The sequence below is a fragment of the Felis catus genome, chromosome B1 (genome assembly GCF_018350175.1).
Source record: "Felis catus isolate Fca126 chromosome B1, F.catus_Fca126_mat1.0, whole genome shotgun sequence".
NCBI lineage: Eukaryota > Metazoa > Chordata > Mammalia > Carnivora > Felidae > Felis > Felis catus.
This window is the reverse complement of record NC_058371.1, coordinates 96,354,312-96,931,027: the sequence shown is the minus strand read 5'-3', so window position 1 is coordinate 96,931,027 and position 576,716 is coordinate 96,354,312. Positions and strand designations below refer to the sequence as shown.

At 36.3% G+C, this 576,716-nt stretch overlaps 8 protein-coding genes across 39 annotated transcripts in view; 6 read left to right on the top strand and 2 right to left on the bottom strand.

Moving 5' to 3' along the window:
- Nucleotides 1-10,881: 10,881 nt before the first annotated feature.
- On the top strand, nucleotides 10,882-101,402 carry INTU (inturned planar cell polarity protein). Of its 2 annotated transcripts, none has more exons than XM_045055888.1 (16): nucleotides 10,882-11,109; nucleotides 24,485-25,023; nucleotides 34,913-34,998; nucleotides 45,250-45,453; nucleotides 49,495-49,613; nucleotides 55,528-55,617; nucleotides 63,385-63,462; nucleotides 70,510-70,699; nucleotides 72,411-72,464; nucleotides 73,130-73,192; nucleotides 74,001-74,222; nucleotides 74,824-75,309; nucleotides 77,384-77,481; nucleotides 81,531-81,720; nucleotides 88,395-88,552; nucleotides 98,111-101,402. In XM_045055888.1, exons 1-16 carry the CDS (start codon nucleotides 10,967-10,969, stop codon nucleotides 98,220-98,222), a joined length of 2,832 nt encoding a protein of 943 aa, XP_044911823.1. In that variant the 5' UTR covers nucleotides 10,882-10,966; the 3' UTR covers nucleotides 98,223-101,402. The 2 variants fall into 2 exon arrangements, with proteins under 2 accessions (XP_044911823.1, XP_044911822.1); XM_045055887.1 differs by having other exon boundaries at nucleotides 70,495-70,699.
- Nucleotides 101,403-104,358: 2,956 nt separating this feature from the next.
- Nucleotides 104,359-132,975, top strand: SLC25A31 (solute carrier family 25 member 31). The gene is made up of 6 exons (XM_004001095.6): nucleotides 104,359-104,770; nucleotides 114,455-114,582; nucleotides 123,415-123,532; nucleotides 126,125-126,279; nucleotides 127,770-127,895; nucleotides 132,078-132,975. Exons 1-6 carry the CDS (start codon nucleotides 104,527-104,529, stop codon nucleotides 132,276-132,278), a joined length of 972 nt encoding a protein of 323 aa, XP_004001144.2. The 5' UTR covers nucleotides 104,359-104,526; the 3' UTR covers nucleotides 132,279-132,975.
- An 11,647-nt stretch (nucleotides 132,976-144,622) lies between these two features.
- HSPA4L (heat shock protein family A (Hsp70) member 4 like) lies at nucleotides 144,623-195,390 on the top strand. Of its 2 annotated transcripts, none has more exons than XM_004001096.6 (20): nucleotides 144,623-144,718; nucleotides 145,379-145,576; nucleotides 157,852-157,909; nucleotides 159,631-159,771; nucleotides 161,721-161,843; nucleotides 165,460-165,559; nucleotides 165,914-166,047; nucleotides 168,108-168,352; nucleotides 168,497-168,573; nucleotides 169,185-169,336; nucleotides 169,821-169,927; nucleotides 172,796-172,929; nucleotides 174,529-174,728; nucleotides 179,832-179,930; nucleotides 181,450-181,587; nucleotides 185,189-185,314; nucleotides 185,606-185,713; nucleotides 187,865-187,984; nucleotides 191,629-191,790; nucleotides 194,097-195,390. In XM_004001096.6, the coding sequence occupies exons 2-20, from the start codon at nucleotides 145,470-145,472 to the stop codon at nucleotides 194,286-194,288; spliced, it is 2,523 nt and encodes an 840-aa protein (XP_004001145.1). In that variant the 5' UTR covers nucleotides 144,623-144,718; nucleotides 145,379-145,469; the 3' UTR covers nucleotides 194,289-195,390. The 2 variants fall into 2 exon arrangements, with proteins under 2 accessions (XP_004001145.1, XP_019684550.1); XM_019828991.3 differs by lacking the exon at nucleotides 144,623-144,718 and adding an exon at nucleotides 145,069-145,216.
- Nucleotides 195,391-245,069: 49,679 nt separating this feature from the next.
- On the top strand, nucleotides 245,070-263,855 carry PLK4 (polo like kinase 4). Its single transcript, XM_004001097.5, has 16 exons — nucleotides 245,070-245,348; nucleotides 246,011-246,106; nucleotides 246,917-247,012; nucleotides 247,095-247,209; nucleotides 250,290-251,310; nucleotides 252,335-252,435; nucleotides 254,737-255,104; nucleotides 255,930-256,034; nucleotides 256,594-256,696; nucleotides 257,683-257,832; nucleotides 258,560-258,693; nucleotides 258,787-258,878; nucleotides 259,026-259,173; nucleotides 260,450-260,590; nucleotides 262,382-262,488; nucleotides 262,898-263,855. The coding sequence occupies exons 1-16, from the start codon at nucleotides 245,319-245,321 to the stop codon at nucleotides 262,998-263,000; spliced, it is 2,910 nt and encodes a 969-aa protein (XP_004001146.2). The 5' UTR covers nucleotides 245,070-245,318; the 3' UTR covers nucleotides 263,001-263,855.
- MFSD8 (major facilitator superfamily domain containing 8) lies at nucleotides 249,614-400,170 on the bottom strand. Of its 8 annotated transcripts, XR_006596767.1 has the most exons (15): nucleotides 336,726-337,468; nucleotides 335,932-336,111; nucleotides 321,264-321,355; nucleotides 315,198-315,241; nucleotides 309,162-309,402; nucleotides 308,182-308,295; nucleotides 305,111-305,255; nucleotides 304,324-304,379; nucleotides 300,153-300,261; nucleotides 297,936-298,070; nucleotides 294,737-294,840; nucleotides 294,402-294,649; nucleotides 277,805-277,897; nucleotides 275,911-276,162; nucleotides 252,295-252,422 (listed from the first exon to the last, which is right to left on the bottom strand). XR_006596767.1 is itself a non-coding variant. In XM_045055884.1 (14 exons), exons 3-14 carry the CDS (start codon nucleotides 335,994-335,996, stop codon nucleotides 289,233-289,235), a joined length of 1,560 nt encoding a protein of 519 aa, XP_044911819.1. In that variant the 5' UTR covers nucleotides 335,997-336,111; nucleotides 336,726-336,858; nucleotides 400,102-400,170; the 3' UTR covers nucleotides 288,205-289,232. The 8 variants fall into 8 exon arrangements, 6 of the variants coding, with proteins under 6 accessions (XP_011279980.2, XP_044911819.1, XP_019684545.2 ...); XR_006596768.1 differs by lacking the exons at nucleotides 275,911-276,162; nucleotides 277,805-277,897 and adding an exon at nucleotides 249,614-251,216 and having other exon boundaries at nucleotides 252,289-252,422; nucleotides 336,726-337,466; XM_045055884.1 differs by lacking the exons at nucleotides 252,295-252,422; nucleotides 275,911-276,162; nucleotides 277,805-277,897 and adding exons at nucleotides 288,205-289,439; nucleotides 400,102-400,170 and having other exon boundaries at nucleotides 336,726-336,858.
- On the top strand, nucleotides 336,178-374,841 carry ABHD18 (abhydrolase domain containing 18). Of its 3 annotated transcripts, XM_006930871.5 has the most exons (13): nucleotides 336,178-336,483; nucleotides 347,127-347,235; nucleotides 347,871-347,955; nucleotides 351,634-351,734; nucleotides 356,012-356,090; nucleotides 356,195-356,279; nucleotides 358,079-358,106; nucleotides 363,106-363,244; nucleotides 365,308-365,397; nucleotides 366,056-366,157; nucleotides 369,653-370,031; nucleotides 370,733-370,895; nucleotides 372,399-374,841. In XM_006930871.5, the coding sequence occupies exons 2-13, from the start codon at nucleotides 347,144-347,146 to the stop codon at nucleotides 372,448-372,450; spliced, it is 1,395 nt and encodes a 464-aa protein (XP_006930933.1). In that variant the 5' UTR covers nucleotides 336,178-336,483; nucleotides 347,127-347,143; the 3' UTR covers nucleotides 372,451-374,841. The 3 variants fall into 3 exon arrangements, with proteins under 3 accessions (XP_006930933.1, XP_044911820.1, XP_044911821.1); XM_045055885.1 differs by lacking the exons at nucleotides 336,178-336,483; nucleotides 351,634-351,734 and having other exon boundaries at nucleotides 347,183-347,235; XM_045055886.1 differs by lacking the exons at nucleotides 336,178-336,483; nucleotides 347,127-347,235; nucleotides 347,871-347,955; ... (1 more) ...; nucleotides 356,012-356,090; nucleotides 356,195-356,279 and having other exon boundaries at nucleotides 363,101-363,244.
- Nucleotides 400,171-400,289: 119 nt separating the features above from the next.
- On the top strand, nucleotides 400,290-529,452 carry LARP1B (La ribonucleoprotein 1B). 20 transcript variants are annotated; one of them, XM_023252821.2, is made up of 20 exons: nucleotides 400,292-400,443; nucleotides 411,391-411,479; nucleotides 412,212-412,270; nucleotides 412,681-412,740; nucleotides 414,888-415,062; nucleotides 418,080-418,220; nucleotides 423,120-423,263; nucleotides 423,501-423,666; nucleotides 427,352-427,496; nucleotides 436,151-436,325; nucleotides 441,258-441,430; nucleotides 444,951-445,316; nucleotides 486,512-486,635; nucleotides 501,491-501,702; nucleotides 502,154-502,260; nucleotides 514,275-514,435; nucleotides 514,823-514,967; nucleotides 519,585-519,694; nucleotides 520,412-520,539; nucleotides 528,559-529,452. In XM_023252821.2, the coding sequence occupies exons 4-20, from the start codon at nucleotides 412,699-412,701 to the stop codon at nucleotides 528,715-528,717; spliced, it is 2,673 nt and encodes an 890-aa protein (XP_023108589.1). In that variant the 5' UTR covers nucleotides 400,292-400,443; nucleotides 411,391-411,479; nucleotides 412,212-412,270; nucleotides 412,681-412,698; the 3' UTR covers nucleotides 528,718-529,452. The 20 variants fall into 20 exon arrangements, 15 of the variants coding, with proteins under 15 accessions (XP_023108590.1, XP_023108589.1, XP_023108584.1 ...); XM_023252822.2 differs by lacking the exon at nucleotides 411,391-411,479 and having other exon boundaries at nucleotides 400,290-400,443; XM_045055880.1 differs by lacking the exons at nucleotides 400,292-400,443; nucleotides 411,391-411,479 and adding an exon at nucleotides 400,481-401,416 and having other exon boundaries at nucleotides 514,278-514,435.
- Nucleotides 529,453-565,535: 36,083 nt separating this feature from the next.
- The window catches only part of PGRMC2 (progesterone receptor membrane component 2), a 19,256-nt gene continuing 8,075 nt past the window's right edge, over nucleotides 565,536-576,716 (bottom strand). The window contains exons 2-3 of one of the 2 annotated variants that reach the window (XM_003985015.5): nucleotides 568,889-569,044; nucleotides 565,536-567,763 (exon numbers count right to left, since the gene is read on the bottom strand). In XM_003985015.5, coding sequence (XP_003985064.4) covers nucleotides 567,666-567,763; nucleotides 568,889-569,044 — 254 coding nt within the window. In that variant the 3' untranslated portion in view covers nucleotides 565,536-567,665. Of the gene's footprint in view, nucleotides 567,918-568,888; nucleotides 569,045-576,716 lie in introns of both variants that reach the window. The other variant, XM_045055879.1, reaches the window with a different exon arrangement.

Genomic DNA, 576,716 nt, shown 5'->3' with positions numbered 1-576,716 from the left:
CAGGTCATGATCTCTCAGTTCATGAGTTCCAGCCCCACACTGGGCTTGCTGCTGTCAACACGCAGCCAGCTTCAGATCCTCTATCCTCCTCTCTTTCTGTCCCTCCCTTGCTCACATTTTCTGTCTCAAAAACAAATAAAATAAACCTTTAAAAAAAGATTAATTTCTGAATCAAAAGACATTTCTAGATTCTTGAAACTCTTGGACCAGGCAGAGTGTAGAGCAGAGGTGAAACAAGACAAAGTATGTATTTAAGACAGAAGGATTAAGTGAAAGTCTATATTTATTAAGAGATGAGATTGCCATTGCTCATCCTCTTTATCCACTTGGTTCCCAGAACACTGGCAGCCAGGATTCAAGAACCTAACCCAAGAGAAAAGTCGTACATATAGTGACATTTGGAAATCCTACAACAAATAGCCAAGTCCTAACTAATAACCCTACATCTTAAAGTCTATCACTACTTAATAATTAATTTGCAATCTATAATCTATAACCAGTGATTTATCCACCATTATGGTATCAGACAGAATAATTTCACTGACCTAAAAATCCTCTGTGCTCTGCCTATTCATCTCCCCCCACTCTCCTTGGAAATCACTGATTCTCAGTTTTGGCAATCATGAATAAAACTCCTATAAACATCACATCTTTTTTACTTTCATCATAGCTTTGCCTTTTCCGGAATGTCATACAGCTGCATCATTCAGTATGTTGCCTTTTCAAATTGGCTTTTTCACTTAATAATATGTATTTACGATTCCTCCATGTCTTGGGGCTCCTGGGTGGCTCAGCCGATTGAGTGTCCAACTTTGGCTCAGGTCATGATATCATGTTCATGGGTTCAAGCCCTGAGCCTGACAGCTCAAAGCCTGGAGCCTGCTTTGAATTCTGTGTCTCCCTCCCTCTCTGCCCCTCCCCTGCTTATGCTCTATCTCTCAAAAATTAAAATAAAACATTAACAAAATTAAAAAAAAAGATCCCTCCATGTCTTTTCACAGCTTCATAGCTCATTTCCTTTTATCAATGAAGTATATTCCATTGTCTGGATATACCACAGTTTATCCATTCACCTACTGAAGGACATTTTGCTTGATTCCCAGTTTTGGCAATTATGAATAAAGCTGGTATAAGCATCCACGTGCAGGCTTTTTTTGTGAACATAAATTTTCAATTCATTTGGGTAAATACTGAAGAATGTGATTGCTGGATTATATGGTAAAACCATATTTAGTTTTGTAAGAAACTTCCAAACTCTCTTCCAGAGTGGCTTTACCATCTTTTATTCCCACCACCAATGAGTGAACACTCCTGTTGCTACACATCCTCATCAGTATGGTGTTGCCAGTGTTTTGGATTTTAGCCATTCTAACAGGTGTATAGTGGTATCTCATTGTTGTGATAATTTGCAATTTGCTAATGACATACGCTGTGGCTCATCTTTTCATACATTTATTTAACATCTGTATATCTTCTTTGGCGAGGTGCACGTCAGGTCTTCTGCCATTTTTTAAATCAGGTTGTCCCTTTTCTTATTGTTGAATTTTAAGAGTTCTTTGTGTATTTTGGATAAGAGTCCTGTTTCTGATATGTCTGTAGCAAATATTTCCTCCCAGTCTGTGGCTTGTCCTCTCATTATCTTGACAGCATATTTTGCAGAGTTTTTCATTTTATTGAAGTCCAATTTATCAATTTTTTTTCATGACTCATACTTTTTGGTGTTGCATTTAAAAATCGCCATATCCAAGGTCACCTACATTTTTCTCCTGTTATATTCCAGGGTGAAGTGTATTTTTAAAGCTCACAGATCCCAAAAGAGAATATGGACATTAGATTGGACAGCAGCCACTTTTTATTCGTCCTTTTATCTCTGAAGACTAGAACTCAGACTGGCACATCACAGGTAACCAATACGTTTACCAAGATTTATGAACGTATGTCGCTTCTTTAGGCAGAATTTAAATTCCCACCAACAACTGAAACCTAACTGGCCTCTCTTTCCCACTCCCTTTCCACTCTTCCTTGGGCAGCCAGAGCCACGGGGAGCCTTTCATTGCCTCCTCCACTCCTCCTCTGCTCACGGTCCTCCAAGCTGCAGGTGGTAGCTTCCTTTTCTGGGGGCGGTGCCTGGACACCGGTGTCCCTCGCCCGGGACAGCCTTACTGTCCAGGAAGGGGGAGTGAAGAGCACTAGGCGGCGAAAGAGCTCAGCCTTGGACAGCCCGGCCGGAGGCACTGGCCGGCTCGTCGCGCGTGCAAGGGACCTCGAAGCGTGGTCCGACAAGTTGGAGGGGTGGAGGAACCAGGACGCGGAAGAGGGGGACCGAGGGCTTGACCAGCCCCGGCGGAGGTGGCGGCCGACAGAGCACCCACCTGCCCCCGGGGCCTCAGCGCCAGGGTGGCCGCGCAGCCCGCCTCGGGGCTCCAAGACCCGCGCGGGTTACCAAGAGGGCGAAGGACGGGGACAGCCGTCGCTGCACACCGCTGCCTTTCAGTCTCAGGTTTTTGAGTGTCCAAAGCTGACAGCCTTTTCTTTCAGCTCGGGGTTCCCCAGCCGCGGCCCCAGCTGTGCCCGAGGCAGGCGGCGCTGCGAGTGCCGCGGGAGAGCCCTCGCCTGTGACCTATTGTACGCTTTTTGCAGCGAGTCTCAAGTGGGCATGTTTCAGGTGGGCAGGTCCAGCATCCCCAAACCTGCCCCCCGGAACCTGGAGGACCTGGACTCTGTACAGCGCGTCCTCTTACACAGGTCAGTGCTGGGCCGGGGGGCCCGGGAAAGACCGCCCTCTGGTCCGGGGGATTATGGCGAGGGGAGGGGCAACTTTCCTGCGCGCGGGGGGGGGGGGGGGTCCTGCGGGATGAGTCTTGGGATTCTTCCTGCTGTGCTGCTAGCCGCGGGAGGCCGTTGGGACCTGCACCCCACCTTTTCCAGAGCTGGATGCTCCGGATCCACCCGGTCTCGCCGCTGGGAGTCTGGCCCCGGTACCGGGTTATCCACCCTCCTCCAGAAAACACCACTTTCTAAAGAAGAGAAAAAACAAGCAAAGCTGTTCTTTAAACACCTCTACACTTTCTCCAGGAAAAAATAGCTGAGAGTTTCGTTTGGACTTTGGTTGTGATTGGAGTTAGAATGAGTCACTTTTTAACAAATCTAAATCGTTAGCGCACACACACACACACACACACACACACACACGCGCGCGCCCGCGCGTCTACACGCAAAACTACACAAAGGAAATTTAAGAGTTCCTCTAAGGATAAGAACCCCAACTTTCCGTAAACTGCTAGTGTATTAACTTACTGCTGGTACCTTCGTCCAACCGTATACTTTATGCAAAATAGACCAAAGAATATTAAATTACATGGTAACTATGATGGGTTTATAGAGCAGAAAGAAGTAAGAATCCACATGGAGAGCAAATTTTCTTTCCATTTTAAGGTTAAGAGAGGATGGATGAAATGTCAGGCACTTAATGTTGCTTTAAGTCCAGGAAAGCCGGGCCTTCTTAAGACATAATATGGGGAAAACTTTTAGAAATATATCAAAAGTATCTCTTGAATACTTTTGTGGTGAGAAAGAGTAAGTGGCCCTTAGTACATATCTGTCAGGGGGAGGTTTATGTGAGTTCTCTCATCTGTAAACGTTTCATGTGACCCTTTTAAGTCTTTGTACAAAACCATATGAGCTGTAGAAATCCTGTTCTGTTGGAAGTGTGAGTAAAAAAAGAAAGACATTGTGCAAGAAAGAAATTGGGTCTCTTCGATTTAAAAACCGTCTTCTGAAACCTGCAATTTTCCACAGTTGATTTCCTTCATCCCTCCCCCAAGAGAGCCCCTGCCATATACTATAAAATATTGTTAAATGAGTAGCTAAAAGGGGTTTCTGCTAACTTCCCAAAGACAGATCCCCCCTACATTTGATAAAATTACAGTCCAGCAGTAATCCCCCAAAACATTAACTAGAACCTCATTCACAGCACGACTTTGATAAAGCAGGGACGGGTTTTTGTTTTAAATGCTTAAGACCCTGTTGCAACAGAATTTCATATTTTAAATGTCAGGTGCCAAAAAATTCCAAACTGATTAACACTACAGGGTGTCAGATCCAAAGCACAAATGCATCTGAATGAACCACTGTGAAAGAATATGTTTAAACTATAGTCATCAAGACTGAAATGATTATTTCAGAAGTAAATAGTGGAGTGTTTCTAGAATAAACCTGCTCAGTATATGAAAAACTACTCTACTACTCTATCTGAATTACAAATAACTGCTCCCACATGGTATAGGAACCAATGGAATCTGAAACTATAAACGTGTTTGTCAGTATCATGGCTAATGGTGCTTTATTTTTAACATGGTGTGAAAGTCTTTTTGCTTTTGCAATGTGTCATTTTCATTAGTGGTTATTATTTAATGTTTTCAAACATACTTATTAAAAAATATGAGACATCTGTAGAGGTTTCTCTTTCATTTAATGAAGCTATATTATCATACAAGTTCCTATTTCATCAAATGTCTTTTACTTGTATATATAAATTTAGACATAGTGTAATATATGAACTTAGAGAAACCGGATAACTTTTAAATCATGTTCATCTACTCACTATAGCTCTCATTGACTAGTCCAGAGCATGGACTATTTTTTTTTATATCAGTTTTATAAAATTTTTATGTTTTTCCTTTAAAATGTCCCTTGTAAGATATCCACAAAATTCTGGCAATTGCATTAAAGAAAACAATAGCCTTGAGCCATAGGAAAAGTATAGACAAGAGAAAAATAGCAAGATGATTCTATTTTGTTTTTACATCTTATTTTAAAGGATAAATCTTCTGAGTGTTTTTTTAATTACTTATGTATGTTCTGTTGTGAATATGGTTTTCAAAATGTAAAGCATTAAACTGCTGTGCTTTTTTTTAATGTTTATTTATTTTTGAGAGAGAGAGAGAGAGACAGAGACAGAGACAGAGACAGAGACAGAGAGACAGAGCTTGAATGGGAGAGGGGCAGGGAGAGAGGGAGAAATAGAATCCAAAGCAGGCTCCAGGCTCTGAGCTGTCAGCACAGCATGCCAGACACAGGGCTTGAACTCACAAATTGTGAGATCATGACCTGAGCCAAAGTCAGCCACCCAACTGACTGAGCCACCCAGGTGCCCTTAGATTGCTGTGCGTTTAAAAAGATACTTCAGCCAAACCCAAAGTGAAGCAAAGTTGCAAACTTTTCTCTGCATGAGTAAAGTGTTAGCTACAAAATATGGTCAGGACTAAAATAACAATAGCTGGGATAAAAGACCATCCTGCTTTTTGATTAAAAGTTACATATAGGTTGTCAGAGTTAGGGAAAAGCTTCAAGATTGTCTCTCAGTTACTTTTACTTTAAGTAAATTAACACATATTTGTATCATCTTGATTATAAGAAGTACCCAAATGATCATATTAGGGCTCATTAGTATTTTTGCAGACTTAAAAAAAAAAAAAACTAGGTACAAGGCTATTGCAGTTTAAACATTCCCTTGGAGTCCTATTTCTGTTGTGCACTAGTTGTGTGACTTGCAAGACTTTTGACTTGTTTATATTTTCCTGTTCTTCCTGTAATATAAAGGGATAATACCCACTTCATTGGGTGGTGGTGTGAATTTCAGATATGTAAGTGCTGTAAAAAACTAAAGATCTGTAAAATACAAAGGATTATGTTAACCAGTGTCCTAAAAAATTAAAACAAAACACAGAACAATAGGTATTCTTAGAGACTCTGAGAAAATTCAGCTAAGTGAGTTTTGCCCAAAGCCTAATGGCTAATATATGGGGCTGGTCCAGGCCAGAGTGCTAGTGTGTTCTAACATCTAAGCCAGCAAAGAAAATGAGCAAGAGGTGAGTCTCTGAAAATGTTTGATAACCTAAACTTCATACTTTTGCCAATAGCAAAATAGCATATTTAAAATATCTCAAATATCCATAAGCCTCAGGGGTAAAGATGTGCCCCATTAGATAATATTCCTGATGAATAAAATATCCTTTAATAAGTTCAAAAAGTAAAAACTAAAAAAAAAAAAATACTGAAATAAAAAACATTTTATTATTATTTTTTTAAGTTTACTGAGAGAGAGACAGTGGCACACATGAGGCAGGAGGAGGGGCAGAGAAAGAGGGAGAGAGAATCTCAAGCAGGCTCCTAACTGTCAGCACAGAGCCCAACACAGGGCTTGATCCCACGAACACCTCGAGATTGTGACCTTAGCTGAAATCAGGAGTCAGATGCTTAACCAACTGAGCCACCCAGGTGCCCCAAAATCAAAAACATTTAAATATAGCATATAACACACACTCCTCTATTTCTTAAAGTGTGGGACATTAGATTCCAAGGACATTTGGTTCTTAGCAACCCTGTACAGTACACGGGGATTATTATTGTAGTTTTCAGAAGATGAAACTGACTTTGTCCATATTCACTTGGTTATTAGTGCCAAAATCAGGATGAGAATGTGGATTCTCTGACTGGAGGATGCATGGCACTTAGGGAATATCAAGCATTTTCACGGTCTTACCAAATTACTGTAGGGTTCGACAATGCAGTAATTTTGTTTCTTTCTTCTTTTTTTATTTTAGATGCTATTGAGGGCACTTGGCACTCATTTATACGCTATGAGTTTGGGGGGGAGTTGGTTTTTTGTAATTCTTGTGTCTGCTTTTTGTTTCTGAGTTTGCTCTTCTTTGGCAGATTGTCAGCCATCAACAATTTCTGCTGCTATTGTATTCCCGTTTTAAGGAGGCCTCCCTTCCTTCTGGTTGGCAGCTACTGATCTATGGCGGTAGAACATTTCATCAACTTCTTACAATTTGTAAATGAAAGTATAAAATGAGAATAACTAGGAGTAAATGAAGGGTTTGGGGTTGAGCTTTGTGCCATCTACCTCAGTTACTTTTATGTTTACCTCTGTGTTCTCATCTATATTTCATTATTATTCAAATAGAGAATGCATGATTTCTATGGAACAAGTTCTAAACATTTTAACAGGCAATTCAATTTCTATAAAGGAAAATTAGAATCTTAGATCATAATCCAATTCTATAAACATTGGATTGCTGAAATGTTATTTATTTATGACTATCTCAAATTTTAAAAATCCTACATTGCGATGCCTGTTTTTAAAATGCTGTTTTGCTGGTCTACCAAATTATTATTCATCATTTTTTAAATGATTGGGGTTGTCAGGATTACCACACCCCTCATGAATTATTTCGACGTTCATAGTTAAGATGGTATTAGTTTCTAACAATGCTAAGTTCTGTAAATTTTTACCTTGCAGTTTAAAATTTTTTAATGGACATGACCTCATGTGGCCCTGTTTTCATTTACTTCTCACTGCTAGCTTCCGTTACCACCAGGCAAAGAACTCTTGAACCTGCCAAAAATACTAAATATTTAATTATGTTCTTATCTGGTGTATTTTATGTCAGAGTTGTGTTGTTTGCCTAATTGAGGGAGTAAAATATGAAAATAAGGACTTTATGTCATATATATATATTAAACTAAACATACTTAGTTCTCAGAGATGGCTGGCCATCTGTGTAATGGAAAATAAAAATTGAGAATATACCCCAGTCTCTTTTAAGTCACCAGCAATTGCTAAGTATAAAACAAAGTATTTTTTAAAAGGCCCTGAAAGTAGCAAGTTAATCTTTTCCATTCTTCATCCTCTCTAGTATATCTAAGGTTGTTAAATATTAATTTAGTACAAATATGACATATAAAGTTAGAAATCTGATAAGCTTCACACCCTGAAGATTTAAATAAGAATATAAAATGATGGCTCTTATTTTTTCTTTTGTGAAAGATCAGGAAAGTGATATCCTTCTGGGGGTGCAGATTTTGTCTTTTAATCTAACATATGGAAGTAGACTAGCCAAGGAAGTTAACTCAGAGACGTATCTAGTGTGAAGATTTCGTAAAAGATACTTTTATGTGGCACCTCTTGCTCTTGTTCAACCTTATGTAAGATGAAAGATTGAAAACAACAACAAAAAAGACCCAGTTATAACTTCTAGGAATTTGTCATTTGGTAGCAAAGATTCCTAAATAATTTAGACATTAGGCAGACATACTCGTTTTAAAACTTTATTAGATATGAGGGGAAGGTGGAAAGAATTGTCACTGAGATAGGAAAAGAGTGTGAGAAATCTTCTTGAAAAAGGTACTATTAGAATTGGGTCTTGAAGGAAAATGTAGCATTTCACAATGAGAGAACTGCATGAGTAAAATAAATGATCCATAAAATAGTTTTAAGTTTTATTGATACTTTATGTGCTAGGTATCTTACATACATTGACTTATTAGACCTCCAAACAGTCCTATGAAGTACATATCAATATCTGAATTTACCAGTAGAGAAAGTGAAGCTTGGAGAGGTTGATTTGCTCTGTCTGCCAGGCTCAAAATCAGGAGGTGGGAGTGGTTTCTAGCCTATTGTGGAAACGGTCAGTGGGCCTGCAGATATGAAGAACTAGAACTGAGGGGAGGCTTGGGGCAGTGTTTCCCAAGTTTACCTTAATCTAGGGATCATTGAGGGGTGAGAGCATTTGTTTAAAACAGAGATTTTTAGGGCAACTTCCCTGGAGATTCTGATCCTTTTGAGGTGGGACAGGTCTTAAAATCTCTATGTTTAACAAGAACCCCAGGGGTTCTTTTGATCTGGCAAGTTGGGCACGCTTGATTAACTTGATTAATGCAGGAAATAAAGCATCTAATTCCTAATTGGTGCTCAATTGTTTGTAGAATTGGAATCTTTTTTTTTTTTTTTTAAGAGACTACCTAGTTTGGAATTTATTCTCTAATGGGGTGGCGTTGAAGGTTTTTGAGCAGCGCATGAAATTATTAGCTGTTTATAGAGAAAAAAAAGAGTGTCATTTATATGCAGAAATGTGGGGGTTTTTTGTTAATATTTAGAATGTCTTTTTTTTTTTTACTTCCAATAAGATGCTTTTAAAATATTAACATTTTTATCACTGGAGATTGTGGTGAGAATAAGTATGTATATTTTAACATGAAACAAGTATAACTATTATATTGATTCCAACTTTTTAAAAAATAATATTGTTTCTCTGATTTTAAAAGTAACTACATTTTTGGACCTCAGTGCTGATGGAAATATTTGTTTCCCTTCCTTTGGGGATCCATTCTCTTCAAACTTCTAACTCCATTGCCCTCCTTCGTTTTCACCTGGCAAGGTTACCTTCTACTTACCTGAGAAAATAAACACCATTATGTATGGAGAGTGTCTCAACTTCCTGACTAAAACTAGCAAATCAGCATCCACACCTGCACCTTCATTTAGGATCCAGTTTTAAAGAAGACATGTCAGCAAGGTCATGTCCTTCCAACTGTCTGGTAGACACCAGATTCTCCTCCTACCTCAAGGACCTCTTTTGCCCCATTATCCTGTTATGAACTAGTCCCCTGTGCTCCAGTCTGAAAGATAGACCTCTTTTAAGGAAAAAAGAAAAATCTGTTGTGGACTTGCAGGAATGAATTAAACTTTTTAAAATTATAATGTAAATAAACAGTTATAAGCTCTGTGCTCTATAGCTCTCATAGAAGATAAAAACAATTTTATAAATTGATTCAAATTAAGACAAAACAATATTCAATAGCTGGTATACAACTATGAAAAAACACATTTAAAATTAATGTAATTTAAGTTGAATCTCCAGCACTCATCCATTGAGATCATAAAATATTATATCCTTTAACTTGTTATAACATGAATATTCCCCCTTGCATTATTCTTTGAAAATACTTCTATCATAATATTTATATTTCATATAGAAAAGTGTATTATTTAACTTTTCCCCTATTGTTGAATATTTAGATTGCTTTCAGCTTTCCACTTTCACAAACTTTATAATTGTTTTTACAACCTTTATTTTCTTAGAATAGATCTATAATAGTTGAATTACTAGATCCTGAGGATGAAATATAATCAAGTAGTTAATGACAGGTTCAATTTTTGTGTGGCTTGGCTGCCTTCTAGCCATGTGACCATTAAGATGAATAACCCAAGCTTCAGTTTCCTTATTTTAGTATAAGGATCTTTACTTCATAGTATGTGAATACGTAGTATAGTATATCAATAGAACAAGTAATTTGAGAAATGGCTGACTCTCAATAAAGGCTAGCTATTATTTTGTACTTAGAAAAAAATACTTGTAGGTATTCGTAAATTACCGATAAAATTTACTAGTTTACATTTCCAATTTCAGTGATAATACTTCAGCAAATTATAAAATTACAAAATGAACGTGCAATTGATTTCACATTGCCTCTTATTTTAAGCAATTTACAACATTTGCTAGGGAAAACTATACAAATGTTTGCAACTGTGAAACGGTAAGAAAACCAAAGAAACATTGGAGCGTATTTACATTTACACCTAGTGGACTTTGCTTAAAAGCTTCCCTTCCCAGCACAGATGCAGAGGCCCTGGGGAAAGGTACGGAGGAGTTTCCTTTACTTCATGGGAACCCCAAGCTGAGTGCCTCTAAGGCTTTGGGCAGTTGTTCGGCTTAGAAACATAGGGCAAAGTGCAAACTAGAAAAAGGGAAGAAAAAAATGGGTCTCCGCTGTTAATAAACTACAGTACTCTAAAGGAGTGCGTTTAGGAGACTCTAAGTGGTGAAGTTTTTAACTACTTATATTCCTCCAACTGAGACGCCCTCCTGGAAGTTTCACCTCGTTGGCTTCTTTCAGTAGCGCTCTCTCTCTCTCTCTCTCTCTCTCTCTCTCTCTCTCTCTCTCTCTCTCGGGAAAGCTTCCTCGTCTCCCTGGCAACTCAAGCTGCCACCAATTGCAGCCAAGGATTGGCGGTCACGTGGCCTTTGCCCTTTCCCTAGCGGAGACAACATGGCGGCTACGGCGAGCCATTGCTGCGAGATTTGAATTAACACTACTAGTAACTACTGCATCCTTGACGATGGCGTCTCCGGTTTCGTATGGTTCCCGTCAGAGCCCAGATGAGCTCCCTGGAGACCATTCTTCACAAGAAGATGAGGATTGCGATTATGAAGATCGGGTCAACGACTCGGGTTCATATTCCTCAACCAGTAGTGATTATGAGTAAGATTCTTGAAGAGGGACAATTAAGTCCATTCTTTCAATCCAGAGAGTGTACACTTGGGCGGCTGCGGCGGCGGGGGGGGGGGGGGGGGGGGGCCGGCCTGCCAGAGTGTTGGAGTAGTTGGGATTGAGTGTTTGAGGTTCTATAATTAGTGGGATTTATTTGAGCCACGTTCCAATTGTGAGGGACGTGAGCCGAAATGACGTGCCGTTCTTTGCTGTTGTAGGTTTTTTATGATTATCAGATAAGGTTCTCCTCTTTGTGGAGTGTTCTGTAATATTTAACTGTATATCTGTTAGAATGTTCACAAAACTCTTCGTTCCTATGTGAGTGTCTTCTTCTCTGGTGTTATAATCTTTGTGACTTTAGTGGAGGGATACCCTACACGTTTTATAAGTCAACTATTTATTTAGATTTTTTTCCCTGTTATAAAAATGGATATATATAAAAGAACTAAAATCCACTGATAGTCCTCACCATCAAGGACAACCTCTCAGCATTTTGGGGTATTTCTGCTGTATTTTCCTACACGTTCTCATGGTTTTCTGGTTTTCTACTTAATGTCATAACATAATTTTTAAAATACAAAATATCTAAATATTATTTTCCACTTTTTAATCTTTAACAATAATGAAAAAAATATTTTGATTCATAAGACCCAGTGTCTCTTTAATTTTGAAGGAATCTATCCCTTACTGCTATGGATTAAGACCTTTTTGGAAAAGTAAATTAGTGGTAGCTTGAAATAAATGACTAATAGTGAAAAGGTTTAGGTGCCAAAACATCAAGCAATCCCATCATAGACTACCATGCACATTCAGTTTTAGGATGACATTTTAAGTGTATTTAGGAATAAATGGTTACAAGTATTTAATGTGTATTTAGGACTAAAAGTTACTTGGCAATTATTTTCACCTATGGGTATGTAAAAAAAAATTTACCATTATCGTTAAAAGCATAGGGGAAGAACAGTCACTAATGGCTGCTTACCATACTCTAGAGGCTCAATGAGGACAGATTATATTCTTGAAGACTTGAACAGATTTTAGAGGATCAAGTATTTTGTGTAATCTGCTGTGGTCATTTAAAAAATAATTACAAAATTATGGTTATCAAGAGAGGCACTGGAAGGAAATATAGATTATGGGAAACCTTATTTGGTCTTGCTGTGGGAGTCATAGATCTTGTGAGACTCAAGCTCTTGATTTCTCTACATCTTAGAATCACACACATTTAGCCCAGAGGGAATCTGTAATTTGCCCATGGTCACACAGCTAAATCAGTGTAGAGATTTAGGAGGCCTCATTTCGAATGTAGTACCTTGATTTTAATAGAATGAAGACAAATGAGCTAGTCCTCACTTAAATTCCTAGGAAATGAGAAATCTGGAGACCTTGTGTTAGGAAAGCTTGTTAATTCAAAGCATTTTGTAAATCAAAATACATGTGTGTATTTCATATATATATATTTAAATGGTCATTAAGCTTTCTACATTAGTCATTCACTCATCACTCCAGATGTTCCAGTGTCTTTATCCTCCTAATAGTAAAAGTACAGTAAGTCCCTTTTGTAAAATGTTTTGCTGGTCTATGTTTCAAGTCCTATCAAGATTCAGATTTTATGTCTACCCCTTCTTGATGTGTAGGTCATGGGAATTGATTTGCTGATCTGACCAGATAGGCTTCTGTTCTGCTCCTATTTACCTATCTAATCTGCAGAGTCAGCAATGCAGAGGTGATCTTCCCAGTTTGGACAAGATCACTTCTTTTTTTTTTTTTTTAATGTTTATTTATTTTTGAGAGAGAGAGAGAGACAGAGCACAAGCAGGGGAGGGGCAGAGAGAAAGAGGGAGACAACAGAATCCAAAGCAGGCTCCAGGCTCTGAGCTGTCAGCACAGAGCCCAATGCGGAACTCACCTCGCAAACCGCAAGATCATGACTTCAGCCAAAGTCAGACGCCTAACCAACTGAGCGACCTAGGCGTCCCAAGGACAAGATCACTTTTTGATCAAAGGCATTGGGATGCGAACTTAATCTTTCTCATCAAAGCTAAGAGATCCGAATTGCCCATTGTTTTTCATTGCCTACATGGATGATATTGAAGAAGTACTAGGGATGCCTGCGTGGCCCAGTTGGTTAAAGCATCTGACTTCGGTTCAGGTAATGATCTCGCAGTTCCTGAGCTCGAGCCCCGCATCGGTCTCTGAGCTGACAGCTCAGAGCCTGGAGCCTGCTTTGGATTCTGTGTCTCCCTCTCTCTCTGCCCCTTCCCTGCTCACGCTCTATCTCTCTTTCTCTCAAAAATAAATAATAAACATTAAAAATTTTTTTTTCAAAGGAAGTTTATGCTAGTTGTTTATTCATATAAAATATTCTTAACTTTCAGTGTCCTAATAGTTAATTATTGCATATTTTTTCTGGTAATTATTATTTCATACATGCTTTCTAACCAAAAACCAGTTTGAGCTGCATGTGATTGTCAATACAGAATAAGGTGATCATTTTGGGGATAAAATTACTTTAGGGTATGTTCTGGTGAAGTACTTTTAGTAAGTTTGTTTAAGACTTATATAAGAGGACAATTTTAGATTAGAAAACACATTGACAAGTCCCTGGGGATACTTCAGAGATAATACTGGTAGATGAGTTGAGGAAATCAATGACTAGTTTTGGTATTGAAACAATGGAAATCGTACATTTACTTTTAATAATGCCAAGTTCCTTTCCTGTGGTTTTCTTCTCTTTTAACTGTTTTGATCTGTACACACCTATTTTCAGAAATACTACAAATTCTGTTTCCTTCCTTCTTTTCATTTGGCTTATTTGTTTTGTTTCTTAAATTCCACATATGACTGAAATCTTATGGTATCTGTCTTTCCCTGACTTACTTCACTTAGAATAATACTCTCTAGTTCCATCCATGTCATTGGATTTCATTCTTTTTTATGGCTGAGTAATACTATTCCATTGTGGATGTGGATGTGTGTGTATATACCAACTCTTTTTTTCCCCTCAGATCTAGGATTAGGGTTCAGTTTAGGGCTAAAATAAGGGTTAGGGTTAGGGCCAGGGTGAGGTGAGGGTGACCTGTTATCCTGCAGGTCAGAGATCTCTCCAGAGGAATGGCTTTAGAGGTAGGGTTAGGGTTAGGGTTAGTGTTCAGGTTTGGGTTAGAATTAGGTTTAGAGCTAGGGTTAGGATTAGGGTGAGAGTATATGCCTCATACCCTGCAGTTCAGAGACCTCTCCAGAGGTTAGATTTGGTGTTACAGTTAGGATTAGGGTAGAATTTAGGGGTTACTAGTTAGGGGTAGAGTTAGGTTTAGGGTCAGGGTTAAGGTTAGGGTTTAGGTTTGTGGTTGGCATCCTTTGCTGTGGTTTTCCAGTTATTCAACTTTTGAGGCAACATTGGTTAGTACAGTTTGGTCAGAGTTCTCAATTTTATAACCTAGATTTTTGTTTTTTCAAAGTGAATTTTTTGTTGTTGCTAGATTTTTTAAAAGCTTGACTTGTAGAAAGAGGGATAATTTAAAAAGAGAATTTAGCTATACAAAGCTAAGGAACTTCCACTGAAAATAAGAATAACTGGAGAAGAAGGGAAATATGTCCTTTACAGTTTTTTTCTGAGATTTTTTACCATACAATAAACTTCATGTATTTAAAGTGTACAGGAGTGCCTGAGAGGCTCAGTTGGTTGAGTGTCCAACTCTTGACTTCCACTCAGGTCATGATCTGAGTGTCGTGTGATTGAGTCCCCTGTCAGGCTCTGTGCTAAGCATGGAGCCTGCTTTAAGACTCTCTCTCTCTCTCTCTCTCTCTCTTTCTCTCTCTCTCTCTGTCTCTCCCACTCTCCCAGCAGGCTGTGCACTGTCAGTGTAGAACCCATTGTCTCAGTCTCGAACCCAATGTGGGGCTCAGTCTCACAACAGTGAGATCATGACCTGAGCCAACATCAAGAGTCAGATGCTCAACCAGCTGAACCACCCAGGTGCTCCAGAGTTGCCTCTTGTAGCAAGTTTTCTCGTCTTCATCAGAGGTTTCCCAACGTCCTCCATATCTCCAGGATGGAAAATGCTATGTATTCTAAGGGGCAGTGTGGCTAAAGAGAAAGCTAAAGCCTGAATGTGCAAGCATTTCTATGAAATCTTTGTGTAGGTGACCTATTAAAGACATGCTTTTCCTCCTTTTAATCAATTTTTTTTTCCTGAAAATTTTCAAATATGCACAAAAGAAGAAAGAAGTCCTCTATGTGCTTTCCTTTAACATAAAAACTATCTTCCTGGTATTGAGAAGCTTTACGGGCCTTCATTTATTCTGGTTTTTATTTTAAAATTTAAAATAATGGGATAATTGTGTTAGGGTAGTGATACTACTCTGTATGATACTGTAGTGATGGATGATACATGTCATTATTCATTTCCCTAAGCCCATGGAATATACACCACCAAGAATGAACTTTAATGTAAACTGTGGATTTGGGGTAATTATAATGTATGAATATAGGTTTATCCATTGTAACAAATGTATCCCTCTGGTGGGGGATGTTGATAATGGAGGAGGTTGTGCATGTAGGAGGAAGAAAGTATATTGGAAATCTCTGTACTGTTAGCTCAATTTTGCTATGAACTTAAAATGGTTCTTAAAAAAAGAGTATATTAAATCATTTTTCTATAGTACTCAAAAGCTTGGTGGCCTCCCAAATAAATTACATATTTTCTTTTAAAGCTGTTTTAGATCTGTCCCAAGCCTCTCTGATCTCAGTTTTGATGATCTTCCTTCTTTAAAGCTACCTGTATTCTTACTTGTCTTACCTGGGGCTGCTATTTTAAAAAGAGCATAGACTGAGTAGCTTAAATTATTTTTTCAATGTTTATTTATTTTTGAGAGACAGAGAGAGACAGAGTATGAGTAGGGAAGGGGCAGAGAGAGGGAGACACAGAATTCAAAGCAGGCTCCAGGCTCTGTGCTGTCACCACAGAGCCCGACACGGAGCTCAAACCCATGAACCGTGAGATCATGACCTGAGCTGAAATCAGACACTTAACTGACTGAACCACTCAGGTGCCCCTAGGCTGAGTAGATTATAAACAACAGAAATTTATTTCTCACAGTTCTAGAGGCTGGAAATCCTAGATCACTGTTCCAGTACGGTCAGGTTCTGGTGAGAACCCTCCTCCAAGTTGTGGGTTGATGACTTCTATTTGTACCCCCACATGGCAAAGAGCAGAGGGAATGAACAAGCTTTCTCAAGACTCTTAGGAGGGCATACCCCATTCACAAGGCTCCATCCTCATGGCTTCATCTAATCCTCATTACTTCCCAAAGGTCCCATCTCTATACCATCACACTGAGTGGTGGGGTTTCAACATATATATTTTGAGGGGACACAGACATTCAGTACATAACATTACTACACGGAAATATACACCCTCTCTCATACATATTGTATACTTTCACACCTACACTTTTACCTACTTTGTTTTCTCTGAAAGACCTTTGCTTCCTATCTTGTCAAAATCATTCAGTGTCCCACTTAAGTGCTACCTTCTCCTACAGCCTTTTTTGATACCTCTTAGACTTAATTTCTCCAAACTTGACTTTCTTATAGCAGTTTTTGTTCCTCTGTTTTGGCACTTGCATTTAAGCTAGGTGATGAGCCTTCTGTCTGTCTGACATCTTTAAAAGTACAAAAATGCCCTATCAAAAAATGTTTGTGTTGGTCTATGATTTCAGGGTCAGATCTTATCTCTAAACTTAGTGATATGTAACATGCTCCATTAAGCTGAAAGAGTTGGAGGTAGGGAATGTGGTCCTGGGAACAGGGTCATTAGCATAGTTCCAATGGAGATGTGTTCATGATGTAAAAATTTATTTCGTGCAGTGAGTACACAGTGACTAGTTTACTGATTGATCCCCTCCTTTTCTCTAATATGCTTTACGTTTGTAAATGGTGACCGTGGCTAGGCTAGAAAGAATACCAGCCCATCCCAGGTTCCCCACCCCTCAAGCTGCTATGACAGATTTTAACCATTAAAATTATGGCTTTCTTTTAGAAAACAATCAAAAGACTTCATAGGTGAAAATTAGATATTGCTGGTAGGCAGAGCACAGAAAAGCATGGATAGACCAGTACTGAACAAACACCAGAGAGAAACGGTATTCATTTGTCATGATGTTTTTATTGTGTGTGGTTTTTCTCTGTCCCTAGAATTGTCCTGCTGTGCATATTAGCACCATGTAACTATGTGTGTTGGCCACTTTGGTGTGCTTTTGACTACTAAAAAGGAAAAAAAAAAAAATTCTGTAACAGGTTTGGAGTAGTAGCAAAAGTCTGTTTTCCTTCAGGAAATGAACCAGTAGGTTTGATTATTCATAACTTTTCTTGTGATGGCTAAGAAAATTCTAATATTACCAATTGATGAAAAATACTGACAATATAAAGACCTGAGAGATTCAATAATTTAGAAGAAAAAAATTAGTATTAGTATAGAATTCTTGAATATGAATTGAGAAACTTATTTGCATTATCTGAAGTTCATTTTCTTTAATATAGTTATGTTACAGTTTATGTAAGTGAACTTGCTTATTTGCAAATTAGCAAGTCTGTCTTTGGGAAGAAGGATTCTACTCATGTTTACTACATCCGAGCCTTGAAAACCAATTAAAGTGTTCTCAAACTTTGTGAGCAGACTGAATATACGGTTATTTCTGTTTAGAAAACAAGTAGAATAAACAAAGTAATCTCACTGAAAGACACTTACACAATGACAACTTTGCAGCTTGTACCATAGGATCTCAGAAAAGAGATTAAAGCATTCTTATATTATAAAAATCTGAATTAAAGCAGCTAGAGTTAATGCCTTTTTAAAAATAAACATTTTTTTTTGGAATACATTTAAATTTTCAGAAAAGTTGCAAACATAGTACAGAGTTCCCATATATCCTTCACCCAGTTTCCCCTGATGTTAACATCTTACACAACTATGGTATATTTGCCAAAACTAAGAAATTAATTAACATTAGTACGGTACTGTTAAATAAACTCCAGACTTTATTTGGATTTCACCATTTCTCTACTTAGGTCCTTTTTCTGTTCTAGGATCTAATCCAGGGTAGCATATTGCATTTAGTTATTAAGTGTCCCTAGTTTCTTTTGGTCTGTGACAGTTTCTTAGTTGTTCCTTGTTTTTCATAACCTGGATCACTTGGTTAAGGTAATGTCCGCAAGGTTTCATCACTGTGAAGTTACTATTTCTCACTTTCCATACTCTCTTCTTTGGAAGCATGTCACTAAGTCCTGTTCACGTTAAAGGGGAGGAAAGATTAAGCTCCATCTCCTGGAGTAGGGAGTATAAACATATAACAATAATTTCTTTAATTTTGTTATGAATAATAGTTGCAGTGAAAGGTTGGGTTTTCCTTGTAGTTGTTTTTAATATACCCTCTCCTGTTAGAACTAGTTTGGAGTACAGTCTTTACAACTCTGTTAAGCTTTCTAGCCCTTAATCAGTTATGCTCTTGATGCATCTAAATAGGAATTAATCATTCAGAGTAGGAATAAGGAGCTTTCCAGGAATACTGAACTATGGGAGCCACAGAGGCAGCGTCTTGCTTTTTATGCCAACAGCACTTAGGCTGGAACCCAGCAAGTAGAGATCACTGGAGACATCTTCATTTATTGCAAGGGGTTGGAAGAGTGCAGAAGTATGAGTGCTGTATCTAATAAAGTTGTAAGTTTCTCTACATTTTTGACTCTGCCAAGCAAGAGGAAAGGAACTAACATTTTTTAATTTACTGTTAGTAACAGCCATGTGAAGTTGCTATAATCTGTTTTCTAGAAGAGATGAGGTAAAGCTTAGAAAAGTAAAAATGTCAATAGAACAGAATTTGAATCCAGGTCTTTGTGACTTCTCAGTTCATTTTCTTTTTACTATACATGTTGCCTTCTGTTTTCAGAGTCTCATACATTCATTTCCTTGTCTTTATTCCTGTTCCACTTATCTCTCTTCTTTTAATTTCTTCTTCCTCTTAAAGTGAAGTATTATTTAAATTTAGAGGTGAGGAAAAAGGATCTCATTCATTGCTGGTGGAAATGTGAATTGATATGGTCTTTGGGTAAAAACATATAAGTATAAATATAAGTATAAGCATAAATATAAATATAAATAATATAAATATAAATATAAATATGTGGTTGCTGTATCATCATCCATAAGAGCAAAACAAAAACTGAACACAAAGCTAATCAGGAGGTGAATGACCAGAAGTGCTACATCCTTGATAGGGTTTAATGCAGCCATTAGGGGTTTCTAAACTGTAGTGTTCAGTGATAAATGATAAAGGTATGTATGTATATATACATATACATATGTATGCACACTTTTGAAAAATGTATGCAATTGCAATCATATATAAAGAGTATATAATAATTCTGGTTTTTTCAAAAACAATGACAGAATAATCCTCTTTATGTTTTTATATGATTTTATGATTTTAAGAACATGGGTATCGTGGATGTATTGTTTATGTCAGTAAAAAGTAGGTAGGGAAGATAACATGTATTATAGTTATGGTCACATTTATATAAAATGAGTCTGTGCATATGTATGTATAAAAAGATGCATGAAAATAAAGTCACCAACTAGAAATCTAGTCGACATTAATTCCTTCCTTCTCTCATCATCTCATGTAAACAGTCTCAAAGTCCAGTGATTTTTAAGCATTTCTCAAATGTTTTTCTTACTTTCCATGTTTTCTGCCATTGCTTTAGGTACCGTCTTGGCCTGGACTACTAAAACAGCTCCCTAACCATTCTCTTGACTTGAGTCTTATCTACCTAAATTCTTCTTCCATTCTCTTGTCAAAGTAGATCTATCCAGGGATATCTGACACCTAAATCTCTACCTAAAACTCTTCATTGATGCCCTCTTACTTATGCTACAAAATCCAAACCCCTTGCCATGGTCTAAAAGGTGTTGCAAAATGAGGACTTGACTACTTTTCCTGTCACGCCCCACCTTTGGCAACCATTGACTAGCTTTGTTTTGTTTTGTGTACAAGATTTTACTAAAATTCTGGTTAGTTAATATACAGTATACGTAATAGTAGTTTCAGGAGTAGAATTTAGTGATTCATCACTTACATACAACACCCAGTGCTCATCACAAGTTCCCTCCTTAATACCCATCACCAATTTAGCCCACTCCCCACCCACCTTTCCTCCAGCAACCTTCAGTTTGTTCTCTATAGTTAAGAGTCTGTTTTATGATTTCCCTCTCTCTTCCTTTCCCTCTGTGTTTGTCTGTTTTGTTTCTTAAATTCCACATATGAGTGAAATCATATGGTATTTGTCTTTTTCTGACTGATTTATTTTGCTGGGCATAATACCTAGCTCCATCCACATCATTGCAAATGGCAAGATTTCATTCTTTTTGATGGCTGAGTAATATTCCATTATATATATATATATATATATATATATATATACACACACACACACACACATATAAATGTATATGTGTATATATATATATATATATATATATACACACACACACACATATACATACATATACACCACATCTTTATCCACTTATTGGTTGATGGACATTTGGACTCTACATAATTTGGCTATTGTTGATAATGCTGCTATAAACATTGGGGTGCATATATCCCTTCAAATCTGCATTTTTGTATCCTTTGGGTTAATACCTAGTAGTGCAGTTGCTGGATTGTAGGGTAATTCTGTTTTTAACTTGAGGAACCTCCATACTGTTTTCCAGAGTGGATGTACCAATTTGCATCCACCAACCGTGTAAGAGGGTTCCCCTTTCTCCATATCCTCGCCAACATCTGTTATTTTCCTGTGTTGTTAATGTTAGCCATTCTAACAGGTGTGAAGAATATCTCATTGTAGTTTTGATTTGTATTTCCCTGATGATGAGTGATATCAAGCATCTTTTCATGTGTCTGTTGGTCATCTGTATGTCTTCCTTGGAAAAATGTCTATTCATGTCTTCTGCCCACTTTTAACTGGATTATTTGTTTTTTGGGTGTTGAGTTTGGTTAAGTTCTTTATAGATTTTGGATACTAACCTTTTACCTGATATGTCACTTACAAATATCTTCTCCCATTCAGAAAGGTGCCTTTTAGTTTTGTTGATTGTTTCCTTTGCTGTAAAGATTTTTTATCTTGATGAAGTCTCAATAGTTCATTTTTGCTTTTGTTTCCCTTGCCTCAGGAGAAAGTTGTTACGACACAGATCAAAGAGGTTGCTGCCTGTGTTCTCCTTTAGGATTTTGATGGTTTCCTGTCTCACTTTGAGGTCTTTCAACCATTTTAAATTTATTTTTATGTATAGTGTGAGAAAGTGGTCTGGTTTCATTCTTTTCCATGTTGCCGTCCAGTTATTCCAACACCATTTGTTGGAGAGGCTGTCTTTTTTCCATTGGATATTCTTTACTGCTTTGTCAAAAATTAGTTGACTGTATAATAGTGGGTCCATTTCTGGGTTCTCTGTTCTGTTCCATTAATCTCTGTGTCTGTTTTTATGCCAGTACCATACTGTCTTGATCACTACAGCTTTGTAATAAATCTTGAAGTCTGGAATTGTGGTGCCTCCCCCTTTGCTTTTCTTTTTCAAGATTGCTTTGACTATTCGGGTAGTCTTGTGGTTCCATACAAATTTTAGGATTGTTTATTGTAGTTCTGTGAAAAATGCTGGTGGTATTTTGATAGGAATTGCATTATAGATTGCTTTGGGTAGTGCAGACATTTTAACAATATTTGTTCTTCCAATCCATGATCATGGAGTGTTTTTCCATTTCTTTGTGTCTTCTTCAATTTCTTTCATAAGCTTTCTATAGTTTTCAGCATACAGATCTCTTATCTCTTTGGTTAGGTTTATTCCTAGGTATCTTATGGTTTTTGGTGCAGTTGTAAATAGAATCAATTCCTTGATTTCTCTTTTTGCTATTTCATTTGGTGTATAGAAATGCAAAAGATTTCTGTACAGTGGTTTTGTATCCTATGACTTTACTGTAATCAGTTCTAGCAATTTTTGGTGGTCTTTCAGGTTTTCTACATAGAGTATCATGTTGTCTACAAATAGTGAAAGTTTGACTTCTTCGCTGATTTGGATGCGTTTTATTTCTTTTTGTTGTCTGATTACTGAGGCTATAACTTCCACTACATTGTCAAATAACAATGGTGAGAGTGGGCATTCCCCTGTTTTGTCCCTGACTGTAGAGGGAAAGCTCTCAGTTTTTCCCCATTGAGGATGATATTAGCGTGGGTTTTTAATATAAGGCCTTTATGATGCTGAGGTATGTTCCCTCTATCCTTACTTTGGCAACCATCAACAAGCTTTAGTTGTCCACATAGGCCATGGAGACTGTCCCTCAAGGCTTCTGCTTATGCTGTTACTTCTGCTTGGAATTCTCTTTTCCTCTTCCCCTTAACCCCCACCATACCTCCTCCCAGCAACTTACTCTTTTAGGACTTTACTTCTGTGTTTCCTCTGCTAGAAATTCTCCCCAACCTCACCCTCCTTCCCAGGCTAAACTAGGTGACCTCTATCTTGCATCTACCTCATGTATTGTTGTGAATTCTTTCTCACTTCTTCTTCCCCACAAGACAAGGGAAGGAACTGATGTTTTAATCATTATAATTCTAGTACTTTACAAGCGCCTGGCACTGTTAATTTGCTCATGATGAAATGCCCTGTGCCCCCTGTCCCCCACCTAAAAAGGTCTTTAAGTTATAGCCTAAAAATGGTTTCACATTCAAATTTTAGAGATTAAGATGAAACATCTTCATGTTTAGCATAGGGAGAAAAATATTTCTTTGGGGTCACATGTTCTAATACAAATAACATACCAAATTAAAAGAGTGAGATTATAAAGCAAGTAATTTCATTCATTTTTTTAAATTGATACATATCTTCATAAGTAATTGTATATAATCATGATATGTACATTGTGCCATTTTAAATTATGATACATGGTTATCTAAGTTTTTTATGATTGGAGACATCTGTTTAGAATCTTCAGAGTAGAATTGCAGAGTTATTAAATACTAATTTCTGTGGATGCAGATAGATGTGGTTAAACCAACTGATAAATGGTTAATACCTGGTGCTAAGTGGTGCCAAAATGATGCCACACATTTGATATTTGGGACTAGTTATGCCTTTTTTTAGCCGTTAGTATATAGTTGAAAATTATGTATTAATGACCAACCACAAACGAGATCAGTGGTTAGTTTCAGAGTTGCGTAATAGAAGAGTACATTTTTAGGAGGTTAATTTTCATAGTTTTTAGAGAGATAGCTAACTTTCAAAAGAACCAGAGTTGCTAATAAACACTGCAGAAACAGAAATGTCTGTTTGATGGAATGATTAGAACACAAATTATACCCTTTTACATCAGGATATTACAGCTGATGTTTCGGAAAGACTCTCTTTACATATTATATTTTTCACTGTAACCAGTTTTGCTTTTAAAAATAGCAGTTTGAAAGGTAGGGTGTTCGTAACATTGAACAGGCAGGGTAGAGTTCGTGATTAGGTTTGTTACCTTAAGATGAGCATTTTGTTTTTTAACGCTGTTTCAGTCATTTTAATAGCAATACTTTTGCTTTTTTCGGTGGCCTACTTCCCAGTTAAAAGGTTTTTTGTTTTTAAGCAATCACGTGACAAATTATGTAATATGTGGTTTACTTTTCTTACTACAATTATTCACAAAAAGGAGTTTTACAGAAATTATAAGTTATGGAAGCAATCGTTACTGTGATTATAAACTGGTCATTTTGAGCAAGGATTTTATGGTGAGGTGAATGTTTCTTTTTTTGGAAGTTTAATGTATAAACAAATCTTATTAATAGTGGTAGGCTTTAGCTTTCATTTAACATGACAGCCACGATGAATTATTTCTGTGCAAATACGATGTTTTTGTGTCCAGTTTCCAAATGGCTTATGTCTGGATATAATTGCATAATCAACTATTAATGTAAATTATTATCCAGTGAAATGTCTAAAGTGAACAATAACCATACAGAGGCTGAATTAAAATAATAATAAAAAATACCCTTAGATTCTAGAAGGAGGCCATTTCCTTTTTATTTGTTTTTTTTTTTTTTTTCTATCACTGGTGCCTTTTTGATCCCTGTCCTCCAACCCCACTTCTTCAAGACTCTACAAAAAGCATCCTAGGAAATAATGTTGATGTTTACAATAAATTAGAAATAGCAAGGAGACTTTGAAAGAATCAAAGAATTTTCACCACCTCCCACCTCTCTGTACCACCTGTGCCCAAAAGACGTAGCTATTTTTCTTATGTTGGCTGCTATTCATATTATCTTTTCTCTTTTTCATAGTGATGTTGAACCTGAGTGGCTGGACAGTGTGCGGAAAAATGGAGAATTATTTTATTTGGAATTGAGTGAGGATGAAGAAGAAAGCCTTCTTCCTGAGACTCCTACTGTGAACCATGTCAGGTTTAGTGAAAATGAGATTATAATTGAAGAGGATGATTACAAAGAAGGAAAAAAGTATGAACCTAAACTCAAGCGGTTTACGAAAATTTTAAAAAGTAAAAGCCTTTTACCCAAGCGCTACAATAAAAAAAATAGCAATGACAATGAACCAGTGTCCATTCTAAAGCATCAGTCCAACCAGAAAACAGGAGTGGTTGTCCAACAGCGATACAAAGACGTGAATATTTATGTAAACCCCAAAAAGTTAACTGTGACCAAAGCCAAAGAGCAGCTGAAGCTTCTGGAAGTACTGGTTGGGATTATTCATCAGACCAAGTGGAGCTGGAAAAAAACTGGAAAACAGGGCAGTGGAGAGAGACTTGTGGTCCATGGCCTGTTGCCAGGAGGATCTGCTATGAAGAGTGGTCAGATATTAATTGGTAAGTGCTGTTGGTGAACATCTGTTCTTGTTTGCAGAGATTCATGATTAGTAATGCCTTTTGAGACATGTGATCAAAACAGAATTATATCCAAAGTCTCAACAGATTAAGGACTGCTTGATGATATTTGGGACAGTAGTGAAATTGTTTAAGCATTGGTATACTGCAAGGCATAGTGTTCTTTAAATAAGTACTTTGGTGAGTTGAATGTGTGTGTGCCTTGTTTAGGCCAAGGAATAGCTTAACTAATTTTTGAGTTTTGAATTATATAATTTTATTTCATCTTGGTTATATTTCCTGACAAGAAAAAGAAAATAAGTTGATTTTACAGTGATAATTTAGATTTGAATGACCTATACCCAATAGCATAAAATAATATGTAATTTATGAATAAAAATACTTTTAAATTGTATGTTTGCACTTGAGTACACTAAGTTCTTGGAGTGGTTTTAAATTGTTTCATTTGGCATATTTAGCCACAGTGATGTTATACGTAAGTTTCCTTTCAAGGGTGCTTGTCATAAAATATCTCATCAATTTCAAGGGAAAAAAATAAATCCCGAAGTTATTCTGAATATATATTAAAGTGAGCATTTTGTGTTGCTAATACATTTTTAGCTGTTGGATATAATGGTTGCATCAGTAGCAACTTTATTACTTAGGGAAAGCTATATTAGTCAGATGTGAGAATATATTCTTAATGAAACTTAAAAATTATTAATAAATCTAAAAGCTGACAGTCTTTTAGGTTGACTCAGCCTATAAGATTTAGATAAAGGAACTTTTATAGATACTTTAGAAACATGTTTTTAAAATATTAAAAAAAAATTTTAATGTTTATTTTTGAGAGAGACAGACAGAGACAGAGAGAGAGAGAGAGAAACAGCACAAGTAGGGGAGGAGCAAAAAAAGAGGGAGACACAGAATCCGAAGCAGGCTCCAGGCTCCAAGCTGTCAGCTCAGAGGCCGATGCGGGATTTGAACCCACGAGCCACGAGATCATGACCTGAACTGAAGTAGGACGCTTAACTGACTGAGCCACCCAGGCGCACCTAAAAAATATTTCTTTAAGTCTGAGTTGCATTTGTTTGTTCATTGATTCATTAAATTTTTGAGCATCTGCTAAGTGTCAGGAATACAAAGATTACTCTAATGATCTAGTTACTCCTCTTAGGAAGCTCATACTATGGTGGAAGAGATGAGTCAGAAACAGGCAGACAGTTTCACATAGTATGATAAGTGCCATCATGGGGGTTTACGAGGATGAATCATGTAGGATGAGCATCTGTGCAGTGTGTGTTCCAAATGGTTGCAACAAGATCTCCACGTTCTCATCTTACAAAGTAATGTTGATACTCCTCCCATGGAGAGTTACAGTGTTTGTGTCACCGCCTATACCCCCTGGCGCCTGTCATGGGCCTGTGACTACAGCTTAAATAGTATTATGTGATTTCAGAGGTAGGATCATAAAAGGTGATGCAGCCTCTGCCTTGTATTCTTGGAATCTAGTTGCCATTCTGTACAGGAGCAAGGCCGGTGTACATAAAGAGGCCATGAGTAGTACTCTGGCTGAGGCCTCAGCCACCCTGCAACATCAGCTACCACACATGAGTGAAGAAGTCTTCTGGATGACTCCAGCTCCAGCTGGCTGCAACTTTGTGAGGAACCCTGAGTGAGACCCTTGGCTAGTCAACCCCAGAACCAGGAAAGATAATAAATGGTGGTTGTTGTTTTAAACAACTTAGTTTTGGGGTCATTCATTATGCAGCAACGGATAGCTGGAAAAGAAGCTAATGCATGCTTACATTCTCTCAGGTCCTCAGCTTTCTTTTTTGTAAAATATGTCTAAGTTTTATTCTTTTCATTCTATCAGAGGAGGCCAGGATTCATGCTTATGAAATCCTGCTTGGTCGTTGCCAACCACCGTAATTCTAGGTACCACGTGATGGGAAACTCCAGCTAATGTACTGTCTGTATTTATCTGGGGCCTCTGCTCGGGACCTACTTGGACTGATTTATAGACAAATCTCTAAAATTCTTTTTACTCATCCCTCTTGAAACCTAGTAGAGAGGTGGTTAGGTCAGTGAGCATGCACTTCCATGTTTTCTTTCCCCTGATCTTCACTCCTAATACCTAGGCCTTACCTCTAGGCCTGATCTTTCTGCACCAACTGTATGGGAAGAAAGAGAATGAACTATAGAGAGGAAGAAACTACTAGGTAGTCCTGTTGTTAATCTTTAAAATAATTAAAGATACCCAGGATGCTGGTAGTGTACTTTCTGACCTGAATGTGGTTACATGGATGTGTTCAGTTTTTGATCATTTATTGTTGTAACACTACAATTTGTGCACTTTTCTGCATGTGTATTGAATAACAATAAAAAGTTATAAAAATGAGGTTCATGATTTCATTTCCATAATGGAAGCATTTATGACTTACTAATAGGTTAAAAAATTGTCAGAATAAAATGATTATTTCATCTTTGGTGCATAGCAAAACACTTGGTTGATAAATAAGCCCTCAAAAACATTTACTGAATAAATGCATAAACTGTAAAAAATATGTGTAAGGAAAACAATTAGATGTAAATAGAAATACAGCAAAATGCTAATAGTGTTGGGTTAGTGTGGATACATTATGGTTGATTTGTTTCTCTATTTTTTCAGATTTTTAATTTTATGATTATGTTATATATTTTTAAAGTTACAAAAAAAATAAAGTTGATACTTTGGGAATAAATAATGGACTATTTTAATGTCATGGTCAGTTTGATAATTCCACAAAATGGAATTTCTCATTTGTTTCTTTCATACTTTGATTTCACACTGAAGTCTGTGGGTGAGCTCTGAGGTAACCCTATAGCCAGGAGGATCATGAAAACTTTGTCCTGGTAACGCAGTTTGCTGGGGTGACTTCTGCTATTGTCTAGCTGGAGGATGACCCTCCTTTGCCTAAAGTCCATTAGCCAAGACAGTGAGACTGGTGACTCTTTTCATTCTGTCCTTTCAAGACAGCAGAACTCTATTCTATTCTGATTCTTCTGTACCTGGATTTGGGGGATTTTGCTGCATTTTTCAGTGCCATTTTTGCTCTTCTTACTACCGACTTGCATCTTTATTTTTTATTTTTATTTCTGAGTTTTTCTTAAAGTTTGACAGCTGATTGCTTCTTGACTACCAGTACCAGCCTCCATCCCCAGACCAAAGCAAATCCTCTTTTTGCCTACACCCTAGAAACTGCATGTCACCTTGGTGACTTTTTCTTCTTCAAGATGACCCATTTCTGTTTAACTAGGTGTTTTTTTAAGGATTAGGAAGAATAGGGTTAGAGAAATCACACATTAATATTCTAGACACATACACCCCAGCAGATTGTTTCAGTTCAACAATAACACAAAGTTTTTATTTTTTTATTTCAAAGATTTTATTTTTAAATAATCTCTCTACCCAATATGGGACTCAAACTTACAACCCCGAGGAGTACCTAGGTGGCTCAGTTGGTTAGGTGTCCCAACATCGGCTCAGGTCATGATTTCACAAATCGTGAGTTTGAGCCCCGCTTCAGGCTCTGTGCTGAAAGCTCAGAGCCTGGAGCCTGCTTCTGATGTTCTGATTCTGTGTCTCCCTCTGTCTCTGCCCCTCCCCCACTCATGCTCAGTCTCTCTCTCTCTCTCTCTCTCTCTCTCTCTGTCAAAAATAAATAAACATTGAAAAAAAATTAAAAAAAAAAACCTTACAACCCCAAGATCAAAGGTCGCATGCTGTACTGACTGAACCAATCAGTATCCCTAAAATTTTTATTTTAAGCTCTTATTATGTAACTTCTAATGTTCTCACCTGTGATCACTGAATAGCTTTTTTTGTATGACATATTGTGCTATTTCTCTTTTAAATTTTTTGAAGTTTTCTTTTTTGCTTTTTAAAAATCTTTTTGAGGTATAACATACATTCATAAGATGGACAAATCTTAAGTGTACATTCAGCAAATTTTGTCATATGTATGTACCTGTGTAACTGCCACCCAGATCAAGATATAGAACATTTCCAGTACCCAGAAGTCTCCATGGTGCCTCCTCCCAGTTAATACCCTCTCCCAAAGGTAATCTGAAAGTCAAGTTTTCTATCAATAGAGTTGATTTTACCTCCTCCTCTTTTCTTATTGTTTTATTTTGCCTCTTCTTGAACTTCATATAAATAGAAATATATGGTGTGCATTCCCATGTGTTTATTTTCTTTATTATAATCTGTGAGAAATATCCAAGTTGTTGCTATATAGTATTCCATTGGAATGTACACTATTATATTTCCATTTCACTGTTGATGGACATTCTGGTTTTTCCAGTTAAAACATTTGAAGTACTTTTTTTGTTTTTTAAACCAAACATTTTTTTTAATGTTTATTTATTTATTTTGAGAGTGAGAGAAAGAGAGTATGTTAGTGCACATGAACAGGGGAGGAAAGGCAGAGAAGGAGAGAGAAAATCCCAAGCAGGCTCTGCACTGTCAGAGCCCCACGTGGAGCTCGATCTCATGAACCATGAGATCGTGATCTGAGCCAAAATCAAAAGTCAGACACCTAGCCAACTGAGCTACCCAGGTACCCCTGATGTGCTTTTTTAAAAAGATGGATTTTTTTTTATGAGTATATAATGGATGGTTTTATTCTTTAATATCTTGCATGTTGTTATTTGATACACATTTTTATTTTCACCTTCTGTAATACTTGCAACATTTCAATTTTCTCATTGAAGGAAACTCTCCTGTGTTTGTCTCTCCTTCCTCACATTTCTTTCTCACATTTTGCCTGTGGTACTTGACTCAGCAGTAAAGGAAAGAAACTGAAGCAGTGAGTTCATTGGAAAGATAGAATTTGAGAGTTTTTAGGCCTTCCTAGAGACCTTCTCATGCAGTTAATTCCTTCTACAGCTGAGTACCAAAGGGATTGCATGATTTACCCAGGAACAAGGGCAGTCAGTGATAAAGCTGTGACCTACAAGTTCTGATTTCCATTCACAAAGTTCTTTTACTGGCTGTAGTGTTCACTTGAAGGGGTGGGGAAGTGCCAAAGGATCTCTCTTTGAAGAAAAAGAAAAGAAATTATTTAATCCTTTCAAAATGTAATTTGGAAGTAAGGATTAAGCTACAACAATGTACTTTTTAAACCAATTAATCCATTTTGAGACACTTATCCAAAAGAACCTAAAACAGATCTGTAAACCATGGCCTGCATGTCATATCACGCCTACCACCCATGTTTGTACAGTCTGCAAACTAAGAATGGCTTTCACTTTTTCAATGATTAAAAAAAAAAATCAAGGGGGCGCCTGGGTGGCGCAGTCGGTTAAGCGTCCGACTTCAGCCAGGTCACGATCTCACGGTCCGTGAGTTCGAGCCCCGCGTCAGGCTCTGGGCTGATGGCTCGGAGCCTGGAGCCTGTTTCCGATTCTGTGTCTCCCTCTCTCTCTGCCCCTCCTCCGTTCATGCTCTGTCTCTCTCTGTCCCAAAAATAAATAAACGTTGAAAAAAAAAATTAAAAAAAAAATCAAAAGAACAATATTTTATTACATAAGAAAACTTTATGAAAGTCAGATATTAATGTTTATAAATAAAATTGTATTGGAACACAGCCACATTCGTTTATTGTTTATTGCTGCTTTCAAGCTACAGTTGCAAATTTGAGTAGTTGCTGCAACAAAACCATATGGCCTGCAGAACCAAAAGTATTTACTTATCTTGCCCTTTACAGAAGAAGTTTGCTGACCCCAAATGTAAAAGAAGGAAAAACTATGCAGATGAAAACATTTATTTAAGGGGCACCTGGGTGGCTAATTGGTTAAGCGTTCGACTTCAGCTCATGGTTTGTGGGTTCAAGGCCCGTGTCGGGCTCTGCTGACAGCTCAGAGCCTGGAGCCTGCTGCAGATTTTGTGTGTGTGTGTCTCTCTCTCTCTGCCCCTGCCCCGCTCACGCTCTCCGTCTCTGTCTCTGTCTCTCAAAATTAATAAACTGTAAAAAAGGTAAAAAACGTAAAAAACATTTATGTAAACATTTTTTAGTAGTAAAAAATAAAAAAGCATGAAAATGTCAAACTGGAGTATGGTTATTTGAATTATAATGTAATAAGTGTATGTGTTATTTGACTATTAAAATTATAATCTAAAAACTGTGGGGCACCTGGGTGGCTCAGTCGGTTAAGTGCCAACTTCAGCTCAGGTCATGATCTCACAGTTCATGGGTTTGAGCCCCGCATTGGGCACTATGCTGACAGCCTGCTTCGCATTGTGTGTCTCCCTCTCTCTCTCTGGTCCCCACCCCTCCCCGCCTCTCACCACTGGTGCTCTGTCTCTCTCTGTCTCTCAAAAATAAACAAACATTAAAAATAAATTAAAAATAAATAAAAACAACAAACTAACATCAGAATTCTTACGACTTGAGAGGTTTAAAAGGATGAAATTCCTTTATATCTCATTTGTGCCAATATAGGTAAAGACTAAAAATAATTTGCAAAAATAATTATGGTTACAGTGCTGGGGTCATCAACAACTTTTCCAACATTTCTGTATTATTATTTTCTATTTTAATGAGAAATAAAAACCTTGCACTATTTCTTTTCCAGCCTCATCAGGTAATGTGATATTTTACTTAATCAAACTTTTTGAATGATAGTTACAGTATATGAGTCACCATTATTTAAGGATTTCTAGAATGATAGGTTAGGAGGGACCTTAATTTTCTGCTTATGCCTGCATATTATAAATGAAGGATTGGTATTGAAGCTCAAAAAAATACATAATAAAGTTAATTCTCTCAAAACTTAAGAATTTTTCAATAAATGCCTTGATGGTAAATACATTAACTTGAAAGTGTAAAATGGCAGTATGGTAACTATGTTTGAAAAGCCAGATTCTCTTCTCCCTGAAGTCAGATTCAGCCTAATTTACATAACCAATTTAAATTCACAGTCTGGTCCCACACCACTGGCACATACATATTTCCCAGTCTTTCTCCTCTAACAAGATTTATTATTTTTCTCCAGCAACCTCTATGTACCTGTGTATCCAGATCTGTTCTTTATTATTTATAGTTCCTGATTCTCATTTGGTGCTTAGCCAAGACTGCTTTGTATTGTTAGGCAGGTGTATTCATTTTCATTTTGTATTGTTAAGCAGGTAATTTGTGCTGTGACAAATTACCACAAACTTAGTGGTTTAAAACAACACAAATTTATCGTCTTGCAGTTCTGGAAGTCAGAAGTCTAAGATGTGTCCTCTTGCACTAAAATCAAAGTATCCGTAGGACTACATTCCTCTGAATTCTCTGGAGTCCCTTTCCTTGGCCGGCATTCAGAGGCCACTGGAATTCCTTGCCTTGTGGTCCTTTCCTCCAACTTCAAAGCCAACAGTATAGTATCCTCAAGTCTCTCTCTGCCTCTGACCCTCCTGCCTCCTTTCTTATAAATACCCTCTGATTACATTGGGCCCACTTAGATAATCTCCCAATGTCAACATCCTTAACTTGATTACATCTGCAAAGTCCCTTTTGCCATGTAAGGTAACATTCACAGATTTCAGTGATTAAGATGTGGACAACTTTGGGAGACCACTAATCTACCTACCACAGTGGGGATTTTTAGGTAAAATAATGAGTTTTAATTTTTTCTCTTTGTAATGGTAGTATTTGTTTAATGTAGACAGTTTAGAAAATATAATTAAGCAAAAAGAGAAAAAGCACATACACCCAAAGGCAAAATTTTTATATGTAGCTTTTCTTTTTCCTGTATTTATGTGTAATAGTTTTGTATTAAAAATAATTTCTTGGGGCGCCTGGGTGGCGCAGTCGGTTAAGCGTCCGACTTCAGCCAGGTCACGATCTCGCGGTCCGTGAGTTCGAGCCCCGCGTCGGGCTCTGGGCTGATGGCTCAGAGCCTGGAGCCTGTTTCCGATTCTGTGTCTCCCTCTCTCTCTGCCCCTCCCCCGTTCATGCTCTGTCTCTCTCTGTCCCAAAAATAAATAAACGTTGAAAAAAATAATAATTTCTTAACCTGTATATTCATTTTGTATATAGTATAAATAGAACAGTAAACAAACTTTGGCATTTAGTTTTTCATGGGCCTTGGTACCCTTCAGTACACATTTGATATTAAGTAGATGCTGAGAAATTGATGGATTTTCTCAAATGATTAATTTTACATTGAGGAACAGATTTAAGCACTGTGATAAACTGATTTCACCTCTTTATATTTTATTTGACTTTGAATGTATCTCGATAAAATTTTCCACCAGCACACACCATTTCTTACCTAACAATTCAAACTAATTCATGCAATTCATTTCCTTTTAGCCTTTGACAGTGCATACTAATGACTTCTGTGTCCTTGTTGAGAAAGAACTTTCCTGGAGTGTATACTGCCCACTGTAGTGATACGATGTCCAGGAAGCCTGCCATTTCTGAGTCACAGAGATGCTGAGAAAAACGTGAGGCAAACAAATATCTGGGAGAGTGAGAAGTGGATATAACTCTTCTGTTATAGAAACACAAATTTTTTAGGGCGCCTTCATGGTTCAGTCAGTTAAGTGTCCAACTTTGGCTCAGGTCATTATCTTGCCATTCATGAGTTTGAGCCCTGCATTGGGCTCTGTGCGAACAGCTCAGAGCCTGGAGCCTGCTTTAGATTCTGTGTCTCCCTCTCTCTCTGCCCCTCCCCCTGCTATCACTCTGTCTCTCTCTCCGTCTCAAAAATTAAAAAAAAAAAAAGAAAGAAAGAAATTTTTCTACTAAACTTTTAAAAATATTTTGTATACTACACTCACTCTAAAATTAATTTTCATACCTGTTATGATGATATATGTATGGTTCCTACTTTTAGAGCTTTGTTAAACATGTTTTCAGATGATTACTCCCTGTAACATTATCTATGTTGTCCAAGGCTGTTCACTACATAAACATCCTTGAAAAAATAATTCAGAGCAAGAACTTTCAGTGCCTTAGCTTACAAGATATACAAAAACATGAGAGATTGATGGAGAATTGTTTACCAACACTATTATCTATATACATGTTTATTATCTGTCTTCCCCAAAGCATATGAAGTTCCATGAGGGTAGAGATTTTTGTCTGTTTTATTCAATTCTCTATCTGTAGTGCCTAGAACAGTAAATGGTACATAGTAGGTGCTCAATAAATATCTGTTGGATGAATATTAATTATTTGGTCCATTTCCTAATGATATGATTGATTAGAAATGATAAAAAATAACCCTTGTATGTATATATTTCTATTAATAAAGCTCATTGGTATTTTGATATTACCTCTAATTATGTTGTAAAAGTAAATTTCCATTTTAACATTGATCTTTACTTATAAATACACTTTACTATGTGTATTTAATAAACATACACATTTAAAGAAAAGCCATGGAGAAGGCGATTTATACCAAAACGTGCTGTGTATTTTGTTATGATTGGGGCCTTTGAAACAAAGGTATAGCTCAATAACAGCAAATACTGCAGCATACTGAGTTATGCCACATGGATTGAATTAAAATTTTAGCTAAATTTTTTCACTGTGGGTTTAAGTGAATAGATTCAGTTTTGCTAAGTGCAGTACTTGTCCTTTGAGTTTACATAATGCTCTCAAATTATATTCAAAATGAGAATATTCATCTTTTAAATCTCTATAGGTTGTATTTAGTTATGGCACTGTGTTGGGCTGTGTTATGTCAGAAAAGAGTGGAGTGGGAGCTTACCTCTGCTGCTAATGAAGTGTATAAAAATACATAATGAGTTCCATAGACTTTGAAGAGGTCAGAATAGATGCTTTTTAATGTTCTAATTCTAGATCTTTTTGGGTTTTGTATATTCATACAACCACCTTTGTTACTCTGTTTTCAGGTGATGTCCTCGTTGCTGTGAATGACGTGGATGTGACTTCTGAAAACATAGAAAGGGTTCTGTCTTGCATTCCTGGACCTATGCAGGTATGGACAATCTTTTTCTATATTCTTTGATGAATTAAAAATAAGGACATCTTGTACTGTTTTCTTTTTTTAAGATTCTGAAAATGACCATGTATAATGTGAATTGCACTTACATACTTGACTGAGGGTTTTTTTTTTTATGTTTATTTTTGAGAGAGAGAGAGTGTGAGCAGGGGAGGGACAGACAGAGAGGGAGACACAGAATCTGAAGCATACTCCACGCTCTGAGCTGTTAGCACAGAGCCTGACGCGGGGCTTGAACTCATGAACCATGTGATGATGACCTGAGCTGAAGTCAGAAGCTCAACTGACTGAGTCACCCAGACGCCCCTACATACTTGACTATTTAAAAAAATTTGGCTCTTGTTAACATTTTTAGCTTTTGGAGATGATTCTAAATAGAGGAGAAATATCTACAAATAAAACTCCTCCTGGGGTGCCTGGGTGGCTCAATCAGTTAAGTGTCTGACCCTTGATTTCCACTCAGGTTATGATCTCATGGTTCATGGGTTCAAGCCCAACATTGGGCTCAGTGCTGAGCATTGAGCCTGCTTGGGATTCTCTCTTTCCCTCGCTCTCTGCCCCTCCCTGGCTCGTGCTTGCTCATTCTTTCTCAAAATAAATAAATAAACTTAAAAAAATTAAACAAAAAAACTTATCCTAAGTAAGCAGGAACAATGACAATAATAAAAAGATCTCTAATGACTAACCTGTCATTATAACTACCATATATGTTGATGAAAATCCAGTTCCTAGAAAAGTCATTTTGAACAGTCATGGAATTTTCTTTTCTCTAATTTATTAAAATCACTATTAAGTTTTTTAAAATGTGGTTTTGTTTATTTTAAAAACTATACCATTTTGTTGATTTTTTTCTGTTATCTAGTTTAACCTTATTCCCAAGCTCTTATTTAGGTATTTAGTGAATTATTTTTCATTCCTTGTAGGTAAAAATAAATCTCTTTCATAATAGTTATTTTGATAGTCTAAGCATTGACATTTTGTATCATAGATGACATTTTTAGGTCCTTAGATGAATTTTTAAAGTGCTATACTTTCTATTTATGAATGCTTTGCTCTTGTTAGTATCAGGAATTAGCTGGGGTGCCTGGATGGCTCAGTCAGTTAAGTGTCCGTCTCTTGGTTTCAGCTCAGGTCATGATCTCACAGTTTATGAGTTCAAGCTCCACATTGGGCTCTATGCTAACAGTGTAGAGCCTGCTTGGGATTCTCTCTCTCTCTCTCTCTCTCTCTCTCTCTCTCTCTCTCTCTGTCCCTCCCCGACTTGTGAGCTCATGTTCTCTCTCTCTCTCTCTCTCTCTCTCTCTCTCTCTCTGTCTCTCTCTCTGTGTTTCTCTCTCTCTGTCTCTCTGTCTCAAAAATAAATAAACTTTTTTTTTTTTTAAGTTAGACTGTGGGAGAATGAAGCAACTTTCTGGATTGATCAGGATGATTTGAGATTCTGAAATATTGGCACCCACGATGAAATTCTTTATTTTCTAAGAAATAACATTTCCCTTATTTCACTTTTTTCTCTTAAAGCACACACACACCAAACATATACATGGATGCTCTGTAAAAGTAGCTATCTTTGGAAATGCAAAATGAAAGTGCTGGAATAAGTATGGTAGCTAGTGACCAGCAGTGCTTAGGAATGGATAGAGAGATATCGATGGAGACAAGGTGGTGTTCGAAATATTAACAATCAGGCAGACACCAGCCATACTGCTGAAATAGTGTATACTGTTGTCTCCTTTGGTTGCCAGATGTGGAGAGGTCAGCCAAGGTACTATGGTTCCTCAGGGTGCTCAGATAGCAGCTACTTACCAATCAGTAATGAAGAATTATGTATTTTAGCAACTGAAACAGCTTCACCCAAGCAAACTGGCTGTATGTCAGCCCTGGGTAAGGGTTTCTCCTTTCTTGCCTCTGTCAGTTGCCAGTGTCTGCCAGTCTTGCCACAGTTCAACCATGTCTCTTCAGTCTTCCAAAAAAGAAAAATTATGTTTACAGTGGAGTCACATTATACTTATGTTTAATTGTCATTTGCAAATTCAGCTATGTGCACTCAGAAGAAAAAGAAGAGGAAGAAGTAATGATTTAAATATTTTGGTCCAGTTCCACCCACCATTTACATGTCCTCGTTAAGTGTGAAGTAGGAGTCGTTTATCTGCTCCTTGCCCAGTTTGTGTTTTACAGCGTGAGCATCTTGCTGCATGAAGTGTGGTTCTGGATTTAAACACACACACACACACACACACACACACACACACACACACACACACAGCTTTTATGTGCCAATATGTACATCTTGTACCTAAATGAAGAAATAGCAGTTTGTTTTGAAGATGGAAGAAAAGCTGTTTTGAGTTGCTTGAATTTATCATATTGAGAGAATATGTTATGCTCCAGTACTCTAGCACATTCTTGCCTTTCCTAATGTAAATTGAAAGTGATTTTGACACTATATAATTTGAAAATATAGTCCCATATTAAGATGTGTATTATTAAAATCTTTTTATTATTTAAGGAAATAATTTTTTCTTATTGTAAAGGTAATACATGTTCATTGTAAAAAAAAGAAAACGTAAGGGACAAAATATTTTAAAATCCTGCCACCTGAGGATATCTAGTATTAATATTTTGGAATACTTTATTCTAATTTAACCCTTTGAGTATAAACATGTATACATTTGTTTGCTTTACTAGCAGAATCGGTATTATAGCTGTGTCATAGTCAAAAGCAGGCACCAGCATTTGGAACAACATGTCTTGAATAATGATTTAGAACATAGTTAAAATTCTTTTAACTAGAAATAATGTTTAATTGGTAAACTACGTTTTTCTTACATCATTAGCATTGAAAGTGGGGACAACTATAAGCTTCTCTATACCAGCCATGTAAACTAGGAGGTTCAGGGAGGGTAAGAGTAAGCCTGGGAAGGGAACTAGTGTTTGTACGTGCCAGGCATATGTCGGTGTTTTGCTAATATTGTTTCATTTATTCTTTATAACAGTCTGTAAGATGCCAGTAATTGTATTTCTATTTTCCATGTGAAGAAAAAGAATCTAACAGAGATTTAATGATTTCTCCTAGGTAGTAGAATTAATAACTCAAGGAACTGAAACTGACTCCAGTGCACAATCCTTCCCTTTGTCACAAAGCCTGGGTGGGTCTTCACTCCTACTGGGTCAGAACTAACTGAGGTGAACTTATTCCAGAAAAAGTTGTTTTACCTGCTTTGTATCTATGGCATCTAAAACAGTTATTTAAGCAATAAGAGGAGAGGAATGCTAATTTATAAAGAATACCATAGGAGAATTTTTAGCATTTAAATTTGAAAATATCTAACAGCAACATTTTCAGCTTCTATTCAGGGTATAAAAATGGTCTGAAGGCTTCTTGTCATGTGACAGAATATGGCCTGGGAGATACCTACAATGTGGTAATGTGGTAGGATGAGGTCAGATCTCCATTTTAAAACCTTGCTCTGAGCAATTTGCCAGATTCTTCAGGGCTTCAGTTTTCTCATCTATAATCAGAGTAGATTTGAGCAAATATATCTGAGCCCAGTTCCAACTCTGCAGTTCTGTGTTTGGTTTTTGAATAAGTTCTGTTACAAATAGATTCCAAATACCAGAATGAGATCCAGAGGTGAAGCCTATACGCTAGGTAAGATATAAAAAGCCCAAATCATTTTCTTTCAAAGCCAAGTTTTAACATTCTGCAAAAAAAAGTTGTCTTAGAGTGTCCAAAAATTTAACTATCATGAAAGGAAAAAAAAGACTGGAGAACTATTCTAGACTAAGGCAGACTGAAGTGACATATAACTAAATACGGTGGCTAATCCTTAATTGATCCTGGATTGCAGTGGGAAATAGTCATATTGGGACAATTGGGAAAATTTGGACACAGACTTTGAGAACAATATTGTATTGAGTATTCAGATTCCTAAATGTGATCATTATATTTGGTTGTGTAGGAGAATGCCTCAGTCCTTAGTACATACATGCTCAAGTATTTAGCAATGAAACATTAAAATGTCTGCGGATAATTCTGAAGTGATTCAGTCAATTTTTTTTAAATGTTTTATTTTTTTTTGAGAGAGTGCACAGAGAGAAGGGGACAGAGGATCTGAAGCAAGCCCTGCACCGATAGCATTAAGCCTGATGTGGGACTTGAACCCACAAACCGCGAGATCATAACCTGAGCCAAAGTTGGATGCTCAACTGACTGAGCCACCCAGGTGTTCCAGTCAATATTTTTTTAGTACATAGAGTGGGAGTGAGGATGGAAGGAGAGAGGAATATGACAGAGAAGAGAAGGAGAAAGGAAATGTAACAAAATGTTAAACATTGTTGAAACTGGATGAGGAGTAATACACGGGTAATTATTATATTCTTGCAACTTTTCTGTAGGTTTGAAATGTTTTAAATTAAGAAGTTGTAGGTTTGAAAAAAAGAGGTTTTAGGTATTTAAAATGACAACAGGGGCGCCTGGGTGGCGCAGTCGGTTAAGCGTCCGACTTCAGCCAGGTCACGATCTCGCGGTCTGTGAGTTCGAGCCCCCGCGTCAGGCTCTGGGCTGATGGCTCAGAGCCTGGAGCCTGTTTCCGACTCTGTGTCTCCCTCTCTCTCTGCCCCTCCCCCGTTCATGCTCTGTCTCTCTCTGTCCCAAAAATAAATAAATGTTGAAAAAAAAATTTTTTTTTAATAAAAAAATAAAAAAATAAAATGACAACAAAGGTGCAAGTACCCTTCTAATTACCTACTTTTGTGATTTTGATCTCCTGCCACAGCTCTGTGCACTTATTTATTCTACAAGCACATAATTGTGCAGGTAGTATACCACCCACTCCTGGCTTGATCAGGGTTTTTGTGTCCACATTTTGCAGTTGACTAGGGTTAATTGCATTAAGCACTGAGCCATAGTTCATTTTCCTGGAGATTTGGAGGGAGCCAACTCCTTTTAAGGAGATTGGCCTGTGGAACATTAGTCCCGGACTCTTACCTCTCAAGTACTTCTTAGGACCAAGAGAGGGGGGAAAAGTTTTCTTAAAGGAGATGATATTTGGGTGGAATTTTTTAACTTTTATTATTTTCTTGTTACACAAAAGTGATATTCATATATGCTGTGGAAAGATTAGGAAATAGACTGGCAAAATTTTTAAAAATATGTATTTGGGGGCTCCTGTGGCTCAGTCAGTTAAGTGTCCAACTCTTGGTTTCGGCTCAGTTCATGATCTCACAGTTCATGAAATTGAGCCCTGAGTCACGCTCTGCAGTGACAGCCCAGAACCTGCTTGGGATTATCCTTCTCCTTCTCTATCCATCCCCAGCTAGCATGCTGGCTCTCTCTCTCTCTCTCTCTCTCTCTCTCTCTCTCTCTCTCTCTCAGAATAAATAAATAAATTTAAAAAAAAAAGTGTAAACCTTCTCTGTTCTCAGAACCCAGAAGTAACCATCTGTGTTGATATTTTATTTTTAAATTTGTTCATGTTTTTATTTATTTCTGAGAGAGAGAGAGAGAGAGAGAGAGAGAGAACAGGGAGGGGCAGAGAGTGGGAGACAAATTATCTGAAGCAGGCTCCGCCCTGACAGCAGAGAGCCCTATGCGGGGTTTGATTTAACTCACAAACCGTGAGATCGTGACCTGAGCTGAAGTCAGATGCTTAACCAGCTGAGCTACCCAGTCTTGATATTTTTAAAGTGGAGGACTGACTTGGTCAGATTTGCATTTTAGGAATATTTCACTCTGAATTGGACTGGAGTTTGGGAAACCAGGTGACTGGCTTCACAGCAGTCAGAAGAGAGGTGATAAAGGCCTGAGCAAGGCTTTGGCTGTGGATATGGAGGAAGGAGTAGATTACATTTAAGATAATGTGAATTGAAGAGGATACTTCCTGCAGAATAAAAGGAAGTCCAAGGTGCCTTCCAGGTTTTGTCTTGAGTAACTCAATGAGACTGTCCAAAAGAGAAGAGGATCAAGGGGAGAGAATTTGCTGACTCAGATAGATTCAATTCCTTCAGAATTTTGATGGAGGAACTTTCAAAGCTTCTGTCAGACAAAGGAGAAAGGATCAGACATGCAGATAGTAGCCAGGTGTTGTGAGAGAGACTGTGAGGGCCATAAGGCAGAAGTGAGAGACTGGTCAGCTCTTGGAGCTGCTTCAGATTCTGACAACCTCCCTCGTTCCCATCTCTGAAGAGGATGGCATGGAGAGAAAGAATTTGCTTGTTTGACAGAGGCTGAAGAGGCATTGCTGGTTACATGGAAGGGTTAAAGATAGAAGTAGAGAGGGGGTAATTAAGGAAACAAGATTTTGGAAGTGATGAGTTATAGAGAGCATGTCCTTAGACCCTGAGGAAAGGCACATCATCTCCTGAACTGGAAGGAGAAGAAGAAAGAAAGAATGCAAATTGCACACACACACAAAAATGTTTTGAGAGAGACCCACAACAAGGAATGATAAAACATGTCACAGGTTAACATCTAGGAAGGAACAACAGACATGAAAACCCTTTTATAGGAAGTTTCATGTAAACTATTTTACATTAGATGTTTCTTAATAAAAGTTTTTTTCTATAAAAAATTCTATGTATATCAACCCCTTTTTAAAAATAGCACTTACCTTTTAATTAAGTTGTCTCACCCATTTTCATTTTATCAAGGCAACCAGATATCCTGACATTTTAGAGCTACCTAACATGTAAGCTTTTCAAAATGTCTGGCCAAAGTGTAATTATCTTTGCACTTGAAGCTAACTTTACTTAAATCAGAAGAATGGTGGCTAAAATAGTTCTTAAAAGAATTTTAATGGATGGTTCTGCGGTCTGTGTATTTGTTTGAATTTGTGACATGGTGAGGGGAAAATGTCCTTACACCACCGAAAAGAAGTGCAGTTGTTTGCCAAGTATAACATTAGTTTTCAAGTATGTCATTTTTCACTAAGCATAGCAAACTAGTCTTAAATTTTAGGTTGTTGTTGCTGCCTCAAGTAAAATTAGTGAATTTTCATTTTGAGTTTACCACCTCATTTCCTTTTGTCATTTTTGGTTAGTTACACCTGGTTTTTTGGCCTCTCCACCCACAAGAATCTCAGCTGGAAAAGATGCCCTCCCTGTGCTGAAGCATGTTTCTTTCTCTGAAGACCACCTTTCTCCTTGTTCACCACTGGTATGCATATCTCTTACAGACACTCCCAACACAGACCCAGCCTGTCTCTCTGACACCTATTTCCCTAGGATGTCACTCATCATGTGCTCCCTGCAGTCAGATTTCTCCTCCCCCACTCCACTTATATATATGGCTCCTCGCCAAAGCCCTCTGCTGAGGACAATCTCAAATCTCCCATCTATCCTGTCATAAGGTCTAGGTTCCGAATTTCCCCAAATTCTTAGGATTTCTCACATTTTCAAGGAACACCACCAAAGGCTCCCATATATTTTCTTTTGCACACACTTAAATTCTCATTCTCAGATAAAAGGACCCTCAACCACGAAGCCATTCACTTCATGAGATCCTTGTTCAAGGATTTTATATGTCTATGCTTATGTTTGTATTTCTGTTTATGCAGACATATGTTGAGCATTGCCCTCTACTACAGATGCAACTCTCAGAACATAGTCTTTCAGGCCATCTAATGCTTACCTGTTGCTTTTTTGGATCAAAACCTCACACCAAAGGGGTGCCTGGGTGGTTCAGTTGGTTGAGCGTCCGACTTTGGTTCAGGTCATGTTCTCGCGGTTTGTGAGTTCGAACCCCGTGTTGGGCTCTGTGCTGACAGCTCAGAGCTTGGAGCCTGCTTCAGATTCTGTGCCACCCCCCACTCTCCACCCCACCCCTGCTTGTGCTCTGTCTTTCTCTGTCTTTTAAAAATGAATAAACATTAAAAAAAAAACCTCTCACACCAAATATTCTTTTTCACATCCTTCTAAGATCTTTTCTAAAGCAACATCTCTTCAGCTATCTCTCACCGTATCTTAAGTTTCATCAGATAATGCTTGATTGTTCCCATATAGGATCTCTAATTTTTTATATTTTTATTTAGTTTGCCTAATATCCCCCCCCCCCCCCCGCCCCAAATATACCAATTTTCTATTCAGCCTTTTTTGGACACAGTGTTGTAATATCAAGAGCCCATTTTTCAACATTAGGTTTATAGCAAACATGAAAAATTTAGTAAAGGTTTATCTTTTCTGTTTGGAATAAAATTACATGTTTTGTAAAGAAAACCATGATTAGCAGGCCTCAGGAAAATTTTATGAAGAATTTCTCCCCTCTTACTTTCAATACAGACTACTGCTGATCTTGACCTAGTTTCTGTTTACCTTAAGTATATACATATTGATGAATTTAGACCTCATGTCTCTTTTCTACTTAATACCATAAATCTGAGATTTATTTTAGAAAAGATGTTTATTTAACTAAATCCACGTTAGGTAGACAGAGATAATTTGGTGCCCCTGAAATGCCACAGACAGACAATTACAGATAAGCCAAATGGAATACAATCATAAATAGTCCCTCCTTGCTAACAAAAAAGGACATTTTTCTTTTGGAAGGTTTTATTCATCAGGACAAATTTATTTTATAGTCTAATACTAACAATAATTAGATGGGCTGGTGTGATTATGAATGAATTTTTAAAAATAATATGCTTAATATTTTTTGTGAAAACATATAAATATATAAAGCTCATTTTTAAAAAGAATGACTACATATGTTGGTATTCATCATGTATTTAAAGTTGGCCTTAAAAATGGTAACTCTTATAATAAATTATTAAAAATTAGAGATTATTTATTACTATCTTGATAATAGCTTTTAAAGATTTCCCCTCAAAATATAACTTAATGTGTACAATTTTATCTGCTTTTAAATATTGGCTAGACATTCCCCTTGCTTTATTTGGGTTTGATTGACAAAAATTGTATATATCTAGGTTGTGCATGATTTCTTTTAAAGGATGCAGTGTGGTGATTTAATATACATATTAAAGTATGTTGAGCAGACTTCTTTATTCTTGATCAAGCATGAATTTATCGTCTGACTTCAAATTTAACCTAATTTTAAAAGAGTCATTACACTTTAATGTTTAAATTTGAAACTTTATGGATTATTACAGTTAGAATATCCTGTTTTACTCATCTATATTCTGATAAGATTTTAAACACAGGAATACTTTGTGGTTATATAGCTTATGATGATGTCCTTACTATACCAAATTAGCTATCTCTAGTGAAAACTTCTTTTAGCCAAGATACACACTGGTGCTTCTTTAAAATGAATGAGTTATCTTTGGCCAACTCATGGCCAAACTCAACTATCTACATCTCCTTTTTCAAGGAAAGGTAATTGAGAAGTGGAAGCTTCCTTTCAGCAACTGGAATATGGATGGCCACACTCTGGCTCTTACCAATAATGTCAACCATGAAAATAAAATTGTCTTGATAAAACTGATAATCTTCTCAAGGTCATGGTCCAAGATCCAGCACATTGATAGTTTTCCTTGGTCTTTATTTAAAAAAATTTTTTTTAACATTTATTTATTATTGAGAAACAGAGAGAGACAGAGCATGAGCATGGGAGGGGCAGAGAGAAGGGGAGATACAGAATCTGAAGCAGGCTCCCGGCTCTTAGCTGTCAGCACAGAGCCTGACACTGGGCTCAAACCCATGAGATCATGACCTGAGCCCAAGTCGGACACTTAACCAACTGAGCTACCCAGGCGCCCCTCCTTGGTCTTTAATTTAAAGGACCTCAAAGAATGTCTAAGAAAAATGTTTGACTATCACCTCGCTTGAAAGGAAAGCTAATCTGGTTTTATGAAGTTCCTTTTAATCCTAAATCTTCTTTTTCCCTTCTCCAGATGAATCAGTGCTATCAGCATTCATAGTAATAGTGTTGCTGTTTTTGAAATTATAAGATCATATGAATTCTTGTTTTTCCATGGCATTTCCTTTTGTTGTCAGTAACTTAGAATACAGTGATTAAATAAATGAATTTTTGTGCACATAATTATAAATTCTTATTCAATAAATATTTGTAATAATATGTGCTAGGCTAGGAGCTAGAGATAGAAATGTAAATAGACTACATAGTCCCTTCCGTAAAGAGCTCACATTCTAGGATGATATTTAGATATACTGTGTGTACCTGAATATATATGCATGTACAGACCCTTTTTTGTGAAAACTGCAGCTGACTTTCCCTTGTTGAAAAATCAACACATTGTTTAATTGTTAAAGGTAAAACTGACATTTGAGAATGCATATGCTGTGAAAAAGGAAACAACTCAACCAAAACAGAAAAAGACACAGTCGAACACAAGTGATTTAGTCAAACTTCTGTGGGGAGAAGAGGTTGAAGGGATCCAGCAAAATATCCTAAACACTCCTCATATCGTTATGTATCTCACACTACAGCTTGACTCGGAAACATCAAAGGAAGAGGTGAGTGCCTTCTCAAAAGTGCAAAGGAAAAGAATAAGTCTTTTCCTTTTATAGTCTTCCAGGTGAATAATAAGCACTTTTTTCAGTCATTCTGTGTCTTTATGGTTTTGGTATGTCTCTTACATAATCTTCTAATTGACAAACCTAATGAGTCCATTTATAGATTACTGAAATATTTGAATTTGTTTCTACCATCTTCTTTAAAAATTTCTATTTGAACTACTTTTTCCATAATATTTTTCTTACCTGTTATTGGTTGCTGTAGTCTTTATTTCTATTTTTTTAGTAATTGCTCTTAAAATTTTGTCATATTTATCTTAGCAGACTCTAAAGCAGTACCTTAACTCTTTTTTAAAATAATTCAAGGCCCTTGGTACACCTTAATTCCAATTTCCCCTCTTCACATACATGCTATTTTCCTCAGTATTTTCATGCTATCACTTTTTTAAAAATTCCAGAAATTGGGTGTAATTATACTAGTGTTACTACTATTAATTATTGTGACATTTTATATATTATAAAATATGTAAGTAATACATTATAAAAATGCATATTTTATACATTGTATTCCATACAAATGGACCTTCTTTAAATTTACATAAATGCTTACCACTTTCTTTACTATCTTTCTTATGTCTCTAACTGTCCTTATTTGATCATTTTTCTTCTTCTTAAGACATATATTTTAGGTATTTCTTTTTAGTGAAAGTCTCTTGATGATAAATACTTTTTGTTGTTATTTATCTGATGATGTTTTCACCTCCTCTTGAAAGGTGCTTTATAATTATTACTACATTGTGTTAGTCAAAATAGGCCAATCGTTGTAACAACTCTGATGTCTTAGTGGATTAACATAATAGTTTATTTCTTATTTCAATATAAATGTTCCTGCTCATGTTGCTCGGTGGTCAGAGCCCTTCATCTAGTGTTTCCATGATTTCCAAAGGCTTCAGAGCCGTAGATCATTTTGCATCTAGTTCACCAATGAAAGAAGAGAGAAAGCATTTAATATCTCATGGGACATTTCCGAGTCCTAGCTTAAAAATTAGAACATCACTTCTGCCCATGTTCCAGTGTCTAGAACTAGTTATATGGTCTCTCCCAATGCAAGGAGGTAAGAAAATGTAGTTTTTCTGTGTGGCTGAGAAGAAGATGAAGTTAACGCATACTATTGCTTATTTCATTCAGGTAGAAAGTTATTTTCTCTACTGGTAGTCTTGTCTTAGTGATTTTATACTTTATTTCTGTAAGTATTTCATGTATATTCTGTGTTCTTCTGTATCCTTTATCTGCCCATTCTACCAACTCTGAGTCCTCTACGTCTTGTGGTGGTTTGCCTTCTTGTGCCCTTGGTGATCACTGACTAAATTTAACTGCTTGATTTTTATCTTTGGGAGTCCTGTGGTTTAAAAGTGGGAATGCCTTCCTCCAGAGAGAATTTGCTGCTTCGCTTCTGCCACTGACCTAGGGTACTTCAGCCTTACTCAAGAATCCGGGTTTAACACAATGGTGCTAAGTTCAGCTTACCTACCTAGCCACTAGCTCAATACTCAGTGTCCTGACTGACACTATTGTAGGCATCAACCCTCAAAGCAACCCTGCCTCTGTCCTTCGGCCCACCACTCACCACTCCCAGCTTGCTTTGCAGTTCTGGGAAGGGGCTTGAAAGGGTATGGAGAAGATGTCCTTCTTACATATCTAGCAGTTCAACAAGTTATGTTCGAGCCATAACTCTACTTGTTTTACAGCGTAAAGGTCTCTCAAAGCATCTAGTTTACCATAATGCTTCAAGCACAAGGGAGATCTAAAAAGTTTTTACCTAATTTACATTTCTTTGCTTTTGAAATCCTTGCAGCCTATATTCTCATTGCCAAGGCCATTTTATCCAAGGAGTGTGTTTCCTCATCTTGCTTCTTTTTTTTTTTAATTTTTTTCAAAAGTGTTGCTTCTTTGTATATCAAAATTTAGTCAATAATTGAAATGGAAAAGAAAGGATTTACTTATGTGTATTTTTTATAATTTTCTGTGTTCTGAAAACAGAAAGACCTAAAGTTAATTATTCTGATTTCTTGCATGTATTACTAGTTAAATGAGAAACTTAACCATTTATTATATAAAAACACACAACAAAATCCTGGGATGGTAACACCCTGAAACTTTCTAGGTCATCCTGGAGTAGAATACTGCTGAGGCCTTTTGTCATCTTTGCCTTTCTTTCCATGGGAAAGTGTGTAGATGTCTCTCAAATGAACAAGTTTCTGTCTGTTGACAGTCCTGTATCAACACTGTAATTAGGAGAGGCTTTTTATTCTTACTGAACAGAGTGGAAGCTGCTGCAAATGCATGCCACTAACAAGTGCCTAAAAAGACAGCTAATTAAACTGGTTAGAAACTGTTGAGTTTGCCAGGTCCTTAACAGTGAGGCTTTCTGGGCTGGTTGCTGCAGAGGTTGGAATAGAGACTTTTTCAAATGACTTTTTTTACTAATATGACTTAGCATACAATAAAATGTCATAGGGTCATTTAGTTTTCATGTGAGTTACGTAGTTAATAACTTGTATTCTCCAAGTTATAAGATTTGAAAATTTCAAAAACTTAATCAAAGAGTATATGGTTATTTGTTTAAAGTGGTGTTTGGTATTTGACCAAATGCAATAAGTGTATTTACTAGTCAAGGTTTAACTTTACTAAGTAAGCATAACAGAAGAGCTTAACTGATGTTTGGCTTAATTTTTAAAGATAGGATTTTTGTAACTGTTTTACAGTAGAAATATTGCAAGAAAATTTGAGGGTTAAGCAGAGTGTATTTGGCCAACATATTCTATAGCAATTTGCATATATTGAATGTGCTTAATAAGTATAAAAGAAGGTGTGTCCAGTTTATTAATTATTTGTATTTGTCATGATGTAAAAGTTGCCAAGACATGGACTCTAAGTCACATAATTATTTCTTGTAACGAGAGATCAAAATAAGATGTAGAACACTCTTTAGAGAGAGAATCAAGGAAAAGATCCAAGTTAGGAGTTTGGCTTTTCAATAGTGACTGTATTAATATTTACAGATATTAAATATTAAATAGCATAACTGGGAGCTACTTTGAATTCTCTATGATTTCATATAGAAATTTTTATTTTGCCTGCTTTTAATTTAACCTGTGAGGAAAATAGCATGTTGTTTTAACAACAAAAAAGTGAGGTACAGAATGATTCATTCCTTTGTGTAGAAGGTCTAGCACAATGCCTATCCTGATTTTGAAATTTATTTTATTTTATAAAAACTGTTTGTTTCTTGGGAACATGCTTTTCTTGAAAACAAAAAAAATATATATTAAGCATTTTGTGAATTAATTCTAGTTTTTTCCATAATTTAAAATGTGCTTTCTTTTAAAGTTTAATTTGTGGTGGGCAAACCCTTTTACATTTAAGACAGATAAGATATTATAAATATCATAATACTGCTTTCTCTCTACTTGCACTACTTTCATTTTGTATTCTTACTTTGTAAATTTAATTGTAGTACCGTCTTATGTTTGAATAAGGATTTAATGATTTCACCAAAGATGATGATTATCTTTTAAATGTCAGTAATGAAAGTAATTAAAATTAAAGACTCTTACAAGTTACATGTGGTATCCATACAGATACACTACCACAGGAGATCAGAAAATTTGAGTAATTAAATATAATAAAATATTATTATTAGAATTTATTGTAAAGGAGATTAAAGTTTAAAACATTGAAATTAATTGTAATTATTCTAACTAATGAGTGTCCTACTCTGTATATATTTTGGTATTATGACCAATTTTGACAGTTTGTAACTGACTTCCAAATGTAGTGTTTTAAATACTAGGTAATGTGTTAAAATTCCAGACATACTTCCTTTCTTGTGTTTGTTTGAATGAAACTTCCCCTGAAGCTGAAAGGATTCATTTTTTTGTTCTTTTCTTAATAGTACAAAGCCTGAAGTTTCCATGACAAAAGTAATGGTTGGAAAATTTGCGAGGGGGTTGATCACTTCTCTTTCTTTTCATTTAACAGCAGGAAATTCTTTATCATTATCCAGTTTCTGATGCATCTCAGAAACTGAAAAGTGTGAGAGGGATATTTCTCACACTCTGTGACATGTTGGAAAATGTAACTGGGACACAAGTTACTAGGTAAGAATTGATTTTTATTTAGCTTTTATTCTATTTCTTGCAAGTTCTGTACCTTGGTTCTGACAAAATACTAATACAAGTACTTATTATACAAATATATTTGTATCTATAATGTAGATATCTATATAGCAGATATGATGTCTGCAGATATTTTGTTTCTTACCTAACATTTCTACTGGTCACCTATAAGGTGTAAGTTCTCAATACAGCTGTAGATCTGGGTGTTTGGCATACTTTAAATAACAAATTTGGACTAATGACATATATTGTAGCATTTATTCATGAAGGTGGTATTTCTTAAGCATGACATTATGTTGAGTCTGGGCTCTTTCATGTTTTTGTCTTGCTTATTAATTTGCTAGGCAATACTCCTGTGGTTGGTAAGAATGACTGAACACTGCATTTTTCATGTAGTTCAAAATAGTCTGTTCTACAACAATGACAGAAAAAAACACAATACACATACACTTTAAGAAGACGAGCCAGAATGTTCCTTGTATCATCTGTGCAAGTTAACTTGATGAATAAACAAGACTGATGTGAAATAATTTTTTGAAAAATAAAATATACCATATACTCATTTATAGAGCCACACATCCCATTCAAAGTCAATTTAGTAAGCCCTGACTTTGAAATGCCACAGTTAACTTATGGGAGGAGGATGCTCAAAACTTGGTTGAGTTTTGTTTTTTGTTTTTTTAATAAAATAAATCTAGGGATTACAAACCATTTTTCTTTCTTAATATTTCAAAAGTTTTAGAAATATAAAGTTGGATTTTCTAAGGAACTTTTCCCATCTTTTGGTAAAAATGACACCTCTAAGATTCTAAAAGATAAGATCTGCAGGATAATAGCAAGAAGAATTTCCTTGTTTTCTAAATAAAAGTCATGTTTAATTCTGGGACTCATTTTCCAGACACTAGTAACTGAGGCTATATTTAATATATAAATTTGCATTCAAAAACACATGTTGAGTAAAATCATATGGTATTTGTCTTTCTCTGACTTATTTCACTTATCATAATACTCTAGCTCCATATATGTCATTGCAAGTGGCAAGATTTCTTTTTTTTTTATGGCTGAGTAATATTCCATTGTGTATATATATACCACCTCTTCTTTATCCATTCATCAGTCAGTGGACATTTAGGCTCTTTCCATAATTTAGTTGTTGTAGATAATGTTGCTTGTAGATAATGTTGTTATAAACACTGAGGTGTATATATCCCTTTGAATTAGTGTTTTAGTAATCTTTGGGAAAATACTTAGTGCAATTGCTAGATGGTAGGGTAGTTCTATTTTTAACTTTTTGAGGAACTTTCCTATTGTTTTCCAGAGCATCTGCACCAGTTTGCATTCCCCCCAACAATGCAAGAGGGTTCCCTTTTCTCTGCCAGCACCTATTGTGTCTTGTACTGTTGGTTTTAGCCATTCTGATAGGTATGAGGTCATACCTCATTATAGTCTTGATTTGCATTTCCCTGGTAATGAGTGATGTTGAACATCTTCTCATGTGTCTGTTGGCCATCTGTATGTCTTCTTTGGAAAAATGTCTATTCATGTCTTCTGCCCATTTTTTTAGTTGGATTATTTGTTTTTTGGTCGTTGAGTTTTATAAGTTCTTTATGTATTTTGGATACTAACCCTTTATCAGATACGTAATTTGCAAATATCTCCTCCCATTCCATAGATTGCCTTTTAGTTTTGTTGACTGTTTCCTTCACTGTGCAGAAGCTTATTTTGATGATGTCCCAGTAGTTTATTTTTGCTTTTGTTTTCGTTGCTTTAGGAGACATATCTAGAAGTAAGTTGCTACAGCCAATGTCAAAGAAGTTACTGCTTGTGTTCTCCTTTAGGATTTTAATGGTTTCCTGTCTCACATTTAGATCTTTCATCCATTTTGAGTTTATTTTTGTGTATGGTGTAAGAAAGTGGTCCAGTTTCATTCTTCTCCATGTTGCTGTCCAGTTTTCCCAACACCATTTGTTGAAGAAACAGTCTTTTTTCCCATTGGATATTCTTTTTTCTTCTTTGTTGGAGATTAATTGACCATATAGGTTTGGGTTTGTTTCTGTTTTCTATTCTGTGCCATTGATCTATGTGTCTGTTTTTATGCCTATACCAAACTGTCTTGATCACTACAGCTTTGTAATAAAACTTAAAGTCTAGAATTGTGATGTCTCTAGCTTTGCTTTTCTTTTTCAAGATTACTTTAGGGGTGCCTGGGTGGCTCAGTCTGTTAAGCGTCCGACTTTGGCTCAGGTCATGATCTCACGGTCCGTGAGTTTGAGCCCTGTGTTGGGGTCTGTGCTGACAGCTCAGCAAGACCTTGTCTTGTTCCTGACCATAGAGGCAAATCTCTTAGTTTGTCCCCACTGAGGATGATATTAACTGCAGGTTTCTCATATAAGGCCTTTATTATGTTGAGATATGTTCTCTATAAACCTGCTTTGTTGAGGATTTTTATCATGAGTGAATGTTGTACTTTGTCAAGTGCTTTTTCCTCCTCTATTGAAATGATATTTTTTAATTTTTATTAATGTGGTATGTCACGTTGATTGATTTGCAAATATTGAACCTCCCTTGCAACTCAGGAATAAATCCCACTTGATTGTGGTGAATGATTTTTTTGTAATGTTTGTTTATTTTTGAGAGAGAGAGAGAGAGAGAGAGAGAGAAAGAAAGAAAGGGGGAGGGGCAGAGAGAGAGAGGGACAGACAGACGCTGACATCAGCGAGCCCAATGTGGTGCTTGAACCAATGAACTGGGAGATCATGATCTGAGCCAAAGTCAGACACTCAACCAACTGAGTTGAGGCAACTCAGGTGCCCCATGAATGATTTTTTTAAATGTGTTGTTGGATTCAGTTTGCTAGTAGTTTATTGAGAATTTTTGCATACACGTTCATCAGAGATATTGGCCTAATGTTCTCTTTTTTAGTGGAGTCTTTATCTTTGCAACAACACAGATGGAGCTAGAGAGTATTATGCTAAGCTAAATAAGTCAGAGAAAGACAAATACCAAACAATTTCACTCATATTTGGAAGTTAAGAAACAAAACAAGTTAGCAAAGAGAAAATAAAATGAGAGAGCTAGGCAAACTAAGAAACAGACTTTTAACTATAGAGAACAAACTGCTGGTTACCAGGTGGGAAGTTGGTGGGAGGATAGGTAAAATAGATGATCGGGATTAAGGAATGCACTTGCTGTGATGAACGCTGGGTGATGTATGGAAGTGTTGAATCACTGTATTATACACCTGAAACTTATATTACACTGTATGTTTAATTGGAATTTAAAGGATTTTTAAAATTTATTTCATGTCTTTATAAATAGTTATTTAATTTTGAGAGAGACATAAAGCACAAGTGGAGGAGGGGCAGAGAGAGAGGGAGAGAGAGAATCCCAGCAGGCTCTGTGCTGTCAGTGAAGAACCCGACACATTGCTCGATCCCACGATCGACGAACAATGAGATCATGACCTGAGCTGAATCAAGAGGTGGACACTTAACCATCTGAACCACCCAGGAGCCCCAATTAACTGGAATTTAAATAAAACTTAACAAAAATTTAAAAAATATAATGATAGTAATGCCTGAAGATGATGTTAAAAAGATGAAAAAATATAATGTCTAGCAAATAGTATGTACTTGATTATAACAAAAAATAATAACAATAACAAATAGTATGTATTAAACATTAGAGAAAATAATTAAAATAATAATATGAAAAAATATGTTGCAGGCCTCCTTTTATTTTTTATTTTTACTTTTTAAATGTTTCTTTATTTTTTTTGAGAGAGAGAGAAAGAGGATGCCCATAGGGAGGGGCAGAAAGAGAGAGGGAGAGAGAGAATCCCAAGCAGGCTCCATGTTCAGCATGGAGCCCAGCACAGGGCTCAATTTCACGACCATGAGATCACAACCTGAGCCGACATCAAGAGTCAGTTGCTTAACTGACTGAGTCACCCAGGTGCCCTCCTTTTATTTTTTTTAAACAGCTTTATTGAGACATCATTCATTTATCATACAATTTGCCCATTTAAAGCGTACAATTCGGCAACCATCACCACAGTCAATTTTAGAATATTTTCATGATACCCAAATAAAAACCTATACTGGACATTTCATGTGAATGAAATCATAATACATGCTTATTTATGACTGGCTTCTTAGGATAATGTTTTCAAAGTTCAGGCCTCCTTTTTAATCTTATTGGAAAGAAATTTTGTTTTAAGTTTCTCCATGTGGATTTGATTTTTTCTTTTTACTCTAAAGGATAGATGTTATTTTACTTGATGTTTAGATCTTGTTATTAATGATAAGATATGGATTAAACATGTGGAAAACAGTAAATGTAGGTAGAAAAACTTTTTTGTAAAACAGTAAATATGAAAATGATTATTATTTCAGGGATTCCTTAGCAACATGTACGTCTTGTATACACAGTTTTAAAACTATAGTGATATTAATGTCTGAGTATAAAAAGAATCTAATATTTGTCAAAAAGCATATATATTTTTAAACTTTATTAAGACAAAAGTAATATTTCTTTTGAAAAAAATCTATTTAGCAATTCATGTTTAAAATCCCACACACTTATCTCTATTGTAGTATAGAATATACATTATATTCCAAGGACTCAACCAATGAAAACTGATGTGTGTATTCTCACTTAAAGAAAAAAAAAAACACTAAAGAAAAAAAAAGGAAGGGGTACATCTGGGCGACTTAGTCAGTTCAGTGTCTGACTCTTGATTTTGGCTAAGGTCATAACCTCATTGTTCGTGAGATCAAACCCCCATCGGGCTCTGTGCTGACAGCGCGGAGCCTGCTTGAGGTTCTCTTTCTCCCTCTCTCTCTCTCTGCCCCTTCCCTGCTTGCACACATGCACATGCTCTCTCCCTCTCAAAAATCAATAAACTTTAAAGCAAAAACAAACACTGAATATATTTTCTTCACACCATCTACCCGCATTACAAGAAGGATCATACTCTGTTTTCATAGTTCTTTATTATATCTCTTTTTAGAACACATTTAATATGTTTTCCAACTTGATTGAAGTAGAGTAAATTGCATATATGTAAAATATACAATTTGATCAGTTTTGACAGAGGTGTATGACCCTGAGACCATTACCACAATGAATATATACATTATCCCAAAAGTTTCCTTTAGTACATGTTTAAATCTGACTTATATTTTGGTTCTTTGTTTAAGCACATGTGCCCCATATTGAATTATCACTTGTGAGCTGGAACCATGTTGTCCTTTCTTTGTAATTTATCTCAATAAATAGAAATTTCTCTTAATAAATTCTCTTAATAAATAGGCAATCAGAAAAGATTTGGTAAATTAGCACAGTAATGGAAGCTTTCTTTTGGGAAAAAAATAGTGTATAGTCACTTAATTAAAAAATTTTTTTTCCCAACGTCTATTTATTTTTGGGACAGAGAGAGACAGAGCATGAACGGGGGAGGGGCAGAGAGAGAGGGAGACACAGAATCGGAAACAGGCTCCAGGCTCTGAGCCATCAGCCCAGAGCCTGACGCGGGGCTCGAACTCACGGACCGCGAGATCGTGACCTGGCTGAAGTCGGACGCTTAACCGACTGCGCCACCCAGGCGCCCCTAGTCACTTAATTTAGCAAAAGAATTTCAATACCTTTGACTGTAATGTGACTACTTTTGTTTGACCTGGAGCTTTTTATAGATATTTAAAACAATATTTCAGAATACATTATTGTTGTTATACAATTCCTTGCCTTTTCTGTGTGACAGATAAATGCCAAGAAACTTGCTTATTAAGCATGCGGTTCTTAAATCATACCATGTGTAATCTTTTATGAGTGACTGTTTATAATTTTATGACATTTAAAGATATTCTGACTTTATTTTCACTCTATTTTTTCTTAGCTCATCCCTTCTTTTAAATGGGAAACAAATCCATGTGGCTTATTGGAAAGAATCTGACAAGTTGTTGTTAATTGGCCTGCCTGCTGAAGAGTAAGTTGAGATCTTTGTTTACCTTAAAATCTTTTCTAATATATTGCTAACAAAATCTGTTTCATTAAAAGTATGACATTTTTGTCAAAAGGCAAACTCCTTTAAACAGTCTTATGTTGGGGCACCTAGCTGGCTCAGTCTGGTTAAACCTCCAACTTCAGCTCAGGTCATGATCTCATGGTTGGTGGGTTTGAGTCCTGCATCAGGCTCTGTGCTGTCAGCTCAGAGCCTGGAACCTGCTTCAGATTCTGTGTCTCCCTCTCTCTCAGACCCTCCCCTGCTTGTGCTCTGTCTCTCTCTCTCTCTCAAAAATGAATAAACATTAAAAAAATTTTTTTAATACAAAAATAGTCTTATGTTTTAAATATCTGTTCCACCAGTGCAATAGCTACCTATGTTAATTTGATATTAAAAATATAAAAAGCGCTGGGAACACCCAGCTAGACCAATTAGTAAGAAGAAGGACTTTCAACACACTTTCTTATGAGATGTGGCCAGTGTGAAGGTGGCTGAGGGATGACCTTCTCTGCTCAAACTTTTGACAAGATCGTGGTTTGGATTTTGTGTGTTCGGTTTTTTACTGTTGGAGATTTTGGAAAATTAAAAGTCAAGGAAAAAGGTGTTTGGCCCTGATGTTGAGCACCTTTGACAAAATACAGTTGACCCTTAAACAACGTGGATTTGAATTGTGCTCATCCACTTATATGTGGGTTGTTTTCAATAAATATATTAGAAGGTTTTTTGGAGATTTGTGACAGTATGAAAAAGCTCACAGATGAACTACATAGTCTAGAAATATTGAAAATTTTGAGAAAAAGTTACATACGTCATGAATGCATAAAATATGTGTAGATACAGTCTGCTTTATCATTTACTGCCATAAAATATACACAGATCTATTATTAAAAGTTAAAATTTGGGGCGCCTGGGTGGCGCAGTCGGTTAAGCGTCCGACTTCAGCCAGGTCACGATCTCGCGGTCCGTGAGTTCGAGCCCCCGCGTCAGGCTCTGGGCTGATGGCTCGGAGCCTGGAGCCTGTTTCCGATTCTGTGTCTCCCTCTCTCTCTGCCCCTCCCCCGTTCATGCTCTGTCTCTCTCTGTCCCAAAAATAAATAAAAACGTTGAAAAAAAAAATTAAAAAAAAAAAAAAGTTAAAATTTATCAAAACTTAAACAAATATTTACATGGAGCTATTTGCAATTGAGAGAAGTGTAAACAAATGTAAAGCTGCATTATTAAATCATAACTGCATAAAATTAACCATAGCACATACTGTACTACTGGAATAATCTTATTGCTATCTCCTATTGCTGCTGTTGCAGTGACCTCAAGTGTTACCTACTTAAAACCCCCCGTGGCGTTAATCATCTCTGTGTGAGCAGTTTGTCTTTCCAGTAAATTGCAGTAAAAAGTGATTTCTTGCAGTTCTTGCATATTTTTCTTCGTGCAATAGTGTAAACCTTGAATAACACCGTGGGACCCATATGAAATGCCACTAGTAATGCTGGAAATGCTCCCAAGAAGCAGACAAAAGTTAGGACATTACAAGAAAAAGTTAAATTGCTTGATATGTACTATTGATTGGGATCTGCAGCTGCAGTTGGCCACCATTTCAACATAAATAAATCCTGCATGAGGGCCATTGTAAAAAAGGAAAGGAAATTCCTGAAGCCATCACTACAGTTAGGCCAGCAGGTGCAAAAACATTGCACTTTTTGTGAAAAGATCTTTTTATCTCGTATTGAAAAAGCAATTTTTATGTAGGTGCAGGATTGCTAAAAGGAAAGCATACCTATAAACTAATATGATTTAAGAAAAAGCAGTCATGATATGACAACTTAAGGCAAAGGGAAGGTTAAGGATCTAAAGCAGGAGAATTTAATGCCAGCACAAAGGATGGTCTGACTATTTTAGAAGCAGGTTTAGCTTTAAAAATGTCAAGATATCAGGAGAAGCAGATTCTGCTAAGAGACTGCAGATGACTACCCAGATGTCATTAAAAAAATCAGTGAGGAGGAAGGATATCTGCCTCAAGGTTTTTTGTTTTTTGTTTTTTAATGTTTATTTTTGAGAGAGTGCAAGTGGGAGTGGGGCAGAGAGAGGGGGACAGAGGATCCGAAGTGGGTCCTGCAATGACATCAGCAAGCCCAATGTGGGGCTTGAACTCATGAACCCCAAGATCATGACCTGAGCTGAAGTCAGACACTCAACCATCTGAGCCATCCAGGTGCGCCTCAAGGTTTTTAATACAGACAAAAGTGCCCTATTCTGGGAGAAAGAAAAATGTTGCATAGGACATTAGTTAAGAAGAAAAGAGAGCACCAGAATTTAAGGTGGGAAGGAATAGGCTAACTCTGTTTTGTGAGGACACAGTCAGGTTTATGATTAGGACTGCCCTTATGTATAAAGCTGCTAAGCCCCAAACCTTGAAAGGAAAAGATAAACACCAGTTGCCAGTCTTTTGGTTGTACAACAAGAAGGCCTGGGCAATGAGAATCCTTTTTCTGGACTGGTTCTGTTGATGCTTTGCCCCTGAAGTCAGGAAGTACTTCACCAGTAAGGGACTGCCTTTGAAAGTTCTTTTGATATTGGACAATGCCCCTGGCCACCCAGAACCCCATGAGTGAAGTGTAAACAAATGTAACCAAAGATGTCAGTCTACTTGCCCCCAAACAAAACATCTCCAATTTAACCTCTAGATCAAGGGGTCACAAGGGCCTTTAGACATCATTACACACGGTACTCTATGGAAAGGATTGTCAATGCCGTGGAGGGGGACCCCAATAGAACATCATGAAAGTCTGGAAGGACTACACCACTGAAGATGCCATTGTTGTTATAGAAAAAGCCACAAAAGTCATCAGTCCTGAAACAATAAATTCTTGCTGGAGAAAATTGTGTCCAGATGTTGTGCATGACTTCACAAGATTTATGACAGAGCCAATTAGGGAAATCATGAAAGAGATTGTGGATCTGGCAAAAAGGTGGCAGGGCAGGGAAGTGAAGGGTTTCAATATAAAGATCTTATAAAATTTCAAGAGCTAATAGACACCACACCTGAGGAATGAATAGAAGACAACTTAATGGAGGTGTGCCATCTCCACACATGGCCACATCCAGTACCAGCAAACAAATTGACACTAGACAATCCGGCCGTAACGTTCTAATTATTCAGGACTGCTTTTGACCTCTTTTATGACACAAACCCTTCTATGATATGGGCACTAATAATAAAACAAAGACGTTTTGATAACATATAGGAATATTTTTAGAGAAACGAAAAAGCAGAAAAGTCAGAAAGAAATTATGATGTATTTCTGTAAAGTTACACCAAGTGTGCCTGCCTCTCCTGCCTCCCCTTGCACCTCCACATCTGCTTATGCCACTCCTGAGACAGCAAGACCAACCCGTCCTCTTCCTCCTCCTTCTCCGCCTATTCAATATGAAGATGAGGAGGATGAAGATCTTTATGATGATCCACTTCCACTTAATGAATAGTAGATAATCATTATGCCATACAGTTAATAAACTTATCTGTTGTGCATTTGTGTGTCTTCGTGCAAATCAATATTTGCGAAAATCTAATAATTGTACAGCAAGAACTGTGTCATCATCATCATTGTATAAGTATTCATCTTGTAGAACATCGCGTGCAAGATTTCTGTGGAAGGGAATAGTCTATCCTTATAGAGGCATAAGATGATTGATATTTAATATAAAATTAATAATGTGTTAGTTTTCTTACTGCTTTATAACTTTGCTTTTTGCTTTTCTGCAGCAGTGTTTCCAGTATTGTGTTATGAATATAATACAGTGTGCCCTAAAAAATTTTTAATGATTTACTCTCTAGTCTATAGGCTAGGCTACCATGAAGTAATACTATCAATTATACTAGGCTACCATAAAGAAATCATATTGCTCTTTCTTCATTATCAACACATAAGTTGTCTGTAAATAAATATGAATTTCTTTTTAACATCTTTTCATTTTGGGTGTCTAGTGTTAGTAATATGTGTAAATCTACAGTGTTTTGTATCGCATAAGACCGTATTGATGTAGGTACTGACAGATGATTCATCTTGTAAACAGATGATACAAACTTATGGTATCAATTTCTCTTCTTATGATTTTCTTAATAACATTTTCTTTCCTCTAGCTTGCTTTATTGTAAGAATACAGTATATAATACTTACAAGATATGTGTTAATTAACTGTTATCATAAGGCTTCCAGTCAACAGTAGGCTATTATTATTTAAGTTTTGGGGAAGTTAAAATTTATACTTGATTTTCAGTTGCCTGGGGTGTAGGGACTCCTAACCTCTGCATTGTTCAAAGGTCAACTGTAATGAATATTTAACTTTAAAGTGACTTCTCTAATGGTATGTTTTATATTATTATTTTCACCTTCTTAACTTTTAATTTTAATGTGTATATTATTTTTATAGTTGGAGATAAGAGCTGGATTGATGTTTATGAGTAGAATGTGAACCCAGGGACTATGTTAGGTATTTTACATTCATTAATCTCATTTAATCTTCAAAATCAGCTCCAGATGTACGTCATGATCTCTGGCCCCAGTTTATAAATGAGGAAAGTAAAACCAAGAGAAGATTAAATAACTTGCTAAAGATCACAAAACTAACAAGAAGCAGAATTGGAAATTGAAGGAGAGTCTTTCTGAATTATTTCTGAAACTACATTGCTTCCCTAATGTCATAAGACATTAAAAGCTGGGGGAGGGGGGGGATGGGGTAGGAATATGGAGAACTGCCCCCAAGGAGAGGTTTTTAATTATTGTTAGACTAGTCTTATGTCCCTGTTCAGTGATTTTTTAAAACTTGTAATTTAGATTCTTCCCTGCTTTAAAAAAAAAAAAAGGACAACTTCTATTAAACTATTAACACATTTAAGTGTTAACCTTTTGGTGCATAGAACTATCATATATTATCTACCAAATAGTAATCAAATATCAAAATAAATACTATATTATGTGACTGACAAAACGTTAGAGAATACCAGTTTAGATAACTTTTCTTTTGGTGTTGCCTTATGCTTCCCAAGGAAGAAAAAAGTAGACCTCAAAAAAATGCATTATACAACTACTCTAGACATGAATATGACTATTTTCTATTATTGATGATTTTGTTAACAAGATTTCTTTCATTATATAACGGTGTATTAGTTACTATTCCTAGGTAACAAATTACACCAAAATTTAGGGACTTAAAACAGCAGACATTTATTATCTCATAGGTGTCTTTGTGAGTCAGGAATTCATGAACGACTTAGCTGGGTAGTTCTGACTCAGGATCTGTCTTGAGGTTGCAGTCAAAATGTTGTCCAGGGATACAGTTATTTGAAGGCTTAACTGAAGCTAGAGCATCTGCTTCCAAGATGGCTTACACACATAGCCATTGTTGAGAGACCTTAGTTCCTTGCCAAATGGGTCTCTCCTGTAGAGCTGTTGGAATGTCCTCACATGTCAGCTGGCTTCCCCCAAAGCAAGTTATGGAGAAATAGATTTCTCCAAAACAGAGAAAGAGGGGAAGCTGACTTAGTCTTATAAATGATGCAGTCATTTCCACTATATACTATTTGTTAGGAGTAAGTTGCTAAGTCCAGCCCACACTCAAGGGAAGGGCAATTAAGCTCTACCTCTAGAGAGGAAGAGTAGTGAACAATCTGTTGACATGTTTTCATACCACAAACAGGAACTCCAAAGGAGACTATCGTGAAAAATTATCCAAATGATTGTGCTTTAAACATGTCTAATTTTGGACAAAAGGTTATATGATCTGTCATGAATGTATGATTCAAAAATTTTTTTAATTTCATTTATTTCTGTTCTAGTCTTTATTTTTTTTTCCTTCTGTTGACTTTGGGCTTTGTTCTTCTTTTTCTAGTTCCTTTAGGATGTAAGGTTAGGTTGTTATTTGATACTTTTTTAGTTATCAAAGTAGGCCTGTATTGCTATAAATTTCCCTCCTAGAACAGCCTTTGCTGCATCCCCAAGATTTTGACCATTGTGTTTTCATTTTCATTTGTCTCCATGTATTTCCTGTGTGTTTCAAAATGTTTAACTTGAAGGATAATGGTGCTGTGACATATACTACATGGTGACTCCCTTAACCAGCTAATTTGTATTTTTCTGGCTCAAAAGAGACTATGATGAACGCTACTAGAATACTGCCTTATGTCAATGGGTTGGATTATGAAAAAACTGAGTTGTTTTGAAAGTATGGGTTTACAAGAATTGGAGAACACTCATTATAAATTACTTTAGGATAAAATAATTATGCTTAGACTTTTATAGTGGCCCAAACAGCAAAAGAAAGAAAACAGAAAATACAATGGTAAGCTGAAGGTAGTGTAGACAGACACAGGGAAAAGGAAGGCCCTGCTAAGGAACTGAGCAGAGGCTGCTCAGCTACATTCTGATGCTATCAGCCAAATTAATTATGCATATAGAGACAGTTTCCAGGCAAGGTTTTACCCTGAAGCCAAAAAAAAAAAAAAAAGGCTGTCCCAGCTGAGCTGAGCTCTGAATTAAGGTTGTGCTGCATAGGGGATGCTCTAGCCAATTTCCCAGTCTTTATTACTGGGTGATGGGGATAGAAATTGTCTACCCTAAATATTAGTCATTCCTATCCTGGGGAACTTGGTTTGATAAATTAGAATGAATTTGAAGATCCCCTTTATTCTACTCTGTACCAGATTCTTTTCCTCATCCCATCTTGTTTCACATAGCCATGCAAGATAGGAATTATTATTCTACTTTGTTCAAACTGAGAAATAGAGTATGAGAGATCATGCACAATCACCTCCTCAGTGTCAATTAATAGGTCTTTGTATCTCTAACACTGTGCATGTGGTTTGTAATGGAAGTGGCAGGCCTGGGATTTTTCTCTCATTTGTCTTAAATGCCAGTCTATGCATTTCCTTCTTTGCCACTATACCTTTTACGAGCAAAATGAGAAAAGTGCCACCCCACAGAAGATCAGGTCAGGTGTATAATCCAGGAACATGTGTTTTCAGAGGGGAGATCATCTTCCTGTGATGGCTGCAGTGAATAGTGGGGACCCAACCAGGAAGTCATTGTGAGGTAGTAGAGAGAGTAACTTTAGAGCTAAGAAGATGGATGTCCACAGGCAGGTTCTACTCCCTTTAAGTCCTTGTACAAGTTACTTAACATCTTGGACCTCAGTTTACCCATTGCTATAATAGCAATAATCAGATCTACTTTGTAGAATTTTTATCAGGCTATCAAGAAAACAGTTAATTCCATTTCTTTCCTCTACTTTCTTTCCCTTCTCCCATTTGTTTAGGGGTGTCCTTTGTCACAGAAGTTGGAGGTTCGGTTGAGATCTGGGTAATACTGGAAAGTGTCAAGAATTTAGCACTTTTTTCTGAGCTCAGATACTGCACTACTTTATATGCATTAATTTAATCCTCAAAATGAACCTGAGAAGGGCTTAGTGATTATTCCCCCATTTTATACATGAGAAACCGAACCCTAAGGAGGTATAAACAATTTCCACGTAGGTAGTGATATAAAAGTCCTTACTTGACCCATGCTAGAACTCCAAGTCTAGATATCAGAGTCTTCAGTTGCTAATTCAGTGAACCATTTTACACAGCCATACTCGCAGTTGACACACAGACTTTTCACATTCCTTACATATAAAATGGAATGATGTTCTGCTTCTTTTAGATATGTATCACTTGGTTATGTTATAAATGAACAAATGTATTTTTCTTCTTTTTAGAGTTCCTCTCCCTCAGCTAAGGAGTATGATAAAAGATGTTGCCCAAACCTTAACATTTATGTATGGTTCTTTAGATAGGTAAGTATGAATTGAATCTCAAGGTTTTTGTTTGTTTGTTTAAAAAAAAAAAAAAACTTTTAACCATAGAGAACAAACTGATGGTTATCAGAGGGAAGGGAGGTGGGAGGATGGGTAAAATAGATGACTGGAATTAAGGAGTGCACTTGCTGTGATAAGCACTGGGTGATGTAGGAAAGTGTCATATCACTATATTGCATACCTGAAATTAATATAAAAGAGTGTTAACTATACTGGAATTAAAATAACTTAATAAAAAATAATATTAAAAATAATAAAGATACCAGTGCTCCTAAAAAAATGAACCTCAAGTTTTAAGCACAGGATTCCAAATCACCTTTTGCATTTAATACTTTTCCTTGTTTGGCAAGTTAGTTATTTGTTTTGTTTTGTTTTTTTCTTTCTTTCTCTGATTTTCTCATCTTTTATTACTGGCTTCATTTTATAGTTCTAGGCACTTTTTCACTTGATCTATTCATTGCTTTTTCATTTTTGGTCTCATGTTAGTTTAGCAAGATAAAGTAAAATAGTGATAAAACCATAATTATATTCTGACTTGATATATTTCTATAGAAGCAAATATAAGGGCATTTCTTCAAAACAAATACAAAAAGGAGTAAGAAGATTTTAAGTTGTGTTGTTCTCTCATTATAAGACCAGTGTCAAATGCACTGTCCTAAAATGTGATTCTTCTTTCTTAAACCAATTTTTAAATTAAAAAAAAAAAAAGCACTATTAAAATATATAAATGACACAGTAAAGATATTTAGTTTCATGTGTGTCGTATGTTTCCTATACAATATGAATACAGTATATATATTCCCTTTTAAAATATGTGTGGGCTCATGTTATGCCTATTTTCCTGCTTCTTGTTTTTTTAACATTACAGTAAAATATGATGCATCTTTCTTGATCTAAAGGAGGCAATTTGAGGTAACTTCAGGATTTGAACACATGAAATTATGGATGAAAAAAAGATTTTTCTGTTTGTGGGATTTTTTCTAAGTTCCAGTACTTCAGAGAGCTAAAATGATACCTTTGCTTTCAAAGCCTTAAGAGTATATAAGTATAAAGATCCAAAACAGTTTATATGTCTTTCCAAACCACAGTGGTATTGGCTCTCTGTTTATCTCTTATGGATCTTTGTTACCACTGTTCTCAAAGCAGCCTGAAATAACTTTCTGTGACATTGGGACTGTGTAGTGTACAGAATTCTCCTCAACAAGCCTCTTAGGAGACACATCCCTCTCAAACCTAATTACTGGTGAGCTTTTTCCAAATGTGTGAACTACAAAAGGCCAGGCAGCCACCAACATTGTTTTTAACTTTTACTAATAAGGAAACTTTTAACCAATGAACAGTAAGGATATGGTTGTAAACTACTTCCTTAAATTTACACTGGGTGAGCAAACCTTGCTATGTTTTACCTTAACTGAAGCTTCATGTTTTCATAAAAACAGAGATAATTAAAGATTAAATTCCATAACTTAAGACAATCATTTGGGGTTGTTCTGCAAATTCCAAATGGACGAGGTTATGAGCAGAGGGACTCTTCATTTCTGTGAATTTCATTTTGAAATTTAGCTTTCTTTTACTTGGAAGTATCACCAAATTGGCAGCGAGTTTTAGTTTCTTCTTGTTCTAGTGAGAATTGGAAAGGCAAACTAAGATAATGAATGTGAAGATCCATTGAGTTCTTACGACCAAGAAGCAGTATGGATCCAAGATGTTGTTAATAGTCATATTGTAGTAATTTTGAATAAGGTTTTTTCTAATTATGAAAGATATTAAAGGCCCATTATGAAAAATTATGAAAAGATTAAGAAGTCCAAAGAGTTAATTTTTTTATTTTTTTAAGTTGTGAGCTGTTTAGTTCCTGTGAGCCACAGAAAAGTGATTATGTATTAACAAGTTTAGGGGCACCTTTGTGGCTCAGTGGGTTAAATCTCTGACTCTTGATTTCTGCTTGGGTCATGATCTCATGGTCATGAGATCAAGCCCTGCATTGGACTCCGTGCTGGGTGTGGAGCCTGCTTAAGATTCTCTCTCTTCCTCTCCCTTTACCCCTCCCCTACTCATGCTCTCTCTCCAAAAAAAAAAAAAAAAAAAAAAAGTTTAGTATTGTGATCATATTAAAGATAGATTTCCTCCACTATTCCTAGCAAAACTATCAGCAGACTCTAAACAGTCTGTCTCCAAAACATATCTCAAATCCATTCATTTCTCTCCATCCTCACTATCACCTTGTACAGCCACCACCATCTCTCACTGCTATAACAATCTCCATTCTTGCCACTTTAATAAATTTCCAGGGATATTGGCCTGTAGTTCACTTGTTTTGCTTGGTCTCTGTCTGGTTTGGGAATCAAAGTAATGCTGGCTTCATAGAATGAGTCGGGACGTTTTCCTTCCCTTTCTATTTTTTGGAGCAACTTGAGAAGGAAAGGTAATATCTCTGCTTTAGATATCTGGTAGAATTCCCCAGGGAAGCCATCTGGTCCTGGACTCTTATTTGGAAGATTTTTGATAACTGATTCAATTTCTTCACTAGTTATGGGTCTGTTAAAATTTTGTTTCTTCCCATTTGAGTTTTGGAAGTACTTGAGTTTTGGAAGTACTTCCCGTTTGAGTTTTGGAACTACAGGCCAATATCCCTGATGAATATGGATGCAAAAATTCTCAACAAGATACTAGCAAATTGAATTCAACAGCATATAAAAAGAATTATTCACCATGATCAAGTGGGATTCATTCCTGGGCTGCAGGGCTGGGTCAATATTCGCAAATCAATCAATTTGATACATCACATTAATAAAAGAAAAGAGCCATGTGATCCTGTCAATCAATGCAGAAAAAGCATTTGAAAAATTCAGCATTCTTTCTTAATGAAGACCCTCGAGAAAGTCGGGATAGAAGGAACATACTTAAACATCACAAAAGCCATTTATGAAAAGCCCACAGCTAATATCATCCTCAATGGGGAAAAACTGAGAGCTTTCCCCTGAGGTCAGGAACACAACAGGATGTCCACTCTCACCGCTGTAGTTTAACGTAGTGTTGGAAGTTCTAGCATCAGCCATCAGACAACAAAAGGAAATCAAAGGCATCATAATTGACACAGATGAAGTCAAGCCTTTCACTTTTTGCAGATGACATGATACTATACATGGAAAACCTGATAGACTCCACCAAAAGTCTGCTAGAACTGATACATGAATTCAGCAAAGTTGTAGGATACTAAATTAATGTACAAAATCAGTTGTATTTTTATACACCAATAACGAAGCAACAGAAAGACAAATAAAGAAGCTGATCCCATTCACAATTGCACCAAGAATCATAAAATACCTAGGAATAAACCTAACCAAAGATGTAAAAGATCTGTATGCTGAAAACTAAAGAAAACGTATGAAGGAAATTGAAGAAGATACAAAGAAATGGAAAAACATTCCATGCTCATGGGTTGGAAGAATAAATATTGTTAAAATGTCAATACTCCACTATCAACAGTAGCCAAAGTATGGAAAGAGCCCAAATGTCCATCGATGGATGAATGGATAAAGAAGAGGTGGTATATCTATACAATGGAGTATTACTTGGCAATGAAAAAGAATGAACCCTTGCCATTTGCAACTACGTGGATGGAACTGGAGGGCATTATGCTAAGTGAAATTAGTCAGAGAAAGACAAAAATCATAGGACTTCACTCATATGAGGACTTTAAGAGACAAAACAGATGAACATAAGGGAAGGGAAACAAAAATAATATAAAAATTATATTATAATAATAGGGAGGGGGACAAAACAAAAGAGACTCATAAATATGGAGAACAAACTGAGGGTTACTGGAGGGTTGTGGGAGAGGGGATGGGCTAAATGGGTAAGGGGTACTAAGGAATCTACTCCTGAAATCATTGTTGCACCATATGCTAACTAATTTGGATGTGAATTTAAAAAAAAATTTTTTTTAATGTCAATACTACCCAAAGCAATCTACACATTCAATGTAATCCCCATCAAAATTGCACCAGCATTCTTCTCGAAGCTAGAAACAAGCAATCCTAAAATTTGTATGGAACCACAAAAGACCCCAAATAGCCAAAGTAATATTGAAGAAGAAAACCAAAGCAGGAGGCATCACCATCCCAGACTTTAGCCTTTACTACAAAGCTGTAATCATCAAGACAGTATGGTATTGGCACAAAAACAGACACATAGACCAATGGAATAGAATAGAGACTCCGGAATTGGACCCACAAATGTAGGGCCAACTAATCTTTGACAAAGCAGGAAAGAATATCCAATGGAAAAAAGACAGTCTCTTTAACAAATGGTGCTGGGAGAACTGGACAGCAACATGTGGAAGAATGAAACTAGACCACTTTCTTACACCATTCACAAAAATAAACTCAAAATGGATGAAGGACCTGAATGTGAGACAGGAAACCATCAAAACCCTAGAGGAGAAAGCAGGAAAAAACATCTCTGACCTCAGCCACAGCAATTTCTTACTTGACACGTCTCCAAAGGCAAGGGAATTAAACGCAAAAATGAACTATTGGGACCTCTTCACGGTAAAAATCTTCTGCACAGCAAAGGAAACAATCGACAAAAGTAAAAGGCAACTGATGGAATGGGAAAAGATATTTGCAAATGACATATAGACAAAGAGCTAGTATCCAAAATCTATAAAGAACTCTCCAAACTGCACACCCAAAAAACAAATAATCCAGTGAAGAAATGGGCAGAAAACACGAATAGACACTTTTCTAAAGAAGACATCCAGAGGACCAACAGGACATGAAAAGATGCTCAACATCACTCCTTATCAAGGAAATATAAATCAAAACCACACTGAGATACCACCTCACTCTGGTCAGAGTGGCTAAAATGAACAAAGCAGGAGATTAGAGGAGACTAGAAGATATGGAGAAACAGGAACCCTCTTGCACTGTTGGTGGGAATGCAAACTGGTGTAGCCGCTCTGGAAAACAGTGTGGAGGTTCCTCAAAAAATTAAAAATAGACCTACCCTATGACCCAGCAGTAGCACTGCTAGGAATTTACCCAAGGGATACAAGAGTGCTGATGCATAGGGGCACTTGTACCCCAATGTTTATAGCAGCACTTTCAGCAATAGCCAAATTATGGAAAGAGCCTAAATGTCCATCAGCTGACGAATTGATAAAAAAAGTTGTGGTTTATATATACAATGGAATACTACTTGACAATGAGAAAGAATGAAATCTGACCATTTGTAGCAATGTGGATGGAACTGGAAAGTATTATGCTAAGTGAAATAAGTCGGGCAGAGAAAGACAGATGCCATATGTTTTCACTCTGATGTGGATCCTGAGAAACTTAACAGAAGACCAGTGGGGAGAGGAAGGGGGGAGGGGAGTTACAGAGAGGGAAGAAGGCAAACCATAAGAGACTCTTAAATACTGAGAACGAACTGAGGGTTGATGGGGAGTGGGGGAGAGGGGAAAGTGGGTGATGGGCATTTAGGAGGGCACCTGTTGGGATGAGCACTAGGTGTTGTATGGAAACCAGTTTGACAATAAACTATGTTTAAAAAAAAATTCCAAATGCGGTTAAAGCAGTCTTCTTACATTATAATCTGGCTCCTACATATCTTTCTGATTTCAGATCTCAAACCACATTTCCCCTCTGGCTGGTATATGGACACCCTGGCCACACTTGTTCCACACTAGGGCTTTTGCGCTCTTTTGTGTCCCTAGATCTTCTTGACATTGGGATCTCAGCTAAATGTCCATTCTCAAAGACTCTTCCCCAACTTTTGATGTAAAATAACCAACCAGTTACATCACCCATTCACATGATCTTGTTCTCTGTATATCTCTTTGTACAAGTTCATGTTTTTACTCTTTGTTCATTAGTTGTCTTTCTCCATTAGAACATGAGCTCCACAGAAGCAGAGACCTTGTCTTTTGTCTTGATATTTTTACTGCGGTACCTCCAGCAATGAGAATAGTGCCTAGAACGTAGTTGGCACTCAAGCAATTTGTTGAATGAATCCATGAATATTATTCTGATGTATTAATGGTACATATACTAGCTATTGTGTTATCAAGCAGGCTATTGCAATGAATAGTTGCAGGCAATGCTCTATTATTTTTACATAACTAAAGTCAAGTGTTTAGTGTGTGTGTCTCTCTCTATCTCTTTTTCGGTTCTTCAGTAGTGTTGCCTACATTAGTGAAGAGGGGAAAAATAACTTAGGCTAATTATGTGCTTACTGTGTTCAGTAAGTAATAAGTATAATAAATAAATAAATAAATAAATAAATAAATAAATAAATAAAGTACTAAGTACTTTGCATGCAAGTCAGATTGTATTATCCCCATTTTTAGAGTTGGAAACAAAAGTTCAAAGAACTTTTCCTGAGATAACTACCTGGTAAAAGCAATGATAAGATTCAAAGACAAATATGTTCTATTACAAAGCTCAAAATTCTTTATTATTCCATCCTGCCTGAAAGATATTGAGAGGTTAAATGGTTAAGAGATAAGGTAAAAGCAACTTACATTTTTTTACAAAAAGGTTACTTCAGTCCATTTTGTTGTAGATATATCGCTTGTGTTAGCCCTGTGGTTCTTCCATAATACCATCTGCTCAGTGCATTTGAAAGTAGGTTTTCGGTGCAATAACATTATAGCAGTAATTCTTTTTATTTATTTTTATTTTTTTAACGTTTTTATTTATTTATGAGACAGAGACAGAGCATGAACGGGGAGGGGCAGAGAGAGAGGGAGGCACAGAATCGGAAGCAGGCTCCAGGCTCTGAGCCATCAGCCCAGAGCCCGACACGGGGCTCGAACTCACGGACCGCGAGATCGTGACCTGAGCTGAAGTCAGATGCTTAACTGACTGAGCCACCCAGGCGCCCCTAGCAGTAATTCTTCATAAGGGAGAGGAGGAAGGAAGAGAGCCTATGTATTTGGGAAAGATCCACTCTCCTAGGGACATACAAAAGATGACCACTATTTCCATATGTTTTTCTGACTTACAGCTGTTGTTTCTTCAGTGCCTTTTGCCAGGTTGAGAATGTTCCTCGTCTGGATCATTTTTTCATCTTGTTCTTTCAAAGAGCACTTCAGCCTACTAAACTACATTCCAGTGCCAGTTTGAACGCACAACAATATGATGCTTCCAGTGCAGTGCTTTTAGACAGTCTCCCCGGAGTTCGGTGGCTCACACTTCCACAGGAAATCAAGGTAATCCTGGGTGTCGTAAATAAAAATCAGAACCAGTTGCCTTGTAATTTTTTATCTTCTCTCTTTTTTAGCCTTTTTGTATTTTCAGGATTGTGGGTAAGAGTTGAAGCCATTGATTGATGAAGTAGGTGATCCAGTACAGTGAACTTAGACAAATATTTCTTTCTAAACAGAAATTAGCTCTCTCATCTTACTGTAACATTTAAGCATTTTCTAAATTTGTAATACTTCTCAGAAATCATAATTATATGGTGTGACTTGCTTTTGTTTGTTTATCAGATGTTCTTTTTTAAAAAAAAAATTTTTTTTAACCTTTATTCATTTTTGAGAGACAGAGAGAGACAGCATGAGGGGGGAAGGGGCAGAGAGAGGGAGACACAGAATCTGAAACAGGCTCCAGGCTCTGAGCTGTCAGCACAGAGCCCAACGTGGGGCTCAAACTCATGAACTGCGAGATCATGACCTGAGCTGAAGTCAGACGCTCAACCGACTGAGCCACCCAGGTGCCCCAGATGTTTTTTTTTTTAATGTCATTTTTCTTAAGGTACACTGGAATAATTAAGAGAGTAGACACTTTGTTCTCTTAAGGAATGTGAAGAAACAATTATTGTAACCTTGTACGTTAGCCTACAGAGTTCAGTAGCAGGAACAGCAACCTGGAAGCATTAATATCTGTGAGATCAGAATTAACAAGTGGGTACTTTTCTTGTTGTCTATTATTTTTTACAAAAGCACCAAAGCCACAAAAAGGAGTACATGAAATATTTGCTAGATACAGAAAAATGCAGGTCACAAATGAGTTATAAGTCATAGAGTGTGAAAAGTATTGAAAGGCATGACTAATGTTTCCAAAGCTTTTGTCATCTCAGTAAGACACAGTTTGTGAAATAGTCCTGCAGAGAGTGCCTTGGCCTTTAAAAAGAAAAGGAAAAGGGAAAAAAAGGATTCTTTTCCACAAATCGCATTTATGCCACAAGCTTTAACTGCCTAGTTTTCAATTTATATATATGTATTACAGATTAAACTACAGATTAAATTTATTCTGTTTTTAAATTTTGAATGTTTCATGGAAGAACAAACACATGAAAGAGTTCGGGCAATTTCCATAGAAACAAAAGCTAAATCCTAAGTAAGATTTTTCTAATAACCCTGTAGGGAAGCTAAACTGTGCCAGGTTCCAGGGGAACACTTTTCTTCATGTTTTAATCCATAAATAAAGATTAAAAGTCCTTTTATATAGAACTTAGGAAAGAGACAGGGAAGAATGTTTATTTTCCAGGGATCTAACTGTTGAGAAATATACAGCAATAGAGGGGGAAAAAAAACCCTCAAAATAGATTGGGTACATTAAGATGGGTTATTTTCCTGTAAGAATTTTGATAGGTTCAAAAATTTCCTAATTCAAAACTAGAAAGCAATTTTTTAACCTCATAAGTTATTTTGCATTGAATACAGAGTGAAGTTCATTTTGTAATAATTGAGATTTAATTGAAAAATGACAATATGTTAAATAATTTTTTTCCATGTAATTGCAAAGCTTAAAACAACATGTTCTATTTTCGGACATTTCTTAAATATCACAAAGGAGAAAGATACTTATTCAATTCTTCAAGTAATTATTAAGCACTTTTATGAGGCCATTACTAAACAATAACCGAGTTAAATGGTTGTGGTTTTTTTGTTTTTTGTTTTTTGTTTTTTTCCCACATAGATGGAACTAGACACAGCATTGAGTGACTTAGAGTCTGCAGATTTTGCTGAACTGGTAAGAAAGCCAGTGGATTTTAGGCTTAATGTTGATTTCATATATTATAAATCAGCCATTATTCTAAATATTTTTCAAGTGGGCATGTAATAATCTTGAAATACGTAGCATTGGATCTCTATCTTGACATGAACAAAATTTATTTTCCTTGCCTTAAAAAAACTTCTTATTTATTTAATATTTATTTATTTATTTATTTATTTATTTATTTATTTTGATATTTATTTATTTTTGAGAGAGAGCAGGGGAGGGGCAGAGAGAGAGGGAGACACAGAATCCGAAGCAGGCTTCAGGCTCCGAGCTGTCAGCACAGAGCCTGACAGGGGGCTCGAATCCATGGACCATGAAATCATGACCTGAGCTGAAATCAAGAGCTGAATGCTTAATTGACTGAGCCACCCAGGCGCCCCACTTATGTTCTGTTCTTAAATGTCTCTAATCAACAGTATCTTATAAGAATAAAAAATAAGATTGCTTTCAGCCAAAAATATATGCACATTATTTTTCACCCTAATACCCTAGTATGTTCATTTCTAAAGAAGGCACTATGAAAAGTTCAGTTACTAAAGAATATAATTGCCATTTTTAATCATTATAGCTTTACTAGGATTTTTTTAATCATGAAAAACAAAGAATATAAATCCACTGTGGTTTTGCTCCCCCAGTCTGAGGACTACTATGACATGAGGCGGCTGTATACAATTTTAGGATCTTCTCTATTTTACAAGGTAAGTTGAAAGCTGAAATTTTTATAAATGTCCAACTGCCATATAAAGAGACCTAAAGTAAATTTTCTCAAACTTCTACAAACATGAAAAATACATTTATCTCTTTTCCTTTGAATGTAGTTACCATAAAATTAAGGTCTTCAAAAAAACCCAGTACCTACAGATTTACAAATACAATAAATATTTTTGATATTATTACATTCATTACATATATTGCATTTGCAGATGTATAAGCAGAAACAGTAATGGAGGAACCAAGTGCGTAGGAGAGAAGAGCAATACTCTCTCGGTTTCTTTTTGCAGCAGTGCACTTTTTTTCTTATCCTCAGACATAACCATGTATCTTTTTAGTAAATCTTCTAACATTTCATTGACTTCCATGCAAAGCAAATTAAGCATCAAATGAATTTAAGTGTTTTGGCACTTCAAGAAGATTTTTAAACATGATTTAAAACATATCTAAAAAAAGAATCAGACAGTACAGAATGGTACACAGTGAAAAGTAAGTCTGTCCTCACTGTAACTTCTCTTCTCCACTTTCCATGCTCAAAATTCAGTTCTTTTCTAACTTTGCCAAATAGTCAGGTTTATACTACTCAGGCCATCTTGCTTTGTGCTAAAGTCTGTGGTAGACTTAACTTATCATAAATATTTGATCTCTAATTGACCTCAGAAAAAGAACATTTATCTTTGCTATGTCTTTATTCTATTTGAAACTGGAATATTTTAAGCTAACTGAAGTACCTGTAAAAGTCTTAGAAATATATTATGACATAGTTGACTTCTGTTCTTTGTGGTTAAATTCAAGGGTTATTTGATCTGCAGTCATTTGCCTAAGGATGACCTTATTGATATTGCCATATACTGTCGCCACTATTGCCTACTGCCGTTAGCAGCAAAACAAAGAATTGGTCAGTTGGTTATATGGAGAGAAGTGTTTCCTCAACATCACCTCCAACCTTCTACAGACTCAAACACTGAAGTCTTTCAGGAACCTGAAGGAAGATATTTTTTGCTAATTGTTGGCTTGGTAAGTTTACTTTGGTTTCTGTGTGTGCGTTTTGGGGTGGCTTTTTTTTTTTTGGCCATTTACTATCTTAAAATACACAAACAAATATGACAGTTTAAAATTATGAGCGTGCCAGATACCAGTATTCAAGAAAATGTTGTATGTCCCTCATTCCTTTTCTTTTACATCCATTTAATACTCGTGAAGAAATATTAATGAAGCCCAGAATAAGATTTTATCAAGTTCTTAAGATCTTTTGTTCTCATTTCTGTAGTGGTTTTATCCTCTGGTTTGTCTTGGGAAAGAGAGACATGAAAAGAATATAGAATCAGAAAAAACATGTGATTGTAGATAAAAGGACTTCTAATCACTGTGGCTCTTTGAAAGCTACCTTAGGGAATTCCATGTACCAGAAAGTAGCCTTTGATGGTATACCAAGAGAAGGCAATATGAGATTTGTTTTCAAGGATGATCAGGAAGCATTGAGAATAACAAGAAACTGAGGCAGTTTTTAATAATCATATGATTATACCATGTTTTTCGTACTTATAAATTTATGCATGCACACTACATATAAACATTTTCATGTAGCTAAATCTCTATTAATATTTTTGTCTTATAGAAGCATTATATGTTATGTGTACTATTAGAAGCTGGAGGCTGTGCATCCAAAGCTATTGGGAATCCTGGACCAGACTGTATATATGTGGATCAGGTCAAAACAACTCTTCACCAGCTGGAAGGAATAGATTGTCGCATAAATGAACGGCTAACATCTTCTCCAAGCCCCTGTTTGTCTTGTGCTGACTGGTTCCTTACTGGATCACATGAAAAATTAGATAGTTTGACAACCTCACCTATCCTCAGTAAGCTTCCAGGTACTTCCAAAGTAGCAACCTCTCCAACATGCAGAAGAATTCTTTTTGGTGACTATTCCTTAAAGACACGTAAGCCCAGTCCTTCCCAAAGCAGTGGAGGATCTGACAATGGTTGTGAAGGTGGAGAAGGTGTTCACCTGAGTCCCCACTCTACACCAGATACAGTACGGAAACAACAAAGAGAACCTCAGGGCTCTGATGGTTCAGAAGAAAGCGGGGCCTTGCTTAAGGTGTGTGTTCATTTGAGTGTGTACATTTGGGAGCTACTGTCTTTCCAGTTCTTATTTTATAATTGCAAGAAAATTTTTAATGGCAAATCATTCTTCATTTGATCTAGTGGTTGTTTTGGTTATTGTTAGCAAACCAGTGATTTAGAACCAAAAAAGAGAGGGGCGCCTGGGTGGCTCAGTCGGTTAAGCAGCCGACTTTGGCTCAGGTCATGGTCTTGCAGTCCGTGGGTTCGAGCCCCGCGTCGGGCTCTGTGCTGACAGCTCAGAGCCTGGAGCCTGTTTCAGATTCTGTGTCTCCCTCTCTCTGACCCTCCCCTGTTCATGCTTTGTCTCTCCCTGTCTCAAAAATAAATAAAACGTTTAAAAAAATTTTTTTTAATAAAAAAATAAAAAAAAAAGAAAGAAAGAACCAAAAAGAGAAAGAAATATCAAGTAATAAAATAGTAGCATCCAGGACAACTGCTTGACACTACTTATAAGTAGGAAAATTCTTTAATCCTTCCTGCTTTCCCTGTTCATCTATCTTCTGTATTCACAAGGTTAACAGAGAACATCCTACTTGTGGGGGATTTTAGATGCCTGATTTAACTAAATAAGCAATAAAATATTCAGCAGAAACAGAGAATCAGAAACTTAAAAAAATATATTTATGTAAATATATGTGTGTATACATGTTATTCTATAGGTTTTTATAGGGTTTTTTTTGTTTTATTTTGTTTTTATCTGAATCTATACAGGCTGGTCTCCATTGTCAATAATTTAAAATGTGATTATAAAACAAAGAGAATGTTCATTTTTCAGATTGTTTATTTTTATCCTTTTTCCATGTTTTTGGATACAATAATGTATCCAAATGATCATCAAAGTAATCACCCCGGGAGGTCTTCTACTATTCTAGTGATGCTCTACTTTCAGAACACTTTTGAAACTTGCTTGTCATTTGGATTGTTGGAAGTGATGTCAGACAAGGCATGAAGAAGGTAGAATCTGAGAAGGGGCACCGATAAAATATGAGATTTTGAGTGTCATGACATAAATAGCCATAGCTTCCATCTTCTAATTCCAAACAATACAGCAGTCTTGGAGTCTGAAGTGCATATATTTAGAAAATACCCACATTCGTACTATATATTCATTATCCCAGTTGGTGAAATTGGTAGGAAACATAGTTTAAGAAGTAGTAGGCTTAAGAAGCCATGAATAACTCTGAAGAGAAATTAAATAATCTCTATAATTGAGCCATTCAACAAATTTGATTGAACACCTATTATGTGCCAAGGGCCATGCTATACAGAAGAAATACAAAGATGGGTAAGACATAGCCCCTGCCTTTGAGGAGTGCAAAGTCTACAGAGGGAGACAAGCACATTTACACATAAAATATAACAAAACTTGGGGCACATGGGCAGCTCGTTTGATTGGTTTGGGCACAAGTCATGACCCCAGGGTTGTGGGATCAAGCCCCACATTGGGCTCTGTACTGAACATGGATGGAGCCTACTTGAGATTTTCTTTCTCCCTCTGCCCCTCTTCCCCTCTCACACTCTCTTTCTCTCTCTCTAAGATAAAGAAAAGAAAAAAAATGAAAAAAAAAAGTGTAACAAAACTTGATAGTGGCTCTGGTAGATTTTCAGGAAGAACTATGACATCCTTCTATGACATGGCCCTAGGTCACTGTTAGTGAAGAATAAGCCAGGAGGTATAAGTTAGCCTCAAACATATTTAAAAATTTTTTTTCAATGTTTATTTATTTTGGGGACAGAGAGAGACAGAGCATGAACGGGGGAGGAGCAGAGAGAGAGGGAGACACAGAATCGGAAACAGGCTCCAGGCTCTGAGCCATCAGCCCAGAGCCTGACGCGGGGCTCGAACTCCCGGACCGCGAGATCGTGACCTGGCTGAAGTCGGACGCTTGACCGACTGCGCCACCCAGGCGCCCCAGCCTCAAACACATTTAAAAGAAACATTGCAAAATACTAAATAGTTCTCTTAGAAAGTTTTCAGTTTTTACACTATTTCTGCTGTTTGATTCCATTCTTAGATGCAAACTGATCTACTTAACTGCATTTTTCAGGTCACTAAACGGAAGTCTGCTCTTCCAAATCCATTTCATTTGGGGAACTTGAAAAAGGACTTTTCAGATAAAGAACTGGAAATATATAACACAATTAAGTAAGAAGCATCCTTGTATTCTTTTTTTTTAAAACATTGTGTCTTCGAGCAAACTTTACAGTAAGAAAGTACAAATCCATAACGTATAGAGATTTAACTCAAAAATGTAATTGTGATATATCTTACATATTAAAGGTAATGTCTATGCTAATTCACTAATGTTTTTCATTATACAATAGGGAACTCGTACTCCTATTATAAGAGATAAAAAAACAGAGTGATGTTTCAAAATGTGAAAGTCCCCTCTTATCTCTTTTCCACAGGTAACCTCCCTTTTGTATGTCTAATTTTTTTATTATAGTATTTACGGTTTTTAGACTTTGGTGGATGCTGCAGTCTGCTGCACAGATATTCCATAGCCCAGGGTACTCCTTCCAGTGTTTGGGGATAATGACTGCTAACTACTCACAGCTGAGTCTCTTGTTCTGCTTGGAAGTTTATTGACTCAGCCAAGATGACAATTTCTCCCTAGAAATAGCCCACATCTAAGGACTAATAGATAAGTTGAATACAAAGACTTGGCCTAAATTCGAGACAACTCTAAAAGGCCATCCAATCTCATAGTTCCAAGTGGTATCTGCTGAGATTTTGTTTCAACTGCAGTGTGGTTCAGCTTTTCCCTCTGCTCAATCCTGCTTCCTCCCACACTTGTGGGACTTCCTCCCACAAGTGTTGTTCCCCAGAGTTCTCCCTAGTAAACTTCCTTGCTGCATCTCCCTCTGAGTCCGGGGGTAGGAACTGAGCCTGTAACACCCATTTTAGGAAAGAAATGAAACCTCAAACTTACATTAAGTAGGAATTCTGAAGTAAAAGGAACGGAGTGAGAAGAGCATGTCTATAATTATTAAAACATAAAATGTCTATAATTATTAAATTCTGTAATTACTAAAATGTAAAATGTTACGTATTTACTTCTTGTACAACTATTATGTGGTGACGAGCTGTCTGAGCTTTGCCTGATGTTTAATTATGATGTCATGTGTGGGATCAGTTAGTATAACAAACTCCATTGCACACTTCTATTTGAATAAGCAGACACATAAATCACACAAAAAAAGTTCAGCACTATTACTTTCTTAATCATGAAACATCTTTTTAAAGATTATGAATGTTTATTTTTTTGTTAATGTTTATTTATTTTTTATGTTTATTGATTTATCTTTGAGAGAGAGAGAGAGAGAGAGGGAGAGGCAGAAAGAGAGGGGGAGAAAGAGAATCCCAAGCAGGCTCTACACAGTCAGCATAGAGCTGGACGTAGGGCTCAAACTCACAAACCATGGGATAATGACCTGAGCCGAAATCAAGAGTTGGACGCTTATTCAACTGAACCACCCAGGCACCCCAAAACATTTTATAATAAGTTCAAATATATATGTCACAGAGTTGTCAGAAACGGCTTTTTTTTCCTGACGTTAGAGCAAAAACAAGGTAATTTGTCTGCATAAAATAATGTAATGGGAATCTAATGTGTCAAATTTAATGCCTTCAAAAACTATGGTTAGTTTTTTAATAGTTAAAAATGTTTTTTAAACAAATCTAAATCAAACCTTTTGTAGAGCTTTGAAATACTTTCCCAAACCCTCGTCTTCTATTTAACAACTACCACTCTGAAATTTTATTACCCCCACATCTTACTTTTTAAATGTGTGTGTGTTATTTTTACCTTATCTCTAGTAAAAGAAAATGTTTTACAAGTTCAGGCTTGAACATAAATTCATATACAATATAAATCATAGGCTGTCTATTTAAAAAGATCCTACAGAGGTGCCTGGGTGGCTCAGTTGGTTAAGCGTCAGACTCTTGATATTGGCTTAGGTCATGATCTCCAGGTCATGAGATCAAGCCCTGCCTGGGGCTCCGTGCTGAGCATGGAGTCTGCTTGGGATTCTCTCTCTCCCTCTCCCCCTGCTCCTCTCCCACTCGTACTCTCTCTCTCTCTCTCTCTCAAAACAAAAAAATGAAACATTAAAAAAAATTTTTTTAAAGATGCTACAGATGCATATTTATTTTCTTTATTGACATGAAAAATGTTCATACTATGTAGTTAATTTTAAAAGGATGAAATAAGCCAGTGTAGATTATCCTAATTTCTGTGTATACACTTTTGTAAAATAAAAATATATAACATATTAAAAATAATATACACAAAACAGTTCATTTAATAACCAAGTCCTATACTCTACATTCTAATAATTATTTAATCCATTCAACCCCTATTGTTCCTACTGTAGATCAGGCTCCCATTGTCTTACCTGTTTTACTGCAACAGTCTCCCAACTCCCAGCCTACCATGAATCCATTTTCTGCTGGAGTGACCTTTCTCAATAATAAATGACTTAATCTATGCTTTCACAAATATTTTGTCTTCCCATTGGGCAATTGTTTGATGATTTTTAAACTTGCAGTGTATCCACTGAGTTAATATATTCTGAATGAGTTTATGATTTTCAAGAGCTAAATTTCCTCACTGTGTTGTGGATTTTTTTTTTTTTGAGAGAGAGAAAGTTAAAAAAGACAACAAAAATGTTGATTCTAAACCTCCTTAAAAAGGAATCTTATTAATTTCTCTTTTTAAAAAATTGTTTCTGTTCTGTACCTTTTCTTAATTTTGAAGACCTCTAAAATAAAATGTATGTTTTAATTTATTTTCCTTTTTGAATAATCAAAATTCCTCTCTTCTTAATTATTTGAGTTACTAATTGAAAAAGATCAGCCACCAGTTGAGTTGTTAATGAGCCAGCCACCTTCTAGAAAAGTATGAGAAAAATTTGCAGATGATCTCCTTTCCGGTCTATCCCTGGTCTGAAAAAAGAACCAAAGCCATAAATCACTAATAAGAAGGAGAAATTATTCTGATCATGCCTACTAATTAAGAGTTTAACAGGATTTTAACTAGCATGGATGATCAAAGGCAGTATCCAGGCTAAGAGATGTTACATGCCTTTTCTCTGCCTCTGTGCTTATGGCTGGAAAAAAAATCAACTGAGAGAATGTTTTAAAAATAGACATCAGAATTAGAATGGGGGCAGCTTGAGTGTTTGAAATGCAAATGGAGAATTGCTGTCCATATGTTTAAAGATTGCCCGTCAGAAGTCATCAGTAGAAAGGAAAAAGTAAGGGATAGTGGAGTAAGCTTCAGAGTTAGCTTAGCTCAGCCACTTAGCTGTGTGACCTCAAGCAAGTTAATCTGAGATCTCTGAACACTGATTTCCTCGTGGTTAAAATGAAGGGAGTAATACTATTTAATATCTCACAAGATCATTGTAAGAATTAAGACTAAGGTATTTTAAAGCCCCCCTCCCACCCCAGGCACAGAGAGGGCATTCAGTATGTGATACTATTAGTATTTTGTTGTTGCTATCATTGTTATTCTTTAGCTCTTCTTACCATTGGTAGAAATAAATATTTATAGATTCTACTGACTTGTCTGAGACCTAAATAGGGGAAGAAAGAATGGAGAAATGAAAATAGTAAGAGAACATGTAAGGGAAGGAAGATGGTGATGATGAATAGTAGAATACTACCAGTAATTGTCATAGTATTCTAGATTATTGACCCAGTTTTGCAGTCACTAATAATAATTTTATTTTTCTTCAGGATCATCAGTCTGACTGTTATGCTACAAACTTAAATGTGTTCATTTTGTTGGAAGGTGTTCTTGTATGTGGTCCACTCTGGACTGATACCTTATTTATGACTTGTAGGTATCTGGGCCAGACAGGGGCTGAGTTATTTATTACCAACCATGGAAAAAGAAGGGTTTAGCCAATTTGGGTTGTTTAGCAAAGGAATAATTAAGTGGTTTGCAATTGGTGTTTATCCTCACATACCATGTAGTATTTGCCTCCATTAACGAATTGATAATAACCCTAGCTGTACTGTAGTTAAGGAGGAAATGGGAATTAAATATTTGTACTAGTTTCCCTGTCCTAATTACACTCCTAATATTATATTGTAGATAAAAACTTAGGAGTCTATAAACATTCAAAATGAAGGAATATTTTTAAGCTTACTTAAATATTTTTTTTCTTTCTTTTGTTCTTTTCAAGATTGACATCTGGTCCTGAGAACACACTTTTCCACTATGTTGCCTTAGAAACTGTGCAAGGGATCTTTATTACTCCTACCCATGAAGAAGTGGCACAGCTAAGTGGCTCTATCCACCCTCAACTAATAAAGAATTTCCATCAGTGTTGTCTCTCCATTCGTGCAATTTTCCAACAGACATTGGTAGAAGAGGTAGGATACTGCCATAAGTATACTTTTCTGTTTTGTTCCCAGATCTCTAAATATTATCTCTAAAAGGTCTTTAATCAGTATGCCCAATAATTACAGTTTTTATTTAAAAATTTTGTAACAATCACCCAATCTAACTAGAGCACCCAATCTAACTTGAGTGCCCAAAGGATTATACTCACCATATTTAACATCAAAACTTTGTTTCATAATACTGAGTTTGATGTCCTGGATTACTATTTCAGAAAATGGTGGACCTGTGTTCTTCTACAGCAAAGTAGAATATGGTAGTTTGTAATGTAAATTAGCCTCCATATTTGACATTTGTGAGTCAACCATTACTTGCCCAGTAGTATCTACCCGTTGGTAACTCTGATAATTCTTTAAGTATTCCATCAGTAATATAAGGTATTTTGTAATATAATAAGGTAAAATATAGCAGTAGACACAAGACTGTTGTAAATGTTTCAGCCACTTGTTTCATTTCTTGCTTGCTTGCTTGCTTGCTTTTTAATCCAGGATGAAGTTTCATTTAATATTATACCTCTGGAAAGTAGTAATGTTGTATATAATTAAAAAATCAATTAGATTATCTTAATGGCAGGGAAAAGTATGTGTTGATTTCTGGAAAAGGATAAACATACAGAAATTCACTTGTCAGTGGTCAAATATCATACAGCCAAAAAAAATTAAAAAATAAAAAACCACAAAACCCTCTCTGAAGATGCTAGTAATGTATATAGCAATATGTGTGTTAAGAATGCTAAGTTTGTGAAGAACTTGGGTTTAAAGTAGAACATTGGACTGGGAATAAGGAATCCTGGACTGAGCCTCAACTCTTCCTATTTCCTTACTGTAAAGTAAGTGGGCTGAATTATGTCTTAGAACTTGTTCAGCAATAAATTCTGTGTCTGATAGGATTTCTTCTTTGAGCTATCAGAAATTAGTATTCAGCAAAATGTTATGTCTGACCATATATCTCTGTGTGCTTTGTTGTCTTACGATCCCCCTTTCCTTGTAACATAACTGGTTGATTCTATAAAGGAATGTCTCATTAATTTATTCATGTAATACTCATGACGCATAATAAATATTACTCATGTAGAGGTCTGTTGTCCCTGTCAGTTGATTGATGAGGTCTCTTTGAGCCAGTTAATTAAAGCTCCATAAGGGTCTTCTCGTCTTATTGTTATATTCCCACCTCTTCACGGGAAGGTCAGTTTCACGGATTGGAAATAAGAGACAGTAAAGCCCTCCTGTGGCCATTCGTACAAGTCCCTATTTAGGGAACAAGTGATTATGCTACCTTTGCACGGTCAGGATACTGCGGCCGTTTAACTAATGTCACCAGGCAGGCACTGCCTCTAATACTAGAAATGCTAGAGGTGATGTTTTTGGTAAACAGGCGGGACTTGTGTTTGCCGAGTTCCTTTTACTTCTTTTAATCTTTCCTTATTTGCATACCTGTGTTGGGTTAACAATTGGTTTGATATTTGGTTTATGGTTAGGTTATATTTATCTTGTCGTTAACTATCAGTAGTTATCTGCTCTGATATAAGCTTATGCAAGGAGAAGTATTTCTTGTTACTTATATTAGCATTATTGCTTCTATTGTTGAATAGATTGACCCAGTATTGAGTTAGGAGTTGGTTGCATTTTTTGACATTAAGGTGTTTTGATTGTTGAGCTTGAACACTTTCTTTTTTTAAAAAAATTTTTTTTTAACGTTTATTTATTTTTGAGACAGAGAGAGACAGAGCATGAACGGGGGAGGGGCAGAGAGAGAGGAAGACACAGAATCGGAAGCAGGCTCCAGGCTCTGAGCCATCAGCCCAGAGCCCGATGCGGGGCTCGAACTCACGGACCGCAAGATCGTGACCTGGCTGAAGTCGGACGTTTAACCGACTGAGCCACCCAGGCGCCCCTTGAACACTTTCTTAATTGATGGCTGCTTTTAAGCCAACTATGGTTTATGTTTATGCTTACTCTCTAAGGAAGGCCGTATCCTAGTTCTAAAAAGCTGTACCTTTTTAGATTATATTTTAAACTTACATTAGAATTTTAGAACGTTTTTGGGGTAAGTTTAAAGTTGAACTAAAATTCTGTTCTGGGTGACCAGCTATCACCAGGCTTGTTAGGCTTTTCACCTCTACCCACAAATCTCACCATTTTGCAACATAGACGAGTTCATCCTGTAAAGATTGTTCATGGGTAGCTCTTCTGGTTTCGGGGGACCTAGCTAAAGTTCTCTTTGTTAGGTTGTTCTAGCTAATTCATTATGCAAAAGGTACAAGGGGTAATCTTTGCTGTGTAGTGCTTTTAATTTTTCTTTCATCTTTCCCTTGCAGTACTCTCTCTATAGCGCCAAGTTAAATTTCTATCTCCTATACTTTTAAGGGTAACTGTTTTATTTTATTGTCTAATGTTAATTGAATTTATGGGTGTTTGGGCTAGCTTTGGCTCAAGATGGTCAGTTTAATATGAAATCTTCTGGGTGTAAGCCAGATGCTTTGTTTAAGCTACATCTTGTTTATCCAAGCACACTTTCCAGTATACTTACCTTGTTACGACTTGTCTCCTCTTGTGGGTTTAGTGGTTTGAATAGGTTTTTTTTTAAGGGTTTTTGTCACTTGAGGAGGGTGACGGGCGGTGTGTGCGTGCTTCATGGCCCGATTCAATTGAGCTCTCTATTCTCAATTTACTACTAAATCCTCCTTTAGTCCTTAGTTTCATAAGGATTTTCGTGGGTATTCTAGTTACAGAAAATGTAGCCCATTGCTTCCCATCTCATGGGCTACACATTGACCCAACTTTTTTGTGTTAAGATACTTGTGCTTTCTTTTCTTCCTTTTTTAGGGTTTGCTGAAGATGGCGGTATATAGGCTGAATTAGCAAGAGATGGTGAGGTATATCAGGGTTTATCAATTGTAGAACAGGCTCCTCTAGAGGGATATAAAGCACCGCCAAGTCCTTTGAGTTTTAAGCTGTTGCTAGTAGTTCTCTGGCGGATAGTTTTGTTTAGTTAAACTATCTAGGTTTAGGGCTAAGCATAGTGGGGTATCTAATCCCAGTTTGGTCTTAGCTATCGTGTGGTTGGAGATGTTAAAGTTACTTTCGTGCTGTATTTTTACGTTAACTGTAGCTTTTTACAGCCTAGTTAAGGTTTAACTTTAGTATGAGTTTTTCTCTATAACACGCTTTACGCCGTGGGTCTATTAGTTTGGGTTAATCGTATGACCGCGGTGGCTGGCACGAAATTTACCAACCCTTGTTTAATATAGCTTAGTCGAACTTTCATTCATAGCTTAATTTTTATCACTGCTGTATCCCGTGGGGGTGTGGCTGAGCAAGGTGTCATGAGTTAAGTGGTTGTGTGCTTGATACCAGCTCCTTTAGGTCGCTGAGTGACCTCGAGGGCATTTTCACCGGGGTACGGAGGCTTGCATGTGTAATCTTATTAATAACTAATGGAAAGGCCAGGACCAAACCTTTGTGTTTATGGAGTCTGACGACTCATCTAGGCATTTTCAGTGCCTTGCTTTGTATATTTAAGCTACATTAACAGGGAGGAAGTATTATATTAAGTTGATTAGGTGTGGGAAAAATATTGCTCGATAGGGACGAATTAGAGCTTAGGTTAGTGTATCTATAGATAGCTGCGAACAGAGATATAAATTAGTATTAGTAGTTAGTAATAACAGGGATTTGGTGAATTTATAAATGTTGCTTCTTAGGCCTTATATTTAGGTACAGGTTTAGTCTTGTTTTTGGGGTTTGGTAGGACAGTAATAAACGCGTATTTTTACTAATAAGGTTAACGGGGGGTAAGGAGGATTTGGTTAAGCTAGTTATTTACTAAATTATAAAGTGTTTGCATGTGTAATGCATATATGCGTATGTGTAAACGTGAGTGTACGTGTATACATGTATGCGTGTGTGCGTATAAGTGTGTGCGTGTGCGCCGTGTCCCGTGAGACGTTAGGAATTGAAGTATAAGTCCTGTAACCATTGACTGAATTGCACCTTATTTGTATGCGTGTGGAGACCCCGCATAGAGAATAAGCCCAGCTACAAGATATTTGATTGCATCGAGACCTTTACAGTCATAGCTGAGTCATAGCAAGTTCCCCTCCTAAAAATTAAAAAAATACCAAATGCATGACACCACAGTTATATGTGATCATGGGCTGATTAGTCATTAGTCCATCGAGATGTCCCATTTGAGAGGGTTGAAGGATTGGAGTCAAGAATTTGATGGCCCTGAGGTAAGAACCAGATGCCAGGTATAGTTTCACAATAGAAACCCCCAGGTTAAAATGGGCCCGGTGCGAGAAGAGGTACAAGTTCAGGCAATGGTTGCTGGTTTCTCAAGGCTTGGTGATTAAGCTCTTTCGGACAGTTGAGGTCCATAGAGGATTAGTCCTAGAACTAATATTATGTACGACTATACACTATTATGTCTTATGTAATATAAATATTACGCATAAGCATTTGCGTAAGTATTACGCTTAGTAATGCAATGTATTACAATGCTTAGTAATGTAAATTAGCCTTTTCCATATTACTGAACTATTGAGGTATCTACTATGTACCAGACACTGTTCTGGTGCTGGGGATACAGCAGTGAACAAAGTCCCTTTCTTCATGAAGCTATTACCAGTGGAAGAGTCTACATTGTGTGAAGGGAGGTCTGGGTTCTTGTATTCCAGAAAGATTTACATGAGGATCCGTGCTCAAATAAAGACAGCAAGGAGGAAGGTAGCAAGCATAAAACAGTTTGCTTATTTATTTATTTATTTATTTATTTATTTATTTAAAACAGTTTATTAAGGACAGTACACTGGCAAGGTGGGAGAGTGGGCAGGCCCAGAGGTGGTAGCTGCACCTGGGTTAGGGGTCTCTTTTCTTTTTATGTTTGTGTAGGTTACGGGTCATAGCCGGGACAGTCTCTGGTTGGAAAGGGGAGTTTTGGGCTCTGCAGGGTTCTTGCCACAACTGTCATGGCCATCTTCCTCCTTGGTGGGGAGTGTAGAGGTTGAAACCACAATGTAAATATATTATAATGAAGCTGTAGGTTACCCTGGGGCAGAGGGAGGTGGAAGAGGAGAGCTTTGGCTCTTGGTCTATCAGCTCCTGGGCATTGGATGCCTTAATTTAAGGCCAGGATATTAAAAGCCAACAAGTCAGGATGTGATGCCCTTAGGCTTCTAATGTGTCACCTATTTATCACTGCCTTTGCCTCCTGCTCACGTTTAACTAACTGCCTATTCTACCAAAACCTATATCTAATGGAGAAGATGAATTAATTGGCAAGTCGTATAATATGTCAGGTAGGATAAGTTTAACAGGAATAACAAGATAGGTAATATTTGAACAAAGACCTGAATGAAGTGAGGAAACGATCTGAAGGCAGGGCTTCCAGACAGAGAAAACAAGTACGAGTGCAATTGCAAAGCCACAGAAGTAGGAGTGGCTGAGAATGCTGGAGCCATCGGGGAGGAGGGTGGTAGGAGTTGAGATGGCAAAGGTTAGCAGGGCCAAATCGCACATGGCCTGATATATTTAAGGACTTTGGGGTTGCTCTGAAGGAGATAGGAAGCTCTCAGTTCTGAGCAGAGGAAGGACATGATCCTAAATTTTTGAAAGGATCACTTGAGCTACTACTGTGCCAAGAACAAGCTCTGTAGTGTAGCAAGGGTAGAGGCAGGGACCAGGGATTTCCATTAGGAGGCTATAGAAATTCTCAAAGCAAGATTATAGTGGCTTCTGGATTCTGGATGTATTTTGGAGGGTGAGCCAAAAGGATCTGTTGACAGATTAGGTAAGGATTTTCAGAGAAAGAGAAGAATCAAGGATCACTCCATGATTTTAGCCCAAGCCTTACAAAGAGTCTTTTTTTTTTTCCAAATGAGTCATTCTTTTGCTAATGATTTAATCAATGGGAAATTTAGAGTATGCATGAAAGAAGAGACCACAGGCACCTAGGTAGCTCTGTGGGTTAGGCAGCCATCTCTTGACTTGGGCTCAGGTCATGATCCTATAGTTTGTGAGACTGAGTCCCATGTTGGGTTCCATGCAGACAGCCTGCAGCCTGCTTGGGATTCTCTCTCTCTCTCTCTCTCTGTCTCTCTCTCTCTCTCTCTCTCTGTCCGCCCTTACCCGGCTCATGCATGCATTCTTGCTTTCTCTCTAAAAAATAAATAAATAAACTTTAAGAAAGGAAGAGACAATACTGTTTTAAGTATATTACAAAATCATCTATTAATTTAGTAACCTATTCATTAGTAATCTATTTATTAAGCACCTACCATGTACCTGGCCCTGCTGCTTCAAAACATACAAATATGAATATCATATTGTCTCTGCCCTAGCAAAAAGCATATAGTCTACTGGAGAAGACAGATCTATAAACTGCTAATATAATTAATATAAATACTAATAATATAGGGCTGTGAGCAAAACGTTTTCTGGGAGATTTCAAGGACACTTTATAAAGTCTTTTTTAGGAAATGGTATTTATACTAAGTATGAAGAAGAATAAAAATTTTCCCACCGATGAGAAGAGTGTCATTCTAGGCACTTAAGTATTAGGATCAGTCAATTCAAATCTCTGTGTGAAAACATTTTAAAGTAACATTAATACCAGTGAATACTAATAATACTTATTTAATTTACAGAAAAAGAAAGCACTAAATGGTGAAGATCATTCAGGTTCTACAAATTCAGTATCTTCTCTTCACCCTGTGAAAGAACATGGTGTGTTGTTTGAATGCTCACCTGAAAAGTGGACAGATCAGAGAAAAACACCACCAGTTATGGCTTACTGGGTAGTAGGGTAAGTGGGGAAAAAAAGTATTTGAAAGTGAAGTAAAATGTTAGAAAAGCAGTAAAAGAGATAAGCATTTTAAGATGTAGGCGTGGAATTATTAATCCAACTATAATATTTTAATAGACTTTAGAATTTTGCTTTATTTACCATCTCCTTAAATTCCTCCCAAGAATTTCTCTTTTTACTCTTTTTGTTAATGTATTTTTAAATTCAAGTATAATTAACACACAGTGTTATATTAGTTTTAGGCATACAATATAATGATTCAACAATTGTATACATTACTCAGTGTTCATCATGATAAGTGTACTCCTCATCCCCTTTACCTATCTCACCCATCTCACACCCACCTCCCCTCTCTCAACCATCAATTTTTTCTCTGTATTTAAGAGACTGTTTTTCAGTTTGTCTCTTTTTCTTCTTTGTTTTGTTTCTTAAATTCTACATTTAAGTGAAATCATGTGGTATTTGTCTTTCTGACTGTTGTCTTTTTCTATTAAAAAAAGCTGATTTTGTTATCTCATAAAATTATACTACTAATACACTAAAAGATAATGATTCCACAATTTTACTATTTCCTTCTATCCATCCCTACTTCTTTTCTTCCCTGTCTCCTCCTTTCTTTACCTCTTCCTTCTTCTTTCTCCCCACCCCACCCACCAACTACAAGACCCTGCCTGACCTAGCTCCTGCCCACTTGTTTCCATCTATCATTCCTTCTCTGCCCACTGTGCACAGCCACACTGGCATCCGTTGAATCTCGTTCCTGCTAGTCCTTCTGTGTGAAATGTTCTACCTCTTAACCTTTGTATGTCTGGCTCCTTGATATTCAGATCAATGTTGGCCTCAAAAAGAGGATCCATGGGTCTTATTCTCAAGTTAGTTAACATAAAGTGTAGTGTTAGTTTCAGGAGTAGAACCCAATGATTCATCACTTACATATAACACCCAGTGCTCATCCCAACAAGTTCTCTCCTTGATGCCCATCACCCATTTACCCCACCCCCATCAACCCTCAGTTTGCTCTCTGTATTTTGAAGTCTCTTATGGTTTCCCTCCCTCTCAGTTACTGTTTATTTTCTTGTTTGTATATGGTCTTCCTCCTCTTCACTAGAAAATTAGCTTTATGAGGTCAGGAATTGTATCCGTCTTGTCCACTACTGGTGCCTGCAACAACATTGTACATAGTCACTTGATGAATATGTAACAATTGAGTAAATGGAGTTGTGCTTGGCAAAATGTGGTAGTGGGAGGGTGGTATGGCAAACACGAAGATAAAGTCACAGCTATCAGCAGTCTTACATCTAGAAGAAGAAATACAAAATATGCTCAAATATATATATATATATTTACGGATATATAGATTTTTTTTAGATAGATAGAATGAATTAGTTGATACAACCAAACACTATGGGAGTTCTGAGGAAGGGGTGAAAACCTATGTTGGGATTACAAAGAAAGGCTTATAGATTCCATTTGGCCTAGTTTGAAAATGAATTGGATTTGGATAGAACATTCTAGGAAAAGGATGGTATGAAGAAAGACCGAAACAAGGGAAATCATAAGGCATACAGTGAGTAGACTGATTTGCCAGGATGGTAAAGGAATGATATATACAAAGATAAAATGAAAGATCGACTGGAAAGCTAAGTTAGGACCACTGCAAAGAGCCTCCAATTTCTGACCCAGGAATTCAGTTTTGAGCGAAATATTGAACCACTAAACATTCTTTGAGTTGCAGTAAAGAATTGATGGAAGAGCTGGCTACTGGTGTGGTACCTGCACCTGGCCCCTGGGGGTAGGGGAGCCAGCCCTAACTAGGTAGTGAACTCAGAGGTGCATTGGGAGAGCAGTCCCCTCCTTCGAGTGCTGTGGGAAGAAGATATATTGCCACTCCAAGGACAACTGACCCTGCAGGCACCAGCCAGAGACCTTTCGTCAGCTGGGTGGAGTGGCACTATGGGGCACATGGAGCAGGGTCCTTTCAGACATTGGAGTTTGAATCCCAGCCAGGTGCCTCAGAGGCGTTGGAGACTGCAGAGTGGGACAAACAGGCTGCTCGCACCTGCACGGTGCTATGAGGATTGTCTGAACAGTGTGGTTTGTGACACCCAGCAGGGGAGCGGAGATTGGGGTGTTACCGTTTTTCTCCCCATCACCAACTTGGTGGGGCTTCAGGGAACAAGACAGCACCCACCGCCCCCCCCCAGTGGAGGCGGGACCTGTTTATACCAAATCCCACCCCTCCGTGCCTGGCAACTGCATATCTACCAGAGCGAGACTGACACTGACTGAACCAGAAGGCCCCTCCTCTAGACCAGCACAGCCTCCAGTTCCAAGGCACCATCAGACAACGACATTTTTAATCTATTCTTTTTATACCTCTTCTGTATCTCCTTCCTCTTTATTTTCCTCTCTCTCTCTCTCTCTCTCTCTCTCTCTCTGGATTAAGCCATGTAGTTTCTCAGAACCTCTGCCTGGTCATTTTTTTTTCCCCACCCCTGTCATTTCTCTCTTTGTATGAAATAAGGCTTCTTTCACCACCGCCCCCTTTCTTAATTTTTTCCACGTTATTTCAATGAACAAATCAAAGCACACCTGGTGGAAGGTCCAAACCACCACTACAAATAGGAAGATAAAGCAACCAGAGTCACAACAACAGACAACACTCAACACACTCCAAAAACACCTCCTGAAGGGCCAGGCCCTGGACAGTGTATGACCCCTTTTTGATATAGTAGTACTCACAGATGCAGGACACATAACAAACTATTAAAACATGTAAAAGGCAGAAAACTAACCAAAATTATGAAACAGAAGGATTTTCCTTAAGAAAAATTCCAGGAAGAAGTGACAGCCAGAGAATTGCTCAAAACAGATATAAACAATATATCTGAGCAGAATTTAGAATAATAGTCATAAGATTAATAGCTGGGCTTGAAAAAAGCATAGAAGACATCAGAGAATCTATTGCTGCAGAGATCAAGGAACTAATAGTCACAATTAATTAAGAAATGCTGTAAATGAGGTGCAAAATAAACTAGATACAGTGACAGCAAGGATGGAGAAAGGAGAGGAGAGAATAACTGAAATAGAAGATAAATTATGGAAAATGATGAAGCCAAGAAAAAGAGAATAAGAAAATAGTAGGCCACGAGGGGAGAATTAGAGACCTAAATGATTCAATGAAATATAATAATATCTATCCATATCATAGGAGTTCCAGAGGAAAAAGAGAGAGAGAAAGGGGCAGAAGGTTTATTTGAACAAATTATAGCTGAGAACTTCCCTAATCTGGGGAAGGAAGCAGACATCCAAGTTCAGGAGGCACAGAGAACTCCCTTCAGAATAAACAAGAACAGGTCTTCATCATGTAATATCATAGTGAAACTGGCAATATGCAAAGATAAAGAGAGAATTCTTTAAGCAGCTAGGGACAAATGGGTCTTAACCTACAAGGGTAGACACATAAAGGTAGTAGCAGACCTGTCCGCTGAAACTTGGCAGTCCAGAAGAGAGTGGCAGGAAATATCCAATGTGCTGAAATATAAAATATGCATCCAAGAATCCTTTATCCAACAAGGCTGTCTTTCAGAACAGAAGGAGAGATAAAGGCTTTCCCAGACAAACAAAAACTGAAGGAGTTAATGACCACTAAACCAGATCTGCAGGAGATCCTAAGGGGGACTCTGAGTGGAATGCTACAAAGACTACAAAGGACCAGAGACATCACCACAGGCACGAAACCTACAGATAACACAAAGACACTAAATCCGTATTTTTCAATAATCACTCTGAATGTAAATGGACTAAGTGCCCCAATCAAAAGACATAGGATATCATAATGGATAAAAAACCAAGATCCATCTATATACTGTCTACAAGAGACTCATTTTAGACCTGAGGCACCTTCAGATTGAAAGTGAGGGGATAGAGAGCCATCTATCATGCTACTGGAAGTCCAAAGAAAGCTGGAGTAGCCATATTTGTCTCAGACAAACTAGATTTTAAACTAAAGACTGTAAAAAGAGATGAAGAAGGGCATTCTATCATAATTAAGGGGTCTGTCCATCAAGAAGAGCTAACAGTTGTAAATGTTTGTGTCCTCTACTTGAGAGCACCTAAATATATATATCAGTTAATCACAAACATAAGCAATCTTATTGATAACAATATGGTAATTGTAGGTGATGTTAATACTCCCCTTACAGCAATGGACAGATCATATAGGCAGAAAAATCAATAAAGACACAATGTCTTTGAATTATACACAGGACTAGATGGACTTGACAAATATATTCAGAACTTTTCATCCCAAAGTAGCAGTATACACATTCTTCTCAACTGCACATGGAACATTCTCCAAAATAGATCATACACTGGGTCACAAAACAGCCCTCAATAAATATAAAAGAATTGAGATCATACCATGTGTATTTTCAGACCACGATGCTATGAAACTTGAAATAAACCACAAGAAAAAATTTGGAAAGCCTCCAAATGCATGGGGATTAAAGAATATTGTACTAAAGAATGAATGGGTCAACCAGCCAATTAAAGGAGAAATTTAAAAATATATGGAAGCAAATGAAAATGAAAACATGACAGTCCAAAGACTTTAGGATGCAGCAAAGATAGTCCTAAGAGGAAAATACCTTGCAATCCAGGACTATCTCAAGAAACAAGAAAAATCCCAAATACAAAACCTAACTTCACACTTAAAGGAACTAGAAGCAGAGCAGCAAAGAAACCCTAAAGCCAGCAGAAGAGAAATAATAAAGATTAAAGCAGAAATAAACAATATAGAATAAACAATATAGAATAAAAAAAAAAAAACAGTGAAAACAGATCAATGAATCTAAGAGCTGGTTTTTTGAAAGAATAAACAAAATTGATAAAACCCTAGCCAGTCCTCTCTCCAAAAGAAAAGAGAGAACCCAAATAGATAAAATCATGAATGAAAGAGGAAAGATCACAACCAACACCACAGAAATACAGTTATTAGAGAATACTGTGAAAAATTATACGCCAAGAAACTGGACAATCTGGAAGAAATGGACAAATTCCTAGACACCTAAAACTCAAACAGGAAGAAATAGAAAATTTAAACAGACCTATAACCACCAAAGAAATTGAATCAGTTATCAAAAATCTCCCAGCAAATAAGAGTCCTGGGCCAGATGGCTTCCCAGGGGAATTCTACCAGACATTTAAAGCAGAATTAATACCTATTCTTTTCAAGTTTTTCCAAAAAATAGAAACAGAAGGAAAGCTTTCAGACTCATTCTATGAAGCCAGCATTCCTTTATTCCCAAACCAAAGATCCCACTAAAAAAGGAGAATTACAGGCCAATATTCCTGATGAACATGGATGCAAAAATTGTCAATAAGATACTAGCAAATCTAATTCAAGAGTATATTAAAAGAATGATTCACCATGATCAAGTGGGATTCATTCCTGGGCTGCAGGGCTGGTTCAATATTTGCAAATCAATCAATGTGATACATCATATTAATAGAAGAAAAGATAAGAACCATATGATCCTGTCAATTGATGTGGAAAAAGCATTTGACAAAATACAGCATCCTTTCTTAATAAAAACCCTCAAGAAAGTTGGGATAGAAGGAATATACCTTAACATCATAAAAGCCATATATGAAAGGCCTACAGCTAATATCATCCTCAATAGAGAAAACCTAAAAGCTTTCCCCCTGAGATCAGGAACACAGTGGGGATGTCCATTCTCACCACTGTTGTTTAACATACTGTTGGAAGTCCTAGCCTCAGCACTTAGACAAAAAAATGAAACAAAAGGCATCCAAATTGGCAAGGAAGAAGTCAAACTTTCATTTTTTGTAGATGACATGATACTCTACATGTAAAACCCAAAACACTCCACCAAAAAACTGCTAGAACTGATCCATGAATTCAGAAAAGTCACAGGATGTACAATCAATGTACAGATCAGTTGCATTCCTATACACCAATAATGAAGCAACAGAAAGAGAAATCAAGAAATTAGTCCCATTTACAGTTGCACCAAGAATCATAAAATACCTAGGAATAAACCTAACCAAAGACGTAAAAGATCTGTATGCTAAAAACTATAGAAAACTTATGAAAGAAATTGAAGAAGACACAAAGAAATGGGAAAACATTCCATGCTCATGGAATGGAAGAACAAATATTGTTAAAATGTCGATACTACCCAAAGCAATCTACATGTTCAATTCAATTCCAGTTAAAATTGCACCAGCATTACTCTCAGAACTAGAATAAACAATCCTAAAATTTGTATGGAACCACAAAAGACCCTGAATAGCTAGAATAATGTTGAAAAAGAAAACCAAAGGTGGAGGCATCACCATCCCAGACTTTAGCCTGTGCTACAAAGCTGTAATCATCAAGACAGCATGGTATTGGAACAAAAATAGACACATAGAGCAATGGAATAGAATTGAGAACCCAGAACTGGACCCACAAATATATGGCCAGCTAATCTTCAACAAAGCAGGAAAGAGTATCCAATGGAAAAAAGACAGTCTCTTTAGCAAATGGTGCTGGTAGAACTGGACAGCAACATGCAGAAGAATGGACCTGGGCCACTTTCTTACACCATACACAAAAATAAACTCAAAATGGATGTAAGACTTAATGTGAGACAGGAGACCATCAATACCCTAGAGGAGGGCAACAACAGGCAACAACCTCTTTGACCTTTGCAACTGAGGTTGCAGCAACTTCTTACTCAGCACATCTCTGCAGGCAAGGGAAATAAAAGCAAAAATGAACTATTGGGACCTCTTCAAGATAAAAAGCTTCTGCATAGCAAAGGAAACAATCAACAAAACTAAAAGGCAAATGACGGAATAGGAGAAGATATTTGCTAGTGACATACCAGATAAAGGTTATTATTCAAAATCTATAAAGAACTTACCAAACTCAACACTGGAAAAACAAATAATCCAGTGAAGAATTGGGCAGAAGACATGACTAGACACTTTTACAAAGAAGACATCCAGATGGCCAACAGACACATGAAAAAATGCTCAACGTCACTCATCATCATGGAAATACAAATCAAAACCACACTGAGATACCACCTTACACTGGTCAGAATGGCTAAAATTAACAACTCAGCAAACAACAGATGTTGACAAGGATGTGGAGAATCAGGAACCCTCTTGTACTGCTGGTGCAAATGCAATCTGGTACAGCCATTCTAGAAACAGTGTAGAGTTTCCTCAAAAAATTAAAAACAGAATTACCCTACAACCCAGCAATAGCACCACTAGGAATTTATCCACAGGATACAGACTGCTGATTCACAGGGGCACATGCATCCCGATGTTTATAGCAGCACTATCAACAATAGCCAAATTATGGAAAGAGCCCAAATGTTCATCAACTGATGAATGGATAAAGAAGATGTGGTATATATATACAATGGAATACTACTCAGCAATGAGAAAGAATGAAATTTTGCCATTTGCAACAATGTGGATGGAACTGGAAAGTATTATGCTAAGTGAAATAAGTCAGAGAAACATATCATGTGTTTTCACTCATATGTGGAATTTGAGAAACTTAACAGAAGACCATGGGGAAGGAAGGGGAAAAAAATAGTTACAAACAGAGAGGGAGGGAGGCAAACCACAAGAGACTCATAAATGCAGAGAACAAACTGAGGGTTGACAGGGGCGGGGGAGAGGGGAAAATGGGTGATGGTCATTGAGGAGGGCACTTGTTGGGATGAGCACTGGGTGTTGTATGTAAGCAATGAATCATGTGAATTTACTCCCAAAGCCAAGAGTACCCGGTATACACTGTATGTTAGCTAACTTAAACATAAATTATATTTAAATTAATAAATAATAAATAAAAAATGAAATTTAACCTAAAAAAAATTGGTGGAGGAAGTAATCCTGTGTATTGGTCCATAAGATTTAGAATCACCTGAGTCACTTATTAAAATCAGAGATGCCCCGGGGCGCCTGGGTGGCACAGTCGGTTAAGCGTCCGACTTCAGCCAGGTCACGATCTTGCGGTCCGTGAGTTCGAGCCCCGCGTCGGGCTCTGGGCTGATGGCTCAGAGCCTGGAGCCTGCTTCCGATTCTGTGTCTCCCTCTCTCTCTGCCCCTCCCCCGTTCATGCTCTGTCTCTCTCTGTCCCAAAAATAAATAAATGTTGAAAAAAAAAAAAAAAAAAAAAAAAAAAATCAGAGATGCCTGTGGCCCACCCCAGACCCACTAACAGAATCTAGGATAGCGGGACTCTATATTTTTAGTAAACTCCTTGTGATTGTGATGTGTAATCAACCAAAGTTGGGAGGAGCATCAGCATAAGCTCAACTCTGTGTAGTCTGATTAGAGATGTGCTACTGTAAGATTACACCAGGAGCAGGAAAGGGAGTAGTGTAGACACAGAGAACAGAGATAAGAACAGTTAGGCATACATGCACATGTGCAGTGGAGCCTTAACTACATTCACAACAATTGGAATAAAAAGAATCAAGAGGTATTGAATTATGATGATGCAGATATGTATATACTAGATAAATTTGGAGCACCTGGGTGGCTTACTCAGTTAAGCGTCCAACTTGGGATCAGGTCAAGATTTCACAGTTCGTGAGTTCGAGCCCCACATAAGGCTCTGTGCTGACAGCTCAGAGCCTGGAGCCTGCTTCAGATTTTGTGTCTCTCTCTCTGCCCCTCCTTCGCTTGCACTCTGTCTCTCTCTCTCAAAAATAAATAAACATTAAAAAAAAAAAAGAATAGAGAAATTTAAGGAAGTCAGGCAAACTATCTCTGATTTAAATAGTTTGATTTGTATATACTAATGTCCGCTAAATGTATCAAAACAAATTTTTTTTAATTTTTTTTAATGTTCATTTATTTTTGAGAGAGAGAGACAGCAACAGAGTGTGAGAGGGCTAGGGGCAGAGAGAGATAGAGACAGAATCAGAAGGAGGTTCCAGGCCCCGAGCTGTCAGCACAGAGCCTGACGCAAGGCTCAAATTTACAGGCCATGAGATCATGACCTTAGCTGAAGTCGGGCACTTAACCAACTGAGTCACCTAGGTGCCCCATAAATATATCAAAAATTTAACTCTAAAAAAATCAAAGTTTCAATGGTATTTCCAATTGAATACTATCTCCAAAAACAAATCATATATTTAAAATGTTTTAATAATAATTAACATTTAGAAAGTAAATGGCAGTGTTCAGTAACTATTGTACTTAATGATGTTAACATCAATTGGCTTTGTTGTAATAATAATGACTACATTTAATATTTTAAAACTGAGGGATATGGTAATTACATGTTGATGAAATAGGCTTCTTACACTCTGGAAAAATAGAAATAATTGACCTAAGATATATATTATTTATTTAAAAATTAATCTAGCTATATTTCCCCCTACTATAGATTTAGACTAGTGGTTTTTAATTCACTAGTAATTCTTTCAAAAACAAAAATAAGATATATTAAAAGATTGGAGGTTTTTCCCTTTGATTTTTGTTTTTTGATTTCTGAAATGAGTGTGTTCTTTTCCTCTACAGGAGACTCTTTCTTCGTCCCAAACTTCAAGAACTTTACGTCTGTTTTCATGATTCAGTCACAGAAATTGCCATAGAAATGGCTTTTAAATTGTTCTTTGGATTAACCTTGTAGCTGTGTTTTCTTAATGCATAGCAACTATGCATGGAACATTGAACAGTGTTAGGATTGCTGAAAACATACACAAGAAGATAAGGTTTAGCTTCTTTTAACTGTTCAGTTTTGAACACAATAATGTTAAATATTGAGATGATATGCTCTTGGGTTTGATGCACTAAATCTTACGTAGTATTGTCAGACTTTTGAAAAGATACTTGATCAAAATAAGAAGGGATTTTTAACTTATTTCCATTTTTGTATGTAATGTTAATTTATTGACTAGTTTGAAATAATGTGAAGTTTTATATAAAATTAATAGAGGAAATATTTATCTTGAGGAACTATTTATCTTGGAAAAATACACAGTTCATAAGCAAATTCACTTGTGTATTTTTCTTAAGACTAATGAGGATATCTGGTGAAAGAATCACAAAACTGGAGGATGTGACCAGGTCCTGTAACTAATTAGTGCTGTGACCATGAACAAGTTTTTGTACCTCTCTGAGCTCAGAATCTTCATGTATAAATGAGATGACTGCATTGAGACTTCTAAAGTCCCTCTTAAGTAACATGTGCAATTTTTTTTCTTCTTGCCTACTCATCAGTATCTAAATTGTAATGTCCAAGTACTGACTCCTTATTAGATCAAATACTTTTCTTTAGTTTAAGTGCTTTAATAGATACCTCACTGTGGGGTAGAAGAACTAAGGAATGAAAATTAAACTTTTTTCTCTATTTATTTGATTCTCTTTACTCTTTCAGATCAGCTCTGTTTTGTCCAGAATATAGTTTTTAAACTATTTAGTGTCCATAAACTTTTATTATTTTTCTTTTTGTTGAAATATATTCAGGTATGCACACACATTTTATATAGTTCATGAATTTCAAGACAGCTGTATGTAAATCTTTTTACGAACCTAATCATGTTAAAAAACACTGAAAAACTTGGATTAAAGTAATCCTATGGTGACTTGTTAAGTACTAATTTTTGCCTTACAAATATGTCTCATTATGTGTTGGGTTTTCCCAGAGGGAGGTACCTTAATGAGCAAAAGTTTACTTGACCTTTAGTAGAGAAAGAAAACTAATGAGATAAGAATTTTCTTTGACTGTGACACTTTGGTAGATTGAGAAGGAAGGAAAAACATAATAACTGCATTTTTTATTACTATTTACCTAATGGATCCTCCTGAAGTCTCAGATGCCCTTAAGACTATAATACTGGGTTTTTTTTGTTCTTCAGGACTTAAGCTTTGGAAGGAAAATTATGCCAACACATGTAAAATCAGTTTCTATTTCTTTCCCCTCAGACGCCTGGAACATGAGCCCTCCAGGTTAGAATTAACTGTAAAACATAGTGGGTGCACCATTTGAAATATTTGGTCTTTTTTTTTTTAATTTTTTTTTAACGTTTATTTATTTTTGAGACAGAGAGAGACAGAGCATGGATGGGGGAGGGTCAGAGAGGGAGACACAGAATCTGAAACAGGCTCCAGGTCTGAGCTGTCAGCACAGAGCCCGACGCGGGGCTTAAACTCACGGACCGCGAGATATGACCTGAGCCGAAGTCAGCCGCTCAATCGACTGAGCCACCCAGGTGCCCCTGAAATATTTGGTCTTAAAAGAAACACTGTTACCTCTCTGTAATCAGTTTGAGAAATTTTCACCCAGGTATTTAAAGTGCAAATGACTATATTTGTCCTATTAGTGACTTGTGGGCCTTAAATTTAACATTGAAATCAAGGCAAGAAACTTTGGTTCTTGAAATGTACAAAATGGCTTAAAATATCCTCCCCTTAAGATCACAGTATTGGTCAGAATGGTAGACTCTTTACCACTGCATTAGTTTAAGGAACTTTGTTTATAAGTATTTATTAAATGTCTTAAATTTCTTAATATGTCCCCCAAACACCATGTGCTATTTTCAATACTGAGATGTATTAATCCCCTCAGCTTTTCAAACAGACTGAACTAAAATATCTCAGGTTTTATTATAAGGGACTTTTTTAAATTTCATTTAATGAAATTTTGGTCTTTTGAACTGCTTTAATGGTGTCAAAGAATCTTGAGACCACCACTCAATAACTAAAATAAAAAGACAAAGTAGTCTACTTACCTTAATAAGAGGAAAATCCTTTGCTACATTGTAGATGTATAGCATAATGTTCATGTTGCAGAGACATTGCATTTTTAGGAAATAAAACCAAACATTGTGGTTGTCATCTCTAAATGGATATTGAAGTAAGCATTGTAACTAAATCTAGCTGCCCATTTTCCAGATTTATTGAGATGCACATCTGAAAGATCAATCTGACTATTGGCCAATGACTGCCTATCTGCCACTTTATTTAAAAAAAAAGGACAAAGTAAAAGTGCAGATACCCCAGAGGTATGTTTTAGCAGATACAGAAACATTCTTAAGTTGGATTTTATTATTAGCATCCTGCAAATGTTCCCTTTTACTAGACTATGAATGCAAAAGACTATAGAACTATCAATTTTGGGAAATACCAGGTACTATTTTATCATCACCATATATCTTATAGCCCCCCCCCCAAAATTATGTTTTAGATTCTACACCTTCCACCCTTCACCCTCCTCCCCTCTCTTCGTTTGTTTTCTTTCTGTCGGGTTAGAGAACTGTACTTAGCAAAGGAGAGTTTCTTATTTGTGCCAAGAAACTGTTGATGATGATGCATACTGGCAAGATAGTAAATTTGCAGTGCCTGCTTTTTTATATTTCTGACACAAATGGGAAAAGTTGTGAAACCAATTTAGTAGGTTTGTCTGCTTTGAAAATTCTTGGAAATAATATTGTGAATAACTACTTGTTATCTGTGTAAGTTCCCCCTAAATAGTGCCTGCACAGTGCACACGCTGTAAAAGTGTTAGCTACTACTACTACCACCACCATCTATTATTATTATCCATTGGTTGAAAACCCAGGAGCCAGCTAAATCATACCTGCTGCTGTACAAAGTGTTGGGAAAAATCTGAGAAAAAAATTCAGCACTGAACACTTTGAGAACAAGGATGTATACTTTGGATATTCTAAAATACATTATTAAATGTTATTAAAACTTTAATCTATACACTAAACTGTGTGAAAATGATATAATTTTCTAGAGTTGTATTTCTCTATATAATGAAGCTATTTTTATATTGATAGTCTTAAATAAAGATGGTTTGGAGGTATGTTTGCAGTTGTGTTGTCCTTTCATGCATTCAGCCAACAAATATTTATTGACTTTCTACTCTGTGCCACGCACTGTTCTGGATGCCAGGGGTAAAGCGGTGAACAAAACAGCTAAAAACAGACCTTCATGGACCTGATGTTCCAGTGGAAGAGGAAGGCCACAAATAAGTAAAATATGTTGATAAAAGCTAAGAGGGAAAAAAAAGTGAAGGAAGAAATTGGATAGGAAGTGTGAGAAATAGGGTAGCCAGAAAAGGGGTTACTGAGGTGACCCTAGACCTAAACTAAGAGGAAACTAACCATGCTGATTTCTAAGGAAAGCAGAGTGAACAGCTCAAAGGCCCTGAGATGCTGTACTTTTATATCAACATGTAAATCACTGGAACTTTTTTTGATCCCCAAATCAGTAAATAAAATGCAATGCAGCTGGTGAAACATTTTAAGCTCAGACTTTAGAAAGAGCTGACCCACAGCTCTTAAGGTAAAAAGCTACATTTCTAAGTATTTTCACTTTTGCTATCTTCTGTCAATGAATATATGTCAGAAATAAGGTTGAGGATATGATAAATCAGTGTGCTATAAACATTGTCAACTATAGGGTCAAAAGTGGGGTTTCAGGGGAAAGGGAGTCAAGAAAGGAAGGAAGAGAAAATTTGCCTGGGGAACAACAGAACACTTGCTTTTCTGTCTGAGATATATATATATGTTCCTTGGGACCGGAGATCTTCCTTTGACCTCTCTTGGCACCTTAAGAACACAATCTTGCCTGGAATGTGATTCAAGCATTCCCTGTGCCCCCTTAAATTTCTCCCTGTGTGCTTGTTAATACTTTAATATCCTATAAAGGAGACTGAAACCTCTTTTATTATTCATATTTTTGCAGATAAAACATCAATCACGTCTTGAATTTGCATGGATTTCACAAAGGGTTTTGAAATCTGTGCAATGAGAAGACTTTAAATCTTTTAAGCCTAGGAATAATTAATGCAATTGCTTCAGAAAGCTTAATCTGGTAGCAGCATGTAAAATGGAGAGATTTGGCTGTAAAACCAGTTAAGGGTCGAATAAGCTGCCATGGAAAGGAAGGTAGCACCAAAATGGTACCAGCAGGACTTGCCACCTGCTTTTGTATGAGGTAATCAAAATATAAACAAAATTCCTGCTCTGGAACCCTGGCCTAAATATGGTTTTGTACTAGTGACAAGTAGTATTAAACGTGTTATAACAGACTTAAGATAAAAAACTAGAACCTCAAGTTCAAACAACTAACTCCTACAGAGTAAGAGATGATAAAATAGGATCTCTTTATTAGAAACCATCAAATAAGCTATAAAGAAAGAAATCAGGAGTATATTAGATGCTACTACAGAAAGATTTCCAGGATGTACAAAGTGAAAAAAAGCAAGGTGAAAGAAAATACAGCAAGACCTCATGTCCAGGATAGATGTATGTCTACTGCATACACTTGCCCAGAGTCAGACCTGAACCTGGTAACACTCCAGATGAATTCTCAAAACTGTGGTATGCATATAGATGTCACCAAGACCTCCTCGGAGACACCATGAGATAAAAACTTTACTTAAAAAAATTTTTTTTTCATCATTTATTTATTTTTGGAGACAGAGAATGAGCGAGGGAGGGGCAGAGAAAGCGAGGAGACACAGAATCAGAAACCGACTCCAAGCTCTGAGCTGTCAGCACAGAGCCGGACACCGGGCTCAAACTCATGAACCACGAGTTCATGACATAAACCAAAGTCCGAGGCTGAACGGACTGAGCCCCAGGCGCCCCTAAGAACTTTTCTTAATAATACTAAGACATTACTTGTCTGTTTCACTCTGATTCTCTCAGTGCATAGTGGAGTTTTCCAACAGCCCCACGATGTGTGGTATTACAGTAGACTGGGTACAAAAGCAGCCATGTAAATCCAGCTGTCGTTTATTACGGCAGGAATTGAAGAGATTTTCAAAAATAAAAAACAAGGCTATTCTCATTTGTTTTGAAAAATAGTTACTTTTTATTTAAAATGTTATTTTTATATGGGCTATTTTAAGTGAATTAATATTTTTAAATTTTCAGTTTCAGTTTCTGAAACGGTATCAATATATAAGAAAAACAGAAGCTTCCTAGTGGTCTTAGTTTTTTTTTTTTTTAATTTTTTTTTTCAACGTTTATTTTTGGGACAGAGAGAGACAGAGCATGAACGGGGGAGGGGCAGAGAGAGAGGGAGACACAGAATCGGAAACAGGCTCCAGGCTCTGAGCCATCAACCCAGAGCCTGACGCGGGACTCGAACTCACAGACCACGAGATCGTGACCTGGCTGAAGTCGGACGCTTAACCGACTGCGCCACCCAGGTGCCCCAGTTTTTTTAAAGTGAAAAGCGATCCTAAATTAAGTTTGTGAGGTACTGTTCTAGAATAGGTCCTTGGTTCTCAGCCTCCCCAGGCCCAAGCATTAGTTAAAACAGCATAGCCCTGTCTTCTTTCGGCTGTCTGGATTGAGAAACACTGCTCCAGATGAAATTACCAATTTAAATAAAATCCAAAAGAAAGAGGAACACGTCGAGTTAACCTATTGGGGTGCAATCAGCAAAGCCAGACTGAAAATGTGACTAGATGAACAAGCCCTGCTAAATTCAAGGAGCAGAAATAAAGCAACTTTTAAGAGAAAATGAAAGGGTAACTCTGGGAACCAAAATTTAAAACTTGATTAACCCCACACGTTGGCTTACTCTACTATGTTCTAGTTTTGCCTACTAAATATCTTTATACTGGACTAGTTCCGCACTCTCCCTTCCTGCACCTCCGCCGTTCAGTACCCATCGCCTGCTAACACTGCGGGCAGCAAGGAAAACCCAGACCCGGGTTTGTCAAAGGCAGCGCTCAGCGCTGAGGAGACACGTGTTGGGAGTCACGTGGCTGGTGCCAGAAGGCGGGAGGCGGTTGGAGGCGCCTGCGCAGCTCCGCGAACTCCCCCAGGCCCTGGCGCGCCGGTCTCGCGGCAACCTGAGCGTCGCTTTCCCGCCAGGACGAAGCTGAAGCGGTTTTAGGCTTCCCTTCGTAGATTCTCTCAGGCTTTTTTCCTTGTGCTGCTGCCCATTTTTACCGCCGTCCTCCCACCATGCAGCGTGAACCTCCGAAGGGGAGGCAGGGGAAGAAGTCGGAAAAGCGGCTCTTTGACCCCGTGTCCTTCGGGAAGGACCTACTGGCCGGCGGGGTCGCAGCGGCTGTGTCCAAGACAGCCGTGGCGCCCATCGAGCGGGTGAAGCTGCTGCTGCAGGTGCAGGCGTCGTCCCGACAGATCAGCGCCGAGTCTCAGTACAAAGGCATGGTGGATTGCCTGGTGCGGATTCCCCGCGAGCAGGGTGCGTACCAGAGGCCACCGTGCCAACCTTTCCCGGTCTGGGTCAGCTTGCCAGAAAAGGGGAGAGGGGCGGCAGTGGGTGACTGCACCACAGATGTGCCTGTCCGTGATGCGTTTGTTTCTATACCGTTGACAGTTCAGTTTCTTAGCCAACCTAAGAGGCTCCCCTTTCCAGAGCCAGGAAGGCCTGTAACGTGACCAGTCCTGGGTAGGAGAGGCCACCACATTCTCTTTGTTCGCTTAAGTTTCTCCTTCACATCGGGATTTACACCTTGCTGTAGTTGTGCCTGGGTCAGAAGGAAAATGGTTGACCTCCCAGGATTGAGGGAGATGCCATTAGGCATGTTAACAGGCGCTTTAAGTTGCTTAAATATTTGTTGAAATAATATTCTTAGAAGTACTCCAAATATGGTAGTGTAGGAGCCTCCCAATACTCTGCTACCTATTGAGTGAAAAGGGGTTCTGTTCATTCTTCAGAACTACTGAAGACCAGGGCTGAAACTAAAGAGGCATTCACCCGTGCACAAATTGGAGGAGGGTACCCCAAAACTCAGTAAAGACAAATGATATTTTAGTGCAGTATTTAAAAAAATCAAAGTTAATTTGAAAAATCCAAAGTGAGCAAAATATCAAAATTTTAAATAAAGACGAGAATAACATTACCAGTTTTTCTTTTTGTATCAGCCCTGCCCTAATTAAAATTATGATTTTTTTTTTCATTGTAAAGGTTTTTTTCCAGTGATACCGAAATGATTTCAAGGGATAAATAAAGCGTTTTGTTAACCATTAAATACCCTTCTGTTGCAGAATTGCTCTCAAGTTAGCTAAGTAGATAAGAGGATAAATTTATCAAAAATCTTCTATAAATCACCCATGTAGTTGTATTCAGTTGAAAACTCAACAAGAACTTTAAAAAGGCAATAGGCCTGTTTATTGTGTAGCCTGAACAAGGAGTGGCTTCAACTCCAGGGCCTGCCCTTTCTTCTACTCCTAAGTCTATGCCAGGTTACTCTCCCATGAGAAAACCATTCTCTCCCCAGAGATGTAGTTACAACTCCTCTAGGCCTGTTGGGTGTGGTATTTAGGGTGGAGTGGAACTGTTTTTTGTTTCTGTTTTTTTGTTTTTTGGGGTTTTTTGGTGTGTAACTCTTAAGGCATCATCTAAGCTGTAAATTTAGGATACTCACCTGGAGAGCTGAGCTCAGATCTTTCATAGTGCTTCACATTTCTCCACTCCCATTTGTAAGCTTCCCGTTTCCCCCAAGGTTTTTACAAGAAAGGTAGGAACCTATCTCCACTTGGTTTATATTCTAAGACTTCTTCACAGAAGTAGGGGACTCTTTATTATTAGCTAATCTGCTTTAAATATTTAGTCAGGTAAAGTTAAATATTCTAGTCAGGTTGTGCTGATCAGTGCTAATTTATTTTATATTTTAACTATTTTAAAGAATATTTAAACCTAAACATATTCAATATGGCTCTTGTAAATTGAGATCATTCTAAATAGTATTCTAGTGCTTGCTTTCTTTACCCTCCAATGAGATGATCATAAGCAGAACTTTAAGATGTTTTATGTTCTTAATAAACCAGGCCTTGTTATGAATACACACTCCATGGTATATCCTATGCTAAGAGACTAGTAATTCACAACAGGGATAATATTGCCATCTAGGGGCATTTTTACAAACTTGGAGGGAATTCTTTGTTTAGCACAAAGATAGAAGGGTATAATACATAATTGCAATGATATAAAAGGCAAAATCCAGGGATGCTAAACATTCTGCTGCTGTACATGGCCAGTCCTGTGCAACAAACACTTATTCTGCAACCTAAATGGCTCACTTCTCCCACTAGACATTCATGTAGTAGTAAAACCTGTTTATGACTTTCTAAGCTTAGAACCTAACTCTGAATTACTCATAAACACAAACTGTTTGGGACATAGTTTCCATATATACTGATTCAGTAATTCAACTACCTTGTGAGTAGAAAGACTATTGTATTTTGTTTTGTTAAGAATTGTACTGAGAGGGGGTGCCTGGGTGACTCAGTCCATTGTCAACTTCAGCTCAGGTCATGAACTCATAGTTTGTGAGTTTGAGCCCTGCGTTGGGCTCTGTGCTGACAGGTCAGAGCCTTGAGCCTGCTTTGGATTCTGTGTCTCCCTCTGTCTCTCCCTGCTTGCACTTGATCTCTCTCTCTCTCTCTATGTCTCTCAAAAACAAACAATAAAAAAATTTTTTAAAGAATTGTACTGAAAGGTGTTCACCATTGTAAAAACTTAGTTACCAATTCTTGTGATATTTGATCACCACTTAAGCATCATCTTCATTTGTAACTACTGAATTAATGATCATTATATATACATATACACAAATATATTTATTAAGCCCTTTTAAAAGAAATGTTAATGGTATCTAAAGTATAACATTCATTATTAAGTGGAAGCAAGCATCTGACAATTTTGTGGTGTGTTCATGCCTCACCAATTTACTAATTAAAATGCCTATTTTAGGGGCACCTGGGTGGCTTAGTCGTTTAAGTGTCCGACACTTGATTTTGGTCCAGGTCATGATCACATGGTTGTGGGATGGAGCCCCATGTCAGGAACTAAATGAGTGTGGAGCTTGCTTGGGCTTCTCTCTCTCCCTCTCTGCTCCTCCCCCACTCGTGTGTAAGCATTCATGGTGACATGAGCTTTCACAATAGTGAACAGCTCTCAGTACAATTCTCTCTTTCAAAATAAGTAAACATTTAAAAAATAAAATATAATCCCTATTTTATTTAAAATGCGTTTATTTTCTCTTCCTGTGTGGTAGAGATGGCATTATATGGATTTTTTTTTAATTTTTTTTTTTTAATGTTTATTTATTTTTGAGACAGAGACAGAGCATGAACGGGGGAGGGTCAGAGAGAGAGGGAGACACAGAATCGGAAGCAGGCTCCAGGCCCTGGGCCATCATCAGCCCAGAGTCCGACGCGGGGCTCGAACTCACGGACCGTGAGATCGTGACCTGCGCTGAAGTCGGACGCTTAACCGACTGAGCCACCCAGGCGCCCCAAGGATTTTTAAAAAATTGTTGAAGAAGTCACAGTCTTTGACTTCTATTTCTAGATCCTAAAGGAAGTAATGTTAAATATTTATTCTATATAGAGGACTTGAGCCTGGTAAGATTGAGAATCACTAGGGTAGATCATTCTGGAATTTTACTGGGCAATGAAGTTCTGAAATTGTTATTTTCTGGAATTTACCTTCTGTCCCTTTTTTGAAAGTCAAGGCACATCCTCATCTCAAATGCTCTGAGGTTTCTCTTGTGTTTCATGTTTCCTCTAATTTTACTGATAATTTTTCCTTTCTTTAGGCAACATGAAATGAACTTGAGAGACATGAACCCATAAGGCACAAGTAGATGGTCTCTCACTATCTTCTTACTTATCTCTGCTTTCTTTCTACACCAAGGATAGATCTCTTCATTTTAAATCTCTGGACTTAGCTTTCAACATCTCTTTGGGTATCTTTCACACACCCTATAAGCTTTCCTTGGCTTGTAAAAGCTTCTGGATTTATCTTGACTGATGCTGTTCTTAAAGATTTACTCTATGCTTTAGTTGTTTGTGGGACCTTCAAACTTTGTATGCATACTCTTATTTAGTACTGTTTAAACCTTTATTACATGAAAAATTCATGTTATAGAAAATTAGAAAATATAAAGAATCAAAAAGTAAAACAACTCACCACTGAAATCCCCACAGGTAACATTTTGGTGTCTGTGCTATAATTTTTCACTGGGCACAATAGGCATATATGTAAGAATATTTTAAAGTAATTGTTTTTTTAAAAAATAATTGTTTTATTTCATATATGGTAAACAAATATTTTAAAGATCTGATCTAGGCAGCTCATTTTTAAGCATCTACCAGATCTCTCTTTCCTCTTTTAGGAGTTTCTGGCTATGAGGTTTTTTATATCTTGAAGACAGTGGTTTGGGATATGGAAAGAAAATACTAGACATCATTTTAAATAAAATGGGAAAGTAAACATAAACATTACTAATATTTGGTATATGAATTGGCACTGGTATCTATGCTTGGGCCAAATGTCAGTTAGAAATCCTAAGACACTAAGGCATTCTGAAAAAAAGAAAATGAATTGCATACTAAAGAGGGGCTGACAGGCACCCTTTCTCAATTATTATGTAATAAACATAGTTTATGTTTGCTCAGTTGGATTTATAGAGACAAGAAGACTGTTTGAATATTTGAAAGTATCAAGAAGACTATTTGAAATATATATTCATGTACACTATTCTTTAACATTTTAAAAAATATTTTATTTTATTTTATTCTTAAGAATGAACCTCACCTATGGGGCGCCTGGGTGGCGCAGTCGGTTAAGCGTCCGACTTCAGCCAGGTCACGATCTCGCGGTCTGTGAGTTTGAGCCCCGCGTCGGGCTCTGGGCTGATGGCTCGGAGCCTGTTTCCGATTCTGTGTCTCCCTCTCTCTCTGCCCCTCCCCCGTTCATGCTCTGTCTCTCTCTGTCCCAAAAATAAATAAACTTTGAAAAAAAAAAAATTAAAAAAAAAGAATGAACCTCACCTCAAGGGTGCTTTGAGATAATAGCAAATAATGGTGTGAAAACATCATGATTAGCAAGATATCTAAATATATTGTTTAATTGTTCAAATGAATGCTAAGTTATTCTCTAATATCTCCTATCTAGAAGTTTTCTCCAACTGCCCTATGTAAATAGCCCTTCCTCAATCTCCATGTCCACATATTATTTTTGTTCTTAAAGCCACTTGACATATTTATGTTCATAGTCTGTCTCCCTGGTCTCTCTCCCTTAAAATATAAGCTCCATAAACCCAAGAAATTTGGTCCTTAGTGCTATCCCTAGCAGGTCCACTATGTACTAGGTACCAAATAAAAGGTTTTTAAATAAAGAATCTTTACATCCTTTAATTTCTATTTTGGGTATTTTTACAAATGTGCATAGCAAAGTAGTATAGTAGAAAATATATATAATCTTTTTAATGTGTACATATTTGAGAGTCAGCCTTACATAGTTTTTACTGATAGGCATATTGTCAAAACATGTAGTAGCACACCAGTCTAGAATATATATACCCAAACATGTTTAGCATTATCATGGCTTGGCTAATAAGTTGACCAGTAACTTTTTCTCATTTTCCCATCAGGTCTATATTTTAATTCTTTTGCTTGTTTCAAGTATTTACTTAAATTCCAGTTTATTAACATGCAGTGTAATATTAGTTTCTGGTGTAGAATTACATACACTACCCAGTGTTCATCACAGCAAGGGCCCTCCTTAATACCCAACTCCCATTTAACCCATCCCCCCACCATGTCTAGCTTTTTCTCGATAGTTGAATCTGTTTTATGGTTTGCCTCTCCTTCTCTTTTCCCCCCAAGTTCATTTGTTTGTTCCATTTTAATTCTTTTATTTAAATGTGTTTTTTTAATGTTTATTTATTTTTGAGAGAGATTGACAGAGTGTGAGCAGAAGAGGGGCAGAGAGAGAGGGAGACACAGAATCTGAAACAGGCTCCAGGCTCTGAGCGATCAGCACAGAGCCTGATGCAGGGCTTGAACTCACAAACTGTGAGATCATGACCTGAACCACTCACATGTGCCCTCTCTCAAAATAAGTAAATAAACATTTAAAAAATATTTTTTTAACGTTTATTTATTTTTGAGACAGAGAGAGACAGAGCATGAACGGGGGAGGGTCAGAGAGAGAGGGAGACACAGAATCTGAAGCAGGCTCCAGGCTCTGAGCTGTCAGCACAGAGCCTCACACGGGGCTCAAACTCACAGACCGCGAGATCATGACCTGAGCTGAAGTCAGCCGCTTAACTGACTGAGCCACCCAGGTGCCCCTCTCAGCCTTAAATTTTGAAGAAATTATTTTTTTCTTAGCAATTAAGTCAAAAACTTAGGTATTTTGTTATTAGCAAAGAAAGATACCACAATCACTATGTTTTTCCCTACCAATTTTGTGATTATATCTTAGGAAATTGCCCTTTTATTCTGTATGACTAGAGAGTGTCAAAATACTACATTTGCATCATCCTTTTCTCTTGTTTTTTTCTGACCAAAAATACTGGTTTTTATCTAGAATGGATTATCTGACCAAAAAATACTATTTTTATCCAGAATGGATTTTTATAGACAGGCAGTAGAAATTTAATAGATCTAGGTTTGGAGTTGGATTCTGGAATCAAGTCCCAGCCTTTTCCTCACCTCGTGACCTTCAGCAGTTTTTATTTAACCTATCTCAGCCTCAATCACCCCAGTTATATACTGGGTATAAAAATAGTACCTGCCTGATGTGATAGTTGTGAGAGTTAAACAAAATCATGCCTGTAAAATATTCATCCATGTGTCTGTTGCAATTAGTGCTCAATACGTTTTAACTCTTTAATCAGTATGTATACTTCCCTAAATTTACAAGCATGTATTCCTGGTATTCATTTATAAATGAGTGTCTTTGATATAAACTTGCATTATACATAGAGTAGGTTTTTGTAATCTTTCTGAGGAAACTTACGTAGGTACCTAGTGTACTATAGATGAATAAAACCCTGAAACCTAGCCCCCGGAAATAACATTCCTATAGAAAATGCATTCAGAATTTCACTTCGAGGTTTCTCTCCCTTTGCACTCTTAGCAGGGACACTGAAGTTCCTAAAAGCATGGTACAGCAGTGAAATGCAAAGAAAGGAATAAGAATAAAGTTTTTAAGGGTGATCTATGGAAAAAGATTAAAACAGGAGTTCTTAACCTGACACTGTAGCTTCAAGGAATCCATGAGTTCTGTGAAATATATGCAAAAGTATTTTATGTATGTGAGATTGTATTTTTTTTTCAGATATAACCCGTTAAGAGCTGCCAGTTTTCCTGGTATACTTCTAGGGATTTATTTGTTTCTGGATTTTCATTGAGACATTGGCCTGTGTTTTGATGAATTTTCTAGGTTTTTTTCATGCAAATGCAATTTTGCTAAAAAGTATGCATTCCTTTTTTTAAAAATTTAAATCCAAATTAGTTAACATATAGTGTAATAATTTCAGGAATGGAATTTAGTGATTCATCACTTACATATAACACCCAGTGCTCATCCCAACAAGTGTCCTCCTTAATGACCCTCACCCCTTTAGCCCTTCCCCCCCACCCAGCACCCTGCCAGCAACCCTCAGTTTGTTCTCTATCATTAAGAGACTCTATGGTTTGTCTCCCTCTCTGTTTTTGTATTATTTTTGCTTCCCTTTCCTTATGTTCATCTGTTTTGTATCTTAAATTCCACATGAGTGAAATCATGATATTTGTCTTTCTCTGACCTATTTTGCTTAGCATAATACATTCTAGTTCCATCCACATTATTGCAAATGGCAAGATTTCATTCTTTTTGATTGCCAAATAATATTCCATTGTATCTCTATACCACATCTTCTTTATCCATTCATCAGTTGGTGGACATTTGGGCTCTGTCCATACTTTGACAATTGTTGATAGTGCTGCTGTAAACATTGGGGTGCATGTGCCCCTTCGAATCAGCACTCCTGTATCCTTTGGATAAATACCTAGTAGTGCAGTTCCTGGGTCGTAGGGTAGTTCTGTTTTTAATTTTTTTAGGAACCTCCATACTGTTTTCCAGAGTGGCTGTACCAGTTTGCATTCCTACCAGCAGTGCAAAAGGGTTCCTAAAAAGAATATATACTTCAGCCAACTGTAACAAACCTTTTTAATCATAAATCCAGTGCTATGTTATGCTCTCATGTTAATTTCCAGATGTCTTTCCAAAATCTTCCATTTATATACAATTCATTAGCCAAAGTTACAATCCTTTATACTGCTCTTAAATATGACACTTTTTGTGAGGTATTAATTCAGACTATAATCATAATTATAGAATTATGACTAATAACTTATAATCTAAAACCCATAATATTTCAGTACCATTCAGCTGGGTCAACCATTTCCTAAAATTTTTTTTTTAATGTTTATTTATTTTTGACAGAGAGACAGAGCATGAGTGGGGGAGGGGCAGAGAGAGAGGGAGACACAGAATCTGAAGCAGGCTCCAGGCTCTGAGCTGTCAGCCCAGAGCCCAACACGGGGCTCAAACCCACACACTGTGAGATCATGACCTGAGCCGAAGTCAGACGCTCAACCGACTGAGCCACTCAGGCGCCCATGGGTCAACCATTTTCAAAATGACTATTAATATTTAAGGACCATGTATAAAATGGAAATTCTAATATCTTTGGATATATGACACTTTTTCTAAACTCAGTTTTTTTTTTTAAACAAATTTTTTTTTTTTTCAATTTAAATCCCGGAGAGAGAAGGAGAGAGAGAGAGAATCCCAACCAGGTTCCACACTATCAGCACAGAGCCCAGTGCAGTGCTCTACCTCACGAACTGTGAGATCGTGACCTGAGCCGAAATCAAGAGACGCTTAACCGACTGAGTCACTAGGCGCCCCCTTAGTTTTTAAACTTTTAAAGCTTCACTTTGTGCATGTATAAAATGGGTACTGTAAGAGAGTCTATATCATAAGCATAATGTGGTGATTAAATGAAATATACAGCCTTTGTCCTGTGCCAGCACATACTAAGTACTTAGGAAGCACTCAGTACCATTACATGTTAAATGTCCTAGTAGAGACTGAATGAATTGTGAATACTCAGATTATTTCTTAGCTATTAAATATGTTTCTTAATTATCTTTGTGTAATTGCTTTATATGCAGTTTGGGACTCACCAAGATTCTTTTTTTTCCCCCACAAAGCAGACTTTCTTATTTAGCAAATAAATGTAACTTTCAGTTTCTGAACATCAGCCCAGTCAACAGAGATTATTTTCATTTGAATCTTTATCTTTAGAAGACTGATTCTGGGTATTCTCCCAAGTTTGGACTAGAGGTATCCTATTCAAAGTAGCAGGATCAAACCATTGGACAATTTGTAATCTAGTAGACACAACTATGGCTACTTAAGAGATAGCCTATTGTATTCTAGATCAGTTCTGGATTTTAAAGGTAGTTGGCGAATTATAGGGGTAACACAATGACTGAATTTTAAGGATTGGTCAATCCATGGAGATTTGAAGTGGGAAGATTATTGGCCTGGAAAGTTTCCTCTAACCTCTCCATCAGGCCTCTGGAGACTGCCTTGAATTGTAAATTGATCCCTTTTCTGGCTAGGTTCCAGAACATAAAGGTGAGGATACTTTAGACTCTTAACAGCTTTCTCATTCTCATATGTATGTATACAAACCAGTTCTGTTCTAATAATAGGAATTGTATGTCATGATTTGGAAATGAGGCTAAGGGTTACTAGCTTCTCTGACAAATACTGGTGAGCTCTGTTTTTCTACCAGGAGAAAGCCCTGTATTCAACTGATAATACTTTCCATAGGTTTTGGGGTATTTAAGGCTTTTTATTGGAAATTAACAAAATTGGAATGGGGCACATGGAGTTAACACTGCCTGTTTTCTTCAGTGGATTCACACATAAACTTAATTTTTTCTCATGAGAAAGAGTATAAATTTTAGATAGTTCAAATAACTAAGTTTGTTAAAACTATGGGAATTTTTAAATAATACAAGTTTATATTTAGTATGTTTTTTGTTTGTTTTTGTTTTTGTTTTTTGGTAGGTTTCTTCAGTTATTGGCGTGGCAATTTGGCAAATGTTATCCGGTATTTTCCAACACAAGCTCTAAACTTTGCTTTTAAGGACAAATACAAACAACTTTTCATGTCTGGAGTTAATAAAGAAAAACAGGTAAGTACATTTTTTTAGGTTTATTTATTTATTTTTGAGAGAAAGCGTGTGCACAAGAGTGTGAACAGGGAAGGGTAGAGGGAGAGAATCCCAAGCGGGCTTTGCACTGGAGCCTGATGCTGGGCTTAATGTCACAAACCCTGAGATCATGACCTGAGCCAAAATCAAGAGTAAGATGCTTAGCCAGCTAAGCTACCCAGGCGCCCAGTAAGTACATTTTAGTATCTATCATTTTCTAAGAAATAGTTGCATTTGTCTTAACCTGTGATATTTTACTTGGGGAGGAGGTGCTAAAGTGGTAGAAGAAATAGTAATTAAGACATAGTAATTTTTAACATATCGATATGTATTATGTTATAGAAACTATATTTGAGAAACATAGAATTACATTTTTTACAAGTTTCTCTAAATCTCTTAACACGATTTTAATAACTAAAGGATCTTTTGTCCCAAGATAATATTTGTCTGAATAAGTGTTAATTTTAATATAACTTACATGGTATAATCACTGTTCTACTGCATTAGGAAAGTTCAGCAAAAAAAAGTAGTCAACAGGGGTTCCTGGGTGGCTCAGTTAGTTGAGCATCCAACTCTTGATTTTTGGGTCAGGTCGTGATCCCAGGGTCCTGGGATCAAACCCCACATCAGGCTCTGCACTGAGCATGGAGCCTGCCTAAGGTTCTCTCTCTTTCTCCCTCTGCCCCTCTCCCCAGCTTGCATGCATGTGTGCCCTCTCCCTTTATCTCTCTCCTTCTAATAAAAGGGGTGCCTGGGTGGCTCAGTCAGTTAAGCATATGACTTTAGCTCAGATCATGATCTCTTCAGTTTATGAGTTCAAGCCCCGTGTCAGGCTCTGTGCTGATAGCTTGGATCCTGGAGCCTGCTTCAGATTCTGTGTCTCCCTCTCTCTGTCTGCCCTTCCCCCATTCACAATCCATCTCTCTCTCTCTATCTCTCTCAAACAATGAATAAACATTAAAAAAAAATTTTAAAGCAGTGGACAGGTATGTATTCCTACATATCTGAGGTATTTAATTTCTTAAAGAAGTACATTGTTTCTTTTTTCTTTTTTGTGACTAAGTCTCTAGTTGAGATTAAAATGCATAGGAAGAAAATCAAACAAAAACAGGAAGCAATAAATTGAAGGTAGAAAATTCTTTTTTTTTTCTTTTAGTTTTTGGTTTTTTGGGTTTTTTTGAGAGAGCACATGAAATCTTGAGGTGGGGAGGGGTAGAGTAAGAAGGAGAGAGAGAATTTTAAGCAGGCTCCATGCCTAGCACAGAACCCGATGCAGTGCTTGCTCTCACAACCATGAGATCATGACCTGAGCTGAAATCAAGTGTCAGACGCTTACCGACTAAGCAACTTAGGCACCCTCCCCCTTTGTTTTTTGAATTGAAAAAGTGCTTTTTTTTTTTCAAGGTAATCACTCCCTTGGTTATAAAATTTCAGTTTTAAAATTGCCTATTCATATGAGCTATATGTCATTTGTTTTGGTTTCTATTTGTTTTGTTGCCTCTGTATACACTAAACCACCTACATTACTCTTAAGGTCTCCCTTTTAAATACCTTACAAAGTCTTCCCCTTGCCGTTACACAGTCTATCTTTGCCTTCATCCTTTCTCTTTTTCTTTTTCCCCCAACCAGCCAAAGCCAACCAACCAATCTAGCTGTCCTAGCAGATTCTTTTTATTTTTATCTATCTATCTATCTATCTATCTATCTATCTATCTATCTATCTATCTATTTATTTAGAGAGTAGGAGAAAGGGGCAGGGGGGAGAGGGAGAATCTTAAATTTTTTTTAATGTTTATTTTTGAGAGAAAGAGAGACAGAGACAGAGCACAAGTTTGAGACTCGGAGTCTCAGAATCTGAAGCAGGCTCCAGGCTCTGAGCTGTCAGCACAGAGCCTGACGTGGGGCTCAAATCCACAAATGGTGATATCATGACTTGAGCTGAAGTTAGATGCTTAATCTACTGAGCCACGTAGGCGCCCTCTAGTGGGTTCTTTATAAAAGCAACTCTTTGTGGAATATTTGTTTGTTGCTGTCTTCTTTAATTTCCTTGTATATCCTTTATTCCCCTTTTTTTCACAGTCTATATTTCATTAAGAAATGTTTACGGAGTACTTTGCACCATCTAATATGTAGTGGGAAATATAAAGGTAATGAAGAAAATTCTTTAGACTTAGAATGTCTGGATTTGGATCCTGACACTGTGTTATTTAGCTTTGTGGGTTTTTGAAAGTCACGTCTCTGATCCTTATTTTCCTCATCTAAAAATTGGACATAATAATACCTCCCTCATAGTTGGTGAAGTTTAGATGACATTACTTATAAAGTGCTTATTATCATAGTACTGTACTTGATGATAGGCACTCAGAAAAATATCCCTGTCTTTCTTAGCTGCTAGCTATAATAATTAGAACTTTTCTTGACTCAGAACCTGTATCAGAGGTCCCCAAGATCACCTTCACTTTTAGTGATTAACTAGGACTCAGAGAACACAGAAAAGCTATTATGCTCATGAGTTGGTTGTTTTTTTTGTTTGTTTGTTTTTTTGTTTTTTTACAGCAAAAAGGATATAGTTAAAATCAACAAAGGGAAAAGGCAGATAGAGTCTGGGAGAAACCAGATGCAAGCTTTTAGTGGTCTTCTCCTAGTAGAGTCACATGGACAGCACTTAATTCTCCCAGTAGCAATGTGTGACAATACACATGATGTGTTGTCAAATAGGATTGCTCACTTGAGCATTGGAGTCCAGGATTTTTTGGAGAGATCAGCTGCATAGGCAAGGAATGTGAGTGTCCTTAACTACTTAGACTCTAGCCACTACTCCCTAACCCAAGAGATCAAACTCATATAAGTTAGCCCAATGTTCCAAGCATACAAAACAGGTGTTCACCATAAATTCACATATTAGCATAAACTGTCTGGTGTGGCCCAAAGCCTAAGGCTTTCTTTCATACAAAGAAACTAATCAGAATTTTCTAAGGGCTTAGATGTTATCTTGAAGAAACTGGTCAAGGATGGGTCCTGAAGATCTCAGTATATAAATGGTTTGGGCAGTGCAGGCCTGCTGAGTTAAGTCTTTACTGAACACTTCCCACCCCACCTCCCCCAAAAGATAATTTCTGTAAGACTAAGCCAAATGGAGAATTTAACTCCTGAGTTAACCAGAATATTTGTTACTAACATCTATTCCTAGCAGTATAAATAACATCTCATTACAAGTTTTAAAGTTAAGTTTGATCTTTGCTAAGTATTTATAATAAATTTCAAATTATTAGAACTTGAGGTAAGAACATCTTTAGTATTTCTATAAAGACATCCTATCTTATTTATAATGTAAAGGTATTCAGTCACACATAAGAATGTAATATGTATTATTTACTAAATTTGGATATTAATGACCCTTTTACTTCTGACTTTGGACATCAAAATTTTATTCCATCTTTGCCCACCCCTCTAAAGTGAAGAAGAATAATTAAAATAGAAAAATCAGTATTTTTGGTTTTTTACCTGGTTTTAAAAGAAGTAGGGAAGATAGAAAAAACAAATATAGTATATGAGTTTAAAAGTGATTTTTGTGGGACGCCTGGGTGGCTCACTTAGTTGAGTGTCTTGACTTTGGCTCATGGCTTGTGGGCTCGATCCCCTTGTCGGGCTCTGCGCTGACAGCTCAGAGCCTGGAGCCTGCTTCAGATTCTGTGTCTCCCTCTGTCTCTCTGCCCCTCCCCCACTCATTCTCTCTCTCTCTCTCTCTCTCTCTCTCTCTCTCTCTCTGTCTCTCTCTCTCTCTCTCTCTCTCTCTCTCTCTCTCTCTTTCAAAAATAAATAAACGTTAAAGTGATCGATCTACCACAATGAGATAGCACTACACACCTATCAGAATGGCTAAAATAGTGACAACCCCAGATGTTGGTGAAGATGTAGAGAAGCTAGATCATTCCTATATTGCTGGTGGGAATGTAAATGATAACTGCCACTCTAGAAAAGAGAACAATAGTTTCTTACAAACTGAACATGTGCTTATCATACGTCCCAGCAGTTATACTCGTGGGCATTATCCCAGAAAATAAAAACTTACATTCACACAAAAACTAGCGTGCACATGTTCACAGAAGCTTATTTCATAATAGATCAAAATCTAGAATTAACCCAGATGTCCTTCAACAGGTGAATAGTTAAAACTATGGTACATCACACCATGGAATACTTCTCAGCAATAAAGAGAAACAAACTGTTGATAAAACACATATTGTATGATCCCACTTAGGTATCTAGAATAGGCAAATTAAATTCGTAGACAAGAAATAGAATTAAGGGGCCAGGAGGAAAGAAAATGGGGAGTTTTATCTAATGGGTACAGAGTTTCTATTTTGGGATGATGAAGTTCTGGAAGTAGAGAGTAGAAATATTTTTATGATATTATGAATGTACTTAGTGTCACTGAATTATACTCTTAAAAATAGCTAAAATGGTAAATTTTATGTTACATATATTTTACAACAAATTTTTAAAAAAGAGTAAACTTTTGATACATGCAGGAACTTTGGATGAAAGAAAACAATCTTGAGTTATTTGTTCTGTGATTCCATTTATATAAAATTCTTGAAATATCAAAATCATTGAGATGGAAAACATATTAGTGGTTGCCAGGATTGAGGTAGGTGGCTGTGGCTGTAAAAGGATAGCATTGAGGGATCTTTATCATGGAACTGTTGACTGGTGATGGTCACAGGAAACTAGATATGTGATAACACTGAATAAAACTAAGTACACACACAAATGAATGCATGAAAAATGGGTGAAATCTGAATAAGGTCTAAGTTTTTATCAATGTTGATTTCCTCTACTGTAGTTATGCTGAATACTACCGTTGGGGGAAATTAGTTGGAGAGTTTACAGATTCTCTCTGTATTATTTCTTAGGATTCATGTGAATCTGCTATTGTTTTAAAATAAAATTTTTTTAAAAATAACCATTGTGGGGAGCTATGCACCTATATTGAGCTCAGCTCTATATTGTTTCATTGAATGTTCCCCTCACCTTTTGAGGTATTTTTATCCTAACTGTACAGGTAAGGAAAGCAAGACTCAGAGCTGAGAGCACTTGACCAAGTCATTTGTTCAGGTCTTCCTCACTCCCAAATTCAGATTCTTCAATTGAACTCTACTCCTCTCTGAGCTAAGGTGACTAGACTTGGTGAACCTTAGCTGAACCTGGGTACAGAATGTTTCTCTGCCCCCTTTTAGCAGCTTCCAGCACAACCGTCAACAGGGAAGATTAGAACTTCTCCTAGCTTTCCTTCATGCCCAGACAAGCTCTGTTAGAAAGAACTTTGGTTCCAGGGCATTTGTTCTTCAGTGCATCATTGAGTCTGGTCACACAATATCTATTTGTCAACAGTTGAAAATAAACAAGATTGGGGCACTGGGGTGGCTCAGTCAGTTGAGCATCCAACTCTTGATTTTGGTCATGATCTCAAGGTTCATTAGTTCAAGCCCCACATTGGGCTCTGCCCTGACAGCACAGAGTCTACTTGGGATTCTCTCTCTCTCCCTCTCTCTTTCCTCCCCTACTTGTGCTATCTCTCTCTTGAAATAAAAAAAATAAATAAACTTGAGAGAAAAGAAACAAGATTATTTTCCTCCAGAACCCTCAGATTATTTCATCTTCTTGTCTATCCCTGATTCCTCTCCTTGCCCTCTCCTTTTACAATATACTAATATCTGAATTTATTAATTTATAATAACTGAAACCCTCATTTGAATCAATAAATTACCTCCTCTGGGTCTATTTTATTTTCAAGCTTAACTAGCTTAATCCATCCCTCGATAGATTTTGTTACACGAACACTTGCAGGATTATCATTCAACATAGATACTTCTTTTCTCCTCCTTGCTTCTTTCATTCTTCCCTCCTTCTCTCTTTCTTTCTTCCATCAGAAGGTTGGCCACACTATTTATCCATGTTGTGTCTGTCTGTGTCATTTTTTCAAAGGCCCCACTTCCACTGTCAGAAGTATCATGGTTTGGATAATAAATTATATGATCATCCACCCAGAAACACATCAGTCTGCCTTCCTAAGATCCATGCATGTTTGACAAATACTTTAAACCACTAACAGTGTGTTTATACATAGGTGATTTTTATTGGAAGAAGATCTATAACTTGAAACAGTCTCAAAAAAGACAAAAAAAGAGCTATTTAATAACTTTTCCATTTTTGTCCTTACTGCTAACTGGCATGGAACTGTAAAGTCACATTCCCAAGAAATAGACTCTGGCCCTGTTCATCTTTTTCTACCAGGTTACAGATTATCTTCTAGATTATAGATTAGCTACCTTGGGGTCAAATGTAATCTCCTGATCTAACTGTCTCTGGGTGATTAGGAAACAGGGCTACCCATACAAAACTTAGTAAGTTTTGCTGCAAAGGAGCCATAGGGGTCTGAGGATAGTATGTGGCATTCCTAGTACCTCATTAAACAAATATTTATTGAATATATTACTATTATTCTGGATAAGGTCCTATGACTTGTATTGTGAAATAAACAGGTAAATTCAGAATCCTGGCATCAGGGCACCTGGGTGGCTCAGTTGGGTGAGACTCAGACTCTCGATCTCGGTTCAGGTCATGATCTCATGGTTCCTGGGTTCAACCCCCACATCGGACTATGTGCGGGGAGGGGATTCTCTCCCTCTCCTTCTGTCTCTGCCCTGCCCCATGGATGTGCACATACACACTCTCTCAAAATAAATGAATAAACATTAAAAAAAAATTCTGGCCACAAAAAAATACAAACAACCAAAATGTCCATGAACTGAATAATGGATAAATAAAATGTAAATCCATATACTGGAATATTATTTGTCAATAAAAAAGAATGAAGTGCTAATACTTGCTACCACATGGAAGAACCTTGAAAAACATTATGTTAAATGAAAGAAGCCAGTCATGAAAGACTATCTACTGTGTTATTCTTTGTGTAGGAAGTATCTATAATAGACAAATCTATAGAGACAGAGAGGGGCTTAATGGTTACCTAGGACCCAGGGAGATGGGTTGGATGTGGAGTGACTGCTAATGGGTATAGCATTTGGGGTGATGAAAATGTTCTAAAGCTGCTGATTGTTGCACAGTTCTGAATGAATATACATACTATCCATTGAATTGTATGGTGAATTTATATTGGTAAATTGTATTATATTTTAATAAAGCTGTTAAATAATAATCCTGACTTCAAGAAATTTATAGTCTGTAGGAGGTAAGATGAGTACAAATACTTACAAATAGAAGAAAGTGATTGTAAATACTATTTAAGTGAGAATCTGGAACATGTTGACATATTTTACATATTGGTCATAGGATTCACCTTTAATTCTCTGAGAGCTGAAGTATATGGAGAGAGAGAGATGATTACATACAGTTTTGAATGGGTTTGGAGATCAGAAGTTTCATGGAAGAATTTGAATTTGAATTAGAGTATAAATCAATAACTTTTGTATTTAAAAAAATAGGAAAAAAATGATGGGAAGGTCCTTCTAGGCCAAGAATTCCAAAGCTGTATGAGACTTAAAACTATTGTTAGAAATAAAAGCCAGAGAATAAAGCAAAAAACTGAACCTGACTAGAATATTATTCATTTTAATGTATTTTAAATGGTTACAGTGGCCTTGGACCCTCGGTTTTCTATAACCACTCCAATTCAAATATTCTTTTCTTCTCCAGTAAGCTCTAGATGTTAAAAAGAAGTTTACTGGACCTAAGCAGGGCACATTTTAAATGTTTATCAAAAAGAACCTCAATAGCTTAGGGCACCTGAGTGGCTCAGTGATCAAGTCATGATCTCACAGTTCATGAGTTTGGGCTTTGTGTTGGGCTCTGTGCTGATAGCATGGAGCCTGCTTGGGATTCTCTTTCTCCCTCTCTCTGACCCTCCCCCGCTTGCATATGCATGCCCATGTACTTTCTCTCCAAATAAGTAAACTTTAAAAAAAAAAAGAACCTCAATAGCCCAGGTGAACCAGATCAGTAAGGCCTAACTTACATGCCACTCAACTATATTATAATTGATTTCTGCCAGTTTTCATGTCAGCAGTTGAACATAATATATTTTTGAGCTGTTAACTTTTGAGCTGTTTAATATCAACTAAAATTACAAAGTGAAATTGTGGCATTATAAAGTATTATTGCCCCCCCCCCATACCAAAAAAGAATATAACTAAAGCCTCCATAGGTACCTGACATTTTAGCCATAGCTAACACTAATATTTATTTGTTCATTGATTCATTGATTGATTCATTCATTCATGTATGTATGTTAGAGCACCTGTGTGAGCAGGGGAGAAGGGCAGAGGGGGAGATTGAGAAAATCATAAGCAGGCTCAATGCTCAGCGCAGAGCCCAACATAGGGCTCAATCCCCCAACCCTGGAATCATGTGAGCCGAAATCAAGCATCAGGTGCTCAACAAAGTGAATCACCCAGGCGCCCCCTAATACTGTTATTGACAAAAAATGTATATAGTCTAAAGAGATAATTATCTTATGTGGCCTCTTGTTAATTTGGACTACTTTTGCTGGAGGCCATTAAAATATCTTGGAATTTCTGTGTATCAGCATTTAAACTGTATCTCCCAGACTACCTGGAAAGAAACAGGCTTTGTGAACATGAAGGGAAATATTTTGCACAATATGATATGCATTATCATAGATGTTTACTTTATAAAAGCATTTTGAAAATCTGACTTTTTAACCTTCATAAAAATAAAAATTTTAAACAGATTCTATAGTTTAATAACCACTTTTTAATTAATATGTTTCAGTTCTGGAGGTGGTTTTTGGCAAACCTGGCCTCTGGTGGAGCTGCTGGAGCAACATCCTTATGTGTAGTTTATCCATTAGACTTTGCCCGAACCCGATTAGGTGCTGATATTGGAAAAGGTATAGAATTTTCAAAAATACTACTCTTCCTTATTTGCGTTTTGAGTGAAGTATTATTTATTGTAGTTATACTATAGCAACGTGAAATACATTCTAAAAATCTTATCTCAACCAAATGGTAGAATAATAGGGCCTAAAGATTACTACTTTTTTCTTTTCCCTCAAAAGAAGGAAGGAGAAGGCCATTACTGCAGTAACAAAAGAGCAGATATGAAGATGGTTCGTAACTTCCAGTTTTTTCCTGGAGAGCCACCTCTTAGATCCCTCCCTGAATTTATTCATGTTTCAACTATGGCTCCTCTCTAGGTTACATGTACGGTTCTAATCCCAGAGATTCCCTTTGCCTCTGTTCTTATTCATCATACCTTCCTCTGTTTTTGTTACACTCTTATTTTGGTAGATTATATTCTTATATAGTCTCCTGAGCTTTTTGAGCAGATAGGAGATATATTGGGATCTTGAATGTCTAAAAATATCTCTGTTTTTACCCTTTTACTTAATATTTGACCATATTTACAATTCTAGGTTAAAGTCACTTTCTTGGGGCGCCTGGGTGGCTGAGTTGGTTAAGTGTCCGACTTCAGCTCATGATCTCGCGGTTTGTGGGTTCAAGCCCTGTGTCGGGTTCTGTGCTGACAGCTCAGAGCCTGGAGCCCGCTTCAGATTCTGTGTCCCCCTCTCTCTCTGCCCCTCCCCTGCTAGTGCTCTGTCTCAAAAATTTATTTATTTACTTAATGTTTATTTACATTTAAAAAATTTAAAAAAAAATAAAAATAAAGTCACTTTCACAATTTTGAAAACATTTCTCTGGACTGTTGTTTCTAATATTGCTCTTAAGAAACCAATCTCTTAACTGCCGATCCTTTTGTATGTGACTTTTCTTTTTAATTACCTTTTGTCCCTAATGATCTTGACATTTCACAATGATACATCTTTGTGTGAGGCTTTTTTCTGCAGTTGTGGAAGAACTGGCCCCAGTAGGGGCTATCAATTGGCCCCATTCAGTCTGGAGCCTTGTGTTCAGTTCTGAGGATGGCAGAGGAGTAAGGCACTTGGCTTCTTGGGGGTGAGGTTTTGAGCATTCATATGTTACATTGCTTTCACCTCAAGAGCAATACTCTAATTTCTAAGTCTTTCTGAGGTTATTGGGGTAAAACAGCTTGCTTTTCTCTCTGCAAGAAAGTAAGTTTCAACTTTTTCTGCTCTACTGAGTGAGTTACCACTCTTCCATCTCCTTTCCATCTTGCTGATATTTGTGGATTTCATTCTGTGTCATGTACTGTTCTTGCCTATATACCTTTAAACCTGTTTTATTCTTTTATTACCATTTTAGTAGAATTTCTCAAAGCAAGAGATTCATTTGACAAATACTTATTGAGTACCTCTGTGATCAAGGCCCTGCCTCAGATATGAGATTAGAGACACACATATAGATATCCCACATAAAACATGGAGCTCATGGTACATGGCCCATGTACCTCATGGTCAAGGGGAAAACACAAGTAAAAAAAAAAATGAATAAATGACTAAAATATACTGTCATTTAGCAATAAACAACATGAAAAAATATTGAGGGAGCAGGGAGTGACATCAGTTTTAGATAAGTGATCAGAGAAAATGTCTCAGAAGGGGTAGCAGTTTGAATAAAGATGAAAATATAAGTTCCAACTATCATGTTTAACTGGCAGTCCAAATTTTCTTGTTATTGCTAAGAAAGTGAAAAAAAAAACCTCTCTTATTTTTAGTTCAGTTCTGTAATAGTTTTCTCTCAAAATTGGGAGAATTTAGTTTATTTTGAAAGATTATATTCTTTATACAATTACTTTACAATACTTTAAAATATTGTAAAGGAGTTCTAGGTGAAGGGAAAATAAAAATGAAACCAGCAAACACTAGAAAAATATGATAATTCATCTAAACTATTAATCCTTAAAATTGCTAGTTCTTGGCTTTGTCTTTTTGCTGTGTCTGTCTTTCTGCTTTTCAACTTAAGTAAGTTGTGGAGTATTTTTATTTTATTTTTCTGAACCCTAGTTAGTAGCTTCTGGTAATTTTGTTGAAATGTTTTAGGCAAGTCAAATTGGTTGAAATATATTGCTTTTATTTGCTTTTTTTTTTTTTTAAGTTTATTTATTTTGAGAGAGAGAGAGTATGTGTGAGAAGGGGAGGGAGGGAGGGAGGGAGAGAGAGAGAGAGAGAGAGAGAGAGAGAGAGAGAGAGAGAGAGAGAATGAATCCCAGGCAGGTTCCAAGCTGTCAGCACAGAGTCTAATGTGGGGCTGGATCCTATGAACTGTGAGATTATGACCTGAACTGAAATCAAGAGCCCAACGCTTAACTAACTGAGCCACCCAGGCACCCCTAGATTGCTTTTATAAGAGATTAATATTTTCAGTTAAAATATTTTAAGATACTATTTGAAATATTAATTCTCTGTCAACAAATGAGAGGATTTTCATTTGTGTCCTTTTTTATTAGAAAGATTTCTAAATGGCAGTTTCAGATCATTTAAGTCTGTAAGATTAATTACTTTGATTAAAGTGTTTATCTGATATGTAACGTTGCTAATACATTTTAAATGGTTTTATTTTAGGTCCTGAAGAGCGGCAATTCAAGGGTTTAGGTGACTGTATTATAAAAATAGCAAAATCGGATGGAATTGTTGGTTTGTACCAAGGGTTTGGTGTTTCAGTTCAGGGCATCATTGTGTACCGAGCCTCCTATTTTGGAGCATATGACACCGTTAAGGTAATTTGAGGTTTTAGCTGCTGTATATTAAATACCTGGTTTGTTTCTTTTTATTGTTTTAATGAGTAGTTTGTTCAGCAGATATGTTTACTTTTAATTATGGAAATGAAAATAAATGATGAAATAAGAGACATTATAGAATTTTGTTTAATCATGACTTTGCCATAACCTTATTAAATTATAACTTGATTATGGATCTCACTTTACATATAAAGCATAAACCCAAACATTAAGTTTTTGTGCTGTTTGCAACTGAACAACTCACTGTATATTGTGTTACAAATAGAAAACATGCTAATTAGGCTTACATCATAATCAAATCTTTAGCATATAGAAAGACACCTTCTAACAGGTTTTCTGATTTTACATTCACTTTATTATCACTTATCATAAAGTAGGAAAGAGGAAGATTGTAATTATAGCTACCATTTTTTGAGTTACTACTTAGTTCTAGGAACTTTGTTAAGTGTTTTCTTGCAATTTCCTAGGGTAGCTTTTAATATCCCCATATTGAAGATAAACAATCTAGAAATCATTAAGTAATTTATGTTAAGTGGCAAAAATCCCATGTTCTCAGTCACTTCCAAAAGGAAGCAATGAAATTAATATCAGTATTACTAAATAAGATGAAGACTTCAGAGAAATTTTGTTTTACATATTGTTTCTGCTTTCCCTCATTAGTATAAATATAATTGTTGAAGGTCATTTTTTTTTTTAAGTTTCTTTTGAGAGCGAGCAAGTGTGAGTTAGGGAGGGGCAGAGAGGGAGAGAGAGAATCCCAAGCAGGCTTAGCACTGTCAGCATGGAGCCTGAGTCAGGCTCTGGGCTCCACTTCATGAATCATGAGATGGTGACCTGAGGCAAAGTCAAGAGTCATGACGCTTAACCGACTGAACCACCCAGCAGTTCTGAAGGTCATTTTTATTGTGGTCTGGACATGTTACTTTTAGTTTGGTGTGTATTTTTTAGACAGATTAAATTAATGGAAATTAACATGCTTTTATGTATGTTTATTTAGTAATGGAAAATTTTATGTGTGTTCTTCCTCTGCTTTTCTCTATCATCACCTGTAGTAGTTGTGAAATGTAGGAGTGTTTCTTCACTAGGTTAGAGTTTTAAAGCTGCTTATCAAATACTGTTGATGATAATATCAGGCATTCTTTAATTTTTAACTCCATGAGGAAGAGCCATGGAAGAACTTTTTTGGTCACTGGCTGCTATCTCTCCTAGTGTTTGCCATTAATAACAAATCTCTGATAATAGCAAGTATGCTTTTTTCTTTCAGGTATGCTTTTAAAGTGAAGCCATGTACGGCACACTTCTTTCTTATTGATCTCCTAATATTAATCTTTCCACATTAAATCAAACTGTGTTTTGTTGCATTTGAAGTATAATTGAACCCTCTCTCATTATAGGAGTTACTCTTTGACTTAAGAATTTAAGGTATTTTGGAAATTTAGATGGTTACTTGACATGTTTTTCTTTTCTAGGGCTTATTACCAAAACCAAAGGAAACCCCGTTTCTTGTCTCCTTTTTCATTGCTCAAGTTGTGACCACATGCTCTGGAATTCTCTCTTATCCCTTTGACACAGTTAGAAGACGCATGATGATGCAGGTATTATATTATTATTTGTGAACCTAATTGAATTTTCTAATATCTTTGATATTCAAATATAAACTTACTCAAATTTTAGAGAAATTGTGGCCAAAAGGCAGGATGTCTGTTTTATTTACTAAAAATAAATGTATGATGTGTTCTTGTATCCTTTCTTATCTCCAAACAAACTTCATCCAGCAAAAGTTTCTTCCTCTTTTGTTATCAAAATAGAAATTCTTTCCACTCCTATAACATATCTGAAAGGTGGAGGGGGATGGCAGGGATTGGAGGAGGATGGCACGGATTGGATGAGTATGTCTATCTTAAATGAATGTTAGGTTAAGTGCAGTAAGCCCTGTCACAAGCCATTGGCATGTTATTATTTGTTGTAGTATATTTTAATAAAGGAAATAATTTTTAACTCTGAGGATGAAAACTTGTTTTAATGATCTATGTTCTAAATATAAATCTCCAAATCAAAATTTTGGTACATCCAGCTTATTGATGTTACTTGCTACATTCATTTGTTTAGCAAATATTTGAATGCCTAATCTATGCTACGTTATGGTGACACAAAATAAGGTAGAATCTGCTTCCAAATTAATAGCATAGTATTAAATGCATACAGTTAATGGTATAAATTGAATGTGCATAGGTTCCAGGAATGCAACAGAGGGATGGATATCTAAATATTTAAAGTGATCAGATGTGACCCCTTGGAGAGCTAAATGTCTGTAAATAGATTTTTTTTCTCTAGATAGTGAGAGAACATTCTAAACAGAGGAGGGGAAACATATGTAGAGGTATGGCTTGAGAAGTAGTTCAATATACCTAGATGATAGGTTTCATGAGGGCAGTTAAAAATAATGAGCCAGAAAGCTAGAATAGTAATAGAGTGCTTATAGAGATACTGTCCTAAGTATTTTGCACTTTAACTCATTTAATTGACAGAACAATGCCATGAGGTGTAGTTACTATCATTATCTTCATTTTATGTCTACAAATCCTTTAGGCCACCTGAAAAGATAAAGCATACCTATTATTACTTCACTCACAGACTATTTTTAGTTACTCCTGTGTTTCCTCTTGATCTATATCTAGCTGTAGTTTAATACATTGAAAAACTTTTTTAAATGGAAAGTTAATTTGCATATAGACTATGGATTAGGTAAATAGTACTGTATCAATGTTATATTTTCTGATTTTGATAACTGTACTTTGGATATGCAAGAAAATATTCTTATTCTTAGAAAATACACATAGAAGTGTTTGAAGGTAAGGGACATGATAATCTGCCACTTACTCTCACAATAATTCAGAAAAAAATTGTGGGTGTATGGAGTTTTAAAGCTTTTTTTTTTTAATTTTTATTTATTTTTTGAAACAGAAAGAGGAGGCCGTGGAGGGGCATGGAAAGATGGAGACAGAGGATCCAAAGCAGGCTCTGCACTGACGGCAGAGAGCCCAATGTGGGGTTTGAACTCATGAACCATGAGATCATGACCTGAGCCATATTCGGACGCTTAACCAACCGAGCCACCCAGGCACCCCTAGGGGTTTTAGGTATATGTGTGTGTATTGCTAGAACTGCCATAACAAAGTACTAGAGACTGGGTAGCTTAAATGATAGAAATTTATTTTCTGACAGTTCTGGAGGCTAGAAGTCTGAATCAAAGAGTCCAGCAGGGCTGATTTCTTCTGATGACCTTTCTCCTTGGTTTATAGATGGCTGTCTTTTTCCTTGTGTCTTCCTATGGTCTTTTTTCTGTTTCTCTTCTGATAAGGATGGGCAAATTGGATTAGGCCCTACCCTAATAAGCTCATTTAATCTTAATTACCTTTATAAAGATTCCATATCCAAATTTAGTCACATTCTGAGGTACTGAGGATTAGGACTTCACTATATTAATTTTGTGGGGACACAGCACAGCCCATAATAGTACTCTTTAATTTTTGTATTTTCATTTATATTCTACAACTTTGTTAAACCCTATTACAAATACTAGTCTATATCTACACTCTGAAGTTGTATTTTTTTAAACGTAGGTGTATATCTGTGAATAATACTGTGTTTCTTCCCCTTATCAATTCTTGCACTTTAAAAAAAATTTTTTTGATGTTTATTTATTTATTTTGAGAGAGAGAGAGACAGAATCCCAAGCAGCCTCCATGCCACCAGTACAGAGCCTGATGCAGGGCTCCATCCCACAAATCGTGAGATCATGACTTGAGCCGAAACCAAGAGTTAGCCACTTAACCAGCTGAGCCACCCAGGTGTCCCAATTCTTGCACTTTTTATTTCCTTTTCTTGCCTTTCTGCACTGGCTGAGACTTCTGTTTTAGTGTTATACTAAAGAAGTAATAACTGTCAACCTTTTTTGCTAATCTTATGCCTTTATTGAATTCTTCAGTGTTACATAAATTAATGTTAGCTGGAGGAACCTGCGTGGCTCAATCAGTTCAGCATCTGACTTTGGCTCAGGTTCGTGAATTTGAGCCCCACATCAGGCTCTCTACTCTTAGTACAGAGCCTGCTTCGGATCCTTTGTCTTCCTCTCTCTCTGCCCCTCCCCCATTCATGTACGTGTGAATGCCCTCTCTCTCTCTCAGAAATAAACATTTAAAAAATAAAGTAAATCTGTTTAAAATTTTTAAAAATGTTACCTGTGGGATTTTGTAGTTATCCTTTATCATATTATGGCTGTTCTTTTCTGTTTTGGGTTGTAGTAGTTTTTAATCATGAGTGGTGGTCATGTTTTTCTATATGTATTAAGATGATTTCATTTTTTATATGTTAACCTATTATATTACATTAATCTGTTTTCCAGAGCTAAACAAATCTTATGTGCCTGGGATAAACCCAGCTTGGTCATTATGTATTATATTTCTAGCTGGGTTTGATTTGCTAGTTTTTGTTTAGGAGTTTTGCATTTTTTCAGTGATTTGGTCTTGTAATTTTTCCTTCCTATACTGTCCTACTCTAATTTTGGTACCAGGGTTATGCAGGCCTCATAAAACATGTGGAGTCTTCCACTTGTTGTCTTCTCTAGAATAACTTCCGTAAGGTTGGAATTAAATGTTCATTGAATATTTAGTAGGGATCACATTTGAAGCCATCTGGACACATGGTTTTCTCTAAGAGAGGATGTTCAGCAACTAATTGGATTACTTTAATGAATTTCATGTATTATTGCAATGTTTTATTTCTTATTCTGTTGATAAATTATGCTTTTTTTTAGGAGTTTGTCTATTTCTTCTGGGTTTTCAGTTATCATGAAGTTGTTTGTAATATCATCTTGCTTTTTCTTAATCTCTGGATCATCTGCAGTGTTGTTACATTTGATGTTTCTAAGAAATTTAGAGACTTTCTTGTTTTTCCTCAAATAGTGTTTCTAGAAATTTTTCAGTAAGATATTTCAAGTAAATAACTTTGACTTTGTATACTTTCTGTTATATTTATTTCCTATTTCCTTTATTTCTGTGGGCTGTGTTCTTATTTCTACTTTCTCTAGGTTTATTTTCTAAAAATGTTTAGATTGTTCATTAATTTTCAGCCTTTCCTTTCTGATATTTCAAAGTCATTAATTTCCTTATAAGTTACTACCCAAGCTTAATTTTAGTTAAGGAGTTTGGTAGTTATTATGAGGCTTTAAATATTTTCTCAGATGTGTTTTTCTTAATAGCCAAACATTTGATATTTTTCTAGTTATCTTTTTTGCTATCGACTTCTCACTTAATTGCAAAGTAGTGAGAGGGTAAATCATAGTATGTGATGTCATCTTTTGAACTTTGTGAAGCCTAACATATGGTCAGTTTTCAAGATGAGAATTCTCCAACCACTGGGTACAGTATTCAGTATATGCCCATTGACTCAACATACTTACTCAATACAGTGTTAATTTAATCTATCCTTAGTGCTGAAAAAAATATGTCTTCAAATGAAAGATATTGGGGCACCTGGGTGGCTTGGTTGAGCAGCTGACTTTGGCTCAGGTCATGATCTCACAGTTCGTGGGTTCGAGCCCCACATCTGGCTCTGTGCTGACAGCTCACAGCCTGGAGCCTGCTTCCATTCTGTGTCTCCCTCTCTCTCTGCCTCTCCCCTGCTTGCTCTGTCTCTCTCTAACATAAACATTAAAAAAAATTTTTTTAAAGATGAAAGATATTAAAATGACAAATTATTTGTCTTTCTTTACATAGAGTGGTGAGGCTGAACGGCAATATAAAGGAACTTTAGACTGCTTTGTGAAGATATACCAACAGGAAGGAATCAATGCATTTTTTCGTGGTGCCTTCTCCAATATCCTTCGTGGTACAGGGGGTGCTTTGGTGTTAGTACTATATGATAAAATTAAAGAACTCCTTAATATTGATATTGGAGGTAGTTCATCAGGAGATTAAATTAAGAAATGCATATATTTAAGTTGTTAAACATACAAATTATATAGCTGCCATTTGTATACAATTTGATAGTGTGTTATTACTGTCAGTATTTTTCAGAGTACTAATTCTACAATAAAGCATATGCTTTTTCAAGGGTTTTAAATACTAAAAATCAGATAAATGTGGGTTTCCTTCCTACTTAGACTCAAACTCAATGTGACATTTTACTTATAAGTAGTATGTTATTTCAGTGTTTAAAATTCTTTTCTTTTATGATGAAAAATTAAAAAGTGTAATGCTAAAATCTAAGATATGCAAGTTTATTCTTTTTAAACGCTATTCTCTTAATATAACTGTCTTCCCATTTAAAATCATATGATATATTAACTATTTCTTAAAAGCTTCTCAGGAGATGTCATCATATTTATGGGTATAAGTAAACTTTCTTCTACAACATCTCTATTAAGACAGCTCAGGTATTGTGTATATTTATGTTATATAGCTGTTATAAGTACACTTTCTAGATCTGATCATAAAAAATTGATGACTTTATGACTCTATAAACATGTAGTTGTAAAAAAAAGATATAAAATGGCATGTCTGCTTTTGTCTTTAAATAAAATCTGGCTAATGTGAATATATCTTGGAACAAAATATATACTCTTGAAAATTAGTTTGTGTACTCTGTATTGATAATAAAAGTTTAAAACTGTTACATATGAGCTTTTTTCCCCTTGATTCTAACTTTATTAATAAGCAAAGAATAATAAAATTTTTGTCAGAATTTGGAACTGACTTAAAGACAGAAGACAGGGTTTCCAAGGTTTTGTATAAGAGTCTGTCTTGTTTTTCAGAAATGTCGTAGAAGATAGTACATTTGAAATCCCCAGGATTTTAAAGTTTTAGTGGGTAAAGGAATGTTAAGCTAGAGGGGATAAACTGTAGAGAGATTTTTGAGAGGCTGTGAATGGGCAGAAATGGAGTAGGTGAACTTCCTCCTGCACAAAGGCAAAAAGTACATTTCGAGGAAAATAATCCAGACTATACTTTTTGAATATTTTGGTGTTATCACATGAGGAAAAAAAAAAAATTTCTTGAAAACTCTCAACATGATTTCTTGCAGTGGTCAACATAACATAGAAGGTTATAGAAACAAAGTAGAAAATATCTTCCTTTCCTTCTACACTTTTGCTAGTTGTGTTTGCCATAACAAAAGGACGATAAAAGATGGCCCACAGAAAAACAACTAAAATAATCAAATATTAGGAATAGTCTTCCCTGTAAAAGTTTTCAGTTTGTACAGAGACATGCTTAGAGGAAAGAAAGTCTTTAAAATCCTGAATGGTTTGAATAGAGGGCAAACAGGAATTTAATTATTAGGGACACCTGGGTGGCTCAGTCAATTAAGTGTCCAACTCTTGATTTCAGCTCAGATCATGATCTCATGGTTTGTGAGTTCAAGCCCCATGTCAGAATCCACACTGGCAGTGCAGAGCTTGCTTGGGATTCTCTCTCTCAGGATTCCCCTCCCCTGCTCATGTTCTCTCCCTCTCTCTCCCTCCATCTCCCTCTCTCTCTCTCTCTCTCTCAAAATAAATCAATAAAATTTTAAAAAATTTAATTATTAAATCACTAGACCAGAAAGTATGTTTTTTTTTAATGTTTATTTTTGAGAGAGAGAGAGAGGGAGACAGAGTGTGAGTGTGGGTAGGGAAGAGAGAGAGGGAGACACAGAATCCGAAGCAGGCTCCAGGCTCTGAGCTGTCAGCACAGAGCCTGACGCGGGGCTCAAACCCACGAACCGCGAGATCATGACCTGAGCTGAAGCCGTATGCTCAACCGACTGAGCTACCTAGGTGCCGCAGAAAGTCTGTTTTTTGAAGTCTGGAAGATGTATACTTAGGACAAAAGGAAGTTAAATGTTACTTATTCTGGACTGAATGAAAACTGTATATTACGTTAAGCTGCTAGTGATTTAAAGTAAGCAAAATCATAATGGAGATTTCATAAGGAAATAATTTTTACAATGTTAATGTAAATGTTGGAAAAGTACATAGCTAAAGTATATTTAAAACATGTACAGGGGTGTCTGGGTGGCTCAGCTGGTTAGTGTCAGTCTTCCAACTCTTTTGATTTCAGCTCAGGTCATGATCTCACAGTCATGGGATGGAGCCCTACATGAGGCTCCACACTGGGCGTGGAGCCTGCTTAAGATTCTCTTTCCCTCTACCCCTGCCCCCCCTCAAAAAAATTTAAAACTTAAAAACCGTTTAAAAAAATACATAAATAAAATGTGTACGATTTTCCATCTTAAATTACTAGTGCTGCATCTCCTTGCATAGAGAGTCGTCTTGGGTAGGAGTTTTAATTTCCCACTCTGAAACTATGTCCAAATAATACTTAAAATTTCATCCTTAGAGCTACATTCTTTTAGTTCATCTTTACTTATTTCATTAAAATAACATCCTCCTTACAAAAGATAACCTTTTAAATTTGTAGTCTTTTATATTTAATGAAACATCTATTTTGGTGAATTTTACATTTTTTTCTCACAGCAGGTTTTGTTAGAGAAGGAAAAAAAAAAAGACAAAATAAGCAACAAAAAATATGTACTAAGTAAGAATCATGAAGGCCCTGAAGAAATTTTTACTACTTTATATTCCTGCTCTGGATTGATGCTTTTCATTAATAGAACTTTGGTATGCTTGAATAAAACTTCTGAAATAGTTCCTTTGTTTATAAATGAAAGTTGTGCTATGTAAATAAGAAGTAATACCTTTGTTCCTCTTTAGCTGATTGACTTAAATGTAAATTCCACCATATCTTAAATGTCAGTATTCTCCAGGGGCCAGTCCAAAGCTCTTTTCTTACTTTATATGGGTTTCCTAGTTCATTTCTTCTGTGTCTTTAGTTTCAAATACCATTTGTATGCCAGTTACAGTCAAGATTTTCTCTTTAGCCTGACCCAGATTCCTCTTTGGAGTTTCCAGATGCAATTCTGTCTGTTGTACCCCTTTCTCTCTGTACCACTGATTTCTCTAATCCAACATTTCTAAAACCTAACTCACTGCTTCAAATCACCCTGACTTCTCTTTCCATAAGCCCTATCTTAACAGTACATACCAATTCTACTCAGTCTCCCACACTAGAAACCTGGTTACCACCTTCTACTTCAGTTCAAACACGAAATAGATCACTTGCTCTTATGAAATCTACTTACTAAAAATTGTACGTTTTTATTTTCTTTCCATTTTGACTGTCATTTCCTTAATTGAGGACTTATTGTCACTAATGCAAGATATTTTAATAAGCTTAGTGAGGGTAAAGGCAAAGATTCTGTAACAAAGACTCAAAAATATAGTGGTTTAAGCAAGACAAGTGTTTCTCTTAAATAATAGTTTGGAGGGGAGCAGTGTAAGCTATCAGGGTATCTGGTCTATGAACTCCTTCAGAGACCCACCTTCCTTCAGACTTTTTGCTCTGATATCTTAGAACAGGGATTCTTAACCATTTTATGCTGTGGATACCTTTGGCAATCTAAAGCCTGTGGATCTCTTGTAATAGTGTTAAATGAATAAAATACAATACACAGAATTACAAAGGAAACAGTATTTGAAATATGGTTATTAAAATATATAAAAGTACAAATTTGTGATATAGAAATAGGTGCTTCTTTTTAACACATAACAAGGTACAGTGGTCTAATAATTACCATAATTTCATAGTATTGATGTCCATAAATGTTTGAAATTATATATCCAACAGTTACAATGTATGCAAATATCTGATTTCTATTGCTGGGAAAAATCACGTACTATTAATACTTCAGTGATTTGTGCCTATATTCATGATTGAAACAAATGTTAACTTTTAGTTAAGGGTTAATTTAAAACACTGCCCCCCCCCCTTAATTCTGTCTGTGGATCCCTTGGGAACGTGGGGACCGCCCCTGCAGGTAAAGAACCTCTGTCCTAGAGCTTTGTACTCATTTGCATAGTCAAAGTTGGGTCTCTGGGTAATCTGTGTTTCCATTTACAGGAAAAGGGAAAATTAAATCAGGGCAGGTGGAAGGGATTTTAACCAAGTAAGGTGGAAGCTGCTCATGTTACATATATACACACTGGTGACTTTAGTCACATGGCTTTAGTTACAAAGAAGATAAGAAATAATAGTCTGCAGTTGAGCAGCCATGTGTACAAAACAAAATAATAGTTTTTTAAAAATAACTAGTAGTCTACTACAGTCTTTTAAGTGACCGTTATGTATCCAGTCTCACCTTGCTCTAATCCATCCTTAACACTGCCACCAAAGTATTTTTTAAACTCTGAATCTGATCATGTCAGTCTCCATCTATTTCAGTGTTTCTAAATATCTTATAGTAGTACTTCCTGACTTGTGGGTCATCAGGATTGGGTGAGGTTGGGGGCAGTTTTTGCAAGTAATTTAGGAGTCCATATTCCAATTGAAATTGAAAATTGAATTTTAAAGTCAGATTTTATGTATATGTAGCAGTTTTTTTGTTCATATATGTACAAGCTTTAGGGATTAGCAAAATACAAGTATATGTTGAAGTATCCTAGAACTCATGGTACATGAACATACATACTATTCTAATATATGCTAAAAAAAAAAAGTTACTTTGGGAGGCATAATTTTTTGTACATTAAAAATATGTGTTTGGGGGCGCCTGGGTGGCGCAGTCGGTTAAGCGTCCGACTTCAGCCAGGTCATGATCTCGCGGTCCGTGAGTTCGAGCCCCGCGTCAGGCTCTGGGCTGATGGCTCAGAGCCTGGAGCCTGTTTCCGATTCTGTGTCTCCCTCTCTCTCTGCCCCTCCCCCGTTCATGCTCTGCCTCTCTCTGTCCCAAAAATAAACGTTGAAAAAAAAAATTAAAAAAAAAATATGTGTTTGGGGTGCGTGGGTGGCTCAGTCAGTTGATTTCTACTCAGATCATGATCTCATGGTTCTTGAGATTGAACTCCACATCAGGCTCTGCGTTTACAGCTTGGACCCTGCTTGGGATTCTGTCTCTCTACCCTTCCCTGCCCTCCCCGCCCCCCAGTTTCTCTCTCTGTGTCTCTCAAAATAAATAAACTTAAAAAAAACTGTCTTCATTCTTGAAAAGGTAAACACCTGGCCTACAGAGTAAACAAAAGACTTCTTATTCTTAGTGTGGCATACAGTATCCTTTGTGATCTAGCTCTAGACTTCAGCTGTACATCATATCTGTCCTAGGCATTGTAGGCTTAACAGTAACCTCTGATTCCCCAAATATGGTATGCTGTTGATGCCTCTCTGCCACTGCACCTTATTTTTCAGTGTCATTTACCTTTTTTGTACTTTTTTCCCCCTCTGCCCATTATTTCCTTTTCATTATCCACCTTAAGAGTTATTCATTTTTTAAAGCACAATTCTAAAGTGGCCTCCTCTGTGAATATCTTCCTGCTTCCTGCCTTCAGACAAGTGTCCCATTTTTAGCCCTTCAAACACAGAAGCTTCTAGACTTCCAATGCAAATCTCTACTATAGCATTTATTGTTAGAGTGAATTTCCTACCTATTTTATAACTATTGTGCACTCTCTAGTTCAAGGCCTCCCTTGACTAGTTTTAAAGTATACAAAAACAAATACATTCCATACCCGCATAATCTTGTAAAGGTCATAATCTAGAAGTTATAATCTAGTAAAATGGACAAAACAACGGGTGGAGGACAGAATGTAAAAAAGGTCGTAAGAAAGAAAGGTACAAAGTGCTAGAAAAGGAAGGAAACAAAGTTAACTTGAGGCAGTCTTGGAGGCCCCATGATACCTTACACTGGATCTTAAACAATATTGAAGATTTTTTTTTAATTTTTATTAAAAGAAATTTTTTTAATGTTTATTTATTTTTGAGAGAGAGAGACAGAGTGCGAGCAGGGAAGGGGCAGAGAGACAGGGAGAAAGAGAATCCAAAGCAGCTCCAGGCTCTGAGCTGTCAGCACAGAGCCTGATGTGGGGCTTGAACTTATGAACCATGAAATCATGACCTAAGCCGAAGTTGGTCACTTAACTGACTGAGCTACCCAGGCCCCCCTTGAAGATTTTAATAAAGCATGTAAAGTTTGAGCTATATTCCAGAGAAAGACAGTGGCACAAAAACTTGGAGAAACTTGTCATACTTGAACAATAGTAAGTGGTCAAGCTGGCTGAGATAAAACAATAGATGTAGAAAAGTGATAGGAAATAGGGTTGGAAAAGTAAATTGGTCAAACTGTGAAAGGCTTTCAATGCCAGAGTGAAGAATTTACACAGTGGAGAACCATCACTAATTTTTTGAAGAAGTAAATAACAAAGTCAAAGCAATACTTTAGGAAGATAGCTTGTTACTATTAATAGGAGAAAGACAATGTAAAAAAGAACAGGAAGCAAATTACTGCAATAATCCAGTTGAAGTAGAAATTCTGGATCAAAGGGGTGCCTGGGTGGCTCAGTTGGTTGAGCATCTGACTTCAGCTCTCAGGTCATGATCTCACATTTTGTGAGTTCAAGCCCCATGTCAGACTCTGTGTTGACAGCTCAGAGCCTGGTGCCTGCTTCAGATTCTGTCTCCCTCTCTTTCTGCCCCTCCCCTGCTCAACACTCTGTCTCAGTCTATCTCAAAAATAAACATTAAAAAAATTTTTTTTTAATAAAAGAAATTCTGGATTAAATATTTATTGCAAGTATATGAGCTAAATCTGGCAATATGGCAGATTGAATTTACGCAGATACCTTCCCTCACAAACATGAACATATTGGATAAAATATATCCAAAAGAAATTTTTTGTTAATAAAAAGGAAAATACTATATGTCAGCAACAAAGATATAGCTAGGAACAATGCTGAGAGCTAACACTGCATAGCCTCTCACAGGATTCAGAAACATGTACAGACCTAAGGGTAGTTTTGACACCCACATGTAGATAGGAATTATGAGCTTGGGCCCTAGTAAAGTAAGGGGACTGAAACTGAACTCATCATGCGTACTGAAAGATTGGAAGGAGTGGGGTTTTTTTTCTTTTTTTTCTTTTTTTTTTTTTTTTCAACGTTTATTTATTTTTGGGACAGAGAGAGACAGAGCATGAACGGGGGAGGGGCAGAGAGAGAGGGAGACACAGAATTGGAAACAGGCTCCAGGCTCTGAGCCATCAGCCCAGAGCCTGACGCGGGGCTCGAACTCACGGACCGCGAGATCGTGACCTGGCTGAAGTCGGACGCTTAACCGACTACGCCACCCAGGCGCCCCTTTTTTTTCTTTTTTTGAAAGCGTTAAGCATATGACTATTTCCATATGTTTTTTATTTGTTTCAATTTTTATTTAAATTCTAGTTAACAGATAGTGTAATATTAATTTCAGGAGTAGAATTCAGTGATTCATTCATCCTCTATGCATAACACCCAGTGCCCAATCATAAGTGCCCTCCTTAATAACCATCACCCATTTAGCCCTTACCCTAGCCCCCTCCCCGCCAGCAACCCTCAGTTTGTGCTCTCTAGTAAAGAGTCTCTTTTATGGTTTGCCTCTTTTTCCTCCCTTATGCTCATCTGTTTTGTTTCTGAAATTCCATATATAAGTGAGAGAGATTAAGAAAATAGACCCCAGATAGAGTAGACAAGAGGATTGACAACCATTTCAAAGCAGTGAGTAGGAAAAAAGTCATCTATGAGAAATCAAAACACCCAGGTTTGTGCCAGCACAAAGTACAGTTGACCTTTTAATGAATGTGGAAGCTAGTGGTGCCAATCCTCTGCATAGTTGAAAATCCATGTATAATTTTTGATTTCCCAAAAACTTAACTAATAGCCTATTATTGACTGGAATCTTCACTGATACATAGTTGATAAACACATATTTTTCATGTTATATGTATTATATGCTGTATTCTGACAATAAAGCTGGAGAAAAAAATCTTACTGAGAAAATCTTAAGGGAAAATAAATTTACAGTATGATTCTGTAGTTAACCAAAAAATCCACATATAGGGGATCTGTGCAGTTCAAATCCATGTTGTTCAAGAGTCAACTGTATTATATACATAAACACTATCTGTATGATATATGAACTCCAAACTGAAAAATTAGAACTGTTCTGGGACTAGTGAGACTCCTCAGGGTTCTGACAAAAAAAATACAAAAGCTTTCTAGGATACTTCTATGACCCAGGGTACACAAAAATTCCCACAGAAAAAGTAGCCTCAGTGAAGGTGAATTTATGGTCAAAATATAATTTATACCGAGGAAACAAGAAAGCACTATGTGGCAGAGTTGGCACATAAAAGAATTAGCACCCAAGAACTAAAAATGTGATAAAATATTCTAAAAGAGACTATGAAATTAGAATGTTTAAAGTGATTAATAGATTTTTTGAAGGGAGAGAAATGATGAAAACAGTACCGTATGAAAGGACGTTTGAAAATTAACGTCTAAAAACGGTAGAGTGCTCGAAATTAAAAATAGATGACAAAGAAAGGTTAATAAGAGTCACAGAGGTTAGAATAGAGAGACCCTACGCATTCTAATAGGAGATCCAAAAGAAACTGAAAAGAAGGGGTGAGAAGCAATTATCAAAGGGATAATGTCTGAGACTTCTCCAGAACCTAAAAAATCCATTCATCCTCAGGTTAACAAAAATCTCTGAATAAACTTTTAGAAATCCATACCTAGACACATCGTAATTAAGCTGCCAAATATCAAAGAAAAAAAAAAAGACAAACTCATGATTTTCAAAAGAACAATATTTAGGGGCACCTGGGTGGCTCAGTCGGTTAAGCGGCCGACTTCGGCTCAGGTCATGATCTCGCAGTCCATGAATTCGAGCCCCGCTTCGGGCTCTGTGCTGAAGACTCAGGGCCTGGAGCCTGTTTCAGATCCTGTGTCTCCCACTCTCTCTGACCCTTCCCCATTCATGCTCTGTCTCTCTCTGTCTCAAAAAATAAATACACGTTAGAAAAAAATTAAAAACAATATTTAGTCTCTTCAATAATAATGGATGCCAAAAAAATAAGGGAAGGTAACTGTCAAGAATTCTATACACAGCTAAATTATTATTCAAAAATTAGGTTAAGAAAAGATTTTTGAGAAGAACAAAAACATAAGTTCAATAAGAGACCTTTATTTAAAGAATTACTGAAAGAAAACTGAACCCTTAAAAGAGTGGGATACAACAAGCAACAAAGTAAACAAATTGGTAAATATATTGGTAAACCTAAATGAGCACTGGCTACAAAAGACTTTTTCATGGGAGAAGTGACTTAACTTGATGAATTGGGGAGTAATTTGGCCTTGTTCTCACTTTTCTTGAGAGCCTACGCACATTCTGGTCTATTCCTCCTTGGATTTTTAGAGGGGTGGTCTATCTCCTTCTAGATAAATCTGCTTAATTCTGGGGTGCAATAATCACAAGCCTATAGATGCATACATTTCTGTAATGTTTTACCAGCAGTATTCATGCTGGTATTTTTATATCCATTGCCTGCTCTTCTATCTCAGTTGTTTGAAAATTCAGGTAGAGATTCAACTAAAATGGTATCTGGAAGGAAATTTATGACTGCAAATACATGTATTAAAAAATAAGAAAGACTGAAAATTAATGAGCTAGGTGTTAAACTCAGGAGATCAGAAAAAGAACAAAGTAAACATAAAAATATAGAAGGAAATAATAAACAGCAGATGAAGTAGAAAACAAAGACATTGTAACAAAGCACCAGTGATAGGAACCAAGAAAAAAAAAAGATTCAAATAAACAATATTAAGAATGAGAAAATGGAGGGATGCCTGGGTGGCTCAATCGGTTGAGGGCCCAATTTCCACTCAGGTCATGATCTCGCTGCTCCCAAGTTCGAGCCCTGCCTTGGGCTCTATGCTGACAGCTCAGAGCCTGGAGCCTGCTTCAGATTCTATGTCTCCCTCTCTCTCTGACCCTACCCTGTTCACTCTCTTTCTCTCTCTCTCAAAAATAAACATTTAAAAAAAAATGAAAAAAAAAAGGACATATAACTGCAGAAGAGATTTTCAAAACTCATAAGTGAGTATTCAACAATGATAGCAAATGTGAAAACTCAGCACAGTAAATTTTCTGTAAAAACATAAATCAATATTAATTCAAGAAATAATAGAAAACATAGACTATAACCACTAAAGAAATTAACCAGTGGTCATAAGCCTCATAAGCTCAAGGTCAAAATGGTTTACAGGCATATTTTACCAAAACTTTGCAAAAGAATAAGAGGAAATGTCTCAACTTCTCTGAGGCTAGTATAATCCTGATATCAACAAGATGAGTAAAGAAAGGAAAATTTATTTAAAATGCAAACATTCTAAATAAAATAAGCACAAGCCAAATCCAATAGATCTAAAAATAATCAGAATATCATAACGTAGCTGGTTTATACCAGGAACACAAGGATATTAGAAAAATCTATTAATACATTAACAGATTAAGGGAAAAGAAAAAGATCATACCAATAGATAAATAACCTTTGTTAAGTTTCAATGTCCACTTAGAAAAACTCTTAGCAAACAGGAAAAGAGGATAATTTTAACTTACATCAAAAACACGGAAGTATTTGTTAGGCACAAGATAAATATGCTTATCACTACTGCTCATATTCAACATCATATTAGAGACTTTAGGCAACATAATTAAGAAAAAACAGGCAAAGGATTAAAAATGAAAAAAAGATTAGTTATGTCCTAGGCCACATGATTCTATACACAGAAAATCCAAGAAACTTTACAAATACTAGATTTATGAGAGTACAGCAAGGCTGCTGTATATGGATCAATGTAAATAAGTCAATATTCCTATATTCTAGCAATGGCTAGGCATAACTTCCATTTTTTGGCCTTTTTGGTGCCAACTAAGCACTATTGTTATGCTTACATTATTTAATAATAAAAAAACAACATAGTAGGTGTATTTGTCTTTAACAGATTTTGAACCTTGAGTGTTAAGTCATTTGGCAAGGTCCTACCACTATAAATTAGTTGAGCCTGGGACTACAATCCAAGTCTATGTGACCCCAAAGCTTGTCATGCTTTTAGCCACTAGGTATTATGATTTCCTCCCAGTAATAGTAAAGAATGCAATGATAACCCCTTGCTCCTGACCTCAACTGTTTCTTTTTAATATTTTAAATGTTCTTTAATAGAAATAGAAAAATCATTCCCACATCCTCAAGTTTTACAGACAGCATAGATAAATGGTCCTACGGGAGTTTCAGGATAAATCTGGAATAAATCTAGACGGTGGTAGGCTCAAAAGGATGATGGCAGAAGAAGCAACAGAGGAGGAATGGTAGAAGCCATGAGACGCCCAGTACGGCTGGGGGCCCAGGGTTCTTTTGGGGGCGGCAGTACCGAATCCCTACTCTGCTCCCACACTGCCTACTGGGAGGCCGCTCCACCCAGTTTGGCAGCGTAGAAGAGGACCGAGGACGGCGTCAACTGGGAGCTACACATTCTCCTGTGTGCTTGTGAAATGGGAGAGAGATGTGACTCCTTAATACAAAAAGACTGGTTTCAAAACAGTACCATACATTCCAGTTTCCTTAGTATTACCGTTGAAAATGGACTTCATGTTCCTCTTGGCAACAGCAGCTGGAGCTATATTCACAGTTGCTGCTGCTGCAGTCGCAGCATTGATAGTAGTAAAAAGTGTAAGTTCTTTAAAGAAGAGAACAAGTAGGAACAAGAAGAGTATTAAAATATCTGGTAAAAAATCCTATTTCAAGAAGGAAACAAATAGGAAACAAGAAACATACAAAGAATTGGGTGAAAAGGAACAGGGAACCCACGAGGAACTGAACAAGAAGGAACAGGAAACCCACAAAGAACTGAACAAGAAGGAACAGGACAGTAAAACTCTGTAAGTGTAAACTATAACTTGATTAATTTTCAGATAGACAAAAGATGCAGCTCAAATGAAGGCAAGCAGCTGGACCACACTAGGCTCTTTTTCTGCGGACCAAAGGGCAGAGTATGGAGGGAAGGCACAAGTTTGCCTGGTGTCATAGTGACACACAGCCGTAAGGTCACTTTCCTGTAATACTGGTTTTCAGAGGTGAGGGTTAGTGGAGGAGACCGCATCTTTATGATAGTGTAAAGAAGCTACATGAAGGGAAAGTTGTCAGTGCGCTCTTGTTTCTTGGCCTAAGTTTGTTCTTTGGCATTGCAGGCCCTGGTAAGCAAAAATAAAACCCTAAAATTTGTTCAGCTGCTTTCACACAAGAAACTGCAGCTAGTGAAATGAAAAGGACTCCTTTCTCCCCCGCCCCGGGAACGGCAGCGCCCCTGGAGGCAGGTGAGACGAGGGGACCGCCGTGCGGCACAATGGGCGCCACCTCACAGAGCCAGGCGCGGCGCGCGGCAGGACCTCGCGGCCAGACTGCGAGCGCAGTGGGCTGGAGACACATGGGCCCCACGGGGCGGCGAGGCCGACGGGTGGGTGCTCTGGCTGTGGGTAGCCCTTCTGTGGGAAAGAGAGAGGAGGCGGCGCCAGGCCAGCGCCTTCCGGCCTGCGCTACCGACTTCGGGCAAGCCTGGGCATTATCCAACCACTGTAATTAGGCGTGCGCCTAGTTGCCAAAACAACCCAAAAGGGGTGCTTCAAAACACGCCGGCAAAGCGCGGGGCCGGGAGACTGCCTCTTACCTAGCCCACCCGCAGTGCTCCCAGCTGCCGCGCGATGGCGAGCAAACTGCCTTCGCTTCCCCTCCTCTCCTCCCTGATCCTCCCCGATCCTACCCGCTCCGCCTTCTCCCTCCCACTCCCGGCTGCCTCAGCCGCCTCCATTTTCCAGATCTTTCTCGAACCCGCAGCTCCTCGGGCAGCCGTTGCCCGAGTACTGACGGAAGGGGCCGAAGTCTAGGCGGGGAGCAGCCTCGGGCGCGGAGAGGAGACTCGCGCACCTCCCTGGCTGCCGAGCGCGCAGGCGCAGACGTATGTAACTGCCGGTTGGAGGCGGCCGAACCGCAGTGGAGAGAGATCTAGGCGGCGGAGGCAGCGGCCAGGGAGGCCTTCATCTCCGCCGCTGCTCCCCTACGTACTGTCCTAGATTTAATGCGTAGTGACTTCGGGTTGTTTTTCCTTTGCTTCTCTTAGGAGTCCCAATTCCTGGAGCAAGAGCTCAGAAGAGGACGCTGTTCCCGCACAAGAGGCTTCAGCACAAGCACCCCGACGATTAGGAGGCGGGATGTCTGTGGTTGGCATTGACCTCGGCTTTCTCAACTGCTACATCGCTGTAGCAAGGAGTGGCGGCATCGAGACCATCGCCAATGAGTACAGCGACAGGTGTACCCCGTAAGTGTCTTGGCTTGATCATAACCCCAACCCTAACAAACGTTTACTCCAGACCCTACGACGTGGTCCTGCCTGCTGGTTTCTTCTGATGCGCGCCGAACCTTGTGATGACAGGTGCAGCCCATCAACTGCAATCTCTAGAGACCGCAGGTTGGCGGGCCCAGGTGGGAGTCGGACTGCAAACCTGCTTTTCCTTCAAGGACAAGGGCCTTAACTCGCATAGTTCTCGAATCACCATTCTGTAACCACACACGCCCCCATTACCCCTTCCCCGCCTCTGTTCCCCAGGCCTGCTTAGTTTTGGGGGGTTGGTGCGGAACCATCTCGATATCCTGAACGAATTTCTGAAAAGATGTCTGGTTACCTTTAGTGGGGTTTGCCTGAGATTATCGGCTGCGGGCGGGCAATTCCCATTAGCTGAGTAAAGAATTCGTTCTTTCTGCCCTTTCTCCTTTCCCCGTGTCTTTCTGCGTGACAGCTTTCAGAAAAGTAAGAAATAAAAACTTAGACTGCACACATCAGAAAGATGAGTTGCAGCGTCATCTGGCATTTATTTATGAGAAGTTGTTAAGGTGTGCGGCGTTTTCCCCCAATGCCCTTGAAAATTCGGGGTAATCGAGCCGATTTCCAGTGGCGTATTGTTAATGATGCATTAATAGCGAGGGAGTGAGGGATGGGAGTTGTTGGCCTCCTGTGTTGGTAATGTTAGTCTGTTAACGGAAAGCGGTGCAGCTAGAACCTATCAAAAGCGTATTTGTGCAGAATGAATTGTAGAAGGATCAGGAGGCTGTCCTGTATAAACATGACTGTGGAGTGATTCTTTTATGAACAGTTGATGAAAGACTTAGGAGTGGCATTATGTCACGGAAACATGTTTCCACATGTTCCATTGTTTCTCTCTTCTGCGAAGTTTGTTGGCAAAGGATAATTAGACAAAGAATAATTAAGACAGGAATATGAAAAACTAGCCTTTTATTGTTGGCTCCTGTTTCCCGTAGTTTTATGAACAAACCAACTGTTCATATCTTTCTGTGGAAAAGTAAACATTAATTAGACTCTCCAAAATGTAATATTTATGTAAATATAAGACTAATCTTAAGATCAGTGTTAAACTAACCCTTTAAAATGATAAAATTACTATACTTTTATGAATAATTAAAAAATGTCAAGGAGATGTTGAAGAGTAGCTTACTTGAAGCAGTGTGTGCTTTGGTTTCTTTCAAGAATATTCCAAAGGGTTTTATACCATCTTATTCTAGATACATTTATTATATTCTGTGCATGTACATCCATGTAAAATTTGTATGTTTAAATTCTCAGATATGAGCATAGTACTGTTACAATGCTTGCTTCATTTTACATCTTTTTCCAACCTTTATGCACAATGAGAGGCTGAGGCAGTAGTTGTGAACTCATTTATGACTTCATGTCTGCCAGATCTTGTTTAGCACCACAACAGATACAGGCTGCCAGAAAAGAACCAGTAAATTCCACTGTCCTCTTTCAGCAGAGTAGAGGTTTAATGGGGACAGTCTCTGGCTTCAGGGACTTAGCCCGTGGAAAAAAAGTGACGGGTAGGATGAACATTCCCCTAATCCTTAAAGCCTTATCCTAAAAGATCAGAAACTGGAACTGTAAGACGTACTGTATTTCCGGGTTCAGATATCTTAGTAGTGAGTCCATGACCCTCTAAAGAACCTGGCCAGACTTAACAGACAGGGTGTTCTTTAAAAATTAGGGTGCTCATTTTCATGTTCTAGAAGTCTCTTTACTACTATTCTTAAGCACATTGGCTAATTCTGTGTGGCTGAGATTTAATATGATATTTCTGATCTGTGTGTAAGAGCCACTACTAATATCTAGAATGAACCAAATCCAAATGAGAAAATCGGTCAGGTGGAAGTTTTGTATTCTTAGCTTGCATCAGCAACTCTGTCCTTCTTTTTCATGGCTGTGTACTGTTATTCAGGATCTTTTGTTGCTGAACTAATACATCACTGTAGTTTGTTTTTACACTGTATTTACTGTGGAGCTTAAATTATTGAGTGAAAACATAGCTTTTCCAGATACCTGGACCTTTATTTATTGAATACTTATCTTGCAAAAAGCATAGCTATTAGATAACCTGTAACTTTTCTGAAACGCTACAGTATTTAATGATACATATAAATTAGCTCTTCAAAAACTTTTTTTTCTATATTCCAGTTGCTGACACCAAGGTAGTGAGACATAGGTATTTCCAGAAAGAGGAAAGGAAAGAATTTCTTGCAGAAAGAAGAAGGAAGTGTTCCATTTAAGTTAGTTCGTTTTGGCATTTATACTTTTTTACGTTCGTTTCATTAACAGACTTGATTATGTATGTATACATGGGAAGCTCCCGTGTATAAACCAAGAAGGACGGTTTAATGGAAAAGATAATTAAGTTTTGGCCTACAATTAAAGGACCAAGAACAAGTAATTTAACCTGTTCTTCAGATTCCCCTTCTGTAAAGATGGAATGCTTGTACTCGCTGCTCTTCTCCTCTTGTGCATAAACTGAAGAGGGAGAAGGAAATTAACATGCATAAGTTAGAGGAAAAAATTAATTTGAGAACATTTTCATATTTAAAACAAGTACACATAATAGTACATGTTCATTGTGGAAATACAGGCACATTATGGGGCGCCTGGGTGGCTCAGTCGGTTAAGCTTTCGACTTCTGCTTAGGTCATGATTTCACAGTCCATGGGTTTGAGCCCCACACTGGGCTCTGTGCTGACAGCTCAGAGCCTGGAGCCTGCTTTGTTTTCTGTGTCTCCTCTCTCTGCCCCTGCCCTGCTCGCACTGTCTGTCTCTCAAAAATAAATAAACATTAAAAAAAATTAAAAAATAAAAGAAGTACAGGCACATTAAAAGACAAAAGTAAGAATTGTAATTCGTCCATCCAGAAATAAAACTTAGAGTATTTTCTCTGTGTTTCAAGGATAGATTATAGCCTGTTGGGTAACCTCTTTCTATGTAAAACATATTTCTATACCATTAGTTTCAGTGTTTGTATAATCATTTCTTTAATCCATCCCTTTTTGGACATTGAGGACATTTTTTAATAAGCCATACTGCAGTAGCTATTTTGGAACTAAATTTTTTAACCTTTAATTCCTTCAGATTCTTAGAAGTAGGATTACTGAGTATGCACATTTTTAGATAAGTTTGTATTATTCAATTAAGCATATAGATGTGGGGATTGGAATTTCTATCCCAGGCTTAATTATATCAAAGTGATTAGTTTCTTACAGGGGAAAAGAAAACTGCAGCCAAGAATCTTCATTCACTATTAGATTAAAGCACGTAATCAGCTAAAACACGCTGCCTTTGTTGATAATAGTGATTGCCATGTGCCAAGCATTGGGCTTCCATTGTTATACACGCTACATCAATTCTCTGAGTTTGGTAGTACTAGCTTTTTTTTGCCGAGAACTTGTAAGCAATGGAATGGATTCAGTTTCAGGCCTCTTTGACCCCAGAACCTCAGTGTCCTCCATTATCCATTGGCCTAAGGATTGTATATCCATATTAACATAATGAGGAATAACGAGCACATTATTTGGCTGAGAAGCATCTTTGCTCTAATATCAATAAATTCATCAATTTTTGGCTAGTTTCTAAGAAATACTGTTTTAAAATGCTTTAATAGGCTTTTAAGTTATTTTAAGAACATGTAAAAAATCTTATTTCGTTTAAAAAATTCATAAAATTATACAACACAAAATATGTTAGTACAAGCATATGGGGGAAAGCAGTACGGAAGACAATAAACTACAAACAATGCATATTTCTTGTGAGTAGAATTAAGGAAGATGTGCTTTTAATACATATACTATAATGTTTTGAATTTTTATGAACCTATTTTACAATAAGGAAAAGTGAAACTATTTCAAGAAATTTTTGTTAAGTGTAGTTTATATAAATTCTATATGATCAGAGTTCGTATTTTGTTTTTTGGTTTTCTGTCTTCCTTTTTCCCTATTTCCCTTTATCAGTGTATGAATAATCCGAAAATGTAGCAATATGTTACTTATATGTTACATTGAGGCATCCTTTTCAATGTACACACGTAGAAATCATTTACTTTGGGGTATTAAAAATAAACAGTTTTATACGTAGGACATGCCAAACTCCAGAGGTTAATGGTAGATAGTTGGGTAGGAAGACTTTTTATGATGATAGCAGTTGTTGGGGATTGGGAGGGAGGGGAGGCTTTTACATTTTATTTAAATACTCTTTGTACCATATGAATTGGCTTTGTATGTTTTACTATGAGCTTATGTTAACTTTGATTAAAAATATTTTAAATGCAAACCAGAAAGTAAATTTCCTTTGTCTTTTCCCAACCACCTAGTAAACTTCAGTGTGTACGTTTCTAGGTTTATTACAAATGTATGAATATGCATACATAACTGGGATGTTTTTCTATTTGTTTTTTAACAAAAGTAGAATTACATAATATTTTGTAATATTTTTTTCAGAATATAGTGTGGACATCTCAAACTTGGGCATTTGGGTCTAATTTACCTCATTTAAAAAAATTTTTATAAGAAAGTTCTTATTAAATTTCCAGTTAATGTACAGTGTAATATTAGTTTCAGGTGTACAATTCAGTGATTCAGCACTTCCATGCAACACCCAGCGCTCATCACAACTCTTAATCCCCATCATCTATTTAATCCATCCCCCCCACCCACCTCCCCTCTGGTAACCCATCGGTTTCTTCTTTGTAGTTAAGAATCTGTTTCTTGGTTTGCCTCTTTTTTTTCTCTTATGCTCATTTGTTTTGTTTCTTAAATTCCACATATGAGTGAAATCATAACGGTATTTGTCTTTCTCTGACTGACTTGCTTAACATAATACTCTCTAGCTCCTTTGGGTAAATACCTGCTAGTGCAATTGCTGGGTCATAGGGAAGTTCTATTTTTAACTTTTTGAAGAACCTCCATACTGTTTTTCAGAGTGGCTGCACCAGTTTGCATTCCCACCAACAATGCAAGAGGGGTCCCCTTTCTCCACATCCCCTCCAACACCTATTGTTTCTTGTGTTGTTGATTTTAGCTATCCTGACCTAATTTATTTAAATGGCTGTACAGCATTCCATTGATGCACTACATTAGTGGACATTTCAAATTGTTATTTTGGTGTTGACAAAAACAAAAATTCAATGAATACCTTCCTTTTTTTGTTTTTAATTGTGCTGAGAGAAGTGGAAAGGCAGATGGCTCATACATTAGCATGGCCAAAGCTAGGACTGTAAAATTTTTTACTATGAATATTTTCTATGATAAAATGAGTCTCTAGTTATTGCCTTGAATTTGTGGGTGAGAAATTCTGAAAAGTTTCTAGAAGGCAAGGAATGATAAGTACAAATTACATATTATCTATTGTGAGTTTAAGGTGTTTAACATGCTATTGGTAGTCTTTAGTATGTATGTGGTCACTACAATACAGATTAATCAGCATAGCTGTGTTCTGATAAAGCTTTGTTTACAAAAACAGGTGGCAAATGATAATTTGCAAATCCCTTGTCTAGGCATTCGTAGTTGAAAGAACTTTAAAATTATTGTGCATTGCTATTTAGAATTTGACCTGTTGAATTTTAAGATAATCAGCTTTTCAGTTAAATATATCTTATTTAATATGACTAATTAGCTTTTTAAATATGTCTTCCTATGTATAGTTGACCCGTGAACAATATGGGTTTGAACTGTGCACGTCCCCACTTAATGTGGACTTTTTTTTGACAAATACAGTACACTACCATGAATATATTTTTTCTTTCCTATAATTTTCTTAATATTTCTTTTTCTCTAGCTTAATGTAAGAATACAGTGTTTAATACATATAACACACAATATGTGTTAATCAGTTGTTACCACTAAGGCAGTAGGTTATTAGTAGTTAAGTGGGGAGTCAAAAATTATACATGGATTTTCAACTGTGCAGTGATTCAGCACCCCTAACTCCCTCATTGTTCAAGAGTCAACTGTAAGTGTTCATGTGATTTCTGTTAATAGTTTCAAGTTGTGAACCAATTTATTTATGAACTAGGCACATATACTAAAAGCATTTGGAATTAAATTTTTATTTTTTATATGTTAAAAATTTTTTATCCGTTGACCATATGGAAAGACTGGAAAGTTTTTGTTATTACTAAATCATATATGCCTAGGAGTCTTATTTTTCTAAGTAGCAAGCTAGAAAGCAAATGGCAACCATAAGTTCTTTTGAGAACATTCCTCCCCCATTTCCTTCTAGGGCAGTTTTTTTTTTTCCAGATAGTTAACCTTGGGAAATAATAACCAGATGTTTTCTTTACAGCAAAACTTCTCAGATCTGTTAATTTGTTTATAGGCATTGAAACATTCCAAGGAAAGAATGTTTTCCTCAATTTATTTGAACCTCCAAGGAATTATATTCCACAGAACAGTATTTGGAAAATGATGCTATAAAGCAGTGGTTCTCAGTTGGAGATTTTGCCTCTTAGGGTACATCTGACAATATCTAAAGATGCATTTTTGGTTGTCTGTCTGGGAGTGAGGAGTTGGGGGGATGGGGGAAGGGTGCTACTGCCATCTCAGGAGCCCCTGATTTAAACCAGTTGATTGCCCTCTCGTATCATCATTAATTCAGCCATTGTTTTCTTAGCATGCGCTTGATAATAATTGTGATCTTAGGGGAATTGGCAAGGGAAAGCTGAAAATTTTTTAAATAGGGCTGTTTTTTAAACCAAAGTGGTAAAATCAAGAGGCTTTGAATTCTTAGTGGAGATTGACAAAGAAGTAAACAAATTTAAAGAGTATGGACCTCTTAGGTGAGAATGAGAAGTCTCATAGTCTGTTGACAGTATGTGTTTTCCCCAACCTGATTGGTTTTGGCCTTATAAAAATAGACTTTATAAGAGAGAAAGAAAGTTAATCTTTAGTTTTAAGGGAAGATACAAATACAGCTTTCTTAAAGTAACACCTGTCATTTGGTTTTTATACCCTTCCTTTGTTGAAAGTGACATAGGACATTTAGTGACATAGGACATTTAGACATTGTTTGTTTAGAATTTTTGGCATTCTCTGAGAATCTGGGACTACTGCTAGGGTGGCAATATCACATTGGAAATTAAAGATTTAAGGGGCACGGTGCCTGGGTGGCTCAGTCAGTTAAGCGTCCGACTTCCCCTCAGGTCATGATCTCACAGTCCAGGAGTTCGAGCCCCTCGTCAGGCTCTGTGCTGACAGCTCCGGAGCCTGGAGCCTGCTTCAGATTCTGTGTCTCCCTCTCTCTGACCCTCCCCCTTTCATGCTCTGTTTCTCTCTGTTCTCAAAAATAAACAAACATTAAAAAAATAAATTTTAAAAAATAAAGATTTAAGGGGCATCGTAAACCCTGTATTTTTTTGTTTGATTTTAGGTATAAAATGGAATTTCTAAAGAGTTGAAATAAACCATAGAAAGTATAATATAAATAAATTATTGCGGTATACGTTTGGGTAAACTATTGAATATTAAACTCTTGAAACTACTTTATAAAAACACTTATGTAGGCTGAAGTGTGGTATAATGTGTTTATTTCCCTTGGTGTTAGTAAAGTCAGGTAAAAGTTTTGAGAGATACTAGGTATTTTTATTTTTCTGAAAATATTTAGCAAGTATTTGTTTAATGATTGCATTCAAAAATCTTTTTGAAAGAAATTGAAGGAATTTGAAGCCTTTTAGCTATGTGAGGAAGGTTTTCTGCATATGGTAACTGGGTATTTTCAAGCTATAACATTAAATTGTTTCAACTTTAAAGTTGTCTTTTAACTTCAGAGAATAATAATGGAAACTCACTGTTCAGTTTTTCTGTGAAGTGGTATGTGTGCAGCATAGTTCAAAGAATCTAGCACTTACTAAATTATAGTTGAATCAATGTTATTTGACACTAGTGTTCTAACAGAAGGTAAGTTCTTAAAAATCAACTGAATAAGATTTTTGGTACACTCAAGTGATGGTAGCCTAGTATTGAGAAAATTTAAATGTTCATAAGTGTGTCCAAATAGTGGAATTGAGAGAAAGACAGATTATAATAAAGTAGTCTAAGAGATGGCAAATCCATATTTTCTCTGATGAACTGAAGGATGGAATGCCAACCATCCACATAGATAACCATATTGGGTATGCAAAATCTCTTCTTTGGGGACTATGTTGAACTGAATTATTTGGAAGATGATTTGCTTGGATGTCTCAAATGTACCTCAATCTCAGCATATCCAAATTAGCACTCGTGATGGTCCATCCTCAAACCTGTTCTTCTCACAGTGTTTTCTGGCTCATTAAATGGCACCCTCTGGGGGCATCTGGGTGGCTGAGTCAGTTGGGCATCCACAACTTTGGCTCAGGTCATGATCTCGCAGTTTGTGAGTTCGAGCCCTGTGTCGGGTTCTGTGCTGACGGCTCAGAGGCTGGAGACTGTTTTGGATTCTGTGTCTCCCTCTCTTTCTGCCCCTTCCTCGCTTGCATTCTCTCTCTCTCTCTCTCTCTCTCTCTCTCTCAAAAATAACATTAAAAAAAATTTTTTTTTTTTAAATGGCACCACTCTCTACCCTCGTATCCAAATGAGAAACCTAGACATTAGTCTTGATACTTGCCTCTTCAGAGCTCTTACCTGTTTTGGCACTGTTCAGTAAAAATATTAGCCACATGCATAAATGTTCTAGTAGTTACATTAAAAAGATAACAGGTGAGGGGCGCCTGGGTGGCGCAGTCGGTTAAGCGTCCGACTTCAGCCAGGTCATGATCTCGCGGTCCGTGACTTCGAGCCCCGCGTCGGGCTCTGGGCTGATGGCTCAGAGCCTGGAGCCTGTTTCCAATTCTGTGTCTCCCTCTCTCTCTGCCCCTCCCCCGTTCATGCTCTGCCTCTCTCTGTCCCAAAAATAAATAAACGTTGAAAAAAAATTAAAAAAAAAAAAGATAACAGGTGAAATTAATTTTAATATATTTGATTTAATTCTATATATCCAGAGTCTTATTTCCGTATTTTAAAATCAATGAGATATTTTATATTCCTTTTTATTGTTTTTAATTTTTTTTTTTTAATGTTTGTTTATTTTTGAGACAGAGACAGAGCGTGAACAGGGGAGGGGCAGAGAGAGAGGGAGACAAAGAACTTGAAACAGGCTCCAGGCTCTGAGCTGTCAGCACAGAGCCTGACACGGAGCTAGAACCCACGAACTGTGAGATCATGACCTGAGCCGAAGTCGGATGCTTAACCGACTGAGCCAGCCAGGTGCCCCTATATTCCTTTTTAAATATTACATCTTCAAAGTCCAGAGTATGTTTTCGCACCTAAAATAAGTACATTTCAAATCATACCAGTCACATCACATGTGACTGGTGGCTACCATATTGGACAGTGAAGATACAGTCTGTCACCAAGTCCTTTGAGTTTTACCTCCTAAGTATCTCTTAATTCCTTCTCCCCCTGTCTCAACTGCCATCACCCTGAATAAAGATTACTGGTAACTTCTAGCCTTTGTCCCATCAGGTCACACTGTGGCCAAAATGATCTCTGCCAAATCTCCTTTACTTCCACCCCCTTATCATTTACTCTTCCTCCAAATCTCATCATTTCCTTGGGTAAGCCTTTCCTGATCCTCCTCCTCTAGGTCAATTCTGTTACCTACTGTTTTTTTTTTTGTTTTTTAAGTTTGTTCATTTATTTTGAGAGAGACAGAGACAGTGCTAGCAGAGGGAGGGAGAGAGGGAGAGAGGGAGAGGGAGAATCCCAAGCAGGCTCTGCACTGTTAGCACAGAGCCTGATGCAGAGCTCAAACTCACAAACCTCGAGATCAAAACCTGAGCCTAAACTAAGAGTTAGACATTTAACCAACTGAGCCAGACAGGCACCCCTGTTATGTACTCTCATAGCACTATGTATACCTTCTGTTGTAGCACCTAGTTTACTTTCCTTTGTGAGTCTATAGCACTTGTAAGTTCCAAGAGCCAAAACCACGATTTTTCCCCCTCTAACAAGAGTGCCAGGCATAATTACTCAACCAGAAAATGTTAAATTAACTAAGTGAACTTAACTGCCCTCCTTTAAAATGCAGTAGTCCCCAATGTAACAGTGTATTGTTCAACCCTTAAACACTGTACTGGGGGGCACCTGGCTGGCTCAGTTGGTTAAGCATCTGACTTTGGCTCAGGTCATGATCTCACAGTTCGTGGGTTTGAGCCCCATGTTGGGCTCTGTTCTGACAGCTCATAGCCTGGAGCCTGCTTTGGATTCTGTGTCTCCTTGTGTTTCTGTCCCTCCGCTGCTTATACTCTCTGTCTCAAAAATAAATGTTTAAAAAAACAACAACAACACTGTTCTGGAATTTTTTCCTCTTTTTTTTTTTTTTTTTGTCTTACATATGGGTAAGAAATGTTCTCTTCATTGTTCAGAAGACTTTAATGAATTCCCTTTACCTACTGAAATAAATTTCAAATTTATAATTTGTCATTTGAGGCCTTGTATAATCTAATCCTGAAAGTATCTATCACAATGTCAAATGAAACTGCCAAGTTGTATTCCCCCTAGTCTCTAAATACGCATTACCCTTAGGAGCCATCTTTCTATTCATTCAATAAGTGTCTTTAGTATATTGCCAGATAATGATCAAAGCCAGTACTATACAGTAGAACTTTGTATTCTACTGTATATCTTCTTTGTTCTGTGTGTATTCTGTTCTCTGTATACCCACCGGCCACTTATACCTGTTAAGCCCTTGAAAGTTCGCTCTTGAGCACTTAAAATGTGAATAATGTTGAGGAACTGAATTTTTTATTTTGGTTAAACTTTACTAGCCACACATATAGCTAATGGCTGCCATATTGGATAGTGGAGATCAAGGGAATGGGGCACGCATTATCTGCCCTCATGGAGTTCATGCCCTATCATGTGGCGATATAGTCAGTAAATAAATTGTATCAGATGGTGATACATTTTGCAGGAAAATAAAATTGGGTAAACAGAGGAGATGTATATGTTTGGGAGGAGCAGAAAATGTTATTTATAGAAGATAGGAAAGATGTTAATTATAAGCTGATGTTTGAGCAGAGACCTGAAAAAAGTGAGAGTGAGTGCAAGCCATATGGGTGTATTTAGAAGTGTTCCAGAAATAGAGGACAGCATTACAAAGGACCTGAGGAAGAAGTGTGCTTGCCCTATTCTAGAAATAACAAGGAGACCAGTGTACCTAGATTGAAGCTACAGGGTAGAGCAGCCAAGGACCAGACCAGAAAGGACTTTATTGGCTGTTGGGGACACTTAAGCTTTTGCTTTGTGAGACAAGACACCATTGGAGGATTTTCAGCAGGGGAATTTCATGACCTTAGTCTTTAAATGGATCACTCTGGTTATCATATTGAGAATAGATGTATACTTACATACCAGAAATGTCCTTTTGAACAAGACAGATGGCTATTAAAATGTTTTGTCTTTTAAATCTTAATTCACAAATCACCTCTTTTACTTGCTTTTCCTAAGCCTAATCATATAGAAGTAATTATTCTTTTTTGTTAGTGTATCACAGTTCTATATGTTGATTTTTTTCAGTAAACTATAAATTCTCCAGCGGCAGTGATGGTAGCTAGTATGCCCACAATGCTTGTAAATATTTATTGGTTGAGTGAATAATTACCTGTAATTACAACTAAAATCATAGAAACACTTTCTTGAATTTTAACATGAAATAATATTTTGATGAAAATATTGCTCTACATTTGCCTTAGAATTATATCTAAATACAGTAATAAAAAATTAGCAGTGATAGTGTTCAAAGCATTGTCTATATTCATTTAATCCTCACACAACTCTGTGAGTAGGTATTATTATCATCATTATCTTCCAGATGGGAAACGGAGACAAATAATGGTTAGGTGATTTCTACAAGATTATAGAGCCTGGATTTAGATTCATTCAACCTGGCCTTAGTGAACTCAGTTAATTTTTTTAGTAGGTCATAACCAGTAGAATTTGAAAAATAATTTTGGGGGCCAACATAGCATCCCCAGTATTAGCATTTATTCTGAAAATTCTAACCTTTATTCTGACCACTGTTCCATTACTTATGAAACAAAAATATGCAAAATTCTGATGTTCATTAATCTATTTTTAGAATATACATGATTATGTTAATCCATTTAATTCATTTTTTCATAAGGAGAAGCAGAATAATGGCATATTAATGTAAACCTACACTGAAAATAAACTTTGTGTTTTTCTCCCGTTTAGGGCCTGTATATCTTTGGGATCGAGAACTCGAGCCATTGGAAATGCAGCTAAGAGCCAGGTAAATTGTTAATGTAGATGTTTTGACTTACAGGAAGAATTAATGGAATCTTGGTAATTAAGCTTCCACTTTATGTAGTTAAGAGTGAAAAAAGAGGAAGGGAAATTGGACAGACCTTGATGTCTTTGTATTTTAATAGATATATTTTGCTTTGGGGGTTGCAAAATATTTCTTAAATTTTATTAAAAAGAAACAAAAGCCTTTTTAGAATTGTGAAGTTAGGATGTTGCTATCCTATGACACCACTTTTTCCCTGTATGGTCACTTTTCTATGAGGTGGTATCCTATCTAGTATATACACTTCAATAAGTAAGTGATGTCTTACTGCAAAAAGAAGGTAGGAAAGATGGAAGAACTAATTTCCAGAGTAACCCAATGTAGCTACTTTACATGGAATCAGTTTAAGTATTCATATTTCTAGGCTTCTGAAGTGTTTGTAAGTGGAACATTTACTTTTAATATTCCTTATTACAGGTTCATTTTCCTTGGACTTTATTTCCCTAAACCAAAAGCCCTTAACAATTACTTCTTACATTTTAATGTGTACCTGGGTTTTTTCCTCATAAAATAACTTTAATGGGACTTTTTTCCCTCATGACTTTGTAGGAGTAATTAACTCCTTTATCTAGGAATTTCTGCTTAAGATTTTGTCAAGGTTGTCTTCTAATTGGCCTATATATGAAACTGTTTATCTTCTCTTCCACTTTCATACTGTATGTAAACAAATGTTGAGTTTGTTTCAAAATGACTTCTTCACTAAAGTTTACATTTCATATTCTGTTTGATCTTCTAAGTTGTATGATTGATATCAGAGTCTCTGAAGAAAGCAAACTAAAGTTATTCCTGTAAAGAGACCAATGTGGTAATTGAGCATCCCTGTAGCATTTATCTCGTAATTGAAGAGCAAGATCTATTTGGCTTTAACTAAGAGGACAACAACTGGATCTCAGTAATATTCTATAGTTTGCACTACATGTTCTAGTTAAGAAAAAATTACTTTCCTAAAATATAAGCCATTTACAAATTAAGACACTTTAATTTAGCATCATGCTCCATAAAAGAAGTTTAAATTTACTAGCCTTGGAGCAGTTCTCAACAATGAGAAATTTCACAGAGAAGAAAAGAAAAATGGTGCAATAAGGAACACAGTTTCAATAAAAACACAGTAATGAAAGTGGAAGGAAATAAAAAGTACTAATTCACTTAAAGCAAAAGTGTTGAGGGAAACCATAGAGATGAGTTGTAGATTGATTTTCACTGTATTATTTGAAAACCTTTACACTTTTGTTCTTTCTTTTTTGAAAACATTAATTTTGAGTCTACGTTCCTAGGATAGGATAATTTGAGGGGCAATAGTTAAGATGCATACATTCTTTAAAAATTTTATTTTATTTTTGAGAGAGAGAGCATGAGCGGGGAAGAGGGGCAGAGGGAGAGACAGTCTTAAGGAGCCCTATGCAGGGCTCAATTGCAGAACCCTGGGATTGTGACCTGAGCCAAAATCAAGAGAATCCGATGCTCAACCACCTGAGCCATCCAGGCACCCCTAAGGTGCATACATTCTTACTGTATAATTTTACTAGTAGCTGGAAGGCAGATAAATGAATGATTGTGTGTAATTCTAAACTTAAATGTGTAGAATTGGTGGTTTAAAAGTATAGCATAGTGTTCATTTTGCATTCATTAAGTAATTGATAAAGAAAAGTGTTTACTGTCAACAGATAGTCACGAATGTAAGAAATACAATTCATGGCTTCAAAAAGCTTCATGGGCGATCATTTGATGATCCCATTGTGCAAACTGAAAGGATCAGGCTTCCTTATGAGCTGCAGAAGATGCCTAATGGAAGTGCAGGAGTTAAGGTAAGCTTTATATTCCCAGAGTACAAACATTTAAATTCAAGAAAACAAATATAATATTTCCTATTTGTAATTTAACTTTTTTTGTCTGGACACAGTACACACGTACCAAGGTATAGACAGTTTTTGTTGTAATCTTTAGTGAGTGCAAAAAAATTCTAATTAGATAACCTTTTAAATCCAAACAGTACTTTTATTGTCAAGAAAAAATGATCATTATTTGGAGAACTTTTAGAAGTGAACTGTTTTCAATTTCAAGTGATAAAGGCAGAGGCATAAGTGATTTAGAAAAATAGACCCCAAAGCTATATTAATTGCTGTATTGAAGCAAACTTCTTCAAAGTGAGAGATGGATTCTTGGTTTTTAATTCTACATCCCGAGACAGTAAGTTATACATTGGTTAACAAAACATGTTTCTGTTGATTTTTCAAAAACTAACAAAATACCTCAAAACACATAGAGTTACCATGTGACCCAGCATTTTCACTTAGTTGTATACACCAGAGAATTGAATGATATGTGCACACAAAAACTTGTACATGATTATTCACAATAGCATTATTCGTAATAGCCAAAAAGTGGGAACAACCCAAGTGTTCATCAGCTGTTGAGTGGATAAAGAAAATGTACCTATACAATGGAATATTATTTAGCCATAAGATGGAGTGAAGTACTGACACATAATTCATACAGATGAATATGGCACAAAATATAACACTTACACATAGATTGTGCTACTTGAGAGAGAAGCTCTTCGTAACTCTTCGAGTTTAGTGTTGTTTTTAAATTTTTTTTTTTTAACGTTTATTTTTGAGACAGAGACAGAGCATGAACAGGCGAGGGTCAGAGAGAGGGAGACACAGAATCTGAAGCAGGCTCCAGGCTCTGAGCTGTCAGCACAGAGCCCGACGCGGGGCTAGAACTCACGGACTGCGAGATCATGACCTGAGCCGAAGTCGGCCGCTTAACCGACTGAGCCACCCAGGCGCCCCCGGAGTTTAGTGTTAATAGAGTAAAATTTTGTTCACTAAGGAAACAAGTTACAGGACAGTTTTTTTCTCTGTAACTGTAGTTATTATATGGGTTCCAAGGTAGCTTTTTATTGCTTATAAATTTATTATTTTTAAAGGGTTTGATTACTTAAAGCTGTACGTCTTCCAGTATTCCTTTGTTAAGCACTGTAAAGTTTCCTTTCGTGTGCTTAAATGCAGCCTACTCTTAAACCTATGTATAAGATGAAGTAGTTATTTGGTCTAAAAAAATAGTAAAAATTTCATATATATATCTCTAATATTTAATTTTATTTTCTAATATTTAATTTATTTACTCCCAGAAACTTTGGAATAATACATACTTTATCTTTTTTTTTTAAGTTTAATGATTTGAGAGAGAGAGAGAAAAAAAAAAAAATCCCAAGCAGGCTCCACACTGTCAGTGCAGAGTCAAGCAATGGGGCTCAAACTCACAAACTGTGAGATCATGATGACCTGAGCCGAAATTGAGTCAGATGCTCAACCGACTGGGCCACCCAGGCATCCCTCTTTTATTTTATTTTTTTTTAATAAGAAATTTTCTTTTTCCTTCCTTTCCCTAAAATTGTAAAAGGAAAGCTTTCATTTTAAGCCCAGGAAGAGTTCTGACTTTCAAAAGAAAGATTATTTGATCTTTTTCTTATTCATTATGTGCTTGGAAAGTGAATAAAAATTGCTTTTGTGAGAGGTGGGGATCTAACACAGGAAGACATTTTTGAAAACAATTTGTTTAATATAATCTGTATAAGGCACTTGAACTTTAGAAATAAGAGGTTGTAATATTAGAATAATCTTTTCAGAATATAACTTCTGTGGGCAAAGACTACCTTTTTTCACTTTTGTTTATCCATCATGTATAGAGTAGATGTACATGTTGGATGAATAAATGACTTAATAAATATCTCAACTTGTGGTTTTAGGTGCGGTACCTAGAAGAAGAGAGACCTTTTGCAATTGAGCAAGTTACTGGAATGCTGTTGGCCAAACTTAAAGAGACTTCAGAAAATGCTTTGAAGAAACCAGTGGCTGACTGTGTGATTTCAGTAAGTTTTACTTCAATAATGAATACTTTTAAATCACACTTTCCAATATATGAATTTTATGTTGAAATATTTTTCTTCCCTTTTCTTTACTCTTATTTAGTAAATAATCTATTCTTTTAAAAAAAATTTTTTTTTTATGTTTATTTTTGAGAGGCAGAGAGACAGAGTATGAATGGGGGAGGGGAAGAGAGAGAGGGAGACACAGAATCCAAAGCAGGCTCTAGGCTCTGAGCTGTCAGGCCAGAGCCCGACGTGGGGCTTGAACCCACACACTGTGAGATCATGACCTGAGCGCAAGTTGGACACTCAACCGACTGAGCCACCCAGGCGTACCATAAATAATCTAAATCCATTTTTATTTTTATATTTTAAAAAGCCCACCTTATTTGATAAAGTTTAGGATTGAGTTTCCCCTAAATTCCATTGTGATAATCAGCGAATCTTAAAAAAAACCTATGTATGTGATTAGTGACTGCTATACCTGTCCCACTTATCCCTAAGAATCTTTCCTGGTCGCCATTAACTTCTCACCTGTAGGGATCTTAACATTTTATGGCAAAGTTGAAAATTTCCAGCTAGGTATTTGAGATAATATATGTTCTGTATCAGAAAGAAAAATTCTTTTTTAAAAAAATTGGATTTATTTAACATGTTATACTTTCAGAAATTTTGACATGCTTACACAAAACCATCATCAATCACTATCAGTATAATAAATACTTATCACTCCCCAGAATTCCCTTGTGCCTTCCTTAAAAGAACAATTGTTTACAGATAAGGCGTGCAACATGATGCTTTGACACACATACACATAGTGAAATGATAATGATTACTGCAGTTGAGCTAATTAACATACCCATCTCGTGTAGTTTTTTTTTGTTTTGTATTTGGTTTTTTGGTGGCAAGAACACCTGAGATGTACTTTATTAACAGATTTCCAATATACAATAACAGTATTACTAACTTTAGACACCATGGGCTGTACATTAGATTTCTAGAATATATTCATTCTATATAACTGAAACTTTGTACTCTTTGGCCAGTATCTCCCCATTTCCTCCACCTCCTAGGTCATAACCACCACTCTACTCTCTGCTTCTGTGAATTCAACTTTTGTAGATTCCACATGTAAGTGAGATCATGTATATTTTTCAGAAAGAAAAGGTCTTTTTTAAGGGATTTCTTCAAACATTTCATCATTTACTCTATCCCTTGAGATCCTATTATATATTGATAACTTTTTTAAGTTACTTGTCATCACCTAAATGTGAATGTATTCTTAATACTATTAACTTTCACTATAAAAGTTCAAGAGTCTCATGTTACCAGAAAAAAAGAACCAGATTATGAACTCTTCAGTGAATTTAGTAATTAGATTTTTTATAGGGATTTAGAACTTTTTTGAGAGAAAAATAATGGAGCTTAGTATTTCGTTTTCCAGCCACTTAGTAATAGCAAATAATAGTTTACCATTGGCCAGGCACTGTTACAGGCACTTAATGTGTATTAACTCATTTAATCCTCAGAACTACTCTGTGAGGGTAGGATTTTTTTTTTTAATATTTTTTTAATGTTTGTTTATTTTGACAGAGACTGTGTGAGCAGGGGAGGGGCAGAGAGAGAGGGAGACACAGAATCTGAAGCAGGCTCCAGGCTCTGAGCTTTCAGCGCAAAGCCCTATGTGGGGCTCGGACTCATGAATATCATGAGATTATGACCTGAGCCAAAGTTGAACACTTAACCAACTGAGCCACCCAAGCACCCACAGGATAGGATATTTTTAACTCTAGTTGTACAGGTGAAGAAACTGAAACACAGAGATGTTAACTTGCCCCAAATCAACAGAGCTGATAAGTGGTAGAGCCAGAAATCAAACCCAGATAGTTCATTCCCAGGCCTCTGCTTATAATTTTTCCATTACATTGCCACTTGAAAGTATGCATCAAAGTGGTATCAGTTTTAAAAATCCATCTTAAATTCAAATCCATCCCTATTAACTATACTTGATAACATTTTCACATCAGAAATTAGCGTCAGAAGAGAACATTATGAACTTCTCAGCCATTATTTACTTGTAGTTGATGCAGTAGACCCATTGTGAACTGCACCAGGGGAAGTATTTTCTGCTTTATGCACTACTATATCCCTAAGTGGCTAGAAAAGTACCTAGTACGTAAGTGCTCCATGAGTATTAAATGAAGCCTGTGTTATAATTTAGATTTTTGTCAGAAGGATAATACCAAAATTAGGATAAACAAGTTTATTGAAATTCAAGTTCTTTTCCTGTTGTTAATAGGAGTTAAATGAAATTTCTAACTTCATAAAGCAATAAAATTGGAGGAGACAATTTACTTAAAATTGGAAGAGCCCCAAGTCATTTTGTACATGAGTATACTTAATTAGCTTCTTAGAAATCTGTCTGTAGACACAAATCAAAGAGCTTCTTAGTTTGATAGAACTAGGTAAATCTTTTTAATGTTTACTTATTTTGAGACACAGAATAAGAGACACAGAGCAAGGCACAGAGCAAGCACGGGAGGGGCAGCAAGAGAGGGAGAAAGAAAATTCCAAGCAGGCTCTGAGGTGTCAGTGCAGAGCTTGAACGAAGGAACCATGAGATCATAAGCCAAAATCAAGAGTCAGATGCTTAACCGACTGAGCCACCCAGGAACCCCTAGAACTATGTAAATCTTAACTATAAATTTGAGTTTCAGTTTATGTTTTAATAGTAATATAGTTAATGTTTTCTGTTGATTTTAAAAGAAACGTGGGGCGCCTGGGTGGCGCAGTCAGTTAAGTGTCCGACTTCAGCCAGGTCACGATCTCACGGTCCGTGAGTTCGAGCCCCGCGTCAGGCTCTGGGCTGATGGCTCAGAGCCTGGAGCCTGTTTCCGATTCTGTGTCTCCCTCTCTCTCTGCCCCTCCCCTGTTCATGCTCTGTCTCTCTCTGTCCCAAAAATAAATAAACGTTGAAAAAAAAAAATTTAAAAGAAACGTATGTTCCTTGTAAATCTCCTGCAGTATAGTTCCCCACTCCTTTTGAGATCATAGCCATTGTAAACCTTTGGGTATTGTATTTTTCTGAGTAGCCTATACCTATACAAAAATCATGCTACACATGTCCTTTTTTCTAATGTAGTATAGATACTGTTCCATGACAATTCATATCTGCCTGATTCTAACAGCCACGTAGGATTCCATTATATGGATTTACCATGATGTAGTTAATCAGTCTCGTTTTAATAGTCTTGGGTTTTCAGCCTTTCATTGTTAAAGATGAACCAACTTATTTTTTTTCATAGAGCCAACCAACACAAGAAGGATTTATTGAACATATTTGGAAACACTGCATTATTCCATCTTATTAATTGCTTTAAATTTGTGTTCATACTTTAGGTCAACACTTGATAGTATAGAAATTGCCAAACTTTAAAAAAAAGAAAGAAAGAAAACTAGTATTTTTTTCTTGTTTATTTAAACTAGTATTTTTTTCTTATTAGAACACCATTCTTTGCCTTAAGCTGTAAATTTTATTACATTTATTTTACATTTTTAATTGATGAAATGTTTAAAATCTGTTACATCAAACTAATATATTAGTGTTTTAAAATACCAGATTCCTAGCTTTTTCACTGATGCTGAGAGAAGATCTGTGATGGCTGCAGCCCAGGTTGCAGGTTTAAATTGTTTAAGGTTGATGAATGAAACTACAGCAGGTGAGCACTTTGGAATTTAAAATCACTGTCAGAAAAATACCGTTCTAGTTTTTTCTAATTAATATAAAACATTTCTCTTTCTTTTAACTCTATTATGTACTAGTTCCTGTAACCTTTTGTTTAGGAGTACAGTATTTTGGCAGAAGTTAAACATGTCTTCTGTTCGCAATAAGAATCATCTATGTTACAGAGTTATGGGTAGAAAAGAAATAAAAATCAAGTGATGAAAAGTTAATTTACCTTGAAATTAATATTTATATTCTGTGTGTTAAAGTGCAACATCAAAGTGACTTATATCTTGTTTTCACGTGATTGCTATCTTGACATTAACCTAATTTCTTTGTTCTTACACAGTGGCACTAGCATATGGAATTTATAAACAGGATCTTCCCCCATTAGATGAGAAACCAAGAAATGTAATATTTATTGATATGGGACATTCTGCCTACCAGGTCTCGGTTTGTGCTTTTAACAAAGGAAAACTTAAAGTAAGTAAATAAATGATTTGCTATGTATTAAGTTTAATGGTTAAGAGCATGTAAGACTATATAGAGAACCTTAGTGCGTGAGTTTAAATCCTGGCTCTGCCACTTAAAAATTGTGACCTTGAGCAAGTTACTAACCTCCTTAAATCTCAGCCTCTACACTTAAGGGGATAGTACCAGGAATTTCCTCAGAATTTTTGAGGACAAATGAGTTAATATATATAAAATGCTTAGAATGTCATAGAGTAGATCCTGTAATATGTATTGGCTATTTTTATTGTCAAGGTGTTAAGCAGCTATCAGGGAGCATTAAGTACACCCTATCCATAAATACATTTAGGAAACACTTTCTAAAATGATTCTCTTTGTTTTTCTAAACCTTCCTATCCAAGAGTTTTAATCATAAGTTCCTGTAGTGTGCCATTGTTTAGTTCTAGTGCTTACCATTTTATAGTTTGTATTTATTTTTTAGATGTTTAATTTTTGAGAGAGTGTGCATGCACACGAGTGGGGAAGGGGGGGGTGGAGAGAGAGAGAGAGAGAGGATCGAGAGAGGATCCTAAGCGGGCTCTGCACTGACGACAGAGAGCCCTATGCGGGCTTGAACTCACAAACTGTGAGATCATAACCTGAGCCAAAGTCAGATGCTTAACCAACTGAGCTACCCAGACACCCCTCTATTTGATTTTATATTCATTTTTATGTTGATTATCTTATCCATACTTAAGTTCTTGTTCTCTCTCTCTCTCTCCATTTATTCACATGTATAGAATTTACTTAGAAGATGAACTGCTTTGGGTTATCCAACACCTTTTAGAGCCTTTTGTCTCATAGTTTATAGTAACATCCTTGTAAAAACTTGAGAAAACTCAAGGGAAATGACTCATAATGAATTAGTAAATTAGTTTAATCTTTGGTATTTAGTCTTGAATTTTAACTGAAGAACATTTGCTTTCCGTTTTGGTATATACCATAGAGTAGCCATATTGTGGCCCTTCTGTCCAGGAGGATGCACATTGGCACAAGTCACATACCAACACAGTTTTGGATTTAATTCGGGGTAGTTCTGGACCTAGCGAGAAGTCTTTCCATGGATTCTCCATGCTAGTCTGTGGGATGACCTCTCAATGAGATTATACTTAAAACCTTCTGTAGGGTTTACTGTTGTTCTACCACATATTCTTGTGAGAAAAACCTGATGAACCACATCAGCAGTGGAGTTCTATTTTTTTACTGGTGACTAGCATAAGTAGTCATTTTTGCCCTCTATCCTCAGGAGAGCCACTAGATGTCTTGCTCCTGTGTTTTCAGTAGTTATAACGTTGAAGTTCTGTGACTTGTCTGCTCCTCTTCCATCCATCTGCTATATTATTATATCAAATTCTTGTCTTTCCTCTTTTTTTCTATTTTATTTTTTTGGTCTTTCATGTATTTTTTTGTTCCTTCTATATTTTTATTTAAAAAATTGGTTTTTGTTTTTGTTTTTTTTAATAGTAGGCAGAAAGCCTAATTCCTGACCTGTAAATTGACCAATTGTAGTATTTTAGATTTAATCTTTTTTTTTTTTTTTTAAGATTTATTTTTAAGTAATCTCTACACTCAGTGTGGGGCTTGAACTCACAACCCTCGGATAGGAGCCAGGCACCCCTAGATTGAATCTTTGGATTGGTTTTTCTTGGCTATTTTCTTATGGTTACATGTGTAGGACTCTTTGCTTGCTCTCTTAAACTTGGTTTTTGGCCTACCTGTTGAGTGCATTGTAGAACCAACAGATGTGAGATAATGAAATTTTAATTATTGTAATAACTCCGTTATTTCAGAAATAGAATTATAATTATGATATATGGATCTACAACCCAAAGCAGATAATTCAGAGTGGGTGAGTATGTTGGCTAAATATAAGTGATAATTAGCATAAGTGATAGGAAGTTTTGACAGCTGTGATTTTTGACAAGTGCTTTGGTTTTATTTTAATTTTAAAAGGTGTTTTCTTTTTGTTTTTTGTCTTTTTGTGAAAGCATTTATATTTCTGAAAATTCAGTTCTGGTGTTTTGATTAAATAGGTCTTGGCTACCACTTTTGATCCATATTTGGGTGGCAGGAACTTTGATGAGGCTTTAGTAGACTACTTCTGTGAGGAGTTCAAGACCAAATATAAGATAAATGTGAAAGAAAATTCTCGGGCCTTATTGCGCTTATATCAGGAATGTGAAAAACTGAAGAAGCTAATGAGTGCAAATGCATCAGATCTTCCACTGAACATTGAGTGTTTCATGAATGACCTTGATGTTTCTAGTAAAATGAACAGGTACCATGTATGTTTTCAATTTAAATAAAGTGTTGGCTACTTTTATGTTTAGATCATGTCTGATTTTTTTTCATTCTGTAATTTTAGAAGATATACTTGTTTTTTGTATCCCAAAATGATGAATTTTATTTCATTTTCCCCCAGGGCTCAGTTTGAACAATTATGTGCTTCCCTCTTCACCAGGGTTGAGCCACCATTAAAAGCAGTAATGGAACAAGCTAGTAAGTGTAAATTACTAGATTAACCATCAAAATTGTATTATGGCATTAACTCACTTTAATGGGGTAAGAAATGGTAAAAGCAATTAAAACTTCATTTGTTTTTTGAAGATTTGTATTTCTCATTTTACAGAGGAAAATGGCAATATGAATCTGGGCTTATGAGAGCAACTCCTGGCTCATGTTCTAGTTTGCATCATAAGTCTAATACTAGTTATATTTGGAGGTGTTTACATGTAAGCATATAGTGAAGTCTAAGATGAAAATAAAATGTAGAAAGAGAACATGATTGCTTTTTGTTAAGGTTTTTTGGTAATCAGTACCTTCTGTGGGTATTTGTGAGGTAGAAGTTAATAAAATTGAAGAGCCCATGAGGTACTTGTCTGTTCTTAATGTCATCTGTCATCTGGACCAAGTGCAGTGGCTGACACATGGATATTATTACTTATTAATCTTTGCCTTTTTCCAAAATTTGTTTTTATCTTCTTTCCATTTAGTCTTGTTTTGAGCAAATAAGATATCTACTTAAAAAAAAAAAAAGTACTTTCCAAGGGCTTTGTTCATATTTTTATAAAGACTATCTTATTCTCAATTAAAAACATTTTGTTTTTCAGACTTGCAACGTGAGGACATAAGTAGTATAGAAATTGTAGGGGGAGCAACACGAATTCCTGCCGTGAAAGAACAAATCACTAAGTTCTTTCTTAAAGACATAAGTACCACGTTAAATGCTGATGAGGCTGTTGCCAGAGGATGTGCATTACAGGTATGATTATTAATCCTTTTTTTAGAATGTATATTTTGCCAGAAATGTGATTTTTTTTAGAATGTATATTTTGCCAGAAATGTGATGACAGGCCTAAGGGGACCCTTTGTATTATCTGTTCCAACCATTTGTCAGGCTAAAAATATATTGAAATTATTTCTGATAAATAAGACTTGTGTCTTTCCAATTTATGTTTTTAAACTGTCCTAGGACAGTATGTCTGTACTGTAGTGTAAGAACATTTACTTTATGATTCTTGTAATTATTCCCATTTAAAATTCTTTTTTGAGATTTAAAAATATTTTATATTTTTGTAAGGTCATAAAAAGTACTCTGACACTTGTAAATTTTAACTAGCTGTTACCAAAAGACAATTTTAAAAACATAATTTTATTACAAGGACTTTATTAAGCATTTCAATCAGGGTAGCCTGCGGTATGTTTTGTGTTTGTTGATTTAAATATGGTATACATCTTATTTTCAGTGTGCGATTCTCTCACCAGCATTTAAAGTGCGTGAATTTTCTATAACAGACCTTGTTCCCTATTCAATCACATTAAGATGGAAGACCTCTTTTGAAGATGGAACTGGGTAAGTTACTTTTAAAGCCTTGTTAGAGCTTGTTGTAAATAACCAGTTGAACCTAATTTTCTCAACTAGAGGAATTTACACTTCTAATACTCTCAAATACTTTTAAGTAAAATGTTAGAAGAAAGGAACTATATAAAATAATATATAATCTATAAACCATGATGATATATTTTTAATTAGTATTTTATTATAAAGTAAATTGTTCTTACATTCAAATAAAAATCACAAGGTGGAAATAAAAAATTTAAAAACCTGCATCTGCCATACCCCAACTGCTACTTAGCACATTTTACAGAGGTAACTATTGTTAACAGCTAGGTTTCTATCTTTCCTGTCATTTTCTTTGTCAAAAATAAAAGCATGTTCTTTGTTAATACATACATGATCATCTGTGTGTTTCCAGTGCACCTTGTTTTTTTAAAATATGTTATATATTACTTTTCCATGTCAACAGTGACTATTTTCTCAGCACTTGTGTGTGCCGTAATTTAACCAATACACTCTGGAGTCTTATTTTTTTCTGTTTCAGGCAGTGCTAATAAGAACATCCTCATACACATCTCCTTGTTTAGTTGTGTTTGGTATATCTGTAAGATAACCGTATAAGACTAAAATTGACCCAAAGAATATGAACATTACTATAACTAGTACTGCAACATTATTCATTAAAAGGATTATACTAATTTATATTCCTTTTAGCATTGCTGTGATTATCTGTTACAGCTTATTTTCTCCTGTGCTTTTAAACATAAGATTCTGAAAGTGAAAATAAGTACTTTGGTATTAGATTTGCATTTCTGACTATGAGCCACAATCTTTTCATGCTTTTATTGACACTTATGTTTCATTTTCCATGAACTGGCCAGGATTTAAATAGCTTGCTTCCCTACCAAAATAAAAATTTATGTTTCAAATAATATATTTGACTGCTTTTCAGACATAATTTGTATAATAAAATAAACCTGTTTTTAGTTGCTTTTAACTTTTTAGTTTTAAGTTGCTTTTAAACTTTTGTCCTGTGCTCTATATATTCATACCCCAAGAGCTAAAATTTTACACAGATTCTAAAAATAGATTGATCTAAATGTTTTGTAGAGCATTTAAATGGCATGTATTAATGTCAATTTTGAGGCAAGAAATGCTGTTATTTAAAGTTAGTTTCATGGGCGCCTGACTGGCTCAGTCAGAAGACCATGCGACTCTGGATCTTGGGGTTGTGAGTTTGAGCCCCACATTGAGTGTAGAGATTACTTAAATAAGTACTTAATTTCAGTTAAAGATACAGTGATCCAGAAAAAATTGTGTAAGAAACCTATGGAGGAGTTAAATTGAAAAGTAAATCTATCCTAGTGATTACAATAAGAAAGTAGGGGCGCCGGGTGGCTCAGTCCCTTAAGCATCTGACTTCGGCTCAGGTCATGATCTCATGGTTCATGGGTTAGAGCCCCGCATCAGGCTCTGTGCTGACAGTTCGGAGCCTGGAGCCTGCTTCAGATTCTGTGTCTCCTTCTCCTACCCTGCTCATATTCTGTCTCTCAAAAAAAAAAAAAAAAAAAAACTTAAAAAAAATTTTTTTTTAAGAAGTAAAAGATAATGTAGGTCCTTAAAAACTAGGATAGAGGGAAAGGTCCATGAATGTGGGATTTTCAAACCTCATAATTAGGGTTGACAATACAGTATTATAGAGTGAGTTTCTGGGCCACTAAAAACAAATAGTTAATAAGCTATTTGTTACATTATTTAAGGAACAGGAGTTATGTAGGTTTTAAAACCTCCTCTAACAGAGAGGAAGGTTTTCTTTTTTTAATTTACTTATTATTTATTTTTATTTATTTTTATTAAATAAATAATATATTATTTTTTAATTAAATTTTTTATTATTTTTTAAAAATTGTTTTTAATGTTTTTATTTATTTTTGAGACAGAGAGAGAGCATGAGCAGGGAAGGGGCAGAAAGGGAGGGAGACACAGAATCCGAAGCAGGCTCCAGGCTCTGAGCTGTCAGCACAGAGCCCGACGCGGGGCTCGAACTCACGAACTGTGAGATCATGACCTGAGCCAAAGTCAATCGCTTAACTGACTGAGCCACCCAGGCGCCCCAAATTTTTTATTATTTAGTAATAAAGGACATTATTATATCATTTGTAAAAATTGGAATATGGATTGTATGTTAAAGTATCAGTATAAATTTATAAAGTTGACAGCTGTACTGTAATTATTTTAGAGCATATCCCTATTAGGAAGTACACACTGAAGTATTTAAGGATAAAGAGCCATAATGTATGTTAACACCCTCCATTGATTCAGAAAAAAAATACGCACATACGGAGTGTGTTGATGAAACAAATGGAATAAAATGCTGACAGTAGTAAATCTAGGTAAAAGATATACAGGTCCCCCTTGTTCCTTGTCCTGTTTTTTGTTTTGGTTTGTTTGTTTTTTCTTTAGCTCCCTTAAACAAACAAAAAAAACCTTTATTTGGAAATAATTTCAAACTTCTATACTGGAGCAAAAATAAAAAGTGTTATATGTTTCAAGTATTTTGGAAACTAATAAATAGCATTTGTTCCTCGTATGGGAGCAAAAAACTAGCCCTTGTGTATTGGCCTCAAAATATACCTAATCTCAGTTATTTTTTCTTTGCTTGATAAGATAGAATTGTCTGTCGTACTATGACAGACATTCTAAAAACTTGGAGCCATAGACCTACCAAAATGCATATTCATAGCCAAACCAGTAATTCTTTTTCTTTATATTTGTGCATAGAGGTCTTCACGGTTGCTGCTATTGAATTAGGAATGACATGGATTCTGTAATTAGATTCAGATGCAACTTTCTATTTGTTTTTAACTGTTTTCTCCATTTTAGGGAATGTGAAGTATTTTGTAAGAACCATCCTGCTCCATTCTCAAAAGTCATTACTTTCCACAAGAAGGAACCATTTGAACTAGAAGCATTTTATACTAATTTACATGAAGTGCCTTATCCTGATCCAAGAATTGGTAAGAGAACTCAAGAAAAAAATTTCATAAACTTTTGCTTTTTATAAATATATTAATATTTGAATCAAGGAAGTAAATAAATTGATATTTCAGCCAAGCACTGGATTTTTAGAGAAAGATATTCATACTTTTTCTAAACATGAACTTTTAGTGCTCACAGTATTTCTGGAATAACAGCAAGTTTTGAGTATTTTTTAATTCGTTTTTACTTCTGTATTTAAAATGCTCTGTAATCTGCCTGAAAGGTTTGGGTGAGGGCTATTTTTTATGGAAAGACTCCGTAGTAAGTTGAAATTGTGTTGCCAGACTGACTGTATATGACTCTAAATTTATGCTCCCTGGCAACAACTAGAACGAGTATCATTGGAGCAATATTAAGTGAGAATCAGGGACTGTAATATCCATTTTAGTTGGGTAATCTTTTTTAGAGATAAAAAACAAGTATGATTTTTATAACATTTACAAGAGAAGGAATCATTTGTAATTTTTTAAATTTTTTGTATGTACTGCTTTATTGATAGGCTAGAAAGGGAACAATGTGAATATTTCAAATATGTTATTGAAAGCAGTAAAAATAAATTATTGAAGGTGGAATTTGCTAGGGCTTCTGTAACAAAATACCACAAACTGAGTGGCTTAAACAATAGAATTTATTGTTTACAGTTCTAGAAGCTTCAAGTATGAAATCAGAGTGTTGACAGGGTTCCTTCTGAGGGCTGTGAGGGAAGGATCTGTTCCAGGCTTCTCTCCTTGGTTTGTGGATGGCTGGCCATCTTCATGTTCACATGACATTCTCCCTGTATGTGTATCTGTCTGCAAATAAAGATACCAGTCATTGGATTCAAGTCCACCCTGATGACCTCACTTTAACTTGATTCCCTCTGTTTAGACCCTGTTTTTCAAATAAGGTCACCTTCTGAGGTACTTGAGAGTAGGACTTCATATTAATGTGGGAGTGGGAGTCTCCATTCAACCTATAATAAAGGTCAACCAAATTTTTTAGTTCTCAGTTTTTCTGCCTAGTATTCTCTTTCTACTATGGGTATCATTATATATTAAGATTTTTCAAAATAAAACGTTTCTTAAAGTGAAAAGTTAATATGATCTCTGTAGGTATTAGTATCTGAGTAACTTAGCAATTTTGCTATAGGGCAAATAAAAATTGCTTTATTTATGAATTACCAAGATGACTATAGTGTTACAAAGCTTATAACAAAAGTATAATTCCATTTGGTTTTCAAACTCAAGTTGAATTGTTATTTTGGTTTTAGAATAGCAGTATTATAAAATACTTAAAAATTACATTGCCTTGAGTCAGATTGTCCTTGGTTGAAACTCCTACTTACCTTTGTCCTTGCATTAAAGATTTTGGGCAGGCTGCTTAACCTTTTCTGAAACTTAGTATTAAGTTCATTAAGCTGTAAAAAAGAAAAAAAGTGATCTAGGATCAGTGCCTTTCTCACAGTAATTAATCTGGATGTGATGATAATTTTATGATATTTGCCAGCATCAAAATGATAATAGTCAAATTATTGAATGAACGAATTGAATAAGTTAATCAGAGGCCCATGTGCTGATAAAAGCTCTTTTTTCCTGAAGGGAGCTTCACTATTCAGAATGTCTTTCCGCAGTCTGATGGTGATAGTTCCAAAGTGAAGGTTAAAGTTCGTGTTAACATCCATGGAATCTTCAGTGTGGCCAGTGCATCAGTGATTGAGAAGCAAAATGTAGACGGGGATCACAGTGATGCTCCTATGGAGACAGAAACTTCATTTAAGAATGAAAGCAAAGATGATGTGGTATGTAGAAATCCTATTGCAAGATTCCTCTAATATTATATATAGTTTCAAGGGGTGCCTGGGCAGCTCAATCATCCGACTCTTCGTTTCAGCTCAAGTCATGATCTCACAATTTTGTGAGTTTGAGCCTTGCATTGGACTCTGTGCTGACAACTCTTGCTCTCCTTCTCTCTTTGCCCCTCCTCCATTCACACTCTCTCTGTCTCTCTCAAAATAAACTCTAAAAAATGAAAAATTAGGGGCGCCTGGGTAGCTCAGTCAGTTGAGCATCTGACTTCAGCTCGGGTCATGATCTCATAGTTTGTGGGTCCAAATCCCACGTTGGGCTCTGTGTTGACAGCTTGAAGACGAGTGTGCTTCATTCACATTCTGTGTCTTCGTCTCTCTCTGCCCTTCCCTTGCTCACACTCTCTCTCAAAAATAATAAACTTTAAAAAAATGAAAAACTAAATATTATATATAGTTTCTTAGTCATAACATAATCAAAAATAATCTGAGGTTTTGTTCTAAAGTTCTGTTGTAGGGATCAGTGTAAACTTTTTTTTTTAATTTTTTTTTCCCAACGTTTATTTATTTTTGGGACAGAGAGAGACAGAGCATGAGCAGGGGAATGGCAGAGAGAGAGGGAGACACAGAATGGGAAACAGGCTCCAGGCTCTGAGCCATCAGCCCAGAGCCTGACGCGGGGCTCGAACTCACGGACCGCAAGATCGTGACCTGGCTGAAGTCGGACACTTAACCGACTGCGCCACCCAGGCGCCCCGACTTTTTTTTAAATAAAAGCATAAAAGAATAATTTTAAATGCTCTACACTTTTCACATTTTAAACTCTTTAGAGGTTTTGCATCTTTTTAATAGCCTTATATTAAACACATATGTGTGTTTGGAGTCCTCTTTCCTAAATTCTTCTTTATTTCCATTAAAAACACGTATTATGGTTAGCTTTTTAGCTTACAGATAAAACCAATTCAGATTGATGAATTTTGAACTATATGTGTACCTACTTTTAGATTGATAAAGCACATGTCTAATAAAGAATTTTTCTGGGCTTGGGGGTATCTGTGGCAGTTGAACAGAAGAGTGTACTATGCATTCAGTAACATTAATACAGATTTTTGACAATTTATGAAAGAGTTATGTGACCCTGGCATTATTCACTCTTGGTGTACTATAGATGCAGGAATTTTAAGTGAATATTATATTCCATTACATAGAGATTTTATTTTTTTATATGTATACTATTATAAGTTATTTTTAATGGCATATGTTTTTTCCAACCATAATTGGAGATCTGCCCTAGATTTTTTGTGTATTTGTGCATATTAAGAATGGATTTTGTTTTTTGTCAGATTTCAAGACCATTTTTCCCTTTTGTGGAGTTCATCTTTGTTTTTATTAATACTCTAAAATCCTGCACATTGATCAGAATTCTCCTTAATGTACTTCATTTAAGGATCATAGCATTTTCTTTCTTCTTCCCATGTATTATTTTGCTATTACATCCTTCCTTGAATTGAGGAGAAAGAAATGTCCTGATCTGTTAATGAAAATGCAGTCAATTTTTTATAAATTAAGAATAATAGGTGAAAAGTTAGTTTTATTTTTTTTTGAAAAGTTAGCTTTCTTAATTGTAGTTCACAATAATTTAAGTCAGACATGTAAATTTTTAATCCATTAAGTTTTATTTTTACTAATATTGAGAGCACTCTGTATGCCTCTAGGATGAATTCTTCATAACCATTTCTGTTTTCTTCACCTCTGCTGAGACCTTTAGTTTTCTCTATATCGCGATTCTGGAGCGCTAAAAACAATAATATGGCACCCATTTTTTCTGCTTCCCCTATTTTGTCTATGAGCTTGAGGTTCAGTTAATCTGTCCTTGGGAATAATTTGGATGTGGACTTAAAGGACTCAGTTGTGAATAAAAGGTATGAAATAATGACATTTGCTTTAGCTACTCAGAGACTTACTTGCTTATCAAGAGTGTTCTGCCTTATTGGAACATTTCCAAGTAGTTGATGTTCCCATATAAGGGATTTCTTCTAGATAAGTGAGATGTTCCTATATACTCCTCCTACAATATATATAATCAAGGATAAAGGAAGGTTAACATTATGGATCCTATCCTTGGTGTTATTGGCAAACACATTCCACATATATTGTCTTCTTTTAAATCCCTAGCACAGCTGATATAATAGGTGTTGAATAAATTAGTTTATTTCCAAATCATTGCTAACAAGGGGTGACGTTGAGTATCCTGTGTAGAAAACATCCCATGTACTGTATTTCTTAGTGGTTTTCTCTAGGATTTTTTAAATTCTGTATCCAGAAGTTTAAAACCATAAGGCTTACACTCCACTATAAAGTCATTTCTCCTTTCCTCCCAAAAAATGTGAATCAACTCAGAGTACACTTTGGAAACTAATTGTTTCAGTTTTAGAGGAGAAAATAAGAGGGTTTTTACTCTACCTCAGCTGCTGACACTGCTGACTCTGATATAAAGAAACCCAGTGAGCAGCAGCAGCAGTCTTTTTTTTTTGTACATGAGTCAATTTATGAAATTATGGACCTCATTTTTTTTCATTAAAAATTAACATAGCTTTGATTTTCCTAAAAAATAATAACAGAGTGCTGACTTTTCTTCAATATAAAGATGTCTCAGAAAATTAAATTGATACTTCTTGGTGTATACTAATTAATACATGGTCATATTAAGAAGTTATCACAGCCTAGGCTTTATCACAAAACCAAAGATCAGAAAGACTGTGCTATTCATCGTACTTCTATACCTTGATTTTACTATTCCTCAACTGTTGGCCATTTGAGTGGTTCATCTTTTTATTTATTTTTTCAAAATATCTAATTACTTCTATGCACCAGGAGCTGTTTTAGGCACTAAGGATACAGTGGTTAAGCAAAGAAGAAAAGGTCCCCGCATCCATCTGTTACCTACATTCTAGTGGGAAAAGACAGGCTAGAAGCAACAAGATACTATATAGAGAAAATTAATGGAAGGGGGGTGCATAGTGGAAATTAACTATGTGATAGTGATGAGGTGAACCACCTGTGAGGAAGGAACAGGTAAGCCAGCCTGAAGGATGAAAAAGCAGTTTGAAGACAGGTAGTTGTCTGGGCAGAGTGAGTAACAGGTATAAAGCCCCTGAGGCTGGAAGCTCTTTTTTGTATTCTTTGTTGTAACAAATATAAGGGTAGCTGATAGATCAATAAGATATAGGAGTGGAGAAGGTGGAGAGAGCAGCAAGAAAAAACATTTAAGAAAGGTAGATCAAGGGGCAAATCAGGTTAAAGCCTTTATAGTTCATGTAAATGATTCTGGATTGTATTCTTAAGTGCTTTTCATCCAGCAGATAACTAGAAGCACTAAAATGTGTGTTTGGATATAGCACTGAACAAAAAAACGATCTCAACCCTCTTGAAATTTAAAATCTATAAGAGAAGCCAGAGTCTAGAGGCACTTCCTTTATTTAATTTCCCCACTATGGATAATATTCCTATGAACATTCTTAAATCATTTTAAAAGGTTAACAGATTACTCTCAAACTAATTGTGAGATGCACGGTTTTCCACTTTTTAATATATCTGAAGTTGGGGTAGGTAGGTCTTGCAAATGGTTATTGCTATTGCCGATGGCAGTCATGACATAGTTCTCATCACCTGTACGTGTGTGAACTTGGTTGCTCTTCCCAGTGGCATGACTAGGCAATTGCATCCCCTTGACATTTCTGTCAACAAATTGTTAAAAGACCATTCAAGGAAGGAATTCTCCTGTTGTTTGAAAACAATCTGCTGACTACTTTTGGTAAGATAAAACACCATGATGAAACTTGCAGAATAGGTATCAGCGGCTTATAAGAAAATACTACAGACCATACCTAGACCAAACTTTTTAACGAAAGCTGGGTCACTAATGCCTTTGATGGCACAGAGGACAATACTGTGTAGACAAATACATTGAGAACTGAATTTATTTGAAAGAGTTGGGTTCTGAATGTGAAGTTTTAGAAACACCTTAACCACTTTATATTGTTTATCTTTCAATATATTCACAATAGAAGAGTTCTTCAAATAAGTATAAAGTAAAAATGCTAAGTGATCAAGCATTTTGGCCACTGAATTGGTAGCATTTTTTTCTTATTAAATAGAGTTAACAGTGTATTTGTGTCTTACTGCATTAGTCCAACTGACCACTATCACTTTTTTTTTTTACCTCTTTTCAATCAGTGGAGGGAAGTTGTACAGTTGGAAGGTGCCAACGGGTGAGGTGGGGGTGTAATACCAGAAATAATTGACCTTTTTTTTTTTTAATAATTGACCTTTTAACTACAAAGAATGCTGGTATAAATTATCTCCCAATTTATTTTTCTCTTTGGTACAAATAAGCATTTATTCATGATCGCCTTTGGGGTATTTTGTATTAGCTTAACTCCAGATATATTAGAAGACTTAAATTATACTGATTCCTGAATTCCAAGCTTTCTTCTTTTTAGGAGGATGGTCATAAGTGAGGTTAAAAAAGACCAGAAAAATCCATTCCTTCTGATTATTTACCAAGTAGAGTCTATTTTGACAGTCATCTTGGTTGAGAATTTGTCTTCTAGACGTTAAAAAATCTTTGAAGTTTTTTAATTCGGAGACCTCTACTTTGACAGTTTCAATGTATTGAGTATTTTACTACATTTAAAAATATAATTGAATTTATGTAATACATGTATTTTATATCTTTATTTTCTCACATTTGTAAATATTTTTCATATAAACATGTTTCATGTCAAGTTTAATGTTCTTTTTGTAAGCTTACGTTTGTGACTTTTGGTTGGTGAATTTTAACTTGAGAACAGTTTTCCATTTATTTTGTAGTTATTTGCCTATAGGTGAATGCAACTATTCATTCACATAGCATCAAATAGGTCATTTTATTTTATTGACCTGTTAATCTGTTTATTTGTATTTATTCTCATTTGAAAAACAACCTTCTACTTTACTATGTTCACACTTTTCAAAGCAGGTTTGTACTCTAAGATGCTGTTTATTAATAATAAGGAAGACACTACCAATATTACAAATTATGTATTTTCTTTCCAGGATAAAATGCAAGTTGACCAAGAAGAAGGAGGGCATCAAAAATGTCATGCTGAACACACCCCAGAAGAGGAAATTGATCATACAGGAACCAAAACAAAGGTGTGTTTTATTGTTTTTATGGGGGTGTCTTTTTGAGATTGCTATTTCGAGTTAATGTGTTCACTTTATAATGCATGCTTTTAATACACTTGATATTTTAAACCTTAGAACTGTGGAAAAGTATAGAAGGACACAACCAGAGTAAACACAATTCAGTGAGTTATAGAGAATTTTTAAAAGAATGAACCTTAACAATACAAGTAAAATTATCTCTCTGGTAGGAAAAAAGATGTGTTTTTCAGTAATTTTTTTGTGTTACTAAAAGCCATATAATCCCAGAAAAATAAGAAATGGAATAAGCTAAATGAAGAAAACTTAAATTGGCAGAACCTTGCGTCTCAAAATTAACCACTCTAAGCATTTTGCTACATATCATAAAATATTTTGCTTTGTGCAAAAATATTTTTGAAAGTAAAAATTTAAAGGGTAACTTTTTTATTGAGAGTCATAATTTTACGAAACAGTCATTGCTGATAAAAGGGAGACCATGACCCAGTCACACAGATGAATGTGCTCTAAATATCATCTTCAACGAATTTTTCTAAACTAAGAGTTTAATCTGTGTTGGTTAATTGTATAGATTTTTTTCCAGAGGTTATAAAGATTCCATTTTAATTCCTGGGCTCTCAAGCAATATACAAACTGAAACCCATTTTTCTAGATTTTTTTATTTTACCTGATTTTTTAAAATATTTATTGTCAAGTTAACTAACATACAGTGTATACAGTGTGCTCTGTGCTTCAGGAGTAGATTCCCATGATTCATCGCTTACATACAACACCCAATGCTCATCCCAACAAGTGCCCTCCTCAATGCACATCACCCATTTTCCCCACCCCCCCAACTGCCTTCAACCCTCAGTTTGTTCTCTGTATTTAAGAGTCTCTTATGGTTTGCCTCCCTCTCTGTTTGAAACTATTTTTTTCCCCTTCCCTTCCCCCATGCTCTTCTTTTAAGTTTCTGAGATCCCACATGAGTGAAAACATGATTTACTTGATTTTTTTTGCTTTAATTGCTTAATAGCTTGAGATATAGTTTACATACCATACAATCCATCCATTCAAGTGTACAAGTAAGTGGTTTTCAATATACTCACAGTTTTACAACTGTTATCACAATCATTTTCTCAGCATTTTCATCACCTAGGAACTGCCCAACAGTTTTCCAGAATGTTTCAACATGTTACAGTCATGTCAGCAATATATGAGGGTTCCAATTTCTCCACATCCTCACCAACTCTTGTTTTCTTTTTGTTGTTTTTTCATTACAGTCATCCCTAGTAGGTATGAAGTGGCATCTCATGATTTTAATTTGCATTTCCATCCCAGTATTTTTTATGTAGAAAGATTTAGTGTACACAGTATAAAATACTATCTGTATTAAAGTAGTCTTTAGTAGAAGGGTAATAGTTTTGTTTGGTTTTACATTTCTGTTTTATGTGAAATCACTTTTTAAATCTATTTTTAAGCTAGTTTTAGAAATTTATACTTCTCTTACTTTTTTTTTTTTTTTTTGCAGTCAGCTTCCTCAGACAAACAAGACCGATTAAACCAGACCATTAAAAAAGGAAAAGTCAAGAGTATTGATCTGCCTATTCAGAGTAGCCTGTGTAGACAATTGGGCCAAGATCTTCTCAACAGCTACATTGAAAATGAGGTATATAAATCTGAGTTGATGTTGAAATAAGTGGTAGTATATTCTAAAATCTTTGTAAAGGTCAGTGATTATTCCCCCCCCCCCCCCCCCCAATTTGGGGAACTAATCCATAATTCTTTTTTTTTTTTTTTTTTTTTAATGTTTATTTTTGAAGGAGAGAGACAGAACGTGAGTGGGAGAGGGGCAGAGAGAGAGGGAGACACAGAATCCGCAGCAGGCTCCAGGCTCGGAGCTATCAGCACAGAGCCTGACATGGGGCTCGAATTTAATTTGTGACATCATGACCTAAGTAAAGTCAGTTGCCCAACTGTCTGAGCCGCCCAGACCCCCCTAGAACTAGTCCATAACTCATAAAGAATTATTAAATCGTTGAACTACTTTATTTTGGACAAAATATTGAGCTGTATATTATGTACAGTGTAGCTTTCATCATAGTTATGTGAAAAATGTGTTGTCTTCACTATAAACAGTACTAATGATTCTTACCTGCTTTTACTGTGTAACAGTAACACCCAGCAGACATCATATGGGAAGTATTCGCAGCCCCCCTCTTCTAATGTATTGTTCTTAAAAGTCAAGGCTCTATTCAAAATGTTTTCTGACTTCCATTTAATACTTTTTAAGATCTGTTGTCATTCTTGAAATTTTCTTTACATGTCTGTGTGTTTAATTTTTATAGTCTTTTGAGGAATAGGGTTTTGTTTCTTGACTAGCAATTGTATAAGAAGTAATTTTATGTTTAAAACTTTTATTTAAGTACTAGTCCCTAATTTCTATAGGCTTGGCTGGCATTAAAGAAGGTGAGTTTTCTTTGAAGTGCCTCATATTCTCCCATTTGCTGCACATTATTCTAGGAATTTCTTTGAGATATTTTGACTTTACAGTGCTTACTCTTTTTAGTACCTACCCATACTGTCTATTCATTAACTATTAAAGGCTGAATTTTCTGTGAAGCAAACATTCCTGGAAACCATGGGTAATTCAGTTTTGAGACTTATCTTCCCAAAGTAATGAATTGTAGGCAAGTGCAGCTATGGCAAATTCTGTGTATAAATATTCTTAAGCATAAGAATGTATAAACTTTTCTTAAGTTTTTAAATGTTTATTTTAAATTCCCAGTGTCAGTGCACTGTAGTCTTCTGTTTAAAATACTGTGTTTCTGTTGAAATGAAAATTTTGTTCAAGTATTACAATCCTCAGATTATTTATTTGCTTTAATTAAAACAATCATGTTTGCTAACTGTTTAAAACACTTTGATATCTTAATTAATCCTCACAACAAACCTATGAGGTAGAAGTACTGTTAGAGATCTATGTTTTACAGATGAGGAAACAGGAACAGGTCTACTAAATCACCAGATTTAGTGGCCAGAGAGTAACCTTTGGATTGGATCTGAGTAGTCTGTCTCCAAAGCTCAGCATCGCAACTACTATACTGTATCCCCTCCCAGAGCTAACATTTATTTAGCATGAGTTATATGCTAGGCACTATACTAAAATTTCATGTGAATTATGTCAATCTTATTAACAGCCCTAAGAGAAAGATAGAAGTATTCTGTGTTTTAAGGCAAGAAAACTGAGACTTAGAGAGGTTCAGTGACCTTCCTGTGATCTCAAAGCTCATAAATGGGGAGCCAAGGAATTGAACCCTAGTATGTACCATGACATAGACTATGTCTGGTTTTTAAAATAGCTTTATTTTTTTTATGTGTATGTATTTTTGACAGAGACAGAGCATGAGCTCTGGAGGGGCAGAGAGAGAGAGAGGGAGACACAGAATCTGAAATAGGCTCCAGGCTCTGAGCTGTCAGCACAGAGCCCAGTGCAGGGCTCGAACTCATCCTGAGATCATGACCTGAGCCGAAGTCGGACGGACGCTCAACCAACTGAGCCACCCAGGCACCCCTAAGATAGCTTTATTGAGATATAATTCATATACCATACAATTCACTCATTTAAAGTGTACAATTCAGTGACTTGGTATATTACACATTACTGATCTTTTAAACTGATAAAATACGCCATTTCGACTAAGTGCACAACAATTCAGTGGCATTAATTACATTCATAATTTCATGTAACCATCACCACTGTCTATTTCCAAAACTTTTTCATAACCCCAGTGTGTCTGTAATCATTAATAACTCACTATTCTTCCCTATTCCTCATCCCCCGGTCTGTCTCTGTGACCTTGCCTATTCTAGAAAACTCCTATGAATGTAATCATACAATATTTCCTTTTGTGTCTGGTTTAGTGCACTTAGCATGTTTTCACAGTTCATCCATGTTGTAACATGAATTAGAACTTTATTCCTTTTTATAATAGAATATTTTTTTATTATTTATATATATATTTCATTTATCCATTCATCTGTTAGTCGACAGCTGAGTTGTTTCCACCTTTTGGGCTCTTGTGAATAATGCTGCAGTGAACACTGGCATAAAAATAACTGTTTTGAGTTCCTGTTTTCAATTCCTTTGGTTATATACCTAGGAGTGAAATTGCTGTGTCATATTGTAATTCTTTATTTAGCTTCTTGAGGAACCACCACACTTTTACAAAACAACTGCAGCATTTTACTTTCTCAACAGCAGTGTACAAGGGTTTAAAATTCTTCACATCCTCACCAACACTATCCATGTCTTTGATTTATAATCATTCCAGTAGGTGTAAAGGGGTTTTGGTTTGCATTTCCCTAATGCATTTTTTTTTTTTAATTGAAGTCTAGTTGATACACAGTGCTACTTTAGGTTCAGGCGTACAGCATAGTGATTAAATCAGTCTATACATCATGGTATCCTCATCACAAGTGTAGCTATCACCTGTCACTATACACTATTACTATGCCATTGACTATATTCTGTGTTGTACCTTTTATCCCCGTGACTTACTCATTCCATAACTTGAAGCATGTATCTCTACTCCCTTTCACTGATTTTGCCCATCTCCCCACTTCTCTCCCCTCTGGCAGCCATCAGTTAGTTCTATTCATGGGTCTGTTTCTGCTCTTTATTCATTTGTTTTGTTTTTTAGATTCCACATGTAAGTGAAATCATACGGTATTTGACTTGTTTAGTATAATACACTCTAGGTCCATTTATGTTGTTGCACATGGCAAGATTTCATACTGTTTATTGCTGAGTAATACTCCATTACACACACACACACACACACACACACACACACACACCCCACATCTTACATCTTATTTATCCATTCATCTATCAATGGATACTTGGGTTGTTTCTATCTTGGTTATTGTAAATAATGCTGCAATAAACATAGGGGTGCATACATCTTTTTGAATTCATGTATTTGTTTTCTTTAGCTAAATACCCAATAATGGAATTATTGAATCATATAGTTCTATTTTTAATTTTTTGAGGAATCTCCATACTGGTTCCCACAGTGATTACACCAATTTACATTCCCACTCACACTGCACAAGGGTTCCTTTTTCTCCACACTTGTTATTTCTTGTCTTTTTGATTCTAGCCATTTTGATTGATGTAAGGTGATGATCTTATTGTGGTTTTGATATGCATTTCCCTGATGACTCTTGTGCATATTCTTAATAGCTAATCTGAACATTTTGAATAGGGGAAGATGATAATGCAAGATAAATTAGAGAAAGAAAGAAATGATGCTAAGAATGCTGTTGAAGAATATGTATATGATTTTAGAGACAAGCTGGGCACAGTCTATGAAAAATTCATCACTCAAGAAGTAAGTCTAAATTACATAATTTTTTATTAGAATATTTGTTTGACAGTGTTAATACGAATTATGTAAACAAACATACCAAATGTGTTACTGTTGTCAATCCCCTTGAGCCACATTTAGGAATGATTCTTAGTTATGTCTCCTAATTGCAGAAGTATGGTGAAAAACATGTTAATGAATCAAAAGCCAGAGAAATCTGAAATTTAATCTTTTATACTTGAGAAATAGTCTGTCCTTCTTTGATAACTTCTAAGGAGAGCATTTTCAGTCAGTGTCTCTTCAATGTACAACTAGGACTTGAATAAACTGTCTACAATATTGGAAGATACAGAAAATTGGCTTTATGAAGAAGGAGAGGACCAACCTAAACAAATTTATGTGGATAAGCTTCAAGAACTAAAGGTAAATTTTTTAAAGTCCGTGTTAATTTTGAATAGAACATCGTTTTCCTAAAAATTGTGGTGTAAAAGCACATTGTCTATTTTTAATAAATACATTAGAAAATACTAAGGTATGTATAAGAAGAAATGTTCTCTAATCTTAAAAGCAATTTTAGAGGTCAGTAATGCTATATGATAACTGAAATTAAATAATGTATAATCATATTTATTCAGACACTCAGATATAAATATGTAGTAGATGGCTGGAATGTGACCACTTTTACATTAGGCATTTTTTTCTGAAATGTTATTAAGAAGTGATTTGTGAACCTGATCCCTTCTATCCATTGGAGGATACACCCTTTCTCTGTTTCTCCCCCCTTCACTGTGCCGTGATTTTGAGGAGTATACGCTGCCCTTTTGTATTTTCACATTGCAACTGATGTGGACACCTGGCCAGTGAAGAAATTCCAGTTTCTTTCACAAAGAAATACGGAGATGTGGCAACCATGTCTCCTTTGTCTAGGTCAATGGTATGATTTTAAGAAATTATCACTATTACTCCTTTCTTTCTGCTTGCCTACCCTACCCTGAAAAAAAATACTTTTAAATTCAGATTACAAGGATTACAGGAATTTGTCTTTTCTTCTTAGTGTGCATCATAGCAGTACTTTAATGTTCACATGAATTGCGATGGGCTTTTATTGAAGTGCAGACTATGATTTGGTACATATGAGGTGGTGGGCCCATGATACTGCATTGCTAACAAGTTTCTAAGAGGTTCTGATGCTGCTGGTCCCTGAGCCATTCTGAGTAGCAAGGGAAATACATAGATGATATTGATAGGGTTCCTAGGATATGGGAAAAGGCAGCCCTTTAGGATTGGGTGAGCAGAGTATAAGAGAAGTTACTTAAAAGCAAAAGCAAGTATCTTGCAAAAGTTATAACTGTCTTCATGCCAGTAAACTACTTTCAAACAGAATAATTAGCAACCAGGAAAGCTGATCTTATAGCAAAACTAGGCTTTATCACATTTTAGCTTGGTGGTGGTGTTACTCCCCATCTCCCTAAAAGAATGTATGTATTTTGGGTAGTAGGAACAGCCAGGCAGCTGAAGTCAGTAGAAATAACTAAAAAGCCCAGCAGCTCTCAAAAAGGATTATTTCACCCCAAATATATAAGTAACCATAGAAATGAATGTTGTACAAGTTTTCACAGGCCTTAGTATTTGGGGGGGGGGGTGGCTTTTAAAAGTTGGCAGTACTTGGTCCTTTTTCAGAAACATTTACAGTAAAATGTATGATGTAAATAGACTAAATGCAATATGTTGTCCTGGAACAGAAAATTATGAAATCCACTTAAAGTCTGGAGTTCAGTTAATGGTAATGTACCAGTGTTGGTCTCTTAGTTTTGACAACTGTATATACTGTGGTAATACAAGATATGTAAGATGTTAACATTAGAGGAAAGCAGTGAGAAGTACTTGATGCTCTATTATTTCCTTTGTAACTTCTCTGAAAATCTAAAATTATTCTAAAATAAGCTGATTTTTTTTTTAAATACATAAACTATCTACAAGAAAATAGGTATTCATTCTTCTAATGCATCCCCTTCCTCAAAATTCCGGAGGCTGTTTTAACATTCCGGGCACTTGGGGCAAGGGGCCAAAGGTTTGTTTTTTGGTTTTGTTTTTTTAAGTGCTATACTTCCAGATCCAGGATTTCCATCTAATTAACAAACATAAATAATATTCAAAAGATAATATTGAATATCTGGAAATACTAGTAATCATGTTGCTTACAGAGTTATAATAGAAGTATTTGCGACCTGTGTCAGATAAATTCTGCATGCGATAATGTCTTTATGGCTAATAGGTTTGGAAATTTTCAACACAACTTTGAAGGAATTAAAAGTGTTGCCTTTGGATTTGACAGGAATCAAGAAGTGGTAATCTTAATAAATGAAAGACATAAATCATTAGGCATCCCTGTAGGATTGCATAAGGAAATAATCACTGGAATTTATTTTCATGTAAGGGAAATAGAGAAGGCATGTTTTGATCTGGCCAGCTTTCTTTCCTATTCATCATCATGTAAGGGTCCAATAAAACTTGTCTTCTGTTAAAAGTCATTTTCAGTTAATAACTTTTTCTTTCAAAAATTTTTCTTAATAGAAATATGGCCAGCCTATTCAGATGAGGTACATGGAACATGAAGAGAGACCAAAAGCTTTAAACGACTTGGGAAAAAAGATTCAACTTGTCATGAAAGTGATAGAAGCATACAGAAACAAGGTATTAAAGTCACAGGGCAAGCTGCTGCTGATGGCATGTGTTTTATAGTACATGGTAGGATGGGGTAATAAGTTCTCAGCCACAAAGCTGTAGCAGTCGTTGCTGCCAAATTCCGGAGACCTTGTACTCTAAACTTACTATTTTTTTTAACATTTGTTTATTTTGAGAGAGAGAGAGTGGGGAGAGAGGGAGAGGAAATCCCAAGCAGGCTCCACGCTGCCAGTGCAGAGCCCTGTGTGGGGCTCAATCCCATGAACCATGAGATCGTGACCTGAGCCGAAACCAAGAGTCAGATGCTCAACCAACTGAGCTACCCAGGCACCCCTATCTTTTTATTAGAAAATTACTGTAAAGGGTACTGATATATTTAAAATACAGTGCAGTTATGCTGCTTTAATCTCTTTAAATTACCTAAAATCCACACTTCAATCCAGTGACTAAATCTATCATTTTCTTCTTAGAGATTTCATTATTGATACAGTGAAAGAGAATTTTTCTTGGAACTTTTTTTATTATAGGCCTCTTGGAGACTGGACAGTGCTAGACTTTATTTTGTTCTTTTGCTTTTGGTTGCTCTCTGTCTTCCAGTCTATGAGACATTTGTGATCTCCTGTACCCTTTATTCTTTTAGATGCACACCCAAATCTATATACCCTTAACCTGCCGACTGTTTTTAAGCTTCAAATATTTAGTTACATCCAAAAGGAAGTATCATTTATATAATAGTAAGATATGACAAAATTAGGCTTACCATTTTTTCCTCTAAACTCGAGGTTAGCAGGCTTTTTTTTAAATGAACAAATAGTGAATATATTAGGTTTTACAGGCTAACAGTTCAGATCTGCCATTGAAGTGCAAAAGCATCCATATACAGTATGTAAATGAATGGGTATGGCTGTGTTTCAAAATAACTTTATTTAAAAACTCAGGGGAAAAAAAACGGCAAGTAACAGGTTAGATTTGGCCTGCAGGACAAGTTTGCTCGCCCTTACTTTGAATAAATATTCACTATAATTTCCCCAGTTTTTATCATGGGAGTTAAAACTGCATCAGTAAGCAGGAGAGGGTAGCACCAGATTCAGGCAGGTTATCTTAATAACTTATGTTTACCAAACAGTGAATTTTAAACACTTTTCATGGATTATCTTAATTTCACAAGGAAATATCATAAGAAAACTGCAGTGCTTAAGCAATTTGTCAAGGATTACACTGGTAGTAAATGATGCAGTTAGGATTAAAACTTGAACAGTCTGAAGTTAACATACAAACTCCTATCACCTATGCTACTTTGTACTACACAACATGTAAAAAGAGGTTGCTTGCTTTACAAAATAGATTTGTAAATTTTGTAACATAAGATTACAATCCAGCCAACCAGAAAGAAGAATCCAGGCACTGATTGCGAATGTGTCCACTGCTGTCAGTGTCCAAAATGTCCATACACGTACAAAGAATAGAAGGATAATGGAAAGGTAAGACGGAAGCAGACAAATAAAAACACCAAGAATATTTCAAATATGGCATTGGACATCCACATAACAATACATGGCCCCATGTTCCCCAGGCTTTAGCAGTCTTGAGTATGCAGGTTTAAGATACCAAAGCAAGACGAGACTTCATCTACATTTAGGGATTTTGAATTTTTCTTATGTGCTGTCTTCAGTTCAAGATGCTGGAACTACAAGCATCAAACAAAACATTGAACCTGTTTCTAATATGCTTTGGTAGGGAAAGGTGAATAGTAAATAAGTTACTTCAAAGGAGTCAGATACGGGGGCATCTGGGTGGCTCAGTCAGTTAAATGTCCGACTTCAGCTCAGGTTATGATCTTGCAGTCTGTGAGTTTGAGCCCGCATCGGGCTCAGTGCTGACAGCTGACAGCTGACGGCCTGTAGTGTACTTTAAATTCTGTGTGTGTGTCTCTCTCTCTTCTCACACTCTATCTCTCTCAAAAATGAATAAAAAAATTTTTTTAAGTAGATAGGGATAAAGGACTATTGAAAAAGTAAGGAACCACCAAAGGTGGAGGAGATTTGTGAGAAGGGCAGACTAATAAGATGATATACTGTTAGGAGAGAACTGAAGGAAGGGAGGGCTCAAGGTATAAGATAACTGCAAGGGAAAAGTTGTAGAAAAAGGGAGAGCAAGTTACAAAACCTCAAGGGGAAAATGTGTTGAAGGAACAGCAAAGAGGCCAGTGTGGCTTAAAACAATGGGAATGGGATTAGAACCTAGTGCCTAGTAGGCTATCATAAAAGTTTGGCTTTGAGATATGAAACCATTGATTGGAGGTTTTTTTTTTTTTTTTTTTAATGTTTATTCATTTTTGAAAGAGAAAGCATGAAGAAGGGAGGGGCAAAGAGAAAAGGGTACAGAGGATCCAAAGTGGGCTCTGTGCTGACAGCAGAGAGCCTGATGCAGAGCCTTCAAATTCATGAACCATCAGATCATGACCTGAGCCAAATTTGAACATTCAACCAACTAAGCCACCCAGGTGCCCCCCATTGGAGGTTTTTGAACATACAAGTACATGATATGATTCATTTTTTAAAGGATGTAGAAACACTCATTTAGACATTATTAGAATAACACAAGGAATGATAGAGGGTTGAATCTTGCATATTGAAGGGGGAAAGTAGTAGTCAGATGTTTGCATATTGTAAGATTTGGTGATAGATTTTATGTAAATGTGACAGAGGAGTCAAAAATGACTCCAAGGATATGGCCTGGAAGGATGAAGTTGCCATTTACTGAGATGGGGAAAACTGGGAGGAGTAGGTGGGGGTGTAATCAGGATTTTGAAACATAGGTGGTCATTTCATTCTTTATAAATGGAAATTCAGGTTGGAAGTTGGATATAGAGTTGGGAATTCAGAGAAGAGGCTCAGGCTAGATATCTTTTTAAAACATGCATGTGAAGGGATGAATGGGAAGGAATATAAGATGTGATCCATGAAGTAGAAAGGAATTCAGAAAAATGTGGGGACCCAGAAATTGGGTCTTCTACAAGCAGAAGAAGAATACGTGATGAAGCTTTATAGTTGTAAAACACAACATCACCATTCTCCCAGTTCTTTGGCTTTGGAGTACTCTTTAATTCCCTTTCTCTTTATTTTCTATGTCCCATCTATAATCCATCAGATCCTCTTTCTGTTGCATTGCCATTTCTTTCTCATGATTACCATCCTAAACCCTGACTTCTTAGATTACTTTCTGTATGTGGTAGCTGTAGTTGTGTTTTTCAGACAAAATTTTATTATGTACTTCTCTTTATCAAGAACTGTTGTTCTGTTATATACTGAGAATTTTCTGTCTAGCTTGCACTATGCCTTTATTCCCCTACTTCTCTTTATTCCCTAACAACTGAATTCCATGCAGCTTCTTTCTTAAGTACTTTTCCCTTGAATATTCTGCACTAGTCATTTTTTGAAAAAACCTGACTTCTTCAGAAAGACTTTCCTTTTAAAAACCCACATTGATTTTTTTCTTTCTCCCAGTCTCTTCAGTTTTGTGTAATTTGTATGTGGCTTCTTCACATGGGTATGTGGGAGGTATACGTTCAATAAGAGTCTAAATCTTTTAAACGGAAATTATTGTTGCTTATGGAAATATTTTCTATTAAGTAAAAGGCTTTTTTTTAATAGGATGAAAGATATGATCATTTAGATCCAGCTGAAGTGGAAAAAGTTGAAAAATATATCAGTGAAGCCATGAATTGGCTGAATAGTAAGATGAATGCACAGAACAAACTAAGTCTCACTCAAGATCCTGTGGTGAAAGTCTCCGAAATAGTTGCAAAGTCAAAGGTAAGTAACTATGAAACTTTCTTTTTAATGGGTTCAAGCCATTAAACATTTTTTTTTCTTATTTTAGACAGCACACACAAGCAGGGGAGAGGGGCTGAAGGAGAGAGAAAGAGAAACAATCTTAAGTGGGTTCCACACTTAGCACAGAGCCCAGTGTGGGCCTCGATCCCACATCCCTGGGATGATGACCTGAGCCAAAATCAAGAGTCAGACGCTCAACCGACTGAGCCACTCAGGCACCCCAAGCCATTAAACGCTTTTATTGGGAGCCATACTTTAAGCAATAATCAGCTTGCAAAAGAACTTAGAAAAACAAATTTAAGGCTAAATTTTAATTTTGCAAAAAAAAAAAAAAAAAAAGATTTCTAGGTGGGACATCTCTGTTCCTTGATTTAGTCACATGAGGCTGTGTTTTTAAATTTTAACTTTACTACACAGTGAAATAAAGCAATGTGACAACTTCTTACTGTTATATATGTCAGACTTTTCTAGACTGGATGAGACTTCTAAATCTCCATTATAAAACTTTGCAGTGTAGGTTTTTGACATCATTTGAAATCTGTAAAATTCTATGGTAAAATCTTATTTCTGAGATAAACTTTCCAGCCTAAAAAACATTACTAGTGAAAATATCAAAGATTATCATAGAAAACACCGTGAAAAATACTGAGATGAACTTTACAATAAAACTAGCATTTAAGTAGAAAAATGATTAAAGACGTCAGAGAAGCAGTTGACAAAAGAAAACATACATAACTCATCCTACTAACTCTCCTTTACCCATCTTTTCTTTTCACTGGTCATGGTTGTGTGTTTACATTCATAATCTTTGTCACAAGTTGTCAAGGGTGTGAAGAAACGGATGTTTTCCCTGAGCAGCTTGGTTGAATTTGTTTCATTCTTTTTGTATCAGTATATGTGTAGAAATTTAAAGGAAGTATACGTACCTTTAACCCAGAAATCATAATTCTAGGAATTCATCCTAAATCGATCATTACACAAGTATAGGAAGATAACCTTCCTGGTAAATTAGCAAAAAGTTGAAAGACACAAATACCTGTAAGAAACTAGATAAATGGAAGCATCTGTACAACAATTTGCAACCATTACATGATTTTAGATATGAAGAGGAGTACAACGTATATCTTTTAGATATAAAGATTTAGATATAAAGATTTTATATTTAGATATAAAGATGAGTACAACGTACTGAGTGAAAAGTTACCTCGCTATATAAATTAGCACGTTCATAGATTTGTAGGTTTGTATGTATGTGTGTGCGTGGACATGTATCTAGAAGGATGCTCCCCAAAATGTTAATGTTACTCTGTAGAAGATGAAATTCTGGTTGATTTTTTTTTATTCAGTGTGTTTTCAGGTTTTTTTTTTTATTCAAATCTAAGTGTTTTCCTTTTGAGAAAGTTTTGCAACAAAGCTATAATAATTTACTCCTAATCAGATGAAATATAGAGTGTGATAAGAGCAGTTTGCCACTACAACATTCCCCCAGTGGGGTGCCTGGATGGCTCAGTCAGTTAAGCGTCCAACTTGCGCTCATGTCATGATCTCACAGTTTGTGAGTTTGGGCCCCATGATGGGCTCTGTGCTGACAGCTCAGAGCCTGGAGCCTGCTTCGGATTCTGTATCTCTCCCTCTCTCTGCTCCTCCCATGCTCATGCTCTGTCTCTCTCTGTCTCTCAATAATAAATAAACGTTTACAAACAAAACATTCCCCCAAGATGTTAGTCCCTGTCTTTCCTTCCCTCTCCTAATCTTTGTGACACTGGTCTTGAAAGATTTTAATGGTCTTTTATTTCTGTGTTAAAAAGAAATAAGGGCAGAGAAAATACATTGTATTTATTTTAAATTATTAAGTTGCATTTACATTCATGACTTATTTTCCTTCAACATAGCTCTATAATTCCACTTATTAAAGCTGTTTTTGTGTAAATATCAGTTTATGAAATAGGTGTTATTTGACAGAATTCTCATAACAGAGCATCAGGCATAATTTAAAGGAATAAATTAAAAATTATTTCTTCCTAAGTAAACTATATTTAAATTATGAAGAACCAGTTTTTAGGGAGATTATATACAAAGAGTATTATTGTTAAAGATTGAAGAGTTCTCTGTCAGCACTAACATGCACTAACCCAGAAGTAAATGCTTCACTGACGTATTTGAAGAAACTTGGTTATCTGAGCTAACATAAATTCAGGAATGTCACATTAATGTGAAATTTAGAACGTTAATAGTAACTTACTCTGTAGTAATTTTAATATAATCACTTCTCTTCATGTCTTTAGGAACTGGATAATTTTTGTAACCCCATCATTTACAAGCCCAAACCAAAAGTAGAGGTTGCTGAAGACAAAACAAAAGCTAACAGTGAACACAATGGACCAACGGATGGACAGAGTGGGACTGAAACTAAACCAGATATGACAAAAGACAGCTCCCAGCATCCTAAATCTTCTGGAGAGATGGAAGTGGACTAAGTCTTAATTTTACCTTCACATAATTCAGACAGTGCAAGCAATCACCAAGGTCCATTCTTCCTTTTACATGTGGTACACACAACATACGTTCAGTTCTTAACCACGTTTTGTCATTTGTTTTTTGGAGTAGTTTTGAAAAGTGTTTTATATTGAGTGCACTTCTGTTCATTTCCATTGCTGCTTATGTGAAGCTTTAGCTGAGAATAGATTTATAAGTCAGTTTAAGCTTTCCTAATATATGTTATATCAAATATGCGAGACTGATATATAGTTGGCAACAATCTACCTTATTTAAAGCTTCTACTTGGATAAACCTCAGCTCCTGTATTTAGGAGAGGATACTGTTTTGCACTATTGCAGAAGCATAGATTTAATTGCATCATCATTTTGAAAAACATTGAAATTGATGTGGTTTAAAGCCACCGAGGCACTGACTTTTTTCTAGTTATTGTAGTTATAATTTAAATATTAAAACAGATAATCTTATTGGTGTGCCATGAGAACTCCAAAGTGCTGTCATCACATAAATGAACTAAATCACATGTTGAAAGGGAAAACACACAATTTTTATGTTAAGGTGACACCAGCAGTTTGCATCTTTTATTAGTAATGTGGATTGATGTTTCCTCAAGAGTAATTCAGTGTCATTTTCACTTGAAACTTCTGAATCTATTTGTCCTGAAGACCAGCTGCTGCTAACATAATACTAGCCTAAAGATGAGGCATTTTTGATGAAAATACCTTCATGTTAAGGGGCAAATGCTATTGACCGACTCAGATGTTCATGTGTGATGTTGATAGCCTTGTTTCAGTTTTAATAGTTGTTTTGTTTTTCTTAATTGACTTTGTTAATATCTGAACACAGGGTTGGGAGAAATGGCACAATGTACTGCATTATATACATTTATCACTGATTTACATAATGTTAAGAAATAGATAAACACTTAAATAAGCGGTAATACTTGAAAAGAAGTACTTATACCGTAAGTCTTAGGAAATAATGCTTGTAATAAACTTAACTATGTTACACATATCAACAGGCATAGAATGTTACATAAGTGTAATATGATATGATGTGATTAAATTATAGTTCCTGCTGTTACATTACCTGTTCAGATCTTGGCTCCAGTTTTGGTGCTTCTTATATATATTATATGGGACAAGGGACTGTGAAATTATGATATTTTAAGACTTAATCAGTGCTTCATCACCAGACTTGTTCACGTTGTTCAGTTCTGTCCAGAGGCTTGAAACCATTTAAGTATGGGAGCAGTCTGAAATGACTTTTCAAACCTACGAGAGGCATAGACCATGCATGGCACTTGTGTTTCATGCCAATCAACTAGATTAATAACCTAAGTTAAAATTTTGAAAGGCTCACTTTTTCCCAAAGCTAAAACCTTTATATTAAGATGAATTAATAATGACTTTCTTACATAGTAAAAATTGAGAGTTTAATATCTTTAGGGATAGTCATTATTTCTCACAAATAGTTCTCTTAAGAGAGATTTTGTTTCTACAATGTAGTCTGCACTGAAAGGGGAGCATATGGAGCAGTGCATTTTGCAGGGATTTTTATTCATCCTTTTTGAGGGAGATGTCCCTTTTTTGCATTAAAAAAATCATATAGACCCAATATATTTTTAATGTCTTCTAGTCTTTAAACTTCTCCTTGTCTTAATACTCTTAAAGTGAACTAATTATATCCACTAGTAATTAAATACTTTCTTTTTAAAGCATCAGTTGGTTTTCATTTATAGGTTGAATATATAGGTTCATTTCAGGAAGAGCATCAAAGTTATGAAGGAGTATTTCAATAGCACACATTAGGGAGTTCGTAGCTTTTTCTTGAGTTAACAAGAAAATCTCCACCCACTTCGTTAGGAGCTATGTAACTCCAAAACTTGTGAACAAATGTGTAAATAACCCTTTCTGCATCTGAACTGTCTAATATATCTGACATCTTCCCTTCCTTCTTAAATCGGTTTATGTAGTTCTGTGTTTTAGATCTATAACATTCTAATTCTTACATTTATATAACACTTCACTTGATAAGTTAAATACATCCAAAGATAAGATGTATGCTTTCCTACTCATCCAACTTAAATGATATTTTCAAAAGCTGTTTAACCTTATGATGTAGTTGTTTACCGATATAAAGAAAAATATGTTCTTAACAGTTTGGGGTAGAAGGTATGGCTCAGTTTAATCTGCATGGAAATATATGCAGTACTAGACAAAAAAATTTTTTTTCAAAATAAGCCACTATTTTAGAAGTTATTTTAGAAAAGACATAGAAAATTAGAATGTTTTCCTATAATCAAATATGAATAATCAAATATGAACTAAGTATGTAGAAAATAGGATGATTAAAATACACTTTTACTCTATGAAAAAGTATAAATCACTTGGTTTCCAAATCCACTTCCTGATAGCCAATCATACTGTGATTATAAAAACAAAGATTGCTTAAATAACAAAGTTATTTAACACAAAGTTTGTGATGCTTTAATTCCTTTAGCAGTATACAGAATTCTTAAGTTTAAAACAACTAAAAACAGTACACCAAAGAATTGGGCTTTTGGAATAAACAGATAATAATCTCAGTGTAAAAGAGTGTAACTAATTAGATTTTTCCTAAGAAGAAATAAAGATTTCTTAGAGTTTCTTGGCCAATTTTTAGTATATTTATGATTACTTCCTAGATAGCTATATTAATGAACTTGGGGCTCAATTTTTATATAATAAGTATGAAAACATTTTATCCAAATTAGGACATCTTGAACTGTTTTGAAAAATTATCAATAAAGACAATGAGCATTCAAATACAGTGATCAAATTAGCTGACTTCAGTTTGAGCCAAAATAGAACCATTCCTCTGTATTCATGAATTTGAGTTGTAATAAGCCTATAAACATTCTCATTAGGATTTTGTTTTTAACAGGTGATATTTGGTAATTAACAGTTGAAACCTTGGCATTGATCTTAAATATCATAGAAGTGATTCTTAAATGACAAGACAAATATAACTTCACCTTTCTCATCTTTTAGAATTTTACAACCAGAAAACTTCAATTCTAAATTAAATGTTATTTTGTGATTAGACTTAGGAAGTTTTAAGTAGAATTTGGCCTGTGATATCTGATTCTATAAAATTAATGATAAGCATTACTGATTGTATCAATATTTAAAATCTGATGGCACTGATTAAAGTTAGCCACTGATGACTTCAAATGTCATTGGTAGTGTGCTTTAAGTGTGATTCTAATATTATGCTCTTACTCTACAATCTTTCATAACTACCACTTAGCAAACTAATCTTTTAAAGCCATTAATTTCAGAAGACAGAATTTTGATGATCAAAAAAGAAAAGCAGGTTTGAAATTTCCTTTTTTGTTAAGGTCTTACCATTTTAAAAGTTCCCAGGGAGCACATAATCTTTTCTTTCAATAAAAAAGTAACAGAAATTAATGCAAAGACCAAAACTTAACCAAAACAAAAAACTTCAGCTATTTTGCTTCCTCATCTAATTTTAAATGTACTAATAAAATTTAGTTCTTCCATATACTCCTGTGTTTCCTAAAAAAAAAAACAGCTTTGGGTTTATACTACAGCCAGATGTCTAAGTTTTTTTCTTGCTGAATTCAAGGGTATTTGCTTCACACTTTAAATAAAAAGGCACCTGGAATTCTTAGAATGTTAAACTGAAGCTGCTTAGAAGAAGAAAACTTAACCTCTGTGGCACAGTGGTCAGTACCTGTTAGGTGGTAATGGCTCTTTCATCTTCCAGATCCCTAAGGCTACCTCTAGCATATTGTTAGAGTAAGTATTAAAAGAAAAAGCACATCTATTAAAACACATTATTAAAGGACTCGGAACTTTCAAATCAAAAAAGCTAATTGAATGATGAGCATTTTATTCAGTCTGTCAAGCAGGTCAAAATCCATAACCATAACAAAAATTAATAGTATAATCTTTGCTTTGGAATCTTTTACTGTCCTAAGTTATAGGATGATTATTAAGGAAGTATATAGTTACCTAAAAATGACCCATCCTGTACAGAGATAAGGGAAATTCAGTATGTTTTATTTTTATAGTGTATAAACTATAAATGGAAATGATCTTTCTGGTGCATCTTGATCCATTTATTCTCTCATCCAATTCTAGGCTCTTGTATAATCCTATTTTTCTCCAGCACATTTTGGTTTTTTTATTTTAGATGATTTTTTAGGTCTTTCATTTTGTGTATTTTTAAATAGTTTCACAGCTATCCTATCCCTTTGATAGCTAATTTTATTGCCTTTGTTGCCTTCTCAACACCAAATCTTATTACTGTGAAGAATTTTTTGACTCTTATAAATTCATACCTGAAAAGCCGTGTTGTAAGTTTCCTCATGTAGTATCTCTAAAATTTAATAATGGCTTCTAGAGTTTTTGTATTTTGGCCTCAGAATACTTTTAAGTAGTTCTGGACCAAAAGAGGTCCGTTTTGCGAATTATCATATATGAAGAAACCCAACATTCCTTATTTTTAATACAGATACCAGTGTGACAAAATAAGGGTCAGAAATTCAAAATTGTTAAAGGGTTAGCCACCTTCCATTGTTTGTTCTTTCTGATTTACATACATGTTCTGTGCATCTTCCTGTTTTGTTTTTAGAATTTCCTAAATTTTGTGCTTCTAAGACCTTGAGTCAAAATGCTCTTGAAATCATATGGACCCATCCAGAAGAAGGTGTTAAAATGTCATTAGAAGGTAGGGAAATCTAGGAAATGCTTTAAAGTGTTGTATTATTTTCCCTGAAATAAAATTTTATGGCTTAATGTCTTGGAAGCAGACTCACATTAAAAGTGGTTACCTTTTATACTTGGTAAGATGAAGCCATTGTTTAATTCTACAGTATATAAAGCAGTTTTTTAATGAAATTATCAAATTGTTTTAGTTCTAATATGGCATCCAAGTCATTTTTTCTTTTCTTCAACCATTATTAAAATAATTTCTATTGTGACTCTGACTCTAGTCATTAGTGTAAAAGAATTTCTGGTGGTTTAGTTCCTATTAGCTAATAATTTTGTTTTTAAGAAAATTACATTTCGTAATTTCCAAGTTTGTTTTCAATACAAAGAGTAACCAGTGCAATACAGAAAATCATAACCAAGTGTGATGTGTCTATAAAAATAATCAACTGATTTTTGCATGTAGACCCTCAGCTTCAACAAGCTGACATGAGAATGGTTTGTGATGTTACACTGATAACATTCTAGGAATATAAATTTGGCATACAATTTTGGTTCACAAACATCCATAAAGTTACATATGGCAGGATCAAAGTATATAAAATACTTTCTGTGTATGTAAATTGGCATCTTCATACTAGTGAACAAATAGCAATTGATAATAAATGCAATTCATTTTTGGATGACAGTGCACCTTGTCAAGTCATGTAATTATAATAAGTCTATACCTACTTGTTCCTTGAACTATGTGTTTTGCACACCTGAGGTTTAATTGTCACATATTGAACTTAACTGACTTGATGGTGGTTTGTGGACAAGTCATTAGAGACATTTAAAAAAATTTACTTATTAAGGGAGGGTCTTTAAATGAGCAAATTTTTCAAACCTTCAGATGCTATTTATTGATTTTGTGAACAAATAGTTTGTTAATGTTGGATGTGTTGTCAGAATAATTTAGCTTTATACTGGAAGAGAAAACAGGAATAAGTCAATATGATGACCTTAGAAATTTTCAGTAGGCATAGAGGAGCTCTATGCCCCAGTGAGTCTCATAAAGCTCCTCTGTTTGAGAATTGCTATTCCTGACGAAAATGTGTCAAGTCGTTTAGGGTGTTAGGGTAAGAAAATGATTGAGGTCCCCTGGTCTAGAGTATTTGGTGCTTAATCTTCTAGGGATAGAACAACTTAAAAGCATTCAAAGGCTAATGGACCCTCTGTCCAGAAAAATATTTATATTTCAAACACTTTATAAACTAAGCTTCAATGCAAATAAATACTTGTTAAGTCTAGAAGGCTTAACAATCGGCATTCATTCCTATTCATCTTATCCTGAATTTGGGAAGAACTGGATAGGATTTAGGTTTGTTTTGGGGTTTTGTTTTTTGGTTTGGGTTTTTTTGGTAAAACCAAAGTCACTAGTAATTAAACAGAAAAGACTTAGCCTTCCAGAGGTGAAGAAGGAATGTCTGTTGATTGTAAGTACCTCTCATTTTTATCCTTTACAATTCTCCCTTTTTAAATGTAAAAAAAAAAAATGTTCAAGATGGTTCACAGAACCTGCAAATGCCAGAAGGCAGTCTGAACCAGTTGTGTCCAGCAGCATTGGCAAATGACTACATTTGGTTTCCTATTTAAGTTCACTGTGGTGGTAAAGCAGTGTAAACCTGAAAGGACTGGTGTACTGGTTTTAGAGATAAAAAGGATTAGGTTAAATTAAAAGTAAATAAGTAGGAAGGCAGCAATTTGTAGTTAATAAAATGAACCCCACTGAAGGCAAAGAGAAGCAAAAAACAAATCACACAAAATAAAAGAAATCCAAATGTCACTAGTTACAGTAAACTTGGCCAGTTTAAAAACTATGTGGTTTTTACACTTCTTAATAACAATGTAATAGTTTAAATTGATGGAATAAGAAAATGCCAATCAAATGAAACTATAAATCAAATTGACTTTAAGGTAAAAAAATAAATATTGAGATACAAGTGAGCTTCAATAATGACAAATAGAGCAATTCACCAGGAATAAAAAATTGTGAAACAATAAGAAATATATAAAGCAAGTGACAGTACAAAGAGAAATTTGGGCCCAAGGTAACTGATAACTGGTAGTAAGCAGCTAAGTATATAAAAGAATAGAATTTTAAAAGGCAGATCTGATAGTTTATGTAAATAAACTATCACTCAACTGTTAGGTAAAACCTAAGTATACATGGGGTGTTTATAATAATAATTATCAGTAAACCACAGCAAATCTCAATAAACACCAAAGACCATCATACAGATTTTCAAACAGTGCAATGTGACTAGAAGTAACCTATGAAGATAGCCCAAGAGAATTTCTTACACCCATATACTTGAATTGAAAAAATTAATTTTTAGAAATGTTGAGGCATGTTAAAAATTAGAATATACTTCTAATTGGAATGATAATATAAACCTGTTATATATGTTTAAAATATTTTTTATGTTTTATCTTAAATTGCAAATGCACCTCTTAAAGATCCCTTTTGGATCTATTTTTCTTCCTGCAATGTACAAGAATGCACATAAGTGTTCAGCAATCTTTTAATAAATGAAAGCTGCCTATAAAGACTTGGTTACGTGCAACTGGAGTGCTATTTTAGAAATTTAAATGCTTTGATGCCTGTATTGAAAATGAAGATTAGAAACTTAAATGACCTAATCACCCTAGTAAAGAAGTAGAAAGACAACAGCAAAATAAAGAAATTAGAACAAAAGAAAATAAGAGGAGAAATTAATAGCAAATGAAACAATCAACAAAATCAAAACCTCTGTCTCCAAGTAGAAAAAAATAGACCAGCCTCTAACACAATTGAGGAAAACACATCATTAAATCAATTTTGAGTTGAAAATCTACCCATAAAAGATATACCAAGTCCAGAATGTTTTACAAATCTCCTACAAATAAGTCCCTTGAAACTTCAGAAATTAAGAAAGCCCCCTAACTGCTCTTATAAAGCCAGTCTCACAGCGTACTCTCTATATATACCACACCAGAAAAGGACGATATGGGAACAAAATTACTCTTCCAAACCCACTCATGAAGATAAATGCAACAAATTACAAATTTTCTAAAATACTAGCAAACTGAATTTATAAAGGTTAAAAATATACTAACAGATTTGTTTTATCCCAAGGATGCAAGAGTAGTTTAATGTTAGGAAATATCATTCACCACATTAACAGATGAAAAAAGAAAAAAAAAAATTTAACAGATGCTAAGAGTATATTTCATTGCTCATTTATGATTTTAAAAAATAATCTTATACTACTTAGTCCAAGCCACCGTCATCCTTCATCTACATTATTATAGTAATGTACTAACAGGTCTTCCTGACATTTATTTCCAATGCAACTCAAATTTATCCTTTTAAAACTTAGATCATGGGTCACTCTTCTGATTAGAACATTCCTTAGATCTCCACAGCATTCAATAAAACCCAAAGTCTTTACCATATCCTGAAAATCCCTACATGATCTGTACCATTAACTTTTACCTCATACTTTACTGCTTTCCTCCTTAATCACAAAGTTCCAACCCAATGTCACCTTCTGTTTTAAGAGCAGTGTAAAACTGTTGAAAGATAAAGAGAAAATCTTAGAAGTCAGAGAACCGAAATCTTCGTCAGACAACAAAGACCATTACACCTCTAAGGAGCAACAAGACTAGTTGACTGACTTTCCAATGGAAATGATGGAATCTAGAAGACAAAGGACTGAAATATTCACTATTGACTTAGTAAAGTGAAACAAAAATCTACCAACATAGGATTCTATACCGAGTGAAAATATCCTTCAAAATGAAGACAAATATTCTTTCATAAAAAACTAATTTTAGCAAATCTGCACCAAAAGTAATAATACTAATAGAGAATTCTTCAGATGGAAGAAAAATGCAAGGAAAAGCACTAGAAAACATAAATGTGTGGGTAAATCTAAATATTAAATGTACGAACAAACACTGTCTTGGGGTGCCTGGCTAGCTCCGTCACTAAAGCATGTGACTCTTGATCCTGGGGTTATGAATTCAAGCCCCACACTGGGCACGGAGATTACTTAAAAAAAAAAAAAAGAAACTATCTTGACCACAATATAAGAGATAGAATGCATGACAACAAGGAATTAGTACTCTTAAAAAACACCTAACCAAAACCAGCCTCTGAGTTTTGCAAATTTTGTCTCAGATGCTCTTCTTTCTTAGCAACACAAATGAAATGCAACTGAAATAATTTATATCAGACAGCTATTATGTGAACTCACAGGTACACACAAGTGTATATGTGTGTGTGTGTGTGTGTGTGTGTGTGTGTATATATAATCTGTTATAATTCAGTGCTTTTTCTAAATGTTACTGTTGTGATGCTATCTCCTATAGGTACATTTTAAAAAATCAGGTTTCTAAATTTTTAAGAAAGTATTTTTGTGTTTATTTTTGAGAGAGAGAGAGAGAGAGTGTGTGTGAGCAGGGGCAGGAGCAGAATGAAGAGACACAGAATCTGAAGCAGGTTCCAGGCTCTGAGCTGTCAGCATAGAGCCCGACACAGGGCTTGAACCCACGAACCGTGAGCCGAAGTCGGATGCTTAACTGACTGAGCTACCCAGGCACCCCCAGGTTTATAAATTTCTAAGATTTTATAACTTCAATTTGTTGTGGTATTATATACATCCTTCTTTATGCCTGTTACTCCTTTTAACATTAAATTGCACAGGAGTCTGGTTCCAGGCCAAAACCTGATCCTTCAGGTTCAACAACACAAGGACACAGATTTTACCAAGCTGGCCTCACAGGGGAAAACTGCCCTCTTCACAACAGACTAGGTACATGGTTAGTGTATTGCAGTCTCTGGAGGGGGTTGCAATCAAGGACTCAGACTGTCATTCCAACCCTGAGTCAACAATGCTGATGTGTAATTTATCATTCCTAGCCCACCTGCCTCCATTCGGAGGCCTCCATACAGTGGAGACTCCACGAAGACTTCCTTATGACAGGACCTTGACTAAGATATTTTTCCCCTCTGACCTCAGTAGTATTTTACTCCTAGCCGTTACCCCTTTCCTTCTGTCAAGTTCCAAGTCCATAAAATGATAGGAGTGTTTTATTCAGCTCTTCAGTAAGACATCTTCCACTGCTGGCAATGCCTATCATCTGACTGACCCATGTCTGGTGCCATTCTGCAATGAAAAATGGAACATTGAGGAGCTACCATTTTTCTTTGCTTTTTGCCTACAGTAGCACAGGAAGTGAATAAAGCCTTCGTTATTACTTTCAGTTTGGCTTACTGTCCTATTTGACCACACGGATACTTGACAGTTTGACAGACAATTCTTCAATTTCCTCTTTTTTGATTTTCACTGGTCTAGTAGTATTTTAACTTAAAAAAAAAAAAAGTTATATACATTCCGGACCAAAAAAAAAAAGGTGGGGGGGCAAAGGGGAAGGGCAAATCAGGCTTACCAAATTGGCAAATAAAAGAAAAAAAAATGGAACATTCCCAGAATCCTCAGCAACTTTCACCAATATGCCTGCCATTCACCAGAACTTAATCTGAAAGCTACCCCTATCAGCTTGGTAGTCTAGGAAGCTTAAGTTTTTTGACTTGCACTTTGCTATCTCCAACAAAACTGGAATTCTGTTAATAAGGGTGTATATGGCATGGGCAGAATTAGACACAGTAAGGACACAGAGGAACACCACAGTTGAATTATTCTCTCAAACAATTTACATTTATTTTCATATGTCTATGAAATGTTTATAGATATTGATCATATATATGGCCAACAGAGGAAAAGTTTTGAAAACATCCTCTAATCATAAGCCAATAATCTCATACATTTACAAATTAAGAATGAAAGAATAGGGACGCCTGGGGGGCTCAGTTGGTTGTGCATCTGACTCTTGATTTTGTCTCAGATCATGATCTCACAGCTCATGGGATCAAGCCCTGCGTGGGCCTCTGTGCCATCAGCACAGAGCTGCTTGGGATTTTTCTCTCTCTGCCCCTCCCCTGGTCACACTCTCTCTCTCTCTCACTCAAAAAAAAGTGAAAGAATAGATGGACGTATCATAGAGAAAAATAGAGAATTACTATCTGAAAACCAACAAAAAGGAAAATATATCGTACCAACAGGGTAAATGAAAATTGTCCTAATGAAAATAAATGTATAGCTGTATTTGAAAAACCTTAGTTTTCCCTCCTATGTCTTCTTTCCTACACATTTCCTTTCATTATACTACTATCACAACACTTCAGACACCAGATGTGTTGCAGCAATTCTCTGCAACACCAGCCAGGTGTCCTACAATTTAACTCTATTTAATAGCCTTAAATAATTTTGTTTTTAGAAAGTACAAGATGAAGAAAGGCATAAGTACTCATCTAATGAATATGATTCAATTTAATTCTAACACTATCCACCTGGAGATAACATCAGATCCCACAGATTAAGGGTTCAGTCTCACAAGACTACCCCCTTTCAGATGTCAATCATAAGTAGTACATCCTCAGATTATCCACAACTTCTGTGCACTTGGCTACAAATTAGAAATTCCCATAACCCCCTCCTTGGGTTCAATTAATGTGTTAGAACTCACAGAACTCTGGGATTAACACCTACCAATTTATTAAAAGTATATGATAAAGGATACAGATAAATAGCCAGATACATACATAGGCAAGCATAAGAGCTTCTGTTTCCATTGAGTTGGGGTATATCACCCTCCTGGTGTGGATGTGTTCACCAACCTGACAGCAATCTGAACCCCCACTACTAGGATTTTATGAAGTCTTCCTCACTTGGGCATGATCAATTATTAATTCCATTTCCAGCCTCTCTCCCCTCTCTGGAGGTTGACGGAATGGGACTCAGAATACCAAGCTTCTAATCATGGCATGGTCTTTCTAGTCACCAGCTGCCATCCAGGAGCCCACCTAGAGTGACCTCAACAGAAAAATGATGCTCCTAGTGCTCTTATCACCTAGGAATTTACAAGGGTCTTAGGAGCCCTGTGTCAGAGGTGGAGTCAAAAACCAAATATTAGGACAAAAGATGCTCTTATCACTTGGGAAATTACAAGAGTTTTAGGTTCCTCTGTGCCAGGATCCAGGGGCAGAGACCAATATATATATTTCTATTATAGCCTTAAATAATTTTGTTTTTAGAGAGTACAGGATGAAGAAAGGAATAAGTACTCATCTAATTAAATATTAGAAAAAACAAATCAGAAAGACATGATTAGTCAGAAAGACTACCTTGCAAAGCTAAATATAAAAGATAAAGCTAAATATAAAACATAAAGACTAATAAAAAATATATCTTCTTTGGCAGACAAAATAAGGAATAAGAAAGGAAACTAAGTACAGATACAAAGGAGATTTTAAAAGACAAACTGTTCTCTGATAGAAAGTTTGGAAACCAAAAGAAAAGAAGCTCCTGGCAAAACATGAACTGCCAACATTGACCAAAAGGCAATGGAAATTTCAAGGTACAAGACACTATACAAGAAAATGTGTAACTAAAATCCTCTACTGATTAGCAATCTATATAAAATAAAGAAATTATATAGAAAGGAAATTAGCAATTCCCTAGCAATGAACTATTTGAAAAAAATTTTTGCAAAAGCCTCAAAAACAATAAAATACATAGGAATAAATTTAGCTAAGGAGGTGAAATTTCCACACACTGAAAACTTTAAGACTTTGATGAAAAAAAATTGAAGACACAAATAAATGTTTATGGACTGGAATAATTAACTTAGTTAAAATGTCCAGACTACCCAAGGCAATCTACAGATTCAATGCCTTTTCTATTAAAATTCTACACTTACTTTCTTTCACAGAAATTTAGAAAAAACAATCCAAAAATTCATATGGAACCAAAAAAGACCTAGAATAGCCAAAGAAATACTGAGAAACAAAAAGGCTGAAGGTGTTGCACTTCCTAATTTCAAACTATATTACAATAAATCCCAGGGATGTAATGTACAGCATGGTAACTATAGTTAACAGTACTGTATTGTATATTTGAAAGTCACTAAGAGAGATCTTAAAACTTCCATCACAAGAAAAAAAATAAGTATCTGTGGTTATGAATGTTAATTAACCTTATTGTAATCATTTTGCAATATACACATAAATAATTATGTGGTAATACCTTGGATTAATGTTACATGTCAATTATATCACAGATGGAAAAAACCTATATTACAAAGTTACAATAACCGAAAGAGCATGGTACTGGCATAAAAACAGTCACATAGACCAATGGAACAGAATTGAGAGCACAAAATAAACCCACATATATACAGTCAACTAATATTTGACAATGATCTAAGAATATACAATGTGACAAGGATAGTCTCTTCAATAAATGGTGTTGGGAAAACTCTAAAATCACATGCAATAGAATGAAATTGGGCCCCTGTCTTTCACCACTCACAAAAATTTTAAATGTATTAAAGACTTAAATGTGAGACTTGAAACTGTAAATTCTTAGAAGAAAATGTGAGAGTTGAAAGTGTAAACCTAGGAAAAAATCTCACCATTGGTTTTGGCAATGAGATTTCTAATATTACACTAAAAGCACTAGCAACAAAAGCAAAAATATGCAAGTAGTACTACATCTATCCGAAAAGCTTCTGCACAGCAAAAAAAAAAAAAAAAAAAAAAGGAAGAAAGAAAGAAGAAAGAAAATAAAGAAAAAAGAAAAGGCAACCTATGACTAGAAAATATTTGCAAATTATATATCTGATAAGGGGTTAATATCCAAAATATAAAAGAAACTTGTACATCGCAATACCAAAATACTACTACCACTAATAACAACAATCCAAATTGACAAAACACCTAAATAGACTTTTTTCAAAGAAGGCCTACAAATGACCAACAGGTATATGAAAAGGTGCTCAACATCACTAATCAGAGAAATGCAAATCAAAACCACAATGAGATATCACCTCATACTATCAGGAGGCTAATATCCAAAAGGCCAAAAATAACAAATATTGGCAAGGATATGGAGAAAAGAGAATCCTTGTATATACTGTTGGTGAAAATATAAATTGGTGCAGGCATTATAGAAACAGTAGTATGAAGTTTCCTCAAAAAAATTAAAAAGAGAACTTCCATTATCATTCAACAATCTTACTTCTGGTAATGCATTCCAAGAAAATGTAATGACTATCTCAAAGAGAAACCTGCATCCCCATGTTAACTGCAACGTTATTCACAACAGCCAAGACTTAGAAACAACATAAGTGTCATATATATATATATATATATATATATATATATATATATATATATATATAAAATGTCATATTTATCAACATAGGGAATATAGTTAGTAATATATAACAACTTTGGTGACGGTAGCTAGATTTACTGGTGATCACTTCAAAATGTATATAAATGTTGAATCACTATTTTGTACACCTGAAACTAACATAATATTGTATGTCAACTACATTTCAATAAACGAAAAGATAAACATATATAGAAATTCTGCAAAACAGAAAAAAGACAAGAGGTCTTTTATCTGATGTTTAGGTACAAAACCTATATAGCATTATACTTAATGTGAAAAATTGGAAACCTAACCCTGAAATCAGGAATCACACAAAGATATCAACTCTCAGAACTTCAGTGGCATGCTAAGTCTAACAACTGACTTTGAGAGGGGGAAAAATGCATTGATTTATAATGTTTATCAATTTCCATGGTTTAAATACTATTACAATGGTTGCTCTTAAACTACCACTTCTCACCTAACTGAATGTACTGTTGGAAGAGAAATTCAATAGCAGAACATTATATAGTAATCTCCATCACACAGTGATAATGATGTAAATAACCTAGGACACAGATAATAACAATATAGTGAAATATTTTGAAAGTCATGAGTTTTGGGTTGCCTGGGTGGCTCAGTTGGTTAAGTGCCGACTTTGGCTTAGGTCATGATCTCACAGTTTATGGGTCCGAGTCCCTTGTCGGGCTCTGTGCTGATGGCTGGGAGCCTGAAGCCTGCTTCAGATTCTGTGTCTCCCCTTCTGCCCCTCCCCTGCTCATGCTCTGTCTTGTCTCTCAAAAATAAATAAGCATTAAAAAAAAACAAAAACAAAAACATGTACTTGTCCTCAGTTAAAAAAGTCATGAGTGTTCAGTATGTATTCTTTTGCTTCTAATAAAAATTTAATTCAAAGTTTATACAACCTCATTTTTAATATTGGCCATGTTTATCCACTGGCTCACAAAATTCATGAAAGGGAAAAAAAAAAAAAAACCCTGTCATTATTTGCAGTTTAATGGGATTGTATATGTAAAAAATTCAGAAGATATCAGTTCACTATCATAATTAACATGAGAATTTGACAAGTTTGCTGGATATAAAACTATGTATATATATATATATATATGTGTGTGTGTATATATATATATATAAATTATAATTCTATATATCAACAGCAAAGAAAAATAAGCTTATAAAAGGAACATATTTTAAAACATAATATCTAAACTGTACATAAGACACATAATGTCTACATAAGACAGGAAAATTGTAAAACATTACTGACACATTCAAATAGACTTAAATGAATGAAGAGAAATATGTTCAAAGATTGGAAGACTTGATATTTATTAATGACAGTTTTCCTAAAATTGACATACAGATTCAATACAACTCCAATTTCAAAGCAATGTGAATATCGTAAAAATCTCAACAGGTATCTTTTAGAGAATGACAAGCTGATATTTATATTGAAATGCAAATGGGCCCAGAAGTGCTAAGACATTCTTAAAGAAAAAGTAAGGGAACTGGCTATAGCATCTTATCAAGATGTATAAAAGCTATCAAGCTATTATAGTTAAGACAGTATAATATTGCTGCAGGAATGGAATGGAATCAAGGGACCACAAAAAGACCAATTTGAGGGCAATATAGAACACTGTGCAAATAAAAGGTGGTGGGAAAGTTGGTATCCACATGGGGGAAAATATAGAACTAAACTCCTATGTGACAATATAAAGAATCAAATCCAGGTAGGTTAAAGACTTAGTGGTGATTCTGAGGAAGATAGCAGAGTACCAGGATCCCAGGCTCACCTCATCCATGGATACAACTAGGTAACACCCAGATCAGTGTAAATAATCCAGAAAACAACCCCAAAACTGGCAGAACAGACTCTCCACAGCTAAATTTAGAAAAAAGCCTATACAGAAGAGGGTATCACCCATGGGGCTATCCAAGGGAGGGAGGGATGCCAGGGGCACAAAGAGGGGAGAGAAGATCCTCACCCCAGGCACCCCAGCACAAAGATCCTATAAGTGGAAGATGAATCCCCATAACACTTGGTTTTAGAAACAGAGGGGCCAAATTTGGGGAATTTTTACAATCAGCAGAGCTTAACGCTTGGAATTTAAAAAAAAATTTTTTTTAACCTTTATTTATTTTTGAGACAGAGAGAGACAAAGCATGAACGGGGGAGGGTCAGAGGGAGACGCAGAATCTGAAACAGGCTCCAGGCTCTGAGCTGTCAGCACAGAGCCTGACGCAGGGCTTGAACTCACGGACTGCGAGATCACGACCTGAGCCGAAGTCGGATGCTTAACCGACGGAGCCACCCAGGTGCCCCTTGGAATTTTAAAATCAGTGGGCTTGCCCCAGGGAAAGCCAGTTGGAGGAGAGAAAATTTAGTGCCTGCCCTTAAAAGAGACAGCACAACAAACAGCCCCACAGAGATACAGCATAGAAGCAGCAGTTTGAAAAACACCTGGGGTATACAGGAGAGAGATTTGTTTACTAATCTCAGAGCCTGTGCTGGAGGGGCAGGGATCATTGGGAGACTTCTCCACAAAACAAAAACACTGCTGGGTGTCATTTCCCTCCACTGCCCCCTAGACTACATATATGAACACCTGGAGAATGAGCACAGCATCAATACTCTCCACTTAACTTTCTAACAGCACACCCACACCCGCACATGGCACTTCTAAGGATCTGCTCCTTCCAACCTGACCAGCCTGGGCAAGAGTTTTCCCAGTTGGATGCAAGTCTCCTTCCACAGCAGACCAGAGCGGACTTTGCTGATACTGTGTGCCCTGCACTGCACACTCCTGTGGATTTGCCCAATCCATCCCTGAGACAGGAGATTTCTAAAGGTGGCTCCAGGTCCCCTCCCACAGCAGACCTGCACAAACCTTGCTAACATCACACACACCACACCCACATTCTCTTGCAGACTTTCCCTCTCTAATACACCTTTGGCTAGAGATCATTCAAAGCAGGCCCACTGACACAGCAGTTTGCAAACAGCCCTGACAGGATCAGCACCACTCCAAACTGACTCTTGCCCCAGGGAGAAGGAAGATAACCACAAATACTAATCCCATTGCAGCCTCAGCAATGGGCTGAGGACAGACATATGGTCTGGCTATAGACCCATGCATCAACAAAAGCTTCTCAAAAGATAACACAGGGAAAGTGCCCTGCACTTCTCTTCCTCTGGAGAGAGAGGGAGAGCGAGTGCTGAAGCACTACCAAATCTCTGGAATATACCTGATCTGACTCAACTCAACCCCAAGGCTGCCCGTGACTGGCTCACTAACAACATAGGGACCAAACACTGCCCACAACAGGCAAAGAAAAGCATTGAAGATGAATGGACTGAAGATAAATATGGCTCAGCCACAACAGTAAGGTGCATGAAACACACACAGGAGGCACCCCTGTAGCACCAAGTTCTGGTGTACAGGGGACAGTGCACTGCAGGATACTATGTCTATTATTTATAAGGAAAGGAAACATAGCTAACTTTCCTAGTAACATACAAACTCACACAGATAATTAGACAATGAGGAGAGAAAGGAATATATCCCAAATGAAATAACAGGACAAAATCACAGCAGTAGAGCTAAACAAAATGGACATAAATAACAAGTCTGATAGAGAATTTAATGGTCATAAAGATACTTACCGCGTATACTCATTGAGACCCTTAACAAAGAAATAGAAAACAGGGAAAAAATCAGAGATGAAGAACTCAATGAATGCAATTAAAAATATACTAGAAGGAATAGTACACCAGAGGAAGCAGAAGAACAGAACAGCAACCTGAAGGGCAGAATATTAGAAAGCAATAAACGTGAATAGGAGAGAGAGAAAAAGGATTAAAAATAGACTTAGTGAACTCAGCAACACCATCAAGCATAATATTTGCATTATAGAGATCCCAGAAGAAGAGAGAGAAGAAGGGGCAGAAATTGTATTTGAATAAATAGTGGCTGAAAACTTCCCAAATCTGGGGAAGGAAACACACATCCAGATCCAGGAGGCACAGAGAGTCCCCAACAAAATCAACCCAAAGAGGTCCACACCAAGACACAGTACTTAAATGAAAAAGTAGTGATAAAGAGAGAATTTTAAAAGCAGCAAGAGATCAGCAAAACAAAAAAGCAACTGACAGAATGGGAGAAGATACTTGCAAATGACATATCAGATAAAGGGTTAGTATCCAAAATCTATAAAGAAGTTCTCAAACTTAACAACCAAAAAACAAATAATCCAGTGAAGAAATGAGCAAATGACATGAATAGACACTTCTCCAAAGAAGACATCCAGATGGCCAACCGACACATGAAAAAATGCTCCACATCATTCATCATCAGGAAAATACAAATCAAAACCACAATGAGATACACCTCACACCTGTCAAAATGGCTAACATTAACAACTCAGGCAACAAGAGATGTTGGAGAGGATGTAGAGAAAGAGGTTCTCTTTTGCACTGAAGATGGGAATGCAAACTGGTGCAGCCACCCTGGAAAACAGTATAGAGGTTTCTCACAAAATTAAAAATAGAACTACCCTATGACCCAGCAATTGCACTACTAGGTATTTATCCAAGGGACACAGATATGCTGTTTCGAAGGGGCACATGCACCCCAATGTTTATAGCATCACTATGAACAATAGCCAAAGTATGGAAAGAGCCCAAATGTCCATCAATGGATGAATGGATAAAGAAGATGTAGTGTGTGTGTGTGTATATATATGTGTGTGTGTGTGTGTGTGTGTATATATATATATATATATATAATTGAGTATTACTTGGCAATCAAAAAAAATGAAATCTTGCCATTTGCAACTATGTGGATGGAACTAGAGGGTATTATGCTAAGTGAAATTAGTCAGAGAAAGACAAATATCATATGACTTCACTCATATGGGGACTTTAAGACACAGAACAGATGAACACAAGGGAAGGGAAGCAAAAATAATATAAAAGCAGGGAGGGGGACAAAACATAAGAGACTCTTAAACATGGAGAACAAACAGAAGGTTACTGGAGGGGTTGTGGGAGGGGGATGGGCTAAATGGGTAAGAGGCATTAAGGAATCTACCCCTGAAATCATTGTTACATTATATGCTAACTTGGTTGTAAATTAAAAGATAATAATAATAATTAAAAATAATAAAGTAAGTTATTGATATTCTTTTTAAAAAAGCAGCAAGAGGGACGCCTGGGTGGCGCAGTCGGTTAAGCGTCCGACTTCAGCCAGGTCACGATCTCGTGGTCCGTGAGTTCGAGCCCCGCGTCGGGCTCTGGGCTGATGGCTCGGAGCCTGGAGCCTGTTTCCGATTCTGTGTCTCCCTCTCTCTGCCCCTCCCCCGTCCATGCTCTGTCTCTCTCTGTCCCAAAAATAAATAAAAAACATTGAAAAAAAAAATTAAAAAAAAAATAAAAATAAAAAAAAAATAAAAAAAAATAAAAAAAAAAGCAGCAAGAGAAAAGAAGGCAGTTACATACAAGGGAAACCCAATAAGGCCATCAGCTGATTTTTTTAGCATAAACTTTGCAGGCCAGAAGGGAGTGGCATGATATATTCCAAGTGCTGAAAGAAAAATAACTGCAGCTAAGAATACTCTACCCAGTAAGGCTACAATTCAGAATAGAAGGAGAAAGAGTTTCCCAAACAAAAGTACCAAGAAGATCCACATCAAGACATACAGTAATTAAAAAGGCATAAAAGTGATAAACAGAGATTTTAAAGGCACCAAAAGAAACCAGTTACATACAATGGAAACCCTATAGGGCTCACAGCAAATTTTTCAGCAGAAAATTTAGAGGCCAGAGGGAGAGGCATAATATATTCAAAGTACTGAAGGTGGGGGGCGGGGGGGGAGACCTGCCAGCAAAAACGCTTTACCCAGAAAAGATATCATTCAGAATAGGAGAGATAAAGAGTTTCCCAGAAAAACAGAGGTTAAAAGAGTTCGTCAACAATAAACCAGACTTATAAGAAACTTTAAAGGTAATTCCTTGAGTGGAAAGAAAAGGCCATAATCAGGAGTAAGTATAAAAGAAAAAAATCTCACAGGTATATACAAATTATAATAAAAGTAATGGAGTAATCCCTTATAAAACCAGTACAGAGATTAAAGCACTAAAATCAATTACATCTATAAAAGTCCCTCAAGGGAGGGGTGCCTGCGTGGCTCAGTCAGTTAAGCATCTGACTTTGACTCAGGTCATTATCTCACAGCTTGTGGGTTTGAGTCCTATGTCTGGCTCTGTGCTGACAGCTCAGAGCCTGGAGCCTGCTTCAGATTCTGTGTCTCCCTCTCTTTCTGCTCCTCCCCTGCTCGCACTCTGTCTCTCTCAAAAAATAAACATTAAAAAATTTTGAAAAAAATCATTCAAGGGATTCACAAAGTAAAAAGACGTAAACGGGGCGCCTGGGTGGTTCAGTTGGTTAAGCGTCCGACTTCAGCTCAGGTCATGATCTCGCGGTTTGTCAGTTTGAGCCCTGCACTTGGGGTCTGTGCTGACAGCTCGGAGCCTGGAGCCTGCTTTGGATTCTGTGTCTCTGTCTCTCTCTGCCCCTCCCCCACTTGTGCTCTGTCTATCAAAAATAAATAAAATGTAAAAAAAAATTTTTTTAAAGATGTAAACTATGACATCATATACATAAAACATGGGTGAGCAAAAATAAAATTTAGTGCTCTTAAATGGGTTCAAACTGAAGGGATCATGAACTTAATATAGTGTACTATACACATAAGATGTTATGTATGAGCCTAATGATAACCACAAATCAAAAACCTGTAATAGATAGACAAAAAATAAAATCAAAGCATTTCACTATAGAAAGCCAGCAAACCATGAGAAAGGAGAGCAAGGGAAAAAGGAGACAGAGAACTACAAAAACAATCATAAAACAAGTAACAAAGTAGCAATAAGTACTAACCTATCAATAATTATTTTGAATGTAAATGGACTAAAGGCTCCAATCAAAAATAGAGAGTAAGTGAATGGATAAAAAAGCAGGACCTTCTTATATGCTACCTACAAGAGATTCATTTCAGACCTAACAACATGTGGATTGAAAGTGAAGGGATGGAAAAATGTTTACCATCTGAGTAGAAGCAAAAAAAAAAAAAAGGCACAGGTAGCAATATGTATATCAGACAAAATAGAATTCAAAGCAAAGACTATATTGGGAAGATGGCAGAACAGCATGAAGATTCTCAGCTTGTCTCGTCGCAGCTAGATCAGCACCAAACCATTTTGTACACCTAGGAAATTGATCTCAGGATTAACACAACAATCTGCACAACTCGACCCACAAAACATGGTAGGTACACAGTGTGGAGAGGTGAACTGGGAGAGAGAAAAGCCATGGAAAGTAGGGAGCTGTTGTTGTGGAAAGAGGACAGAGAAAGGGAGAGAGTGCAGCACATCAGGAAAGTACAGGAAAAACACTCCTGAGAGTAGCTGGAGAGAAACAGAAAGAGTGAAACACTCGCAGGAGACTGAACAAGAAATCTGTTCCCCAAAAGCAATGACGGGAAGAAAAGAGAGGGTTTCTTTTTTTTTTTTTTTTCAACGTTTATTTATTTTTGGGACAGAGAGAGACAGAGCACGAACGGGGGAGGGGCAGAGAGAGAGGGAGACACAGAATCGGAAACAGGCTCCAGGCTCCGAGCCATCAGCCCAGAGCCTGACGCGGGACTCGAACTCACGGACCGCGAGATCGTGACCTGGCTGAAGTCGGACGCTTAACCGACTGCGCCACCCAAGCGCCCCAGAAAAGAGAGGGTTTCAATACCATCGGGATTCTATAAAAAATGGAGTGCAATCTGAAGTTCTGCAGATCATTGCCTGGCAGTGCTCTGGTGAGGAAATAGGGAGAATTCCCAGGGGCTGGCAGCAGGGTCTGGTGGATCCACGTGCCACACAGGGAGAAGTGGTTCCACTGCATGGAGTGCATTTGGCAGAGGTCATATGGGCATATGTCCTCCCCACAGGCAAAGGTCCCAGCAGACCCTGGAGAACAGCCACGTTTGCTGGTACTGGGACAAAGATACCAGAGTACAGTGAAACCTGGTGCCGGCTGTGTGTTCTGATTTGCCACAATCTCTGAACCTCTTTTGCAGCACAATCACACAAACATTTTCTGGGGCAAGCCAGCACCAGCATTGCTCAGCGAGACCTTCTCCAAGACAGTTGGCATGAGTCCAAGCCACAGGGGTCTCTGAAGTGTGGAGTTCTGAAACACAATCCCATCTGAGATAAAACTCTGGAGGGAGGTGCCACCTGGCAGGTGGTTGGCTTGGACATGAACTGGGTAGAGGCAGGGAGGGGATGGAAGCCTGAGACAAAGGAGGGCTGCTTAAGCGTGGGTAGGTGAGAGAACAAAGTTCCTGTGCCAGAGAGTAGGGATCTGGGTGAAGCCATTTATACCTCTCCCACACATACATGTGCACATGTGCACCACCCTGATCCACGCCAGTAAGCTAAACAGAGTCACCTAGTGGAGAATGGAGCCACTACACCAAGCCCCAGCCAACTGAGCACTCCAAGCACATCCCCCAGAAGATAAGCACATGTCCCACCACCTGCTTAGTGTATGGACTACAGAGTGGTTCATGGTTTGACTTCTAGGGGTAACTTCATTTGGGTTTCATTCTGTTTGCTGGTTTATTTATTAGGTTTCTTGGTGGGGGAGTTGTTTTTTTTTCTTTTTGTTTTTGCTTCTATCTTTAAATTTTCTCTTTCTTGGATACAGAAAAAAAAATTTATTTTTTTCAAAAAAAATTTTAATTAAAAAACAATTTTTTAAATGTTTATTATTTTGAGAGAGAGAGTGCAAGCAGGGGAGGGGCAAAGAGAAAGAGGGAGACACAGAATCCAAAGCAGTCTCCAGGCTCTGAGCTGTCAGCACAGAGCCCTACATGGGGCTAGAACTCATGGGCCATAATATAATGACCTGAGGTAAAGTCAGACACTTAACCAACTGAGCCACCCAGGGATCCCAATTATTTTTTTCAACAATTTGTAACAACTCTTTATTATTTTTAATATATTTTTAATTAAAAAAAAAGGTTTCATTTTCTTTATTCCATTTGATTCTATTTTATTCTACATATTTTTTTAATTTTTAAACTTTTTTTCCCTTTTATTTCTTTTCTTTCTTCTTTCCCCTTTTTCTCTACTCAGCCAAGCTTCTTTCAACAAGCAGACCAAACACACCTACGATCTAGCTTCCTTTCCTAATTTTTTGTTCAGTTTGTAATTTGTAATTTTTATTTTTTTATTTATTAATTTTTTTCATCCTCCAGAATGACAAAACAAAGAAATTCACCCAAGAGAAAGAACAGGAAGAAATGACAGTCAGGGCTTAACCAACACAGATATAAGCAAGATGTCTGAACTAGAATTTAGAACCACAATAACAATAAGAGCCAGGGTTAAAAAAAAAAAAGCATAGAATCCCTCTCCTGCAGAGACAAAAGAAGTAAAATATAGTCAGGACAAAATTAAAAATGCTATAACAGAGATGCAATGTCAAATGGATACCATGACAACAAGGATGGATGAAGCAGAGCAGCAAATCAGCAATATAGAAGACAAAATTATGGAGAATATGAAGCAAAAAAAAGAGGGAAACAAAGGCAAAAGAGCACAATACAAGAGTTAGAGAACTCAATGATTATTAAAAAGGAATAATATCCAAATCATAGGAATCCCAGAAGGTGAAGAGAGAGAAAAAGGGGCAGAATGTATATGTGACCAAATTATAGCAGAAAACTTTCCTAATATGGGAAGGACACAGACATCAAAATCCAAAAAGCACAGAGAACTCCCATTAGATTTACCAAAACCAACCATCATTAAGGCATATCATAGTCAAATTCACAAAATACACACACAAGGAAAGAATTAAGAAAGCAACCAGGGAAAGAAGCCATTAAGACAAATCAGGTTCACAGCAGACCTATCCACAGAAACATGGCAGGCCAGAAACGAGTGGCAGGATAAATTCAATGTGCTAAATCAGAAGAATACACAGCCAAGAATTCTTTATCCAGCAAGGCTGTCATTCAAAATAGAAAGCGAGATAAAGAGTTTCTGAGACAGGGGTACCTGGGTGGCTCAGTTGGTTAAACGTCCGACTTTAGCTCAGGTCATGATCTCGTGGTTTGTGATTTGAGCCCCGCATCAGGCTCTGTGCTGACAGCTCCGAGCCTGGAGCCTGCTTAGGATTCTGTGTCTCCCTCTCTCTCTGTGCCTCCCCTGCTCATGCTCTGTTTCAAAAATAAATAAAACATTAAAAAAAAAAGAGATTCCAAGACAAACAAAAACTAAACGAGTTTGTTATTATTAAACCAGTCATGCAAGAAATTTATTTATTTTTTATTTTTTGTAAATGTTTATTTACTTTTGAGAGAGAGAGACAGAGTGAAAGTGGGGGAAGGACAGAGAGTGAGAGAAACACAGAATCTGAAGCGGGTTCCAGGCTCTGGGCTGGTCAGCCCAGAGCCTGATGTGGGGCTCAAACCTGCAACCTGTAAAATCATGACCTGAAGTCAGATGCTTAACCAAATAAACCACCCAGGTGCCCCACCGTGAGAAATTTTAAGGGGAAATCTTCGAGTGAAGAAAAGATAAAGCAACACAAAAAAGACCAAAAGCAACAAAGACTAGAACGGACCAGAGAACATCACCAGAGACTCTAACTCTACAGGGAACACAATGGCACTAAATTTGTATCTTTCAGTACTCACTCTAAATGTCAATGTACTAAATGCTCCAATCAAAAGACATAAGGTATCAGAATGAATAAGAAAATAAGACCCATCTGTATGCTGCTTACAAGGACCCATTTTAGACCTAAAGACACCTGCGGATTGCAAGTTAGGAGATGGGGCTCCTGGGTGGCTCAGTCGGTTGAACATCTGACTTTGGCTCAGGTTATGATCTCACAGCTCCTGAGTTTGAGCCCTGCGTCGGGTTCCGTGCTGACAGCTTGGAGCCTGAAGCCCGCTTCGGATTCTGGGTCTCCCTCTCTCTGCCCCTAACACACTCGCATTCTGTCTCTGTCTGTCTCTCTCAAAAATAAACATTAAAAAAAATTTTTTTTAAAAAGAAGGTAAGGGGATGGAGACCATCTACCATGTTAATGGTCATCAAAAGAAAGCTGGAGTAGCCATACTTACATCAGACAAACTAGATTTTAAAATAACGACTGTAACAAGAGGTGAAGAAGGGCATTATATCATAATTAAGGGGTCTATCCATCATGAAGAGCTAGCAATTGCAAATGTTTATGCTCCTAATGTGGAGGTACCAAAATATATAAACCAATTAATCACAAACATAAAGAGATCCATTGGTAATAACATCATAATAGTAGGGGACTTCAACAATCCACCTGCAGCAATGGACAGATCCTCTAAACAGAAAACCAACAAGGAAATAATGGCTTTGAATGACACACTGGACCAGGTTGACTTAAGGGGTATATTGAGAACATTTCATCCTAATGCAACAGAATACACATTCTTCTCCAGTGCACATGGAACATTCTCCAGAATATATCACATATTGGGACACAATCAGCCCTCAACAAGTACAAAAAGATCAAGATCATACCTTGCATATTTTCAGACCACACCCTATGAAGCTTGAAATCAACCACCAGAAAAATTCAGGAACAAACTAAATACTTGGAGGTTAAAAAACATCCGACTAAAGAATGAATGGGTTAACCAAGAAATTAAAGAGGAAATTAAAAAGTACATGTAAGCCAATGAAAATGAAAACACGACAGTCCAAAACCTCTGGGATGCAACAAAGGCGGTCACAAGAGGGAAGTACAGAGCAATTCAGGCCTTCCTAAAGAAGGAAGAAAGGTCAAAAAACACAACCTAACTTTACACCTAAAAGACATGGAAAAATAGCAGCAAATAAAGCCCAAAACCAGCAGAAGAAGGGAAATAATAAAGATTGGAGCAAACATCAATGATAGTGAATTAAAAAAAAAAAAAAGGTACAACAGATCAATAAAACCAAGAGCTGATTCTTTGAAAGAATTAACAAAATTGATAAACCCCTAGACAGACTGATCAATATCCGCAAAACAATGTGAAACATCTTTTCATTGATAAAAGAAAGGACGAGAACCACATGATCCTCCCAATAGATGCAGAAAAAACATTTGACAAAATTAAGCATCATTCTTGATAAAAACCCTCAAGAAAGTAGGAATAGAAGGATCATACCTCAAGATCATAAAAGCCATAAAAAAAGACCCACTGATGAAAGCATCCTCAATGGGGAAGAACTGAGAGCTTTCCCCCTAATGTTAGGAACATGACAAGGATGTCCACTTTCACCACTGTGGTTTAACATAGTGTTGGGAGTCCTAGTCTCAGCAATCAGACAACACAAAGAAATAAAATGCATCCAAATCGGCAAGGAGGAAGTCAAACTTTCACTCTTCACAGATATCATGATACTCTCTGTGGAAAAACCAAAAGACTCCATCAAAAAGCTGCTAGAACTGATACATGAATTCAGCAAAGTTGCAGGATATAAAATCAGTGTACAGAAATCAGTTGCATTTCTATACACCAATAACAAAACAGCAGAAAGAGAAATCAAGGATTTACAAATTATAATTGCACCAAAACCCATAAAATACCTAGGAATAAATGTAACCAAAGAGGCGAAAAATCTATATTCTGAAAACTATAGAAAGCTTATGAAAGAAATTGAAGAAGACAGAAGAAAATAGAAGAAGATTCCAGGCTCATGGATTGAAAGAACAAATATTAAAATATCGATACTACCCAAAGCAATCTACATATTCAATGCAATCCCTATCAAGATAACACCAACATTCTTCACAGAGCTAGAACAAACAATCCTAAAATGTGCATGGAACCAGAGAAGCCTCCGAATAGCCAAAGCAATCCTAAAAAAGAAAACCGAAGCTGCAGGAATCACAATTCCAGACTTCAAGCTGTATTATAAAGCTGTAATCATCAAGACAGTATGATACTGGCACAAAAAGACACATACAGATCAATGGAACAGAACAGAGAATCCAGAAGTGGACTCACAAACTTATGGCCACCTAATCTTTGACAAAGCAGGGAAGAATACCCAATGGTAAAAACAGTCTCTTCAGCAAATGATGTTCAGAAAACTGAACAGGGACATGCAGAAGAATAAACCTGGACCACTTTCTTACACCATACACAAAAAACAAACTGAAAATGGATGAAATACTTAAATGTAAGACAGGAAAGCATCAGAATTCTAGAGGAGAAAGTAGGCAACAACCTCTTTGACTTCAGACACAGCAACTTCTTATTTGACATATCTCCAGAGGCAAGAGAAACAAAAGCAAAAATGAACTATTGGGACCTCATCAAGATAAAAAGCTTCTGCACAGCAAGGAAAAAATCAGCAAAACTAAAAGGCAACCAATGGAATAGGAGAAGATAGTTGCAAATGACATATCAGATAAAGGTTAGTATCCAAAATCTATAAAGAACTTCTCAAACTCAACACCCAACAAACAAATAATCCAGTGAAGAAATGGGCAAGACATGAATAGGCACATCTCCAAAGAAGACATCCAGATGGCTAACAGACACATGAAAAAATGCTCGACATCACGCATCATCAGGGAGTGGAAATTAAAACCACAATGAGATACCACCTCACACCAGTCAGAATGGCTAAAATGAACAACTCAGGCAGCAACAGATGTTGGCGAGGATGCGGACAAAGAGGATCTCTTTTGCACTGCTGGTGGGAATGCAAACTGGTGCAGCTACTCTGGAAAACAGTATGGAGGTTCCTCAAAAAATTAAAAATAGAACTACCCTACGACCCAGCAATTGCACTACTAGGTATTTATCCAAGGGATACAGGTGTGCTGTTTTAAAGGGGCACATGCATCCCAATGTTTGTAGCAGCGCTATTGATAATAGCCAAAGTATGGAAAGAGCCCAAATGTCCATTGATGGATGAACAGATGAAGAAGATGTGGTATGTATATACAATGGAATATTACTCAGTAATCAAATAGAATGAAACCTTGCTATTTGCAAAAACGTGGGTGGAACTAGGGTATATTATTCTAAGTGAAATTAGAGAAAGACAAATATTGTATGACTCCGCTCATATATGAATTTAAGATACAAAATAGATGAACATAATGGAAGGGAAGCAAAAATACGATAGAAACAGAGAGGGAGACAAACCATAAGAGACCCAAATACAGAGAACAAACTGAGAATTGCTGGAGAGCTGGGTAGAGAGATGGGCCAAATAGGCAAGGGGCATTAAGGAGGACACTTGTTGAGATGAGCACTGGGTGTTATATGTAAGTGATGAGTCACTTAATTCTATTTTTGAAATCATTATTACACCATATGTTAACTAACTTGGATTTAAAAAAAAAAGAATTAAAAAAGAAAAAGCCCATCAACAAAAACAACAAAAAATAATAAAATAAAATAGCAACTAGCATATAAAAGACACAATGCCAGAAATGTACCAAACATTGGAGGTGCTATGGGAAAGGTCTCCTGGTCAGAGGGATTGGAAAATGACACAGTTTACATTCCCACCCCACCTTAAGATCTTAGACCCGAGCAGAATCCAGACTACTTAACAGGTGGGTACAGGCATAAAATAGCTTGCAACTTCAGTAAGCCCGGGGTAAAAAGATGACACCAGCCCTGGACACACTGGGACAGAGAAAAAGGAAAAAAAAAAAACACACAAACCCTTGTTGACAAGTACTGAGAAGTTGTAGGAACACTCTTCCCTTACACCTTAAAAGCCCAGACTAGAGCAGGGTCTGGCTTAGTAACTTTTGACCCCAGAAAGCCCATGGGCCCAGGGACCTAAGCCAACACCAGCCACCCTGAAATGTTGAGGCACAGAAAACAAGCTGCAGTTTTGTGATATTTTCTCTTTTAAATGTTTCTTTTACTTTTTAAAATTTGTGTTTATTATTTCCACTTCGGTTTTGTTTTCTTTCTTGTTCTTTTTTTTTTTTTTTACTGCTTTTTTCTTCCTTTGCTTTTTACTTTTTTTCATTCTGTTTTCTTTTCTTCTTTTATTATTTTCTTTTCTACCTGTTTTCTTTTATCATTCTTTTTATCTTTATTCTTTCTGTAAAAAGCCATAGTTTGAAAGAGTAGCATATACAGCCACAATTCCAGCCAGGCAGAAAAAGTCACCAAGCCCACACACTCTGCATAGGAACTCCATATTCCATACTCAAACAATATACTCATCCTCATACTCCTTAAACATTAGGAGAAGTAGTTCTAATCCACAGAAACAAACATGGGAAGTCAAGCAAATGGGAAGATGGAGGAATATGCTCCAAAAGTAAGAACAAGAAAAAAACTCAGAAAAAGACCTAAATAAAACAGAGATAAACAATATGCTTGATAAAGAATTTAAATTAATGATTGTAAGATACTCACTAAGCTAAAGAAAAGATTGGACAAACTCAATGAGACCTTCAAAATGAGACAGAAAAATATTTAAAAGAACCAATCAGAGTTGAAGAATACAATAACAAAAAACAAACTAGAGTGAATCAATAGATTAGAGGATGTAGAAGAGCGTAACAGTGGTCTGGAAAACAAGGTAATAGCACACAAGTTAAACAGCAAAAAGAGAAGAGAACTGAAAAAAATGATAGATTAAGAGATCCCTTGGACAACATCAAGTGAAAGAACATTCGAATTTTAAAGGTCCCAGAAGAGAGGGAAAGGTGTAGAAAATTTATTTAAGATATAATAACTGCAAACTTTCCTGAGGGAAGAAAATAGACATTTAAGTTCAAGAAGCCCAGAGAATTCCAGACAAGTGGAACCCAAGGAGATCCATACCACAACAGATAATAATTATAAATGCCAAAGATTAAAGAGAGAATGTTAAAAGAAGCAAGAAAAAAATAAGTTACCTACAAAGGAAAACCTTTGTAAGGCTCTCAGGTGATTTCTAAGCAGAAACTTTGCAAGCCATAGTGAGTGCCATGATATAATCAAAGTACTGAAAGGAAAAAAACCTACAACGAGTAATACTCTACCTGGAAAGGTTATCATTCAGATTTGAAAGAGAGATAGAGTGTCTAGACAAACAAAAGATAAAGGAGTTTATCACTGCTACACCAGACTTCCAAGAAATGTTAAAAGAACTTTATTTTTTTTTTTATTTTTTTTTTAAATTTTTTTTTTCAACGTTTATTTATTTTTGGGACAGAGAGAGACAGAGCATGAACGGGGGAGGGGCAGAGAGAGAGGGAGACATAGAATTGGAAACAGGCTCCAGGCTCTGAGCCATCAACCCAGAGCCCGACGTGGGGCTCGAACTCACGGACCGCGAGATCGTGACCTGGCTGAAGTCGGACGCTTAACCGACTGCGCCACCCAGGCGCCCCAAAAGAACTTTAAATGCAAAACAAATGACCATAATTAGACATCATAAATACATGAATAAAAAGTTGTAAAATATGACAACATATACATAAAATGTGGAGAAGGGCACAAATAGAGAAGACAAGGGGTAAACTAAAAAAGAAAAAAACATTTTTCTTTTCTGTTTTATTGTTGTTGTTCTTGTTGTTACAGAATGTGTTTGAACTTAAATGCCCACCAAATTAATATGGACTGCTATGTACTTACAATATTATATATGAACCTCATGGTAACCACAAATCCAGTAACTGTGATAAGACCACAAAAAATAATGAGAAATAAAGTCAAACAAAATACTATAATCACTGATCACTAAAAAAGAAAGAGAAAAAGAACCATAAAAAAAAAATCAGATAATAGGTTTTTAAAGTTTTTATTTAAATTCCATTTAATTAACATACAGTGTAGTATTAGTTTCAGGTGTGCAATATAGTGGTCCAACACTTCCATGCCTCACCTGGTGTTCATCACAAGTGCCCTCCTTAATCCCCATCAGCTATTTCACTCATCCCCCCCCCCCATCTTCCTTTTTAACCATCAGTTTGTTCTCTATAGCTAAGATTCTATTTCTTGGTATGTCTCTCTTTTTTTCTTTTGATCATTTGTTTTGTTACTTAAATTCCACACTTGAGTGAAATTATATGGTATTTGTCTTTCTTTGACTTTTTTCACTTAGCATAATATTCCCTAGCTCTATCCATGTCATTGCAAATGGCAAGATTTCATTCTTTTTATGGCTGAATAATATTCCATTGTATGTATACGTGTATGTGTGAACATGTATATGTAGGTTGATATGTATGTATATGTACATACATATATACATGTGCATATATACATATACACATATATGTATATATGCATATACATATATGTATATATGTATACATATATGTATATGTATATACGCACGTGTATATATGTATGTACATATATAAACATATGTATGTACATGTATGTGTATGTGTATACATGTGTATGTATGTACATGTATGTATATGTGTATGTATATGTATATGTATATACATGTATATGTATATACATGTATATATGTATATGTATATATGCACGTGTATATATGTATGTACATAAACATATGTATATACATGTATGTGTATATGTACATATACATATATGTGTGTACATGTGTACATACATATATATATTGTTTATCCATTCATCAATCAATGGACATGTGGGCTACTTCCATAATTTGGCTAACATAGATAATGCTGCTATAGACATCAGGGTGCATGTATCCCTTTGGATTATTTCTGTATTTTTTGGCTAAAATACCCAGGAGTGTGATTGCTGAATCATAGGATAGCTCTATTTTTAAATTTTTGAAGAACCTCTATACTGTTTTCCAAAATGGCTACATCAGTTTGCATTCCCACCAGCAGTGCTAGAGTGTTCCTTTTCCTCCATGTCTTCACCAACATATTGTTCCTTCTGTTGTTGATTTTAGCCATTGTGATAGGTAAGCAGTGATATCTCATTGTAGTTTTGATTTGTATTTCCCTGATGATAAGTGATGTTGAGAATCTTCATGTGTCTGTTGGCCATTTTTATGTCTTCTTTGGAAAAATGACTATGTCTTCCAACCATTTTTTAATTGGATTATTCATTTTTGGGTGTTGAGTTTTATCAGTTCTTTACATTTTTTGGATACTAACTCTTTATCAGCTGTGGCATTTACAAATATCTTCTCCCATTCCAAAGGGTTTCTTTCAGTTTTGTTGACTGTTTCCTTTACTGTGCAGAAGGTTTTTATTTTGATGTAATCCCTATAGTTTATTTTTGCTTTTGTTTCCTTCGCCTCAGGAGATATATCTAGAAAGAAGATGCTATGGCTGATGTCAAAGTAGTTACTGTCTGTGTTCTCTTCCAGGAATTTTATGGTTTCAAGCCTCATATTTAGTTATTTAATCCACTATGAATTTATTTTTGTGTACGGTGTAAGAAAGTGGCCCAGTTTCATTCTTTTGCAAGTTGCTGTCCAGATTTCCCAACACCATTTGTTAAAGAGACTCATTTTTCCATTAGATATTCTTTCCTGCTTTGTCAATTAGTTGACCATATGGTTGTAGGTCCATTTTTGCATTCTCTATTCTGTTCTATTGATCTTTGTGTCTATTTTTATACCATTACCATACTGTTTTGATTACTACAGCTTTGTAATACATCTTGAATTCCAGAATTCTGATGCCTCCAGCTTTGCTTTGCTTTTTCAAGAGTCATTTGGCTATTTAGGGTCTACTGTGGTTCCATACAATTTTAGGACTGTTGTTCTAGCTCTGTGAAAAATGCTGTTGGTATTTTCATGGGGACTGCATTAAATGTGTAGATTGTTTTGGGGTAGTATAGACATTTTAATAAGATTTGTTCTTTCAATCCATGAACATGGAATGTCTTTCCATTTCTTTGTATCATCTTCAATTTCTTTCATCAACATTTTATAATTTTCAGAGTGCAGGTTTTTCACCTCTTTGATTAGGTTCATTCCTGATTTTTTTTGGTGTGGTCATAAATGGGATTGCTTTCATAATTTCACGTTCTGCTATTTCACTATTAGTGTTTAGAAACTCAACAGATTTATGTACATTGATTTTGTATCCTGAGACTTTATAGAATTCGTTTATCAGTACTAGCACTTTTTTGGTGTCATGTTTTGGGTTTTCTATATGATATATAGTATCATGTCATCTGCAAATAGTGAAAGCTTTACTTCTTCCTTACCAATCTGGATGCCTTTTATTTCTTTTTGTTTTCTGATTGCTGTGGTCAGGACTTCCAGTACTCTTTTGAATAAAAGTGGTGAGAGTGAACATCCTTGTCTTCTTCCTGACTTTTGGGTACAGGTTCTCAGTTTTCCCCCCCAGGGGATTATGTTAGCTGTGGGTTTTTCATATATAGCCTTTATGTTGAGGTATGGTCCCTCAAAATCTTTGTTGAGGGTTTTTATCATGAATGGCTGTTGTACTTTGTTACGTTGTTAAGGTGTTTTTCTGCATCTATCGGAATGATTATATGATTCTTCTCCTTTCTCTTATTGATGCACTGTATCACATTGATTGATTTGGAATACTGAACCACACTTACAACCCAGGAATAAATCCTACTCAATCGTGCTGAGTAATTTTTTAAATGCATTGTTGGATTTGGTTTGCTAATATTTTGTTGAGAATTTTGCATCTATGATAATCAGAGATATTGGCCTGCAGTTCTCTTTTTTTGGTAATGTCTTTATCTGGTTTTGGTATCAAAGTGATGCAAGCTTTATAGAATGAATTTTGAAGTTTTCCATACTTTTCTACTTTTTGCAGTAGTTTGAGAAGAGTAGGTATTAACTCTTCTTCAAATGTTTGGAAGAATTCGTCAGTGGTCCTAGACTTCCGTTTGTTAGGAGTTTTTTGATTACTGATTCAAGTTCTTTGCTGATTACAAGTCTGTCCAAATTTTCTATTTCTTCTGGTTTCAGTTCTGGTAATTTACATTTTTAGGAATATATCCATTTCTTCTCAGCTGTCCAATTTGTTGGCATATAGTTTTTCATAATATTCTCTTATAATTGTATTTGTGTGCTGTCGGTTGTTATTTCTCTTTTCTCATTTGTGATTTATTTGGTCCTCTTTCCTGAAAATAAATTTTAAAAATAGTAATAAGTACATACCTATCAATAGTTACTGTATACAAATTTAAATTTTTTTTCAACATTTATTTATTTTTGAGAGGCAGAGAGAGACAGAGTGTGAGTAGGGGAGGGGCATAGAGAGAGGGAGACACAGAATCTAAAGCAGGCTCCAGGCTCTGAGCTGTCAGACCATGGGGCTGAAACTCACAAACCATAAGATCATGACCTGAGCTGAAGTTGGATGCTTAACCAACTGAGCACCTTGGTGTCCCAATAGTTACTTTAAATGTAAATGAACTTGGGGTGCCTGAGTGGCTCAGCCGGTTGAGCATCCAGCTTTGGCTTGGGTCATGATCTCACAGTTTGTGGGTTTGAGCCCTATGTCAGGCTCTGTGCTGACAGCTCAGAGCCTGGAGCCTGCATTAGATTCTGTGTCTCCCTCTCTCTCTGCCCCTTCCCCACTTATGCTCTGTCTCTCCCTCTCTCAAAAATAAATATTGAAAACAATTTTTAAATGTAAATGAACTAAGTGCTCCAATCAAAAGACAAAGAGGAGGGGAAGCGAAGATGGCAGAACAGCATGGAAGCTTTTTGTGTGTCTCGCATCCATGAAATACAGCCAGACCAACACTAAACAATCCTACACACCTAGAAAACTGATTGGAGGATTAACACAACAATCTGCACAACCTGAATCACAGAATTCAGCAGGTACATGGCACGGAGAGCTGAATTGGGGGAGCAAGAGGCCGCAGCAGGCAGGGAGGTGCTTTTGTGGGCGGAGAGAGGACAGAGACTGGGGTGGGGGGGAGCATATGGGAAAAGCACCACTCCCTGAAAGCAGCTGGAGAGAAAGTAGAAAATTGGAAACAGCCGCAGGGACTAAACTAAAAAAGGGAGAAAGGAGAAAGGAGAGGGTTTAAATTCTATTAAGACTGTAAACAAGGGGAGCACAAAGGCTGCAACTCCACAGCTCGATACCTGGCAGTGCTCTGGTGGGAAGGGCAAATCCCCTGGAACTGAGTGGGGTCCGGGAGGTTCTCAGGCCACATGGGGAAAAGCTGTTCCACTGCTAGAAGGACATTTGGTAGAGCCTGTTGAAACCACTTGGTCCCACCAGACCCTGGAAGGCGGCCACATTCGCTGGTGCTGGGGCAACGTTGTTGAGGGTGAAGCCTGGTGCCAGATGTGTGTTGTGATTTTCCATAATCCCTGAAACGCTACTGCTACACTGTCTCGTTAACTTTTTTGGGGCGGGCTGGCACCTGGCCGCAGTCTCAGGGCACCGACAACAGCAGGGTCCAGAGGGCGTTCCTGGGTGCAGCTGACATTTGGCCATTGCTCATTCAGCCATTGCTTGGTGAGACCCTCCCGCAGAGGGGCAGAACAGGTCAAAGCCACAGTCCTTTGGAAGTAAGGGGCCAGGGAAAACAGCCTCATCTGAGACAAAACTTGGGAGAGAGGTACTGCCTAGGGCCTGGTCACGGACAGTGAAAAAGTAGGGAGTGGATGAGAGCTGAAGACAGAGGACTGGTGCGTGATTGCTGATCCAGAAGAACACACAGGGTAGCTAGGTGGTGCGATTTTCACCCCGTGCATGCACATATGCACCTACGAGCACTGCAACAATCCACCCCCGTAGGCTAGCAGTGCCATCTAGTGAAGATCGGAGCTGTTACACCAAGCCCCGCCCAACTTGGCCAACTTTGCTCTTCAAGAACACAAGCCTCACCGCCAGCTTAATTGATGGACTATAAAGAGCTACAAAGACTGACCTCTAGGGGAAAAGGAGGCAATTTCAGTCCTACTTCAATCTGTTAGCAGGTTCATCTATTCAATTTTTTCTTTTTTTTTCTTTTTCCTTTTTCTCTTTTACAATTCTTTTCTTTTTCTTGAATACAGAAAGAGAAAAAATTCACTTTTATTTACAATTTTTATTAAAAATATCTGTCTTCAAATTTTATTACTATATTTTTTACTTTTGTGTAAATTTTTTCAAATTCTACTTTACTTCCATCATTTTATTTTAGCCTACTTCAGTGTACTCACCTTTTCAAATTTTCAAACAATTTCCTTTTTTTCCTTTTTCATTTCTTCTTCTTGAATGCAGAAAGACAAAAACTTCATTTTTACTTCAATTTCTTTTAAAAATATTTTAATTTAATTTTTATTACTATATTTTTGCTTTTATGTAAATTTTTTCAAATTCTATCTTACTCCCATCATTTTATTTTAGTCCACTACAATGTATTCACTTTTTCAAATTTTCAAACGATTTCTTTTTTTCTCTATTTTCTCACTTTTCTTTTTTTGTTTCATTTCTTTTTTCTTAAATACAGAAAACAAAAAAATTCATACTTATTTTTAATTTTTATTAAAAATTTTTCTTTAATTTTTTTCTACTATATTCTTTACTTTTGTGTATGTTTTTTCAAATTCTATTTTACTCCCATCATCTCATTTTAATCTACCTCAGTGTATTCATGTTTTCAAATTCCCAAACGATTTCCTTTTTTTTCTACCCATCGCCTTTTGTTTTTTTCTCTAATCTGTCTAATCTAAACTTTCAACACCCAGACCAAAACACACCTAGGATCTAGCATCATCTATTCGATTTTTGTGTGTGTGTGATTTTAATTTTAATTTTAATATTTTCTTAAATTAATTTTTTTAATTTCAATTTTTTTACCTCATTAATTCCTTTTCTCCCTTCAAAATGACAAAACGAAGGAATTCACCCCAAAAGAAAGAACATGAAGAAATGACAGCCAGGGATTTAACCAACACAGATACAAGCAAGATGTCTGAACCAGAATTTAGAATCATGATACTAAGAATACTAGCTGCAGTTGAAAATAGAGTACAATCCCTTTCTAATAAGTAAAAGATAAAAGAAAACAAAAATCCTTTTCTAATAATAAATAATAATAATTAACAATAATAACCAAATAATTTACTTAAATTAATAATTAAATAATAACTAATTCTTAATTATTATATAATAAATAATAAATTAAATTTATTATGAATTAAATAAGTTAATTCATAAAAACTAAATTAATAAATTAAATAAATAAGTAATTAAATAATAATGTAATACTTTAATCAATTAATTTAAATAAATAATAAAATCCCTTTCTAATAAATAAAAGATAAAAGATATAGGAAGTAAAAAATAGCCAGAATGAAATTAAAAATGCTATAACTGAGCTGCAATCACGGATGGATGCAGCAGCAGCAAGGCTGGACAAAGCAGAACACAAAATCAGCGATATAGAGGACAAACTTATAGAGAATAACGAAAGAGAAAAAAAGAGGGAGATTAAGGCAAAAGAGCACGATTTAAGAATTAGAGAAATCAGTGACTCATTAAAAAGGAACAACATCAGAATGATAGGGGTCCCAGAGGAAGAAGAGAGAGAAATAGGGGTAGAAGGGTTATGTGAGCAAATCATAGCAGAAAACTTTCCTAACCTGGGAAAAGACACACACATCAAAATCCAGGAAGCACAGAGGACCCCCATTAGATTAAAAAGAAACCAACTATCAACAAAGCATATCATAGTCAAATTCACAAAATACTCAGGCAAGGAGAGAATGATGAAAGCAGCAAAGGAAAAAAAAGTCCCTAACCTACAAGGGAAGACAGATCAGGTTTGCAGCAGACCTATCCACAGAAAATTGGCAGGCCAGGAAGGACTGGCAGGATATATTCAGTGTGCTGAATCAGAAAAATATGCAGCCAAGAATTCTTCATGCAGCAAGGCTGTCATTCAAAATAGAAGGAGAGATAAAAAGTTTCCCAGACAAACAAAAATTAAAGGACTTTGTGACCACTAAACCAGCCCTGAAAGAAATTTTAAGTGGGACTCTCTGAAGGGAGAAAAGATGAAAAAATATATATAAATAAATAATACCAAAAGCAACAAAAGATTAGAAAGGACCAGAGAACACCAACAGGAACTCCAACTCTACAAGCATCATAATGGCCATAAATTCGTATCTTTCAGTACTCACTCTAAACGTCAATGGACTCAATGCTCCAATCAAAAGACATAGGGTAACAGAATGGACAAGAAAACAAGATCCATCTACATGCTGTTTACAAGAGACACACTTTAGACCTAAAGACACCTTCAGATTGAAAATAAGGGGATACGGGCGCCTGGGTGGCACAGTCGGTTAAGCGTCCGACTTCAGCCAGGTCACGATCTCGCGGTCCGTGAGTTCGAGCCCCGCGTCGGGCTCTGGGCTGATGGCTCAGAGCCTGGAGCCTGTTTCCGATTCTGTGTCTCCCTCTCTCTCTGCCCCTCCCCCATTCATGCTCTGTCTCTCTCTGTCCCAAAAATAAATAAATGTTGGAAAAAAAAAAGAAAAAAAAAGAAAATAAGGGGATAGAGAACCATCTATCATGCTAATGGTCAACAAAAGAAAGCTGGAGTAGCCATACTTATATCAGATAATTTAGACTTTAAAATAAAGACTGTATCAAGAGATGCAGAAGGGCATTATATCATAATCAAGGGATCTATAGACCAAGAAGACCTAACAATTGTAAACATTTATGCACCAAATGTGAGAGCACCCAAATATGTCAATTAATCACAAACATAAAGAAACTCATCGATAGTACTACCAGAATAGTAGGAGACTTCAACACCCCACACCCAGCAATGGACAGATCATCTAATCAAAATATCAACAAGGAAACAATGGCTTTGAATGACACGCTGGAACAGATGGACTTAACAGATATATTCAGAACATTTCATCCTACAGCAGCAGCATATACATTCTTCTCCTGTGCACATGGAACGTTCTCCAGAATAGACCATATACTGGGACACAAATCAGCCCTAAGTAAGTACAAAAAGATCGAGATCATACCATGCATATTTTCAGACACAACGCTCAAAATCAACCACAAGAAAAAATTTGGAAAGGTAACAAATACTTGGAGACTAAAGAACATCCTACTAAAAAATGAATGGGCTAACCAAGCAGTTAAAGAGGAAATTAAAAAGTACATGGAAGTCAATGAAAATGATAACACCACAACCCGAAACCTCTGGGATGCAGCAAAGGAAGTCATAAGAGGAAAGTATATAGCAATCCAGGCCTTCCTAAAAAAGGAAGAAAGATCTCAGATACACAACCTAACTTTACACCTTAAGGAGCTGGAAAAAGAACAGCAAATAAAACCCAAATCCAGCAGAAGACAGGAAATAATAAAGATTAGAGCAGAAATTAATGCTATTGAAACCAAAAAACAGTGGAACAGATCAATGAACCAGAAGCTGGTTCTTTGAAAGAATTAACAAAATTGATAAACCACTAGCCAGTTTGATCAAGAAGAAAAAGGAAAGGACCCAAATAAATAAAATCAAGAAGAAAGAGGAGAGATCATAACTAACACAACAGAAATAAAAACAATAACAAGAAAATATTATGATTAATCATATGCCAATAAAAAGGGCAACTTGGAGAAATGGACAAATTCCTAGAAACATATACACTACCAAAACTGAAATAGGAAGAAATAGAAAATTTGAACAGATCCATAACCAGGAAGGAAATCAAATTAGTAATAAAAAATCTGCCAAAAAACAAGAGTCCAGGGCCAGATGGCTTTCCAGGGGAATTCTATCAAACATTTAAGGAAGAGTTAACACCTATTCTCTTGACATTGTTCCAAAAAATAGAAATGGAAGGAAAACTTCCAAACTCTTTCTATGAAGCCAGCATTACCTTGATTCTTAAACCAGACAGAGACCCCACTAAAAAGGAGAACTATAGACCAATTTCCCTGATGAACATGGATGCAAAAACCCTCAACAAGATATTAGCCAACCAGATCCAACTATACATTAAAAAAATTATTCACCACGACCAAGTGGGATTTATACCTGGGATGCAGGGCTGGTTCAATATCCACAAAACAATTAACATGATTCATCACATCAATAAAAGAAAGGACAAGAACCATATGATCCTCTCAATAGATGCAGAGAAAGCATTTAACAAAATACGGCATCCTTTCTTGATAAAAACCCTCAAGAAAGTAGGGATAGAAGGATCGTACCTTGAGATCATAAAAGCCATATATGAATGACACAACGCTAATGTCATCCTCAATGGGGAAAAACTGAGAGCTTTCCCCTAAGGTCAGGAACAAGACAGGGAGGTCCACTGTCGCCACTGTTATTCAACATAGTATTGGAAGTCTTAGCCTCTGCAATCAGACAACACAAAGAAATAAAAGGCATCCAAATCAGCCAGGAGGAGGTCAAACTTACACTCTTTGCAGATGACATGATACTCTAGATGGAAAACCCAAAAGATTCCACCAAAAAAACTGCTAGAACTGATTCATGAATTCAGCAAAGTTTCAGGATATAAAATCAATGCACAGAAATCGGTTGCATTCCTATACACCAACAATGAAGCAACAGAAAGAGAAATCAAGGAATTGATCCCATTTACAGTTGCACAATAAATCATAAAATACCTAGGAATAAATCTAACCCAAGAGGTGAAAAATTATACACTGAAAACTATAGAAAGTTTATGAAAGAAATTGAAGAAGACACAAAAAAATAGAAGAAGATTCCATGCTCCTGGATAGGAAGAACAAATATTGTTAAAATGTCGATACTACCCAAAGCAATCTACATATTCAATGCAATCCCTATCAAAGTAACACCAGCTAGAACAAACAATCCTAAAATTTGTATGGAACCAGAAAAGACCCCAATTAACCAAAGCAATCTTGAAGAAGAAAACCAAAGCAGAAGACATCACAATCCCAGACTTCAAGGTATATTACAAAGCTGTAATCAAGACAGTATGGTACTAGCACAAGAAGAGGCACTCAGATCAATGGAATAGAATAGAGAACCCAGAAATGGACCCACAAACGTATGGCCAACAAATCTTTGACAAAGCAGGAAAGAATATCCAATGGAATGAAGACAGTCTCTCCAGCAAATGGTGCTGGGAAAACTGGACAGCGACATGCAGAAGAATGAACCTGGACCACTTTCTTACACCATACACAAAAATAAAATGGATGAAAGGCCTCAATGTAAGACAGGAAGCCATCAAAATCCTCGAGGAGAAAGCAGGGAAGAACCTCTTTGATCTTGCCCGCAACAACTTCTTACTCAACACAACACGTCTCTGCAAGCAAGGGAAACAAAAGCAAAAATGAACTATTGGGACCTCATCAAGATAAAAAGCTTCTGCACAGCAAAGGAAACAATCAGCAAAACTAAAAGGCAACCGATGGAATGGGAGAAGATATTTGCAAATGACTTATCCGATAAAGGGTTAGTATCCAAAATCCATAAAGAACTTCTCAAACTCAACATCCAAAAAACAATCCAGTGAAGAAATGGGCAAAAGACATGAATAGAACTTCTCCAAAGAAGACATCCAGATGGCCAACCGACACATGAAAAAATGCTCCATCACTCATCATCAGGGAAATACAAATCAAAACTACCATGAGATACCACCTTACACCTGTCAGAATAGCTAACATTAACAACTCAGGCAACAACAGATGTTGGAGAGGATGTAAAGAAAGAGGTTCTCTTTTGCACTGAAGATGGGAATGCAAACTGGTGCAGCCACGCTGGAAAACAGTATGGAGGTTTCTCACAAAATTAAAAATGGAACTACCCTATGACCCAGCAATTGCACTACTAGGTATTTATCCAAGGGACACAGATATGCTGTTTGGAAGGGGCACATGCACCCCAATGTTTATAGCAGCACTATCAACAATGGCCGAAGTATGGAAAGCGCCCAAATGTCCATCAATGGATGAATGGATAAAGAAGATGTATACATATACAATGGAGTACACTTGGCAATCAAAAAGAATGAAATCTTGCCATTTGCAACTACGTGGATGGAACTAGAGGGTATTATGCTAAATGAAATTAGTCAGAGAAAGACAAGAATCATATGATTTTACTCACATGAGGACTTTAAGAGACAAAACAGATGAACATAAGGGAAGGGAAACAAAAATAATATAAAAACAGGGAGGGGGCAAAACAGAAGAGACTCATAAATATGGAGAACAAACAGGGTGGCTGGAGGGGTTGTGGGAGGGGGGATAGGCTAAATGGGTAAGGGGCATTAAGGAATCCACTTCTGAAATCATTGTTTCACTATATGCTAATTTGAATGTAAATTTTAAAAAATAAAAAATTAAATAAAATTTTAAAAAATGAAAAAGAAAAAAAAAGACAAAGAAAGGCAGAATGGACAAAAAAGGAAGACCAATCTATATTCTGTCTACAAGAGACTCACCTCTGTTTTCTTAATTTATTTTTATTTTCTTATTTTATTTATGAAAACACTAGAAACTATAGTTTATTTGTTAACAACTCGGTGTCTGTCCATGATGGAGACACAAGGGTATGGGATAAGCTTAAGATCAGGGGAGTGACTCTTTGTGTTGATTCTTATAGGAAATTGTGAGTTTTTTCCAATAACAGTTATTGATAACAGAGTCAACTGAGTGCATGTACAGTTACTGAAAATTCACTACACAGTTTACTTATTTACTTTTATATTTAAGTTGTATGCCATTGTGAAAAATCTTGAGAGAATTGAATATTACAGTGTATAATATGTCTGCATTTCTGAGTTTTCAACTTGCTGGTTAAACTGTCTACAAGTGTCTTTGCGCTTGTCTGTTCTTGGGGAAGAAAATGTCAAATTGAATATAATTAAGTTTATCAGCTTTTACAGAGAGTTATTTCCACTCTACCACATAAGGACTCTTTCTGTGTACTATATATAGATTATAAAAGCGTAAGCAAACATGCAGAACTTTTGTCACTGAAGAATATTTTATGTTTTAAGTAATTAACACTGTATTTGAAAATAAAAAGTAACATCTTCAATACTGAAAATTTCTTAGCCATTACTTCTTTGAATATTCCCCCTTCCCATTTTCTCTGTCCTATAACTATTATTTATTTATTTACATCCAAGTTAGTTAGCATATAGCACAATAAAGATTTCAGCAGATTCCAGTGATTCATCCCCTATGTATAACAACCAGTGCTCATCCCGTGTCTTCCTTAATGCCCTTTACCCATTTAGCTCATCCCCTCACCCACAACCCCTCCAGCAACCCTCAGTTTGTACTCTGTATTTAGAGTCTCTTATGTTTTGTCCCCCTCCTTGTTTTTACATTATTTTTGCTTTCCTTCCCTTATGTTCATCTGTTTTGTATCTTAAATTCCACATATGAGTGAAGTCATATGATATTTGTCTTTCTCTGACTTATTTCACTTAGAATAATATAGTCTAATTCCATCCACGTAGTTGCAAATGGCAAGATTTCATTCTTTTTGATTGCCAAGTACTATTCCAGTGTGTGTGTGTGTGTGTGTGTGTGTGTGTGTGTATCACTTCTTCTTTATGTTGAGCACTTTTTCATATGTCTGTTAGCCATCTGGATGTCTTCTTTGGAGATGTGCCTATTCATGTCTTTTGCCCATTTCTTCACTGGATTACTTGTTTTTTTGGGTGTTGAGTTTGATAAGTTCTTTATAGATTTTGGATACTGATGCTTTATCTGATATGTCGTTGCAATTATCTTCTCCTATTCCATCAGTTGCCTTGCTGTGCAGAAGCTTTTTATCTTGATGAGGTCCCAATAGTTCATTTTTGCTTTTGTTTCCCTTGCCTCCAAAGATGTACTGAGTAAGAAGTTGCTGTGTCTGAGGTCAAAGAGGTTGTTGCCTACTTTCTTCTCTAAGATTTTGATGGCTTCCTGTCTTACTTTTAGGTCTTTAATCCATTTTCAGTTTGTTTTTTGTGTATGGTGTAAGAAAGTGGCCTGGGGTTCATTTTTCTGCATGTTGCTATCCAGTTTTCCCAGCACCATTTGCTAAAGAGACTGTCTTTTTACCATTGGATATTCTTTCCTGCTTTGTCAAAGATTAATTGGCCATATGTTTGTGGGTGTATTTCTGGGGTCTTTATTCTGTTCCATTATCTGAATGTCCATGTTTTTGAGACCCACCTTTAACCTAAAGATGCATACAGACTGGAAGTGAAGGGATGGAAAAACATTCACTATGAAAATGGAAGGCACACATAAGCCATGGTGACAATACTTATATCAGACAAAACAGACCTTAAAAAACTATGTAACAAGACACAAAAGAACATTATATAATGATAAAATGACCAACCCAATGAGAAGATATAGCAAATGTAAAAATCTATGCACCCAACACTAGAGCACATAAATACATGAAGCACATATTAATGGCATAAAGAGAGAAATTGATGGTAATATAATAATAGTAGCTTCTCAATCCATTTACATTAACATATAGATCATCCAGGCAGAAAATCAATCTGGAAACAATGTTTTTGAATTACACATTAGACCAGATAGACATAACAGACAACATTCCATCCAAAAAGAATATAATATACATTCTTTCCAAGTGCACATGGAACATTCTCCAGGACATATCACATATTAGGCCAGAAAACTAATCTCAATAAATTTATGAAGAGTGAAATCATATCATGCATCTTTTCCGACTACAACAGTATGAAACTGAAAATGAATCACAAGAAAAAAATGGAAAAAACACAAACAAGTGCAGACTAAACAACATGATACTACACAATGAATGGGCCAATGAAGAAATCAAAGAACTAAAAAAAATGCGTAAACATAAAAATGATAACACAATGGTTCAAAATCTCTGGGAACATAGCTAAAGCAGTTCTAAGAAGGAATTCCACAGCAATACAAACCTAACTCAAGAAACAAGATAAAACTCAAAAAAACAATTTAACCTTACACCTTAAGAAGTAGAAAAAGAAGAACAAGCAAAGCTCAAGATCTGTTGAAAAAAGGAATAAAGACCAAAGCAGACATAAGTTACATAGACAAAAGAGAGAGAGAGAGAGAGAGAGAGAGAGAGAGAGAGAGAAAATCAATGAAACCAAGAGCTAGATCTTTGAAAAGATAAACAAAATTGGCAAACTCATTGCCAGACTCATCAAGATAAAAAGAGAGAAAGAATAAAAATAAATAAAATCAGAAATGGAGGGACACCTGGGTGTCTCAGTCAATTAAGCATCTGACTCTTGGTTTTGGCTCAGATCATGATCTCATGGTTTCATGAATTTGAGCCTTGCATTTGGGCTCCATGCTGAAGGTGTGAAGCCTGCCCTCTCTCTCTGCCCTTCCCCTACTCACGCTGTCTCTGTCTGTCTCAAAATAAATAAACTTTAAAAAATCAGAAATGGAGGCAAGAAGTAACAACTGATACCACAGGAATACAAAGAATTATAAGAGAATACCATGAAAAATAATGTCCCAACAAACTGAAAATCCTAGAAGAAATGGATAAATTCCCTAGAAACATACAATCTTCCAAAACTGAACCAGGTAGAAATACAAAATTTGAATAGACCAATTATAAGAAACAAAATTGAGGCAGTAATCAAGAAACTATCAAAAGATATAAGTCCAGGACAAGAAGGATTCACAAGTAAATTCTTCCAAATTTTAATACCTATTCTTCCAAATATTCAATACCTATTCTCCTCAAACCATTTCAAAATATGAGAGGAAGAAAAACTTCCAAATACATTCTCTGAGGCTAACATTACCCTGATACCAAAATCATACAAAACACTCCAAAAAAAGAAAACCACAGGCCAATAGCTCTGATAAACATAGATGTTAAAAATCCTCTACAAAATATTACCAAGCCACATTCAACAATACATTAAAAGGACCATTCAAATATTCATGCAGGATTTATTCCTGTGCTGCAAGGATGGTTCAAAATTCACAAATCAATGTTATACACATTAATAAAACAAAGGATTAAACAATCATGTTATCTCAATAGATGCACAAAAAGCATCTGAAAATATTAATTCTCAGCAAAGTGCGTTTTGAGGGAACATATCTCAACATAATAAAGGTCATATATGAAAAATACAAGCTAACATCATACTCAGTGGTAAAAAACTGAAAGATTTTCCTTTAAGATTAGGCACAAGACAAGGATGTCCATTCTCTTCTCTTTCATTCTCCATAGTACCAAAAGTCCTAGCCATAGCAATCAGACAAGGAAAAGAGGAGGCATCCATATTGGTAAGAAGAATTTAAACTGCTACTATTTGCAGATGACAGGATACTTTATGTAGAAAAACCTAAAGAGTCTACCAAAAAATCTATTAGAATAAGTGAATCCAGTGAACTTGCAGGATACAAAATTAATACCTAGAAATCAGCTGCATTTCTATATACTAAATAACAAAGTAGCAGAGAGAGAAATTAAGAAAACAGTTCCATTTACAACTGCACCAAAAAGAATAAAGTACCTAGGAATAAACTTAATCAAGAAGGTGAAAGACTTATACTCTGAAAACTATAAATCACTGATGAACCAAACTGAAGATGCCACAAATAAATGGAAAGATATTCCATGCTCATGGATTGGAAGAACTAATGTTCTTAAAATGTCCATATACCCAAAGCACTCTACAGAATCAATGCAATCCTTATTGAAATACCAATAGCATTTTTCACAGAATTACAACAAATAATACTAAAATTTGTATGGAGCCACCAATGACCCCAAATAGCCAAAGCAATCTTGAGAAAGAAGAAAAAAGCTAGAGGCATCAGAATTCTAGATCTCAAGAGAGATTACAAAGATGTCATAATGAAAACAACAGGGTACTGGGAAAAAAAAAAGACACATACATCAATGAAATACAACAGAGAATCCAGAAATAAACCTACACTTATATGGTCAGTTGATCTATGACAAAGGAGGCGAGAATTTACATACAATGGCGAGAAGACAGAGTCTTCAATAAATGGTGCTGGGAAAACTGGACAGCCACATGCGAAAGAGTGAAACTGGACCATTGTCTTACACCATACACAGGAATAAACTCAAAATGGATTAAAGACCTAAATATGAGACCCAAAACCATAAAATTTCTAGAAGAAAACATAGGCAGTAATTTCTTTGACAGCAGCCATGGAAACATTTTTCTAGGTATGACTCTTGAGCCAAATGAAACAAAAGCAAAAATAAATATTGGGACTACACCAAATTAAAATGCATTTGCACAGCAAAGGAAACCATCAACAAAACAAAAAGGCACTTTACTGAATGGGAGAAGATATTTGCAAATGATATATCTGATAAGAGGTTAATATCCAAAATATATGAAGAACTCATACAACACACACACACACACACACACACACACACACACACACACACAAATAATTCAATTAAAAATCAGCAGAGAACCTGCAGAGACATTTTTTTATTTATTTATTTTTTTAAATTTTTTTTTCAATGTTTATTTATTTTTGGGACAGAGAGAGACAGAGCATGAACGGGGGAGGGGCAGAGAGAGAGGGAGACACAGAATCGGAAACAGGCTCCAGGCTCTGAGCCATCAGCCCAGAGCCTGACGCGGGGCTCGAACTCACGGAGTGCGAGATCGTGACCTGGCTGAAGTCGGACGCTCAACTGACTGCGCCACCCAGGCGCCCCCAGAGACATTTTTTTAAAACAGACATCCAGGGTGCCTTGGTGGTTCAGTCAGTTGAGCATCCGACTTTGGCTCAGGTCAGGTCATGATCTCACAGCTCATGAGTTCAAGCCCCATGTCAGGTCTGTGCTGACAGCTCAGAGCCTGGAGCCTGCTTTAGATTCTGTGTCTCCCTCCCTCTCTGCCCCTCCCCTGCTTGCTCTCTCTCTCTCTCAAAAATAAATATTAAAAAAAAATTTTTTTGAAGACATCTAGATGGCCACAAACACATGAAAATAGGCCAACATCATTAAACAGGGAAATGTAAATCAAAACTATAATGAGATACCACCTGCACCTGTCAGAACAGCTGGAACCAAAAAGAACGGAAATAACAAATGTTGATGAGGATGTGGAGAAATAGGAGCCCTGGCATTCCGTTGTGTGTGTTGGTGGGAATGTAAATTGTTATAGTCACTGTAGAAAACAGTATGGAGGTTCCTCAAAAAATTAAAAATAGAAATAGTACATGATCCAGTAATTCCACTATTGGGTATTCACCTAAAAAAAACAAAACACTAATATGAAAAGATATATGCACCCCTATGTCTACTGCAGCATTATTTACAATACCCAAGATATGAAAGCAACCCAGTGTCCACAGATAGATGAATGGGTAAAGAATACACACACACACACACACACACACACACACACACAGGAATATTACGTAGCAATGAAAAAGGATGAGATCTTGCCATTTGCAATAACGTGGATAGACACATGAAGCATGAAGTGAAATCAGAAAAGACAAATACCATATGATTTCACTTATATGTGGCATCTAAAAAGCAAAATGAATAAACGAGCCAAAAGCAGAATCAGACATATAAATATAGAGAACTGATGGTTGCTAGAAGGGAAGAGTGTGGGGGGATGTGTAAAATGGATGAAGGGGAATGGAAGATATAGGCTTCCGATTATGGGCTGAATAAGTCACAGAATAAAAGGCACAGCACAGGGAATATGTCCATAATATTATAATAGCATTGTATGGTGACAGAAAGTAGCCACACTTCTGGTGGAACACAGCATAATGTATAGAGCTGTTGAATCACTGTACACCTGATACTAAAGTAATATTGTGTGAATTATACTCAAACAAAAAATAAACAAAATTTAAAACCAAAAACTCTAGGGGCGCCTGGGTGGCTCAGTCGGTTAGGCGGCCAACTTCGGCTCAGGTCATGATCTCGCAGTCCGTGAGTTCGAGCCCCGCGACGGGCTCTGTGCTGACAGCTCAGAGCTTGGAGCCTGTTTCAGATTCTGTGTCTCCCTCTCTCTGACCCTCCCCCGTTCATGCTCTGTCTCTCCGTCTCAAAAAATAAATAAACGTTAAAAAAAAAATTTAAAACCAAAAACTCTAAAATTTATGTGGAGAGGCAAAAAATCCAGAATAGCCAACATTGTGTGTGTATGTATATATACACATACATACGCATAACGGAATGTTATTCGGCCATAAAAAGAATGAAATCTTGCCATTTGCAATGACATGGATGGAGCTAGAGAGTAATAAGGCTAGGCCAAATAAATCAGTCATAGAAAGCTTTACCATATGATTTCACTCATGTGTGTAATTTTTTTTTAAGTTTATTTATTTTGAAAGAGAGAAAGAGGGAGGAGCAGAGAGAGAGAGAATCCCAAGCAGGCTCTCTCCATTGCCAGCATGGAGCCTGATGTGGGGCTCAAACCCACAAACGATGAGATCATGACCTGAGCCAAAATCAAGAGTCAGATGCTTAACCAACTAAGCCACTCAGGTGCCCCTCATGTGTGAAATTTAAGAAACAAAACATATGGTCAAAGGAAAAAAAGACACACAAACCAAGAAACAGACTCTTAGCTACAAAGAACAAACCAATGGTTACCAAACGGGAAGTGTGTGTGGGGGGGTGTTGGATAGGTGATATTGGTGATGTGGATTAAGGAGTGCACTTGTCATGATGAGAACTGGGTGATGTATGGAATTGTTGAATCACTATATTGTACATGTGAAACTAATATAACACTGTATGTTAACTATACTCTCATTAAAAGAAACAAAAAACAAAAGAAAAACTGCCTTTTAAAAAAAGTCAATATAATACCTGATATTAATGGAATAAAGGATTAACATCCTGCCCCCCCTCAAGAAAAAAAAAAAACCCGTATGGATAGTCAATTATATGAATTTCTAAAAATTCAACGGCAAAGCAAGGCTACTTGGAAGACTGGACTCTGAAACCAACCGTTCAAGCATTAGAATATATAACCTTTAAGGAAGGATCCCAGAAATGAAGGGAAAAGTTGACTTTTCTCTAAATAGTATTTTAGTTTGCAAGTAGACAAACTTAAGTAAACTTAATATATCCATTAATGTAAAAGAAAACAGTTTTCCATTTATAAACAGAAGATCTGTTTGTGTAGTAGTTCATTATAAATCCTTAATGAATACCATAATCTTTTCATCTGCAAAAAGTGGATCATTCCAATCTTATAAAGGTCTCTTTTGATCAATAGTGTGAGATCTCTTAAATGTTAAGTGGCTATACAAATGACATTATAATTCATAGCAATATGCCAAAAATAAAGAACAGAGTTCAATTTCTTAAAGCACCGCACACATTCATTGCAGTAACCGATGGAATAAACAGAGGTGTAAATGGTGTTTAAGCTAGGTAATATTTTTTTTCCTATGCTCTTCTGTCAAGTTTAAACGTTTGAACTCTTAAAATCCTTTACAGAAATGGAACTAGTTTTCCAGACCGTGAATTGAGTAGCCTACCAGCTGTAAGTCTCCTCTTTCAGTCTAGTTCGTTTACTCACAGCGAACCCGGTCTTCTGAAAGTTTGACTGCCAACATTTCCCAGTATTGCCACAAGACGCCCGAGCACTTCCGGTCCTAGGCCTTAATGAAACTTCAGCAAGCCGTGAAGCAGAGCCTGTTACGCATGCGCACCGGGCGCAGCCTCTCCACAGCGGCCGGTCTCTTTACGTCACCACCAGTCTGGCAAGGACGGCAATCGGCGGGAGTTTTTCAAAATGGGAGCGCAGAGGCGCCGCCCAGGTCTCGGAAGGTGCCCGGGAGGCCATTCGGTAGCCGTGCAGCCGTCGCCAGGAGCGGCGGCCTAGAGAGCCAAGCCTGATGGGCGCCAAGACCGGCTGGCTGCTTGGAGCGCTGCCTAGAAGGGACTGCGTGAAGGAAGCTAATCTGGGGAGCACAGGCCTGAGCCTGGAAATATGGCGACCTGCATCGGGGAGAAGATCGAGGTGAAAAGACTTGGCAATCCCCCGCGGGGTGGGCGGTGGGGGAGTTGGAGTGGCGGGACTCGAGACTACTGCAGAAGGGGGACCAGACGAATCTAACGGCTGCGGGGTGGGCGCTGAGGTGCTTTGGGAGAGTCCTAACCGCCAGGCCTGCCTGTCTAGGGGCGGAGCGCCCCGCCCCTCTGGCTGGGGTGGTGGGGTACAGGTGAGTCGCTCGCGGCCCCGCCCTTCTGTCTCCAAACACCAAGGCTTCAACTTGGCTATCCCGCCGGGGCTGCCGCGCTAGAACAAGGCAAAGCTGCCTCCCCCTTCTCCTGGGGGATGGCGGTTACCTCCGGCGGGAGCTGCGGCGGGATTCCACCCATGCCCTCTGCTCCCAGGGGTTGGCTGGAGATGGGAGCAAGGTGCTGAAGCTGCATTGAGGTTGAGGAAGCAGTTCATTAGGGTGCTGTATCTTGAAGCCAAGCCTAGACTTTCAGGGATCCCCGCAAGGCGTCAACATGCTTTCCACCCCAGACACCTGCTCTATTGAGGTGTAATACCTGCTTGAATTTAAATTCCTATTCCCCTCCCGATCCATTTTATCGTCTTTTTCCAGTCTCTTCTTCTCTTTCTTCTTTATTCCTGTGAGTCATCACACATGTTCTTTCATTTTAACTTTTAAGGATTTTAAAGTTGGCAGTCTGCTTGGTAAAGGATCATTTGCTGGTGTTTACAGAGCTGAGTCCGTTCACACTGGTTTGGAAGTTGCAATCAAAATGGTAAGAATATATTAATCAAATTTTCACCTCTACTTTGCAAGTAATTAGAGAGATGACTTGAGATGCCAGAAACTCCTTACCTGTGAGCCTTTTTTTTTTTTTTTTTTTTTTAATGGGTAGAGAGAACTCATTGCTTAGGCAGAAGACAATAGTGCCAAGTCCAGCAATTAGTGCCAAGTCCAGCAATTGACTTTACAGATATATCTTAGGAGAACCTTGACTATGCTTAAATAAGTGTTTTATTTTCATTAATGTTCAGTAAACCTAGTATTTATTATGAAAACTTGGAGTAATTGATAGACATCAAAGAACAAATAATTTGTTTATAATAATGAGTACTACTTGTGCATAGTTCTATATTACACTGTAACAACCTAAAATATTCTTGATTGTTAGGGGGTCATTCTAATAGGAGTACACAAGCAAATTAAGAATCACTTATCTTAAAAAGCAGGGAAAGGGAAGGGAAGTTTTGTTTTAAAGCTTGTCTAGAAGAAAAAGAGGAACAGGGGAAAAATAAAGTTTGGCTAGATTTTTGTTGTTTTTGTTGTTATAGATATGATTGCTGTGCTATTAAATTCTTTCAGTTGGGAGAAGATACTAGAATGCATTGGGTAAACTTACTGAATGTTCACTGTGCCAAGCTCTTTGTTAGGTGTATGGGGAAAACACACAGAGTAAATTGATCTCATAAGTAGATAAAAGGACTTAACAATATTTTAAAGTATACTTTCTCTTCAAAGTTAATTTTTGAAAACTTCACATTTAGAAGTTTATTATCAACATTTAAATGTCTCATGTTATTTTTAGATAGATAAAAAAGCCATGTACAAAGCTGGAATGGTACAGAGAGTCCAAAATGAGGTGAAAATACATTGCCAATTGAAACATCCTTCTATCTTAGAGGTAAGATACAAATTTTGTAGATGTAACCTAAGAACATTGAATTTTTATATTTTATCACTTATTGTGCCCTTTTACGTTTCAGTTGTATAACTATTTTGAAGATAACAATTATGTATATCTAGTATTAGAAATGTGCCATAATGGAGAAATGAACAGGTATCTAAAGAACAGAATGAAACCATTCTCAGAAAATGAAGGTAGGTGGCTTCTTTTTCTTTTCTTTTTTTTTTTTTTTTTGGTATATATAAATTTTACTCTTTAAAAACTAGTTTTTGGGGCGCCTGGGTGGCGCAGTCGGTTAAGCGTCCGACTTCAGCCAGGTCACGATCTCGTGGTCCGGGAGTTCGAGTCCCGCGTCAGGCTCTGGGCTGATGGCTCAGAGCCTGGAGCCTGTTTCCGATTCTGTGTCTCCCTCTCTCTCTGCCCCTCCCCCGTTCATGCTCTGTCTCTCTCTGTCCTATAAATAAATAAACGTTGAAAAAAAAATTTTTTAAAAACTAGTTTTTGAAGAATGTGCTATTTTGTAACGCTGAATAAAACTGTTTCAATTACTTTGGGTTAGAAAAGGAGACTTTTCATCCCCTCAAAATTAGAAAAGCTGCTAATTCCTGTAAATAATTCAAGCATTACAGAAGTAAAAGGAGAAATTCATTATCCATCTTTCCCCAAAACCACATTTTAAATTAAATCATTGGTAGCAATTTAGTATCCTTTTAAATCTAGAAATAAACTGTTTATAATGCTATTGATGTCTATAAAGTAGTTTCTAAGTGAAACACAGTTAACTGTTAAAATCATTTACTATAGAAAATGTGAAACATATAAGTTGAGAGAGTAGTATAATGAGCCCTCATGAAGTTACCACTCAGCTTCCAAAACTATCAATTCATGATCAAATGTTTCATCTGTACACTTCTTATTCCTCAATTTTCCATAGTATTTTCAAGCTAATTGTAGACATCGACATCTTTGTATGTATAAATATTTTGGTATATATCTTTAAAAGATCAGAACTTAAAAAAACAATAACAGTAACCACAGAATCATTATCACACCCAATAATTCGTTATTATCAAATGTGTAGTCAGTTTCAACTTCTCCAGTTTCTTATAAGTAACTTTTTACTGTTCAGATTAGTATCAAATAAGGTCCGTAAGTCGTCACACAAATAATTGTTTTCTAGTTATCTCACCCTGGTAACTGAGATTGCAGGTAAGCTAAAATGTGATTGTTGTTACACTTTTTGTATATTTAAGTCTATAACCCATTTGAAAACAGTTTGGACATATGTATTGAATATGCAAATGTTCATATTCTTTGATTCAAGGTAATAATACGAGTTAAAAAATATTCGTATGCATGTTAATGAGGAGTATTGCATTTTTTTTAATACTGTGTAAGAGTAAGGCCTTCTTGGGGTGCCTGGGTGGCACAGTCGGTTAAGCGTCCGACTTCAGCCAGGTCACAATCTCGCGGTCCGTGAGTTCGAGCCCTGCGTCGGGCTCTGGGCTGATGGCTCAGAGCCTGGAGCCTGCTTCCGATTCTGTGTCTCCTTCTCTTTCTGCCCCTCCCCCATTCATGCTCTGTCTCTCTCTGTCTCAAAAATAAATGTTAAAAAAAAAAATTAAAAAAAAAAAAGAGTAAGGCCTTCTTAAATAAGACAAACTATAAAAACTATAAAGGAAAAGAATTATGAATTTGACTTAATTAAAATTAAGAACGTGTTTGATAAAAGGTTAGGTCAAATTTAAAACAAAGATAGGAGTAAATATTTGTAAACTGTATGACTGGCAAATTAATTTAAAAAAATACAAGGGATGTTGGGGTGCCTGGGTGGCTCAGTCGGTTGAGCATCTGGCTCTTGATTTTGGCCACAGTTCGTGGGTTCAAGCCCCACATTGGGCTCTGCACATTGACCTCATGGAGACTCCTTAAGATTCTCTCTCTCTCTCTCTCTCTCTCTCTCTCTCTCTCTCTCTCTCTCCCTCTCCCTCTCCCTCTCCCTCTCCCTCTCCCTCTCCCTCTCCCTCCCTCTCCCTCTCCCTCTCTCTCCCCCTCCCTTCCTCCCTCCCTCCCTCCCTCCCCTTCCCCTTCCCCTTCCCCATCCCACCCTGCCCCAGCTCCCACAGTCTCTCAAAATAAATAAATAAACTTTTAAAAAAAAATACAAGAGCTGCCTAACAAAAAAGGATAGTCCAGTAGAAAAATGGGCAAGGGATCTAAGCAGACTTCACAGAAGAGAAAGTACAAATGGCCAATAAATAAATGTATGAAAAGATGCTCAAACTCTATAGTATAATCAAAAGAATGCCAACTAAGATAATGGAATACCATTTTTTCAATCATTGGATTGAGACTACCAATTTTTAACAAGGATGTGCATGAAAATACAACCTTTTGGAGGACAATTTGGCAAGTATTAAAATACTAATTTTTTTTTATGTGTGGCTTGAGCACACAACCCTGAGGATAAGAGTCTCATGCTATACTGACTGAGCCACCCAGGTGCTCCTTAAAATGCTAAATTTTATCCTTCAACCCAGTGATTCTATTGCTTGAATTTAACATAGAGAACCACCCCATACATATGCACAAGAAAACAAGAATTTCCAGAATGTTTATTGCTATGTTTTTGTAATCTTGAAGTAACGGAAATTACTCATTAATAGCAATTAAATAAAATGAAGATTTATGTGTACTGATATGGAAATATTTCAAGAAATACTGTGAAGTGGGGAAAAAAGTAATGAATCTATATATTTGTATACCTTTTTACATATAACATTTATTACAGTGTATTTCTGTAAATTTATATAAAATAATATATATACACTATTAATAGCGGTTATTTTTTTGTTAGGGCTTGGGAGGAAGGACATCAGAGGAACTTTACTTGCTTTCTTTTTTTCTTTTTTACAATAAAATGTATTTATGAATTGTTCATGCAATTATAAATATTTTCTCTTAATTGCTATGGCCTTCTGGGTACCCTAGTTACTCAAGTCTCTCCCAATTGCTAATAATATTAAACTCCTTAATGCATCAGTTAGAAAGGACAAAGATTAGCAGAAGTGCCTAGTTGTTTTAAAAGTTTAAAAATCTTAAGAAATTACCATAGTAGTATTTTGGTTTATCAAACTACTAAGCTGCAAGCTGGTGTTCTAATGTAATATTGTGGCACATGTACTTGGGTTTCTAAATACTGAATTCTAAGATTGTAAGTACTGAACCTTTCAGATTTTCTAAATTGTAAATTTTATTGTTTGTATTCTAACAGCTCGACACTTCATGCACCAGATCATCACAGGAATGTTGTATCTCCATTCTCATGGTATATTACACCGGGACCTCACACTTTCTAACCTCTTACTTACACGTAATATGAACATCAAGATTGCTGATTTTGGGCTGGCAACTCAATTGAAAATGCCACATGAAAAGCACTATACATTATGTGGAACTCCTAATTACATTTCACCAGAAATTGCAACTCGAAGTGCACATGGACTTGAATCTGATGTTTGGTCCTTGGGCTGTATGTTTTATACGTTGCTTATTGGAAGACCACCATTTGACACTGACACAGTCAAGAACACATTAAATAAAGTAGTATTGGCAGATTATGAAATGCCAACTTTTTTGACAAGAGAGGCCAAGGACCTTATTCACCAGTTACTTCGTAGAAATCCAGCAGATCGTTTAAGTTTGTCTTCAGTATTAGACCATCCTTTTATGTCCCGAAATTCTTCAACAAAAAGTAAAGATTTAGGAACTGTAGAAGACTCCATTGACAGTGGACATGCCACAATTTCTACTGCAATTACAGCTTCTTCCAGTACCAGTATAAGTGGTAGTTTATTTGACAGAAGACGACTTTTGATTGGTCAGCCACTCCCAAATAAAATGACTATATTTCCAAAGAATAAAAATACAAGCGATTTTTCTTCTTCAGGAGATGGAAGCAGTTTTTATACTCAGTGGGGAAACCAAGAACAAGAAACCAGTAATAGTGGAAGGGGAAGAGTAATCCAGGATGCAGAAGAAAGGCCACACTCTCGATACCTTCGCAGAGCCCATTCCTCTGATAGATCGGGCACTTTTAATAGTCAGTCTCGAGCAAAAACAAATACAATGGAACGATGTCACTCAGCTGAAATGCTGTCCAAATCCAAAAGATCAGGAGTAGACGAAGAAAGATACTCACCTACAAACAGCAATGTCAATGTTTTTCACTTCTTTAAGGAAAAGACATGCAATAGTTCTGGATCTTTTGAAAGACCTGATAATGATCAAGCACTGTAAGAATAATTCTATCAAAAGCATTTTTTCTATAAATGTTACATTAGCACAAATAAGAAGCTGCACCTAACTAAGGGGGGTTAATTTTTTCTAACATCAGATGTTCCTGGGGTACTTCTTAACTATGATTTCTATTTCTTATTAGAGAATCAGAATGATTTTTTTTTTATTTTTTTTAAAACATTTATTTATTTTTGAGAGAGAGACAGAGTCCAAAGCAGAGTCCAGGCTGTGAGCTGTCAGAGCCCAACTCGAGACGGGAACTCACGAACTGCAAGATCATGACCTGAGCCACAGTCAGTTGCTTAACCGACTGAGCCACCTAGGTGCCCCCAGAATGATGATTTTTACTTGTAGTTAAGAGACTTTCAAAATGAGTGTATGTGCTCATGAATGTCTTTGTAGTATTTTAATACTTTAGAATTTTTATTTTCATTTTTCATTTTATATGAAGCAGGTCTGTAGTGCAAAGTATATTAAATGTGTCTGATTCCTAAAGTACTCTAATAGTAACTATTCATTCTTTCTTTCTCTCCCCACCCTCCACCCTCTCTCCTCCCTTTCTCCTCCCCCCACCTTTATCTCTCTCTCTTTCTCCCTCTCCCTCTCTCTCTCTCTCTGTCTCCCTCTCTCCCTCACACACACACACATACACACACACACACACACACACAGGCTGAGCCAATGATGAGTAATCATATTACTGACTGCTTCTCACTTGAAGGCTAATTTTTTCAGTTACTGTAGTATTTATTTTATCTGTTTTCTGTTCTTTGGTTTTTATGCTTAAATTACAAGAGGGCAGTAGCCATATAGAAACATTGTCACAGTATGGGCATTTTGGTCTGGAAGTTTAGCTTCTTAGAGACATTTTGGTCATGCAAATATTGGTTTCTATAGTTACCCTAAAATTTTCAGATATTCAGATCAAAAGATAACTACCTTTTTTAAATATTTTTATCTTAAAAAGTTATTACCTGATAATTTTTTATTAGTTTTTGAGAATTCTTTTTCTCTGTTTAGCTCCAATCATCTTGGTCCAGGAAAAACTCCTTTTCCATTTCCAGACCAGACATCACAGACTGAAATGGTGCAACAGTGGTTTGGGAATCTGCAAATAAAGGGTACGTTTTCTGTTTGGGGCTTCTTAAGAAAATACATTTTCAAAAAAAAGAAAATAATATATTTTCCATAAACTATATTACAGTAACTGTAATAATAACTATTTATTCATTTTAAATATTTGTTCTATCAGCTACTGTCCTTAATGCTTAACAAATATTAACTTACTAAATTCTCACACACAAAATAGAAGATATTATCATTAGCCCTATCTTACACGTGAGGAAATTGTGTTACACAGAGCTTAATTTGCCAAGCTACACTCCCATAAGTAGGGGAGTCAGGATTCCAACCCTGGATTCTAACCCAAAGCAGCCTGGCTCAGAAACTTTACTTTTTATCCCTATGCTCTTATAGCCTATCTATAGTAAGCACCTATCAATGCCTATAAAATAATCAAAAGATGGTTGACCTTATTTTTAAGTAGAGGCTGATATGGACATCATGGTTTACTGATGGGACCTCACGTAACGCTAAAGTACCCAACCACTACAACCTAAACAATTTTTTTTTAAGTAAGCTCTAGGCTGAACATGGGGCTTGAATTCATGAACTTGTGATCAAGAGTTACGTGCTCTACTGACTGAGCCAGCCAGGTACCCCAAAACCTAAACATTTTTAAACAGCTGTCATCCAAGTCATTTTAGGTATAGAGTTTGAAAGTTAAACATTTCTTATTAATGAACATGACAGACTCACAGAAGGTGGGTTGGAAAATAATGATGAGAAAAAAGAGAATAGAAAAGAAAACATATGGGGAGGAGGAGATCATTTTTACTAAGTATCATGTTACTTCAGATAAAGAGTATTTAATATGACTGTAATCTAAGCAGAGTTGTTATGTCACCTCAAGGGTCTTTCTTTTTTTTCTTTTTAAAAATTATATATTTTTTTCAAGAGTCTAAAAGGGAATTAATCTTTTTATGTGTACTTGATGATGATTCAAGTTTATGTTTTTTAAACTATAAAATTGCCATGTATGTAATCTTGCACTTAACCTTCTGTTGTGTTTATAGGTACTTTTATTTGGTAATATGGATATATCTGAAAAGGAGAAATAAGCTTGTTTATAATCTGGTGCTGCTGCTATATTATTTGGTACAAAGTATTTTCTGTCATTGGGAGTAGGGGGAGGAAAGGCACTAAGAAGTCATTTAAGGAAAAAATTGCAATACACATATTTAGAGGTTAGCATTTAAAAAATTGCCTTAGAATGTAGTCTAATCATTTTAAGGGATTTAAAAAAAATAATGTTCTTTTGTGAACTCTAAAATCACATAAAGTAGATATGGGTAAAATTCAACAAGAACTTTTTTTTTTTAATGTTTATTTATTTATTTATTATTATTTTTTTAATTTTTTTTTTTTAACGTTTATTTATTTTTGAGACAGAGAGAGAGCATGAACAGGGGAGGAGCAGAGAGAGAGGAAGACACAGAATCTGAAACAGGCTCCAGGCTCTGAGCTGTCAGCACAGAGCCCGACGTGGGGCTCGAACTCACGGACCGTGAGATCATGACCTGAGCCGAAGTCGGACGTTTAACCGACCGAGCCACCCAGGCGCCCCTGTTTATTTATTTTTGAGGAGAGAGAGATAGAGTGTGAGTGGGGGAGAGGCAGAGAGAGAGGGAGACACAGAGTCTTAAGCAGGCTCCAGGCTCTGAGCTGTCAGCACAGAGCCCGACGCGGGGCTTGAACTCACAAACCGTGAGATCATGACCTGAGCCGAAGTCGGATGCCTAACCAACTGAGCTACCCAAGCACCCCTCAACAAGAACTTTTAGATTGTGATGCAAATATGCCTGTATTATTAAATATTATTAAAGCTATTTCGTATATTGTTTTTGCTTTTACTTGCATATTTTGTAAGTAAAGATGGAATAGATGGTCCTCAGCTTAAAGAGAGTAAATTTACATATTACATAGAATGATTACCTTGGAATTCCTCTCAAATCTTTTCTTATTGGAGCATTGGCAGTTGCTTGTTTTAGAATTAGTAAGTGACCCCACATGACTAGATTTTGCCTTGATTGAATAAATAATTTCATAATAATATATTTTCTTAGTTTTAGGAGTATAAAGGTATTTCTTTTCAATCTGGCTTAAAATATTCTTTTAAAGTCATTCTTTTATTATGTCATATCATAAAACTGTGTATTTGTTAGAAATATGAGCATTTTTTACTAGATCTCTTTTGTACCTCAAAAAAAATTCCTGTTAAAATAATACCAGCATGACATTGTGTTGTGAAGACTCAGTTTTTTAATTATGCACTAAATTGCTTCATTCTGTGTATATTATAGCTCATTTAAGAGAAACTGCCGAGCACAACAGCATTAGCCCAAACAGAGATTTCCAGGGCCATCCAGATTTGCAGGACAGATCAAGAAATGCTTGGACTGATACACGAGCCAAAAAGAGCCCCGATGCTTCTGATAATGTGCATTCTACAAAACAGCTGAATACCATGAAATATATGCCTGCATTTCAAAGTAAACCTGAGATAATTCAACAAGAATCTATTTTTGACTCAGATCCTCTTTCTGAACAAAGCAAGACTAGGGGTATGGAGCCACCATTGGGTTATCAGAAACGTACATTACGAAGCATTACATCTCCTTTGACTGCTTACAGGTTAAAACCAATTAGACAGAAAACGAAAAAGGCTGTGGTATGTCTATCATTTTTCTAAATTACTATGTGATATTTTCCTTGAGTATATGGTTTCCTGTGTCAAATATGTTTCTCTAGTCCCTGTACTTTTGATATTTACATGATAAACTCATTTAAAAGAAAAGAGACTGGGAGTTTATAGAAAAATAGCTCTTGCTTTCTTCTGGCTACTTTAAGAATGGTGAATTGATACTGATAACTTTTGAATTTTAAATTACTGATAATCAGAAATATTTAAAAATAACACTGGCTAAATACTGTGTTAAGTATTATTTTATTCACAGCTGCAATTACTAAATTAATATTATCTTTTACTTTGTTTCTGTATTTAGGCCAGTCTTAGAAAGGTAAAATAGAAAATACAATTTTTTTTAACATCTGAAACTAAACTATTTAAAGAAAAGGAATATGCACAAAATCAAGTTTAAATTGATGCATGAATTGGAAATAGTGATTTTTATTTTTTAATTCCATCTTTCTCCTGTTTGTACCTTGTTTTCTATTTCACCCAGTCTTGCCTTTGTTTGGCTTGCTATTGTCTTTTCAAAGTCTTTATTCTCCACCCCTACCTTCTGCTTTCATTCTGCTTACTGGTTATCATTTCACACTTAATTATGCCTTCTTACCTTTGCTCCGTATGTTTCACAGCTGTGCTCAAATACACCCCTGGTTTAGACTTGCAGAGAAGCAGCCACTTGATTTTGACTTTAAGTTTTGTTTCTGCTATGGTTAAGTACTTTTAAGTATTATATATGTCAGAGCTATTATAGTAAACAAGAGTATTGTTACTAAATTTTAGTCTTTTTGTGTTTTTTTTTTTAAGGTTAGTATACTTGATTCAGAGGAGGTATGTGTGGAGCTTCTAAAGGAACATACATCTCAAGAATATGTGAAAGAAGTTCTTCAAATATCTAGTGACGGAAACATGGTAATGTGGCTTTACTTTATTATCTTGCAACTTCAAATTATCATTTAGCATTCCAATTCATTCTACAGGGATATTGTTAAAAGTTTTAAAAATTGGTTTTCTTGGGGGACCAGGGTGGCTCAGTTGGTTAAGCATTCGACTCTTGATTTTGGCTCAGAGTTTGTGAGATGGAGCCCTGCATCTGGCTCCATGGTAACAGTGCAGAGCCTGCTTGAGATTCTCCCTCTCTCTCTCTCTCACAAAATAAATAAATAAACTTTAGAAAAATCTTTTAAAAAATTGGTTTTCTTAATATGATAATATCTCTTAAATTCAAAAAGTAAAATAGTATACTAGATATATTTAATTATTGTGGTTTCAAAAATAATTATAACTTGTAGCAAAATCTGAACTTTAAGCTTAAGTTTGAAAAGCAAAATAATGACTTCTAGAGAATATTTAGCATTTTCAATAAAATAGTATTTTAATTTTACATGTGAGCTCTCCAGATTTTATTAACGAAATACAGCACTTTAACTTAATGGCATATAATTAGAATTCTTTAACAATTTTTTGGCAGATCACTATTTATTATCCAAATGATGGAAGAGGTTTTCCTCTTGCTGATAGACCACCGTCCCCTACTGACAACATCAGTAGGTATAGCTTTGACAATTTACCAGGTATGTAAATTTACCAGGGAATAAACTTAGATAATTTATATATACATAAACTCTATATATGAGAATATCATAGATTGTAAATGTCTTGCTTCAGCCAGGCTGTAGCTCACGTTCTCATACTTTATATGTGGTGCGATGTGGTAGACCTTACTAATCCAAATCCAAATTTATTCATATTCTGTGTTGTCACATATTTAAATAAAAACTAACTGGAATATTAGCCATATATCACACAAATATAATTTGTACACTTGTTTAGTTACTAACTTGTCTAGAATCATGTTTAAAATTCAACTTGAAATATCTAATTCTTTTAAAACCATAACTATGCTACATAAGTGATCACTTATAATTATGGTTAACCAAATGACTCCTTATCCAGTTTCTGGATATTATGGATGGGGGAAATTAAATATTGAATAGTAAGATGTCATTGAGGTGACTTTAGAAACAAACAAGAAAATATATCTAATCTAACCCTATTAGAAATCCAAACAGGTAGACAAGACTGTTTAAATACTATAAGTGACTATAGTTACAGGGAATTGCAAAAACTTACTTTTGTATATTGGGACCACAAAATTCTATGCTTTACTTACATAAAGAGAACCATATCTTTTCCTGAGAGTCTGATGCTGATATCTCAGGTAGAAATTTTTTTATTTCATTTATTAAAACTTTCCTGGAATCTTATAATAAGGAGTCAATGATTCAAAGAAAGATTTCTTTTAAATAATCATGATACTAGTCATCAGATTTTGTTATATACTTCTGGAGAATTGTATTATACTATCTTTAGTTTTCATTAAAATAATAGACTTACATCACTACAATACCTTATTTTGGTAATGAGGTTACTAACCTATCAACTTGAATTTTTGAGGAAGAGTAGAAATCAATTATTAAACTTTCAGTGAAATTTGTATGTCAAATCAACACTTTATTTCCTAATATTAGATAATTTTTTTTTCCTTTTCTCCCCCTAGAGAAGTACTGGCGAAAATATCAGTATGCTTCCAGATTTGTACACCTTGTAAGATCTAAGTCACCCAAAATCACTTATTTTACAAAATACGCTAAATGCATTTTGATGGAGAATTCCCCTGGTGCTGATTTTGAGGTCTGGTTTTATGATGGTAAGTACCATTTAAAAATGGTAATTTTTTTCCCTTTAGTTTATAATTTAGTAGTTTTTTTTTTAATTCAGCATCACAAATCTTTAAGATGTATAGTCATACAAATAAATTACACAGCACAGTGTATGTTAATTATGTTAACAAATTTGTATTTATATATACTTTCATAATAAACAATTTATTCTATAATATGTGTATTAGTCCTCTTTCCCTATTTAGCTAAAGTTTAACAACATTCAGGTTAATAGTACAAAATTACATCAAATAAGCAATATCCTATTGCTTAGTAGAACCTCAAATGGGCATATACCAAATTATGAGAATTATAAATGTGGCAAAAGGATAGGGTTGAACCAGAGAATATTATTTTCTAAATCTGTTCTATAAAGATGATTTAATTTTTAATCAGTAAAGCTCTCTCCTTTAAGGGACACCTAGCACATACACTCACACAGTGCACATATAACTATCTTTCAACTATGTTTTTGTATGAGATTAGTAATTTTTTAAAATATAAAAGTATTGGACGTAAATCAGATATATGCAGAAAAGAAAAATGGATGGCCTATATTTATCGAATACTTTGAGAGCCTCATTTTATTTCTGATCAGTGAGTGAATATAAATGATACCTTATCTAGGAGCTATTATGTACTGGTATGGTAATGAATATAAACAGGAATATTTAAAGAAATGATGAAAGAATGGTTTTCTTTTTATTCTTTAAGGAGCAAAGATACACAAAACCGAAGATTTAATTCAGGTGATTGAAAAGACAGGGAAATCTTATACGTTAAAAGGTGAAAGTGAAATTAATAGCTTGAAAAGGGAAATAAAAATGTATATGGACCATGCAAATGAGGTATGTACATACTTGTGATAGGTTTTTCATACCAATTAATAGTGATTCCAAATGAGGTGAAGTAATGACAAAAAGCACTATTTTTTTAAATAGGGCCATCATATTTGCTTAGCACTGGAATCAATAATTTCAGAAGAGGAAAAGAAAAGTGGAAGTGCTCCATTTTTCCCAATAATCATAGGAAGGTAAGTGCTTGAAAATTTTTTTCAATATGCCTAAATTGTGTAGGAAATGTTAAAAAAATGTTTGATGTTTACATTATGAACACTTTTTAGTTTTCTGTAATTTGAAAGCTTTAAGGGAATATATTTGAACATTTCTTTCCCCTTCAGAAAACCTGGTATTACTAGTTCACCTAAGACCTTATCACCTCTTCCTTCTGTGGATCCAAACTACTTGATGAGGGAGAAAGCATCTTTGAGTAAAATGGGCATAAATAGTGCTGCTTCTTCAAAACAGGCACCAATGTTTAATCCTTCTGTAAGTAAATATATGTCACTTTTATACTTTAAACTCTTCAGTGATTGCCTCATGCCCTTCATATAAAATTTAAATTCCTTATAATGGCCTTACTATCATCTGCCTACTTTTCCCTTTCCTACTTTACACTCTATTCTTGAGCCTCAGGAGCCTTCTTTTAGTTCTTCAAGAAAGTCAAACTTTCAGGGCCTTTTCCTATGCTATTCACTTGACTTGGAACTTTTCTCTAACTTCTTAATGGCTAATTCTTTCTCATCCTTCAGGTCTCAGCTTAGTTTTGTTTTTGTTTTTTTTTTTTTAATGTTTATTTTTTGAGAGAGACAGAGTGTGAGCAGGGGAGGGGCAGAGAGAGAGAGAGAGAGAAACAATCTGAAGCAGGCTCCAGGCTCTGACCTGTCACCTCAGAGCCCGATGCGGAACTCAAACTCAAGAACCGCAAAATCATGACCTGAGCTGAAGTCAGACACTCTACCAACTGAGCCACCTAGACGCCCCCTTCAGGTCTCAGTTTAAATATTACCTCAGTGAGGCCTAACCTGACCCCTCTAGGAAAAAGCTAAATATATTAATATATGTATCATTTTATTTTTTTTTAATGTTTATTTACTTTTTGAGAGAGAGAGAGATAGAGACAGAGTGTGAGCGGGGCGAGGGCCAGAGAGGGAGGGAGACACAGAATGTGAAGCAGGCTGCAGGCTCTGAGCTGTCAGCACAGAGCCTAATGTGGGGCTCAAACCCACAGCTATGAGATCATGACCTGAGCTGAACTCAGACGCTTAACGGACTCAGCCACCCAGGTGCCTCTCGTTTTATTTTTACTAGTAAAATATCATTTACTGCTTTAATATGCATGATAGTCTCATGGTTACATAAACTTATTAAATTTTTATTCAGTGAACTATCATGCCAATAAAGACTACAGCAATATAGGAAAAAATGCAAAATTAAATAAATTTATGTATGTATACTCACACACATGTACATATATCCTATAATCGCAGTTATGAAAAATTATACCTTGGGAAAAAAAGAAAAACTTCCCACATGAAAATTGCAACTATGTGATTTTTCTTCTGCATCTTTCTAATTTTCTGTAACGTAGTTATATATTTACATTTTTTTGTTACTACTTTAAATCTGAAGCTTATTGTTTATATGTTTATATTTCAAGTTTTTAACTTTGTTATTAAAAAATTATTTTAAGCTAATGAAAATCCAGTCATCTATTTTTGCTGAATTTGGCTGGGGAATAATATCTTCCTTTTAATGTTTATAGATGGTTACAAATGAAGGACATGGCCTTACAGCTGCAGCTTCTGGAACAAACATCCCTTCTGGTAGTCTAAAAGATTGTCTTCCTAAATCAGCACAACTTTTGAAATCTGTTTTTGTGAAAAACGTTGGTTGGGCTACACAGGTGAGAAGTTCTTAGAAAAGTGAATTTTCTTAGTATGAATTTCTTTGGTTTTTATAGTGATTAGACAATTACCAAAAAGTATAAATTATTACTTGCAAATTTCTCTTTGCAAGTGAGTTTTTACACCTTTTTTTACATTGATTATATTAAACATTTTGACATTTTTTATTTGTATACAGTTGGAAGAATCTAGGTATTGTTGATAACAGATTGTTAAGGTATAGGTGATTTTGTTTTTGAAGTTTTAAAAGCAAGTGTTTTAAAGCCTAGTGTCCATTGATAGGTGGATAAAGAAGATGTATGTGTATATATACAATGGAATATTACTCAGCCATAAAAAAGAATAAAATCTTGCCATTTGTCATAGCATGGATGGGCCTAGAGGGTATTATACTAATTGAAACATGTCGGGGGGAAAAACAAATATATGATTTTACATGTGAAAGCTAAAAAAACAAAACAGAAACAAGCTTATAAATACAGAGAACAAGAACAAACTGATAGTTGCCAGAGGGCAAGAGGATTGGCAAACTAGGTAAAGGAGATTAAGCGTTACAAACTTGTAGTTTGTAACTTCTAGTTGTGAAACAAATAAGTCACAGAAATGAAAAGTATAATATAGGGAATATAGTTGTATGGTGACAGATGGTGAGCATTGAATACTGTATAGAATTGTTGAATCACTATATTATATACCTGAAGTTCAATATAACATAACATTGAATGTCAACTATGCTTCAATTAAAAAAAAAAAAAAAGGCAGAATAGAAGTGTCATGATAGTGGCTAATTGTTAGGAATTGAGAATGATGTTCATGACATTCAAGTTTTAGAAACTGTTTGTAATCTATTACTATAGTAACTTTCATTAGGCAGAAAAGGATTTTTGCATTTAAAAATTAAGTCTACATTGACTTCCAAACTTACAGAATTATATGTAGGTATGAGCCTAAATGTGTATATTATCTGAAAGCTTGAAGGTTGGAGACTTGAGCATAGTGCGTGTAATTTTTACTTGCCAATGAAGTTTAAAATTCAGCCTAAACCTTTCTGTGGGTAGGAAATAAATGAAGGGAACTCAGCATTTGGTGAGTACCTGCTATGCGGTGCCATGTTTTTCATATATATTGTCTTGTTATTCCCCAAAATAAAACCTAGTAAAGTTGGTGTTATCTCCTTTTATAGATAGTAAAATTATGGCTTATAATTGTTAACTGACTTGCATAGTCCTACTCATTAGTTGGCAGAATCTGGATGTCAACCCAGGTCTGTTTGATTCCAGTGTCCATGTCTCCTCTCTGCTGTTTGGAGTGGCACATTGTATATTAGTGACTATATCAAATATCAGTGACTAAAGGAACAAGTTGCAAAAGCTAAGTTGTAACATTCTCAGGTAGAAGAGAAATTCTGTAACCCAAGGACAGAAAATACAGAGAAATCTTACAATTTAAGAAAATGTTACTTTTGTTTCCTAAATCTCTTCTTGTTTAGAAATGCTAATGAGGTGTAGGGGGTACGGGAGAGAATGCAAAACTACTCCAACATACTAGTAGAAATAAATGGGGAAAAGGATTCATTTAGAATAACTTTAATATTATAATGCCCCAGCTATTAAAGGAATAATCTAAAAAGATATGAATATTCTCAGTGTTACTACCATCACAGCCCCAAATTTGTAGTTATCTGAGAGGGTTGCTTTTTTTTTAACTATGTGAAAAACCTGTTAAACATGAGTAACTTTTAAGAACTTTAAATCTTCTATATAGTAATTTTGCATTTATTGTTTTTCTAGTTAACTAGCGGAGCTGTGTGGGTTCAGTTCAATGATGGGTCCCAGTTGGTTGTGCAAGCAGGAGTGTCTTCCATCAGTTACACATCACCAAATGGTCAAACAACTAGGTAAGTTCTTAGAATAATGGTTGACATTTAGCCCTTTGATATAATTTTTTTCTCTATATATTGAAATAAATGATTTAATAAGGTTTTGTATGTTCTTTAGGGCCTTCAATTTAATAAAGAATCCAATTTTAAACTTGTTTTAGAAATTATATATATAGCCGGTTCCAGTTTTTTGACCTAATTTTCTTTTTATTATTTAAATACATTTGGAAAGTGGTCTCCTTTAAAAGGAAGCACATTGGATATGCTTAACTTGATTTAGGTATCTACTGAAATGATTTTGTATAGTTTTTCTGCAGTGACTCTTCTCATTGAAGAACTATTGAAAAATATAATATGCCTTTTGGTACTTACATACAAACCAAGTAATTAAGTTATGTTTTTGTCTTTTTTTCTTTGCTTCACTTAGGTATGGAGAAAATGAAAAACTACCAGAATACATCAAACAGAAATTGCAGTGTCTTTCTTCCATCCTTTTGATGTTTTCTAATCCAAATCCTAATTTTGAATGATTAAAGCTCGTTTTAGATATTTTAAGTCTAATAAATAACTTTGTTGGCTTTCAAGTAAAGTGACTTTTTTTATTTAATGTAAATAAAGCCTTTCAGAAAGCCTTTCTGTAAAAGACAATTTTAATCTGTACCATAATGGATATAACCTAATGAAAAAACAAAGCAGAATAAAACTTATAAATATGAACTGGTCATAGATTAAAATAGTATGCCTGACTTTGCTTTTAGAACAAATGCCCCCAAACTTTGTGTTCATATGTTTGTATTGAACAGTCTTTTAAAAGCAAAAATATGAATGGTGTGTGGTATATTTATGCTTTTTTTTATTGTTTTCCCTACTTCTCAGACATGTTGAGAATCATGGAAAAAACATGCTGGAGTTTTTGAATATTTGAACATGTAAATGTGTATTTATGTTATAAGTAACATATGTAAACATGTATATTTGTTTTATATTTATTTTTGTAGCACCAGTTTCTAATGAAACATTTCTGAAAATGCATTTTATAAAAAAATAATAAATACAGTAATAAGTTGCTTTATCTTTTGATTCATTTAATTAAAAACATTTTAAAGTAAATTACTAGTAAATTCATTTAAAAATTTTGTTGCCTGTTTAGGAACCAGTTAAATTTTTAGAATTAATTTTGCAAATAATAAATACATTGTTTCTCTAACTTTATCTGAAAATATCTGTATATTTTAATGACAAACATTTTAACAATGTAGAACTTAATGCAATAATTAAGATGAAGAAAAAGAATGGTAGTGGAATAGCCATTCATAATGAAATACTCAAGGTAAAATAGGACTGGAATAAACTTATGTAAACATGATAAAGGCTGTTTAACTTAATGTTTCCTACTGTTTTTTACAACCAGAAATATTTGAGCTAGTTCCATTTAGTAGATAGAAATAACTAATATCACAATTATTCAACATTGTTTTGGATGTTGCCTAAGGCAATGAGAAGAAAAATAATTTGCAACACGTATTGCAGAGTAAATAAGAAAAAGACAACCCAATAGAAATATGGACAAAAGATATGAGCAGATAATTCACAAAGACAGAAATCCATATAGTGAATCAAAAGTACATACAGTGGAGCAAACATGGTGGAGAAGTAGGGGAATCCTACTTCCCACGTCTCCTAAACAAAGAAGGGCTGAAGCCAAAGGACTTTGAACCCCAAGAGTCTGGGAAGAAAAGAGACTGAATCTACCAGGGAGAAAAGGGGACAACGTGAGAGACGGTAGGTGGGTGATTGCGAACTGGGGGAGATAAAACGGGCCACGTAGGCATGGAAGGGAGGGATGCCCTTTGGTGAGAGACAAAGGGAAGAGAAAGAGTGGCTGGGGAAGCCTAAAACTATCTGGACAAGAGAAAAACCTCAGACCAGGACGGAGAGGGATCCCATCTCTTAACTGCAGGTCCCATCTTCGGATTGGGGCGAGCTGCCCTGTTCACACACCTAGGGAGGAGGGGAGCCAACTCTGGGTTCAGTGGTAGATCGGGGGTGCAGTCTGCAGCAGGAGAAACCAGTCCCCTCCCCTGAAGGACTGGGGCACACGACAAAACCAGCTGGGACCTCATGTCAGGAGGCACTTTCCCACTACCAGGGTGCACAGAGCAGGAGTTTAAATTCCAGCCAAGCCCCTGGGGCAAAGGTGTCGGCAGAGTGAGACAGCCCCGTCTGCACCTGCAGGACAATGAGGATGGCTCCAAAGGAGTGATTTGGGCACCAGGTCATGGAGAAGAGACGGGCAGGGGGGTCGCCATTTTTCTCCCCACCATCACCAAGGCAGGGCCTCAGGATCGGTCTGCCGGGCCCACAGTGGAGGGAGGACCAGCCTACACCAAACCATGCCCCTCAGCACAGGGTAACTGCATATCTACTGGAGCGGGATGCTGTAGAACTAGACGACAGCATCTCCAGAACAGTGCTGCAGCATTGCCTGGATAAATTCTAGGACAATTCTGGATATATGGATATATTCTCTCCCCCATTTCTCCTTCTTACCTCTTCCCTCTTCTAGGCTGGTTACTCTGGTTGATTTGTTTAAACAGACATATTTAATCCATTCTCTTGACACATGTTCTATATACCTCCTTTACATTCCTTTCTCTCTCTCTGGAATAATCAAGCCGTATAGTTTCTCTGTCTGGGTAACTTTATCTTCATTTCTTTTTCCCCACCTCCTTCCTTATTTTCCTTTCTCTCTCTCTGGATTAAGCCATTTAGTCTCTCTGCCTGGTCAATGTTTATTTTTTCTTTTTCCTCCGCCCCTGTCATTTTTCTCTTTGTATGTGCTCTTCTATCAGCACTGCTTCCACCCTGTTCTAGATGGTGTTTCTGGTTTTTTGCTTTTGGATTGTTTTTAGATTTTAGTGTTTTGTTTTTATTTATTTGTGTGTTTGCGTGTTTTTGTTTCCTGTTTGTTTTCCTTTCCAGGGCTACTTCAAGGAACAAATCAAAGCATACCTGGGGGAGGGTCCAAAACATCACTACGGGTAGGGAAATAAAATAACCACAGTCACAACAACAGAGAGCAAGTAACACTCTCCAAAAAACACCTCCTAAAGTGCCAGGCTCTGGACAGTGTATGACTGCCCCCTTTACTACAGCAGTGCTTGAAGGTGCAAATCATATAACAAGCTTTTAAAACTCATAAGGGACGTAAAACTAACCAAAATGATGAAATAGAAGAATTCTCCTCAAAAGAAATTCCAGGAAAACGTGACAGCTAAAGAATTTATCAAAAGAGATTTAAGCAACATAACTGAACAAGAATTTAGAATAATAGTCATAGAATTAATCGCCGGGCTTGAAAAAAAGCATAGAAGACAGCAGAGAATCTATTGCTACAGAGATCAAGGGACTAAGAAACAGTCAGGAGGAGCTAAAAAATGCTATAAATGAGGTGCAAAATAAAATGGAGGCGACCACAGCTCGGATTGAAGAGGCAGAGGAGAGAATACGTGAATTAGAAGATAAAATTATGGAAAAAGAGGAGGCTGAGAAAAAGAGAGATAAAAAAAAATCCAGGAGTATGAGGGGAGAATTAGAGAACAAAGTGATTCAATCAAATGGAACAATATCTGTATCATAGGAATTCCAGAAAAAAAGAGAAAGGGGCTGAAGGTGTACTTGAACAAATCATAGCTCAGAACTTCCCCAATGTGGGGAAGGAAACAGGCATTGAAATCCAAGAGGCACAGAGAACTCCCTTCAGACGTAACGAATCGACCTTCTGCATGACATATCATACTGAAACTGGCAAACTACAAGGATAAAGAGAGAATTCTGAAAGCAGCTAGGGATAAATGGGACTTAACATACAAAGGTAGACACAAAAGGGGAGTAGCAGACCTATCTACTGAAACTTGGCAGGCCAGAAAGGAATGGCAGGAAATCTTCAATGTGATGAGCAGGAAAAATATGCAGCCAAGAATCCTTTACCCAGCAAGTCTGTCATTCAGAATAGAAGGAGAGATAAAGGTTTTCCCAAACAAACAAAAACTGAAGGAATTCATCACCACTAAACCAGCCCTACAAGAGATCCTAAGGGGGACTCTGTGAGTGAAATGTTGTAAGTGCCACAAAGTACCAGAGACAGCACTACAAACGTTAAACCTACGGATAACACAATGGCTCTAAACCCATATCTTTCAATAACAACACTGAATGTAAATACACTAAATGCTCCAACCAAAAGACATAGGGTATCAAAATGGATAAAAAAAACAAGACCCATCTATTTGCTGTCTACAAGAGACTCATTTTAGACCTGAGGACACCTTCAGATTGAAAGTGAGGGGATGGAGGACAATCTATCATGCTACTGGAAGTCAAAAGAAAGCTGGAGTAGCCATACTTATATCAGACAAACTAGACTTTAAATTAAAGGCTGGAACAAGAGATGAAGAAGGGCATTATATAATAATTACAGGGTCTATCCATCAGGAACAGCTAACAATTATAAATGTCTATGCACCAAAAACGGGAGCCCCCAAGTATATAAAACAATTACTCACAAACATAAGCAACCTTATTGGTAAGAATGTGGTAATTGCAGGGGACTTTAATACTCCACTTATAGCAATGGATAGATCATCTAGGCACAGGATCAATAAAGAAACAAGGGCCTTGAATGATACATTGGATCAGAGGGACTTGACAGATATATTTAGAACTCTGCATCCAAAGCAACAGAATATACTTTCTTCTCGAGTGCACATGGAACATTCTCCAAGATAGATCATATACTGGGTCACAAAACAGCCCTTCATAAGTATAAAGGAATTGAAATCATACCATGCATACTTTCAGACCACAATGCTATGAAGCTTGAAATCAACCACAGGAAAAAGTCTGGAAAACCTCCAAAAGCATGGAGGTTAAAGAACACCCTACTAAAGAATGAATGGGTCAACCAGGCAATTAGAGAAGAAATTAAAAAATATATGGAAACAAATGAAAATGAAAATACAACAATCCAAACGCTTTGGGATGCAGTGAAGGCAGTCCTGAGAGGAAAAAACATTGCAATCCAGGCCTATCTCAAGAAACAAGAAAAATCCCAAATACAAAACTTAACAGCACACCTAAAGGAAATAGAAGCAGAACAGCAAAGGCACCCCAAACCCAGCAGAAGAAGAGAATAATAAAGATCAGAGCAGAAATAAACAATAGAGAATCTAAAAAAACTGTAGAGCAGATCAATGAAACCAAGAGTTGTTTTTTTGAAAAAATAAATAAAATTGATAAACCTCTAGCCAGGCTTCTCAAAAAGAAAAGGGAATCAAATTCAACAGCATATAAAAAGAATTATACACCATGATCAAGTGGGATTCATTCCTGGGCTGCAGGGCTGGTTCAACATTCACAAATCAATCAATGTGATACATCACATTAATAAAAGAAAAGATAAGAACCATATGATCCTGTCAATCGTGCAGAAAAATCATTTGACAAAATTCAGCATCCTTTCTTAATAAAAACCCTCGAGAAAGTCAGGATAGAAGGAACATACTTACACATCATAAAAGCCATTTGTGAAAAGTCCACAGCTAATATCATCCTCAGTGGGGAAAAACTGAGACCTTTCCCTCTGAGATCAGGAACACAACAGGGATGTCCACTCTCACCGCTGCTGTTTAACATAGTGTTGGAAGTTCTAGCATCAGCAATCAGACAACAAAAGGAAATCAAAGGCATCAAAATTGGCAAAAATGAAATCAAGCTTTCCATTTTTGCAGATGACATGATATTATACATGGAAAATCCGATAGACTCCACCGAAAGTCTGCTGGAACTGATACATGAATTCAGCAAAGTTGCAGGATACAAAATCAATGTATAGAAGTCAGTAGCATTCTTATACACTAATAATGAAGCAACAGAAAGATAAATAAAGAAACTGACCCCATTCACAATTGCACCCAAGAACCACAAAATACCTAGGAATAAACCTAACCAAAGATGTAAAAGATCTGTATGCTGACAACTATAGAAAGCTTATGAAGGAAACTGAAGAAGATATAAAGAAATGGAAAAATATTCCATGCTCATGGATTGGAAGAATATTGTCAAAATGTCAATACTACCCAAAGCTATCTACACATTCAATGCAATCCCAATCAAAATTGCACCAGCATTCTTCTCAAAGCTAGAACAAGCAATCCTAAAATTTGTATGGAACCACAAAAGACCCCGAATAGCCAAAGGAATTTTGAAGAAGAAGACCAAAGCAGGAGGCATCACAATCCCAGACTTTAGCCTCTACTACAAAGCTGTCATCATCAAGACAGCATGGTATTGGCACAAAAACAGACACATAGACCAATGGAATAGAATAGAAACCCCAGAACTAGACCCACAAACGTATGGCCAACTAATCTTTGACAAAGGAGGAAAGAATATCCAATGGAAAAAGGACAGTCTCTTTAACAAATGGTGCTGGGAGAACTGGATAGCAACATGCAGAAGAATAAAACTAGACCACTTTCTGACACCATTCACAAAAACAAACTCAAAATGGATAAAGGACCTGAATGTGAGACAAGAAACCATCAATTCCTTTATATTTATGAAGGGCTGTTTTGTGACCCAGTATATGATCTATCTTGGAGAATGTTCCATGTGCACTCGAGAAGAAAGTATATTCTGCTGCTTTGGGATGTAGAGTTCTAAATATATCTGTCAACTCCATCTGGTCCAATGTATCGTTCAGGACTATTGTTTCTTTATTGATTCTCTGTCTAGATGATCTGTCCAATGTTGTAAGTGGAGTATTAAAGTCCCTTGCAATGACCACATTCTTATCGAGATTGCTCATATATGCGATTGTTCCAAATTTGGTGCATAGACATTTATAATTGTTAGCTGTTCCTGATGGATAGACCCTGTAATTATTATATAATGCCCTTCTTCATCTCTTGTTCCAGCCTTTAATTTAAAGTCTAGTTTGTCTGATATAAGTATGGCTACTCCAGCTTTCTTTTGACTTCCAGTAGCATGATAGATTGTCCTCCATCCCCTCACTTTCAATCTGAAGGTGTCCTCAGGTCTAAAATGAGTCTCTTGTAGACAGCAAATAGATGGGTCTTGTTTTTTTTATCCATTTTGATACCCTATGTCTTTTGGTTGGAGCATTTAGTGTATTTACATTCAGTGTTGTTATTGAAAGATATGGGTTTAGAGCCATTGTGTTATCCGTAGGTTTAACGTTTGTAGTGCTGTCTCTGGTACTTTGTGGCACTTACAACATTTCACTCACAGAGTCCCCCTTAGGATCTCTTGTAGGGCTGGTTTAGTGGTGATGAATTCCTTCAGTTTTTGTTTGTTTGGGAAAACCTTTATCTCTCCTTCTATTCTGAATGACAGACTTGCTGGGTAAAGGATTCTTGGCTGCATATTTTTCCTGCTCATCACATTGAAGATTTCCTGCCATTCCTTTCTGGCCTGCCAAGTTTCAGTAGATAGGTCTGCTACTCCCCTTTTGTGTCTACCTTTGTATGTTAAGTCCCATTTATCCCTAGCTGCTTTCAGAATTCTCTCTTTATCCTTGTAGTTTGCCAGTTTCAGTATGATATGTCATGCAGAAGGTCGATTCGTTACGTCTGAAGGGAGTTCTCTGTGCCTCTTGGATTTCAATGCCTGTTTCCTTCCCCACATTGGGGAAGTTCTGAGCTATGATTTGTTCAAGTACACCTTCAGCCCCTTTCTCTTTTTTTCTGGAATTCCTATGATACAGATATTGTTCCATTTGATTGAATCACTTTGTTCTCTAATTCTCCCCTCATACTCCTGGATTTTTTTTTATCTCTCTTTTTCTCAGCCTCCTCTTTTTCCATAATTTTATCTTCTAATTCACGTATTCTCTCCTCTGCCTCTTCAATCCGAGCTGTGGTCGCCTCCATTTTATTTTGCACCTCATTTATAGCATTTTTTAGCTCCTCCTGACTGTTTCTTAGTCCCTTGATCTCTGTAGCAATAGATTCTTTGCTGTCCTCTATACTTTTTTCAAGCCCAGTGATTAATTTTATGACTATTATTTTAAATTCGTTTTTGATCAATTTGTTAGCAGTTGCTACTTCCTGGAGTTTCTTTTAAGAATTCTTCTGTTTCATCATTTTGGATAGTCCCTGGAGTGGTGCAGAACTGCAGGGCTATTCCCCTGTGCTGTCTGGAGTAACTTGTGTTAGTGGGCGGGGCCACAGACCTGATGTCTGTCCCCAGCCCACTGCTGGGGCCACAGTCAGACTGGTGTGTACCTTGTCTTCCCCTCTCCCAGGGGCAGGACTCACTGTGGAGTGGTGTGGGTCCTGTCTGGGCTACTTGCACACTGCCAGGCTTGTGCTGCTTCGATGGGATCTGGCATATTAGCCGGAGTGGATCTGCAAGGTACACAGGGGCAGGAGGGGCAGATTCAGCTCGCTTTGCCTTCATTGGTCTGCTGCAGGAGGAGCCCTGCAGCACAGGGAGAGAGGCAGACCCGTTGGAGGGATGGATCCAAAGAAGCACAGTGTTGGGTGTTTGCACAGTGCAAGCAAGTTCCGTGATGGGAAGTGGTTCCCTTTGGGGTTTAAGCTGAGGGATGGGAGAGGGAGATGGCGCTGGCCAGCGCCTTTGTTCCCCAACGAGCTGAGCTCTGTCTTCCGGGCTCAACAACTCTCCCTCCTGTTGTCCTCTAGCCCTCCCGCTCTCCGAGCAGAGCTGTTGACTTATATAACATTCCAGATGTTAAGTCCCGCTGGCTGTCAGAACTCACTCCGTCCAGCCCCTCCGCTTTTGCAAGTCAGACCTGGGGGTTCTGCCTTGCAGGGCAGGCTGCCCCTCCACTGCCCCGGCTCCCTCCCGCCAGTCCGTGTAGCACACACCACCTCTCCGCCCTTCCTACCCTCCTTCCGTGAGCCTCTTGTCTACTCTTGGCTCCAGAGAGTCCATTCTGCTCTAAAGGAATTGAGATCATACCATGCACACTTTCAGAACACAATGCTATGAAACTTGAAATCTACCACAGGAAAAAGTCTGGAAAACCTCCAAAAGCATGGAGGTTAAAGAACATCCTACTAGAGAATGAATGGGTCAACCAGGCAATTAGAGAAGAAATTAAAAAATATATGGAAACAGATGAAAATGAAAATACAACAATCCAAATCCTTTGGGGTGCAGCAAAGGCAGTCCTAAGAGGAAAATACATTGCAATCCAGGACTATCTCAAGAAATAAGAAAAATCCGAAATACAAAATCTAACAGCACACCTAAAGGAACTAGAAGCAGAACAGCACAGACACCCCAAACCCAGCAGAAGAAGAGAAATAATAAAGATCAGAACAGGAATAAACAATATAGAATCCAAAAACAACAATAACAATAACAACAATAACAGTAGAACAGATCAATGAAACCAAGAGTTGGTTTTTTGAAAAAATAAAATTGATAAATCTCTAGCCAGTCATCTCAAAAAGAAAAGGGAGATGACCGAAATAGATAAATCATGAACGAAAATGGAATTATTACAACTAATCCCTCAGAAATACATGCAATTATCAGGGAATACTATGAAAAGTTATGTGCCAACAAACTTGACATATATGTTTGGAAGAAATGGACAAATTCCTAAACACCCACACACTACCAAAACTCAAATGGGAAGAAATAGAAAATTTGAACAAACCCATAACTAGTGAAGAAATTGAATCAATTATCAAAAATCTCCCAACAAATAAGAGTCCTGGACCAGATGGCTTCCCTGAAGAAGTCTACCAGACATTTGAAGCAGAGTTAATACCTATTCTTTTCAAGCTGTTCCAAAAAATAGAAAGGGAAGGAAAACTTCCAGACTCATTCTATTAAGCCAGCATTGCTTTGATTCCCACAACAGACAGAGACACAGCAAAGAAAGAGAACTACAGGTCAATATCCCTGATGAATATGGATGCAAAGATTCTCAATAAGATACTAGCAAATCTAATTCAAAAGCATATAAAAAGAATGATCAAGTGGGATTCATTCCTGGGCTGCAGGGCTGGTTCAATATTCGCAAATCAATCAATGGGATACATCATATTAATAAAAGAAAAGAATCATATGATCCTGTCAATCAATGCAGAAAAACATTTGACAAAATTTGGCATCCTTTCTTAATAAAAACGCTTGAGAAAGTCGAGATAGAAGGAACATACTTAAACATCATAAAAGCCATTTATGAAAAGTCCACAACTAATATCCTCAGTGAAGAAAAACTGAGAGCTCCCCCCGAGATCAGGAACATGACAGGGATGTCCACTCTCACGCTATTGTTTAACATAGTGTTGGAAGTTCTAGCATCAGCAATCAGACAACAAAAGGAAATCAAAGGCATCAAAATTGGCAAAAATGAAGGCAAGCTTTCACTTTTTGCAGATGACATGATACTCTACATGGAAAACTCAACAGTCTCCACCAAAAGACTGCTAGAACTGATACATGAATTCAGCAAAGTTGCAGGATACAAAATCAATGTACAGAAATCGGTTGCATTTTTGTATACCAATAATGAAGCAACAGAAAGACAAATAAAGAAACTGATCCCATTCACAATTGCACCCAAGAACCATAAAATACCTAGAAATAAACCCAACCAAAGAGGTAAAAGATCTGTATGCTGACAACTATAGAAAGCTTATGAAGGAAATTGAAGAAGACACAAAGAAATGGAAAAACATTCCATGCTTATAGATTGGAAGAATAAATACTGTCAAAATGTTAATACTACCCAAAGATATCTACATATTCAATACAATCCCAATCAAAATTGCACCAGCATTCTTCTCAAAGCTAGAACAAACAATCCTAAAATTTGTATGGAACCACAAAAGACCCAGAACAGCCAAAGTAATATTGAAGAAGAAAACCAAAGCCGGAGGCATCAACCCCAGACGTTACCCTCTACTACAAAGCTATAATCATCAAGACAGTATGGTATTGGCACAAAAACAGACACATAGACCAATGGAATAGAATAGATAACCCAGAATTGGACCCACAAATGTATGGCTAACTAATCTTTGACAAAGCATGAAGAGTATCCAATGGAAAAAAAGAGAGTCTCTTTAACAAATGGTGCTGGGAGAACTGGATAGCAACATGCAAAAGAATGAAACTACACCACTCTGACACCATACACAAAAATAAACTCAAAATGGATAAAGGACCTGAATGTGAGATAGGAAACCATCAAAACCCTAGAGGAAAAAGCAAGAAAAAACCTCTTTGACCTCAGCTGCAGCAATTTCTTACATGACACATCTCCAAAGGCAAGGGAATTAAGGCAAGGGAAATTAACTATTGGGACATCATCAAGATAACAACTTCTGCACTGCAAAGGAAACAACAAAAGTAAAAGGCAACTGACGAATTGGGAAAAGATATTTGCAAATGACATATAGGATAAAGGACTAGTATTCAAAACCAATAAAGAACTCACCAAACTCCACACCCATAAAAGAAAGAATCCAGTGAAGAAATGGGCAGAATGCATGAACACTTTTTTTTTCAATATATAAAATTTATTGTCATATTGGTTTCCATACAACACCCAGTGCTCATCCCAAAAGGCGCCCTCCTCAATACCCATCACCCACCCTCCCCTCCCTCCCACCCCCCATCAACCCTCAGTTTGTTCTCGGTTTTTAAGAGTCTCTTATGCTTTGGTTCTCTCCCACTCTAACCTCTTTTTTTTTCTTTCCTTCCCCTCCCCATGGGTTTCTGTTAAGTTTCTCAGGATCCACATAAGAGTGAAACCATATGGTATCTGTCTTTCTCTGTATGGCTTATTTCACTTAGCATCACACTCTCCAGTTCCATACACGTTGCTACAAAGGGCCATATTTCATTCTTTCTCATTGCCACGTAGTACTCCATTGTGTATACAAACCACAATTTCTTTATCCATTCATCAGTTGACGGACATTTAGGCTCTTTCCATAATTTGGCTATTGTTGAGAGTGCTGCTATAAACATTGGGGTACAAGTGCCCCTATGCATCAGCACTCCTGTATCCCTTGGGTAAATTCCTAGCAGTGCTATTGCTGGGTCATAGGGCAGGTCTATTTTTAATTTTTTGAGGAACCTCCACACTGTTTTCCAAGTGGCTGCACCAATTTGCATTCCCACCAACAGTGCAAGAGGTTCCCGTTTCTCCACATCCTTTCCAGCATCTATAATCTCCTGATTTGTTCATTTTGGCCACTCTGACTGGCGTGAGGTGATACCTGAGTGTGGTTTTGATTTGTATTTCCCTGATGAGGAGCGACGTTGAGCATCGTTTCATGTGCCTGTTGTCTATCCAGATGTCATCTTTAGAGAAGGAACAGACACTTTTTCAAAGAAGACATCCGGATGGCCAACAGACACATGAAACGATGCTCAACGTCACTACCCATCAGGGAAATACAAATCAAAACCACACTGAGATAACACCTCACGCCAGTCAGAGTGGCCAAAATGAACAAATCAGGAGACTATAGATGCTGGCGAGGATGTGGAGGAAAAGGAACCCTCTTGCACTGCTGGTGGGAATGCAAGCTGGTGCAGCCGCTCTGGAAAACAGTGTGGAAGTTCCTCAAAAAATTAAAAATAGATCTACCCTATGACCCAGCAATAGCACTGCTGAGAATTTACCCAAAGGATACAGGGGTGCTGATGCATAGGGGCACATGTACTGCAATGTTTATAGCAGCAGTTACAACAATAGTCAGAGTATAGAAAGAGCATAAATGTGCATCAACTGACGAATGGATAAAGAAGATGTGGTTTATATATACAATGGAATACTACTTTGCAATGAGAAAGAATGAAATCTGGCCATTTGCAGCAATGTGGATGGAACTGGAGAGTATTATATAAGTCAGTCAGGGAAAGACAGATACCATATGTTTTCACTCATATATGGATCTTGAAAAACTTAACAGAAGACCATGGGGGGAGGGGAAGGGGAAAAAAAGTTACAGAGAGGGAGGGAGGCAAACCATAAGAGACTCTTGGATACTGAGAAGGGAATGAGGGTTGATGGGGGGTAGGGAGAGGGAAAAGTGGGTGATGGGCATTGAGGAGTTCACTTATTGGGATGAGCACTGGGTGTTTTATGGAAACCAATTTGACAATTAATTATATTAAAAAAAAACAAAAAACAAAAGTAAATACAGTGAAACCTTGGTTTGTGAGCATAATTCGTTCCAGAAACATGCTTGTAATCCAAAGTACTTATATATCACAGCGAATTTCCCCATAAGAATGGAAACTCAGATGATTCATTCCACAAACCAAAAATATTCATATAGAAGTGATTACAATACCATAATATAATACAAAATAATAAATCAAATACAAAATATAATGAAAATTAAGTTAACCTGCACTTACCTTTGAAAACCTTCATAGCTGGTGTGAGGGAGATGAGAGAGAGGAGGGTTATTGTGTAAGACAATTTTCAGTATCTCTAACGGAATCACTGTTATCTGTTGATTCAATGGAATCTTTTTCTGCATGGGGACCATTGTATATGCTTCCACAGATGTTGACTATAGTGCAGTATTAATAAACTCTTGTCACATACTGTATTTAACTGGCAATAAGGCAGCAGAGGAAAGGGTCTACATCTGCAGGCAGCCTGACCTAGAATGAAGCAAAGCATTCCCAAGCTTACTCTTGTATGGAAAAGCAAAGGACTGTCGATGGGTGTTTTGAAGAGACAAAAATACACTAGTGCTAGTTGTGGGCACCTTCCAATGTTCTGAAAAGTCACTGACTTCTGCCAAACACCATGGCCTGAGACTGAGCATCTTCAGAATCTGTGTATCCCTCTCTCTCTGCTCTTCCCCCACTCATTCTCTCTCTCTCTCTGTCTCTCTCTCTGTCAAAAATAACCAAACATTAAAAAAAAAAAAAATTCTGTTTAGCGTTTACATGAAAGGTTGTAGATAAAGATTGTACACAAAAATGATTATAAGTTTAGTTAACATCAATCACCTCACATTACAATTTTTTTTCTTGCTATGAGAACTTTGGGTTGTATGTGGGGGGTATTTTTTTTTTAAGTCTTTTTGAGTGTAGTTGACTCATGATGTTACATTAGTTTCAGGTGTACAGTGTAGTGATTCAACTTCTCTACACCTCATGCTATGCCCACCACAAGTGTAGCTACTTGTAATGAGAACTTTTTTTTTTTTAATTTTTTTTTCAACGTTTATTTATTTTTGGGACAGAGAGAGACAGAGCATGAACGGGCGAGGGGCAGAGAGAGAGAGGGAGGCACAGAATAGGAAACAGGCTCCAGGCTCTGAGCCATCAGCCCAGAGCCCGACGCGGGGCTCGAACTCACAGACCGCGAGATCGTGACCTGGCTGAAGTCGGACGCTCAACCGACTGCGCCACCCAGGCGCCCCGTGAACTTTTAAGATCTACTCTCCAAGCAACTTTCAAATATACAATATTGTTAGTCACCATGCTGTACATTGCATCCTCAGGACTTATTTATGTTATAACTGGAAGTTTTTATCTTTAAAAACTTTTTTAAATTTATTTTGAGAGAGAGAGAGAACTTGGGCAAGCAGGGGACGGGCAGAGAGAGGGAGAGGAAAGAATTCCAAGCAGGCTTGGACTGTCAGTGCGTAGCTGGACATGGGGCTCAAACTTGGTGAGATCATGACCTGAGGTGAAGTTAGATGCTTAACCAAGTGAGCCACCCAGTAGCCCCTGGAAGTTTTGACTTTTTACCACTTTCACCTATACCTCCTCAATCTCCACTTCCCCTGTATCCCCTGTCTCTGGTAACCACCAATCTGTCCTGTTTCTATGAGTTCAGTTTTTTTGATTCCATATGTAAATGAGATCACACAGTATTTGTCTTTCTCTGATTTATTTCACTTAGCATTTAATCTTTTAACATACCCCCATCTCTATCATGTTTCTCTGCCATTTATTTGTTGAAGAAACAGTCATTCGTTCTATAGCATTTCTCAAGTTCTGGAATCAACTATTTGCATCCCAATGCTGTCATTTACTGTGTATCTCCTGAATTTTCCAAAAATATGATGAGATTTAGACTTGATTGGGGCAGCGGGAGAGGGAGAAGGAGAAGAATAGTTCTTAGCTGGTACTGTTCTTACTACTAGGAAGGTATAACTTGTTGCCTTTCTTGTGATACTAAGATTGATTCGTAGATTCAGGAACTGTCATTCTGATCTATGCATTATAAAGTTTCCTATGAGGTTTTTTTTCCCCCTATGAGTTATTCACCCTTGATGATGATCATTACCTAGATTCCTGATTTCACTGGGGATTACAAATTGGTGACATTTCTAATTCTATTATTCCTTCTGAATTTTCTGTCATCAGTTATCAGGTTAACCTGAAATAAAGAAGATATACAAAAGGCTAGTTTAGTGCTTTATTTTTTCCCTTTATTTACTAGTTTTCGTAACAAAAAGAGTTGGTGCTCTAGAAACCACCACAGGTGATGAATAAGATGTTTGTTTTGGGTATATTTGTGAACTCATAGATTTTTTTTTTTTGAAAAAAAATTTTTTTAGAGAGAGAGAGAGCATGAGCTGGGAGGGGCACATGGAGAGGGAGAGAGAGCATCTTAAGCAGGCTCCACACACAGTGTGGACACGGCACTCAATCTCACCACTGTGAGATCATGACCTGAGCCAAAATCAAGAGTTGGAAGGCTTAACCAACTGAGCTAGGCAGGCACTGCAACCCTTACTTTCTTTTGATTTGTATTGGCCTGGTAGATCTCTACTTAGCATTTTATTTTTAACCTTTCTGTATCTGTTTAAGGAATGTCTCATATACACAGCTTAGTGTTGAATCTATTAGCAAAAAAGATGAAAATCTTTTTTCTTGTAAAAGAGTAGTTTATCATATTTGCACTTATCGATATGACTGATTTGTTTGCTGTTCTGTCAGGTTGTTTTACATTATATATTTTTTATATGTTTTCTATATGTGTATATAATTCTTCATTTTGTGGTCTCTTTTATAAGTTCTTTCATTGCTGCATGTCTTGTATTTAGGGAACTTGTGTTCTTGTTCTACTGGTTACCTCTATGTTACTACCTTTTTATAATATCCTTGATTTCCTCCATTTTACATTCTGCCTATATAAGTTCTCTAACATGAGCAAATTAAAATTATCTTGTAACTTCTTTCCTCTCCCTCTTTCCCCAAACATTTAAATAATATCCTTTCATTTCCAATATACAACCAACATAGCTAACAGAAGTATATTCTACTCTCTCCACTCTCCCTCACTTTTTGGATAATTTTACTATATCTACATAATCAGAACATATAACCATTATGTGTAATTCTGTCACTCTTGTTTTGTTAAGCTTATTTATTTATTTATTTTGAGAGAGAGAGAGAGAGAGAGAGCATGCGTACACAAGTTAGAGAGGGGCAGAAAGAGAGGGAGAGAGAGAATCCCAAGCAGGCTTCTTGCTGTCAGCACCGAGCCCGAAATGGGGCTCAATCCCAAAAACTGTGAGATCATGACCTGAGCCAAAATCAAGAGTGGGATGCTTAACTGACTGCTCAAGCCACCCAGGTGCCCCGATAATTCTGTCACCCTTATTTCCATCATTTAGTCTTAGTTCTGGAGGTAATATATAAAATGCTCACCATCAGTTTTATGCTGAATTCTCATGTCATCTTAATTTTTTTGAAATTTGCTCACAGCTCATAAAAATAATATTCCCTGGGTTCTTCATAAATATGTAAACTTTATCCTTGAAGGTCAGCTTGACTGGATATAAAATATGTGACCCACACTGTATTTCTTTAAATAAATATATTAATCCACTGATTCTGGCATAAAAAAGTATCATCACAAAATCTGATTGCAATATGATTTTCTTTTCTAAGTGACTTAGCCATTTTGACTGGTACCCACTTTTTTTTAACACAATATTTTTAATAGAATCTGTGATAATAGACCATTCTGGGTCAATTATTCAGGTACTTGGTATGCCCTTCTCATATGTATGTTTGAGCTTTATTTTAGCAAATTTTTTTTTGTATATAGTTCTTAGAATTTGTTCTGCTTCATTGCTTTGGTTTTCTTGAAAGACTTCTATATATGTTGTATCATCTGTGCTTAGTTTTTATATCCATCATTTTTTGTGGGATCATTTTTATGTCTTTATTTCTGTTGTTTTAATTTTCCTTTGTCTTTTATTTCCCTTATCAAGTTATCTATGGCATCTTATTTACTTCTGTGTTCCTTCTAATTTGGTCTTCATGTTCAGATTATTTTTATTTTTATTCATTTTTTAAAATGTTTTATTTATTTTTGAGAGAGAGAGAGGGAGAGAGAGAGAGAGAGTGGGGCAGGGGCAGATAGAGAGGGGGACAAAGGATCTGAAGCGGGCTCTGTGCTGACAAGCAGACCATGAGATCATGATCTGAGCCAAAAGTTGGACGTTTAACTGACTGAGCCACCCAGGTGCCCCAAGATTATTTTTTAAATTTCTTATTCTTTCCTGAGCTTTGCCAGCAATATTTTTATATCTTCCTATTCTCTTATTTCTCAATTTCATTGAAGAATTATCTCATTCCTGATTATGATTTATGTCATTTTTTAGTTTCCATTATTTCATAATTTCTTTCTGCTCATTTTAGTCTGTTTTATGGGCATATCTATGTGGCATGCCTTTGTTGTCTGTAAGAATATCATTTAATTCAACTGTACTGTTTTCTTGCTCCTCCTCAGTATTTATTTTAGTACATAGTACTTGTATTTCCAGCTGTTCATGTCAGAATCCTGGAAGTCATTCTTAACATCTTCTTTTACCTTAATGTAATCAAATAATCCTGTCAACTCTACTTCTAAAATATATTTTACATGCTTTGCTTTCAACTCCCAGTTCCACTGCCAATTCCCCGGTCCATGTCACCAGCATTACTCATCTAAACTACTGCAGTAACCCGCTTGTCTACAAACATCTACTCTTGCCTCCTATTTCAGTGTTTTTTTTTTTTAATGTTTAATTATTTTTGAGAGAGAGAGAGAGACAGAATGTGAATGGCGGGGTGGGGGGTGGGAGGCAAAGAGAGAGGGGGAGACACAGAATCTGAAGCAGGCTCCAGGCTCTGAGCTGTCAGCACAGAGCCTGATGCAGGGCTTGAGCCCACGAACTGCAAGATCATGACCTGAGCAAAAGTCTGGCATTCAATCCACTGAGCCACCTGGGTACCCCTCAGTCAGCATTTTTAGTTGCAAACATCAGAATTCACTCTAGTTAGTTTAAGCAGAGAATATATTTATTAAAGGTATTAGTACATAGAACCTCTACGAGGGACAGAGGTTCAGAGATTCAAGCTTTGCAGTGAGGACCAATGCCTGAATCACTGAATGCAGGAGCTGCCTCAGAAAACACCCTGCCACCCCTGCTTAGCACAGATCCTACAGCCATGCTGATGAAGCTGGGGACTAGGTTCCAGATGTTTTGACAGTGCTTTCTCCAAAATTTAACCACTGATCTTGCTCCTTCACCAAAATCAATTTTGCTCATGGTGCCCACTGCTCTTTTTGCTCCATTCCTTATGAAATCTCACATGAACCAGAAACACATAGATGCAAGGGTAGATGAGATAGAGTTTTGGCTTCTGAGAGGCTCAGTGTGAGGAATTCTCCAAATGTGGAAGAGTTACCAGGAAATGAAGAGTAGCCACAAACATGATGTCCTCTACACCCTACTCTAGTGCATATTTCACACTGCAGTTAGAGAATTCTAAAATACAAAGCTGATTATTACTAACTTTAAATTAAATGTGGACATTTAAAAATGCAAAAGTACACATGTAAGTACATAAGTAACCTCCATGTATCTCCCACCTAACTTCAACAAATATTTTGCCAGTCTTGTTTCATCCATCCTGACGCCCTTTCCCTTTTGGAGTATTTTGAAGCAGATCCCAGACACATGTAATTTCTAGTAAATTCTTCAATATCTATCTTTAACAGATAATAACCTTTTAAAGGCATAACAATAACACTACCATACATCTCAGAATTAGCAATAATTCCTTAATATCATCTAATATTGAGTCTAGTTTCAAATTTCTCCAATTGCCATAAAAGTATCCTTTTACATTTGGTTTATTTGAAACAGGATCCAAAAAAGATCTCTTAAGCTTCTTTTTCATCTCTGACATCTGATCTCCCTAATTTCTTTTTTCTTTTTCTTTTCTTTCTTTCTTTTTCTTTCTTTCTTTCTTTCTTTCTTTCTTTCTTTCTTTCTTTCTTTCTTTCTTTCTTTCTTTCTTTCTTTCTTTCTTTCCTTTCTTTCTTTCTTTCTTTCTTTCTTTCTTTCTTTCTTTCTTTCTTTCTTTCTTTCTTTCTCTTTTTCTCTCTTTTTCTTTCTTTTGTAACTGAATCATTTGTCTATAGAATATATAGCCTTCTGGGTTTAGGTGATTACTACCTAGAGATGGCATTTAACATGTTTCCCTCTGTATTTCCTGTAAACTAGCAGTTTATCAGCTTGATTAGGTTCTGGTTTAATTTTTTGGCAGGGACACTTTTACCAGTGGTGTCGTGTACCTCCTGCTGCATGAAGTTATGAGACACGTAATGCTTACCTACTTTCAGTGATGTTAAGAATGATCAGGGGGGCCTGAGTGGCTCAATTAAGCGTTGGACTTCAGCTTATGTCATTATCTTGCAGTTTATGAGTTCGAGCCCCACATCCAGCTGTCTGCTGTCAGCACCAAGCCTGCTTCAGATCCTCTGTCCCCCTTTCTTTCTGCCTCTCAAAAATAAACATTAAAAAAAAATAGATTGATCAGTGGGTGCATGTGTTGTCAGCCTCATTCATCCTTTAGAAAATTCCTTGTTACTCTTTCACCTGGTTGCTTTAGCCTTCTTGATGATTGTTGCCCATATCTATTATTTCATTAGAGGTTGCTAAGCGGAGATTTTTCTATTATTCACTTCGTTTTTACTAGCTTGGATTCTTCTACAGAAAATAACTTTCCGGGCCCCTAAGTGGCTCAGTCAGTTAAGCATCCGACACTTGATTTTGGCTCAGGTCATGATCTCACATCTCATGCTTATGAGCTCAGCATCAGCTCGACGCTGAGCGTGGAGCCTGCTTGGGATTCTCTCTATCCTCTCTGTTCCTCTCCCCTGCTTGTGCTCTCTCTCTCAAAATAAATAAACATTAAAAAAAAAGAAAGAAAATTACTTTCCCTCATCAATATTTGATTACCCTGAAGTTTAGATACAGGAAAGGTAGAATAGATGCTGGAGTCTTTTATTTTCTGGTTTTCAGAATAAAGCTGCTAAGGCAACCTCCAAAGGTGACCAATGGGTTTCTTATTTTTAATATCATTTGAACTCATAGATTTTCACATATTTGTTGTGTTTAAATCAACTGCAGATATTATTCAATTCTTTAATTGTCCCATTTTGGGCCAGTAGTAGTCTCTTTATTTGACTCCCATGTCCTTTTGGCAAGACTAACATAGTTTTGATAACCCTCTTGCTTTCTGGCATAAGATGTCTTAGGCTCATTTTGTCCCACACCTGGAATCAACCATTTCTATGAGGAGCACGAGTTTCTTTTTAGAGACCATGTTAACCCAATTGCCTTCCCATTTCTCTTAAAAGCCCAAAATACCTATCATGGTATAGTACCATGCTTCCTAACATTGGTATATCACAGATGGGTTATATTCATAAGTGGAAAATTGATCTCTTCAGAGCTCTGAGTTGATTGTAGGGCCTGTGTTATCTGAAGAAACTGGGTGTAAGCAACTTGATCTATTTTTCACAGTGGTGCATACAATATTTTCTGTGATTGCAATGATGTGAAAACAGTTGGGAGGTGTAGGTATAATGAATAAAGATATATATTTGTCAGCTCAACAGACCTTTCTTTGGTGAACCTCCTCTTCTCCATCCAGGTCTAAGTCTATTTAGTCTATGTAATCAAGATGAGCCTGACAGGGCTCTTCCCCTCCTTCCTCATCCATACAGATAATTGCATCCCCAGAATGGATACATGCATGATCCAGGCCTGGGCTAGTAGAGGATTCCACTCTGCCCATCTGGTCAGTTCAGGGATGGGTATGTAAGCTAAAGTTGGCTACTTAGAGCCTTTTTTTTTTTTTAATTTTTTTTTAACGTTTATTTATTTTTGAGACAGAGAGAGACAGAGCATGAATGGGGGAGGGGCAGAGAGAGAGGGAGACACAGGATCCAAAGCAGGCTCCAGGCTCTGAGCCATCAGCCCAGAGCCCGACGTGAGGCTCAAACTCACAGACCGCGAGATCGTGACCTGAGCTGAAGTCGGACACTTAACCGACTGAGCCACCCAGGCGCCCCTACTTAGAGCCTTTTCTGATACTTCTGCCCAAACCATTTTTCTCTGGAATTGTGAGTTACAAAGATGTTGCAAGCTTGGGGCTGCCAGTGGCCATCTTGCCACAAAGTGGAGAGAACCTGAAAGTAAAGTCAAGCAGAGGCATGTAGAACTAAAAGAAAAAGACACAGTCCTAATGACATTCTTTGGACTCCTAACTCAAACCATGCCTAAAGTTAAAATACCTCTTACTTACCACTGGAGGACACCCTACTGCCTGAGGTCTACACGGCTTTGCATTGTCCCTCTATACCCTCAACTAATAGGACTCTTTTTCTCAGTCCCTTCCTAGCCACCTTAGACCTACTTGTAGTTCCATGAAAGCCTCAAGACCTTACCACCTTCAGCCTGAAATGCACTTGTCCCACTCTTTACCAGTCCAAATCATTCTCTCCACCAGCCTTAGTTAGTCATTACATCCTTAGCAAAACAGTCCCTGACTTTCCTGTCCAGGTCAGATCCCCTGTTAGTCATCCTCACAGCTGGCTATGCTTCTCTCTCATTGTCCTTCCCTTAAGCATAATCATTTGTGTAATCACTTCACTAATTTTTTTTTTTAATTTTTTTTTCAACGTTTATTTATTTTTGGGACAGAGAGAGACAGAGCATGAACGGGGGAGGGGCAGAGAGAGAGGGAGACACAGAATCGGAAACAGGCTCCAGGCTCCGAGCCATCAGCCCAGAGCCGGACGCGGGGCTTGAACTCACGGACCGCGAGGTCGTGACCTGGCTGAAGTCGGACGCTTAACCGACTGCGCCACCCAGGCGCCCCCACTAATTAATTTCTAATGTTCCTGCCAATATGGACATTCCATGAGGGTAGCAACTCTGTATACTTTGTTCATTGCTTTATTCCCAACAATGACACGGTGATTTGTACATAGTAGGTACCCTTTGAATATATATTGAAAGTATGAATAAATAATTTTAAGGCTTAAGGTACATATACATAATAATTGTTTATTAAAAATGTACATTCACAATGTTAAAATACATTAAATTACAAAAAAGTTTGCAGTAGTCAAAAATGGCACCTAAAATATCCTCTCACAATAAATTACTCTTGAGCAGATGCAGATAAGTAGTTTATCCTCCCCAAAACAAAAATTACATATGGATTTATTTCACTTTATGCAAGATAACTGGAGGAGTTTAAGTGTAGGCAAGTTTAGCAAGGTAACATGGAGATGCTTTGTGAAGCTATAAATCCCTTCAAATATACAAATCATTTTCTTATTAAGTTTAGGTTTTCAAAAATGTATCTTTTCTGAAATGCATACTATTTTTCAGTTTTTCATACCTTAAGGTCTCCTATCATCCTTTGCAGGTTATACTCAACTTGTCCCACTCAAGAACTCAGTTAGTGATTTTTTCCTCAAACTTTACCTCCCTGCTCTCTCCTCCACCCCATGTCACTTCCTTATCTTCTTTTGTGCCAAGATGCGTGCTGGTATAATCCCCCAGAAAAGAAAGCATTCTTAATAAAGGAAAGGTGTTAGTTGTTGTTGCAAGGTTATAGTTTATATGAATCTTATTCAATATTGTAAGTCTTTGGAAATTGGGAAACTTCTCTGTCATACTTTCTTGCATAGAAACAGTCTATTATTGTAGGATAACAGCCCCAGTCATTGGGCTTCAATTATGTTTCTCAAATATTTCTAATAGGAGTCATTGGTATGCATAAATTGATTTACTCTAAAATAAGCAATTAACTGCTCTTTCTTAAAATTTTCTGGGTTATTTCCTATACAATAAAAAATTTAGTGGTTCAGTGTGTGGACTCTAAAGACAGACTGTTACTGAGACAAATCTTTTCTCTGTGCCTCTGTTCCTTTATCTGTAAAATGGTGTCATAACAGCACCTTTGCTGCTATGAAAATGAACATTATACATTACGTGCAATATGAAAAGAACTCTATACATGTTTGCTATTATTTTCATCATTACCATTTTTGCTATTACTATCTAAACCAAGGGTGGAGTTTACTCTTTTAAGATTAGAGCCCAAAAAATGTAAGACTGAGGAAGGAGCTGCAGAACATCAGGGAAAAGAGATCCCAGAACTTGACCAAATAGCCAGAAACCTGGCTATGGCTCTGATAAGTCTAACTGAAGTAGAGTCTCACTATGGGGGGTGGAAAAGAGTAAAAATAATCTCTAAAATTTAACCATGGGATGATTTCTGTCAGATTGAGCTTTCTATTAGGGCTGAAGAAGTTGGATTTAAGAGTATAGCAAATTTCAGGGCGGCTGGGTGGCTCAGTTGGTTAAGTGTCTGACTTCAGTTCAGGTCATGATCTCATGGTTTGTGGGTTCAAGCCCTGCATTGGGCTCTGTGCTGACAGCTTGGAGCCTGCTTCCAATTCTGTGTCTCCCTCTCTCTCTGCCCCTCCCTTGCTTGTGCTCTGTCTCTATCTCTCAAAAATAAATAAACATTTAATAAAAAAATTAACATGAATTCCTAAATAAAAATAGGGTTATTAAAAAAAAAAAGAGTACAGCTAACTTCAATAGCAAAAAAAGCCAGTCTGATTTAAAAATGCGCAGAGGAGGGGCACCTGGCTGGCTCAGTCAGTAGAGCATGTAATTCTTGATCTCAGTTCAAGCCCTACATTGGGGGTAGAGCTTACTTAAAAAAATATATATATATATTTTTTTTAAGATCTGAATGGATATTTTTCCAAAGGGCATACATATGGTATAAGAAAGCAGGTTCATAAAAGGATGCTCCACATCACTAACCCACAGGGAAATGCAAATGAAAACCACAATAAGATGTCATCACCTCACACTAGTTAAAATGGCTATTATCAAAGAAGACAAGAAATAACAAGTGAGAATGTGGAGAAAAGGGAACCCTTGTGTCCTGTTCGTGGGAATGTAAACTGGTGCAGCCACTGTGGAAAACAGAATGGAGGTTCCTCAAAAAATAAGAACTACCAAAAGATGTGGCAATCCCTCTTATGGGTATATATCCAAAGGAGATGAAGGCAGAATTTTAAAGAGATATGTGCACTCCCATGTTCATTGCAGCATTATTCACAAATGCCATGATATGGAAACAACACAGATGTCTATCAGTGGATGAATAAAGATGTGTGTATGTGTTGGAATATTATTCAGCCATGAGAAATAAGGAGATCCTGCCATTTGTGAAAACATGGGTGGACCTTGAGGGCATTATGCTAAGTGAAAGAAGTCACACAGAGAGGGACAATACTATCTGATATTACTTGTATGTGAAATCTAAAAGAACTTAACTGTTAGAAGCAAAGAGTGGGATGGTGGTTGACAGGGGCTAAGGGGTGGAGGAAATGGGATGTTGGTCAGAGAACAAACTTCCTGTGATAAGATGACTAAATTCTGGGGATCTGTTATACAGCATGGTGATCACAATTAATAATACTGTTATATACTTAAAAGTCGCAAAAGAGAGTAGATCTTAAATGTTCTTACCACACAAAAAAAGAAATGATAATTATGTGATAGGATGGAGGTGTTGCCTAGTGCTATGGTGGGAATCATTTTGCTATATATAAGTTTATCAAATCATCACATTGTACACTTTAAACTTACACAATAAAGCTGTAAAAACAAACAAAAGATCCAGAGAGAAGATATCCATTTACAAGTCAAGGAATGACCTCAGAACAAACTAACTAACCCTGCTGACAATCCTGGTCTTAGACTTCTAGCCTCCAGAACTGTGAGAAATAAATTTCTGTTTTTCAAGCCAAAAAAAAAAAAAAAAAAAAGAAAGAAAAGAAAGAGAGAAAGTAAAAGGGGGAAAAAAAAACCCACAAGAATACAACATAGTATAAAGTGCAGATTATAGTGTTTACTTGTTTGCTTTCAGATTTGAAAATAGAATTTACGGGGCGCCTGGGTGGCGCAGTCGGTTAAGCGTCTGACTTCAGCCAGGTCACGATCTCGCGGTCCGTGAGTTCGAGCCCCGCGTCAGGCTCTGGGCTGATGGCTCGGAGCCTGGAGCCTGTTTCCGATTCTGTGTCTCCCTCTCTCTCTGCCCCTCCCCCGTTCATGCTCTGTCTCTCTCTGTCCCAAAAATAAATAAACGTTGAAAAAAAAAATTGAAAATAGAATTTACAGTAGGAAACATTTGGAAAAATATTTAGAAATATTTTTGCATTTTTTGGTAATATTGATTATCCACATACATAATTCTATACTAGTTCCTTTTATCAGCATTCAATTTATGTAGAGGTAGAAATGTACACATAGAGAATATGATTTAGCCAACTTCAAGTAAACTCAGTAAACTGTTAGATTAAAGCAATTTTACCTAAAATATTTATTAGCCTAATTAGATTGGGGCTGTCATGGCCCATCCAAATTTAAAATTCTGCAGTTCTGAATAGCTACATAGACATTGTTTGGAAACTGCTGTGTCTTCCCTGTCACTACTGAGAAATGGGAAAAGTAAATAAATTAAATAATTTAATTAAATAAAGTAATAGTTTTTCTCCAGAATTTAAGGGAGTTGAAAAATGTCAGTAATTTTAATAAACAGTTTGCTATTCCGTACATGTATACAGTAACATACCTGGCTTATGTTTCTAAAGTGAATTATTTATTAGTACTTGAAAGAAAAAAATAATTAGTCCTACCAAAGGTAGTGAAATCCACCTTGATCTCTTAATCTTCTTTACTGCTCAAATATTAGAATTATTTGTACTTTCTCCTATTAGGGAACTAAAATAGGACAGAAGGTATAGAATTAAAAATAATGCCTTATAGAAGGTAAGGTAGGATGGTAGGCATGGTAAATGGAAAAGTTAAGAGTCATGATTTTTATTTCATAAGGAAATTCGATAATAGAAGCTGCATTTTTTAAATAAATAAAAAGTAGGTATCTTCAAACATAGGTACCTCTATTTAGGGTAGATAATTTCTATAATTTCACTTTTTTTGTTTTTGGTAATTCATAAAGAACTCTCCTTATGGCTTCCCTGCATACTTTCTCACTATTTTAATGACACCTCTGCAGTTTGAATTAAGAGCACAACTTCATATTTATAAACCACTGTCCACTCATGAGTTCATGTAACCGCTAAAGAGGTGTTATATGAAGAATACTTTTTGAAATGCAGAAATTATGAACCAGAGTGTTTTTATATTATATTACTGTTCGTATTTACATGTAGAATTCCCTATATTAATCAATATATGTTCTTGTTATTCAAAATACATAATATTTGCAGCCTGACTTTTGGAAATTGACTCACAGCAACTGTCTTACAGAGCCCTGGAAGAAGAAACCCCATATAAGTACTTTCCATCATAAAGTTAGTTAGGTTACTCTTGAATCCTTCCATGCCTTACAGAAAAAGGAACAAGTCTTCTGTAAACCACACCCAGGAGCATGATGGTAAGCACCACTATTCCACACACAAGGCTGAATGCCCATCGTGGACCCCAGGAAGTGTACACTTGGCTGATGAACACGGGTCCAAGAATCCGTGCTGCACTTCCAGAAGCTGTTAACCAGCCCATGTACACACCCTGTGGTGGAGAGAGAGAAAAGCAGACTGATATTTAGGTTTAGTCATTTTAAAAATAAGGGTGAAAGTACTATTACCAAACTATGACAAACTCACAAAAATCACTTTCTCCATCTTTTATTTTTAAATTAAATATAAAATGTCTCTCTATAAATACAGCAAATAATGAACAGTATACTTACGTGATTAGTCAGTTTAAGAAAAATAAAAGTAGTATAAACATACAAACAATGTCCAATGTCTACTGAAGCCATGGAAACAATAAAGTTTTTTAAATCTACCCTTTATGGCTAACATTTATTTTGTACTTACTATATTCCCAACACCGTGCTGGGTACTTTACATATATTGTTTCCAATATACACAAATTTCTGCAACTGTTATTACCCTCATTTAACAAATGTGAAAGCTGAAGCTTAGAAAATTCGAGTAATTGTCCAAAATATTTTGAAGGTTTGTTTGGCTGAATCCACTATACCACTTTCCACTATACCATAATGTCACTCCTATACTCCAAACTATAACCAATACAATCTACCCAAGAATGTACAGTGCAGTAACACTTTTAATATCTCCAAATTGAAAACAGCCTAACCGTCAATCAATGGTGGATTAAGTAAATATATTACAGTGTATTTAATGAATACAATGCTAATCAGTTGCTTAAAAGAATAAGGTCCTATATAGAGTAAGATATTATAACGAGAACATCTATAAGCACTAACAAGGAAAGAAGACTATGGCTATTAAGTAAAACACTACAAGATGCAAAAAATTTTACGTACATGAGATAGAATATATTGTTTTATTTTTTTAATTTTTTAATTTTAATTAAAAAAATTTTTTTAATGTTTATTTATTTTTGAGAGAGAGAGAGAGAGAGAGAGACAGAGCATGAGGGGGGAGGAGCAGAGTGAGAGGGAGACAGAATCCAAAGCAGGGTCCAGGCTCTGAGCTGTCAGCACAGAGCCCAATGCAGGGCTCAAGCGCATGAACCGTGAGATTATGACCTGAGCCAAAGTCAGACAATTCTTTTTTTTTTTTTCTTTTTTTCTTTTTTTTTTAAAGGCATGAGTGCGTTCTAGGGGCGCCTGGGTGGCTCAGTTGGTTAAGCGTTTGACTCTTGATTTTGGCTCAGGTCATGATTTCACGTGAGCCCCACGTGGGGCTTCGAGCTAACAGCACAGAGCCTGCTTAGGATTCTCTGTCTCCCTTTCTCTCTGCCCCTCCCCAGCTTGCTCTCTGTCTCTCTCTCTCTCAAAAAAAATAAAGTTAAAAAAAATTTTTTTAAGGCATGAGTGCATCCTAAAATTTGTATGGAACCAGAAAATACTCCCAAATAGCCAAAATAATGATGAAAAAGAAAAGCAAAGTGGGAGGCATCACAATTCTAGTCTTCATGTATGTATTACAAAGCTGTAATCATCAAGATAATATGGTACTAGCACAAAAACAGACACATAGATCAATGGAACAGAATCCAGAATCCAGAAATGGACCCACCACTATATGGTCAACTAATCTTTGACAGAGCAGAAAAGAATATCCAATGGAAAAGAAGACAGTCTCTTCAATAAATGGTGTTGAGAAAACTGGATAGTGACATGCAGACAAATGAAATTGGACCACATTCTTAAACCATACACGAAAATAAATTCAAAATGGATGAAAGACCCTAAATGTGAGACAGGAAACCACCAAAATCCTAGAGGAGAACACAGCAGCAATCTCTTTGACATTGGCCATAGCAACTTCTTACTAGACACATATCCAGAGGCAAGGGAAACAAAAGCAAAAATGAACTATCTGGCACTTCATCAAGAGAAAAAACTTCTGCACAGCAAAGGAAACAATCAGCTAAACTAAAAGGCAACCAATGGAATGGGAGAAGATATTTGCAAATGACATATTGGATAAAGGGCTAGTATCCCAAATCAATAAAGAACTTATCAAACTCAACACCCAAAAACCAAATAACCCAGCGAAAAAAACAGCAGAAGACATGAACAGGCATTTCTCCAAAGAAGATGTACAAATGGCTAATAGATACATGAAAAGATGCTCACTGTCCCTCATCATCACAGAAATACAAATCAAAACCATAATGAGATACCACCTCACACCTGTCAGAATGGCTAAAATCAACAACTCGGGCAACAACAGATGCTGGCGAGGATGTGGAGAAAGGGGAACCCTCTCACACTGTTGGCGGGAATGCAAACTGGTGCAACCACTTTGGAGAACAGTACGAAGGTTCCTCAAAAAGTTAAAAATAGAACACCCTATAACCCAGCAATTGTGCTACTAGGTATTCATCAAAAGGATACAAAAATGTTGATTTGAAGGGGCAGGTGCACCTCAGTGTTTATAGCAGCACTATCAACAATAGCCAAATTATGGAAAGACCCCAAATATCTGTGACTCATGAATGGATAACGAAGATGTGGCATATATATACAATGGAATAGTACTCAGCCATCAAAAAGAATGAAATCTTGCCATTTGCTACAATATGGATGGAACTAGAGTGTATTATGTGACGTGAAATAAGTCAGAGAAAGACAAATACTTATGATTTCACTCATATGTGGAATTTAAGAAACAAGACAGATGAGGGGCACCTGATTGGCTTAGTCGATTAAGCATCCAACTCTTGATTTTGCCTCAGGTCATGATCTCACAGTTCATGAGATCGAACTCCACATCGTGCTCCGTGCTGACAGCACAAAGTCTGCTTGGGATTTTCTCTCTTCCTCTGTCTCTGCTCCTCCCCTGCCCTCTCTCTCTAAAATAAATAAATAAACTTACAAAAACAAAACAAAAAAGATGAATATTGGGGAAGGGAAAATAAAATAAGATAAAAACAGAGAGGTAGGTAAACCATAAGAGACTCTTTAACTGTAGAGAACAAACTGAGGGTTGCTGGAGGGGAGGTGGGTGGGTGGGAATGGGCTAAATGGGTGTAACGGGCATTAAGGAGGGCACTTGTGATGAGCCTGAGTATTATATGTAAGTGATGAATCACTAAATTCTACTCCTGAAACCAATACTACACTATATGTTAACTAACTTGAATTTAAATAAAAACTTAGAAAAAATAATTAAATAAATACTTGTAATATACAAAAAACATTTTCATAATTTTAGCTCACTAATTGTATCACTGATACTTAACACTCATTTATAAATAACTAAATACTACATACTAATAAATATCTTCCAATTAAAAAAAAAAGGCATGGGTCTGCATATGCTTGAATAGGTATAGAAAGATGTCTTGAGGCATACAAATGAAGTGAACAGGGGTTGACTTTAGTGTGTTGAGGCTAAGGGGAGTCTTCATTTTCTGCTATACACATTTCAAACTATTTGAAATTTTTACAACTATCATACATTGCTTTTGTTATGTGCTTTTATTCTTGGTTTTGAAAATACAACTTTATGGATTAAAAGACTCAGAAAGTACCAAATGTCTTACCTACTATATACCTTAAAAACACAGTATTAAAAATTTTCTTTTCTCTTTGTCTTATTTCAATAGAAATACTAATTTCTGCCCTGAAAATGTAACATTATCAGTGCAATTTTTATTTTATTTTACTGTTTAAAAAAATTTTTTTTAATGTTTGTTTAATTTGAAGGAGAGACAGATAGATCATGAGTGGGGGAGGGTCAGAGAGTGAGAAAGACATAGAATCCAAAGCAGGCTCCATACTGCAAACTGTCAAGCAAGCTTTGAGATTATGACCTGAGACGAAGTCAGACGCATAACTGACTGAGCCACCCAGGCACCCTATCAGTGTAATTTTTAAAGAGGAAAGTAGTATTTTCATTTTGTGACCATTTAAATAACTTCTACTAAAAAGAAGGGTTACAAGTAAACCCCGAAAATAACCTAAACGTACTATATTTGGAAAATGAATAAATGATGGTACATAAATAAAATGGAATACAATGTATTCCATGGAATAAATGTATTCCATGTATTTAAAAATAAAAAATTAAAAAAAATTTAAAAAAGAAAATTAAATGTCATGGGAGAATATTTACAATATATTGTTATATTTTTTTTATTTTTATTTATTTTATTTTTTTATTAAAAAATTTTTTTTTTTCAATGTTTTTATTTATTTTTGGGACAGAGAGAGACAGAGCATGAACGGGGGAGGGGCAGAGAGAGAGGGAGACACAGAATCGGAAACAGGCTCCAGGCTCCGAGCCATCAGCCCAGAGCCCGAGCGGGGCTCGAACTCACGGACCGCGAGATCGTGACCTGGCTGAAGTCGGACGCTTAACCGACTGCGCCACCCAGGCACCCCTATTGTTATATATTTTTAAAAGCAGACTATAAAATAGTAACAATGATATAATCCTGTTTTTGTGTTAAACACCCACAGACATAGATAAAAGACTGGAAGTATAATTTCACCAAAATTAATTGTCTCTGATAGTTTTCTCCATTTGGACTCTATATTTTTTCTAATTTTTATATAATGAATATGAAAATTCTTATAATAAACATGAATTTTAAATTATACATAGCTGCTATACATGTTTAAGACTGCTGTGTTTTCATCTCTTAGTAATTGTCTCTAGGATCGGATGAAATTAAGCCTAGATCCACATTTGTCTATCAATTTTGGTTTCCTAACTTTTGCCCAGTTTAAGGATGAGTTTCAGAAATTTATGCTTCAGATATTTTTTCTTCTGAAAATGATTTTGAGCTCACAATCTTGAATTCAAAACATTTTTGAGCTCTAACTTAGAGTACTCGTTGTTAAATTTCAACATACTAAGTCCTAGAAGTACTTTATAAAAGTTGGTTGTTGTTTTTTTTTTAATTTAAGGCGCTGAATATGACAAAAACCCACCAACTCAGCTTGTGTAAAAACAGAGAATGGTAGCAAAAAATGTACCTACAAGTATATTTCATGGGATTGTAGTATCAGGATAACTTGCTCACCTGAGGTTTTGGTCCCAGAACTTTTGAATACAACGTATAGGACGTAACATTGCAGGATGGATAGCCTACTCCAATTAGCATAGCTGCTGTGAGGAACTGAGCCAGATGGATCATGGGAGTGTAGAAGCACCAGGCTTGTTCAATTGGGCAACCAGTGGGTCCTTCGTTGTGATCTTCTCTTGGAGACTTCCAAAGAGTAATAATAATTTCCCCAAATGTGGTATTAGGGATTGAATTATTATGTAACTCTGTAAAAACAAAATTATACAGTGTATTACTTACTAATTTTAAATGAATAACAGGGGCTAACATTATAGAAATAAGTATAGCTATACCTTCCCACTGTATTTTGGGAAACTGATTTCCCCAAGGTAACAAGATAAAGAAGCCAACCCATACAACGATGAGTCCTCCCAGTAGAATAGCACGCTCACCAATCCTGTTAAAGAACAGAAACTCAGTAATTTAAAAACAAAACATTATTACATAGTTTCATTACTTTTATATTTTATAAATTATGCTATAATATCTTGATGCTTTTAGTCATATACCAACTAATATGAATGCTAAATATAATTTTCCACTAAAAGGAACCAGTTGATTTTAGATCTTGGACAGAAAACGTATAAGATGAGCCTGGATAGTTTTTTCATACCAAAGAACACAGAAGCTATCAGTGGCTACTAGGTACTCTTGGTACTTGGATAAAGGTACTCTGAGCCAATTTGAAGACACTGGCCAAAACACAACAGTGTGAACAACAGAACAAATAGTAATGACAATGGATTAAAACACATGTTATAATCTATGAATTCATATTATATTAAAATAAAATGCTCTTGGTTACTTTTAGAGTATGTTTTAAATAAACTCATTATTTTAAAACTCAGTTAATAAAAGGAAACAATCATCTTGTGTTTCCTGTACAAACTGTACAAGGTAACCAAATAATTGGTGATAAGAAGGTTCTCTTCATAGAAAGTATTCCAAAAAATTATATAAAGACATGATAGAATTAAAATATCAACATTTTTCAATTATCTATTAATATATTAATAAACCTAGAAATGACCAATGGTCACTAACATTATAAAAAGAGATAAACAAAATATATTTCTCCTGATATAAGCACATATTACCACCTACAAAGTATATTCTTGACAAAAAATTGAACTCAAATTTCATCAAGGTTCTAGATACAAGTACCAATTTTTCAGAAATACAGAAACACAGGAAAATGTTAACAACAATGACAACACCACCACCACCATAGGAATTCAATCAGTGAGCTCTAAAATGTGAGAAACTATAAAGCATACATCCTGGTTTCTTGAAAACCTATAGATTAAAAGAGACTTAAGAAAATTAAGAGCCTCGGAGAGCCTGGGTGGCTCAGTCGGTTAAGCACTTGGCTCAGGTCATGATCTCACGGTTTGTGGGTTTGAGCCCTGTGTTGGGCTCTGTGCTGACAGAGCCTGGAGCCTGCTTCAGATTGTGCCTCCCTCTCCCTCTGTCCTTCCCCTGCTCATGCTCTGTGTCTCTCTCTCAAAAATAAAAAGAAACATTAAAAAAAAAAAAAAAGAAACTTAAGAGCCTGAGTCAAGTAAGCTGTGAAACAAAATAAAACAATATGAAACAAAACAAAGTAAATTAAAAAAAAACATTTAAACCAGTGGAGAAAACTTGAATACTGTCTGGATATTTGATGATATTTAGAAATCACTGTTAACATTTTTAGATGTGATAATGTTGTCATCATGAACTTTTAGACATACATACTGAAATATTTATGGAAGATATGAAATGATATCTGGGACAGGCTTCAAAATAATCTAGGTATAGGGGATAGGGAGTGTGGAGCGGGTAGAACTATATAAATGAATCACAATTATTCAAGGATTGGTAATCATTGAAGCTGGGTAATGGATATTAGAAATTCAGTACATGATGCTATCTACACCTTTGTATATGTTAGAAATTTTCCATAATAAAAAATGAAATTTACAAACAAGACCAACGACTTCCTAAAACAAAATAAACAAACCCAAACACCTCACATCACCTTCAGAATACCTAGGATTCACATCTTTCCAACCTGATCTTTTCCCATTGCCATTTCTTTCCTGCTCTGGCCAAACTTGCCTTCCTGCTTTTTCCTTAAACACACAAAGCTCAGTCTTCTGGAAGAAGAGAGTTCCAGACCCCCTGCATGACTGTTTTCTGACTTTGTTGAGGTCTCTGATTGGACGTAACTTCTTCAAACATGCCTTCCTAGAGCAGTCAGTCGAAATAACACTGCCACTCTCTCTCCCAACCCTGCTCTTGCTACTCTTTATTCTCTTCCTCTGCTCCATTCTTCTTCACAGTATTTACCATTACCTGACTTCATATTTTTGTTTATTGGTTTTCCCACCCAATAGAACACAAGCTCTCTGAAGGTATGGAATTGGACAATCTGTAAGAATACCTATTTCTATAGCAAGATGTAATGCATTTACTGTTATTTAATTTTGAATATAAATCTATGTCTATGTCTATATCTGTATCTTGTCCCTGCTTCTTGGCTTTATACACACAGAAATCTTCATAGTACCCCCCCATTGCACATAACCTGACACACCGAATCAAGATGTGTTAATTGATTTTAGAACGTTATAAAATTCTAAAGTATCATTAAAATATTTTAAGAATAATTAAATTGTTAGGATTGCTTAAATTCATCAACGAATGTCTCATCTCGGACAACATGAATGAATTTAATTTTATACAAGCACTTCCCCCAAAGCGTGTTTTTTACGGTTGTAGCTTTACAAAATGCTTCTTTAAAATAATGGTCTATAGTCAAAGCTACAAACAACTTTGTACAGTAACTATATTATGCTACATAATATATTTGTCATTATGATAATATATATAAGTACTGAAGATTTGGAAGTTTTAGATAAAGAAGTTTGGCAATTTTAAGCACAATTTTCCAGACTTAACCACTAAATCCTTTCTGTTGCATAATATACATATACACACATATGATATATATAAATATATACATATACATATATACACATACATATATATACAGCAGAACAAAGTTTTATAAAATACACTTTTAGAAATACTTTAAATAAAACATAATATACAAAAGATACATTAGAAGACAATTAATTCACTTGGTAAAATATCTTGCTTTACCAAAGAATATACCATATGGTATAGAAATATGTGCTCCCTTAATAAACTTTAAATCTGTTCGCAAACACTCAAGTACTAAAACTAATATATAATGAGAGAAAAGCTTTATTATTTTATTTTACTAATATATTTGTTTATATTATTAGCTTTCAATGGAGAGATAACATTTGTTTACATTGTTAGCTTCTCAATGGGAGATCAGGTTGGAAAGATGTGAAAGCTTGTAGGTATTCTGAAGGTGATGTGAGGTGTTGGATTCATTCCATGTTTCCCTTTTTTAAAAAAGACTTTTTTAAAAGCGTATTTTAAAATTGAGTGAAACAAAACCAAAGACACATAACTTACTTCTTGGAAAGTAATTTAACCCCCATGAAAATAAGAATTGCCTCAACTCCAAGAGCAGCAAGTATTATTCCATCATATAATACAGCTTGTTTTCGAGTCCAGGCATACATATCCATTGTTAATGGAGTAACGATGCTAAGAAAAACAAATTATTGTTATTTATTTAAATCATAGTCATTATAAAAGTGAAATAGAAGCTTTAATAATGATACTGACACATTCAAGAATTTGCATCTCTTTTAGCAAAGATACCAGCTCTCTATATAAAATTTTTTTTAACACATTTAGTTGTTACATGCACAAACTACTAAGTTTGATTGTATTTTTATTTACTAATATTTATTTTAATTATATAAGTAACATATCCATGTTGCAGAAAGTCTAAAAGACGGGAAAAGAAATAAACCAACCATAATTCCTACCCTTCTAACTAACTAATCATGGTTAAATTTGGTTTAAAGTGGTTTCTTTTTTATTTCATTGAAATAAGTAATAATATAATAATAGTAATGTTACTATTATTAGGCTATTAGAAACTTGTTGGGACTTTTTCTCTTCCTTAGTCTCTTTTATCACTATCTTTGAATGTATATATCTCTCTTCCTACCTCTGAATGTTGCTCTTCCTTTATTTGACTATCTGTCTCCTTCCTTGCCAAGCTTCGTTTCCTATTTTTGTATCTCCTCTGTTAACTGGATGCAAAATGGAATTGAAATATATTTAAAATATTCATTCTTTAAAAACAAAAGAACACCACCATTTTAAATTTTAAAATCAGAACAGCTGGTGTGGAAAATGGTTTGGTGAATTCTAAATATCTTAAACATAGAATTACTATATCATCCAGCAAATCCACTTCTGGGTGTACAACCAAAAGAACTGAAAGCGGAGACTTAAACAGATACTTGTACACCAACATTCATCATAGCATTATTCACAATAGCCCACAGGTGGAAATAACCCAAATGTCCATCAATAGATGAATGAATAAATGAAATTGGTATATATAGACTATAGAATATTTTTTAGCCATTAAAAGGTATGAAATTCAGATACATGCTATAACAGGAATGAACATTTAAAAACATCATGCTAAGTGAAATAAGCGAGGCACAAAGGACAAAAGGAAATGTGTTGTATGATTCCATTTATATAGGTACCTAGATTGAAAAAAGTAGAATAAAGGCTCCCAGGAGCTGGGTGAGGGGGAATGAGGACTTACTGTTTAATGGGGATAGAGCTTCTGTTTGGAATCATGAAAAGATTCTGGAAATGGATAGGGGTTATGGTTGTACAACATTTGTGAATACACTCAATGCCACTGAATTGTATGATTAAAAATAGTTAAAATGATGTATTTTATGTTATGTGCATTTTACCACAATTTTTAAAAATGCCCCCAAAATCAAATGAACTGACTTTCACATATCTCAAAAATTTTAAAAATAAAAATAAACTAAAAAAAATAAAAATCAAGCAAATCTATATGTATTGGCATAAAAATGTTACAACGTATTGACAAAAGAATAAACCAAATTTTCAAATGATAATGTCACATAGTCTATGTTGATTTAATAGACACACACACATAATAGCACATATGAGTACTTACACATGTAAGTACAACTAGTACTTACAGTTGTATGGAAAAAATATTTGAAAAATTACACAATGATGTATTAGCAGTGGTTACTTCCAGGGAAAGGAATGGATATGGAAATACAGTTGCAGTGTTTAGCATATTTACACCAAGAATATATTATTTTTATAACATAATGGAAAGGCATTTTAAAAATAAAAAAGCCATATGATAACTAAAGATCAACAAAGCTTACACAAGGCAGAGATTTTATAATATATCATACTAGTTTTTTTTTTCAGGATCAGGATCATATATTAAATAGAGTTAACACTGCCAGGCTGAACTCCATATACATAGAGAGTTATATAGCTTAAAGTTAATTTACTCATGGCACTGAAGTTTTATAACTATATTTATCATAAAATTCCAAGAAAGGGAGGAAAGATAAAGTAATATTATAGACAGGGAATTAACTATATTCAGGTTAAAAGCATAAAATTTATGTGTACTTTTTACATCATGACAAAACGTATGCCTTCCATAAAGTTTCTGAGAATATCGATAAGCCTATTAATATTGCATTAATACAGATGATTTACATAATATGATATAAATGAAGACAGAATAAAACTTACGTTTCAAAAAGGGCAAAGATAAATAGAACCACAAAAAACAGAACATTGGTGGCCAAAACAGCAACTTGATCAATATTTCCTTGGGGAAACTGAACTTCATCTGTACTTGCTATAATAAACAGGAGAAAAATTGTATTACTTAAACATCTAATTTTTCTTATGACACTAAAATAATGTAGAAACTATATGTAGCAAATTCTGTGACTAAATATTTAAAATCACTTTTAGGCTTCTAAGTGGTTTAAAAGTAACAATTTATACCATAGAAGTAATTTTTAAATGGCTTAAAAATTTTTTTTTTAATCTTTATTTATTTTTGAGAGAGACAGAGCACGAGAAGGGGAGGGGCAGAGAGAGAGAGAGACACAGAATCTGAAGCAGGGTCCAGGCTCTGAACTGTCAACACAGAACAGACACAGGGCTGAACCCATGGACCGCAAGATCATGACCTGAGCCGAAGTCAGACGCTTAATCGACTGAGTCACCGGGGCGTGCCAAAATGGCTTTTAAAAATAACGTGAATTTTCTTCCCAGGAGATATACTTCAATTCTGTTATCTATAGGAAATACTCAGATTTTCTATTTGCTGTCTCTTGATCCAAAATAGGAATATATTTTATAAAATTCTATAAAATGAGCTCATTCTAAATATATTTGCTTTAAATTTCTACTGCAAGTTTTTTTTTTGTATTTTACCTAAATCTTAAATTTATGAGGATTTTTTCATAGTTTATTAAATCAGCTAGTTCTGTGATTCACTTCAGTGGATATGTATTTTGAATTTCAATGTTATGTGAAATTAGTATGAGTAAATATCCTTATACGTTATTACCACAGTTTTTAAAAAATCCTTATATTATCATTTATATTTTTGCAAGGAAATATATTTTGTAAATTACCACCAAGATTTGATGGTGTTTTTATAAATTAGGAGGAAGTGAGCGTATTGACTTATCTTAAACTATGTATTAAGCTACATACTCAATATTAGTTATTCCTTATATAACTGAGAAGTGTGAAGCGAAATACACCTACTTATATACATTTGTAATGCTATTTTACAATTTACCTACTTATTCAGAGTAAACCAAACAAGTAATTCAATAATGTTTTCATTTTATGCTATCTTTAAGTGTGTATGTAACACCAGCAGGGGGCACGGGGCTACTTTCCCAAGATACAGAAAGTTTCTATAATTTTTCTCATAATAGCGTTTCCCTTTATATCTCAGGATTCCTGACAAGGAGTTCCTCCTCCAATAATAAATGAGACTTGGAAATAGCCTGCTATATCTGGGGACAATTAAGCACCCTGAACACTCAACAAAGAGTTATGACCTCCCTTTCTAATGGCACAAAGAAAACTGGTCACCTTTGTCCAGATCCTTTTCCGGGATAGACTCTGGTCCTTGTGGACCTTATATTACTTGGGACAGACCTGCCTGATTCTCTGTTACCACCTTGAACCCAGTCTTTACTCCTTTGAATTAAAAAGCAACATTGCCCCAAGTTAGACTGGAGTTTGCATCATATATGGTTAGTTTCCTGCAGCCTCTACCCAGTGATGGCTTCAGTGGGAAAGCTCAGAAATGTTGCATCCTAGATTGTGAGGATTGACTGGGTATCAAAATTATAAGAATTTTAGGAAAAGACTACACTAATATATTGATTCAAAAACTATGTAATTAGCAATTATGATCCTATCCAATGATAACATTTTTAATAATGGGGAAAAAGCAGAAATATTTTATTTAAATATTTACTGAAAAATTTTTTTAATTTTTTTTAACATTTATTTATTTTTGAGAAAAGAGAAACAGGGCATGAGCGGGGGAGGAGACAGAAAGAGGGAGACACAGAATCTGAAACAGGATCCAGGCTCTGAGCTGTCAGCCCCCAACGTGGGGCCTGAACTTACGGACCGTGAGATCATGACCTGAGCCGAAGTCAGACACTTAACCGACTGAGCCACCCAGGTGCCCCAATATTTACTGAAATTTAAAAATGATTTCTGTTTTAGAAATTATTTTGAAGTACCTAGAAATATTATGAAAGAAAATAGATCTGGTCTTTCTAAACTCTCATTTGTGCTTTAGGGCAGTGTTGTGCAATAGAACTCTGACATAATGGAAATGTTCTTTCTCTGTGCTGTCCAAACAGCCACTAGCCACAGACCCGTAATTAAACACTTACAGTGTTACTGTGTGACTGAGGAATTTCTTCAACGTAATTTAGCTTAATTTAAATTTAAATAGCCAAATGTGGCTGGCAGCCACCATATTAGACAGTATAGTTCCAAATCATTGCTATGGTCCTTAGACCAGTAGCATCAGCTCCCATGATAGCTTACTATAAATGTAGATTCTCAGAATCTCACTGGGTTTGCCAGATTTAGTAAATAAAAATACAGGATACTCAGTTAAGTTTGAATTTGTGATAAACAATAATTTTAAGTATTTTCCATGCAAAATTTGAAATTTAAATATAAGAATGTCCCATGAAATATTTGAGGCATATCTATACTAAAAGATTATTTGTTCCTTATCTGAAATCCAAAATTACCCAGCTGGGACATATTTATACTAAAAAAGTATTCAAATTCTCCTGGGCATCCTGTATTTAATCTGACAACCCACTTAGACCCCTCCCCCACCAAGGCCTACTGAATCAGAGCCCATTTTAACAAGGTTTCCAGGTGTTTTTGAAGCACATTAAACTCCATGAAGTCCTAATCGATATTGCTACCCCCTTCCAACTTCTGAAAGATTTTGCTTCTTACATATCTTTCTCAGCACCTCAAACTCACCCTCCTTAACTTGCTCATTCCTTTTACCTGATAGGTCTTTTAAGTTAGTACCCTATTTTTCACCTTAAAAAAAAAAGCGGCTTATACCCCCTGCGGGCACTTCCTCACCATTCTTTCTTTTCTTTCATTTTTTATTTTGAAAAATATGAAATATATATTCAGCCCCTATATTCAACAATATTTTGTCACACTTGATGCATGTACCCCTCCCTTTCCTTTTTTCTTTCACTCTCTCTTTGTTGCTGTCGTGTTTTTCACTGGCTTACTCTGAAATTTGTATCTCTAGCTTTGATCTCTAAAGCCAAAATTACAAATGCCTCTGGCATTTTCTCGCTGTTCTAGTGTAGCAGTATATTTAGCTTGATTCAAACTGAAATCATTTTCTCTGTTCAGCGAATGTCCTTTCCTAAATTCTTGTTCTCTCCCATTCTTTCACTTATCTAGACTCAAAACCTGACAGACATCTTCAACAACTCCCTCTATTCCTTAATAATTCCTATCCAATCTATCAAGAATCTTAATTTTTTTTTCTTCAAAAACTCACATCTGTCTCTTTTCCATTCTTAGTTGCTGCCCTAGTTCAGGCCTTCACACATCTGGACTAGTCTCACCTGAAATCTGACTACTGTCATACTTCTCCTTTTTCTCAAAAAGTTACTAACATTCTTCACCAGTCTGCTCTCTACCCTACTTTCAACTTTCCTTCCACTAGTTTTGTTGTGAAAATTAAATAAAATGGCTATAGAAGACACTATGTCTTTTCCAAAACTTTTCTAATATTTAAAACTCCCAGGAACAAACTCCTTAAAGGCAAGAACTGAGTTGCAATCTTTTGTACAGAGGGGGACACTCCCCATGGAGAATATAATTAGTACTTAAATAAGGGTTTACTTGGGAAGACATATCTACTGACCAGATTGGTTACTTACTTCTAAGTCAGAGAAAGATCTAAGGGATGAAAATGTACATTTGTAGCGTGTACCAAAAGAATAAAAATACAAAAGAGAAACCTATTTCCATGATTAAGGGAGCAAAGAAATGCTTGAAACAGAAAGATACATTTTATAGGAACGTTACAGCAATCATTCTAAAGAACTGTAGGGTTTTAGGATACTGGCTCTTTGCAAAGAAGATGAAGTGATTTTTAGCAATGCTTTTAATCTTGCCAGCCATGAACACCAAATAACTGATCTGGGAAGGCCTTTTAAAAAAATTATTAATTTAGGTAACTTTTAACTTTGAAGATCCTACCCCAATCACCCATTGTACTGTTTTCAGAAGCAAATCCAAGTAAATACCAAACAGACAGAATAATCGGAAACACTTTGATAATGTGATAGTTATTTAGTCAAAAGGGTCATAGTACCTTCTTCAAAATTAACATTTTTACACTGTCGTCCTGAGTCATCCACACGATGTTCTCTTAAAAAGAAAAACATAAATATTGCATCTATGAAAGACTTACTATGATAGATAAATGGCTTTAATTTATTAGTAGCCTTCTTTATTTTTTCACATTCTGATATAGTTTCTTTTACTAACTGCTAAGTAATGAAATTATTACCAATGAGGTATAACCAACAAAATTTAAAAGATACAAGTTATAATTCTTATTATCTTATCATATAAAATGAAGCATAATATTCAATCCAATATTCATCCAAAAGCATACATGAACTACCTTAATAAATATTTAAAGTTTTCCGGTGATTTTAAACATTTGTTATAAACATTTTTGGGGCCTTCAATAAAGCACTCCAAAGAAATACAAAGTAATAAAACTTCTGTAGTTTTATAAAATTTCTTCTAGTAAATAAAAGATATAAGTAACTTTTGTATTTAAGGTTGATACCAATCATTAATCTACTTAAAACTGTGCTTTCATGCCATTCCCGTACTTAGAAACCTACAGTTAGTAAATCAAGAACAAACTTTGAATCTTCAAAGACTTTAGAATCTAGTCTCATTTATCAGATTGCCTATTATTTCAGTTACAAGTACTAGATGCATTAGCTGATCAAAAAACATGAACACAACTATAGACATCAAAAACCAAATAAAGACTTCATAGGAATAATTATCTTCCAATAATGATCATGCTTATTTAATTTCACAATCTACACAAGTAGTTTTATAATTTCTATCTGATTTACCTTAATAGAGTAAGGATCAGAATAATATTTAAAACTCCCAGGAATGCGCCAAGTAAAACTGGTGCTGTGTACATATTTATCTGCAGCTTAATGGCATCCCATGTCACACCCTTTTCTCCAATGAGTGCAAAACAAGTCTGAAAAACTTAATAAAATATAAAATAAAATGTATACAGATAAATTATTATGTGGGAGGCAAGGGCTAAAAAATGTGAAAGACATTTACTACAAAATTGGAAGCAACTTTGTGGAATCTCACATCTACATCACACATCTCAATAGAGGCAAGGGAACAAAATATTTACTCTTTTTCTGTATAAAGCATAGATATTCACATAGTCCATAAAAGATATACAATTGATCTGTGGAATTAGGAAAAAAATGTCTAAAAAAGCTCCTTAATGGGACATTAATGAGAAAAAGATTCAGAAACACTGATATACATTCACAAAGAATTATATCTAAAGCAATTTGTCAGTATCTTCCTATTTAAAAAAATCTCCACAGAAAATTTAAATCATCCAATTTCTTCCATATAAAATTACAATTTAATTATAAGGAGTAGAATGTCACATTTTAAGTTAATATTTCAAATCATCATTGTGTATATGGTATTTAAATCATGTATATTTTTAAATTTGGATCTGTGGCAAAAATCAGCTTGAAAGAGAACTGGTTTGCTTTCCTGATTTAGATTCTATATCTGGCTCTTCCAATAATTTGTAACCTTAAGGTAAGGATGAAGTAAGACATTACACGTAAAACACTTAGAACAGCATCTAACAATAGTAGACATTCAATAAATGCTAGTGCTGTTAATGTGGTCATTACAGGAAAGCGCATCTAATCTTTTTCAGGCCTACATTTACTCATCTAAAGATAATACAAAATATTTAAATGAGATAATCTTTCTTTTTGATTATTTCTTTTATTCTCAGGTTGAAAATGTGGCAAATCAATGAATAAGGTGATATAAATTTTAGTTCTGGACTTTTTTTTCCCCAATTCCCTGTCTGCCTTTGAAATAGCTAACACTGTCTCTGAACCTCCATTTTCTTGGCTCTGAAATAAAGGGGGTTAAGCTAAATAATTTCTTAAGCCATTCCTGGTTCTAAAATGCTATGAGATCTATTATATGCCTCTACCTCTTTTATTTTATCATTATTTAATCTCCAAAATACTTCTTATTTATTTACTGAGAACATATACCAGGTGTACACCAGGTTCTGTGCTAGATACTGAGGTTAGAGTGGTAAATGAAAAGACCCAGGCTACATCCTCATACATTTTATGATATGGCAGTAGATCCAATGATTCTACATTTGTATGTATATTTTACTCCAAATACTAAACTGAAATATTAGATTTTTCGTGAAAGATAAATTGGATTCTCTTTTGTAGAGCTTTTTTCTTGGCTCTCTAAAAGAAAGTAATGGAGTGGCACCTGGGTGGCTCAGTTGGTTGGGCATCTGATGTCGACTCAGGTCATGATCCTGTGGATCATGGGTTCAAGCCACGAGTCGGGCTCTGTGCTGACAGCTCAGAGCCTGGAGCCTGCTTTGGATTCTGTGTCCCTCTCTCTTTGCCTCTCCCCTGTCTGTGCTATCTCTGTCTCTCTCTCTGTCAAGAAAAAACATTAAAAAAAATTTTAAAGAAAGTAATGGAAAGAGGGGTGAGGGTAGGATATTAATGATAAAGTAAATGGAACTGGATTCAAAGTGATGGTATTCATAACTGTAATATTCAAAGCATGAACCAATTATATGATTTTTCAATGTTTTTCTTTTTTTCTTCTTTAAAAATTTTTAAGGTTTTTAAAAATTTATATTTGAGAGAGACAGAGAGAAGGGGTGGGGAGAGAGGCAGAGAAAGAGGGATAGAGAGAAAATCCCAAGCAGGCTCTGCAACTCACAAACTGTGAGATCATGACATGAGCTGAAACCAAGAGTCGGATGCTTAACCATCTGAGCCACGCAGGTGTCCCTTCAATGTTTTTCTAAGCATAAAAATTACTAACTTATCTAATAGCAAAAACTTACTTGTCTTGGGGAAGTACTAAGTCTTATTAATATTGTTTTACACTCAGCTAAAGGATGGAGGCTTTGAAGAACAGTCTTTCAATAGTCTTTCAAAAATTCTCTCATTTTCTTCAAACTCAGAAAAGTCTGAAAGGTATGGGCAAAGAGCACAAGAGTAAAGAATCTCCTGTAACTTTCTTCAAATCCTTCGGTCAGAAGAATTTTGTTTCTGGGCTATCTGGGTGGCTCAGTTGGTTAAGTGTCCAACTTTTCAATTTTTTTTTTAAGTTTATTTACTTATTTTGTGTGTGAGAGAGAGAAAGCACAAGCAGGAGAGAGGCAGAGAGAGCAAGAGAGAGAGCATCCCAAGCAGACTCTGCACTGTCAGCACAGAGCCTGCTTTGGGGCTCTAAGTTACCAACCGTGAGATCATGACCCCAGTCAAAATCAAGAGTCGTATGCTTAACGGACTGAGCAACCCAGGCCCCCCCTTGCATCCAACTGTTGATTTCAGCTCAGCTCATGATCTCACAGCTATGGGATCGAGCCCCACATTGGTCTCTGCACTGAGCGTGGAGACTGCTTGGGATTCTCTTTCCATCTCTCTCTTCCCCTCCCCCACTTGCGCACATGTACAGGTGTACTTGCTCTCCAAAAGCAAAAAAGAAAAAATTAAAGAATTTTGTTTCTAATAGACAAGAAAAAAAGCTAACTATAATGGAGATGTCAAGCTAAACGATTATTTCACAGAACATACAGATAGAGTTAGGTTCGAATCTCATATTTCCCATTTGCTATCTGGCTGACCTTGAATAACTTACTTAGACTCTCTATGCCTTGATGCCCTAATGTGTAAAATGGAACTAATATTATTTACTTTAGAGAACATTTGTTAACACATATAAAGAGCCTAGACTCCTGCTGGACCCAAAATATTAGCTTCCCTACTTTTCCTTTTAGCTATGAGGTTTTATACTTGGATTCCACTTAACATTTGAACTTTAAAAGTTCTCCCAATTCATATTCAAGCAATGACAAGTGAAAAATACCTACCTGGACCTAGAATAAAGCCTAATGCTTGACATGCACTTGTGTTTGCCATGGAACTTATTCTTTCCTGAAGGGAAGTAGCACCAGCAATGTATGATCTAACAACTGCTACATTTCCTAAGAAAAGACACAATAATCCAAAGTCAAAGAAAATATTCTTTGGTTTATAAAATCCCACTTAATTTGGCTTTATATAAAACAAAAATATTAATCTATATTATAGTCACTGCTTCTTCCCTATGATTATACAAAGCATATACATCGAGCAAATGTATCAATTAGTGGAAAATCTTGCTTTTAGCAACATGAAAACACAATTAAAGATGTGCATAAATGAAAAAGTGACATTACAGAAATGTTAAACTTTTTTTCTTATTAAATATGAAGAAAACACTGACTAAATGGCAAACTACTGATCGTTACAACTATTTTTAAAACAAAGACATCACAAATTCTGCATGCTTAAATGTAATATAAGAAACAAAAAGATCCACTAACAATTTGACTCAAAAAAATTTATTGAGCTCTTATTATTTTCAGGAGACTCTGCAAGAAAGGCCACAGAGTATTTTAGAAAGTCATAAATTGTCTCTAATTATAAAAAGTTTACTATCTGGTTGGTGATAAAAGATGAAAACAGAGCAAAACAGTATCTAAGCAAGTTCCACAGACATACTGGAGATGGGAAAGATCTGTTAAGGGGTAGGGTAACCTAAGAAAGTTTTATGGAAGATGTGGAACTTGAACAGAATCTTGAAGAATGAAGAATGATGGGAAGAGAATAGAGAAACTATAGGTAACAGGAATATCATGAACAAAGGCAAAAATCATAGGAAAGATATTTGTCTATTTGCAATGAGAAATCTATATGTTGAGTTGTGAGATATGAGTTTGAGACGAGGTGATACCAGATGAGAGAGGGTGAATTCAGGGTGAATGTGAATCTGAACAGCCAAACACATACATACATACATACATATTACCTGCTCCAAATCCCACCAATCCACGAGCAACCAACATGTAGTATTTATTATGAGAAGCTGGAACGTGGATATATGCATAGAGGCAGTTAGCCATGACCGAAATGAAGATGGAGACAATAAGAGGTTCTTTTCTTGGTCTATAATTAGACCACAAACCAAATACAGGTGAAGCTACCATTTGGCCAAGACTAAATGAAGCAATAACCCAGCCCAAAAAACTTGCATCAGCTGTCTGATCAATCTGCAGAAAAAAGTACAATGCTTTAAGAATTGTTATCCAAGAAAAGTAAAGTTTAAGACTTAAACACATTTTTCTGACCACGTAACATTTCCTATTTAAGTAAATAAAAACAATAATTCTAACATATCAGTTTTATAACACTATTACTTATAGTAAGGTATTCGAAACTTCTTACAGTATAATTAAATATGCTACCAATTCACTATACACTAGAAACAATACTTGGGAAGCTTCAACTTTTAGAATGATTATGGGAATATGATTTATGATTTGGTTCATAAAAATCTTGTTACAAATAATCACATTATATGTATAAATAATAACATCACAAAAGTAAAATGCCATTCTTTAATTCTTATAAAGTAAATACAATTATTTAGACTTACGTTACTCCATAAGCTAAATAGCCATTAGCACTATAAATCTTTTTTTTTTTTTTAACATTTATTTATTATTATTGAGAGACAGACACAAAGCGTGAGCAGGGGAGGGGCAGACAGAGGAGGAGACACAGAACCTGAAGTAGGCTGCAGTCTCTGAGTGTCAGCACAGAGCCCAAAGTGGGCTCGAACTCACAAACCAGGAGATCATGACCTGGGCTGAAGTTGGAGGCTTAGCCGACTGAGCCACCCAGGAGCCTCATTTTTATTTTTTTTAACTGAGCACAATAGTCAAATGTTTAAGAGAATAAAAACACAAAAGCTGAAAGATAATTCTCCCATTAAACCTATTATTAATTCTTCCTTTCAACATGGAGGATTCAGGGTTCTACCACTGAACGAGGGTTTATGTGTCATGATAGATGTTGAGGAGAGAACCAAATGATTAAATTCAGAAAATGAAATTCTTTCAAAAAACAGAAAATTTTAGCTTACAAAAGGGACTATGGAATAAATTAACAGATTAAAAAATATATATATATGGTAGGCTATATAGTAATTTGGAAACATAAGAACCATTAAATTTTTAGAAATAAGGGGTGCCTCAGTGGCTCAGTCGGTTAAACTTCCGACTTCAGCTCAGGTCATGATCTCACAATCTCTGAGCTCGAGCCCCACGTCAGGCTCTGTGCTTACAGCCCAGAGCCTGGAGCCTACTTCGGATTCTGTGTCTCCCTCTCTCTTTGCCCCACCCCCCGCCTCCTTGTGCTCGCTCTCTCAAAAATAAATATTTAAAAAAATGTAAATAAATTTTTAGGAAATAAGATTAAACATATATAAAGTGTTAGAACAACTTAAAGACAACCATGGCCTTTTCTAAAGATATTTTTAAATAGTTTAAAATGAAAATGTTTAGGTACATTTTCTTGTGGGGGATGAGAAATAAGAGTGAATACATATAATGATACACAATATTAAAGTTCTAGCCTTAAAAATATCTCTTATTTGGGGCACCTGGGTGGCTCACTTAGTCAGTTGAGTGTCCGACTTTGGCTCAGGTCATGATCTCCCGGTTTGTGAGTTCAAGCCCCACACTGGGCTCTGTGCTGACAGCTCAGAGCCTGGAGTCTGCTTTGGATTCTGTGTCCCTCTCTCGCTGTGCCCCTCCCTCACTCATGCTCTGTCTCTCTTTCTCTCAAGAATAAATAAAACATTAAAAAAAATTTTTTTAAATCTCTTATTTTAGGCACACTGGTTTTCATTTTCTACCCATATTACCTTTGGCTCCTTTGATCACTCTATTAAAAATATAAAATAACTTCATGTCATAAAAATTTTTTAATTAATTTTCAAAAAAGCAGTGAAAACTCAATTTTAATGTTAAATGTATAGTGGTTTGAAAGCAAAAGAATGAAAGTGTCTTCTCAGGATATCAATTGATCATAGTCAAGTATGTGTTTCAGGGACAGAAGCTGACTCTCGGGGATAGCTCTAACAATATTAATGATATTTGCCAGACACCAATGGAAACTTTTATTTTAATTGGATACTATTCTTTATGGTGACTGGAAACTGGAATCTGTTAGAAAATTCTGCTAGAATTGTAATAGGAAAGTAAAACGGGTTTGGGAGATACAGGTTCTACACTACAACAGGTGTCACTTCAGTAATTAAACTGTTATCTGCACTCAAGTGTGTTTCTCTTTTTAACAGTAGTAACAGCATCTCATTTCTGGTCCTCTGGCCACCTCTGGTGATCTCCATCATACCATTTTTGGGATAAAATCTAAACTGCTTATTATGAAAAACTAGCTCACAAGTTGGCCACAGTCTCTTCTCTAGCCTCATCTCTCTGCATGTACCCTTCACCCAATTCTAACTTCCAGTCACACAGAACTGTCTTAAGTTTCCAAAATGAGTCAAATTCTTTGCCTCCAGGCCTTTGCACTGATTTCTCTACTGTCCCCCTCTACCAGCAATGCCTTCCCAACCTCCTACTCCCTGGCCCCTACCTTTTTTTCAGGAAACCAACTCCTACAGACCTTCAAAACTCAGCTCTGGTGTAACTGATTTTTAAAGTCTTCCAGAATTTTAGTTTGGGTTAGCAACATCCCCCTAATAGCCCATGTCTGTCTGTCTGCCTGCATCTCTCTCTCTCTCTCTCTCTCTCTCTCTCTCTTCTTTCTATCTTCTTTCTCTCTCTCTTCTTTCTTTCTCTCTCATTCTCTCCCCCCCCCCCCCCACACACACCCATACTTTTAGACCTTTACTCACGTATACTGTATAGTAACCATCTGTAATTAACTTATTTGGTTTGGCACACATCAGTAAAAGTTGGAACTGTATTTTCTCAAAACAAAAACAAAAACAAAACACAAAAGCCCTCCCCCATCCCTGTCATTTCAGGAAAAAAAAAAAAGAAAAGAAGAAAGAAAACCATACACTCCAAAGTACATGGTATTGAATTTCAAACATTACTTTATAAACATGTTAATGATATTGACAAAGTCAAAGTTCTGGAAATCTTCATGCTTTGATATGGGAACTAAGATATGAATATGGGCGTTCCAAGCATTTTTAACTTTTATTTATAGATGATTGCTTATTAATTCAAGTAACAGTCACCGAGTCCTTTACTGTGACAAAAAATGTGCTAGGCAATAAGGATACAAAAGATGAGTTAACACAATTTTTCCAAATCAGGTTTCATCATAGTGAAGTTTCCAGATTTTACTTATCAGGTATTTGAGCAGCTGGGGGTAAAAAATCACATGCTTCAATTTTTTATCTGTCAAATAAGGATAACTTCACAGAGTTATTAAAAGAATTATTTGAGCAATGTATAGTGCTTAGGGCAATGTCAGCATATATATACACTAAATGAATATTACCTATAGGATATAAAAACTAGTATTTCTTAGAATTTTGTTTTTACTAATATGTCAGTTCTATTATTATATTTTATTATAATTCATGCATTAGTATTCCCACTATCTCCCTAGCCCTGTAAAATAACCTATCCTTCCAATTCAAAATCTAGTCTTAAGAATATGAATCTTCCTGGATATTTATCCCACCTCTGGGCAACAGAACCTCAGGAATCACTTGGCTGATGGTTGTCTATCAGCCAGGGTCAGAAAGAAGCACATTTCAGAGATTTACACTGGTGCCAAATTCCTTTCAGACAAATAATTTATTGTTTTGTTTTGTTTTCTGAGTTTTTTCTTGGGTCGGGGGGGGGGGTGTTCTAGCTTTTTATCTTTGTCACAGATGGCTTTTCAGCTAAGTAATATTTTTCAACATGCTATTGAAAAAGATGGAAGCCTTAAATTAAGAATTAAACAGTTTAAGGTAGTAAGTAACACAGCACTGTGGTTGAGCCAGATTTTTGTTTCAGATAGGTTTGGCTCTGCCATCTTTCAGCTGAGTGACTTGAGCAAGCTACCAAACTTTCTGACTGTGAGTTTCTTCACTTGTCAAACAGGATAGATAATAATCATTTCATAGGGTTGCTATGAATATCAAGAGGTGAAAAGTTTAGTACCGTACCTGGCACATAGTGAGCTTTCATTATTATTATGAAATAACCTGAGAAAGGTTTTTTATTGAAATTGTTTTATTTGTATTGCCAAAGAACTAGTTACAAGTTCATGTACTCACTAAATTTACCTTTGAAGAGCTTTCAAATATTTGGAGAAAGGAGTGTACCTTTTCAAAATTCAACATACTGTGCTGAGTAGACCTAATTACTGTAAATACCTTTCTTTTGGTAATTTTGAGGTTAAACAGACTAGATACAGGAATCATAGAAATAAAGAGTTTTGATACATGGAAATATATTTTTGGCAAAGAAAATATTGCTCTAGAATTGTTAAATTTTCCGCTATAATTCTAATCATTCTGCCAGTAAGGAAAGAATTTTTAACATCATGGCTAATAATTTCATGTCATATAAATTTTTATTTATTTTCAAAATAGCAATGTGAATATGGCACCAACTCAGTAAAAAAAATTAAATTTGTATTTTTGTCCTTATTCCTTTTATAATATCAGATATTTTAAAAGTTAGCATTTTCAAAAAGTTAAAAATTCATAAAAACTAAAAAATCTAAAATTAAGTATAAAATGTCAATAAGCTTCTTGTATCACAGGCACATTATTTTTAATAATAGGGATAATAGATAATAGGGATAAAGATAATAGGGAAGAAGGGTGGAAGGGAAGGACAGAGGAAAGGAAAGATGAAGGGAGGGACAGCATCTCAGAAAAAAATGCAGAAAAATTTATAAAGGCCCCAGGAACCTAGATTAATTCAAGTAGATACGTCTAATAAATTGTTGGCTATACATCTAATATGGGCCAAAGCTTAGGATTTAGTCTACAACACACACATACACACACACACACACACACACAGCCCAATCTCTGGGAAAAACCAACATATAAGGAACAAGTTGGTAAAGAAAACTCATAAAAGAATTTAATAACAAATATTTAAAGAGCCAAGCCAGGACAGAGTAATGTACGGAAGCTAAGAGAGGGTTTTCAGAAGCAGGGAGAGGTCAACAATGTCAAATACTACCCAAATGTTACGCAAAGGACCGAAAAGTATCTATTTGGTCAGTAATCAAATCATTGGAGACCTTAATAAGAGCAGTTTTATGGTAGCAGAGGAGTGAATCAGACTGTAGCAGGTTCAGGAGTGAATAGGAAGTTGGAGAGTACAGAGAACTCCATCAAGAACTTTAACTGAAATACTGTTATAGATAATGTCTGCAACTTATATACTGATTTTTAGTAAATTCATTCCTGGAGATTTAAGATAGAATTGAGATATATTTATATTATGTTATACGTCAAATATTTTTTTTTTTAAAGAGTTGGCAGGACTTGATGATTAACTGATGCCAGGGTACCTACTAAACTTGCATCTTCTTGTTAGGCCCTCCTCCCCATCTAGTAACCACAGCATCGAAATACATGTATTATCTATTCTTTTCACAATGTCAACCAGACAACCCTATGGGAAAGCACAAAAGTATTCCATAGAAATGTCATTTGTACCATTCAGGAATTCAGATTATAAGTAATTTAGTTTCCTTTTTATCAGGGAGGGGGCATTGGTGGGATATGAAAGCGGCTAATAAGTAGGTGAGCATACATCTACATTTGTCTAGGACTATCCAGGTATAATTCTGTTTTCCTGGTATAGTGCTCCCTTCACTTCAAGACTGTTCTGGTTTGCACAATGAAGCACTTACTTATAAGCCTCTCTGGAAGAATTATTATCTCAAGTCATGCTAGTAAAGATTAAATCAATAGACTACCAAAGAGACTGTCAAGAAAACTCTTAACTATGTAAGAGTTACTACTACTATAGCTACTTAAGAGAATAATAGATTGAAGTGTACAAACCTTTTGGAGATATGGCCATATTGACATTATCACAATAGAAAATCCTGTAAAGAAGCAAACCCTGTTATTTATACTTAAAATGATGTCATTACTATTTATAGATACAATTTTTTAAACTATAACATGGGTTTTAAAATATCATTCTCAATTTACAAATTTATTCCCCCAAATGCTTAACTTATTAAGCAATGGAATTGTATTTATTAGAAGGGAAATAAATATTAAAGACTTGAAAATCATATGTAATTATAGTCCCTGGTCATAATTGGGGTAATAAAAGCAGAGGACCTGTTTCTCCTTATTCACGTCTTTACTGTAAACAGAAATAAATTACTGAAAGCTTTGTTAAGTTCTTACAAGCAGAACTGAGTGGACGAAAAGCTACCCTGTTAAAGAGGAAGTGGTAGACTTCTAATGTGTGTTGTTTGGCAGAGATAATCGACAGTAGGGAAATCTAGGAAAAGGAAAATGATCATATAAAGGAGGAATTGGCTATAAAGAACCAGGAGGCTTCAAGATGGCTATACCTTAAAAGAAAACTCATTATCTCTGCTACCCTTTATTGCTTAAGAGCTGTAATGATAAACTCCAATCCTATCTGTCAATTTTAAATGTTAGGCATATTCAATCAAAATTCTATAAAGGCCATTAAAAAAAAAACACTTTTATTAAGATATACTTCACATACTATACAATCTACCCATTTAAAGCACTCAGGTTAGTGGGTTTTAGTATAATCAAAGATATGTATGTGCAACATCACCACAGTCAATTTTAGAATATTTTAGTCACATCACAAAGAAACTCTGGACGTTTTAGCTACTATTCTGCTGCTTTCCATCCTATCGCTCACCAGCCTGAAGCAACTACTAATCTACCTGTCTCTACAGATTTTCATATGAATGGAATCAGGCAACATGTGGTCTTTTGTGTCTGGCATCTTTCTTAGCATAATGTTTTCAAGCTTCATCCATGTTGTACCAGTATCAGTACTTCATTCTTTTTAGAAAGCTTATATTAAAAATAGTTTAATTATTAGTTTAATTTTAGTGTATTTTGAATTGACATTGACTTTGATGAAAAGCAAACTGAAAGAGTAAACTAATATTTGAAATCAAGGCTCAATTTCACAATCAAGAAACTTAAAAACAGGTAAAATGTTGGGGCGCCTGGGTGGCGCAGTCGGTTAAGCGTCCGACTTCAGCCAGGTCACGATCTCGCGGTCCGTGAGTTCGGCCCCGCGGTCCGTGAGTTCGGGCCCCGCGGTCCGTGAGTTCGGGCCCCGCGTCAGGCTCTGGGCTGATGGCTCAGAGCCTGGAGCCTGTTTCCGATTCTGTGTCTCCCTCTCTCTCTGCCCCTCCCCCGTTCATGCTCTGTCTCTCTCTGTCCCAAAAATAAATAAACGTTGAAAAAAAAAACAAAACAAAACAAGTAAAATGTTTAACATGCCAATTAAAATCTAAAGTTAAAATAATTCTTTTTTGCTATTAAAATGGAAATTATTTAATTTTAGATAATGGAGTACTAAAAGTTAAAAGTATTTCATTTTATTTATATTTTATTTTATTTCAATTCCTGTATACTTAACATACAGTGCTACATTAGTTTCAGGTATACAATACAGTGATTCAACACTTCTATATATTACCCAGTGCTCATCATGACAAGTGCACTCCTTAATCCCCAATCACCTATTTCACCCATTCTCCTAACTCCCCCTCCCCTCTGATAACCATCAGTTTGTTCTCTATAGTTAAGAGTCAGGGTGCCTGAGTGGCTGAGTTGGTTAAGCGGTTAAGCATCAGACTTTTGCTCAGGTCATGACCTCCCAGTTTGTGGCTTTGAATCCTGCATTGGTCTGTGCTAACAGCTCAGACAGAGCCTGGAGGCTGCTTGGGATTCTGTGTCTCCCTCTGTCTGTCTCTCAAAAATAAACATTAAACAGTCTATTTCTTGGTTTGTCTATCTCTTTCTTTTTCCATTGCTCATTTATTTTGTTTCTTAAATTCTACATACTTGAATTGAGGAAGTATCATATAGCAAAATCATATAGTATCTGTCTTCCCCTGACTAACTTATTTGGCCTAACATTATACACTCTGGCTCCATCCATGTTGTTGCAAATGGCAAGATTTCATTCTTTTTTATGGCTGAATAATATTCTGTTGTTATTAAATAAATTAGAAGTACTTTATTTTTTAAATGTTTATTTTTGAGAGAGTGTGTGCAAAAGTGGGGGATGGTAGAGAAAGAGGGGACAGACAATCTGAAGTGGGCAGCAGAGAGCCCGATGAGAGGCTCAAACTCAGGAACTGTGGGATCATGACCTGAGCCAAAGTCAGACACTTAACCGACTGAGCCACCCAGGTGCCCCATAAATTAGAAGTATTTTATTTTATTTTATTTTATTTTATTTTATTTTATTTTATTTTATTTTATTTTAACTTTTTAATATTTATTTATTTTTTAAAAAAATTTTTTTCAACGTTTTTTTATTTATTTTTGGGACAGAGAGAGACAGAGCATGAACGGGGGAGGGGCAGAGAGAGAGGGAGACACAGAATCGGAAACAGGCTCCAGGCTCTGAGCCATCAGCCCAGGGCCTGACGCGGGGCTTGAACTCACGGACCGCGAGATCGTGACCTGGCTGAAGTCGGACGCTTAACCGACTGTGCCACCCAGGCGCCCCTTTAATATTTATTTTTTAGAGAGAGAGGGCGCGTGTGCAAGCAGGGGAGGGGCAGAGAGAGGGGAAGACACAGGATATGAAGCAGGTCTGGGCTCCAAGCTGTCAGCACAGAGACAGAAAAGGGGCTCGAACCTACTAACTTTGAGATTGTGACCTGAGCCAGAGTCGGATGCCCAACTGACTGAGCTACCCAGCTGCCCATGGAAGTTAAATGAAAACAATTAAAAGCTATTGCAGAGGTTGCTATCGACACAACACTCATTGTGTAGGTAGAATCCTCCTTCCTGATAGAATCCCATTTTTATTCAGGTATCCATCATTCCTCCACAAAGCCACAGACTTTAAGAGAAACTGTCTCCAACCCAAATTCCAGAGGGTAAATCCAGTTAGTCTAAAGAATTCAATCAGGATAATCCCACTATCCTAGTTGATGATGGGCTTAGAAATTGACAGGGTCCAGTTCTGACCAGTGAAAAGGGAAGGGAAGTCTACTTCAGGACCTCTAAGAAAGGACTCCTTATCTCTGTGCAAATTAAAAAAAAAAAGTCCCTTTTGATCAATAAAAATTATCATGAATGGATGTGACACCTTGGGCTGCTGCTGCAACCTTGCTATAGTGAAGTCAGTGCATAGAAGAGGAGAAAACCAAAATATGTAGTGGGAAACAGAACCAAAACCTCAGTGAACTTCACCTGGAGTTGTCCTACTATGGGTATCTTACAAGAAAAAATAAATTACCATTTAAGCCAATTTGAATCAACATTTTTCCCGATATTTGTAGAAGGCACCCTAATAGATACACAATCCAAAATGAAATTGCATTACAAAGAATTGTTGAAAATATCCTTTATTTTGTACTTTTCTTTCATTTTAGCTTTATTTAAAATATATTTTTACTCAGTGTGAGAGAGTGACTGGGGTAAATAGAAAAGATAAAGAAAAGTAGTTTTAAAAATTTAGTAAAATGGCCTTCAGTAAATCTGTGTCAGGGAGAAGATACCACCTGTAAAATCTGTGCCTATAGACTTAAAGGATCTAAACTTGGAAAAAGAATGGATTCCCTAAAACACTTTTTTAAAAAATTGTCACAGTATTGATAACTCCTATATATTTTCATTCTTTATCATTTTAACATAAGTACAGTTCTTAACATTAAAATTTCCTCACGAAGTTTTACTTTTTAGTAACTATATTTTCAGAAATAATGTTAATAGATTAAAATACATCAAGGTATACAGATTAAGATTCTTGTTTTACTATTTGTGTCAATGTGGTAGGTTAGTCAGTTAAGCATCTGACTCTTGATTTTGGCCCAAGTCATGATGTCGAGGCTCATGGGATCGAGCCCTGCTTTGGGCTCTGTGCTGACAGTGTGGAGCCTGCTTGGGATTCCCTCTCTCCCTCTCTCTCTCTGCCCCTCCTCTGCTCACTCTCTCTCAAAATAAATAAACTTAAAAAAAATTAAATGAGTTCACAGGCAGCAAAAGAAAAAAAAAAAAGCAGATACATTGGACTACATCAAAATTAAAAACTATTGTGAATCAAAAGACACAATCAGTAGAGTAGAAAGAAGAGTCCGAATGGTAGAAAATATTCACAAATCATTTATCTGATAAGGAGTTAATACCCAGAGTACATAAAGAACTTCTACAACTGAACAACAAAAACCTAATTAAAAAGTGGGCAAAAGGTGGCGCGCCTGGGTGGCTCAGTCAGTTAAGCGTCTGACTTCGACTCAGGTCATGATCTCATGGTCCGTGAGTTCAAGCCCCACGTCAGGCTCTGTGCTGACAGCTCAGAGCCTGGAGCCTGCTTCGGATTCTGTGTCTCCCTCTCTCTCTGACCCTCCCCTGTTCATGCTCTCTCTCTCTGTTTCAAAAATAAATAAACATTAAAAAAAATTAATAAAAAAAAGTGGGCAAAGGACTTTAATAGATATTTCCCCAAAGATATACAAATGGCCAATATGCATATGAAAATATTCCCAACATTACTAATCATTAGGGAAATACAAGCCAAAAAAAACATGAGAGACTACTTCATGCCCATCAGAATGACTAATATTAAATAAACATAAAAGTTGGTAAGGATGTGGAAAAATTTGAACCCTGCCTGTTGGTGGGAATGTACAAATAGTATAGCAGCTATGGAAAACAGTATAGCAGTTCCTCAAAAACTTATAAATAGAACTGTTATGTGATTCAGCAATTCTACTTCTTTTTTTTATTATTAATGTTTATTTACTTATTTTGAGACAGGAAGAGAGAGAGCACACACGCAGGAGAGGGGCAGAGAGGAGAGAGAATCCCAAGCAGGCTCTGCACTTATAGTGCAGAGCCCAGCTCAGTTAGTGGCTTTGATGGGGTTTTTGAATGGTGGGGGTTCGAAGCTGACATCCAAGAAACAATTCTTGAGATGTCTTTGGTGCAAAAAAGGTAATTTTATTAAAGCACGGGGACAGGACCCATGGGCAGAAAGGGCTGTGTTATAAAGGTGACCTTTTATATATCATGGAGCTGGGGAAGATAAAGCCAAGAGGAAGTTCCTAAAGGGATTTTCATATGTTAAAGAAGATTCATAATACAACAGAGGCCTAGGAATTGTCAAGCTAAGGTTGTTTTTCCTCTAGTAAGGCATACATTAGGACAGTAGGGGGTTCCTGGAGAAAGCCCAAACTCCTTTCCTTAGTCATTTCTTTACAATCACTGCCCTTTGTTAAAATGGTATATAAGCCCCCAACTCTAACCATTTCTTTGGAGTTTTCACTTTTCTATAATGTATAGTGTATAGGTCTGTATAATGTAAAAATAACTACCATCAAATAAATGTATAAGCTTTTTTTCTTGTTGATCTGTCTTCCATTGCTTTATTTTGAAGGTACCAGCTACAGAACCTAAGAAAGTAGAGGAAAAGATTTGCCTCCCCACCATATATACAATAGACTATTATTTAGTCTTCAAAAAAAAGGAAATTCTGACTCATACTATAACATGGATGAACCTTGAGAACATTATGCTAAATAAAATCAACCATTTGCAAAAAGAAAAATACTGTATGATTTCACTTATATGAAATATCTAGAATCATCAAATTCAAAGAAACAGAAAGTATGGTGGTTTCCAGGGCCTGGGAGGAGGGGGAAATGAGGAGTTGTTTAATGGGTAAAGAGTTTTAGTTCTGCAAGATGAAAACATTCTGAAGATTGGTTATTTAACCATGTAGATATATGTAACACTTCTGATCTTAGAAATGGGTAAGATGGGAAATTTTATATTGTGATTTTTACTAAAATACAAAATAACTTAAAAAATGAAGTGACATTAAAATAAGATACCTTATCTGAAATTTTTAAATTCTATATAATTTCTAATACTTACCTACACTGCTGAAAAACATAGTAAGATACAGAATCCTAATAGATATCCATCGGCTCTTATAATGCTCTTCAGTTTCTATAATATCCCATTCTCTAGGTGTAAAGAAGAAAAAAGTAGTTTAATGTTATCTCATTATGTGCAAATCTTTCTGTGGCACAATTTTATTTTCTCTCTCCTAAAGTAATAAAAATGCTATGACAAAGCTATAATTTATTAATATTGATATTTGCTGTACTAATTATCTATGAATAAGCAATATTTTTGTGAATTTCCATGGATTATACTTGTGCTTTATTACACATAGAAACTTGGGAGACATGAGGTAGCTTAAAAAGGCATAACATTTTGTCAACCAATTATTTTGATATCATTGACTTGCTACAAATTGAGTGTTGGAATTTGTCAAACTGACAAAATAAAGTCTATCAAAATAAATCAAATAAACTAGCTACAATTAGATCTCACACTGATGGGATATACAACTATTACATATTTAAAAAAAATGATTACTGTCATCATTATGACATGTTCTACTTGAGGACAGTAAATTGACTTTGCTGTAGGAAGCTATTTTGGCAGGGTACTTTCAGCTAAATTAATATAGAAATGACACCAGAAAGGTTTAATGTGACCTAAGACATTCCTAGTCCTGGGACCTCTAGAACACTTGCCTTTGCTCCAACATGAGTTACCAGACAAGTTCTGTTAGTTGACTAAAGAGAGTCCAAGGTCCCTCTAGACTGGGTTGATCTCTCATATAAGCCTGTGACCTGGAGTAAGGGCAAGTATATTAAGCACACACACTACTTCAAGGGTCCAGGTGATACATGTATCATTACATTTTTACATACACATATAGAATGAGTTAACAAATTTGCCTTAATATGAACAATATGTTTCCAAATAATTAAGATAAACACAACAGGCAAAATGCCTTCTTATGTTTAAAAGAAATTTTCTAAAATAGACCTTAGAGTTGTCAACTTAGTCTTCAAAAAAGAAACTTTTTTTTTCAGATGTGTTGTGACTGGGAGTGGTAGAGAGTGAATGAAGAAGAAAAATAACATTAATTAGATCTACTATGTGCCAGGTATGTTAGTTATTGATACAATATATATGAATATGCCATTCCATAAAAATAGACCTTTCACCACAATGTAGCATACTTGAAAAATAGCAGAATCCCAAAGGCCTATAAAGATCTTCTTTGACTTACAGTTGGGTTACCTTCCAACAAACCTATTGCAAGTTGGAAAAAATTAAGTTAAAAATGCATTTAATACATCTAACCTACCAAATATCAGAGCTTAATACCTCACTCTACCTTAAACAGGCTCAGAACACGAACATTAGCCTATGGTTGGGCAAAATCACCTAACACAAAATGTATTTCATTACAAAGTATTGAATATCTCATGTAATTTATAAAATACCGTACTAAAAATGAGAAATGCAATGTTTGTATGGGTACAATGGTTGGAAGTGTATAGATTGGCTACTCTGGTGATCACATGACTGATTGGGAGCTGAGGCTCGCTGCCACTATCTTGCACTGCAAGAATATTCTACCATTCCTAGCCCAAGAAAAGATCAAGATTCAAAACGTGAAACATGGTTTCTACCAAAAGTGATCACTTTCGCACCAATGTATCATTGAAAAATCTTAAGTTAAACCATTATAAGTTGGGGGGCGCCTGGGTGGCGCAGTCGGTTAAGCGTCTGACTTCAGCCAGGTCACGATCTCGCGGTCCGTGAGTTCGAGCCCCGTGTCAGGCTCTGGGCTGATGGCTCAGAGCCTGGAGCCTGTTTCCGATTCTGTGTCTCCCTCTCTCTCTGCCCCTCCCCCGTTCATGCTCTGTCTCTCTCTGTCCCAAAAATAAATAAAAACGTTGGGAAAAAAAAATAAAAAAAAAAAACATTATAAGTTGGGGACCATCTGTATTTGGAAATCAGTATTTTGGATTTGGAATACATAATGCAGATGATTACATAGCAGGAAAAGGTATGCACCATTCAATCCCACAGCACTGTATTCTGGTATTACTTCCAGCACTGGGTATTACACTTTTAATGAACCCATTATTATTTCCTGGAGATAAAAAAATTAAACTGACCATCATAAATAAGAACTATCATTAAAATAAGCCTGGGGGCGCCTGGGTGGCTCAGTCGGTTAAACGTCCGACTTCGGCTCAGGTCATGATCTCATGATGAGTTTGAGCCCCATGTCAGGCTCTGTGCTGACAACTTGGAGCCTGCAGCCTACTTCAGATTCTGTGTGTGTCTCTCTCTCTGTCCCTCCCTCACTCACACTCTGTCTCTCTCTCCTTCAAAAATAAATAAACGTTAAAAAAAAAATAAGCCTGAAAATGTCAAATAACTGTTTTGCTCAGATCTTATCTAAGTTAGGAAACCAGAGAAGTAAATAATTTGATTGTGAAAAAAATGTAATAAAATTGTTTATTTGAGAGACTTCACTCGATTTGGAGCTCAGTCAAAACTTCCTTTTTTTAATAACAGCTATTAAATATTGAAGGAATGACAGAATTATAAAATCACTATTTAATAACTAGTTTCCATGTAATAATGGATGAAAGCAAGGGTCGTTCATGGATACAAAAACAACTGGTTGAAAGGTTGGTGACGACAGGATAGTCACAGGGCCTCAAAGTATCACCTCACTATCTACTTTCCAATTACAAAATGGAAAATTAAGTTTTATACCACTCACCCTCTTTTTGTTTTTATTTTTAGAGAGAGGGACACACACACACACACACACACACACACACACACACACACAGATGCAAGCGGGGGAGGAGAAGAGAGGGAGGCACAGAATTTGATGCAGGCTCCAAGCTGTCAGCATAGAGCCCAATGTGGGGTTCGAACTCATGAACCTCGAGATCATGACCTGAGCTGAAGTTGGACATTTAACTGACTGAACCACCCAGGAACCCCAGCAGTCACTCCCTTAACCAAGTGGTCAAGCTTGGCATCCCCAATAGTGGGATGGCCTAGCATTTGGTGTCTTCTAACATTAATATATTGACATATTCTCAACATAACCCGTGGGATGTCCATGCCAGGAATGTTTGACGAGGACCTATTTAAAAAACAACAACAAAAAAAACCAAACAAAATAAAAAACAAAACAGGCCAGGGGAGGGACCAAGACGGTGGAACAGCATGGAACTTTTTTTGCATCCCTTGTCCTGAAATACAGCCAGATCAACACTAAACCATTCTGCACACCTAGAACACTGATTTGAGGATTCACACAACAATCTGCACAACCTGAACCAGATAATTCAGCAGGTACTCAACACGGAGAGGTGAATTGGAGGAGAAAGTTGTGGAGGGCACAGAGCTGGTTTTGCTTGTGGAGAGAGGACGGAGATGGGGAGAGTACAGAAAGCATCCCCCTGCCTGAAAGCAGCTGGAGAGAAAAGAAAGTATGCAAGGGGCTGAACAAAAAGGGAGAAAGGAGCAAAGAGAAGATTTAAATTCTATTAAGACTATAAGCGGGGGGAGTCCAGAGTCTGAAGCTCTGCAGCTTGATACGTGGTGGTGCACTGGTAGGAAGGGTGAATCCCCAGGAGCAGTGGGTGAGGTCCTCAGGGCCCTCAGGTCACACAGGGAGAGGCAGTTCCCTTGCTGGGAGGACATTTGGTAGAGGCTGTGCAGCCTCCCCACATGCAAAGGTCCAGTGGACCCCGGACAACAACCACATTGGCTGGTGCTGGAACAAGGATGTTAAGGGGTAAGCCTGGTGCCAGATGTGTGTGATTTTCCATAATCCCTGAAATGCTGCTGCTACATGACCACGTGAACTTTTTCTGGGGTGGGCTGGCACCCAGATGAAGTCCCCGGGCATCAGCAGCAGCATGGTCTCTGGAATGTTCCTGGGGTAGGGCCGGCACCCAGCCATTGCTCAGTGAGACCCTTCCCAAGAAGGTCTGAGCTGGTCAAAGCCACAGTCCCTCAGAAGTGAGGGGTGGGGAAACACACCCACATCTGAGATAAAACTCAGGAGGGAGGTGCCACCAGGCAACCTGGACAGTGTAAAACAGGGCACGGACAGTGTAAAAGCGGGGGAGTGGATGGAAGCTGGAGAAAAGGAGGGGTGTGCAATTGCTGGTTGGGGAGAGCACAGAGTTCTGATACTAGAGGCTGGGTAGATGGGTGATGCCATTTTCACACCTCCCACGCAAGCACATTCACGCCTACATGTGCCACAGCAATCCACCCCAGTAAACTAAGCAGCGGCACCTAATAGAGAACAGAGCTGATACACCAAGCCCTGGCCAACTGGACCAACTTCACTCTCCAGAAACAACACAAGTCTCTCCACCCGCTTAGTTTATGGACTATAAAATGCTTCATAGTTTGACTTCTAGGGGAAACTGATGTAATTTCAATCGTACTTCAGTCTGTTTGCTGAACCAACTATTCAACTTTTTTTCCTTTCTTTTCTTATTCTTGAATATATAAAGAGAAAAAATTTATTTTTATTCTCCATTTCTATCAAAAATATTTTTAATTTTTTTCTATATATTTTTTTACTTTTTTGTAAATTTTTCAAATTCTTTTTTTTTTTTAATTTTTTTTTTCAATGTTTATTTATTTTTGGGACAGAGAGAAACAGAGCATGAACGGGGGAGGGGCAGAGAGAGAGGGAGACACAGAATCGGAAACAGGCTCCAGGCTCCGAGCCATCAGCCCAGAGCCTGACGCGGGGCTCGAACTCACGGACCGTGAGATCGTGATCTGGCTGAGGTCGGACGCTTAACCGACTGCGCCACCCAGGCGCCCCTCAAATTCTATTTTTTTACTTCCATCATTTCATTTTAGTCTTTCATTGTATTCATTTTTTCAAATTTTCAAACATTTTCCTTTTTTTTTCTTTTCTTATCTTTCCCTTTTTTCTCTGATCTATCAAGCTCCTTTTAGCAACAAGACCAGAACACACCTAGGACCTAGCAACCTTTATTTGATTTTTGTGTGTTGTTTTAATTTTTTAATTTTAATTTTTTTACCTTATTAATTCCTTTTCTTCCTTCAAAATGATGAAATAAAGGAATTTACCCCAAAAGAAAGAACGGGAGAAATGACAGCCAGGGACTTAATCAACACAGATACAAGCAAGATGTCTGAACCAGAATTTAGAATCACGATAATTAGAATACTAGCTGGAGTTGGAGATTAGAATCCCTTTCTGCATAGATAAAAGCTAGTCAGGATGAAATAAAAAGTGCTATAATTGAGCTGCAATCTCCAATGGATGCCACAGCAGCAAGAATGGAATGAGGGAGAGCAGCAAATCAGCAATACAGAGGACAAATTTATGGAGAACAATGACGCAGAAAAAAAGAAGGAGACCAAAGCAAAAGAGCATGATTAAGAATTAGAGAAATCAGGGGCGCCTGGGTGGCGCAGTTGGTTAAGCGCCCGACTTCAGCCAGGTCACGATCTCGCGGTCTGTGAGTTCGAGCCCCGCGTCAGGCTCTGGGCTGATGGCTCAGAGCCTGGAGCCTGTTTCCGATTCTGTGTCTCCCTCTCTCTCTGTCCCTCCCCCATTCATGCTCTGTCTCTCTCTGTCCCAAAAATAAATAAAAAAAAACGTTGAAAAAAAAATTAAAAAAAAAAAAAAGAATTAGAGAAATCAGTGACTCATCAAAAAGGAACAGCATCAGAATCATAGGGGTCCCAGATGAAGAGAGAGAGAAAGGAGTATAAGAGTTATGTGAACAAATCATAGTGGAAAAGTTCCTAACCTGGGGAAAGACACAGAAATCAAAATCCAGGAAGCACAGAGGACTCCCAATAGTTTTGACAAAAACCAACCATGAACAAGGCGTATCATAGTCAAATTCACAAAACACTCAGGCAAGGAAAGAATCATGAAAGCAGCAAGGGAAAAAAAGTCCTTAACCTACAAGGGAAAACAGATCAGGTTTGCAGCAGACCTATCCACAGAAACTTGGCCAGAAAGGAATGGCAGGATATATTTGATGTGCTGAATCGGAAAAATATGCAGCCAAGAATTCTTTATCCAGAAAGGCTGTCATTCAAAATAGAAGTAGAGATAAAAAGTTTCCCAGACAAACAAAACTTAAAGGAGTTTGTGACCAATAAACCATCTCTGCAAGAAATTTTAAGGGGGACTCTCTGAAGGGAGAAAAGATGGGGGAAAAAAAAAGACCGAAAGCAACAAAGACTAGAAAGGATCAGAGAACACCACCAGAAACTCCAAATCTACAGGCAACATAATGGCAATAAATTCTTATCTTTCAGTACTCACTGTAAATGTCAATGGACTAAGTGCTCCAATCAAAAGACACAGGGTAACAGAATGGATAAGAAAACAAGATCCATCTATATGCTGTTTACAAGAGACCCAATTTAGACCTAAAGACACCTAAGGATTGAAAGTAAGGGGATGGAGAACTATCCTATCATGATAGTGGTCACCAAAAGAAAGCCAGAGTAGCCATACTTATGTCAGACAATCTAGATTTTAAAATAAAGACTGTAACAAGAGACGAAGAAAGGTATTATATCATAATTAAGGGGTTTATCCACCAAGAAAATCTAACAATTGTAAACATTTATGCTCCAAATGTGAAGCACCAAAATATATAAATCAATTAATCACAAACGTAAAGAAACTCATCGATAGTACTACCAGAATAGTAGGAGACTTTAACACCCCAGTCAGCAACGGACAGATCATCCAATCAAAATATCAACAAGGAAACAATGGCTTTGAATGACACACTGGACCAGATGGACTTAACAGATATATTCAGAACATTTCATCCTAAAGCAGCAGAATACACATTCTTCTCCAGTGCACATGGAATGTTCTAAAGAATAGATCACATACTGGGACACAAATCAGCCCTCAACAGGTACAAGAAGATCAAGATCATACTGTGCATATTTTCAGACAACTCTATGAAACTCGAAATCAACCACAAGAAAAAATGTGGAAAGATAACGAATACTTGGAGACTAAACACCATCATACTAAAGAATGAATGGGCTAACCAAGAAGTTAAAGAGGAAATTGGGGCACGTAGGTGGCTCAGTCGGTTGAGCGTCCGACTTCAGCTCAAGTCATGATCTCAAGGTCCGTGAGTTCGAACCCCACATCGGGCTCTTTGCTGAGGGCTCAGAGCCTGGAGCCTGTTTCAGATTCTGTGTCTCCTTCTCTCTCTCTGACCCTCCCCCGTTCATGCTCTGTCTCTCTCTGTCTCAAAGATAAATAAACGTCAAAAAAAAATTTTTTTTTAAATAAATAAAAGAAGTTAAAGAGGAAATTAAAAAGTGCATAGAAGTGAATGAAAATGATAACACCACAACCCAAAACCTCTGGGACACAGCAAAGGCGGTCATAAGTGGGAAGTATATGGCAATCCAGGCTTTTCCAAAGAAGGAAGAAAGGTCAAAGGTAGACAACTTAACCTTATACCTTAAAGAGGTGGAAAAAGAACAGCAAATAAAACCCCAAACCAGCAGAAAATAGGAAATAATAAGGATCAGAGCAGAAATCAATGCTATCAAAACCAAGAAAACAGTAGAACAGATGGTTATTTCAAAGAATTAAAAAATTGACAAACCCTCACCCAATTTGATCAAAAAGAAAAAGGAAAGGACCCAAATAAATAAAATCAAGAATGAAAGAGGAGAGATCACAACCAACACAGCAGAAATAAAAACAATAATAAGAGAATATTATAAGCAATTATACGCCAATAAAATTGGCAATCTGGAAGAAATGGACAAATTCCTAGAAACATAAATTACTAAAACTGAAATAGGAAGAAATAGAAAACTTGAACAGACCCATAACCAGTAAAGAAATCAAATTACTAATCAAAAATCTCCCAAAAAATAAGAGTCCAGGGCCAGATGGCTTTCCAGGGTAATTCTACCAACATTTAAAGAAGAGTTAACACCTATTCTCTTGAAGTTGTTCCAAAAAATAGAAATGGAAGGAAAACATCCAAACTCTTTCTATGAAGCCAGCATTACTTGATTCCAAAACCAGACAAAGACCCCACTAAAAAGGAGAACATAGACCAATTTCCCTGATGAACACGGATGCAAAAATCCGCAACAAGATACTAGCCAACCAGATCCAACAATACATTACAAAAACTATTCACCATGACCAAGTGAGATTTCTACCTGGCATGCAGGGCTGGTTCAATATCCACAAAACAATTAATGTGAAACATCACATCAATAAAAGAAAGGGCAATAATCACATGATCCTCTGAACAGATGCAGAGAAAGCATTTGACAAAAAAAAAGCATCATTCTTTTTTTTTAAATTTTTTTTTTTAACGTTTATTTATTTTTGAGGCAGAGAGAGACAGAGCATGAACGGGGAGGGTCAGAGAGAGAGGGAGACACAGAATGGGAAGCAGGCTCCAGGCTCTGAGCCATCAGCCCAGAGCCCGATGCGGGGCTCGAACTCATGGACCGTGAGATCGTGACCTGAGCCGAAGTCGGACGCTCAACCGACGGAGCCACCCAGGCGCCCCAACAGCATCATTCTTGATAAAAATCCTCAGGAAAGTAGGGATAGAAGGATCATACCTTGAGGTCATAAAAGCCATATACAAAAGACCCAACGCTAATATCATCCTCAATGTGGAAAAATTGAAAGCATTTCCCCTGAGGTCAGGAGCAAGACAGGGAGGTCCACTCTCACCACTGTTATTCAACATAGTATTGGAAGTCTTAGCCTCAGCAATCAGACAATACAAAGAAATAAAAGGCATCCAAATCGGCCAGCAGGAGGTCAAATTTTCTCTCTTCACAGATGACATGTTACTCTAAATGGAAAGTCCAAAAGACTCCACCAAAAAACTGCTAGAACTGATCCATGAATTCAGCAAAGTCGCAGGATACAAAATCAATATACAGAAATTGGTTGTATTCCTATACATCAATAATGAAGCAACAGAAAGAGAAATCAAGGACTGATCCCATTTACAACTGCACCAAAACCCATAAATACCTAGGAATAAATCGAACCAAAGAGGTAAAAAAAAAAATCTATATACTGAAAACTATAGAAAGCTTATGAAAGAAACTGAAGAAGACACAAAAAAAATGGAAAAATATTCCATGCTCCTGGATAGGAAGAACAAATACTGTTATGTCAATACTACCCAAAGCAATCTACATATTTAAGGCAATACCTATAAACACCAGCATTCTTCACACAGCTAGAACAAACAATCCTAAAATCTGTATGGAACCAGAAAAGACCCCGAATAGCCAAAGCAATCTTGAAAAAGAAACCCAAAGCTGGAGGCATCACAATCCCGGACTTCAAGATGTATTACAAAGCTGTAATCATCAAGACAGTATGGTACTGGCATAAGAACAGACACTCAGATCAATGGAACAGAATAGAGAACCCAGAAATGGACCCACAAACGTATGGCCAACTAATCTTTGACAAAGCAGGAAAGAATATTCAATGGAATAAGGACAGTCTCTTCAGCGAGTGGTGCTGGGAAAACTGGACAGCGACATGCAGAAAAAGGAACCTGGACCACTTTCTTATACCCTACACAAAAATAAAGTCAAAATGGATGAAAGACCTAAACATAAGACAGGAAGTCGTCAAAATCCTAGGGGAGAAAGCAGGCAAAAACCTCTTTGACCTCGGCTACAGCAACTTCTTATCTAACACGTGTCCAGAGGCAAGGGAAACAAAAGCAAAAATGAACTACTGGGACCTCATCAAAGTAAAAAGCTTCTGCACATCGAAGGAAACAATCAACTAAACTAAAAGGCAACTGACAGAATGGGAGAAGATATTTGCAAATGACATATCAGATAAAGGGTTAGTATCCAAAATCTATAAAGAACTTCTCAAACTCAACACCCCAAAAACAAATAATCAGGTGAAGAAATGGGCAAAAGGCATGAATAGACACTTCTCCAAAAAAGACATCCAGATGGCCAACTGACACACAAAAAGATGCTCAACATCACTCATCATCAGGGAAATACAAATCAAAACCACAATAAGATACCACCTCACACCTGTCAGAATGGCTACAACTCCAGGCAACAACAGATGTTGGTGAGGATGCAGAGAGAGATGATCTCTTTTGCATTGTTGGTGGGAATGCAAACTGGTGCAACCACTCTGGAAAACAGTATGGAGGTTCTTCAAAAAATTAAAAATAGAACTACCCTACGACACAGCAATTGCACTACCAGGTATTTATCCATGGCATACAGGTGTGCTGTTTCGAAGGGACACATGCACCCCAATGTTTACAGCAGCACTATCAACAATAGCCAAAGTATGGAAAGAGCCCAAATGTCCATCAATGAATGAGTGGATAAAGAAGATGTGGTATATATATACAATGGAGTATTACTCGGCAACCAAAAAGAATTAAATCTTGCCATTTGCAGCAATGTGTATGGAACTAAAGGGTATTATACTAAGTGAAATTAGCTGGAGAAAGATAAATATCGTAAGACTCAACTTATATGATGACTTTAAGATATAAAACAGATGAACATAAGGGAAGGGAAGTAAAAATAACATAAAAACAGAGAGGGGGACAAAACATAACAGACTCTTAAATACAGAGAACAAAGGGTTGCTGGAAGGGTTGTGGGAGGGGGGATGGGTTCAGTGGGTAAGGGGCTTAAGGAATCTACTTCTGAAATCATTGTAGCACCATGTGCTAACTAACTTGGATGTAAATTATAAAAAATAAATAAATTATAGAAAAAATGAAATATTCCTATTAAGAAAAAAAAGAAGAAACAGTCCAAGGGCACCTGGCTGGCTCAGTCAGTGGAGCATGGGACTTTGATCTCAGGGTCAGTGGTTCAAGCCCCAAGTTGGGCATGAAACTTATTTAAAATAAAGATTTGGGGAGGGTGGGTGATGGGTATTGAGGAGGGCACCTGTTGGGATGAGCACTGGGTGTTGTATGGAAACCAATTTGACAATAAATTTCATATATCAAAAAATAAATAAATAAAATAAAATAAAATAAAATAAAGATTTTAAAAAAAGAAGAAGAAACAGGCCAAACATCCAGAATGTGAGATGTTCTACAGAACACTGACCTAGACTTGTTAAAGGATTCAATATTGGGAAGAATAGAGAGAAAAAATCAGGGAACAGTTATAGGTTGAGAGAGTATAAAAAACCTATAATAATGCATGACCATTAGTTGGATCCTATTTAAAAAAAAATAGCTATAAAGTACAGTTTTGGAACAAATGAATATTCTTCAGTTTAGACTGTATATTGCATGATATTCTGCATTAGTATTATATTTTTACTTATGATAACAGTGATGCAGTTGTATAAAAGAATGTTTTTATTTTGAGAAGATGCATGCTACCCACTGAAATACTTGGGATAAAATTGTCATGATATCTGCAACCTACTTTTCAGTAGTTTGGCAAAAGAGAGCTGTATGTGTATAGAGATTTGAGGAGTGTGAACAAGGCTAATGGTTAGTCACAGGGTATACAGGTGTTCATTGTACCGCTTTTTCAACTTTTCTATGGATTTGAAATTTTTCAAAATAAAGAAATTTACTTTTTCCTTCTTTTTAATTCAAAAAGTATAATTTTAGTGAAGAAGTATATCTACTTTGTTAGAGAGAGTAGGAACATTGGAGAGTATAGCTGTTCTTCAATGAAGTTTCAATTTTAACTGTATTTTGTTAATTTTGATGATTCAACCAACCATGTCACATGGCTAAGACTGAGTTTCTAAGGTTTCTGTCTTGTATTTCAAAGGCACAAGAATGAATGCTGCACTTCCAAGGCAATTTCTTTAACTTTTTGATTCCTTTCGACTATTACTGCTGTCATCTGATATTAGTTCTCCATTTGAGATTCTCCTTTAAGTGAAATTATAATGTTAGAGTTTTGTCCTGCTCAACATTTTCATTTCAAACTATAATACATCAAATGATAATATGTTTATCAAGCCTGTAACTTAAAAACTAGAAAGAATTCATGATATGCTGGAGTGAATTGGTCACCAAAATATGTTAGATAAAAGTTAACAGAAATAAAGTGCCAAATTTAGGTTCAATAGATCATTATTTAATACAAGGAGCCTTGGATAAATAGCAGTACTTTATTTTCAAAAAATGATTCTAGATTTACTGAGGGGAAAATAAAATTATACATTTATTAGAGAGAGCATCTGTGAACTACTGAAGAGCAAAAAAGAACCTATATTCAAAGAAGATAAGAGAAAGAAGTGTGTGCTCACAGACAGAATAGTGTAATGGTGTTACCGTACAGAATTTAGAAGACAGAAATAAATTGAGAATGTTCTATAGGGATATGCTCTACAAGACCAGAAGTCATAGCAATATTTGTATTACAGAAATTAGGCTGGAGTTGCAAAGAAAAATTTTAAGCACCTGTAACATTTTAGGATATTCTCAGAAAGAGATCAGCAAACTATAGTCCTCAATCCAAACCCAGCCTATCACCTGTTTCTAGATCACCAGTGAACTAAGAATAGTTGTTACTATTTGAACATATTTGTGAGTACTTGTGATCAACTTAATAGAAAACATTAACTTTTGGGGCGCCTGGGTGGCTTAGTTGGTTAAGCATGCAACTTCATTTCAGGTCATGATCTCACGGTTCATGAGTTCGAGCACCACATCAGGTTCTGTGCTGACAGCTCAGAGCCTGGAGTCTGCTTTGGATTCTGTGTTTCCCTCTCTCTCTGCCCTCCCCCACTCACACGCTGTCTCTCTTTCTCTCAAAAATAAACATTAGAAAAAAAATTGTTTTAAAGAAAACATTAACTTTTAACTCTGTTAAGCAAAATGCCACCCCTGAAATCTATTCCTCATTGATTTGTATTACAAAAAGATTTTACTCATCTATTATAAATTTCATTACCAAATTTTTTTGTGAGAATTTGTTTTCTTTCTTGTTATCTAAGTACCTGTATCTTTGATTTTGCCTCTTGTTCTGCAAAGCCTAAAATATTTACCATCAGGACCTTTACAGAAAAAGTTTGCCAACCTCTGTTCTCTCAAACATTGTAGATAGAGTCAGTGGAGACCACCCAGGACTCATCAGACCAATAAACTAAAACTAACCTTCCTAGTGAGGAAAAGTTGGTGGTGAACTAGGCTGAAGTTCCTACAATTTACTCAAAGTGAATACTACTTGTCCATTACATATTTGTTCACTTTACTAGGGAATCCAACTGTATTTTTAAAGATGGTATACTTATTGAATTATTCTCAAAATATCTTATTTTTAAAATGCTAAATCTAGAATCTCAGTCAAGTACTGTTTATGGACAGAACATCTGAATTTAGATGCACCTTAATGAGCCTCAATCACAAGGACATAATCAAAGCCAAAAGTAAGTCCTTTTTTAAAAGCAATTTGGACACAGTGACAGAATGTATAGCAAGACCACATCTAACCATTAACTCAAAGATCCTGAATCTATCTGGAAGATAGCCAAGAACCTGGAAGAAGCAGAAGTTTGAGAAATCCAAATGTGGCAATCTATGTACTGAAACACGTGCATTTGACTAATAAGACAGATCGTTAGCCCTAGTCATAGCTTCCATATTCTAACTACATATAGTTCTATTAAGCTTAGATATGGTTTTCAAAATAAGCAAACTAGAAGTCTGAAAATAAAGTTGGGAGAAGAGAGGTTGCTGACAGAAACAAAAACAAAAGTTGTCAAAAGATAATAACATTATGGGGAATAGTCAGCCACCAACAGAATAGGCAGAAAACTAAAAAGTAAACAGAAAACATTAAAAGTGTAGCAAGTGCAGAATAAATTGGTAAGAAAGTGTAAGAAAGTAGCGTAAAAGAAAAAAACTAATATAGAAGCAAATAGTCCAAAATGTCTCAACAGGCCCTGAGGACATCACTCTATTATGACACATTTCAACATTGATAATAATTGTACTGATCTCAATTTAAAATATAGGGAATCTGCAATGCCTATATTCCGTTTAGTAAACTGGGGACCAGAGAGATACACTGTCCAGAGTTTCAAACAAAGTGGTTAAAATAAAAGTTTGGTGCTTTAGAGACAAATGAGCAAAAATTAACATGGTGGTTGACAGCTTAACTGTGCATTAATTTACTTGATAAATTAGGTTTCAAACATAATGATACTTAATTCCATTTTCTTAAAAACAAAAATAGATTCTTAATTGCGTAGTAAGAGACAAACTGTAACAATTCTAAATTGCTGTCCATAAACTAGGATTAAAATAACTGGAAATAATAAAGGGCGACCTAAGAGAGGTATCTTCAAGCATCGATTAAAACCCTCATTTCGGAACTTCTGGGAGACGTGTAAAGTGATGAGTTCTGTAGAGGAATGCAGAATGTAGACACTTAAAGGCTGCAACACTGTTGGAATGAAGGCAGTTTGAGTTTCTCTGACAGCTTCACCAGAACCCGCTGGCTCACCGCGGACCTCTTTTCTCAGGCGCAGGAGCACATCACCCTGTCGCACCCGACCACCCGCAGCCTCCTGCCGCCCTGACACTCATCTTTCGGTTCCGTAAGGCTGACGCCAGGAAAGGGGTCAGTCCCAATAGCGCAGGAAGATAGATGAGGGGGCTTTCTCCCAACATCCGCTCACCTGCTTCCGGGTGTGCGGTCGCCGAGGAGCGGCTCCTGCTCCGTGTCGATCCCCGGACTCGCCATAGTTACATCGCCTACGAGGCGGAGGCCAACTCTCGCGACACCTCCTGCTCCCCTTCCTTCTCACTTGGCCAAAGCTGTCAAAAGAAGCCGGCAAGTGCGCGTGCGCGCCCACCAACTAGAAGTGGGTGGAGCGCCCCGAGGTCAGTGACGGAGTCCCGGCGTAGTCTGGACCCGGCAGGGCGGGAAGAGGTCAGGGGCGGGGCCCTGTGTCCTAGCTTTCTTACATCCATCGGTACCTCGTTGCCTCCCAGGACTTCGCGGGGAACAGCGGGGGAGGGGTTAAGGGCGTGGCTAAACGGCTACCCCGCCCCGGGCTCGTCCCTCTCCGTAGGCTTCGCTTTCTGCGCCCCCTTGCTCCTACGTGCTTGCAGAGGTTGCAGTCGCTGCAGTTGGGGCTCCGACCGAAGGCAAGTCCTGGGAGCCCCGGAAGGACAGTGCCGGGAGGCTCGGCCAGCTGGACAGCCGGCGCCCTAAGAACGGCCATTGGGTAAGTAGCCGGTCCAGGCCGCACTCCCCCAGCCTTCAGCACTGCGTACGTGCCAGGAGGCAGGGACTGGGGGCGCAGGGCTTGGCCGGAGACGCGGGGGCGCTGGACGAGGCGGGGCTTTGGGGCGCGCTCTGGCCGACCCGGGTGAGTTAGGGTGGCAGGCGGTCCCTTTACCCCTATGGAGGGTGGAATTGTCTCGGTGCTGTTGTTTTCTCGCTCCGCTAACTACAAAGGCATCTTACCGGTAGTGCCTTGTTTGGGCCTGGATGGTGGTTCTGTAGATGGGGACCCTCAAATCGGCATCTTACTGCTGCCTGCGCTGACTGGGGGATTCAGTCAAACACGATGCCACTCAGCAGACCCTGCCGCTGTAACCTACGGGTTAGAAAAGGCACAGCACCAGTTTAGCGGTGACCAGCTCCTTTCATCATAAAGATGACATTTTTCGAAAATATGGGGTTTTTTCCCCAGTAGATTTTGATGCTCTTTCCTTGTACTTACATATTAGCATCTTACAAGTAGGCTTCTGAGCTAATTAGTACCAGTAGTCATTATATGTCATAATTATTGTTTTGTTAGTGCCAACACATTCTCATGTGATTTCATTTGATAACAACTGTCCTATGAGATAGATAAAACAGACACATTTATATGTCACAGAGAACTAAGGTTCAGACAAGTTGATAACTTACTCAGAGTCACTTGGTGGCAGAATTGGGATTCAATTCAATTCAGTTCAATTCTTTCAACCAATATTTATAAGCAGTTACCCTATGCCAGGCCCTATATTAGTTATATGTTGTGTGGTAAATGCCATCAGTTAACCTTTGTCTTTTTTGTGACCTTCTTGTGTTTATCTTGTCAGGCACATGAACAGCTGGACTCAAAATGTGTTTTCTGTTAGTTCAGAATTATTTTCTGAATCCAGACTTGACTTTTTGGGCTTGGATTCAGTCTTGCAAATTTGTCTGTAACAGCTCACAAAAACTTACCAGATTCCTATGACTGGTTCCAAAAAGGTACATAGGTGAAAAAAAAAAATTAGGTTTTTTTTGTTTTGTTTTGTTTTTGCCATAATGTAGCTTTAATGTATCATTGACTTTTTTTTGAAACCCTGAAGTCTAGTAGTCTAGCACAGTGTGTTTGTGTGTTTCACATGGGACTTTCAACTAGTATTGCACCAAGCAGAATGATTGTTAGATAAATACATGTTGAGTGAGTGATTATTGAATTACCTCATTTAATCTCTACAACAATCCTCTAAGTTGGGATTATGTCAAGCATACAAGGAAATTGAAAGCATGGAGAATAATTTGCCTAGGATCATACGTTAATAAGTAACAGAGCTAGAATCCAAGAAACACAGGACTCCTGAGTGTAAAGCCTGCGCTTTTTTCATCAGCAGCCTTCCTATGAAAATATTTTTAAGAAGAATCTTTTCCTATATCTCTTAAAATATATCAAAACAGTTGATCAATTTTTATATAAATTGAATAATTTGCTATGTGTGTACAGTAGGCCAGATACTAGTCCCCTTTTATAGGTTAGGGTGGCTTACTCAAGGTCACATAGCTAGTGAAGGAACCCAGGTCTTCTGACACTGCTATTTTCCATTGCTACCTCCAAGTGATGACTTTAGACCACAAAAGTACATGGAATGACTATGTGTAAAACAAGTGAAATCTAAATAAGCTCTGTGTATTATACCATAGGGGAAAAGAAAGAAAGAAAGAAAGAAAAGAAAAAATCATTTCTTAGGAACAGTGTACCCAAACAAAGTAAATATTTAAAAAACATTTTAAAAATCTTAATTACTTTCTTTAATGCCCATGGAAAAGAAGAACTAAGTTTGAAAAGAGATTAGATTATTTGCTGAATGTTTCACATAAGGATATGAGACAATCCACCAGTTATATTTCCTTAGATGACTGCTTAGAATAGATAGCCACCCCTCAAAATGAACAGATAAACTTCCTATTTATGGATCAACTTTGTGAGGATAAAAATCCAGGAAAAATTAGGATTGCATTGTTTAAATGCTTAACTATTAGAGTGATAGATAAAAGTACTATATGGTATATAGACTCTGAGTGCCACTTTAGCAATAGCGCTCATTTCTAGGAAAGACTTTTCATTCCTCTGCGCTGTAGTAGAACTATTTTTGTTGAAGTGTGTTTTTGTAGAAGTACTTTGATGTTTCCTTTTGTGTTGGCTTTATAAAACTATAGATAACATTTGTATCAGTTTGGCTTTATACAGACTTCAAAAAATGGGTCCTGTCTCTGCAGAAACTCACTGGTGTCAATCCAGCCTGACATAAAGTCTTTACGTATCAGATGTGCCTCTAGATGATGCCTCCTTTTGGTGAATTGGATTTATTGCTACTCTGGACTTTATCTGTTCATGGCATTGGATACCAGTTAGCCCTGTTTAGAAGTCTTATGTTTTATAATGTCCCAGAAATCAATATTAATATTGTTCTTGGAACTGAAACTGGACTTAAGAGGTTCTGTGTAGCCCTCATCTCCATAACCAAATTTATAGCAGGCTTTGTGTGTTCTTGATTTGCTTTCTGTAGCTTACTGGCAGGTTAATATAGCAAGGAGTATGCTGGTTCCAGATTTGGAGCGCTGACTGTTAACACCTATATTATATGGAATGAAAGTGATTTGGAAAGCTTTTCTGCTATAGGGTTGAAAATTAGAAATGACTAAACGACTTAGACATCTAATAAACATTGTACTTTGGAAAATATTTGAAGCGTTCATTGTTCTCAGGTCTTTTCCTGCTTCCCTTGAACTTTACTTTTGTATATTTGCCTTTGTTTACCAACTAAGAAAGAATATTGTATAGAAAAATGGGATGTCTTATGAGCAGTTTAGTACTTTTCTCCTTATTGTAAAATATGAGTATTGGAATTTTGCTTTTTTAAAAAAATGCCTATTTATTTTTGAGAGAGATAGCACGTGTGAGCAGGTGAGGGGCAGAGAGAGGGCGACAGAGGATCTGAAGCAGTCAGCCCAACGTGAGGCTCGAGCTCATGAACCACCAGCTCATGACATGAGCTGAAGTTGGATGCTCAACCAACTGAGCCACCCAGGCCCCTGCTTTTTTTTTTTTTTTTTTTTTAATACTAACGGGGAATCTGCTAATTGCTGTTGATGCCATGGATGCTAGAAAGGAAGACATCAACCCCATCCTTTTCCCCCACTATAGAGAAAATAAATGGTCTGTGATGATGTTATGTTACATGGCAAAGTTGATGGGATGACACTCCTATGGTTACATTAGGTTTTATTTTAGATTCCATCTTGCTAGCACATTCTCACTCTCTTGTTGGCCTTGAAGAAGTAAGCTGCCCTTTTGTGAACTCCTATGAAGACAGCTGTATGGTAGGGAACCATAGATAGCCCTTCGGAACTGAGGTTGGCCTCTGGCTAACAAACAGCAAAATATCGAAACTCTTAGGCTGATAGCTGCAAACAAATGAATTCTGCCAACAACCTGAGTGAGCTTGGAAGCAGGTTCTTCTCCATTCAAGCTTCCAGAAGAGAACAGAGCCCAACTGACATTTTAATGGAAGCTAGATGAAACCTGAAAGCAGAAAACCCAGATAGGCTGGGTTCTCTGAAACTAATCCTCAAGATGGGGGAAGTGAGAAGTGGGGAAAACCAATTAAAGTGATTTGTTATTCAAATTATTCTATTTAAAGTGGCACCTGGGTGGCTCAGGTTGAGGTCCTGATCTCACATTGCTGAGGTCCAGTCCCAGTCCCGCATCGGGCTCTGCGTTGACAGTACAGAACCTGCTTGGAATTCCCACTCCCTCTCTCTTCCCCTACCCTGCTTGTGCTCACTCACTCTCTCAAAATAAATAAATGAACATTAAAAAAATTATTCTATTTAAAGGCCTTAGTGAGGTCTTCAAATATTTAAATTATGCAATGGCATATTGTTGAAGAGAATACATGCTTTAAGTTCTGTTCTTAGACAATAGGATAATGAATTACTTATCCTTACTGAGAAAGTTATCAAGAGGGAAAGAAAGTATCAATTTACTTCTGAAAAATTTTATAGAGAGTCTGTCAACTCCAATTTCTACATTTTTTCCCAGTTTTTTATTGTGGTAAAATCATCATATAAAATGATTTATGTGTGGTACACATCATATAAAATTTACCATCTTAACCGTTTTTAAGTGTACATTCAGTGGTATTAAGTTCAGTCATACTGTTGTGCAAACAGTACCACCATCCATATATAGAATTCTTCATCTTGCAAAACTGAAACTCCCTATACATTATACAATATTCCTGGTCCCCTTCCCTGTCCCCCCTGGCCTCTGGTAACTACCATTCTCCTTTCTATTTATGAATCTGGCTGCTCTACGTACCTCACAAAAGTAGAATTATTCAGTATTTGTCTTTTTGTGACTGGCTTGTTTCACCTAGCCAAGGTGAATGTAATGTAATGTCCTCAAAGTCCTCCATGTTGTAGCATGTTAGAATTCCATTCCTTCCTAAGGCTGCATAATATTCCATTGTATGTATACACCACATTTTGTTTATCCATTCATCATTGGTGGTCACCAATGATGGTGGTGGGTTTTTTCCATCTGTTAGCTACTAAACTATAAATTTTAAGAAAGCAGACACAACATGGCTAATTAAATAGTGTTTGTTTTAGATGGAATACTGATTTTAGGAGTACCTTGTGACATATTTAATTATTTTAAAATCAATATTTATGTTGTGCCTGGGTGGCTCAGTCCGTTAAGTGTTTGACTTCAGATCAGGTCAAGACCTCACGGTTCATGAATTTGAGCCCCACGTCAGGCTCTGTGTTGACAGCTTGGAGTCTGGAGTCTGCTTCAGATTCTGTGTCTCCTTCTCTCTCTGCCTCTCTCCCACTCATTCTCTCTCTCTCTCTCTCTCAAAAATAAATAAACATAAAAAAAAGATTCCTTCCAAAAAATAAAAATCAGTATTTACATTTTATTTATATCATTTTATAAGATTCGACAATTTATGGTTTTAAAACAGTATTTTATAGTTGTATCTTTGCATTTGTGACGTTATTGTGACATTTGTGAGATATCTATGATTTATTTGATTTTCTAGCCCAGGAGTCACCAAACTATGGCTTATGGGCCAACCTGCCTGCTTTTGTATAGCCCATGAACTATGAATGGTTTGTACAGATAAACGCTAGTGCTCCATTTAGTGATGGGGCATTAACATTGAACCCACTTTAAATAAAATCCCAAGAAAAAAAATTCAGTCTTTTCATTAATAGACATATATTATAAAAGATTACTTATTATTATCATATTTTGAATTTCCTCAGTAAAATTTTGTGAATATTAGTTTTCTTTTTTGTGATTTTATATACCTACATGATACCTTTGAGTTCACCTCTTAGCTAGCAAAGTCTATAATATTTACTATCTAACTCTTTATAGAAAAGTTTGAAGGATCTCTCCTCTGTTCTATTTATAACATTGTTCTTTTGAGATACTATTTGTAAACATGTTACAACAGAAACTAAGATTTTATGTTTATATCGTTTACTTAATATTTTTCCATGCAGGGGGCACCTGGATGGCTCAGTTGGTTAAGTGTGTAACCATTGATACTGGCTTAGGTCATGATCTCACAGTCATTGGATGAGGCCCATGTCCCACTCCATGCTGATCATGGAACCTGCTTGGGAATCTCTCTATCCCGCTCTCTGTGTCCCCCCACACCCCCAGGAAATAAATAAACATTTAAAAAAATACTGTAAAACCTTGGGTTGTGAGTAACTTGTTCTGCGAGTGTTCCAGAAGACAAACATTTCCAATAAATTTTAACTGGATAAACAACCGATGTCTTGCAATGTGAGTAGTATGTGATGCCAAATGTCACATGGTCACAACTGAGCCAATGGTTCTTGAAATTCGCTTCGATATACAAGTGCTTTGGATTATAAGCATGTTTCTAGAATGAAATCATGCTCACAAACCAAGTTTTTACTGTATGTTTTTCCATGCAGAATTCTATAAGGTATCATTTTGTAATTGGATATATTTAGTACAATTTTTTTTTAATATTCTTTAGGTTTTTTTTTTTTTCATTTTCAGATAAATATTCTGTCCAAACTAGGTGTACTATTAAAGATATGTCAAGGGGCCCTTGGGTGGCTCAGTTGGTTAAAGCGTCTGATTCCTGATTTCAGCTCAGGTCATGATCCACAGTTTGTGAGTTCAAGCCCCATGTTAGGCTCAGTGCTGAAGGTGCAGAGCCTGCTTGAGATTCTCTCTCTCTGTCCCTTCCCCTCACTCTCTTTCTCCCTTAAAAATAAATATTAAAAAAAAAAAGATATCTTGGGGGCACCTGGGTGGTTCAGTCAGTTAAGTGTCTGACTCTTAATTTTGGCTCCAGTCATGATGTCATGGTTTGTGAATTCCAGCCCCCCATCAAGCTCTGTGCTGACAGTGTGAAGCCTCCTTGGGATATTCTCTCTCTCTCTCTCTCTCTCTCTCTCTCTCTCTCTCTCTCTCTCCCCCCCTCCCTCTCCCCCCGCCCCTCCCCCACTTATGCTAGCACATGGACGCATGTGCTCTCTCTCAAAATGAATAAACATTTAAAAAAAGAAATCTTGGAAAAATATTAATCAAATACAGTAAAACCTTGGATCGTAAGTAACTTGTTCTGGAAGTGTTTTGCAAGATGAGCAAACATTTCTAATAAGTTTTAACTTGAAAAGTGAGTGATGTCTTACAACAAGTAGTATGTGATACCAAAAGTCACATGATCACAGCTGAGCCAATGGTTCTTGAAATTTGCTTTGATATACGAGTGCTTTGGATTACAAGCATGTTTCTGGAACAAATTATGCTTGCAAACCAAGGTTTTAACTGTATAATGAGAAATCTGTTTTAAAGGCAGGCTGGTAGGGGCACCTGGGTGGCTTGGTCATTTAAGCATCCAACTTTGGCTTAGGTCATGATCTCTTGGTTTGTGAGTTTGAGCCCTGCATTGGGTTTCTGCTGTCAGTGCAGAGCCTGATTCAGATTCTCTGTCACCCTCTCTCTCTACCCCCTTCCCCACTTGCATTCTGTCTCTGCCATGCAAAAATAAATAAATGTTTAAAAAAATTAAAGGCAAGTTTGTAAAATTCCTTAGGATACTAGTTTAAGAAGCATAATCCTGGAAGTTGGTAACATGAATGGAACTTTTTCACTTTATGACTTGTGATCCTGGCTTTCTTATATGGCTTAGCCTGTATGAAACTGGAAGGAGAGAATGCTGTTGTGGAGACATGCGTATTCCGTTACAGAGGAATAAGTCTCCCCTAACTATTTGATACGCTCATTCATGGAAAGCAGTTCCAATACAAAAGTCATGGTATTGATGGAAAAAATCTAGAATAAAACGTTTTCTTATGATATAGTAATATTCATCTAAAGAAAAAGGAATCCTGGGGCACCTGGGTGGCTCAGTCGGTTGAGCGTCTGACTTCGACCCAGCTTATGATCTCACAGCTTGTGAGTTTGAGCCCTGGATCGGGCTCTATGCTGACAGCTCGGAACCTGGAGCCTGCTTTGGATTCTGTGTCTCCCTCTCTCTCTGCCCCTAACCCACTCGCATTCTGTCTCTGTCTCTCTCATAAATAAACATTAAAAAAGAATTTTAAAAAAATAAAGAAAAAGGAATCCTTGGGTGCCTGGTGGCTCAGTCGGTTAAACATCTGACTCTTGATTTCACACAGTTTCGTGAGTTCGAGCACCACATCAGGCTCCAGGCGGCAGTGCAGAGCCTGCTTGGGATTCTTTGTCTCCCTCTCTCTGCCCCTCCACCACTTGTGCTATCTCTGCCTCTCTCAAAATAAATAAGTAAATTTTAAAAAATTAAGAAAAAAAGAACTTACCAAATTCAACACCCAAAAAACAAATAATCCAGTGAAGATGGACAAAAGACATGAATAGATATTTTTCTAAAGAAGACATCCATATGGCTAACAGATACACGAAAAGATACTCAACATCACTTATCATCAGAGAAATACAAATCAATAGCACAATGAGATACCTCCTCACACCTGTCCAAATGGCTAAAATTAACAGTTGAGGAAACAACAGATGTTGGCAAGGATACGGAGAAGGGGGAACCCTTTTGCACTGTTGGTGGGAATGCAAACTGGTGCAGCCATTCTGGAAAACAATATGGAGGTTCCTCAAGAAATTAAAAGCAGAACTACCCTATGACCCAGCAATTGCACTACTGGGTATTTATCCAAAGGATACAAAAATGCTGATTTGAAGGGGTACATGCATCCCCATGTTTATAGCAGCACTATCAGCAATAGCCAAATTATGGAAAGAGCCTAAATGTCCATTGACTGATGAATGGATAAAGAAGAGGTAGTAGGGGCACCTGGGTGGCTCAGTTGGTTAAGCATCCAACTTCAGCTTAGGTCATGATCTCATGGTTCATGGGTTCGAGCCCCACTCAGGCTCTGTGCTGACAGCTCAGAGGCTGGAACTTTCTTTGGATTCTGTGTCTCCCTTTCTCTCTGTCCCTCCCCTGCTCACGCTCTGTCTCTCTCAAAAATAAATATTTTAAAAAAAGAAGAGGTGTGTATATATATATATATATATGTATATATATATATGGGGCGCCTGGGTGGCACAGTCGGTTAAGCGTCCGACTTCAGCCAGGTCACGATCTCGCGGTCCGTGAGTTCGAGCCCCGCATCAGGCTCTGGGCTGATGGCTCAGAGCCTGGAGCCTGTTTCCGATTCTGTGTCTCCCTCTCTCTCTGCCCCTCCCCCGTTCATGCTCTGTCTCTCTCTGTCCCAAAAATAAATAAACGTTGAAAAAAAAAATTAAAAAAAAAAAACAAAAAACAATAAAGTACCAGCCCACTTAATGGTAGTTTGGGTTATATACCTATGTAAACAAAGAGGAACATTAAGTTAAACTTGTATTTTGTTACAAATCAAAGAGCAAAAGTATAAAACATAAGTGGTGGTTCCATTAGAACATTCAAAATAATAGATAAGTACTTACTAAAGCTCACTGATAGAAATGCACATTTCTATTTTCCATTTTTCTAGGTAGAATAAACCCTGAAAATGAATCACATTTTGCCCACAAATCAAAACTACACCATTCCGTTTGAAAAGACAGGCAGGTATTTAAAAATAAAATAAAATTAAAAAAAAACACTTTAGAAATATTTGGGAAAGTTAAATAAGTGGTACAAAGTTTTCATGAATCATAGTTTAGTAGACAGGCAATGTAGAATAGTAGTTAGATCTTGCTGTGTGCCTAGGATTCAGTTTTAGCTCTACCTACCACTAGCTCTGTGATCTTAGATAAATCACCTATTTTCTCCGTGCTTCAGTTGGGATAATAGATCCTTCTTCATAAAGTTGTTGGGAGGTTTAAACAAGAATGTGTATGTATATGTGTTTGTATTTTTACAAAATGATGCGTGGCAGATTGTACAGTACATAAGTAATAGCTACAGCTATTGTTACCCAATAAATATTGAGTGTTACCCAATAAATATTGCTGTGCTGAAGATGGGAAGACCTTACCCTAAAAGAATACACAGTTTATCTTCTCTACTTTCATCCCAGTTCCTTTTGTCTATATTTCACGTCTTATATCCGAGAGAATAAATTTAAGGTACATAGTTTAATCTCAATCTTAAATTTTTTCTCCAGTTTTAATGACATATAATTAATATGTAACATTGTATTAATTTAAAACTTACAGCATAATGATTTGACTTACGTATATATTGTGAAATGATTATCACAATAAGTTTAACATCCATCACCAAATATAGTTACACATTTTTTTCTTGCAATGAATATTTTTAAGATCTGTAAGATAAATAGTTATGGGAGGTGTAATGTACATTATGGTAACTATAGTTAAAAATATACAGTATATTGGCACCTGCTGGCTCAGTTGGGTAGGCATCTAACTCTTGGTTTGGGCTAAGGTCATGATCTCACTGTTTGGTTTATGAATGTGAGCCCCACATCGGCCTCTGAACTAACAGTAGGGAGCCTGCTTGGGATTCTCTGTCTCCCTCCCTCTGCCCCGGCCCTGCTCATGCTCACTTGCTCTCTCTCAAAATAAATAAATTAAACACACACACACACACACACACACACACACGCACGCACGCACGCACGCATATATATGCGGCACCTGGGTGGCTTAGTTGCTTGAGCGTTGGACTCTTTATTTTGGCTGAGGTCATGATCCCAGGGTCGTGGGATGGAGCCCAGCATCAGGCTCCATGCTGAACAGAGATTAAGATTCTTTGTCTGTCTGTCTGTCTCTCTCTCTCCCTCCCCCTGCCTCTCTCTCTCTCTCTCTCTCTCTCTCTCTCTCTCTCTCCCCCCCCCCGCTCCCTCCCTTTACCCCTCCCCCCTCTGCCCCTCCCCCACTCGCACATGCACACTCTTTCTAAAATAAAATAAATACACACAGATAAATGGATAGTGTGTTTGAAAGTTGCAAAGTTCCAAGGAGAGTAGATCAATCTGTAATTTTTACCTGATATTTAAAGAGATGGCTAGGAAATTGACCTAGTGCCTAAAATAAAATATTTTAAAGTTATTTTAAATTTTGTTTCATAGATGTTTGTTTGTTACTAATGGGTGTCAGCAAGTTAGATATTCTATACCGGAGACTTCTCCTCACAAAACTTTTTATCAGAGGATGGGGGAGGCCAGAGGATCTCAAAAGGTAACCACTTTTTTTTTAATGTTTATTCTAAATTTGTTTTAGTAAAAAAATTAAAATTTTTTTTTCAGTGATATAATCCTTTGTTATAAATATGAAGTGATTGCAACTTAAGCATTAAAGTATATAAAATATTAAATTGCTTTTTCTCTTCTGTCTTTTTAATTATTTCCGTTTTATCCCATATAATCATAAATTATGTTAAAAGTAATTTTAAAATTAAAAATAAAGAGCTCTCAAATACAAAGTAGATTTTGAACTTTAATTATTTTTAAGTTGCTTATAGTTTCCAGGGATAGAGCTTCCTCATGTAAATTGAATTTGTAATGACTATAAAGCTGGGATATACTGTAGGTCATAGAAGTATCTGGACTTAAAATGAATTTTCAGGATTTATGCCTTTAATTTTGAGTATTGCATATGTTAATTGCTTTCTGAACAATGATATTTCTCAAATGTTTTATGGATAAGATGTCCAGCTTGAATAAAAACCAGTAGCCTCATCTTTTTCTCTAATGATTTGAATTAAATTTTAACATAGCTTATGAACTGGACTTGCAAATTTTTCAGCATTATACATCACTCCCTGTATAATGGGCATACTGAATTTTTCCCTTTTTCCCCCCTTATCCTAATAGACTCTTCGAATTCAGAAAGATGATTGGAAATCGAGAAAGATGTCAGAATCTGGTTTCAAGTGATTACCCAGTACACATTGATAAGGTATTTAAATGAAAGAAATGCAATTTACAGAAATTCTGGTTTAACATAAATATGTGTCAAGAATAGGTTGAGGGGTGTCTGGCTGGCTCAGTCAGTGGGAGTGAGTTCAAGACCATGTTGGGTATAGACATTACTTGAAAATAAAATCTTAAATAATAATAATAATAAAATAAAGCTTAAAAAAAGAATAAGTTGAATATTGGAGTATAATAATAAACACTAAAACATGAGTACAGTATAGACTTTTCATTTAATATGATTAAAATAAATACCATATGTATCCTAATAGGATGCTTATAATAATTGTAATCATGTATATGAGAGCATATATTTAGTACTTGCTTAAACAGAAGAAAATATTTTAGGCTTCATCTTTTTGAGCCTCATTTTGTATCTTTAGGATCAGAAGGATTAAAATATTTAAGAAGAATTATGAGTAATACAGGGAAGTATTCTACTTGGAGAATCAGCACATGAGAAGTTGTTAACCAAAACGCCTATTAAATAACATCAGGGAAATGTTATGGGAAATAGTTAATTGGTGAAAGAATGGTAGAAAGAAAACGCAGTAACATTAGAGAAAATTAGAGAATATATTTGAAATAGTGTTGTTTTTTAGCAACCATGTTTTTCTGTAAAAAAGTTCTAGGATTATATAATTGGATAATTGAAGTATTGTTGGGGAAGGGGTACAAATGCATAGCCTTCATATCTCTCATTGCCCTTCAATCAAAGTAACTCTATTTTCATCTCTTATATGTATTGGATATCCTTAGAGGATTTCATTTTTCAAAACAGTTCCACTACTAAAAACAAAATTTTATACATTGGAAATCCCTCATCCATACCATATAGCTATTCTTTCTATAGCTTCTGGATTTAGAACATTTCTCCCTCAAATTTTGCTAAATGTTACTATTTACCTGGTTTTTTTCCTATTAAAAATCACAGGCTTAAAACAAACAAATTAAAAGCATACCAAGTAAAAAATCAAAAAGCTAACTTTCTGTCACTTTCCACTGCTTAATTCTATTTGTATCCCAAGGAAAAATTACTGTTAAGATTTGGGGATGCATCCCTTCCTCTTCCCCTATTGTTCCCATTACTGTCTCTTTTGGTTTTTAAAAATTGAGGTAAAATTCACCTGCCATGAAATTCACCTTTTTTAAGGTGTGCAGTTAAGTGTTGTTGTTTTTTATTATTCTTCCTAAGATGTGCAAACATCACCACTATCATTACCTAATTCCAGAACATTTTTATCTCCTCAAAAAGAAACTATGTACCCATTAGCTGTTACTTCCTACTTCCCCAGCCTCCCACCTGTTAGCAGCCACTAATCTGCTATCTCAATGGACCTATTCTAGACTTTTCATATAAATGGAATCATATAATATGAAGTCTTTGTGTCTGGCTTATTTCACTTAGCAAAAATTTCTTGGTTCATCCATGTTATGTAACATTACCTTCTTTTTTATTGCTAAATAATATTCCATTGTATAGATATGTGACATTTTGTTTATCCATTTATCAGCTAATGAACATATGGATTGTTTCTGCTCTTTGACTATTATCAATAAGGTTGTGAACATTCATGTTCAAGTGATTTTGTGTATATATGTTTTGAATTTTTTTGATATTAATCTAGTAGTGGAATTTCTGGGTCATATGGTAATTCTGTGCTTAACTTTTTGACGAACTAAGAACTGTTTTCCAAAGTGCACCATTTTACTTTTCCCACCAGTAGTGTATAATAGTTCCAGTTTGTCCACATTCACACTATTTGTATTAAATAGCCATCCTAGTGGGTGGTTTTCAGTATGCCTTTCCCTTATAACTGTGATGTTGAGCATCTTTTCATGTGCTTAGTGGCCATTTGTATAGCTTCTTTGGAGACATCTATGAAATCATTGCCTATTTTTAACCGGGTTATTCATCTTTTTATTGTTGAGTTATAGCTGGTTTAATTTTTAAGTCTATATTACTTATGGTTCTAAATTGCTTTTTTTTCTTACCAAGTTGCCATTTGTCCCAACACTATTTGTGGGATTATTACTCCCTTTCACATTAATCTGTGCTGCCTCCTTTATCAAATAATTTATTATTCTAAATCATATAAATTCATATTGTACACATCAGGTCTCCTTACCATTTTCAAAAAATGCAGTGCAATCCTAATTAAAATACTCAATTTAGAACTGAAGTCTATAAAATGATCTTAAAATTATTTTGGGAAGAATCATGAAAGTACAATCAGATCAGGAACACCTAAAAAAGAAGAGTGATAAGGAAAACCTACTTCAGTCATTTGTCAATAGATATTATAAAGCTGCAGCATGATCAAACAGCATGATATTGGTATAAATGAAAGGTAGGCTAATAAGCATTATCTACAATAGCCAGATTATGGAGACAGCCCAAGTGGCCATCACCTGATGAATGGATGAAGAAGATGCAGTGTACACACACACACACACACACACACACACACACACACACACAATGGAATATTACTCAACCATAAAAAAAGAATGAAATCTTGCCATTCGCAATGACGTGGATGGAGTTAGTATTAAGCTCAGTGAAAAAAATACTGTGTGATTTCACTCATATGTGGAATTTAAGAAACAAATGAACCAAAGGGGAAAAAAGAGAGAGAGGGAGGCAAACCAAGAAACAGACTCTTAACTATAGAAAACAAATTGATGGCTACCAGAGGGGAGGCAGATGGAGGAATGGGTTAAACAGGTGATGGGGATTAAGGAGGGCACTTGCTGTGATGTGCACTGGGTATTTGATGTTAAGTGATGAACCACTAAATTCTACATCTGAAACTAATATTGCACTGTATGTTAACTAGCTAGAATTTAAATAAAAACTTGGAAGCCAAAAACCAAAAAAAACCTTTTAAACGAGTGGGGGGGAAAAAGATAGACTTATAAAACCCAATAAAGGATTGAAAATAATGTTATAACTTATTAAAACTTACTTCATGATAAAGTAGCATTTTAAGTCACATGCAAAACAAAATGTGGATTATTTAATAAGACATTACTGGCTAGAATTTTTGTTTTAAAATAAGATGGTTATATATGGTATCCACAGATAAAATTTTTTGTTTACAATTTTAATGAAAATATGTGGTGCTTTACTGCTAACTTAATTTTGATTACTGACCTGATAAAGATTTTTTATTTATAAAAAATAACTGATGAAGGGAAAGTTTAGGTGTCAGACATTAGCAAATGCCTTTGCTATAAATATAAATATACATTTCTCCTTATTTAATGTTTACATGACTCATTGTCTCAATGGATTGCTTAAACATCAAGTCAACCCTTATTTGATTGTGGTAAATTATTTTTACAGTTTCTTTGTAAATTGTTCTTATGTTTACTTTGATATTTTTGAATTCTTCCAACTAGTATTTTATTGACTTATTTCATGCTTTTGTACAAATGCAGTTTATTTATAGTTTACTTTTCCAACTAGCCTGTAGTAAAGGATGTAAAAGGAAAAGAAATGTGTGTGAGGAGCCATGCCTTCAGAAAACTGGGGCAAAAGAATACATGGTAGTCAGTGAAAAAATTTTTAATTGAATGGAACTTTTTTATATTAAAACATGCATGATAGACCTTAGTCTATATGTATGTATACATTTTGGTCTTGCTTTTCTTTTAGATTGAAGAGCAGTCAGACTGTAAGATCCTAGATGGACACTTTGTTTCCCCCATGGCCCACTATGTGCCTGATATAATGCCAATTGAATCTGTTATTGCAAGGTAAGAATTTTTATTCAGAAAATTTAAAGTAGTAAGTTATTTTTTACTTACAATTATAATATCAATGGCATACTATTTTTAATTGGTTAGCATTAATTGCAATAATTATTTAGCATTGCTCCCGGTAAACGTGGGGTGAAGCAGAATAAAACTATAGAAAAGAGACTGTTATAAATAAGATAATTTATATAAGCCTAATGGAACCACAAAGATAAAACCTAGATAAACAAAAGACAAAGAAATCTAAGCATTCCACTACAGAAAATCATCAAATCACAAAGAGACAAAAAGAAGAAAGGAACAAAAGAATAATAAAATAATAAAAAGAATAACACAACAGCCAGAAAACAATAAACAAAATGGCAATAATAAATTTATAACGGTCAATAATCACTTTAAATGTAAACCAACTGAATTCTCTAATCAAAAGACTTAGACTGGCTGAATGGATTGAAAAAAAAGAAAAAACAGGACTCAAGTATGTGCTGCCTATAAAAGACTCACTTCCAGGGCACCTAGCTGGCTCAGTTGTAAGATCATTCAATTCTTGATCTCGGGTTTGTGAGTTCGAGCCCCACATTGAGTGTAAAGATTACTTAAATAAATAAGCTTTAAAAGAAAACTGTTTAAGAAAAAAAGATTCACTTCAGATGAAGGACATACATAGACTGAAAGTAAAGGTAAGGAAAAAGATATTCCATGCAAATGAAAGTCAAAAGAAAATAAAGATAGCTATATTATATCATACAAAAAAGACAAAGATTGGAGGGGCACCTGGGTGGCTCAGTCAGTTAAGCATCTGACTTTGGTTCAGGTCATGATCTAATGGTTCATGAGTTTGAGCCCTGAATCGAGCTGTCTGCTGTCAGCACAGAGCCTGCTTCAGATTCTCTGTTCCCCCCTCTCTCTGCCCCTCCCTCCCTCTTTCTCAAAAATAAACATTAAAAACAAATACTGGATAAGGGGTAAAGAAGGTCATTATATAATGATAAAGGGATCAGTCTAACAAGAGGATATAATATTTGTAAATATTTATGTACCCAATATAGGAGCTAAATATATATTTAAAAAAATTAACAAACTTGAAGGCAGCAATAGAATAACAATAGGGAGCTTTAATACCTGACTTGCAGCAATGGATAGATGATCCAGACAGAAAATCAGTAAGAAAACATTGGACTCAAACTACCCATTAGATCAAGTGGACTTAACCTAGATATTCACAAAATATTATATCCAACAGCATCTGAATACACATTCTTTTAAAATACACAGGGCGGGGCACCTGGGTGGCTCAGTCAGTTAAGCATCCTACTTTGCCTCAGGTTGTGATCTCACAGTTCTGGAGTTTGAGCCCCACATCGGGCTCTATGCTAACAGCTCAGAGCCTGGAGCCTACTTCGGCTCCCTCTCTCTCTGCTTCTCCCCCGCTTGTACTCTGTCTCTCTCTCAAGAAAATAAACATTAAAAAATTTTTTTTAAAAATTAAAAATAGAACTACCATATATGATCCAGCAACTCCACTTCTGGGTATATATTTGAGGGAAACAAGAACACTGATTTGAGAAAATATCTGCACCCCCGTGTTCATTGCAGCATTATTTACAATAGCCAAGACATGGATCCAACCTAAATGTCCATCAGTGGATGAAAGGATAAGGAAGTGGTATATAAAAGGAGTGCAGTATTATTCAGACATAAGAAAGAAGGAAATTCTCCAGGGGCACGTGCATGGCTCAGTTGGTTGAACGGTTAAGTGTCTGACTCTTGATTTTGGCTCAGGTCATGATCTCGTGGTTGGTGGGATTGAGCCCCATGTTGGGCTCTGCACTGACAGCACAGAGCCTTCTTGGGATTCTCTCTCTCCCTCTCCCTCTCTCTACCCCTCCATCCTCTCTTTTCAAAGTAAATTAAATAACAACAGCAACAAAAAAGGAAATTCTCCCATTTGCAACTACATGGACCTTGAGAACATTATGCTAAGTGAAATAAGTCAGACAAGGACAGATACCATATGTTCTCACTTATATGTGGAATCTAAAACAATGATGACAACAACTTGGAACTCAGAGATACAAAGAACAGACTGGTAGTTGCCAGAGTTGGGAGTGGGGGCTGGGTGAATTGGGTGAAAGTGGTCAAAAGGTACAAACTTTGTTATAAGTCTTGAGGATATAATGTACAGCGTGGTGACTGTAGTTAATACTGTATTGTATATTTGAAAATTGCTAAGACAGTAGATCTTAAAAGTTCTTATCACAAGAAAAAGGATTTTTGTAGCTATGTGTGGTAATGGATGCTAACTATTGTGATGATCATTTCACAATACATACATATATCAAATCATTAAATTATATACCTGAAACTAATAATATATGTCAATGATCTCAGTATTTAAAAAGAGATTTTGGAAGCTGAAAATGGGAAGCCATTAAGACCTATATAGATACTTTCCCTACCTCCCTTTCCTGTATGCTTCCTGGTCTCTTATCCCTGCTTTATGACCCATGCCATTTCTCTGTGGGTAGTTTATCTTTCTCTGCTTCTCATGCAGTGACAAAAAATAGCTACCACAGCTCCACAGAGCCTTCATGTTGAAAGCTCAACAGAATCTAGAGTCTGTCCTAATTACAGACTACCAAAAAACAAATCTTTACTGCCCTAATTTGTACTACCCCAGGCCCAATCAGCTGTAGCTGAGGAGCTCACATGAACTCTACCTATTCATCACGGGCACTGGAAAATACTCTTGTGAGAAGGTACTGTAATATGAGCAGACAGACTAATTAGTGAGCCTCTATTAGATGAGTGGTCAGTTATTACTGTAATAAAATATTCTTATTAATTTAAAGCTATTCTCCAATAATGAAGTCTCTACATGGAATGCTATGAAACAGAAGGAAAAAAATAATAGCAGAGATGTCCAGCATTTCACAGAAAGCATTTTTAAATGTTTTTATTTACCCCAAATCATCAAAATATCAAGAAGCAGGACAGTTCTGAGAATGCAAAATGAAGCAGAGTTGTTAACATTGGCAGTTTTGATGAAGAGATTAAAAATTAAGAGTTAGTTCCCATGAGCACAAAACAGAAAGAACCACTGAACCCTCCTAATGTACTTGTGTGTATTCTCTATTCAACAATTTATTGATAATAGATAACTAGTGATATTGTCCCCTGCACAAGCAAAATAAGCTCAAAATTGAGGTTTATGTTGCCTGAGAATGCAGCTACCTAAGGTCAAACCTTGAGTTGACAGAATGCAGTATTATATTAGATAATAATTCTAAAATATCAGTTGCTAAGGAAATTAAAAAGGCAAGTAAACCAGTTTAGGAAGATAAAGTTCTGAAGATGAATGGTGGTGATTGTTGCATGACACTGTAAATATGCTTTTTAAAAAAATTTTTTTGAGTTTATTAATTTTGAGAGAGTGAGTGGGGGAGGGGCAGAGAAAGAGGATGAGAGAGAGAATCCCAAGCAGGCTTCATGCTGGCAGTGCAGAGCCTGATGCGGGACTCAAGCCCACGAACCATGCGATCATGACTTCAGCCAAAACCAAGAGTCAGAAGCTTAACTGAGCCACCCAGGTGTCACCCCAACAATGTAAATGTACTTAATGCTGCTGAACTGTACAACTTAAATATAGTTAAAATGGTAAATTTTATGTTACGTGTATTTTACCACAATTAAAGTAAAAGTCCTATAGGGAAAAAACATTAAATGAAAAGCAAATTACTATAATAAGAAGATGACACATAGGGAAAACTTTTTTGTTTTTTGTTTTTTGTTTTTTGTTTTTTGGCATCTGGCATGGATTGCTTTTTCTCCAAGTTGGAAAGCAAAAGAGATAACATAAAGTATTTTACTGATACATCAACAGCTTGTACAACCAAGCATTATTCCTGCAAGGAGAAAAAGCAGAGCTATGTAGAGAGTTGTTGTTTCTAAGACTTACTCATATATATTGATGTCTCAACAAAATAAGAAAATTTCATTATGCATTTATAAAGTGATACTGAATAAGGTAAAAATGATTACAATGAATTCTGTGTTTATATTGTACTGCATATTTTAATATCCTAATATAATATCCTAATATAGCAAATTTATAATATCTTATTTGCCTTTATGCAAACATGAATTATTCATCATAATTTGAATGTCAAAATTCTGAATGATCTCTTCTCCCAAATAATTTAATTATTTACAAATTGAAAAGTTTGTATTGAAAACCTTCTAAAGAGAATTCTACTTATGTGTTTTATTTTAAATAGGTTCCAACTTATTGTTCCTAAGGAGTGGAACAGCAAATATAAACCTGTATGCATTCATCTTGCTGGAACAGGAGATCATGTAAGACTTTCTATGACGCCTTAATCCCTAATTTGTTAACATATTCTTTGTAACACAGATGTAGTTATTACATTCTTTAAGTATGTCATCTTTTCTTTCCTTAGCATTACTGGAGACGACGAACACTAATGGCTCGTCCTATGATTAAAGAAGCCCGAATGGCTTCTTTGTTGCTAGAAAACCCTTATTATATCCTTTTGTGATACCTAGAAATCTTTTCTCTTATTTATAGATTTAGTCTTCAAAAAGAATAATAGATAGTAACCAGCTTTTCTAAACCAGTTAAATTTAGTGTCAGTTCAGAAAATATTTAAGAAGCAAGAATGAAAAGAAGTGAAAAATTATTTCATGCCTTTAAACAACCAATGTTAAGGATTGTGCTTCCACTGTGTAATGAAGATAAATTGTACTTTTTTCTTATAAAACTTATGCTGGATTTGAATATTATTAAGTCAAATGTTTGCTATTAAGGAAACCTTCATGTTTTAAATTCATTTACATTTAAGTCATCAGTTGAGGTTTAGAACAGTTCTTAACTTGACTTTCAAGATGACGTCAGACTATTCCCAGAAGAAGAAATGAAACTGATGCACAGATATAAAGAAATGTTCGGGGCACCTGGGTGGCTCAGTTGGTTAAGCATCTGACTCTTGGTTTCGGCTCAGGTCATGATCTCACGATTCGTGAGTTCAAGCCCCACATAGGTCTTTGTGCCAACAGCACAGAGCCTGCAGAGCCTGCTTGGGATTCTCTCTCCCCTCTCTTTCTGTTCCTACCCCATTCATGTACTCTCTCTTTCTCTCTCAAAAATAAATAAACTGTAAAAAAAAATTTTTTTTAATTGAAAAGAAATGTTCAACGTTGCTGGTAATAAGAGAAATGTAAAGTTAAAGCAACATTACCAAAGATTTAAAAAATAAAACCCAGTAGTTGTGAGGCTATTGTAAAAAAAAAAAAAAAAAAAATAGGCACTCTTATTACTAATGGCTGTCAAAATTGGTTTAATCCTTGGGGAAAGCATTTCTACTGTATGTATCAGGAGCATTAAAAAATCTTATGTCCCTTGACAGTGATTTTGATTCTTGGAAATTTATTCTAAGGATAAAATACAAAGAAAAGAGAAAGTTGATTGAAAAGAGATTTATATAGTTTTATTTATAATAGTAAAGCATTAGAAATAGCTTAAATGTCTCACAGTAGAAAAATGGTTGAGTAATTTGTGGTTCATAATATTAGAATATTATGCAATTGGTTATGTATATTGCTCTACCATTTACTACCTGTATGACCTTGGACCTGTTATTTAACCTTTTAGTACCTCAGATTTTTCATTGGTAAATGGGAATAATCTCTTAGATTATTCAGAGTATTAACTAGTTAATACTGTCTAGAACAGTGCCTGGTAAATGACATTCAGTAAATTTTAATGGTTAGTTATTGTTAAAAAGTTTACAGTAATATATGAAAAGTATAATGCAAAAATAGGATACAAAACTCTGGTGTGACATAGATAGGCAGAAAACCTAAAAACAGAAAATCCATTAAAAACTGTGTGTTAGGAAAAAATACTGGACATACACCAAAATATTAATATGGTTGTCTGTACATGAAGTAGTTTTTCTTCTAATATACTTTTCTGTATTTTCTAGATTTTATATAGTCAACATATAAATGAAAAAAAAAACAACCTTAATTTTAAAATTAAGTTGAAGATTGCACAGCCCTTTGGATATACTAAACACATTAAATTGTGCACTTAAAATGGGTGAATTATGTGGTATGCAATATCAATAAAGCTGTTTTAAAAAAGAAAAAAATCACATTGAAAATCATGAGAACTCCTCAACAGCCTATTTGAGATAATTAGAAAATAGTTATTTCAGTAATAAATTGTGTTCAAATGTAACTATTTTGCTTAAGTAAATATGTTTTGAGACACAAACTGTATTTAATTATTTTAAAACTTTCTCTTTGACCCACATTCTTAAATGGCTGCAGGAAACCCAAGGACCAAATGTAAGTATACATCACCTTCGTTTTTGTAATCTTTATGCCAGATTTTCAGTGGTATTAAAATTTTTGTTAGTCTTTGGTTAATCGTTTCTAAGTTTAACATGCAAATGTTATTTGGGGAAAAGTTCTGTTATAAAACTGTAGTAGTCATGTTGAGTTAAATTTTTATCTTAAGCTTTTTGCACTTAAAATGTTTGATAAAGAGATAAATAAGAAATTTTAGGGGTGCCTGGGTGGCTCAATCATTTGAGCATCTGACTTCGGCTCAGGTCATGATCTCACAGTTTGTGGGTTCAAGCCCCACATGGGGCTCTGTGCTGACAGCTCAGAGCCTGGATCCTGCTTCAGATTCTGTGTCTCCCTCTCTCTCTGCCCCTCCCCTGCTCACACCCTGTCTCTCTCTTCTCTCTAAAAAATAAATATTAAAATTTTTTTTTTTTTAATTTTAGGGGCACCTGAGTGGCTTATTTGGTTAAGTGTCCTACTTTTGATTTCAGTTTAGGTCATGATCTCATGGTTTGTGGTTTCGAGCCCTGTCTTGGGCTCCATGCTGGTGGTGCAGAGCCTGCTTGGGATTCTCTCTCCCTTTCTCTCTGTCCTTTCTCCACTCATGCTTGCTCTCTCTCTCTCTCAAAATAAACTTAAAATAAAGTTTTTAATAGGCTGATGGAAGATATATTTTATTTATAAAACTGTAACTGAAGAAATGTTAAAACATTTTCCTTCTTAAAGTACATTTACTTACTTCGTGAAATTAACACCACTCCTTTTTATTCTTGCAATGTATAGTATAGGTAATCTGAAGATAATCTCTTCTTGGTTTTTAGAAATGATGAACTATGAAGCATTTCCATAAGCTATGTCATGTTTGGTTTTGATTCATCCAGTAAATATTTGATTCAAAACATTGGGAATATAACAACAAAAAGATAAGGTCCTTACTGTCATAGAGCTTATATTCTAGGATGAGAGATAGATAAAAATAAGTAAGGTAATTTTGGATATTTATCAATGCCATGAAAAAAATAAAGCAGGGCAACCAAGTAAAGAATAATTGAGGTGGGCGCAGGGTTGGAGCAGTGTTAGATCTGAGGACATGATATAATGAGAAGGAGCCACCAAGGTGAAAACCCAGAGGAAGATCAGCCTCAGAGAAGGAAGAATGAAAAACCTAATATAAGCATGGGAGAGTAGTAGAAGACAAGGTCAGAAATGTAGGCAAGGGTCAGATTTATGAAGAGCCATGTGCTTTGAATTTTACTGTAAGTGCAGTGGGAAACCTTTGGAGGACTTTAAGGAGAGAAATGATCTGATTTGTGTTATTAAAAGCTTATTTTGGCTTAGTCGGGCTAGTGTAGCAACAGAAAAATCAAATAGGAAGCTATAGCAGTAATGCAGGAGGAAAAAAAAAGTGACTTTAAGGAAGTGGCAGTAGAGATGGAAAGAAGCTCTCATGGGTAATTAGAAGTTGAAATGATAAGACTCATTGATAAATTGGATATTGTTGGTAAGAAATCAAAAGTTCTGACTTGCATGTGTTAAATGTGTGATGTCTGTTAGAACTGCAGGTGGAGAAGTTAAGTAGGGAGTTGGAAAGTCCTGGAGAGGTAGATTTAGAGGTCACATGTTCTATGTGGTCGTGACATGGAAGAGATATAGATGAAATTGGAGTGGGTTGGGAGCAAACCTGTATCCTATGAAGGATAGTTTAGAATAAACTTTGTGAAATGTGAAAAATTAATGTCCAAGCTAAGTAGTTCAAGAATTCTTACTCTGGAACCAAGCTCTGTATTCAGAACTAAGTGTGTCATTTTTACTCTGTTCTATTGGTGGTTAAAAACCCAAAAGAGTTTATTGAGTTATAGTTAGAGGCAACATGGGTTTAACAGAAAGATGTTGACTTTGGAGTCATAGAGACATAGGTTGTAATTGTAATTTGTCATTTAATAATTGTATTACCTTGTTCTAAGTATCTGTTACCTCATTTATAAGGTGGGAATACTCTATAATTTCTTCCACACAGAATTGTTGTGAGAATCATGTCTATAAAATACCCTATCATGTATCATAAACCCAAGAAATATAATAATACACCAGTATATTTATTTTTCTCAAATAATTCATTGTAAGAGATGGTTTGCAATTTAAATAGTAAATTTATTTTTATCTCTCTTTTTAAAAGCCATCTTATGCTTGTTTTCATCAAAAGTGTGAGACTCGGTCCACTGTTATAAATAAATAACCACTGTCCCAGAACCCTACATTAGTAACTTCTATTAAAAGAGCAAACTGAAGTGAGTTTGATAATTCAGACTTCTGTATGAAGCCAAAATACATAATCAGGGGAATTACGTGATCATCAATAGAAAATTGGAATGAGAATAAGAAACAAATGTAGGGATACATGAGCTGTTTTATGAGGAAGCACATCTATGATCTATTTTGACAGAGGATAGCATAGTTTCCATAAAGAGAAATTCTGACTTAGAGCTCTGAGGAGATGTGGTAGGACAGTGGACATAAGCTCTTTGGGGGCCAGAAATGTGTTTTTCACAACTTGGCATTCCTACAGCTGCTAGTTCTTTGTGCATAATTACCCTACATAGACATACAGTAAACAACCATTGATAAAGTGAATTTTGTACACCTCAACAAGGTTTCATCCAGTGGCCAATCATGTATGTCTTTATATGAACTAAAATTTGAAAACAGATTCTAACTTGGACACTTCAATAATAAGATAGTATTCTTTTTTACCACTAAATAGGCATACCTTGGAGATATTTCACCAGCTGCATTAGCCCCTAACAAGAGAGTCAACCCCTCCTTTGAAGCTAGCCATTGTCATCTCTTCTCTAGCTATGAAAGTCCTAGATGGCATCTTCTTCCAACAGAATGCTGTTTTTCAACGTTGAAAATCTGTTGTTTATTTGTAGCTGCCTTTGTTAGTTATCTTCACTAGATCTTCTGGATAACTTACTGCAGCTTCCATATCAGTAGTTGCTGCTTTACCTTCTTGCACTTTTATGTTATAGAGATGGCCTCCTTCCTTAAACCGCATGAACTAACTTCTAGCTTCAAACTGTTCTTCTGCATCTTCTTCACCTCTTTCAGCCTTCATAGAATTGAAGAGAGGTAGGGCTTTTCTCTGTAATAGGCTTTGGCTTAAGGCAATGTTGTGGCTGGTTTGATTTCTATCCAGACCAGTCTTCTCCAAAATTGAAAACCGTTTTGCTTTCTATTTTGTGTGGTCGCTGGAGTAGCACTTTTAATTTCCTTCAAGAACTTTTACTTTGCATTCACAATTTGGCTAACTGTTTGCTGCAAGAGGCCTAGCTTTTGGCCTGTCTCCGCTTTTGACATCCCTTCCTCACTAAGCTTGATCATTTTTAGCTTTTGACTTAAAGTGAGAAATGTGTGACTCCTCTTTTTACTTGAACACAGAGGCCATTGTAGGGTTATCAACTGGCCTACTTTCAAGATTTTTATATCTTAGGGAACAGGAAGGTGGGAGAGAGGGAGAGAGGTGGAGAACAGCTGGTCAGTGGAGCTGTCAGAACACACATAACATTTATCCATTAAATTTGCCATCTTATATGCGTGCAGTTCCATGGTGCCCCAGAACAATTACAACAGTAACATCACAGGTCACCATAACAAATACAATGAAAAGGTTTCTCGATAGTATGAAAATTACTAAATTGTGACAGAGACATGAAGTTAGCAAATACTTTTGGAAAAGTAGCATCCGTAGACTTAATCGATACAGGGTTGCCATAAACCTTCAATTTGTTCTTTTTTTAATGTTCATTTATTTATGTACACGTGCGTGTACAAGCGGGGTGGGAGCAGAGATAGATGGAAAGAGAGAATCTCAGGGCTCACACAGGGCTCAGTCTCACAAACTGTGAGATCATGACCTGAGCTGAAATCAGGAGTCGGACACTTAACTGACTAAGGCACCCAGGCACCCCATAAACCTTCAATTTGTAAGAAGTGCAGTGCAATCCAAAGTGAAATAAGATGAAGTATGCCTATGTAAGAATGGTTTGGAATCTAAAAAGATTTAAATGCTTCTAATAAGGAAATGTACTTACATGTAAAATTAGTTTCTAAAGACAGAAAATTCTAGTTGAATTGGTTTTGTTTTTATTTTAGAGAGAGCAGGGGAGGGGGTGAGAGAGAGAATCCCAAGTAGGCTCCATACTTGGAGTGGATCCTACCACCCTGGGATCATGACCTGAGCCAAAATCAAGAGTGACACACAACTGACTTAGCCCTCCAGACACCCCTATTTAAGTTAATAAAAAAACATGTATTTTTATGAAAAATTACTTTTTCAACCAACTTTTAATTATTAAAAGTAAAGCATAGGGAATATAGTCAATATTTTAATAACATTTATATAGTGACATATGGTGATTGCAGTTGCCATGGTGAGCATTGAGTAATGTATAAAACTGTCAAATCACCATGTTATACAGCCGAAACTGATATAACATTGTATGTTAATTACACTACTATTTAAAAAATAAAAAAATTTCCAGTTGATTATATTCATAAATTGTGTATTTTTTGAAAATAAGCAACATATTTAAGATTTTGGTAATACATGAGCCTCGTATTAGGTTAAATTCTTTTACATTGCTTTTAAAATTTTTATGCTTTAAGTTCTATTGTAATAATTTACCCCTGTGTAAATTCATATGGGACAACCATGAATTTTTTTTAACAGTTTGTTTAAGTGCTATCAAATAAATATATTTCCTGGGCTTCAAAGTAGTTAATTGAATTTCAATAAAAAGCCGATATAACTTTTAAAAAAATAAGTATTAGCTGATTAATATGTAGAATAATGTTAGCACTCTTAATTCCATCAGTTTGTTCCATTAGCTATCTGGTCCTTTAAAAGAAAAACATGAAGTCTGGCTGCCTGTTGTAATTTTGCATATATTAAAATGTAAATACATAAATAATTTTCTCTTTTGTCTTGTGAGGCTAGAAGGTCCAGCCTAAAAAACGTGTCTGACCTTTTTGTGATGGGAGGAGCTCTTGTTTTAGAATCTGCAGCTCTCTTGCACTGGCTAGAGAGAGAGGGTTATGGACCTCTAGGAATGACCGGAATATCCATGGGAGGACATGTAAGCCTTTTAATTTCAACTGATACTTAATTGTGATTATGTTTGTAAGATCTAGAGAATGTAGTTATTTTAAAAATGTACTTAAGATGTAGAATTAATTTTAGTCTTGGCAAAAGCAGGAACAGGTTTTAAACTTTTCCCATTATAATGATTTTTTTTTGTATGATTTATATAGACAGTGATTGTACTTCATAGTCATAGCTCAGGTATTGAATTTAATTTAATATTGTATTAAAAGTTAATTTTTATAAAATTTAACTTTTCACATCTCAAATATAAGTGACTTACTTTGCTGTTAAATTGGTGAAGATAGCAAATGTAGAAAATACTTTTCATTTATCTCTTATTGCTGTCCCCAGTGATAAAGAGGTAACTGTTATACCTTTGTCTTCTAGAATATACTGAAACAGCCTCCTAATTGTTTCTCTTTCTCTAGTCTTTTCTTTCATTAAACTTCTTAGTTTTTCTCCACACCATAACTAGAGTGATTTTCCTAAATCTCATCTCTGCTCTCTCCTGCTTAAAACCTGCCAAAGGCTTGCTATTCCAGTGGGCTTTAGATATGCTGGGTGCTAGCATTCTCCTAGTGCCTTCTCATGCCTTTTCACCTAACCAAATAACAGTTTGCCCTTCTGGTTCCAGTCTAGAGCTTACTTCCTATGAGAACTTCCTCCACTCCCAGCCTAAACCCTAGACTGTACTTCATCTCTTATTAGTACTTATTTCACTGCATTGGGATTACTTGTTTAGCAGTTTTTCTCCATGAAGCAGTAGGTTCAGTAAGGGCTATTGATATGCTCTAATTGTTTCCTGAACATATTAGTCACTCCATACATTTTAAAAGAATCAACAACAAAATATATATAGTTTTCTGTAAGTAATTTGAATTATAAAATTAAGTTTAAAAACTGGCTAAAATTCAAAAATATTATTAGTGAAATTGAAGGGTGGAAAATTATTTCTTTTCCCTACCTAGTAATGTTTGCATTGTTATGACCTAGATTAGGATCTTAGAACTTTCACCTGAACTACTGCCTATACTGGTTGGTTTCCTACCTCAGATCTTACTCTTTCTAATCAATCTTAGGAAGTGCTATCATTTTAGCTTCCTTGAATCACTTCTTTGACATTGCCACTCTTTTGTTCAGACCTCTTTATTAATTTCCCATTATATACAGAGCAAAAGGGACCTCTCATCTGTTGCTATTCAGTCTTTCCAGCCTACCTATCTCCCTCACCCCATTCACCATATATGCCCTATTGACCAGCCAAAGTAAGTTATATTGGCTGTTTTCCTAACAGACTTTGCACTTTTTCACCATCTTGCCTTTGATCATGTTGTCTTCTTTATATAGAAGACAAGACCCCATCTTTCATTTTCCCTAAAGGACAGCCATTTCATGAAGCTTTCTCTGATTCCCCTAGCCAAAAAATAACTTTTCCTTTCTCTAAACACACACATTACATTATATAAGTTATATAAGTTGCTTTGTAGTTCACCAGCCTTTTTACAGTCAGCCTCAGAGGTCTGAGATTTTATAGTTGTGATTTTGTTGTCACTGAGCAGGTCACTTAAGTACGGAGTGTGATTAGCCTCCTGCCTAGCATCTACATTTCAGCATGTTTGCTCTATATTTACCCAGTAGAAAGTAGTTCTCTGTGGAAGATCTTCAGATTACTTAAAATTTTCCAATGTACTTTATTACTTTCTAAGGGAGAAGTTATATGTTGTTGTTGAATTTATGATTTGGGGTTTCACAAGGTTGCTAGACATTCTCATGAGTATTTAGTGATTTTTTAAGATTTTATTTTTAAGTAATCTCTTTACCCAATGTGGGGTTCAAACTTACAACCCTGAGATCAAGAGTCGCATGCTCTACCAACTGAGCCAGCCAGGCACTCCCAAGTATTTAGAGATTTTGTGTTCATGTCTTATCTTACCAATTACTACTCTCTTCATAGTAAATGAAGTCTTACCAGACTACTTTCTTCATAGTAAACAGTTTTCATTTTAATGAATAGAAATTTAAACAGAAGCTCTCTGACTGTTAAACATATTTCAGATGGCTTCCTTAGCAGTATCCAACTGGCCTAAGCCCATGCCATTGATCCCATGCCTGTCTTGGTCCACAGCATCTGGAGTCTTCACTACGGTAATTTAATTGCAATTAATACTTAAATAGCTATATGTAATGAAAGGTAATTGTTTTAGGGGTTCCTAAAACCCCCTCCAGGTTTGGTGGTTCTCTAGAAGAAATCACAGGACGTACCACTTAGTATTACAACTAAGACTTATTACATCAAAAGGATACAATACAGAATTAGCAAAGGGAAAAGGCACATGAGGCAAAGTCCGGAGGAAATCAAGCACAACCTTCCACTAGAAGCTCACAGGCTGTGTTTAATTCCTCTAGCAATGCGTTATGACATTATGTACAAAATGTCCATCAGTGAAAGTTGATTGAGCCTGGGAGTCCAGGGTTTTTATCAGGGGTCAATCATTTAGGCAGTCTCTGCCTCATGTACCAAAACTCCAGAGGGAAAGTATGTGTTCAGCAGAAACTACACTGTTTGTCACAATGACTTTATCATTTATCACTTTATCATTTAGAAAGATATATATTGGGGCAAAGAACTGTTTATTAGTCCAGTTCCCAGACTCTAATCAAGGGCCAACATTGCAAGTAGAGCTTTCTAAAGATAGGAAATCTCAAGCCTGCTATGTTTACTCTTTTCTGCACATTAATAATAAAATTATTGGACAAAATGCTTGATAGTGTGGTTTGATCTTAATTTAGTTTGTTATTTCAGGGTGTGCTAAGTAAATCGATTAATTGGAGGGAGCTGGAAAAGCAGTATTATACACAGACAGTTTATGAAGAAGAAATTATTCACATGCTTGAATATTGTGGAGTAAGTATTTTTAATTTCTGCATAACATTGGAGGGGGGCAAAAGTTGATTGTGTTTCATGTTTTCAATTTTTAAAAAGAATCACAAATTTGTTAAAAGGCAGTACTGTTTTTTACTTTTTAAGATTCTTCATTTTAAAATAAAATATAAATAGGGGCACCTGGGTGGCTCAGTTAAGCCTCTGACTCTTGATTTCAGCTCAGGTCATGATCTCACAGTTGTGACATCAAGCCCCATGTCAGGCTCCATGCTAACAGCATGGAGCCTGCTTGGGATTCTCTCTCTCCATCTCTCTCTCTGCCCCTCCCCTGCTTGCACTCACTCTCTCTCTCTCTCGAAAATAAATAAACATTTTAAAAATAAATAAAAGAAAATATAGATATAAAAAATCGTGCAAAGCAAATGTATGTCTTACAACATTTATTAAACAGAAAACCTGTTTGTAATAGGTCAAGAATAGAAATTGACCACCCAACACAGAAACCACTCCCATGTGTCCTAATTAAAAAGCTCTTCTCCCCGCACTGCTAATCATTACCCTTATTTTTATAGTAATTACTTCCTTCTGTTTTTAAAATAATTTTATTGTCCAAATATGTATCCTTATACACTACAATTCTTTTTTTTGATGTGCTTTTTCTGTGTCTTTTAATCTGTAAGTTCCCTTCCATTCCTTTCCTTTTCCTTATAATTTATCTGTTGAAGAATTTAGACTATTTACCTTTAGAGTTTCTCACCAACTAGATATTTTTTATTGCATTCTCATGGTATAGTTTAGCATGTTCACTCATGCTCTATATTGCCTGAAAGTTGGCAGCTGGGTCTAGAGGCTTGATTAAACTCAGTTTTTATTTCTTTGGTAGGAGTGTCGGAAGTGCATAATATCCGGTTGTCTCTATTTTGTGGTGTAAGCCTCCATTGATGTTTAATGCCTATGTCTATTAGTGGAGGACTGCAAAATGCTGATATTCTAAATCTGTCATTTCTTTTTTATTTATTAATTTGAACACTTGTATAAAAAGGCACTTATTGGTTACCTATTATTTGGCTCAGTTCATATATAAAAGGCAGGATAAATGCTTGATATCTTTCCCTTAATTTACTAGTTTTCAAGATAATGAATTGGTTCCCTCTTAGTCTCCTAAGGTGACCAATTCCTTTCATGGTTTTTTTCTTTTTATGAATTTTTAAATTTTATACATTCAGTTTGGAAGTTACCAAGGATCTCAAGAAATCTCAGAAAGAAAAAACATCTATACTATCAATTAGGACTTTTTATTTATGATTACATCACTATAAATCTCACTCTTGTAAAAGAAATCTATCTTGTATAACCTCAAAGGGTATTTACTTGCCTAAGAACTTTGTAACAAAATATCTCTACCTGCTAGTTAGTTCCTTGTGTTCCCCCATACATATAATAAAAAAATGCCTATATTTGAGAACTTATGATAAAACTCAATATGCATCTTTTTAAAGGGATGTCAAAAATTTTGGTTGTCTGAAACAGCAGTGTAGTCTTACCCAGCACTTTTTTTATGTCTCTGACTCTTGGTGGTTGTATACAACTCTTTTTGTCTCAGAACTTGTTCACAGCAATACATATTCAGGGAATGTCAAGATGGCTTCCTTTTTTGTTATAAAAACTATGTTTTTCTAATCAAAAGCAGTTAAAGTTGTTGGTGTACCCCTCTGAGTAATTCTGGGGTGCTTGATCTTACATTTCTCAATGTTTTTAGGTGTACAGTTCTTTGGTCCAGATGACTCTAGTGATTTTTTCTGTTAACCAAGTTGTTGGATTTTTTTCCTGCATTCAATCAATTTTTCATTCTTTAATTTTTTAAATAGCTTGTAGGTCATATGTTCAAGCATCAAAAAGTATAAAAAGGCATATAATGAAACCGTTCCTACTCGTACTCCCAATTTGTCTAGGTCCTATCTCCCTCAACAAATAACCCACTATTTATTAATGTTTCAAGGAATTTTTCAAACCAATAGAAATATGACCTTTTTTCTTACCTTTTTTTATGGGCTATACACAAATGTTTCCTTTTTCTTTTTTACTGCTGCATGAGACTGTATGGATGGACATACCATGATTCATTAACTAGTTCCCTGTTGATGGGTATTAATGTTGTTTCTCATTTTTCACTAGTAACAAACACTGCTGCCATGAATAAATTTCACAAGTGTAAATTCCTAGAAATGTTGTTCCATTTGTAATGTGGTTAGATTTTGTCTAATTCTAGTTGTTTCAATTTTTACTACCAGCAGGAACATGTGTATCTGTTTTCCCATAATTTCACAAATTCAGTGTGTTAGCAAACTTACGGGTTTCATTTTTTTTTGTCAACCTAATAATGAAAATTGGTATTGTTTTTACTTAATTTACTTAATTTTAAGTGAAATTGAACATGTTTATAAGTTTAAGGGTAATTTATATTTCATTTTCTGTGACCTTTATGTGCATATCCTTTGCTCACTTTTTCTATTGTGGTTTGGGACTTTATATTCATTTCTAGCTTTTAATAAATTAAAGCAGTTAGCTCTTTGTCATATAAGTTGCAAATATATTTTCCCAGGCTGTCATTGTTTTTTCTTTTGACTTTGTCTTTAGTATTTAACAACGTTTATTTTTACTTAAATTACATTGTACTTACAAGTCCTTAAACTTAGTACATCCTTTTGAGATTTTAATAGGTAATATTTTTTCCTTGATAATTTTTAATTCTTCTTAGTTCAGCCTAAGAAAGGGATTTGAGGTAGCTGATGTATTACTGCCAGGATACACTCATAAGGCTTTGGAAGTTCTAAGATTAAGGCAGATCATGAATTTCAAAACTTTGGCAATAAAAACGTGATGCAGACTAAATGATACCCTTTATTGTTTAATAGGAAATATTAAGCAATATAGTATAAGTCACTTATCTTAGTCCTCAGATAAATTCTGAAATCTCTTTTTTCTGTGTTATTTTTTAAGTTGTCAAATATATGCAACATAAAATTTACTATTTCAACCATTTTTAAGTGTACAGCTCAATGGTGTTAATAAATGCATTCACATTGTTGTGCAGCCATCACCTCTGTCCATCACCACCATCCATCTCCAGAACTTTTTCATTTTACTGAACTGAAGCTCTGTACCCATTGAACAGTAACTCTTCATTACCCACTCCTTCCAGCCCCTGGCAATCCCCACTCTATTTTCTGTCTCTATAAATTTGACTAGTCTAGGTACCTCATAAAACTTAAAATCATACAGTATTTGTTCTTTGTTTCTGGCTTATTCATTTAGTGTAATGTCTTCAAAGTTCATCCATTGTCGTATGTATCAGAATTTTGTTCCCTTTTAAGACTAAATGATAATCCATTGTATGTCTATAGCACATTTTGTTTATTTATTCATTGATGGACATTTGTGTTTTCTTTTTATTTTAACAAGGTTGTTAAATAAAATGTATTTTATACTAAATGATGTCTTCTTTTGTATATTCAGACAGATTCTTTCAAAATGGGACAAGAGTTTGTGAAACGCTTCCCTATTGGTGCAGACAAGCTAACTAACCTTAATCTGGTGTCTAGAACTTTAAATTTAGATATGACAGACCAAGTTGTATCCCAAAAACCTAGGGACTACCATCAATCTAATAAAACATCTATCAGTGCCACATCAGAAGGACTCTTGTTGCAAGATACCTCTAAGATGGAGTGCTTCAATCAAACACTTTCACCCAATAAAAGTAGTTATACAAGCTGTGGCCCTCAGTCATATCACCTACTCAGTAAAGAACAAAGAAGAAACAATCTTCAGAAAGAATCTTTAATATTCATGAAAGGAGTCATGGATGAATGTACTCATGTGGCAAATTTCTCAGGTACCAATTTTATATGAAATGGAGAATGTTTGCTGATGTGTAAATATTTGTGAAATATTTTTAAGGATGCTTTACATTTTAAGGATGTTTACAAAATAATTTCATATTTTCAAGAGTATGTTTGTTGTTGGCTCCAAAATGTATTTTACAGGATAAGTTGATTATTTAAATATATCATATTTTATCCATGAAAATCTAAATCCATCTAATTAGGGGTGCCTGGGTGGCTCAGTTGGTTAAGCAACCAGATCTTGATTTTGCCTTAAGTCATGATCTCACAGTTTGTGCAAGCCCTACGTCGGGCTCTGCGCTGACAGCATGGGGCCTGCTTGGGATTCTCTCTCTCCCTCTCTCTCTCTCTCTCTGAGTCCCTGCCCTGCTAGCGTGCACTTGTGTGCACTCACTCTCTCCTAAAAAATAAATGAGTAAACTTAAAAAAAAATCCATCTTAATAGTTAACTAAAAATATATTGGATTTCATACCTTATTTAGAATGTTCATCTCATTGTATTAGAGATGAATATTATGATATTATGTAATATTATAGTTGATTTTTAACTTAATCAAAAAGTTGTAATTTGACCAACTTGACTTACTGTACTATCAAGTATGTTTTATTTTCTAATATGATAGTATTTATATAAAAATCTTAGAACTTTTTAAAAGTATATATGTTGCATCTTTTAAAATTCCATACCTAGTTCCAGTTGACCCAAGCCTCATTATAGTGGTTCAAGCCAAAGAAGATGCCTACATTCCACGAACAGGAGTTCGAAGTCTACAAGAAATCTGGCCCGGTTGTGAAATCCGGTATCTAGAAGGGGGTCATATTAGTGCTTATCTTTTTAAACAAGGACTCTTCAGGTAAGATGATTGGTCTAATATCTATTTATTTGGTTTCATAATTTTTTGCCTCAAAAAACTTAGAGGATTGGGTATTTTTATTGTATGTTTTAGTCCACTTTCCTTTTTTTCCTGCCCCACTCAGTTCTCACCTTGTGGTATTCTTACCTATCTCATCCTCTTGTTTCTTCTAAAGAACTGGAGAAGTTGTATGATAGGCATATTTTATTGTGTGTTTTTATACTCTTCAAATATTAATAGCCAGGTATTTTAGGGTATAGGGAGGAACACAGTTTGTAAAATTTGCTTTGGTTCATTATGAGTTTTTCACTCCACTCTTTTCTTCTCTCAAGATGGCATAAGTATCTGTGGAATAATTGAGCAATGTTTTTCTGTAGCAAGTGAATATGGAATCTTAAGTGAGAAGTGAAATATTGGTTTTAATGCTAATAACCTTATATGACTCCAGTATTTATTAGAACTTACAAAAACCTTTGATTCTATATCTCTGGTATTTTACAGCCTTTATTATTTCTACTTCTATTTAGATTTAATGGCAAAAGGTTATCATTGGAATATATTTATCATTAATGGTTAAGTGTATTAGTTCACATAAAGTGCTTAGTACCTTGTGCATGATATGTTTCAAAACTGCCAGCTGCAGGGCTGTCTGGGTGGCTCAGTCAGTTAAGCATCCGACTTCAGCTCAGGTCATGATCTCAACAGTTCATGGGTTCGAGCCCTGCGTAAGGCTCTGTGCTGATAGCTTGGAGCCTGGAGCCTGCTTTGGTTTCTGTGTGTCCCTCTCTCTCTGCCTCTCCCCTGCTCACTCTCTCTCTCTCTCTCTCTCTCTTTCTCTCTCAAAAATAAATAAAACCATTAAAAAAACAAAACAAAACAAAACTGCCAGCTTTATAGCTATATAATAGAAGAATTGTGTGTACTATATGTTTGACATGTTTTAGCTCTTTTTAATCCAAGAAGTAATTTTGTATGTTGTCACTCATTTACTTCAACTTTTAGATGTCACCTTAAATGTCCAATTAAAATACCTTGTGAAAGTACTATAGGAAACTAAGGCTTTTTCTTTTTCTTTTCTTTTTTTTTTTTTTAAGGCTTTTGCTTTTAAGTTCAGTTGCTAGGCACATGTGTTTTTCTGGACAAAAAATATCCTTATCTTAATTTATGAAATAAATTGAATACTACATTATGAAAAGTTTAGTGTAGCCAATTAATTTTCAACAAGTGACTTACATATATACATTATATTTTTCACATAGTATATAAATACATAGATATTATATAAGTTCGAATTCATCATCAGTTGAAAGCACATTTGAGGTTTTCTATTAGTGGTGGTTACATGGACCCAAACACCTATCCTCAGATACCTGCCTCTTTCAGACCTATTTGGAGAGGAAGTCAGGTTGCAAGCCACAGGTAATTTTGGAAATTACTAACAATAAAAGTACTGTCTTCCTTTTTTGCTCATCACTTATAGTTCTTCTTTCATATTTAATTTAGACGTGCCATCTATGATGCATTTGAACGCTTCCTCCATAAATATGCTAACTAATTGGATCACTGTATATAACCAGTATGGCCATCATATTGTTTACAAAAGGAATTTCATCCTTTGATGATGTGAAGAACAAGCAGACAGCACTAAATATCTAATTTGTATTAATTTAGTCTGGAACTCATATAAATCAGTCATTAACAATCTTTAAATACATTTAAATAATTTTAAACCAATATTTGGATGAAATAATGTTGAAATATTTTGTTATAGTTTTGTGGGAATCCCATATACTCAATGTCTAGTCTGTTGTTGCTATTTATGAAAACTTTAACTTTTTAATTGTGAATAATTTATTAATTAAAATAAATTTATTCATTGAAGTCCTATTGGTTTTTAAAGAACTGCTAAATCAAACTGAGTTTATAATAACATCAGCCTGTATTGTATACCCTTATGTGATAGTTCTACTATTGACTTGATTTGAGAACATGTTTCTTTCTTTTTATGATTCATAGTGAATTTATAATCTTATTTTCAATTTAATCTCTGCCATGGAAATACTTCATGGTGTGTAAAACGCAGTGTTAACTTTGAATTCTAAAAAATTCCTAATGGCGTCATACATAAGTGGTTTTAATAATTAAAACAAATGTGGGAATGCAAATAAGATGCATATGACTTGGCTCTACTTTGAGACTTTGCCAAATACTAGGTTAGAAAACAATGCCAAACCTATTTCCCCTTCTTAAAAAGTGTCAGTTCATCAAAAATGGAAATAATGAAAGACTTTCTGCATTACTTGATACTGTGTCTTAACATTTTCTTGTATACCTACTCTGGGTTTCCTAAATATCTAACTTTAGTTAGATACACTTAAACAGCTTTGGCCTTTAATTTCAGAAATTAAAGGCCATATATGAAATTGATTTGTTCCATATGAGTTTATTTTACAGAAAAGTTATAGTAACTACTAACTTTTTTAAGGGGAAGATTATATGGCTAGATTTGGTGCTGTGCTTTCGTTTTATGTTAAGCTTCTCAAGCTAAGATCTAAAATGTTTGAAAAAAGTAGAAAATATTTTTGGGTATTGTATCAAGGTTTGGAATAAATGTACTTGAGTTCTATTTGTTTGAAATCTGTGTTGTCTGTGGATTATTTTAAAATATGTATTCCTAGTGTAGCAAGGATATTTGAATTATAATGTGCCTTCATAGCCTTTTAAAATATTTTGTAACTCTAATGTTCCCATCACCTTAGCTTCTAAAAGCTATTTAAAAGTCACTAATGTGAAGTCATTAATGGTATACAAAATCGTAAATTCTGTGAAACTGCTTTGGCATAGGAAACCAAACCAACTTGCTTACAGCCATTTGGTCTTTAGCAATGTTATATCTTCAGATTAGAACCTTTACTTTTAACTGAAAATATAAAATATACTAAAATTTTTAAACAAAATACCCTTTAAAGATAAAGTAAAATTTATTGTTAACTGAATTACAAGGATTTTCTTCATATATAGTGAGGCAATATGATTGAGTGCTTTCTGAACTATGGCTTTAGTAATTTATTACTAAATAAATTTAAAAATTTATTTTTCACCTAAATATTTCTTACTAAGCAGTAATGTACTGTGGTATATAACTTTCTATTGGTAAAAGAATGAAATTTCATTTCATTTTAATTAACTCTTAGGCATAACTAATTTTTCCCAAATGTGAAAGGAGGTATTTTAAAAATTTCATCTCTTAAGCAGATGTTTTAAAGAATATATCCATGCAACTTCCTAAATTGATTAATTCAAGGTGCAAAATACCTTATCCTAAAGTTTTTTTTTTATCCATACATCCCAAAATAGTGACTCAAGCTTCATATATCTGTGTAGAAAACACACACACACACACACACACACACTATATATACATACATACATATACAGACAACATATATATTTTAAAAAGTGCAGTCTGCCATTTTGAGAATTGGTATATAAACTACTAGAAATTCATTTAGGCCACAGTTGCAAACTGACAGTATTGGTATTCAGGCAGCTTGGCCCACAGCTGTTTTATTCAGTGTGCATAATGTTTTAAAATTGTTGTAATTTGAAGTCTTTCAACTGGGCATGCATTCCCTAGTTTGCCACAGCCTATAGACTCCTTATATAAGGTTACTTCACTACTTTGTGTTTCCTACTTAGCCCTGAACACATCTGAGTTTGAGACCCCTGATTTAGATCTATGGTTAGAAATTTCTGAATTTCATGATTTGCTGTTGTAATTACTATTAATTATTTTATCATAGCATTTCAGATTGTTTGTTATGAATGTCATTTTTTAATGTGGTGCTTTCTCTTGGAAAGATTATTAAATTAATACTGTAACTGAAAAATTTTTTAATCATTTCTGAATATTTTATACTTCACAATAAAAGTCTCTTAAAATTAATTATTTCATATATTCAAGAGGATTTATTCTAAATACAAAAAACATGTGTCACATTTGATTGTGTCCAAACTTGAATTGACTGTGTGTTCCTTCTTAGTTCTATTGTAAACCAAACAAGGTAGGGCAGAAATAAGCAAGGGAGGCTCTATCAGAATAGTATTCAGTAACTGCAAATTCCCTGTGTGATCTCAGGGAAACTATGATGGAAGATAGGATTGTGTAGGCAGAGGGAAAGATTAGGGCCTGAGGTCCCTGGATGGGGAAAAACACCTATTTTGGAACAATGCTGGGAGTGTCTAACCACAGGAAGTCCCCTCAGTCATGAGGTTCCTCTTAAGAATGTAACAGACCCCACCTACTACTCAGGTTTCCCCTCTGGAATTTGACAGAAGACTTAAGTATGGCCATAGACCACCCCTCATACAATGGAAACAAGCCAATCAGAAATGGACAACCCAGCATGTAGAACTATCAAGCCAATAAGGATAGAAACTGAGAAGGAACAAGGGGAAATGGAGGGGGGAGGGCTGACCAGAACCTTATAAAACAAGGACCCTTGCCTATAGTCCTTGGGCATTCACTTTCGAATGTACTCTATACAAGAGCTTTACTTCTATTCTTCCTTTCTAATCTTATATTCTAATAAACTTTTGCCTGCTGCTCATTTAGTGTCCACCTCTTCATTCTTTGAAGCAGCGAGACAACGAATCCCGGGTATTGTGGTAAAAAAAAATGCAATAAAACCAGCATTCTAACAAACTGTATTATTTTTTTTTGAAGGGGGGAGGGACAGAGAGAAAGAGAGTCTTAAGCAGTCTCCACACCCAGCACCTAGCCAATTCTGGGCTAGATCTCACAACCAGCCCTGAGATAATGACCTGAGCCAAAATCAAGAGTGAGAGACTTAACTGCTTGAGGCACCCAGCCATCCCTGACAGACCATACTTACCTGAATGTTGTATAACTCACTCTTGGACATAATTAGATTTATACTATTACATGTACAAACAATTAAAATCTAGAGATAAGAATTTAATTATAGGACTCAGAATGGGGATGCTGGTCAGAGGCTGCTATAGAAATCGGGTTTGGAAATAAAAGGAAAGATTTTGGCAGATAAGACAAAGGGAATAGAAGTACATTTGGACTGTTTTGCAGGAGTAGAAAAACTTAATTCTAGGAATATTCTTATAGGCAGAATCCTAGGAAACCAATGATTTCATGAAGAACTTGGAAAACAGTTTAGAAAATGTTGGACCAAAACCTAAAAAGATTTTATTCAGGACCGTTAGAGCTAATGTGCACATTCACCAGATTGTATTAAAAGAAAATGTAAACTTACCATGAAAAGTCTAATCTGTGTATAAACTTGTGACTAACTGAGGTATAACTGTTTTCCTATATAATGTACCTGGATAATTCCATAGGAAGAAAGCTGTATCCTGACACTTTGCTGCTGAAAGTGTGGTCAGTAGATGAGTAGCATGCTCAGGGAGCTTGTTAGAAACTCACAATCTCAAGCAGCATTCCAAACATACTGAGTCAGAATTTACATTTGGACAAGATAGTTCAAATACACGTTAAATTTTCAAAAACACCCACTTTGAGTCAGTGGTTCTCAAATTTTAGCTTGCATTGAAATCACCTGGAACCTGGTTAAAACACAGATTTTTAGACCCCATTACCCTGAGTTTCTGATTCAGTAAGAGGGAAAGGCCTCCTGAATTTGTATTTCTAACAAGTTTCCTAGGATGTTGATTGCTATCTGTCTAAGGGTTACATTACTTTAAGAACCAAAAACTTTAAGAACCAAAGAGTCATGGCTCTAATTGGATCTCAGGCCTGGAACATACCAAAATCACCTGGGGTGTTTTAAAAGCATAGGTAAGTAGGTGTCCTTACCTATGCTGGATCTCTTCATGCAGAAATTCAGATTCAATTGGCTTGCAGTTGGCATTTTTAAAGCTCCCTAGGTGATTCTGATGTGCAGCCAGGTTTAAGAACCATGTGCTTTAAAGGATGCAAGGGAAGAGGAATAGCTTCTGAAGAAAAGGATGTAAAGTCATTAAATCAACATAGATTTTGGAAAGGAATTCCTGATTTTCTGGGTGTTACCAGCACCTCAGAAGTATTAAAATAGCCCAGAGGGCCTGTGTTCCTTTTGCTTCTCCTATTTTGTTACAGGTAGAAGTGCATTAGAGTAGGATGAGCTGGGGGTGGATTTGGGAACTTACGTGCAGCAAAGCTTCTTTAAATCGTAAACTTTAACTCATCTAGGCAACTTAAAGCAGACAAGTATAGGCAAAGAAGAAATGCTAACCTCTTTGCTTTCTTTTCTTCAACCATAAAGACTACATCTTCCCTTCTTAACCTTATGAAATTGCTTTTAAAAATGCAGATACTGGGGTGCCTCGGTGGCTTGGTCGGTTGAGTATCCAACTCTTGATTTTGGCTCAGGTCATGATTCCAGGGTTATGGGATTGAGCCTCCCATCAGGCTCCACACTGGGTGTGGAGCCTCCCTCTGCCCCTCCCCACTGCTCACATGCTCTGTGCTCTCTCCCTCTCTCTCTCTCTCATAAGATTAAAAATAGGAGAAAATAAAATAAAAATGGAGATATGATGCCTCTTTGAAAAGTTAAAGCATGTCTTTAGAAATCATTCTTTTCATTTCCAGAGCAGTTAATCCTCAACTTTTCTATCCATCTCAGTTGACAAAATCATTGCCTTCATTATTGTATGTTTTAGAGATACTTGCTACTCAACTTGAAGACTTGATACATTTCCCTTGCCCTGTAGATGACTCTGATTTTAAGTTCTAACACTTAAGGAAGACAATTACTGATTCTGCTGAGTTTTTACTCACATTCAACTGTAAACCTACACCAACAACTTCACCTGCTAAGCATTCTTTTCCGAAGTCACAACTCAACAAAACAATTGGACTGTTGATAGACAGTGACAACATGGAATATGAAATTTATGTTTTATTTGGAAATATAAATGTGTTTATACATTTATTACTTCACTGGATTCCTTCTAGATGTCATTTTATACCAATATTGCCTTAGATTATAAAGTAGGAGAAAATAAATTGGCATTCTGCAAGATGCACTGGTAAGCCCTTTTGAGTAATAAAATCTACCTTGAGAGGAGATATGTTTGCTGTCACTTGCAGAACTGTACCATCAGGACTATCTGGGGTTTGCTCTTATTTCTGCTCTTGTTTCTGCTCTTATTTCATGTCTTTCATTCACTCTTTTGTATTTCCAAAATGAATGCAGATTCTGGGGGCTGGTCTAGTAATTTTCCGATGTCCTGACACCAACCAGTTCTTCAAGTTTTCATATCAGAAGGTAGGCAATCACATCTCTCCTGGGACCGAATTCATGAGAATAGACGAGTAAAAGATTCACCAAATGCACATTTCTTTTTAAATGTATTTGTAAAACAAAGAACTGTATGTGAGAGTTCTGACTGTATTTCAAGAGGACAGGGACCACAATGATTATCACATTCCCAAACTCAAACTTGCAACCTCATAGCCAGATAGACAGATTTACTTATACTGCATTTAAGTCCACTTATTTGTTTATTCATTCACTTAAAATATATTTACTGAGTCCCAGAAGCAAAATGGTCAAACAAGATGCTTAAACTAATTTTCAAGGACTAGACGAGTTCCTTTTGATTTGAATTCCATAGCAATTTCTGGCTTAGCTCTATACACAGATTATTTTTTTAATTTTTATTTATTTTTATTTTTTAATGTTTATTTATATTTGAGAGAGATAGAGACAGAGTGTGAAATGGGAAGGGTAAAGAGAGGGGAGACACAATCTGAAGCAGGCTCCAGGCTCCACAGAGCCCAATGCGGGGCTCGAGCTCATGAACTGTGAGATCATGACCTGAGCTGAAGTCAGACGCTTAACCGACTGAGCCACCCAGGCGCCCCCACAGATTATTTTTCAAATAGCTTTATTAAAATATAATTTGCGGGGCGTCTGGATGGCTCAGTCGGTTGAGTGTCCAACTTCAGCTCTGGTCATGATCTCACCGTTCCTGGGTTGGAACCCTGCATCTGGCTCTGTACTGACAACTAGATATCTGGAGCCTGCTTCGGATTCTGTATCTCTCTCTGCTCCTCCCCATTATCTCTCTCTCTCTCTCTCTCTCTCTCTCTCTCTCTTTCTCGCTCGCTCTGTGTCTCAAAAATACACATTAAAAAAATATATATACGTATGTATGTGTATATATATATATATAATTTACACAACATAAAACTTATTGATTTAAAGTATGCAATAGTTTGGGGTATATATTTTTAAAACTAAAGTGGTTTTTTTAATGTGTATTTATTTTTGAGAGAGAGAGAAAGAGAGAGCTCATGTACACATGGGGGAGGGGCAAAGAGAGGAAGACAGAGAATCCCAAGCAGGCTCCTCGCTGTCAGTACAGAGCCCAACTTGGGGCTTGAACTCACAAACCGTGAGATCATGACCTGTGCCAAAATCAAGAGTTGAATTCTTAACCAACTGAGACACCCAGGCACCCTGGGTATATTACATTATTAATTATTTTTAACTGTGGTAAAATTATAAGACATAAAACTTACAATTTTAACCACTTTTAACTGTACAAATCAGTGGCACTGATTACATTCACAATATTGTGCAACTATCACCACTATCTATTTCCCAAACTTTTTTACCAGCCTACATAAAGTGATTTTTAAATAGTTCTTTTAAATTGATGGAAAAATCTGACTCTTCTCCTCTTATACCACTGGACATATTTCCCCTACATATTTTGAACAACCCAATGTGTTCTTCATCCTAACTTTCATTGGAATTCGTGTCAGTCCTAACACTTGTTATCCATAAATAAATTCCTCCATTTCTAAAACACTCATTAAGTACAACTTTTAGAACAGAGATGCACACCACAAAGCTATGCTTTATCTTTTAAGCTTAACTTTGTTGTCTTAACTTCCATTGATAACTTAATTCAATAACCTCTAAATTCAACTTGGAGGTATCTGAAAACTCAAAATATCCAAAATTGAACTCATTATCCCTGTCACCCAGGAATTTCCCAAGCTTCTCCCAATTTGTTCTTTATTCATTTTCTTGGTTTTTGGTAGCCACCACCTACCCCGTTATTCAAACAAAAAGGAACATCCTTTACCCTTCACTTATACTCTCCTCTTATACCCATTCAATTCCTCAGTCTTGTTATTTCTCACATATCTCAATAACCTGCTCCTTTCCAAACCCACTATCACAGTCTTAGTTCAGGATTGTGTTATCTTTTCTCAGGATGACTGTAATGTCCCCTTCACTTTTTTAAATGTTTATTTATTTTGAGAGTGGAAGAGCATGAGCACAGGGGGGTGGATGCAGAGACAGAGGGAAAGAGAGAATCCCAAGCAGGCTCTGTGCCATCAATGCAGAGCTGGACGCGGGACTGTATCTCAGGAACCATGAGATCATTAACCTGAGCTCTGAAGTGAAGAGTCTGATGCCTAACTGACTGAGCCACCTGCAGAGTGGCACCTGCAGAGGTGCCCCTGCAATATCCTCTATAAAAATACAGAGTACCCCTGAACCACCCAGAGGTACCTGGTGGCTCAGTCAGTTGAGCGTCTGACACTTGATTTCAGCTCAAGTCATGATCTCACGGTTGTGAGATCGAGCTCCGCGTCAGGTTCCATGCTGGACATGGAGCCAGCTTAAGATTCTTTCTCTCCCTATCTGCCTCTTCCCCAAGAGTGTTCTCCCTCTCTCTCTCTCTCTTTCTCTCTCAGAAAAAAAAGACAGTCTTTTCAATAAATGATACTGGGAAAACTGGTTATCCAGATGCAAAAGAATGAATTTGGACCCTTAATTCACACCATATATAAAAAATTAACTCAAAATGGATAAAAAACTTTTCAAAGATAAAACCAGAAAAGTCAAGGGATGCCTGTGTGGCTCAGTCAGTTAGTTCAGCGTCTGACTTTGGCTCAGGTCATGATCTCATAGTTCATGCGTTTGAGCCCCGCACAGCACAGAGCCCTCTTTGGATCCTCTCTCTCTCTCTCTCTCTCTCTCTCTCTCTCTCTGTCTCTCTCTCTCTCTCCCCTTCCCCCACTCATGCACATGCGTACTCTTTCTCTCCTTCTCTCTCAAAAATAAACATTAAAAAAATATATATATAAGTCATAGGAGAAAACACAGAGGGAAAAGATTCATGACATTGGATTTGGCAATGATTTCTTGTATATGACATCAAAGGCACAAGCAACAAAAGAAAAATTGGACTTCATCAAAATTTAAAAAACTTTTGGGCATCAAAGAACTCTATCAAGAAAGAAAGGCAACTAGAATGGGAGAAAATATCTACAAACCATATATCTGATAAGGGATTAATATTCAGAGCATTTAAAGAACTACAACCCAACAACAACAAAAACCCCAATTTAAAAATGAGCAAAGGACTGGAATAGACATTTCTCCAAAGGAGAGATGCAAATGGCCAATAAATACATAACAAGACTGGGGCGCCTGTGTGGCTCAGTCGGTTGGGCATCCAACTTCAGCTCAGGTCACGATCTCACAGTCTGTGAGTTCGAGCCCCACATCAGGCTCTGTGCTGACAGCTCAGACCCTGGAGCCTGCTTTGGATTCTGTGTCTTCCCCTCTCTCTCTGTCCCTCCCCCACTCATGCTCTGTCTCTTTCACTCTCAAAAATGAATAAATGTTAAAAAAAAAATTTTTTAAGTACATACATAACAAGATCACCAGGGAAATGTAAATCAAAACCACAGTGAGGAGCACGTGGGTGGCCCTGTTGGTTGAGTGACTGACACTTGATTTCAGTTCAGGTCATGATCCCAGGGTCGTGAGATTGAGCCCTGCATCTGTCTAAGGGCTAAGCCTGCTTAAGATTCTCTCTTTCTCCCTCTGCCCCTCTCCCTTGCTTACACTCTCTCCTTCTAAACACACACACACACACACACACACACACACACACACACACACACACACCACAGTGATCTACCATTTCACATCCATTAGGATGGCTTCAACAAATGAAAAATAACAACTGTTGGTGAGGATGTGGAGAAACTGGAACCCTTATATGCTGATGGTATGAATGTATTACATACAGCCACTATGTAAAATGGTATAGCATTTCCTCATAAAATTAAACATAGAATTATCACATGATCCAGCAATGCCACTTCTGAGTATCTACCGAAAATAATTGAAAGCAGGAACTCAAACAGACACTTATACACCAATATTCAGAGCAGCATTATTCCCAATATCCAAAAGGGGGAAACAACGCAAATGTTCATTGGGATATGAATGAAAAAACAAAACATATGTAACGGAATATGATTCAGTCTTAAAAAGCAATGGAATTCTGACAAACCCTACAACATGGATGAACCTTGGGAAAAAATTAAGCTAAGTGAAATAAGCCAGACACAAAAAGACAAATAATATATTATTCCACTAACATGAGGTATCTAGAGTAGTCAATTCAGAGACAACAAGTAGAATGTTGGTTGCCAGGGGATGAGAGGAGAGGGGAATAGGAACTTAGTGATCAATATTGATTGAATACAGAATTTGGGAAGATTAAAAATTTCTGGAGATGGATGGTAGTGATGATTGTACAATGTGAATGCACATAATGCCACTGAACTGTACACTTAAAATGTACACAACTTCAGAAAATGATCACAACTTCAGAAAAAAGTTATAAATGTACTATTGAAAAATCTCTAAAGGGGAAAAAAAATAGTGAATAGGGGAGGGACCAGGATGCAAAGATAGCAACCAACTATAAGCTTCTCTTTGGGAAACTGCTAGAAAGGCCAGCAGTGACTAGATGGGGAAATTAAAATTTCGACAAATTAAATTTTGTCTATATATTGATGAGAATGATCCAGGAGAAAAAAACTATTCATTCGGGAAAGGGACCACAGAACAAATTCCTTGAATAGGAAAGAAAAATTTCAAAACTTATTGTAAAACTGAAAGATTTCATAACTGACTGTCTTTAATTTTTCTGATTGATAACCTTGTTTGAACATTGTTAAACAAAAAAATAGGAGTATTTTTATTATTTTATTATTGAATTTTCAGTCTTGGAATTTTATTTTTTAAATTAGACATTAAGTGTTCTAAGTAGTTCATCTTTTTAAGACATAGATATCAACATAATACATAGCCTTCTATGAAGTATATATTTTTCTAAGTGTCCAGTTAAATTACAGTAATATCTGGTATTTCATAGTAAACACCCATACTTTTACTGAGGTTTTTAAATGAAATACTACTGTCCTTGGACAAAATACTCAAAGTAACATTATCTAATCATACATACTTAAAAAGATACTCTAAAATGTTATGATTTCACCCCACATTTTGTACCTTGATTGAGTCAGGACTTATCTCTGATCTTCCTATATTTTCTTACTTAGATTTTAACTGACAAATGAGAAACTAAAAATCTTGAAACTTTATTTCTAAGTTGTTCAAAATAAAAGGAAATTTTTGGGCACCTGGATGGCTCAGTTGATTAAGCGTTTGAGTTTGGCTTAGGTCATGAGCTTGTGGTTTGCTGATTCCAGCCCCACATTGAGCTCTGTGCTGACAGTGTGGAGCCTGCTTGGGATTCTCTCTCTCTCCCTCTCTCTCTCTGCCCTCCCCCACTTGGACTTTCCCTCTCTCTCAAAAATAAATAAATAAACTTTATAAACAAATAAATACATACATAAATAAAAGGAAATTTAAAAAATGGATTTTTAACCTATCAATCAATGATAATGACTAAGAAGAGTTTCCTTCAAGATTTCCTAAGGTTATATATAATGTCAGGTGAAAAGGTAAGGAGATTATATCTATATATGTGTCTATAGATATAATAGATATATAGATATCTATATTACATATATATATGTGTGTGTGTGTATATATATATATATATATATATATATAGCCAAGAAACAGGAAATCTTTATCCATTCATCAATCAATGGACCCTTGGGCTGCTTCCATAATTTGGCTACTGTAGATAATGCTGCTGTAAACATCAGAGTACATGTATCCCTTTGAATCAGTATTTTTGTATTCTTTGCATAAATACCTACTAGTGTGATTGCTGGATAGTAGGGTATTTTCAACTTTGGAAGAACCTCCATACTGCTTTACAGAGTAGCTGCACCAGTTTGCATTACCACCAGCAGTGCAAGAGGGTTCCCCTTCACTACATTGTCATCAGCACTATTGTTTCTTGTACTGTTGATTTTAACCATTCTGACATGTGTGAGGTGATATCTCATTGTAGTTTTAAATTGCATTTCCCTGATGATGAGTGATGTTGAGCATCTTTTCACGTGTCTGTTGGCCATCTGTACATCTTCTTTGGAAAAATGACTATTCATGTCTTCTGCCCGTTTTTAATTGGATTATCCATTTTTTGGGTGCTCGGTTTTATAAGTTCTTTATATATTTTGGATACTACCACTTAATCAGAAACATCATTTGCCAATATCTTGCATTTGAGTTTTGTTGTCTCCTTTCTCCTTGGCTGTGCAGAAGCTTTTTATTTTGATGATGTCCCAATAGTTTATTTTTGCTTTTGTTTCCCATGCCTCCAGAGATATATCTAGAAAGAAGTTACTACAACTGATATCAAAGAGGTTACTGCTTGTGTTCTCCTCTATGATTTTTATGGTTTCAAGTCTCATATTTTGGTCTTTAATCCCTTTTGAATTTATTTTTGTATATGGTGTTAAAGTGGTCCAGTTTCATTCTTCTGTATAGTATGTTGCTGTCCCGTTTTCCAAACACCATTTGTTGAGGAGACAGTCTTTTTCCCATTGGATATTCTTTTCTGCTTTGTGTAAGATTAATTGATCATATAAGTGTGGGTTCATTTCTGGGCTTTTTATTCTGTTTTAATGGCCTGTGCAAGTGCCATATGCCAGATTTTTGTGCCAGCACCACACTGTTTTGATTACTACAGGATTATAATATAACTTGGAGTTTGGAACTATGATTCCTCCAGCTTTGCTTTTCTTTTAGAAACCCATTTATTTACTATGAATATTATTCATTCCCATGAAACTACAAGTGCTGCAATACAAAAAAAAACAGATTGATGTTAATTCCACTATAAAATATGATTTAGTAATTAAAAAGTTTTGTGAATCACTAAAAAAGATAGTTATTGATAGAAATTTATATGGTTTTGAATGACTTATCAACAGTAGCCATTTGCAAATGTATCTTTAAGTAGGCTCCACGCCCAACATGGGGCTTGAATTCAGGACCATGAGATCAAAAGTGACATGCTCTACCCACTGAGCCAGCCAGGCACCCTGCCATTTGCCAATTACTAAATGATCTGACTGCTGCACAAGAACAATAACATTATCTGCATACTCCCCTAATCAGAGAGGTTATATTCTATTATCAATAATGAAGAAGAGCAATGGCACCAAAAGAACAAATTATTCTTACTTAGAATGTTTTGGTACTTCCATTTGGAGGTAAGTACATATGAATTCACCTCACACAAAGAAAAACCTGGGCAGAACTTAGATTATTCAAAACCACTTAGTAGGGTCTAGAAATCTTCAGCTTTTAATCAGTAGTTTTACCTTTACACTTATATAAAGATGTCAAAGAGTTATTAATTGAAATCATATACAGTATGGAAAAATGGATATATATATATATATATATATATATATATATATATGCAGAGAAAAAAATTGGAAGGATATAGAGTATCAGGGAAGTAAGAATAGAAGGGACAACAACTCAAACTTATCAATGACCTTTATTGTTAAAAAAAACTTTACCATAGGATGTATTATTTCAAACAAACATAAAAAAACAAATGCTGTCATTAAAAAAAATTTTTAACGTTTATTTATTATACAGAGACAGAGAGACACAGAGCTTGAGCAGGGGAGGGGTAGAGAGAGGGGGAGACACAGAAGCAGGCTCCAGGTTCTGAGCTGTCAGACACAGAGCCCGACGCGGGACTCGAACTCACAAGCCGTGAGATCATGCCCTGAGCTGAAGTCGGATGCTTAACCAACTGAGCCACCCAGGTGCCCCAAATGCTGTCATTTTTGTTTTTTCTTTGAGATTAATGGCTTATGATAAATTTCTAGGAGTGGGATGACTAGCGATGGGTGGAGATGCAAATCTATGCCAAGGAATCACGGCCACTGCTGTGCTGGCCCCCTGGCCTAGGCCACCCTGAGGCAATTCAGGCCCCCCAGAAGAATGCTGCCACTGCCTTCCACGTGGTGCAGGTCACCCCCCATGGATGAGGATAAGGTTCTGCTCCCTCAGGCACAGGTTCTCATGCCCAGCAGATCCCACTTCCATGGCTGCAGCTGGAAGCTGCTCTGGCTCCAACTCCTCCTGCTAAGCAAGGCACTGAAGCTCTTGCCCCCTGTAACTTATATCCCATGCAACTCCGTGTTGCCACTATTCTAGCCAAAGGAGGATCAGTAGGAAAGAAATCCCTCTCAGGGACAGGCTTAGAAGACAGCGACTGAGACATTTCCTCTGAAGCCTGAAGAAGCGTTGGCTGCACAAGTGTTGTTGGTTTAAGGTTATGCCTATAAAAATGTCTTCCAGTTTTCTGGATAGAAAGCTCATGTTACTGAAAAAAGAGTTGATTCAGCTGCAAAGCCAGCAGGGGCAAGCAAGGCTCCAGGTAGCAGTGTGGCCCCAGACTGGGTGCACATTTTTCCTTTCACAGATGACCTAGGACCAGACTGGTGGCCTGGTCGTACCCCGCCCCCGCCTTTTTAAAAATTTTATTATTTTTTTAATGTTTATCTTTGAGAGAAAGACACACAGCACAAGTGGGGAGGCACAGAGAGAGAGAGGGAGACACAGAATCCGAAGCAGGCTCCAGGCTCTGAGCTGTCAGCACAGAGCCCAGCATGGGGCTCGAACCCACAAACCATGAGATCATGACCCAAGCCAAAGTCAGACGCTTAACTGACTGAGCCACCCAGGTGTCCTGGCCTGGTCAAATTCTTGCTTGTTGCCCTGAGAAATCCTTCAAGAAGAGGGTTTTTATGCAGCTGCTGTTCCTGTTAAGTCTGTCCCTTTGCTCCCTGTTTGAGTCCTTTTCTATCTCCAGGCTCAAACACCCCAAGAACCTCTGTCACCCCGTGTCTTCCATTCTCCCTCTGAAATTGGTGAGCAAGTTGGAGTCTGCAGGGACATCAAGGATTCTGTTTTCACTAATAAACACGGTGGTCTTGCAAATTACCTTGGCAACATATACACTGCTTTTTTAGCTTTTATTGTATAGTCAGTAAAATAGGGGAGAGGGGCTGAAAGTTCAGTTAATCACAATGACCAATGGTTTAATCAACCAAGTCTAAGTGATGAAACCTCCAGAAAAAACCCTAAATGGTGAGATTCAGGGAGCTTCCACGAATACATTGAGGGTGACATGCCCAGAGAAGGCATGGAAGCTCTGAATACCTCCTCCCCTATAAGCTTATCTTTTTCATCTGGCTGTTCCTGAATTACATCCTTTATAACAAACTAGTAAGTGTAAATAAAGTGTTTTCCTGAGTTCTGTGAACCAGTCTAGCAAATTATCCAACCTAAAGAGGGGTTTGTGGGAACTGATTTGTAGTTGGATGGGCAAAAGTGTTGGGTGGCCTGGGTACCCTATTTGTGGCTGATATCTGAAGTGAGGGCAGACTTGTGGGAATGAGTCCTTTAATTTGTGAGGTTGGACACTAACTCTAGGTAGGTCGGAACTGAATTGAATTTTTGGAAACTCAGTTGGTGTAGGATAATAGAGAACTAAAGAATTGGTGGCTGGTGTCTAGACCTCTCCTCAAAATCTGTTCCAAATTCTCATTTGTTAATGTTGACCTGTAATTAGATTTTATACACTGTATTTCAACTTTGAAAATGTCTTTTCATACAGATAAGTATTGCCAAAAACTGATACCCATTTATAAGCAAATGCATTTAATTAAACATATTCATCATCATTTGGAGTATTTATGGAATTCTATTGGATTTCTCTCTTGATATTTGCCTTTTAGCAATAGGACAGAGTGATGACAGCACCACATATGGTTCCTCTCACAACTACTCAACTCTGCCTTCGTGGTGTGAAAGCAGCCACAGACAATATGTAAACGAATAAGCATGCTGTATTCCAATAAAATTTATTTATGGAACTGAAATTCAAACTTCATACAGTATTTATGTGTCCCCAAAACTCTTTTTTCAACCATTAAAAAAACGTAAAAACCATTCTTAGCTTGCACCTGTGTAAAAATAGGTGGTGGTCAGGATTTGGCCCATGGGCCATAGTTTACCACGTCCTGATCCAGAAAATCCATATAATGCTGAATCATTTTCTAAGTAACATATTTTCACTAGTGCTTATGATTGCCTTGGAATCAAATGGTTAAATTGTAATAAATATGATTGTTCATATTGAAGTACTATGTAATAATAGTAAAAACATTTTAAGTCAGAAAAAGAAAGCCAATAGCCTTTCTTACCCTTTGTCTTACCAATGTATGATTCGGTAATGTTTTTAGTCATTTGAAAAAATATTAGCTTTGTTATGCAGCCCTTCCAAATGTTGACACACTTCATAACACAGTATCAAAAAGTTATATTATTAAAATCACTACTGATCTCATCAGAAAAGAGTCTTCAAGCATTAGGAAGCTGTTGAGCTCATGCTGTAGTTACAAGATTTCCAAATTCTAATTTTCTCTTGATAGCTTGAATATTATCACTGGTATCATCAGTTGTTTCCATTGACATGACGGATTCACTTCATTCATTTTTGGGAAAATGTCTGCCAAATTATCTAAGCATGAGTAAACCTAGTCTGTTGTCAGGTGTTCTTTCAAGTACAAATGGGTTCCATGAAGAAAGGAGCTAGTCCATGTACCACTCAATCTAGTCCTTTTCTTCAAGACAACCATCATACTTTGATATACCGCAGAAGTGAGTTATGTACCCTTCCTATTTCATCACACAGAATATTAAAAGACTCCCTTAAGGGGCGCCTGGGTGACTCAGTCAGTTAGGCATCCAACTCTTGCTTTCAGGTCATAATCTCACGGTGCATCATCGGGCTCTATGCTCATGGCATGGAGCCTGCTTGGGATTCTCTCTCTCCTTCTTTTCTCCCCTGTGCTCTCAAAATAAATAAACTTTTAAAAGAAGCAGTTATAGGGTTAAGTTTTAATCACATTAATAATTTTGACATCAAGGACATTCTTAGGTGAAGCTTGAAATTTTTGTTTTTTGTTTTTTGTTTTTTTGAGAGGGAGGGACCAAAGGGGAGAGGGGCAGAAGGAGAGATCAAAAGAATCCTAAGCAGACCTTAGCTCCTAAGCTCACCCCAATGTGGGGGCTCCATCCCACAACCCTGAGATCATGACCTGAGCCCAAATCAAGAGTCAGATGCTCAATTGACTGGGCCACCCAGGTGCCTCAAGAATTTTTGTTGTTTTGACTATGAATGTGTGGCTGAAGAATACAATGAGGGCTAGTACAGTTTGGTTCCACTGCCTTGATTCGTGGTGAGTCACCAGCAGATTTATCCACCATTGCTTTTGCACCATCAGTACAGATATCGACAAGGGGAAAAGGCAAAATAATATCTTCATATTATTATGAAAACAGTTTTGACCTCAACCTTAAAGATTCCCTAAAAGAGTGTCCTAAGGGACACCTGGGTGGCTCTGTGGGTTAAGCACCTGACTCTTGATTTTGGCTCAAGTCATGATCTCATGATCATGAGAGCCCCGTGTCGGGCTCTGCACTGACAACACAGAGCCTGCTTAGGATTCTCTCCCTCTTTCTCTGTCCCTTCCCCCTCCTCATGCTCTCTCTCACAAAAGAAATAAACATTAAAAAAAAAAAAGTGTCCCTAAATATTCCCTAAAAAGGATTTAGGAGCACAATTTGAAAATCTGCTAACCTAAGACACAGTCTTGGGTACTGCCACCAACAATTAATGTTTAGACAATGAAGAATTAAAGAGATAGACTGAGAAGTGGCTAGAAAGGTAGGAGGTAAACAATGAGAATGTGAAATCATGGAAGCAGGGAAAACAGGAACAATCAGGAACTCCTGGAAAAAACAGGAACTGTACCAGAAAAATCAGTAGCCATGTATATATGGATTTCACTCAAATGTAGTGGGAATTTGTTGATTATTTCATACTGATGAAGTATAAAATATGAATACAGTTGGTCTTGTTTTTAGGTTATCATGACACTGAAACCATAGAGAAGGAAATGCAATCCTAGCACATAACACTGTTCTGCAGTGAGGAATATCTACACACTCATAAAATAAAGCTGTTTATAGATTCTTAAAATTTAGAACCAGTCTATGAACAAAGCATAAAGAAGCACATTATGGTTTCACAATAGAATATAAATGATCACTCTTGACAATGTATATGAAAGGAAGAAATGTTGCACCTGGATGGCTCAGTCGGTTAAGTGTCCGACTTTGGCTGAGGTCATGATCTCACAGTTCGCAGGTTTGAGCCCCAAGTGGGCTCTGTCAGCTGACAGCAGCCTGGAGCCTGCTCTGGATTCTGTGTCTCCCTGTTTTTCTGCCCCTCCCCCACTTGCACTCTCTCTCTCTCAAAAATAAATATTAAAATTTTTTTTTTAAAAAAGGAAGAAATGTTGTCCATGATATGGCATACTCTCAAACACTGCCACGGGGAATGTAAATTGATACCAAAGTTTGGAAAATGGTTTGGCAATATCTGTAATAGATTAAGATATGCATACTCTATAATTCAGAAGTTCTACTCCCAAAATGATACACTACTTACAGGAAGATTTCATTTACATATAGTTTAAAAAACTAGGCAAATCTGTGGGATAAATTATTAGGTGATAACCCATAAAGAAAAGTAAGAAAGTGATTTCTTCCTTAAGGGGAGGAAAGTGTTGTAAATAGAAACACATGGGGTTCTAATTCTTAACTGGGGTAGCCATTACATGGTTGTTCACTTTACCCATTAATTGGTACATGTGTGGGTTTTTAAGTTATGTGGGAGCACTTTTCTATGTATGCTATATTTAAAAATAATATAAAGAAAAAAATTGGAAGATAGAGCAAAGGGTTGGGTCATATATTCTCACTTTTCAGAGTGAGGATGTAAGAGATTCTGTCTAAAATTGCATAGAACATTCAGGGTGCCTGGTGGTTTAGTCACGTAAGCATCCAACTCTTGATTTTAGCTCAGGTCATGATCTTGCAGTTTGTGGGATCGAGCCCTGTATCGGGCTCTGTGCTGACAGTGTGGAACCTGCTTGGGATTCTCTCTCTCCTTCTTTCTCTGCCCCTCCCCTATTTGTGCTTTCTCTCTGTCTCTCTCTCAAAATAAATAAACTTAAAAATAAATAAATAAATAAATGATAAATAGGAGAATGGTGGATGGGCTCAAGTAAGTGTGCTAAATCCTCATATTTTATAGTGGCTTCCTACTGCTCAAAGAATAAAATTCAAACTCTGCCATAATCTAGAGTCCCCTGCAGGTCTGCCTTAGGCTATCGCTTTAGCCTTCTCTCTAGCCATGCTTTATTATATGCTAGATACCAGTCTCTTTCTGAGGCCTTGGTAACCACACAACTCCAGCTTCATCTTTCAATCCTTAACAGGAAGCTCTGTTCATCTTAAAAGAATACTTGTCCCATGGCGTGTTCCTTCTCATACTTTAATTCTCACTTTAAATTTTACCTCCCATATTTGTTTTCTTCACTAACTGTTGCTAACAATCTGTAGTTACTGAGTTTACTTTTTGTTAGTCTCCAATAAAATAAAAATAATAGTAATACTAATAACAACAATGATGTAGTTATTAGCCCTTACTATTTGCCAGGCACCACTCAATGAGTTTTAAATAAATCAACATTTTTAAATTCTCACAATAACCATGTAAAGTAAATACAATTATTTTTTTTCAATTCTGAAAGTTTATTGAAATATCTGACTATAATTATAATTTATTAACATTTTACATATCTCTTATCCCCCTTTATGCATTTGGTTTCTATGTAGTTTTATGCATATGTGATGTGATACATATCTTTTTTTTTTTTTTAACATATCTTCTTTTGAATTGTGCCTATTAAAGTTATATAATATCTACCTTGGCCATATTTTTTATTTTTATGCTTTCTTTACCATTTCATTTATTTTTTTTAATGATTTATTTTTATTTTTATTTTTTAAATTTACATCCAACTGAGTTGGCATATAGTGCAACAATGATTTCAGGAGTAGATTCCTTAATGTCCCTTACCCATTTGGCCCATCTCCCCTCCCACAACTCCTCCAGTAACCCTCTGTTTGTTCTCCATATTTAAGAGTCTCTTATGTTTTGTCCCCCTTCCTGTTTCTATACTATTTTTGCTTCCCTTCCCTTATGTTCATCTGTTTTGTATCTTAAAGTCATCATATGAGCTGAGTCTTATGATATTTATCTTTCTCCAGCTAATTTCACTTAGTATAATACTCTCTAGTTCCATACACGTTGCTACAAATGGCAAGATTTAATTCTTTTTGATTGCCGAGTAATACTCCATTGTATATATATACCACATCTTCTTTATCCATTCATCCATCGATAGACATTTGGGCTCTTTCCATACTTTGGCTATTGTTGATAGTGCTGCTATAAATATTGGGGTGCATGTGCCCCTTTGAAACAGAATACCTGTATCCCTTAGATAAATACCTAGTAGTGCAAGTCCTGAGTCATAGGGTAGTTCTATTTTTAATTTTTTGAGGAACTTCCATACTGTTCTCCAGAGTGGCTGCACCAGGTTGCATTCCCACCAACAATGCAAAAGAGATCCTCTTTCTCCACATCTTCCCTAACATCTGTTGTTGCCTGAGTTGTTAATGTTAGCCATTCTGACAGGTGTGAGGTGGTATCTCATTGTGGTTTTGACTTGTATTTCCCTGATGATGAGTGATGATGAGCATTTTTTCATGTGTCTGTTAGCCATCTGGATGTCTTCTTTGGAGAATTGTTGATTCATGTCTTTTTTCCATTTCCTCACTGGATTATTTGGCTTTTGGGTGTTAAAATTGAGGAGTTCTTTATAGATTTTGGATACTAACCCTTTATCTGATATGTTGTTTGCAAATATCTTCACCCATTCCGTCGGTTACCTTTTAGTTTTGCTGATTGTTTCCTTCACTGCGCAGAAGCTTTTTATTTTGATGAGGTCCCAGTAGTTCATTTTTGCTTTTGTTTCCCTTGCCTCCAGACACTGTTGAGTAAGAAGTTGCTGTGGCTGAGGTCAAAGAGGTTTTTGCCTGCTTTCTCCTCGAGGATTTTTTTTTGTTTATTATTTTTTTAACGTTTATTTATTTTTGAGAGAGGGAGAGACAGAGCATGAACGGGGGAGGGTCAGAGAGAGAGGGAGACAAAGAATCTGGAACAGGCCCCAGGCTCCGAGCTGCCAGCACAGAGCCTGACGCGGGGCTCGAACTCACGGACCGCGAGATCATGACCCAAGCCAAAGTCAGACGCTTAACCGACTGAGCCACCCAGGCGCCCCACCTCAAGGATTTTGATGGCTTCCTATGTTACATTTCGGTCTTTCATCCATTTTGAGTTTATTTTTGTGTATGGTGTAAGAGAGTGGTACAAGTTCATTTTTGTGCATGTCACTGTCCAGCTTTCCCAGCACCACTTGCTGAAGAGACTGTCTTTATTCCATTGGATATTCTTTTCTGCTTTGTCAAAGGTTAGTTGGCCATACGTTTGTGGGTCCATTTCTGGGTTCTCTATTCTGTTCCATTATTCTGAGTGTCTGTTATTGTGCCGGTATCATACTTTCTTGATGCTTACAGCTTTGTAGTACAGCTTGAAGTCCAGTATATACAATAATTTTTCATGTTTTACAGATGGAGAAACAAAACCATAGAGGTTAATTTGCCGTTTTACTGTTAGGAAGTGGCAGAGCTATCATTTGAACCCAGATAATCTAGTTTCAATCACTGTGCCACTGTCATTTTTCAAACTGTACATTATGATCTGTACCTATACCATGAAATTAATTAATTTTGTGCTTTTTAAAAAAAGTGAAATGGAAGAGAATAGATCACATAAGAGTGTGTTCACTTAGTAAAGATAAGTAGTGGTTTGTGAAACTTCTGATTTAATTGTACATATCAATTCATGAGGTATGAAAGCCACTGCACAATGCATTCAACATCTCTGTGTAAGTTCTGGAACTGACCAGTTCACTAGTATATCCCCAAGGTCTAGCCTAGTTACTGAACTACAGTAAGCTTTCAGTGAATATTTATTGAATTGATTAAAATAAACCATAAGTATTAAAAAACTGATAAGAAATTTTCCTAATTTCTCTACAAAGCTTATATTTTCTGATGTCAACCACTGAAGTTCATCCAAACTTGAATTTAAAGATCTTGCCTTTTGGGGGCACCTGGGTAGCTTAGTCGGTTAAGTGTCTGACTTTGGCTCAGGTCATGATCTCACGGTTCACAGGTTCAAGCCCTGCGTCAGGCTCTGTGCTGACAGCTCAGAGCTTGGAACCTGCTTCAGATTCTGTGTCTCCCTCTTTCTCTGCCCCTCCCCTGAGCACACTGTCTCTGTCTCTCAAAAATAAACGTTAAAAAAAAAACAAGGTCTCATCTTTGTTGCACTAGTATTTAGGACGCTATACAAATATTAAATATAATTGGATAGTAGAAAGAATTCAGACAGATTACTAACCCTATTGTTTGAAAGTCCTGTTATTTGAAAATTGGAAGAGAAAAAGTTATATTATCTTGAGCTTATAGTTTTAGTCTTTTTAAAAAAGATTAAATATTACTTCCTATTATTTGTCTTATTGCAAGTTATTATAAAAGAAAGAAGACTAAATAGTATGATAGGAAAGACAGTTTTGAGTATCAATCTTAGCTATTATTGGCTGAGAGTTCTTTTTTTTGTAAATGTTTGTTTATTTTTGAGAGGGAGAGAGAGAATATGTGTGGTAGATGAGGAGCAGAGAGAGGTAGAGAGATGATGTGAAGCGGGATGTGGGGCTGACAAACCCATGAGATCATGATCTGAGCCGAAGTCAGGCGCTTAACAGACTGAGCCACCCAAGCGCCCCTGGCTGAGAGTTCTTTTTTTTTTTTTTTAATGTTTTTATTGTTTTTATTGTTTTATTTTTGAGAGTGGGGGAGGGGCAGAGAGAGGGAGACAGAACCCAAAGTAGGCTCCAGGCTCTGAGCTGTCATCACAGAGCCCGATGCAGGGCTCAAACTTGTGAACCCTGAGATCATGACCTGAAGTCAGATGCTCAACTGACTGAGCCACCCAGGAGCCCCTAGACACTTAAACTTTATTTAGAGTTCCTACTTGTATTAAACTAATCTATTAAAACATACCTAAAAAGTAAAGAGAGCATCCAGTTTGGAACAACAATCTGGTTGAAAAGTACCCTAGATTTGTTTTGAACCTTTTTTGCATAGTATTTTTGCATAGCAAGCACAGTGTTTTTACCTGTTTGTATAATAGAGTAAAAATTTCTAAAGGTGCTTTTATGCTGTGCCTAGGATTGATATTTATTTACTGAAAAAAGGGTGCAAAGCCTTTCAAACATACATTAGCATTGATCCTGCCTTGAAGGTTAAAGATAATTGGAAGTATGCAATATTTATCTGAGCATTCAGCTCATAAGGAAAGCTATTATTCCGATAAACAGGGCCCAAAGCTCTATGAGTTGAAAGTAAGGATGGCTCAGTACATCTTGCTAAAAAATCAATCTTTTCAAAAGTGGCTATTTTATAAGAAGTTAAAAAAAATCTCTGGGGGTTCAGTTTTGTGAGAAACAATCCCACTGACCCAATCAAAGGCCGGGCACAGACACTGGGAACACAGTGAAATGAAGCTTTAATCAATGTTCTTGCAAGAGCATATGTCTGATGGACAGGCATACTTGGGGCAGTTACAGCAGGCAATTTATCTCCTAGTGTGAAATACCCCCCCTCGATTCCTCATTGGCTGAGTACTAAGAGGTTACAGCTTTATGGGGAAGTTGCCTATGCCCATATAAAGCAAAAAATAGTCTGATTGGAACAAATGTACATTCCTTGAGGTGATGCAGAGACTTCAGTTCTTTAGCGCTTACTCATTGCAAAGCCTGAGAAAAATCAGGCTGTGAAATGGAGAGGGGAAGAAGAACCAGGAAGTGAAGTGTCTAAGGGTTTGGGACTCCATTGTGGAGGGGGGTAAGTTTATACATATTTCCAATAGGTTGTAAACCTATTGTTAACTAGACAGCACAGCACTAAATAAGTATTTCTGAAAATGAATCATCTCACTTCTCACAAGTTTTATCTTCTCCTTGGACTTCCTGACTTTGAAATAATTTATATCTAATGCATTCTTTGAAACTTCTCTAGCATACACTACAGCTATTTGTGCATTGTGTTTTTACCAGCTTGAACCTAAATTGCACTGGTAATAATAATAAAGATCTTGATGTTCTCATGGGATTTTAATTTCCTAAGGCACCAGGGGGAGGGGGAGAAAGAGTGGGTTCAGTCATCTGACAATACATAAGCATAGTCTAAACAGGAAAAACAAGAATCATCTTTTAAAGGCTCATTTGAACAATGGGATCATCAAGTTTGTATAAGGATAATTACTTTAGGTGTTTCATAACTTATGAGGGCCCAGAGAACCAGTCTCCCTTCTTTGAAAAGATAACCCTATAACCTGCTCTTGATTCCAGTTTTCCACCAGAAAAATAAATAAATAAATACATACATACATAAATAGGGCTTCTAATCTCAGTAGTTGGGTAAAATTAGGGTCATTTATCCTGATTAAGTCTGGCTTTAAAAGCAATAAAAATAGGTAGTATTGGGGCGCCGGGGTGGCCCAGTCGGTTAAGCATCCAACTTCAGCTCAGGTCACGATCTCGCGGTCCGTGAGTTCGAGCCTGGCATGGGGCTCTGGGCTGATGGCTCGGAGCCTGGAGCCTGTTTCCGATTCTGTGTCTCCCTCTCTCTCTGCCCCTCCCCCGTTCATGCTCTGTCTCTCTCTGTCTCAAAAATAAATAAACGTTAAAAAAAAAAAATAGTATCATTGAACCAAGGTTTTTTGGTAAGCACTTTACATGTAGCTTTACATGGTAAGCACTTTACAAGGTAGCTCATGCAACCTTTACAACAATTTTATCAGTTAGGTCTAAGTGAAGGCAGAGAGGCCAATTAAGAGGATATGACGTATCATATAAGCATGGTGGCATCTTGGAGTAGGATGGTGACAGTGGAGAAAGCAGAACTTGACATTTAGGAGGTACTGGTCTTGGTGAGTGCCTAGAACACTGCCTGGCAGAAGCTTGAGAAATATTTGTAAACTAGTGAATTATGGAGAGTGAGGGAAAGGAGAGGTTAAAGGATAACTCCTAGATTATATAGACTGGAAGGTGGTGCCATTCACTAAAATAGGGAAAAGATACTTCAACTTGGTTAAAATATGTACGTCTTTCACGTTCTTACTAACTGGCTCTCCCACCTTAATTGCCTTGATGGCAGTGCTTTGAACCAAACAGCTTTGTTCCTCCAGGCTAAATGGGGACTCTACTCACGAGAAAATAATCCACAGAATGGATAATAATTTGGCTACAAAAAATTAATTGAGCCAATCTTTCTTCCTTGATTTTCAACTAAGAAGCAGCAGATGAATCTGGCAATTAGCAGCAGAGGCCAAATGACTTAACATAACGGAATTTCAGCAAAGACAAATTGGGTCAGTCAAGGTCCCATCAAAATCAGATGGGAGTCGCCTGGGTAGGTCAGTAGGTTAAACATTCGACTTTTGATTTTGACTCAGGTCATGATCTCATGGTTCATGGGACAGAGCTCCACATTAGGCTCTGCAGTGACAGTAAGGAGCCTGTTTGGGATTCTCTCTCTCTCTCTCTCTCTCTCTCTCTCTCTCTCTCCCTCCCTCCCTCCCTCCCTCTCTGCCCCTCCTGTGCTCTTTCTCTCTCAAAATTAATAAATAAACTTAAAAAAAAAAATCAGATGATGGGGCACCTGGGTGGCTGTCAGTTGTGTCTGACTCTTGATTTCGGTTCTGGTCATGATCTCATGGTTAATAGAATCCAACTCCCCATCGGGCTCTGTGCTGACAGTGTGGAGCCTGCTTGGGATTCTCTGTCTTCCTCTCTCTCTGCCCCCAGCCCCAACCCCTAGGTTGCATGCATGCACTATCTCTCTCACAAAGTAAACATTAAAAAAAAAAAAAAAATCAGATGGAGGTACCTGGCTGGTTTGGTGGAGTGTGCAACTCTTGATCTTGGGGTTGTAAGTTTGAGTCCCATGTTGGGTGCAGAGATTACTTAAAAATAAAATCTTAAAAAAAAATCAGATGGAAAGGTTAAACCGCATAATTTGAATAGAGTTATTAAAAGGATGACTTACAGAGGTTCAGCATAAGAGTCAGGGAAACCAATGAGAGATAATGCAGTGCCCCAAGGACTACCAGTTATTAATAGGCTTGAAGGGACAAAGGAAAGAACTGGAAAGATAACTGAATAGAGAGAGTGCAGTTAACCCTTGGTGAATATGGAATTGACCAGCCTGGGGAATATGGACTACGACCCCACTATCTTCTGGCCTCCAATCTCTTGCATATACTTCCTACTGCCTGAACCCATCGAGATACCAAGGACTCTGAGGGAATTCATTAGTGCAATCTGGACAGATCAGCTCTGCCTGGCACAAAAGGAGGCAAAGGGTGGAGAGGCAAATAGAAGACAGGTAAAGTTGTTTCCAAGAGGCAGCTATGTGGAAATAGGAGTTATTAATATGTGTTTAAAAGAGGGACAACAAATTGACAACTCCCTTCACTGACATTAGTGGCACTGTATTACAGTGAAGATCTGAAACACCAACTACTGAATCTTTAGAGACCTTTTGAGTACACATTTACCCTCCAGTTCTTCTCTTCCTGCAACCACAATCTAGTTCCAAAAAAGTCCTCCTGTGTTTCTTCAATAAAGCACCTTTATAATTCACTTAAAAACAAAACAAAACAAAACAAAAACAAAACAGCAGCAAACAAAACTACCAACCATGGTTAGGTAGCCCATATGAATCTAACTTCAGACACCATTCCACATAACCTTTTCCTCAACAGAATCAGTCTTTAATCCACCTGTATTGAAACAGATAGTAAAATAGAATGTGTTCTCTCAGTCACTTCCAGTGTGAACTTGTTGCTGACCTTTTGTAAACAAAGCCAAGTATTACCTGGCAGGACTCCAAAAGGCTGATTCTAACAGGAAGAGCAGCTAGTTGATAGTTAACAAAACAAGGCTTTACCAATAATGGAGCTAGTGAAGATGGGGCCTCCTTGGAAATATAAGTACAATCCTTATTCAACTGGTAATGGGTCCTGAAGGTTGCTCAGGGTCAGATAAATTGGAAATTAATGTGACTGAAGGGAGACCCCCTGGGAAAGGAGTCCCGTACAAGCTTTCTGCCCAGCTTGTCAGCTCTCAAGGAAGCTAGGAGGGACCCATTGCCAAAGTGCATACAAATGGCCAGGTACAGTTTTTTTTTGTTTTGTTTTTTGTTTTTTGAGGGAGGGGTGTTCTTTGGTGAAAAAATTTTCACTGGGTCAAACCCATTTTCAGCGACCTTGCACAGGAACATAAACATTAATTAACTTATAAATACATGCCTATGAAACCAATATCATCATTCACTGAATGTGACTGCCAAGTAGAAAGCTCTTAATTGGATTTAATCACTACATATTTGTACCTTTTAAAATATGTCCATTCCAGGAAAAAATATTAGGAAACATGGTTACTTTGTAAACAAGTGTTATCTCTACAAATCAAAGGAACCTGTAACAACAACAAAAAGCCGGCGAAATAGTAACCATTTGTTTTCCTCAAGAGCATTTTAAATGTATTTCAGTTCGAGGGTTGGAAATAAGGGTGGGGAAGTGCACTAAACCGACTCCCTGGGCAAAGGTTTCATAAACAGTTACCTACAAATTACACAATTTCCATTCTGGACGTGACTCGGGATTAAAAGGGATCGCAGCGCCCCAAATCCTCAGGGGGAAACTGTCACGGGGCGAAGGGTCTAACGCAGAGTCCGGGACCCCGGTCCGCAAGAAAATCACCCCAGGGTAGGTGGCGGAGACTACCTACCATCCTCTCCCGCCTCGGTTCAAGTCTCCGTCAGGGCCGGGGGCACAAGCGACCGCCCCGCCCCCGCCCCCTCCGGCGCCACGTGCGTAGCCCGCCCCGCCCCTCGCCCGCACTCTGCAGAGGGCGGCGCCAGGGCGCCGCGAGTCACAGAGGCCCTGTGCGCGCCCCGCCCCTGCGCCCACAGTCGGGGCTGCGGTAGCCCGCGTGCAGAAGAATCGACCAGTTTGCCTTCCCTCCCCCTCGGCTGGCCGCTGGGGCGGGGCCGGCCCTTAGGCCGGGCGTTACCCTGACCGGCTAGTCCGTCAACCACCGCGGGCAGCCGCCTTGCGAGGGCAGGAACCGGTGAGTAGCCACGTCACGCTCCTTCGGGAGGCCCCGCCCCCGCTCTGCCCTCTGGGACCGCCCCCTTCACGCCCCCGCCTCCGCCCCCTTGTGCAGTTACCGGCTCTAGGGGCACGCGCCTCCTTGACTCCGCTAGAGGTCCTCCACCCCTGCTTGTAGTGCGTCCACCGCTGCCCACGCCAGGTGAAGGCTCGCGGCTCCCGGCTGCGGCGCCCGGCGCTTGTTGGCTGGCTCGGGGCGTGTGCCTCTGAGGCGAACTGGGCCGGCGGGCGGTTAGCGCTCCGTTCCGCGCGGGGAGGGGCGGCGGCACGCCGGGCGCTTGTACGGCGTCGGCCGACACGGGCGGCGGTGGCGGCCGGGTTCTCGGGTTTTCTGCCCCAGGCCGGAGCCAGTCGGTTCCCCGGCGGAAAGACGGGCAGTCGGGCTCCCTGGCCCCGGGCTCCCCCTGGCTGGGGTGGCTGGGGCAAAGGGACGATGTCTGCTCGCGCCCCGGTGCCCGGCGCTCACTCTGGGGAGGAGCCACCCACGGTGACTGCTGAGAAGGAGTCGCTGTTGGTCGCGGCGAGTCGGCAGGCCGAGCAGCTGTCCCCGCCCGAACGGGAGGGCAAGGAGGCGGCGAGTGAAGAGAGGGCCGCGACAGCCATCAGCGCGGGGGCTCGGGGAGAGCCGTCGCCGGCGCTGGTGCTGGGGTACAGCGTGCCCCAGGCGGCCGTGCCCGTGAGACCCCTGGCGCTGCACCTGGCGCACAAGGCGCGCGGGCCCGGGGGCCCCTTCGGTGGGGAACCCCCGCCACCCTTGCCGAGGGACCTGCCGGCCGAGGACGTCCTGGAGATTGAGGCGGCGGCCGGCCCTGAGGAAAAGCTGCAGCCGCCGCCGCCGCCTAAGGAGAACCCCTGGACCAAAAAGCCTCCTCAGCACCTGTCCACTGCCGGGACGGGACTGCCGCCGTCCCCACTGGAAACCCTGGAGGCAGGTCTGTGGTTTTTGCGGTGGGCGCTGGGATGGTGTGGGCAGGGATGATTTGTTTGGCTGTGGAAGGACTGGGGGAAGGGCAGGCCTCCTTTCCCTGTCAGTCGGAGGTATTTCGTTCCAAGGTGTCATTCACTTTGCCTATTTACATAAATGGACATCTGGGAAGGGAGCGGCAGGAAGAGGTGGGACCTCAGCTTCTCCTTGACTGGTGGGGGCACAGCGGGAGCAAAGTAGCTGAGCCGCTCGCCCGGCGCGGCCTCGATTGAGTTTGCCCCCGTCTCCCCTCCCCTCCCCCCCACGTGTTAGTGACTCGGGGAAACTAGGTAGATAATGCAGTTCATCCTATAGAAAAGTTTTTGTGGACTTTTGGACTTGTAAAAAAAAGGGGTGAAGCAAGTCAGAGCCAGGGGATGGATTTATAAGCAGTGGAAGCGCCATTGTCGTTTTTTTCATTGCGAAATAATTGATAAGCTGAAAATCTCCGTTTTCAAAACAAGAAGTCGTGATATTGAGCATGAGACTGTACAGTAATTGCCAACAAAATTGTGGGAAATAATTGAATAGGACAGTTGACATGAGAGTGGGTTGCATGTTAGGTAAATGGGAGTCTTCGGTTGGCAGCCCTCCTCTTCCTCAGAGGAGGTTAGATTAAGCCTCAGCATTTGAAAGCTGATCAGTACAGTAGGGCCCTAGGTGCTTTATTTTGGTTGTAGTTTTTTTTTTTTTAAGTTTAAGTGGAAAAAATAAAACAACACAAAAAGCAGTGTCTCCTAGTTTTATTTTGTAAATTAAGTCTTAGTAAATGAATAGAACTTTTAATATAGAGATTACAGCTGTTTACTGGGAAATCTTCACTTTTTCTTAAAATTAAAGGTTAACAATACAATGGGGAAAATGTGAGTGTGTTTACAGGGTTGTGAGACTCAAGTGAATTCAAGAATATGGCATAATTATAAGGTAATTAAAATGTTTTAATTACATTTATATTGCAGGTATAAACATTTCTTCAGAGGAAGTCCAATAGAGTGAGATGTTAATTGATTTTTTTTTTAGCCTTTGCATGGTAATACTCCTCATTCTTCACAAATTTTGACACTTGCAGAAAAAACTACTTAAAAATTTGCTCTAAATTTAATATTACCATCATTCTCTTCTAGCTGTAAAGATCGATTTATTCACTATCACTAACTGAAGGAAACAAATCTTAAAGCATAGTGTCCATACATTTAGCGAAGGGAAAGAAAGCCTTAATGAATCTTAATGGACTGTTCAACGTCGCTACTTCTAGACTTAGAATTGTAATTTATATTCAGTGAATTAACCAAAAAATGAACGGTCTTTTGGTTGTAAATTATTTTGACAGGTTTTTAAACTTTTAAGTTAAGACTTAGGAATTTTAATTGGAAATGTCCTTTTGAAAAGTATTTAAGAGTTTAATTAACTTCAGGTGCCTTCATTGGGGATCTTAATCTTTATTGGAGGTTAAGAACAAGGTAATGCTTGAGGTATGTTGTGGTTCATGGCAATTTTGATTTTGCTGATGTCTCTCTGTAGGCAACTCTTCCTATTCTTGGAATCCTGTGCCTACAGGAATACTATTCTTTACTATTTGGAGCAGTAATTTTATAAACTTCCCAATACTGACTCTAAGCTGTTCTACCACAACTTCTGTTTGTAGTCATAGTGTAAAGATTATGGTGTAGAAAAATTGCACTGTTTTGAGAGACTTAGGTTCTACTTCTGGCGATTTTACTGGGCATTGTAAATGAATGAAATGAATGTATTCATCTCTTCCAGTTAATATAAGAGTGTCATCTATAATCTGGGTGCCTTGGCTTCCCATTTTCCTAAGCATATTTGCAACTTAACAATAAAAGAGCAGAGGACCTTTAAGGTTTAGAGTAGGTGCAAACTAGGGATAATCTATTGGTAGGGAGCCTGTGTAATTTATCCTACAAACCAGGATACTGTAGAGAGGGAAAGAGAAGGATATTAACTATGCTGGAATAACAGATTTAAACCATGCTTGTCCTGGCCAAACCTGGATTTACTGTTACCCTCTTAATGAGGTACAGGAATTCCATCCACAAAATTTTGCCGGAAAGTTTATCATCAGGGATAGAAACATTATAGGAAATGAAGGGGATTATCATGATTATTATTCATGATAATCATGAATTTTCTCTGTTGAAACTGCAAGTGAATCATTCTTGCTTCTTCAGCCTTTGTGAGGCACTTTATTCCACTTGTAGGATGATTTTGGCCTGTGTATTGCTGTTTCTCTTAATCTAGGTGAGGCCTTTTCAACCAAAGCCTGGCCCACCTGAGACACCTAGAATAGTGTCATTGCAGTCTTGAATTCAGTAAGCAGACCCGAAAGAATTGTCTCCAATTCTTGTTTAAAGTAATTGTTTTCTTGAGGGGCGCCTGGGTGGCGCAGTCGGTTAAGCGTCCGACTTCAGCCAGGTCACGATCTCGCAGTCCGTGAGTTCGAGCCCCGCGTCGGGCTCTGGGCTGATGGCTCGGAGCTTGGAGCCTGTTTCCGATTCTGTGTCTCCCTCTCTCTCTGACCCTCCCCCGTTCATGCTCTGTCTCTCTCTGTCCCCAAAATAAATAAAAACGTTGAAAAAAAGAAAAAAAAATTAAAAATAAAGTGTTTTCTTTTTTAAAGTAATTGGTTTCTTTTGGAGACTTTTATTAAAATTACAATGTGGGTTTTATTAATCTCTTACCTGCTGCTATCACTGTATTTTGCATATCAAAAATCAGCTTTCTAATATAATTGCAGTTCTTTTACTAAACGAAACAGGTATATAAAAATACTGATTTGTCCATCTTTTTTATCCTTATTCTTCTCTGACCTCATCAACTGTCCTTTCTCTTAATGTCTGCTTCCTAGAAACTTCAAATAAGCTTATTATTACTCTAATAACATTTTAAGTAAGTTATATGAATGATACATAGACACAGCCTCCTTATAAAATGATGTCTCCTTACATATCCTGTTTACTGATATTCAGACCTTTCCATGCAGTTCCTTCTAAATATAGTGTTTTGTGTATGTTTTTAAAACATCATATCATCATCCATTTTTCATTTAAAGTATTGGTTGAGGCCACCAACCAGGCATGGGCGGGGAGGCGCCTGGCTGGCTCAGTCGGTAGATCTTAGGGTTGTGAGTTCAGGCCCCACGTTGAGCATGGAGCCAACCCCCCCCCCCCCAAAAAAAAAGGTAACTATATAATAAGTGAGTTTTTAAAATTAAATTTTTTTTTAAATTTTTTTTCAACGTTTTTTATTTATTTTTGGGACAGAGAGAGACAGAGCATGAATGGGCGAGGGGCAGAGAGAGAGGGAGACACAGAATCGGAAACAGGCTCCAGGCTCTTAGCCATCAGCCCAGAGCCCGACGCGGGGCTCGAACCCACGGATCGTGAGATCGTGACCTGGCTGAAGTCGGACGCTTAACCGACTGCACCACCCAGGTGCCCCTAAAATTAAATTTTAAAAATTGCTGGCAAGGAGCCCATAAATATAATTGATATAGTTCATTTAGCCATTTGCCTATTGGTTGACATCTTGGTTGTTTCAAACAGCATTTTTATGTTATTTATTTTAATTTTATTTTTTTAGAAGGAGAGCTTGAGCTGGGGGGGAGAGAGAGGGAGAGAGAGAGAGAGAGAGAGAGAGAGAGAGAGAGAGAGAGGGGCAGGCTCAGCCATGACTGAACTTGCCCCCCTTCCATACCCAGCTCCACTGACTCAATCCCATGATCCTGGGATCATGACCTGAGCCGAAATCAAGAGTTGAATGCCCTTAAACGACATTTTTATACATATTTCTGGTATACATGTCTGACTTTCTGTAGGATAGATGATGAGAACTGGAATTGTTAGGTAACAAGATATTTGTTGACAAGTTGCTCTCTAAAGTGACTACAAATTGATAGTCCCACTTTTAGAATATGAGAATTAAATAGTTTTAAAAATGTTTTTTAAAACGTTTACTGTAGTAAAATGGCATTTTACTACAATTTTCCCTTAAAATTAGTGTAATGTTGGTAACAGTGCATTTTCTTTCTTTCTTTCTTTCTTTCTTTCTTTCTTTCTTTCTTTCTTTCTTTCTTTCTTTCTTTCTTTCTTTCTTTCTTTCTTTCTTTCTTAAGTTTATTTCTAACAGAGAGAGAGTGCGAGCAAGCTAGGGAGGGGCAGAGAGAGAGGGAGACACAGAATCCCAAGCAGGCTCCAGGCTCTGAGCTGTCAGCACAGAGCCCAAAGTGGGTCTCGAACTCACCAACCACGAGATCATGACCTGGGCTGAAGTCGGATGCTTAACCGACTGAGCCACCGAGGTGCCCCAGTGCATTTTCTTAATTAAAACTTTGCTAATGATTATAGTCATGAAAAGTGAGTAAAGTTTTTAAGTTTGTTTATTTATTTTCAGATAGACTCAGAGAGCCTGAGTGGGGGAGGGGCAGAGAGAGAAGAGGAGAGAGAATCCCAAGCAGACTCTGCACTGTCAGGGCAGACCTGGACGCTGGGGCTCGAACCCATGAACCATAAGATCATGACCTGAGCCAAAAGCAAGAGTTGGATGCTTGACTGACTGAATCACCCAGGTGTCCAGGATTGGGACTCTGGGCTCTCGACTGACTGAGCCACCCAGGCAACTCTAAAATTATCCCTATTATGTTACACTCCCTGCCCCTTCAAACTACTTAAATATCCTACACATCAATCTATTGGTTGTTAACATAAGAAGAGAGTACTTAAATGGGGAGGGAGCCTATAATGTATCTGGTCTTATACTACCATTCTAGCTTTTTGTTTATGTTCTCTTCTTTGTACCCTGTGTTTTGGGTGAAGGCCCTATTTGCTCATCCTCAATCTCTTTAATTCTTTTCCCCCCCAATTTTTATTTAAATTCTGGTTAACATATAGTGTAATATTGGTTTTAGAAGTAGAATTAGTGATTGATCACTTACATATAACACCCCGTGCTCATCATAACAAGCGCCTTCCTTAATACCCATCACCCATTTAGCCCACCCCCCACCCTGTTTTAATTCTGTTTATCCTTGAAAACAAGTTCATATGCTGACTCCTGTATGTAGTCTTCCTTGGTCTCACTGAGCTACTCTCCTTAATAGTCCACAACTTTCTTACAGAAATTACCCCTAAGTGTCTTGTAATGGGATTACATATTCATGTTTTTATCTCTAGTTCTAGTCTGTAATGTTCTTTGAGGCAAAGGGTGTCTTCTTTTTTTTTTTTTTTTTTTTTTAAATTTTTTTTTCAACGTTTATTTATTTTTGGGACAGAGAGAGACAGAGCATGAACGGGGGAGGGGCAGAGAGAGAGGGAGACACAGAATCGTAAACAGGCTCCAGGCTCTGAGCCATCAGCCCAGAGCCCAGAGCCCGACGTGGGGCTCGAACTCGCGGACCGCGAGATCGTGACCTGGCTGAAGTCGGACACTTAACCGACTGCGCCACCCAGGCGCCCCACAAAGGGTGTCTTCTTGATGTTTGTATATTGTCCATAACGATGACTTTCATTTAAATGGTACTCAATTTGTGGATTTTATTATTTTGAAAAAAATTTTGACCTTTTAAAATTATGATTAAATGCAGTCATGGTGTAAGATATCTTTCTTATGGGGTTAGCCATAGTCTGCCTTTAAAGAACAGATTATACCAGCAACTCTCATTTTAATGTGCACAGGAATCCACCATGGGTCTTTTTAAAATGCAGATCTGATTCTGTAGGACCTGAGATTTCTGTATTTTTAATAAGTTCCTAATCGATTCAGTGATACTGATAGATCAGTTTGAATAACAAGGGATTTTAGTCCTAATGAAGTATAATAAATAATAAGTATCTGTTAACAATTAAAGATGTTGCATTTACCTGACTGGGTAATACTGTTGCAATTTTCGTTTCCAGTGTTAAAGCTCTTAAAATGAATTGTTTTCCTTATTAATTTAGAATTATTAGCTTATAGATTCCCAGAGTTAAAGAATAACATTTTAAAGGTACTGGAATATTACTCAAAAAGTTGCACTGATATAGTGTCTCACCAGTGATATTTGAAAAATGGGAGATATGAAGATCATACACCATTCATGTATGTTAATATATACTTGAAAACACTAGTAGTTTAAATTTGTTAGGTTTCATCTGTTTGGGAAAAAATGTATTTTACATTTTTATGTACAAATTTAAACGCACAAATATGTTTTAAATTTGTTTTTTAATTTTCTAGGGTTGCTTATGTTTTCTCTAAAAACGTGAAGGGCAATTTCCTTCATTTTAGTTAAAAATAGCCTTTTGTAGGCTTGTTTTACCTGTTCTCCCTATGTGTATATAAAATTATATTTAAGACGTGATGGACTATTTCCATGTTAATGCATATAGATTTATCTTGTTTCTAAAACTTTTACATTCTTTTGTTTAGATATACTGTAATATAACTATACCCTGTTAATGAATGTAGATATAGGTTGTTTACTTAAATATGATTATATCAGCAAACTCACCAGTAAACATACAGACATCATTGTACCTTGTCTTGCTTCCCAGGTAATTTCCCAGAAATAGAATTGCTTTATTAAAAGATACATGTTTTAAGTGATAGATTACACATGTCATTACGATAGGTAAAAAGTGTTTTATTTTACATTTCTTTATTAGTGCAATTGAATGCCATTTCATATTTGGCCGTTTATATATATTTTATTAAAAAAATTCTTTTTAATGTTTTTTTTGACAGAGAGAGAGAGAGAGAGAGAGAGAGAGCGCGAGCGAGCATGAGTTGGGGAGGGGCACAGAGAGAGGGAGACACAGAATTCAAAGCAGGCTCCAGGCCCTGAGTGGTCTGCACAGAGCCTGACATGGGGCTCGAGCCCACGGACAGTGAGATCATGACCTGAGCCACCCAGGCGCCCCATATATATTTTTAATTATGATATTTTGAGTAGAGTTGGCACGATATTACATTAGTTTCAGGTGTACAACCTAGTGATTTCAAGTTTGTATGTTATGCTGTGTTCACCATAAGTGTAGCTACCATCTGTCCTTTTGCATCACTGTTACATTGTCATTGCCTGTATCCATCAGACTGTGCCTTTTCCTGTAATTTATTCATTCCATAACTGGAAAATTGTCTCTCTACCCACTTCATGTATTTTGCCTAAACCCCCTGTACTTCTTTTTAAAATCATCTGTTCATCTTTCACATAGATTATTTATTTAGCAGCTTAGTATCATCCTTTCAAATTAAAAAGTCTGAGTTGATGAGGTTGTTTAAGTGAGCAGCACAAAGGACTTCCTCATGTTGAACTTGGAATTAGACAAATGTGTCCACACAGTTGGTTGCATTGCAACTGCAGGTCCTCCTTCTATCTGTGTTGGGGAGTCTGTCCCTGTGAAGGTGACAGACGAAAAAGCAACCTACAGGGGCACCTGGGTGGCTCAGTCAGTTAAGCTTTTGACTCTTGGTTTCTGCTCAGATGGTGATCTTGGGGTCATAGGATTGAGGCCCCACCCCCCTTTCCCTGATGCGCTCTGAGCGAGGAGCCTGCTTGGGATTCTGTCTGTCTCCCTTTCCCTTCCTCTCTCCCCCTTCATGTGATCTTTCTCTCTTTCTCCCTAAAATAAATTTAAAAAAAAATTTAAAAAACAGCCTACAATACTTGCTTTTTGTGGACAGCTAGTTCCTAAAGGAAAAAGAGGAAAGGTGCTGATTTGGTAGGTTCTGTTTTTTTTCCTAAACTCATTAATCAGGAAACTTACTATTTCCATGGGAGGACTTGGGAACAGGAATGTTCTGGGAAAGTCTTCCTCTTGGAAAAGTAAATTAATTCATAAGGACCGTTTAGTAACAAATGTTAAGAAATCACTGTTTCCTTTTCCAGAGTGGCTAACATAGTTTGTCAGATACTTTGTGATTAAATTATTATATTGATAACATGTACATAAACATCCCAATTACAATGTGTACATAAAGGTACAACATTAAAATGTAAGCATTATTAATTCCCCAGGGTTAAATGTAAGCTTTCCTATTATATTTCCTGAGGAGGAATTAAAGTTGAGAGCTTAAAATTTAAACAAAAATTCAAAATTCTGAGTCCAAAAGAATATGCTGAAATCAAAATCTCTTAAAATTTTTTTAAATGTTCTGAGGTGCCTGGGTGGCTTGTTGGTTGAGTGTCCGACTTGGGGTCAGGTCATGATCTCGCAGTTTGTGAGTTTGAGCCCCACATCAGGCTCTGTTCTGACAGCTCAGAGCCTGCAGCCTGCTTCAGATTCTGTGTCTCCCTCTCTCTCTGCCCCTTCCCTGCTCATGCTCTGTCTCTCTCTGTGTCTCAAAAATGAATGAACGTTAAAAAAATTAAAAAACATTTTTTTTAAATGTTCAAAGAAATAAATATTCCCAACTTACTCACTTTTAAGTAGAATTTATAATCAATGTCTGAGTAGAGTATGGAACTGTATGGGTTTTATTTTTATTTATACATGGTTAAATAAAAAAAAATTTTTTAATGTTTATTTTTGAGGAAGAAAGAGACAAGAATATGAGTGGGGGAGGGGCAGAGAGAGAGGGAGACACAGAATCCCAAGCAGGCTCCAGGTTCTGAGCTGTCAGCACAGAGCGACGCGGGACTCCAACTCACAGGGCACAAGATCATGACCTGAACCAAAGTCAGATGCTCAACCGACTGAGCCACCCAGGCCCCCCGGTTTTTAAATCAATAGATTATTAACTCTGTTATGTTTAAGTATTTTTAAAAATTTTGTTAATAATTTGTGTCATTTAATATTAAAGTTAACAAGTTTATTTTTATGTAGTCAGAATAATTTAAAAAAATTATTTTTAACGTTCATTTTTGAGAGACAGAGACAGAGTGCGAGCTGGGGGAGGGCAGAGAGAGAGGTAGACACAGAATCTGAAGCAGGCTCCAGGCTCTAAGCTGTCAGCACAGAGCCCAACATGGGGCTTGAATCCACTAACCGTGAGATCATGACCTGAGCCGAAGTCGGATGCCTAACCAACTGAGCCACCCAGGCACCCCCAGAATAATTTTTATCTTTAATTTCTGATCTTAATTTTGTGATTATTAATATCTAATTGATTTATAGTAAAAATAAATGAAACCTGCTTGTGTGGCCTGTCCCTTACTACTTTACATCAAATATTTTGTATAAAGCTTTATTTTGTAACTTCTGGGCACTTAATTAACATAGTAATATTTTGGGACATTTTTTTCCACTTTGTTGAGGGAAAGTCCCCCAGATGTTCTATACTGTATAACTTTCTTTTATGTTTTTGAGTTTGAGCGAGAGTGTACGCACGTGAGTGCACCCAATTTGAGGAGGGGCAGAGAGAGAGAGAGAGAATCCCTAAGCAGGCTCTACATTGTCAATGCAGAACCTGATGCAGGGCTTGAACTCACAAACTGTAGATCAGGACCTGAGCCAAAGTCGGAATCTTAACTGACTGAGCCACTCAACTGCCCCGATATTGTATAACTTTCATAAAACATGGTATATGTAGAACATACTCCAGTCAAATTCTGGATAGCGTTCAGGCAAATATTGTTCTTTGTTTTCCTGCCCTCATTTTTTGTAATTTTTCTTAATGAAATATTTTATCTTTATGCCCATTTACAAATATGTATATACATGCACATACATGTAACTATGTACTCGTTATTCTGCGTTAGGAATAGAATTACTTTAATATTCAAGATTCCTGTATTTTCATCCCTTGCGATATCTTCATCCTTCATCTCTCTTCCTTTGAAAAGTACTCTGTATCTTTTTAAAATCTGCGTCTGGGTTTTAACTGAAAGATTGCTTCATTTTATTCTATGAATTGGTCATTGCTATGATTTTATGAATTCATGTTTTGCTGTATTATTGTGTTTTCTGTGCACACCAAGTTTATTCTACTTTTCAATATTTACTTTAGATCATGTTTAGCTAGGTGATACGCCATCTGGTCATCTTGGCTAAGTAACGAACCAGACTAAAAAACAGTTGTAAAGCTTCATTTAGAGAGTAAGTCTTTCTCTATCTCTCTTTATTTATGTATTTATTTCATTGTCAACCACTGTCTTATTCAAAATAGGGACAAGTGGTGATACCATGATAGTCTTTTTTTTTTTTTTAAGTTTGTTTGTTTACTTTGAGAGAGAGAGTGTGTGAGTGGGGAGGGGCAGAGAGAGGGGGAGGGAGAGAATCCCAAGCAGGGTCTGCTCTGACAGCCATCCAGGTGCCCCAGTACCATGATAATCTTATACAAACTTTTACAGAGACCTCTTCTATTTTTTATGACTTTATCTACATACAACCTATTATGGTTGCTAATCTTGTTTGTTTGCAAGCACAAATAGTTTGAAGTCTTCTGACTTATTTTCTGGATGCTTCTTGATGAATGTCAGTGTATGAATTGTATAGCAAAATGTATCCCTTTGGGAAGTAAGTTACTACTTTATGAAAACATGTTATATTTCTAATTTTTTCATATTTTCCTCCGTGAAAGGATTGGTCTATCAGTTCAGGTTAAGTAAACCTTGATATTTCTTTTGATTTGAACACTGAAAACAAATTTGAATCCATTCTTGAACTGTAGTTGATTTCTTGTTGAGTTTCAGTATCAGAACTTTGGATTTTGTTGGAAATGATGACAACACTGGCTTACTGAACTTGATATGATACTTATTTTGTTAAATATATCAAACGAAGTGATTGTAAAAACAATTCTGTGTATTTTTTTAAATTTTTTTTTAGAGCTCAGTTCCCCCAAAATTATAAAAGCAGGAAAACTCAAGACAAAGAAATCCAACAAGGTATGTTTTTACATGAAATAGTTCTTAGCTATATTGATGTTGAAAATTGGTATGTTAGAAACTCTTAGATTATTATGTGCTTTTCTTCTAGTTTTATCATTGATGTTAGGTTAAAGCTAATATATTAGAGAATTGTGGCCTTTGTGCAAATCCTGTATATGTTTGTTATTCTGTTATCCTATATATATCAATCTAGTCTCAGTGTCATTAATAATGCTAGAAGTTGGATAAGACCCAAGCATTGTTATTGCAGTGTTCTGTTGTTTGGAGAAGATTTTGAGTTAATTTGGCAAATGCCTGCATGTAATTGTATATAGGTGATTTTTTAGAATTGCCTTCACTTTTAGAAAATATTTTTTCTACTTAAGATTTCTAATTTGCAGATGTAACACTTATTTATTACTTCTTAGGCTAGTGATTTCAGCGATATGGCGAATTGGCCAACGCCAAGTGAATTAGTGAACACTGGAGTGAGTATTTTTTTAAGGTTTTTTCCTTCATAAAGGGAAAATATTCTCATTTCAACATGCAGAATTTTATTTCAAATGTGGAGAATTACATTAATAAAGAAATGCTGAAAACTTAGCAGCCATCCTTTTTATAGTCTAACCCATTTTTCAGATACCTGATTTTATTCATCACATTGCCTTCATTTGATTGTATTCTCAGGAGGTAATCTTCGATTTAGAAGGGGTGGGTACCATGCTGTTATTTTTATGTAGTGACTACAATTAAAGAGATTAGTTTTTGTTTTGTTTTGTTTTTTAATTTTTTTTTCAACGTTTATTGTATTTTTGGGACAGAGAGAGACAGAGCATGAACGGGGGAGGAGCAGAGAGAGAGGGAGACACAGAATCGGAAACAGGCTCCAGGCTCTGAGCCATCAGCCCAGAGCCCGACGCGGGGCTCGAACTCAAGGACCGCGAGATCGTGACCTGGCTGAAGTCGGACGCTTAACCGACTGAGCCACCCAGGCGCCCCAAAGAGATTAGTTTTTAATATGAGACTAAATTGAAGCCCATTTTGTTTCAGAATTTGCTATATGTTTATTTATAATCTTCAATATGTATTGAAGAGCCAATTATATATACACATATGCATCATATGCATATATATATTGTATCAAATCAGGAAGTGTTCAGTGAATGGATTTTTAATTTAAACTATGAAAGAAACTCTAAAAGATGGTTCTGAGATACTTTATCAAAGGACTTAAAAACATTTTTTTGTAATGTTTGTTTATTTTTGAGAGAAAGACACAGAGCGTGAGGGGGAGAGGGACAGAGAGAAAGGGAGACACAGATTTGGAAGTAGGCTCCAGGCTCTGAGCTGTCAGCACAGAGCCTGATGTGGGGCTCGAACTCAACGAACCGCAAGATCATGACCTGAGCTGGAGTTGGACACTCAACTGACTGAGCCACCCAGGCACCCCTATCAAAGGACTTTTTAGAGGAGTGGTAGCATATATGGTTATCTGGTTACATGTTTTCATTTGACACTGTACACTTTGCTGTTTGTATTTTGTGCAGTATTAGCTTACGGTTGTAGATAATATGCATTAATTTAAACAGCTTAATTAGTGAGTGACATGTAATAAACTACACATGAAGTATACAACTTGATAAGTTTTGACCTGTGAAACCATCACCAAAATCAAGATAATGGGCTTAACCATTACCCCAAAAGCTTCCTCACACTCCTTTGTAATTCTCCCTGTCACATTCCCCTCATCATTCCTGGCAACCACTGATATGCTTTCTGTCACTTATAGTTACTTTGCATCTCTTACAATTTTACATAGAGAGTCCTAGAATAGGACTCCTTTTTCCCCCAGTTTTCACTTAATTATTTTGAGGATTTATTTATGTCATTAACGAGTACCTGTAGTTCATTCCTTTTTATTGCCAAGTAGTATTTCATTTTATGAATGGAATGCTGCTTGTCTATTCATCTATGGATGGACATTTGTGTTGATTCCATTTGGGGCTGTTAGACATAAAGCTGCTCTATAAACATTTGTGTACAAAATTTTGCATGGATATATGCTTTCATTTTTCTTGAGTAAATACCGAGGTAGAATAGCTGGATTGTATGGTTGCTATGTGTTTAGCCTTTGCTGGAACTACCAAACTTCATTCCCCTAATACTCAGTGTATGAGAATTCAACTTGTGTCACACTTCACAAATATTCCATAGAGTCAGTCTTTTAATCTATTTCTATTAGGTGTGTGGTGGTATCACATTCTAGTTTTAATTTGCATTTCTTTGACTAATCATGCCAAGCACCTTTCCATTTACATTTGCTATCAGTATAACTTTTTGTTGAAGTGTCTGTTCAATTGTAGCCCATTTTTTGAAAATTTGAGTTGTTTTCTTATGATTTCATTTTGAGAGGTCATTATATATTTTGGATCCAAGTGCTTTATCAAATACTTAGCAAATATTTTTTCCCAATCTGTGGCTTGACTTTTAACAGTGTCTTTTGAAAAGTAGTTTTATTTTCAATAAAAATTGTCATTTGTTTTGCAGTATTTAGAAAAGGTTTATTACCACAATTTTTTAGATATGTTAGTGAAAATGTGCATGAAAATGATTTCATTCAGAAAACTTTTTGCAGAGTCAGAGTGTCATCAGCCAAGGAAATAAGAAGCTACAAAATAGAAAAGAAAGAGAAGACAAGGTTGAAAAGAGAATTAACACTGAGAGCAAAGAAAGCCGGGAAACAAAATTAGATGGTCCTGGTGAAAATGCCAGTGAGGATGAGGCTCAGTCAAGTAATCAACGAAAGAGAGGTTAGTTCATCTATAACTTCCACTTTTTCCACCAGTTTTATTGAGATATAATTGATAAAATAACATTGTATTAGTTTAAGGTATATAACACGATGATTTGATGTATGTATATATTGTGAAATGATTTCCACAATTTTATTTTATTAAAAAAATTTTTTTTAATGTCTATTTATTTTGAGAGAGAGAGACAGAGCATGAGTGGGGGAGGGGCGTAGAGAGAGGGAGACACAGAATCTGAAGCAGGCTCCAGGCTCCACGTTGTCAGCCCAACGTGGAGCTCCGACCCACAAACTGCAAGATCATGACCTGAGCTAAAGCCAGAGACTCAACTGATTGAGCCACCCACGCACCCCTCCACAATTTTAGTTCACATCCATCACCTCCCAGTCACAATGTCTTGTTTTGTTTTTTTCTTATGATGAGAACTTTTAAGATCCAGTCTCTTAGCAACTTTCAAATATACAATACAGCATTGATAACTATAGTCACCATGCTGTATAGTATATCTCCAGAACTTATTTGTCTTATAACTGGAAGTTTGTACTTTTGATCACCTTCACTCATTTCCCCTATCCCCAGCAGCCACCAATCTGTTTTCAGTTTCTGTGAATTCAGCTTTTTTAGATTCCACATGTAAGTAAGTCTTTCTGGCTTATTTCACTTAGCATAATGCCTACAAGATCCATCCATGTTGTTGCAAATGGCAGGATATCCTCTCTCATGACTGAATAGTATTCAGTTGTATATTTATACACCACGTTTCCTTTATCCATTCATCTGTCAATGGACACTTACATTTTTTCCATGTCCTGACTATTTTAAGTTAGATGGTCCTGGTGAAGATCTCACTGAGAATGAGGCTCATTCAAGTAGTTAATGAAAGAGAGGTTAATTCATATTTTCATTTTGATTTTAATTTTGTGAGGAAAGTTGTAATAATGAAGAATTGTATTTAATCAATTGATTCCTAGTAGTCACCAATTGGTATTTTGGATTTCTTCAGGATACCATCTGCAATGGTAACTGATTTGCTTTTGTAATATTCTTAAACTATTAAGCTTTCCTTTTTTCATTTTACTTGTACTTTATGTAGGTATAGAATGAAGTTGCACTTATAGAAATGGGTATAGATAGATATTTTTAAGATATATTTCTTAAAAATTGTATGATAATTGTTTCTTAAATTTGCATTGGAACTGCTCCCTATTTTCAGTTTTGGTCAACTTTTTTTTTTTTTTTTCATAGCATCTCTCCATTAAATTACACTTAGAAGAAAAAATACTGTCCTTGTATCCTTTTACATATTTATATGCAACTTTTCCTGTATCTAGGGACAGATTATGATTTAACTGCTTTGTAAAAGCATATACTCATTGAGTGTTCTGAGCGTAAGTAAAAGTGTCTTCACAGGGCTTTAGGCAGAAAAGTTCTTTAAACTGTTGAAAGGTCAGTAGCTGAAACAAGGTGAACATTGGGAAAAGTGGCAGGAGATGTTGTTGGTCCACATTGTGCAGGGCTTTCGTCACTTGGAATTAGCGTTTTATTTTGAGTGCCATGGGAAGCCATTAAAGCGTTTTAATTCTTGGTGGTAATGTGGCATGGGAGGGGACATTTTATGAAGTGTTTCCAGTCAATTTCTTTAATAATGAATTAAACAATCTCCCATACATTGAACACTTGCTTGAAATTTTTTTAAGTTTATTTATTTTTTGAATTCTTTTTTAAATGAGTATCTAATCCTTAGCTGCAGGGTAAGCATATTAATTAGCCTTACGTGATATGATGAGCCAAGGCTAATTGCTTAAAAGTGGTTGACAACAGGACAGACATGTTAGGAAAAAATTTCCCAGTTTCTTAAGCAAGTTTATCACTTAGCTTTTTCATACTTCTCAGATAGGTAAGTCTTTTTGACTTCCTGGAATTCATACAGACGACAGACCTGTCATACTGCTTTAAAATTGTCTTGTTAATCGCTTCAGTTAAAACTGATCAGCAAACACTAAAATCCAGGTTTTTCTATTTAAATTCATTTAATCAAGTCGTAAATTGACTCTCTTTAGAGCACACAGGTGTTTTTTGTTTGTTTGTTTGTTTGTTTTGTTTTTTTTAATCTTCAGAGGAAGGGCTTTTTTATACCAGAGAGACTCACTGATAGAATTTATAGTATAGAATTCAGATAGATTTTTTTTTTTAAAGATCTTTCATATTCCTCTTCCTTGTCTGTCCACAGTTTGAAGGATTTATAGGAAATCAGTACTTTAGTTGCATACTGATAATTCCTTTTCCTTTAATTACCTTGGTAGTTTTTCCTTTGCACATGAGTCTTGTTTAGTCAAAAATATATATTGAGCAAAAGACTAAACATTTAGAAACCTTAACTGTGGATTCCATGAATTAGGTAATCTTCAGAATTTCACCACTGTGTAACAATTACAGTATCATGTATTCAACCAGAGAAGTTAAATTGCCTCTCTTAGGTTAGGAAAATGTATAGTAGCTATAAAAAGATTGATTAAGTAGTTAGACAGATTTTATACTCTAATTTTGAAAAAACCCTTTCATTCGTAGTAATCTAGATAAATCAATATTTTAGACAGTGACTTGAAACTGAGTGTTTTGAATTACCAGCCAAACTTTCCAGTGTGTTCATTATAATGTCTTATCGGATATACCCCATTCTGAAGCCTGAGAGTCAAGTATTAGGAGTATTGTATTACACTTAACTATTTTTGAGGAGCTTTTTCATCAGAATTAAACAGAAAAGTGAGCATTTTGTTTGAAAGTAAAAGTTCTAAGGATACTCCATTAAGTGGCTTTTCACATGAACTTTAGAAATGTTTGCGAAGACAAGTTTGTTAAGGAGCTTTGTGAGAAGAAGAAAATTATTTTGGTTCTCTACAAGAACATTTAAGGACAAAGTCTTCTGTTTAATTAAACCTTAGAGTCCATTCAGAATTGCAAAGCTTTAATGAAAATTGTGCATTGTCATTAAACAATTTTATTTTGTTTTTTTCAAGCTAATAAGCACAAATGGGTACCACTCCACTTAGATGATGTAAGACCAGACAGTCAAGAAAGACCAGGATCCCGAAACACCTCAAGATGTCAACCTGAAGCAAGTAAATCATCACATAACAATAGGAGAAATGATACACGAAGTAAGTTACATTCTAAAGGAAAAAATTTGACACTAACGAACTTAGTCTTAATTTTTATAATTTTAATAGCCATGTATAGTATAAACTACTTAACAATAAGTTGCAGACATTGTGCCTCTTTTAACACTAAGTTCCTTCAGAGTATATATCTTAAGAACAGTAATGCAGTGTGACTGTACACAGGCAGATTTTCCCCATAATGTCTTTTTCAGGTTTTTTTCTCCCTCCTTTCCAGGATCTAATCTGAGATCACACATTGCTTTTAGTCATCTGTTCTCTTTAGTCTCCATTAATCTGGAACGGTTCTTCTGCTTTTGTCTTTGATGACATTGATTTTTTTTTTTCTGAAGATTTTGTGACAGGTGGTAGATATCTCTCACTTTGGGTTTTCTGGTGTTTCCTCATGATTGGATTTGGGTTATGAATTTTTGGCAGGAATACTGCAGAAGTTAAATGATTTTCATTGCATGGAAATCCATGCAAATTTCCATGCATTCTTCTCATTGCATGGAAATGCACATGATCTTGTTTATGTTATTGCTGATATTAACTTTGAGCCCTGGGTTAAGATGATGTACTCTAGGCTTCTTTACTGTCAAGATGCTTTTTTCTCCTTTGTAATTAATATGTAATTTGTGAGAAAGATTTTGAAACTTTGAAAATACCCAGTTTCTCATCAGACTTTTCTCATGAGCTTTAGTTTCCATTGATGATTCTTACCTGATTCAATTATTACCATATTGCAATTGCTGATTTTTCTTACTGCATCATTACTTCTGTATTTATTATAAGGAATGACTTCCCTTATTACTGGTATGGATTTATGGCTTCTTATTTTTTCAATGTATTATAATCCATTACCATGATTATTTAGTTTGATACTCAGATTGTCCCAGATTTGGCTGGTGGGAGCCTCTTATGGGTGGTATCTGTGTCCTTTTTAAAAAAGCCAGCTTTACTGAGCTATAAATTATATGCATATAAAATACATTTACATTACTGTCATTTCTCCCAGCTATGAGTCTACTTTCTGTCAGATTAGATTTACCTTTTCTATGGTTTTATATAAATTTTGAACTATACAATGTACATTATGAACTCTTATGTCTCCTTTTGCTCAGCATAATGTTTTTCAGACTCGTCAGTATTGTTCCATGTATCAGTAGTTTCTACCTCTTTATTTCAGAATAGTTTTCTCTTGAATGGATATCCCCCTGTATCCATTCATTTACACATGGATATTTGGCTTGTTTCTAGTTTTTGGCTATTATGAGTAATGCTGCTGTGAACATTTGTGTACAAGTCTTTGGGCATGTGTTTTAGTTTCTCAGGTAAACACCTAGGAGTGGATTGATTATTAGGTGGTAGGATGAGTGCATATTTGACTTTAAAATAAATTGTCAAATTGTTTTCCAAATTGGTTGTACCATTTTGTATTTTCATCAGTAATGTTTCGTTCCTTTGCTATTTGCTAGGTCATATGTCTTCTGAAATTTTCCATATTTTGGACTTGCTGATTGCTTTGTTGTATTTTTTTTAACACGTTCTTGTGTCTTTTCTGGATATAATTTTTAAGGTTTGATTAGATTCAGGTTTATTTTTGTTTTGGTAGGACTACTTCTGAATGTGTATTTCTTACAGCAGTAAGAAAAAATTAGGTGTTTCACTTTTAGTTGTATCAAGTTTGAGTTGGTTCAGGTATTGTTAGCCTTATCCATTATAAACTGTCTCATCAGTCTTTCATTTCCCAGATACATTATTTCAGTGGGATTTCTCACATCTCAGAAAGCCGAGGAGGACAGGAGGAGAATATGTAGCAACAATTAGATGAGCATTTGGTTTTATAGGTTTCTGAAATCTTAAGTCTGATAATTTAAAATTAAAAAAAATTTTTTTAAGTTTATTTTTGAGAGAGAGACACACACACAGAGCATGAGCGGGAAAGGGACAGAGAGAGAGGGAGACATAGAATCCAAAGCAGGCTCCAGGCTCTGAGCTGTCAGCACAGTGCCTGGTGTAGGGCTCGGACTCACAAAGCCGTCTGATCATGACCTGAGCCGAAGTCAGACACTTAACTGGCTGAGCCACCCAGGTACCCCTTAAGTCTGATCATTTTAAAAGCATACATGTTGTCCTGTGAATGGGGAAGGCTTAAGAAAATTAACAAACATAATACCACTCAAAAGTTTCCAATTATGTTATGGAATACTTTAAACACACAAAAGTTGAAAGAATTGTATAGTGAATACCTGTCTAACCACAACCTAGATTTAGTAATTTTGCTGTATTTAATTCCTCTATTTGTTGAATTATTTGAAAGTAACTTGCAGATAATCATGACACTTCAGCACTGATATTCAAAGGAAATTCAGCACCTAGGAAAAACCACAGTAATTCCCTAGTATCTTCTAAAATCTAGTTATATATTTACTCAATTGTCCACAAAAATGACTTTAAAATTATGAAACTTTCTACAGAAAAACTGACCTTTTTTTGCCTTTGTATCATAGTTTCTCATATGTATCACTTTAATATTTTATTCGAAAAGTAATATATATTCATAATATATTTTACTTATTAAATATTGGGCGTATAAGAAAACAGGGTTGTAAAGAACAAACATAAAATGAACACTGGGGACTCAGGACCAAGTTTAGAAATGTATGTTACCATTACCTTTGAACTTCTGTGTGCCCCATGCAATTTCATCCCATTGCTTCCCTTCTCAGAAGAAAAAAGACCTGAATGTTTGTTGTTTGAATATTTTTATTTGAAGCTGACATTCAGTATGACTCCATTAACATATTCAGTGACAGTACATTTTTTTTTGTGGCAGTAATTTTTAAACTTTAGTCTAATTTTCTTAGATTAATGCATATTGATGTATTGTTTTTTTTTCTTTTTTTAAAAATTTTTTAAAATGTTTATTTTTGAGAGAGAGAGAGCAGGGGCAGGGGAGGGGCAGAGAGAGGGAGACACAGAACTTGAAGAGGGCTCCAGGCTCTGCACTGTCAGCACAGATCCTGACATGGGCTCGAACTCAGGAATTGTGATATCATGACCTGAGCTGAAGTCAGACACTTAACCGACTGAGCCACCCAGGCACCCTGCCCCCCATGTTGGTGTATTGTTGTAAGTCCTTACGTTTGGTTTTTTTTTCCCCCTGCTAAAGGGCACTTCAGTATTTGATAAAATCTCTTCTGTTGGTGGACATTTGGATTGTTTCAGTTTTTTTAAAGTGTAATAAATATTTACATTTTTATGCATGTTTTCCAGTAAACATGTACAAGAAGTTCTTTAGGGGTAATTTCTTTCTTTTCTTTTCTTTTCTTTTCTTTTCTTTTCTTTTCTTTTCTTTTCTTTTCTTTTTGAGAGAGAGACAGAGACAGCATGAGTGGGGGAGGGGTAGAAAGAGAGGGAGAGACAGAATCCTAAGCAGGCTCCAAGCTGTCAGCACAGAGCCTGACACAGGGCTTGAACCCACAAACTGGAAGATCGTGACCTGAGCTGAAGTTGGACACTTAACCAACTGAGCCACCCAGGTGCCCCCTTTGGGGTAATTTCTTAAGACTGCAACCCATGAGTGCATTATGAAATTGGTGTACTGGGTGATGATCAGGTTTTTCCAAAAAAATTGATAGACTCAGAGTTCTTCACACAGAAAAATTTTTATGACAGTTGTGTTTAAATTACAAAAAATTTGTGTGTTCCAGGGTGTGATATACAGTAAGGCTTACTGTGGGTTGAGGCAGAAGTGTTTGAAAAAAAACTGTATTAGGGTATACATTGAAGAGGATTTGCAGCATCTAGGCCAGTGATTCTCAATAGAGATGATTTTCCCCCACTCCCAAGGGGGCATTTGGCATTGTCTGGAGATAATACTGGTTTTCACAACTTGGAGGGGGTGGTGAGTGAGTGCTACTTGCATCTAGTTGGTAGAGGTCATGGCTGATGCTAAACATTCTGTAGGCCCCTACACTAGAGAGTTAGCTGGCTCAAAGTGTCAGTAGTACCAAGTTTGCAAAACCCTTGGTCTCTAAGATATTTGTACCTTCAAATTTATTTAATTATTCCAATTTGTTTTTCAAAGTGGATGTGCCTGACTTTGCTCTCACTAATTGTATACAATGTTCTACCTTTTCTTCTTGATCAATATTTGATTAATTATAGGACCTGAAAATATTTGTCAGACTGGGGTAGATCAAATATTCTGTCTTAATTTGCATTTCTCATGACCAATGAGGCTGAACACCACTTTTTGCTTATTGCCCATTTGCATTTCCTGTTTGACTACCTATCTTGTAGCCATTTTTCCCACTGAGTTACTGTGTGTGTGTGTGTGTGTGTGTGTGTGTGTGTGTGTGTGCGCGCGCGCGCGCGTGCATGCACAATAGTGCATTCTATGTGTATTCTGGATATAATTCTTATATTGTACTGCAGATATCATCTCCCAGTTTGTTTTGTGTTTTCATTTCCTTTTTTTCTTTAAAAGGAATTTCTTTTACTTAAATAGAGATGTTTCTTTAAACATTTTGTAAAACTTTTTTAAGGAGTTTTTTTTTTTTTAAGGAGTTTTATATAATGCACATTCAGTAGTCTTGGAACGTCTTGAATCTTGAATAGTACCATCTTAACAAAGGACCTCTTCTTTTTTTAGTATATTATTTTCCTTTTCAAAATGTTTTCTTTATGTCAATACTTTTGTGGACCCTCTTTCATGCCAGGGACATTTTGACCAATTCCTGTGAGCTCTCTTAAGTTAGTATCTATCTGAAGAATGCCTGGTTACTAACAACTTGTTACAAAATGGGGAGGGGTAGTTGCCATGTTTTCATAAAAATAGTCATGTTATTTACTGTTGCAAATTGGAATGTATAAAAATATTTTTGTTTTTAAAAGGTTGGAGGCGTGATAGAGAAAAGAGAGACGATCAAGATGAAGTTTCCAGTGTGAGAAGTGAGGGTGGTAATATCCGAGGTTCGTTTCGAGGCCGAGGAAGAGGACGAGGACGGGGAAGAGGACGAGGCAGAGGAAATCCTCGATGTAGGACATGAATTTTGTTAAATTAGATAGAGTTTCAAAAAGTGTGCAAGCCATCTGTTAGTTTTGCCCACTATCCCATATAATGTTCTAACTAATATTTTTTGTCTGATAATTAAGGTGGTTTTGTAATTGTTACCCCTTCAAATACTTGACTTTGGATTTTTCTTTTTAGTAACTGTTTCTCTTTTTTAAAAAAAAAATCTGTAATAACTTTTCTTTCTCTTTATTCACATCAAGTGAACTTCGATTATTCATATGGTTATCGAGAACATGGTGAAAGGACCGATCAGCCATTTCAAACAGAACTTAATACCAGTATGATGTATTACTATGATGATGGTACAGGTGTACAGGTGTATCCTGTGGAAGAAACATTGCTTAAAGAGTATATTAAACGCCAAATGTAAGTCGATCAGACATAGCAGATGGGATAGTAACATCAAACTTTAACATCGTTGATAGTGAATACGTTATAATACATTTTTAAGCCGTTTCTTAGTAAAATCGGTAGATTTTTAATAGTATTTTATGTTTTTTTTTCTAGGAAATGTTAGTGAAGTATTTTTTAAAAATTTATATTTGGTTTATGTTGTTACATAAGACTTCTGCTTTGTTTACTATTCAGGTATTTCTCTGTTTAAAGGGCGTTAGTTGAAAGAATATTGTCATGGTATATTAGGAGTGATTAAATATAAGAATATAAAATTGCCATATAGATATTTGATGTTGAACAAGTGAAGCCTGGCTGCTTATTTGCAAATAAATGCTTATATTGAAATTCACAAATGAACATAAATGACAAAAAGTGGTGATAGATATATTTTTACTTAGCAAATGATTTCAAAATTCTAAGTTTTTTTTTTAACTTTTAAGTTCTCTTTCTTTGTGGCACATATTGAAGGGGAACTACCTAATCTTTTTTAGTTCAAACTTTTTATTCTAGTTTTCATAATAGTTGCCCTCTGAAGTACTGAAGTTGATGTTAGGAGAATATTCTATTGTCGTTAAGAGAAAAAATAACCCTTGTACATATTAGTATTGTATAGAAGGTTTTGCCTATTTATATAGTGTGTTTATATAGTGGTCAAAAAATGTCCTCAAGTGACTGGCATAACCAGTTTGCTGAAATTTGATTACTTTTTTATCCTTAACAAAGTAAAAGAAAAACTATTTTTGAAAGGGTTTAAGTATCTTAAAAACATCTATCTTTATTTAAGAAAGAAAATTGACTCTGTTAGAAAATAATTTCTTCATCGGCATCATCCAGGCATTTTCCTGGGATGTCTTCATGGTGGATTTGATTGGCTTACATACAATACGAAGCAACTTGTTTATTTTGTTCTTGCTTCTTTTGTTACAGTTGACGCAAACACTGAAGAAAAGGGCCTTTTTATGGGCAGAAAGTGCCTGGCATGTGGCTATCAACTTCAAACCACTATTCCTGTCTTTTTTGTAACTCTTGCTGCCAGGTCCCTTCTGAGACCTGACAGTGGATATGCAACTCCATGTCAGGATAATCGGCCTCCAATGTGCTCATACAAGTGAGGGAGGAGCAGAGAGCTACTTCAGTGTTGACAAAATTTCTGATCATGCAGTGTAGAATCCAGAGCTTCTAAGGTAGGACATGATAATGTCCCCTAGGACACTGAACAAAATGTCAGACACAGCACTGGGCATGACTCCTTTTTTTCTTGTTGCTGTTTTAGCAATAGGGTTTTTGGCAGATGTTAGAGTACCAGGTTTAGAATGGCTCTTTACTGTTATTCTTCGATTAGTGGACTTCTGGAGGAGTCATGCTTTTGACTTTGTTTTCTTTGAGGTTTCTCATACTTAATATAGATAGGCTCATTGAGTAGGGTTTACATTTTTCTCTTTGAGAAGTTACTGAAAATTTTCTTGCATTTGTGGAAAATTATGCTAAATGTATTTTGAAAGTAAGAGGCTTAACTGTATTAGGGACGATTGAGTTTTTAAAATTATTTTAACTGACAAAGTATTGTCATTTTTTATATCAGAATATTAAAAATTTAAGATCTTGATTATTTCTAGCCAGGACAGTCTCTTCTGACATTCACATTTAGAGATGAGTAGTTTGTAGCCCATTAGAAGTTTAAAAAATAAATACCATAGGTAATAGGGTGATTTATGAATTTATTTAGATACTAAGATTTTCATGAAGTAGTAGAATAAAAAACCATCTTATTAATGATTCAGAGAAGTTTTTGTCTAAGAACAGTTTTAACTTGTGACTAAATCAAATGTCTTAATGTGTGAAAATTTAGAATTTAAGTATATGTATCATGTGCCACTATGTCAAGTACTGTGAAAAGGACTTTTGAAGTGTATGATGTGCCCACCACATGCCAGGCACTATGAAAAGGGCTTTTGGAGGTATAACAAAATCAGGATTTTTGTTTCTTCAAGATTTAAGATTTTTTTTCTTCAGTGTTTAAAACAAGTAAATGATTTACTAGTGTTACTGAGATGTCAGTAGTAGTTCACTGATCCAAGGGAGCTTTGCGCTTTGATCACTGGATAAATATCTGAGTATAAAGAAACAACTTGAGTATTTACATTTCTAAAATAAGATTTTTTTCTCCTAGTGAAAAGTAGCTCAAAGCCATTTCTCATTTATGGGTGATTATTTCTTCAAAGTTAGATTTTGACCTAAATATTTCAAGGGTATCTTTAGTAACCCTGTGTTACTAAATACATGAGTTGGTGTGCTTTCTCATAATTTGCCACCGATCTTTGATAACTGTCTCTGATTTGGGAACAGTATAGGATTATTAACTTGTAGGCCATATCATCACTGATGTCATGTATTTCTTTTGTATTCTTTTCTACATTTTCCCCCATTTGTCCTCTTGTTCTCTCTAGAATTCTATTTTTGTTTTTCTATATGGAGGCTGTAATTTAAAAAAAAATTTTTTTTTAATGTTTATTTTTGAGAGAGAGAGAGAGAGAGAGAGAGAGAGCGAGCGAGCAAGCAAGCGTGAGTGGGGAGGGGCAGAGACAGAGACAGAGACACAGAATCCAAAGCATACTCCAGGCTCTGAGCTGTTGGCCCAGATCCTGACTTGGGGCTTGAACTCGTGAGCCATGAGATCATGACCTGAGCCGAAGTCAGATGCTCAACCCACTGAGACACCCAGGCACCCCATGGAGGCTGTAATTTTAAACTTGTTTCTCAAATGCCACTATTGAATATACTCATATTATCTTTGTATCTTAGAACTTATAGTTATTGATCATACAGTTTATCCATTTACATTTCTCTCTACTTTCCTAGAGAAGATTAAGGTATCTAAGCTAGCTTTTTCTGTATTTTTTTTCCCCATGTACCTCATGGTACCCCATGTACCCCCATGTATCATAGATATTCCTTGTTCAGCTGTATATTCTGTTCATTCTTAAATGTCTTTTATAGTTCTCTCCATCAAAGATACAGGGAGATCTTGTAGATATATAATTGTGTGTGTACCCTTGTGCTCATGTATTCACTCAGTTTTTACTCAGTAGCTTTGTACTGGTTGCTAGCATTCAGGATTAAACAATGTCACTACCCCGTCTATTTAGAAAACAAAACAAACTGTAATCTACTCTGTAAACTTCACAAAGAGTACTTCCAAGAAAGCTGTTCTTAGTGATGTGGGAAAAGTTGGAAGGCAATCTGTTGACATGTGTTTAGTTGTTATTTAGTGTTTAAATGAAACAAGTTAAAGTAGCTTTTAATAAAAAGTTTCCTTTAATTGACTCATTTAAAAAAAATCAGTTATTGAACTGTTTTAAAGTAAAATGCTGGTTAATTCTTTATGCTTAGGTAAAGTTGATCTAAGTAGAAGTTAATGTTAGTTTTTTGGAAGAGAATCAGTATTTTAAGTTTCTTTCTACTCATGGATAAGAAATTATAACTTGGTAGGGCTTTGGTCTTGTATTTACCTTCTATCTATGTTGTATTAAATCTGTATATTACTAATAAAATAATTTTAAAGCTGTTGATATATAAGTGATAGATATTTTTGTTTCCTATTGAATAAATTAATTAAACTTATGTTTACTTATTTTTGCTTGTTTCTTTTTTTCAGTGAATATTACTTCAGTGTAGAAAATTTGGAACGGGACTTCTTTCTTAGGAGAAAGATGGATGAACAGGGTTTCTTGCCTATTTCCCTGATTGCTGGTTTCCACCGTGTTCAGGCTCTCACTACAAACCTTAATCTCATTTTAGAGGTAATTATTCATTTAAAAAATAGTTGCAAAACAGTCTGTACTTTCCATTCAATTATGCTATTAAGTAACTCTCCTCTAAAAATTATATAAAAAAACTTAAAGCGGTGCCTGGGTGGCTCAGTTGGTGAAGCGTCCCAACTTTTGATTTCCATTCAGGTTATGATATCAAAGTCATTTGATCTAGTTTCCCTGCTTGGGATTCTCTCTCTCCTCTCTCTCCTCTCTCTCCTCTCTTTCTCTCTGCGCCTCTCTCTCTCTCTCTCTCTCTCTCTCTCTCGTATTTAAAAAAAAAAAGGAGGGACACCTGGCTGGCTTAGTCTGTACAGCATCCGACTTCAGCTCAGGTCATGAACTCATAGTCTGTGGGTTTGAGTCCTGAATTGGGCTCTGTGCTGACAGCTCAGAGCCTAGAGACTCCTTTGGATTCTGTGTCTCCCTTTCTCTTTCTGCCCCTTCCTTGATTGTGTTCTGTCTCTCAAAAAATGAATAAATGTTAAAAAAAAAAAAAATTAGAAAAAAACGTAGAAAAAAAAAAAAAGCAAAAGATAACCTGTAGTTACCTAAGGCTTAGACTACATCTCATGGCTTTTTTTCATTTTATAAAACCCAAATAAATTTCTAACCTTGGAGACCCCTCAAAGATTTACTAATGATGTTACCACCTGTTTTTAACCTGACCCTTCAAACTTGGACCTTCTTGAGTGTTTTTGGTTCTTTAATCTTCTTCAGGTTGCTGCAAAATGGCATGTATTTCTATTTATTAAAATTTTGAGAGTTTTTCATGTGCTATAGAAAGGGTAATTTAAAGCAGTCTTTCCAGATGTATTCTTAATGCTTTTATTAAATTTTTTGTCCTGCTCTAGAAATGCTTTGAACATTTTTGTTTTTCTGTTGCCTACATAGGTATAATCAAATTTGCCCTTTGGCTACAGTTTTGAAAGACTTGATATTGTCAGTTTTTTTGAATAATAGATATGTAGTGGTTTTTTATTGAGGCTTTAATTTGCATTTCCCTAATGACTAATGATGTTGAGCATCTTTTTATGTGTGTATTTGCCATCAGTGTATCTTATTTGTTGAAATGTCTGGTCAGATATTTTGCCTATTTTTATTGGAAGGTTTTTATTTTTATTCTTTTTATTGTAAGAGTTCTTTATTCTGGATACAAGTACTTTGTGTGTATTTTACAGATTTTTTTTCCCCAGTCTTTGGCTCATGTTTTCATTTTCTTTTTCTTTCTTTCTTTTTTTTTTTTTTTTATGTTTGTGTTTGAGAGAGAGAGAGCGTGAGCCAGGGAGGGGTAGAGAGAGAGACAGAGAATCCGAAGCAGGCTCTGTGCTGGCAGCAGTGAGCCTGATGAGGGGCTAGAACTCATGAACCATGAGATAATGACCTGAGCTGAAGTTGGATGCTTAACTGAGCCACCCAAGTGTCCCTCATCTTTTAATTTTCTTAACAGATTTCTTTGACTTTTTTAGCAATTTGTTTTGAGCAGGTGTGCTCCATGTTTTAAAAACTAGTTACAGGAAGAGTCAATATTTCAAAACAATATAAACTAGCGATTTATTTGTTGACATGTAATTAATGAGTCTTTGTTTTATGAAAGAAGTTACTTCAAACAGTGTCATTGTTGCATTTATTAATAAATACTATTTAAAGTTTCTTTGTAATTTTAAGAAGACTGTTTTTTCCTGCAAAGCTTAGTATTCATAAAAATACAATATTTGTAGTAGAATGAGTTTATTAAGTACTTCCATTGTCCGTGCTAATAGCAAAGATCTATTTTAGCTGTCATTTTCAATGAAGTTGTGACTGATTTCCCCGACTCTCTGTACTTTGTAGGAATCTGGTTGTAATTTTATTATGGTATGTTTTTTTGGTCTATTGGTATTCCCATTAAACCCTCAAGCATAATTTTCAAATTATTGATTATCTGCTTCCTTACATCTTCTAGTAGAAGATGTAGTAGAAGGGAAGGAATATTTAAAAGAACTTTTGCATTACTGTTATGGTTACAATTATTGATAGAGAAGGAAATAGTGCTATTATTGAAATACAGAAATACATAAGCACAGTGATTTAGAACAGCATAGATCTGCATTCATTTAATATTCATTATGCACCTTTCCCACTGTAATGAATAGGAAAGTTGTCCTTTATCTGTTAAGTGGGAAAAATTGTCCTTTATCTGTTAAGAATGTAAGATTTCATTGGGTTTTGCAATATAAACATAGTAGTTTAGAGCATGGACTTAACAATCTGCATGCACATCCTTGTAGCTCTGTGACCTTGGGTAAGGTCCTGAGACTTCTATAAAGTGGAAATCCTAACACTACCTACTTCATAGGGTAGTCCTAGAGATGAAATGTGTGATGACAGTATCTGGCACAAACAGTAAGCCTTAAATAATGATTTGCTGCTATTGTTAGTTTTCAAGGATGTCCTTCTACTGTTCATTCCTGTTTTTGGGATTTTCATTTACTTTCTACCAACTTTTTGCTATATGTAGCTTAATACGCTCAAATTTTTTCGTTCTTGAAAAGAACAATCAAAAGAGGTAAAATATACTTGAGCTCACACCCCTATCTGCCCTAGTTGAGGTTTTCTTTTTTTTTGTTTTGTTTTTTTTTTTGTTTTTTTTTAGTTTTATTTTATTTTGGAGAGACAGAAAGAGAGCACATGAGCAGGGGAGAGGGACAGAGAGAGAGGGAGAGAAAGAAAGAGAGAGAGAGAGAACATCTCAAGTAGGCTCCATGCTCTGTGTGGAGCCTGATTCAGGGCTCTGTCCCTCAACCCCAGGATTGTGACCTGGGCGGAAGTCAAGGCTCAACTGACTGGGCCATCCAGGTGTCCCTGGTTGAAGTTTTCTACACAGCCTATCTTACTGAGTCTGTTTGCTCCCATTCATTTTCAGCTTACTGTACTTTTTTTTTTACTTTGATACATGAATATTGTAATATGATTACTGTTGTGATATTTATCATAATGTACATATCATGTACATAATTATAGTACAGTATTCTTGTCTATAGTCCTCATACTGTGCATGAAATCTCTGTCGATTATTTACTACTCATTGCAAGTTTGTGCCCTTAAACATCAGTCTTATCTCCCCCACCCACTGTTTCCTGGTAAACACTATTTTATTCTTTTTTTTATTTAAAGTTTCATGTTTTTAGATTCCACATATAAGTGATATCATGTAGTACTTCTCTTTCTGTCTCACTTATCTCATTTAGCATAATATGCTCAAGGTCCATCCATGTTGTTGCAAATGGCAGGGTGTCCTTTCTCTAGGCTGAATAACATTCTGATATCTATCTATCTACCTGTATATATCGATATATAGATATATATATCACATCCTCTTTATCCATTCATCTATTGATGAGTATTTAAATTGTTTCCATATCTTAGCTACTGTGAATAATGGAGCATGCAGATATCTCTTTAGAATCCTGTTTTTATTTTTGGGGGGTATATCCAGTAATTGGAATTACTGGATCATAGGGTAGATCCAGTTTACTGCATTCCTGATTCTTGCTCCACAGTTGAGGTCTATTTGTGTCTTCCTTTTTTTTTTTTTTTTTCCTTAATCCAATTAATCCTGGAACTTTAGGTAATCAGTTCTGTAATTCTATTCAAGTTATTTAACCTCTTCATGCTTGTTTTCTCATTGTTAAAAGAGGGCAAATAATACTTAAACTATTATAGAGTATAAGGGCTTAAGGGAAGTAATTAATACAGTATTTGTGAAGTCCTTAGTACTATGCCTACTACTCTTATCTGAAACCTTGTTTCAAAATTGGCTGACTATGGTTCCTCAGAATGTGTGCTGTGTCTTATCTCTAAGTCTTCACACATGAAAATCTTTACTCTTGATACCAGGCATAGGACCAGGAACTAGGAATACATTATCTATGTATTCTAACGTTGGTAGTTTTTCATAATAATAGATACCATTAAGAAGAGGACCAGGGGTGCCGAGGTGGATCAGTGGGTTGAGCGTCCCAACTCTTGATTTTGGCTCAGGTTATGATCTCATGGTTTTGTGAGTTCAAGCCCCACCTTGGGCTCTGTGCATTGACTGTGCAGAGCCTGCTTGGGATTCTTCCTCTCTCTGCCCCTCCCCCACTTATGTTTGTGTTCTCTCTCTCTCTCAAAATAAATAATCTTTAAAAAAAAAAAAAAGCACCAACCTTACTAGAAAAAGCTTCAGGTGTCTAGAAATGTTAACTGTACACTTTAACTCGTTGTTTAGGAGTTCAGGATAAACATGGTTTGGCTTTATTAAAACTCTTGTCTAGATCTTTTCCTTAATTTTGTGTAAAACATAATTTTTGTCTGATGCTAAATCTAAATCACAACTTCTGGTCTCTTTATGTTCTTCTTGAGCTTTTTTTTCAATAGGGAATAAATTCCCCGTGATTTAAGAATCAAAGATTATGTAGTGAAGAATTTCTCCCTTCCCATGTTTCTCCAACAGTGAGCTAGTTAAATCTTTCTTGGTGACTATCATTGTTACTTCTTTTCTGTTTATTAATTCTCCTGAGATAGTTCATGTTATACTACATACATATATTGTTATGTCTTTCTTTCTAAAAACCGTATATATTAGAAGATTACTCAATAGTTGTATATAAAGAACCTTGGTTTTTTTCCCCTCAGATTTTTTCTTTTGAATTGAGGCATAATTTATACACTGTATGTTATAAATCATAGGATTATAGGTTACTTTTCCCTGTGAATATAGTTGTGTAACAATACCCAGATTAAGATACAGAACATTTTCAACAACCCAGGCAGCTGCCTTGTGTCCCCTCCTAACCTGTACTACTATGCTCTTCTCGAAGGTAATTACTTCTTTAGAGTTCTCTCATTTGTTTTTTAACTTCACATAATCAGAGGTGTGTATATTTTTTTGTATCTGACTTATAGTTACCATTTCTGTGAGATTTATCCATGTTGTTGGTGTGTAGCGGTTGTTGACTATCCATTTTAGGTTAGTATTTCCTTGTATGAATATAATACAATGTACTTTTCCATGCTCCTGTTTGTAGATACCTGGGTTCTTTACAGTTTGAATCTGTGGTACTGTTGTGAATATTATTGTATGTATTTTTTTTCTTATTTATTTATTTATTTATTTATGTTTATTTATTTCTTTATTAGGGCACAGCACAAATACAAGGTAACCACCACCTAGAATAAGAAAGAGCACATTCCCAGCACTCCAGAAGCTTTTTGTTTGTTTGTTTTTTGTTTTTTAAATATTTATTTATTTATTTATTATTTTTTTTTTATATGAAATTTATTGACAAATTGGTTTCCATACAACACCCAGTGCTCATCCCAAAAGGTGCCCTCCTCAATACCCATCACCCACCCTCTCCTCCCTCCCACCCCCCATCAACCCTCAGTTTGTTCTCAGTTTTTAACAGTCTCTTATGCTTTGGCTCTCTCCCACTCTAACCTCTTTTTTTTTTTTTTTTCCTCCTTCCCCTCCCCCATGGGTTCCTGTTAAGTTTCTCAGGATCCACATAAGAGTGAAACCATATGGTATCTGTCTTTCTCTGTATGGCTTATTTCACTTAGCATCACACTCTCCAGTTCCATCCACGTTGCTACAAAAGGCCATATTTCATTTTTTCTCATTGCCACGTAGTATTCCATTGTGTATATAAACCACAATTTCTTTATCCATTCATCAGTTGATGGACATTTAGGCTCTTTCCATAATTTGGCTATTGTTGAGAGTGCTGCTATGAACATTGGGGTACAAGTGGCCCTATGCATCAGTACTCCTGTATCCCTTGGATAAATTCCTACCAGTGCTATTGCTGGGTCATAGAGTAGGTCTATTTTTAATTTTCTGAGGAACCTCCACAGTGCTTTCCAGAGCGGCTGCACCAATTTGCATTCCCACCAACAGTGCAAGAGGGTTCCCGTCTCTCCACATCCTCTCCAGCATCTATAGTCTCGTGATTTGTTCATTTTGGCCACTCTGACTGGCGTGAGGTGATACCTGAGTGTGGTTTTGATTTGTATTTCCCTGATAAGGAGTGACGCTGAACATCTTTTCATGTGCCTGTTGGCCATCCGGATGTCTTCTTTAGAGAAGTGTCTATTCATGTTTTCTGCCCATTTCTTCGCTGGGTTATTTGTTTTTTGGGTGTGGAGTTTGGTGAGCTCTTTATAGATTTTGGATACTAGCCCTTTGTCCGATATGTCATTTGCGAATATCTTTTCCCATTCCGTTGGTTGCCTTTTAGTTCTGTTGGTTGTTTCCTTTGCTGTGCAGAAGCTTTTTCTCTTCATAAGGTCCCAGTAATTCACTTTTGCTTTTAATTCCCTTGCCTTTGGGGATGTGTCGAGTAAGAGATTGCTACGGCTGAGGTCAGAGAGGTCTTTTCCTGCTTTCTCCTCTAAGGTTTTGATGGTTTCCTGTCTCACATTCAGGTCCTTTATCCATTTTGAGTTTATTTTTGTGAATGGTGTGAGAAAGTGGTCTAGTTTCAACCTTCTGCATGTTGCTGTCCAGTTCTCCCAGCACCATTTGTTAAAGAGGCTGTCTTTTTTCCATTGGATGTTCTTTCCTGCTTTGTCAAAGATGAGTTGGCCATACGTTTATGGATCTAGTTCTGGGGTTTCTATTCTATTCCATTGGTCTGTGTGTCTGTTTTTGTGCCATATTGTATGTATTTTTTGATGGACATATGTACTTTCTTGTGAAATGATGGGTGTATACACACACACACACACACACACACACACACACACACACACACACACTCTCTCTTAGCTTTTGAAGATACTGCTAAGCATTTTTTCCAAATTAATGAACAAATTAAAACTACCACCATTGAGAGTTTCACTTGCTCCACATTCTACCAACACTATTGGCAGTCTTTTTCCAAACATGGTTTTGAAAAATTTAAACCATTAAGAAAGTTTCAAGGTTTGTTTTTTTTTTTTTAATTGTTTTCTTTTTAACGTTTACTTATTATTGAGAGACAGAGAGACACACAGCATGAGCAGGGGAGGGGCCGAGAGATGGAGAGATACAGAATCTGAAGCAGGCTCCAGGCTCTGAGCTGTCAGCACAGAGCCCGATGAGGGGCTCGAACTCACAAACCGCAAGATCATGACCTGAGCCGAAGTCGGACGCTTAACTGAGCCATCCAGGCACCCCTCAAGGTTTTTGTTTTTGTTTTTGTTTTTGTTTTTTAATTCAGGTATAAATAGCATGCTGTAAAATGCAGAGGTCTTAGGTATTTATTTTGAGTTTTGAAATTGTGTAAGCCTGCCTCCAAAAGGATATAGCCCATCACTCTAAAAACTTACTTAATGGTCTTTCCAGTCACAGTCAGTCCTCCCCTACCAACCCTCTGCTCCATCCCAAACTACTTTTCTTATTGTATCAGTATAGATTAGTCTTTATTTGTACACATTTGTGTAAATGGAATTCTTCTGTCTCCTGACTCTTTCATTTATAGTTTTTGAAATTCATCCATGTTGTTCCAGGATCTGGATGCTGAGTATACTGTACTACAGTTTACTACCAGGGTGTCATTGCTTCTAGAATGTTCAGTAGACAAAACTGGGAAAATATGTGAGGAAAAAAATATAGATATCACCAATTCAAACTTTTTATTTTAGGCTTCTTCCTTATTTCCTTTATTCTGTGTTTCAGACTCTCTATTTTTTTCAGAGAGTATCCTGGTTCCCATCAAAAGAGTTTGTTTTTAAATAATTTGTAATACTAATTTTAAAGTACTGTCCAGTTATGGAAAATGTAACTTGAAAAGTAAGTAGTATACTAAAGGCATACAGGTATAAAAAGTTGTACACATACGTTCTCCAACTAAAATATAGCAAGTTATAACTTTTATAAAATAACAAGTATGTATATTCAGTTTTTATATATTTGTATTTTTTCTCATTTAATTTTTAAAAGGTGAGTACCTTTGAATTTCAGATAAAATTCAGATCAGTAAGTCTTTTATTTTGAGGAAATTTTGTTCTAGTTTTATTTTACCGTTAAATTACAGCATGTGTATTTTTGCAAAGCATTTGGCCTAGTGGCTAAGACTTTTGGTGGTGGGTAGCTAATAAATTATGTGAGTCCTTGTATTGCCTCATACTTAGTGTATAATCTTTATGAAGTTACTTTATTTCTTTGAGCCTCAGTTTCCTCATCTATGTACCTTATGGGGTATTTTGAGGAATGTATATGTGTGTTTTTTTATCATTTAATTAACGGTGGTAGTCATTAAAATAATGCCTAAATTTTATTTGGTGATATTACGGTAGGATAAAAAGAAATATGAGAGAAAAACATTGACAATAAAGCTTAATTGCCATAGAAGTAGTTTGCTTCTAGTTGACATAATAATCCTTAAATGCCTACTCTGCTGTGAAAACCAAATTATCTGCTGCATATTGTATCAGGATATCTGTTACCTATCACAGGGGCAAATGATTTAGAAATTTGTTCTAAGTAGTTAATTTGTGGATGCTTTTAAAAACATTTACTCTGTATAATATCTGCTAATTTCAGATTTAAAATTTTTTTAGGTGATTAGAACTATAGGATATGCAATTTAAATGTTTTGAATGAAAGTTCTCTAGTATCTGAAAATACCTATTTATAGGCATTGAAAGATAGCACAGAAGTGGAAATTGTGGATGAGAAAATGAGAAAAAAGATAGAGCCGGAAAAATGGCCAATTCCAGGCCCTCCTCCACGTACTGTGCCACAGACAGACTTCTCTCAACTGATTGATTGCCCAGAGTTTGTACCAGGCCAAGCTTTTTGTTCGCATACAGGTAACAGCTTTTCTTCTAGAGCAAGCAGTGTAATGGTGGGCTATTTGGTTCAATTTACCTATCCTTTCAAAAGGTTTATTTAGATTCAATAGGAAAATTAAAGATAACTGAATGACTTTTGATGCTCTCAATTCTATTCATATTATCCTCTCACAGAACCATAAATTAAATAGAGATTTAAGAATTATGGGTAAATTTCTGCTCTATTCTTGTGTACTTTGTCCTGTGTGGAATTTCTGTCCATCTTCTTAGTTTTACTAAATGATTATAGATATATTGTGCCAGTTTTCCTCTTCTAAGATTGGAGTAGTCTAATAGGATTGAAATAGTTTAAAAGTCTTATACTCAAGAGTGGGCTTGACTTTAATGTTGTTACCTGTGTGCTTCAGTCCCGTCTTGTAAAGACAGGATGATCTATATTCGAAAGCAGAATTGGGGTACTGTTATGGAATTATTAAGGTTATTGATTAAAGAATTGATGGTAATTAGAATTTCCAAAAACTGCTTTAATAATAAGAATTTTTTCCTGGATCATTTTTAAGACATTCCCTCTTGGGAAAAAATGTGTGCTTAAACTTTTTTCAGTCAGGGTGATGATCTACTGATGCTCTTGGATGTCATTTGATCGGAATATGCAGAGGAATAGGTGACTCACTGAAATATTATAAACATTGGAGCAAATCGTGCTGCAGAAATGAAAGCGACCAGACTTACTTCTATGCAAGAATGTCTACTCCCAACTCCTTGTGGAGGAGGTTGGGCCACCACTACAATGGAGATAAACACCTTTGTGATGATGATGAGAGACAGACCAGAGGACTGCTGTTGTTTTTATAGGAGCCACCATTTGTGTGTAATTAGCCTGGGCTGCATGTGCTACTTTTATTTACGGTGGGAAAGTTAATTATCATTCTGGAATTATTGCAAGATTCTGTCTTTTCCTCCCAGACTTTTGTACCTGTGTCCAGATCAATAAAGCAGAAATAGGCTTGAGTGGCATTTCCTAGATTGTTAGGTCCTTTGCTATTTGATCTGCCCTTTAGTATAGTGTGCAGTCTACAACTCACATGCTGTCATAATATTTCACATGGACTGTAAGATGTATTAATGTGGACACTGAGGGATAAAAAATTTGAGAAATGAACAAGAATATTTTTTTCTAAACTCTTCAAAATGTATTTTTTATACACGAGCATATGAGACCTGCCATCAATAAAGTACTGATGGACAGTCTCACAGATATTTTTATTTAGTGTTTCTTTGGTTGTTAGCCCTCTGTGCCTCTAAACCTTGCCAAGCAAGAAACTTGGGCAGATGTTTTAAAAGTTGAAGAAAAGTGACAATTTTTAGGTTTTCTTAAAAAAGACATAATGTCTGATTGTGTAAGTTAGATTAATTTATTGTGTAAATCTGGGGTCCAAGATGACATTTTTAATCTGCTTATGAACAGGCATTAGGTGAGTTAGATAGAAATAGAATATACTTTTTCTACAGGTAGCTAAGATAGGTCAGTCAAGTTGGTGATGCCTGTTCATTTAACCATTTATGCATTATTAATAAAATGACAAGAATAAAATTACAACGTCTTGTACGTTTTTGTGTTTTTTAAATATACACTCATTTACATCTCACATACATTTTCCCTAAAATCACTGTATTTGTATGTCAAAATTTTTAGGTTCTTTAAATTATACATCATTAACTAGATGGATAATGAAGGCATATAGGAAGACAGAATGTTCTTAGAGTTATGCTGATTCACATGACATCATAGGAATAAATATGTAAATTCAACCTTTTCCCATGAATCCTCAGATTTCTGACCTTAATAATCACCTTCTGATGAGAAAGCCTTAGTTTCAATACAAAGTAGTATGTCACCAAAAATTTGAAATGGATATAGGATAGGAAATAGAGATTGTATTTATCTGTGCCTATAAGTAAAGAAACTTTTATCCATATCCTTTTTATGTCTAATGAGACGATCTTAAGTTTCAAAAACGTAACTGTTGATGTATACTTTCAGAGGGATTTATATGGTAAAATATTTAAACATTTTTGGTTTTTTTTCATCAAAGAAATTAAAATTTCTATTTTTCCCTCTATGGAGGTTGAATTGTGTAACATGAGTTCACCTTTGCACTGAACAGAGGACCTCAATGCACCAGAAAAAGTTGATTATGGGAATGGTAAGATGTTAATTTAAAAATTTAGGTTTTGCAGTTCTTTGGATATAGTATTACACTATCAGCTCTTAAGTAAAAGGATTTCATTCATCAAAATTGAGAGTATCGGGTACCTGACCTTCTTGGGGTTTTTTGATGTTGTTTTTGGTTTTTTGAAAAATGTGTAGGAAGATCCCTAATGATTTTTTAATAAGCTGTGAGATTTCCTTTGAAAACTTGCATAAGCATTCCTGAATGTGCCAACATACAAAGTATATAATCCTTTTAGAGCAATCTATATAATGACCCAGATTCAGGGTGCATAAAGAAGTCAAACTAGATAGATATCATGGAATACGTATGGTGATTTATCTCTGGAGAGTCAGGTTGACAATTTTCAACTAATGAAGGCAGCAAAGATCAATTTTTTTCTATGTTCTCACAAGTTAGAACCTATAGGTGTCCAAGTATGTGTCTAATTTCTTTTTTTTATCTGTAAGCAAGTTTAATGTCAAGTCATCCAAGTAATATTCACTCATTTGTTTTTGGAAGATGAGTGCTTTACCATTAACCCTTAAAATTTATACATACAAGGTTTGAAATCTTTATAAAAGAAAACATCACATAGAGCATATGTGTAGGTAATTATAAGATAAACACTTCCTTTAAAAAAATCTAGATTTTTCTTGTCTTACCCAAATTCTTTATTTTAATGTCATTTAATTTATAAGCACATGTGTTATGGATATAGTGAAACACTTGACTCGTGGTAGAAACATTCAAGTTTAGAGAGCATTTAGAAATTATTATATAATAAACTTAAGTAGGTGTTTAAGATTAAATTTCTATGTTAAAAATAGTAGTTACTGATTTCCCTACCATGTGCCAGGTGCTGTTCTAATCATTTATACATGAACTGTACATAGTAATTTAGTTAATTCTTAGTTGCTAGGGTGGTGGTTCTTAGTCTATTTTTAAAGATTTAGTCACTGCATTGAACATAGATGATTTATAGTGTTAGGAATAGGGTTCTCTGCTGTTAAATATTTTCCCATTCCTATAACTTTTTACTTGCAGCCCAAACCTAGCATTTCACTTGTACTACCTTTGTGGATCAATTAATGATACATATACCATTAATTTAGAAAATCGTAAAGCAGCAGTGTCTAATAGAAATAGAATGTTAGCCACACATGTAATCCTAATAATTTTAATAGCCTGAAAAGCTACAAAACAAATGAAATTAATTTTAATAACATTTTAAACATTTTAATATACCTAAATATTGTTAATATAAAAAGTATGGATCCATTCTACCTTTTAAAATTTTTTTGTACCAAGACTTTGAAATCTGGTATGTACCTTACACTTATCCTGAGCACATTTTAGGAGTGGCCATGTTTCAAGTGCTCAGTAGCTCCATGTGGCTCGGCTGGTGGCTACATACTAGACAATGCAGTTTTAGAGCCTTTTCCATTATGAAGGAATATACATTTAAAAAAAGTAATATAGTAATCTGGCATTTGAATCCTGGATCTAACTATGCATTCTTGGAGAGGATAATAACTCTAACATGTAGTAGATGAAGTAAAATCTTGGAATATTCTTCTCAAATCCAAAGTCCTGGAATGTGCCTTTGCATTTTCATTTAGTAAAAAAAAAAAAAAAAAAGATGGTTGGTGTTCATTTATTTCAGCTTTCTCCATGTAATATTCAACTTTGCAGTATTTTCAAGTAATTGGCTTTCAGGACTAAAACGATGTTTAGAATTTTAGAGTTTAAATTAGTATTTAAAATTTTTGTATGACTCAAGTACATATTGCATTATAACTTTAAACAAGTATTCTTTGACTTTAAAAAAAGATTTGTAAAGGAATCAATTAGGAATTTATTTATAGAGCATGTAATTATCCTGATTAAAAGATTGTGTGGAGAAAGGCATTTTTAATTCCAAAAGAGTTTTTAAATGTTTTAGGGGCACCTGGGTGATCAGTCAGTTTAGCATCCAACTCGTGATTTCGGCTCAAGTGATGATCTCACAGTTTGTGGGATCAAACCCTGCATCTGGCTCTGCACTGACAGTGTGAAGCCTGCTTGGCATTCTCACCCCCCCCCCGCCCCCACCCCCTTTTCCCCCATTTGTGTACTCTCTCTCTCTCAAAATAAATACAAATTAAAAAAAAATAAAATGTTTTACATTTTATTGCCAGAGCAGTGCACTTTAATGATGTGACATGCTACTCTTTATAAACAGTATTCAGTATGAGCTAAGTGGGCACACTGCATTCGGTTAAACCTCATTAAGCAAAGGAAATGTGAAAAGTAGGAATAATGGCTTACTATAGATCATAGCAGAACACTGAAGGACTGATTTTGCCTTCAATAAAAGACACATTTAGTCTGTGGCTTAGTAGCATTCAAGGTTCCATAATTTCATTATATATAATTAATAGATTTTAAGATTGAACACGGAATTGACCCCTAAATAGATGTATTGTCACAATTAGTGACTCAATTGATATTCAGAAGTTTGAATGAATGTGATCTGTGTAAGAGTTGGTGACATTCCTTTTATCTGTTATTCATTGGCTTTACTTGAATACATCATACAAGCTTTTCAGGTTTGAAAGTCCTTGGGAAGATAATAATTGAGATTTGATTTATCATGTTTTTGTGAAAAAAAAAATCAAACCCAAGTAAAGAAAAATAAGGTGTTTTATAAGTAAGAAAGCCATTATTTTAACTAAGTACCAACTTAAAATTTTAGAGTCTGCCCCAAATTCTCCAAGATTTGGAAGTCCACTGAACCCAAAGAAAAATACTGAAACGAGTAATCTCCAAGCAATATCTAGAGGTCTGTCTACCAGTTTGCCCGACTTGGACTCACAACCTTGGATAGAAGTAAAAAAGAGACCTCGTCCATCTCCAATGAAATTGAAGGTAAATTGTTACAAGCCAAGTGAAGTGTAATACATTTTGGATTGAGTATAAGACTACTGTATTTTGTTTGTCAAGTAAATATATAAAATTGGAAAAGTTTAAAAAATTGTAAAAATTGGAACCATTGGCCAGAAATAAAAAAACTACTCAGTAGTTAAAAATAAGTTCTATTATGTCAATTTTAAAAATTTACCTTTTACTTCTGAATATTATTTAAGATATTTGGGCCTTTTTACTTGTGACTAATTTATTTTATTTTATTTTATATATGAAATTTATTGTCAAATTGGTTTCCATACAACACCCAGTGCTCATCCCAAAAGGTGCCCTCTTCAATACCCATCACCCACCCTCTCCTCCCTCCCACCCCCCATCAACCCTCAGTTTGTTCTCAGTTTTTAACAGTCTCTTATGCTTTGGCTCTCTCCCACTCTAACCTCTTTTTTTTTTTTTTTTTTCCTCCTTCCCCTCCCCCATGGGTTCCTGTTAAGTTTCTCAGGATCCACATAAGAGTGAAACCATATGGTATCTGTCTTTCTCTGTATGGCTTATTTCACTTAGCATCACACTCTCCAGTTCCATCCACGTTGCTACAAAAGGCCATATTTCATTTTTTCTCATTGCCACGTAGTATTCCATTGTGTATATAAACCACAATTTCTTTATCCATTCATCAGTTGATGGACATTTAGGCTCTTTCCATAATTTGGCTATTGTTGAGAGTGCTGCTATGAACATTGGGGTACAAGTGACCCTATGTATCAGTACTCCTGTATCCCTTGGATAAATTCCTACCAGTGCTATTGCTGGGTCATAGGGTGTGACTAATTTAAATTTGAATAACTCACTCAGTTTTTTTAAACCTGACAAAATTTTCTTAAATTGTGATTTTGTATTTTAATCTCATTATATTATTTTTAACTTTGTTAATTATAAAGAGTACAGATTCTGTACATACGTGTTTTGGTAATTTTGTGTACTGTAAGTAAGGAAAAGAGAATTGATGTCTTGGAGGCATGTGAGGGACTGAGATGTGTGGTTATGAAACAGGAGGAGAAATCCTTGATGGTAGAACTGCCATATTTTTGACTCATGGTTAGATACAAAATTTCAAATGTGATAAAAATTGCTCTGATCTAATCCATAAACAAAATGAGTACAAATAAAACTAGGGAAATCTGAGTAAGATTAATGGGTTATTTCAATGTCTTATATGTGATATTCTATAGTTTTGCAAGATGTTAATATTGGAGGAACCTGGGTAAAAAATACATAAGATTTCTGTTTCTTTTTCTTTCTTTTTCTTTTTTTTTTTTTTAATGTTTGTTTTTTGAGGGAAAGAGCGAGCAGGGAAGGGGCGGAGAGAGGGAGAAAGAGAATCCCAAGCAGGTTCCACATGCACTGCCAGCATAGACCCCAATGCAGGGTTCGAACTGATGAACTGTGAGATCATGACCTGAGCTGTCACCAAGAGCCAGATGCGTAACTGACTGAGCCACCCTGGGGGTCTTAGATCTCTATTTCTTACAACTGTATGTGAGTGTACAATTCTCTCAAAGTGAAGTTTACTAAGGATGTGGCTTTTTTTTTTTTTTTTTTTTTTAATTTACATCCAAGTTAGTTAGCATATAGGGCAATAGTGATTTCAGGAGTAGATTCCTTAATGCCCCTTACCCATGTAGCCCATCCCCCCTCCCAAAATCCCTCCAGCAACCCTCTGTTCTCCATATTTAAGAGTCTCTTATGTGTTTTCCCCCTCCCTGTTTTTATATTATTTTTGCTTCCCTTCCCTTATGTTCATCTGTTTTGTCTCTTAAAGTCCTCATGTGAGTGAAGTCATATGATTTTTGTCTTTCTCTGACTAATTTCACTTAGCATAATACCCTCTAGTTCCATCCACGTGGTTGCAAATGGCAAGATATTATTCTTTTTGATTTCCAAGTAATACTCCATTGTGTGTGTGTGTGTGTGTGTGTGTGTGTGTGTGTGTGTACACACACATACACACCACATCTTCTATATCCATTCATCCATCGATGGACATTTGGGCTCTTTCCATACTTTGTCTATTGTTGATAGTGCTGCTGTAAACATTGGGGTGCATGTGTCCCTTTAAAACAACATACCTGTATCCCTTGGATAAATACCTAGTAGTGCAGTTGCTGGGTTGTAGGGTAGTTCTATTTTTAATTTTTGGAGGAACCTCCATACTGTTTTCCAGAGTAGCTGCACCAGTTTACATTCCCACCAGCAGTGCAAAAGAGATCCTCTTTCTCCGCATCCTTGCTGACATCTCTTGTTGCCTAAATATATTCACAGTGTGTTAAAAGTTAGTTTTCTTTTTGTTTGTTTTGTTGTTTTGTTTTTAGTTAATAACATCATGGACAGCCTTCTATTTACTAGAACATTAGTTCTGTCAGGGCAGAGTTATTATTGTATACCCTTTCCTTGAACCGTGCCTGGCTCACAGTGAGGACCCAGATAATTATTGACTGAATGAATATATACTACATTAATAGGAGTTCTCAAAGAAAGGGATTGTATAGGAGAGTTAGCATTTGCTAAAGGATGAGGATTGGTCATAGGATGGCATAGGAAGATAATACTGAGAAACCTATTTTCTTGTGTTGAGAGTTTTGGAAATCTAGACTAGTTTAGATTTTAGAAGCTCTAGGATCTGAAAGTTTGGACTTGTTATGTCACCTAGTAGGAAGCAATTTTAACTTTTTCAGGGAGGGCAAAGTTCAACAATTGAGTACATGTTAGGGTAAATTTAATGAAAACCAGGCCACACTGAGTGGAGGTGAAAATTGAGCAGAGGGATTATCTAGGAAACCTAGTTAATGGCATTAATGTAATTGCAAAGGTTCAGACTAGCAAGTCTGACTATTGAATTTAGAAGTCAAAAAACCTTGATTGTTCTAGTCCTGACTAGTTCTGAAATTGTGGACAAATTAATTTCTATCTCTAGGCCTTTTTTTCCCCTCATCTTTAAAATGAATTGCTGTGCAGTAGTGGATGAGTTAAGCACCATTCTAACTCTAAAAGGAATCTTTTAGATTAATATAACCCTCCTTTTACTCAATTTTGTGTTTTTCTTTAGCGTTAGACTTAGCGTTTAGCAAATACTTTGTATTTATTGGGCTAGAATACTACTGATTTGATTATTTTTTTTTATTTAAATTTTTTTTTCAACGTTTATTTATTTTTGGGACAGAGAGAGACAGAGCATGAACGGGGGAGGGGCAGAGAGAGAGGGAGACACAGAATCAGAAACAGGCTCCAGGCTCTGAGCCATCAGCCCAGAGCCCGACGCGGGGCTCGAACTCACCGACGGCGAGATCGTGACCTGGCTGAAGTCGGCCGCTTCACCGACTGCGCCACCCAGGCGCCCCTGATTTTCTTTTATAATTTGCCTGCTGACTAGCCTGAGCATGTTAGGCTTCATATTACTTGTAACGTGATTTTTTTAAGTGATTAAAAAAAAGTGTGTATATAAAATACCACTTTCTTCCCTTAGGAATCAGCATCTCTGCCTGAAGAGGCATCAAATCAGCTATATCCTTCAGATGAACAAGAGCAAGAAGAACTTGACTTTTTATTTGATGAAGAGATGGAGCAAATAGAAGGACGAAAAAACACATTTACTGATTGGTCTGATAATGATTCAGATTATGAAATTGATGACCAGGATTTAAACAAGATTTTGATTGTAACTCAGACACCACCTTACATGAGAAAACATCCTGGAGGAGATCGAACGGGCAACCACATGTCTCGGGCAAAAATTACATCTGAACTTGCTAAAGTCATTAATGATGGCTTGTATTACTATGAACAGGATCTGTGGATGGAAGAAGATGAAAACACACACACAGCCCTAAAGGTAATTGTTTCTGGCCAACAACATCTTTCTACTGATACTAGTTTTTTAAATATATGTTGCTCCCTGTTTTTCCTAAACCTAAGGCTTTATTTTATTAAATTTTTAATATAAATAAACAATATTTAATATGAAAAATTCCTGGAATATATCTGACACTCATAACCTGAGATACTATTTTATTTTATTAAAACGACAGTGGAATGAATAATTAAAAAAAATTAGCATTCACTGACTAAAACCCTTTTTTCAGGTGAAAATAATTAGAAGGCCCTTTATAATAAGAAGGAAAAAAGTTATGAACAGGCTTAGTTTGTATGCTCATTTCTTACCCTGGCCTATAATTACTCCAGCTCTATGAGCAAGGTGTTAGAGAAGGGTTACTTTTGCTGACCCCTTTCATCCTTCACTCCTTAGTCTATGGTGCATGCTCTATGGTAGTGGAATTTGTTGTGGTCAGGGATGGAAGATTAAAATGGCTGATTGTCTCTTCTTGTCCAGTCACTACTCTGGTGGTAGGGGTGCTCTTTGAAACCTTGTTCGAATTTTTTATCCTCTTGCATTTCACCCCACATTCTGGATAACTAACCTATCCTAGTTATTAAGGTAAAATACAAGAGCATCAGAGTATTCTTTTAGCTGTCTGCATTCCTTTGATATCGATTTTAATGATGTAGATAGGGAATAAATTGGATCTTTTTCTGCCATTAAAAAAGTTAAATATTTGTTTTTAGTATATAATAATGAAGGAAAAGTTGTATAACTGTACTATGCCAAATAGAAGAGAGATCTTGGTCAGAAATAGTTACAGTTGTAGGAAGAAAAGCCTGCCAACTAGTGATTGAATAGAAGGGACTGGCTGTCCCTGGAGGTGTTCTTATCATTAACAAGAAGTGTACTTCCCTTCTTGGCTCTTCATTTCTTTTTCTTCATGGAATTTCCATCATTGCATTCACCTCTTTACCTTCTCTATTTGTTGCCTTTTTGGAGACCATGCCTCAGGGTATTATAGCTTTCTGTGAATTAAGAGCCTGAGTAGTTCTCTCTGTCCTGCTGTGGGAAAGGAAGTGTGTTTTTATAAAGTTTCTTGGTTGAAAGTCTTTCCTTGTCTAAGTATTGCTCTTTTATTTGTGATACTTAGGTTCTGTAAGAAATCTCTAAATCCTTTTTGGAACAGAGCTAGAAATTTAATAATAGGTTACAATTGCACTCCTTCCATTCCCTGTCTCCACTGTGCTTTGTTCTTCACCATCTACCATTCTGTATATTGCACTTCCCTTCTCTTTTGATCGCATGGATATGAGGTTTATGAGGATAGGAATTTTTATCTTATTTTGTGCACTACTGTATCTCTGCTGCTAGGATAGTTCCTGGTGCATAGTAGTACTCAATTCATATTCGATAAATGAATAAATGAATTATGGATTAAACATTATGAACTAACCAGAGAAAAGCTAACCACTGTATATAATATTGGTTCTGTGGGAAAATTTTTTGAGTTCCAAATAATGAACTCACAAGTCACCTTGAGAAACATGCTATTTGTAGGTGATTATTTATTTGCTTTAACTAACATGTAGACAAAAAAGCCATGTGTTAATTAAAAACCAGCATCTGCCTTATCCATGAAATATTAGGGGAAAGTAATCTTGGCTATATGACTCTGAGCATTACGGATCTGTTCATAAGTATGTTGTATTTTAGCGTATGTACATTGGTCCCTATGTACATTCTTATCACCTTATTCCCCTTGTTTCTAATTCTGTGCTCAACATGTAATTTCTTATTAGAGTTGTACTTTTCTTGTGGGTCTGCTTAAAGGGAGAGAAAACAATGATTTAATATATATTTGTTAAACTCCTACTGTGGGTCAGACATTGTGCTAGGTCCTGGGCATGGAATGGGAAGGTAACAGTAGGGTCTCTACATGCCTGGTTTTTACAAATAATTGCGAGGATAGACATTAAAATAAGCCCACAATAAGTATTTAATCATAAATTATGATAAATGTTCTAAAGGAAAAGAACAGGATTCTACTGGATTGGGTTGTCAGGGAATGCTTGTGAGAAAGTCACAGTTATAGTGAGGTCTGAACTATGAGTAAGATTGAACCCTGCAAAGAGTAGGGAAACCATACTCTGGGCACAGGAAACAGCAAGTGGCAAGGATCTGAGGGAGGAAAGAATTTGGTATATTTGAGGAAATGAAAAAAAAAAAAGCCTGTTTATAGTATTATATGAGAGGACAGACATGACAGAATGTAGGCAGAAGTCTGATCATGTATGGTTTTGTGGGCCATGTTAAATTGGAATTTATCTAAAATTCAAGTAAAGTATCTTGGAGAGCTTTACACAAGCAATGGGACATAATTAATTTTTATTAAAAATAAGTCTGGTTATTGTGGTGGAGAATAGAGTAGAGATAGGTACAAGGGTGGCAGAAGAAATCTACTTGGGAGGCTATAAAAGTAGTCTTGGAGATGGGTATTGGTAACTTAAGGTAACTTGGTAACCGAGGAACTATAGAAATAAGAAAACCAGATCTGAGCTCTCAGGAATCATTGTTTAGGAGTTGTAATAGGAAAAGTGGTGATGTGGAAGTGTAAAACTGACTTCAAAAGGAAAGAAAAATCAGATGTGTCAGGAACTGGACATATTGAGTTAGATGTAAATGAAAAGAATGCCAAATTGACAGGGTAGTTTGGTGATATTTTTTGACTTTGCAAAAGGAGTTTTTGCTGGATCCAGAAGTTACATTGAACTGCACTGGACTGAGTATAGGCTTTCTGTTTCTGGCATGCTCTTACTGGTGAAGATAACTCAAATGGCCTTTTTTTTTTTTTTTTTTTTTTTTTAATTTTTTTTTTCAACGTTTTTTATTTATTTTTGGGACAGAGAGAGACAGAGCATGAACAGGGGAGGGGCAGAGAGAGAGGGAGACACAGAATCGGAAACAGGCTCCAGGCTCTGAGCCATCAGCCCAGAGCCCGACGCGGGGCTCGAACTCACGGACTGCGAGATCGTGACCTGGCTGAAGTCGGACGCTTAACCGACTGCGCCACCCAGGCGCCCCAAGCCTTTTAATAGATGAGAAAACATCTACTTAAAATCCTTGAAGATCAGCAAGATAAGTTATTATCAGAATGAAACCATGGACAAATATGGAGTATTGAAGTAGTGTTGCCCTGGAGACCGTTTTGGAATTTGAGGGATTTGAGGAGTTCAGCTTTGCAGAAGCCATCCAAAATAAAGAGGGAAAAGACACAAACCTAGGGCTCAGCCAAAGTTGGGGATTCCATCAAGTCGTCTTCCTATTAAATTGGTACCTAAAAGAAATACATCCTCAGTGGAAGAGAACTTGCTTTCTCATCTATTCCTCTGGGGGACTACAAACAAATTTCCCTACTTGTGCTGAGCAGAATAAGGAGAAAAAAAATGGCTTAGAACTTATCATGCAATTTAAGCTCATACTATGTGGATGACTCATGTAACCACTAGTCATGAATTTAAAGTGATTATGGCCTGCTAATTTCCCAGAAACCTAGCAGAAGCCAACATAGCTCTTTTGTATGGACATTAACTTTTATCCTAGACCTCAAATAATTTACTCAAGTTACCTTAAAAGGAAAGTGAGCAGCTCACAAAGTTAATAATCAGACATGGAAATGTGGTACCACATGTAAGAATGAGCTAAAGTAACAGCAAAATCATACCCTGAAATATTTAGATATTGGAATTATTTTTTTTTATTTTTTTTAATGTTTATTTATTTTTGAGCTAGAGATACACAGAGCTCGAGCAGGGGAGGGGCAGAGAGAGAGGGAGACACAGAATATGAAGCAGGCTCCAGTCTCAGTGCTGTCAGCACAGAGCCCGATGTTGGGGCTCGAACACATGAACCATGAGATCATGAGCTGAGCTGAAGTCGAATGCTTAACTGACTGAGCCACCCAGGCGCCCCTTAGATATTCGAATTATTAAACAGAATATGGAGTAACTATGTTTACTGTGTTTAAAGAAATAAAAATATGGGTGGGGAAGAAGAAATTCTAAACAATAAAGTTCCTAGAACTTCAAGTAAAAACAGTTAAAGTGAAATCAAGAACTCAGTTAAAGGAAGGGATTAACAGCAGATTAGATACAATCAGAGGGTCAGTGAATTGGAAGCCAGCTTTACAAGAAATTTCAGAGATCAGCACAGAGAGGCAGAGAAATAGAATATATGAAAGGGTATGTAATGTTACTCTAGAGAGTCTTTGCTATTATTTACTACATTTCAAATCAAGTTTTGTAGAATTTACCGTCTACTGGATTTTATTATATAGCTTTTTATTTCTTTCCTTTTTTTTAGCTTTTTTCTGAAAAGTTTTAAAGAAGGAAGAAATGTGGAATACAGAGTGATAGAAATGGTCTAAAATGACATTTAATCAGAATTTCAGAAGGAAAGGTGAGAGAAAATGGGGCAAAGTCAGTATTTTACGAGGTGATAACTAACGCTTTTTCTGAATTGAGGAGAGGTACCAGAGTAGAGCAGCCAGGGAGGAAAAGGCAGATTACATCTAAAGGAAGAAGAGTGACTTGGTCAGCTGACAGCCAACTTTCCAACAATTAACAGTTGAATGCAGTACACAGTGGAATGATGGTGTTAATATACCAAGGGAAAATAACTATCAACCTATGATTGTATGTCTTGCAAAATGTCTTTCAAGTAAAAGGGTAAAATATGGGAGAAATTGTAATTCGGAAAGCCTCACCAAGTGAAATTGTAAAGGTAGCATAATGATTTCAGTTGCCAGATATATAGAAAGGACTGTAGAGCAAAGCAAGAGATATGTGATAAATCTAAACTGTATAAAACAGTGTCTTACAGATTTACTATAACATTAACCCAAACTTGGAGAGAGCAATAAATACTATTTAAGGGTACTTTAATGTTTTCATGTTGCAGTTTGAAGGATACCCTTCAAACTATTTTTATTAAAACATAAAATTAGAGGGAATAACCATGAAGCTAGGAGAAAGGGAAATGTGGAATAAGTAGGGGCTTCCAGCACAACAATAAGGTAGATTTAAACCCAAATATTTAGAGGAAAAAAAAACAATAAATATTGTCAGAGTATATGTAAATAAAATCAGTTGTGTTATTTACATGTGACATCAAAAAGATAACGGAGCAAAAAAGTTGAAAAGGTTGGAACAATATACACCGTAAAGTACTAATCAAAAAAAATCAATCTGTAGATGCAGTGTAAACCATATCAGTATCCTAACTGGCTATTTTGCAGAAATTGATGAGATGATCTAAAATTATATTGAAATTCAAGGGACCCAAAATAGCCAAAACAATCTTAAAAAAGAACAAAGTTGAAGAATTCATACACAGTCCTTACATTAAGACAGTGTTCTTACTAGGATAAGCATAGACATATAGGTCAGTGGAAGAGAATTGAAAGCCCAGAAATAAACCCTGTGTCTATATTCAACTGACTTCTGGCAGAAGTGCCTAAACTATTTATTCAAATAGGGAAAGAATAGTCTTCTTAATAAGTGGTCTTGGGACAAGTGGATATCCATATGTAAAAGAGTAAATTGGATGCCACCCTAACTCACCATGTACAAAAATTAATTCATTTGATTTAAACATTTAAATATAAGAGTAAAAATGATACAACTATTGCAAGAAAACATAAAATCTTTGACTTTGTATTCGACAGTGGTTTCTTATACCAATAGCATAAGAAACACAAGAAAATTAGGTATCATAATTTTAAATTTTGTACTTCATAGTACACCATGAAGAAAATGATAGGGAAATAAAAAAAAACAACCCCACAATACCATTTACATTAGCACCTCCTCCCCCAAATAAAATAATGAGGTATAAAGCTAATAAAATAGGTACAAGATCTATATGAGGAATATGATAACTCTGATGAAAGAAATTAAAGAACTACAGGGGCGCCTGGGTGGCGCAGTCGGTTAAGCGTCTGACTTCAGCCAGGTCATGATCTCGCGGTCCGTGATTTCGAGCCCCGCGTCGGGCTCTGGGCTGATGGCTCAGAGCCTGGAGCCTGTTTCCGATTCTGTGTCTCCCTCTCTCTCTCTCTGCCCCTCCCCCGTTCATGCTCTGTCTCTCTCTGTCCCCAAAAAAATAAATAAACGTTGAAAAAAAAAATTTAAAGAACTACTAAATGAGACAGGAAGACTCAATATTATTAGTTTTCCCCAACTTGATCTGTAGATTCAGTGCAGTTCCAATCAAGATTTCAGGAATTTATTTTGTGGATATTGATTGATTAACTGATTCTAAAATTTATGTGGAGAGATAAAAGACCAGAATTGCCAATACATGATTGAAGAAGAGTCAGAGAACTAATACTGCCTAACTTCAAGAGTTACTATAAAGCTACAGTGATCAAGACAGTATGGTATTGGTAAAAGAATAGACAAATAGATCAATGGAACACAATAGAGAACCCAGAAATAGACTTGCAGTAATGTAATAAAACTGATCTTTGACAAAGGAATAAAGGCAATACAATGGAGAAAATACAGTCTTTTCAACAAATGGTGATGGAACAACTTTACATCCATGTGAAAAAAAGTGACTCTAGGCACAGACCTTGTATTTTTTCACAAAAAGTAACTCAAAGTGTATCAGACCTACATGTAAAACACAAAACTATAAAACAACTGGAAGATAAAAGAGAGAAAATGTAGATGATCTTCAGTTGGCTGATGACTTTTTAGATACAACTCCAAAAGCTTGATCCACGAAGGAAGAAATTAAGACAGAGTTTTTCTAGGCACATAATGGACTGTATCCAAAGTATACCAAAAAAAAAAAAAAAAAAAAAAAAAAAAATCTTAAATCTTCAACAGTGTGAAAACAACCAGATTAAAAAAACAGGCCAATGAGCTCACCAAAGAAAGTTATATTGATGGTGAATAAGCACATGAAAAGATACTCTATATCATATAATTAGGGAAGTGCAAATTTAGACAGTGAGACACCACTACACACATGTTAGAATGGCCAAAATATAGCTGAAAGCATCCAATGCTGATGAGGATATAGAGCAACAGGAATTTTCACTCCTGTTGGGAATGCAAAATTGTACAGCCACTTTGGAAGACAGTTTGTTTCTTACAAAACTTCTCTTACACATTCTCTCTCTACACCTTTCTCTCTGCCCTTCCCCTGCTTGTGCTGTCTCAAAATAAATTAATAAAATTTATAAAACCAAAAACCAAAACTACTCTTGCCATACTATCTAGTAATTACCTTCCTTGGTACTTACCCCCAAAGGAGCTGAAAACTTTGCATATGTGGGGTGGGCTGGTTGGCTCAGTCAGTAGAGCATGTTTCTCTTTTTTTTTTTTTTAATTTATTTTATTTATTTTTTAATGTTTGAGACAGAGCCAGAGAAAGAGTGCATGTGGCGGGGGGAGGGAGGGCGGGGAGTGGGTGGCAGACAGAGGGTGACACACAATCTGAAGTGGGCTCCAGTCTCTGAGCTGTCAGCACAGAGCCCAACATAGAGCTTGAACTCAAGAACCATGAGATCATGACCTGAGCCGAAGTCAGATGCTTTACTGGCTGAGCCACTGAGGTGCCCCGAGCATGTTCCTCTTGATCTTGGGGTTGTGAGTTTGAGCCCCATGTTGAGGGTAGAGTTTACTTTTTAAAAAATCTGCATATGAAAAAAATTTAAAAAAAATCTTTACAGTAATTTTATTCATAATTGCCAAAACTTGGAAGCAACCAAGATGCCTTTCAGTAGGTGAATGGATAAACTCATATATCCAGACAATGGAATATTATGTAGTGCTAAAAAGAAATAAGCAGTCAGTGGAGGAATCTTAAATTCAAATTACTAAATGAATCCAATCTGAAAAGGCTACACATTTACTGCATGATTCTAAATATTTGACATTCTGGAAAAGGAAAACTATGAAGATAGAAGGAAGATCAGTGATTGCTAGGGTATGGGAAGGGAATAAATGAATAGGCAGAACAGAGAGGTTTTTTAGGGTAGTTAAAATTTTCTGTATGATAGTATAATGGTGAGTACATCTAATTATACATGTATCAAAACCTGTGGGATGTACATACCAAGCATGAAACTTATGTAAACTATGGACTTTAGGTGATTATGATGTGTCAGTGTAAGCCCACTGATTGTAACAGATGTAACACAGATTGTAACATGCAGAATGGTAAGAGGGGAGAGTCTGTACTTTTTCACATAATTTTGCCGTGAATCAAACACTAAAAAAGCAAGTTAGAAGAAAATGTTTACAAATAATATTTTTAATAAAGGACTTATATTTGTAATAGAGAACTCTTATAACTCAATAATAAAAATACAATCCAATTATTATTAAATGAGCAAATAACCTGAATAGACTTCTTTTCCAAAGAAGATACACAAATGGCTGATGAGCCCATGGAAGGTTGGTTGACATCATTAACCACCAGGGAAATGAATCAAAATCACTATGAGACACCACCTTGTACCTACTAGGATAACTATAATAAAAAAGATACATGCACAGTTGGTGATGATGGGGGGAGAAATCAAAATCCTCGTAGACTACTGGTTAGACTGTAAAATAGTTGAGGGTATTATGCTAAGTGAAGTCAGTCAGAGAAAGACAAATATATGACTTCACTCATATGTGGAATTTAAGAAACACAACAGATGAACATAGGGGAAGGGAAGCAAAAATAAGATAAAAATAGGGAGGCAGACCATAAGAGACTCTTAAATACAGAGAACAAACAGGGTTACTGGAGTGGAGGTGGTTTGGGGAATGGGCTAAACAGGTGATGGGCATTAAGGAGGGCACTTGTTGGGATGAACACTGGCTGTCATATGTAAGAGATGAACCACTGAGTTTTAACTCCTGAAACCAAGACTATATGTTAACTAACTTGAATTTAAATTTAAAAAAAGAGTGTAAAATGGTCCAACTGTTTTTGGAAAGCATTGTGGCAGTTCTCAAAAGGTTAAACATAGATTTGTCTTATGATCTAGGAATTCCTCTCCTAGGTAGGTACACAAAAGAAGTGACAACATATGTCCACACAAAAACATACATAAATGTTAATTGCAACATTATGAAAGTGGAAAGAACCCAAACAATCATCACCTGATGAATGCATCAACAAAAAGTGGTATAACCATATAATGGAGTAGTATTTAGCAGTAGGAAGAAATGAATACATCCTGAAACATGGAAACATTATGCTAAGTACCACATATTGTAAGATTCTGTTTGTATGTTTGTGTGAATGTCCAGAACAGACAGAAATTTATTGGCGGTTGTGGGGCTTAGGTTGGGTGGAAATATTTCCTTGGGAGGAGATTGAGAGTGATTGTTAATGGGTCCTGTGTTTGTTTGTTTGTTTGTTTGTTTTTTTTGGAGTGATGAAAATGTTGTAATTTGATTTTGATGATGGTTGCAAAATTTGTATATACTAAAAGCCAATCGATTCATATGCTGGGGTAGATTGTACCATATGTGGATTATATCTTTAATAAAGTTTTTTTAAAAAGTCAGTGCTACCCAAAGTGATCTACAGATTCAGTGCAATCCTTGTCAAGAGCCCAATGGCATCTTTTGCAGAATTAGGAAAACTAGTACTAAATTGATACGGAATCTTATGGGACCATGGAGAGCCAAAAAACAAGTTTTAAAAACCATGGAGTTAGAAATACCGCATTTCCAAAAAGGAAAGAAAAGAAAAATATCACATTTCCTAATTACAGAACTACAGTAATCAAAACTGTGTGGTATGAGCATACAGACCAAGATTAAATGAAGCTGAATAGAGCACAGAAGTAAATCCTTAAGTTGACTATGTGACCAAATGATTTTCAGTATGTGTGCCAAGATCACTAAATGGGAGAAAACAATTTCAACAAATGGTGTTGGGGAAACTGGTCATCCACATGCAAAAGAGTAAAGTTGGAACTAAGACATAAAACTAGAACAAAACAGGGTGAAGCTTCATATTTGATTTGGCAATCATTTCTTAGCTATGACACTAAAAGCATATGTAATAAACAGATTAGAATTCATAAAAATCAAAAACTTATGTGTATTAACTTATCAGAATGAAAAGGTCAGCTGCAGAATAGGAGAAATATTTGCATATAATCTGATGACGGGTTAATATTTCTGAATATATAAAGAAATCACAACAACTCAATAAAAAACTCAGTTTAAAAAATGGGCAAAGGATTTGAAAAGCTGTTTCTCCAATAATATACAAATGTCCAGTGAACACATGAAAATATGTGCAGCGTCACTATTCTTAGAGAAATGAAAATCTAAATCACAATGAAATATCACCTCACTCGTTAGAATGGCTACTTTAAAAATAAAAAGTAAAACCCAGGAAATAACAGTTGTTGGAGAGGATGTAGAGAAATTAGAACCCTTGTGCATTGTTGGTGGGAACATAAAATGATATAGCTGCTATGAAAACAGTATGGCAGTTACTCAAAAATTAAAAGGATATTTGCACAGCCATGTTCTTAGCAGTAGTATTCATGATAGCCAAAAAGCAAGCCAATTAAATGTCCATCATCAGATTAATAGATAAATAAAATGTGGTGTATACATATAATGGAATATTATTCACCCTTTAGAAAGGAAGGAAAACTATCACGTAATACAACATGGATGGTCTTTGAGGACATGCTAAATGAAATAAGCCACAAAGATACACTGGATGATTCCATTTACAAATGAAGCAGTAAAGAAGCCAAATTCATAGAAACAAAGAGTGGCAGTTGCTATGGGGGAGGGAGAAATGGGGAATTGTTTTTTTTTGACATTTTTTGAGAGACAGAACATGAGTGGGGGAGTGGCAGAGAGAGAGGGAGACACAGAATCTGAAGCAGGCTCCAGGCTCTGAGCTGTCAGCAGAGATGAAATGGCGAATTGTTAATGGGTATGGAGTTTTAGTTTTACTAAATGAAAAAAGCTTGGTTATCTGTTGCACAACAGTGAATATATTCAACAGTACAGAACTGTAAACTTAAAGATGGTTAAGATGGTGAGTTTTATGTTTTTTAAAATTCTAATTAAAAGTGAAAATTAGAAAGCCCAGCTACCTCCTAAATAAAAAGTAACGCAAAAAAGCTTTTGTATATATATTGATAGCAGACAGAATAGATTTACAAAGTAGACTTGAAAACAAAACATTACTAGCGCTAAAGAGTGTCTTTTTGTAATGATTAAAAGTGAAGAATCTATCAGAAAAGTATATTTTAAAATTTAATGTATTTAATATCAAGTTTTCAAATATATGAAACAACTGATGGGACAAATCCAAAGTCAATTTGTCTCTTAAATAAGGAATAATCAAGCAATAAAAAATGAGAGTAATTTGAGAAACAATTCTCTACCAAACCTGCAGAGTGCAAGATCTCTCTGTGCTTATCTGTAATACTTTGACCTTCAGTGGTATATAAAGTGAATTTCAAAGCATTAATATTACATAAAACACTATTGGTGGAATTAAGTTAGTGTTTAAAACTTAAAAAGTAAAGTAATAAAACCCTGTATGTTTCAGAGCAAAGATACATGTTAAATAACTCACCAGTTGAAGAAGAAATCATAGTGGAAATTAGAAAATATAAATGGATTATTAACTGGATTTAAGAGGTGCACCAGATGAGAAAAGCTTAAATGCAAATATTAGGAAAAATGCTTGAAATTAATAAGCCGATCACCAGTATTATCTTTGCTGTATAAAACATTTCCCTTAAATCTCAAAGGCTTAAATAAAAACTTCTCACATTGCTTGGCATTGGCTATGGGTCGGCTATTGCTGCTGCTGTGTGTGTCTCTTCTCATTTTGGGGATTCATGCTGAAAGAGTAGCCACCATATAGCACTTGCTTATTCATTCACATAATGGGCTGAGCTAAAGTGTACAAATGTATTTTAACTTGCTGCTTAGATGTTCTTTATGGAATTTCCTCACATTTGGTTGGCTAAATAATGTGGTTAAGCTTATGGGGCTGGAATGTATATTCTCAAAAGGCATGAAAGGTGAATATGCATAATCCCCTAATCTAGAAAATGCAGGCTTTGAACAATAATAGAATCTGCTATAGCTTTCAAAAAGGTAAAAGTTAACAAAAGAATTAACAAAATAAGTCCCCATAAAAGTATATGGAAGTAAATAATAATTAGATCTAACACTAGAGAATTCATCATACCAACACTTAATTCTTTGAAAAGATTAAAATTTATGAAGACAAAGAGGAGGAAAATGTACTTATTTTCACTGCAGTGAAAATGGGGTTATAATTACTGATTATGGTCAAATTAGGGAAAATTTTCTAGAAAAATATGTAACTTACCAAAACTTACTGGAAAAGAAAATTGATATAAACGTTTTTTTTTTTTTTAAGTTTATTTATTTTGAGAAGGGGGAGGGGAAGAAACAGAGGGGGACAGAGAATCCCAAGCAGCCTCCGTCCTGTCAGTGCAGAGCTAGATGTGGGGCTTGAACTCACAGTTCGTGAGAGTCACAACCTGAGCTGAAGTCAGGAGTCAGGACGTTTAACCGACTCAGCCACCTAGGCACCCCAATGTAAACAATTTTTATAAATCTGAAAACTTGGCTTTATTAGCAAGGTTTTCTGAAATTGGAATAATTCCAACAGTGCACAAGTATTTCCAGTGAATAGAGCTAATAGTACTCAAATATTTGTTGAATGAATGGAGAAAAAAGAAATACTACACTTACTTTATTAGAAGAGCATAACCTTGATAGTGATACCTGGAGAGAACATGAATGAGAAATTCAAGAGAATATGAATGAGAATCAAGCATTACAAGTTATCTGGGTATAAATATTTTAAACTTTTAGCCAATCAAATTTATTGTTTTTAAAAAAAGAATAACCAGATTTTTATTTCAATAGTGCAAATTAATTGTAAATCACCTTGTGAAGTTGAGAAATTAGCCACTGCAATTCTCATGAACAGGTTAGAGAAAGATTGTGATCACCTTAATAAATGCAAAAAATACATTTGATAAGTCAACATGCATACTGGAGGTATTTTTTGCAACAGAGAAATAAAAATAAAATATCTTCAACCTCATAAAGGGTTTCTGCAAAACCTTCTACAAAACAAACATTCTGAATGGTGAAATGTTGAAGCTAATCTCTTGCAATCAGAGTAAGACAGAGATTCTCACAGTCAAATCTATCAAATACATTGGATATCCTTCTTAGACCAGTAAGGAAAAACAACCAAAATAAGGTTAAGAGCTAGAAGGAAGAAGTAAACATGAATATTATAAAAGAAAATACAAAGGTATGGCTAAGCCCAGCCATGTTCTTGCAAATGGCAAAGATCTCATTATTTTTCATGGTTGAATAATATTCCATCATATATCTATACTACTTCTTTATCCATACATCTGTTGATGGACTCTTAGGTTGCTTTCATATCTTGGCTATTATAAATGATGCTGCAGTAAACCTATATCTTTTCGAAGTAGTGTTTTTCTTTCCTTTGGATAAATACCCAGAAGTAGAATTTCTACTTGTAGTAATACTACATGTACTACTACATGTAGTATTTCTGGTTTTAATTTTTTGAGGAACCTCTATACTATACTGTTTTCTGGCTATGCCAGTTTACATTTTTACCAACAGTGCACTTTTCTTCACATCCTTGCTAACACTTGTTATTTCTTGTCTTTTTGTACTGGACATTCTCACCAGTGTGAGGTGATACTTCATTGTGGTTTTGCTTTCATTTCCCTGATGATTAGTGATGCTGAGCATCTTTCCATGTGTCTGTTGTTCTTCTGAATGTCTTCTTTGGAAAAATGTCTACTTAGGTCTTGTGTCCATTTTTAAATAATATTGTTTGTTTTTTTGGTGTTGAATTGTAGGAGTTCTTGATATAGTTTGGATATTAACCCTTTATCAGCTGTATCATTTGCAAATATTTTCTCCCATTTAGTAGGTTGCCTTTTTGTTTTGTTGATGGTTTTCTTTGCTGTATAAAAGCTTTTTAGTTTGATACAATCCCAAGTTTTTACCTATAGTGACTTCCAAGATTCTATTTTTAATAGTATAAAACAATCATGAAGAATCTATTTATTTTCTATGACTGCCATAACAAATTATCACAGATTTGGCAGCTTAAACTAACGTGAATTTATTATATAATTTTGTAGATAAGCAGTACAGGTGAAGTCAGCTGGTTTCTCTACTCCAGGTCTACAAGACTGAAATCCAGGTGTTCCTGCCTGAGGTCTTAGCTGTAGATTTTATGTGAGAATCACTTCCAAGTTTATTCGCATTGTTTACAGAATTCAGTTCTTTGTGGCTGCATGTAGAGTTGAGGTCCTTCATTTCCCTTTTGGCTGCCTGGAGCCTTTTGACTCCTTTAGACCACCTGCATTCTAGGTTAGATTGCTCTGTCAGTCTTCAAATCAGCAACAGCTTGTGGAGCCCTGCTTTTCATCTGTCTTAGTTTTTCTTCTGCCACATCTCTTCTGTCTGGTTGGAGAAAATTCTCTGTATAATCCAGAAAAAACTCCCTATCTTCAGGTCACTAAATAGAAATCTGAATTACACCTGCAAATCCCTTTTTGCTGTTTATTTAACATAATTACATTTTATAAGGATTGGGATCTGGATGTTGTTAAGGGACCCTTCTGCCTACCATAGGGTAGATCCTTAAAAGGTAGAATTTTTTTAAAAGGTAGAAATTTTAACCAGACTTTTAAGAAGATTATTATAATAATTGAAAGGTGTTACGGAAGACATAAGTAGGAAGAGAAATACTGAGTTCATCTTTGAAAGATCTGGTGGGTAGTTTTCCCAAAGTCAATTAAAAAGTCAATTAAATACCATTAAGTATTTCAATGGATTTTCTTAAAGGAATTTGATAAACTGATTCTAAAATTTATATGGAAATGTAAGGGACAAGAAACTCCTCATATTCCTAAACTTGTTTTAGCAAATTAAAGATAAGGACTATAGGAATGGAATAGGAAGTCCTGAAACAGTTGCATGTGTATATGCACAGTTGGTAAATGACAAGTAGGGTTAAAGATCAAAGAGAAAATCTGATTTTTATGTATGTGTGTTTCTTTGTTTCTTTTTTATCTTTTTGAGAGAGAGTGCGAACAGGGGAGGGGTGGAGAGAGAGGGGTACAGAGGATCTGAAGCAGGCTCATGCTGACAGCAGAGAGCCTGATGCGGGGCTCAATCTCACGAATTGTGACAACTTGAGCTGAAGTTGGACACTTAACTGACAGAGCCACCCAGGTGCCCCGAAAACCTGATTTTCAATATGTGGTGCTTGGAAAAATTGTGTGGAGAAGAAAGTGAAATTACAGATTTTTGCCTTCTAGTGTCATTCAGATCTACTCCAGTGAAAGGCAAAAGCAAAGACCTGTTAAGGGATAATAGTAAAAGATCTTCATGATCTCAGAGTAGGGACAGGTTTCTTAAGTGAACACAAAATGCACAATCATAAAGGACAAAATAAAAACATTTACCACAAAGAATTAGTTATTACACATCAAAAAGAATGCCTATGTAGTTCATGAAATTAAGAAAAAATAGTTTCCATTCATGATGTGATAGGTATTATAATAGGGGGTGCCTGGTTGGTTCAGTTGGTAGGGCATGTGACTCTTGATCTTGAGGTCATGAGTTCAAGCCCCACGTTGGCCGTAAAGATTACTTAATGGAATTTTAAAAAAATGTACAAATCAATAAAAGATTCAGTAGAAAACTGATCATACGACATGAACAAGCATTTCACAAAAGATGAAGCCCAAATGATTGAAATAATGAAAAGGTGTTCAACATTATTAATCAGGAAGATGCAAATTAAAATGTCAATGAAATGTTCCATAAAACCCATATGAGCAAAGTTACAACATTGGAAAAATTTTTGGGAGTATTTGGAACAAGAAACTCTTTAATATGTAGGAATAAAAATGTAAAACCATCTCTTACTGCTTACCGTCTCTACTTAAGAATATGCTTTTGAGTTTCATTGTTCAAGTATTAACCATATGTGGTTACTGAGTTTTCAAAATGTGACTAGTCCAAAAGGAGATTTTCTTTAAATATACAATATTGGATTTTGAAGGCTTAAGAGGAAAGAATATAAAACATCTCAATGATTTTTATAATTATTGCATATTGAAATGATAATATGTTTAGTTAAGTAAGATACTAAATTTTCACCCTTTTAAAAATCTTTTTTTTTAAGTTTATTTATTTATTTTTTGAAAGAGGGAGGGAGAGCATGAGTACAGGCAGAGAGAGAGGCAGACAGAATCCCAAGCAGGCTCCACACCGTCAGCACAGAGCCTGACATGGGGCTTGAACTCACAGACTGTGAGATCATGACCTGAGCCGAAATCAAGAGTTGGATGCCTTAACTGACTGAGCCACCCAGGCTTCCCTTAAAAATCTTTCTTTTTTTTTTCTTTATTTTTTTTTGTGAGCAGCAGGCAAAAGTTTATTACAATATAAGATTAAAAAGGAAGAATAGTAGGAAAGCTCTCTTTACAGAGGGGATTTTTGAAAGTGAATGCCCCTAAAAATCTTTTTAACGTAGCTACTGGAAAATTTTAAATTACTTGTGGTTTCCATTTTGTTTATATTCACCAGCACTTCTCTAGAGGAGCTTAGAAGTGTTCATCAGGAATAATACATGACAGTACAGCAGAATGTTCGTAATATTCACAGATTGGAAATAGCCAAAATACCTATCAGCAACTAACTGGACATATTATGGTATAGTAAACAATGCATAAATTATAGAGTAGTAAAAATGAATTACAGCTATAAACATCTTTATCAATGAATCTGGAAAGCAGCTGAGTGCAAGAAGTTAAGAAAGGTTGTGTATAGAATATGATTCCATAAAGGTTAAGGGATGGCTCAGTTAGTTAAACATCTGACTCTTGGTTTCAGCTCAGGTCATGATCTCGCAGTTTGTGAGTTTGAGCCCTTCATTGGGCTCTGCACTGATGCTGCGGGGCCTGCTTGGGATTCTCTGTCTCTCCCTCTCTCTCAAAATAAATAAATAAACTTAAAAAAAAAATTCTAAAAGAAAAGCCAGGAATGATTAATCATGTAAGTCAGAATTTGGGTTGTGTTAGGGAGAGGGACTAGGATACACAGGGGTTCTAATGTATTAACAGTGTTGTGTATCTAGTTGTTGCATGAATGTTTTCTGGGAAGTTGCACATGTATGTTTAATACATTCTTCTGTATGGCATGTTTCATAACAATACTTAAAACCGGGCTAATATGAATAGGGATGTGTGAGATAAGAAGAGACGAGCCAAAGTGGAATAATTCTCTTCTTGGAACTGCAGGGTTATTGCTCTTTGGGCTAAAACTCAAGGTAGGTTGAACCTGTCTTTTTTCTTTTTTCTTTCTTTCTTTCTTTCTTTTTTTTTTTTTTTTAACATCTAACTACTCATTTTCTTGTTCAGTGGTCTGCTTGGGGTAGTGGTGGAAACTTGAACAGTGGTGAAGGCATTATTAATAGAAGACATACAGATAGGTCCTCCATCCCAGATGTGTCTCTTTTTAGTCATATTGCTGGCTGGCCTCTGGGCCCATGAGGCTCAGGAATTGTCCAGTCTACTATCTCTCATGATACCTCCCCCTAATTAGAAATCTTTAGTTTGAATCTGCAGAACAAGGGAGAGAAACCATTACAACCAGTTCCTTAATCATTGTACTCTCTGTCCAAGTTGCTTATGTGGAAACCTAAATATGCTCATACCTTTGTTTCCAGCATTTCAGGGAGAACCTTCAAATCAAAAGCTTCTGAATCACATCAGTCAGAGTGCTTACCTCATTTTTAGGTTCATAGCATTTGCTGTTGTGCAGTATGCCAGCTTTGTCCAGTACTTCCTGGAGTATTATGTGACATTATCACTGGTGGTCTAAGTGTCCATTTCCAGAGTTCTCCTTGGAGAGAGAACATTTCCAGTTGCTGAATAATCTAGACTGCAGAGACGTTGTTGAGAGAGTTCACTGAATGTGGGTTCTCTCTTCTGCCTTGACCCAGATAATGTTCTGGAATTGTGCATACCCAGTGGCTGCTGCTCGCTCTTGATTTTGCTGACTACTTCACTGTCTTTTGCCACATTCCCCTTACGAATGCAGGAGGGCCCTTCTCTGTATTTGTTGCAGATAGTGAGAGGAACTTCAACTGTGGTGAAGTCTTTGTATATAGCTGGAAATGGTGTAAAATTTGCTAGGACCTAACACATCATCACCTAGCAGACAATCACATCATACTGACTTGGCAAGAGGAGAGTCATCTAAATTTTTCCTCACCACCAATTGAGCTGTTCCTTTTCTCACTAGGAAAGAACACCAAGTTGAGAACCTCTCTGGCAAAACTGAGGTCTATTGTTGATCAAGAATCAACTTGTGTACAAGTTCACTGAGTACAATTTTGGACCAAAACTAACTTTTGTGAAACTCAGATGGGGATCGTTCTTCTCTACCTCATAGGGTTGTAAAGACTTGAAAACTGTAAAGACTGGGCATGTTTGAGAAAGAACAAAGGCCATATAGTTATGTGGGACCAGTAATAATTAATGACTGATACCAGTGGAGGGGAGACCAGGAATTTAAAGATTGCAGAATCTACAGGCTTTACATAGAAATTAATGACATCAAAGTGTAGTCTGTGGAGTTCTTCCTGGGTGCCACAGTGTTAGACATTTACATGATTAGTCCTTTTGTGTTTTTAAAATGCAAAACTCTAGATTCTTCTTCCTAATACCTTACTCTGAAAGACTTTCTCAGATCACTTTCCTCTCATGCACATGAGGCCCTAAATCAACTGTAGTCACTCTCTAGAAATATTTTGAGGGGTGCCTGGCTGTCTCAGTTGGTAGACTGTATGACTCTTGATCTGGGGTTGTGAGTTCAAGCCCCACACTGGGGATTTAGATTTAAAATCTTAAAAAAAATAAAATCTTAATTTTTTTTTTTAATGTTTTGAATTGACATCCTGCTGGAGAGACAGGTGAATCTCAGGATACCTGATTTCAGGTTTTGCCTCATTATTTAAATTCCAGCCATAATTCCTTGAATACATTAGTTTCTTATTTTAACATACATACGTCAAATATGGTAGCTTTATAATAAATTAACTCTTTGCCAAGGATTCAATCATTAACATATATTTTGAGTGCCTGCTATGCGCCAGATGGTTCTGGGAGCTGGGAATGTGGTAGTGAACATGACTGACTATTGAAAATGCAATCTCCCAATAATTTATAATGATGGTGTTGTTGGGAGTAGGGTGGGTGGATGGAGGTATTTAGACCAGAAAATCTGTGCAATAGATAACTACTATAATTGACCATTGAATTTAGTTATGAGACTCTTCATAAACAGGAAAGAAGAAACTTGCTGAGTTACCTCAGTGGAACAGTTTGGGAAAAAATCTGAATGAAGAAATGACTAGTGGAAATATAAGTATAATACATTCAATTGTATGTGAGTATTAAATATTATATAGAATAATATGAGTATTGAACTTTGGTATAAAATATTGGAGAAATAGTACCTGAAAGGACATAAGCAATCATTGTGTGTGTGTGTGTGTGTGTGTGTGTGTGTGTGTTAGTATATTTTTAAAGAATGGAAAATACTGGAACATTTTACATGGTGATGGTGATAGGAATGGTTGAGTCGAAAGGGGAAGTTGAAAATATAAAGGGGATAGAAAAACTAGGCTAAGTTCTCAGTAAGAGTCTGGCTAGGACTCAGAACACGTGGATCAGGATTTGTCAGCCTCAGCCCTATTGACATTTTGAATCATAATTCTTTTTTGGTGCAACATTGGATGGTTAGCATTATCCCTGGTCTCTACCCTTCAGATACTAGTAGCACCCTATCCCCACAATAAAGAAAAATGTACCTTTAGAGAAGCTGTGGGGTAAAATCACCTTTAGTTGAGAAGCATTTATACAGAGGTATTGGCCTTTCAAAGTGACTCTGTTCTTTATCTGGAGAGAAGCAGAACATGAGTGTGGGGGTGCTCGTAGATTTGGTGGTGGAAATATGAGGGAGTGAATTCCTTCTCAAACCTTTCTCAGTGAATTATGGGTCAAGGTTATGGGGCTGGTGAGAGTGTTGAGAGTGATGAAGATAAAAAGTCATTTTTGTAGAATGAAAGATTAGAGTTCTTAGAAAAATCAGAGATTCCTAGTGAGCAGTGGGAGACTAGAGGCTATTTCTTTTGGAGGAAGTTTTACTATAGAGGCATGAGAACAGAGACCAGGCAGAGGAAAATGGAGTACCATGGTACTGAGATTATTACAGACTTATTTCTGAAACTGTTGAATAAAAGACCATCTAGATCTTACTTGGTCTTGAGCATTTGGCTTTCCCATTAGACCATATTCTCTTGCTTTTCCTCCTACTTCTATAGCCACTTTTTTTTTTTTTTTAGTTAGATTTACATACTTACCTTCTCTTTGTTCCTTAAATGCCAGTGATTCCTAGGCTTATGATTTAAGACCCTCACTACTCTTCCTAGGCAGTCTTTCTTTCTACTCAGGGCTTCATTCATGACTGTTGTTTTAATCCCAACTCTTTTATGTCTAGATTAGATTTTGATTCTGAATTTCAGTTACAATGTATCTAGGTATTTCCTGGGACATTTCACATATTTGTCCTAGAGGCCTTGAAAAATCAACATACCCAAAACTGAATTTATTAGCTTCTTGATTCAAAAGTCCCCTCTGTAGCTCCTTTTCCTCCCCACCAAAAATCAAAACTCTGTGTTGCTCTATGATTCCTATCCTGGTAATTGGCTCAATGATCCCTGAACATTGGCATGGGTATAGCCCTCTTGCCTCACATTAGTCTGTAAGCCTCATTTATACTCTCATTTTTCATGAATTCTTTCGTATCTCTTTTCATTCTGTCACCCTTATTGCTCCTCTGTCTGTACACTGAAATACTTGTTTCCCAAAGATACTCTTCCTATCTCTAAGCTTTCCCATATGTTTCTCCAAAGTCTTGATATACTCTTGCCCATCATCTTTGCTAGACAAACTTCTATTCATATTTCAAATTTGGACATCAGCTTCTTTGAGCATCCTTTCCTGGTCTCCACTTCCTGCCTTTTCCCACAGCACGTTATATAAACCACTATTACAGCAGAATACAAGTGAAGGATGTTGATTCAAGTGTTCTGTTTATGATTATATATATGGCTAGGTTCCCAGATGATCCCTCTGTGGAAAATAACTAAAAATCCTACATAAAATTATTGAAAAAAATTTACAAAAAAATAAGGTATACTCACTAATTCCACAGATAGACTGAATGTGAGAACCTAGAGAAAGAAGCTCAGTTGAAGAACAGGCATTTCCTCAGAGGGCATGTACTAAGTAAAGTGAGCTCCATTTTGAAATGCACAGCCTTATGACCATGGAACAGGAGATAAAAACCCAAGTGAGGAAGTAAAATACGAGACGAGGCTATATCTTCAGTGTGATTATGAACTAGAAATGAACTCATCCACTCAAATGAGGCGTAAAGAGAAGAAACTATAACAAAACTTGCATGTCTGAATCTTGGTTCTGAATGGAGGCAGGTGGAAAGTGCTCTGAGAACTAACCATGTGATGGTAGTCATTTATGTATATGCAGTTCAAATTCCTAATATATTAGTAGTCTGAAAAAAAGTTAAAACTAACAATATAAAGCCATTCTAGACTGTTAATAATCATAGGTACCTGACATAAGCAAACCCATATCCTCTTTGGGGGAACTTATTTCACAGGATGGCAGACTCTTCTGTATAGGGCTGGATAGTAAATATTTTTGACTTTACCAAATATTTTGGCCCATTGGTTGTAGTTTCCTCCCCTGAATGACTTCATTCCAAGCCTCAAAATAGTTCACAAAGTATTTTTTAATGTTTTATTATTATTATTATTATTATTATTATTATTTTGAGAGAGAGAGAAAGAGAGAGAGAGAGAGTGAGGTAGGGGCAGAGAAAGAAAGAGACACAGAATCTGAAGCAGGTTCCAGGCTCTGAGCTGTCAGCAGAGAGCCTGATGTGGGGCTTGAACCCACGAACCACAAGATCATGACCTGAGCCAAAGTTAGATGCTTAACTGACTGAGCCACCTAGGAGTCCTACCACAAAATATTTTCTGAAGAAATAAGTAGCTCAGAGAAAAAAATTATGAAACACGTAAGGAAATAAGATACCAAATGCATTATTACAGCTGAAATAACAGCAGAAAGAAACCCAGATACTTTGGATGTTGGAGTTCCCCACTCACAGAATATCAGTCACAGAATATAATAAATGTTTTACATGGTTTAATTAATAAACGATGAGGTAAAAAATATGGGAAGGGGAAAATCAAAATGCAGATTTGAAAAAAGGAACAATTCCTATAAGTGAACATTCATTTAAAATTAAGAATTCATGGTTGGATTTAATAGAGGTGAGACAAAGGTGATGAGACATTGAAGATTAGTAAATTGGAAGAGAGGTCGGTAGAAACTACCTGGAATAAAACACAGAGTGAAAGGGAAAGTATGAAAGACAGCCAGGAAATGGAGTTAGAAGATCCAGTGTACAGATACAACTATAGTTCCAGAAAGAGGAGGGAGAAAGCAGAGCTGGGGCAATAAATGAAGATATAGGGCTAAGATTTTTCTAGAATTCATGGAATGTAAGTTTGATATTTGAGTTTATTTCAGAAATAGGCTAATTTAACATTAGGAAATCAATTTGCCACATTTAGAGGTTAGAAGAGAAAATTATAAACAATAAATATAGCAATAGCATTCGATAAGCTTATATATATATTTATGATTTAGAAAAAAGAATTTGCAAAATAGATGTATCTGTAACCTAAATAAAAATATATTTTATTTAGGAACCTGCATTTAACATTATACATAATGGTAAGAATTTTAAAACATTCACTTAAAGAATGGGATGAAGTTAATAACTATTTGGAAAATTCTAGAAATTTAAAAATATTATTATTATTAGTCTACAGCAAGATTCCTAGATATAAAATCAATATGTAAAAATATTTTTGCCTTTCTTTGAGCAACCAGAAAAATGAAAGTTTTAAACAGGCTACTGTTTATAGTAGCATCAAAATGTAGTAAGTAGGACTCAGTTATAACAAAAGATGTGCAAGATTTTTGTGCAGAGCATTATAAACTTTATTAAAAAGATACTCAGAGATTTAAATAGAGATGCTATCTTCATAGATTGTAAGAATTAACATTGTAAAGATGATCCTCAACATCTTGATTTATATATTCATTACAGTTCCCAGTGTCCTCCCCCATTCTTTCTTTTGTTCCCTTATTATTAGGAGGAGCTGATTCCAAAATTTATATGCAAGTGCAAAATGTTAAAAGTAGCAAAGACACTTAAAAGAAAAAGTGCAAAGTTGGCTTGCTCTACCAGATTTTAAGACTTTTTGATAAAGCTACAATAATTACAATAATGAGGTGCTCATAATGCATTTATAGATAATTTCAAAGAATGAAGAACAAGGAATAGTTTAATTATATTCAGACATAGGATGTATGACACAGGTGGCTATATTGCAAAGGGGAAAGAACGCATTACTTAATGATTCTGAGTCAATAAGATACTTTTGTGAGGGAAAAAAAAAGGAACCCTGCCTTCAACTACATTTACATTAATTCTAAGTGGATTAGAAACCTAAATGTGAAAGGCAAAACAATAAACCTTTTCTAAGAAAATATCTCAAATCACTTGGGAGGGTTTTTTCCATAAATATACAAACATAGAGGGTTTTTTTTTAATGTTTTATTTATTCATTTTGAGAGAGAGAGTACAAACCCTCTCTGAGAGGGGCAGAGAGAGGAAGAGAGAGAATCCCAAGCAGGCTCCACACTCTCAGTGTAGAGCCTGACGTGGGGTTCAAATTCACAAACCATGAGATCACAAACATAAAGTTATTGATGCATTTTATATCATTAAACATAAGTATATTCATAAATAATTGATTAATTTTAATATATGTTTGCATTTACTTGTGAAATTTTTTCCTTTCATAATTCTCTTACTCTTGATTATGGCCTTTTCTTTCCAGTTGAAGTATTTAATGTTTCTTATAAGCCTTGGTTGGTGGTAATGAACTCCTTTAACTTTTGTTTGGGAAACTTGTTCTTTTGAGAACTTCTGAGAAATTTGGGAAACTTCTTCTATTCTGAATTGTAACCTTGCTGGGTAGAGTATTCTTGGTTGCAAATTTTTTTCCTTTTGGTACTTTGAGTATATCACAATACTCCCTACTGGTCTACAACATTTCTGCTGAAAAATCAGCTAATAGCCTTACAGTGTTCCCATTGTATGTAACTGTTCTTTTCTCTTGCTAATTTTAAGATTCTCTCCTTATCACTACCTTTGTGCCATTTTACTTATTGTGTGTCTTGGTCTAAACCTCTGTGGGTTAATTTTGTTGAGTGGTCTCTCTGTTTCCTGGATCTGGGTGTCTCTTTCTTTTTTCGCATTAGGCAAGTTTTCAGCTCTTACTTTATTAAATAAGTTTGCTTCCCCTTTTTCTTTTTCTGGGATTCCTATAATGAAAATGTTATTATGCTTGATGATGTCATTGAGTTCCCTTAATCTCTTCTCATTTTTTATAAGTTTTCCTTTTTTACTTTTAAACTTGGTTGCTTTTTATTACCCTGCCTTCCAGATTGATGATTTGTTCTTCTGCCTCTTCTAATCTGCTACTGATTCCCTTTAGTGTATTTTTTATTTCAGTATACGCAGTATGGAGGTTAAAGCAGTAAAATCAATTATATTTACAAAAATCAGTCAAGGGATTCATGAAGTAAAAGGATATGAAGGATGAAATCATATACATAAAATGTAAGGGGGTGAGTAAAGATTTAGTGCTTTTAAAATGGGTTCAAACTTAAGTGACCATTAGTTTAATATAGTCTGCAATATGCATAAGATATTATATATGAACCTAACATAACCACAAATCAAAAACGTATAATAGATACAAAAAATGAAGAGGAATCCAAGCAAAGCACTAAAGAAAGCTATCAAACCACAAAGGAAGAGAGCAAAAGAAGTACACAGAAAAACTATAAGAACAGCCATAAAACAAGTAACAAAATGACAATAAGTACATACCTATCAATTATTACCTTAAATGTAAATGGATTAAATGCTCCAGTCAAAAGACAAGGGATGACTAAATGGATTTTAAGAAGGAGACTCACTTCAGACCTAAAGACACATGCAGAGTGAAAGTGAAGGGAAAAACATTTTTCATGCAAATTAAAGCGAAAAGAAAGCTGGGGTAGCAATATATATATATATATATATATATATATATATATATATATATATATATATATGACAAAATAGACTTCAAAACAGAGACTGTAATGAAAGACAAAAAAGGACGTTGGGAACGACCCAACAAGATGATATAGCAATTGTAAACATTTATAATGCACCAAACATGGAAGCACCTAAACATATAAAGCAACTATTACTAGAAATAGAGGAGGAAATTGGCAGTAACACAGTAATAGTAGGGGACGTTAACCCCATTTACATCAATGGATAGATCTTGCAGACAGAAAATCAAGGAATCGGTGGCTTCGAAGGGCATGTTAGACCAAATGGACCTAATAGATATGTTTGTAACATTCCATTCATAAAACAACAGGATGCACATTCTTAAGTGCACATGAAATAGATCACATGTTAGGCCAACAAAACAAGTCTCAATAAAATTTAAAAATTTGAAACCATCTTTTCTGACTATAACAGTGTGAAACTGGATATCAACCCAAGAAGAAGTTTGGAAAGAACACACATACGTGGAGGCTAAATAGCATACTACTAAACAATGAATGGGTCAACCAAGAAATCAAAAAAGAAATGAAAAAAATAGGCAAAGGACAATGAAAACACAATGGTTCAAAAACTTTGGAATGCAGTAAAAGCTGTTCTAAGAGGGGGGATTATAGCAATACAGGCCTACCTCAAGAATTAAGAAAAATTTCAAACAACATGACTTTACACTGAAGGGAGCTTGAAAAAGAACAAAGCCCAAAACCAGTAGAAGGAAGGAAATAAAGAATAGAGCAGAAATAAATAGAGAGCAAAAAAGTAGAATAGATTAATGAAACCAGGAGTGGTTCTTTGAAAAGATAAACAAAATTGATAAACTTTTAGCTAGACTCGTCAAGAAAAAAAGGGGACCCAAGTAAATCAGAAATGAAGGAGAAATCAGCAACACCACAGAAATGCAAGATTGTAAGAGAATATTATGCAAAATTACATACAAATTAGACAACGTAGAGGAAATCAACAAATTTCAAGAAACCTATAACCTTTCAAAACTGAATCAGGAATAAAGAGAAAATTTGAACAGACCAGATACCAGCAATGAAATTGAATCAGTAATCCAAAAACTCCTGAGAAACAAAAGTCCAGGACCAGATGGCTTCACAGGTGAACTCCACCAAATGTTTAAATTATTCCAGAATATTCCAAAAAGTAGAAGAGGAAGGAAAGCTTCCAAATTCATTCTACAAAGCCAACATTACCCAGAGACTAAAACCAGGTAAAGACACCACAATAAAACTACAGGATAATATCTCTGATGAACATAGATGTAAAAATCCTTAATAAAACATTAGCCAACTGGGGCGTCTGGGTGACTCAGTCAGTTAAGCATCTGACTTTGGCTCAGGTCACGTTTCATGGGTTCAAGGCCCATGTTGGGCCCTGGCCTGACAGCTCAGAGAGCGTGGAGCCTGCTTTGGATTCTGTGTCTCCCTCTGTCTCTCCCCCTCCCTTCTTCTCTCTCTCTCTCAATTTCTCTCTCTCTCTCTCTCAAAAATAAACATTAAAACTTTTTTTTAAATATTAGCAAACCAAATCCAGCAATATATTTTAAAGAATTATTCACCATGATCAAGTGGCATTTATTCCAGGAATGCCAGGGTGGTTCAGTATTCACAGTCCACATGACGCATCTTATTAACAAGAGAAAGGATAAAAACCTTTTGATCATCTGAATAGATGCAGAAAAAGCATTTGACAAAGTATAGCATCCATTCATGATAAAAACTCAACAAAATATGTTTAGAGGGAAAAATACCTCAACATTATAAAGTCCGTATATGAAAAACCCACAGCTAACATCATCCTCAATGGTGAAAAACAGAGCTTTTCCTTTAAGATCAGGAACAAGACAAGGATGTTCTCTTACCACTTCTATTCAGCATGGTACTGGGAGTGCTAGCCAGAGCAATCAGATGAGAAAAAGAAAAGGCTTCCAGATTGGTAAGGAAGAAGTAAAATTTTCATTATTGGCAGATGACATGATACTATATATAGAAAAACCCTAAAGAATCCAACAAACCGGGGCGCCTGGGTGGCTCGGTCGGTTAAGCGTCTGACTTCGGCTCAGGTCGTTATCTCGCAGTCCGTGAGTACGAGCCCTGTGTCAGGCTCTGTGCTGACAGCTCAGAGCCTGGAGCCTGTTTCAGATTCTGTGTCTCCCTCTCTCTGACCCTCCCCTGTCCATGCTCTGTCTCTCTCTGTCTCAAAAATAAATAAAGGTTAAAAAAAAAAAAAAAAAAAAAAGAATCCACCAAACTAACTACAAAAATAACTGATGAAAACTGATGAATGAATTGAGTGAAGTCACAGGATACAAAATTAATAAACAAAAATCTGTTGAATTCCATTACACTAATAATGAAGTAGCAGAAGGAGGAATTAAGAAAATAATCCCACTTACAATTGCACTAAAAAGAAGAAATATCTAAGAATAAACTTAGCCTAGGAGATTAAAGACCTGTACTCTTAAAACTATTAAACACTGGTGAAAGAAATTGAAGATGACATAACAGATGAAAAGGTATACTGTACTCATGGATTGGAAGAAACAATATGGTTAAAATGTCTATACTACACAAAGAAATCTAGAAATTTAAATCTTTATAAAAACACCAACAACATTTTCCACAGAACTAGAGCAAGTAATCTTAAAATTTGTATGGAACCACAAAAGACCCCAAGTTGCCAAAGCATCAGAAGAGTATGCTTTGCATCTGGGTGGCTCAGTTAATTAAGTCTCTGACTCAATCACAGCTCAAGTCTTGATCTCAGGGTCATGAGTTCAAGCCCCAAGCCTACCTGAAAAAACAAACACAGAAAACAAACAAACAAAAAACAAATATAGAGGTATCACAATCTCAAATTTTAAGTTATACAACAAAATACAGTAATCAAAACAGTATTGTACTGGCAGAAAAACAAGACGCCTAGATTAATGGAACGGAACAGAGATCCCAGAAATAAACCCATACATATATGGTCAATCTACAATGAAGGAGGCAAGAATATATATATTTATATATTCTCACCTATATATATGTATACATGTATTCTTATACACACACACACACACACACATATACCATATAAAATGGAGAAAACACCATCTTTTAAACTAATGGTGCTGGGAAAACTCGACCACTTTTTTACATCATACACAAAAATAAACTCAAAATAGATTAAAGACCTAAATGTGAGACCTGAAACCATAAAACTCCTCTAAAATATAGGCGGTAAGTTCTTTGATATCAGCCATAGCAATCTTTTTTCTAGATATGTCTTCTTAAGCAAGGGAAACAAAAGCAAAATTAAGCTATTGGAACTACACCAAAATAAGCTTTTGCACAGTGAAGGGAACCATCAACAAAACAAGACAGCCTCCTGAATGGGAGAAAATATTTGCAAATGCTATATCTTATAAGGTGCTAATATTTAAAGTATATCAAGAATTTACATTAAACACCAAAAAAGCAAATAAGCCAAAAATGGGCAGAGGACTTCATTAGATATACAGATGGCCAACAGATACATGAAAAGATGCCCAACATCACTAACCATTAGGGAAATGTAAATTTAAAAGCCATAATGAGATATCATCTTATACCTGTCATAATGGCTAAAATAAAAAACACAAGAAATAAATGTTGGTGAGGATGTGGAAAAAAAAAGGAACCCTGTGCACTGTTGGTCGGGGTGCATGCAGGTGCAGCCACTGTGGAAGACAGTATGGAGGTTCCTCAAAAAACTCAAAGTAGACTTCCATATGATCCAGTAATTCCCCTATTGGATATTTACAGAAAGAAAATGACACTAATTCAAAAAGATATATACACCCGTATGTTTATTGCAGCATCATTTACTATAGCAATGATATGAAAGCAACCTAAGTGTGCACTGATAGATGAATGGGTAAAGAAGTGTTATATATGTATATACAGTGGAATATTACTCAGCCATAAAAAAAGAATTAGTTCTTCCATTTGCAACAACATGGATGGACCCTGAGGGTATAATGGTAAGTGTGATAAGTCAGAGAAAGATATACCATAACATCTCACTCATGTAAAATTTAAGAAACTTAAAAAAGAAACTAAAAAACAGACTCTTAAATACAGAGAAAAAAGTGGTTGTCAGAGGGGAAGTAGGTGAGGAGATGGGTGAAATAGATAAAGGAGGTTACGTGTATACTTATCATTATGAACAGTGAGTAATGTATAGAACTGTTGAATCATATTGTATACCTGAAACTAACATTGTAAATTCTACTTTAATAAAAAAATTGTTTTTAAAAAACAACCAAAAAAGTATTCTTTATTAAAGAATACCTAATGGAAGATGGGGTATTAAAAGATAATTTCCAAATTGAGAGAATATATTTTAGAATATATAAGACCTAAAATGCCTGTCCAGAGTGTGTCAGAATTCTTAAGACTCAATAGGCAAAGACAGAAAGCCCCATTTAAAAATGGCCAAAGACTTGGATGTGGTTTTTGGAAAAGTGGAAATCCAAATGGCTAATAGACAAATGAAAAACTTATTTCATTTTATTTAATAAAACCTAATTATTATTAATTAGGAAGATGTAAGTTAAAACACAATAAAAAGTGTTTTCATATTAACAATATTGTTTTATGTTCTCAGTGTTACTCTTCCTTTATCATTGATTTTTATTATCTATTATTTCTCCCTTAAACCACCCATCAGATACATATATGGTTTTAAGTACAGTCCCACATCATAATATGCACATGTAAATTTATCATGCATATAATAATGTTAGGATCATATTTATAAAATATTCAAACGTTTTGCTGAAGCACTTGAGTAAGTTTATGAAAATTCTAACTTGGTGGCTCTTTCTGTTCATGGTCATCTTTCTTCTTAGAGGTTCATTTTTTTTTTTTTTTCATTTTTTTTTCAACGTTTATTTTTTATTTTTGGGACAGAGAGAAACAGAGCATGAATGGGGGAGGGGCAGAGAGAGAGGGAGACACAGAATCAGAAACAGGCTCCAGGCTCTGAGCCATCAGCCCAGAGCCTGACGCGGGGCTCGAACTCACGGACCGCGAGATCGTGACCTGGCTGAAGTCGGACGCTTAACCGACTGCGCCACCCAGGCACCCCTTAGAGGTTCATTTTTAAAATAATTCAAATGGTGTTTATGGTTCCCAGCTTTATTTTTAAAACATAAAATCCCTTAATTGTAAAATTAGGTCCTTAAAGATTTGGTGTAACTATACTTGTTTGGACATTACTTTCCAGTGGTCAGGACATTGCTAAAGTGTATATATCCCGTTTCCTTATGTGATTTAGCATTTTAGAGTTTAAGTACATTAGTACCTATGTTCATTGAGTAGAATAGCAGTTGCATTGCTGGCACATTACAGTTACTGTTATTGCTGCACAAGTATAAAACAAATTTCTAGAAGTTAAACGTTAGTGATGGTACTTTACTGAAATTGAAGATTGTTTGGGCAGGTGGGATGGGACTTGACTATGAAGTGTCTTGAAAGCTATGTAGGAATTTAAGGAGCAGTTGCAATTCTTACAAAGTGGTGTGATCAAAAGATGATTTAATAAGGTTTAATCTAACAGAGGCAATAGCATAGGTCAGAGTAGGTCAGAAATTGAGTTTAAAACTCATTTCTAATAATCAAGGGTGAAATGAAATGCTGAGCCAAAGGGACTTTTTCTTTTCAACACACATTCATTAACAACTGATTATGTTCTAGCCTTTATGAGAATGAAAAAAAAAAATGCCAAATTGGGCAGAGATTTAAAAAAAATTTTTTTTAAATGTTTATTTATTTTTGACAGAGACAGAGCATGAGCAGGGGAGGGGCAGAGAGAGAGGGAAACACAGAATCCGAAGCAGGCTCCAGGCTCTGTGCTGTTAGCACAGAGCCCAAAGCGGGGCTCGAACTCACAGACCGCGAGACCATGACCTGAGCTGAAGTCAGATGTTCAACCGACTGAGCCACCCAGGCGCCCCAAGGGCAGAGATTTTAAAGAAACGATTCATAGTACTGGTGTGATAGAAATAGAAACACTTAACAAATAAAAACCGGGAGGAAACAATATTGAGATCAGATTTGGAAATGTGTTGATGTCATGTTGTGTATTTATGTAAAATGTCTTTTATCCTCTCTCTAAATACTAGTGATGATAAGAAAGCCTCAGATGTAGATTTTAGTATTTAGTATAGAAGGGAGAACTAAAACTGGGAAAATGATTGAACTTTTAAGGCATAGAAAAACAGAAGAGGAAAACAAAAGAGAAAAGAATGTCCACTAGTAGTTATTAGGAGAAAAAAAATAGATGTAGTTATGTATAGTTTTGCTTGAAGAAGCCAAGAAAGTAAATGGTTTCTGGGATCATGATCTACAAAGGGACATATTCTGTCTCAACTTTAATTTTTCTTTACATTGGTTTCTTACTTTTTCTAAGGTCATATTCATCCTTAAAAACTTTACTTAAGTGTTCACCCCCTTCCAGCATTGAGATTGCAACTCATATTGATATAAATAGGAGGTGAGAAAGTTGAAGCACCAAGTGTTCTTTCTAGAAACTTGGCTGAGGAGAACCCTTCCCTTCCTGTTTCAACTCCCTCTCTCATTCTCACCAGTATGAACTATAGATAAATGTATACTTCTGAAATGTAAATGTCTGAAAGACATTTTATTAAAGTGTATTATTTTTATAAATATTATAGACATGTTTCTGTATCAGTTATATAAATATGTATTTTACTCCCTCTAAGTCTTTTGTTTTGGCATGTTTCAAACCTTTGGAAAAGTTGCAAGAATAATACAGTGAACACAAGTATACCCTTCACCTAGATTCAACAGTTGTTATTAACATCTTATCACAATCACTTTGTGTATCTATATAAACATTTATAGATGTATATATTTGCATTTTCTGAACCATTTGAGAGTTAGTTGTAGACATTATGCCACTTTACCATTAAATATATTATCCCGTATTTCCTAAAAACAAGTGCATTCTCCTATATAACCATAATTATCAAACACAGGAAGTTTAGCATTGATAGAATGTTATTATCTAATATACAGGGCGTATTTAGATTTCCCCAACTGTCTTAATGTCCTTTATAACTTCTTTTTACTTTATTTTTTTTGATAACCAGCTCTAACCAATGATTATACATTGCTTTTAGAATTTTATATTTTAATGTTCTTTCATTTAGACAAGTTCCTCAGCCTTTTTTTTTTTTTTTCATGACACTGACATTTTTGCAGCATCTAGGTTAGTAATTTTGTAAAATGTCCTTCAGTTTAGGTTTGCCTGGTATTTCCATATGATTAGTTTCAGTTTAATTTTTTGGCAGAAATATTACATAGGTGATATTATATATTCTTCACTACATTACCTCAGGAAACATAATGATGTCAGTTCTAGAATTGGTCATTTGGTTATCAAGATGTGTACCATTGTAAAGGTACCTTTTTCTGTTTGTAATTTGTAAGTGATCTCTGGAGTGACAGTTTGAAACTGTGTTCCCCAGCAGTCTTCACTCAATGTTTTAGCCTCCATTGATGATTTTTGCCTGAATTAATTATTACTCTGGTGATTATATGATGGTAATTTTTCTCCATTCCCTTTATGTTAATTATTTAGCATTCTTCTGTAAAAAAAGAACTTTCTTCTCCACTCCATTTTACTTACTTACGTATATATTTATAGTGTCAGTGTGGACTCTGGAATGGATGCCTTTTCATTCCTGTCATTATTCATTTTGTTGTTCAAAATGTCTTCAATCTGGTCAGATTAGACCTCTCTCAAGATGACTCGTGTACCACTGATATATCCCCATCTCTTTAGCACTTTTCATACTTTATGACACAAGATGCTTTGCCCCTCTCTTTTTTCTTAGATGTCTATTTTTTTCACTACCTTAACCAGGTCTTCCTGGTTCTATCCTTGATCTCTTAATGACTTTGTTATCTTGTATTATGTTGTATGCAAGTGAGAGAATCTGGTCCCAGGTCTTTATCATTAATTGTATGCTAATAACTTTCCAATGTCTCTGTGGGGATCTAGCAGTATATAACTAGTCTATTAGATTTTCCAGCTGTCTGTCTTCTTCCACAGGCATCTCATTTATATATATTCTGTCTCCATTTTTTAAAAAAGGGACTTATCCCAAATTTGTTTCCTATATTTCCTGATTTCGGTTGGATGCCTCAGGACTCTTTATTAACTTCTAACTCCTAACATGCAGTTTGTCACTACATCCTATCTGTCCTTTCCTATTAATTCCTACTGTCTTACATTGGTTCTGGCCTGCATCATCTCTCCATGTGGTTTGTATACTTGGTTCTTGGCTCTAGTTTATTCTCTTTCTAGTTTTCCTCTTGTCAGAGTAGTCTTCCTCCTTCCTTTTTCCTTTCTTCCTTTACTTCCTAGCAAGTAAGGGAATTTACTATAAATGCAAGAAGCAGTGTTTGCTTACAGGCAAGTCTTTATATGAAACTTCAAACACTGACTTTGCATTTCTGTACTCCTATCTTTGGTGTACTTTTCCTCTATGTTAGCCTCATTTTCAGTCAGGCTTTCTCCATGAGGTTGCAATGATGGTACAGACAGTTTCAGGCTTACATGATTTTCAAAGTAAATGATCCCAAGGAAAAGAATGTATCCCTCAAATTTCTAAACTATACATTTGACCATTTCTGTATTTCTTCTTAATGCTATTCAGTGCTTCTCCCCTGCCCAAGATAAAATTCAAATTCCTTGGCAAATAATATTTAATGGTTTGGTTCCTACATACCTGTCAGTCTTCATTGTGACACTGCTTTCTGATTTAAAATTTATGCTCCATTAATACCAAGTTGCATGTGTTCCTTCTGCCTAAAATATCTTTTCATATGGTTTGCTTGCCAAACTCTCTTTCATCCTTTAGCTTGCAAAACCTAGTTCAAATATTACTCCCTTGGGAAAAATCTTTGATAGCTTTTATTGTTATCGACTCCAGAAAAATGACTTTTCTACCTTTGTGCCTCATATGTGCCTATTTTTAACTCTTACACTGAAGTGTAATAAATTTGTTTATAAATATTTCTTATCCCCTTTTTGAGCAAGGCAAGGTGTAAACTTGTAAAAAAAACAAAAGTTTAGTTGCAGATTGGGTAGTTCATGAGTCTTCCTGCTGAGAACTAGGAAAGTTGGTTTTTTTAAAAAAAATCTTTGTGAAGGCACAGTAGAACTAACAGTGTAGAAAAGAATTGTGTGGTCAAAATCTGGAAGAAGGAAATCTAAAGAAGACTGCCATCAGGGTCTGCATTTCCCTAGAGTCATCTGTCAGTTCCAGAAGAAGCAACTGAGAAGCTGAAAAAGAGATTAAACATACACACACACAACTCGTGGGACTAGAGTGACAAAAATTGGAATTCAGAAACCAGAGGGGGACCTCCAGCAAACCTTTTAGGCTTTGGGAACTCTAAAGGGCTATTTTTCAGAAATTAGGGTGAACTGGAAAAGATCTGCTATCAGTAGGATCAGCTTCTAATAATTTTAATCTTTTATTGAGCCAGTATTCTGACGTGTCTAGCCATTTGAGTGAAGCAAACAAATCCTTTCTGGAGGAAAATAGCATTCTAGGCCTCAGATTTTTAATAATGTCTGCCTCTCAAAAAAATCAGGCATATAAGAAGACAAGATGATGTGATAGAAAAAAAAAAAAAAAGAAACAACGAAAAATAGACCCATAAAGATTCAGATAACTATCAGACAGATCTTAAGTTAGCTATTGTTAATATTATTTAAAAAAACCCAAAGATGGAGAATTTAAGCAGAGAACTAGAAACTTTAAAAAAAGAACCAAGTAGAGGGGTGCCTGGGTGGCTCGGTTTAGCATCCGACTTTCTGCTCAGGTCATGATCTCGCAGTTGGTGAGTTCCAGCCCCACGTCACGCTCTGCTGACAGCTCAGAGCCTGGAGCCTGCTTTGGATTCTGTGTCTCACTGTCTGTCTGTCCCTCCCCCACTGCCCCCACCTCAAATATTTAAAAAAAAGAGAGAAAAAAAAAGAAAGAACCAAATAAACATTCCAGTAATGAGGAATATAATAACTGAGTGCAGTGAATTGGCTTAACAGTAGAGGTAAACTCAGAATTACTAAAGTAGAAGATAGGTCAAAAGACTCCAGAGTGAAGTCTCTAACAAAAAGATGGAAAATACAGAAAAGAGTATAAAAGACATAGGAGATACAGTCAAAAGGTCTAACATATACTCTATTGGCTTCTCAGAGGAGAGAAGAGAACGCAGAAATAATAATTGAAGAGATTATGGTTGACATTTTATCAAAACTAATGAGGGATAATTTAAGAAGTCCTAAGAACTCAACAAAGAATATAAATTTAAAGAAAACCACATGAAGGCCATCATTGTAAAACTGCTGAAAACAAAAGCCAGAGAAAAAAAGATTACTTAAAAAGCTACAGTTTTTAAAAAAATAAGACTTAGAACTAACTACTCAGCAGAAGTAACGGAATCCAGGAGATAATGGGATGATATAATCACAATACTAAAAGGGAACTAATGTTCAGGAATAAAGGTAAATCATTGAATTGTACACTTAAAATAAGTACATTTTGTGGTATATGAACTATATCTCAGTGAATCTGTTTAAAAATGAAGGTAGCATGGGGCACCTAGGTTTCTCAGTCAGTAAAGCGTCTGACTTCGGCTCAGGTCATGATCTCATGCTTCATGAGTTCAAGCCCCACGTTAGGCTCTGTGCTGACAGCTCAGAGCCTGGAGCCTGCTTGGGATTCTGTGTCTCCCTCTCTCTCTGCCCCTACCCTGCTCATGCTCTGTCTCTCTCAAAAATTAAAAATAAATAAGCATTAAAAGAATGAAAAAAAATGAAGGTAACATAATTTCAGACACATCAAAACCAAGAGAGTTTGTTTTCAGCAGATCTGCTTTAAAGAAAATATTAAATGGAGTTTTTTAGGCATAGGAGATATAGTCAAAAGATTTTGAAAATGATTCTAGAAAGAAGCTTGAAGATACACAAAAGAATGAAGAGCAATAATACGTTTGTGGATTTAAATAGATATTGACAGTAAACAAAGCTGGTGTAAGTCTAAGTGGATTTTTATGGCAAAAAGATGTATTGGGGCACCTGGGTGGCTCAGTTGGTTGGGTGACTGGCTCTTGATTTCTGCCCAGGTCATGATCTTACCGTTTGTGGGGTCACTATTGGCACGGAGCTTGCTTGAGATTCTCTCTCCCTCTCTCTTTCTTTCTCTCTCTCTTTTTTAATGTTTATTTTTGAGAGAGAGAGAGAGGGAGACAGAGTGTGAGTGGGGATGGGGAAGAGAGAGAGGGAGACACAGAATCCAAAGCAGGCTCCAGGCTCTGAGCTGTTAGCACAGAGCCTGATGCGGGGCTCAAACCCACGAACTGTGAGATCATGACCTGAGCTGAAATCGGATGCTTAACCAACTGAGCCACCCAGGCACCCCATCTCCCTCTCGCTTTCTGCCCCTCCCCAGCTCATGCTCTCTTTCTCTCTCAAACTAAAAAAAATAATTCAATATAAAAAGGGTCATAACTATGAATAGTTTAGTTGTCCCAGAAAATACAATAGTTCTAAGTTTGTATGCACCTAATAACATAGCATCAAAGTACATAAGACAAAAATTGACAGGTACAAAAAGATAAATTTATAATCACAGTGGGAGATTTTGAAACACCTTTCTTATCAAGAAAGGTGCAAGATGTAGCAAGATAAAAAAATATCAGGTTGTAGAAAATGCAAACAGTGCAGTTAACAAACTGCTTAATTGACATAAGTGAAATACTGCAGCAACATCTGTAGAATACACGTTTTTTTCAAGTGCACATGGACCTTGTACCATACACAAAGAATCAATTCTAGATATATTACAATTCTAAATATGAAAGGCAAAATAATAAAATTTCTAGAAGATAAGATACTATATGGTATTTAAGTAGGGAAAGATTTCTGTGTATGTGCTTTACTATTTGTTTTTATTCCCTCATGCTTCCCAAACTTTTTAACAATAGGATATGTTAATTTCATAATCAAATGAAAAATTATAAAGGTAAGATATATAACATCTTTAAAAAGGGGAAAGATTTCTTAAACAGGAAATTACAAAAGGAAATAACTTACAAAATATACTACATTAAAAAGAACTTTTTTTCACCAGAAGACACCATAAAAGAGGGAAAAGGCAAGTTCCTCTTTCCACAGAATGAAAGAAAACATTTACAACATTTTATAAAGAGCTCTTAAAAATCAATAAATGAAAGAAATATATAGAAAAATGAGTAATAGAATTGAACAGCCACCTCACAAAAGAGGCTATCCAAATAAAATATATTAAGGGTTTTTAGCATTATAGTAATTAGATAGATGCAAATTAAGACCACAGTGAGATTACACATAGATTTAGCAGAGTGGCTACATATTTAAAGTTTTTGAATTTTTGTTTTGAGATACAGATTTATAGGAAGTTGGAAAAATAGTACAGAGATGTCTAGTGTACTGGACCAGTTCTCTCCAAAATTTATATCTTACATAATTTAAGAACAACGTTAAAACCAGGAAATTGACATTTCTTACAAATGTGTGTGTATAGTGTTATGTCATTTTATCATGTGTAGACTCATGTGACTACTATCACATTCATGACAACGATTTTATCACCACACAAATCTCCCTTGTGCTATTAGACTCGTGTTCATGTGCCTCCACTCCACTGTTCCTAACCCCTAGTAACCACTAATCTGTTCTTCATCTCTATAATTTTGTCATTTTGAGAATTGTCTATAAATAGAATCATAGAGCATGTGACTTTTTGAGATTGATTTAAAAAAAATTTTTTTTTTAAGTTTATTTATTTTTGAAGGGGAGAGAGAGCATGAGCCGGGGAAGAGCAGAGAAAGAGAGATACACAGAATCCAAAGCAGGCTCCAGGCTCTGAGCTGTCAGCAGAGCCCGACACGGGGCTCGAACTCACTAACTGCAAGATCATGACCTGAGCGGAAGTCAGATGCTTAACTGACTCAGCCACTCAGGTGCCCCTGAGATTGATATTTTCTAATCATAATGCCCTTGAGGTCCATCCAAGTTGTTGTGTATACCCATAATTGGGTCCTTTTTTAGAATGGCTACATATTTTTAAACTGACAATATCAAGTGTTTGATGAGGCTATAGAGCAATAGGAGGGTCAATATACCGCTAGTGTAATGTAAATAGGTACAAGCACTGTGAAAAAGTATTTGGCATTTTCTACTAAAGTTGAAGCATACCACCTTATTCAACAATTCCAGTCATAGTAAACATTCAATAAAACATGTGTCTCTGTCACCAAAAGAAGTGTTTTGTAAAAACATATTTTTAGTAACATTATTTGTAATGGTTATAATCTGTAAAGGAACTGAATGCTCATCAACAGTAAAATTGATTTTTTTTTAATTTTATTTATTTTGAGAGGGAGAAAGTGTGAGTTGGGGAGGGGCAGAGAGAGAGGAAGAGAATCCCAAACAGTCTCTATACTATCAGTGTGGAACCCCATGGGGGGATTGAACCCACGAACCATGAGATCATGACCCGAGCTGAAGTTGGACGCATAACCAACTGAGCCACCCAGGTGCCCCAGTAGAATGGATTTTTTAAAATTATGGTGTGATCGTATGATAGAATACCACAGAGCAGGGATAGGCAAATTTTTTGTGTGAAGAGCTATATAGAAAATATTTTAGTCTTTATGGGTTATACGTTGTGCCAACTACCACTTAACTTTGCAGTTGTAGCAATGAAGCAGACATGCAATATGTAAGCAAATGGGTGTGGTTGTGTTCCAAAGAAACTTAACAAAAACAGATATGGCCTTTGGGGGCTGTAGTTTGTTGACCTCTGCTGTAGAGTTACAAACTATAAATGAATCTCATAAACATAATTTTATGTAAAAGAAACCATACATTATAATTCCATTTTTATAAAGCTCAAAACAGGCAAAATGAATCTATAGTACTGAAAACAGCATATTGCTTGTCTTTAGGGAGAGGAAGAGGGTAGTTATAGGAAGGGGTATGAAAGTTACTTCTAGGATGCTAGCAATATCTTTACCTGAATGGTGGTTACACAGGTCTGTTCACTCTTGATTACTCATTTAGATGTATACTTATGATTTATGCACTTCTCAAGTGTGTGTATGTATAAATGTACGTGTGATGCTTTAATAAATTAGTGTAAAAAATTAAAAGCAGAAACATACTGCTTGTGTTCCCATCAGGATAGAACTATATTATTCATCTCTGGCATATGATAATCATAACAGTAAATGTTTTCTTTTAAGTAGTAAGCTCTGTAGCAAGATGGGGACAGTGAGGAATAATGATTGAATTAGCTTGAAGAGCTTATTGAAGACTTTTGGGAAAGCAGTATTGGTATAAGGGCAAAAGCTGAGGCAATCCTTTAAAGCATTTTCATGAAAACAAGATCCTAGTTTAAAAGACTAGCAGGATCTAATGAGTGGTGTGAACTGACAACTATTCATGTTTGAAGGCAAAAGGGAAAGATTGGTTAGCTATTAAGAGCAAGGTACTATGACTATTTTGTAATGATGATATTTAGTTTGGTCCATCTGACAGTTTTATGTTCTTTGCCTGCTAAAACCCTCTTTGGATCTTGTTGAGTGATGTAGATGTGATAAAGGGTTTAATTGGAGGAAACTTACAAAACGTAGTAGAGTGCAAGCAGTCTCTCAAACTCTTTTTTTATTTTACAGCTTAGACCAGGCATGAATGGTCTTCATGTACCATGGCCAAATGACCTTACTGGCCTCCACTGGCCTCCACTCCATCCTCTCTCTATATATAGGGCAGGGCTGAGAACATCTAAGTGACTATGTAACCGTTATTAGAAAGGGGAAGCTTCAGGAGCCCAAGGGTCAGGGATAGCCTGTTCTTCCTTTGACAAAGCTCAAAAAACTTTGAGCCTCTTTGCTGCTAACCTTATAAGTGGGGTTTGGAAATGAACCTCCAGGGCCATCTATCTATCTTTCATCATGTGTTTCCCATTACCAGAAAAGGAAATGAAAACTTCTTGGCCTGGTATAAAAGGTCTTCTAGTAGCCTGTTCCCATTTCCATATTAGGCCTTTTTGTCGCTGATTCTACACAAATTTTCTCAGCAATTGAATTATTTTCTAATAAATGACTGCTTATTCCAAGTTCTTTGCTCACATTACCTGCTTTAGAATGCTTTACCCCTTCTCTAAATTCTCATTCTTTCCCCATCTTTTCTGTGATACTTCTCTGATGATCTCAATTCTTACACCAAATATTATCATTTTTCATATGCTGCTAATATTACTAGTTTTTATGTGTACATGTCTTTCTTTCCATCTAACTTGTAAATTCCTTAAGGGTAGGGAACATAGATTACTTGTAATCTCTTTAATACCCTAGCAGTCTTGTGTATAAATGCTCAACAAATAATGAATGATTAGAGTGTATGCTCTTACAATGTATTTTAATTATAAAATATTCAGAATATTTTTGGGTTCTCTGTGCCTCTTAGATTCTGAATATTGTTATTAAGTATAATGCTAGATTCTTTATTAGAACATCTTTTTTATTCTGTTGTAGTTAAACTCATTTTTTGAGGTTGGTATCAATTATTGTTTGTTGGCTACTCTATTAGCCAGTTTAGTAATTAGATTCCTCCATTCTACTTCAGCAAGAAGTTGAGAACTTTAAGAAGCTAAATCTCATTAGTAAAGAGCAGTTTGAAAACCTAACACCTGAACTTCCTTTTGAGCCAAACCAAGAAGTTCCTGTAGCACCTTCACAGTCCAGGCAAGGTATGTAAATCTGCTTTTGTGTGTAATAGTTTCTGAATAGTATTAAAGCAGTTCTAATTTGTTACAAAAGTTTTCCTTTTTTTTTTTAATCTGTGGAAAAAATGTAGGTATTTTATAAAAGACTAGAATTTTAAAACTCAACTTTTGTTTATCCTTTGGTGAATTTCAAAAGATTTTCGAGACTTGAAAGTACACATCATAAATTTGGTAAGACAGCCTTGTAGTAAATGGACAAAGTTGGAATCCCACCTTACTCTTAGTGAACAGGCAGATAATTGCAAGGGTGATCTAGGAATCATTTATGATACCAGTTCCTGCTCAAACTCAGACACTGAAAAGTGGGCAGAATTGGTTTGTTCTTTTTGTGTCTCATTTGGTTTGAGATTATTGGGAATGTTTCTCTTTTAGAAATAAAACTTTTCACTGACTCTCTAATCCCTTAAAATATACTAACATCATTCTTTTGTCCTAAAGCCTTAGCTTAGTGTGACCATATAAATACATTTGGGAGATACATAAATTGAATCTGGCATTTTTAGGCAAGTTTAAGTGATTTTGTTATAGTCTTTCATGAAGGCAGGTTAAAGACAAACTTTTGAGAAGTTTCAAATATATGCCAAAATAGAACAAATTGTATAATGTAATGAAACCCCCATGTACCCATTTGCTACTTAATTTCAAATCTAATTTCGTTTCATCTCAGCTCCACTCATCCTCTTTACTTGCACTGGATTATTTTGAAGCAAACTTCTAATAATTATTCATATTTTTTTCATTCCTACATATTTATGTATGTGTCCTTAAAAAGAACTCTCTCTTTTAACACATAAATAGCATATTCCATTATCATCTAAAATTGACATTAATTCCTTAATATCAAATATCTATATTTCCTCATTCATCACTTTAAACAGTATCCATGTAAGTTTGAACATTCCAAAGGTTGATATGTCTCTCTTAATCTATAGGTTCATAGTAACTTTTTTTTCCTTGCAGCTTATTGTTGAAGGAACTGGGTTGTTGTGTAGAATTTCTTACATTCTGGATTTTGTTCATTGCATCTCCATGGTTTCATTCAACCTATTTTCTGGTCCTGAATTTTCTATAATTGTTATTTTGATACAGAGGCTTGATCAGATTGAGGTTTAAAATTTTGCAGGAATATATCATAGGTAATTATTGAATACTTCTATCAGGAGGTGCATAATGTTCAGTTGTCTCTCTTTTTGTGGCCTTAATAGCCATTTATAATCATTGCTTTTATGTCACAGGGGGCTGAAAAATGGTGAGGATCCTGTTTTTATCATTGCTTCTTAAATTTGGTAGATAGGATATTTCCATAAAGAGAAATCCCCTTTCTCTTTATATCTCTATATATCTCTATATTTATCCTGAGATAGAGTTCTTACAGGAAAAAGAATAAATGCTCAATTTTTTCCCTTCTCTATTTTTCAAAATAATGAGCTGGTTCCCTAACATCTTTTCATTGGTCACCAATGAGCTTTGTTTTGTTTTGTTTTTCTTTTTTTAATTTTGTTTTTAAATTATTATTACGGCTTCATAAATGCATTTAGATAGGTTTCACTCTATTATAATTATTCTTACTGATACTTTTACCACTTACCAGTTTATTGGCTTTTAGCTCCAAATCCACCTTTCGTTGCTTTCTTCTGTGATAGTGGAGTTGGACCACTAACTTTCTTTGCCAGCTGGCATGATGATAAGTTTTGTCAGTACCTGAGTTGTTACTGAGTTGGTTATTATTTCTAGAGCTTGGAATTTTTTTTTAAGAAAAATACGTTATAAATTCGTGTTGACATTTTCTGTTCAACTTTAGGATTAAAGGTTTTAATTCTAATTTGTTTTAAATTAAATTTGTTTTAATTAAAAGGTTTTGATTTGATTTTGTATTTGTACACTTTTTACTTACGTGAAAAAAAATTGTTCCTAACCACAGTAGCAGAATTATTTATGTATTTGTCTATCCTTTGATAAAACAGTTTTAGAATAATAATATTACTTTACACTTAAAAAATTTATACTGAAAAAAATTTAAGTTCTTACAGTATTCCACTAATACTGTATATATGTGGAATATTTTAAAATAATATTACTTTATACTTTATCCTTAAAAAACTTCATACTTAAAAAAATTTAAGTTCTTACAGTATTTCATTAAGTATGTGGAATGTGAACATGTTTCATGAAACATGAAAAAAGATTAACATAAGTATAAAATTAGTAAAAGAAACATTAAGTGAAAATTCATATAGAGGAAAATGAAATAGTCAGTAAATATGAAAAGATTCTCTCAACAATAGCTAAATTATGGAAAGAGCCTAAATGTCCATCAACGGATGAATGGATCAAGAAATTGTGGTTTATATACACAATGGAATACTATGTGGCAATGAGAAAGAATGAAATATGGCCTTTTGTAGCAACTTGGATGGAACTGGAGAGTTTTATGCTAAGTGAAATAAGTCATACAGAGAAGGACAGATTCCATATGTTTTCACTCCTATGTAGATCCTGAGAAACTTAGCAGAAAACCATGGGGGAGGGGAAGGAAAAAAAAATGGTTAGGGAGGGAGCCAAAACATAAAACTGAGAACAAGCTGAGGGTTTACGGGAGGTGGGAGGGAGGGGTGGGTGGGTGATGGGTATTGAGGAGGGCACCTGTTGGGATGAGCACTGGGTGTTGTATGGAAACCAATTTGACAATAAATTTTATATTAAAAAAATAAATAATAATAAAATAAAGGTGCTCTCCTCTTTCCTTTGTTGAGATTTGCCAATTAAAACCACAATGATATACCATATTATATGCCAACAGTTTCACTTCAAGAGAGATTCTTGCAGATGTTTACTGAAAGAACATTTATAGTAACATTGTCCATAATAGAAAAAATACAAATGAAAATACCCATTTCTGGTAGATTATAAGATGTGATATATTCATAGAGATGAAAAATATACAGCAGTGGAAAATGAAAGAACTAAAGCTACATGTGACAAAATGGTTAATCTTAGAAATAGTATATAAAATAAGCTAGTCACAAAGGAGTTCACTCAATCTAATATCATATAAAATATAAAATTCATGGGTACATGCATAGCACAAAGAATCTATGAATAGCAAGAGGAATTGTTAATACAAAAATTTATTATAGTGGTTTACTCCTGAGAGAAGGGGAGAATCCCATTTGGAAGGTCTGTACATAGGCTTGCCTTACATCTGGAGTATGTGTTGATCTGGTTGGTGGGTGTGTGGGTATCAACTCTTGTTTCTTTAAAACTTTGCCTTCCTAGGTTATAAGTGAGTAAACACTTTAAATCTCAAATATTTACACAAAGGTTTTTTTGAATACAGTGTTCTTGGAAAGCTAGAATTTTTCCATACTTAATTTCTTGTTCTCAGTTTATAAATTATCTCTGTTTTAAAATTTATATATACATTCACTGATCTTTATGTGCCATAACTTCCAATTTTAAAGAATAGGAACAAAAAATAAAATTTAGCCAAAATTAAGAAGATAGAATCAATCCAATATTGCTATGATTTAAAAAAAAAGTTGAATAGATTAACTTTCAGTTTGAAAAATAATTATAGGGCACCCGGGTGGCTCAGTCGGTTGAGCATCCGACTTCAGCTCAGGTCATGATCTCGCGGTTCGTGGGTTCAAGCCCTGCATCGGGCTCTGTGCTGACAGCTCAGAGCCTGGAGTCTGCTCTGGATTCTGTGTCTCCCTCGGTGTCTGCCCCTCCCCCACTCACACTCGGTTTCTCTCTCTGTCTCTCTCTCTGTCTCTCTCTCTGTCTCTCTCTCTGTCTCAAAAATAAATATTGGGGAAAAATTTTTTTAAAGAAAAATAATTATGGATGGATTTAAAGAAAATTCAGCTTTATCCTGAGTATATGGAAAGCTTGAAAGGTTTAAAGGATGGGAAATGCTGTAAAATAATGATATTAATAAAAGACCTGCTATTGCCACTATAAAATAGAATTTAAGGTATAAGAAAGGTGTTTGTTTTCACTGTCTTCAATAATTATCTTCCTGTTTATCCCATATACCTGATCTAAACAGCCTTCTGCTCCTCATACACTAAATCAGCTTTTGATAGTGCCTCCAGATCTCTCCATGTTAAAGAGGAATCAAATCAATCCTCATCTTACCTAACATCAACATTGGATCAATTATGTTCTGTCTTGAAACACATTCTTCTTCCTCGGTACTATTTACTTAGCTTTTTTTCGACTTCATGGAGTTTTTTTGCTAGTTCTTCCCCATTTCCCCAAGCTTTGGGTGATTTAGGGCTCAGTCTTCACATTTCTTTCTTATTCTCAATACTAAATTCTCAGTATTTAGTCCCATGGTTTTAAATAGCATCAATTATACTAATGAGTGTCAAATTTGTATGTATAGATAAGACCTCTATCCTATAGTCCATATAAATATCCAACTGTGTAGTCAAGAGTTTCACTTGGATATTTTATAAACATGTCAAATTTCATATGTCCAAAATCCTACCCAGGTCTGAATTTTCAACCCTTTTCCAAGGACTTTTCCCAGATTTCCACATCTTGGTAAAAATATTAACTCCATTTTGTAGTGGTACAGGTAAAAAAAAAAAAAAAATCTTGGTGTCATCCTTGATTTCTCTTATTAAACCTCTGTATCTTATTCATTGGCAGATTATATCCATTATCCCTTAAAATATACGCAGAACCTAACCACTTTTCACCTTCTCTACTTCTGTCACCTGGTAAAAACTACCATCATATTCCCATTGGTTAATTTTAATAGCTCCTAACCTGCCACCCTTCTTTCATTCTGACCACCTTACAAGGATCCAGAGTTATCTTTTTTATTTCCTTTTTAACAAATTAAGCATAATTTATATTCAGCAAGTTTCACACTTTGTATGTACAGTTTTGGGAATTTTGACAGGTGCACACAGTTAAGTAGATGCCACCTACTTGAAGCACAATTCCATTACACTCCACAGATTCTCCCATGCCTCTTTGTAGTCAACCCCATGCCTAGCTTTTTTGGCAGCCTGTTTTCTAGTTTCTACCCCTAGATTTGAGCTTTTACCAGAATATATATAAATAAAATCATATAGAATATAGCCTTTTGAGTCTGGCGTCTTTCATTTAGCATAATGCAGTTGAAATTCATATTTTTGTGTGCTGTTCCTTTTTATTAGTAAGTAGTATTCTGTTTCATTGGATGTAAGCAGTTAGTTGAAGGACACATAGGTTGTTTTTTAATTTTTGGTGATTATGAATAAAGCTGATATCCATATTTGCTTACAAATTTTTATGTGAATGTAAGTTTCATTTCACCTGGGTAAATACTTAGGAGTAGGATTGCTGGGTCTTATGGTAAGTGTATGTTTAAGAAATGCCTGTTTTCCAAAATGGCTCTGTCATTTTGTACTCCTACCAACAATCCATGATGGTTCCAGTTGCTCCACATCCTCATTTGCACTTGGTATTGTTAATTTGTTGTTGTTGTTGTTGTTTTAATTTGTCATTCCTATAGATATGTAGTAGTATCTCATTGTGACTAACAGTGTTAAGCATCTTTTCATGTACTAATTTGCCATCAGTATATATGTGAAGTATGTACTCAAATTTTTTGATGTTTCTTGAGTTGCTTTTTTATTTTTTAATTTATGTTTTTAATTTTTTATTGGACTGTACATTCAGTTGTTTTCTTATAGAGCTTTGGGAGTTCTCTAGTGTGGATCCAAGTCCCTTTTTACAAGTACATATGTAATTTGCACACATCTCCCAATTTGGGGCTTATCTTTTCATTTTTTTAGGAGTGCCTTTTGAAAAGCAGTTGTTCTTATTTTTAATGATGCGCAGTTTTTCATTTTTTTAATTATATGAATGTGCTTTTGGTGTCTGTGTAAGAAATCTTTGTCTAAATTTGTCTAAAGTCACAAGATTTTTATGTTTGAAGCTTTATATTTTTAGTTTTTATATAATTCAAATGTCTATTCAATTTTGACTTTTGATTTTATTTTTCTTTTTGGCATATGATGTAAGTATGGATATGGATACCAAACAATTTCAGCACCATTTGTTGGAAAATCTATTCTTTCTCTATTGAATTGCCTTTTCATTTTTGTCAAAAGCTAATTAACTATATGTATATAGATCTAATTTGGGAGTCTGTCTTCTGTTCATCTTATCTCTACGCTTATATCTTTGCCACCAGCACAACTTGATAACTGTACTCTTAAAATCAGTATATGTCTTACAACTTTTTAAGAAATTGTTTTGGGTAGTCTAGTTTCTTTGCTTTTTCATATAAATTATGGAGATAGCTTACTGGTTTCTGTAAAAAATTGCTGCTGGTATTTTGATTGGAACCGCATTGAATCTACAGATTAGTCTGAGAAGAGCTAATGTTTTAACAATATTGAATCTTCTAATCCATGAATATGGTATGCTTCTCCAATTAAGTATTTTTTGTTCTTCACTGTTTTGTGGTTTTGGGTGTATTTCGTGCGTATTTTGTTAGCCATATCCTTAAGTATTTTATGGTTTGGTCCTATTGTAAATGGTGCTTTACAATCTTAACATTCCAATTGTTTATTGCTATTATATAGAAATATGATTGATTTTTGTGTATTATCCTTTGTGATGTTATTTTATGTGTCAGTTGGATCAGAGGATGCCCAAATATTTGGTTAAATATTTCTGGGTTTATCAGTGAGGTGCTATTTCTGGATGAGATTAGTATTTGAATTGGCTTAGTAAAGTAAATTGCCTTCTCCAATGTGAGTAAGCATTATCCAATCCATTGAGGGCCTGAATAGAAGAAAAAGAGGGGGAAAGAGGAATTCACCCCCCCACCTTTTTTTTTTAAGTTTAAATTTTACTTCTGGTATGTTAACATACAGTGTTCTATTAGTTTCAATTGTACAATATAGTGATTCAGCAATTCTATGCATTCCTCAGTTCTCATCATGATAAGTGTACTGTTTAATCCCCATCACCTGTTCCACCCATAACACCAAGACACATTTTGGAGGAAAGCATTATGGCTTTCTAAATCATCTATCTAAAATCTAGAACTATAGATAGTTTCCTTACTGGATTGGATCAGTTGATATATGATCTAGACATTTTTCTAAACTCTTTGACTATAATTCTGTTGTTTGCTGATTCCAGTGCTTTAGAAAACATTTTTCAATTAACATTACTGCCCTACCCACCATGTTTTTTGGTTGACATAAATTATTTCTTTTAAACTTCAAGGTACACTGACTAGCATTTTTTTTTTTTTTAATTTACATCCAGGTTAGTTAGCAGCAATAATGATTTCAGGAGTAGATTCCAGTGATTCATCCCCTATAACACCCAGTGTTCATTCCAACAAGTGTCCTCCTTAATGCCCCTTGCCCATTTAGCCCATCCCCCCACTCAAAACCCCTCCAACAACCCTCAGTTCTCTGTATTTAAGAGTCTCTTATGTTTTGTCCCCCTCCCTGTTTTTATATTAGTTTTGCTTCCATTCCCTTATGTTCATCTGTTTTGCATTTTAAATTCCACATATGAGTGAAGTCATATGATATTTGTCTTTCTCTAATTTCACTTAGCATAATACCCTCTAGTTCCATCCACATTGTTTTCAATGGGCTTCTTTGTGCTATAGTCATATTATTATCTTCACTCATTGAAAACCGCATCAAAGTTATATATTTTTTACTTTTAACTATCAAGTATGTTTTATAGAATTTGAAAGAATATGTATATCAAGATTCTTACCGTTCTCTTTGCTCTTCTTCTGTGATGTTCCAGGTTTCCTTCTTAGGTCATTTCCTTCTGTCAGAAGTACTTTCTTGGGCGCCTGGGTGGCTCAGTCAGTTAAATATCTCACATTGTCTCAGGTCATGACCTCACAATTCGTGAGTTCAAATCCCACATCCTGTGAGCACAAGTCCCACTTCGGGTGAGCTCAAGCCCCACTTTGGGTGAACATGAGCCCCACTTCGGGTGAGCCCTGCTTCTCTCTCTCTCTCTCTCCCTCCCCCCTCCTTTCTTTTCTCTCTCTGCCCCTTGTGGGATTCTCTCTCCCTCTCTGCTCCTTACTCACCTGTGCCCTCTCTCCCTAGTCCTCCCTGAAGTCCTCCTCCCTGAAGAGGACTTCAGCCTACTCTTTTGTGTTTTCGGTCTTCTTTGATAAACTTTTAGCAGAAATTGTATGACAGACAGTCACAGTTGGGGTTCCCTGAAGAGCAGATAGCCTGGTCTTTTGTATAGCATAAAATTAACCCATTTGTGTATTATTTCATGAGTTCAGATGACTTTGTATAGTTACACAGTAGCACCACAATTCAGTTTTAGAACAGTTCCATCACACTAGAAAGTTCCCTCATGATCATTTGCAGTCAGTTTTAACACTCAACTTCAGTCTGAGGTAACCAGTGATCTGCTTTTTATCTGTATGTTTTTGTACTTACTAGAAATTTCATATAAATTGAACTATATGACATATAGTCATGTGTCTGGCTTTTTCAACTAATACAATATATTTGAGGTTAACCCATGTTGTTGCTTATATTGGTACTTTGTTTCTTTTTATTGTTAAGTCATATTTTATAGTATGGACTTACTACATTTTGCTTATCCATTCGACAGTTGATGTTTTTATTTTTTCCAGATATTGCTGTGATGAAAAATGCTACTTTGAACATTCTTGTACAAGGATGTCCCATTATTTTGATTAAGAAGTTAAATATCCAGATGATATTCATATAGCATCCTAGGCTTGTAGTTGATAAAAAGCCAACTTTAATATATTCTTATTCTGTAATTAGTTATATTTCTAGTAATAAAATTTTTATATCCACTATAAATATTTTATGTACTTGTAGTTATCTTAACCATATTTTGATAATTTTATCTCAACATATTATAAATTGGTATCTGCTATAAAAATTTTATAAAATGGTTCTTTTGAGATAACAAAATATTCGTCTTTGTCTCACAAAATTGATATATCTGCTCTTATTGGTGGGTAAAATTTACATGTAATTAAATTTGGAATAAAATAAACATAAATCTGAAATGAAACTTAATTTTTAATATGGAAATGTTCAGATAAAATAAAAAATAGAGCTGTTTAATGAATCCCTGTGTAATTATCCTGCCTAATTTCAACAATTGTTAATAGTTTGACATTCCTTTCTCATCTGTATGTTCCCCATCTGTTTCTGGCATTTCATGTTGAATCTCATTTCATTCAAATTAATATCTTCTGTAAATACGCTATTCTACATCACAAACATATATATATATGTATATATATAAATTTTCATGATACCATTATTTCACATAAACTGGCAGTAATTCTTTAATATCATCTGCTACACAGTTTGTGTTTGGTTTTCCCTGATATCTGATATATATCTTTTTCAAACTGGTTGTTTGAATCAGGACCAAAAAAAGTACATAATTGCATTTGAGCGATAGGACAATTAAGTTACTCTTAATCTTTTTTTTTTTTTTAAAGTTTATTTATTATTGACAGAGACAGAGCATGAGCAGGGGAGGGGCAGAGAGAGGGGGAGACACAGAATCCAAAGCAGGCTCCAGGCTCTGAGCTGTCAGCACAGAGCCTGATGCAGGGCTCGAACTCACAGACTGCGAGATCATGACCTGAGCCAAAGTTGGAGGCTTAACCGACTGAGCCACCCAGGCGCCCCAAGTTTCTCTTAATCTATAAGCATTCCTCTTCTCTTGTTTTTCCATACCAAAGACTTGTTGAAGAAACTGGTTAATTTGTCATAAGATTTCTTATAATCCAGATTTACCTGATTATGTCTTGGTATCAGTCAGTACATTCCTTATTGTTTCTATTCCTTATGAACTAGTATTTAGATGTAGAAGATTTAGTATATTCGCATTTTTATTTCTGTGGTGACAAGACTGTTTCTTAGAGGAGCCATTTACTTCCAATTACATCATATTGTCTTTTAGGTTGTCTTTTACTGCTGCTGTGATTGATTATTGGGTTTAGATGTTATTGGCCTTGTCCATTCATCATAAAGTTTCTCTTGAACATTTTTTTCTAAAGACTTTTTTTTAGAACACTTTTAGGGTCACAGTAAAATTAAGAGTAAGATACAGAGATTTCTCATTTACTCCCTGTCCCCAGCTTACATAACCATTGCCAGTCTGGGGAAGGATGCTGCTTCCTCACAGCAGCATACCACATCAGAGTGGTACCTTTGTTACAATTGTACCTACACCAACACATCGTAATTACCCGTTACATTAGGTTTCACTCTTGGTGTTGTACGTTCTGTGGGTTTTAACACACGTATAATGACATGTATCCATCACTATAGTATCCTACAGAGTAAAAATCCTCTGTGTTTTACTTATTCACGCTTCCCCCACCATATCTCCAACCTCTGGTGACCATTGATCTTTCAACTGTCTCCATAGTTTTCCTGTTTCAAATTTTGAATAGTTGGAATCCTATAGTATATAGGCTTTTCACATTGGCTTCTCTCACTTAATAATATGTATTTAAATTTCCTCCATGTCTTTTCTTGACTTGATAGCTCATATGTTTTTAGCACTGCATAATATTCCATTATCTGGATATACCATAGTTTATCCCTTCATCTACTGAAGGACATCTTCATTGGTTTCAAGTTTTGGCAATTATGAGTAAAGCTACAATAAACATCCATGTGCAAGTTTTTGTGTGGACATAAATTTTCAGTTCCTTTGAGTATATACCAAGGAGAGTGATTCTAGATCATATGGGAAGAATATGTTTACTTTTGTATGAAGCTGCCAAACTGTCTTCCAGAGTGTCTGTATCATTTTGTATTCCCACCACCAATGAATGAGAGATCCTGTTGCTCCATATCCTTGCGAGCATTTGGTGTTGCCAGTGTTCTGGACTTTGGCCATTCTCATGGGTTGTCATGGTATTTGATTTCTATTTACATTTCCCTGATGACATGATGTGTAATATCTTTACCTGTGCTTATTTGCCGTATATATCTTCATTAATGTATCCGTTCATATTTTTTAATTGGTTTGTTTGTTTTCTTATTTTTGAGTTTTACGAGTTCTTTATATACTTTGGATAACGGTCCTTTATCAGATGTGTCTTTTGCAAATATTTTCTTCTGATCTGTGACTTGTCTTCTCATTATCTTGACAGTGTCATTTGGAGGGCAGATGTTTTTTTCATTTCAGTGAGGTCTAGCTTATCAGTTCTTCCTTTCAGGGATCATGTCTTTGGTGCTGAATCTCCCTTCAACATTTTACAAAATGGTTTTAAGAGTCATTGATGAATATTCCCTACATCCTCTATTTCATTAGAGTTACAAATAGTCATCTAGTTCTCTCATTCCTGTGTTCCATACCTAGAATTCTATAGAAGAATATTCTTTTATCAACTCTTTGAATACTTTGAAATTCAATTTTTCCAGGAAAGAAAGGATAAATGCTTGTTTCTTTCTTTGCATTTGGTTAGTTTTTAGAATAATGAGTTTGGTGCCCTAGCAACCTGCAAACGTGATTAAATGTTAAGGCACTATTTTGAACTTGTAGAGCTTATTTATTTGAAATGTTTATTCAGTTTCAATCATTGTTTTTAGTGGTCAAAGTACTTCATTTTTGACTGGTGGGGCCACTGAAATTTGCTGCTGTGTCCTTATGACCTATTCTAGTTTTTTTTCTTTTTTAATTTCATTGCTTTCTGACTCAAGATTTCCCAGGCTTATATTATACTTTATGCTACAGACTCTATTCCTTTTATAGGACCAGATCAGTGGGAAATGGAAATGGAATTTGGAGACCATAATCTGGATGCTAGGAAGCTTAATGTTCCTAGATCTTTTTAAAATATTTCTTTTACAGAGGTGCTGGATTTAACATATTTTTCAGTGTATAATCATAGTTTTATCCTTGAGATTGCATTATCTTTTTGGTCTAAGGAAAATCTGTATTAACACAATTCAGTTAAATTTATTGGTCATTTGCTGGGTATATATTTTTTTCCTAGCACTGTTTTAGGCACTGGTATACAAATATTAGATTATGGACCTTGCTTTTAGGAATGCACTGGGACTTGTTCTTAGCATCTGATCAGATAATATATAAGAAAATAAATTTTAATTTAATAAATTGAACAATAAATGGATGAAATGTAAAGGTGGCACCAAAAAAAAAAAAAGAATTATTTTTATTGGCAGAAATTCAAGAAGTGCTTTAGATTCCTAGGGAAAGTAACATCTGTGCTGGGTATTAAAGGAAGGATATGCATTCAATTTGGTGTAAAAAGATAAGGGAAAGGGACTTTCAGACAGAGGAAAAAGCATATGAAAAGGTAAGAAGCAAGAAAATAGAAACAAGTAGGTTCCTATCTGGGGCACTAAAATTGAAGTGGAGAAAGACAATAGATAAGTCAAAATCAGTCAAGTCTCATATGCCATGATAAAGAGACTAGACTTCTCCCAGAGGCAAAAGGGAAACACTGAGGATTTTAAGTGGAGACATGAAATGACCTAATTTGCACCCCCCCCCCCGCCGAATATCATTATTATATCATTATATCATTCTGATAACAGATTGGGAGAAGAAATGGGGAAATTAGGTAATAGAGTGGTTAAGTTCACTTTTGAGTTTACAACCTTGTTTCTAGAATAGTGCTTGGCATATATCAGGTACTTGGTAATATTTGTTGAATGATAAACAAAAATCCATTGTATGAATCAAAAGAAGTTGGTAAGTCTGAAGAAAAACCATACAGAAACAGAGTCTACATTCTACTTGCTTACTATTAGTATCTTACCATAATATTTCCACAAACTAATTAATAAGTAAAACAACCCAATAGAAATATGGTCTGAGGATATGGTGGTAAACTCATGATAGGGGAAATGTGAATGATGACTATATATATGAAAATATGCTCAACCTCACCAGTAATAAACATAGAGGAAGAGGGGAAAAATAGGGAAGCAAACCATAAGAAACTCTTTGCTATAGAGAACAAACTAAGGGTTGATGGAAGGAGGTGGGTGGGGGATGGGCTAAATGCATGATGGAATATTAAGGAGTACAACTTGTAATGAGCACTGGATGTTATATGGAAGTGAATCACTAAATTCTACATCTGTAACCAATATTACCATATATGTTAACTAACTAGATTTTTAATAAAAACTTGAAATTAAACACACACACACACACACATACAAAAAACCCCAAATACAAATACCATTCAAATATCATGAGATGGAAAAATATTTAAACGTCTAAACGAAACCAGTCTTGACGAGTATATTAAATTGCTGAGACTTTTTCATGCTACTGGTGGGAGTATAAATTGGTGAAACCATTATAGAAAGCACTTTGGCAATCAGTACTTAGTAAATCAGAAGATGCATGTGCCAGGATGCCTGGGTGGCTTAGTCAGTTAAGCCTCCTAGTCTTTTTTTTTTTCTTAATATGAAATTTATTGTCAAATTGGTTTCCGTACAACACCCAGTGCTCATCCCAACAGATGCCCTCCTCAATGCCCATCACCCACTTTTCCCTCCCTCCCACCCCCCCATCAAGTCTGAGTTTATTCTCAGTTTTTAAGAGTCTCTTATGATTTGCCTCCTTCCCTCTCTGTAACTTTTTTTTTTTCCCTTCCCCTCCCCCATGGTCTTCTGTTAAGTTTCTCAGGATCCACATAAGAGTGAAAACATATGGTATCTGTCTTTCTCTGTATGACTTATTTCACTTAGCATAACACTCTCCAGTTCCATCCACGTTGCTACAAAAGGCCATATTTCATTCTTTCTCATTACCAAGTAGTATTCCATTGAGTATATAAACCACAATTTATCAATTCATCAGTTGATGGACATTTAGGCTCTTTCCACAATTTGGCTATTGTTGAAAGTGCTGCTATAAACATTGGGGTACAAGTGCCCCTAAGCCTCCTACTCTTGATTTTGGCTCAGGTCATGATCTCACAGTTCATGAGATTGAGCCCCACCTTGGGCTCCATGCTGATGGCATGGAGCCTGCTTGGGATTCTGTCTGTCCCTCTCTCTTTCTCTGTCCTTCCCTCCCTTTCTCTCTCTCTCTTTCTCTCTCTCTTCCTCCCTCCCTCCTTCCATCTCTCTCTCTCTCTCTCAAAATAAAGATGCATGTGCCATTTTAGTCAACATTTCTCTTTCACATATAAACCCTAGAGACATGCTCACACCTATACAGAGAGAAATATTTAACAATGTTCACCGTAGCATCGTTGATTATACCAAAAATCTGGAAACAACGTAAATGTGCATCTTCAGGAGAATGTATAAATTTTGATATATTTGTATAACAGCATAATATTCTGCAGTGAAAATGAATAAACCAAAGCTATATGAGTAGAACTTGAATAATCAAGTGTCAAACAAGATATGACTGCAAAAACTTGCAAAATGATACATACAGTATGATGTCACTTATGTAAAGCTAATTATGCAAATAATGGTATTACATATATGTATATAATTATAGATAAAAGTACCAAATTCGAGAGCCTGGTTGTCTCTGATGAGGAAAAGCAAAATGGGATTGGGGAAGGTTATACAGTGGGCTTCTGCTTACTTTTCTTTTTAAAAAAGTCAAACAGATATAGCAAAATTAAAACTTGGTAAGGCTAGGTGATATACAGACAAGTGTTTATTTTTTATTCTTATAAATTTGAAACGTTTCTGAGGAAAAAATCTTTTGAGAGTAGGAAATTTCAGAATTACCCTTGCTCTCAAGTAAAATATTTTCTTATCATCTAAGTAACTTTTAACAAGATTTTTATTTTGCAGATTTGAGTGATGAATTAGCTCAGAAGCTGTTTGATGTTTCAGAAATATCTTCAACAACAATGGCCCTTTCATTGCCCACAGCAGTTCCAGAATCTCCTAGAGTTTATCCTGCAAGGTCACCTAAAACACCTCGAACACCCAGGTTACAAGATCCAAACAAAACACCAAGATTTTATCCTGTTGTTAAAGAACCAAAAGCTATTGATGTAAAGGTACACAAAACAACCAGGAATATAAAGCCTGCATTTTGTATCCTTTAACATTACAAAATGAGATGTTTTAGTTTCTATCACATTTTTTAAAATATATGATTTAGATTGTAAAAATTCATTTAAAAATGATATTTCACCATAGTGATTGATGTTTTCTCAGGTTAAGGAATAACTTCTTTCCAATTTGGTGGTGTAAAGTTGATCAGAAGGTATAATGAAGAATCATACTAAGTTGTATTTCCTTTAATCCTTGTGTTGAAACCAGGCAAAAGACCTTTTAAGTTTTGTAACTTGTATGTGAGATGTTTGAGTTTTGTGACTTCATGTGATTTCATAATGTGTCATCCACAGTATGAAAATGTTTGAGCTAGTTTATAGTCAGAGGGTTTTAATTTACTTGTGAAGTTCACACTACTCAAATCATTGCAATGTTTGACTTCTTTTTCTTTAGAGTCCAAGAAAGAGAAAAACAAGGCATAGTACAAATCCCCCTCTAGAGTGTCATGTTGGTTGGGTAATGGATTCCAGAGATCATGGACCAAGAACATCTTCTGTCAGGTACTATATTTGTCAAACATTGCTTTGTTTTTTATTTTAAGTTTATGAAAACAGTTACTAATTAGACCTTTGGAATATATAAAAGTTAATATGTTAGCAAATTAGAGAACAATGAAAATAGTTTTTAAAAAGAAGCCAAAGGAGGGGGAATTAAGTGGGATAATTTTCCAGTAAGTACGGTAAGGAAAAATTGAGTAGGACAGTTACTTTTTTTCCATTTAAACTGGTTTCCATAAATGTATACTCCTAGATAAACAGATATTTAGGTTTATGAAAGATTCCAGATTCTCAGTGGCATAGTAGGTTCTTAGTGAATTAATATGCTAACCTATCTACTCAAACTATATTAAGAATATGGAAATAAAACACACTATTATTTTGAAATTTTTCCTTTTTGAAGGAAATAGATTAGCTGATTGTTAGTAGTAAGTGGTTTTTCTTTTAGCTTTAATTTTTTAAAAAGACTATTATTTACTTCAAAAGAGATAACAGAGTAAACCTTTTATAGTGCCAGTTGTACAACATAATAAGGCATGTTTTGTCCTGTAGAGTGGATGCAGAGGTGATTTACTGCTAAATGCTTTGTGTTTCTTGTACACCCATTTTGTGTTTAAATAGATGTTTTCAGAATAATTATCTGACTGAATTGCTAAATGAAAACTTAGCTTTAGGAAAACTTGTTTTGACTGGTTACTAGAAAGAAAGGATTAAATAGTTTCATTCAAAGAAAATCTGAAAATACCTTTCTCATAATCTGAAAATATCCACCTTTGTCTTTCCAGTGATATTTAGTTGGTACTTCTACATTTTGTTCTCATTAGATATATTGTCCTTAAAAGATAAAATGTGTATGTGGTTTTTGCACTTCTATCGTGTACTTAGGGTTATTTTTGTGTTTTCAGCGATTTTGAGGGTTTTTTTTTCTCCAGGGTATTTTTTTTATTGGAGCAGTATATTTAGAGATCAACAGATAATGTTGAAAGATGTTTAATCAATAACATTTAGTTTAGTTAGAACATTTAATGGAAGATTTAGTTAGGAATGTGTTTCTTACAGTCCATTTTTATTACATTATATCTTTTGTTATTAATAATTCATCTATATATTGATTTATTCATTCCCAGGCACCACTCGACCTTCTACCACAAATAAAATGTATCAGGAAAGCAGGGACTTAACAATGTGTTGGGCATTTTTCTAGGCACTGAGTATACAGCAGGGAACAAGATAAATACAGTCCCTACCTTTCTGGAGCTTAATTCAGGGATTGACAGACAAATATTTACAATAATGAGTGAATTTTTTTCAACTGACCTATTTTTTAGAGTAGTTTTAGGTTCACGGCAAAAATTGAGTAGAAGATACTGAGAGTTCCCTTATACTTCCTGCACTCCCTGCCTCCTACACTGTAGCCTCACCTGCTATGAGCATTCATATCTTTAGATCATCTACATTAATGTAATTATGGATGTGGTTAGATTTAAATCTACCATCTTATATTCTATTTGTCTCATCTGTTCTTTTTCCTTCTATCTTTTGGATCAGTTGAATTTTAACAATAATTCTATTTGATCTCTACCATTAGCTTTTTACTTATATCTCTTATTTTTTACTGGTCATCTGTAGTTCATAATATACATTTTAACCTAGTCTACTTTCAAATAATATCATACCACTACATGTATAGCATAAGAATCTCAGTACCATAAAGTTCCATTTCCTCTCATCATTTGTTATGCCTTGTTATTGCTTTTCTTTAGGCAGTATCTTTTAAACAAGTAACATGAGAAATTTTTGAAATATTTGCTCGCATTGTTACCCTTTGTAATTCTCTTCATTTCTTAAACATTTCTTGTTGTACAGGTCTATGAGCAATGAATTCTGTCAACTTTTGATTATTAGGAAAAGTTTTTTTTTTTTTTTCTATTTTGAAAGATACTCTTATTGAGTATAAAATTCTTTGATGGATCTAGGTATGGATATGGATATATGTATATAAATGTGTGTGAAATACAAAGTATTTATCCTCCTTGTGGTTCTCTGAAATAGTGGATTTATTGTTTGTTGTCTTTTGTTTGGTTAGGAAAATTTTCATCTCTTAGCTCTTCAAATATTTTTTGCCTTGTGTTCTTGTTGTTTGTTCCCCTTCTGGGATTCCAATTACATGTACGTTAGACCATTTACTAGTGTCTCACAGCTCTTAGTTAATCTGATCTTTTATTCTACTCTTTTTCTCTTTATAAATCATGTTGGATAATTTTGATTGACCTGTGTTCAAGTTTACTAATCCTTTCTTCAGCTGTGTCCAGTCTCTGGATAAACTCATTATGGGAATTCTGTTTCTGATATTGTGCTTCGTATATTTTATGTTACCATTTGATATCTTAATAATAGTTTTCTTGCTGAAATTCTATCACGCATGTTTTCCTTTTCCATGAAATCCTTCAACATATTAATCTAATCATAGTTATTTTTTTAAGTGTTTATTTTTGAGTGAGAGAGAGAGAGTGCACATGAGTGGGGGGAGGGGCAGAGAGAGAGGAAGACAAAGGATCTGAAGTGGGCTCTGCACTGACAGCAGAGAACCCAAAGTGGGGCTCAAACTCACCAACCATGAAGTCATGACCTGTGTCAAAGTTGATGCTTAACTGACTGAGCTACCCAGGTGTCCCTAATCATAGTTATTTAAAGTTCATTGTGTGATCATGCCAGCAGTCATCTGTAAGTCTCATTCTGTTTGATTTTCTTGTTGTGTCTGTCTCATAAATTTTGATTGAATTCTAGGTTCTTGTTGCTTCATTATTGGTGTATAGAAATGCAACAGATTTCTGCACATTGATTTTATATCCTGTGACTTTACTGAATTCGTGTATTAGTTCCAGCAATTTTTTGGAGTCTTTCAGGTTTTCTACGTAGAGTGTCATGTCATCTGCAAATAGTGAAAGTTTGACTTCTTCTTTGCCATTTGGAGGCTTTATTTCTTTTTCTTGTCTGATTGCTGAGGCTAAGACTTCCAGTATTATGTTAAATAACAATGGTGAGAGTGGACATCCCTGTCTTGTTTCTGACTATAGAGGAAAAGTTTTCAGTTTTTTCCCATTGAGGAGGATATTAGCTGTGGGTCTTTCATAATGGCCTTTGTGATGTTGGGGTATGTTCCCTCTATCCCTACTTTGTTGAGGGTTTTTATCAAGAATAGATGCTATACATTGTCAAATGCTTTTTCTGCATTTATTGAGAGGATCATATGGTTCTTATCCTTTCTTTTATTAATGTGATGTATCATGTTGATTGATTTGTGAATATTGAACTGCACTTGCAACCCAGGAATAAATCCCACTGATCATGGTGAATAATTCTTTTAATGTACTGTTGAATTTGATTTGCTACTATCTTGTTGAGAATTTTTTCATGCATGTTCATCAGGGATATTGGTCTGTATTTCTCCTTTTTAGTGAGGTCTTTGGTTTTGGAATCAAGGAAATGCTGGCTTCATAGAATGAGTTCGGAAGCTTTCCTTCCATTTCTATTTTTTGTAACAGTTTGAGAAGAAGAGATATTAACTGTTCTTTAAATATCTGGTGAGAATTTCCTTGGAAAGCCATCTGGCCCTGGCTTTTGTTTGTTAGGAGGTTTTTTATTACTAATTTACTAATTAGTAATTAGTAATTACTAATTAGTAATTACTAATCAATTTCTTTGTTGATTATGGGTCTGTTCAAATTTTCTATTTCTTCCTGTTTCAGTTTTTGTAGTTTGTATGTTTCTAGAAACTTGTCCATTTCCTCCAGATTGCCCAGTTTGTTGGCATATAGTTTTTCATAATATTCTCATAATTGTTTACATTTCTGTGGTGTTGGTTCTGATCTCCCCTTTTTCATTTGTGATTTTATCTGTTTGGTTCCTTTCTCTTTTCTTTTTGGTAAATCTGGCTAGAGGTTCATCAATTTTGTTTATTCTTTCAAAGAACCAGCTCTTAGTTTTATTTATCTGTTCTGTATTTTTTTTATTTCCCTTCTGCTGACTTTAGGCTTTATTTGCTGTTCCTTTTTTAGCTCCTTTAGGTGTAAGGTTAGGTTGTGTATTTGAGATTTTTCTTGCTTCTTGAAATAGGCCTGAATTACAATATACTTTCCTCTTAGGACTGTCTTTGCTGCATCCCAAAGAGCTTGGGCTGTCATGTTTTCATTTTCATTTGCTTTGTGTATTTTTAATTTCTTCCTTAATTTCCTGGTTTACTCCATTCATTCTTTAGTAAGATGTTCTTTAACCTCCATGTATTTGAGGGCTTTCCAAATTTTTCTTGTGATTTCAAGTTTCATAATGTTGTGATCTGAAAATATCTATGGTATGATCTTGATCTTTTTCTACCTGTTGAGAGCTGATTTGTGACCCAGTATGTGATCTGTTCTGGAGGATGTCCCATGTGCATTCAAGAAGAATGTGTATTCTGCTGCTTTAGGATGAAGTGTTCTGAATATATCTGTTTAGTCCATGTGGTCCAGTGTGTCATTCAAAGCCATTTTTTCCTTGTTGATTTTCTGCCTAGATGATATGTCCATTGTTGTAAGTGGGGTGTTAAAGTCCCTTACTATTAATGGTATTATTATCATTCAGTTTCGTTATGTTTTCTATTAATTGATTTATATATTTGGATGTCTCCAAGTGGGAGCATACATATTTACAATTGTTAGATTTTCTTGATGGATAGATCCCTTAAATATAATATAATGTCCTTCTTCATCTCTTGTTACTGTCTTTGTTTTAAAATCTAGTTTTTTTCTGATATAACTATGGCTACTCTGGCCTTCTTTTAACATCCATTAGCATAACCAGTGGTTCTCCACGACTAAAATGAGTCTTTTGTAGGCAACATATAGCTGGGTCTTATTTCTTGTATCCATTCTAATACCTTATGTCTTTTGATTGGAGCATTTAGTCCATTTACACTCAGTAATTATTGAAAGATATGAATTTATTGCCATTGTGTTACTTATAGAATTGGTGCTTCTAGTGATGTTCTCTGGTCCTTTCTAGTCTTTGTTGCATTGGTATTTTTTTTTTTCCTCTCCATTCAAATAGTCTCCCGTAAAATTTCTTGCAGGGCTGGTCTAGTAGTCACAAACTCCTTTAGTTTTTGTTTGTCTGGGAAACTCTTTATCTGTCCATCTATTCTGAATGACAGCCTTGCTAGATAAAGAATTCTTGGCTGCATATTTTTCCCATTCAGCACAATGAATATATCCTGCCACTCCCTTCTGGCATGCCAAGTTTCAGTGGACAGGTCTGCTGCTAACCTTGTGTGTCTACCCTTGTAAGTTAAGGACCTTCTTCTTTATGGCTGAATAATACTGCATCATATATATATATACATATGTGTGTGTGTGTGTGTGTGTGTGTATATATATATATATATATATACACACACACACACACACACACACACCACATTTTCTTTATCCATTCATCAGTTGATGGACATTTGGTCTCTATCTATAATTTGGCTCTTGTTGATAATGCTGCTGTAAACATCAGGGTGCATGTATCACTTTGAATCAGCATTTTTGTATCCTTTGGGTAAATACCTAGTAGTGCAATTGCTGTATCATAGAGTAATTCTATTAACTTTTTGAGGGACCTCCATACTGTTTTTTAGAGTGGCTGCACCAGTTTGCATTCCCACCAATAGTGTAAGAGAGTTCCCCTTTCCCCACAACCTCTCCCAACATCTGTTGTTTCCTGTGTTGTTAATTTTAGCCATTCTGACAGATGTGAGATGATACCTCCTCGTAGTTTTGATTTGTATTTCCCTGATGATGAGTGATATATCTGTTAGCCATCTGTATGTCTTCTTTGGAAAAGTGTCTGTTCATGTCTTCTGCCCATTTTTATTGATTGCTTGATTGGTGGATTGATTGTAGGAGTTTATTGATTGATTTCAGGAGTTGCCCATTTTTTAACTGGATTATTTATTTTTTGGGTGTTGAGTTTGATAAGTTCTTTATATATTTTTGATACTAACCCTTTATCAGATATGTCATTTGTAAATATCTTCTCCCATCCCAAAGGTTGCCTTTTTTTATTGATTGTTTCCTTCACTGTATAGAAGCTTTTTATCCTAATGAAGTCCCAATAGTATCTTTTTAATTTCATATACCTTGCCTCAGGAGATGTGTCTAGTAAGAGGCTTCTATGGCCAATGTCAAAGAAGTTACTGCCTTTCTTCTCCTCTAGGAATTTGATGGTTTTCTGTCTCACATTGAGATCTTTCATCCATTTTGAATGTATTTTTATGTATAGTGTAAGAAAGTGATCCAGTTTAATTCTTCTGCATGTAGCTGTTCAGTTCTCCTAACACCATTTGTTGAAGAGTCTGTCTTTTTTCCATTGGATATTCTTTTCTGTTTTGTTGAAGAATATCAATTTCTATTCTATTGCATTGGTCTATGTGTCTGACAGCCTTTTCCACAGAAATGGAAAAATCTTATTCTCAAATTCACATGAAATTGCAAGGAGTCCTGAAAAGCTAAAACAATTTGAAAATGGAAGAATAAAATTCGAAGACTAACACCTCATAACTTTGAAAGCTTCCTGTAACTGTAAAGCTTCCTGGCCTAAGGACAGGCAAATGGACCGATGGAATCAGTAGAGAACCTAGAAATAAACCTTCATGTATTCAGTCAGCTTATTTTCAGCAAGGGTGCTAGGAATGTTCAGTAGAGAAAAGGACCATCTTTTTAACAAATGGTACTAGGAAAACTGAATATCCAACATGTAAAAGGATGATCCAGACCTTATACTGCATACAAAAAAATTAACTCAAAGTGTGTTAAAGACCTAAACGTAAGAGGTAAAACTGTAAAATTTTGAGAAGAAAGCATAAGGAAAAATTTTCATGCCCTGGATTTGACAGTGGTTTCTTGAGTATGACACCAAAAGCAGAGGTGAGAAAAGAAAAAAATTACCATACTTCATCATAATTAAGAACTTTTATGTATCAAAAGTTACTACCAGAATCAAATGATAGCCTACTCAATAGGAGAAAATATTTGCAAATCAGATATCTGATTAGGGATTAATATTTAGAATATATAAAGAACTCTAAAAACTTGACAACTAAAAAAAAAAACAATTCAAAAATGGGCAAAGGATTTGAATAGACATTTCTTCAAAGAAGATATACAAATTGGCCAGTAAGCCCATGAGATGTTCAACATCATTAGTCGTTAGAGAAATGCAAATCAAAAACCACAATGAGATACCTCTTCATACCCATTAGGATGGTACTGTGGTATCTACTTAAAATTATATGAAGTCTCAGAGCACGTTCATGGCTCAGTATGTTGGGTGCCAACTTTGGCTCAGGTCATGATCTCACGGTTCCTGGGTTCAGGCCCTGCGTTGGGCTCTGTGCTGACAGCTCAGAGCCAGGAGCCTGCTTTGGATCCTGTGTCTACCTCTCTCTCTGTCCCTCCCCTGCTTGTACTCTGTCTCTCTCTCTCTCTCTCTCTCTCTCAAAAATAGCATAAACACTAAAAAATTTTAGAAAAAAAAATTGTATGAAGTCCTAACCCCCAGTGTGACTATATTTAGAGATATTGCAGCCTTTAAGGAGACCATTAAAGTTAAATGAAGTCACAAAGATGGGGCCCCAATTTAATAGGACTGGTATTTTTTAACATTTTTTAACGATTTATGCATTTTTTTCCTATTCAGCTTTTATTTTATTTTATTTATTTTATTTATTTTTTATTTTTTAATTTAATTTATTATTTTAAATTTACTTTCAAGTTAGTTATAATATAGTGAAACAATGATATCAGGAGTAGATTCCTTAATGCCCCTTACCCATTTAGCCCATCCCCCCCTCCACACAACCTCTCCAGTAACCCTGTTTGTTCTCCATATTTAAGAGTTTCTTATCTTTTGTCCCCCTCCCTGTTTTTATATTATTTTTGCTTCCCTTCCCTTATGTTCATCTTTTTTGTATCTTAAAGTCCTCATATGAGTGAAGTCATATGATGTCTGTCTTTCTCTGACTGACTAATTTTGCATAGCATAATACCCTCTAATTCCATCCATGTGGTTGCAAATGGCAAGATGTCATTCTTTTTGATTGCCAAGTAATACTCCATTGTATGTATGTATGTATGTATGTGTGTGTGTGTGTGTGTGTGTGTGTATATATATATATAGATATATATATATATATATATCACATCTTCTTTATCTGTTCATCCATCGATAGACATTTGGGCTCTTTCCATACTTTGGCAATTGTTGATAGTGCTGCTATAAACATTGGGGTGCATGTGCCCCTTCGAGATAGCATACCTGTATCCCTTGGATAAATGCCTAGTAGTGCAATTGCTGGGTTGTAGGGTAGTTCTATTTTTAATTTTTTGAGGAACCAGAGTGGCTGCACCAGTTTACATTCCCACCAGGAGTGCAAAAGAGATCCTTTTCCTCCATATCCTCGCCAACATCTGTTGTTGCCTGAGTTGTTAATGTTAGCCATTCTGAAAGGTGTGAGGTGGTATTTCGTTGTGGTTTTGATTTGTATTTCACTGATGATGAGTGATGTTGAGCATTTTTTCATGTGTCAGTTGGCCATCTGAATGAATAGGACTGGTATTCTTATAAGAAGAGGACATATGCATATCATTCTACACATACAGAGAGGAAAAGCCACGTGAAGACAAATTGAGAAGGTAGCTCTCAGTAAGCTTGGAAGAGAGACCTCATCAGAAACCAATGCTACTGGCACTTTGATCTGAGACTTTGTAGGAGTGCTGACAATACTGTCTCCATCTTTGGCCTTCCTTCTTGTTCTTCTCTGTGCAATGATCTCCCTTGGGCTTATGCGTTCCAGGCATAGTGGAGGTTACTGTATGTCCTAGCTGGAATGAGGGAAAGCTTATTCTGATTATCCCTCTGGTGTATAGATTGCGCCACTTCAGGTAACTAGTAGAGTTCCTTCTTTCACACAGATGGTGCTACTTTGGATAATTACCCTTTGTTCTCACGTCAGTGATCCCCCCCATTCTATAGATTCTATGGATTAAGGTCTGGACTTCATGGAAAATAGCCGCATAGTGGTGAGATTGTCCACCCAATCCCCCTGACAGTAAAGTTGCCCTGAATAAAACTCTGTGTAAGCAGTATGGAGTGGCTTGCTTTGTTTTTGGTCTCAAAGTGCCTTCTCAGTCTGGAGGATATTTTACTGTCCCTCCTCTACCAACATAAATTTCTGTTGTTTAAGCCATCCAGTCTGTGGTATCTTGTTATGGCAGCCTGAGCTGTCTAATACAGGTATATATAATTTTTTTTAGCTGAAAATAATCGTTTGTGAGGGTGTGTAGAAACTGGAACCCTTGTGCATTGCTTGTGGAAATATCAAATGCTGCAGCCACTATGGAAAACAGTTTGGCATTTTCTCAAAATGTTAAAACACAGAATTACTATATGACCCAGCTGTTATACTGTTAGGTATATATCCAAAAGAATTGAAAACGGAGTTGAACAAACCCTTTTATGTCCATATTTATAGAAATATTATTCATAATATCCAAAAGATAAAAACAATTCAAGTGTCCATTAACAGATGTCTGCATAAACACAATATGGTATATACATACAATGGAATATTATTCAACCATATAAAAGAATGAAATTTTAATTTATGTAACACCAACATCGATGGACCTTGAAAACATGCTTATTGAAATAAGGCAGACTCAGAAGGGTAAAGATAGTATGATCCCACTTGTATAAAGTACCCAGAATAGTCCAGTTTAAATAGAGAAAGTAGAATACAGGTGATTGGGGGCTAAATGGAGGAGGAAAGGGCTAGTTATTGTTTAATAGAGTTTTTGTTGGGGATGATAAAGAAGTTTTAGGTATAGATAGTGGTGATGTTATGTAACATTGTGAATATCTAATTTTGATGAAAAGTAAGTGTGCTTAAGAATGGCTAAAATTATAAATAGTATGTGTATTTTACCATACACACAGACATGCTCACACACACTCCTAAGAAAATCACCACTGATTTTATTAGGAAAGTTTTTAAGTATTAGTGAAAACAATCAGGCTTACGGTGACAAATACAAGGTTTCCAAAATTCTAATATTTGCATAAGAACTCAAAGTTTTCCTTGACATCTTGTTCATTTTCAAGGAAACGTCTGACACAAAATGAAGTCTGAATATTCATAATTTGTTTGTCGTTTTCTAATTAAAAATGTTGTTGCAAGAAAAATCAGCTGGGTCGGCCCACAACTTTATCAAACAAGTGCTTTGATATAAGACAACTGTTTTAGTTTGAGCTGCTATAACAAACATGCCATGGACTTAAACATCTATTTCTCACAGTTCCAGGATCAGGGTACCAATGGGTCTGGTATCTGCTGAGGGCCTACTTTGTAGATGGCTATCTTCTTGTACCCTGACATGGCAAACAGAGAGAGAGAGGAAGCAGCTATCCCATGTTTCTTTCTTTTTTCAATATTTATTTTTGAAAGAGAAAGAGAGACAGAGACAGAGCACTAGTGGAGGAGGGGCAGAGAGAGAGAGAGGGAGACACAGAATCCAAAGCAGGCTCCAGGCTCTGAGCTGTCAGCACAGAGCTCAACGCGGGGCTTGAACCCATGGACTGCAAGATCATGACCTGAGCCAAAGTCAGATGCTTAACCGACTGAGCCACCCAGGCGCCCCCTATGTTTCTTTTTATGAGGGCACTTATCCCACTCATCAACTCTACCCTCATGTCTTAATTACCTTCTACTACCATCTTATTAGGGGCTAGGAATTCGACATTCAGTCCATAAAAATAGCCACTGTACTTTGATAATGCTGCAAAAGTACTTTATGCTTCCATCCCATTTTTGAAAATTGTGATTAAAAATCACATAACAAAATATTTACCACTTTAACTTTTTAAGTGTATAGTTCGGTAGTGTTAAGTATGTTCATATTGTTGTGAAACATTTCCAGAACTATTTCATTTTGCAAAACTAAAGATTTCGTCCCATACAATAAGGGTTGAGATTTCATAAAGTTATTTATTTATTTATGTATTTATCTATCTATCTATTTATTTATTTATTTATTTATTTTGCTTCATCAAAGACACCTTAAGTTGAAAGTGGTACTTTTTAAAATTTGCAATCACTATCACTAGTATGGAAAGTTTGGTGCCTCTGCCTCAATTTGCATTAGCAATTTTATGCACCATTACTTTAGTACTATCAGTGCAAATGTGAACACAGTGAAAAGGGCAAATAATACCTTGGTGTTATTGTGAAAATGGTTTTGAGTTGCAGACTTTCTGAAGAGTTCTTGGGAAGCTCTTCAAACATCCTCAGTCTACACGTTGAAAACCACTGATTTAGATCAGTGTCTTAGAAAGAAAGAAAGATAATAAATAAAGCAAAACACAGGAAAGAACATTTGGTGATGGGATAGATGAGGGAGACCAGTTAGTTCGAGTGAAAGAGGAAGAAAACCTATATTTGAATAATGGAGTGCAGATGAAAAGGGAAAAAAAATAGACTTAGGTGAGATTTCAGAAGTAGAATTGATGTACAGAATTGCAGGTATGTCTTTGGATTCATAAAATTATTACCTTTGTGCCAGATTTTATTCCTCATTTCCACTTATCCAATTTATATCATTTGCCTAATTACTCATGAAAATTGAGATTTTCTCTAGTACCACAAGAAACTAAAGTAAATAATGGATCTGGAATAGGAATAAGCGAGTCTTTTAGTCATGTGGTTCTACTTACTGCTTTAGTTTGAAAATTTATAACCATGTTCTTTATCAACTTCTGCATATACCTGTGTTGAACATAAATAGCGATTCAAATATTTATCTTTATGTCTTAGTTTAGTTTTAGGGACTAATGTCTTTTCCACTGTTCAGACCCAACAACAAACAAATAGTACAAATTGGTTTAAACACTTGGTTCTTGATATTTCAGTTTGAAGGCTTTTTTTCCCCCTTCTCAAACAGCAGTTCAAATGCCTCGCCTGCAGAAGGTGCACCACTAGTAGGAAGTTATGGATGTACTCCTCATTCATTCCCAAAGTTCCAGCACCCTTCTCATGAACTTTTGAAGGAAAATGGCTTTACCCAACAAGTGTACCACAAGTATCGTCGAAGATGCCTAAGTGGTAAGATGCTTGTCCTTAAAATAGCTGTATTTAAAATTAAAATATAATATTAAAAAGTGTGACATTTAATATCAGGTTAAGATATTCTTTTGTTATAATTACCTTAAGTAAATGTGTTTATACATATTTTTATTCATGTATTTTGTAGCTTATATACATTAGGAAATGAAGTTTAGTATATTCTTGTTACTATTGACAAATGCTTAAATTTGAACAGTGAGTCAGAAAACAGATTAATATTTGTCCCTTAGTTAGAAGAAAGCCAAATACATTTTAAAGATTAATATGTTTTAGTTTTCCTTATTTTAAGTTATATAAAATGTCTGCTGTTTTGACTTAATAAGTATCTTTAACAAAAAAAAGTTTTATTATTTTATCTTTTTCCAGAGAGAAAACGCTTGGGAATTGGCCAGTCTCAAGAAATGAATACCCTCTTTCGTTTCTGGTCCTTTTTCCTCAGAGATCACTTCAATAAAAAAATGTATGAGGAATTTAGACAACTTGCTTGGGAAGATGCAAAAGAAAATTACAGGTCAAATATTTTCTCACATTTTACAGTTGAAGGGAGTTTTCAATAAAATAATTTAAAGGGTAAAGTGCCCAGTTTTGAACTGTGAAAGTAGAACAACATAACTGGGGAGAGGCTGTATGTTTCCTATTGCTGCACAGCAAATTACTCCAAAACTCAGAAAATTAAAACACCAAACATTTCTTAGTTTACAGTTTCTAAGGGTCAAGACTCTAGGAACAGCTTAGTTGGGTGGTTCTGACTCAGATGTCTCATGTGCAGTCAAAGTGTTAGATCCGGCTGCAGTCTCTAAAGACTTGACTCAGGCTGAAAGATCCTCTTCAAGCTTATTCACATGGCTGAAGCTTCAGTTCTTCACCACATAGGCCTACTACTCAGCATTTAATGACATGACTTCAGAGCAAATGATCTAAGAAAGGTGAAGAACTTCTAAGACGAAGACTTGATGTCTTGTATAACCTATGTTTGAAAGTGACATACCATCACTTTTGCCATGTTGTATTATTCACACAGACCAACCTTGGTACCATCCCTGGTAGGAGAAGATTACCCAAGATTGAGAATACCAGGAGGTAGGATCATTTGGAACCATCTTAGGGGTTGGCACAAATTCCAAATGAAATTTGAAAGAGCCGTTAGAGACTTCCCTTGCATGTGCACTTACATCCCCAAATTGACAAATACTTAGAGCCAAATTAGTTGTTAAGATGCCTTGAGCCAAGAAAAAATAAGGCCTCTCATGATATGTCCACACTCATCTATCAAATCTCATTTTTTCCTACTAGTGCTCTGGTCCTCTAGGCAACAATATTACTGAAGATGTTCTCTGCATGACCCAAGTTATTGCATCTAGATAGCTATACATATTCTTACCTCTGGTTATTCTGTTCTTCCTCCCTCTGCATTGCTAACTCATTCTTTTCATCCAGGCTAGACCTTGCTTCCTTGAGAAGTGTTCAGGATAAGTTTTGAGAGTTCCTATAGGACAGAGTTGGGACCAAACTGAAAGGGTCAGAAAGAACATGAAGTAGACTTATGCAAGCAATTTATTCCTGGAAAGGGGAAGAAAGGAAGAGATGGAAAGAAGGAAAAAAATGGATTCTAAAAATGGATTCTACTTGTAAATCTTAAATAAGAATATATTGTTAACCAGATATTGTGATCTTTGAGAGGAATACAAAAAATAAATTTTCCGGGGAAAAAAATTGCATTTACCCTGACTTGTAGAAAAAATAGACTTTAATTTTCATCCAGAATATTTATCTGTAACTCTATTTCTCTCTCTTCTATTCCTGACCTCTCTAATCAATCCCAAAACTGTTTAATAATGTTCTTGAATTCAGATTTTTGGTCTTTCTTATCACAGTTTTAATAGCTACTGCCAATTTACCAGGTTTAGCACAAAAGGAAAAACTTGCCATTTTTGATTTTGGTGTTATTCAAATATATTGACAACAAAACATTTTGATATTATTCAAACTATGGTTTGCTACTCATTAGTGGGTAGTGAAATCAGTTTAGTAGTTTGAAAAATGTCAGACTGCACTGAACATAGGTTAAAATTTTTTATAATTTATATATACGTGCAAATTTAGAATTGTTTGCAAAGCTTATATATGCTTTTATGTATACATGTATATATGAGTATTGTGTCACCAGATAAAATATTTTTCTTACTATCAGATTTAGAAAAGTTTGAGGGGCACCTGGGTGGCTCAGTTGGTTGAGCATCCAACTCCTGATTTCAGCTTAGGTCATGATCCCAAGGTCTTTGGATTGAGCTCAAGATTCTCCCTTTCTCTCTTCTCCCTCTATCCCCCTCCCCCACTCATGCTGTGTCTCTCTAAAATAAAAAGAAAAGTTTGAAAGTCACTGTTATTATTACTCTCAGTGTCTTTTGCTGTTTCTGCAAACAATTTCTGTTTGTTCTTCAGGACTTTCTAATAACTTTCTGATATGCCCATGCCTATCCAAGTCTAGGTTGGGAATTCTTTTTCTGTGTTCCTATATCAGTCTGTATGTTTCTAGTGGTTTTTAACACATAATTTTGGGTCTGTTTCTGCAATGTTCATGACTAGCCTGGATTAGCTGTTCCTTAGGAAGTATGTAGCACAGTTATTGTTAAGCATCTGAAGGCTTTGAAATCAGGGCCAAATTTGAATCCCAGCCTATTAATTCACTGTGGATTGGCAAATTATTAATCACAATAAGCTTCAGCTTCTTTATAAAGTAGGGGAAATTGTGTTAGATACCCTCAAAGGGTTATTGTGAAGATAAAACAGAACATGTTACCTGATACACAGTAAGTGCTCAATAAATTGTTACTGTTATTAGAAAGATTAGTATTGAATCTATCCATTGACTAAATTCAGCAGTAGGGTAGTTTTAAGGAAGGAAGGAGATAAATAACCTTTATTATCTTCAATGTGCCATCTCTGGTCTAAGTACTTTATAAATATTTGTGTCATCTATTCTTGAAAAGTATGATATTGTTATCCCCCATTTTCAGGGATGTAATTATAGGCCCAGAATTCAAATATAGTTCTTTCTGCTTCTCATCCTTTATATTTTCCACTCATCTAAGCTTTCTCACAATGAGGGGTAAGTGAATAAATGGCAACTGAGAGGCTGGCCATTTGCCCCTTGTCTTCACTTCAGCAGTTATGCTGCATAGTTGGATTGTGATTAATGTTATACTTTTGAAAAAAAAATAATGTCATACTTTTGGTCTTTGGAATTGGTTTGCTAAAAATTAAGACTAAAAATCCAAATACTGTAGTAGTCTATTGGCCTTTACCAATAACCTCTAAGAATTCTAACATTCTTCTAGAATGTCATTTACTTGATAAAACCCAAAACATTCTCAATTCTGCTTTCAAGAAAGAAAGAAAAAAAAAAAAAAAAGAAGAAGAAAAGAAAAGACAGAGACATAGGCTTCACTGCCAAAGATTCGGATTTCATTGGTTTGGAGCAAAGCCTTGGCATCAGTATTTTTTTTTTTAATTTTTTTTTCCACGTTTTTATTTATTTTTGGGACAGAGAGAGACTGAGTATGAACGGGGGAGGGGCAGAGAGAGAGGGAGACACAGAATCGGGAACAGGCTCCAGGCTCCGAGCCATCAGCCCAGAGCCTGAAGCGGGGCTCGAACTCGCAGACCGCGAGATCGTGACCTGGCTGAAGTCGGACGCTTAACCGACTGCGCCACCCAGGCGCCCCTGGCATCAGTATTTTTAAAAGCTCTCCAGATGATTCTTATATATAGCCAAGGTTGAGATATCAGTGCTTTATATTTATATTTATATTTATATTTATATTTATATTTATATTTATATTTATATATAAGTATATAAGCTAATATCAGTATAATATCACATAAGAGGAGTGTCAAGGCATGTTTGTCATTTCTGAGCTGGTGATTCTTTAGTCCTTAGTCCCCTTAGCCTTCAGTCATATAAGCTCAAAGAATAGTATCACTTATGGCTACCAAAACAAGGGGCTCAGGTCAGTGTGTGGGGGTAGTTGGTAGTCCTACATTTCTCTTGGTAGCTTGCCAAGAAACCTATTTATTCTTCTGGGCAGACCATCGCTTTCCATCTTGTAAATAAGGTAGTTACAAAAGACACACACACACACACACACACACACACACACACACACACACACACCCCTTCATGTGAATAAAAGCCAGGCAAAATTATGTTACAGGTAATGAAGAAATTGTATGTAGTATTTATTCACTAAGGCACCCAGAATGACTTAAGGATTCTAACTAGGAATCTATTAATTGCGACTTGTTTTAGTTGAGTAAGCTAGACATGGTCCTTTTACTGCTGTTCTGAAGACTGTGTTCACTGTCATGGGTTCTGCTCATCACCATTAATTAAATTAAAGATTGAGCCCATGTAGTTTGCTGATCCACTGTCCAAAATTTGTCTTGAGTTCTCTAGGTAGCTTTAGAAGAAAACAAGGAAATTTGCTTTCTGATTTTGTGAAATTTTCTGAAATTATGTAGTGATTACAGTTGTTTTAGCAAAATATCTTTTATGAGATGTACTTTATAGCTAAAGTAGGGAAGATCTATTAGGAGCCATTTAATTAGGTTTGTCATTTATAGTTGAATAGGTCAACCACACATAGGGTCTAGGGCACAGAGTATAGTCTTTATCTCTCTTGAGTAAAGATTATGTTCAAGAGTATTTAAAACCACACACAAACATACCATTATAAACCTTGGTTTGGGAAAAATCTAAAACATGCTTAATGCCACTGAATCTTTGGACATTTCTTCAGAAATACCAGGGAGAGATCCTCTGTCCAAAGGAAGACAACTCTGGTTGTCCACAGGCTGCCTATCATTCTGCAGGTTCCCATTATAGTTCCATGAGGTGCTATGGCTGAGTGAACAAAAATAGCAAAGCCATCCATGAATTACTAATTAACCATTTCAGCTAAAAACAAACAAAAACCTGCATACTAAAATTTACATACATTTAAGCTCTTCTGTTTTTTTGCTTGGGGTTATTTGTGTCATGTTTCCATGTATCAGTGCTGCTAAGTATGAAATCTTCACATTGTCATAGCAAAATTTTTGTTGTAAACCATTTATTTCCTTTCCACAGGTATGGATTAGAATGTCTGTTCAGGTTTTATAGTTATGGACTAGAAAAAAAATTCAGACAAGAAATTTTTAAGGATTTCCAAGAAGAAACCAAAAAAGACTACGAATCTGGTAAAACAAAACATCCCAATAATCTTATTCTATTTAGAAATTGTAAACCTGAGTCAATAAATAGGGAGAGTTCATAACTCTTTTTTTTCAGAGTAGGCCATTTAAGACCTTCAGGCCACTATTATGGTTCTTGATGAAGGATGGATGGAGCACCATATAGTAAGAAGGCCATTCCTATGATGTGTTAGAAAATAACCATACCCATGTGTTTCCTTTATGAAGTAGTATTTTGCCATTTTTTCCTCGACAAAACATGAAAATAATACTCACTGATGTTCCATTACTTGAAAATTCTTTGTAACATCAGCAGGTAGGCTTCAAAAGATGGATTAGCACAGTGGGTAATGGTGCTGACCTTGGGCCAAATGCATAGGTCCGAATCCCATTTCCACTACTTAGTAGCTGTGTGACCTTGGTTAAGTTACTTAACTTTGTTAGCCTCAGTTTACTCATCAGTAATATACATAAGTACCTATATTACAGGGTTGTATGTGGTTCAAATTAGTTTAATAAATAAAAACCATTTAAATAATACCTGTTACATAGTGGATTCTTACTAAATGTTAGCTGCCATTATTATTACAACATCTTATTCTCAAGAACTAGATAAAGTGTTTGCTGGAAGGTAAATGATTAATTGCTGGTAGGATCATGTTCAATATGAATCATTTTTTAAATTCTATATAATTTAATGTGTATACTTTTCTTTGTTATTAGGTCAGCTGTATGGATTAGAAAAGTTTTGGGCTTATCTAAAATATTCTGAATCTAAGACGCAGTCTATTGACCCAAAACTTCAGGAATACCTCTGTAGCTTTAAGAGGTTAGAAGACTTCCGCATTGATGTAAGTTTTAAGTCCTTTCTTCTGTAATCTTTTTTTTTTTTTAACGTTTATTTATTTTTGAGACAGAGAGAGACAGAGCATGAACAGGGGAGGGGCAGAGAGAGAGGGAGACACAGAATCTGAAACAGGCTCCAGGCTCTGAGGTCCGAGCTCTCAGTACAGAGCCCGACACGGGGCCCGAACTCACGGACCGTGAGATCATGACCTGAGCCGAAGTCAGACACTTAACCGACCAACCCACCCAGGCGCCCCGATCTTCTGTAGTCTTTTTATTACCTTTAGATTTTGAGCTATCAGTGACTTTCTTAACTTTGATTTTATAATTTTTATTTTTTTAACTTTTTATTTCACAATTTTAATTTTCTAGTTTTGAAATCAAACTTTAAAACAGGTGCAAAAATAGTACAGAGAATTCCCATATACTCTGTTTACCCAGATTTCCTAAATATTAACATCTTACATAACCACAGTCCAATTGTCAGTTCACTATAATTTTGATAAGCCCCTATAATTAAACATTTTATAGATTTAGTAACTTTTATGTGGATATGTTACTAATTTCTCACACCACTTTGAAAATTTTTCACTTTCTATGTACCTTCATCCTATAGTTTCCTAAAATGTGCTAATGTAACATGTATTTAGGTTTCCCCACACAATAAAGGTAGGACAAGAATATTATATACATATGTAGAGACAGGAGAATAAACTTTAAACAATTTGACAAGGAAAGCATTACAAAGAAAGAATGGGATGAAAATAAGATAAAAGGAGGAAAAAGAAATAAGGACAGAAAAATCAAAAGAACAGAAAAGAGAGAGGTGGAAGGAATGCTAGGTCCATCTCTGCTTCGTATTGTAATTTGTTTGTCTTATATTTTGTGTAAATAGGTTTGATGGCCTAGTGATGGAATTAATAGACGTGCTTGTCTCTGGAATTAAAGTGTTTCTAGAGCAGCCTAGCCAGTTCTTTCACAAAGACATCCTTGCTCTGTAATAGTGACTTTTGCCCTATCTGAACAGGAACTAAGAATTCAGGCCTCCGCTTTTAAATACAATGGAAGACTGGAGAGGAGGTTATGGTCTTAACTTGTCTACAAATGAAAATATTAGTCTGGTGGTGGGTTCCCAAATCTTTGTAATTGGAAAGGCCTTAAAAGCGGACTTTTTTTTTTTTTTTTGAGTGCAGAATATGTTTTCACTGCCTACCCTCTCCTTGCTTGCAGTCTGAGGGGACTTGGGAGCTTTATGGATATTTATGTTTGAAAATGTTTAAAATTAATACATCAATAATGCTTTCCGGTCTCCTTATTCTAGAAACCCTAGATAGACTTTCAAACTTGCTAAAGATTATTTAACTTGGTGTCTCTTTCCCCCCTGCTGCTTTCATTTATCTGTTAAACATTATCATTCAAACAAGCGTAGGACAGGTGTTTAGGGTTGAAAGGGACTGGAGTTGACAGGGGTTGAATAAAGCACAAAAAAGGTCTCTTTGAAACATTTTCTTCGAGGCAGGGAACCTAGCTTTATATTTATGCTCTGCAATGTAGTTCAAGCCCCAAAACATACGAGAGTCTTAATAAACACATGTTGAGTGAAAGAATGAACAAATACTAGTAGGCTGATTTAGTTGAGGAAGAAATGTAATACCTTAAATTGCTGTTAAGTTTTTGTTATGCTAATAACATCTACTGAAGTGCCAACGTAGTTTCCTTCTTTCTTGAAAAAGCCTGGCCTTACATTTTGAAGGGAGGAAAAATAGTAAAATTGTCACTATGTTGTCTTTCATAATTTGCAGCCCCCTATTAGTGAGGAATTTGGAAGAAAAAGACATTCATCTACTTCTGGTGAGGACAGTAGTCGTCATAGACTTCCATCTAATTCCTCTACAAAGCTACCAAATGCTGCTAAGCCTACATCTGCTAATCAGCTTTAGGTCCCAATAAACTCTCCCAGAAGGAATACTTCACAGGAGTCCAGTGACAATTCACACCAGAAAAGTGCTGCCTCAGTTTCAACAGATGGTGAAATGCCTGAGAAATAGACTGTTATGAAAGTTGTTTGCCCTTGAAATCAACATTTGCATCAGTATTTATTTGGGAAAAATCTTCTGATGTTTAATTGTGATCATCACAAAAAAGAAAAAAAGAGGAAAAGTGGTAGCATTTTTTTCTAGCAAGATAAATTCTAAAAACATTTTCCCTGATGTCATGAGCAAGGATAGTTTTGGTGACCTTTTATAGAGATCCTCTATTAATGTATTTTGGTCCCAGTATTTCTTTTTCAAAGCAATTGTTTACAAGAACAGCATTCCTTAAATATATACAAAAACAATACAAGGAATGCCTAACATTTCAGCTCATACTTCTTAAAGAAGATACAGTATGTTGTATTCATCTCTTCTATAGAGCTTTCCTAAAGAATCCGATCACCCCGTTATCAATTCATATTTGAACTTACCAAAAACAAAGGCAGATTACGTATATATTTTTTAAATTCAGAAAAAGAATATGAAATGATACATTTGCTTTTCTTGTTGATGTATAGTTTAAGGAAACTTTTTTTTTCTTTTTTTACTAAAGTAGAACTATATTGCAGTTAAATTGGAGTATGAAGTATGTGCACTTTGGATGCTGAGTTTGCTTTTTTCTCCCTAGTCATACCTCATGATTTCCATAGTTATTGTTGTGCTGGTGTGGAGTGTTCTGAATTGGCATCAGCTGGTTACATATTAGAAGTGATTTGCTTTCTGTGACTCTGTATAAGCCTGCACAAGTAATTGAAAACTGGGTTGGGATTGGTTGGAATATTATCCTAAATCAATTAAATCTCACACTGTTTTGAATGCATCTGCTATTTGTACATCTGCAGGTGGGTATGTCACAAGAAGTCAAATTATCTTCAATTTAAAAGGAGTAGTTTTTCCTGTTTCTTTTAGTTTTGTTTTGTGCTCATGTTTTCAAGAGTTATAGCAAATTTATTTCTAATTTTTATTGCTCTTGCAACTGATGTAAATGATAGTTTCAGTTTTGTGGGATTAAAAAAAAATAAAGCGCTTATTCTAAATTATTTGAATTGATTTTTAATTATTTTGTTTAGATATAGTTGAAAACCAAAAATGTTCAAATTCTGCTAGTAGAAAACCACTCTATTTTGTGAATGAAATTTCAGTTATAAACCTATATCCAATTTATTTACCACATATATTTTCTTGGCAGAGCAGCCAGTTTAATACACTAAATTATTATTTTATTTTTGATGTTTTTATAGGATGACAACATTGAAAAACATACAATCTTTGTATAAATGGGCTATTCATCAGTAAATGAGATTTTCATTAGTTCATTAGTTTCACCCATGCATAAATGATAATCTGCAGTTTTGTATACAATATTTGGGGGTTATTTTGATGTGTTAATTTTAAGAAATAGTCAAATTTGAATATCCAGAAAATAAATTTACTTAGAGATGTTGGAAAGAGGATGCAAAACAACTAAAGGATTAGAGTAATAAATTTCTAAATGTTTTCTTAAGTGGATATGTAGTTCTGGCTTTTCACTGAGAAGTTCCCAAACCATGCTTATTAGCTTTAAGGGGATCTCTTGAAATAATCTAAAAAGTTTTCTTGATATCCTTTTTGTGCTGAACACATACATATGAAACATGTTTTTAAGATTATTTCCACTCACCATATGCAAATGTAAATTTGATTGGAGAATTGTATATTTTATATGAAAATAGTAATCAAGAGTTTTGTGATGTGTAATAAATTAGAAATTTTATATTATTTTTATTATAAAAGTAATACATGTAACTGGAAAGTTTAGAAAAGCACAAAGAAGAAAATAAAGTACCTTTTTAAAAAAAGAAAAAAACAAAATTGGCATCATGCTATACATATAGTGTTTTCTCGTAAAAGTGAAAATCCTCTTTGGATTTCTTTCAGTTCTCAAAAACAGATACTAAGGTAGGTCTTTTGTAAAAGTAAAGTGGTGTAACAAGAACTTGAAGAAAGTGAGGGATACTGCTCTTTATGCCATTTCAATTTATGAAAGGTTTCTTAAGAATGCTTTACTCGGATGTCAGGGGACACCTGTATTGCTAGCATAAATTCGTAGGAGTTGAAATTCTAAGTAGAAATGTGTTCCCATTCTAACACACTCTAGAATGGTTGCACGGTTTATACTGAACCAACATCTGCTTTCCTGCATCCTCACCAACACTGGTTATTATAAATTTTTCTCTTTGATAAATTGAGAAATAAAAACACTATTTTATATGTCATTATATTAATGAGCGGTAGTTTTTATTATTAACTATATTATTTGTAGATGGCTTGATCATATCCTTTATGTCTTTCATGATTATCTTTTTCTGATTGATTTATAGAGCTTTTATACTTATCAAGAACATTAACCTTTTGCTTTCTAATTTTTGTTTCTGTATGTTTAACATGGTATGTATATTTTTTTGGTAAAAAATTTAAAAAATTTACTCCTTAAATTTTAAATTTAAAACTCAAGCAAATAAAAGCATTATTATTCAATGAAAAGAAAAACATTATTGACTATAAATCTAAACAGCCCTACCCAAAATTTATGTAAGTCCCTAGAGACTTTAGATGCTTCCTTTTCAATTTTTTAAGTAAAAAGGCAACGTTAAAATAGTTAAATCCAACTACTTATTTTTTTTAAGAAATAGGTGGGGCCAAATTTAGAATTTTTTTTGTACTAAAAGTAGTTATAAGGAAGAAACTTCGGTTTTAAAATCAATATTTTAGTTTTAAAATAGATTTTATGTTTTAAACTTGTGTTTCTAGTTTTGGACTCCACTCTAACATTCTCTCCTTAACTTTCTCCGACATACTTCTCCTTGTTATTATACCAGTGTTACCACTTTCCTTTCTGTGCTTAATCTTTTTGTTCAGTTAATTTTTTAGTTCTTATCAAACTGCTTATTTTTATTTTATTCTTGTATAGAAGACTGATCCAATAGAGTGTAATACCTGATTCTATCACCACTAGATGGCAGAATGAAATAAGTCAGATCTGTAGTCCTCTGACAGGAGTGTGTGTGTGTGTGTGTGTGTGTGTGTGTGTGTGTGTGTGTGTGTTTTGGAGAATTCTCACTCCATCTTGTGGTGACATATAATTAAATCAATTACTCTTGCATTCCTAATAGTCGTATGAGTCTCAGCAACTCATGATTACCTTGTTAGGGTAATGCCAAACTGTGCTTAAGTTATTAGTAAATAAACACAGCATTGATTTGTATGGTTAAAGATAAAAATACTCTTGCTTTGGGTTTTTGTCCACTTACTTTAAAACTTGAAGTACTTCATTAACATTATTTGTGATTAACTCTCAAGATATAAACAAACAAGAAAATTGTAAGATACATCTGTTTAAATGTGTGGCTAACCTAAGCTATGCAGTTAATTCACACAGCAAGTTAGTGAATGGATCCTGCCTGAAATATGAGAAACTTAAAATTAGATGTTACTTAAAATTTTTTTTATTAAATTTTTTTTTAATGTTTATTTATTTTTGAGATAGATGAGTGTGAATGGGGGAGGGCACAGAGAGAGGGAGACACAGAATCCAAAGACTTCCAGGCTCTGAGCTGTCCACACAGAGCCCAATATGGGGTTTGAACTCATGAACCATGAGATCATGACCTGAGCCTAAATCAGATGCTTAACCGACTGAGCCACCCAGCAGCCCCTAGATGTTACTTTTATAATATAATTGTTATCACACAGCTAGTTGAATGGCAGAGCAAGAATTTGAACTCAAGTAGTCTAGCTCTAGACCCCAAGCTCTTCATCTTAACCAGACTGTTCTTTAACAGTTTGAAACATTGAAACATATGGATACTGACTCTAAAACTGAACTGCAATGATTCTTAACTATTTTGAAATTAAGTGTCAAGTCTCCTGGTTAAGACTGTTAGGTTTTTGTATCATGGACATCCTCTGCAGTAATGAATGGTATAGTAGAACATTTAAATATGTACATTGAGTGCTATATGGTACCTCTTTTGGGGGAAAATCATGATTAGGGAACAATATCATTTATGTGTTTAAATGTTTTCCAGAATTAGGTATGGTAAAAAAAACAAAAACAAAAACAAAAACAAAAAACTAAACTGAACATTTTATCCAGAACATGATTATGAAACTTTGTATTACATTAGGGTTATTATTGTCAAGCGACAATACTATAGTGTTCATACATAATGGTATGTTAGTCTCAAAAAAGCTTGAGGGAAATATGTCACACAGTTAATTAAAAGGAAGCACATCTGGCTTTATACTTTACCAATTTTCCCAATTAACTTGGCCAATTAAGACATGATTTGGTTAATAGAATGGTTTCTACCAATGTGCTATACATATTTGCTTCAGTGAAAAAAGCAGGATGTGCTCTTTGTTGTTTTAATTTTGTTTTCTCCAGGTAGTTTTCCAGGTCTATAAAATTGAATACTTCTTTGCATGTTTTAAGATATATTAGACCTTCATTACAACATGAACATAATCATAGTACTGCTATGTTTAATGTTAAAATATTCTGGTTTCCAGTTGAATGCCAGTATAACCTAAGAGGAATCTGCCTTTTATGAGAAGGGCTTTGAGAGGGGGAGGCTCTGTGAGACCCCAAAATTTAGTATGTAGAATTTTATATACTTACAAGATCTTTGGGGGAGATAATCCATGAATCTGAACTACTGTAATGTCTCACTTTTAGTTCTCTCCTCTTATATATTGAGTAATAATTTTGCTTATTATGTTTTTCCAGCATCACCACTATGTTACTTTTGCCTCATCATAAATATCCAGTCTCTGAGCAGGATATGAGAATCTGCCTTTCCATGACCCATGGCCTCTCCCAGGCTCAGTGACGCTGCGATGACCTCCCACTGCCACTCACTGCTTCTCACTTCCTTTTGCATGAACCAGAGTATATAATCTAAAGACCAAGGGAGGCTTAAAAATAGCTCCCACATTTGTCAAAAACACTTTAAGAAACTTCTCTGGGTTGTCAAGGCAGTATGGTATAATGCAGTGGTACTCAAATTGGGGGTAATACTTTCAGAGGAGTTTACATAGACATAAATCATTTTAAAGGAATCAATTTCCAGATTCTCAACTTCTGTAAGTACTCTTTTGTAAAACTGATTTATCTGCTCAATATGCTTGAGTTCCTGGTAATCTCTTTCCCACTTTATAATTTCCTTACCCATCCCAAGTATTACTCTTGATGTGAAAGCCATTATGGGCCACACAAAGGTGAAACCTTCTTTAATGATTCATTGAGCTCTCATAAATTCAAGACTTGCTGAATTTGTGTTTAAGAATATTTCTGTTAAGAGTAAGGCTTTGTTGGGGTGCCTGGGTGGCTCGGTTGGTTAAGCATCCGACTCTTAAATTTGGCTCAGGTCATGATCTCAGGGTCTTGGGATCGAGCCTCACATCAGGCTCCGTGCTGAGCATGGACCCTCTGCTCCTCATGCACGTGCCCTCTCTCTCTCTCTCTCTCTCTCTCTCTCTCTCTCTAAACAAACAAACAAACAAACAAAAACCTGTCTTTATTTTGCTTGGTGTTCGGTGTGTTGTTCAGTGAAAGAACATATTTTTATCAAGTCATACAGAATATAATTACTGTCCTCATTTCATCTGATAAAATGTTTAAAATTTTCTACTTCCTGTTTACAAGAAATATATTTTAAAAATATTTGCCAGAGAAATTTGTTCTTAGCATATTAAAACATTCTCTTTCGGGGCGCCTAGGTGGCTCAGTCAGTTAAGCGTCTGACCTCGGCTTAGGTCATGATCTCTCTGTTTTGAGACTTTCAGCCCCGCGTCGGGCTCTGTGCTAACAGCTCAGAGCCTGGAGCCTGTTTCGGATTCTGTGTCTCCCTCTCTCTCTGCCCTTCCCCTCCCTGCTCATGCTCTGTCTCTCTCTCTGTCTCAAAAATAAATAAACATTAAAAAAAAATTTTTAACATTCTCTTTCATTAGATTTCATTAAAAAGTTGGATCATGATTCCTCTCAAGATATGCATTTCCAATAAACTTGTAGCAGAGATTGTCAAGCTGATTAATCCATTTCTCCTTTCCCTGGTGCATACTGCTAGACTGCAAGCCCATCTTCCTGCTGTCTCAGGTTTGCCAGTATAACTAGTTCTGGGTTTTGGAAAGGTAGAGGAACTAAGGGGCACCACTTCCAAACCTGCCCACATGATCATGCCATCTCCACGTTCATTTTTCCCTTTCTGGGCTATGTGCAAGCTACATGTTGAAGACAGTAGAGCCTCAAGATGGGAGGAACCTGTGTACCTGAATCACCGCCTCATCCCTTTTGGGATTCCGTATTATCAAGCAATAGTCTTCTGTATTAACCATCAAGAATTTGATGTTTATCTGTTACAGTAGCTAGTATTACCTTAACTAATAACACAAAATTTACTACCTATGTTTAGTCATTACCCAAATGTGTATATATGTTGTCTTCCTCAATTCTGTATTAATATTTGTAATAAATCCAGAAAAAAAAATTTACCAATTAGAACTTATGGTCAGAGGAAAATAAATGAAAATTTAAATTATATACTTATTTTTGTTGTAGATATGTATCTGGTGATAAATAAAACTTTCAAACATTAACATGTATTAAAAATATGGAGAAAATGGAATGGAAATACAAGTTCTTGGAGAAGACAGAACGGTGTAAATTTTCTAAATGTTAAAGAAGGGCTTGCTCATATATTTAAAAAATGGATGTAAATGGGTTTCATTGGATTCACTTAAAAGGTGATGTTTGTAATTACAAGTATCAATATTCATAATATGCTGGAAAATTTGACCTTTGCAACTACTAACATGAAAAAAAATAAATGTCAGCTTACAATTTTATGAGGAATGCCTAAGTTTTCAAAATTAGAAGGTTTTCAAGCAAAAATATTTGAACACTGATGCGAGCAGGGAAAGTGCAAATTTGGAGTTAAGTAGCTCTGCAGCCAAAGTCTGGTTCTGCTGTATCACTGGGCATGTTATGTTAATTTTGGGCCCTTATTCTACTCCCAGTATTTAAATGATAATGCATGTAAATTACTATCTAGCACTAACCTGCTCCTATTAAGTACTTCCAGGAGGGGAAAAAAAAATTAGCCACTCAGGTGAAAAGTAATTCATCAAATCCTTTATTTCTGGGAGTGAATGAAAAGTTAGGTCCAGCAAAGGGGAAGAACTTTATTTGGGAGAGTGGGGATAATTTGGGGACAGAAGGATGAAAAGAAGCTCTGCATGGCAACATAGGACCAGAAGGGCCCTTATTGGGAGGACACTAGGACACTAGGACACTAGGAAGGACAGCAGGTTGTGAGTAAAAGGAAAGTGAAAAGGAAGCTTAAATTTGCCTTAACTTACTTTGGTTCTAGTCTACCAAGCAATTAAAATAGTTCTCAAATTTAAAAATTGCTCAAAAGATTGCTTTTAAGTTGGTGTAATTATTTTATATGTACCATATATAGCATGTACTTTATGAATCTCCTCCCTTGGGTTCCATGTGACTTCTATTTTAAGTAGCTCCAGAGTGATACCAGAGAATTAAAGTAGGTCAACTGCTACCTGCATTTGTTTCCTTTATAATTCTTTTAAATCTGAGAAAATTCAAGGCATTAAATATGGCAATTTCTTTACCTAGTATCTCTGTTTCTAGTTTGTACCTACTGAGACAGCAGATGAATGCCAGTGGCCATGGCTAGAACAGAAACTGGAGAGGGCTGTGGAATTGCAAAGTTCATGCCTGGTAAATGGACAAATGCAATTAAAAGGATAGCTGGTGTCAGCTGACCTTTGTTACTTTGCACGCATTTGCAAAGATGGATCTACTAGTCATGAAAGCATTATCTTTAATAGCATAAGGTTAAAAACAACCTGAATATCCATCAGTAAGGGACTTGTTATAGTATGGCTATATAATGGGATTCCATTGAGTATACCAACTCAACAGTTGATTAGAAAAAAATGGGATATTCCTTAAGGAATAATAAGGAGTAATCTGTAATCCAGGTTAAATGCAAAAAGCAAGCCTTGGGGCGCCTGGGTGGCTCAGTCAGCTAAGCCTCTGGATCTTGATTTTGGCTCAGGCCATGATCTCATAGCATATATATGTGTGTGTGTGTGTGTATATATATATATATATATATATATATATATATATATATATATAAAATATTGTGCTGACAGTGAGAAACCTGCTTAGGATTCTCTCTCTCCCTTCCTCTTTGTTCTTCCCCTGCTTGTACTCTTGCTCCCTCTCTCAAGAATTAAATAAAAAACTTTATAAAAAAAAAAAGCATGGCTCACAGCAATGTGTCTAGAATTCCACCTTTTGATTTTAAAATACTTACATATCTGGCTGCCTGGGTGGCTTGGTTGGGCAGCCGACTTCAGCTCAGGTCATGATCTTGCAGTTCATGGGTTCGAGCCCCATGTCGGGCTCTGTGCTGATGCTCAGAGCCTGGAGCCTGCTTGGGATTCTGTGTCTCCCTCTCTTTCTGCCTCTCCCCCACTATGGCTCTATTTCTCTCTCTCAAAAATAAGTAAACATTAAAAATTTTTAAATATTTACACACTGCTTGCAAACAAATTGAATAGCCCTAGAAGGATAAATAAGAAAGTGATTAATAGGGGCACCTGGGTGGCTCAGTTGGTTAAGTAAGTGTCCAACTTCCCCTCAGGTCTTGATCTCATAGTTCATGAGTTCGAGCCTGCATCAGGCTCTCTGCTGTCAGCACAGAGCCCACTTTGGATTCTCTGTTCCCCTCTCTCTGCCTCTCCCTCATACACTCTCTCTCAAAAATAAGCATTTTTTTTTTAAAAAAGTAATAATGGTTACCTGTGGGGAGGAGAACTGGGTAACTGGAGGGTTAGAGAAGACGGAGACTTTTAACCTATTCCATTCCCTTTAAATTTTGTGCTATATGTTATTAAAAAGAAAAACTTAAGTTCTAAGTTTCACACGTCTGAGAAATTAAGATTTATTACTACTGACTTATCGTAACATCCCCTTATGTTTCTCTGTAAAGACAAACAGTACTAGCTGCTCCATACATACATACATGTATATATATGTTTATATACATATATATATCTGGATTTTTGGATGTTGGGGTTTTAAGCAGGAGGTAATAAATTATGCACCTTCTCCATCAGTGCCCCAAACCAACTCAGATATACCCAGGAGTCAGGAGAGGAAGGAGCAAAATATCTATTACTGCCAGTAATGCTGGATTTGACAACTGGGTTTAATACTCCTTTGCTCAGAAAGTTGAACTTGCCTGTCCAGAGACAACTGGACAAATGCAGGCTTCTCCTCAGAGGGAAGTGGCTCACCATTTGGAAGAGGATGAGGAGATGAGGGAAAACTGGTAAGTTCCAGGGAGTTTGGCCGGGTAAGAGGAAGGGAGAAGGGAGCTGAGCAGGACGGCTCAGTTAATCCGCCAGTCTCACCAGTAACTCACACATGGGAAGGAGAGGAGAATAGAGAGGAGGGAGGAAACTACTTTTCCCTGTATAAGCTCCTAGAAGGCTTTTAGTGTCTATTCTGTGGACTCCAGCAGCAACGCTGGGAAAAGGAAAGACTGGTTCCTCCCATAAACACCCAGCATTACTGCATCCAGGGCTCTGCGACTGATTACCTGTACCAACTGATCTCTGCTAATACCCCTGCAACTAGTCTGATTACCATCCCTTGTATGCCTTGCACAGCTTCTTGCCTTTTGCACACAGTTTTCCTGGTCCTTTCTTCCCCTCAATTGGTGCCCATTTTTCTTTTTCAGGTGCAGACTAAGCTCTGCCTTGGCAGCCCCTTGCACCTCTGAGCCCTTTCAGAACGTGTTCCTTGATCGCGTTGCCCCCCCTCGTATGTTTCCTGTCTTGTTACATTTTTCCTTATCGTTCTAGCCTGTACTACTTTAGCTTTTCAGTCCTAAAGCGATCAATTACGGAAAGCTTAACTTCAAAAAAAAAAAAAAAGGAAGAAAAAAAAAGACCACATGGGCCACAGTTATACAATTTAGACATAGGAAACTAAGATTTGTAACTTTTGACCCATTTTAACATCCCAAATACAATATAGAAGACAATGTGTGGTGGAGGAACAGAGACATCCCTTCCCAGGCTATGTAACTTTAGTGTACCATGAGGGAAATTTAATCTCTCTCCTTGTTCCTAGCTCTTGTTTCCCAGGATACTATGGCAATTGTTTGTTCATAGATGCCCCATAAGCTCATGGAGGCGGCTGAGAATTAAGTTGCTTATTAATTCATTTAGTCTTGACCTACATATGGTTGAATAATCACAGGGCCATCTGTCCTCCTTAATTAACATGCAGAGATGAGGAGATTGCTCTCTACCTTCTGTGGATCATGTGTGAATCTTGTCAAGAGGGCCCCAAAACGACTTGCTGCCAGAGTCCTGGCAAGTGCTTATAAGTGAAACCAACAGCTAATAGGAGAGCTTTTGTTTTTGCTTGTTTTGTCTTTTCAAAAAGGCCTCCTGTTGTGAGTAGCCCTTGCTAATTCATCAGCCAAAGGCAATCTCGTAAATGAATAAGCAATAGGGTATTTCCTTTCAGTTTAGGAGATAGAATCAGAAGTTTTCCCAGATGCCTATGAGTTCCATCTCCCACAGGCTTCCACATTTCTCACAGGGTCCTCACACTTGCCTGTATGAAATGGATGGACTAAAGCAGTCTTTTGCAGAGTAGTACTACCTTTTGGTGGTTGACATGGAATGTGATGGGTTAAAAGTTGTCAACTAAAACTAGACAAACCCTGGGGCGCCTGGCTGGCTCAGTCAGTAGAGCATGCAACTCGATCTCGGGGTTGTGAGTTTCAGTCCCACGTTGTGTGTAGAGATTACATAAAAACAAAACCTTAAAAAATAATAAAAATAATAAAACTCATTGATAATTTTGGAGCTGAAACCTTGGAATATCTGTGAACTTTTATGACCAGAAATTCCTATTTAACAGTTATCAAGGACCTGACCAAATGAAAGGTTTCATAGCTTTGGTGAGATGGATGACCAAACAGTCATGTGGATGATAATAGCTTCCATGTTAGAGTGCTTCCCTGTATACTGCCATATGCTTTATATCTCTCGAGCCTCAGTATATCCTTGTGAGGTACACAGGGCAGGGTTATAATCATCATTTTATAGATCAATGAAAATAATTAAAGAGCCCTAGAAAGGTGAGATAACTTGTTAAGAATCATTGAAGTACACAGTTGGAACTAACACTCTGATTCTGGTCTCCTTATGAAGTGCTGTTTCCAATATACTAGTACCCTGATGGAGTTTCCATGCATCCCTTACAGTACTCTGTGCCATGACAATTGACTTATAATGTGACCACAAGCTGCATTATATCTCTATGAGTGCAAAGTGAACCAATCAGACTAAAAAGACATTGACTAGGACTATACCAGAGATGAAGAACTATGAGATAGCATGAGTTTTGAGTTTTCCTCTTTTCTCTTGAATGCATCTACCACATATTCAAGTTCACCTGCATAAAAATGACAGACTACCAAAACAATCTTGAAAAAGAACAACAAAGTAGGAAGACTCACACTTAACCAATTTCAAAAAGTACTACAAAGCTACAGTAATCAAACAGTGTGGTACTGGCACACAGACATAGACCAATGAAATAGGACAGAAAGCCTAGAAATAAATCTAGAAATATATAGTCAGTTTCCAACAGGGGTGCCCAGACCATTCAGATGAGATCAGGCATATTCAGGGTGGTATGGGCATAGACTGCCAAGACCAATCAATGGGGAAAGGATTATCTTTTTTTATATATAAATTTTTTTAATGTTTATTTTTGAGAGAGAGTGTGTGTGAGAGGGTGAGGGGCAGAGAGAGAGGGAGACACAGAATCTGAAGCAGGCTCCAGGCTCTGAGGTATCAGCACAGAGCCCAGTGTAGGGTTCAAACTCACGAACTGCAAGATCATGACCTGAGCTGAAGTCAGACACTTACCTGACTGAGCCACCCAGGCATCCCAGGATTATCTTTTCAACAAATGGTGTTGGCAAAACTGGATATTCACATGCAAAAGAATGAAGTTGGACTCTTATACCATAATTGAAAAATTAGCTCAGAATGGATCAAAGACCCAAATTTAAAAGCTAAAACTAGAATACTCTTAGAAGAAAATATAGGCGAAAACCTTCATGACTTTGAATAAGAAACCGGTTTCTTAAGTATTACATCAAAAGCACAGGCAAAAAAAGAAAAAAAATAGATGAATTGGACTTCATCAAAATTAAGAACTTTTGTGCATCAGATGATACTATAAAGAGAGTGGAAAGGTAACCTACAGAATGGGAGAAAATATTTGTAAGTCAATATCTGATAAGAGATTAATATCCAGAATATACAAAGAACTCCTACAACTCAACAACAAAAGGGCAGCCCAATTCAAAAATAGGCAACTTGGATAGACATTTTACTAAAGACAATATATAACTATAACTTGCCAGTAAACACATGAAGCGATGATCAACATCATTTGCATTAGGGAAATGCAAATCAAAACCACAATGAGACACTACTTCATACACATGAGGATGACTATTATAAAAACAAAAACAAAAATAAGTGTTGGTGAGGATGTGGAAAAATTAAAACTTTGTGCATTGCTGGCAGAAATGGTGCAACCTCTGTGAAAAAAAGTTTGGCAGTTCCTTAATGCTAAACATAGAATTACCATTGACCCACCTAGTCTACTTCTGAGTATATATCTAAAAGACTTGAAAATGGGCTCAAAGAAATACTTGTACACCAATGTTCATAGCAGCATTATTCACAATAGCCAAAAGGTGGAAATAACCCAAATGTCCATTGACAGGTAAATGGATAAATAAAATGTGGTTTATCCATACAGTGGAATAGTACTCAGCCATAAAAAGATATCAAATTCTGATACATGTTGTTTGGATGAAACCTGAAAACATTTGCTAAGTAAAAGAAGCCAGACACAAAAGGACAAATATTATTTCACTCATATGAAGTACCGATAATAGGCAAATTCATAGAAACATATTAAAATAGAGGTTACTAGGAGCTAGGGGGAGGGGGAATGGGGAGTTATTGCTTAATGGGAATAGGGTCTCTGGGTTCATGAAAACGTTTTGGAAACAGATAGTTTGGAAACAGTTGCACAATATTGTGAATATACTTAATACCACTGAATTGTACACTTAAAATAGTTGGAATGGTAAATTTTTATGGTATTTATATTTTACCACTATAAAAAATATTTGAATGTAAAACAAAGTATCAACTAGATACTTTATAGAGATAGAGAAGCAGAAGTTCACAATCACTCAGAAAATAATTGAAACCTATTTGGAAAAAGGGGAACAAGTCTTGAGTGGCAGAAACCAAGAGGAGTGAGTTGGATATAACTTCATGGAGAAAGCTGTGGAATAAGAACAGGGAAAAGAGCAGATGAGAATTGAGTGTCCCTTATTTACCAGACTCCATGAGAAAGCTTTTATATGCTTTTTTCATTTAATCCTTACAGCAATCCTGTGTGGTAGGTACTGTTATTAACCTAATGTTTTGTGTAAGAAAACTGAATCTTAGGTTAATAACTTGCTCAAGGACTTGCCTAATGAGTGGTAGAGCCAGAATTTAAAATCTGGTCTGTGACCTCCAGAATTCATACTCTTATTTTGTTGATGTCAACTTTTTAGGTATAAGAACTGGAACAACAGTTTCCATCCCACAGGCTTGTTGTGGGGGTTAAAGAGCATTTTTGAAGTGGAAATTTCTGAATATACCTAAGGATGCTATGTTATTCTTTGATTGCTCTGTCCTCTGTGCTCCCAGAGGAGGCTGAGACCTCTTCTACTCTCTGAAAACAAAACAAAACAAAACAAAACAAAACAAAACAAAACGAAAGAAAGAAAGAAAGAAAGAAAGAAAAAAAAAAGAAAAGAAAAAAATGCACTCTGTAGCAGAGTGAATTGTTCACTAAAGAATGTTCTCATACCCCTCTACCATTCGTGAATTTCTCAGTGGCAAAGACTATCTTATTTTTTGTTTTTGGCAGGACTTTTTTAAAGAAGGTTCTTTTCCTTTTTTTTTTAATTTTATTTTTTAAATTTACATCCAAATTAGCATATAGTGCAGCAATGATTTCAGTAGATTCCTCAGTGCCCCTTACCCATTTAGCCCATCCCCCCTCCCACAACCTCTCCAGTAACCCTGTTTGTTCTCCATATTTAAGAGTCTCTTATCTTTTATCCCCCTCCGTGTTTTTATATTATTTTTGCTTCCCTTCCCTGATGTTCATCTGTTTTGTCTCTTAAAGTCCTCATATGGGGCACCTGGGTGGCTCAGTCGGTTAAGTGTCTGACTTTGGCTCAGGTCATGATCTCACACTCGGTGAGTTCAAGCCCCACAACAGGCTCTGTGCTGACAGCTCAGACCCTGGAGCCTGCTTTGGATTCTGTGTCTCCCTCTCTCTGTTCCTCCATGCTCACTCTCTCTGTCTCTCTCTACCTCAAAAATAAATAAACCTTAAAAAATAAAAAAAGTCCTTAAAAAAGTAAAGTCATATGGTATTTATCTTTCTCTAATTTTACTTATCATAATACCCTCTAGTTTCATCCACGTAGTTGCAAATGGCAAGATTTCATTCTTTCTGATTGCCAATACTCCATTGTATATATATATACCACATCTTCTTTATCCATTCATCCATCAATGGACATTTCAGCTCTTTCCATACTTTGGCTATTGTTGATAGTGCTGCTATAAACATTGGGGTGCAAGTGCCCCTTTGAAATAGCATACCTGTATCCCTTGGATAAATACCTACCTAGTAGTGCAATTCCTGGGTCACAGGGTAGTTCTATTTTTAATTTTTTGAGGAACCTCCATACTGTTTTCCAGAGTGGCTGCACCAGTTTGCATTCCCACCAACAATGCAAAAGAGATCCTCTTTCTCCGCATCCTCACCATCTGTTGTTGCCTGAGTTGTTAATGTTAGCCATTCTGACAGGTGTGAGGTGGTATCTCATTGTGGTTTTGATTTGTATTTCCCTGACGATGAGTGATGTTGAGCATTTTTTCATGTGTCAATTGGCCATCTTCTTCTGATGTCTTCTTTGGAGAAGTGTCTATTCATGTCTTTTGCCCATCTCTTCACTGGATTATTTGTTTTTTTGGGTGTTGAGTTTGGGAAGTTCTTTATAGATTTTGGATACTAACCCTTTATCTGATATGTAGTTTGCAAATATCTTCTCCCATTCTGTTGGTTGCCTTATAGTTTTGTTGATTGTTTCCTTCGCTGTGCAGAAGCTGTTTATTTTGATGAGGTCCCAATTGTTCATTTTTGTTTTGTTTCCCTTGCCTTCAGAGACATGTTGAGCAAGTAGTTGCTGCGGCATTTTTTTTTTTAATGTTTCAAGTTTTATTTAAATTTCAGTTAATTAATATATAGTGTAATATTAATTCAGGAGTAGAATTTACTGATTCAACACTTACCTACAACACCCAATGCTCATCACAACAAGTGCCTTGTTTAATACCCATCACCCATCTAGCCTATCCCCCACCCGTGTCCCCTCCAGCAACTCTCAGCTTGCTCTCTATAATTAAATTAAAGAGTCTTTTTATGGTTTGCTTTCCTTTCTCTTTTTTTTTCTTTCCCCTCTGTTCATTTGTTTTGTTTCCTAAATTCCACATATGAGTGATATCCTATTAGTCTTTGACTGACTTATTTCACTTAGCATAATACACTCTAGCTACATCCATGTCATTGCAAATGACAAAATTTTATTCTTTCTGATGGCTGAGTAATATTCCATTGTATATATATACCACCACTTTTTTTTATATGAAATTTATTGACAAATTAGTTTCCATACAACACCCAGTGCTCATCCCAAAAGGTGCCCTCCTCAATACCCATCACCCACCCTCTCCTCCCTCCCATCCCCCATCAACCCTCAGTTTGTTCTCAGTTTTTAAGAGTCTCTTATGCTTTGGCTCTCTCCCACTCTAACCTCTTTTTTTTTTTCCTTCCCCTCCCCCATGGGTTCCTGTTAATTTCTCAGGGTCCACATAAGAGTGAAACCATATGGTATCTGTCTTTCTCTGTATGGCTTATTTCACTTAGCATCACACTCTCCAGTTCCATCCACGTTGCTACAAAAGGCCATATTTCATTTTTTCTCATTGCCACGTAATATTCCATTGTGTATATAAACCACAATTTCTTTATCCATTCATCAGTTGATGGACATTTAGGCTCTTTCCATAATTTGGCTATTGTTGAGAGTGCTGCTATGAACATTGGGGTACAAGTGGCCCTATGCATCAGTACTCCTGTATCCCTTGGATAAATTCCTAGCAGTGCTATTGCTGGGTCATAGGGTAGGTCTATTTTTAATTTTCTGAGGAACCTCCACACTGCTTTCCAGAGCGGCTGCACCAATTTGCATTCCCACCAACAGTGCAAGAGGGTTCCCGTTTCTCCACATCCTCTCCAGCATCTAGAGTCTCGTGATTTGTTCATTTTGGCCACTCTGACTGGCGTGAGGTGATACCTGAGTGTGGTTTTGATTTGTATTTCCCTGATAAGGAGCGACGCTGAACATCTTTTCATGTGCCTGTTGGCCATCCGGATGTCTTCTTTAGAGAAGTGTCTATTCATGTTTTCTGCCCATTTCTTCACTGGGTTATTTGTTTTTCGGGTGTGGAGTTTGGTGAGCTCTTTATAGATTTTGGATACTAGCCCTTTGTCCGATATGTCATTTGCGAATATCTTTTCCCATTCCGTTGGTTGCCTTTTAGTTTTGTTGGTTGTTTCCTTTGCTGTGCAGAAGCTTTTGATCTTCATAAGGTCCCAGTAATTCACTTTTGCTTTTAATTCCCTTGCCTTTGGGGATGTGTCGAGTAAGAGATTGCTACGGCTGAGGTCAGAGAGGTCTTTTCCTGCTTTCTCCTTTAAGGTTTTGATGGTTTCCTGTCTCACATTTAGGTCCTTTATCCATTTGGAGTTTCTTTTTGTGAATGGTGTGAGAAAGTGGTCTAGTTTCAACCTTCTGCATGTTGCTGTCCAGTTCTCCCAGCACCATTTGTTAAAGAGGCTGTCTTTTTTCCATTGGATGTTCTTTCCTGCTTTGTCAAAGATGAGTTGGCCATACGTTTGTGGGTCTAGTTCTGGGGTTTCTATTCTATTCCATTGGTCTATGTGTCTGTTTCTGTGCCAATACCATGCTGTCTTGATGATGACAGCTTTGTAGTAGAGGCTAAAGTCTGGGATTGTGATGCCTCCTGCTTTGGTCTTCTTCTTCAAAATTCCTTTGGCTATTCGGGGCCTTTTGTGGTTCCATATGAATTTTAGGATTGCTCGTTCTAGTTTCGAGAAGAATGCTGGTGCAATTTTGATTGGGATTGCATTGAATGTGTAGATAGCTTTGGGTAGTATTGACATTTTGACAATATTTATTTTTCCAATCCATGAGCAAGGAATGTCTTTCCATTTCTTTAAATCTTCTTCAATTTCCTTCATAAGCTTTCTATAGTTTTCAGCATACAGATCCTTTACATCTTTGGTTAGATTTATTCCTAGGTATTTTATGCTTCTTGGTGCAATTGTGAATGGGATCAGTTTCTTTATTTGTCTTTCTGTTGCTTCATTGTTAGTGTATAAGAATGCAACTGATTTCTGTACATTGATTTTGTATCCTGCAACTTTGCTGAATTCATGTATCAGTTCTAGTAGACTTTTGGTGGAGTCTATCGGATTTTCCATGTATAATATCATGTCATCTGCAAAAAGCGAAAGCTTGACTTCGTCTTTGCCAATTTTGATGCCTTTGATTTCCTTTTGTTGTCTGATTGCTGATGCTAGAACTTCCAGCACTATGTTAAACAGCAGCGGTGAGAGTGGGCATCCTTGTCGTGTTCCTGATCTCAGGGAAAAAGCTCTCAGTTTTTCCCCGTTGAGGATGATGTTAGCTGTGGGCTTTTCATAAATGGCTTTTATGATCTTTAAGTATGTTCCTTCTATCCCGACTTTCTCAAGGGTTTTTATTAAGAAAGGGTGCTGGATTTTGTCAAAGGCCTATTCTGCATCGATTGACAGGATCATATGGTTCTTCTCTTTTTTTTTGTTAATGTGATGTATCACGTTGATTGATTTGCGAATGTTGAACCAGCCCTGCATCCCAGGAATGAATCCCACTTGATCATGGTGAATAATTCTTTTTATATGCCGTTGAATTCGATTTGCTAGTATCTTATTGAGAATTTTTGCATCCATATTCATCAGGGATATTGGCCTGTAGTTCTCTTTTTTTACTGGGTCTCTGTCTGCTTTAGGAATCAAAGTAATACTGGCTTCATAGAATGAGTCTGGAAGTTTTCCTTCCCTTTCTATTTCTTGGAATAGCTTGAGAAGGATAGGTATTATCTCTGCTTTAAACGTCTGGTAGAACTCCCCTGGGAAGCCATCTGGTCCTGGACTCTTATTTGTTGGGAGATTTTTGATAACCGATTCAATTTCTTCGCTGGTTATGGGTCTGTTCAAGCTTTCTATTTCCTCCTGATTGAGTTTTGGAAGAGTGTGGGTGTTCAGGAATTTGTCCATTTCTTCCAGGTTGTCCAATTTGTTGGCATATAATTTTTCATAGTATTCCCTGATAATTGTTTGTATCTCTGAGGGATTGGTTGTAATAATTCCATTTTCATTCATGATTTTATCTATTTGGGTCATTTCCCTTTTCTTTTTGAGAAGCCTGACTAGAGGTTTGTCAATTTTGTTTATTTTTTCAAAAAACCAACTCTTGGTTTCGTTGATCTGCTCTACAGTTTTTTTGGATTCTATATTGTTTATTTCTGCTCTGATCTTTATTATTTCTCTTCTTCTGCTGGGTTTAGGCTGCCTTTGCTGTTCTGCTTCTAGTTCCTTTAGGTGTGCTGTTAGATTTTGTATTTGGGATTTTTCTTGTTTCTTGAGATAGGCCTGGATTGCAATGTATTTTCCTCTCAGGACTGCCTTCGCTGCGTCCCAAAGCGTTTGGATTGTTGTATTTTCATTTTCGTTTGTTTCCACATATTTTTAAATTTCTTCTCTAATTGCCTGGTTGACCCACTCATTCGTTAGTAGGGTGTTCTTTAACCTCCATGCTTTTGGAGGTTTTCCAGACTTTTTTCTGTGGTTGATTTCAAGCTTCATAGCATTGTGGTCTGAAAGTATGCATGGTATAATTTCAATTCTTGTAAACTTATGAAGGGCTGTTTTGTGACCCAGTATATGATCTATCTTGGAGAAGGTTCCACGTGCACTTGAGAAGAAAGTATATTCTGTTGCTTTGGGATGCAGCGTTCTAAATATATCTGTCAAGTCCATCTGATCCAATGTCTCATTCAGGGCCCTTGTTTCTTTATTGACCGTGTGTCTAGATGATCTGTCCATTTCTGTAAGTGGGGTGTTAAAGTCCCCTGCAATTACCACATTCTTATCAATAAGGTTGCTTATGTTTATGAGTAATTGTTTTATATATTTGGGGGCTCCGGTATTCGGTGCATAGACATTTATAATTGTTAGCTCTTCCTGATGGATAGACCCTGTAACTGTTATATAATGTCCTTCTTCATCTCTTGTTACAGCCTTTAATTTAAAGTCTAGTTTGTCTGATATAAGTATGGCTACTCCAGCTTTCTTTTGGCTTCCAGTCGCATGATAAATAGTTCTCCATCCCCTCACTCTCAATCTAAAGGTGTCCTCAGGTCTAAAATGAGTCTCTTGTAGACAGCAAATAGATGGGTCTTGTTTTTTTATCCATTCTGATACCCTATGTCTTTTGGTTGGTGCATTTAATCCATTTACATTCAGTGTTATTATAGAAAGATACGGGTTGAGAGTCATTGTGATGTCTGTATGTTTTATGCTTGTAGTGATGTCTCTGGGACTTTGTCTCACAGGGTCCCCCTTAGGATCTCTTGTAGGGCTGGTTTAGTGGTGACAAATTTCTTCAGTTTTTGTTTGTTTGGGAAAACCTTTATCTCTCCTTCTATTCTAAATGACAGACTTGCTGGGTAAAGGATTCTCGGCTGCATATTTTTTCTGTCTAGCACCCTGAAAATCTCCTGCCAATTCTTTCTGGCCTGCCAAGTTTCAAAAGAGAGATCAGTCACGAGTCTTATAGGTCTCCCTTTATATGTGAGGGCACGTTTACCCCTTGCTGCTTTCAGAATTTTCTCTTTATCCTTGTATTTTGCCAGTTTCACTATGATATGTCGTGCAGAAGATCGATTCAAGTTACGTCTGAAGGGAGTTCTCTGTGCCTCTTGGATTTCAATGCCTTTTTCCTTCCCCAGTTCAGGGAAGTTCTCAGCTATGATTTCTTCAAGTAGCCCTTCAGCACCTTTCCCTCTCTCTTCCTCCTCTGGGATACCAATTATGCGTATATTATTTCTTTTTAGTGTATCACTTAGTTCTCTAATTTTCCCCTCATACTCCTGGATTTTTTTATCTCTCTTTTTCTCAGCTTCCTCTTTTTCCATAACTTTATCCTCTAGTTCACCTATTCTCTCCTCTGCCTCTTCAAGCCGAGCTGTGGTGGTTTCCATTTTGTTATGCATTTCGTTTAAAGCGTTTTTCAGCTCCTCGTGACTGTTCCTTAGTCCCTTGATCTCTGTAGCAAGAGATTCTCTGCTGTCCTGTATACTGTTTTCAAGCCCAGCGATTAATTTTATGACTATTATTCTAAATTCACTTTCTGTTATATTATTTAAATCCTTTTTGATCAGCTCATTAGCTGTTGTTATTTCCTGGAGATTCTTCTGAGGGGAATTCTTCCGCTTGGTCATTTTGGGTAGTCCCTGGCGTGGTGAGGACCTGCAGGGCCCTTCCCTTGTGTTGTGGTGTATAACTGGAGTTGGTGGGCGGGGCCGCAGTCAGACCTGATGTCTGCCCCCAGCCCACCGCTGGGGCCACAGTCAGACTGGTGTGTGCCTTCTCTTCCCCTCTCCTAGGGGCGGGATTCACCTTGGGGTGGTGTGGCCCGTCTGGGCTACTTGCACACTGCCAGGCTTGTGATGCTGGGGATCTAGCGTATTAGCTGGGGTGGGTAGGCAAGGTGCACGGGGGCAGGAGGGGCAGGCTTAGCTCGCTTCTCCTTAGGTGATCCTCTTCAGGAGGGGCCCTGTGGCAGCGGGAGGGAGTCAGATCCGCTGCCGGAGGTTTGGCTCCACAGAAGCACAGAGTTGGGTGTTTGCGCGGAGCGAGCAAGTTCCCTGGCAGGAACTGGTTCTCTTTGGGATTTTGGCTGGGGGATGGGCGGGGGAGATGGCGCTGGCGAGCGCCTTTGTTCCCCACCAAGCTGAGCTCTGTCGTCAGGGGGCTCAGCAGCTCTCCCTCCCTTTGTCCTCCAGCCTTCCCGCTTTCCGAGCAGAGCTGTTAACTTATGTCCTCCCAGACGCTAAGTCGCGCTTGTTGTGGGAACACAGTCCGTCAGGCCCCTCCGTTTTTGCCAGCCAGACTCGCTCTGCTTGGCCGGTGAGCCGCCCCTCCGCCCCGGCTCCCTCCCGCCAGTCCGTGGAGCGCGCACCACCTCGCAGCCCTTCCTACCCTCTTCCGTGGGCCTCTCGTCTGCGTTTGGCTCTGGCGACTCCGTTCTGCTAATCCTCTGGCGGTTTTCTGGGTTATTTAGGCAGGTGTAGGTGGAATCTAAGTGATCAGCAGGACGCACGGTGAGCCCAGCGTCCTCCTAAGCCGCCATCTTGCCGCTTCCCACCACTTTTTTTTTTAATACCACCTGTTCTTTATCCATTCATCAGTCAATGAACATTTGGGCTCTTTTCATAATTTGGCTATTGTTGATAATGTTGCTATAAGCATTGGGGTGCATGTGCCCTTTGAATAAATATTTTTTGTATCCTTTGGATAAATACCTAATAGTGCAATTGTTGGGTCATAGGGTAGTTCTTCTTTTTTTAAGTTTATTTACTTATTTTGTGTGTGGGGAGAGTGAGCGGAGAGGGGCAGAGAGAGGGGGAGAGAGAATCCTATGTAGGCTCTGTACCATCAGTGCAGAACCCATCATAAGGCTTGATCCCACAAACCCTGAGATCATGACCTGAGCCAAATCAAGAGTTGGATGCTCAGCAGACTGAGCCACCCAGGCGCCCTGGGTCATAGGATATGGTAGCTCTATTTTTAACTTTTTGGGAACCTTCATGTTCTCCAGAGTGGCTGCACGAGTTTGCATTCCCACCAAAAGTGTAAAAGCATTCCCCTTTCTCCACATCCTTGCTAACACCCATTGTTTCCTGTGTTAATTTTAGCTCGTCTGACAGGTGTGGGGTGATATCTCATTTTAGTTTGATTTATATTTCCCTGATGATGAGTGATGTTGAGCATCTTTTCATGTGTTCGTTAGCAATCTGGCTGTCTTCTCTGGAAAAGTGTCGATTCATGTCTTCTGCCCATCTCTTCACTGGATTATTTGTTTTTTTGGGTGTTGAGTTTGATAAGTTTTTATAGATTTTGGACACTAAGCCTTTATCTGATATGTCATTTGCAAATATCTTGTCCCATTCGGTTGGTTGCCTTTTAGTTTTGTTGATTGTTTCCTTTGCTGTGCAGAAGCTTTTTATCTTGATGAAGCCCCAAAAGTTCATTTTTGCTTTTGTTTCCCTTGCCTCCGGAGATAGTCTAGTAAGAAGTTGCTATGGCCAAAAGTCAAAGAGGCTGCTGCCTATGTTCTCCTCTAGGATTTTGATGGTTTCCTGTCTCATATTTAGGCCTTTCATCTGTTTTGAATTTATTTTTGTATATGGTGTAAGAAAGTGGTCCAGTTTCATTCTTTTACAGGTTGTCATCCAGTTTTCCCAATAGCATTTGTTGAAGAGATTGTCTTTTTTCCACTGGATATTCTTTACTGCTTTGTCGAAAAGTAGTTGACCATGTAGTTGTGAGTCCACTTCTATATTTTCTATTCTGTTCTATTGATCTATGTGTCTCTTTTTGTGCCAGTACCATACTTTCTTAATGACTGCAGTCTTGTAATATAGCTTGAAGTCTGGAATTGTGATGACTCAAGCTTTGCTTTTCTTTTTCAGGATTGCTTTCACTATTTGAGGTCTTTTGAGGTTCCATACAAATTTTAGGATTGTTGGTTCTAGCTCTGTGAAAAATGCTGGCAGTATTTTGATAGAGATTGCATTAAATGTCTGGATTGCTTTGTATAGACATTTTAACAGTGTTTGTTCTTCCGATCCATGAGCACGGAATGTCTTTCCATTTTTTAAACAAAATTTTCATTTATTTATTTTGAGAGAGAGAGAGAGAGCAAGTGAGCAAGTGGGGGAGAGGTGCAGAAAGAGAGAGAGGGAGAAAGAGAATCCCAAGCTGACTCAGTGCTGTCAACGTGAGCCTGATATGGGACTCCGTCCACGAACCACAAGATCATGACCCAAACCAAAATCAAGAGTCTGACACTCTACCGATTGTGCCATCCAGGAGCCCCTGTTTTTCCATTTCTTTGTGTCATCTGCAGTTTCTATCATAAGTGTTCTCTAGTTTTCAGAGTACAGATCTTTTACCTCTTTGGTTAGGTTTATTCCTAGGTATCTTATGGTTTTGGTGCAATTGTAAATGGGATCAATTCCTTTATTTCTTTTTTTGCTGCTTCATTTTTGGTGTATGGAAGTGCAACAGATTTCTCTACATTGATTTTGTATCCTGTAGCTTTAATGAATTCATTTGTCAGTTCTAATAATTTTTTGATGGATTCTTTCGGGTTTTCTTCGTAGAGTATCATGTCATCTGCAAATAATGAAAGTTTGACTTCTTCCTTGCCAATTTGGATGCCTTTTGATTTTTGTTGTTGTTGTTGTTGTTGTTGTCTGCTGAGGATAAGACTTCCAGTACTATGTTAAATAACAATGGTGAGAGAGGACATTCTTGTCTTGTTCCTCACTGTAGGGGAAAAGCTCTCAGTTTTCCCCTATTGAGGAGGATATTAGCTGTAGGTCTTTCACATATGGCCTTTATGATGTTGAGGTATTTTCCCTCTATCCCTACTTTGTTGAGGGTTTTTATCAAGAGTAGATGCTATGCTTTGTCAAATGCTTTCTGTATCTATTAAGAGGATCATATGGTTCTTATCCTTTATTTCATTAATGTGTTGTATCATGTTGATTGATTTGTGCATATTGAACTGCACTTGCAGCCCAGAAATAAATTCCACTTGATCATGGTGAATAGTTCCTTTAAAGTACTGTTTGATTCGATTTGCTAGTATTTTGTTAAGAACTTTTTCATCCATGTTCATCAGAGATATTGGTCTGTATTTCTCCTTTTTAGTGGTGTCTTTGGGTTTAGAATCAAAGTAATGCTGACTTCATAGACTGAGTTTGGAAGCTTTCCTTCCATTTCTATTTTTTGGAACAGTTTGAGAAGAATAGGTGTTAACTATTCTTTAAACGCTTGGTAGAATTCCCCTGGGAAACCATCTGGCCCTGGACTTTTGTTTGTTGGGAGATTTTTGATTACTGATTCAATTTCCTTATTGGTTATAGGTCTGTTCAAATTTTCTATTTCTTCCTGTTTCAGTTTTTGTAGTTTATATGTTTCTAGGAATTTGTTCATTTCTTCCAGATTCCCCAATTTGTCGGCATACAGTTTTTGATAATATTCTCTTATAATTGTATTTCTGTGGTGTTGGTTGTGATCTCTCCTCTCATTTGTGATTTTATTATCCTTTCACTTTTCTTTTTGACAAATCTGGCTAGGGGTTTATCAATTGTATCAATTCTTTCAAAGAACCAGCAACGAGTTTTGGGGATCTGTTCTGATGTTTTTGTTTTTCTTTTTTTCTATATCACTTATTTCTCCTCTAATCTTTATTATTTCGCTTCTTCCACTGGCTTTAGGCTTCACTTGCTGTTCTTTTTCTAGACATTTTAGGTGTGCAGTTAGGTTGTGTATTTGAGATATTTCCTACTTCTTGAGGTAGGTAGTATTGCTATATACTTCCCTCTTATGACCACTTTTACTGCATCTCAAAGGTTTTGGGCTGTCATGTTTTCATTTTCATTTGTTTCCATGTTTTTATTTCTTCTCTAATTTCCTGGATGACCAATTCATTCTTTAGTAGGATGTTCTCTAACTTCCATGTATTTGTGGTCTTTCCAGTTTATTTTTTCCTTGTGTTTGACATCAAGTTTCATAGCCTTGTGGTTGGTAAATATGCATGGTATGATCTCGATCTTTTTGTACTTGTTGAGGCCTGATATATGACCTAGTATGTGATCTATTGTAGAGAATGTCCCATGTATAGTCGAGAAGAATGTTTATTCTGCTGCTTTAGGATGAAATGTTCTGAATGTATCTGTTAAATCCATGTGGTCCAGTGTGTCATTCAAAGCCATTTTTTCCTTGTTGGTTTTCTGCTTAAGTGATCTGTCCAATGTTGTAAGTGGGTGTTAAAGTCCCCTACTATTACTGTATTATTATCAATGAGTTTTTATTTTTTTTTTAATTTTTTTTTCAACGTTTTTATTTATTTTTGGGACAGAGAGAGACAGAGCATGAACGGGGGAGGGGCAGAGAGAGAGGGAGACACAGAATCGGAAACAGGCTCCAGGTTCCGAGCCATCAGCCCAGAGCCCGACGCGGGGCTCGAACTCACGGACCGCGAGATCGTGACCTGGCTGAAGTCGGACGCTTAACCAACTGCGCCACCCAGGCGCCCCGAGTTTTTATATTTTAATGTTTATATATTTGGGTGCCTTCGAGTGGGGGCATAAATATTTACCATTGATAGATCTTGTTGATGGATAAATCCCTTTATTATGATATAGTGCCCTTCTTTATCTCTTGTTACAGTCTTTATTTTAAAGTTTAATTTGTCTGATATATGTATGGTTACTCTGGTTGTCTTTTGATATCCATTAGCATGATAGATGGTTCTCCATCCCCTCACTTTCAATCTGCAGGTGGCTTTAGGTCTAAAATGAGTCTCTTGTAGGTAGTATATAGATGGGTCTCTTTTTTTTTTTAATCCATTCTGAGGCTCAATGCCTTTTCAGTGGAGCATTTCATCCATTTACATTCAGAGTGATTATTGATAGATATGAATTTAGTGCCATGTATTCCCATTAAGTCATTGTTTCTAGAAATTTTTTCTGTTCTTTTCTAGTCTTTGTCACTTTTGGTCTTTCTTAACCACTCAAAGAGTCCCCTTTCATATTTCTTGCAGGGCTGGTTTAGTAGTCATTAACTCCTTTACCTTTTGTTTGTCTGGGAAACTCTTTATCTGTCTTTCTATTCTGAATGACAGCCTTGCTGGACAAATACTTTTGGCTGCATTTTTTTTCCCATTTAGCACAAATATAACATGCCACTCCCTTCTGGCCTGCCAAGTTTCTGTGGATGGATCTGCTGCTAACCTTGTCTTTCTTTGGAAGTTAGAGATTTCTTTTCCTTTGCTCTTTCAGGAATTTTTTCTCTATCTCTGTATTTTGAAAAATTTCTATGATATGTCTTGACATTGGCCTGCTTTTGTTGATTTAATGGAAGTTATATGTGCTTCCTGGATTTAGATGTCTATTTCCATCCTCAGAGAGTTTTCAGCTATAATCACCTCACACTTTCTGACCCTTCCCTTCTCTTCTTCTGGGACTCTTATGATACAAATGTTATTATGCTTTAAGGAGTTGCTGAGTTCTCCCAGTCTACATTTGTGATCCAATATTTTTCTTTCCTTCTTCTTTTCAGCTTCATTATTTTCCATAATTTTATCTTCTATATAACTTATTCATTCCTCTGCCTCTTTCATCCTTGTGGTCATTACTTCCAGTCAGTTTTGCATCTTGGTTATAGGATTTTTTATTTTGGCTTCATTTTTAGGTCTTTTGTCTTTGGGGTAAGCTGGTGTCTTCTATGCATTTTACAAGCCCAGCTTGTATCCTTATTATTGTTATTTTAAATTCTGGATCAGGCATATTATTTATATCTGTTTTTATTAGATCCCTGGCCCTGAACTTTTCTTGTTCTTTCCTTTGGGATGAAATCCTATGTTTTGGCATTTTGTCTAGGTCTCTGTCTTCTTCTCTATGTTAGAAAAGCCTATTATGTTTCCTCCTCCTGAGAGTAATGGCTTTATTAAGAAAAGGCCATATAGTGTCCAGGGTCTGGTGCTTCTGGAGGGTCTCTATTATGTGTTGTGTGGACTCTGCTGCTGTGTTTTGGCTGCTCTTTCCCTCAGGCCAGCCTTCTGAAGAGTTTCTCCTTGCTTGCAGTGGGGGAGTGTTTGGACCTTGTACAGAGTGTGTTGAATTTTAACTATGCTCTGGTGTGCTCTGGTCTGCTTGTTAAAAGAGGCCTGATTATATCTCCATTAGAGCTGAAGCTTTGCAGTACTCTCTGGTCAGTAGACTTGATGAGTTCTGGGTGTTTGTGCTGGTCTTCTGGGGGAGGTACCCACTACTCTGGTCCTCAGGCACACCTGTCCTAGTAAAGAAGAACATGCAGAAGGCAGGAGGTTGGGATTTGGTGTGAGCAGCTCAGGCCACCAGTGTTGGCATTGTGCTGCTCCCTGAAGTCAGTCTGTGCTGATGGGCAGGGAAGTTCACACCCACAGTTGTCCAGGAAGCCCTCACAGAAGAGTAAACATTCTCTCCTCATGTGTCCCAGGCATCCCTCAGATCCTTACCTTCACCTTGTCTGTGTCCAGGCCATTTGCCCACCTGGCAGTTCTGTGCTCCTGTGTTTTATCTCAGGCACACTGAGTTTCAAAACTCTAAATTTTAGGGACCTGGTGCAGTGCAAACCCATTCTGATCCTGTGGGGGATGGTCTCGCTGCACTGGGGCTGGTGTTAGTTTGTTCCAGAATGGCAGTTGCACCAATGTTCAGGAGCTTGGAGTTTAAAGTGCAGCCAGACAGCAAGACACCCTCACCAGGTGTCTCTGCCTTTATGCTTAAGTGTGTGTGTGTGGCGGTGGGGGGCGTTGAACACAACAACACCTGCCAATTCTTTTGTCCCCTGAGAGGCAACCTCTCCCAGATACACTCCAAGGAGGGGAACTGTCTCTCCAAGTGGGTCCCAGGGGATCCTCATATTGTGCCTTTGCCCTCTCTCTCCACAGGCACACTGCAGCACCTTCCAGGCTCAATACCAACCATGGCATGGACTTTTAAAATCCCAGTCTTTGAGCTCTGCTGGTTGTAAAACTCATAACAATCAGCCCCCCTCATTTTCCCAGTCAGTGGCTTTAGAGAAGTGTTTTTCTTGTGTGATCCCTTGTCTGCTTCTCTCTCTCCCTCATGCTGTCCCTCTCTGTCTCCATGATCAGGGTTCCCTCCCCTTTGCAGTACCCATGATCCTTTTGTCCCCTAAGTCACGTCTTTGCTCCTTTTACCTTCCATGATTTGGCCTCTTCTCTCCCTCTACTTGTGGAGTCAAAATCAAGAGTCAGTCACTCAACTGACTGAGCCACACAGGCACCCCTCTTGGGAGGATTTTTTAAAAGTATGTTATACTGAATGTTTTTTTGAGTGAAGGTGCCACTTGAACAGAATTTTGAGATGAACATATGGCAGAAAGAATGGACAAGGACTTTTATAACAACTACATTTAAATAACAGGAAGGTTCCCTGTTGGAGTGGAGGGCCAGAACTGGCATATTGTATTAAGGGAGCAAGGAGAGTTTAAGCAGGATAAAGAACTAGTGAGGGGTTTTGATTTGAGCAGGCTTTGGAACTCATTGTGGGATCCTGGGAAGGAGATGGATCTTTGGAGAAGATGGCTGACATCACTGTGTTAAGAATCCTTTAGATGAAAAAGAATGAAAATCAGCAGCAAGATAAGCACTCTGAAGGTAGAGCAATATTGTCAGAAAAGAAGATAAAATTTAGAGGAGTAGGCAGAATGAGTGCATTACTCCAAAAAATCCCTGAATTCCCACTATAGAAAATGGTATCATCACCCTCAATGTCCTATCATCAACAGGCAAAATTAGTGCATTACTCCAAAAACTTACTGAATTCCCACTATAGCAAATGGTATCATCACCCTCAATGTCCTCACTATATCATCAACATAAATACCATTATTAAGCACAGCAATAACAACCCTAGTAACATTGGCTATGTTATCAGAGTCTACCAGGTGCATGACACTAGCCAGGGCTACAAACATAAGTTTAAGACTCTGCTTTCAAAGTGTCTAGAAAAGCCTTTAGACACTCCTATCCTTTTTTATCCTGTTCTCTGATGCCAGACTCTCCTTTTGTGAATGGCACTTTAATCATGTCACATGTTGCTGAAAAGAAACACCCTAGTATTTAGGCCTTCCAAATTGGGATCTTAATATATTTTTAAAATAATTTTATTTCTTTTTAGAATAGGCATTAGCTTCACATGGCCCAAAATTTATATTGATTATGTAGAGAAAAGTCTTCCTTCCCATTTGTGTCTCCCACTTCCCACATTTATTTCCTATGTACCCTTTAAGAGGGCTTTTCAAAGGGTTTCTAAAGATAAAATAAAAATTCTATTTTTTTTTCTAGAGAAGTTGTAGGTTTACAATAAAATACAGAGATTTCCCATACCCCCCCCCATGCCCACACACATGTATAGCCTCCCCCATCATCAACATCACTCACCAGAATGGTACATTTTTTTTTTAAATTTTTTGTTAACGTTTATTTATTTTTGAGACAGAGAGAGGCAGAGCATGAACAGGGGAGGGGCAGAGAGAGAGGGAGACACAGAATCGGAAACAGGCTCCAGGCTCTGAGCTGTCAGCACAGAGCCCAACGTGGGGCTCGAACTCATGGACATGAGATCATGGCCTGAGCCGAAGTCGGACGCTTAACCGACCGAGCCACCCAGGCGCCCCAGAATGGTACATTTTTTACCAAGGATGAGCTTACATTGACACATCAAAATCACCCAAAGTTCATAGTTTACCTCAGAGTTCACTTTTGGTGTGTATGTTCTATGGGTTTGGACAAAAGTATAATGACATGATGCATCCATCATTATCATATCATACAGAATGTTTTCACTGCCTGAAAATTCTCTGTGCTCTGCCTATTAATTCCTCCCCAATCCATGATAACCACTGATCTTTTTATGGTCTCCATAGTTTTGCTTTTTCCAGAATGTCATATAGTTGAATGATACACTATTTAATTGCCTTTTTTTTTTTTAACTTAGAATATACATTTAAGTTTCCTCCATGTCTTTTCATGGGTTGATAGCTCATTTATTTTTAGCACTGAATAATATTCCATTGCCTGGATGTACCACAGTTTATTTATCCGCTCACCTACTGAAGGAGATCTCAGTTACTTCCAAGTTTTGGCAATCATGAATACAGCTGCCATGAACGTCCGTGTGCAGGTTTCTGTGTGGACATAAATTTTCAACTCTAAGTACCAAAGGTTGTGATTTTTGGATTATATGGTGAGAGTATGTTTAGTTTTCTAAGCAACTTCCAAACTATCTTCCAATGTGGCTGTAGCATTTCACATTCCCATCAGCAATGAACAAGAGATCCTGTTGTTTCACATCCTCACAAGCATCTGGTGTTGACAGTCTTCTGCATTTTGGTAGTATGTAATGTGTCTCTCATCCTAATAGGTGTGTTGTGGTATCTCATTGTTGTTTCAATTTGCTAACCATGCCTTTTTAATTTTCCCCACACCACTAGCAGTTTTCTCAGTGGATCATCCCAATTCTCCAAATATGCCTTTGTTGATCTTCTGGCCTAAAATGCCTTCCTTGGCCTAAAATGCCCTCCTCCCCCTAATCTAAATCGATTAATTCAAGAAATGTCATGGATTTCTCAAAGAAGCATACATTTTTTGTGATTTGGGGACTAATAAACAGAAAAGGGTAAAAAAGGAAAGAAACTAGCATCTATATTTTGAGCCCAGAAGTCAGAGGGGACACACTGAAATGTTTTTGTTATTATTAAGTAGTAGACCTCTTTTTCACACTTATTTAAAAACAAAACAAAGTACTAAAAGCCCAGTACTTTTTGAAAAAGACTGTATACAATGTTAAGACTTTAAGACCATACTCTTAACACCATAAGTGTATGCTCAGAAAGAGTAATTTCAGTTTGATTTATCTGACCATATTTGGTGAATCCCATTCCCTCGGGAGGAGCAGCTATCAAAATGATCTAATTCATAATAAGATTAAGAATGTTCTGGCACCCTGAGAAGGAGGATTACTATGTGCAAAAGAGCTCTCCAGTGAAGGTGGGAGAGGAGCATGGGCCCTCTCTTCCTTCCCAGACGCCCCTAAGGTTACCCGTGACTCATTATTTAACAGAGGTTTCAAGAAATGCCTCATGTTAAGATGTCTGTCACCCAAATGATAATCTCTAGAGAGCCTGGGACTGGTTAGGTAAGTCACTTTTGTGGATAATATTCTCATCCTAAAAACTGAAAAGTGCTAAGAATTATCTTTCAGATATAACTCACTAGCTTGGAAGACTGTACAGATGCATTTATATGAAGATTACATTTGGTTCAAGGACTCCCCAAAATATCAACATATATTTAAAAATTTTTATTTCTCTTCATTCTATAAAGGAATTGTGGTATTGTACAAGGATTTTAACCTTATGCTAAATGGAAGATTAAAAAAACACACAAAATGTTTAAAGATAGGATAGCATGCAGATTTATAGGTCATAAAATAGAATATGGTTATTAAAATTGGACTGCAAAGTTTCTTGAGCTGCTTAATAGCCAAGGTAAAAATGAAAACATGATAGGTTAAAACTTCACATTCCATTAAAACAAATTTCAATTTCTGTTATTCTATAATTCTGTTATTTAGGTCTATAATATAGACCTCTGTGTGGGTTTTCATGTATAAGAGTGACACATGAATATCTTTAACAACATTCCCTCAATAAGTACAGTAGTAGGTTCTGTCTGTAGTTTCTTCTACCATTCTTCTAGGTTACACAAAGGTGTGACAGTACATAATTCAAAAAGGTGATCTGAAGGAAGACAATAGATTCCATATGCAACCCTGTGATAATCCAGGGAATAAAAATGAGATAGCTAAAGAAATGGAGTAACTGTTTGTTTTTTAAGATTTACTTCTTATAGGTTTCCTTCAATTGGACTTGTGATAAAAGTTGATCACAAGTCAACTTGATGGATGTGTTAATTAACTAGATTGGGGACTCCTTCATGTCAAATCACCCCGAAGAACATTATAAATATCTTACAGTTTTATATGTCAATTATGCCTCAATAAAACTAAAATTTTTTAAAAAGTTGAGACCAGAATTTAATACATAAAATGTTGTGTGGCCTGACGTTCAGATATTCTCTGTAGTATAAGAGAAGATCCAGAGACTTTCAAAATCAATCAAAAAATGAAAGGGGTGGTAACCTTTAGAAAATCTGAGGGCCCAGTGTCATGAGCATACTTCTTTTTTTATTGAAATATAGTTGACACACAATGTGACATTAGTTTCAGGTGTACGACATAGTAATTCAGCAACTGTAGGAGTTATGCTATGCTCACCACAAGTGTAGCTAGCTGCCATCTGTCACCATATAACACTATTACAATATCTCATGAGCATATTTTTATTGCAACTTCCAGAAAGCTCAAACCAACATAATTTAAAGACCTAGATAATTTATTTTAATATTTCTTATTTCCCAAAAATTTATTTAAAGCTATATTTCATTCTAAGTAATGCAAGGTGAATTTCATAGATTTTGGCATATAGTGTATGAATTATCACTTGAAACCCTTATATTTAGTAATATTTTTCAGTTTCTAAATATGTGAAAATTTTAAAAGGTATCCTTTGTTTTTTAACTTTTTTTTTTAAATTTTTTTTTTAACATTTATTTATTTTTGAGACAGGGAGAGACAGCATGAATAGGGGAGGGTCAGAGAGAGAAGGAGACACAGAATCTGAAACAGGCTCCAGGCTCTGAGCTGTCAGCACAGAGCCAGACGCGGGGCTCGAACTCACGGACCACGAGATCATGACCTGAGCCGAAGTCAGATGCTTAACCAACTGAGCCACCCAGGCGCCCCTGTTTTTCAACTTCTAAGTTTATTGTATTACAGTAAGTAGTTTAGTCTACATAAGAATCCTTCAGAATTATTTAGATTTCCTTTTGACCTAATACATGAATTGTTTTTGTAAGTTTCTCATGTCTGAAAAAGAAAGTGTATCCTTGGATGTAGAGGATGTTGGATGTAGAGTTTTATACAATAGCTTGAGCATATTAAATGCACTGTTCAGGTTTTAGATATAGGAGCTGTGTAGAACTTTAGATGCCACTTCAAGGAGAAAGCTGTGGATGAGTAAATTTTGAATTGATTGAATTTAAACAAAACATACTTTTCTGGAGTTGAGTAAGTTTATGTTTTCATAACATAAACCATACACCCAGCCACCAGGGGTGTATTTGTTTATCCATTACTGCATAATAAATCATCCCAAAAGTTAATGGCTGAAAACACCATCGTTCATTTGCTCAATTTCTATGGGTTGGCAATGGGCAGGGCTTACCTGGATTGGTTCTTCTGCCATTCTTGCCTGGAGTTGCTTATGCAGCTGTAGTAATCTGGGGATTGCCTGCGGCTGAACCATCCAAGATGGCTTCACTCACATGTCTGGTGCCTCAGATGGGATGGGTGGCCTCTCTATCCACAAGTCTTTCATTCTGGTCTTCTTCACATGAGAGTGGAAGCTTTCCAAGAGGATAAGACCAGAAGCTGCGATGCCCCTTGAGTCCAGGCTCAGAAGTTGCATGCATTTCTACCACATTCTTGATGGCTAAAGCAAGTCACAGGGTCAGTCCAGATTCAAAAGGCAGGGAAATAAAGTTCACCTCTCGATGTGAGAAGCTACAAAGAATTTGGGGCAATTTTGCATCCATCACAAAGGGAAATATAGTTTAAAATGAAGATTTGAGTTGGGTTATAGGAAAGGGAAATTCTGTATATTGTATTCTTGAGCACATGGTTTGAATATATACCTGCTCCATATGGTTGCAAAGGGGCTATGTTGAATAAAGTTTTCATGTCCTTGTGAGGATGTTCCAAAAGGACTGAGAGCTTCCAGACAGGATGTTTGCCTGACTCTTTCCAGTGAATTATTTCTTGGCTGCTGCAGCATTCTGGTGGATGCCAAGTAAGAAACTCATTTTTAGAGCCCCATAAACTTAGGTCCTGCTTTGATGAGGAGACATATAAAGAGTGTGACTTTTGAATAGACTAAGGCCATAATTTATCTAAGGCCTAAATGGGTAAAACTTTTATGAAATTCTCCCTTCATTATGTGAAGTTCATGGTACATGACTTGTTTCTGCAAGATAAGGCCTTGGCTGAAGTTAACTGTAAGGGAAGTCCTGGTGACTGCAAAGTTAATTTTCAGAAACAAAGCCAGTTGGGAGGAGAATATTGAATTCTCTTATTTTAAATACCATATCCAGAATGAAATTGGACAGGGTGAAGTTGGAGTTTATAACATTCTCTGAAAAATCAGCACCTAAGAGTTCGGAGTTTACACACTCAGTTCTTATGATCTCACCAGGACAGTAAAAGTCTATGCTCCTAAGAATGAAGGCAGGGGAAGATTTCTCCATTAGAAAAATGCTATTTTGTCCTTTTCCTCTTTTGGAGTTGCCTCACTTTCTCTTCTAACAAATCAGATCAGCCCTGTCCTCTCCAGGGTTCTCAGGGGACTTACATCTGGTGTGCGGAATGGATTTGGATCCCCTAATCTGCTGCTGACCTCCTTTCTGCCAACTGAGTTAGACAGTTGTGATCACTGAACAGTGTAGTAGGCAAAGGAAGCAATCATTTGATAGTACACCATTCTAACTTTCATCCTGACTACCAACAGACACATTTACAGTACTGTTTGCAACAATGAAAAGTTCTGTATCCTTGATGGGTCCACTGGAATGTTCCATCCTGTTCCTTCCTAATGATGAAGAAACTCACCATTAAGTTTTCTGATTTACTTGAAAACTCTCACGAGGACTCAGATTCCTGTTTTGACTTATAAGGCAGTGTATGTTTGTCATGCTTGGAGTACCCTGGTGAGTATGCAGACTGTGATGTTATTCTTTCAGAGTGCAAACTGTTTTCCACCTGACCATGGCTCGTGCTTTGTTTCCCACTGGGGCCTGGTCAGGCAAGCTGTGTGTACACTTCTTGAGAAGGCTGATTGTTGTGAAAACCTTTGCCACATAAACAGAAACAAGGCATTGGCTCATTTAGATACAATCGCTAGCAACTTTTCTCTTATAACCTCTGGAACACAATTGCATCAGTTCAGACATGTGACTGGGAAGAAGTATCAGCTCAAAGACCATCTGGTTAAGAATGAGGAGTACTTCCCAGGTTGGCAGATGGCAAAATGCCAAAATTCCCAAGCACATCTGCCTTGGTCCCCAATTCCTAAAAGATTCACAAGCTGAGGAGTTCTGACCCAGCCTCATAAAGGTGGGTTTGCCCTGGAAGAATTTGCCACGATTCTTTTGGAGCACCCTCAGGGGCTTTTGTATTTCTGGAGCTAACCTAATGAGTAAGTGCTGCTTTAGGACACATCTAAATTAGTTAAAATTCATTCATTCATTCATTCATTCAATTTATATTTATGAGCAGATATTGTCCTAAGGCTAGATTCACAAAGATAGACCCAATTTCTGCCCCTAACAGTTCATGCGACAGAGTGAGGATCTAAGAGAGGGAGGGATGGGACATATAGATGTTGACAATACAGAACCCCTTCCTCTACCTTTTTTAAATGTGAAATATGCTTTGTCATGCTATGTTAAGTAAAAGTTTAATTGCTTCATTTGTTCAATCAGCAAACATTTATTGAATGCCTGCTTTGTGCCAGGCCATGTTCCAGGTGCTATGGCTTTAAGGGAGTCCATTTAAGGAACAGCCTGAGATATGTTAGGAAGATCAGAAAAGCACCCTCCCTTATTCTCCCTTCACCCTTCTCCAACTGCCCTCTCACCTCATTTTCTGAGGCAGCAACAACTTCTAATCCTTTTTGGGTCTAAGGGAGGGCATCCCCTCAAAAGGAACTTTGAAAGTAATCAGATATACAATGTAAACATCATCTTTAACCATGCCAATCATTTGTCTCCCCTGGCCTTTCTTTAAATACACATGCAGGTTTACTCATGGCAGTGAGGCAGCACTGAAGAAGGGAGAAATAGGACAGCCAGAGTATGGTAACTTTGCCAGTGACTGACTGCTTGCATCTCTGTTGAGTAATCCTCTTTAGTAAATGCAAGCTGAGACTCAAAAATGAATGGAGGCTACCTAGGGTAGTGACAGGTATGTCCCAGGTGATGGCAGGGTCTTATCTCCTTCCCCATCTGATACTCAGCAAAGATATCTGTACAAATATTCCCATGATGCATTTGACCATTTTTCTCCCCCCGATACTTTAGTACACTGAATCATATAGAAAAAGGGATAAATTATTTGGATAAACATAGATACTTCTTCTAGGCACTAAGGGGCTGTTTGAAATCATTATATAAAAAATGAGGCTTGAAGTAGTTAAAAAAAAAAAGAGGTAGATTTTATCTGTAATATGAAAATATTTCCAAAATGTGTAAATGGGTTAGACAAGTTGCAAAATAACATATAGTAGGATGAAGTCATTTATATTAAAAAAAGGGGGGGAGGAACAATGATAATGGCTAATATTGTATAGTGCTTATTACGTGCCAGACACTGTTCCAAGTGTTTCATGAGATTAACTCATTTGATCCTCAAAATGATGCCATGAATTAGGTACTGTTATTATTTCCATAATACAGATTTGAAAACTGAGGCATGGAGAAGTTGAGTGTCTTGCCTAAAGTCACACAGCTAGGATTTAAACTGAGGCAGTCAGTCTGCAGATTCTGGAACTTAAGCTTTGCAATATTTCTACAGGTACAGCCATAGACATAGAAAATGCTTAGAAGAAAGGATAGAGAGTTACACACCAAATGGAAAATTATGGTTGTCTTTGGAGAAGAACCAAGAATTGGAGGTGGGGCAGGGTCAATTTAAATATTCTCTTAGCTGAAATGTTTGAAGGTCAACCCCCCCCCCCCCCCCCCACCAAAAGAGAAAGACTGCATGTTACTGCTGTTAAATTATTTATTTCTTTAAAGATTCTATGTTTAAGAAATCTCTCCACTCAACATGGGGCTTGAACTCATGACCGCTAGATCAAGAGTCACATGCTCTACAACCGAGCCAGGCAGGCACCCCCTGTTAAATTTATTTCCAGATAATTTTTTAAATATTAAAAAAATCAAACTTAGGGTCAATATAAGTGATTTTGAATAAAATTGCTAGATTATGCTCTTTTCCTAAATTTCACATTGATTTTGATATCGAGAGCAGAATTAATTGTGTTCATCTTTCCTCTTGTTCTGTCTCATGACTTCTGATGAAATCTTATTTCAGAGATTAGATGAAAAGTTATGTCAGATTTTATCTGGAACAATGGAAGGAATATTGGTAAAAGTATTACATTTCATGGCTAAAATGTTTTTCAAGTTCAGAAACTAAAGCCCACATGACCATATCAGATCAAGTATTAGGTACTGAATCAAGTTAAGGGGGAGGATTTGTCACAAAATTGAAAAATTTTAAGTTTCATATGTACTAATAATTGGGAAATTGTAGTGTATTAGGCTAATATAGAGATTTCTCTCTCGATAGGAGATAGGTAGATAGATAATGAAAGAATAATTTATTTTAAGGAATTGTCTCAACTGTGGGGGCTGGCAATTCTGAAATCTGTAGGGCTGACAGGCTGGAAATTCAGGTAAGAGTGGATGTTAGTCTTGAATCCAATATCTACAGGGCAGGTTAGCACATGGAAAACTCTGGAAGGGTTTCTCTGTTGCAGTTTGGAGGCAGAATTGCTTCTTGTTTTGGAAACCTGTTTTTGCTGTTAAGGTCTTCAATTGACTGGATGAGAGCCACCCATATTATAAGAGTAATCTGTTTTTACTTAAAGTCAACCAATTGCAAATGTTAATCACATAAATACTTTCGCAGCATCATCTACACTAGTGTTTGACCAGACAACCAGACCCCATAGACTAGCCAAGTTGACACATAGTTAACCATTATGAGTAAATTCCAATTTGAACTGAATTCTGACTGCTCAAGAATATATATGTTAGAGATAATGTGAGTCTAGTGATTTTTTTCATTTAGGATGTCTGGAAGTTTGAATTTAAGAGACTCAGTCATTTGGAGAAAATCTTTGAATAGTACATTTGCAATACATTTAAGCCGTTCTAATCACCATTTTTGCTTAACCCAAGTTGAGTTGTGAGATGATTCTGAATTATTTCATGGCAGTTGAGATAAGGTTAACTAAAAAATTCACACAAATCTGTGAAGCTATACAGCAAATACATTGGTGAACTCGTTGTAGTATAGCATTTTCAACTTTGTTCCTAGTTAAAGATAGTTAACTTATGCGCAAAGTGCTTATTGTTCTTCAGTGAAGGTGGTCAATAATGAGAGGTGTTTTCATGTTAATATAATCACTCAGTTCTGTCTCTGACATCTCATCTAATAAAGTCATGCAAATAATTTCAGGATCACCTCCAGTCCACGAGTTTAAATTCTTTTGTTAAAAAAAATTTTTTTTCATGTTTATTTTTGAAAGAGAGAGAGGGAGAGAGAGAGCAAGCAGAGGAGGGGCAGAGAGAGACACACACAGAATCTGAAGCAGATTCCAGGCTCTGAGCTGTCAGCACAGAGCTCGACGTGGGACTCAATCCTAAGACCCTGGGATCGTGATCTGAGCTGAAATCAAGAGTTGGACACTCAACTGACAGTTACCCAGGTGCCCCTATTGAACTTTAATATTACATTGATGCTCTGTTACTAAATGTAATACTTTGTTACTAATAGATGAATTGTGGGAAAACTAGTAAACATTTTTCAGATTTAGGACTATAGGTTTAATTAACAAAGGGTTATTCAGATTTTTACTTTAAATAAAATTATATACCACCTAAAGATACTTAAAATGTCTTTCTACGACTGCAAAGTAGAAGAAGGGAATATAGTACATGTCATAGAGTTGGTGGTGGCCTTTATCTTATTTTTCACCTGCGAGGTATTATTGGTTCCTTTCACAATTGAGGAAAATTAGGCTCAGAGAAGTTCAGAAACTTGTTCAAGGTCACCAGAAAGCAGAACTCCTTCAAGGCCTAAACTCCTTCCACTACGGACACAGCCTAAATAGAGAAGGAATTAAAATGCTTGCTCCTGCATTTCTTATATAAGAAAGGTGATTTGTTCCTATCTTATCTTGCATTTGTCTCTGTTCTCACTGTTAGCAAAGGTTTTAAGGACAAAGGTCTTTCTCTAAAAATAAGGTATTTCTTCGTAGGCAAGTGCAGCAGGTTGGACTATTTTCATTACATTTTTATTACATTGCAATTTGTCTTTGGCAAGATCAATTTAACTCGCCTTTTTCTAAATTACCACTGGAATAGGCCAGCAACTACAATGAGTACTTCTGTAATGGGAATGGTAGGAAGAGAGGGGGGGTCAGGGGGGTCCACAGTGGAGGGAGCAAAGGACTTCCCTGGGTGGGATTTCAAAAGAGTTGATGAATGGTTTTAGTTATAGGGTAAAAAAAATGGAAGTCCTCTCCTTTTCTCTCCTTTTTCTTTTGGTCACCCCTTTGACGAAGCCTATAAGCTATAGCTGCTGCAAAACAATGTTGATTAGATAGGCACTTAGGTCAGGGTCGTACTGTGGTGCTTGCACCTTCATCCACTTGTGCCATGAAGATAAATCTGTAGTTTACAGTCCTAGAGTAAGTATTGCTAGATATTTTTAAGATTGCATAGCTCTGCCCTTGAACTGTATTCATAAAGTGAAAGAGTTCTGGAGATCATCTGGTCCAGTGGTTTCCCAACATTTTTTCTGTAGCACAAGGACTTCAAATTCTTACTTGCAAGCCCAATAAGCAAAACTAAGAAGAGGTGCTGCTCTGATGCAGTTCCTAGGCCCTCTTCCAGGTCTCTAAAATGTTTCCTTTGAGCCCCCATTTTAAAATTTCTGGTATTAGTCAACCCTCTAGTTTTACAAATTTAAGAAAAAAACATTTTGAACAAATACTATGTGTCCAGCACTGTACTAATAAGTTTGGGGAAATTGTGGCCTAAAATAGGAGTATGTTCTGGTTCCTGGTTTATTAGGGGAGACAGATGATTGCAACACAATGGTAAATCAGTGATACAAATGTACCTGTGATATGGAGTCATGGAATGGGGGGGGTGCTCCCTAATTCACTCTGGGGGCACTGAGTTGAGACTGAGCCTGAGTCTCTAAGACTGAACAAATTATCCAGGAGGGCAGTTAATTTGGGAAGGTATGGAGGACAGTATAATTCAGACTGAAGAATGGAGTGGGTAAGTAGCTAGGGGCATATTCTGGAAGATACAAGTTGTTTTATGTAATAGTGCTGTGGGAATTGATGAAGAAGACATAAGCCTTGATTCTTTAGAAAATAGGGAGACACTGAAGGCCTCAAGTGAGGTCAAGTTTACATTTTAAATTGCCAACAGGGACTATGAGTTTGATGAGAACAAGGGAGGATGGAAGATAAATTAGGAGAGTATAGCAGCGACAGAGAAGCTAAGAGTAAAAGTAAGTTTGGGGCGGGGGGTATGATGCATTCATTTTGAGGTTCTAGGTAGAGGTGTCCTGCATGACTGCATGGTATCTCTAGTCAGAAGACTTGAATAGACTATGATCCTTATATAGAAAGGGACTGGAGAGATGCAGGAAAAAGTTAACTTTGCTTAATTCTTGATTTTTGGTTATTTTCTTAATCCTTTTCCATACTGAGCATATATTACTTTTATGACCAGGCAAAAGCATAGCTTAGTTTTAAAATTCTGTTAGCTTCCAAACTTTGCTATTTTCTTTAACCAGATTGGCACCACACTATATGGAATATCCTGCCACTAAAATTTGTATTTGGAAATGATACTATGTAGCCATTAAGATCATGCTTTTAAAAATAAGTATGCAAATATTTACCAGTCTTCTTACACCAAACTTCATGATTTGGTTTATTTAGTTGGGTCCTATGCAGATACAGTGATGGAAAAATCTCGAGAATAAACCAGAGTGTTCACAGCATGTCAACTGCTCTCTTGAATGGAGAAATCACAGGCAGTCCAAATGTTCTCTCAGTCACTAGTGATGGTAGAAAAAATGCGAAGCTGAAATCTAGCCCAGGGTCTCCTCAAAGTCTGACTCACAGGAGTGTGGTAAGAAGATACAGCCTTTTCTGACATTGCCTGGGAATGATGAGTCTTGCCTAAAAACAGTAAAGAAAAATTGGGTGGTGTTCATTTGAACTTTCTTCCTACAACAAATAGATCATAATCTGTTATTAGAATCTACCAAATTGAGGGCTGACCTTAATGGAACACACATACTCAAAAGCTATCTTTGAGCATTTGCTACATTTAACTCACTAGAGCAAAAGAACCATCACTATAATATGCAATGAGTCATTTTTATTATGCTCAAAGCAATTTATAAACTTTATTATGACCAGCTTATTCTGGTTCATAAAAAACTCTGTAAGGTAATACACTGTGTTAACATGCCAACGGCATACATTTTTAGCAATTGGCTGCACTTCCCAATTACTAACAGAAGTAAATGGAATACGTGGGTAAGGAGAGTCTGATTCAAGTTTTCTAGAGAACAATTTTCTCCAGTACTGGTTCAATATACTAACTTCAGCTTTCAGATTATAGGTAGAGGTCGGTGTAAGTGTTGGAGTCTGCAGATTTCAAAAAAGGCAGGTAGAATTATTGTCAGGAAAACATGACGTAGACTTCACTAATGTCAAGATTTTTTTTTTTTATGTTTTATTTTTGAGAGATAAGAGCGTGAGCAGGGGAAGGGTAGAGAGAGAGGGAGACACAGAATCCGAAGCAGGCTCCAGGCTCTGAGCTGTCAGTACAGATCCCAATGCGGAGCTCCAACTTGTGAACTGCAAGATCATTAACCGACCCGAAGTTGGACGTGTAACCAACTGAGCCACACAGGCACCCCTCACAGTCAAGGTTTAAAAACTTATCTGTTGTCTGAATAGGTTCATTTCCTAATGGAGAGAAACTGACTGGTACACACAGTATAGATTTTAAGAAACATGCCAACGTTGAGATACTATCAGAAGATAAAAATCTGAATAAAAACAATGTTTAAAAAAAATCACATTAGATTTTTATGTGGAATCTCCTGATATGTAACTGAGAAACTTTAGGGAATATGAAACCGAATACAGGAAATCAAGACTAAAATTATCGAAGAGTAAGTTCATTTCAAGTGGATGTCAAAGATGGACAATATAACTTGAAATGATTAGTATGGTGTTTCTCAGATGTGCCTAACCACAAGAATTACCATGGACTTCTTACGAGTGAAATCTGAGGGGTGCCTGGGTGGCTCAGTCCATTGAGCGTGACTCCTGGTTTTGGCTCAGGTCATGATCATGGGGTCATGGGATCAAGCCCTGAGTCAGGCTCTGCGCTGAGCATGGAGCCTGCTTGAGATTCTCTCTCTCATTTCTTCTGTCCCTCTTCCCTGCTCGTGCTCCCTCACTCTCTAAAATAAAATTAAAAACAAAACAAAACAAAGTAAGAGTCTGAGACCCATTTTCTTTCAATTATGGCTCAGTGTGTAGTAGGTTTGGTCTGATGTGCATTTTAAGTACTTCAAGTGGTTCTAATAATCAGCAAAGTTAGGGAAATAGAGTCTAAGGGGAAAACAGCAGCAAAAATACCACCACAGCTTCTATCTCCTTACTCTAAGACTACCCAGCAAACTACCTGAGAATGAGAAACACTCAACTGAAATTGAGGAATTGTCTATATAAGTTTATTTCAAGTCCAAAACACAAATTACTCAATTTTCTTAACAGACTGCATCATTTTTACTGCATGGATATTTAGGGTTTCTCTATTCACAAGTACAGATTTATTTCTGAACTTCAGGCTCAAACTTATATGTGTGTATGTGTGTGTGTGTGTGTGTGTGTGTGTGCGCGCGTATACACACACACACATACACACATATATATATATTTATGTTTACTACAGAGGACATGTATGTTAGCAAATTTTATAAAATATTTTACATAAAAAACACACAAAGCATTTACCAATATTCTTCAGTCTTTACAACCAGTATTCAGCAAAGATTTGGCTGAAGATCATTATTTTCTATAAAACATCCCAAGACTGAATATAACAGAATGCAGTATTTTTCATACTTTAGCTTATTATTGCAATTTAAATTTCCCCTTTCTTTGACAGCTTCTGCATATGTTATATTCATAAAGTAGAATAAACCTCTTCTTTAACTTGGTGACTTTAATGGGCGACTTGTTAAGTTTTTGGTGTAACCAAGAACCTAAATAGTCTCAATGAAATCAAGTAACTGACATATGCAGAATATGCAGGGCTTTTCATAAGGGCTTTTTCAAGTGAATAGAAGAATTCAGTACTTATCAGTGTAATACCCTTTATTATTTTGTGTTCAGTAACTATCACCCGGGTGCTATTACTTCGAGTATAGCCAGCATCAAAATATAAAGTCAAAATATGTACATTTTTATATATCAATTCTTACCTGAATAATCTCAGATCTCGAGAATGTTCCACAAAGTGGAATTGCTTCCTAAAGTTACAGTGAATGTGGTACAATGTGTACAAGTTGGTTAACCAGTGCCTGCTTTTCATTTCCAAGACTTTTCCTTATCTTGAATCAAATGCATAATCCTGACTACCATATCATAATGCACTGGGCTTACAGTTTATATATAAAGTCCAACTCAAGCTTATTTTGGTTTATTGTACATGCTTTATTAAAATGGTACTGGTATTTACAGTATCTGCAGAGTCCTTTCCAAGGCGCTCTCACACACATTCAGACGCACCCATACAACATCCATACCACAGCCCCATGCACCCACACCAATGAGATGTGAGGGTCAGACTCCTAAAATTAGGCAGCTGTTGGGGGACAAACGTGTTGATTTGATTTTTGATTTTTTTTTAAAAGAGAAAAAGCATGAGGGAATGCATTTGGCCATTACAATGCTAATTAAGTTTGTGTATATTAACATATGTGGCAGTAACACTGAATATTCCTTTTACATTCTATGTACACAGAATGACATCAAGGTTTTGCAGTCAACAGAATATTCCAACTTCAGTCTCAATGCTGCTTGTAATGACTTCTGAATTCACATAGGGGCTTTCCCTAAAAATAATTCAAGTCTATGTAAGTGAAATAAGGCACAATTAATATTGATTTGATCTAGGGGAAGGGAAGGGATAAAAACTAGTTTCAAATGATCTTACTATTGGGAATTAACTTTGACTTAGATCCACTTGAAATCCCTTCTCCTAATTTCCAAAGATTTCTTAGAAGGGTTTTTTCCTTTTTCCTGACAAAACCCAAAAAGAAAAGTTTGAGAATTCACATTTTAATGTTTCAATAATCTAAACTACTCAAATTGATGTGCACCCCCAACCTCTCCTGCCTAGGTCTCCTCCCTCAGAGCTATAACAAAAACACAGCACATGAATCTCTTGCTGTTTTTGAGGATATTTGTACACTTAAGTAGCAAATACATATCTGGTTGTCTTCGATTTAAAAAAAAAAAATAGGAGGGAGGGAGGGAAGGAGGGAGAGAGGGAATAGTAACCTTGTGACTTTCTTGCTCTTTAAAAAAGTCCCTGTTTCCTCCTTTTCAGGATGATGAAGCCCCACCAGACATTACAAACAACTGCAACAAATGAGGTTGGCAGCATAAATAATGTCTAGTATTCAAATCTTCAAAGTGAGACTCATTTAGCTTGTATACAATCTGTTGAATGTTTTTTGCAGCAGGTGAACCAAACCCAAAGACGCTGGACATTCTGTGAAAGGGAGTAAGAATTGCAGTTCTGAAGGCCCCTGACTTTGGTTGTTTACAAAGTTCAATCCTGTTTATTGTGATCCTTGGTATCTTCTTCATCTGTATATTCTGATGGTTCTTCTCCTGGTTTTAGGAGTCTGCCTACATAATCATATTTTTCTGAAAAATACATCAAAAGAAAATCAGTAGTGATCAAATTTGTTTTACTATTCCATTACACAGCAGGGAAGGTGTTCACCTCTTTTAAAATTATATCGAATAAGCTAAATTGATCCTATTGCTCACCTTGGCTGGTCTTTGTATTCATGTAAGGCTTGAACAAAAGAAAACAGGATTAGGGAATTTACAAAGCTTGGGGACTGTGCTTTACCAGGAAAAGTGTTCCATTCTACCAGCTCTTAACCAAGGACATTTCATCAGAATCACTTAGAGATCATGCTAAGTAGATCCAACTAGAAAATATTCTTGGGAGAAAATGGGACATCTGCTAGTAGTCTCCAAGAAAATAAACCAAATGAGATGCAAAGTCATTTGTTACTCATTATCCTGTGTTCTTTGAGAACTCAGTGTGTGGCCCCAGTCATACCATTATTCTTTCTCCTAGCAAACTCTCTTCTTACATCTCTGTTAATATTCCTTGTTTTAGGTTACCAGTACTTAATTTAGAACACTATAATGTCCAAGGTGATACATATTTAGTCATTTTTTGGTCAGGAATTTGAACTAGGTTAAGTGAATTAACTGACACACCAGAAGGAGAAGACAGGAGGACTACCTCATACAGTAGAACCAGTTCAAATGCCAAGAAGCCAGAACTGTTTCCAAGGGATGTATAGGTCACATAAATAGCTGTCTGGAGTGTCACAGCTGTCAACAGGTATTAACTGATGCCATGAGGGTATAATAAAGGGGAATGACATTTTTTCTATATAGTTTTGAGAGTAAGATCAGTAAAATCATTTTAGAATAAATTATAGTATCAATATCCATAATGAATTCAGTTTTAAATAGAAGCCTATATTTAAAAATACTATGTCTTACTTAAAAAGCCTTATAAGACTAAAGGTGTCACAATTTGTTAGACTTACAGTTGGTAACAACTCAATTTTTAAAAATGGATTTTTAACTAATATGTAACAACCATTTTCAAATTTTGCTATTTTTATCATCAAATAATGATGGTGGTGAAAATATATCCTTAGGTTTCTTAAAGAAGTGAAATCGTATATACTTTCTTTGGCCATAAATTTAATATTTCCAAAGAACCCAAGAAAATGAAGGTACCTTTAAACTGCATTTCCCATTCTCGAACACTCTCCATTTGTACAGCATTCAAGTCTGAGAGATCATCATATTCATCTTTAAGTGCATCTTTATCTAGGCAAAATGTCGCCAGTCCTCTGGAGGCATCCCTACCAGCAAATATTCCATATGGACCAGCTGGGGGAAAAAAAGAAATTATTGACATCATCTTAACAATATTTTGTTTATTATTATTATTTTTTTAATGTTTGTTTATTTTTGAGAGAGAGAGAGAGAAAGCATGAGCTGGGTAGGGCCAGAGAGAGGGAGAGCTAGGTAGGGCCAGAGAGAGAGGGAGAGCTGGGTAGGGCCAGAGAGAGAGGGAGACAGAGGATCTGAAGCAGGGTCTGAGCTGACAGCAGAGAGCCTGCTGCAGGGCTCAAACTCACAAACTGTGAGATCATGATCTGAGCCGCAGTCGGGCACTTAACCAACTGAGCCACCTAGGCGCCCCAACCTTAACAATATTTTAGAATGTCTCAAAGGAAAAGGTCAAATAAAAGAAACCTCATAATGACTCATATTTGGTACACAGCCTTAACTTCAAAACATGCACAGATAGATACTAGACAATGAGAAGAAACTTCTTGGAGATCTACCTTTAGAACAAAATAAAGTTTTTCATTGAAAATTTAAAACTTAAATTTCAGATACCTCAAAACTTGTATTCAAAGTTGAAGACTACAAGGTATTAGGGAGAAGAGGAAACTTAAGCAATTAGGTTTGGAAACTGGTTTGAGGGGAGATAATGCTTTATTGATTTCTGTTAATTAATTGTGGCATCTAAAAACAAAACAGAATATCCACTAGATAAGTACTTGGTAAAGACCCAAATGAATTGTGGATCTAAAACATTTTCTTCCTCTAATCCAAAGTAGGGTTGTATGAGAGCAGAGACTGTACCATCTTTGCACCTCCGTGACTAGCTCAGTGCACAACACATGTAGATGTTCAACATATCTTTGCTGAATGTTTTACCAGAAATATGGCCCATTTTCAAAATAAATATCACCAGACTACCAGAATATATTCACAATTACCTATATAAACTATGAAAAGTCATTAAACAATGGTTGTCATTTGTCAAGGCTCTTGGGAAACAGGAGACATGGCTATAGGAACAGTTCCTCTGACTGACATAAAATGATTAGCATTTTGTCCAGGGAATTAAGAACCACTTCCCTAGAAAGGAATGGCATGATTTATATGCTGACAGCAGTGAGCCATTCCCAAAGTCTGTGCTTGAGAGTGGCAATTGTATTACTCATCTCAGTATCCTCAGTGCCTAGCACAGTGCCTGGCATAAAGTAGAAACGAAAGTTTCTTCCAAAATATTAGCTGCAATTCCAAATAAGGATTAACTAGATTTTGATCCTTTACTTTAAACAGATTCATTTATAGTAAGCAAAATCTCCGCTCAAATTTATGACAAAAAAGACACTTGTTATTTAAAACAAATAAACAAAACCAAAACAACCTAATTTTCCATATCAAGAAATTGGTTAAATTACAGTACATTAATTTAATGGAATAATAGTACATAACTATCAAAAAGAAGGAGATATCTCTATACGTACAGACACACACAGAAGTCCATGATAGAGTAACTAAAAACAGCAATTCAGAAGAGTATGTGTGTGTGTGTATATGTATATATATAGCACGATTTGCTTTGAATTAAAAAAAGAATACACATGTATGCACATTCTACATGTGTTTGTATATGCATGAAAAACACCAGTTAGAATACAGACCAAACACTTAGCAGTGGCAACCTTTTCTGGGGAATGGAGGAAAAAATTTTACTTCATGTAACTGGTAGTCTGGCTATTTAAAAAATTATTATTATTTTAATTGAAGTACAGTTGACACACAATATTATATTAGTTTCAGGTGTATAGCATAGTGATTTGACAAGTCTATATATTATGCTGTGCTCACCATAAGTACAGCTACCATCTGTCACCATATGACACTGCTACAATACTACTGACTATATTCCCTATGATATACCTTTCATCCCTGTGATGAATTCATTCCATAACTGGAAGCCTGTATCTGTCACCCCACTTTACGAATTTTGGCAATCTCCTCAACCCCCTCCCCTATGTCAGCCATTAGTTTGTTCTCTGAACTTAATGGGTCTTTTTCTGATTTTGGTTATATATTCGTTAAAAAATTCTTTTTATAATAAAAATCTCTCTCTCTCCCCTCTGCCCCATTCCCCCACTCATGCTCTCTAAAATAAAATCAGTAAACTAAATTAAATTAAGTAAAAATTTAAATGCTAATAGGTGGTACCTGGCTGGCTCAGCCACAAGAATATGTGACTTTGAGCCCCATGTTAGGTGCAGAGGTTACTTAAATATTTTTTTAAAAAATCAAGTGCTAATAAATAAGATTTCTAAAATTCCTAATTTTACAATAGAAAAAAATTTTCTTTCCTGAGGCTATAGTTATCCATACATGACAAAGGTAATTTAGAGAAAATAATTTTAAAACCAGAATTACTAGCTTAACTATTATGAGCAACAGAGTGGTCAGTTAGAGAGCTTACTGTTCAGTTAACAAAACAAAATCTTTTCTAATGAGAAGTAAACTAGAAGAAAAACCTGGAAATTTCTTGCTTTTTAAATAAACAGAGTAATGATTATACCCATATTCATATTTGAAAGCATTTAGGAAATTGAAGATTATGTGTCAGAAAGTATCTGTACATTTGAGAGAATTCAAAAATCTACTTAAATAGACAAAAATCTAAAAACTTATGAAAATTAATTTGAATTATAGAAAGCTTTGCACTATAAAGTTCACTGAGTATAAGAAACATACTCTGAAAAGTTCATGGCACGGAACCAGAAGTGGCATTCGCAACAGGTACAGATACATTAACATGAAAATTAAGATAATCCTTCCAGTAAAGCACTTTCTTATTCTATTTTCCTGTTCCTAAGTATTCTCCATATTGCTACTTAATATTAGGTGACATTCACAATTACCATTTAATTGTTATATATTTTCTTACTGAATGGATATACCTAAAATTTAATCATTTTCCTATTAGCATACACTTAGACTACCAATTTATACTTTTAAATTTGTGTTCTATATAAGAAAATGAAACACTTTTTACAATGGGTCAACATTAATAACCTTCAAATTATTGCCCACTATTTCACTTGTCATTGAAAAGGGTATTAACCATTTAAGAGAAAGAAATTCAATATTATTTCTACTTACACAGTAAAATCCAAATTTCCTTAAATTGGAATTATTTCTTTAAAAAAAATTTTTTTAACATTTGTTTATTTTTGAGACAGAGAGAGACAGAGCATGAACAGGGGAGGGTCAGAGAGAGAGGGAGACACAGAATCGGAAACAGGCTCCAGGCTCTGAGCAGTCAGCACAGAGCCCGACGCGGGCTCAAACTCACGGACCACAAGATCAAGGCCTGAGCCCGAAGTCGGACGCCTAACCGACTGAGCCACCCAGGCGCCCCTGGAATTATTTATTTTAGAGCAATGTGAACTTTTAAAATTAAGCAAGAACAGGGGAGCCTGGGTGGCTCAGTCGGTTAAGTGTCCGACTTTGGCTCGGGTCATGATCTCAGGGTTCATGAGTTTGAGCCCTGAGTCGGGCTCTATGCTGACAGCTCCGAGACTGGAGCTTCAGATTCTGTCTCCCTTTCTCTCTACCTCACCCTCGCTCGCACTCTGCTTCTCTCCCTCAAAAATAAGTAGACATTAGGGGCACCTGAGTTGGCTCAATTGGTTAAGTGTCTGACTTCAGTTAAGGTCATGACCTCATGGTTCCTGAGTTTGAGCCCCATGTCGGACTCTGTGCTGACAGCTCAGAGCCTGGAGCCTGCTTTGGAATCTGTGACACCCCCTGTCTGTCTGCCCCTCCCCTATTCACACTCTCTGTCTCTCAAAAAATAAATAAATGTTAAAAAAATTCTTTTTAAATAAACAAACATAAAAAATAATAAAAAAATAAAATTAAGCAAGAATAGTCCCTAGGGAAAAGAAAAGTAGCCCTCATCTTAAAGCAGTTGTGTGGGTTTATTTATTTTTTTTTTGCATAACTCCACATGCTTTGTGGCACTAGCTGCTTCTCTGGAGATGGAGGCGATAGATAGATAGAACCAGTGTGATTTTTTTTTTCTTGAGGAACGACAATGATGACAAAGTAATCTATAAACATTATATATCCCCTTAATGCTGACAAACTTAAAACAGCGACGAGTCACACACAAAAGAAAAAGTAAAGCTGATCAAGGCTGTAAAGAACTACAAATGTAAAATGATAGTCAACCATTTAAAGAATTTTCTAGCACGTGACTTTACTCTCATAGTCTTGCAAAGTAAAAGGAACAATTTTTGCCCTCCTCACTTGGCAGATGAACAGAAGCAGAGGCATTCAGTGACTTGCTTAAAATTACCAGCAGACTTAGGAAGTACTATTTCCACTTTTCTTTTAAAATTTTTTTTAATGTTTTATTTTTGAGAGAGAGAAAGAGAAACAGCGCAAGCAGGGGAGGGACAGAGAGAGAGGAAGACACAGAATCTGAAGAAAGGCTCCAAGCTCTGAACTAGCTGTCAGCATAGAGCCTGACACAGGGCTCGAACTCCCGAACCGTGAGCCGAAGTAGGAAGCTTAACCGACTGAGCCACCCAAGTGCCCCATCTGCTTTTCTAACTACTCCAAATATAGTCCACCTTCAGAAAACACACAGAGGATCCACAAACCCAAAGGTGGAGTGACACCTGAAAATTGGAGCATTTCCATTAATTACAAAATTTCAGGGGAATAGATATTTTAGAACACCTATTAAATCAAAAGAAAAGAGAATTAACGAGAAAGCTATATACATCAACACCTTTTCTTATCATTTTGTTGTAATATTTATCTTCCTGGCCTGCATAAGTCAATCTACTTCAAAGTACTTAAGAGTATAAACCATAAAACTTATCTGAATTATAAAAGAGAGATGATCATTATAAAAACAAAAAATCTTCCATCTCTGAGTATATTAATATATACCAATGCATTCTCTTATAAAATTCTCTGCCAACTTTTCTAAGGAGACCTCAATGCTAAATTAATGCAAAAACAAAACTTCATAAAACACGTTCTTTTTTTGATTTTAGATGTCGACTTAGGAAGAGTGAACTTGAATCAACAGTTAATAAATCAAGCCTATTTCTAGGCAAAATGATGTTTTATTAACTCTTGAACAGAAACGAATGATTCAGTGATTAACATACTTCTTCACTCTCTAAACTATATTAAGCGGTCTTCTTCCCTCAGGAAGCATTTAACTTATGAAAAGGTCTTTTTAGACTAGTTTAGTTTTTCCTGTAAGATCATAAAGAACATAACATTAAAAACTAGAATTGGAATTGGATGCATTGCTCAGAGAAAGGAGGATATGAGGTCTAACTAAAGTACATTTCGCTGCATTTATAATACAACCAGAAGCATTATCTGAGAAGCCAGAAATACCTGCCATTCCACTACCCCTTTACACAACAAACATACAAGTTACTGATTCCAATATTTTGATAACCATACTTGGCTACCTATTACACTAAAATAACATAGAGTTACCCAAGGAAAACAAATTTTAATGGTATTAAGCCTTTAGGTATAATTTATAAAAAAAATAATAATAAAGGCCAGCTTATATAAACTAATGTTATTTTGACTATTAAGGGTTCATTTTTACATTAACATCTCAGTAATAACTAAGGGAGTTATATTCTGTTGCTTTATCATAGACTACAATATAATGCTGATATAAAAGTAGATTTGCAGGGATGCCTGGGAGGCTCAGTCGGTCAAGCATCCAACTTCGGCTAAGGTCATTATCTCACAGCTCATAAGTTTGAGCCCCACATTGGGCTCTGTGCTGACAGCTCAGAGCCTGGAGCCTGCTTTGGATTTTCTGTCTCCCTCTCTCTCTGCCCTTCCCTCCCCTGCTCTCGCTCTGTCTCTCTAAAATGAATAAATGTTAAAAAAAAAAAAAAGTGGATGTTTAATTTGAAGAAAATTCTTGCTACCAAAAATGAACAGCAATTCAACCAAGGCAGTTTCTCTTAAATGTACTTATGTAACAAATATTCTAGGACATCATTTTAAAAATAAATCTTTTATTAAAAAAATATTTTATAATGTTTACTTTATTTTTGAGAGACAGGGTGTGAGCTGGGGAGGGACAGAGAGAGGACACACAGAATCAGAAGCAGGCTCCAGGCTCTGAGCTGTCAGCACAGAGCCCGACGTGGGGTTTGAAACCAGAAACCATGAGATCATGACCTGAGCTGAAGTCAGATGCTTAACCAACTGAGCCCCCAAATAACTCTTCTTTTAAAGATAATGTTAAATACATCAAAATGACATTATACTAGAATTCAGATTTCATTAATACTCTTTAAGAGTTAACATAACTGTGGCACAGATTTTTCAAGTTCAAAATTCAATAAATCTACTAGTTAGTGAATCCTGAAACTGCTTACTTTAATATGATCAGGTAGAACGGGTAACATTTTTTTGAAAAAGGAAAAACATATGGCCACTGTAAGAAAATGTTTTAAAGAATAATGCAATGAACAGAAAATTCCAGGAAGAACTAAATATCTAAAGTATGTAACATAACTGTGATTCTTAGAATGACTACATAGCTACATTAGTATTTATGAAGAGGAGAAAATTCTACAATGAATATTTCAGTTATTTCCATTGTATAACAACCATAGTCTCAGGGACAAACTTTAATTCATTAAAGTTTATAAACAGCCTAGTTTTCTGGCCTGTTTTGACAATAGTCTTTTGTGATTACTAAAGCAACTTAAAAAAAAACAAACCTAATTATAGTTGTATTGAGTAATGTATTCCAAATAAGATTACAACGGGCCTAGGAACAAATGAAGCAATATGTAAAAGTGACTGAAAGAAATCCAAGTAATAAATATTAATTTTTTATACTTATATTTAGAAAGTCCCAAGACTTTTAGAGAGAAGGTAGTGTGGTGAAAATGAAAGAATACCTCTCAAGAAGCCAAGATAACTGGGTTGTAGAGGCTTCACCAACATTTAACATTGGGCAAATCTTAAAGGCACTGGTATAAAATGGGGAAAGAATCTAGTTTGGCCTCCTCCCATTTTAGGCAGGTAAAATACTTTCCTTAACTCAATCTTGCTTCTGAAATTCAAACTAGAAGGCTGTCAACAATACTGTGGGTTGAGCTCAGTGGCCTTGGCCCTCGCTTATGGCTTAGGGTGGGGACAGGGAAGACTGAAAAATTAAAACTTCAGGCCTATGCCAGATGTTGGAATGGAGACTGAGTTTAACACAGCCTTCATAGGATGAGAAGTCTAAGGTGAAAAAATAGCATCTTAAATGATTATATTATTATATAATTTTTTTAAAAGTTTATTTATTTTTGAGATAGAGACAGAGCACGAGTGGAGGAGGGGCAGAGAGAGGGAGACACAGAATCTGAAGCAGGCAGGACCCAGGCTCTGACCATCAGCACAGAGCCCGATGTGGGGCCTGCAAGATCATGACCTGAGCTGAAGTTGGACACTTAACTGACTGAGCCACCTAGGCGCCCCATATTATTATATAATTATTATATTAAAAATAGGACTTAATTAGCTATTGGAATTTAGTGAACAGTAAAGGTAATACTGCAAGTGTTGGGGAAAAATATTCTATAAATAGTGTTGGGGTAACTGCATAGCTTTCTGTAAAAAAAAAAAATCCTTATTTCACATATTAAAACAAATTCCAAATGGAACTAAAAAA

What these genes read in the sequence shown, in the direction of transcription:
- INTU (XM_045055887.1), top strand. Translation starts at nt 10,967, where the DNA reads ATGGCGTCTCCGGTTTCGTATGGTTCCCGTCAGAGCCCAGATGAGCTC. An exon ending in ACTGGGACACAAGTTACTAG is followed by an intron (nt 49,614 to 55,527) that starts GTAAGAATTGAT and finishes ATTTTTTCTTAG; the next exon opens with CTCATCCCTTCTTTTAAATG. An exon ending in CTGCAGATTTTGCTGAACTG is followed by an intron (nt 72,465 to 73,129) that starts GTAAGAAAGCCA and finishes TTGCTCCCCCAG; the next exon opens with TCTGAGGACTACTATGACAT.
- SLC25A31 (XM_004001095.6), top strand. Translation starts at nt 104,527, where the DNA reads ATGCAGCGTGAACCTCCGAAGGGGAGGCAGGGGAAGAAGTCGGAAAAG. An exon ending in GCGGATTCCCCGCGAGCAGG is followed by an intron (nt 104,771 to 114,454) that starts GTGCGTACCAGA and finishes GTTTTTTGGTAG; the next exon opens with GTTTCTTCAGTTATTGGCGT. An exon ending in AGGTGCTGATATTGGAAAAG is followed by an intron (nt 123,533 to 126,124) that starts GTATAGAATTTT and finishes GTTTTATTTTAG; the next exon opens with GTCCTGAAGAGCGGCAATTC.
- MFSD8 (XM_045055884.1), bottom strand. Translation starts at nt 335,996, where the DNA reads ATGGCGAGTCCGGGGATCGACACGGAGCAGGAGCCGCTCCTCGGCGAC. An exon ending in ATCTTTGCCCTTTTTGAAAC is followed by an intron (nt 298,071 to 300,152) that starts GTAAGTTTTATT and finishes TGTTTTTCTTAG; the next exon opens with CATCGTTACTCCATTAACAA. An exon ending in TTCTGGGACCAAAACCTCAG is followed by an intron (nt 289,440 to 294,401) that starts GTGAGCAAGTTA and finishes TCTCCACCACAG; the next exon opens with GGTGTGTACATGGGCTGGTT.
- PLK4 (XM_004001097.5), top strand. Translation starts at nt 245,319, where the DNA reads ATGGCGACCTGCATCGGGGAGAAGATCGAG. An exon ending in GCATCGGGGAGAAGATCGAG is followed by an intron (nt 245,349 to 246,010) that starts GTGAAAAGACTT and finishes TTAACTTTTAAG; the next exon opens with GATTTTAAAGTTGGCAGTCT. An exon ending in TAGCTTTGACAATTTACCAG is followed by an intron (nt 256,697 to 257,682) that starts GTATGTAAATTT and finishes TTCTCCCCCTAG; the next exon opens with AGAAGTACTGGCGAAAATAT.
- ABHD18 (XM_006930871.5), top strand. Translation starts at nt 347,144, where the DNA reads ATGGGTGTCAGCAAGTTAGATATTCTATACCGGAGACTTCTCCTCACA. An exon ending in AGGAAACCCAAGGACCAAAT is followed by an intron (nt 358,107 to 363,105) that starts GTAAGTATACAT and finishes TTGTGAGGCTAG; the next exon opens with AAGGTCCAGCCTAAAAAACG. An exon ending in TCATGTGGCAAATTTCTCAG is followed by an intron (nt 370,032 to 370,732) that starts GTACCAATTTTA and finishes TTCCATACCTAG; the next exon opens with TTCCAGTTGACCCAAGCCTC.
- LARP1B (XM_019828979.3), top strand. Translation starts at nt 400,918, where the DNA reads ATGTCTGCTCGCGCCCCGGTGCCCGGCGCTCACTCTGGGGAGGAGCCA. An exon ending in TAGGAGAAATGATACACGAA is followed by an intron (nt 418,221 to 423,119) that starts GTAAGTTACATT and finishes TGTTTTTAAAAG; the next exon opens with GTTGGAGGCGTGATAGAGAA. An exon ending in ACCTTCACAGTCCAGGCAAG is followed by an intron (nt 486,636 to 501,490) that starts GTATGTAAATCT and finishes TTTATTTTGCAG; the next exon opens with ATTTGAGTGATGAATTAGCT.
- HSPA4L (XM_004001096.6), top strand. Translation starts at nt 145,470, where the DNA reads ATGTCTGTGGTTGGCATTGACCTCGGCTTTCTCAACTGCTACATCGCT. An exon ending in TTATCCTGATCCAAGAATTG is followed by an intron (nt 172,930 to 174,528) that starts GTAAGAGAACTC and finishes TTTTTCCTGAAG; the next exon opens with GGAGCTTCACTATTCAGAAT. An exon ending in AAATAGTTGCAAAGTCAAAG is followed by an intron (nt 191,791 to 194,096) that starts GTAAGTAACTAT and finishes TCATGTCTTTAG; the next exon opens with GAACTGGATAATTTTTGTAA.